General features: G+C 44.3%; 4 protein-coding genes across 9 annotated transcripts; 3 read left to right on the top strand and 1 right to left on the bottom strand.

Moving 5' to 3' along the window:
* Positions 1–41,544: 41,544 nt before the first annotated feature.
* Positions 41,545–160,668, bottom strand: DYNC2I1 (dynein 2 intermediate chain 1). Of its 2 annotated transcripts, none has more exons than XM_068235842.1 (22): positions 160,470–160,668; positions 136,819–136,872; positions 131,995–133,054; positions 127,593–127,669; positions 122,548–122,598; positions 116,734–116,805; positions 115,089–115,284; positions 108,020–108,119; positions 93,738–93,867; positions 87,431–87,542; positions 84,007–84,092; positions 78,341–78,470; positions 76,529–76,701; positions 75,322–75,484; positions 75,029–75,136; positions 71,411–71,472; positions 68,628–68,679; positions 58,464–58,524; positions 55,987–56,086; positions 55,177–55,308; positions 49,652–49,875; positions 41,545–43,666 (listed from the first exon to the last, which is right to left on the bottom strand). In XM_068235842.1, the coding sequence occupies exons 1-22, from the start codon at positions 160,482–160,484 to the stop codon at positions 43,495–43,497; spliced, it is 3,330 nt and encodes a 1,109-aa protein (XP_068091943.1). In that variant the 5' UTR covers positions 160,485–160,668; the 3' UTR covers positions 41,545–43,494. The 2 variants fall into 2 exon arrangements, with proteins under 2 accessions (XP_068091943.1, XP_068091942.1); XM_068235841.1 differs by having other exon boundaries at positions 122,284–122,598; positions 160,470–160,667.
* Positions 160,669–171,429: 10,761 nt separating this feature from the next.
* On the top strand, positions 171,430–373,597 carry ESYT2 (extended synaptotagmin 2). 3 transcript variants are annotated; one of them, XM_068235843.1, is made up of 23 exons: positions 171,430–172,049; positions 271,206–271,247; positions 277,147–277,281; positions 284,982–285,058; positions 288,200–288,272; positions 298,322–298,411; positions 310,447–310,502; positions 317,771–317,891; positions 322,173–322,349; positions 324,106–324,188; positions 327,389–327,437; positions 327,550–327,639; positions 328,648–328,743; positions 333,440–333,541; positions 348,217–348,291; positions 351,786–351,872; positions 354,412–354,561; positions 356,110–356,486; positions 358,927–359,025; positions 362,132–362,263; positions 365,454–365,559; positions 367,429–367,478; positions 370,397–373,597. In XM_068235843.1, exons 1-23 carry the CDS (start codon positions 171,687–171,689, stop codon positions 370,440–370,442), a joined length of 2,676 nt encoding a protein of 891 aa, XP_068091944.1. In that variant the 5' UTR covers positions 171,430–171,686; the 3' UTR covers positions 370,443–373,597. The 3 variants fall into 3 exon arrangements, with proteins under 3 accessions (XP_068091944.1, XP_068091945.1, XP_068091946.1); XM_068235844.1 differs by lacking the exon at positions 333,440–333,541 and adding an exon at positions 337,094–337,156; XM_068235845.1 differs by lacking the exon at positions 333,440–333,541.
* A 47,564-nt stretch (positions 373,598–421,161) lies between these two features.
* Positions 421,162–521,277, top strand: NCAPG2 (non-SMC condensin II complex subunit G2). Of its 2 annotated transcripts, none has more exons than XM_068235849.1 (28): positions 421,162–421,240; positions 431,112–431,197; positions 435,527–435,715; positions 437,732–437,846; positions 438,052–438,209; positions 440,916–441,050; positions 443,009–443,103; positions 443,685–443,754; positions 445,149–445,235; positions 449,479–449,571; positions 450,685–450,810; positions 462,485–462,664; positions 465,878–466,030; positions 471,937–472,159; positions 472,235–472,359; positions 479,855–480,028; positions 484,211–484,281; positions 487,375–487,528; positions 491,799–491,972; positions 494,119–494,232; positions 494,360–494,494; positions 496,832–496,931; positions 500,066–500,256; positions 501,663–501,806; positions 503,923–504,026; positions 504,641–504,741; positions 508,310–508,412; positions 521,097–521,277. In XM_068235849.1, the coding sequence occupies exons 2-28, from the start codon at positions 431,120–431,122 to the stop codon at positions 521,146–521,148; spliced, it is 3,444 nt and encodes a 1,147-aa protein (XP_068091950.1). In that variant the 5' UTR covers positions 421,162–421,240; positions 431,112–431,119; the 3' UTR covers positions 521,149–521,277. The 2 variants fall into 2 exon arrangements, with proteins under 2 accessions (XP_068091950.1, XP_068091951.1); XM_068235850.1 differs by lacking the exon at positions 421,162–421,240 and adding an exon at positions 425,144–425,215.
* LOC137518250 (uncharacterized) lies at positions 455,750–461,696 on the top strand. 2 transcript variants are annotated; one of them, XM_068235848.1, is made up of 2 exons: positions 455,750–456,236; positions 457,121–459,647. In XM_068235848.1, the coding sequence occupies exons 1-2, from the start codon at positions 456,210–456,212 to the stop codon at positions 458,474–458,476; spliced, it is 1,383 nt and encodes a 460-aa protein (XP_068091949.1). In that variant the 5' UTR covers positions 455,750–456,209; the 3' UTR covers positions 458,477–459,647. The 2 variants fall into 2 exon arrangements, with proteins under 2 accessions (XP_068091949.1, XP_068091948.1); XM_068235847.1 differs by having other exon boundaries at positions 455,751–456,236; positions 457,121–461,696.
* Positions 521,278–576,716: the final 55,439 nt, after the last annotated feature.

Genomic DNA, 576,716 nt, shown 5'->3' on the forward strand with positions numbered 1-576,716 from the left:
ATTACATTGCTAAATCGTACCACCATAGTGTCCCTTGGAATTGCTTGCAATCTAATGTCCCTACCCAAGTCATCCTCTTACATTCCTGCTAATGCTAAAGTGTTGCAAATGTACATGGAGAAAAGCCAAAGGGATGTGCGCTCTGCTCTGGTTCACCTGACTATATACTGCCTGCAGCTGCCTAATTGTCTACTGACTAGAGCACACATCTCTTTGTTTTTTCTCCATGTGCAGTTGCTATTCTTTCCCTTTCTGGGGGCAGGGGTGTGGCTGGAGGTGTGGATGGTACCCACAGTGGTGGCAGCACTTGGGAGGTGGGGGGCTGTCTGCATCTTCCCTCCCCCCACCTCCCATTTTGACATGGTCACTCCCAGGACATGCATTATCTTGCAAACAAGGGCAATATGCAAATGGTAAGTAGTCTTCTCTTTGGCAGTGCAAATGGTCACCCCGGGCTCTGACCAGTTCTGGGGATGGGCTTTCTGCATCTCTCTGCTCAGCTGCAGCACTCCTGAGCAGTGGATGTCCCTGGGGTGTCGCCACTGCTCGCATAGGAGGCCTACACGTGGTGCTTCTGTTGAGACCAACTCTTGCAGGGAATGCAGTGAGTTCGTTTTAGACCCTGCATATTCTGGCAAGAAGATGCTTTTTTGCAAATGCTATGCTACTATGCTTTAACCACTTAAGTACCAGCGGTCTCTGCCCCCTTAAGGGCCAGAGACCGCTAGTACAGAAACGGCAGCATCCCGACGATCGCTGCACATACCCGCCGTAACTACCGTCACCGCCACACATCAGGAACCTGGGCCACCCACTCTGACGTCTCTATGACAGCAGAGTTCCTGTGAGCCAGTCAGGAGCCACTTTCATTGACTCCTGACCCTGTCTTTCACTGTAAGCCGATGGGAGTTGCTTACATTGAAAGACAGGGCCAGGAGCCAATGAAATCGGCTCCTGACCGGCTCACAGGGTGCTGCCGGATTCTGAGGTAAGTATCCCTGGGGAGGGGGGGGGGGGAGTTCTTACAGAGTCTCTTTAAGTTCAACTGAACCCCTGCAATATCCCCTCAGTAATGTAGACTCCTTTAAATATCTTGGCGTGTACATCCACAAATAGCCTTAGCAATACTTGCAGGCTAACATACCGTATATCCTCTTCTCCCTTTGACTGTTATAGGATGCAATAACTTGGTTAAAATGGTCCTCCTCCCAAAAGTCATTTATGTGAATATTCACCTATAATATTCCTAATAGCTTTTTCACTAAACGTAGAACCCTTGTTTCCAGGATCATTTGGAAGAAAGCGCAAACACTCCATTTTACAAAACCCCTCTAACCAGGGTGGACTAGCTGATGGTAGCCCTGGACGCATTAAAGAGAACCAGAAGCGAGAGATATATGGAGGCTGCCATCATTATTTCCTTTTAAACAATACCAGTTCCCTGGTAGTCCTGTTGATCTTTACAGCATCAGTAGTGTCTGCAGGGCCAGATTTAGGCCAAGTCCACCTAGGCCATGGCCTAGGGCACCACAGGAGGAAGGGCACCAAAGCAGTAGGGTAAACTGGTGCAGCATTTGCAAGCTTGCTGCTCTCTTGCATGCTACTGCAAGCTGCCCGTGCAGCAGCCACCATGCTTCTCTGTGCATGTTTGCATTGTGGCCGGTGGCTATGGACTTGGGCAGCATTGGAGATGGAAAGAGGAAGGAGGAAGCTTCTGCACTGGGGAGAAGTGGAGAAATGAGTGACACTGATGGCTGCTGCGGTGTGAAGGCGAGTTGGCTACCTATACTGAAAGGTGGGGAGGGTGGTAAAAGGAGGGATTAAGGGAGTCATCTGGCTACCTATACTGGCTATCTTTACTGGGGGGGGGGGGGGGTTATCAGGCTACCTACACTAGAGGGAAGGGATCATCTTGCTACCTATACTGAAGTGGGGCGGCTGGGGACAGTGGCCTAGGGCGGTAAAGAGTACAAATCCGGCTCTGAGTGTCTGGATCCCAAACCTGAAACAAGCATGCAGCTAATCTATTCAGGTTTCAGTCAGAGCACCAATTCTGCATGCTTATTCAGGGTCTATGGCTAAAAGTTTTAGGGGCAGAAAATCAACAGGACAGCCAGGCAATTTGGTTTGTTTAAAAGTATAATATATATTCCATATACCTCCATATTACTCTCACTTCAGATTCCTCTTTACTTGGTAAAGGAAAATGAGTGAAAATAGTTATCTAGTAATAAAGCATAATTCTTGAGAGTATCATCATATTAACCTTCTGGCGGTAAGCCCGAGCTGAGCTCGGGCTACGCCGCGCAGGAGGATTTCTCAGGCCCTACTGGGCTGATTCGCATAATTTTTTTTTTTTGCAACACGCAGCTAGCACTTTCCTAGCTGCGTATGCATTCCGATCACGGCGCTACCTGCCGATTAGCCGCCGATCACCGCGCCAAACTCCCCCCCTCTCCCAGACCCCGTGCGCTGCCTGACCAATCAGTGCCAGGCAGCGCTGAGAGGGTGGATCGGGACTCCATTTGACGGCACAACGTCGGTGACGTCATCCTGCCCCGTCGCCATGGCAACGGGGGAAGCCCTTCAGGAAATCCCGCTCTTTGAACGGGATTTCCTGATCAAAGATCGCCGGAGGCGATCGAAGCTGGGGGATGCCGTTACACAGCGGCTATCATGTAGCAAGCCCTAGGCTCGCTACATGATTTAACGATTTTTTTTAAAAAAAAAAGCTACTGCGCTGCCCCCTGGCGGTTTCTAGTAGACTGCCAGGAGGGTTAATAAACCTGCAATGGGTCAACCCTTATTTATGACATTAGTTTGAACACATCAGTTGACTGGCTAGTGATGATAGTAATCAACTAATTACGATTACTAATTATGATCGCGCAAAATGTTGCCTACATTTTTACAATCAAACCCATACGGAATTATGATTTGTAAATGCAATTGATTTTTTGTAATCATCCATAATTTCATGTTAATTTTGTCTAATGTTTGCATAATTTTGAGTCGACTTTAGCGGTGAATAGCAAAGTCCCCATGCATGCTATTGTCAGCGTAATTGCTACATATGCTAAGGAGGATAGCGGGTAAAAGGCAAAAAAGGATTTGTAAAAAGTCCTTGTATTTTTTGAGAAAATAGTTTTTAAAAATGCAAAGTAAAAATGTTTTTTAAAACTCAGAAACATGATTTTCTTGAAAACTACAAGGTCGCTTTGAAAAACTTTTGACTTGTACCCACTATTGTCCTTAACAGACGTAGCAATTTTGGTGGCAATAGCATGTATGGAGGCTTTGTTATTAACCCCCTTGGCGGTATGATTCTTACCAGAATTTAGGGTTTAAAAGCGGTACAATCCTTTTGCGTGTTTTTAGACCCTAAAACCAGGAAAAAATCATGCTGCTAGGGAGATCTGCACAACTCAGCACGCACTCACCTACATGAGATCCAGCGCTGCCGTTTTCCCTCGTCCTCCAGGTGGCGCTATAACCCTACAATCAGATTGCTGGCTGTGATGACGACAGACGGCGATCTCACCAGGGGGAAGCAGAGCCTTGAAGGAGAGGAAGAAGAATGGCGGCCGACGTCGGGATCCTCTGGGAGATGAGTAAAAAACGCCTGCTCTGCATAGACCTCCGGCAGCTACCACGAGTTGAGCTCGGGGTTACCGCTCCTGGCATGTTTTTTCCACCCCGAGCTGTACTCGTGATTACCGCTAAGTAGGTCAACCGCTAAAGTCGGCACAAAATTATATGCAAATTATGCAAAATTACAAATTATTTCAATTACATTTTCCTGAAATTTTGCATGATTTTGCATCTTAATTGTGAATTTCGATGCGAAATTGAGTCTATGTGAAATTTGTTCTCATCACTACATTAGGGCAAGCTGAGACATGTGGTACATCAGAGGGCACCCTGCTCACGGAGAGTATCTCTTTGCTGAAAACTTAAGAGGACATTAGATACTCCTTTGTTTTTTATTTCCGCTATAAGATTGCTCCAATCCAGCAATTACTTGGCCTGCAAACTCTTCCTGACATATTATTGAATTACTCAAGCGAAGGTCACTCCTAGCATTGCTTAATAGACTTTGTGTGGCGGATCAGCGATATTCCTCCTTACAATAAACTGCATTAAATGAAAGATGATTTCATACATTGGAAAGAATCTATTGTATTATTAACTATGACATTGTCAGGGGATAAATGCTGACACAGCAAGGAAAGCACAAAGCAGGAAAAAGATATTCAAGGCCTTTTCACTTATGATCTATACCTATATGGCAGCTCAGTATTGTACTGTCAGGGGTGTAGCAATAGGGGTTGCAGAGGTTGCGACCGCATCGGGGCCCCGGAGGGCCCTCCCTTAAAGAGACACTGAAGCGAAAAAAAAATTATGATATTATGATTTGTATGTGTAGCACAGCTAAGAAATAAAACATTAAGATCAGATATATCAGTCTAATTGTTTGCAGTACAGGAAGAGTTAAGAAACTCTAGTTGTTATCTCTATGCAAAAAAGCCATAAGCTCTACGACTTTCAAAGTCGTGGAGAGGGCTGTTTTCTGACTTTTATTATCTCAACTGTAAGTGAACTAATAACTTTTTCTCTGCCAGAGGAGAGGTCATTAGTTTACAGACTGCTCTGAAAGAATCATTTTGAATGCATGAAGGTTGTGTAATCTGCACATATTATAGAATGATGCACCGTTAGAAAAAACACTATATACCTGAAAATAAAAATATGAGAATATTTTCTTTGCTGCTAATCTTCTAGTAATTATTCATAGTACACACCCAATTCACTATATCATATTTTTTTTTCGCTTCAGTGTCTCTTTAACTACAGTATTAGCTCTCTATTGGTCCTGTGCTTAAAATAATCACTTCTATAGATGCTTTGAATAGTGGTTATCATTAACAAACTGTTCCCCATTCCCTTCTTGCACCTCTGACACTGTAGCTGCCATTGGCAAGTTTTGGTGCGCCGTATCAATTGTTATTTATAGAGTGCTTGGGGAGGCACATTGTAAAACTTGCATCAGGGCCCACAGCTCCTTAGCTACGCCACTGTGTACTGTATTAGTTATTGACTAATTGTTACTGAGTACTTACAGTAAATGTGCTAAGAATGTCTTAAGCGGGGCATTGGCTAATAGGGCAATATGCTTGCATTAGGGATTTTAGCCACATTTTATGATACTCACATTGTACATCTAGTATTCTTTCTACACCGAGTGCACATTGGTGAGTTCCAGGGCCGGATTTACCATAAGGCACTGTAGGCATGTGCCTACAGGCACCTGATGATGGAAAGGCGGCTCCCTCCCCTTTCCGAGCGCCTCCCTTCCTCCTTCGCTACGCAGAGTCCTGTTGAGAGTGTAAATGAGAAGTTACTCACCCTGCTCTCTGCATTCCACTGATGAGATCTTCCTTCGGTCAGGACCACCTCTAGCTTCTTATTATTGAGTGTACTTCTGGCTACCTAATACTAAAGGTGCCCATACATGGTATAATGTTTTCTTTTTTTTTCGATCAGATAATTTAGTTCAATTATTCTGTTAGATTGAATATAAAGATTTGTCCAGCATGTTCAATCAGATTTTTATTGAAAAAACGGGATAATCGTTTGTTTTTCTTGATAAAAAAAAGGATTATTTTTGACTATCATTCGATTCAATCGTTTTGGTGGAATAAACAGGAAAATTGAACTTTTTTTTGTACTGTAGCTATCTATGACAGGCAAGGGAGGTAAGGAAGAACTGACAGCTGGGACAGCCAGCACACTTACTGTGCAGTTTGGTGGGGTTTGTAGATTCATGGAGGGTTGCCAGGAGGACATCTGTGCCTATAGGCTCCTGTGAGGTAAATCGGGGCCTGGTGAGTTCACAGTGTATCCTGAGTGGATATGCTGTGCCTCGCTAAGCGCCCGTTAACATGTGCCCACTAAGGACCGGTTCTACACCTTTTGCTGCCTGAGGCAAACTTGTGAGGATGCCCCCTCCCTCCGATTTGGAATGATCGCACAGCACCTGACAATTGCCCCATCCTCACTCACTGTCAGACTCCTCACACAGCACAACGAGCTGCTTTTCCACAATGATGACCTTTTCACTTCACTTTACTCTCGCTTCTCCTCCTACTCTGACTGGATGCTGTTAGTGTAAACACACAGTACAAACATGCTGCCCCTGTAATCTCTGCGCCTGATGCAAATGTTTCACCTTGCTTCATGAGAGAACTGGCCCTGTTCCCACTACTCACCCTGCTGTTGTAGCTGCTGTTCAGGTTCTGAGTGCAGCAGCCAAGGTCTGATAGTCCCTGCAATCCATTGGGAACCAATTAAGCATGCCCTACTCTACTTGACCCCAAAAGCAGTGTTGCCATTAACTGTGGCTCTGTTGCTTGCAAACTTTGAATGTTGCGGAATCCTTCAAGTCAGCAGAGATCCTGCAGGATAGTGAATATCTGTCAACCAATGGGACAACCCACCCTCCCACTCCCACCACTTAAGCATGAGGTAAAGCATGAGTGAGAAAATTATTTAAAATTAAAGGACCATTATTGTGAAAATAGTACAATTTCAAATACATGTAAACCCATACAAATAAGAAGTATGTTTCTTCCGAGTAAAATGAGCCATAAATTACTTTTCTCCTATGTTGCTGTAACTTACAGTAGGTAGCAGAAATCTGACATTCCCGACTAACCCATCTTTACATGGGGGATTGTCAGGGTTTTGTTTATTTTCAAAAGCTCTTGGTAAATGGCAGTTGCTCTGTCCAAATCCCAAAAAAGTGTACAGGGAGTAGGAAGGCTGGACTGCATCATTGTATAAATCCTTTTTAGAGAGTGTCTTTATAAATATTAAAAGCCTTGCTGAGAATCCCCCATGAGGAGATGGGCTAGTCCAAAACCTGTCGGTTCTGTCAGATTTCTTCTACCTACTGTAAGTGACAGCAACATAGGACAAAAGTAATTTATGGCTCATTTTACGCAAGAAGAAACATACTTCTTATTTTTATACATTTACATGTATTTTAATTTCACAATTTTTTGGGATAGTGGACCTTTAATAATTTCCTGTTTAGAGGGAAAAAAAATCAATAAAATAACTCTTATTCATATACTGGGGTTTCGTCCATAGGTTGTATTGAACATTTTAGAGTTAAAGAGAGTCTGAAGCGAGAATAAATCTCGTTTCAGACCTCATAGTTAGCAGGGGCATGTGTGCCCCTGCTAAACCGCGGCTATCCCGCGGCTTAACGGGTGTCCCTTCACCCCCAAATCCCCTCCGTACAGCCGGGGAGCGCTTCCTGGTTGGGGCAGGGCTAACCGCCGCAGCCCTGTCCCACGCGCGTCTGTCAGACACGTATCTCTGCCTCTCCCCCGCCCCTCTCAGTCTTCCTTCACTGAGAGGGGTGGGGGAGAGGCGGCGATGCGCGTCTGATAGACGCGACTGGAGGCAGGGCTGCAGCCGTTAGCCCTGCCTCCAGGAAGAAGATAATTTACGACCAACTTGCGACCAAGTCTTGCGGGGGTGGGTTTGGGGGTGAAGGGACCCCCGTTTAGCCGCGGAATAGCGGCGTTTTAGCAGGGGCACACATGCCCCTGCTAACTATGAGCTCTGAAGCGAGATTTATTCTCGTTTCAGAGTCTCTTTAAAGCAGGAGGATTAGCCATACTATGCCAGGGAAAAAAAACACATATATAAGTAAATAAGTAAATGAATAAATACTTGATCTACTTACATAACACACGTATTGTTCTGGTGAGAACCATGTCTTTTGCCCACACCTTGAGGCTAAATACTGAGGTAATTTCTTCCCTTAACTTATTTTTCTCCTCCAATCGCTGAGCCACCACAGCCTTGCTTAAAAACACAAGTGAGCAGAGGATCATGTTTCAGCTAGGCAGCTAGGCAGGGAAATAAAGGGAAGAGGAGGAATATATTACAGATAAAAAGAACCCCCAGCGTGCAACTGAATGGCAATGGCTATTAAAGGGCCAGTGCTTCTATGGTATGTGATAACTCCAAACCATAACAGCAGAAAAAGTTTTGAATGCAGGATTAGCAACTTTATCACTTAATACAGTTACTGCTAAAATTTGATTTTATGGTGACAATCCCACTTTACGTAATAATTAAGTTAATTAAAGATAAAGAAAACATACTGCCTGCAGTGTCACATTTGTGTATAAATGTGTTCTTTATTTAACTACCTGGTGACCGCCAATGGGCGTGCCCACGGCGGCAGCCGCAGGACCAACCTAACGCCAATTGCCGACAGGTCCCGGGGCCAGCTAATGCAGGAGATCGCGCGCAGGCTGTGCGTGCATCTCCTGCTCAGGGGGCGGAGCTCTGCCCCGCCTTTAGTCTCCTAGAGAGAGTGGCAAAAGAAAAGATACTGTGTGACACGGCTTTCCCCCTGGGGGACAAGAGAGCGATCGGCTCTCATAGGCAGAAGCCTATGACAGCCGATCGCCAGGATTGGCCGGCTGGGGGGAGGGAGGGATTTGTATAAAGAAAAAAAAAAAAGAGACACAGTCTAAAATATAAATAAAAAAATTAAAATAAATATTTATTAAAAAAAATAAACAACTGGGGGGCGATCAGACCACACCAACAGAGAGTTCTGTTGGTGGGGAGAAAAAGGGGGGGGGGGGATCACTTGTGTGCTGTGTTGTGCGGCCCTGCAGCTTGGCCTTAAAGCTGCAGTGGCCAAATGAACAGAAAACAGCCTGGTCTTTAGGGGGGTTTAGCATTGTGGTCCTCAAGAGGTTAATATGTTTAGTGCAAAAAACAAAAAAATCACCTTGGCCATATAAAGTACAATTTATTATCTCATAAGGTTTTTTTTTGCTTCAGATTTGCTATAAAGGCAGATAGTAATCTGAACAGTTAGGTAACTAGCATCTCAGAATGAAGCCAGGAATAGCAATTATCATAATCTCTTATTTAAAAAAATGGACCAGGAAAAAGTTCAAAAACATGGAGTCTAAAAAAAAAAAAAATTCCAGACAAAGTCTGACAGTGAAAGTGAAATGAAAGACTTAATATAAAAACAGAATTTATTTCCAAGAATAATTTAGATAAAGTTGTGGTTTTCTTATCACAAGTAAATCCACTAATTGGCGGGAAAGGTCCGGCAGTCGATGTGGACCAGCTGTGAGATATCTGTGTTTCAACTTAGATATAAAAATAGGAGCTGTGCGTAAATAAGCAGCAATAGCGGCTAATTTGGCACACATGCCAGGTATCTTAGCAACATGCACATCCCATAATTCATTTTATATGAGCCACACTGAGCTTGTACAGATGGAGCTATAGGAATAAAGGACTCTCTTCTTTCATACCAGGAGCCATGGGATAAAATGTATATAATTGAGAAACATTACGGTTGCTTTGATATGCTAGGCCTTACCTCCCCACTTCTTTAATTATGATCAGCTCTGATCATTTGCATACTCTCTGCATCAGAACAGTCCACATTAGCATAATGAGCCTGTTTTCAAAATCTCAAAATACGCTGCAGATGACGAACCCAGAATATATTGCTTTTTAGAAGTGGCAATTAATATTCAAAATTCATCAGATCCAATTTGTTTTGCCAGAAAGCTGATAAATGATTAATTTTCCCTAACAAATATATAACAGGCAATGGATTATCCATCCTCTCTTCATAGAGCAATGGCAGCTGGAGTAATTGAGTGGCATTGTGTATTGGTGAAGCTAAATTGATCATAAGACAAGATATGCATCATTTTACTGGATGAAGTGAAAGACCCAATAAAAAGAAGGAAAGATAGGTTTACTAAGATCTCTTGGAAGCTAACTGCAGCCACATGTCTTACCAGCTTAGACAGAGGCCGAAATAGACAGGTAAACTGATAAATTAAAGCCCAGTTCAGAGATTTTGTGTATGTAACTTCCTCCTGCCATCCTTACCTAACCTGGAGATGACTCCACCCCCAATACCCACACCATGTTCACCTGTGGGGAATAAGTAACCTAACTATAATAGTGGTTGGCTTTTTTCCTTCTGGTACCAGCATTAGTTGGAGCTATCCAGACACCAGTCCCATCTCTGTGAGATATATCAAGAAGCTGGCCTCCTTCCACAACCGCCATGGTGCCTCCCAGAAACTGCTGCGTTGATCGCACAATGCCATACTTCCCAAAAACTTTTTTCAGTATGACCTCTTTTCCTTTGTATTTTTTTATTTTCTTTCATTAGCTGATCATTTCCACTCATAATAAATATACAGTAAGCATTTCTCCAACGACAAAAGTTTAGCCCAACTGAAAGATCAGCACCACGGAATATCTTGGCGCTTTATAAATCACTGATAATGATACAAAATAATAATAATACACTGGTGAAACCTTGCATATAGTGGGGTGATGTACATTAGCCGGGCAAGAAATTCAAGTAGAAATTATGAGAACTTCTTCAGCAAGAGATTTAACCAGATAAACACTAAAAAGAATAAGTTACCCTTTGGAAAAAAAGTAAACTAGGAAAGATAAGAAACAGCAGGCACAGGAGCTGGTTAAGGGGTAGTTTTCTTTGAGAAAAGTAGCCAGGAATATACTGTATAAGCCAGCAGTTTAAATGACATTTCCAGTTCTTTGCAACAATGGCAAACTTATAATTGACCCCCTTAAATACTCTTTCTCATAATTGGATTCACCTGTGTATGTAGGTCAGAGGTCACTGACCTTACCAAGCCAATTTGAGTTCCAATAATTGGTTCTAAAGGTTTTGGAATCACTAAAATTAAAGATGCCTAACAGAAAAACTTAATTGAGTAAGGCCATTTATGTCTAAAATACTAATAAAACTACTGTACATCAAACGAGAATGTAATTTTTAATAATAATAAACATTAAATGACCAAAATATTGTGTTAGTAATTAAATAAGAAACTGTAGCTTGATACAAATATCACATTTTCCTTTGCTACAATTTATATTTTCATGGATAAAATGCATATATTACCCAAATATATATAAATGTATAAATCTATTATGTCTGTAATACATAAAAAAAAAAGAAAAAAACCCTAGCAATACACTTACATTTGTAGAGGTACATCAAAAATCTATTTTTGTAGTGGATGAGTTCTCCTCGTATCTTTGTATGTTTGTAAACATTTTTTTTACGCTAAGAGAAACTATTGTACAACAATTGAAAAGGTCATATTTAATAACATTAAATTACAAAATAGCTTGTCTGGCAATTATATAGACTATTGTATGAAATCTATCCATTATAGGATATCTATTTTTTAACAAAAGTGAACCTATACTTAAAATGGACAGTGATGAATATTTTGCTTTTGAAATACATAAAGCACTTCAAATTCATTTTGATCAACAAGTGGGTCGATGTTTCTTTGTGCTTTGACAAACCATTTGGCCTTACCTTGCAGTCAATTATTCTTTCAATCAGGCATAACAGAGGTTTAATTACATGTTCAAAAATGTTAGGAACTGGCATTAAGAATACCTTAGACAACAGAAAATTGGTGTAATCTAAGTAAATAACAAGATTACAGAAATTACTGGTGTTGTTATCCTTCCCTCTCCAGGGGTTATCTGCCTATCGTACATACAAACAGAAACCTACTGTATATTGGTTTGCACAATCGAAAAACAAAAATGTTTTGTTGATATACTTCAATGTTTACCTTAATAGTTTATAGTTGCTTATGAATATGAATGCATATGGACTCGCTAAAGAGTTTATTTTATTCTTTGAATCATTTTGTACAATCAGGATTTAACTGAGGTGAACTCATAAGGTTGTGTGTATATTTTTACTCTTACTTGTTTGTATTTCAAGCCTTTTTTCACATATTTTTTTTTCAAACTCTCTTATACTCTTTTTTTCTACCACAATTAACCTCAAGGGCCCATATGCAATTAACTTTTTCTTCTGAGTTTTCTCCTAGTAGCTTATTTTTCAACTTCTTTTTAAAATAATTTTTCAGCAATTTGCAATTGAAAAAGTACCAAAAAGTAGGTGAAAAAGTAATTTCAAATTATTGTTCTTATTTTCTTGCTTGCTGGTGGCTTAAAAGGCATTTTATTAACAACCATTTGCCTTCCCAGCAGTAAAGATGATTGTATCGCTGGTGAATTTAAGTTAGGAAGTTAGGGTGAGGTCAAATTTTGCAATGGGCAAATATTGACTAAATAATTTATTAATGAATATTGCAAAAATAAGCAATTGTATTAAAGAGATACTGAAGCGAAAAAAAAATTAAAATATTATGATTTGTATGTGTAGTACAGCTAAGAAATAAAACATTAAGATCAGATACATCAGTCTAATTGTTTCCAGTACAGGAAGAGTTAAGAAACTCCAGTTGTTATCTCTATACAAAAAAGCCATTAATCTCTACGACTTTCAAAGTTCTGGAGAGGGCTGTTTTCTGACTTTTATTATCTCAACTGTTAGTTAACTATTTACTTTTCCTCTGGCAGAGGAGAGGTCATTAGTTCACAGACTGTTTTGAAAGAATCATTTTGAATGCTGAGTGTTGTGTAATCTGCACATATTAGAGAATGATGCAATGTTAGAAAAAACACTATATACCTGAATATAAAAATATGAGAATATTTTCTTTGCTGCTAATCTTCTAGTAATTATTCATAGTACAGAACCAATTCATTATATCATATATTTTTTTCCGCTTCGGTGTCTCTTTAAGTTATATACAGTAGAGTTCCTCTTTGAACTGCAACATTGGCCTTGTGTTGGGCGAGAGTTCCATAACTGGATATAGTATACCATCATGTAACATACCAATTTTATGTTTTAAAACAAAAATTTAATTTTTTTCTGGAACAGTTATGATCATTTATTTTCACTTATAGTCAACAAAACAAAAACATTTAAATTTGACAAGAGGATCAAGTCATAACTGTAGACAATCCCATGTCTTCTCCCCACTCTGAGAACTATTCCACAACAACTTCTTTCAAGAACTTTTATGCAACAAAAGATGAATGATTCACAATAGCAATGGACAGCAGGGAACAGATACATCACATATGCATCTTCCCAACATGGGACAAATTAAAACTGACCACATACAATCAATGGTAACGACCAGATCCCCTATGCTAAAATATAGCAAGGCTTATACAAAGCTAACCAAGACTTGTGAAATGTCTTTGGTCTGTAGCATCTTAATACCATTACATTATACAAGCCCAGTACTGTCAACTTTGTATGTACAAGGTGTTTCATTATTGTTATAATTATTAAAAAAAAAGGTCTACTACGATATTTGGGAACAGATACAAAATGCTACATTAATCATAACCAAGATTGTGTAAAGATGTATGTACAAATCAATAGAATAAAAAATCAATAAAAGGGGGGAAAGAAAATCAGGAAAAAAGTGCCATTTTCAGGTTGTCCCAGTTTTGAAATTGTCGACCACATAATAATCCTTATTATCAGTCAATCAAGTAGAATTTATTCTCCATTATTATATATGATCATGTTCCTTTTAGAATAAACGGAAGAAGAAAGTTGCATTAGTATAATATGATAATAATGCACTTTTCATTAAGGAAACCTGTGCTGTGGGGGATATTAAAAGTAACGCTATCTCCTTTTTTTTAAAAAAAAGTGGTGCTTACTCAGCCCTTATGCCGATCCACAGTCTGCAATACCTTCCAGGTCATTGACCAGGAGAGATGTCAATGAGGTGCTACTGTTTTCGAGATTGCATGCAAATCTACTGCACATTGTTTTTAGCTCGAGATTGGGCGTAGTCTTGTGTGTCAAGACAAGACAAGACAAATAACATTTATATTGCGCTTTTCTCCTGGCGGACTCAAAGCGCCAGAGCTGCAGCCACTAGGGCGCGCTCTATAGGCAGTAGCAGTGTTAGGGAGACTTGCCAAAGGTCTCCTACTGAATAGGTGCTGGCTTACTGAACAGGCAGAGATTCGAACCCTGGTCGCCTGTGTCAGAGCCCTTAACCATTACACCATCCAGCCACAACTGTCTAATAAACCGTTATGAAATAAGTTGCTTGTGATCCTTGAAGGAGGAAAGTGACCCCTCCTCCCCTTTTTTTAAAGGGAGTTGTAACATTTAAAAATAAAAAATTGGCAAAAAATATAAATAAACTGTTTTTCATTTCCTAAAGTAGGTCCATATATGTCCCCAAATAGTTTTGTTCACCTGGCCTGGGTATTTTTGCCTAACTAATAACTGAGCAGTTCCAGCAGGATGATGGAAAGATTTTTTTTTCTTTAGCTACAACTTATCTCAGCATACAAATAACGAAACGCTTCCTATTTTGGACAAGGACACTATGACCAGCAGGTGATTGAATAGTTTTGTTCACCTGGCCTGGGTGTTTTTGCCTAACTGTAATAACTGAGCAGTTCCAGCAGGATGATGGGAAGATTTTTTTTCTTTAGCTACAGCTTATCACCTCATACAAGTAACGGAACGCTTCCTATTTTGGATAAGACAAGGACACTATGACCAGCAGGTGATTGAATCCCCCTTCCTTTGAAGATTTTACACACTGATTCAAGCCTGTCTAGGTAATGCTTGCTGTGAGAGGGACAGTAAACTGTGGCAGTAGGGAGAAGAAAATAAACGCTGAGATGGGTTGAACAAATGACAAATGGCAGAAGAGATGTCACAAAGAAATAGTAAAGGTAGAAACCAACAGGAATATTAATTTCAATTTTATTTTCATATCACAGTGAATACTAGAAACAACAGCAAAGGTAAGGTAAATACGTAATTTCTTGTTGGATAATTTTTTTTTTCAGATAATATGGAGTTTCATTCATCCCACTTTAAGCAGTTTTTTAAAGAACAACTATCAAATAAACTGTTCTTCTGTAAACCCCACATACAGTGGGATGCGAATGTTTGGGCAACCTTGTTAATTTTCATGATTTTCCTGTTTAAATCGTTAGTTGTTACGATAAATGTCAGTTAAATATATCATATAGGAGACACACACAGTGATATTTGAGAAGTGAAATTAAGTTTATTGGATTTACAGAAAGTGCACAATAATTGTTTAAATAAAATTGGGCAGGTGCATACATTTGGGCACTGTTGTCATTTTATTGATTCCAAAATCTTTAGAATTAATAATTGGAACTCAAATTGGCTTGGTAAACTCAGTGACCCCTGACCTACATACACATATTAATCCAATTATGGGAAAGAGTATTTAAGGGGTCTATTGTAATTTTCCCTCCTCTTTTAATTTACTCTGAAGAGTAGCAACATGGGAGTCTCAAAACAACCCTCAACTGACCTGAAGACAAAGATTGGTCACCATCATGGTTTAGGGGAAGGATACAGAAAGCTGTCTCAGAGTTTTCAGCTGTCTGTTTCCACAGTTAGGAACATGTTGAGGAAATGGAAGACCACAGGCTCAGTTCAAGTTAAGGCTTGAAGTGGCAGACCAAGAAAAATCTCGGATAAACAGAAGCGACGAATGGTGAGAACAGTCAGTCAACCCACAGACTAGCACCAAAGACCTACAACATCATCTTGCTGCAGATGGAGTCACTGCATCGTTCAACCATTTAACCACTTCCCGACCGCCTAACGCACAGGGGCGGCCGGGAAGTGGAGCCCTGAAGGACCGGCTCACCCACAGAGGCGGCGGTCCTTCTAAGGGCATGGGCGGAGCGATCGCGTCATCCATGACGCGATCCTCCGCCGGCGCCTGTTACCGCTCGCCCGCCGCAACATCCCGCCGGCTATACGGAAGCGCCGGCGGGATGTTAACCCCGCGATCGCCGCATACAAAGTGTATAATACACTTTGTAATGTTTACAAAGTGTATTATACAGGCTGCCTCCTGCCCTGGTGGTCCCAGTGTCCGAGGGACCACCAGGGCAGGCTGCAGCCACCCTAGTCTGCACCCAAGCACACTGATTTCTCCCCCCCCCCTGCCCCAGATCGCCCACAGCACCCCTCAGACCCCCCCTGCCCACCCCCTAGACCCCTGTTTGCACCCAATCACCCCCCTAATCACCCATCAATCACTCCCTGTCACTATCTGTCAACGCTATTTTTTTTTATCTCCCCCCCTGCCCACTGCCCCCTCCTGATCACCCCCCCACCCCTCAGATTCTCCCCAGCCCCCCCCCCCCCCTGTGTACTGTATGCATCTATCCCCCCTAATCAGCTGTCAATCACCTGTCACTGCCACCCATCAATCACCCCCTGTCACTGCCACCCATCAATCAGCCCCTAACCTGCCCCTTGCGGGCAATCTGATCACCCACCCACACCAATAGATTGCCCGCAGATCCGACATCAGATCACCACCCAAACGCAGTGTTTACATCTATTCTCTCCTCTAAACACCCACTAATTACCCATCAATCACCCATCAATCACCCCCTATCACCACCTGTCACTGTTACCCATCAGATCAGACCCTAATCTGCCCCTTGCGGGCACCCAATCACCCGCCTACACGCTCAGATTGCCCTCAGACCCCCCCTTATCAATTCGCCAGTGCAATATTTACATCTGTTCTTCCCTGTAATAACCCACTGATCACCTGTCAATCACCTGTCAATCACCCATCAATCACCCCCTGTCACTGCCACCCATCAATCACCCCCTGTCACTGCCACCCATCAATCAGCCCCTAACCTGCCCCTTGCGGGCAATCTGATCACCCACCCACACCAATAGATCGCCCGCAGATCCGACATCAGATCACCACCCAAGCGCAGTGTTTACATCTATTCTCTCCTCAAAACACCCACTAATTACCCATCAATCACCCATCAATCACCCCCTATCACCACCTGTCACTGTTACCCATCAGATCAGACCCTAATCTGCCCCTTGCGGGCACCCAATCACCCGCCTACACGCTCAGATTGCCCTCAGACCCCCCCTTATCAATTCGCCAGTGCATTAGTTACATCTGTTCTTCCCTGTAATAACCCACTGATCACCTGTCAATCACCTGTCAATCACCCATCAATCACCCCCTGTCACTGCCACCCATCAATCACCCCCTGGCACTGCCACCCATCAATCACCCCCTGTCACTGCCACTCATCAATCAGCCCCTAACCTGCCCCTTGCGGGCAATCTGATCACCCACCCACACCAATAGTTCGCCCGCAGATCCGACGTCAGATCACCTCCCAAGGGCAGTGTTTATATCTGTTCTCTACCCTAAACACTCACTAATTACCCATCAATCACCCCCTGTCACTGCTACCTATCAGATTAGACCCCTATCTGCCCCTAGGGCACTCAATCACCCGCCCACACCCTCAGAATGCCCTCAGGCCCCAGCCCTGATCACCTCGCCAGTGCATTGCTTGCATCTATTCCCCCCTCTAATCACACCTTGAGACACCCATCAATCACCTCCTGTCACCCCCTAGCACACCTACCCATCAGATCAGGCCCTAATTTGCCCCGTGTGGGCTCCTGATCACTCAGCCAAACCCTCAGATCCCCCTCAGACCCCCTTCCGATCACCTCCCCAGTGCAATGATTGCATCTATTTTCCCCTCTAACCACCCCCTGAGACACCCATCAATCACCTCCTGTCACCCCCCCTAGCACTCCTATCCATCAGATCAGGCCCAATACAACCTGTCATCTAAAAGGCCACCCTGCATATGACCGTTTCCACAAAATTCGCCCCCTCATAGACCACCTGTCATCAAAATTTGCAGATGCTTATACCCCTGAACAGTCATTTTGAGACATTTGGTTTCCAGACTACTCACGGTTTTGGGCCCGTAAAATGCCAGGGCGGTATAGGAACCCCAGAAACGGACCCCATTTTAGAAAAAAGACACCCCAATGTATTCTGTTAGGTGTATGACGAGTTCATAGAAGATTTTATTTTTTGTCAAAAGTTAGCGGAAATTGATTTTTGTTTTTTTTTCACAAAGTGTCATTTTTCACTAACTTGTGACAAAAAATAAAATCTTCTATGAACTCGCCATACTACTAACGGAATACCGTGGGGTGTCTTCTTTCTAAAATGGGGTCACTTGTGCGGTTCCTATACTGCCCTGGCATTTTAGGGGCCCTAAACCGTGAGGAGTAGTCTAGAAAACAAATGCCTCAAAATGACCTGTGATTAGGACGTTGGGCCCCTTAGCGCACCTAGGCTGCAAAAAAGTGTCACACCTGTGGTATCGCCGTACTCAGGAGAAGTAGTATAATGTGTTTTGGGGTGTATTTTTACACATACCCATGCTGGGTGGGAGAAATAACTCTGTAAATGGACAATTGTGTGTAAAAAAATCAAAAGATTGTCATTTACAGAGGTATTTCTCCCACCCAGCATGGGTATGTGTAAAAATACACCCCAAAACACATTATACTACATCTCCCGAGTACGGCGATACCACATGATTGGCACTTTTTTGCAGCCTAACTGCGCTAAGGGGCCCAAAGTCCAATGAGTACCTTTAGGATTTCACAGGTCATTTTTGTTTCAAGACTACTCCTCACGGTTTAGGGCCCCTAAAATGCCAGGGCAGTATAGGAACCCCACAAATTACCCCATTCTAGAAAGAAGACACCCAAATGTATTCCGTTAGGGAGTATGGTGAGTTCATAGAAGATTTTATTTTTTGTCACAAGTTAGCGGAAAATGACACTTTGTGAAAAAAAAACAATTAAAATCAATTTCCGCTAACTTGTGACAAAAAAATAAAAACTTCTATGAACTCGCCATACTACTAACGGAATACCTTGGGGTGTCTTCTTTCTAAAATGGGGTCATTAGTGGGGTTCCTATACTGCCCTGGCATTTTAGGGGCCCTAAACCGTGAGGAGTAGTCTTGAAACAAAAATGACCTGTGAAATCCTAAAAGTACTCATTGGACTTTGGGCCCTTTAGCGCAGTTAGGGTGCAAAAAAGTACCACACATGTGGTATCGCCGTACTCGGGAGAAGTAGTACAATGTGTTTTGGGGTGTATTTTTACACATACCCATGCTGGGTGGGAGAAATACCGCTGTAAATGGACAATTGTGTGTAAAAAAATCAAAAGATTGTCATTTACAGAGGTGTTTCTCCCACCCAGCATGGGTATGTGTAAAAATACACCCCAAAACACATTGTACTACTTCTCCCGAGTACGGCGATACCACATGTGTGGCACTTTTTTGCACCCTAACTGCGCTAAAGGGCCCAAAGTCCAATGAGTACCTTTAGGATTTCACAGGTCATTTTGAGAAATTTCGTTTCAAGACTACTCCTCACGGTTTAGGGCCCCTAAAATGCCAGGGCAGTATAGGAACCCCACAAATTACCCCATTTTAGAAAGAAGACACCCCAAGGTATTCCGCTAGTAGTATGGCGAGTTCATAGAAGATTTTATTTTTTGTCACAAGTTAGCGGAAATTGATTTTAATTGTGTTTTTTCACAAAGTGTCATTTTCCGCTAACTTGTGACAAAAAATAAAATCTTCTATGAACTCACCATACTCCTAACGAAATACCTTGGGGTGTCTTCTTTCTAAAATGGGGTAATTTGTGGGGTTCCTATACTGCCCTGGCATTTTAGGGGCCCTAAACCGTGAGGAGTAGTCTTGAAACAAAATTTCTCAAAATGACCTGTGAAATCCTAAAGGTACTCATTGGACTTTGGGCCCTTTAGCGCAGTTAGGGTGCAAAAAAGTGCCACACATGTGGTATCGCCGTACTCAGGAGAAGTAGTATAATGTGTTTTGGGGTGTATTTTTACACATACCCATGCTGAGTGGGAGAAAGATCTCTGTAAATGGACAATTGTGTGTAAAAAAAATTAACAAATTGTCATTTACAGAGATATTTCTCCCACCCAGCATGGGTATGTGTAAAAATACACCCCAAAACACATTATACTACTTCTCCTGAGTACGGCAATACCACATGTGTGGCACTTTTTTGCAGCCTAACTGCGCTAAGGGGTCCAAAGTCCAATGAGCACCTTTAGGCTTTACAGGGGTGCTTACAATTTAGCACCCCCCAAAATGTCAGGACAGTAAACACACCCCACAAATGACCCCATTTTGGAAAGTAGACCCTTCAAGGTATTCAGAGAGGGGCATGGTGAGTCCGTGGCAGATTTAATTTTTTTTTTGTCGCAAGTTAGAAGAAATGGAAACTTTTTTTTTTTCACAAAGTGTCATATTCCGCTTACTTGTGACAAAAAATAATATCTTCTATGAACTCACTATGCCTCTCAGTCAATACTTTGGGATGTCTTCTTTCCAAAATGGGGTCATTTGGGGGGTACTTATACTATCCTGGAATTCTAGCCCCTCATGAAACATGACAGGGGGTCAGAAAAGTCATAGATGCTTGAAAATGGGAAAATTCACTTTTTGCACCATAGTTTGTAAACGCTATAACTTTTACCCAAACCAATAAATATACACTGAATGGTTTTTTTTTTATCCAAAACATGTTTGTCCACATTTTTCGCGCTGCATGTATACAGAAAATTTACTTTATTTGAAATATGTCAGCACAGAAAGTTAAAAAAAATCATTTTTTTGCCAAAATTCATGTCTTTTTTGATGAATATAATAAAAAGTAAAAATCGCAGGAGCAATCAAATAGCACCAAAAGAAAGCATTATTAGTGACAAGAAAAGGAGCCAAAATTCATTTAGGTGGTAGGTTGTATGAGCGAGCAATAAACCGTGAAAGCTGCAGTGGTCTGAATGGAAAAAAAGTGGCCGGTCCTTAAGGGGTAGAAAGCCCTAGGTCCTCAAGTGGTTAACACACTTTACATAAGGAGATGCTGTATGCGAGAGTGATGCAGAGGAAGCCTTTTCTCCACCGACAGCACAAAAAGAGCCGCTTGAGGTGTGCTAAAGCAAATTTGGACAAGACAGCTTCATATTGGAATAAGGTGCTGTGGACTGATGAAACTAAAATTGAGTTATTTGGGCATAACAAGGGGCGTTATGCATGGAGGAAAAAGAACACAGCATTCCAAGAAAAAAACCTGCTACCTACAGTAAAATATGGTGGTGGTTCCATCATGCTGTGGGGCTGTGTGGCCAGTGCAGGGACTGGGAATCTTGTCAAAGTTGAGGGTCGCATGGATTCTACTCAGTATCAGCAGATTCTGGAGACCAATGTTCAGGAATCCGTGACAAAGCTGAAGCTGCGCCGAGGATGGATCTTTCAACAAGACAACGACCCAAGACAACACTACTCAAAATCCACTAAGGCATTCATGTAAAACTGGTTCAGGTCCATAAAGCGTGTGAGCGCCTCACGCTTTATGGACCTGAACCAGTTTTAAATGCTTCTGTACTGCCTGATGAAGCGGGACTGTTGACCGCGAAACGCGTTGCGATTTTATAGAGCTGTGAATAAATTGTATATTTTTTACTCTGCATTTGAGTATATGTCCACTACCAGAGGGAGGTAAGTCCACCTCGACTTTATCATTTTTAGAACATTGTTTTACTCTGCTTGACGCCTCTGTTCGAAAATATTACAGCACGATTAAGTCCACCCCTGGTGGAGGGGTACTTTCCCCATTTTCCTATCTACAGAGAGCGACTTTTATACCTGAGTGGGGTCGGATACTAACACTCTCCACCCGCCTGTCAAGTGGTTGCCTGATGGTAACCCACCTTTGTGAGTATAAGAACCTTTGACATTACATTATATATTGAGCTTACCAGACAATATTGCACTATTGGGCTCTTGGTGTCCTCTGTTTTGTTTTGACATGTGACATGATGAGATAGCCATGTGTATGTACAGTGCCTAGCACACAAATAACTATGCTGTGTTCATTCTTTTTCTTTCTCTGCCTGATAAGAAATATCTCTTTCTTGCTCTCTGAAGCCATTTTATGCTTGGAAAGTGTTTTGGAATTTCTTATCAGTGAGGGTCACACTGTAGTCACTTCCTGTCTGAGTCAGGACTGAGTAAGCCACTTACATACCTGATATTTAACTCTTTCAGACAGAGAAAGACAGAGAAAGAAACAAAGGAACACAGCATAGTTATTGGTGTGCTAGGCACTGTGCATACACATGTCTATCTCATCATGACACTTTTCACTTCGGGTATCCTTTAAAGAGAGCTGTCCATGCTCGGAAGCCATCAAACCTGAAGGAACTAGAGATGTTTTGTAAAGAGTAAAAATAACTTCAACCAAAATCCAGACCCTCATTGGAACCTACAGGAAGCGTGTAGAGGCAGTAATTTCTGAAAAAGGAGGATCTACTAAATATTGATTTCATTTCTTTTTCATGGTGCCCAAATATATGCACCTGTCTAATTTTGTTTAAACAATTATTGCACACTTTCTGTAACTGCAATAAACCTCATTTCACTTCTCAGATATCACTGTGTGTGTCTACTATAACTATATGATATATTTAACTGACATTTTTTATCCTAACAACCAACGATTTACGGTATACAGAAAAATCATGACAAATAACAAGGGTGCCCAAACTTTCGCATCCCACTGTAGCTATAGAGTAGAATTTCTCAACCAGGGTTCCTTGAGTACTCTGCAGGGTTCCTGAGCATTTTCCCCCATCGTTAGGAAAGTATAATAGAGCACACTATAATAGGGGGTTGTGTAAAAAAAGCACTTAATCCAGAATAATAATAATGAGCACATTAATGAAAAGTACTGGAATAAGGAGATAGTATAATGAGGAGCAGTGTAATGGGGGTGGCAAAATAAACAGCCACTCCTACTTTTAAAGCTCCTACCTCCTGCAAAATAAATGCAGGGGTTCCTTGTGATCCAAAAATTATTTGCAGGGGTTCCTCGAGATCCACAAATTATTTGCAGGGTTCCACCGGGGTAAAAAGGTTGAGGAAAGCCACTATAGAGCTTTTAGCCAGCAACAATAGAAAGTTTTTCAGAAGTCACTCATCACAGCCTGTGTGAAAAAAATTGCTTGTTTACCAGCTGTTTGTTACAATTTGTGTCGGCATCGGGCTAGAGGCTAGAGCTATACCATGTAGCTAGGTTCCACTTCTCTGTCACTATTCACAGAGGAATGATTTACTGTTTGTTTCTGTCCTGTCTGCTTTCTCACAGATCATATGAGAACAGCTGAGTGATTTTTAGATCCAGAGAAGGATCTTAAAAGAAGGACCTGTACTTTATTATTTACACACACCTGAAGCCATATTTCTGCTTTTTATCATTCTGAAAAGATTCCAGTCACAGTATTGGAGACAGTGAAGATTGTTTCTGTATGCTGGATGTTCTGGACAAAGTCCTCCATAGTAATGCCCACAGTAAAATCTGTTCTCTGTAAATATCATACTTTCTTCACATAAAACATGAAAAGATGAAAAAAAGTTTTTGTATTGCTATTTGCTAGTAATTACTGGAAATATATGTGGCATTTAAAATTTCAATTAACTTTGATAGTTGTCCTGTAAGTTTATTATATATTGTCGATTCCTCCTATCCTAGAATATTGATCTATGACATTGACATCTTACTCCCATGAAATTATGCAAACTCAGTACTGTCAACTTAGCATGTGCACAATGTTTTATTATTATTATTATTATTATTATTATTATTATTATTATTATTATTATTATTATTATTATTATTATTTTATAATAATAATATAATGTATATATTATAATTTTATATTTTTATGCAACAATTATTATTATTATTATTAATAATAATAAACTCCATCCAATATTTGGGAACTAATACAAACAAAAGCCTACATTAAGGCTGCTTACACACTAAGACGTTACAGGCGCACGTTAGTGCAGCCTGTAACGCTCCCCAACGCACAGCAATGTAACACAAGTGGGCTGTTCACACAGCCCACGTTGCGTTACATGTAACGCTGCACGTTCTGAAGAAAGTGCAGCATGCTACGGCGTTAGAGCGGCTTAAGCCGCGTTAGACTGTCTGCACATGCGCAGTCATGTTGGGGAGGAGCGGAGAGCGGCCAGGCACATGGCTAATTAATATTCACTGCACGTTGTGACGTGCAGTGTTTACTACCTGGAGCAACCGCTCTGTGCGGTGATTGGCCGGCGGGACCACGTGATGCTGCATGCGCACAAGAGTACGCATCACGGCATCACAGACGTCAGAGTGAGCTGCACAACGTGGCTCACTCTGACGTCCACAACGAAGAGCAGCAGGCGTCGCGTTAGGTGCACGTTATGCGACCTTAACGTGGCACCTAACGCAACATCTTAGTGTGCAAGTAGCCTAAAGGCTCATACACACATCAGACCATAGTCTTTGGAAAATGAAAGATCACAGACCAATTTTACCCCTATACATGTAGTATGAGAGCCATACCTACACACACAGTCTATTCTATTGAGCTGAACTCCCCATCAGACAGAAATCTTTGCAAGATGCTGCACACAAAGATGCTGTAGACATTCAAAAGATCAGTATCTGCAAAAGATCTGTTCCTGCAAAAGATCAGTTCCTGCAAAATGCATTCATAGTCTATGATATCTGCAGATCATCATACACACATTGTTTAACAGACATTCATCTGCAGATCAGATCCACCAGGATGGATTTTCAGATCTGCAGATGATTGTCTGATCTGCAGATGAATGTCAGTCAAACAAGGTGTGTATGATGATTTGCAGATCTCATAGACTATGAATGCATTTTGCAGGAACGGATCTTTGGCAGGAACAGATCTTTTGCAGATACTGATTAGTGATGGGCGAACAGTGTTCGCCACTGTTCGGGTTCGCCCAGATTTTGGCCTGTTCGGGTTCGGTTCGGCACCCCCCGAACACCTCATGGTGTTCGGGAGGGTGCTCGGGCACGCTGCCCGAACCCGATCAGGCCTTCTGTGTTCGGCCGAACACAGCCGTGTCCGGCCAAACAAAGCCCCCTATAGAGTCCCAGCATAAAGGGAGAGCATGCCCCGAGCGCGGGGGGAGGGTCGGAAATGCCCCCCACCCCTCCCCGCTAAGCTCTCCCTTCTGCTGGACCCTATAAAATTAAATAGAAGTCCCCCAAAGTACCTGTAGCAGGCTGGCAGGAAGAGGACAGGAAGCGGGCAGCCGGCGATCACAGGCGCTAGTACCATCTGGTACTTCCGCCCTCTCTCTGACACACTTCCTGTTTACATTTGTAAGTCGCGTCAAGAGAGAACAGAAGTACCGCGATGACGCGTTTGAGGGTACGTGTCATCATGTAGATGGCGCGTACCCTCGAACACGTCATCGCGGTACTTCTGCTCTCTCTTGACGCGACTTACAAATGTAAACAGGAAGTGCATCAGAGAGAGGGCGGAAGTACCAGATGGTACTAGCGCCTATGCTCTCCGGCTGCCCGCTTGCTGTCCTCTTCCTGCCAGCCTGCTACAGGTACTTTGGGGGACTTCCATTTAATTTTATAGGGTCCAGCAGAAGGGAGAGCTTAGCGGGGAGGGGTGGGGGCAATTCCAACCCCCCCCCCCCCCGCACTCGGGGCATGCTCACCCTTTATGCTGGGACCATATAGGGGCCCCAAAGGGACATGTTCGGGTTGGGTTCGGGGTTCGGCCCGAACATGCCGAATATCGGGGGCATGTTCGGCCGAACCCCCCCGAACCCGAACATCTGGATGTTCGCCCATCACTAATACTGATCTTTTGTGTCTGTACAGCATCTGTGTGTGCAGCATCTTGCAAAGATTTTTTTCTGATGGGGAGTTCAGCTCCATAGAAAAGACTGTGTAGAGTATGGCTCTCATACTACATAAAGGGTGGTAAGATTGGTCTGTGATCTTTCATTTTCCAAAAACTATAGTTTGATGTGTGTATGAGCCTTAACCATATAGGGGATTTTGCTAAATGCCTAAGGCTAGGAAGTGTCATTCTCACATTGCACCAGTATTGGTATTGTCATTCACAGAATATGCCATATTAGTTAATCAAGTACAATTTATTCTCCTTTATTCTAAATGATCGTGTTCCTTTTAGCATGAATGATCGGACAAAGTTACATTAGTATCTTATGATAAAAATGCACTTTTCTCATTAAGGAAATCTGTAGTGCGGAGGATACCAAAAATAACATTTGTATTTCCTTTAATAAAAAAAGCTGCTTGCTTAGCTCTTATGCCGATCCATTCCCTAAATAGTAGGCAGCCAAAAGGGTGCTATTTTTTCAGACAGTGTAATGCAGATTGTATTGGCCAATCCAAATCAGCAGGAAGTGCAGTTGATTGGGCGAATTCTAAGCTGTATACAATTTTTACATAATGTACTTTATCATCTGGATGATCTCTTTACCTTATTTCCCACCAGAGGTGACTGTTCCATCCTGATACTTCTTGATCTCTCAGCTGCTTTTGATACAGTTGATCATGAAATCTTGCTTAACAAGTTGCAAGAGTACTTTTGCATTGATGGTTTAGTCCTCCAATGGTTATCCCCCTCCCTGGCTGGCAGAATACAGAGGGTAGCCTTGGGGTCTTTCCGGTCCAACCCTGTGCCACTAAAATATGGTGTGACCCAGGGCTCGATACTATCCCCTTTGTTTTTCACCATATACATGCTGCCACTCTGGAAAATCATCCAGAAACATGGTCTGACATACCACTGCTATGTTGATGACACCCAGCTATATTTGTCATTTGAACCTGACATGACAAACCCCATTTCATAAATAAGTACATGCTTAGCTGAGGTGCAGGAGTGCATGAATGACAACTTCCTTAAAGGCTCCGAGCTCAAAAAAGAAAAGAAAATTGCACTCACCTTGGTCTTTCTGTAGCACAGTGTAGGTCCGAGTATCGGGCTAGCGCTTCCGCATACGTGTGACATAATCACGCCGGCCGCCTCGTGTCAACACGGCGGACGGCGTGACAATACGACGCATGCGCGATTAAACCGCGCATGCACCGTACTGTCACACCGGTCGCCATGATGACGCGAGGCGGCTGGCATGATTACGTCACACGTGTCGTATGCAGAAGCACTAGCCCGATACTCGGGCCAGTGTCGCCTGGAGCCGCCCGGAAGCCGGCTGCCAGCCATCTCTGGGAGAAGACCTGGGAGAAGAGCCAGGACACCGTCGTGGGACCTCCCGACCTACACTGGGCTGCAGAAAGCCCAAGGTGAGTGCAATTTTCATTTCTTTTTTTTTAGCTCGGAGTCCCTTTAAACTAAATGCTGAAAACTTGGACACCATGGGTTGACTATGCCGATAATACAGGTCTCATTTATCTGTTATTCTTCAAATGTCTACTAAACACTTGTTATGTAGGGTTCTTCTTACCCCATTATGCTGGTCTAGCCTTCTTCTGATACCCACTGCTAATTAACCTTAAAGTTTATACAGTATCACTGTATTGGTTCTTTTCCCTTTTTCTCTCTTTATTATTGCTTTATGTTGTATTATGTTATATTTGTTCTGTATTATTGCACTAACTGTATTGCCACAACTTACCTACTATGTGCCCTTAGCACCCTGCTTGGGGACAATGACTAACTGTTTTGATATGTCAATAAAAACTTACTGAAACTAAAACTGAGGTTTTTATTATCCGAGGTCAGCACCTAGCAGCAAAGCAGCTCAAGACTCCAGTAAAGCCCGGTTCACATCTGCGTTTTGAGCCAAACGGTTCCGAGGTGAGCTTATCCGGTCTCTGCTTCACCGGATCCGGATGACTCTGTGCACACTGCCAAATGGAAAGTGAAAATGGATCTGATCAACGATCGATCAGATCGGTTTTCACTCAGTTTGCCGGCAAATACATACCTAATGCTCTTTTGCAGTCGGTGGTAGAGGCTTCCTCTTCTTCCGCTGTGACTACAAAGCGTGTCATGTGACTAGTCACGACGTGTCATCTAGTCACATGACGTGGAAGACGGCAGCCTCTACCGCCGGCTTAAAAAAAGCATTAGGTGTGTATTTTTCCCTCTGTCGGCTGCTGCACCCTCCCGTCGCTCAGGTTTGCGTCCACACATCCCCCAACTTTTTAGGTCTGGGGAACAGAACGTATCTGTACCAATGGATGCATGTGAATGGATTCATAGGTTAACATTGGATCCTTTCACATCGGTACCGTTTGTACAGTATACGTTCCGGTTACATTCGGCAAAAAAACGCTAATGTGAGCCGAGCCTAAGTGTAGGAAACTCAGACCGTTACTAGCACAAACACTGTGCGCAGCCTGGGTGTACGAGGTGAATTAAACAAACATTCCATTTTTAACCTAAAGAATATAGCAAAAATGAAGCACCTCATTCCATCAGATAATCTTCCAACCCTAGTTCATGCCTTTATCACATCACAGCTGGACTACTGCAATACCCTGTATGCAGGCCTTTCGAATAAAGACCTTACACCACCTGCAGCTAGTACAGAATGCTGCAGCAAGGCTGCTAGCAAGCTAACCCCGCCAGTGCCACATAACACCAAGCCTTTGCTCACCCCATTGGATACCCATAAAATGGAGAATCCTCTTCAAAATTGGCATGCTAACATTCAAATCTCTACACAACCTAGGTCCTGGATACCTGAAAGATTTGTTGCAACTGCATCACACATCCCACAATCTCAGATCAAAAGATCTAAAAACTTGACCATCCCCAGAATCCAGCTAAAAACCTTTGGAGACAGAACCTTCTGTCACGCTGCCCTTTACCATTGGAATGCCTTGCCACATCCAATCAAGACAACTCCAACCCTGGAGGAACTTAAATCAAAAACTGAAATCAAAACTGAAAAGCCACCTGTTTAGTCTGGCATTTATGATCACATAAGTTTTTCACCTGTAACATATCACTATTTACTGATCTGAGACTAGCTTATGCACTTTTGGTCCTACAGGAGAAAAGTGGTTTATGTTTTGTTGTCATAGCTGTAATACAGTTAGTGATTTTAAATGTTGGGGTTTTTTTTTGTCAAAAATGGGCATTTGGGCTCTAAATGTATCATCTGTGTTACTCAGTTGATAACATATATTGCTTTTCTCAGAAGTGTTCTTGCAGTTGATGGAGATTTGTGGGATGCACATCCAGGGCACGAAGTTCCCGTTCCATCACATCCCAAAGATGCTCTATTGGGTGAAGATCTGGTGACTGTAGGGTACATTTTAGTACAGTGAACTCATTATGTTCAAGAAACCAATTTGAAATGATTCAAGCTTTGTGACATGGTGCATTATCCTTCTGGAAGTAGCCATCAGAGGATGGGTACATGGTGGTCATGAAGGGATGGACATGGTCAGAAACAATACTCAGGTAGCTTGTGGCATTTAAACGATGCTCAATTGGCACTAAGGGGCCTAAAGTGTGCCAAGAAAAAATCCCCCACACCATTACACCACCACCAGCCTGCACAGTGGTATCGAGGCATGATGGATCCATGTTTTCATTCTGTTTACGCCAAATTCTGACACTATCTGACTTATCAGACCAGGCAACATTTTTCCAGTCTTCAACTGTCCAATTTTGGTGAGCTCGTGCAAAATGTAGCCTCTTTTTCCTATTTGTAGTGGAGATGAGTGGTACCCGGTGGGGTCTTCTGCTGTTGTAGCCCATCCGCCTCAAGGTTGTGCGTGTTGTGGCTTCACAAATGCTTTGCTGCCTACCTCGGTTGTAATGAGCGCTTATTTCAGTCAACGCTGCTCTTCTATCTGCTTGAATCAATCGGCCCATTCTCCTCTGACCTCTAGCATCAACGAGGCATTTTCGCCCACAGGACTGCTGCATACTGGATGTTTTTCCCTTTTCACACCACTTTTTGCAAACCTAGAAATGGTTGTGCGTGAAAATCCCAGTAACTGAGCAGATTGTGAAATACTCAGACCAGCCCATCTGGCACCAACAACCATGCCACGCTCAGAATTGCTTAAATCACCTTTCTTTCCCATTTTGACATTCAGTTTGGAGTCCAGGAGATTGTCTTGACCAGGACCACATCCCTAAATGCATTGAAGCAACTGCCATGCGATTGGTTGATTAGATATGAAATTGAACAGGTGTTCTGAATAATCCTTTAGGTGAGTGTATATAGGCTACCTTATACTGGAGGCACCTACCTAGCTAACCTATACTGGTGGCAACTATGCCTGGCTTCATATACTGGGGGGTACCTATAGCCGGCTAACTATGCCGGGGGTAACTAGACCTGGCTAACCTATACTGCAGGCACGAGGCACCTATACCTATACCTGTTCTCCACAGGAGAAGGGGGGTGATTTTTACACACTCGCCCTGGGTGCAATTTACCCTAGAAACTGCCCTGATTAGAGTTTTATATTTTATTATTTTTTAGTTAATTATAAACAAAAAAATGTAAAAATAATGACATTACTTACTATACCAGTTTTTAGAGATCTTGCTTTAACTAAAAATGGACATAAACATTTCTACCATCAGCATAACCAATTGTTTGCTTTACACTGAATGCCTAAATGATACATATCTCAGTAGATTATGCAACAATATTAAATATTTCACTGACTCCTCACTGCAAAACAATATATATGTATTTCCTGAATATGTTTTGCTTTCAAGTAAACGTAGTCACAGTTGGAAAAAGCATATCAAAGCTCTTCAAGCAGAAACTAAGGACTATTAAAATAAACATCTGTCACATGAACAATACTCTTACTACAGGCATTGGCAAGGTCAAGCCGGTGGTAGAACATCAAAGATTTGCTCCCAACAACCTAGGGGGTTAAAACTATTGTTTAGTGAAAGCTTAAACCATGTGGCATCACACAGATTTCCAGGGGAAGACTGCCATCTGCTGGTAGCTTGTGTTTAAACATGCACATAGTAAACATATTTATTTTTTTCAGCTCCATTCAGTACTAAATACTGTATAAAGATTTATAAAAATGCATTGTATTCATTTACATCAGAAAAAGCTAAAAATACCATTAATGAGCACTTCATAATAATCAATTACATGAATGAGGTGTGGAAATCAGCAGTGGGGGCTCCAGTTTCAAATTTTTGGGGGGGGGGGCACAGTGGCTGGCTGGTGGGGCCGATTTGGGTGTTCAAAATCAATGTCTGTATGGCGAGCTTTAGATCATTTTTGCCTAACTAGGGTGATACAATTAAGGCTAACTAGTTCAGCAATGATAGGAACCAAATGATGTCGCTACCATATTACTGAAGAAAAGTTACCTACAAATGTACTTGGCTAGTTGGCTGGCAGGCTTCAATCCTTACTTGCTAGCAAGCTTCTTCTTGTTAAATTAACATTTTTAAACCACATGCAATAAAACAGATTATGTGGGGACAAATTGGGTGTGGTCAAAAGTAGACAGAGCCACATCTGACATAATTAAATGGAACTATATCGAAAAATAGTAAATGGGGCGCGGGGAGGGAGGGAAATAACGTAAGACATTGCAAAGTGATCATTTAAAAAAACAGGCGATCAATCAAGAAATAAATTATTCCAAGAGAAAAGAAATACTTGCTGTGTACTTTGTTATCTTTAATTTTGACCGACGTGAAAAAAACGGACAGCACAAACTGCCCTTACTAACTATGCGATAAGCTAAAGGGTTGCTTCTTAAAAAAATGAATATATATATATATATATATATAAACATACATACACACCCACACACACGGAGATACAGCTTGCTTGGCAGTTGGCAACAAGGTTCACAGAAAGGAAACTGTTGCGGCCATGGCAATGACATCCCATAGTGGGAGGAGTTTTACCTCAATGTCAGCCACACAGATTTCTCATGGTAAAGGGGGTAATGGCTACTGATTGGACTGAGGTTGTATCTTCTGTTAGGCCTTGTTCACATTATAAATTGCCATCGGTAGCGCTGATCGATTTATTGAGCTTTTTTAAAGCGCTTTTCCCAGCACTTTGCACTTAGAAGAGCCCTTTTGTAAGCGCTTTTGCTCAGTGATAATTTTTTTCACTTCCTGAAATCAGTCAGGTAGTGAACTCTTGTAGCCGGAAATGAATAAATACAATGTATTTATTCATAAAAGCACTGGGGAAATCGCTATACAAAGCGCTTTGAGCTATACAAAGTGCTTTGCGATTTCCTTATACCTTCTATTGAGTCAAAGCGCTCAGAAAATGGTACATGTAGCGCACGTTTGCGATTTCCAGAAAACCAAAGCACTTACATGTAAACACTGTCATAAGAAATCATTGCACAAGTGCTTTTAGGGCGATTTGCAAAATCGCCAGCGCTTGAAAAAAAATTAAAAATCCGCAAACGCTCATAGTGTGAACAGGCCTTGTACCTTAAAGAGAACCTGTACTGAGTAAAATTATTTAAAATAAACACACGAGGTAACTTCAAATGAACATTACATAGTTACCTTGCCATCAGTTCCTCTCAGAAGCTCACCATTTTCTTCTGACAATGATCCCTTCCAGTTCTGACAACATTTTGTCAGAATTGAAATATATCAGTTCCTGTCAGTTATATATCAGTTGCTGTCAGTTACAGCTGAGAGGAGAACTGATGTGTCCATGTTTCCCTATGGCTCAAGTAGGCGATGTTACAGTTTAACTGTGTGCTGACCAGAAAGCTGTTATGGTGTAATGGCCATTTTCAAAATGGAGGACGGAGAATTCCATTGATCACAGTGGACAAACAGGACGCAGGAGAGGAAAAATAGATTGAGGAGTAGACTACACAGGAGGTAAGTATGACTTGTGTATGTTTATTTTGACTTTTAATTTTCAGTACAGGTTTTACATAGTTGGGTTGAAAAAAAAACATACCGCCTTCAAGTTCAACCAGAAAATAAGGTCCAGCACTGCCCTGTACCCTCACATACAGTACAGAATGTTCCTCTTTAGCATTAAGTCCCAGTGTTCTCTGTAATAAACAGAAGGTTTCCCGTTTCCAAACTTGTGATTACGCCTCTGAATCCCTGTAGCCATGCCATGAACGACTATAGGGATTCGGATGCATTATCTAAAATTCTGAAGCAATGCTTTAGTTTTGTTTCCCGCACAAACATTTAGAAGTAGCCTATTGAATTCAATAGGCTGCATTTCCAAATCTGGATTTGTGAATGGGAAACCGCACAAAATCTCTCCTAGTGGAAACGGGCCCTAAGTGTCAGTGACATAGGGAAAAAAAAGTAATTGATGGTGCATTGTACCCTGTCAAAATTGTGTATCTTATATGTATGGATACACAGGAATTTTAAAGTTTACAAGTTTTTGTGATCCTTTAAAAATAAACAGTACAGTTCATTGTTTTGTAAATAATTCTCGTAATATCACTTCAGGATGATTAGTTTTCATTACCTTGACAGCGACAAAGCTAATCTTGAGAGTTATCCCTTTGTACCATAATAAAAAGCACCAGGGTAGTGTTTATCCATTAAAAATGTGAAGATAGATTCACTTAACTAATTTCTCTGTAAACTGGGATCTCTTATGAGCTTAGATGACAGGCAATTTGACAACATAAAAGGGAAATGCAGTGCTTGTGATCTGAACACATGCTTCATATCTGTTATAGAAAATAACTATTTTACTCCACACATTTTGGTCCTGCCCCGTTATGGCTCGCTTTTGGTCTAGAATCTACAGATGGTTGAAGCAACTGTTTCATAAGAAATATTAATTCGAGACCCATGGCCATCGTAATTAAATCTTAAAATAGACAACCGTACGAAGGATTAAATGCAACTGACCCACTTTATTTTGGTTGTCGCCAAACAGTTGATAGCCAAGTCCTGGAAAAAAACTATGGATCCATTTTAAGATAGTTAAAACCAGGGTGGATACCTTCATGGTGCAGGAACAAATGACAGGGGTGTTGGAGGATGACCAGGAAAAGATTTGCGGTCCATGGAAGTGGTTGATGGATCAGGGTGCCAGAGTGTGACTAGAAGGGCCAAGGCTTGGGGTCTTAAAGAGAACCCGAGGTGGGAATTTATTATGCTAATGGGGCACAGAGGCTGGTTGTGCACACTAACACCAGCCTCTGTTGCCCCATGGTGTGCCTCAAAGACCCCCCTGCGCGCCGCTATACCCCCGCAGTGCTGGCGACACGCAGCGCGTCGCCAGCACAATGTTTACCTTGGCGCTGTCAGTCAGCGCCGCTCCCCCGCCTCCTCTGTATTGGCGCTACCCGCCCGGGTCCCTTCCCTCGCGCTGATAGGAGAGAAGTGACGCGGGCGGGTAGCGCCGATGCGGAGGAGGCGGGGGAGCGGCGCTGACTGACAGCGCCAAGGTAAACATTGTGCTGGCGACGCGCTGCGTGTCTCCAGCACTGTGGGGGCTATAGCGGCGCGCAGGGGGGACATGGAGGCACACCATGGGGCAACAGAGGCTGGTGTTAGTGTGCACAACCAGCCTCTGTGCCCCATTAGCATAATAAATTCCCACCTCGGGTTCTCTTTAAAGCAGGATTGTCAGCTATAAAATCCATTTATCCATAAAATCCATTTACCCATTGCTCTGTGTATATTATGTAGTCTACATCATGACCCTACATTGCAAGCATTCCAATATAATCATAAATGTTTCGGCTGTAATGAATCTTACCTCAGCCAGTCTGGCCCCTTTTTGGTAATTGCTGGGAAGAGGGAAGCTTGTTATCTCCCCTCCTACATTCCTGCTTCTCACTGATTGGCTGAGGGCAGTTCTGTGTGACAGTAGGCTGAGAAGAGAAATACACCATCCATCTGCAGAAGCTGCTAAAATACGATCTATGCTGTGCTCACATGTTTACAAAGCAAGCTAGATGTGACAGTGCAGTCTCTAGTACACAGCTCAGTAAGGAGGAAGGATGGCCATGCATACACCATTTCAGGAAGAGAAAGAGTAAGGGAGGAAATTACATCAGGATTGGCTTCAGTCAGAGGCAGTAAAGATGGAAAATGCCTGGAACAGTATTATCTTTATTTACTATGTAAAATTCACTTAAATCAAAGCATTGACAGTGCAATGCATACGTTATGTAAGTAGAACAAGTACAGTATTTATCTACTTATATAGGTGTTGTTTTTTTCTGGGATAGTATCGCTGTCCCTGCTGCTTTAAGCAGAAAGCTGCAAAGATTTCTCCCTTCTTATTCTCTCTTTCTCTCTGGCTCTTACCATGGCATGTGGTAGACTGTCCTACCATTTCCTATTTGAAGGTTTGTGTTGACGTATTTAGCTGCATTTGTTGTAAAATTCATCTTACAGGACTTGCTGGCAGCTGGTGGGTGGGGGGGGGGGGGGATTCGGTTTGTTGCTATAAGCACTTAAAGGAACACTATTGATTAACATGTTTTTTTAACCTGGGATTCAGAGAGTTCCTAAAGTGCTGGTAAACAATGATGTATACAATTCACTTGCTTATCTCTTTTGTTTACTGTATCAAATTCCTTTCACTCTTAACTGATGGCAAGTCTGCTCAAATCGGACAGCAGAGTTAACCATGAAGGGAGGGGGGAATTCCCTCACAGTGCATCTGCTAACCCTGTGTGTGAGAGAAAACTCTTGGCAGCTGCCTGTCTCTGACTGAAGTGTCTGAAGAGAGCAGACAAAATGTAACTGGTTATAAACAATTGTACATTGTCATTTTAGAACACTTGATTTGATGGAGTTCCTTTATGGTCAAGGTTAGAAGGCTGAATTGCTGCCTGACAACCATGTAATAGTCATGAGAGTTCTGTTAAGGGGGCCACTAATGATAAAATTCAGCAAATAATTGTTTATGAACGTACAACATACAAATTATTGTTTTGCAGATGAAAATCTCTTAACCAATCTGATCGGATTAATGAAATCAACCTGATTTTCGGATCAATCCCGACAATCTGATCGAATTGGTTAGGATATTTTTGCTACTTAGTGGTCCCAATTGATAATTTCTGATTGCTCATACGAATAATCATTTGACAAATTGTATCATTAGTGGCCACCTTTAGACACTGATTTTATGCCCTCGGTGTAGATGACTGTATCTCTCATGAATAGATGATTTCCTGTTATGTTCAGTTTTCATTGAAAAATATTCAATATATTGAAACAGAAAACAAAAATGTTTCATCAATTCGTGTCAATGTGTTTACACTTTATTTTGTACAGGAAATCACATATTTGACACATCAACGTGTTAAGTGATTAAACATAAAACAGAGATGTGCCACTAGAGAAAAGGGCATCCTGGGAAATAAAACTAGTGCTTGTAGAGTAAGAAAAACCAGCACGGCTGATGTGAAAGAGTCAATGGAATGCAGCATGCTGGCGTTAACTGATCATTCTTCAATTAAAGTGGACCTGAACTCTTGCACAGGACAGAAGGAAAACATAGAGAAATGCACCCTGTATGTATTCAGGAAAATTCAGACTGTCTCATTCCCCCTCATCTGTGACTAATCACAAGTGTAATTTGAAATTTATCAGCCGAATCTCAGCTCAGGAATCTCACCTGCCTCAGCAGAGCAGCTAATTTGTAAACACAAGATGTTAACCCTATGGCTGCTTCCATGAAAGCAGGAAGTGGACACACTGAAGATTTATTGCAGGATTTCTATCAGCTGTAACAAATATATTTTTGTTTTTTTCTTTAAAGGTTACTATGCTGTTGCTTATATTTTAGAGGGGAAGTTCTGAGTTCAGGTCTGCTTTAAGAAACATCAAACCATTTGTATGATCAGGCTACAACCAACCTGTATATAGATGGCTTCAGGATAATGAGCTCAGCTTTTCTCACAATTACACACACAAAAAGGTTATATACTGTAACTACAAAAATATACCGTATATTCCGGCGTATAAGACGACCTCCCAACTTTTCCAGTTAAAATATAGTGTTTGGGATATACTCACTGTATAGACTACCTCTTCCTACACATACTAAATAAAAAAAAAAATCATATACTGGTGCTATTTATGAACAGATACTGTTGCTGTACTGTATGTGATACCCAGTATATAGGCGATTGACCGGTGGATTGGTCAACTCTCCCTTTCCCTTAGTGGATTGGTCAGCTCTCCTTGTCTCCCGGGTTTATCAGAGCGGTATGGAAGATTAGATTGCGATGTGCCCATAAAACATGCCTCTTTCACCCTTCTGGCCCACCCTTGTATCCCATTTACCTCCTTCTCTGCCTCTCAGATCTCGCATATGTATGCCTGTGCCACTTCACTACAGTCCTCAGCAGCGAGATCTGAAAGCGGTAACAGGATTGGGCGTATCACCCGGCATCAATGACACCCGGCGTATAAGACGACCCCTTACTTTTCAGAAGATTTTCAAGGGTTAAAAAGTAGCCTTATACGCAGGAATATAAAGTATTTATATTTTCACACTCAATAGAGGTGCTAGTTTTCCGGGAAATTTAAGTTCCATTTTAAAGCTCAGAATGTTGTGAATAGGTGGAAAAGGGTATAACCGCTTTTGTATTTCATTCTAGCAGTTTTCTCACCTGTGAGCATTTCCATCACTTCCTGCCCAAACAGGAAATGAGGCAATCTCTCCAACAGTGAAAGAGACATCAACAAATAAAACATTTTTGCAGAGTGGGGAACAGTTAAAATTGCCAAGTCATTTTAATACTGTTGCTCATTTCTTGTCCCGAGGATGTCTGTTTAAAAAAACAAACAAACCTGGGGGGTTATTGGATTGGGCCATTAAATAATAAACATTGATGAGTTTCTGCACTTTGTGCCTCCATGTTTGATGCCTAAGAGAGACATAGGAAGCGACAATTCATTTTTTTTTATTTTTTAATATTTTTTATTGAAGGTTTTTGGGAAGAAGTAAACAGAAACTGAAACAGTAACAGAATTTTAGGCATATGGTATATAAAAATAACTTAACAGATAAAAATACAGTATTGAAAGATATATCCAGTAGTCACAGAATTCAGTCTACTTAAGGTCTCTTGTACACTACATGCTATTCTGATTTTTTTTTTTTTTTTTTATACAATCCGATTTTTGATTCAGATTAAAAAAACATGGCAGCACGAAGTACTTTTTAAAATGGTAATAAAAAATTGGATCGTATAAAAAAATAAAATAATTGGAATTGCAAGTAGTGTCCAAGAGGCCTCAAAAGGATGGTGCAGCCATCCTAAACAATGCACCATCCTGCCTAATCAAACTGAGGTCAGGAGAACGATGAATTTATCTGGAGAAAAACACAGAACATTCGACAACCAACCTCACTGAAGCAGCTTCCAGTATACGTTTTGCCTGTCATGGCTGCAGTTAAGAGGATTTAAAGTGTACCAGAAGCAAACTATAAAAGATTTATATATAATTGGGGTTTCCTTCAGCCCCCTCTGCATCGATCACTCCCACAACGTCTTCCTCTGCCTTCTCCTGGTCCTGGTAGAAGCCCCGTATGTTTGGCAAGTCAGGGTCAGTTGGCGCATGTGAAGTGCGCCGCGTGCATCCCCGTCTCACTCCCGTTGCTGGGAGCATCCTGTGCAGTAGTACTGCGCAGGCATGGAGTGATTGTAGCCACGGGAGCGCGGAGGGGTACCCGGCCGGGCATGCACCCCGACTTACAAAACTTACGGGGCTTCTACCAGGACCAGTAGAAGGCGGAGGAAGACATTGTAGGAGCGATCGATGCAGAGGGGGTTGGAGGAAGCCCCAGCTATGTATAAATCTTTTATACTAGTTTGTCTCTGGTTTACTTTAAGGTGGAAGAGAATGGGGATAAAAGCAATGCTGTACAGGGGGACTAAAAGTACACTAAGGTAAACACAAAGGATTGTTCAGGCTGGATCAAAATACCTCTGTGCGTCCTCTGTTCCTTTTCCTCTTCTCCCAGAAGAGCCAAGGAATGAATGGCATGCAGAAAAGGTGTGAATTGGAGGATAATAGGAGGGAACATTCCCACAAGCCGCCTTCTTCCTGTCTGAAAATCCCTTAAGAAGTAGTGATGAGCAACGGGTAAAAACCGCATGAAATCCAAATGAGTTTCATTCGAATTTCATCCGGATAATTAATGCAGGTGTGCATGTGGGTGAGGGGGGGGGGGGGGTGTTAAACTTACCCAGCCAGCAGCCTTCTTCTTTCATCCGTCCCACGGTGCCTCTCACACGGCGTTCCAAGCCGCGTCACGTGACTACAAACACTTCCTCCTTAAACCCGGAAAGAGGAAGTGTTTGTAGTCACGTGACCGCCGCTTGGACCGCAGCGTGGGAGGCGCAGTGGGACGGAAGAAGAAGGCTGCTGGGTACGTTTAACACCCCCCCCCCCCAATCACCACCCATACGCACACCTGCATTAATTATCCAGATGACATCCGAATGAAACTCATTCGGATTTAAGCCGTTTTTTACCCGTTGCTCATCACTAATAATAAGTATTTATGGGGACCGGAGGGCATGAGGAGAGGAAAGGACAGGGCACAGAGGTATCTGAATCCAGCATGAACAAACCTCTGTGCTTACCTTAGGTAGGTGTGAACATTCTTACCCAGGGTCAGGTGTGATTTAAGGTTGGGCAGCTGCTTACTGTTCTCAAATCGTACCACGTCCACTAACACTATCTATGTCTCCAATTGGGCTCCTTTCCCTACATGCATGTTCCAGGCAGGTCTGCAGGACTCAGAAAATACTTCTGGCCAGCATGACAGCCAGGAAACTGACATTTTTTTTAAACGAAATAAAGATGGTAGCCTCCCTTTTTTCACCCTTTAAAGTGTACCTGTAGCACCCCTAGGGGGGTACTTACTTAGAGGGGGAAGCCTCTAAATTCTAAGGATGCTCAGGATCGGATTTGTACTTTTTACCGCCCATGGCTACTATCACCAGCCGCCCCTTGACAAACAGCAAACCCCCCTTCCACAGACACGTTTATTGGTCCCAGTAATCAATGTATTTAAAGATTCTTATTAAACATGCAATTTTACTGAACGATCAACCTTCCAATTGATTGGACATTGTTGATGGTGGCAATCAACTACAAATTACCAATTGTTATATTGTTACAAATGTCAATCATTTTATCATCTGTTCTGTAAATTGACTACATCTGAAATGATCAGAATAGTTCTAGTTTTTATTCCATTTATGGGCCAAATCGATGCTTTCCACTCGGATAGGTTGGAGAAGGGTGGACGGCGGAGTTGGACTAGAAGAGCAGCCGACGGTGAGGATGAGTGACAGCTCAGGTCACATACAATAAGCTGCCCACGTTTGCTGCAGTTCACATGTTTGCCAGCTTGACTGCAGGAGTGTGCCACCCCCTTGCTTCCTGGAGCCCTGGGCCATTGCCTTGCCTGAAATCCGGCCATGAAGATGCTTCTCTCGTCCTCCTCCTCAGCCCCGTTCCAGCACTGGGACTCTACCAAAATGAGTTTGTTAGCAGCTCCTGCAGTGCACTAGTACTGTCCCGTTCAGCTTTCTACAGAAAAAGCCAAACTGGATCGGGTCCGAGCAGGGGCGTTATCGGGGCAATGCAGAGCCTATGGCAAACACTAACATTAGCGCCACTCCTGGTCAGAGACCACTTCCAACCTAAAAAAAAACAAAAACATCCTTTCTCATGCACATGTGTTATGGTTGCCTCTGTTTTTTGCCTCAGAATATTGCTCAAGTTACTTTTTTTTTGAAAATATCTGTTCTTATACTCTCTCTGCCCTCTTTTCTAGCACTAAGCCAAGTGAGCTCTACATGCATAAATTAAGTAGACATGTTCAACAGATAAAATAATTAATCTAATCTGAGGTTTGAGTGACAGGAGGCACAGGGGCAGGCATGGAGCCCATGGAGCTGTAGCGCCCATGGCATAAGCCATGCCTGCACCGCTCTAGAAACGCCTCTGGGTCCGCGCTACTTTGCAGGCGGGAGCTGTCTGCGCAGTAGCACAGACCCGATCAGGCTCGGCTATTTCCACTAGAGCCCCAGCGGGATGGTGCTAGTGCACAGGAAGGGCACTCTTCGGGAAGGCCCAGAGCTGGAACAGGGCTGCAGAGGAGAACAAGGGAACCTTATTGGCATCCGGAGGCTTCCCCCTTCTGAGTTAAGGATCTGATTTCATTCTTTTCACAAGCCACAGGTCTACTTTAAGTTTCCATTAAACTAAAAGACAAGTGCAATTCTGTGGAAGCGACATGAGCTGGTGGCCCAAGCCACAAACTCAGACAAAGATATCTCAGCATTCAGAGAGCGAGAACAAAGAGAAGACAGTGGATGACTGTAGCATCAATAAAAAAGCAAAAAGACACACAGTACAGCATGGAGAAGAAATATTAATATATTCAGCTTCTCAGAAGCTGAAGTCTTTCCAACCAATCAATGGCCGGGTGCTCATAACTATTATAGTGCATAAGTGCCAGTACAAAATGTATCATTCAGTATAAAAATACATATGAAAAATTGTACAATAATTTAACCATTACAACGTTCTACCGTATAGAAATATAGATCATTATGTACAAGTATGACATTTGTAGGTTATGACCTTTATTCAATTAACTTTTCTACCAGGAGATACAGTTTTCATCTTATCTAACAAATAACTTTTCAGCACCTAGCCATTTAAAGGATAACTTAGTGGTAATTATTTTTCAAAAAGAACGCCTAATGTGTGTTTGGGGAGTTGTGCGGATGCTCACCACAACTCCCGTGCCCCGGCGTCTTCCTCCGTTCTCCATTACTGATCCACATAATCTTCCTGGTCGGCGTCCTCCAAACCGGACATGCCGGGAATACGCAGTATGTCCGCTTGGGCGCTTTGTGAACGCACGTACGTAATATGGGGTCACCAGGGAGCCCAGTGTCAAGGCGCCCAAGCGGACATACAGCACATGCGCAGCGTAGTATGTCTGGATCGGAGGGCACCCACCACGCTCACCAGGAAGAAGATGATGTGTATCAGTACAGGAGAACAGAGGGAGACGCCGGGGCATGGAAGGTGCGGTAAGCATCCGCACAACTCCCCATACACACATTAAACATTCTTTGTGAAAAATAATTACCACTAAGTTATCCTTTAAAAAGTACTAAAGCGTAGGTAACAAAAAAAAGTACTATAGCATCAAATTTAGTTTTTAGTATGTTCATATAAACTAAGGGCTTTAATGGAGTTTTAAATGTGTGAAAACACTTCCTGTGAGAAAACTCCGGAGAGAAGTTAATTAAATAAAGGCATATATCTCTTCCATTGCCTCACATGTGCTGATCCTACAAGAGTTCTGGTTTGTTTAATTTAGTGTAACGTTATATCAGTCAATAAGATTACACTGGACCCTGTACTACATATTTGATGGTGTATTTTTTGTTGATTTAACCAATCAGATCTGCCATATATGTAGCCAGCATAATGTTGTTCACTCATGGACGATCTGATTACAGTGTCTGGCAAACTTGCCAACTATGTAACTTCAGCTAAATTTAATTTAAGTACACAATTTAAAGCGCAACCAAGTTAAATCTAGGGGAAAACAGCAAATACGTACCTAAGGAGAGAGAAGCCTCTGGATATTATAGAGGCTCCCCGTGCTGTCCTCCGCTGCTGCCTGGGACCGACGTCCTGCACAAAGTGACTGCGCACCTCTTCTTGCACGATGGTGGCTGCTTGCCCGCGCAGTAGCACATGCTGCTTGTGCAGGAGCGGCTCCAGGTCACTGCGCAGGTGTGGCCGTTCTTGTGCAGGCACATTGTGGCCATGCTCGCGCTTGTAGAGGAGTTTGGCTGGAACCCAAGCATCTCTCGTTGGAATCTTCTGGGGGTCCACAATCGGCAATATATGTATTGTGAGTTGTTACTTAAAGAGAACCTGAGGCGGAACAGTATAGTAAAGTAAACATACTTACCAGAAGCAGCGTTCCTCCCTGAGAAGATTGAGCTGCTTCTCAATGTCCCACGTCACTCCGTTTGTCCACCAGCAACTACTTTCACTTTTGTGAACTTTGGGGTCACAGCGCTGCACAGACAGCTCTCTGCTCTCCACCAAGAACAAAGAGCACAGAGAGGAGAAAAAGGGGCAGGAGAAAGGCAGTGGAGAGCCAGTAGGATGGCCTGAGGGGCGGGGAAGGGGCGTGATACAGGAGTGCCTCTCCTGCTAAGGACGTCCCTTCCCCTTTAGGATTCCCGACAAGCTCCTTGTTGCTGCAATCCAAAGAGGGCTTTGGGGTGCAGGGGAGAGGGAGAGCTGCGTGGAAGGGACACAGAAGCATTTCTTTTAGATGGGAACTTGCCTCTGTGTCCCATTTGTACCAATTGTATCCGCCTTGGGTACACTTTAAACAGATGATAGAAGAGTCCATAGCCATTCCTCATGAGGGATAACAGCGGGACAACAAACTGTACTGTAGAGCTAGTACCCAGGCTTAGGTAGAATACAATAAGGTATTATCACATGGCAAAATAGGATAATGTTTCAGAGACACTTTGACCCCTTTGCCAAGGCAAATTACAGCAGACAACCTTGTTGCTTTTTACCTAGGCCCGGGTGCTGATTCTAGTACTGCTTAATCAGACTCACAGATGTATGGCTAGAAGATTGTACAGACATTAGTTGAATCAGGCTGTCGCATGTGCGTCCAGCATTATATCTCTGGCATCAATGGCAATATTCTAAACTGCTACAGAACCTCCTGCAGTATTAACTGCAATTTCTCTAACTCATTTGGCTGTGTCTTGGACCATTTTTTCTTGATGTACTGGATCTCCACTTTCCCAGAAGCCTTTGCCAAGGCCAGCCCCATCAAATGATTGTTCTTCTCTGGCTCTCCAAAAACTGCCATGCTGAGTACTCTGAAACAGAAGAGAAAAATAGAAAATTGATTAACACGTCTAACTTCACTCACCGAAACAGCACAGAATGGCTCTCAATGTAGACAGCCTGAAATTTAGGTGTCCATTAATACATACAATCATTTTTATTTAAATCCTGAAATTGTTGTCCAAAAATACTGTACACAAGTTCTATGTGATGCTGTCTGACGCCCTTCTAAATTCAGCTGGTCAAAGGAACATTCATCTAGCTATACACTGCTCCTAGCAGAGAGACTTCTCAAAGAGATACTGTAACATACTGTATAGTAGAAGGCTGTAAATCATTCAGGATACACATGGTAATTTTCCTGAGTTTAGCATCAGAAACACTTTCTTTATCTATATATTACGATATATTGGTATTTAGCCCCACCCTCCCACTGAGGTTTGGCCTAGCAGGTCTATTATGTGAAATTCTTTCCCCCAGAGCATTCTGGGAGACTAGACATATTTTTTTACTGGCTTTAGAGCCCTCAGTAAATGACCGTTCTGCAGAGATCATTTGCCAGTACAGTACTAAAGATGCTGCCACTTGTGAATAATTTTAGAACATAAATCGGGTGGAGAAAAGATTTTTACAATGGGCAAACATTGACTGCATGCTTTAAAGAGAACCCGAGGTGGGATTTAATTATGTTACTGGGGCACAGAGGCTGGTTGTGCACACTAAGACCAGCCTCCGTTGCCCCATGGTGTGCCTCCAAGACCCCTCTGCGCGCCGCTATACCCCCGCAGTGCTGGCGACACGCAGCGTGTCGCCAGCACAATGTTTACCTAAGCGCTGTCTGTCAGCGCCGCTCCCCTGCCTCCTCTGTATCTGCGCTACTCGCCCGCATCCCTTCCCTCCCGCTGATTGGAGGGAAGTGACGCGGGCGGGTAGCGCCGATGCGGAGGAGGCGGGGGAGCGGCGCTGACTGACAGCTCATAGGTAAACATTGTGCTGGCGGCGCGCTGCGTGTCACCAGCGCTGCGGGGGGTATAGCGGCGCGCAGGGGGGACATGGAGGCACACCATGGGGCAACGGAGGCTGGTCTTACTGTGCACAACCAGCCTCTGTGCCCCAGTAACATAATTAAATCCCACTTTGGGTTCTCTTTAATTCAATTTCTTATTTTTTTTACAATATTAATTTATAATTATGTTAGTTTGATTACAGCTCCTCAAGTAGGGCAATGCCAAATGAAAATTCCACCTTTTTTTATAAAGTTGCCATAAATATAGATAGGTGTTGTAGAAGCATTTTAGTTATTTCACATTAAAATTATGTTTCTATTTCCGTCTGCAACTGGTGAACAAATTCCAAAACTCACAAAAAGCTCAAATGGAACCCACGGCAACAGTAGACAGTGTATTCTATTTGAAGCACTGTTGCCATGACACTGTCCAAACACCCATGTTGCTCTAAGAGTAATTAGCTGAGCAGGGCAGGAGTCCTGCACAAATACAGCAGAATTTACCATATCAATTCCCATATTTCTTTTTAAAGAGAACCTGTGATCATACAGCGGGTATAGGATAGAATCACACCCTTCAAAATATTCCCATTTTTTTCCTTTGGAATGTGAATAACACAATCACAAAAATAATTCTTCCCTTAGTTCAACTTCTAACAGCTAAGTTCAAGAAAAAATAAAAATAAAGAAAAAACATGAAGACTGAGATGGTTATAGGTTATCAACCCGTAGCAGTACTTTGTGGAATCTCACATTGCTTTACATACAGCCTTGAGTCTGTTGGAATATTTTTCTACCATCTTCGTGCATCTATATAGTGCAGTATTTGTCCAGTATTCTTTTCAGAACTGTACAAGTTCAAGCTCGGTGGACAACTGGCAAGTCATTCCATGGAATTTCAATTAGGTTTAAGTCTGGGCTCTGACTAGGCCACACAAGGACACTCACCCTTTTCTCCTGCAGCCACTGTGTAGTCAGTTTTGCTGTGCTTTGGATCACTGTCATGTTGCAAGATGAACATTCATCCCATTAACAATTTTCTGGCAGAGGGCAGCAGATTTTCCTCAATAAGTTTAAGGTAAGTTGCTCCATACATTTTTGCTTCTATCTTGAAATATGCCCAGTTCCTGCTACAGAGACACATCCCTACAACAGAATGCTACCGCCTCCATTCTTTACTGTATGTATGGCGTTTTTTGCATAGCGAACTATATTGGCTTTCCGACAGATATGCTGTTTGGTATTGAGGCCAAATTGCATGATCGTGGTATCATCTGACCATAGCACTTTTTCCCTTTGGCCTCAGAATCTTCAAGGTGTCTTCAAGTGTAAGCTTAATTGAAGAGAACCAGAGGTGGGTTTGTGAAATCATATTAGGACACAGAGGCATGTTCTGTATACAATGACCAGCCTCTGTGTCCTTTCATTGTGCGTCCAGCCCTCCCTCCCCCCCGGCACTGCAGTCCCCCTTTAAAAAAGCGCCAGGCTACTGATGCGCAGATTGTCGCTAGCCTGCTATTTACCTCTGCTTGTCAGTCACCGCCGCTCCCCCGCCTCTGTGTCCATTCCCTCCCCACGTCTGTAAGCTGCCTCCAATCGGCTTACAAAGGCGGGGAGGGAAGCCAGGGGGGCTGGACGAACAATGAAAGGACTGAGGCTGGTCATTGTATACAGAACATGCCTCTGTGTCCTAATATGATTTCACAAACCCACCTCGGGTTCTCTAGAATTGAGACTTAATGCTTTTTTCCTGCAGCCGTCCCATACAAGCTTCATTTGTGGGGCACGTTAGATATTGTTGTCATATTCACAGCTTGAATGTTGCCATAGGCCTCTTGGTAGCCTCTCCAACCAATTTCCTCTTCTCTTTTCCATCTAGTTTGGAGTTAGCCTCCAACACTTTCCCCTTTTAATTATAAACTTTATTGTGCTTTTAAGGATTGCTAAAGCTATTTACAATTCATTTGCCATCCTGACTTATTTATGCCAGTATTCTACGTTATCCCTGAGATACTTTGACTGTGCCTATCCACCATAGTTGATTATTTGCTTTCAGTTGCACTACCAAAAACTGAATGCTCCAGGAACAGCATCAAATAAATCCTAGTATATCTTTCACTTGACTGTAATAAAATGTGGTGATAAAACATAGCTGGAAAACAGGCTGAAAAACAACAAAATATCAATATTTTGAAGATGGTCATTCTTTTTTCTGTCTGCTGTAGGTAGCATTGTAACAGATATTTTGCAAAAAGTTTAAACTTTATTTATCCTGAGAACGTAAGTGATCTAGCAAACCTGGACATTATTTCTTAAAAAATATCATCTATTTGGTGGCAAATGTTTCCAACCCTTACCTGAGTCCCATCAGACCATAATGAAGTTTCTCTGAAAGGTTAGTGAATTTCTATTGGAATGATGTTGGAATGATTAAAATCAAGGGCACACAACTGCAGTATTTTTTTTAACCACTTGCCGACCAGTGGATTTCGGTCTGATCTGTGCTGCGTAGGCTCTTGAGCCCGCAGCACAGATCAGGTTTTAGCCAGGGCGATCAGACTTACCCCCTTTTTTCCCCACTAGGGGGATGTCCTGCTGGGGGGGTCTGATCGCCGCTGGCTCTCTGCGCTTTGCGGGGGGGCTCTTCAAAGCCCCCCTCCGCAGCGTTTTCGGCGCTCCGTCCCCCTCCCTCCCTCTCTGAGCTGCGCAGGACGGATATCCGTCCTGCGCATTGTAGGATAGGCTTCAGCCTATCAAATGACGGCGATCCCCGGCCAATCAGAGGCCAGGGATCGCCGATCTGCCTTACGGCGCTGCTGCGCAGCAGCGCCGTATGATGTTAACAGCGGGGATTTCTTCCCTGCGTGTTTACATTTTGCCGGCGAGCCGCGATCGGCGGCTCTCCGGCTGTTCACGGAGACAGCCTCCGTGAACGGACATGGAAAGGCCGTTTCCATGGAAACCCGCAGACGACCAGTTTACGCCAATCGGCGTTAGCTGGTCGTCAAGAGGTTAAATGTGACTGTATTATTTAAAAAAAAAAAAAAAGTTTTGCCGCGAGTGCTTGACAGAACTGCAAAAGCACAAACACCAGTTCCCCAAACTTTCAGCAAACCCCGCTACATTCTGAAATGACCTACTTCAGTGTTGAAAAGTTCTATCATCTAACAGCTGACACTCAATACCCAGGCAAGATTTGCAGAATCACTTATGTAGTCCATTTTTACTCAGCTCAGAAGAGCCTTTCTGTTCTACAGCTTGCTGCATGAAAATCTGAAAGCCATCAAGCAAAGTAGACTTCTGTCCCATTTACTTCAGTGTTACAGCTGGCATAACATGAAAGACTTTCTTGTTAAAAATCAAAACATGCTCTGAAATTTCAATATGTAACATGGCTTTAAGTGAAATAATTGTGTGCAAAATAAAGTTTTAAAGAGGCTCCGTAATAAAAAAAAGTCCCCTGGGGGGTACTCACCTTGGGAGGGGGAAGCCTCATGGTCCCAATGAGGCTTCCCCCTCCCCTGTAGCTGCAGGCAATCCAGCGCTGGCTCCCTCAAAGTCTCCGGCAATCCTCCCTCGACAAGCCTGACAAGGCTTGATATATTTACCTTCCCTGGCTCCAGTGGGGGCGCTGTTGCGGCTCTCAGCACGGAGATAGGCGGAAATAGCCGACCTCTGTCGGGTCCGCTCTACTACACAGGCGCAGGAGACTTGCACCTGCGCAGTTGAGCGAACCGACAGCGATCAGCTATTTCCGCCTATCTCCGAGCGAAGAGCCGATACTGCGCCTGTGCTGGAGCCTGGATAGTAAATATTTACATCCCTGCTATTCGGAGGGGCACAGCGAGACCACCGTGGGACACAGGAGGATGGGGGAAGCCTTGATAGGATCCAGAGCATTCCCCCAATCGAGGTGAGTACCCCCCTGGGGAACTTTTTTTAGTTACAGGTTTTCTTTAACTTAAAAAGAGTCTAAAGCCTTTCAAAATACCTCTTTTTATGCTGCAGGCTTCTTCCCTATTATAACTCAAGCTGATTCACTGCAGAGACGTAGCAGAACAAGGTCTTAATCCCTCTGAAATAGCCAGAGGGAGATTTGGGGCTCCTTCCGGGTACAGGAAGAGCTTTGGGCAGTAGCTCTACCTCTATTCGTGTCAATCTGCGCTGATTGCCGCCTCTCCCTGTCCCTCCCAGTCTTCTTTCACAGAGAGTGGCGGGGAGAGGCGGAGATCAGCGCAGATTGACTGTACTGGAGGCAGAGCTACAGCGCAAAGCTCTGCTTTCCCCGGGCAGCAAAATCCACCACCTGGAAAGTCGTGGAATTTTGCCCCCGGGATTTGGGGGGTATAAAGCCCTCGTTCTGCTGCGTCCCCGCAGCGAATCAGCTTGGGTTATTTTGATGAAGAAGCCTGCAGCATAAAAAGAGATATTTTGAAAGGCTTCAGTCTCTCTTATAGAAAACCTGAAGCGAAAATATTTTTATTTTCAGTTGCATAGCTTTTTTTATACAACATTGCATCATTCTGTCATATTTGCAGTTTTCAAACCACACTCTGTATTTTAAACTATTGAACAGAGCAGGGCTAATAATCCATTGAACTTTCCTGCAGTAAAACTGTATCTCAACCTGTCTCTCACTGTTCCTTGGATGTATAAGTGCTTCAGAAAATAGGACTGTCCTCGACCCAAAATCACATGACAGGGATCCTAGAGCTCTAGCTGACAGTTTAGAAGTTGCGAGGGAGATGCAAGCCGGAGCAGGGAGAGGTAGCTATGCTTTCACCGGCATGCTCCAATGTGTGGAGCTAGGGTGACACAACTGACCAAACCATCAGTAGACTAGTCTAAACTGCTTAGTGAATTGAGGCCATTTGCGGGTTGGCTTATCAGCATGTCACAGCATTCTGCCTATTTTTTAGGTCAAGGGCGCTTATCCACATGGCGGCTTATCTTTAGGTATATACAGTAAATATAGTTAAGCAGTTACAGTTTATTTTTCGTATGTACTTACAGGTCAGATGTTATGGATTCTTGGGCTACTGGCTGTAGGTCATTCTGTAATAAATCCCATACATAGATGGATGATGCAGCATCCAGGACAAAGAACATGGTGGGTCTGGTCAGTGACCATTGCAGCGCAGTAATAGCTTGTCCACTGGTGGTGTCATTCCACTGCATCACCGGATACTCAGCACTTATGCTGTGCAATCGTATAGAGCCGTCTGAGCATCCTGCCTGAATGCACAACAAAAAGTAACATTTACTATACAATACAGCGGATGGATGGACTGTCACTGTGCTAATACAGTCATATCTAAACAATATAAAAAGATAAGATGAAATAAAAACAATAACTTAGAAAGCAAACATCACTTCCCCCCAAATATTATGTGTACTTTCCCTTCTCTAAGTTGGGACATACATGGATAGAACATATACTGATCACCGCGCAAGACAATACAGTGGAATCCCTTTATAGCAGGGGTGCCAAACTCAATTACAAAGTGGGCCGAAATTGAGCTCTGGGACCAAGTCGCGGGCCTACCTCAATGTCAATGTCTAGTGGCCACCTCCCTCCCTTATAAAGTTCCCTGGTGTCTAATAACCCCCCCCCCCCATACAGTTTTCTGAAGTTTAGTGGTACTTCCTCCCCTATACAGTTTCCTGGTGTCTAGTGGCAACCTCCTTCCCCTATACAGTTTCCTGGTGTCTAATGGCCCCCTCCTTCCCCTATACAGTTTCCTGGTGGCTAGTGGTCCTTTCTCCCCTTTACAGTTTCCTGGTGTCTAGTGGTCCTTTCTCCCCTTTACAGTTTCCTGGTGTCTAGTGGCCCCCTCCATCCCCTATAGAGTTTCCTAGTGTCTAGTACCCCCCCTCCTTCCCCTATACAATTTCCTGGTGTCTAGTGCCCCCCCCCCTTCCCCTATACAGTTTCCTAGTGTCTAGTACCCCCCCTCCTTCCCCAATACAGTTTCCTGGTGTCTAATGGCCCCCTCCTTCCCCTATACAGTTTCCTGGTGGTCTAGTGGCCCCCTCTTTCCCCTATACAATTTCCTGGTGCTAGTGGCCCCCCTTCCCCTATACAGTTTCCTGGTGTCTAGTGGCCCCCTCCTTCCCCTATACAGTTCCCTGGTGTCTAGTGGCCTCCTCCTTTCCTTATACAGTTTCTTGGTGTTTAGTGGCCCCATTCCTTCTCCTTTACAGTTTCCAGGTAGCTAGTGCTTTCCTCCTCCCCATATGGCTTGCCTAGTGATATAGGGCTTCCATCCAATATAGTTTCCTTGGAGGTCTAGCGTGGGCCAAACATAATCAAAAGTGGAAAAACCACCGGAGAGCCAAATCTGATAGTTATGACTGCCATATATGGCCCATGGGCCGGAGTTTGACATGTATGGTTTATAGTAAACTTCAAGGGATCTAGCCAAGTAGTACTATATCAGAAGTTTACTATAATAGAATTCATCATACATTATATATTTACTGTATGTAGACCTGGGAACAGTTTACTATAGCCAGAGGTTTACTATATCGGATTTTACTATAAATAGATTCTACTGTAGATGTAGAAAAAAAGTCCTTTTATTACCACTTTGTTAACGAGCAGACTACAGTTTGTGCAGGCTTAGAGCTTGATGTTTTGCATTGCAGATGTAGGTGGCTGTGCGTTATACAAACAGCTCTGTGTTGCACTTAAAATGTGTACAGCAGTGCCATGTGACAGCTACGCAGAGCATTAGTGTGCCCATCACACAGTGCAGTCTCTCCACTGTCTGATGTACTTGCGTATCGCACACCTACAGTATACAATCAGCAACGCAATGCATCAGTGTGTCCAGGCCCTTAAAGCTGAACTAACGCCATGGAGCAAAGAAGAAAACAAAAGCAGGGCTGTTTCTTGGGCAGTGAGGACAGGGTGACCGCCCTGCGTGCAGAATGGCAAGTAGAAGAAGGGGGGCGCAGGAAAAAGGACATAACGGCTAGGGAGCTGGTGATGCGTGGTGCAGCCAAATGAAAGAAGAAAGATTACCAGCGCGATCACCTTCCTTGACACCTCCTGGGCTGCCTGCCTCCGACATCGTCATTATCACGTCACCACCGCGTGATGACACCTGATGTCCTGTAGCGGTACTGCAGGCTGTCAGTGCACGGCACCCATGGAGGAGTCGGCTTTCCGGGCTCTCTTTGCCTGTGTATCTTCCTGGTCCCTGCTTCCTCCTGGATGAGCATTTGGTCACTAGTAAGTAGGCAGATCTACTTGTGACCTGTGGCTGTGTGACTGTCCCTAAAGAGTAAGGGTTCGCAAGTCCACGGGGGTGGGGGGCGCAATTCTTCCACCCTTGCCCTGGGTGAAATTTATCCTAGAAACTGCCCTGAACAAAAGTAGTTTAATAAATATGAATTTTCTTGGAATTATGTACCGTATAACCTGAACTATAAATCAACAAATTTAGGTCTAACTTGCTAAAGGAAACTATAGGGGTTGTCTTATGGACGAGTCAATCCTATATTTCTGGCTTAAGGCCTCTCTTTCCCCATGTGAGGATGCAGGGAGCATATATACTTTATTAAGTATCAGGTCCTCCCCTCCTATTCCCTGCCAGCAATCAGTGTGCATTAGTGTCGCTCCATAGGCTCCCAAAGTCATGTGACATGCATCAGGAGCTGGAGGGATGCTGTTGCAAGCTGGCCAGCCACATTGATGAGACAACTGGTGGATTACATATATGTGTAACACTACAGCTGCTCTGCATAATTGAAAGGGGGGAGAGAGGTGGACCCCCTTAGCTAAAATATGTAATGACAACACTTATTCGAAGGAGGTTGCAGATACTGGACGCACTAATTTCTAAGGAGGGGGGACAGATACCGGCCACACTGCTTACTAAGGTGTGTGAGGGGGGAAAGATACTGACCATACTGCTTACTAAGGTGTGTGTGTGTCTGTGTGGGGGGGGGGACATATACTGGTCCCACTGCTTACTAAAGTGTGTGTGGGGGACAGATAGTGGCCACACTGCTTACTAAGGTGTGTGAGGGGGAACAGATACTGGCCACACTGCTTACTAAGGTGTGTGTGAGGGGGGGGGGGGGCAGAAACTGGCCACACTGCTTACTAAGGTGTGTGGGGTGGGACAGATACCGTCCACACTGCTTACTAAGGTGTGTGAGGGGGGAAAGATACTGACCATACTGCTTACTAAGGTGTGTGTGTGTCTGTGTGGGGGGGGGGACATATACTGGTCCCACTGCTTACTAAAGTGTGTGTGGGGGACAGATAGTGGCCACACTGCTTACTAAGGTGTGTGGGGTGGGACAGATACCGTCCACACTGCTTACTAAGGTGTGTGAGGGGGGAAAGATACTGACCATACTGCTTACTAAGGTGTGTGTGTGTGTGGGGGGGGGGGGGGGGGGACAGATAGTGGCCACACTGCTTACTAAGGTGTGTGTGGGGAGGACAGATACTGGCCACACTGCTTACTAAGGTGTGTGTGGGGGGGACAGATACTGGCCACACTGCTTACTAAGGTGTGTGTGAGGGGGACAGATACTGGCCACACTGCTTACTAAGGTGTGTGTGGGGGGGACAGATACTGGCCACACTGCTTACTAAGGTGTGTGTGGGGGGGACAGATACTGGCCACACTGCTTACTAAGGTGTGTGGGGGGGACAGATACCGTCCACACTGCTTACTAGGGTGTGTGTGGTGGGACAGATACCGTCCACACTGCTTACTAAGGTGTGTATGGGGGGGGGGACAGATACCGGCCATACTGCTTACTAAGGTGTGGGGGGGGGGGACAGATACCGGCCACACTGCTTACTAAGGTGTGTGTGGGGGGGACAGATACTGGCCACACTGCTTACTAAGGTGTGTGTGGGGGGACAGATACCGGCCACACTGCTTACTAAGGTGTGTGTGGGGGGGACCGATACCGGCCACACTGCTTACTAAGGTGTGTGTGGGGGGGACCGATACCGGCCACACTGCTTACTAAGGTGTGTGTGGGGGGAACAGATACTGGCCACACTGCTTACTAAGGTGTGTGTGGGGGGGGACAGATACCGGCCACACTGCTTACTAAGGTGTGTGGGGGGGGGACAGATACTGGCCACACTGCTTACTAAGGTGTGTGTGGGGGGGGACAGATACCGGCCACACTGCTTACTAAGGTGTGTGTGGGGGGGACAGATACTGGCCACACTGCTTACTAAGGTGTGTATGGGGGGGGGGGACAGATACCGGCCACACTGCTTACTAAGGTGTGTGGGGGGGGACAGATACCGGCCACACTGCTTACTAAGGTGTGTATGGGGGGGGAGACAGATACCGGCCACACTGCTTACTAAGGTGTGTGGGGGGACAGATACTGGCCACACTGCTTACTAAGGTGTGTGGGGGGACAGATACTGGCCACACTGCTTACTAAGGTGTGTGTGTGGGGGACAGATACTGGCCACACTGCTTACTAAGGTGTGTGTGAGGGGGACAGATACTGGCCACACTGCTTACTGAGGTGTATGTGGGGGGACAGATACTGGCCACGCTGCTTACTAAGGTGTGTGTGAGGGGGACAGATACTGGCCACACTGCTTACTGAGGTGTATGTGGGGGGACAGATACTGGCCACGCTGCTTACTAAGGTGTGTGTGGGGGGGACAGATACTGGCCACACTGCTTACTAAGGTGTGTGGGGGGGGGACAGATACTGGCCACACTGCTTACTAAGGTGTGTGTGAGGGGGACAGATACTGGCCACACTGCTTACTAAGGTGTGTGTGGGGGGGACAGATACTGGCCACACTGCTTACTAAGGTGTGTGTGAGAGGGACAGATACCGGCCACACTCCTTACTAAGGTGTGTGGGGGGCACAGATACTGGCCACACTGCTTACTAAGGTGGTGGAGGTGGAGTGGGTGGATAATTGTTGCACTTGGGGACCAGGAGTTGTTGGGGACCAGGAGTGTTTATTCCAGCTTAAGAGGGGCAAGTATTGGAGCTGACTAAAGCTGGCCACTAACGGTCCAATTTTTTTAGCGAAAAATCGTTTGAGCGATCAGAAATTCTGATCGGATTGGTTGTAAATAATCTCCATTGGTGGACACAATCGATTATGAACGAGTGAAAACAATGTCGCCCGAATTAATTTTCGTCGAACGAAAATTTGGATTTTCTTGGTGGTCGTGATAGACAGGAAGCAATGATTGGTTAGTTGATGGTGTAGTGAACGATTTTTCATCCGATCAGAAGTTCTGATCGCTCGAACGATTTTTCGCTAGAAATTGGACAGTTAGTGGCCACCTTTGTACATGAAATCAACTGATAGCTGAGGACATACAGTACCTCACAGCTTGTCCTACCATTTGTCCTTTAGCACATAACCCCGATTCATACAGTCAGTTTGCCATTTGTCATTGCAATAGGAATGCACCCTTATATTTTGTAGTAAAATGTCCTTGAGTTCACTTACACTTTAAAAGAGACTCATTTTTACTTTTATTCCTGCAATATTATTTAAAATTAAAATATTACCAAAAATGCTGGGACGCCAAACGGTGAGAAGTCAGTTGCTGTGACTTTTGATGGTCTCAACTTGCTGTTCAGTGATGTATATTGAATAGGTGGCTCTACTACTCCATACCTTGTTCCATGACTTACAATGCCCTGTTGAGGAAAGTAATCATGGAATAATTAATTTCAGATAAAAAAAAAAAATAATGCACTACTCCGATCTATTGCATACCCTACTCCAGAAATAAAACTGGTGGTGATGACGGCAGTTTAACCTCATTAGCGGTAACCCCGAGTCAGGCTCGGGGTGGAAAAAATAAGCCAGGAGAGGTAATGCAGAGCTGGACTCGGCGTAGCCGCCGGGAGGTAAAGGGACACAGTGCAGAGTGCGCAGCGTTTCAACTCACCTCCCCCCGGATCAAGACGCTGGCAGCCATTCTCCTTCCTGTTCTCAGAGGCTCTGAATTCTTTTGGGTGTGATCACTATTTGTCGTCATGACGGCAGACGGAAATCTCACTATAGGGGTACAGCGCCACCCGGAGGTCAGAGGGAGAATTATAGCGCTGGATCCCAGGGAGGTAAGTGCAAGGGCTGCCGCAGATCTCACTGTGGTATAATTCTTTTCTGCGTTTAGGGTTTAAAAGCGTGCAAAAACAAAAAAAAGGAATCGCTTTTAGATGCTAAAATCCAGAAATAATCATACCACCAGGGAGGATAACACCTGCCTTCTAAACCATACCTGCAAACTCAAATCATAAACACTAGAATGTAATGTCACATGCCAGTCATCAGTGGTTCATTATGATTGGTGAAATAAAACATGTGCTTACAAGATCTGTTCCAATGATGAAGTGATTGGAGTCCTGTGGAAGGAACTTAATATTCAATGTTTCAGGGGTTCCCAGAGTGAGGATATCTTTGTGGAAAAATCTACAAATGACAATAGAAGAAAGAAAATCTTAGATTGTGTGACACGCAAAAGAAACAAAGCGTATTAAACAATACAATGCAAAAAATAAAGTAGAGACTATATTTGCATATCTACTATACTTCAAATTACTCACTATGGACTTGTTGGGCAGCACGGTGACATAGTAGATTGCACACTTGCCTTGCAGTGCTGGGTCCCCGATTCGAATCCCAGCCAAGGGGCCACTATCCGCAGGAAGTTTGTATGCTCTCCCCATGTCACTGGGTTTTCTCCCACATCCCAAAAACATACAGATAAGTTATTTGGCTTCCCCCTAATTTAGCCACGATACATACACCACACCATATAAACATGTGACTATGGTAGGGATTAGATTGTGAGACCCTGTGAGGGACAGTTAAGTGACAAGACAACATATTCTGCACAGCACAGCAGAAGATATCAGCAAAATATAAATACTAAAAAATAATGATAAAACGCAGATATTACTTTGACTGTAGCGTAGGAGTAATAGAAAATGTAATTATCTATTGTTCCTCCTACTTTCACATGGCCACTCCTGACTGACCCTCAGAAGTGCTGAATCCAGGAGATAGGAAACAGGCTGCACTGTACTGACAAGCTTGATTCATCCCTGAAAAATGTGTGCTGTCCATCACTTTGCTGTATGCAGTTTATATGTTCAGTTTCATCCTGATCATCATTAGAATATGGCTTGCTCAACTTTGAGTTTAGGTGGGCTGTAGAGTAACTGAAGTGTATATACTCAAGTATAAGCCGAATTTTTGAGATCAAAAAAGTGTCTCATAAGTGGGGGTCTCTGCTTATACTCGAGCCAGCTGCTAGATGGGTCCCTGTCAGTCCATCAGCCACTGTCCGCCCAACCTCCCCCCACCCGCTCTGAAGCAGAATGTATGCAGAATGTTGTACATTTCTGTGCCCGTCCATCGCCCCAGCATATGCATAGCTTTGTGTCCGTCTGCCCCCCGGCATACCTGTATACAGAGCTCTGTGTCCATCTGTCCCTCCCCCCGCAGGTTTCTGTGACATCTGTCCCCTGGCGTTTGCAGGCTTCTACGAACAACCGTCCCGCCGGGATATGCAAAGATTTGTCCCACCGCAAGTCTGTCCCCCCGGCAAATGCAGAGCTTTACGTGGTTCTTAAATCACGTTCCGCGCCGCTGTCTCCTCCGTAGCCAGTCAGTGGCAGTCTCTTCGTTATGATGCCCTCTAGTGGTGCCTTTCATGTACACAACCACAGGGATCATAACGAAGAGACTACAGGTATGCCTGGGGGCAGACGGACACAGAGCTATGCATATGCTGGGGCGATGGACGGGCACAGAAATGTACAAAGGAATGCACATTCTGCTACAGAAAGGGGGGGAGGATAGTGTGACACATGGCCATGTAATCTAACAAGACAGGGCCAACAGGGCTCTGCACGTGGGGGGCGGGTTGGGCAGTCTATGGACACAGTCATCGCAGATCAGCTGAATTATCTATATTGGAGTGGCTGGTGCACTGATAGGGAGCGGGTCAGCAAGTTGTTCTCCCCCTTCTTTGAAGATTTCCTCATTGTTCTGCGTTTAATGCCATTTTTCTGCATTTAATGACACTGTTTTGCGTTTAATAACTTTGTTCTGCGTTTAGTGACTTTGTTGTGCATTTACCATACTAATACTGCTTCCGCTCTGGCTGAGGGCACACACTACGTTTCCTACCCCTGGCTTATACTCAAGTCAGTAATATTTTCCAGATTTTTAAGGTAAAAGTTGGGTGGTCGGCTTAAACTCGGGTCAGCTTATACTCAAGTATATACGGTATATATAAAAAAAAGTCAGATACTTACCTATGGTCCTCTCCTGTTGTTCTCTTTCCAGCACTGTCACCCCCATTGAAGTTATTTGACCAACTGGTTGAATAAGTCTTCCGAGGAACCCCGGAAGGCTTGGAAAGCACTCGTGCCTTGGATACGAGTGCTTCAGAAACCTTCCAAAGGCTCCTGGAGGTAGCAAATTTAAATGGGGTGACGACGCTGGAATGAAGACACCGAGAGAGGACCGGGAAGGCTCCATGAGATTCAGAGCCTTCCCTTCCATAAGTATGTGTTTTTTTCAGGATGCTTTAGTATTGCTATAAGATTTGTATTAGATTAGAGGGGAGGAGCAGAGGGGAGTGTAGTCAATATCTTACTCCATGATCATACAGCACTGAAAAACACCATACTTCTCCTAGCAGCGATTTCTGTGACTACTGCTACGTACATAGAAAAGTATGAGAAGTGTTGGCAAGGCACGGAAACGTGGGCCCTCCTTTATTCTGAAAAGAAAAACACTGAACTCATAGTGGGTAAGAAGACACACACACACTTACTTTTCATGGAGGTCTACAGAAGAACTGTGTATTAGTTTCACTTTTCCACATGGAATTAAACCTGGAAAATATTTACACTTTAGGAACCAAAGCAAAATGGCAATAATGCTTTAGCAAAATAATTACAAAAAATAGGTTTCCTTATTGATATTGCTTTACCCTGAAGAAAACCAGCATTAAAATTAAAGTAAACCTGAAAAATATATAAATAAAAAAAGAGTTTCACTTACCTGGGGCTTCTGCCAGTCCCCTGCAGCCGTCCTGTGCCCTGCCGTTACCAAACGATCCTCCGCACCCCCGCCGCGGTTGACTTTCACTTTTCTCAGTTGCTGTTTATTGCGCCTGCTTGGCCCTGGCCGTGCACATGCTCCTGGGGGGGGGCGCAGAGATTTATTAATACTGCACCTGCGCAGGATGCTCACAGCGATGGGGGCGTGTACGAGGACATGCATGGCCAGGGCCGCACAGGTGCAGTGGACGTTGACTTGCAAGTTGTCGAGAATGAAAGTGAGCCACGGCAGGAGACCAAAGGATCGTTTGGCAACATCGCGGGCACAGGGCGGCTGCAGGGGGCTGGCAGGAGCCCCAGGTAAACGAAAGTTGTTGTTTTTTAAATATTCTTCAGGTCCGCTTTAAGATGGGCTGAGAGTGGGTGGGTTTTAGTCTTTAAAGTGAACCAGAGACGAAGCACACTAATGTATTTTACCATATATATCAGTGGAAACATTAGAGAAAACACCTACTCTGCTCTCTGTTTCATTATTTACTGTTCAGCTTGCTGCTAATCAGCCCTGATAAAATCCCCGACTGAGCATTCAGTCTGGCTTTGCTCAGGAATTTGTATAGCTGAGTATGTCTTCTGTGCTGTCTTTTCAAGCCCAAGCCTGCCCCCTTGTGGCTCTGCTCAGGAATCATTATAGCTGAGTCATTATAGCAAAGCCAGACTGAATACTCAGTCGGGGATTTTATCTGGGCTGATTAGAAGCAATCTGAACAGTAAATAATGAAACAGAGAGCAGGGTAGGTGTTTTCTCTAATGTTCCCACTGATATATATGGTAAACTACATGAGGGTGCTTTGTCTCTGGTTCACTTTAATAATTGTAATAATAGTCTATAATAACTCAGTGTTATCAAGTATCACCAATGAGGCCTACTCCACAACTTGAGAATATTGTGAATAGCCAATATATTGACATGAATAAAGCTTTGTTATTTGTAAATACTGACTTTTTTTTTTTCAAATATTGTACAATAGTACAGAGGCGCCAGTAGTGTAAAATTTGATAAAAGGTTTAAAAAATAGGGAGGTTAGCGGTGGACTTACCTCCCCAATGTACACACAAGATACTGTTGATCTTTTCAACATACAATTTATTTATATACTCCAAAAAGGTGCAACGCGTTTCCTGGGCAGATCCCACTTCATCAGGCTATAATGAGGAGTATAATAACTCAAGTGTTCTGGTAATCAGCTTAGCACCTCTGTGATTACCGGAACACTTGAGTTATTGTACTCCTCATTATAACCTGATGAAGAGAGATCTGCCCACGAAACACGGTGCGCCTATTTGGAGTATATAAATAAATTGTATGTTGAAAAGATCAACAGAACAGTATCTTGTGTCTACATTGGGGAGGTAAGTCCACCGCTAACCTCCCTATTTTTTTAAACCTTTTATCAAATTTCACACTACTGGTGCCTCTGTACTATTGTACAATTATTGAGTCCACCCCTGGTGGAGGGGAATTGGCCCCTTTTTTCTGAACTACAGAGAGCGACTTCTTAATCCTGAGTGGGGACAGGTCTAATACTCCCCACCTGCCTATATAGTGGTTACCTGGACGGTAACCCAGATTTGTGAGTATAACCATATACTTACTGTTTCATTCCTCATAAATCCAGTGCATACTACACTATTTTGGGCTCTCAGTGTCTCCCTACCTTATTTGTTTGCAAATACATTTATTTAAAGGATTCCATGCCAAAGAATGACAATTGAAGGATTCTGGTTTACAGCAAGTAAATAGGACTGTATGGAGTTCCATTTTTATAGCAGTTCACTTGATATTTACCTAGCTATGTGTCCACTTGTTCTAGCCTTTCTAATGTCCAAGGCTCAGCCTTCATCACTCCCATCTCTGAGAAAACCCTCTCAAAGTACCCCACTGATGCAAGGGCAGCTGGTACAGGCAAGTGGGGATAGCCACACTGCTGAAATCAAAGTTGATGGCCTGGACATTCTATTGGCTGAGGCAATACCAAGCAAAATGGTATGACATATGTCTCAACAAAATAAGTATACTTTACATGTACTTTATGATCCCTTTTCACTTGGTTTCATCCAGAATATGTCATTTTTGGCACAGAATGATTCAAATACATTTATTTGTAAGCAGGGCAGAGGCAGTATTTAGTAAACATCACACAGTTAGGCACATCAGCATGTCATACCTATTTTAAAGTGAACCTCCAGACTAAAAATCTACTCAGCAGCACTGAAAAGGCTTGGTGTTTCTTTAACAGTTTCACGGCATCAGAACTTTGTTTTTCTTACCCAAGCCTTATTTTTAGCTGCAAAAAAGAAAACTGCCCGGGCATTTTTCCCCTAATGCTATGCAAAGCATGATGGGATTTCTGATATTTTTGTTCTCCTTCTGCTGTTTTGGCGCAAATTTGTTTTTTTAGATTTTTAATTTGAGATTTGAAGCCTAGTGCTCCCAGCGGACAGGGGTGATCAGCACACAGGACAGTTGGAACTGTGTCTCATGCTCCCTGTCACCTCCTTTCAACCAAAAAGATGGCTGCCCCCCCATGAAATCACAAACATTTGCCTGTTCTTTTAAAAGAGGGTGGGTGTAATGATTTGCTCAGCTGCCTGTGCAGGCAGGCAGCTTTTTGACCATTGTTTGGGTTTGCATGCTGCAGGACTCTGGAAAGGAGAGCTTCTGTCAGTTTTGCAGCTTGTGCTTGCTGAGGAATTTGCATACGTTGTCATGCAAATTGCCTGGCCACATTCATTGGAGGCGTGTACTATAAGTACTATGTGTTTCCCACAATGCTTGGCTGGTCATAAGGAGTCTTCCTGTGAAACACTCCTGGAGGAGTGTCAGCCTTGCTCTCTGTTTGAAGATCAGCTTAGAGTAATTCCTGGAAACTGCACTAGGCAGGTTTCCTTAGTGCAATTAGGATTGCTTATCTGTTTTGTTTGTTCTGTTGCGATTGTCCTGTCCCAGCGGCGGTCGACAGGAAATCGTTCTGATCTCTGTTCTTGGAGTATAGCTGGTGCAGCGGTTGCTACCAGCTATCTCTTCTGTTCTGTCTCCTTGGATCGCACTAGCATCCTGCGCTAGTGCTGTGGATCCTTCTGTTCTGTCTCCCTGGATCGCACTAGCATCCTGCGCTAGTGCTGTGGATCCTTCTGTTCTGCTACTCTGTACCCGGATCGCACTAGCATCCTGCGCTAGTACTGTGGATCCTTCTGTTCTGTCTTCCTGGATCGCGCTAGCCACTTTCGCTAGTGCTGTGGATCCTATCTCTCGCTTGTCCCTGTTTTCGTGTGTCTGTCTTGTCTGCTACGAACGCTTGCTGGAGGCTCGCTGAGGTAACCGTTAAATAAGCGCTCGCGTCCTCTGTTACATGTTTGTCTGTCGATGGTTAGTTAGGCGTGCTTGTCTCTATTGTGCTTATCACGTGGAGACCGCGCATGAACGCGTGCACTGTTGCGAATGAGTGCGGTGTTCGCGTTCAGTTAGCGTTTGTTATTTTCTGTATCTCCTCATTGTATGATTTGCTGTGCCTTTGCTATCCTCATATTCTGTTCTGATCTGCCTTGTGTCACTTTTGGCAATCGCCTTTCTTGCGGTTGCGTTTCTGTTTCGTATCTGCTGCGCTGTGTGCGCGCTGTCGTGGGGTGGCGACTAGATTGGCGCACACACATACAACCTGTCCCTTTGCTCGTTCTCATTCGCAATCGCTTCTCTTGTGATTACGTTCTGCGCGTCGTACAATTCCTGTCTGGCATTTGTGGAGGTACAGAGGATTGGTTCCTCTGCACTCCTCAGCGCCATCTGCCGACAGGAATTTCCCTCTACGGGTGCGTAGCACCTTTTGCTGGGTTCCTGCAATTATACGCTTGTGGAGGATTTTTCGCCGTATCAGCGCACGCGTTGTGCGCTGATCACGGAGAAAGTTCCACAATCGTTACAGTATGACCAGCCCAACCAAAATTTCCAGTGTAGAGGGAATTTCCGATTTGTACGATTTTGTCGAATATGGCTCGACGAGTTTTTGTCTGAGTGCACTAAACTTTTAGTGAACCCTGAATTCCAATGCACCCCAGTGTCTACCCGGGGCCCCCAAATGGTCTACATTCTGTTGGGGGGCGAAATGTCAATGTGGGCTTATGATGTGTTAGATCATACCACCCTGAGTCAAAGACCCCTGGAATTCTTGGCCTTTTTAATTCACAATTGGCTGAGATTAACTCAATTACCATACCCCCTTAATGAGTTGTTGTCAGCAGCTCAATCAGCTGTTCCATCTACTCTTTCATCCAAAAAGCAGCCATCCGGAGCTGCTAAGTCTAAACGTAAAAGATCTAGGAAGACTTCCCAGCGGAAAAATCCATTGCCCATAGCAACTACAAATAAAGAAATTAGTTCTGTAAACTCTGAAGTAGGGAAAGCACTTGAATGTGATGATTTCAGAGAGACTTCTCAGTCTCAGGTTTCGTTGCCCCAATCCAAAGCTTATGTGGATCCTATTATAGGTAGGATCGCACACTATATTACAGCAGTTAAAAAATCTGTTCTTGTTCCTGATCTCCACCCATATGGAGATTTTCTGGATACTGGCCTGTTTGAACCCCCATTTGCTTCCTGGGATGTTGGGGCATTGCTGGAGGAATTTGATTTTGATTGGAAAGCCTTTTGCGATTTTTACATCGCAAAAAGCGAAGATGTCTTGAATGCTTGTCTCGATTCTATGTACCTTCTGATTGATTCCGATGAATGTGACAAGGATGATGTGGATTTGGTGATCTATGTATGGCAAACCATTTTGGATGAGTTGCACACACACCAACCGATTGATTCCAATAAAAAGACAGCGTTCTCGGATGATTGTTCCTGCCTTTCTGGGGTAAAGCATGTGAGTCTTGACTTTGTGCAATCTGAAATGAATGAGTGTGCCGCTGTGGTTGATTCCTGTGCGAATACTGAAGGATTCGCTCCTGACAGTGTGCAGTTTGAATCTGTGCGATCTGATGCCTGTTTCTCGGATGTTCCTGCAGATTGTGATCGGCATGAGTCTGCCGGTTTCCTCAAGGATGTGTGGGATCCTTTTTCATTTGGAAACAGATCTTTGAGATCTTCCGTCTGTGACCCTGCTATGGGGAAAATTTCTCGACTATGCAGCATCAAAAGTAAAATTAATATACCTAATAAAGTTTATCCTGTTGATGTCGCTATTTCTTCTGCAGATGAGTCTCTGTCTCACCCTGTTCACACCTGTAAGGGCCCGTTGCCTGGTGACAGTTGCTCCAGTGTTTCTGTCCTGAACACTTTGCAGTCTGTTCCGCAGATCGCGGAGGTTTGCGTTATGGAAGCGTCAGTTTCACAACCTAAAGTTATTTTTGATTCGCAGGTTTTGCGCTCTGATTCCTCGGATTCGACATTGTTAGCCGAATCTAAGAGTGAGACAGCGCTTCGGTTTTGCGAATCTGATGCTGAACCTTCTTTGCCTTGTTCAGAGACGCTTTCTCTGAACCTGCCCTGTACCATGAATGAAAACATGTTTTCCTTTCACACTGACGTTTGTGAGTCCCTTTCTTGCTTTGAGGGAAGTGGTGATTCTGCACCCTGTACTCTGGATGAGTCAATGTGGCCTTGCTTAGAATCCCCTGCAGTGTCCCTAGAGGCTTGTCTAGGTATTGCCACTATACTCACCTGTTTTTCTGCAGTTTTGGAGCTACAAGCTAGTTTGACTGCCACACAGAATTCTGGGTACAGTGAAAATGAAGTTAGGGAGTGAGTGTGTGTTCCAGTAAATATTCCTGTACATCCCGCTAATTATGATGAAGTTCAGTCTCGGGTTATGGTGGAACCATTCCTGGGACATCTGCCCTGCATGCAGGAGGTATTTAATGTTCAGCCCTGTAACATGGATAGTTCAGAATCCTTCTTAGAAAACCTGGAAAATGATGTTCCTGAGGTCTTGCTTGATGTTCTGGAGGTCTCCGAGTCCCTCCCAAAGGGTGCAGAACTTGTAGGAGATGTCTCCTGCCCCCCAAGTCCTTCTGAGGTGTTGCCCTCTTCCGTAGGCATTGCTGCCTTGCTGAGTACCTTTTCAGCTCTGGTGGAGCTTCAGTCATGGGTAGTCAATGATGAATTTCTGTCAGATACCATTACAGTCATTGAGATCTCTAAGCCTGAGACCGAGTCTTCTTTTGAAATACCAGTACCTGTGACCTCTACTCGTGATGATTTTCTGCCCGGTCCTGGTTTTGGTCTGGTCGTGCCGGACTCTGAGGTTGGCAGTTCCCCGACATGTCCTGAGGTTTCTCCTGTGCTGGTGTACCTCAGTGTGCTCTGTGACCCAGAAAGCCCAAGTGTGCCTCGGTTACCAGCGTACTCAGATGCTTCCTCGGTGGAGACATGTTCTGATTTAGCCTGCCTGCTTGCATGCCCAGAAGTGGTCCCTGAAGGTCCTGATCTTGATGGGTGTCCTGCTAATTCTGAATCTGGAACTGTCATAGGTTCCATGGGGGTGCTTGGTAGCTCTCCATGTAAGCCTGGTGAGCGTTCTGGCTTCTTGGAATCTCTGCGGAGCTTTAAGGCGTTCTGGGAGATTCCGAGAGAAGTTTTACTTGGTACCTTGAATACGATCAACAGCGGCTTTTGTTTTGAAAGAGACACTTCAAACAGGTTTTGTGGCAGATTTGGTATTTTCTGGCGCTCCTTGGAAGGTGGTGGGTATTGTCTGGAGGGTGTCGGTGGCTTCTTCTCTGGTATCCACAGTCCTGATGGGTGTAACGCTGAGACTTGTAGTGCTGATGGGCATGTTTCGGTGGCTTCTGTTTCCGATGAGGTCGGTTTCGGGTGGACTGACTCTGGAATTGGACCTTGTCGGGCTGTCCCGACCTTCATGAGTCTTCGGTTGGAGTCTTTTGCTAATAGCAGTTTTGAGGGTCGTCTGGAATTCGACCCTGGAGGGGGGGTACTGTAATGATTTGCTCAGCTGCCTGTGCAGGAAGGCAGCTTTTTGACCATTGTTTGGGTTTGCATGCTGCAGGACTCTGGAAAGGAGAGCTTCTGTCAGTTTTGCAGCTTGTGCTTGCTGAGGAATTTGCATACGTTGTCATGCAAATTGCCTGGCCACATTCATTGGAGGCATGTACTATAAGTACTATGTGTTTCCCACAATGCTTGGCTGGTCATAAGGAGTCTTCCTGTGAAACACTCCTGGAGGAGTGTCAGCCTTGCTCTCTGTTTGAAGATCAGCTTAGAGTAATTCCTGGAAACTGCACTAGGCAGGTTTCCTTAGTGCAGTTAGGATTGCTTATCTGTTTTGTTTGTTCTGTTGCGATTGTCCTGTCCCAGCGGTGGTCGACAGGAAATCGTTCTGATCTCTGTTCTTGGAGTATAGCTGGTGCAGCGGTTGCTACCAGCTATCTCTTCTGTTCTGTCTCCTTGGATCGCACTAGCATCCTGCGCTAGTGCTGTGGATCCTTCTGTTCTGTCTCCTTGGATCGCACTAGCATCCTGCGCTAGTGCTGTGGATCCTTCTGTTCTGCTACTCTGTACCTGGATTGCACTAGCATCCTGCGCTAGTGCTGTGGATCCTTCTGTTCTGTCTCCCTGGATCGCACTAGCATCCTGCGCTAGTGCTGTGGATCCTTCTGTTCTGCTACTCTGTACCCGGATCGCACTAGCATCCTGCGCTAGTACTGTGGATCCTTCTGTTCTGTCTTCCTGGATCGCGCTAGCCACTTTCGCTAGTGCTGTGGATCCTATCTCTCGCTTGTACCTGTTTTCGTGTGTCTGTCTTGTCTGCTACGAACGCTAGCTGGAGGCTCGGTGAGGTAACCGTTAAGCAAGCGCTCGCGTCCTCTGTTACATGTTTGTCTGTCGATGGTTAGTTAGGCGTGCTTGTCTCTATTGTGCTTATCATGTGGAGACCGAGCATGAACGCGTGCACTGTTGCGAATGAGTGCGGTGTTCGCGTTCAGTTAGCGTTTGTTATTTTCCGTATCTCCTCATTGTATGATTTGCTGTGCCTTTGCTATCCTCGTATTCTGTTCTGATCTGCCTTGTGTCACTTTTGGCAATCGCCTTTCTTGCGGTTGCATTTCTGTTTCGTATCTGCTGTTGTGTGTGCGCTGTCGCGGGGTGGCGACTAGATTGGCGCACACACATACAACCTGTCCCTTTGCTCGTTCTCATTCGCAATCGCTTCTCTTGCGATTGCGTTCTGCGCTTCGTACAATTCCTGTCTGGCATTTGTGGAGGTACAGAGGATTGGTTCCTCTGCACTCCTCAGCGCCATCTGCCGACAGGAATTTCCCTCTACGGGTGCGTAGCACCTTTTGCTGGGTTCCTGCAATTATACGCTTGTGGAGGATTTCCGCCGTATCAGCGCACGCGTTGTGCGTTGATCATGGAGAAAGTTCCACAATCGTTACAGTGGGTAAGAGATTATATTACCTATCTATTTTAATTTACATAACTAATGTAACTTAATGACATGTTTGTTTAGGTTGAAGTTCCCCTTTAAAGGGTATAGTTTTATTTTCAAGCTCATTTTACATCTGATGTCCTTTAAAGTGGGATAAAAATAAAGACAAGTTTTTCTACTTTTTATTACCCATACAGTTATCATATTTTCTTTTGTGCACAAGTAGTATTGTCTGTTTACAAAGAACAAGTTCCCAAAGTAAAGTTTATCTGCACTGTCTACTTTTGTCTGGTATTCAGCTGAGACACTGCTAGCAGTGGTTATATTATCTTGTTTGTTTTCTTATCAGCTACTATTGTAATCACTTCTTTAAGTTTGGCAACAGTGCTAAGCTTCCCACTAAAGAAGAAAGTCCTGTGTTTAACTGTTTGAATTATGTTTGCCTATCAGTTTTCTCTGGTAGTACTTTTATTTTTTTTTTGCTGGAAAGAATCTTTTAGACCAGGGGTAGGGAATTTATGGGTCGGGAGACAGATGTGGCTCTTTTGATGGCTACATCTGGCTCACAGACAAATCAGTAGGGGTTGATTCACTAAGCTACACTGCTCAAGCAGCACAGCTTAGTGTGGCAGCACAAGTAAAATTTTCAAAGTAGGCACGCTACTGCTGTAACATGCACTACTAACTTACTCGCGCTACCCCAAAATTAACGGCTGCTCCAATTGTCCCACTCTGGACCCTGTCAGATCCAGTGGCTTTGTAGGACAGGCAGGCACTTGACAGGCAGCCTATTGGGCCAAAGTGTGGGGATCTCGTCCTACAAAGTGAATCAACCCCCAAGTTAGCTAGCTAGTTGTTCAAGCTGTTAGTCGGTATTTCTCCTGTCTTGCTTTCAGGGAAATTGCTGATGTAGCTGAAGCCCAAGAGAAGCTGAAGATGAGTCTGACACTTCCGCTGCCCGGCGGATCAACTGTATACACATCACTATGGCAACATGGACGTGAGCCCTACTCTCCCAGTTTGAAACTCATTGTATGGCTCTCACAAAATTACATTTTAAAATATGTGGCGTTCATGGCTCTCTCAGCCAAAAGGGTTCCTGCTTTAGAGCAAGGAAGACATGCTGAGTTTCATACTACTGTAAAGGACAAGTGTATTGAGAGGGATAAGGAGGCTGCCACATTTATTTCCTTTTAAACAATGCAAGTTACCCGGCTAGCCTGCTGATCCTCTGCCTCCAATACTTTTAGCCACAGCCCCTGAACAAGCATGCAGTATATCAGGTGTTTCTGACATTATTGTCTGATCTGACAAAATTAGCTGCATGCTTGTTTCTGGTGTTATTCAGACACTACTGCAGCCAAATAGATCAGCAGGACTGCCAGGCAACTTGTATTGTTTAAATGGAAATGAATATGGAAGCCTCCATATGCTTCTCACTTCAATTGTACTTTGAGTTGACTGTTTCAGATAAACAGTAACATTTACCCAGGTCACTTTGGGAACCGGCAAGGTCTGCTTTCCTCAGCTCCACCACTACCTGCAAGCAAAGAATCTCAGTTAGTTTTAGCTATAACATCAAGGCTAATTATATTAATACATTATCACTACTGAGACTGAAGTTATCCATCCTACAGTCTTACTAAGTGAAGTGGTCATGAAGAAAATAGTGTTTCAAAGCTTTTTTTTTTTTTTAACACAAGATCTATGGAGAAAAGTATACCGCTCCTCTACACGTCGGATAATAGGCGATATTAGAACAGCTTAATTTTTTGCCATAGTGCCCCCTTAAATCATGTGACCAGACTGATCAGTGAGTGAGCAAGAGATTGTTCCAACTGTTTGTCTGATTTTGTTGGCAGCAGGTTGACTGAAGTGCAGTTCCTTTATGTGGAAAGACGTAAGCTCAGTGCTAAGGGCTCCTGCGAGTGCCTCATTCACTTGGTTTGCTAAAGCGGTGCCATTTGATGATAGAGATGGCATATAGTCAGTTAAACTGTTCAGGCTGTAGTTGTCAATTCAGTTATGATTCTAATGCTGAAAATGCACTTTTTGGCTCATCTAACAGATGTTCTGCATACTTGGTCTGATTTATCATCTCCTTCTACTCTATTTCTCAATACAGGAGATCCTGTGGGGCAATATTTAAACATTTATGTACTTTTCAACAGGAGAAAACCATACCAGCAAGGTGACCATCAGACACCTGCAATCAGCAACCAAAACAAAATGACACGGGCTCCACTGTATTTTCAAGAATCTTCTTAAATTATTGTATTTGCCTAATATATAAAACTTAAAGGGTCACTAAAGCCACCTGAAAAAAATGAGTTTTACTCACCTGTGGCTTCTACCAGCCCCCTGCAGCTGTCCGGTGCCCACGTAGACTCGCTCCGATGCTCCTGGCCCCGCCGGCAGCCACTTTCGGTTTCGGCGACAGGAGGCTACAGGCCGGGAACGCAAGTGATTCTTTGCGTTCCTGGCAATAATAGCGCCCTCTATGCTGCTATAGCATATAGCAGCATAGAGGGCGCTATTATGGCCAGGAACGCGAAGAATCACTCGCGTTCCCGGCCTGTCAGCTCCTGTCGCCGAAACCGGAAGTGGCTGCCGGCGACTCATTTTTTTCAGGTGACTTAAGTGTCCCTTTAACCACTTTACCCACGGCGGTACAAATTTCTCCGTCCCTTTTTTCCCTCCTAAAAAACCAGGGACGGAGAAATCCGTACCTTCCGCGCTACCGCCGCTCGTGCGCGCGCACCCGCCGCTCGTGCACGCCGCCGCCCGCTCGCCCGGAGATCAATGAACGGGAAAATCCATTCCCGTTCGTTGATCTAAGCTCCCACAATGATCTGCTGCTTCTTTCAGAAACAGCGCGATCATTGTGAGTCTCCCAGCCTCCTACTGCTTCCTGTAAGCGTCCTTCCGGTCGCTTACAGGTCGCATGTAAACATACTCACTGTGGCCATCTTGTGTCCAAATAGTAAACTACACCCTAATGCATTTTACACATACAAATAAATTGTTTTACATAATAAATTAACTCATTACCTCCCACACTCCCCATTTTTTTTTTTTTGTAATTTAAAAAAAAAAAAAAAATACAATTAAAAAAAAAAACATAAATAGTTACCTTAGGGACTGAACTTTTTAAATATTTATGTCAAGAGGGTATAACACTGTTACTTTATAAACTACGGGCTTGTAATTAGGGATGGACGCAAAACTGAAAAAAATGCACCTTTATTTCCAAATAAAATATTGGGGCCAAACATTGTGATAGGGACATAGTTTAAACGGTTTTATAACCGGGAATAATGGGCAAATACATTTCATGGGTTTTAATTACAGTAGCATGCATTATTTAAAAACTATAAAGGCCGAAAACTGAAAAATAATATTTTTTTCCCACATTTTTTCCTATTTTCCCATTAAAACACATTTAGAATAAAATAATTCTTGGCATAATGTCCCACCTAAATAAAGCCTAATTGGTGGCAGAAAAAACAAGATATAGTTCATTTCATTGCGATAAGTAATAATAAAGTTATAGACGAATGAATGGACGGAGCGCTGAAAGGTGAAAATTGCTCTGGTGTTCAAGGGGTAAAACCCCTCAGTGGTGAAGTGGTTAAGACTTTATTAAGTAGTATATAAAAGCCTGCCCATCCCAAAAGATCAGATAGGTACCATGCATCATAACTCAACCTCAGATAGATAGATAAACACAATAAAAAAGTACTGTTTATACTTTCATATAAGCCGACCCACGTATAAGCCACGGTACCAACTTTTTCCTCAGAAACCAGGAAAAGGTGATTGATTCGCGTATAAGCCCCCTCCCTAGTAGCCATATGTACAAGTCAGCTCCCCTCCTCATAGCCAGATGTGCCACAAGGATGATACTGTAGTTGTGTCTCAAGACGCAACTAGATGGGGGTCATAGATATGAGACAGCAATTGCCACACAGGAAGAATCCCTGATCATTGCACTGCTGACACATTGATTGCATGCTCTGATCCACAAGCCAGGGGACACAGGTAGTCTTGATCAGCGCACTCTGCACACTGCGAGTAACAAAACCTGCTCCCCTATCCATTCTGCTCAACTGACTCGCATATAAGCTGAGGGGGTAACTTTTCAGCACATCATTTCTGCTGAAAAATTAGGCTTATATGCGAGTATATACAGAATTACTGTACTGTTTAATTGAAAGCATTGAATAACAGGACATTTACATCTTGGAGTTTCTTCAGCACAGTAAACTTACCCAAAAAATAAGATGTCCACTTTCATCCAGTGATGCTAGTTGAAATGACAAACCAGAAATCTCTGGAAGAAAAAAACATTTTTTTGATTAAAAGCAGCTTAAATGTGTGTGTATGCAAAGGCATCAGGATATGCTGCATGGACAAAATTATGTCTGGGTGGGTAAAAAAAAAAAAAGTCAAAAGGAGCGTACACATACTATGCGGAACTGCCTATGCAGCGGTTCACTGACAACTCAGACGAGAATTAAGTGCATGCACAGGTGTCATCTGCATTCGTTTAAAGCATATGCACAGGTGTCACCAAAGTGTGTTTAAAGTTTGCCTGAAGATCTGGAACACCAGAAGCTGTTCCATCAACTCTGCTCTTTCCCCACAGAAACCGATGCTTCGCTCTGCTATAGCGGAGCAAGGCCTCTGTACAGCACTCAGCACTTGAACTGTCGCCCAAGGGATTGAGTACTGGGCCCTTCGGGTGACAACCATTGTGTGTGCGTTTTAACAGCTATTGTGGCCATAGCTGGGATTAAATATTTGATTGCTCTGGTTAAATCTGCAAATTATTTATTGACCCCTTTACGCTAAATTGATAAACTTTCAGTTAATTTTTGACAGCTTACTAATCACAAGTGTGACTGGGTGCAGTATAAGATTTTAGTTGAGTGCAGAAAAAGGAACAGCTATCTAACACTGCATTAAGCATCACAAGGCCAGTGGGTACATTTTTTGCCAAAATATGAGCAAAAGCAGGTGGTGTAAAATGGTAAATCAATTTCTACCCTTCAATGAATGACATGCTTGCCAGATTAAAAGGAACTTGAAGTGTGAGAACTATGGAAGCTGTCGTATTTATTTCCTTTTAAACAATACCAGTTGCCTGGCAGTCCTGCTGTTTTCTGGTCAGTAGGGTCTAAATCACACACCTGAAACAAGCATGCAGCTAATCTTGTCAGACTTTTCATAGACACCTGATCTGCTGCATGCTTGTTCAGAGTCTAGGGGCTTGATTCACAAAGCCGTAATAACTCTCATCATGGTCACGCTAGCGTTTTGCGCGCGCTTTAACGCGCATAACGTTTTTCACGCGCAAAATCGGGGTCATTTTCACGTGAAACCGGCTGCAATTTCGCGTGCAAATTTGTGTTTGCCCTAGCGCGACCGTGATAAGAGTTATCACGGCATTGTGAATCAAGCCCTATGGCTTAAAATATTAGAGGCCGAGGATCAGCAGGGCTGCCATTCAACTGGTATTGCTTAAAAGGAAATAAACTTGGCCAAATACCTATCACCTTTAAGTTTCTATTGACCTACTTATGACTAGATTAAAGTAGAGGATTTTACAATAAAGGCCTAAGGTTTTCATGCTACAATCTAAGCTACAAATGCAAACTAACTGATTTACAAGGTTTATAAGTAAAAACACGGTACTTATCCGTTAGCATCCGGCAGGTGGCGCTGTTGTTGCTAATTTCAATCATACTTGCTTCACGTAACAAAACTGTGATTGTAACCGCCACAGGTGGTGCTAATTGTATTACTAGTTGACGTAACAATATGTATATTAAAAAAGTGAGTTAATTAAATGACAAATAAGCCGGCTGCAATGTAACAGATCAAGCCGCCGGCTTCGTGTCTCGCTCTCCTCCCCCCTTGCCCTCTCTCCTATAGAACACTGGGGGGGATATGCGTGTCCCCTCAGAGTCGTTCGTCGCGGCAGGGAATCCTGCTTGTTTTATTGGGACGAACGACTCTGGGGGGACACGAGTATCCTCAGGGCTGCCAGTATTCTATAGGAGAGAGGGCAAGGGGGGAGGACAGCATATGAACTAATGAATAGTCTGGCTTCCTTTAGCTAAACCAGTTTTGGTTTGAAGTTATTGCAAATGTAAACTGGAGGCCATGCTGTAGTAGAGGGAGTCACTATCTCAAAGCTTCATCTCAGTTTTCCTGCAGTCCACAAATCACTTTTTAGACCATCATCTGCTCTAATTGGTTTGTGGTTACACAGAATATACAGGGTAGAAGTCAGAGAAATAAACATCTATGTTCAGCATGAACCCCAGAATTTAAACCTCAATCCACTACCTTATCCCTTTCTGTTCTGCTTCATAACCCTAAGGCCCCGTTCATATCACAAACGCGGATGGCCATGCGTGCGGAACGCACCGTATGCGAACGCACGCTATCCGCGTTTGTGTGCGTTGCGTGGCTGATCCCATCACTTAAAAGTGAATGGGACAGCCTCTCGTTTTTGCAAAAAATGCGTGCAGCATGCGTTCCCGGACCGCACAGGTCCGGAATGCATGCAGTGTGAACATAAGACAGTGCACTCTATGCACTGTCTGATGCCGTGCGTGTCGGCCACCTGCACGCGTTTCCAAGACGCGGCTGGAAACGTGTGCAGTGTGAACGGGGCCTAAATTTGTCTATTTCTGTACTTGCTTGCTATCCTGCTTTTGAGCACACCAACACCTGTGGTCAAAAAGATAATCAGAGATGTATTTAGCTTCTTGGTGTGTCTGGCACTCACACACAAGCAGAGGATATAATAAACAATGGACTTTATGAACATATGGTAACGATTTCAATATATGCAAAAAGTTAGGTATATTAAACTAATATGAATGTATACATTTTGGGAAAACATGAATATTAAAATAGCACTGTGTGTCAAAATGTTGAAATTATACAAATGTACAATTAATGGATGTGGGTCTCTGAGGAAGAGGCAAAGAGGTTGCACAATATGCATCAGGCTAGCAAAGTTACATTACTGACTAGTTTATTGATTGGATGCAAATATCTGTCATAATGGAAGTTCGGTATTTTAACAAGAATTAACCATTTAGCAGCCAATTTATTTAGAGGTTTGCAAGTGCTCCAGGCCAATTTATTTTAGCACATTTTTGTATATCTTACTGGTTACATTTACTTGCTGCTAATTAGTACTGCTGTAATATGTATTTATGGCCACTTGTCACTAGAGGGCAGTGTGAGACAATAACAGAGGCCTTCTGCTTTCAGTTTCTTTATTTTCTGCTGGCAGACAGAGATCAAAGAATTCCAAGAATTTGCAGCACAGCGAGTTCTGCCTACTGAGGTCAAAAGCAGAGCACTTATCGAGATAACTCTGTTGAAGCTGCTAATGGTTTAAGGGGATGTTGCATAAATATGACGTTGTACATTTGTTACTAGGAAGTTTATTAAAATGTAATAGTATTATCATATTAGCATAAGTCTCTATGGCCTCAATTCACTAAGCTTTATCAAACGTTTGATAATTTGCCTCATGAGTAAAATCTAATTCTGAATTCACTAAGGTGTTATATATTTATCGAATGTTTTATCGATGAAACGGTCAATAAATCTATAACACCTTAGTGAATTCAAAATTAGATTTTACTCATGAGGTAAATTATCAAACGTTTGATAAAGTGTTTGATAAAGCTTAGTGAATTGAGGCCTATATAAGACCAACTGGTCACCTTTTTCTCAGTTGTTCTCTGGGGGTTTTCTTGTGTTTTTAGAGATTACTAATATTAACTATAATAGAATATAAGAATCAATACTACTTTCTAAAATGTATAAGGCGACGGTTTCAAACAATAATCTGTACGTACCTTCGTGAGAAGACAATTGAGATATCCCATGATCCTTTGCTTCTCCGCTTGGAACAGGTTCTATAGCCTTTATGGGATGCTTGTGATTTACAGGAATGTAAACCCCATCTAAAAGTGGTTGCAAACAACCAGTCACTTAAATTGCAGTACTAAACACCAATAAAGCAACTGTTGGATTAATAGTACAAAAAATATATACATATTAAACAAATCAGTCCTCTCACAATGTAATACAGATATAACATTACAAAACATCCTAACTTTAATGCCAATCAAGAACGTAAACAACTCACCGGTAGAAAATGTCACAGATCTGAACGTCCATTTGTCATCTTCTATGTGTATAGTGTGATGCGTGCTGACGTCCTCTCGCAGGTCCCACACTAACACGGAGCCATTCACTGTGCCAGCAAACACCAGACATGCATTACCTGGGCTGAAGCAACAGCATTCCACCTACACGATGAAATAATGGATGCTAATGTTGAAAAATTAATTCCCAGAAAAAAATAAACAAACAAACACCCCTCTCCCCCCCCCCCCCCCCCCACACACACACAAATGCAAAACGCTTGCGTTAGTGTTTTCGATTTTAGGTGTGAATGAGGCCTAAGTGGTTGCTATTCTAGGAACCCCATTTTGTGAGCATTATAAACACCTCTTACTTCCTCTACCACCTGCTATAACATACTACACTAGATTGGGCTCCCGGTCTCTTTGTGTTTTTGGTTTCCTTTTCCTCAAGATTATCTCCCCCAAGTAGACTCGACAGTCTGAATTCACTGAAAATTATTTCTTTATTCAAGGGTACTCCGGAGTCTTTAACCTGCTGGGCGTTTCAATTCCCACGGCCGCATGGCCGCGGGAGGGTTTTCTGCGCCCGATTTTTTTTTCCCTTTCATGTAGCGGGAGGGTTTTCTTCGCCCGATTTTTTTTCCTTTAGGGCTTCCCCCGTCGCCATGGCGATGAATGGAGTGACGTCATCGACGTCGTGACGTCACTGGGACTCCGCGGCGATTGGCCAGGCTGTGCACGGGGGTGTGCGGGGGGCCCTCTTTCGCGTCGGGTAGCGGCGGATCGGCGGCGAGCGGGGCAAACACGCAGCTAGCAAAGTGCTAGCTGCGTTTTTGAAAAAAAAATTATCACAATCGGCCCAGCGGGGCCTGAGCGGTGCCCTCTAGCATCTCTGGACGAGCACAGCTTGTCCAGAGCGCTAGGGAGGTTAAGAACCCTGATGACTCCGTGCAAAGTACCGTGATTGTTTGACTTGCAGTTTGCGCCCATTGTGTGCCGTCGCGTGTACATGCCAGCAGGAAGATGGATCGTGGAAAGCTCGTTGTTTGGAGACGTCACTGTAACCCATCTTCCTGGGTCGTCTGGTGAGTAGTTAGCTTTACACACATGAGGAAAATTACATTACAGTATATGGAAACTAGCCCATTCACTTGCAGAGATGTGCATGATGTGGAAATGCAGCCTGAATGAGAGCTTTTCTCCTACCTCAGAGTCACACGTGAGAATGTGCTGTGGAGTGAAGGGCTGCCATACATTCCACACACAGATGAGACATTTCTCCCTCAGAACGGCAGAACCAGACGTGTCATTCAGGATGTGCACAGTAAGTAACAAATGCCGCTGTGTGTCCGAGAAGTGCAGCTGGTAAACCTGCCGTCCTGCAAAGATGTGAAGAAAACATTTGTTAAAGAGACTCCGTAACAAAAATTACATCCTGTTTTTTATCATCCTACAAGTTCCAAAAGCTATTCTAATGTGTTTTGGCTTACTGCAGCACTTTGTACTATCACAGTCTCTGTAATAAATCAACTTATCTCTCTCTTGTCAGACTTGTCAGCCTGTGTCTGGAAGGCTGCCAAGTTCTTCAGTGTTGTGGTTCTGCTATGAACTCCCCTTTCCAGGCCCCTCTATGCACACTGCCTGTGTATTATTTAGGATTAGAGCAGCTTCTCTCTTCTCTCTTATCTTTTACAAGCTGGATAAATCGTCCTCTGAGCTGGCTGGGCTTTCACATAGTGAGGAATTACAGACAAGGGCAAAGCTGTTTGCAGGAAGAAAAGAGCAGCCTGAAACTTCAGTGCATGAGAGATGCAGGGGGAAAGAAACACACAAATGATCTCTTGAGATTCAAAAGGAAGGCTGTATACAGCCTGCTTGTGTATGGATGTATTTTCTATGTGTGGACATACTGTACATAAACCTACTTCCTGTTTTGGTGGCCATTTTGTTTGTTTATAAACAAACTTTTTAAAACTGTTTTTAACCACTTTTAATGCAGCGGGAAGCGGCGAAATTGTGACAGAGGGTAATAGGAGATGTCCCCTAACGCACTGGTATGTTTACTTTTGTGTGATTTTAACAATACAGATTCTCTTTAAGCATTATATATTATAAACATGGAGTCCCAGGAAAACCGTCAATTATACGGCAATTCATGGATGTGTTACATAAACGTTTTCACCAGTTACTGACACAATAAATTTGTTGTGCTGCTGTGTTACCCCTCTGAACCCACCATTTACTCAATTCACTTGCTTTTGCATGTATGCACTCTATGACACTGCAATAGTGCAAGAAAACAGTTGCAAATCCTGGAAAGTGCCTGGACTTAGTCACATTTGTTCTACGCAAACGATTGCAGAGACAATCTAACTGTCTGCCTTGGCCAAAAACCATGTTAAGTGTGTACGAGGCATCATACTGCATTGATAAAGCACTGGCTTATGAGCACTTGGAATGAAATAAAAAGTGAACACAGACAAGGTCTAAGTAGGACTGGTACTACATGTACCTATGTCTATCTCATCATTTCAAGTTAGTGCGTGTGTATCAGTGTGTGTGTGTGTGTGTGTGTGTGTGTATACAGGTCCTTCTCAAAAAATTAGCATATTCTGATAAAGTTCATTATTTTCTGATGAAAAGGAAAAGATTTCTCATGGGAAAGGGGGTATTCCGCTACTGATTGGGATGAAGTTCAATTCTTGGTTACGGTTTCTCTTTAATATGATCGTTTTATTTAAAATAACAAAACAACAAACTAAAACTCCATTTTTATTTGCCAGCACAAAACCTTTCTGCTGGATATACTCCTTTTCAAGGCAGAGGCCCTTTAAATGGCTAATTTTGCAATAAGAATACACAGCCGTACCTTTCCAGGAAACTACTTTGCTTACAGCTTCTAAAAACGCCCCTGTTGAACTGACACAAGCTGCAGATTTGGCGTTCCATTAGCTGCGGTCCAGCGTCTCTGTACTACTTACACAAAGACAAAGACAAATAAATAGCAACGTGTTTTACCTTGGAGAAATGGCAGCTTGGTATTTAAATGGAAGCAGCCCTCACTGATGGACATACAAGGCTCTTTAGACTGAACTTTGCTTTGAGACTGGTACTCTGCACGATTCTCTTCAAGGAGGACAGCCATGACCTTTCAACACACAAAAGACACACTTCACAAGCGTGAAAACATTTCTATACAAAAGGTCGCTGCCGCGTGATTTATATCTCCCTGCAACAGAGTAATGTAAGAAATATTTTACATTTCAAAGGCCGAATGTGAGATAAAGAACAGTTAATTAATCTAGTATTGATTAATTCAGCACTGCCTTATCCTGGACACATGATGCAGGTGTTGGAATCATAGCACTTTCTAGGCATACCTCACCTATATGGTATCTTTTTTTGAAGTACCCCTGATACAGTTTTTCTCCACCCTAAACTTGTAATAGTGTTTTATTATTGGTGAGGTTATTATTGGTGAGGTGACTATGTCACAGCACCATCCTCCCCCCTCCAACGCCCGCTGTGGCCCCCGTTCTGCTCAGTCATAATCTTCAAATTAGCAGAACATCAGATGTGGGCGGGGAGAAAGTGGCAGTTCTTCCTCCCCTCTGCCCGTCTATAATTCCACCCGACGCTTTAGTTTCGCTCTATGATTCACTGCACACAGCAAACAGAGGAGCTGCGCTCTGTGCGGGCCTGTGGTAAATGAACTCGGATATCCTTCCTACCTCAATTAACACAAGCTTGACACAGCACAGCTAAACTGTGCAGTGTGTGCACTGAAGCATATGCAGACATAAAGCTGCAAGTGGAGGGGCGGAGTTAAGGATACGCAGAGGGAAGAAGGAACTGCCACTTCCTCCCCGCCCATAATTTATGCCAGAACGGGGGGCACTGGAGGGGAAGGATGGTGCTCTGTGCTGAGCACCAGTAATAAATCAATATTAAAAGTATTGGGGACCAGGTCAGGCGTACTATAAGCGCAACATGTTAAAATTACCAAGAGATGTACCCGATAGCAGGACATATTCCACTATCCTTTTATCGTTAGCAAAATATCTTTAACTTTACTGATATTCTACTATTGATTACTGCAACCTAACTCTCACATTACTCCTCCCCTACCTAAGCCTAACACTAACTCCGCCCCACCAATGCCTTAAATCAGCAGGGTCAGCCATACTAAACCTACAAATATAAGCAGATAAATACTTGTTCTACTTACATAACATATGTATTGTACTGTCAATGTTTTGATTTCAGTGAATTTTATATAATAAATAAAGAGAAAACAGTTTCAGGCATTTTCCATCTTTACTGCCTAAAGCCAATCCTGATGTCATGTCCTCCCTTACGCTTTTTCTCCTAAAAACTGCACTGTCACATCTAGCTTGCTTTGTAAATACATATGAGCACAGCATAAATCGTATTTGAGCAGCTTCAATCTGAACTGCCCTCAGCTAATCACTGAGGAGCAGGAATGTTGTAGGGGAGATAACAAGCTTCCTTCTCCTCAGCAATCTATATAAAGTATTAGAGGCACCCTAAATATCTGATCATCAAGTAATATCTAGAGTGGCTAAAGTGAAAGGTATACCTGCATGCAATGCCCCCTGCTGGTGACATATTCTATGATTATGTCCGACCAAAGCCTCTCACCTGAATGTTGCTGAACTTATGCAATTCCTGCTAGATTTGGTACTGCAGACACGAGTGTATATTACTGCACTTTATTAGCTGACAAGCTGTTTGTGGACCATTTATAATGGCGGATTGCTGGTTGGGAGTGAACATTTCTTGTGTGTTTTACATTCAGCAAATATAGAGGCAGGGAGAGTGAATTCCTTGGTGGTGGGAGCACTGGGGCTCACCCGTACTCTCCCTCTTGGTGTTGCATGGGGACTTTGGGGGTCCTGGGCGGTGGCAGAGCTTGGGGCCCCGCCTGCCATGTGCACCAGCATGTGTGTTTTTAAATATCTAGGAGTATGTAAATCTTACCTCCTTAAGGACAAACCAAAAAGGTAAGTATATGTTTTATTCATGCACAATAGACAACGCATTTTACCCTTCGGGGTCTTATACTGTGAACACTGTGTTCCCAATTAACCCAATGAGAGCGACAGACCAGAGCTGGCCAAGTGGACCCATTCTTGTGAGTATTATATTACACATTAACATATCCAAACTTAACAAACGATACTGCACCATTGGGCTTCCTGGTCTCTCCCATCTAGAAACTTGGAGACGATTACGACCACCAAGAATCAACACCAGTCTCAGCAATGTACTGGCCATGTTGATTCATTCACAGGGGCTATGGTTGGCTCAGGGGAACACTTGTTCTCCTTCACCAATGGATCCCCTGTAAGGGTTGGTGCACGCCTGATCGGTTCTGGAGCGTTTTTTAAACCGATTGGGGATAGAAAAACGCTTGGGTAATGTATTTCAATGGGCTGGTGCACACCAGAACGGTTCGTTTTTTCCACAAACGCAAACTCGGGGGCTGCAGCATTTTTTAGATTTCTGAGGCGTTTCTGCCTCAATGTTAAAGTATAGGAAAGTGGAAAACCGCTCTGAAAAACGCTAGATCAGAGCGGTTTTCCAGGCGTTTTTGTTACAGAAGCTGTTCAGTAACCGCTTTACTGCAACAACTTATAAAATCTGCTACACAAAAACGCTCCAAAAACGCTATGCATGTTTAGAAAACCTCTCTAAACATGCCTAGAATCACTCTAAAAATATGCTTCAAAAACCTCCAGCGTTTTGTGGATCTGCTAGAGGCTTTTGGTGTGCACTGGCCCAAAGTGTTGCCAGGAAAGAGCATGGGAGTGTGTGAATGCAGGCAAACCCGCCGCAACAACCCAGGACGCGTATACGCATGCCGATACATTACAGCGGCTCCTATCTGGACGACTATAGTCGTAGGATTTACTGGTTCAGTACAGCTCAGTTTCGGCAGTTTGCTAATGTTTACTAAATGTATCTGACAAAGGAAAGTAAACAAAAGATAATGTTATCACCTCTTCGGATGTGGCCAGAAGCTTTCCACTGAAGAACAAAGTGCTGAGTTGAGCTGTTTTAATGCTGTTCTGCTACAATTTTTTTGTGGTAGTATATTTTAGGTTGTAAATAATATTTTAGAACAAAGAGGAATTGCTGAAATTCACACCCCTTTAAGTGATATTGATTTCTAAATATTGTTGTGTTTGGTTTTTTTTCACTTTCGAGGGGAGGGCAGTTAAATTTGTACTTTTAAGGCTTTGATACTTTATAATAAAACAGCCATTTGAAAATTTGCTGAGATTTATTGACTAACTATGATCAACTACAAATAAGCCTAACGCTACAGAACACTGCATCATGAAGTAACACACAGCATTGCCATACATTATTTCAACAGAATCTGTCACACCGCACTGCTAGTGCACCAATGTGGAAGCAGCACTGCAACATAATTGCATTGCGATACGATGATATTCTCTGTTGCACAGCAATGAATTCAAAGTGAAATGATGTTTAAGGACTTAGGATGTTTCATGGTCAGGGCCCCATGTGACCAGCAGGGCTTAAAGGGATACTGTAGGGGGGTCGGGGGAAAATGAGTTGAACTTCCCCGGGGCTTCGAATGGTCCCCCGCAGACATCCTGTGCCCAAGCAGCCACTCACCGATGCTCCGGCCCCGCCTCCGGTTCACCTCTAGAATTTCAGACTTTAAAGTCTGAAAACCATTGCACCTGCGTTGCCGTGTTCTCGCTCCCACTGATGTCACCAGGAGCATACTGCGCAGGCACAGACCATACTGGGCCTGAGCCGTACGCACTTGGTGACAACAGCGGGAGCAAGGACACGGCAACGCAGGCACAGTGGTTTTCAGACTTTTAAAGTCTGAAATTCTAGAGGTGAACTGGAGGCGGGGCCGGAGCATCGGTGAGTGGCTGCGTGGGCACAGGATGTCTGCGAGGGACCATTAGAAGCCCCGGGTAAGTTCAACTCATTTTCCCCCGACCCCCTTACAGTATCCCTTTAAAGTGAATCTGAGATAAAACTTTTACTCATTGCATAATTGTGCTCCTTAAATTTAGTTTATAGGGCATTCCTCAAGCCAAATACTTTTTTTTTAATACCCTAATTCCCTATAAACTAAACAAGCCTTGCCCACAGCCCCTCCAGCCCCTAGGCATTCTGAGTCCCATGTAGCAAGTGCTCATAGGAGCTCAGTCTGGGGAGGTGGAGGGTTTTCCCAAAGGAGGAGGTGTTACCAGCCAGAGATTTCAGAGGCAAGGGGTGGAGAGGAGAGGAGAGAGGAGGAAAGGGGAGTGGAGTTTTCACAGGCTGAGGGGTGGAGATGCAGAGCAGTTTGCCTCTGAGATGACAAGCAGAATATGGCTGCTCACATTGTATCACAGGAAGAAATACTTATATACTGTTGAAGCTGTATGCAGCTAGATTTGCTTTGTAAACTATCTAAACTTTAAATAAGATACATAGACAAGTTACTTGTTATAGTTATTTTATAGTTACTTGTTATAGTTTTTCATTTCGGATCCACTTTAAATGGATTTAGTGCCCCAACATATTTTGCTGCACTATAGCTTCTTCAGGATGTGTGGCAAACTAAAGAAGATGAGTGCAACCAAACGTGCTGGGGACTAAATGCCATTTAGGCACTGCTGGTCACATGTGGCCCTGACCATGGAACTCCTAAAACTATTCACATAGCGTGGCCAGACCTGGTGTTATCAACACCAGTGACACCTAAGTGCGCTTATTTTTTGGTCCTGAAGTGGATGTGTTTAATTGAGCATTGTAACACATCCACAGCTGTCTCTGTTACAATTCACCATAGCTATAGCACAGAAAAATTCTGCATCACTGTGCAGCTTTCCTAGTTTCCACTGCAGCATGAAGCAGCCAATAAACTATTCTGTCCCTAGAGGGAGCCACAGGACACACAAAATCTCATTTGGCTTCATTATTTTTCCATCTTCCTTCAATCTCCTTAAAATGTTAGTTAACAGGTCACCATAGTGAAAATTCTGACATTTTCATTCGTGCTATAGCAATAGAATAAAATCCTCAGTATACTCTGTGTTGAAAAATACTTTACTTTTCATTATCTGACAGCTGGAACAGGGTCAATGAAAGCAACATGGATTTCCCTCTTCTCTTGGTTTCTTCCATCTGACAAGCCATTATTTCACTGCCGTATCTGACAGATCAGAGCTTGTACAAAAGAGAAATGGCAGTTAGAAGGCTTGTTAGATGGAAGAGACCAATTGAAGGGGGGTGACCCTGAAGCTCAAAGGACCAAGAAAGACACAAAAGGGACAGAACCAGGAGCCAGTAGTGCAGTATGTAATTATATGTAGGCGGAAAGCAGAGTAAGGACAACTATTCACACTTTTCTGGTTGCATCACCAATGCAACCATCGCTCAGGCTTGTGAGGGTCCTCACTGGTCATACTCTTGTGCATTAGGTAGGACCACTAAGCAGAGGAACGGAGTTATAAAAATAAAAAAAAAGTAGTGTAAAAATAATACTGATGGTTGGAAGCCTCGTGTCATAGCCATAAGGATAGCTGCAGCATGCCTAAATCACTGATTTCACATCTTGCCTTGAGTTATGAATTAAGGTTTCTACATTCAAGCTAGAAATCTTTAAGAAAATCAGTCATTTTTACCTGGGAGGCAGAATGCAGGAAGTCTGTCAGCCTCTGTGCATCTACCCTGGTTGATAGTCCCACATTCTCTGAATCATTTTTCTGACCTGTGAGAAAGAGAATAACCTTACGTTTCGGTAAACAGTGAGGTGGATACTCATTGGTAATGACATATCTGCAAAACTAAAGTTAAAGTCAACCTCCAGACTAAAAATCTATTAAGCAGCACTGGCTCGGTGTTTTTTTTTTAACCGTTTCATAGCATCAGACCTTTGTTTTTCTTACCCAAGCCTCATTTTTAGCTGCACAGAAGAAAACTACCCGGGCATTTTTCCCCTGATGCTGTGCAAAGCATGATGGGATTTCTGATGTTGTTGTTGTCGTTGCCTAGTGCGTTCAGCTGGGAGGGGTGATCAGGACACAGGACAGTTGGAACTGTGTCTTATGCTCCCTGTCACAGCCAAAAAGATGGCTGCTTCCATGAGATCACAAATATTTGCCTGTTCTTTTAAAACAGGGTGTATAAGAGATTATATTACCTATCTATTTTAATTAACATAACTAATGTAACGTAAAGCGGACCCAAACCAAACATTTTTTTAATTCAAAATATCTAGTTGCACCACTCTGACACATACAAAGATAAATTAACACTCCTTCAGAGTACATTTGAAATCGGCGCCGGTAGACTTGGGCGCAGGATACAGCGGTATATAGCTGATCCTGCTTCTGCACAAGTCCGGGCCGATTTAATTACTATTCCCCCTCCAGGCCGCCATGGATAGTGGGGGAATGAAATAATTCGGCTTCCAGCGATTGCTGGAGGCCGAATTATTATGTTTTTAAGCAACCTCGACTCCGTCTTCTGACAGAGCCGACGTTACTCACTGAGCGCTGCAATAGGAGTGATTCCTACTGTAGTCTATGGAGGCGCCGGCTGCGCCCAAATCTAGCAGCGCTGAAAAGCACTGCTCCGCTCCTTCAAACCTATGAGCATTTCAGTGCATGCTTTTCACCCTCCTCTTTGCATAACTAGGGTTATACAGGTGGCAGCCATTAGCAATTCCTCCTTTGCTGGACACCATCTACTCCACCAGTTTGCCGGATTATTTGCCGGCGATATGAAAGGAAGGGAGGGGTTTCTCCAATAAATGTAAAATATTTTATATTTGTCACCATGCAGCTGAAAAAAGGCTGCTATTTATTATTATAATTTAGAAAATAGATTTTATTTCTGAAATCTTGTATTTTTAGTTTGGGTCCACTTTAATGACAGTGTGTTTGTTTAGGCTGTTGTTCCCCTTTAACCTTATAGTGGAGATTCAAACTACATACATGCATACAGTGAAAATTGAAATAATATTTCTTCAGCAGCCTAAACAGTCTAATTTTAGTAATTTTACCAGAGAATGCAAATAATGATTGGCAGCATATTCAGATGAAGCCAACAACTTAATGTGTCATGATCCACATCTGCTGGTGACACTGTAATGAACTTGTTGCATGAACTTTCCTCTATTCACCAGCAGAGTTCCTCGCACTCTCTTCAAGAACTCTGGTTATTTGTTATGTTTCCTCCTGTTCATCAGCAGGGGGCAAACCTCCCCAGGAACTGCATTTCCTACAGACTGCTAATGAAAAGAAAACGGAACCACCTGAGTCCTCTGCACAGGATATAAGCCAGCTTCTGCAAACCTAACATTGCTAGTTCATCGTTGCTACTTAGCCTTTACTTCCAGGACTAAAAGAAAATATTTTTTGACTGTGGCCATCTTGTGGCCAAATAGTAAAACTACATCCACATACATTTTTTTATTAAATAAACACATATTATTACATTTAAAATTAACTGTTTACCTCCCACACCAAAAATTACCCAAGTAAAATTTGCAATGAAAAAAAAAATTACAATAAAAAAAAAACATAAATAGTTACCTAAAGGGTCTGAACTTATTTCATATGCATGTGAAGAGGGTGTATTACTATTATTTTTTAAATTATAATCTTGTAAATAGTGACAGCCGTAAAACTGGAAAAATGCACCTTTATTTCCAAATAAAATATTGGCGCCATACATTGTGATAGGGACATAACTTAAATGGTGTAATAACCGGGACAAATGGGCAAATAAAATACATAGGTTTTAAAAGCTATAATGGCTGAAAATGAGAAATAATGAATTTTTTCAATTTTTTTCTTAATATTCCTGTTAAAATGCATTTAGAAAAAAATAATTCTTAGCAACATGTACCACCCAAAGAAAGCCCAATTAGTGGCGAAAAAAACAAGTTATAGTTCAATTCATTGTGATAATTAGTGATAAAGTTATTGGCGAATGAATGGGAGGTGAAAATTGCTCGGATGCATAAGGTGAAAAACGACTGAGGGCTGAAATGATTAAACAAATATTTTAAAAAGGTAAAAAATTAAGCAATGTACCTATAGGCTGCAACTTCCATTCGAACACTCCCCATTAGATGCAGTAGTCATGCCTACAGTGGTCCTATCAGCAAGGTTGCCATTGGAGGTGAATAAAGACTAATTTTCCAGTCACGTCACTTACCCAAATGTTGTAAAGGCAGAATTATTTATGAGGTATTATATTTAAAAGAATTAAATCAAAGATCAGATACCAAAGAAGAAGAAGCCTCTAGATCCTCCAGAGGATTCCTGTGTCCTGCTGGAGACAACCAACACTGCCCGGAACCCCAATTTAAATCACAACCATGCTCTCCTTCGTGCACAAATGCAGACATACATTGCCTAGGCAAGTATGGCTGTGCCTGTGCTGTAGCACAGAGCCGCTCATGTATGATGGTAGGTATGGCCCCTGTCGGATACGGCAGGGCTATGGAGTCCGTACCAAAATGATGCGACTCCAACATCTTATGAAACCATCGACTCCGTCAGGTACCCACCGACAGGTATCCAAAAATTGCCCCTCGACTCCTGAATCCACAGCCTATGTTACAGGGGTCCCCGAGTGGCAACGGTGGTCTCCAGGAGGATGTGGAAAGCCTCTGTAGGATCTTCTAGGGTAAGTAGCAAACAAAGTTAGGTTTGCACACCATCATCACAATGCATTTTTTTGCTTGACAATTGTTTTGGGGCCTTGGAGGTTCCCCTTCTTCAGAAACGCATGTATGCAAGTTTGCACAAAAAACTGCATTGTGACGACGGTGTGCGGATCTAACTTTGTTTACTACTACCTGTAATGATGTTTGGTGACGTGGCTTGGCACCGAGGTGTAGTACCCAAAACTTGGGCAAGGTGCGCCACTCCAGATACTTTTGTGCATCTTCTTAGGTAAGTATCGGTTTTCTATTTTATTCTGCCTCATGTACACTTTGTGACAGGTTTCCTTTGGTTTTAAGGAAATGCATGCATAAAAAAATATGCTACCATAAAGTCAGATACAAAGTTATTCAGTTTCCAGATTAGTCACCTCCACACACAACAGCGCTCTCTGCTGGATGCTGAGTCCATTTTTCTTCAATATCTATTTCTTCTGTTTGAATCTCTCTATCTATGGCATCATCGTTACACTGAACATAGGCCTAAAATAAAAATAAAAAAATAGAGGAAAATTAACAAACGGATGTTAAATGAGATTTTTTTTTTTAGTCCAGAGTTATTTTAAAAGCTGAAATCTCATGTGAATTTCTGACATATCTAATCATACACACTAAATAAAATGCAGAGAAAAAGATAAAAAAAAACCAAAACAATACAACTCTAGAAAGTAAAACATGGCGCAAGAAAAAGCAATACAGAATATTAGGAGAAAGTGCAAAATGTATTGGATGTCCTAATTCAATAGATGTTTCTCCTGAGTTTGCTCACAGTTTCAAAAATGTTTAGGATAAGAAAGTGAGGTGAGTTGAGTCAACCCAAAAAATGAAAAAAGTTTATAAATTGTTATTTATATAATCAAACATTTTTTTATTCATTAAGCAAATACAAAAAACACATATACAAACATATAATATAATATTCAAACATATACCTGTATATACTCGAGTATAGGCCGACCTCTAACTTTTACCTAAATATACTGGGGAAAATGACTGACTCAAGTATAAGCCGAGAGTAGGAAATGCAGTGGTCCAACGGTGCAGAAGAAAGCATTGTTTAGAGAATATAGTTGGATTAGAGGAGGTAGAAAGTACATATACAGTGGAAAATGCCAGACTGGAATGGTGTGTGTAGCTGACATCTGTACCCCTGCTGTTCCAAAGTGCATACAGGTGTCTCCTGACATTGATGGACTCACCTGCAGCAACCCTCCTGGTCAGTTCATTGATCCAGTTACTTATGTTTCTTGCAAGATCTTCAAATGAAATTCCTGCAGAGTATAGCTTCATGCTTTCCCTCCCCTCTTTCCGTACAGCAGCACATGGTGCTCCACCATAGCAGAGCAGTTTGAGACACATTTGTTGGTTCCCAAAGAGGGACAGTTTGGAGCTTTGTATATGGTGCGTCTCTCTCTCTCCCCTGTGCCCACCTCACATGTGCTGCATATGGCCCCCCAAGTGCCAATATGAGATCTGGAAGTGCGCAGTAACGGGTGTCCATGTAGTCCTCAGCGTGTGCAGTGTGCCCGAGCAGAATTTGGGAGAGACTTCTGTGTCCCCCGGTGTATGCGGTGCTGGTGCGTTCGTTACTAACCCTCTGGTGCCGATTGTCTCCCCCGCATGTTCAGCATATGCAGCAGTGGTGTGTCAGTCACTCAACGGTCTGCGCCGCTCGGAATCCCTCTGCCTCTCGTAGCCGCGGTCTCATTGCTATAGCGCCACCTATAATCACGTCATAGCAATGAGACCGCGGCTATGAGAGGCAGAGGGATTCCGAGCGACGCGGACCGGTGAGTGACTGACACACCACCGCTGCATATGCCGCACATGCCGAGGAGACAATCGGGTACCAGGGGGTGAGTAACGGATGCACCAGCACCGCATATGCCGGGGGACACACAGGAACTCAGTACGGGGGTGGGCAGCACAGAAGTCTCTCCTAAATTCTGCACGGGCACTCTGCACACGCTGAGGACTATGCGGACAGCCGTTACCGGGCACTTCAAGATCTCATATTGCGGCGGGGGCACCTGGGGGGGCCTCTCTGTGCTGATATGACTCGAGAATAAGCCGAGACCCCCACTTTTGGGCCACTTTTTTGAGCTCAAAAACTTGGCTTATACTCGAGTATATACGGTAATTATATAATTATGCTCACAGGGTTTTTTTTAATACTTTTTTGCTTGCTGGAGAGGGTGAAAAGGTTTTTTTTTTTATAAAATGGGAAAATGTAGAAGGAACTTTGACTGAATCAAGGCTGCAGTGTTTGATAAGCAAAAACATTATAAATTGCACACAAAAAAAGCAAAGTCTGGCAATCCCACTGATCCTTTATGCATCAATAGGATCTGAATTGCACACTTGAAACATGTATGTAGCAAATCCAGTCAAACTTCAGTCAAACATGTGATCTGCATGCTTGTTCAGAGTCTATGGCTAAAAGAATTAGAGGTAGATAATCTGCAGAAAAGCCAGGCAATATGCATTAATTAAAAGGAAAAAAATATGGCAGCCTTCATATTCACCTCACTTCAGGTGTCCTATAAGGACACCTTTACTGCTTCCTAGGAATATAGAAGGAAACAGCATCCAGGTGCTGCCTGCCAGTTAAAGAGGATTTGTACTGTCCGATTTGTACAATAAAAAACATACCAATCGAGTCACTGTGATCTCCTGGATCCCTCTTTGCCATTTCTGCAGCTCCCCACTGCGATCCCGACTTTTAATTGCAAGTTTTAGGCAGTGTTTACAAACAAAAAACACCAGGAAGTGAAGTTTGTGTGTATATATATATATATATATATATATATATATATATATATATATATATATATATATATATATATATATATATGCACACAGTGGTGTGAAAAACTATTTGCCCCCTTCCTGAATTCTTATTCTTTTGCGGGTTTGTCACACTTAAATGTTTCTGCTCATCAAAAAACGTTAGCTATTAGTCAAAGATAACATAATTGAACACAAAATGCAGTTTTAAATGATGGTTTTTATTGTTTGGTGAGAAAAAAAAACTCCAAATCGACATGGCCCTGTGTGAAAAAGTGATTGCCCCCCTTGTTAAAAAATAACTTAACTGTGGTTTATCACACCTGAGTTCAATTTCTGTAGTCACCCCCAGGCCTGATTACTGCCACACCTGTTTCAATCAATAAATCACTTAAAGAGAATCTGTATTGTTAAAATCGCACAAAAGTAAACATACCAGTGCGTTAGGGGATATCTCCTATTACCCTCTGTCACAATTTCGCCGCTCCTCGCCGCATTAACCTTTTCGGGACCATGTTAATGAGATCCTACGCCGCACTTGTGGCTGTTCTAGCCTGATGCGGCGTAGGATCTACGCCGGCCCGCAATTTCCGCTCCCGACGCGATCGTGCGCACCCGGAGGGGGAGATTAAGCTGTCATATGACAGCCGACATCTCCCCCGAGTGATCAGCAGCCATCGCGTATGGCTGCTGATCACATGATCACTACGATCGCCGTCGGATCGTAGTGATCAGTTTGACAGCTGCGGCGGCAGGGGGGAAAAGAAGAGGATCCACTCACCTCCCTGCCGTTCCAGCGACGATCGGCACCCCCCTCCGCTCTGGCTGGCATCTCCGCTCCGTCTGACGTCAGCGCCGGGTCCCGGCTTGATGACGTCATCAAGCCGCGACCCGGAACTGATCTTCAGACAGAACGGAGATGCCGGCCGGAGAAGAGGGTCCCGTGCGGCTCATCGCTGGAGCCTGGAAGGTAAGTGAAGGCTGCGGGCAGAAGGGGGAGGCACAGGCCACCATGGGGGACACCACTCTAGCCAGCCACACACGGGATCCGGCCGCCTGACCCCCCCCAAACGCGCGCACCCCCTTCCCGCGCAAAACGCCTGGTCCTTAAGGGGGGGTAGGTGGCCGGTCCCGAAAAGGTTAAAAGTGTTTAAAAACAGTTTTAAAAAGTTTGTTTATAAACAAACAAAATGGCCACCAAAACAGGAAGTAAGTTGATGTACAGTATGTCCACACATAGAAAATACATCCATACACAAACAGGCTGTCCACAGCCTTCCTTTTGAATCTCAAGAGATCATTTGTGTGTTTCTTTCTCCCTGCAGTTCTCATGCACTGAAGTTTCAGGCTGCTCTTTTTTCTCCTGCAAACAGCTTTGCCCTTGTCTGTAATTCTTCAGTATGTGAAAGCCCAGCCAGCTCAAAGGACGATTTATCCAGCTTGTAAAAGATAAGAGAGAAAAGAGAAGCTGCTCTAATCTAAATAATACACAGGCAGTGTGCATAGAGGGGCCTGGAAGGGGGAATTCATAGCAGAACCACAACACTGAAGAACTTGGCAGCCTTCCAGACACAGGCTGACAAGTCTGACAAGGGAAAGATACATTGATTTATTACAGAGACGGTGATAGCAGAAAGTGCTGCAGTAAGCCAGGACACATTAGAATAGCTTTTGGAACTTGTAGGATGATAAAAAACAGGATGCAATTTTTGTTACGGAGTCTCTTTAAATAGGAGCTATCTGACACAGAGAAGTAGACCAAAAGCACCTCAAAAGCTAGACATCATGCCAAGATCCAAAGAAATTCAGGAACAAATGAGAACAAAGTACTGTAATTGAGATCTATCAGTCTGGTAGAGGTTATAAAGCCATTTCTAAAGCTTTGGGACTCCAGCGTACCACAGTGAGAGCCTTTATCCACAAATGGCAAAAGCATGGAACCGTGATGAACCTTCCCAGGAGTGGCTGGCCGACCAAAATTACCCCAAGAGCGCAGAGAAAATTCATCCGAGAGGCCACAAAAAACCCCAGGACAACATCTAAAGAACTGCAGGCCTCACTTGCCTCAATTAAGGTCATTGTTCATGACTCCACCATAAGAAAGAGACTGGGCAAAAACGGTCTGCATGGCAGATATCCAAGGCGCAAACCACTTTTAAGCAAAAAGAACATTAAGGCTCGTCTCAATTTTGCTAAAAAAACATCTCAATGATTGGCAAGACATTTGGGAAAATACCTTGTGGACCGACGAGACAAAAGTTGAACTTTTTGGAAGGTGCGTTTCCCGTTACATCTGGCGTAGAAGTAACACAGCATTTCAGCAAAAGAACATCATACCAACAGTAAAATATGGTGGTGGTAGTGTGATGGTCTGCGGTTGTTTTGCTGCTTCAGCACCTGGAAGGCTTGCTGTAAGAGATGACGTAACCATGAATTCTACTGTCTACCAAAAAATCCTGAAGGAGACTGTCCGGCCATCTGTTTGTCAACTGAAGCTGAAGCGATCTTGGGTGCTGCAGCAGGACAATGACCCAAAACACACCAGCAAATCCACCTCTGAATGGCTGAAGAAAAACAAATTGAAGACTTTGGAGTGGCCTAGTCAAAGTCCTGACCTGAATCCTATTGAGATGTTGTGGCATGACCTTAAAAAGGCGGTTCATGCTAGAAAACCCTCAAATAAAGCTGAATGACATCAATTCTGCAAAGATGAGTGGGCCAAAATTCCTCTAGAGCGCTGTAAAAGACTCGTTGCAAGTTATCGCAAACGCTTGATTGCAGTTATTGCTGCTAAGGGTGGCCTAACCAGTTATTAGGTTCAGGGGGCAATTTCTTTTTCACACAGGGCCATGTAGGTTTTGAGTTTTTTTTCTCACTAAATAATAAAAACCATCATTTAAAACTGCATTTTGTGTTCAATTATTTTATCTTTGACTAATAGTTAATGGTTTTTGATGAGCAGAAACATTTAAGTGTGACAAACATGCAAAAGAATAAGAAATCAGGAAGGGGGCAAATAGTTTTTCACACCACTGTATATATATATATATATATATATATATATATATATCTCATGTTACAGTATACTACAAGTTTTTATTACATAGTGAATTATCTGCACTCCAGTCTGGGATTCTCACAGTTTCTCAGCATGTGACAGGCAGTTCCCTCCCCCCTCAGCCTCACAAACTGCATCACAGACAAGCTGAAACTGAGAGCAGGGAGCTGTCTGTGAGGAATAAACAAAGCACACAGAGCCTGGAGGGGGCGTGTATAACTTGTCTCATTACAACAGAAGCAGCCCATTCCTCTCTGGGTCGACAAAGCTTGACAAAGAAAAGAAGATTACATATATTACAGAGACAGTGCAACTAGAAAATGCTGCAGTAATCCAGACCACATTAGAACAGGTATAGAAACTTATAGGATAGAAAAATAAGGCTGAAAATGTTGTTACAGAGTCTCTTTAAGGCCTCTTGCACACTGCAAGTGATTCCGATTCAGATTCCACTTTTTAATCAGTTTTTACATCCGATTCAGATTCCGATTTGCAGTGTGCAGGGAGCAAACTGCAAATCGGAATCTGAATCGGATGTAAAAACTGATTAAAAAGCGGAATCTGAATCGGAATCACTTGCAGTGTGCAAGAGGCCTAAATGCACTTTATTAACTGATCAGCAGACGTTTTGGCACTTTGCTGGTCTGATGCATTCAAGTATGTGTCAACACAGTGCTAAAGAGAAAAGACATGAGCAATGGTCTTCGAGAAGCAACCGTTGCCTACAAATCTTTCTCTTGTGACTATACACTCTGCAAAAACTCCAGATTTGGCTAGGATGTACCGCTTCTAGATGCCAGTTTTAGTGTAAGGAGAAGAAAAGAACTAAAAACCTGCTTTGTGTTGGTCCTTCCAAAATTACGGATGTACATCTCATATTCTTTCACAGGAGCCAAGTCCAACAAAGAGAAAGTGGAAGAAAAATCCAAGTCGATGAGCTTGAGAATTTCCAAACTGCGCTTTCTTAAAGAAAAGAAAAAGAAAATTAATTATAATTTCAGTATTTGAATATATAACTAAGTGTAAAGATGCTCATTTACTGTATTATTTTTAGGAATCCTCTATAATAATCTGTAAGTCACCCTGCGTCATCATCAGAGTGGCTGTGTGTCCCTGTTTTTTTTGTACTGCGCATGTGCGCAGTACAGTCAACCGTTGAGACAGGATGACGGGCTAGGGAGCAGGGTGGCCGCGCGGTGGCACTACCTAGAGCTCGTTTTTAAACGGGCTTAGGTAGACTAGTGATTCTATATTTTGATTGATTTAGTAAATTGGAAGTACAGGTAGTCCCCGGTTAACGAACGAGATAGGGACTGTAGGTTCATTCTTAACCTGAATCTGTTCTTAAGTCAGAACACTGTGCCATCTCCGTCCCCTGTACCTCCTCTGTGCCCCCTGTGCCTCCCTCTGTGTCACCTCTGCCCTTTGTAACTGCTTATACAAGTTTAAAAGCCATTTTTCCTTTGAATTTTTTAAAATCGATTTTCTCGAAAACTATAAGTCCGATTTGTTCCCACAGAATCAAAAAATCCATGCCGTTCATATCAGCGGGTCGTTCGTAAGTTAGGGACTACCTGTAATCGATTGGAAATTATTGTATTTGTTCAACAAACGTAGCATTTTATTTTACTGTTCATGGATTTAACACAGTGTGATTCAATCAACTAAGTTACAGACAGTGCCCAGTCTTCGTCCTTTGTGTGCAGATCCATAAGTTGCTTCCTTCCTTTTACCGAGAGCACACCCCATTTATTATTATTGAATTATAAAGCACCAACATATTCCGTGGCACTGAGCCAGAACATCGACAGACAGGTGAGACTAGTATCACAGCTTTATTGCTAAGGAGCGTGGTGCCCTGCTCCCCTTCCCAGGTGCCACGTGACACTGTACCTAAGTATGAACAATTTTATTTAGGTAAGATCAGATATGATCATTGAAATTGGCTATTTTTGATTGACTATATGATCATTTTTATATCTATCGTGACCAACTGCTGACTCTTTATTAACAATTCAAGCTGGTTTATCTGATCGAAATAAAGGATCTAAAATTGTATCCTTAATGCACACCTTACTTGGTGCTAGAATGTGATTTTAGAGCTGGTGCACACCAAGAGCGGTTCAGAGCGGCTTGCAGGCTGAAAACCGCTTGGCTAATGTATTGCAATGGGATGGATCACACCAGAGCGGTTCTTTTTTTCCCCAAATGCAAACTCGGGTCCTGCAACATTTTTGCTGATTTCTGAGGCGATGCAGCCTCAATGTTAAGTATAGGAAAGTGGAAAGCGGTTTTGTTACAGTAGCTGTTCAGTTACAGCTCTACTGTAACAAAAAATAATAAACACTACACAAAAACACTCCAAAAACGCTAGGCATATTTAGAAAATCTCTCTAAACATGCCTAGAATCGCTCAGAAAAAACGCTTCAAAAATCGCTAGCGTTTGCGGTTCCGCTAGCAGTTTTTGTTGTGCACTGGTCCTTAAGGAGCGTTTGGGACATATGCATATATTATTTTAATCCTTAGCAGGTACGTGAACATATCTTAAAAAAAAAATTACTATAACAAAATTGCACCAAAAATTTCCAAGTACGAACCCTGTCGAATAAACCACAACCATTGTATCCCTAATACGGCAGGAATAATCTAACTCTTATGGTTTAGACAGGTCACATAATGGCGAGCACTGTAATAACAGCGCAGGAGATTTGGGAGCAGCCGGTGCCACCATAGACTGTAATAGGAATTATGGCTATAGCCACGCACAGTGAGTAACTTTGGCGCCGTCAGAAGACAGAGCTGAAGTTACATTTAAAACACTGTAATTCAGACTCCAGCAATAGCTGTAAGCCGAATTACATCATTCCCTACTATCCACATGTACTTGGAGGGGGAATAGTAATTAACGTCGCCGGGACTTGTGCAGCAGCAGGGTCAGCCATACATCGGCTGCATCCTGAGCCCAAGTCTTCTGGTGGCAATTACATATGTATGCCATTATGGACCTGCCGGAAACATTCAAAGCCCAGCAGGAAGTAGAAAAGCCCTGTTGAACATCACAACTATATTTTAACACAATAAATACGCTGGTCTCTTGCAAACAAGCGAGGGCTTATTATTATAATTTAGCATTTATAAAGCGTTGACATCTTCAGTAGCTCTTTACAGAGTACAGTATATATAGTCTTGTCACCAGCTGTCCCTCAGATCTAACCCCTACCATAGTCATATATCTTACGTAGTCTACAGCCAGTTTAGGGTAGACATAAATTAAGATGTAATTGGGTCCTTGGCAAGGTAGTAGATTTGGCGACCCCTTGTGGTCTTTTTGGTAAGCAGAGGTGGAGAGAGGTCAGAGAAGGTGGCAGGTGGGCCCCTTGACACCCACTACGCCCCAGGCACCTACCTAAGTTGCCTGGTGGATGGTCCTGCAGGACAAAGACCCAACACTGCAAGGCGAGAGTGCTGTCCACTGCGCCCCTGTGCTGCACATATAATAATACCACCAACATGTGTTTTCTTCCTGTCGGACTCAAAGCACCTGAGCCACTAAGGGCGCATACTGTAAGCCACCCTGCAGTGTTAGAGAATTTTTCCCAAGGACTCCTTACTGTATAGGTACTGGTTTACTGAACAGATTGGAACTCTGGTCTATGTCAGAGGTGGTGCCCTTAACCAGTCCACTATCCAGCCACTAGGCTTATATTGCAAACAGTCATGTACAGCAAGTGTAATGTAGCTTCTAAAGTGGTGGTTTTATGCTTATTTATAAATATATTGTTATGTATTTTGTGAGTAGGGTATTCACTGTCGGTCCATATAAAAGTGGTTTATAAGGCTAAAATTTGCATTGCAGACTTCAGCAGCACTTTCCTGGCCACTTCTTAACTAAAGCCATATGCAGGTAGCAGCTCTGCATCTGCATTTCCTTTGTGTCATAAGAAGTATCCTTTCACTATTCACTAATAGGGCTGCATCAGTTTTATGATCCAGGAAATGTTACATTTAGTGTAGCTGCGCTTCTCTTTCCAAAGCAGTGTGTCATTCCTACAATAGGGCCGCCACAATTTGGAAAATGTGACTAAAAAATAGATTTCTCCCTTGTCTATTGTTTCATTCCACACTTGTTTTACCATAAGAGGTGTGAAAAGAGGAAGGAGGAAAAATGTGTTACACAATAAAGAACCCGGTAGCCCTTTTAGCACAATCTTTAACCCTTGCATTGCATGGAGTGCATGAGTATGTATGTGTTTGTGTGGATCTCCTATCAGTGCTCAGGTTTTCTTCCACATTTTGAAAAAAAGTTAGTATGTTAACTATCTCAAAATTCACTGTGTGCGGGTAAATATTACCTAGTGCACACTACGCACAGCCCTGTCAACGTAGCGTGTGGTGTTAACTTACGCATGATGATTCGTACTGCCGCACAATGTATTTGTAGGGCAACCACGATACTCCACTAAAGCAGCCGCTACTAAGCTAATGTATGTAGTAGCGGCCGTGCTACAAACACATTGCACGGTAGTAAGAAGCATCGTGCTCAAGTTAAGAGCACAGGATACGCCGACAGGTCCACACGTAGTGTGCGCAAGGCTACGCTGACAAGACCGTGCGTAGCGTACGCGCACTAATCTCAACCTGTGCGGTAGCTTAGAGATCATTTGCTGTGCTCAGTGGCGTAGTTAAGGGGCTGTGGGCCCTGATGCAAGTTTTACAATGCCCCCCCCCCCAAGCACTCTATACATAACAATTGATGTGGTGCACCAAAACCTGCCAAGTACAACCATAGTGTCAGAGGTGCAAGAAGGAGTTGGGGAACAGATAGTTAATGATTACCACTATTCAAAGTATCTATAGAAGTGACTATTATGAGCACAGGACCAATAGAGAGCCAATACTGTAGTTGAGGGAGGGCCCTTCGGGGGCCCCTCTGGCCCAAGGGCCCCGATGCGGTCGGAAACCTCTGCAACCCCTATTGCCACGCTCCTGGCTCTGCTGTTGTATATGTGTCATCATGAACAGTAATGGCCCTGTAGCTTCCAAGTGCAGATATGTATACCTGATTTTCAATAACAATTAGGCTGCATTTCCACTTGTGCGGTTCGAATCGCCGCGGTAAAAATTTGCATGCGGATGCAAATTTCGCATGCGCGTCTATGCAAATTTTCATGCGAATTCGCATGGATGACGATGTATGGCAGTGCTGGTGTGCTTTTCCATTGTTTCTATGCGAATTCGCATGAAAATGCGCATGAAAATTCGCACACCCAAACCTCATGCGAATTTCCTATTAAATACATTGTATGCGATTCGCATAGCGGTATGCGGTATGCGAATTCTGATGGCTCTGCCATGCGAATTTTTTCTGCACAGAAAAACGAAGGAATCCTGACAAATGGAAACAGTCCCATTCACTTGTATTGCTATGCGAATTTGCATGCGAAAAACGCATGCGAATTAGCGGTAGTGGAAATGGGCCCTTAGAGCTAGGTAGCTCTGGTCTGTAGGTAAACACTTAAAGCGGAACTCCAGTGAAAATAGTGTAATAAAAAAAAGTGCCTTATTTTTACAATAATTATGTATAAATGATTTAGTCAGTGTTACTGATTTACATTCTGACATTTATTACATGGTGACATTTTTACTGCTGGCAGATGATGTAGCTGCTGCATGCTTTTTTGGCAGTTGGAAACAGCTGTAAACAGCTATTTCCCACAATGCAGCAAGGTTCACAGAGAGGGAACTGCCAGGAGTACATACTCAGTGTTTCTTTTGGGAGGGGTTTTGTCATGCTTGGAGGTGTATTCTCCACAGTCAGCTCGTGATGCATAAGCTGACGTGAAGGAGGTACACACACCAGCACAAGGAATCAGGATATCCCCAGTTTAGTGGAGGGGAGGACTGACTCCAACAGGAGATTGTGGCGCACAGAGCCGGTGCAGATCTGACAGCCACAAACAATGCTTTCGCTATAACGTCTCAGCGCAAAGTAGCGCTGAGCGCATAAACCAGGACTGAGGAGATCAGGACAAATAGACAGAATGAACGCTTGCTAGCTAGCGGCTACTTAGCGACAGCAAGCGTCCAAAACCAGACAGACTGGAATGAGGCAGCCAATGCGTTGCGGCGATGGCGTGCCTCACAAAGACAGGACAGGATAGACAGGAAATAGCAGGATCAAGATAGATGAACATAACACAGATAAATATACAATAAGTATGTTTTCCTAGCGTATTACAATTACAGCTATCAATGAAACTATTTGTAACGTCTGACTAACATATGTATATATCGGCAATGAACCGATATATGACATAAGCAGGAACGCTGACTAGGACTGGAGTAATACAGGGAACAGGACTCAGAAGGATTCGCTATCTCTTCGCAGAGATGAACGCAATCCACAAACAGGACCAGGAACAGGATAACTAGCTCAGCGTGCTGGAACGCTGACTAACGGAATACAGGATATAAACAGTTCGTGTACGTATATATCAGCGACACTGATGTATCAACGTAACACGAATACAAGGAAAATAATAAACATGCAAGTATGCGTATATATTGGCGATGAACCAATATATGACACAAGAAGAGCAAAGTAACAACTTCTAGAACAAGAGCAGAACTAGGAGGACTCGCTGACCCCTTCGCAGGAGTCAGCGCAGTCCACACGGACTAGGAACGAGGTGGGGCACGGGCAGAGTAACAGACTGAATCTGAGACTATGGTAGCCCATGAGACATTGCAGGAAGCAGTTCTTTATACTGAGGTCATCCAATGGGAGCAGACCTGCAAATTCCCACACAAGTGAATGGTAATTAATCACAGGCTGATAGCAGGAAAAGGCAGACAATGATATGCAGCCTGCAGGAAAGGGACTGCCCCTCCACTGCAGCAGACAACGTTTGTTTACACAAGAGCATGTTAAACTGTCATTAATTTCAGAGTGACTGCAGATGGAATCAGCAACTAGTTTAAGTGCAAACCAAACTATGCAAGAAAATGCATGTAATGACATCAGAACTGCTTGGGTTACAATACCACTGCAGCCAGCAGTAAACGCTGCAGACATGATCATAACATAACCCCCCCCCCCTTAAAAGCGGATACCAGACGCTTTTCAAAACTGAAATTCCCGACAAAACAATCTGACTGATAATTCATGATGACCGGGACAGCCCGGCAAGACCAAATTCCAGAATCAGGCCCCACAAGACTGGACCCATCAGAACCAGAACCTACAGAACCATGCCCGTCAGCACTACAAGCCTCAGTGTGATACCCATCAGAACCACGACTTCCAGAAAAAAGCCCCCAGAAACTCTCTGAGCGATACCCACCGCCTTCCCGGGACTGTCCAAAAACGCCAAAGCCTTTGCAATGCCCACCGGAACTGTCCCTACCATCACAAAACCCACCGTTGAACCAGTCCAAGGTACCAGGACAAGTTTCCTCAGAGATCTCTCAGAACACTTGGAAGCTCCAAAGAGATCCCCACAGGTCAGAACGCCCCTTAGGCTCACATGGAGAACCATCAAGAACCCCTATGGAACCCAGGGCAACTCTAGAGTCAGGGTCACAAGGACAAACATCAAGATCAGGGTTTTTAGGGACCAGAACCATCTCCGGGCATGCAGGCCAACCGGCAACATCAGAACATGTCTCCACTAGGGAAGCGTGTGAGCACGCCAACACAGACACACTTGGGCACTCTGGCATACGAAGCACATCTGGGCACACCGGCACAAGAGAGACTTCTGGGCATGTCAAGGAACTGCGAACCTCAAAGTCAGTCAAGGCAGGACCGAAACCAGGACTGGGCAAAAAAAAATCATCATGACTAGACTTCACAGTTACTGGATTCTCACTAAAAAATGCAGGATCAGACTTAGATGTCTCTGATTCCAGCAAGGTTATTAACAAATCATGTTCAGGGGCATTTACAAGACAGGACAAATCTTCTGATGTATGCACCGAACTAGACAGGGTTCCCATAACTTCTTCTGGACTAGACAGAGACTCATCAAATACACTGGATTGGAGCTCATGAAGGGCTGCAAAACAAGTCAGTAGTGCAGCAATCCCCACTGAACTAGGCAAAACTGAGTAACTCACTGGACAGAAAGGGGACACTGGAACTTCTGCCACACCGGCCAGAGAACCAGAATTTTCCAGGATACAGGGCTGGGTTTCAGAAACACTCATTAACCCGGACTGAAATTCTGAGATTTCTATTATTTTTTCCAGCGAGTCAGAATTATCCATGTTACAGGGCAAGACTTTTAAAACATTCAGAGGACAGGGCTGGAGTTCCTCGGCTGTTACAACACTGGAGAGGGACTCAACAACATTGGTTAAATCAGACTGTGTACAGGGCAAGGTATCTAACACACTTGCTGACGAGGACAATATTTCAATGGCTTCTGCTTCGCTGGGCAGAAATTCATCAAGTTTTATTAGAGCAGACTGTAATTCCAAAACAGCTGCTAGACAAGTGAATATTACTGCAACACCAACTGAGGTAAGCAGTGCCTCAGACTCCTCTGCTAGAGGGTTTGAAGTATCCAAAGTACTGGGTGAAGCATAAGACTCTGTGACCACAGCTTCACTGGACAGGATCACTGAACAGTCCATATTGCAGGGCAAAACCATGGAAGCACCTGCTGGACAGCATAATGATTCTGTGACCTGAGTTTCATTGGAGAGATCTACTGCACAATTCATGGTACAGGGCAAGTTCACTGGAACATTTTCTGAACACGGTAATAATTCTGCGATTTCGGATTCACATAGCATACGCTCTGAGTTATTCATGAAACTAGAGTGAGATGTAGAAACAGGAAGATCAAAACACAATGTTTGCGCATCTGAATCACCATTCAATTGTGAAATTGGAAAATTCAGATGCTGGGGTTCTGAGGTCTCTGGACAGGATTGCTGGGACTCGGAAACTGATGTAGTGCATCTATTGGCATCTGCTGGATCAGACAGGAGTTGAACTTTATTAACACAGGTAATTTCTGCAGAAGTGTTTGCAGAGACAGGCAAGATTTTTCTGGTGTCTGTTTCACTGAACAAAGACTCATGAGTACTGGCTAGGCTGGACTCAGAAGTCAGCAGGACCTCTGGATTCTTTGCTGAGAAATTTGTGCAGGGCAAAGTTAAGAAAGTATCAGTGGCTTTTGTTTTACTGGGAAGTAACCCTGAGTTATCCATGGTACAGGGTGGAGTTACAGGAACATTCACAAGACATGACAGGGACTCAGTAACTGGAGAAGTGGGACAGTCTCCAATTGACAGTGTGTCTTCCCTGGTATCAACTGATTGAATCGCATAAAAATCGTCCAAAATCATTTTCCACACATCGATCAATGGAGCCACAAGGTCATACCCACACACACCAGTTTTTATTAGGTTATAGGCAGACTTAATGCATGCATTCAATACTAATTCACTTTTTGCACTGTAAAATTGACAAAATGAACTTGAATCATTCTTCCATTCATCGACCAGAGCTTCCATCTCTCCTTTCTCAAATGGAGGATTCCAAGCATACTTAACAGGCAGATCACAGTTTGCAAATGTGGTTTTGGCAGAAACATACATTGGATTATTTAACAGGCGATTGGCAGATTTCTTATTCCTAAGGATTTCCAATACCTGTAGCAAGTGTTGGACTGTAGTGTATGCAAATTTTCCTTGCTGCACGAATAGATTGATTTGTTCAATACTCTGTAATATATCCTCATAATCATACTCAGATAATTCTTTTAAACAAAAATCTTTATTTTCCCTAGCCAGTGATGAAAGTTCATTAGTAGTTTCATAAGTCCATTTAACTCCCCTGAAAGACAATTGCATTTCATTATCTGTTAATGGCAGAATCTCATTGCAGGTCTGATGCGCAGTCGCTAAACATAACGATTCTGCAGATTGGACACGTTTCTTAGAACGTTTGCGTTTTGCCTTTGACCTTGCTGTTTTTGGTGATTTATTCAAAGCTGCAGGAAAATTTTCAGTAACACTTTCTGCTTGCTGCTCATTCTTGCAAGCAATTGAAGGAGCAGCTGATTGGCCTGCTGCCAGGAGTTCATTAAGAGGAAAAGGCAATGGATCTATGCGCAACCAATTGTGAATTACAAAAGCTATAAATTGCAAAGGACTTTGTCTAAACTGAGTGTGATCTAAGACATCGATTGCCCAATCGAAAAGTTTGCCCTTAAAAAGAGCACAAACGATCCAATCAGACCAGGTAGAAATTGCAGAAGCCCGAAAGTCGGGATTGGCCAGAACTTTAACCAATTCTGATATAAATTTGTCTGTAACTTCAGGACCAAGCTTTTCAAATTTTTTAAAGGAGCAGGACCCCTGACAAACAGTGTCATAATTTCTGGAAATTCCCCCCACAATAGGGATTGGTAATGGGGCTACCATAATGTCACGCTTGGAGGTGTATTCTCCACGGTCAGCTCGTGATGCATAAGCTGACGTGAAGGAGGTACACACACCAGCACAAGGAATCAGGATATCCCCAGTTTAGTGGAGGGGAGGACTGACTCCAACAGGAGATTGTGGCGCACAGAGCCGGTGCAGATCTGACAGCCACAAACAATGCTTTCGCTATAACGTCTCAGCGCAAAGTAGCGCTGAGCGCATAAACCAGGACTGAGGAGATCAGGACAAATAGACAGAATGAACGCTTGCTAGCTAGCGGCTACTTAGCGACAGCAAGCGTCCAAAACCAGACAGACTGGAATGAGGCAGCCAATGCGTTGCGGCGATGGCGTGCCTCACAAAGACAGGACAGGATAGACAGGAAATAGCAGGATCAAGATAGATGAACATAACACAGATAAATATACAATAAGTATGTTTTCCTAGCGTATTACAATTACAGCTATCAATGAAACTATTTGTAACGTCTGACTAACATATGTATATATCGGCAATGAACCGATATATGACATAAGCAGGAACGCTGACTAGGACTGGAGTAATACAGGGAACAGGACTCAGAAGGATTCGCTATCTCTTCGCAGAGATGAACGCAATCCACAAACAGGACCAGGAACAGGATAACTAGCTCAGCGTGCTGGAACGCTGACTAACGGAATACAGGATATAAACAGTTCGTGTACGTATATATCAGCGACACTGATGTATCAACGTAACACGAATACAAGGAAAATAATAAACATGCAAGTATGCGTATATATTGGCGATGAACCAATATATGACACAAGACGAGCAAAGTAACAACTTCTAGAACAAGAGCAGAACTAGGAGGACTCGCTGACCCCTTCGCAGGAGTCAGCGCAGTCCACACGGACTAGGAACGAGGTGGGGCACGGGCAGAGTAACAGACTGAATCTGAGACTATGGTAGCCCATGAGACATTGCAGGAAGCAGTTCTTTATACTGAGGTCATCCAATGGGAGCAGACCTGCAGATTCCCACACAAGTGAATGGTAATTAATCACAGGCTGATAGCAGGAAAAGGCAGACAATGATATGCAGCCTGCAGGAAAGGGACTGCCCCTCCACTGCAGCAGACAATGTTTGTTTACACAAGAGCATGTTAAACTGTCATTAATTTCAGAGTGACTGCAGATGGAATCAGCAACTAGTTTAAGTGCAAACCAAACTATGCAAGAAAATGCATGTAATGACATCAGAACTGCTTGGGTTACAATACCACTGCAGCCAGCAGTAAACGCTGCAGACATGATCATAACAGGTTTCACCACAATATCAGCCATACAGCACCCCCTGATGGTCTGTTTGTGAAAAGGAATAGATTTCTCATGGTAAAAGGGGGTACCAGCTACTGATTGGGATAAAGTTCAATTCTTGGTCGGAGTTTCTCTTTAAGCTTGTCTCTCACACCCTCACCCTAATCTTGCAGTTCACCTTTGAATAGTGCTGCCTGGATTAATTGTTGATGTAACCACTTCTGCTTTGAGACTCGCCCAACAAGAATTAAAGCCTATCTACATGCCAGAATCACAAGTGCTTCCTCTAATATGCAGCGCAGAAGACCTGTCTGACAACATATTTATTTTGGGAACAGCTGAATGCATTATTTAAAACAATGACCAGAATCTACAGTCACTGCAGCTACCATAATCTGCAGGCACTAAAGGAACCGATCCTTTTTTTATTACATTAATGACTGTCTAGGGGAAGCCCTATGCATTCCTAAAGAACACCTGTCATGAATAAACCCTGAAGTGATGAGAATATGGAAGGAGGCATTGCTGGCTCCCTTGTAAACACACTTGTTATCATACGATGGAGTGATTCCTGTATAAAGAATTCTTTCTGAATCACTAACAGAAAAATATATTTTAAACCCATTTAAGAACCACAGGCTGCTTTGCCTGTTCAAAGGTTAGTGATTCAGAATCAAATCAAGATCAGTATTACAGTCAGGTGACTGGCACTTTTAGGCCCCTTTTAAACGTACCCACTGCGTCGTCCTGCGTTACACTTGCCTGACGCATCCCCATTGCAAGGGCCATTCAAGTCTATGGAGACAATGCATCCAAGTCTATGGAGTCAATGCCAGGGCCGAATTTGTACTCTTTACCGCCCAAGGCCACTGTCGCCAGCCGCCCTCCTTCAGTATAGGTAGCGAGTTGACCCCTACCTCCTTCCCTCCAGTATAGGTAGCCAGATGACCCCTTGCCTCTAGCATAAGTAGCCTGATGACCACCCCAGTATAAGTAGCCATATAACCTCTCCCCCCCCCCTTTCCCTCCAGTATAGATAGCCAGATGACTCCATTAATCCCTCCCCCCTTCAGTATAGGTAGCCAGCTCTTCTTCACACCGCAGCAGCCATCAGCGTAACTCATTTCTTAGCTCGTCTCCAGTGCAGAAGCTTCCTCTTCATTTCCGTCCATAGCCATCAGCCCCAATGCAAACGTGCACAGAGAGCAAGGTGGCCGCTGCATAGGCAGCTAGCAGCAGAGTACCGCAGTCAAGCGCTTGCCTGATCTCCCTGCATTGCAGCATTTGCAAGCTTGCAAATGCTGCACCAGTTTATCCTGCTGCTTTGGTGCCCTTGGGCCTGTGGTGGCCTAGGCCATGGCCTAGGTGACCTGGCCCAAATCCAGCCCTGGTCAATGCGATGCAGTGCACCAGAAGAATCCAAACAAGCGCATTGCCAATGTAAAGTCTGCAGTGCAGTGCCGCATGATCGCTGCCTACCGCACGGATTATGTGCGATGCAGCACGTGTAAACGTCAGGAACACGGTGTGACATAGCGCGGATCGACGAGAATCCCAGTGAGGTACTTCCTGCATATGCAAAGAATGTCACTGAGCGGTCGCAAGGTCATATGAAGGGCAGTTTCTGCGCTGTGATGCAGTCCTTACACCGCATTGCACCACTAGTAATAAGTGTGAAAGAGGCCTCAAAGTAAACCTGTCATTTTTTTTAAAAAAAGAGTGATAGGTAACTTGGTTGAGGGATCCTTCAGAGGCTTCCTGTGTCCTCTGCAAGCTTTAAAGTGAGCCTAACCTCTGGGGAAAAAAAATTAGTTTAACTCACCTAGGGCCAAAGTTGGGAATTAATTTGTCTTTGTTATGTTAAGACAAGATGTGTATAATGTTTGTTACTTTGTGCAATTGTAATCATTTTACTATGCAAATTTTTCCCAATAAAAATCATTTTGGGAAAAAAAAAATTCACCTGGGGCTTCCACCAGCCCCCTGCAGCCGCCCTGTTCCCGTGCCATCACAAATTGTTCTTCCCCTCCCTCGCAGGGACCCTCTGTCACTTAGATGCACAGTCCTGGTCCACGCGCCTCCCAATCACGTTCCCAAGAACGGGAATGCTATGCGCGTGCACAGTATGAAAGCTCTCTACTGCGCAGAATGCTCCCAGCGACGGAGCTTCTATGAGCATTACCTTAGAGCAGGGGTCTCAAACTCGCGGCCCGCGGGCCATTTGCGGCCCTCGATACAATATTTTGTGGCCCTCGCCGGCAAACGCTTCCTTAAAGTTCGCTTCAGTGCTCCCAAGTAATCCGCCGCCTCCCCGCCGCTAAACGAGGGCTGCAGAGCCCCCAAATTATCCGCCGGAATTTCCTGGAAGGGACAGAGCTTTCAGCTTCAGCACTGCCTCTCCTGACGTCAATAGCCGCACGGATCGCCGCCTCTCCCCGCCCCTCTCTGTGAAGGAAGAGTGAGAGGGGTGGGCAGAGGCAGCGATGCGCCGCGATTGTGAAATTCCTTATGCGGCCCAGCCTCATCCTGACTTTGCCTCATGCGGCCCCCCAGGTAAATTGAGTTTGAGACCCCTGCCTTAGAGTGAACCTCCGGACTAAAAATCTACTCAGCAGAACTGAAAAGGCTTGGTGTTTCTTTACCAGTTTCACAGCATCAGAACTTTGTTTTTCTTACCAAAGCATCATTTTTAGCTGCATTTTTAGCTAAGCTCCACCCATCAATGAAAACTGCCCGGGCTTTTTTCCCCTGATGCTGTGCAAAGCATGATGGGATTTCCGATGTTGTTATTCACGTTGCCTAGCAACTGAGAGGGGTGATCAGGACACAGGACAGTTGGAACTGTGTCTCATGCTCCCTGTCACCTCCTTTCAACCAACATGATGGCTGCCCTCATGAAATCACAAACATTTGCCTGTTCTTTTAAAACAGGGTGGGTAAGAGATTATATTACCTATCTATTTTAATTAACATAACTAATGTAACTTAATGACAGTATGTTTGTTTAGCCTGAAGTTCCTCTTTAAGTCTGTGTGTGATGGACACTTTCCCTGTCACACAAGCTTCCTACTAGTTGCAGGGCTATAAATCACTTGCTCAATCTGCATCCTAGAAAAAGAAAAATAACTCCTAGAGAAATCATAGAGAAGCATGTGATCGTTCTGGTAATTGGCTGGTCGCAAGCAGCCTACACAAGAAGCAAAGTACGATATGATCACTTCACTGACTAGTGAATCAGAGAAGTGCAAACTGATTACCTAACAAATCAATCATGTGTTTCTCTATGAATTCTTCTTACAAGAGAAATTCTCACATTTGTGTGGTTTTAAATGCTTTACATACAGTATATATTGTGAGTAGCCTCCCCCAACCCACTTACTTCTGTTTGCTGGCAATCTGGCTGCTAACCTGACGCTGTTTTGCTGATCCAAAATCTATGAATACTCCTCGGTGAGACTTCCTGGAGGAACGATCTGCCTCTGCAAAAGAGACATAAAGGTCTGCTGAAAAGTGCATGCAGAAGAGATAGACAATGGCAAACCAAACAGAAACATGCATAGAAATGTTGTGCCCATTTCTGTAAAGCGCAGAACATTTAATTTAGTTGAAGACCAAGTAGCAGAAGGTTAGAATCCCTTTGGGGTTCTGTAGTCTCTGCACAGGGTAACACAACACGCCAGTGTGAAAGGGGCTTTGGGGTTCTGTAGTCTCTGCACAGGGTAACACAACACGCCAGTGTGAAAGGGGCTTTGGGGTTCTGTAGTCTCTGCACAGGGTAACACAACACAGCAGTGTGAAAGGGGCTTTGGGATTCTGTAGTCTCTGCACAGGGTAAACCAACACGCCAGTGTGAAAGGGGCTTTGGGGTTCTGTAGTCTCTGCACAGGGTAAACCAACACGCCAGTGTGAAAGGGGCTTTGGGGTTCTGTAGTCTCTGCACAGGGTAACACAACGCTCCAGTGTGAAAGGGGCTTTGGGGTTCTGTAGTCTCTGCACAGGGTAAGACAACGCACCAGTGTGAAAGGGGCTTTGGGGTTCTGTAGTCTCTGCACAGGGTAACACAACGCGCCAGTGTGAAAGGGGCTTTGGGGTTCTGTAGTCTCTGCACAGGGTAACACAACATGCTAGTGTGAAAGGGGCTTTGGGGTTCTGTAGTCTCTGCACAGGGTAACACAACGCGCCAGTGTGAAAGGGGCTTTGGGGTTCTGTAGTCTCTGCACAGGGTAACACAACACGCCAGTGTGAAAGGGGCTTTGGGGTTCTGTAGTCTCTGCACAGGGTAACACAACACGCCAGTGTGAAAGGGGCTTTGGGGTTCTGTAGTCTCTGCACAGGGTAACACAACACGCCAGTGTGAAAGGGGCTTTGGGGTTCTGTAGTCTCTGCACAGGGTAACACAACACGCCAGTGTGAAAGGGGCTTTGAAAGGGGCTTTGGGGTTCTGTAGTCTCTGCACAGGGTAACACAACACAGCAGTGTGAAAGAGGCTTTGGGATTCTGTAGTCTCTGCACAGGGTAAACCAACACGCCAGTGTGAAAGGGGCTTTGGGGTTCTGTAGTCTCTGCACAGGGTAACACAACACGCCAGTGTGAAAAGGCTTTGAAAGGGGCTTTGGGGTTCTGTAGTCTCTGCACAGGGTAACACAACACAGCAGTGTGAAAGGGGCTTTGGGATTCTGTAGTCTCTGCACAGGGTAAACCAACACGCCAGTGTGAAAGGGGCTTTGGGATTCTGTAGTCTCTGCACAGGGTAAACCAACACGCCAGTGTGAAAGGGGCTTTGGGGTTCTGTAGTCTCTGCACAGGGTAAACCAACGCGCCAGTGTGAAAGGGGCTTTGGGGTTCTGTAGTCTCTGCACAGGGTAACACAACGCTCCAGTGTGAAAGGGGCTTTGGGGTTCTGTAGTCTCTGCATAGGGTAACACAACGCACCAGTGTGAAAGGGGCTTTGGGGTTCTGTAGTCTCTGCACAGGGTAACACAACGCGCCAGTGTGAAAGGGGCTTTGGGGTTCTGTAGTCTCTGCACAGGGTAACACAACACGCTAGTGTGAAAGGGGCTTTGGGGTTCTGTAGTCTCTGCACAGGGTAACACAACGCGCCAGTGTGAAAGGGGCTTTGGGGTTCTGTAGTCTCTGCACAGGGTAACACAACACGCCAGTGTGAAAGGGGCTTTGGGGTTCTGTAGTCTCTGCACAGGGTAACACAACACGCCAGTGTGAAAGGGGCTTTGGGGTTCTGTAGTCTCTGCACAGGGTAACACAACACGCCAGTGTGAAAGGGGCTTTGGGGTTCTGTAGTCTCTGCACAGGGTAACACAACACGCCAGTGTGAAAGGGGCTTTGGGGTTCTGTAGTCTCTGCACAGGGTAACACAACGCGCCAGTGTGAAAGGGGCTTTGGGGTTCTGTAGTCTCTGCACAGGGTAACACAACGCGCCAGTGTGAAAGGGGCTTTGGGGTTCGGTAGTCTCTGCACAGGGTAACACAACACGCCAGTGTGAAAGGGGCTTTGGGGTTCGGTAGTCTCTGCACAGGGTAACACAACATGTCAGTGTGAAAGGGGCTTTGGGGTTCTGTAGTCTGGACAGGGACTGAGAAGAATTCTTCTTTGTGTAGCGACACAAAGCTGGATAGATGTCGACAACGCGCCAGTGTGAAAGGGGCTTTGGGGTTCTGTAGTCTCTGCACAGGGTAACACAACACGCTAGTGTGAAAGGGGCTTTGGGGTTCTGTAGTCTCTGCACAGGGTAACACAACGCGCCAGTGTGAAAGGGGCTTTGGGGTTCTGTAGTCTCTGCACAGGGTAACACAACACGCCAGTGTGAAAGGGGCTTTGAAAGGGGCTTTGGGGTTCTGTAGTCTCTGCACAGGGTAACACAACACAGCAGTGTGAAAGGGGCTTTGGGATTCTGTAGTCTCTGCACAGGGTAAACCAACACGCCAGTGTGAAAGGGGCTTTGGGGTTCTGTAGTCTCTGCACAGGGTAAACCAACACGCCAGTGTGAAAGGGGCTTTGGGGTTCTGTAGTCTCTGCACAGGGTAACACAACGCTCCAGTGTGAAAGGGGCTTTGGGGTTCTGTAGTCTCTGCACAGGGTAACACAACGCACCAGTGTGAAAGGGGCTTTGGGGTTCTGTAGTCTCTGCACAGGGTAACACAACGCGCCAGTGTGAAAGGGGCTTTGGGGTTCTGTAGTCTCTGCACAGGGTAACACAACATGCTAGTGTGAAAGGGGCTTTGGGGTTCTGTAGTCTCTGCACAGGGTAACACAACGCGCCAGTGTGAAAGGGGCTTTGGGGTTCTGTAGTCTCTGCACAGGGTAACACAACACGCCAGTGTGAAAGGGGCTTTGGGGTTCTGTAGTCTCTGCACAGGGTAACACAACACGCCAGTGTGAAAGGGGCTTTGGGGTTCTGTAGTCTCTGCACAGGGTAACACAACACGCCAGTGTGAAAGGGGCTTTGGGGTTCTGTAGTCTCTGCACAGGGTAACACAACACGCCAGTGTGAAAGGGGCTTTGGGGTTCTGTAGTCTCTGCACAGGGTAACACAACACGCCAGTGTGAAAGGGGCTTTGAAAGGGGCTTTGGGGTTCTGTAGTCTCTGCACAGGGTAACACAACACAGCAGTGTGAAAGGGGCTTTGGGATTCTGTAGTCTCTGCACAGGGTAAACCAACACGCCAGTGTGAAAGGGGCTTTGGGGTTCTGTAGTCTCTGCACAGGGTAACACAACACGCCAGTGTGAAAGGGGCTTTGAAAGGGGCTTTGGGGTTCTGTAGTCTCTGCACAGGGTAACACAACACAGCAGTGTGAAAGGGGCTTTGGGATTCTGTAGTCTCTGCACAGGGTAAACCAACACGCCAGTGTGAAAGGGGCTTTGGGATTCTGTAGTCTCTGCACAGGGTAAACCAACACGCCAGTGTGAAAGGGGCTTTGGGGTTCTGTAGTCTCTGCACAGGGTAAACCAACGCGCCAGTGTGAAAGGGGCTTTGGGGTTCTGTAGTCTCTGCACAGGGTAACACAACGCTCCAGTGTGAAAGGGGCTTTGGGGTTCTGTAGTCTCTGCACAGGGTAACACAACGCACCAGTGTGAAAGGGGCTTTAGGGTTCTGTAGTCTCTGCACAGGGTAACACAACGCGCTAGTGTGAAAGGGGCTTTGGGGTTCTGTAGTCTCTGCACAGGGTAACACAACACGCTAGTGTGAAAGGGGCTTTGGGGTTCTGTAGTCTCTGCACAGGGTAACACAACGCGCCAGTGTGAAAGGGGCTTTGGGGTTCTGTAGTCTCTGCACAGGGTAACACAACACGCCAGTGTGAAAGGGGCTTTGGGGTTCTGTAGTCTCTGCACAGGGTAACACAACACGCCAGTGTGAAAGGGGCTTTGGGGTTCTGTAGTCTCTGCACAGGGTAACACAACACGCCAGTGTGAAAGGGGCTTTGGGGTTCTGTAGTCTCTGCACATGGTAACACAACGCGCCAGTGTGAAAGGGGCTTTGGGGTTCTGTAGTCTCTGCACAGGGTAACACAACACGCCAGTGTGAAAGGGGCTTTGGGGTTCGGTAGTCTCTGCACAGGGTAACACAACACGCCAGTGTGAAAGGGGCTTTGGGGTTCGGTAGTCTCTGCACAGGGTAAAACAACATGTCAGTGTGAAAGGGGCTTTGGGGTTCTGTAGTCTGGACAGGGACTGAGAAGAATTCTTCTTTGTGTAGCGACACAAAGCTGGATAGATGTCGACAATAAACACAGAAAAGGCAGAACCTTGGTTAGGCTTCTTGTTGCTGTCCCAGGTTACCTTTGCTTGCCACACTCTGGATTTGCAACAGATCCCTTGACAGGGGCGTTGCTAGGATCCTAAGAGATCCGGGGCACTTTTGGGCACTCCAGAAGGAAAATGGGTGCGGCCAAGCACCAGAACGTGGGTGTGGTCATGGGTGGAGCCAAATTTACATGAACTTAACAGCGGTCTAAGAAGCTCTGCCCAGAAAAATATTGGATGAAGCCCCCTCTCCACATTGATTAAAAAAAAAAAAAAATGCAGCATATCACATAACTAGGTGGAGTGACCTGTCTTCTCTGCTGGCTGGTCTGGCTTTCCGCTGGGTGGGCTGACCTGCTGCCAGGTTGTCTGGCAGTCCCCCCATAGTGGATCCCCTCCCATGCTCCCACGGGCCTCCCATTGAGGCATCACAACTCCCAGCATGCCCCCATAAAGGCATCACTGTGCTCAGCAAGGCACCGCAGCACCCAGTATGCCCACATAGAGGCACCATAGCACCCAGCATACCCCTGATTGCTGCACCACAACACCCAGTATGCCCACATAGAGGCACCACAGCACCTAGCATACCCCCGATTGATGCACCGCAGCTCCCAGCATAACCGCCATTGAGGCACCACAGCTGACTCTGCCTGGGGGACATCTGGGGAACCCCATAGTAGATATGGGGCACGTGCCGCTGATCTTTGGGGCTAGCAACGCCCCTGTCCCTTGATATATCACTAGAACCGTGTATGGAAATCTCACTCGTGGGGACACAGACAGCAGTAAAAACCTGGAAGAGAGATCTTGCAGCAAAGATGAAGCTTTCTCCACCGAAGTGGGAAGACTCACATAGAGACTGCAAAATTCTGTGTAATGCATAGACATGGCATGAGGAAAGAGGTGTGTGTGTGTGTATATGTGTGTGTATATGTGTGTGTGTGTATATGTGTGCGTGTGTGCGTGTGTGCGTGTGTGTGTGTTTCACTTTTTGTCAACTGGTCACATGCAGGGCATAACATAATCATCAGGATTCAAGCTTTATAAACGTATGTTAGACTTTAGCTGACCATAATAATAAATCTGAAATGTTGGTGCCCTCTGATCGTGTAGTATTTCATATGTTCAGCATCTATTGCACAGCTTTGCTGCAGTGTTGCATTAATGTCTTGCCTTTTAAAATGACACCTTGCAGATATTAACCTTAACTGTGTATTGAAACATACCTACTTTATTGTATACTAGGCGACCTAAGCCCATTTAATAACGAGCTCTAGGTCTGTCACCACTGCCACATTACAGCGCGCAAGTGTGTGCCCGCCAACCCCAATGGCTGTCAGTGCATACCAACAAAGGTAATTAAAAGTAAAAATACATCTCATTAATACACATCATGCAAAATATGATTTTTTTGCATTCCTATTGACTTGCATTGACACACAAATTGCACATCGCACGCAAAAAAAAAAAGAAAAGCCATCCAAACTTTAAACGTAGTAGAAGAATCACATCACATATGAACCCACAAAAATGATGATGCCATTGAAATACATTTCATGTGTGGCAATCGTGGCTTTTTCACAGAATGGCATATCGCCTTTTAATTTCTAACACGTTTGACACTTGCCTAAGGGAAACTTATTGGTAAGGCCAGAACTAAAAAGAACCATTGAAGTCCAATGTTTGGAAACTTACTTTACATATTTTTGCTTCATGTGCACACTTAGTATTTTTATTGTTTAATATACAGTACATCTATATGGATATTGGGAAATCTGATTCTATGTAAGGTTTATTTTTATTCGTTTCTTCACAGGTGTTTCTAGCTATCCATAACACCGTCACTTTTTGAAGTAGTGTAGAAAAAGGAGTCCACACACAGACTTGCTGAAATGTTGCTTGAATTTTATTGTTCCACCACCCACATATGCAATCTGTGGTCTGACCGTGATGGCCGACGATCGTTTCGGGGCTTGCAAGAGGTCCCCTTTGGCAAGGCATAGGCAGAAGAAAACATGTACATGTTTTCTTCTGCCTACGCCTTGACAAAGGGGACCTCTTGCAGGCACCAGCACATCCTGGAGTGCGGTTTTCTTGTTTATGGACTTTTAGAAGTAGCACACGAGACTGACCATTACTGTACCACTATGACCATCCACACAAAAGTGTAATTTCAGTGGCCCGGGCCCCTCAGCAGTATCAGGATGCACACCCCGCCCCCCCCCCCCCCCATGTGATCGCCGGTGAGAGACCTCCACAGTGGTGAGCTGTTCTGCAATTCCTCCCCCCTCTTGTAGAGAGTAAAAGTGCAGGGATAGCTAAAATATTTACCTATTCCACTTTGCTTCTGCTCTCCTCTACCTCCTCGGAGCTGCACACCGTATGCTGCCCCCCTGAGGCTCCTAATGACATCACATGCATCAGGAGCTGGAATGTCTGAACATGCAGCCCACAGATGGCAAGAGGAAGAGGAGACCTGATGCATATGTAAATATATGCTTTTCCTCTGCATAGAAGTGGGGGAGGAGGAGTGTGTCAATATAGCCTCCCCCCCCCCCTTTAAATCAAGAGGATCACAGGGGCTACTGTTACACCACTGCGCCTATAGGCTGACTGCAATGACTGTGAAACATCAGTGCGGATGAGGAAAGCAGCCAGCAAGTGTAGAAGATGAAGAAAGAAGATACCGTTTGGTTCTGGCTCCTGGCTGTAGTGTCCCTGTGATTTATGTCGCTGTGTAACCGGAGATACATTTTCATTCTCCAGGAGCATGGCTGTCTGTATCTCCTCTATCTCTTTGTTCCTCTGAGCTGGTGGCGGATCCTGTGCAGGCTCTGGGGTCTTCTCCTCCTCGCTGGCATCTTCAAAATCATCATCATAATCCTGAAAGAAAAGGTATAGAAAGGCTCGGTCCATCTGAAACCTACATCGTACAATAGAAACAGACAGTAGTAAAACTAAGCCCCCTAGTCTGATTATAAACGCATACCTCCCAACTTTCTGATATAAGAAAGAGGGACAGTTAAGCCACGCCCCTGTCACACCCCGAATCAAGTCCCCACCATAACTAGTCACGCATACCATAAAGATTTCATAAGAACAATATGTTGTTTTATAATTCAAACCGTGGATGGTGGGGAATGATGTAATTCGGCTTCCAGCTATTGCTGGAGGCCGAATTAGTGTTTTAAATGTAACTTCAGCTCCGTCTTCTGACGGCGCCAAAAAAAACCCCCTTATGATATAATGAATTGTATGCGTAGTACGGATAATGAATAGAACATTGGTAGCAAAGAAATTAAGTCTCATATTCTTTATTTTCAGTTATATAGCATTTTTTATAGCATTGCATCATACTGTCATAGTTGCAGTTTGCTCTGTCTTACAGTTAAAAATACAGAGTGTGGTTTGCAGAGCTAATGACCCTTTGAACTTCTCTTCTCACTGAACCTTATCTGAAGCTGTCTGTCACTGTTTCTTTGATGTATAGTGCTCCAGAAATCAGCCAACAATTTGGTCGTGGAGCTCAGAGAAGCTCTTTCACATAGATAACAACTGAAGATTCTTAACTCTTCTTGTACTGGAAACAATATATGACTTGTTTCTTTGCTATTAATGTTCCATTTCTTTGCTGTACTACACAAACAATTCATTATTTCATAAGTTTATTTTCACTTCAGATTCCCTTTAAATCATGTTATCTTTTAGGGATACCATTAAGGCCCCTTTTACACTTGCCTGATACTGGCCAACTTCCACGGCGGCGGAAGTAATGTAAGTCAATGGGCGACACATACCTTTTAAAAAGGTTGGCAGCATTGTGGGGCGCATATGCAGAACGATGGGAATACGATGGAGATCCTTGGTCATGTTAAGTGACGTACTTCCTGTCCAACAGGAAGTATGTCACTGGGCGAGGGGCGTGCGGGGGACGGCGCTATGCATATGATCCTGTCGGCGCACTTTGCCACAGGGTCAAACGTTGGTAATTTTTTTATTTGTGTTGGAATGCGGCAGGGGCATCTCATCCCCACCGCAATCCAAAAATTAGATGGAAAACCGGCTTAAAGGTTACGTTTTTATATACTTTGACTCCTATAAACACCATCGTTGTGCCCTTTTTGTGTTCAAGTGACTGGATTCTTCCTGTTGTGAACTAAAATGTATATAATATGGAGAATGCAGCAGTAGAAACAGCAATGCCTAGCAGGCCAGAAGAAAGTGATCTCAAACATGAGCTGGACCAGAGATAAGGATGATGGCATCTTACTACTAGAAGTACCAGCGAAATAAAGACAGTCAGTGTCTAAATCATCCTGCAAGATTTCCTACCTCAAAATCCTCTTCATAGTTAATGGAATCCTCATACGCATTATCTGTGCTTTGTACGGTCTCTTCAATTTCCTGAACAAAAAAAAAAGTCTTACACATCCATAAAATCAAACAGATTCCTGGTCATGCCATGCCTAGTCTAATTCAGGATCAGATTATCACATTACAGAGCCTTCCTTCTTCTTAGTTATATACGTCTTTTTTTTAGGTCACTTCAGGGTTGCTATAAGCCCCCGTTTTTGGACAGGAACAAAATACATATATCCAGGCACATCGCATCTAGTTAGGACATTAAATAAATTAAAGGGGAACTTCAGCCTAAACAAACATACTGTCATTAAGTTACATTAGTTATGTTAATTAGAATAGATAGGTAATATAATCTCTTACCCATCCTGTTTTAAAAGAACAGGCAAATGTTTGTGATTCATGGGGGCTGCCATCTTTGTCATGGGGGCAGCCATCTTTTTGGTTGAAAGGAGGTGACAGGGAGCAGGAGACACAGTTCCAACTGTCCTGTGTCCTGATCACCCCTCCCAGCTGCACACGCTAGGCTTCAAATGTCAAATTCAAAATGTAAAAAAAAAAAATTTGCACCAAAACAGCAGAACGAGAACAACTGCAGCTAAAAATGAGGCTTGTATAAGAGAACAATAGTTCTGATGCTGTGAAACAGTTAAAGAAACACCAGGCCTTTTCAGTGCTGCTGATTCAATTTTTAGTCTGGTGGTTCACTTTAAGGAAAGGGAGGTGCTGAAGGGGGTGTGGCTAGAAAACAGCAAAAATCCATTAACCCTTCGCACTCTCACATGCAAATGTTCAAACAAATGCATTCACAGATTCACTCATCCAGGCACAACTGTTATCCCTACAGCTAAGTTAAAAGCCGGGGTTTTAGTTCACAGAAGAATGCATTCTTATGCTTAGTCACCTATGCTGCGCAGAAGTACCAAGGTAAACATAGGTGTCCTAACTCTGGCCCTGTAACATGCATAGTGCAGACATGCAAACACAACCGTTTTTGGACAGTGTATCTCTACGCTGGAGTCATTAATCCTCTATATGTATGCTCCAGAGCTGACATACAATAACAATCTGTGGCTGTATAAAAATGATGCCTAACCCTAACTGATACACATGACTACCTCCAACTGTGTTCCTCCTAAAATATTGCAGATGCTCATGTTCCATCATCTCTGTTCCCATGTGTTTGATTTAGGCACTGATGCTCAGCTACAGTACATCAATTGGGCTCCAGCATTTGGCACAGCAATACAATAATACATTACAATGACATAAGTAAAGCTCTTTTCTTCCATTTCCATAGGACTCAAAGCACATATAGAGTACATGTCTCAGATCAAAACATGGTTGCAGGCTGGACTGTGTTACAGGAAATAGTCAGGTGTTGTTATAAATTCCGAACTAAACAGGTAGCTTTTCAGTTTGGACTAAAATGCTTCCAGGGATGGAGATGTCCTGATAGGGTGTGGCAGGGAGTTCCAAATTATAGGGGCAGCATGACAGAAGACTCTGTCTCCAAAGGTTTTGATGTTCACTCTGGGGGTGACCAAGTTATTAGATCATTTTGATCTAAGATGGGGGGGGGGATGCAGTTTCAGCCGGTCCTTCAGGTATCCAGGGCCCAGATTGTGCAAGGATTTGCACCCAGTTAACATATTGTAGCCAAGCAACATATCCCAGCTAGTCAGGAAAAGATAAAAAACAGTTCCCAAATTACCAGGCACACTATTCGCCTGCTTCTGGAGGGTGGGGGCACAGGTATCAGCAATCTATTTTTTTATATACTGTACATGCCCAGAACTCAGTTGAAAACACTTGCAGGACAACCCCACAACCTTCCTTTTCTCTACAGTTTAGCGCTGAGTGGGTGATTTAAGTGGTTTCCAGGCCCTGAGAAAAGCTTTCATCTCTTTGGATAAATGTTTATGCTGCTGTGCGGTATGACGGGATGTAAAATACAGAAGAGTGAGCTGAAGCCATGCAAAGTAGGGAATAAATTGCCACGGCTTGTTTTAGCATTCATTCTGAGTGTCAATCAAAGAAAACCGCTCCGACCGCATAGTGCTTATCTGGCAAGGCTACCTCTGGACTTCACAGGACCGATTCCTCCACTGCAATTACTTCCAAAGGCAGAGGCTCCGACTCTCAGGAGGGAACATAGGTGAGCAATTACTTGGCAGCCAGCCTCTTCTCCAGGCCTCAGTCAGCCTGACATTTGCCAGACAAGATGCTTTTAGGGCATCATTAGGCTGCTAGAGTTCATTGTAAAAATGTGCGAGTTGCATGAGGTTGAAAACTAATAACTGCAGCAAACAGAGCTGTTTCCAGAAAGCCAAGACACCATTACATTCTCACCACTACTGTCCGACTTTGTAGTGGGTTCTCTGGAGTGTCTCTGATGGACTCTGTTCTACTAGAGCAGCCTTTCTCAACTTTTTTACCCTAGAGGAACCCTGAAAATAATCTTTGGATCTCAAGGAACCCCTGCATTTATTTTGCAAGAGGCATGGACCTTAAAGAGACTCTGAAGTCAGATTAAAAATGGCTTTTTACCTTATATTCATCTGAGGCATGTTTGCCCCTGCTAAAACGCCGCTATCCCGCGGCAGAACGAGGGGTCTTTACCCCCCAAATCCCCCCTGCAAAATCCACGACTTTCTTGGTCGTGGATTTTGCTTCTCAAGGAGGCAGAGCTTTCGGCTGTAGCTCTGCCTCCATGCGCGTCTATCAGCCAGCGGATCTCCGCCTCCCCCCCTGCTCCTCTCAGTGAAGGAAGACTGAGAGGGGCGGAGGAGAGGCGGAGATATGCGCTGATAGACGCGTGTAGAGGCTAAGCTGCTGCTGAAAGCTCTGCCTCTACAGGAAGCGCTCCCCGGGCACCACGGAGGGGATTTGGGGGGTAAAGACCCCTCGTTCTGCCGTGGGATAGCGGCGTTTTAGCAGGGGCAAACATGCCTCACATGAATATAAGGGAAAAAAACTATTTTTAATCTAGCTTCAGAGAGTCTCTTTAAAGGGACTCCGAGCAGTGCAGAAACTATGGAAAGATGCATATCATTTTAAAGCTCCACAATTTCAATCGCAAAAATAAAGAAAACTAAAAGGCGTAGAGTGACGATTTAGGTGTCGCCAGAAAGAGGAGAAAGGGAGCTTTAAAATGATATCCATCTTTCCATAGTTACTTGTATTACACAGGACGACACTTTCCCCAGTGTCAGCAGCTCCATTCAGCAGAAAAAGTCGGCCTGTGTAATACAATGTAACTATGGAAAGATGGATATCATTTTGAAGCTCTCTTTCTCCTCTTTCTGGCGACACCTAAATCGTTGCCCTACGCCTTTTAGTTTTCTTTATTTTCGCGATTGAAATCGCGGCCGCGGCAATTTCAATCGCAAAAATATCGAAAACTAAAAGGCGTAGGGCAGCGGTTTATATATCATCGGAAAGAGGAGAAAGAGAGCTTTAAAATGATATGCATCTTTCCATAGTTTCAGCACTGCTCGGAGTCCCTTTAAAAGTAGGCGTGGCTGTTTATTTCACTACCCCCTAATACAGTGCCCCTTATTATACCGTCTCCTTATCCTAGTGCTTTTATTAATGTGCTCGTTATTATTTTGACCCCTGATTTAGTGCTTGTTTTTACAGTACCCCCTATTTAAATGTGCTCTATCATATTTTCCCCCACGATGGGGGAAAATGCCAAGGAACCCCTGCTGAGTACTCAAGGAACAGGCTTCAGAAAGCCTGTACTAGAGAGAGAATAATGGCTCTAAAGCCCTGTACACATGCTAGATAAAAGTCAGTCGAGATAGCCGATAATGATCACCTCAACCAATAATCCAGTGTGTACAATGGCACCCAACCACCGCTCAGCCAGCGATCCGCCAGGTGGATTAACTCAGCCAAGCGACAGCCAATTGCTTTGTCCTCCTCCACTGTATGATGTTACGCTTGCTCCGCTCCATTAGCCCTCCTTACATTGAACCACAGCATGTAGTCAGCCTGCAGGCTAACTATGGGTCGGTACAACCCGGTCCAGAGAGGTCACTCGAGGGATCGGTTCCTGATCCCCGTTGGGCGGCATCATTCACAAGGGCAGAGGAAGACAGGGGAAGCCTAATTAGCATTCATAGGCTTCCCTCTCCTGATGCAAGTATCTGATTTTTTTTATTTTATTTTATTAAAGTCACAGCTGTCCGTTAAAGGAATACTGTAGGGGGGTCGGGGGAAAATGAGTTGAACTTACCCGGGGCTTCTAATGGTCCTCCGCAGACATCCTGTGCCCGCGCAGCCACTCACCGATGCTCCGGCCCCGCCTCCGGTTCACTTCTGGAATTTCCGACTTTAAAGTCAGAAAACCACTGCGCATGCGTTGCCGTGTCCTTGATCCCGCTGATGTCACCAGGAATGTATAGCACAATCCCAGTATGGTCTGTGTCTGCGCAGTACGCTCCTGGTGACATCAGCGGGATTGAGGACATGGCAACGCAGGCGCAGTGGTTTTCTGACTTTAAAGTCGGAAATTCCAGAAGTGAACCGGAGGCGCGGGCGCAGGATGTCTGCGGGGGACCGTTAGAAGCCCCGGGTAAGTTCAACTCATTTTCCCCCGACCCCCTACAGTATTCCTTTAAGTTAAAAATTCACAAATAAACAGCATGATGGGTCTTCTTCCTATTGTCTACAAATAAGCAGTATCATGAACCTATACCTTTTTGCAGTAAAGTTCTTGCTCAGCATCAACCAGTAGCTTCTTATTGCCAGCAGAGCACAAAGTAAATCACCTGACCCAGCCCACCTCCTCCCACTGCAGCACCACAAGTCATCAGTTCCTCTCTGTTCACCATGTTATGAAGCTTTTAGCGCTTCTTACACTCTCCCAGCATCTTCCTAAAAGCCAGGAACTGCTTTGTGTTCACAGTGAAAGACTGACTGGTCTCCCCCTCTCCAGCTTCTCCCTTACTATCTCATGTGGGTGATGATGGGATAAGGGGAGGAGTTTGGACAGCTTACAGACTGCTATGCAGTCTAAACAAGCTGCATCTGACATCCCACAGGAAAACAGTTTTGCAAACCCGGATGGCTGCAAAAGTGGTGTATGGAGGCCCGGATTTACATCACAGTAGGCTATAGGCACAGATGTTCCGGCACCCTAGACTTAACCAACCATGAACCTTCAAACACCCGCTGAACGGCACAGCAAGTGTGCTGGTTGTCTCAGCTGTCACTTCTCCTTTACTACCCTTGCCCAGTGTACGTAGCTAGAAGTTCCCCCAAGTATTAGGTAGCTAGAGGTGCCCCTGGCTGAAGGGAGATCTCGTCAGTGGAGTGCCAAGAGCTCTCATTTTCACTTTGCCTGGGACTCTGCATAGGAGGAGGCATTTGGGGAGGATAGTGAGCCACCTTTCCATCATCAGGCGCCTGTAGGCATGTGTCTACAGTGCCTTATGGTAAATCCAGCCCTGGGTGTATGTGTAATGCATAAAACTGAGTGCATTGCAAATCATGATATATGTAACCAGACTGTACCTCAATATCCACATTCCTTCTTTCGGGTGCCTCCTGCCCTGTCTTGTCTCTGGGTCTCCCCTCCTTGTTTTCACTCTGTGAATGCTCCTGTGAGTATTTTTCTTTCCGCCTGTCTGTGTTTTGTACAGAGACTTCTGCAGGCCTCACTTCTGTGTCCTCGTTCAACCCTTTCTCACGTCTGCTATGCCTCTTCTCCCTATCAGACTCCCTACTGTGCTTCTGGTCACTCCTCCTCCTCTCCTTGTCACTGTCTTGGCTACTTACATCCTCCCTGCGTTTCAGATGCCGGATGTTTCCATCTTCGAATTCATCAGTCTTTAAAAAAAACAAAAAAAAAAACATGAGGTTATCCCAGTACGTCCTGATTTAGAAAGGCAGATTTCAAATAAAAGAGCAAAAGTACACAGAAATCCAGATGAATATTAGCCAACGCTGGGCACAGCACTAAATGCCTAATTAGCGATTACAGCTACTTATTGAGAGTGATTCGCTAAAGCACAAAGCCAAAAAAGCATTTGTGCGCTGCGGAGATGGCTGTACAGGAATTCACTAGAAGTCCCAGCCAGCTGCAATTCTGCAGTGCTCAAGGCAAGCAGCAGCGCAGTTAAACTGACAGTGTGCTGGGATGTTTTCTCAATGTAGTAGAAAAAGGTCCTTATTATATACAGTATATGAGATAAATAGAGAAAGGAACTTTTTGAAATAAGGAAGAGGTACACTTTAAATTACGCCCCTGCCCCTCCTCTAGTCACATGATGTAGTTTTATCATTCAGACCAACATTGCAAAAATCAGGCACCTCATCCCCCAGAATTGCCAACATTAGTTCATGCCTTCATTACATCCCGACTGGACTATTGTAATGCTCTGTACAGTGGCCTTCCAAACAAGGACTAGTACTACCTACAGCTTTTAACTGACTTCATAGTAGAAAATAATCTTATTTCTCAGCATCAACATGGGTTTACTAAAGACAGGTCCTGTTTGACTAACATGCTCAGCCTTTATGAGGTAGTGAATGCTAATATGGATATTGGGAATGCTGTAGATGTGATATACTTGGACTTTGCAAAGGCCTTCGACACTGTTCCACACAAAAGTCTGGTGCAAAAGTTGAGGATGCAAGGACTGGGGAAGAGTCTGTGTTCATGGATAGGGAACTGGCTAATGGACAGAAAACAAAGAGTTGTGGTCAATGGATCGTACTCAAAATGGGAGACTGTTAGCAGTGGGGTCCCACAGGGGTCTGTACTGGGTCCAGTGCTCTTCAATTTATTTATTAATGACCTAGTAGATGCAGTAGTGAGCAATGTTGCTATTTTTGCAGATGATACAAAATTGTGCAGAATCATCAACTCTCAGGAAGATAGTGTCATATTGCAACAGGATCTGGATAGGATGGCTATATGGACACATACATGGCAGATGAAATTCAATGTTGACAAATGTAAAGTCATGCATTTTGGTCGTACCAATGGTCTAGCACCATACAAAATAAATGGGATACAGTTGGGGACATCAAACTTGGAGAAAGACTTAGGAGTACTCATCGACAACAAGTTAAATAATCGTACTCAATGCCAAGCCTCTGCAGCTAAAGCTAACAAAATTTTGGGATGCATTAAAAGGGAAATAAAAACTCGAAATGCTAGCATAATATTGCCCCTTTTTAACTCTCTAGTAAGGCCACATCTGGAATATGGAATTCAGTTTTGGGCACCACATTACAAAAAAGATATTGCAGTTTTAGAGCAGGTGCAGAGACGAGCTACAAAATTGATACGTGGGATGGAAGGTCTCGCTTACCAAGAAAGGTTAGATAAACTGGGTTTATTTAGTCTAGAGAAAAGACGCCTTAGAGGAGATCTAATTAACATGTATAAATACATCAGAGGGCAATATAATAGCTTGGCGTATGAGCTTTTTGTCCCTAGGCCTTCTCAAAGGACTAGAGGACATGATCTGCGCATGGAGGAAAAACATTTTAGCCATTTATTTAGGAAAGGGTTCTTTACAGTAAGAGTGATTAAGATGTGGAATGCATTGCCACAGGAAGTCGTTATGGCAAACTCTATACCTGCATTTAAAGGGGGTTTAGATGCTTTCCTTGCTTTGAAAGACATCCATGGCTACAATTACTAGGTTATGCCTAATGATGTTGATCCAGGGATTTTATCTGATTGCCATCTGGAGTCGGGAAGGAATTTTTCCCTTTTGGGGCTAATTGGACCATGCCTTGTGGGGGTTTTTTCGCCCTCCTCTGGATCAACAGGGGTATGTGGGGGATGGGCTGGAGTTGTACTTGATGGACGTATGTCTTTTTTCAACCAAAATAACTATGTAACTACAGTGGTGTGAAAAACTATTTGCCCCCTTCCTGATTTCTTATTCTTTTGCATGTTTGTCACACTTAAATGTTTCTGCTCATCAAAAACCGTTAACTATTAGTTAAAGATAACATATTGGACACAAAATGCAGTTTTAAATGATGGTTTTTATTATTTAGTGAGAAAAAAAAACTCCAAATCTACATGGCCCTGTGTGAAAAAGTGATTGCCCCCCTTGTTAAAAAATAACTTAACTGTGGTTTATCACACCTGAGTTCAATTTCTGTAGTCACCCCCAGGCCTAATTACTGCCACACCTGTTTCAATCAAGAAATCACTTAAATAGGAGCTATCTGACACAGAGAAGTAGACCAAAAGCACCTCAAAAGCTAGACATCATGCCAAGATCCAAAGAAATTCAGGAATAAATGAGAACAAAGTACTGTAATTGAGATCTATCAGTCTGGTAAAGGTTATAAAGCCATTTCTAAAGCTTTGGGACTCCAGCGAACCACAGTGAGAGCCATTATCCACAAATGGCAAAAACATGGAACAGTGATGAACCTTCCCAGGAGTGGCTGGCCGACCAAAATTACCCCAAGAGCGCAGAGAAAACTCATCCGAGAGGCCACAAAAGACCCCAGGACAACATCTAAAGAACTGCAGGCCTCACTTGCCTCAATTAAGGTCATTGTTCATGACTCCACCATAAGAAAGAGACTGGGCAAAAACGGTCTGCATGGCAGATATCCAAGGCGCAAACCACTTTTAAGCAAAAAGAACATTAAGGCTCGTCTCAATTTTGCTAAAAAAACATCTCAATGATTGGCAAGACTTTTGGGAAAATACCTTGTGGACCGACGAGACAAAAGTTGAACTTTTTGTAAGGTGCGTGTCCCGTTACATCTGGCGTAGAAGTAACACAGCATTTCAGCAAAAGAACATCATACCAACAGTAAAATATGGTGGTGGTAGTGTGATGGTCTGGGGTTGTTTTGCTGCTTCAGGACCTGGAAGCCTTGCTGTGATAGATGGAACCATGAATTCTACTGTCTACCAAAAAATCCTGAAGGAGAATGTCCGGCCATCTGTTTGTCAACTCAAGCTGAAGCGATCTTGGGTGCTGCAGCAGGACAATGACCCAAAACACACCAGCAAATCCACCTCTGAATGGCTGAAGAAAAACAAAATGAAGACTTTGGAGTGACCTAGTCAAAGTCCTGACCTGAATCCTATTGAGATGTTGTGGCATGACCTTACAAAGGCGGTTCATGCTAGAAAACCCTCAAATAAAGCTGAATTACAACAATTCTGCAAAGATGAGTGGGCCAAAATTCCTTCAGAGCGCTGTAAAAACTCGTTGCAAGTTATCGCAAACGCTTGATTGCAGTTATTGCTGCTAAGGGTGGCCCAACCAGTTATTAGGTTCAGGGGGCAATTTCTTTTTCACACAGGGCCATGTAGGTTTTGAGTTATTTTTCTCACTAAATAATAAAAACCATCATTTAAAACTGCATTTTGTGTTCAGTTATGTTATCTTTGACTAATAGTTAACGGTTTTTGATGAGCAGAAACATTTAAGTGTGACAAACATGCAAAAGAATAAGAAAACAGGAAGGGGGCAAATAGTTTTTCACACCACTGTATGTAACTATGTAACCCACCAACCCCGTCACTGCCACACAAAACTGGTCCTGGCTACCTATAAAATGGAGGATCCTACTGACATTTAAATCACTACATAATCTGGGCACTAGAAACATGAAAGAAATGTTGCAGCTGCGTAGCAATTCCTGCAATCTCAGATCCACAAATTCTAATAATCTGGTCATGCCCAGAGTCCACCTGGAAACATTTGGTCACAGAGCCTTCTGTCATGCCGCTCCTACATTATGGAACTCCCTACCTCATCAGATCAGGACAGCTCCATCTCTAGATGTGTTTAAATCCAGACTGAAACCCCACCTGTTCGGTTTGGCATATGCAGAAATATAATTTTATCCTCTGTTAACCAGCCGGGCGGTATGGACGAGCTCAGCTCGTCCATCACCGCCGGAGGCTGCCGCTCAGGCCCTGCTGGGCCGATTTTCTTCAAATAAAGAGCAGCACACGCAGCCGGCACTTTGCCAGCCGCGTGTGCTGCCTGATCGCCGCCACTCTGCGGCGATCCGCCGCGAGAAGCGGCGAAAGAGGGTCCCCCCAGCCGCCTGAGCCCAGCGTAGCCGGAACAAAAAGTTACGGCCAGCGCTAAGGGCTGGATCGGAGGCGGCTGACGTCAGGACGTCGGCTGACGTCCATGACATCACTCCGCTCGTCGCTATGGCGACGATGTAAGCAAAACAAGGAAGGCCGCTCATTGCGGCCTTCCTTGTTTATTCTGGGCGCCGGAGGCGATCGGAAGAACGCCTCCGGAGCGCCCTCTAGTGGGCTTTCATGCAGCCAACTTTCAGTTGGCTGCATGAAATAGTTTTTTTTTTTATTTAAAAAAAACCCTCCCGCAGCCGCCCTGGCGATCTTAATAGAACGCCAGGGTGGTTAATACTTCTTCCTACTACCAATTACTGAATCTGAGAGGGCCTAAGCACTTTGAGTCCTATGGGAGAAAAGTGCTATAGAAATGTTATTGTTATCTAGTTTAGAAAAATACATATATTAACACAGATCTGTACATCAGTCTTGAAAGAGAGAAAAATGAGGAAGAAAGTGGGACAGGCGGATTTGCTTTCCAAAGAGGGACTGTCCCTCTGAAACAGGGACAGTTGGGAGCTACACTATGCATTATGATGGTGATACATCTCAAGGCTCCATAAAACCTTGTAAGGATGACCAATCCATCCCAAACACAATCATTTTATAAAATAAACTATTTCTGTAATGTTTTTTTTTTTTGGGGGGGGGGGGGGGGTACTAAGAACTTGCTTCCCAAACACATTTAGGACTGCAGATGTGGAGCAAAAAAGCGACATAAGAAGATGAGATGTACCTTTTGTTTCCTCCTTTCTTTTTCACGCTTTTCCTGATGTCGTCTTTCTCGGTCATCGCTTCTGTGTGTGGTTTTTTCTAAGAAAACAATTATTGTAAAATAAAACCCTTGAAATAAATTAACAGTACTGCCTGCTATGCAGCCAGACTCAAAACTGACAACTTATTTTTAGAAAAACTTTTCAATAGTACATTCATGGCCTACAAGCATCTGTTCCCACAGGGGCATACCAATAGACCTTGCAAGGGATGCAGCCGCAGGGGGGCCCAGAAGCCACAGGTGGGCCCGTCCTGAGAAACTGACAACTAAGGTCAAGGATAGAGAAAACCTTCTGCTCTCTGCACAATTGACTGCATCTGCTCAGCTTCTGATAAGTAATCATACGAAGTTTTGCAGACAAAAATTTGTAGACAGTCCCTATTCAGCAGGGCCTTGTGTACACACCCATCCAAAGTTTCGCAGGGGGGCCTCAGTGATTTCTAGTTACGCCCCTCTGTACTCATATCCGATCCTGTGCTTCCTGATCACAAAACCTGCATGAATACACTGAATGAAACAAGACAGCGAAACATCCTCGGGCGGGAACCTTTGTGCGTGTTGGCCACTATGTCTGCGCATGTGCTCTATGCTCTGGAGGGAACCTACACGTGCATTACCATAATGCAAAGAAACACTTATGTTTTTCATGCAAGACTTCACCTCTTCAGAGCAGAAATATTTGCCCATATGTATGTACTCTGGCATCAATTTCCCATTGACAATTTACACCTTATCAGCACTGTGCGTCACTCTCCTAGTCACATGTAAACAATGGTACTGATTGTTGCAGGCCTCTGAAAGCATTGCACATTATGTTCTTGCAGGCTGGCTAGGTAATTATTATTATTTAGTATTTATATAGCACCAACATACTCCGCATCACTGTGCAGAGTATATTGTCTTGTCACTTTACTGTCCCTCAGAGGGGCTCACAATCTAATCCCTACCAAGGTCATATGTCTATGTATTTATGGTGTAGTGTATGTATCATGGCATAGAGCGAATTTAGGGGAAAGCCAATTAACTTATCTGTATGTTTTTGGGATGAGGGAGGAAACTAGAGTGCCCGGAGGAAACCCACACAGGGAGAACATACAAACTCTATGCAGGTAGTGCCCTGGCTGGGATACAAACCCGGGGACTCAGTGATGTAAGGCAAGAGAGCTATCCACTACGCCACCGTGCTGCCCCGGGTGAAGTGTATTTATTCCCTGGGCACACAGAGGCAAAATTTGTTATTTATCTGTCTACTACAGATATCAGGGAAAAAAAACTTTCATTGAAACCTACATATCAAAATTTGAGTAAATTCAGGCATACTGACACATGTAATCAGTTAAAGGGACACCGAGCGGTGCAGAAACTATGGAAAGATGCATATCATTTTAAAGCTCTCTTTCTCCTCTTTCCAATGATATATCAACCACCACCCTACGCCTTTTAATTTTCGCTATTTTCGTGATTGAAATGGGCGCGGCCGAGATTTCAATCGCGAAAATAGAGAAAACTAAAAGGTGTAGGGCGACGATTTAGGTGTCGCCAGAAAGAGAGCTTTAAAATGATATTCATCTTTCCATAGTTACTTGTATTACACAGGACGACACTTTCCCTAGTATCAGCAGCTCCATTCAGCAGAATAGAGCTGCTGACTTTAGGAAAAAGTCGCCCTGTGTAATACAATGTAACTTGGAAAGATGGATATCATTTTAAAGCTCTCTTTCTCCTCTTTCTGGCGACACATAAATCGTCGCCCTACGCCTTTTAGTTTTCTCTATGTTCGCGATTGAAATTGCGGCAGCGGCAATTTCAATCGCGAAAATAGAGAAAACTAAAAGGCGTAGGGCGGCGGTTTATCATTGGAAAGAGGAGAAAGAGAGCTTTAAAATGATATGCATCTTTCCATAGTTTCTGCACTGCTCGGGGTCCCTTTAAGTAAAATGGAAGTAATACGAATTGAGCTCCTGTGCAAGGCAAGCGACCGATGATGCCATGCATCTAATTTAAGAGCCAACAAAGAAGCTTAGAAGGTAGAGGAGGCCAGACTATTGACCAACCCCTACAGAAAATGTTGTGACTTCAGTGTAAACGCAGCTATTTATATTCCTGAAACTACTCATTGATTTGGCATACATTTTTCACAGAATGTTACCCCTATGTATGTGCTTAGTTTCTATTGTAGGGGTTTCTGACTGATTCATTTTAAATAAGAACTTATTTCCAGATACCATCCTACATGCAATCTCCGTTCTACTAACAATGTTATCCTGTCTACTTCTCTGGTCACCTCTTCTCATTCCTGCCTACAAGACTCTGGAATACCCTCCCCTAGAGCATGGAGTAGATAGAACACCTCCTAATGGAAGCAGTTCACCTACAGAGATCCTGGGACACACCTGCATGGCCAACAGTTGGGGTAAGCAGCCAACATGCATACAGGGTGGACTGAATAAACCCCTAGCATGCTGTATGGTTCAGGTGTTCTGGTGATGAGAACTCTGCTCCTGATTCCCGAGGGTCACATGCCTAAACCATTACTGGAGATCTCATTTGCCTCTGCTGAATTATGGAGACTGCGGCAGGTGAGTTAAACATTTTATTAAATAGGATTTTGCAAAGCTAGGTATTTGGGTGCCAGAACAATGTCGCCATAATGCCTCAGGTATGGGTTATGCTGGTGGCCAAGCCGGATTACCATAAGGAGAAATCTGGGTATTAGTGTGGCTGGGGGACACTGGGGGTTATTGTAGCTGCGGGGGCAGTGGAGATTAGTGTAGGTGGGGGTTACTGTATCTGGAGTGGCAGTAGGGCTTACTTTAGCTAAGTGCAGCTTAAATAGAGACAGCTTGGGGGGAAACGTTCCACAAGACATCCCCGCACCATGAAGGCACCCGGGTTTAGTATATTTTTTCCCCTGGTTTTTTGTCCTCTAAACCTAACTGGATCTTATGGTCAGGTGGTCCCAAAATACAGTATATGCCAGGAGGACAATCATTAGATTTTAAGTTACAGTAATCATCCAAATTAATTACTACAAAAATACAAATTAATCAGATCGCCACTTATTTATACAACATCTCACAAAAGTGAGTACACCTTTCACATTTTTATTAACAAAAAAATGTATCTTTTCATGGGACAACACTGAAGATATGACACTTTGATACAATGTAACGTAGTCCACGTACAGCTTATTTAACAGTGTGTATATGCTATTCCATCAAAATAACTCAACACACAGCCATTGATGTCTAAACCGCTGTCAATAGAAGTGAAAAATTGTGTCCAAAGAGAATATTTTGTGTGCCCACCATTATTTTCTAGCACTGCCTGGAGTTCACTAGAGCTTCACAGGTTGCCTATGGAATCCTCTTCCTCTCCAAAATGACAACATCCCAAAGATGGTAGATATTAGAAACCTTGTGCTCTTCCACCTTCATTTTACGGATGCCCAATATATGCTCAATGGGTTTAAGTCTGGAGACATGCTTGGCCAGACGCATACCTTTACCCTCAGTTTCTTTCGCAAGGCAGTGGTCATCTTGTAGGTGTGTTTAGGGTCATTAGCATGCTCATCATGCGGCCCAGTTTCTGTAGGGAGGGGATCATGCTCCATTTCAGTATGTCACAGTACGTTGGCATTCATGGTTCCCTCAATGAACTGTAGCTCACCAGTGCTAGCAGCACTCTAGCTGCACAAAATCATAATACTCCCACCACCATGCTTGACGGTAGACAAGACCTACTTGTCTTTGTACTTTTCACTCAACCTCTTTGGTCGACCATGGCGAGGCCTGTTCTGAGTGGAACCTGTCTTGTTAAACTGCTGTGTGGCCTTGGCCACTGTGGTGCAGCTAGCTTGGATTTCAGGTGATAGCAATCTTCTTATAGTCTAGGCCATCTTTATATAGAGCAACAATATATATTTGTTTTAATCCCCAGAGAGTTCTCAGCCATAAGATGTCATGTTGAACTTCCAGCGACCAGTATGAGAGTGTGAGAACAATAACACCAAATTTAACATACCTGCTCCCCATTCACACCTGAGACTGTGTAAATCTAACAAGTAACATGACCCCAGCGAGGGAAAATGTCTAATTGAGCAGAAATTTTAATGTACACACTTTTGTTGTCAGCGGTTTAGAAATTGTGTGTTGAGTTATTTTTATGGGACAGCAAATTAACGATGTTATACAAGCTGTACACTGACTGCTTTTCATCAAATCAAAGAGTCATATCTTTAGTGTTGTCCCATAAAATGGTCTGAAAAAAAATTACAAAAATGTGATAGGTGTACTCACTTTTTTGAGATACTGTAAATAGGCCCCTTAGAAACCAGTAAGAAGTCTACGATATTTTTTCTTACCCACACTCTCTCTAATCTTCCTTTCCTCCCTGCTTAGGTCAGTTGTGCCGTAGTCCTTAGTAGTATTGTCCTTCTCTTTCTCCCCAGTTCTGTGCATGTCTCTTGGTTTTTCCTTCTCCCGATGATGGTCTCGGACACGGTCCCTCTCTCTGTCTGCATGCCTGTCACTCTCATGGTGACTGCGTTTCTGTCCTCCCTCTTTGTCTGGATGTCGATCACTTTCAGGATACCTCTGTTTCTCTCTCCTCTCCTTCTCGGCATGCCTGTCACCATCAGGATAGCCACGTCTCTCTCGCCTTTCCTTCTCAGCATGCCTGTCAACCTCAGGATAGCCACGTCTCTCTCTTCCCTCTTTCTCAGCATGCCTGTCATCCTCAGGATAGCCACGTCTCTCTCTCCTCTCCTTCTCAGCATGCCTGTCACTCTCCGTGTGGCCACGTCTCTCTCCCCTCTCCTTTTCGGCATGTCTTCCACTCTCTGTGAAGCCACGTTTCTCCTCTCTCTCCTTCTTGGCATACCTGTCACTCTCTGCGTGGTCACGTTTCTCTCCCCTTTCCTTTTCGGCATGCCTGTCACTCTCCGTGTGGCCATGTTTCTCTCTACTCTCCTTCTCGGCATGCCTGTCACTCTCAGCGTGGCCACGTCTCTCTCTCCTCTCCCTCTCAGCATGTCTGTCACTCTTAGGATATCCATCTCTCTTTTCCTTCTCTGCATGCCTGTCACTCTCTGTTTGGCCACGTTTCTCTCTCCTTTCCTTCTCTGCATGCCTGTCACTCTCTGTTTGGTCACGTTTCTCTCTCCTCTCCTTCCCTGCATGCCTGTCACTCTCAGAGTTATTGCGTCTCTCTCCTCTTTCTTTGTCTGCACGCCTGTCAGTCTCAGCATAGCCTTCTCTCTCTCTCTTTTCCCTCTCTGCATGCCTGGTGCTCTCATAATCACGCCCGTCTCTTTCTTTCCGGTCAGATTTGTGTCTTCGTTCTACATTCTCATCTTGATCTTCCTCTCTGTGATGTCTCCTTTCTTTATGTCTCTGTTCATTAGAAGATTCAGACTGCATAGGCTAAAAAAAAAGCCAACAAAGGCAGGTTAAATATTGGAGTTCAGTGTGCACAGTAATAAAAACTGACATATACAAGCACAGCAATAACAGAGTGGGCCAAGGAAAAATCCATAACCTGACACCATCATTTGGCTTTTTGATGCATGGGGTTGCCACTAATGAAGTCTCATGCATAATATAGAAAATACAATGAAAATAGATAAAATAAGTCAATGTGTAATCTAATGTAAGTGAAATAATCTTCTACAGTACAGTGTGATATAGGAAAGATCTTTTTTGCTCGATGGTCAGAATGAACCACGGTTTTGGTATTTGTGTACTGCTATTTATCTGTAGGTACCAGACAATTCTAGCATGATCCTATATGGTCTATCCTTTCTTTTCTCTAGGGAGCTAATTGTCTCAGACCTCAGACAAAGTAAAGGCAAAGACTTGTGGGACTTGAAGTCTGCTCTCTACAAACCAGTGACAGCACAGTCATTTGCAGAAGAGATGCTTCACATGCCAATGGACAACAAGATGCCACTGAAGAGAACTTTAGGTCTAATAAGCCAAGCGTTATCAAGGTAACTGCATTTAAAGCAGACCTGAACTCAGAACGTCTTCTCTGCTCTAAAAGATAAACAGTAGCATAATAACCTTCAAACAAAAAACATTTCTTTGATACAGCTGATAAAAATCCTAAATTAAATCTGCACAGCTTCTACTTCCTGATTCATGGAAGCAGACCTATTGTTAACACCCTGTGCTCTCAAATGAGCTTATCTGCCATGGCTGTCATGTGACACAGGGAGGGATCAATTTACAATTTGTAATTGGACGCAGATGAGGAGGAAATAGACAGGCTAGACTCTCTAAATATATACAGGGTGCATTTCTCTCTGTTTTCCTTCTGTCCTGTGCAAGAGTTCAGGTCCACTTAAAAGTAAAGCAGAGATCTTTTTTTATCAGAAGATTTGATACTCACCTGCGGCTTCCTCCAGCAGCACAAACACGTCTAAATCCCATGCCGTCCTCCCGCGGTCTGCCGCTCAGCCTTGATCATCCCTGGTAACAGGCTCAGTTGGGTCCAGTCTGGGTCTTCTGCGCATGCGCGGGAGGTCCGCAGACCCAGACTGGACCCAACTGAGCCTGTTACCAGGGCTGATCGCGGCTGAGCGGCAGACTGCGGGAGGACGGCGTGGGATTTAGACGTGTTTGTGCTGCTGGAGGAAGCCGCGGGTGAGTATCAAATCTTCTTTGTATCAGATCTCTGGTACACTTTAAAGGAAACCTGAAGCAAAAAAAAAAAAAAACCTTATGATATAATGAATTGTATGTGTAGTATAGATAATGAATAGAACATTAGTAGCAAAGAAAAGAGTCTCATTTTTATTTTCAGTGATATGGCTTCGCTTTATAACATTGCTTAATTCTGTCAGTTTCAGTTTAGAAACCACACTCTGTATTTTAAGCTACAAAACAAAGCAGAAATAATGACCATTCAAACTTTCTGGCAGTAAAACCTTATCTCAAGCTGTCTGTCACTTTCTTGGCTGGCTAAGTGCTTCAGAAAACAGGACTGTATTTGACTCAGTGGGTCAAATATCTCAGAGAATCGGCGCGGAGCAGCGGTGATCGTAAAGTACAAGTGCTAGCAAAGTGCTAGTTGAGTGTAACAAAAAAATTTGTACAAATCGGCCCACCAGGGCCTGAGAAATCCTCCGCAGTGGCTTAGCCCGAGCTTAGCTCGGGCTTACCGCCAGGGAGGTTAAACCCCCCAAATACCGGGGCAAAATTTCATGACTTTCCAGGTTGTGGATTTTGCTGTATGGGGAGGCGGAGCTTAGCGCTGTAGCTCTGCTTCTTTTAGCGTCAATCTCCCCGCGGATCTCTGCTTCTCCCTGCCCTTCTCAGTGAAAGAACACTGAGAGGAGTAAGGAGAGGCGGCGATCAACGGAGATTGACTCCAGTAGACGCAGAGCTACTGCACAAAGCTCTGCCTCTACCAGGAAGCGATCCCCGCATTTTGCCCCGGGGATTTGGGGGGTTTAATTACATCGTTTTGCCGTGGTAATGCAGCGTTTTAGCTTTGCTGATATTGCTCAAGATAACTGTCAAAAAAAAAGAGCATTTTTAGAAGGTTTCAGACTCGCACTGACTTTCAATAAGTTGAGGACCAAAGAATGCATGTAACCACAGCAGGTGTGTGACAAGCAAAGCAGGTGGTTTGGGTGTTATAGCACGTGGGGTGCGTAAGGGTAATTTGGGGTTCCAGCAATCGTCGGCAGGGACGGATCTAGACCAAGTTGCGCCTGGGGCAAGGTCAGGTTTTGGCGCCTAAAGGTCAGGTTTTGGCACCTAAACTGCCATTCCCCATTCAGTTTTGGCGCCTAATGGTCAGGTTTTGGTGCCTAAAGATCAGGTTTTGGCGCCTAAACTGCCATTCCCCATCCAAATTTTGCCGCCTTTTTAAGAATTCAACAAACTGCGCCTAGGGCAAGAGACCCGTCTGCGCCCCCCCCCCCCCCCCCAGATCCGTCCCTGATCGTCGGACCCCGAAAACGGAGGAGGAATAGTATTTAATGCCGCCGGGAATTTGAGCGGCAGCAGGATGAGCCATCATTCGGCTCAACCTGCGCCCAACTCACCGGTGGTGTACCAATACGTACGCGTCATCAAGGCGATACTACAGCTAAGGGGATCAGCAGGACTTCTAGGCAATTAATATGCTTTAAAATAAATGAAATATGGCAGCCTCCATTTCCCTCTCAGTTCAGGTCAGGAGTTCTGGTTCTCCTTATCAGAACCAGGTTGCTACGCCAGTTTATGTAGGATTGAACTTACAGGGGATCTAAAGTGAAAATAAACTTATGATATAAAGACTTGTATGTGTGGTACTGCTAAGAAATAAAACACTATTAACACAGATATGAATCTCATATTGTTTCCAGTATAGTAAGAGTTAAGAAACTTCAGTTGTTATCTATGCAAAGGAGCTTCTGTGAGCTCTGCAACTTTATAAAGTTGTGGACAACACTGTCTTTTGAAGCACTTGTCTCAACTGTCTCGTTGTTTCTTCTTTGTTAATGGTTTTTTCTGCAGAGAAAAGTTCAAAGCGTCAGTAGCCTGCTCTGTGAAAGCATTTAAAATGCTGAGCGTATTGTGGAAACTGCAATTATTAGAGAATGATGCAATGTTATAAAAAAAAAAAAAGGCTATGTACCTGAAAATAAAAATACGACACTATTTTCTTTGCTACTAATGTTCTATTAATCATCTGTACTACACAACTAATTCATTGTATCATGAGTTTTTTTTTCGCTTCAGTCTTCTCCTTTAACAAATAAGTGGTCATCCTCTTCCAGTGTCAGCTGTGACTTTTATACAGCACATCTATCAGAGCCCATTGATTCAGCAGTGACAGAAGAAGCCCCTGGCAAGCAGCTGTCTGTATTGGACTTGTCTTGGAGCAACAACCTGACAGGGAGCAGACCAATAAATTTGACGTCTGGCAATTTCAGGCATGAAATCACTGCAGCGTCACAGACATATGACAGATATATAAGTAATAGCCGGTCCTCTCTGCAGTCTCCTAGGCTACAGCTTTCCACACAGTCAGGCTCTGGTGACAGCGTCATGCTTCAGTGCTGTCATTTGCTTTTCTGTTCTGTACACAGCAAATTTCCGTGGCCATGAGGAGTAAATTTAAACCTGTGACAGCCTGCAGAGAGCCGGTGAGAAGCCAAATATAACACACAGTGCAGAAAATAGAGATACGTAACCTTTAAGTGCTTCTTCAGCTCCTCCGATTTCCAGGTGTCCTCCTTTGTTTTATGCTAAAAGGATGAAAGACAAGACAGTAATTTAAAAATTGAAAACAAATGTAGGACATGATTGCTAAAAGTATAGAAAAGGATTAATAAAAAAAAATAAAAATAAGCATAAATCAGTGACTGATGTGGAACAAGTACGCACCGCTGCTGTCCAGGACCCGCCTCTTCTCGAAGACCGGGTAAAATGGGAGCGGTCATTAATAGGAGGTTGCAAATTGTGGCTGTGAGTAGAGGGCATAAGCGGGCAGCTCTTGCAACCAGATACCTTACTGGACCCCTGTGATGCCCAAATTACCTGTAATTGCGGCTATTAACATAGGGGCCTATGGCGGCACCCATATTATTAGCAGAGAGGGTTAGGCATTAATGGGGTCTTAGGGTTTGGCTACGGTGGTGTATGGGTTTAGGTTAGGAACTGCTGGGGGTCCTTAGGGTTAGGTTTCGGTTGGGGGGGTGGGGGGGGATCAGTCAGGGTTCAGCATTTAGAGGGAGGGCTTGTGTAAGAGTAAGGTTAGGTTAGGCCATGGAAAAATATTGGTCAAGATGACCAATATTTTACTACAATAATTAAGTAGTGGAATATCTGTAATTTTACCAATAGCGGCTTTCTCCGGAACCCAAATTATCGTGCGCCCTTTATAGATGTACGCTCTTCTTCTTGTGGCCACGCTCTTGTCTGAGTACAAGCTTCTCTGTACTGGGCTTGTGTGATAAAAGGTGGCTTCGTTTGTGGCACGGACCTTACTTACACATGTCCAGTACGGAGAGGCTGGTAACCGGATGGAATGGCGGCCATAAGAGCAAATTCAACAAGCCCTTGCCAAATATGTTCAGAGGAACCCAGCACTGGCTGAGCAGAGGCTTACCACTGCTGAGGTGAACTACAGTATCTATTTGGTAACATTTTGTTCGCTTCAGGTACGCTATAAGACAAGAAGAGAGAGGAGTTTGGGAGACTAACACCAATTCATATAGCGATGCCGCATTTTCCAGCAAGTTCCCAAAAAGTTACAAAAGCTGCCGACTGAAGCTGAAAAATAACTTTAACATCATTCAGATACAGGGACGTAACAATAGACCGTGCAAGGGATGCAGCCGTAGTGGGGCCCAGAAGCCACAGGGGGCCCCATCCTGAGAGACAGACATTTAAGGGCACGAAGGAAAAACGTTCTGCTCTATGCACAATTGTTCTAATTACTGCATCTGCTCAGCCACTGATAAAGAATCATACAAAGTTTAGCAGACAAAGATTTGTAGACAGTCCCTATTCAGTTGCAGTAGGGTCTTGTCTACAGCACCCAGCCCCTAACGCCTCTTCCCCTCTCCAAGTGCTCTGTACTGTAGTGATGCTGGTGAAGTCTGCAGAGCCAGTTCTGCTCTAGAGTGAGTGTAAAAAGCTGAGGCTGGGAGCACACTCGTCTGTCAGTTTTCTGCATTCATTTTCTGGACACTAGGGGCTTGATTCACAAAGCGGTGCTAACTGTTAGCACGCCTGTGAAAAGCCCCTTAGCACACCTAAAAGAGCTTTTCGCGCGCTAATTCGCACGCAAAACGCATCGCACGCAGTTATGCATGCAAAACTTTACGCATGTAAACCTTTATGCGCACAGTAAACCTTTATGCGCACATAAAGATTTATGCGCGTAAAGTTTTGCGTGTATAACTTTGCGCACGATTTCTTAAAGCTTTGTGCGTGCTAACTACTTAGCACCCAAGTTAGCACACCCAAAGCCTTTAGGCGTGCTAACTAGGTTAGCACCGCTTTGTGAATCTAGCCCTATGTGTATCTGTATTAGGGCTGCACGATTTTAGGGAAAAATCGAAATTGCGATTTTTCTCTCAGAAATTGCAATTTCGATTATTCCCAGATTTTTTTCTAAACAAGCTTTTGCACTTTAGGGCAGCGGGGGGGGGGGGGGGGGGGGTGTAAATCTGGTGATCGTCTACTATCTGCAGCAGCTTTCATTGTGCCCGCACTGCCTGGCCCGTTGTCGGATTGGCCAGAAGCAGTGAATATGTGTGAGTGTCAATGAGCGGGCGGGCGGTTCCACTCGAGCGACCGGCCGGGCACATGCAGCTTTACCAATCACTGGATAGCGATGGAATGACGGCAGCGGTAGGCTGTACATACTGACGATCAGCAGATCATCTTGCCACGAACCGTGGTTTCGGTTTTAAACCGAAAAACCGTGCAGTCCTAGTCTGTATGTGTCAAAACATGCACATTTTATCACGAAATTTATGTAATTGATAGGGAAAACGCTTGTAGTGCTTCACTGCTGTCTGTTTTTATCTGCATGGAGGGGGCGTGTTAGCGGGAGGGGACCCCATCCAAAGTTTCGCACGGGGCCCAGTGATTTCTAGTTACGCCCCTGTTCAGTTACAAAGAACCTTATATAGTGAATGCATAGATTTTGTACTAATGATGTACAATATAGGCTTTTGTGGAGGAACAGGTTAAAGGATAACTGTACAATAAATCAGTCCTACCACGTTCCTCCTTCAGTCATGGAATTGGAATACATTGATGGTTTTGACTCCTTGAAAAGACATAAGGAGCCCCTGGCAGCCTATTGTTGTAAACATTTCTTGTCCCCAGCAGTTTTTAGTTTCAAAATCTTTTTATTAATATTGTATAAAAATATGAAACATTTCACACAGATAAAAAAATTGTATAATGGTTGTATAATGACACGCAGCATTGAAGGTTCAATAAGCAGCAATATTCATAGCAGAGGAACCAATATAATGCATGAAATACTTAGAGTACCTAAATTATAATTACAGTTTGCTTTAAAACTAATAAGTTGCCAAGATATATAAAATCACACATAATAAAGTATGATTTTCTCACACCCCTCCCCCCAGGTCCATATTACACATATGGTCCTGAAAACCCAGCCCCTGGTGTGAAATTGTGCCCAGGTGATTTTTGTTCTTTCCAAACCATAGGTGCAAAGGATGCTGGGGGATTGATGTCATAACTCCACCCCCATGCCCTGCTCCCTGCCCACACCACTATGAAAAAAGATGTGATCTAATCCAGGCAGGCAGGCAGACATCTGAAATAAGAATTCTAGCAAACAGACATGATAAGAAAGGCTGCAGCAGTTCTCCTGACTCTCTTCTCTGTGAAAAGAGATGTAATTTGATCCAGGCAGGCAGAGAGCAGGGAGGGAGACTTTGTGAAAATGGTCAGTCCTATCAGTGATCTTAGCCTTATTTTTTATTTTTTTTAAATCATGGTTTCGGATTATAGACACATCCATGCAGCGGCACACCATCAATCCAAAGGAGAGGGTGCGTGACCAAAGAGTAGAGGATTCCCACTTAATATCAATAGCAAATCCAGCACAAATAAGTGCTTAAATAAAGGGGGACACTGAGAGGTCCCCTAAAACAATTGTTTGTGAATGTGATTGATGATAACTGATTAAAACACTATTGGAACACTACTGGTGCGCTGGCCATTTATGGATTCCCTTTAGTAACTAAATCTGCACTGAGCACAAAATAGATCCTTTCAAGGAAACTCTATAGTTGCTAAAACAAATTGAACACCATCAAGTCATTTCCCAGAGGTCGGCATATAGATGGAGATCAAATAATAAGTATTCTCAGCACTAGACCAATAATTCCTTTATAAAGTGACCTTGAAATAAACCTTGGCATATGTCACCTTCAGAGCAGGGCCGTTTCTAGGCTAGAAATTCATTCCAGGCCAGTCATAGCAGGGCCACACGCCTCCTCTTCCATCAGCGCAGCCACGCCCACACTGTAAGGCAGAGCCACTCATTTATGAGCGCCTCTGTGCTACTGCGCATGCGCGGCCACGCTCGTAACAGGAGAGTAGCATGGCCCTGATGTGGAGGGTTCCCTTTAGGGAGAAGCTTCGGTTGAATTGGTTGTGTCCAAGTTGAAGTAAAGCATGGCCTGTAAGAATGAAGTATGGCAATAGGTCAGCCTATACATATCCACCATATAACAATTAGGAAGCTCCCCCCCCCCCCCCAAAAAAAAAAAATATATGAGCAGGCAGCAGAATAACCGCCAGATAAAAACTGGAATCTACATGGAAAACACCAGGGATACTATGGAGCAGCAGTATGAGGCACCCATGGCACATGACATACCTGCACCCCTGTAGATACGCCTCTGACGGTGAGAACATAATGGCCTCAATTCACTAAGCTTTATCAAACACTTCATCAATAGTTTGATAATTTACCTCATGGGTAAAATCTAATTTTGAATTCACTAAGGTGTTATAGATTTATTGAATATTTTGTCGATAAAACATTCGATAAATATATAACACCTTAGTGAATTCAAAATTAGATTTTACCCATGAGGTAAATTATCAAACGTTTGATAAAGTGTTTGATAAAGCTTAGTGAATTGAGGCCATAAACTCCATGCAGACAGGGACGGTTCTAGACTTTTTGCTGCCTGAGGCACACTTGTAAGGATTGTTATCCCCCTCCCCCCACACACACACGATTTGGAATGATCACACAGCACACGACAATTTACTCTGCTTCATTAATGTTCTTACATGACATGCTGCCGCTCAACACAATAGCACACTGGCTGGCTGTGAGTCTGTGAGCCTCATTCTCTTCCTACTTTGACTGCATGCTGTTAGTGTAAACACACAGTACAAAAATGCTGCCCCTGTAATCTCTGCCGCCTGATGCAAATGTTTCACCTTGCCTCATGAGAGAACCGGCCCTGCATGCAGAAAGTGCCCTGGCTGGGTTGCGAACCAGGGCCCTAACACTGCAAGGCGAGAGTGCAATCCAAAACACAGTGCTGCCAACTGTTATACATCTTGTATAACAATGTAATTTGCTGTCCCAGCAAAATGACTCAACACAGCCATTAATATCTATTATAAACACTTTTAAATACTGTATTTAGGAGGAATAGTATAATACAGTGAGGGGGTGGGGGCACAAACACCAATAATAAATGACAAACAATTACTGCTGGAGCTGGAGCTACCAATAACAACTTATATGCATGCAAACTGTGTGGCAATGTAATAAGCACTTCTATTTAACACGTTCAGGAAGTTCACTGGCACTGTTACAACCTCCATATCTATAAGAATTAAACAGATAAGGATTTGCAATAAAGTTGTGTAAATCCTTGCAATGTATATCATTAACTTGTGGAGGACTGTGCTGCTTATAAGCAAAACTGGAGAATGCCTTTATGCCTTGCTGAAGAGTTCATTATTTTTTTTATTATTTGCCACTCAGCAGATGATCCCTGGGATAATGAGGAAATAGTGCTGCCTCAGTGACACAGCTCTGTGAGGAGGATGCACACAGCAGTCTGCTATCTAGGAGATTATTATTTCTGCAGCAAGACAAGAACAGCTTATCCTGACAATGACAGATGGCAACCAGTCTAGGCCACAACCCACATATCACCATCCAGGCACAAAAGTATCTATCTTCCGGTTTTATAAAACTATAATATATTCTGCGGCATTACCCACATTAAACAACAACGTTTACACAGATGACAATGTCCATCTAAGGGCTGGTTCACACAGGCTTCTGCTCAGTGTCTCCTTCAAACGCCGTAGTTGTTTTCTTCAAGAATGCCAGCGTTTAACAACTAAGCTTTTAATGACTTTTGAAGGCTTTTAATGGCTTTCAGTGCATTGCGTTTGAGAGCGTTACGTTTTCTGGGCTTTTGGTAGATTTTGCAGGAAAGGGCTGGGATTTGTATCTGAAATATGGGCTTTTGTTGGCTATCTACAGCAAACGACTTCTAGAACTGCATGTTATATTTGAGACAAGACGACGGGATCTACTGACAGGCTTTCATGCAAGCCAGCAAAACGTCATATTAAAGAGACTCTGAAGTCTCCAAAAAAATTGGTTTTTACTTTGAAAACCTCATTAACATTATTGCCTCTCTTAGATCGCCGCATCCCCGCGGCTGAAAACACCCTAAATCATCCCTAACTCGCCCGGGGTGGTTTGGGGTGATTAAGGGTGTTTTCAGCCGCGGGGATGCGGCAATTTAAGAGGGGCAATAATGTTAATGAGGCTTTTCAAGTAAAAGCCTATTTTTTTGGAGATTTCAGAGTTCTTTAAATGCTCCCATTTGCTTGCATGGGATGGCAGTCAATCCCTAAAAATGTAGCTTTTACCCTTCACCTAAAACGCCACATTTAATGCTCGCCAGTGGCGTAGATAAGGAGCTGTGGGCCCCGATGTCAGTTTTACATTGGGGCCCCCCAAGCATTCTATACATAACAATTGATACGGCGCACCAAAACCTGCCGATGGCCACCTCTGCAACCCCTATTGCCACACCCCTGGTGTCAGCCTTCATGGGCTTTTTTGTGGGCCACTCAGGTTCTGTAATGTACTTATTCCAAGCCTGGACCACTGTACTCATCAAAAACTACAGACTAGCAGTCACGTAAATGTACTGTAGCAATGTAAGTAAGTGGTTAATTTTTTTAGACCATAGACGACATTTGAGTTTTTTCCCACTGTAATCTTACAAGAGGCAGACCAGAGAATGTGTCTCCTGAGGTCTTTAACCTGTTCCGTACCAGCTGTCTCTGACCCCTTAAGGACCAGAGACTGTTGATACAGCAAAGTGGTGCAAACCGGCGCTTACCGACGAATCTTTGCGCAGTCCCGCCGCTCACCCATTGCCAGAGGTCCCTCTCTCTGCCGTCTCTATGAACGCTGTGCGCCGGTCAGGAGCCACTTTCATTGGCTCCTGACCCTGTCAATCAATGTAAGCCAATGGGATTGGCTTACAGTGATGACAGGGTCAGGAGCCAATGAAATCGGCTCCTGACCGGCTCAAACAGCTCTGCCGTCGGCAGATGGCAGAGCGAGTGTATTGCAGCGGGGAGAGAACGGCATGATCGGTGGGATTAGCATGATTGTGCAACGACAATTGCTCAAATCTACGTCCTGTCAGAGCTGCGCAGCCACATGCAGGATGTAGATTTCAACCAACTCAGTTCAGAAGCGGTTAATAACTCAAAGAGCCCTTACAGGCAGCACACTTTTTATAAAGAATTCCACAAAGAAGCCGTAATTGGTAGATTGAGCTCTCAATTGGTTAATAAGGACCAACCTCCTCCGTGCTATAGAAAAACTGAACAAAGCTATTGAAAATGATTTGTTGCTGCCATGTTACTAGAAAAAAAAAAAAAAAAAAAAAGGATTATCTTAATCTGGCACAGACATTCTAACAAGATTGCAGTTATACCCTGCTGGCAAATAATGTTACAAGTAATCGGCTCATTGTAGCAGCATCAGCTCCTAATGACATACGGAAGAAATGATGATTGTGCAATACAATATAATGCTGGGCATACACGGTACGTTTTGTACCGTGTAATCGAGCCGCTGATGGCTCGATTGATAATTTCCGACGTGTCCGATACCCCGCTGGAACGATTCCGGGCAGGAGTAAAGAAGAAACGAGCGGAAGATAAGGAAGCGCCCGCGGGGACGAGCGGGAATCGAGCCAGTGGCTCCATTTCGTGGTACAAAACGTACCGTGTATGCCCAGCATAAGGAACATTTACCTCATGAGCAATGATCTATTCGCTATAATGACTAGCCCTGCCTGGACTGAATCAGGAAAAAGGGAGCACGGAGTAAAGCGGAAAGAAGGGCGGAGCCATATGCGGCAATGATAAAAGCCGCAATTAGCAGCAATGGATGGAAATTCCAGAGGCGCTCAATAAAATACCGCAATGATATTCAGTAAAACAGTCAGGTCCATAAATATTGGGACATTGACACAATTCTAACATATTTGGCTCTATACGCAACCACAATGGATTTTAAATAAAACGACACGATGTGCTTTAACTGCAGACTGTCAGCTTTAATTTGAGGGTATTTACATCCAAATCAGGTGAACGTTGTAGGAATTACAACAGTTTGCATATGTGCATCCCACTTGTTAAAGAGAACCCGAGGTGGGGTTCTTCCATCACAATCCATATACAGAGGCTGGGTCTGTCTATAGAGCCCAGCCTCTGTTGCTAGTTAGTTCCCTCCAAAGTCCCCCCCTACGCGCTGTCAGACCCCATAAAACACAGCCGCGCTACGCGGCTGTGTTTACCTCACTACTGTCAGTCTCGGCTGCTCCCCCGCCTGCTGAATCGCTCCGGTCCCCGCCTGCGTCCCTTCCCTCCAATCACTGGCGAGGGAAGGGATGTGGGCGGGGACCGGAGCGATTCAGGAGGCGGGGGAGCGGCGAGACTGACAGTAGTGAGCTAAACACAGCCGGCTGCGACACGCTGCGTGTCGCCAGCGCGGCTGTGTTTTATGGGGTCTGACAGCGCGCAGGGGGGGCTTTGAAGGAAACGAACTAGAAACAGAGGCTGGGCTCAATAGACAGACCCAGCCTCTGTATAAGGATTGCGATGGAAGAACCCCACCTCGGGTTCTCTTTAAGGGACCAAAAGTAATGGGACAGAATAAAAATCATAAATAAAACTTTCACTTAATACAAGCAGGAACTGAAGACAGTTGCAGTAGAGTCCTGGCAGAGCAACACCAGTCTGTGTTCCAGACTTAAGGCTGTAATTGACTGCAAAGGATTTGCAACCAAGTATTAAAAAGTGAAAGTTTATATATGATTTTTGTTCTGTCCTATTACTTTTGGTCCCTCAACAAGTGGGAGTCACATATGCAAACTGCTGTAATTCCTACACTGTTCACCTGATTTGGATGTAAATACCCTCAAATTAAAGCCAACAGTCTGCAGTTAAAGCACATCCATTGTAGTCAGTGGCGGACACAGGCAGCAGTGGGCCCCTGTGCAAAATATCAATTGTGGGCCCCCCGCGCCGCGCCCAAAAATGGGTGCAGCTATAACCTGCGGCGCAAAAAATGGTCGTGGACAGAACCTGCGGCGCGTAGCGCCGCGGCAAAAAATGGGCGTGGCAATGACCGGATAAGGGCGGAGCTAACTGTAATTTAAAGTGATCCCGGGGTGAGAGTGATATGGAGGCTGCCATATTTATTTCCTTTTAAACAATACTAGTTGCCTGGCGGCCCTGCTGATCTATTTGGCTGCAGTAATAAACTGAATTACACCAGCAACAAGCATGCAGCTTAATCTTCTCAGTTCTGACAATATTGTCAGAAACCCCTGACCTGCTGCATGCTTGTTCAGGGTCTATGGTTGAAAGAATAAGAGGCAGAGGACCAGAACGGCAACCAGGCAACTGGTATTGCTTAAAAGGAGAGAAATATGGCAGCCTCAATATTATTCTCACCTCAGGTTCCCATGAAAAGTGCAACGCAAAGACAGTGGGCCCAAGTTTTGGTGACCCTTTCCCCAGAAAATTCACATAATTGTGCAGGTTTTCTCAAGAAAATACACATAATGTGAGCAGATTTGCCCAGAAAATACATTCAATCATGTCGGCAGATTTGCCCAGAAAATACGTGCAATGATGTCGGCAGATATGCCCAGAAAATACGTGCAATGATGTCGGCAGATATGCCCAGAAAATACGTGCAATGATGTCGGCAGATATGCCCAGAAAATACGTGCAATCATGTCGGCAGATATGCCCAGAAAATACGTGCAATGATGTCGGCAGATATGCCCAGAAAATACGTGCAATCATGTCGGCAGATATGCCCAGAAAATACGTGCAATCATGTCGGCAGATATGCCCAGAAAATACGTGCAATCATGTCGGCAGATATGCCCAGAAAATACGTGCAATCATGTCGGCAGATATGCCCAGAAAATACGTGCAATCATGTCGGCAGATATGCCCAGAAAATACGTGCAATCATGTCGGCAGATATGCCCAGAAAATACGTGCAATCATGTCGGCAGATATGCCCAGAAAATACCTGCAATCATGTCGGCAGATATGCCCAGAAAATACCTGCAATCATGTCGGCAGATATGCCCAGAAAATACCTGCAATCATGTCGGCAGATATGCCCAGAAAATACGTGCAATCATGTCGGCAGATTTGCCCAGAAAACACATGCAATCATGTAGCAAATTTGCCCAGAACATACATGCAATCATGTGGCAGACCTGCCCAGAACATACACGCAATCATGTGGCAGACCTGCCCAGAACATACACGCAATCATGTGGCAGACCTGCCCAGAACATACACCTGCTAAAATAAATAATAAAAAAAAAACATTTACTCACCTGCAGCAGCAGACCTCCTGTCCCAGCCTCCATCCGGCGCGCAGCTCCCATGGGTGGTTGGGTGGATAGGTAGCCTGGTGGGTAGGTAGGCAGCCGGGTGGGTAGGTAGGTAGCCCTTAGCCGGGTGGGTAAGTAGCCTGGTGGGTGGCTGGGTAGCCGGGTGGGTAGCCTGGTGGGTGGCTGGGTAGGCGGGTGGGTAGGTAGCCTGGTGGGTGGGTAGGTGGGTGGTTAGGTAGCTGGGTGGGTGGGTAGGTAGCCTGGTGGGTTGGTAGGTAGCCGGGTGGGTAGGTAGGTAGGTAGCCTGGTGGGTAGGTAGGTAGCCGGGTGGGTGTGTAGGTAGCCGGGTGGGTGGTTAGGTAGCCGGGTGGGTAGGTAGCCGGGTGGGTGGGTAGGTAGCCGGGTGGGTAGGTAGGTATCCGGGTGGGTAGGTAGCCGGGTGGGTGGGTAGGTAGCCGGGTGGGTAGGTAGCCAGGTAGATAGCCGGCAGGGTGGTTAGGTAGCCGGGTGGGTAGGTAGCCAGGTAGATAGCCGGCAGGGTGGTTAGGTAGCCGGGTGGGTAGCTAGGTAGCCGGGTGGGTAGGTAGCCGGGTGGGTAGGTAGCCAGGTAGATAGCCGGCAGGGTGGTTAGGTAGCCGGGTGGGTAGGTAGCCGGGTGGGTGGGTAGGTAGCCGGGTGGGTAGGTAGGTATCCGGGTGGGTAGGTAGCCGGGTGGGTGGGTAGGTAGCCGGGTGGGTAGGTAGCCAGCAGGGTGGGTAGGTAGCCGGGTGGGTAGGTAGCCAGGTAGATAGCCGGCAGGGTGGTTAGGTAGCCGGGTGGGTAGCTAGGTAGCCGGGTGGGTAGGTAGCCGGCAGGGTGGTTAGGTAGCCGGGTGGGTAGCTAGGTAGCCGGGTGGGTAGGTAGCCAGGTAGATAGCCGGCAGGGTGGTTAGGTAGCCGGGTGGGTAGCTAGGTAGCCGGGTGGGTAGGTAGCCAGGTAGATAGCCGGCAGGGTGGTCAGGTAGCCGGGTGGGTAGCTAGGTAGCCGGGTGGGTAGGTAGCCAGGTAGGTAGCCGGCAGGGTGGTTAGGTAGCCGGGTGGGTAGCTAGGTAGCCGGGTGGGTGGGTAGGTAGCCTGGTTAGGTAGCCGGGTAGGTAGCCGGGTGGATGGTTAGGTAGCGGGGTAGGTAGCCGGGTGGGTGGGTAAGGTAGCCGGGTGGGTAGCTATCCGGGTGGGGGGCCCGACTCCTATCCTCCCTCACTCACCTCGGGGCCCCCCTCCCAGTATGCGCTGCAGCCGGCGGGAGAGCAGAAAATACAGGAAGTCTCCGGCCGGGGCTGCAGCAGACGCTAGAGGCAGCTGCTGCTTAGTTTCCGATATGTCTCCAAAGCTGGAGACCAAGCGGCAGCTGCCGCCCCGGCCGGAGACTTCTTGTATTTTCCGCTCTCCCGCCGCATGAGGGGGGGGGGGGCGAGGTGAGGGGGGAGGACAGGAGTTGGGCCCCCCAGGTTAAAAAAAAATAAAATAAAAAAAAAAAAATAAAAAAAAAAAAAAAAACCTGCAATACTTAATGGGCCCCTGAAGCAGCAGAACTTCAGGGGCCCTCGTGCGGCGGCACGGCCTGCACGGCCGTATGTCCGCCACTGATTGTAGTTGTGTGTAGAGCCAAACATTTAAGAATTGTGTTGATGTCCCAATATTTATGGACCTGACTGTAGATGGAATTTTGGGTGCCCAGGAACAGAAGCTATAACTACTGGGCCTGAAGCATTAACTATTTATAGCCGATATTTCTGGGAGCCCAACATTCCATCTATTACTGCTAATTGTGGTTTTTGCATCAAAGTTTTTTTAGTGTGAGGAGTGAAGTGGTGATTAGCGGCGATAGATGGAATTTTGGGCGCTGCAATTTATAGCCATAATTTCAAGCTGCCCAAAATTCCATCTTTTGCCGCTAATACCGGTTTCGCGTCAGGGGGAGTTAGGGGTAAGGTGCCACGGCAAGGGGTTAAAGGTTAGGCACCGCCAGGGGGGTTAAGGGATAGGTATGGGGGGGGGGGTCTGTGTGAGAGTAGGCTTAGCTTAGGTCATAGTAAAATATAAGTAAAAATTACCAATACTTTACTATCAGAAGTAAGTAGTAGAATATCAGTAAATTCACCGATAGTATGCTAGCGGTAATCCCCTGCGCCCTTCCAGACGCCTTAATTACATGTACGCACCTGGACATATCAAGTATTTCAACACTGTTTAAACCTAACCTCTGCTTTTAAAGTGGATCCGAGGTGAACTTTTACTCATTGCATAATAGTGTTCCTTTCCTATTGTTTATAGGGCATTCCTCAAGCCAAATACTTTTTGTTTTTTGTTTTAATACTCTAATTCCCTATAAACTAAATAAACCAGGCCTACAGGTTTTCAGAGAGCCTTGGCAGTAGCAAGGGTTCATGGGAGCTCAGTTTGGGCAGGAGGAGGAGGTGTTACTAGCCAGAGATTTCAGAGGCAGAGGGGAGGAGGGAGGAGGAGGGGGATTAGGTTTTTTTGCTCAAGATACAGATAAGCCTGCCTCTGTGTAATGTTTACAAACAACATGGCTGCTGTCATTGTATCACAGGAAGAAAAAGGAGATTAACAAGTTTTGGAAGCAAAAGTCTAGCGAGAACCCCACGTCTAACATTATCAGCTGGAAATGTATCATGAAATGGAAAAGCCCAGCTGGAGGAACCAGAGGACACAGTTTGAAGCCCCAAAAATGTAACATTTAAAAATTAAACAAAAAAAAAAAGTGTTGCTATTGCTGGCTGGTTCATCACTGCCTTGCATCTCTTAACACACACCCCCTAGTGTTTTCCATACTATGCATCCCCCACTTCTTCCCAGGTGCATTACCTTTGGACTAGGATTGTTGCACCGCTATCTAAGTCCAGTGATTCCAGGCTCACGCAGGTCACTAGCACACACACCGCCTAGCTTTGGCTAACAAATGAAAGAGAGCTAGACCCACCAGATTTGCATAGCAGCACCATCACCATCTGAGAGGCAGAAGCACTCCCCACTTCTGGAGAGCTATGGCTATGCTACCTTCTTGCTTACATTGTCATGTCAAGTTATCAAGTCATGTCAAGTTGTCAAGTTAAAGGAGAAAGTGCTCTGTAACCAAATTTAGCATGTCAGCCACTGAATCAGATGGAATATGAGTGTTGATTAAAGTAAAACTAAAACTATCTAAAAAAATTAAAGTTAGAGTCTCACCTAAGAAGAGGGAGGGCTTTGGATCCTATAGAGCAGGGGTCCCCAACCTTTTTTTGGCCCGTAGACCGATTTCCAGTGTGGATTTTTCCTGGGGACCGGGAGGGGATGGATGTAGAGTAGGGGAGGTATGTTAATGTGAGAGTAGGGTTATGGAAGGTGATAGTAGAATATGGTTTAAATTGAAACCGATATTATAGTATCCATTATCTACATTAGTGGTGGCAACAGCCTCTGATTTTGCTGCTGCACATGTGCTCATAAAGGCAGCATTATCAGAGCACATAAAACGAAAAGGAGCACTGCAACAGTTAAATTAACATTTATTAAACTACTGTAATAAGGAAAAAAACATATGCACTAACACTAACTCACATAAAGATTCTCAGACACACTTTCTCCCAGAAAAAAGGAGCCCATATGCGATTTTTAAATCTACAAATTGTAAGCACTGTTCTGCTTTTTTTTAGTAGTTCAATAAAAGTTAAACTGTGAGTTGTCAGGGCTCTAGGACAGAAAGGAACAGGAGCGCCCCAATGGTGCATGAAGGAGCAGTACCTGGGCATTGCATTTAATCCGAATAAGATTGCAGTTTTGCTTACATTGCTGCAGTCTGCGGGTCTGGCTTCTCATCTCACACTCTCTTTCATCTAGATCAGCGAGCACCAAGCATCACTAGATTGTGCTGTCCTCCTTCCACAGTCGTCCACTGCACTGCACGTTCCTTTTATGTCTCCTGGTTCAGTGTAGGTACGGAATCTAAAGCAGTACAGTAGATCAGAGTTCCCCAAACCTGTCCTCAAAGCCCACCAACAGTACTTGTTTTGCAGAACACCACAAACATGCACAGGTGAGGTAATTAGTGTCTCAGCAGAGCTGATTAAATACCTCTGAAACATGCACTGTTGGTGGGCCTTGAGGACAGGGTTGGGGAACACTGCAGTAGATGACTGCGTAAGGATGCCGCTGCACGCTAATCTGGATGAAAGAAATTGAATGAGTTGAGAGGACAGGCTCATGGACCGCTGGGGACCCCTGCTATAGAACCTTCCTGGTCTTCTTTCCATGCCCTCGGTCCACCACAGTCCCCTCAGTAGAAGTTATTCGACCTACTGGTCGAATAAGTCTTTGTGAGTCCTTGTCAAGCTTCGGAAGTACTTGCATCCCCAAGCACTTCCAAAGACAAGCAGATCTGCACATCCACAAGTCAGGCTCACCCATGAGCAGGACGGATGTGTCCATCTTTGGAAGCACTCTGGGACGTGAGTGCTTCAAAAGCCTTCTGAGGATTCCCAAATGGGGGACAAAGGGTGGATCAAGAGCATGGAGAGGTCAGGAAAGGCTCTATACGATCCAAAGCGCACTCCATAGGTAAGTAACTTTTTTTTCTAGCTGGCTTTACATTTGCTTTAAATAGGAACTTTAATCTAGAATTGAACTTCATTCCAATCAGTAGCGGATTCCCCCTTTCCCATGAGAAATCTTTACCTCTTCTCAAATAGTTAATCAGGGTGGTCTGTATGGCTGATACTTTGGTGAAACCCCTCCCACCTTGTGATGTCATGACCAAGGTCTTGACAGTTTGCTGTCTGTGAACCTCATTGCACTGTGGGAAATAACAGCTTTTTCCAACTGCCAAGCATGCAATATCTCCCTCTGTGCATAGAACTTTCAGTAACAAATATTCCGTGCAGATCACCTGGCAGAACTAAAAGATGCCACCACCAGTGATAAATGTCAGAATGTAAATCAGGGAGAGGAAAAAAATTTACATTGGGCAAACACTGACTTAAATGAATATTGTAAAAAATAGCAATTTTATTCATTGTTATTTTCAGTACAGTTCCTAGTAAGTTGTTTCAGTCCTGATAACAAGAGGTTTCATGTAATGGGGAGGTCAATTTTCCGTTTATAGACAGGGAATCAGGTATGTTAGGAAGCAGAAACGCATCAGGCAGGGAGGTTGTGGTTCAGCATTAGGAAAGGGATAATGATGAAGTGGGAAGGTTAGAGTTAAGCATCTGGAAAGTAAATAGGAACAGTTGAGATAATAAAAGTCAGATAACAGCCCTCTCCAGGACTAACTTAGTCGGAGAGCTTAATGGCTTGTTTGCATAGAGATAACAACTGGAGTTTCTCAACTCTTCCTGTACTGGAAACAATTACACTGATGTATCTGATCTTAATGTTTTATTTCTTAAGGTAGCCATACACTGGTCGATTTGCCATTAGATCGACCAGCTGACAGATCCCTATCTGATCGAATCTGATCAGAGAGGGATCGTATGGCTGCCTTTACTGCAAACAGATTGTGAATCGATTTCAGCCTGAAACCGATCACAATCTGTTGAGCTGCTCCTGCCGCCTGTGCCCCCTCCCCTATACAATACCTGACGCTGGCTCCCGGGCGTCTTCTTAGCGCTGCACCGCTCTGTTCTTGCTCCATCCCGGCGCTTCCTGTGTCACTCCGTGACCAGGAAGTTCAAATAGAGCGCCCTCTATTTGAACTTCCTGGTCACTGCAGTGACATAGGAAGCGCCGGGATGGAGCCGGAACAGAGCGGTGCAGCGCTGAGAAGAGGCCCGGGAGCCAGCGTCAGGTAATGTATACCTGATCGGATCGGCCGCCGCTAGCGACGCGCTCCCTACCCGCGGGCGATCGAGGGTAATTTCCCGCACGGCGCGATCGACGGACCGATCCGATTTCGGGAGGAAATCGGATCGGCGGGTGCGTTTAGCGCGAACGATTGGCAGCAGATTCGATCCCAGGATCGAATCTGCTGTCGAAACGGCCGCGAATCGGGCCAGTGTATGGCCACCTTTAGCTGTGCTACACATACAAATCATAATATCATCATTTTTTTTTTCGCTTCAGTGTCTCTTTAATAGGCTGCCACTCATTAGAGACTGTAAAACATTCAACTTAGTTTGTAGATGTTTAAAAAAAAAAAAAAAAACATGGGATACTTAGTCATTTTTAGGAGTAGGAGGATAAATATAATTGTTTATCTCATTAGTTTATTTGCACCTCATGTTCACTTTAACCCGAATGGCTTCCCTTAATGTGAATTTTCCTCTGCCAGAGGAGATGTCATTACTTCACAGACTGCTCTGAAAGACTCATTTTGAATGCTGAGTGTTGTGTAATCTGCACATATTATAGAATGATGTAATGTTAGAAAAAACACTATATACCTGAAAATAAAAGTATGAGAATATTTTCTTTGCTGCTAATCTTCTAGTAATTATTCATAGTACACAACCAATTCACTATATCATATTTTTTTTTTCGCTTCAGTGTCTCTTTAAGTGTTCCAGTGTTAGAAAAAAGACCAATAGTTCATGTATTTTATCTCTCCCTGCCCTCAAAAGTTGTATTCTGCCAGGAAAACTTTTATGGCTGTACTTTGCTTATCAGTGAAGAAAGAAGCTGTCACTTACATGCCTATAAATTAATTATTTCAGGCAGAGAAATAAAACAGTAAAACAGCCTGGTTATTAATATGTTTTGCACTGTACATACACACGTTTATCTCATCATGTCACACATTGCCTCGGATACACTATAAGCAAACAAGAGGATAAGCAATGAATCACTCGCCAGAAACAGTGTCACAAGCCTGCTATGTTATCAGTAAGAGCATTTTACTGATAGTCTTAGAATCATCTCTCCCGTGCCAAATTTATGTCAAGACGCTTCTGACGTACCTTCCCCTGCAACCCATCCTTAGTAATAGGGAGTGGTTGTCCACTTTTCTGCCACTAGGTGGTAATGTGCATACAGATGAACACAGAACCAAAAAGAGAAAACCTTGTCAAAGCAGGGATGCAGGGGATTTGGTTTTTACATCATACTGAGAGTCATGCCAATGATAAGAAACTATTGTGGTTGCCTTACCTGGCTTATGTAGGACCTGCTGTTCTCAGCTAAGGAACTAAGCAAAACATTTGCCGCTATGTACAATATAAGCATGTACATTTGGTTATTACGGTGGCGCAGTGTTTAGTGCTCTTGCCTTGCAGTGCTGGGTCCCCGGTTCGAATCCCAGCCAGGTCAACATCTACAAGGCGTTTGTATGTTCTCCCTGTGTCTGCATGGGTTTCCTCCGGGTACTCCGGTTTCTTCCCACAACCCAAAAACATACAGATAAGTTACTTGGCTTCCCCCTAAAAAAATTGGCACTAGACTACAGTATGATACATGCACATCACGATACATACATAGACAAATGACTATGGTAGGGATTAGATTGTGAGCCCCTGTAACAGTTAGTGACAAGACAATACAAACTCTGTACAGTGCTGCGTAATATGTCGGCGCTATATAAATACTTAAAATAAATTAAATAAATGTAGAGGTTTTTTCCTGCAATTACATTAGGACCAGGGAAAATTCTACCTCCCATTGGTGAATATGATTAAATATCAAAAAAATCATTTTTATTTTCATTTGACTTTGATAATAAAATTAAAGTGTACCTGAAGTGACATGATGGGATGACTTATACACATACAGTACTAGCCCTACTAAGACATTTTATGAAATCCCTTTTGTTAAAGCACAGCAAGAGTTTAAAAAAAAAATTAGTTTTTAACTACTGTATACAAAAAAAGCTTTTCAAGCAGCTTTTCTAATTCAGTCCTGTTTCCTGAAAAGTAAATAAGTTCAAAGAGTCAAAGCGTTATTACTTCTGTATCTTTTTCAGCTTTGAGGGTCCTTCCACAGTGCATGGGCTTCAATGCGTTTTTGACAGTCGCAAGGGCACAGAGAACATAGTAATCGTGGTGACTTTGTACAGAGTGGTGTGATCTGTTTTTAACCAATCGCAAACAAAGTGCATGCCGCAGTCACCAGTATTTGCAGTAAGGTTAAATTAATGGGAGCGCATGCAAATTGCATAGCAAACACTTATTTTTTTTTAATGTCCAGAATAATATTCATGCCGGCCGATCGCACTGGTAATGATGCTGAAATCCACACTTAGGCCTTGTTCAAATTTTTTTTCCGTTCACATGTCCGTCCGCGTTGGGCTGTTTTTGAGGAGTCTTTTTTTCTGATTCCCGACACTTGGGTGGGCGATTTGTTTTTGTGCTTAGCGGTTTTCTAAGCGTATTTTCCGGAAGTGAACTCTTTGACCCAAAAAAGAATAAATACAATGTATTTATTCTTAAAAACGCAAGCGCAATCGCCTTATTGCACGTTTTTGTACGCGTTCTCCGATTTTCCTATAATTTCCATTGAGGCGGAATCACCCCAAAATGGAACATGCACATATATAACTTCATAACTTATCACAATGAAACAATCTATATCTTGTTTTTTTCGCCACCACTTAGGCTTTCTTTGGGGGATACTTTTTGCAAATAATTATTTTATTCTAAATGTGTTTTTGCAGGAAAAATTCGAAAAAAAATGAGGAAAAAAAATCATTATTTCTTCAGCCATTATAGTTTTAAGTAGTTTTAAAATAATACATGCTACCGTAATTAAAACCCACACATTAGCTTTGTCCATTTGTCCCGGTTACTGAAGCATTTAAAATCTTTCCCTAGTACAATGTATGGCGCCAATATTTTATTCGGAAATAAAGGTGCATTTTTTCAGTTTTCCGTCCGTCCCTGATTACAAGCCCATAATGTTTAATGTAACAGTAATATACCCTCTTGAAATACATATTTTAAAAAAAAATCAGTCCCTAAGGTAACTATTTATGTTTTGTTTCTTGTTTTTTTTTTACCCAAATTTTTTTGGGGTAGCTATTGGGGAGTGTGAGAGGTAAGGGGTTAATTTTAAATGTAAAAAAAAAAAAAAGTCATTTGAAAAAAAAAAAAGTGTGTACCGGTAGATGTAATTTTACTATTTGGCCACAAGATGTTCTTGCGCATAACTTCCCTATGCGTAGTATTACCCTTTCCTCCTCAGCAGAGGTGATCCAGCACCCCTTGTCACCGCTGTGCGCAAACAGGCAACTTTTATTGTCTTGTTTTCTTCATGGCTTTTAGCGCTGGATCGGGCTGTCTGAGGAGGACGGGGGAAGCCTCATTAAGTTCCAGAGGCTTCCCTTTCCTGAGGTAAGCATCTGTTTTCTTATTTATTTACAGTGGAACTTTAATCAAGGATTGAACTTCATCCCAGTCAGTAGCTGAACCCCCCTTTCCCATGAGAAAGCTTTACCTTTTTTCAAATAGATCATCAGGGGGGTCTGTATGGCAGATATTGTGGTAAAACCACTCCCACAGTGTAATGTCATGACCAGGGTCCTGACAGCTTGCTGTTTGTGAACCTTGCCTCTGTGAATAGAACTTTCAGTAAATTAATATTCTGTACAGATAACCTGACAGGACTAAAGATTTCACCACCAGTGATAATTTTAAGAAAGAGTGTTACATGGCTGTCCCCCTTGGGGCCTGGGGGGGGGGGGGGGGGGGAGAGTACATTTATATAAAATTAACAAGAAAAATATCTATAAAAAAAAAAAAAAAAAAACATTGGGGAAGCGATCAGACCGCACCAACAGAGAGCTCTGTTGGTGGGGAGAAAAGGGGGGGGGGGGAAATAACTTGCGTGCCGAGTTGTGCAGCCCTGCAGCGAGGCCTTAATTCAATTCAATCCGATTCACTTTATTGTCATTGTGTAACACAACGAAATTACTTTTCATGACAACCCCACGGTGCATATAGGGAACATAGTGATAGTAACAAGGAAGAGAAGAAATTATACAAGTATGCCAGGTATTACAGAAGTTTAAACAATTTGTACAAAGTGTTAATTATTTCAGAGAGGATTCAGAGTTTATCAAGTTTATGGCGGATGGGAAAAAGCTGTCTTTCAGTCTGTTTGTGTGTGTGCGGATTGATCTAAAACGTTTACCTGATGGAAGGAGCTCAAACAAGGCATTTCCAGGGTGAGTGTTGTCCTTGATAATGTTTTTGGCCCTTCTCACGCTGCGAGTATTATACAAAAGTTCCAGTGATGGTAGTTCAGTGCCAATAATGGCTTCTGCTGTTTTAACAACTCGCTGCGCTGCAGGGCTTCTCTAGTAGCCTTCGTGCAGCTGTTGTACCAGGCCGTCATGCAATTGGTCAGAACGCTTTCTATAGTGCATCTGTAGAAATTAACCAGCAGCTTCTGTTGGAGGTTAGCGCTCCTTAGTTTTCTCCGAAAGTAGAGGGGTTGTTGTGCTTTGCCAGTTAGAGCTAAAGCATTGTCAGCCCAGGACAGGTTCTCTGCGATGGTGACTCCCAAAAATTTGAAGCTGGAAACTCTCTCCACAGCCTCTGCATTGATCATTAGCGGTAGGTGAGTAGTCTTTTTGGTGGTCCTAAAGTCCAGAATAATTTCTTTGGTCTTCTTTGTATTTAATAACAGGTTGTTAATGTCGCACCATGCAGTCAGGTTCCTAACTTCTTCTCTGTATGCAGCTTCCTCATTGTCTGATATAAGCCCAATGACAGTCGTATCATCTGCAAACTTAACAATTACGTTTGAGGTATGGATAGGCTGGCAGTCATGGGTGAAAAGTGCATAGAGCAGAGGGCTTAATACACAGCCCTGTGGCACGCCAGTGCTCAGGGTAAGTGTGGATGATGTCTGTTTTCCTAGTCTGACAGTTTGAGGGCGATTAGTAAGGAAGTCCAATAACCAAGTACATATGGAGGGAGCAAGACCTAGTGCATGGAGTTTGTTGGTCAGCTGGCTAGGTACAATGGTGTTAAATGCTGAGCTGTAGTCAACAAAGAGCATCCTAACTTAGGAGTTGGGCTTTTCCAGGTGTGAGAGGGCAGCATGGAGAGCTACACAGATGGCATCCTCAGTCGATCTATTTGTTCAGTAAGCAAACTGGTGTTGATCTAGATTTGCTGGGATGGAGGCCTTGATGTGTGTGGCTACCAGTCGTTCAAAGCACTTGGCGATGACAAGGGTTAGAGCAACTGGTCGATAATCATTAAGACAGGTTATCCTAGGATTTTTTGGGACTGGCACAATGGTTGTAGATTTAAGGCATGATGGAACTACACCCAAGGACAGAGAGAGGTTGAATATTTGTGTAAAAACTTTCGCTAGTTGGCCAGCACAGGCCTGGAGCACACGTCCTTGCACACCATCAGGACCTGCAGCTTTCCTGGTGTTGATATTTGTGAGTGCTTGCTGCACTTCATGTATGTGAAGGATTAATGGCTGTGAGTCTGTAGTGGGCCCAAAGTTGACTGGAGGCCGATTGTTGTCTTTTTCAAATCTAGCAAAGTTGTTAAGTTCCTCTGCTAGGCTAGGGATGTTATTGTCCAGTGTATATTGAGTGCTATTCTTCTTTTTGTAATCTGTGAATAGTTGAATGCTTTGCCACATCCTCCTTGGGTTTGAGTCATTTTCAAAGTTTTCCTCAATCCTTTGTTTGTATTTAAGTTTTGCATTTCGTATGCCTTTTTTCAGACTTGCTCTGGCTGAAGAATATGCGTCTTTGTCCTGTATTTTAAAAGCTTTGTTTCTATTCTTTACAAGTCCCTTGAGTTCTTTTGTTATCCATGGTTTATGATTTGGGTAAACCGTAATTCTTTTGTTGACAGTGATGGTGTCCACACAGAAATTAAAGCTGTGGTGGCCCAATTGAAGAAAAATGGCCTAGTCTTTAGGAGGGGGGGGTGGGGCGGGGGGGTTAACACTGCAGTCCTCAAGTGGTTAAAGTGTACCAGAGATGCTGAAAAGGAAAGATTTGAAACTTACTCAGGGCTTCCTCCAGCCCCATAAGCACCAATGAGTCCCTCGCCGTCCTCCCGTGTGCCTCCGTTCAGCCGCAATCAGCCCTGGGACTGGCTCAGTCAGGGTCTTCTGAGCATGCACCGGACCTCCGCACATGCGCAGAAGACCCAGACTGACGTGACTGAGCCAGTATCCGGGGGTGATTGCAGCTGAACGGAGGCGCATGGAAGGACATTGAGGGACTAAGCGGTGCTTATAGAGTTAGGAGGAAGCCCGTGGGTATGTATCAAATCTTTCCTTGTCAGCATCTCTGGTTTACTTTAAGTCTGCATCAATTAACACTGTTTGTTAACGCTAGGTTCAGCATCCCATTCCCATGCCACTAAGCACAGCAGTAAACAGCTATCCTTAAAAGAAACATCAGGCTTTTAAGAAAAGCAGATCTACTTACCTGGGGCTTTCTCCAAACCCTGGCAGCATATATGTCCCTCGCCGCAGCTCCTCTCCCAGCCGGTCTCCCGTCCATTGCAGCCATGACCCGGCGAGGTCGGGGTCTTCTGCATTGCTCACATAGTCCCGTAGTCGGGAGCATTCTGCGCAGAACACTCCTGGCTGCAAGAGCACGGCCACGCAAAGATCGGGGTTGGCGGCTTCAATAGAGGGGAGACCAGCTGGGAACAAAGCTGCAGCAGGGACACATAAGCTGCTAGGGGCTGGAGGAAGCCCCAGGTAAGTAGATCTGTGTTTTTTTAAAGGGGCTCTCCGGGGCGGGGGGGGGGAGTTTTTAAAATAGAATCTGACACTTACGTGTGGCTTCTATCAGCCCCCTGTAGCTGTAATGTCCCACGCCGTCCTCCAACGTTCCGCCACTCCCCGCCGCCAGCACCGGTCTAGCGCGGCATCCCATCCAACTGCAGCAGCGTGGCCATGCGCGCACTCGCTTACGCATGCATCATTGGAAGCTTACTGCGCAGTACAAGAAAGACTTTGTACTGCGCCTGCGCAGTAAGCTTCCGATGACGCAAGCAGGAGCGCACATTATTTTGGTTTCTGGTACCAGTGGTCTCTGGTCCTTAAGGAAGCAGAGACCGCTGGTATTTAAGTGGTTAAATTATGTTTGCTTTAAGTCTGGTACACACTTTCAATTTTGATTGGCCAATCACTGACCAATTTTACCACCTCCAGTAGTATGAGGGTTTACCTAAGCAATCTGCCTGCAGTATTCAATATTTGTTGGCCCTCATAATACATGGAGGAGATAAAATTGGTCAGTGTCACAGTGATTGGTCAATAACACTGGAAAGAGTGTACCAAGCTTTAGATAGGATGAATGAAACTTAAAAAAAAAAAAGTAATGAAGTAGAGCAGGGAGCAACCATATAGAGTAAACGCTTTTAATAATTATATCAGTGTATTGAATCACACATTCCAGAACACCCAACCAATGACAAGATGCCTGAAGAACGTAGTGAGGGGATTATACGTCACCCGCTCTGGCTGCATGGCTCTCCTCCGTCACCGCTGTGGCGTCACACGCAGCTCCAGCGCCTGATCTCCGCGTACCGAGCCCCGTTACTATGGCAGATCCCGGGTACACATCCTTTTTTTGGCAGCTGCCATGACACTAGGCCACCGAGGCACTGCGCATGCCTGCAGAGCGCATCACCTAGGCAACGGCGGCATTGCCTGCCTAGCAACCGTAATGGAGCAGGCGTGGCGATATGGGACGTCAAAGTACGCGCTTGTGCTCGTAAGCGCAGCCCCAAAAAATAGCTCTATACGCGTGCGCAGTGAACTGCAGTTAGAATAATCCGTAAGGATGGAGTGCGCAGTAGTGTAATTTATCAGCTAGTATAGTGATATTACGGCTCTTTAAATGTATGAAAAATAACTTTATTTCTATGCAGTCTAACTGCACAACCTGTATACAATCATGCTGACATCTATATACTACTAGAACATAGCTCCCAGTCCCAACTGTCCCTCTTTTGGATGGGAACCATTGTCCCTCTTTCTATATAAATATATATATTTCTCTACTAAAAAATGTGTTTGACTCTAAATGTTATTCCCAATCCCATCCTTTAAATTAATATATTACTAATTTTAAAATGTTAATATGAAAGAAAATGAACCAGGATAGAAAAGACCAGTGTGGTTTGAATTATAAACAACATATTTTTCTTATGAAATCTTTATGGTATTCGTGACTAGGGTTGTGACGAGGGCGTGATCAGGGGTGTGGTTAAATGTCCCTATTTCTCATCTCAAACAGTTGGGAGGTATGCTAGAAGACTAATAAAGTAAATGTAACTTAAATGTATTACTTGGGGTCTTTGCAACATAGGTTTAGTACTAAGGATGATAAAATGATTGTATATGCAGATCGCATAGTGTCAGCATAATGAGTACTGTACACACGGACAGTCAGTTGTGGGCAGCAGAGTGAGCCGAATACAGGACTTCTCACGAGCAGCCCCTTTGCTTTGAAACTCTTTCCAACAGCCTGTCCGTCATGCTCTGAGCCTGGAAACCTTCAAACATACTCTAGAATCACATCTTTTCAGACAGCCTATAGGTTCCTATAGGTAGTATATATAGGCAGAGCCGAGACAAGGTCATCCAGCACCCAAGGCTGAGACACCTAAGTGTGCTTCTCCATCCCTTCCACCCCAGCTGTCACACACTGATTAGTATTAGAGTAAGAGGTGCACCAGGGCCCCTAACCCGCGTCCATGCAAAAAGGGCGTCGGGAAAAAAGGGCGTGTGGTGTAAACGATAAGCAGGAATTGCGTTTATAAAAATATTGTGTTGTATTTCATTTACAATAATGTTTTACAAATTAAAAAAGATTTAATGTCTATGAAATCGCAAATTGTGAAAACGATAATTTTCCCTGTTTTGAAAGTGAAACTTATAATTACATTTGTTAAAAAACGATAATATATGTATAATCGTTATAATTGTATAATATTGTGTATAACCTTCATTTATTGTTTCTTCATGTACCGTAATTAAATCTGAAAATATTGTTTATACCAATACAAAAAAATATAAGTACAATCGTAATAACTGTAGTAAAACATTAAAATATTACTAGCATCTTACTACAACTAAACCTAACCCTACTCAGTCTCACACATAACCCTCCCTCTACCTATCCCTGACCCTTAGACCCCCCTGATGGTGCCTAACCCTAAGAACCCCTAGTGGTGCCTGAGCCTAAATCCCCCCTGGTGGTGCCTAACCCTAAATCCCCCTGGTGGTGCCTAACCCTAAGAACCCCTAGTGGTGCCTAACCCTAAGACCCCCCTGGTGGTGCCTAACCCTAAATCCCCCTTGGTGGTGCCTAACCCTAAGATCCTCCCTCTCCCCCCCCCCCCCCCCCCGGTGATGCCTAACCTAAAACTCTCCTGGTGGTGCCTAACCCTAAGACACCCCCCCCCCCCGGTGGTGCCTAACCCCCAAAACCTCCCCTGGTGGTGCCTAACCCTAAGACCCCCCCTTAGTGATCACTTTATTGTGTGGATATGAATGTTTTACAAATAGTGACTGTAAAAAATATATTACAATTTACTTACTGATCACTTTATTATGTGGATAATAAAGATAACACTGCACTCTGAGGCAGGAGCCTCTCTTGCCTCGCCCTCAGGGCCGGCGCTACCATATAGGCAAAGGAGGCAGCTGCCCTGGGGCCCCAGAGCTTGTAGGGGCCCCCAGTGGTTACAAGAGGGAAAAAAATTCAAATCGACCTTATAGTTTTTGAGAAAATCGGTTTTAAAGTTTCAAAGGAAAAAAAATACACATTTAAAACCAGCCGACTTTAATGGTTAATAGTAAATCCACCTTCAATTCTAGAAACCCTAAATTTGCAGGATATGTTAAGGAAATCATTGGGAATAAGAGGAAAAAACAATTTTTCAAAAAGACCTTATAGTTTTTGAGCAAATCGATTTTAAAGTTTCGAAGGAAAAAAGTATACTTTTAAATGCGGTAAATGTCACTTTAAGTAGCAAACCTAACGGTAGTGTAATTTTACATGCATCAATATGGTTTTTTTTTAAATTATGTGGGGTCCCCCCACCCCTTGCCCCCCATGCAGGCTGGGGTAGCCCGAATGTGGAGCTCTGACCGATTGGGGCTTCAAACCCTGACTATACCAGCTGCAAAAAAGGTCCCTTAATGCCAATTTTTGCTCCGGGGTATCTGTTGGGGCGGCCCCCCCAGGTTTATTTTGCCCTGGGGCCCCATTGTTGCTTAAACCCGGCCCTGCTCGGCCTGGCCCTGATTGGAGGTTCACTGCCTTATCCACTAACCCTTGTGTCTCCTTTCCTTTTGATTCCAACTCACAACCCTCTAGACTATAAGATCGGAAGGGCAGGGACCACCTCCTATTGTTTCTTATGTTACTGTAATTTACCATGAACGTATACCAATTTTAGTGATGTCTCAAACCACACATTAACTATGTATGTATTTGTACTTGTATTACTGGATGTCATGATTGTACAGTGTCTTGTACTTACTTACTTGTACTTAAAGAGAATCTGTATTGTTAAAATCGCACAAAAGTAAACATACCAGTGTGTTAGGGGACATCTCCTATTACCCTCTGTCACAATTTCGCCGCTCCTCGCCGCATTAAAAGTGGTTAAAAACCTTTTTAAAAAATGTGTTTATAAACAAACAAAATGGCCACCAAAACAGGAAGTAGGTTGATGTACAGTATGTCCACACATAGAAAATACATCCATACACAAGCAGGCTGTATACAGCCTTCCTTTTTAATCTCAAGAGATCATTTGTGTGTTTCTTTCCCTCCGCAGCTATCTTCCACTGAAGTGTCAGGCTTTTTCTTCCTGCAGAGTGCAGACAGCTCTTCCTGTATGTAATTCCTCAGTATGTGAAAGCCCAGCCAGCTCAGAGGAGGATTTATCCAGCTTGTAAAAGATAATAGAGCAGAGAGAACCTGCCATAATCTAAATAACACACAGGCAGTGTGCAGAGAGGGGCCTGGAGGGGGGAGATGCATCACAGAACCACAACACTGAAGAACTTGGCAGCCTTCCAGACACAGGCTGACAAGTCTGACAAGAGAGAGATAAGTTGATTTATTACAGAGATGGTGATAGTAGAACGTGCTGCAGTAAGCCAGAACACATTAGAATAGCTTTTGGAACTTGTAGGATGATAAAAAACAGGGTGCAATTTTTGTTACGGAGTCTCTTTAATATTTATCTTGAAATGAATACATTACTAAAACATTAGCAAAGGTCATGCCTTTGGGACACGTGTCAGGTTACAGAATTGCTTCTGTATGGTGTATGTTTTTGTGGTTTTTGTGCTTTTGCAATGTCTGTCAGCACAGGCAGCATGCACACTTTCTTGAATGGAGGTTACTGTAGATCATTATCCATCTTTCACTTATCCAGGATCTGTTGCAGTATGTGTTAGTAGGGCAGATTGTAGGAGACCCAGCACTCAGGGCAAGACATAAAAATGCCCCTGACTCCTCCCATACTCATCATAAATGTTAAAGGGAACCTTAACTGAGAGGGATATGGATGTTTCATTTTAAACAATACCAGTTGCCTGGCAGCCCTGCTGATATCTTTGGTTCAGTAGTGGCTGAATCACACACCTGAAACAAGCAACCTTAGGGACTGAACTTTTTTTTTTAATATGTATGTAGTAAAGTATATTACTGTTATTTTTTAAAATTATGGGCTTGTAATTAGGGATGGACGCAAAACTGAAAAAATTCACCTTTATTTCCAAATAAAATATCGGCGTCATACATTGTGATAGGAACATAACGGCCGGGACAAATGGGAAAATAAAATACATGGGTTTTAATTACGGTAGCATGTATTAGTTTAAAACTATAATGGACGAAAACTAAGAAATAATGCATTTTTTCCATTTTTTTTTCTTAAAGGACTTACGAGGCCAATCATTGAGAAAAAAAATAAAAAAAGTTAGCTACCTGTTTCAGCTTGTAAGGCACGGAGGACGCCGTCCGCCGGGTCCCCGCCGCTCTGTAGCCCCCCGAACGGTCCCCGACCGCGCGGCCAAGGTCGGGCTCTCCAGACTGTACAAAGATGGTGGCCGGAGCTGGCTGCGGCTGCGCAGTCCGCATAGCCGTGAGTGCGGCTGCGCAGCTCTAAGGTCAACCCCCCGATCCACGTAACAGGCTGTGTCCTGTAGCGTGGATCGGTGGGTTGGCCTTAGAGCTTCGCAGCCGCACTCGCGGCTATGCGGACTGCGCAGCCGCAGCCAGCTTCGGCCGCCATCTTTGTACAGTCTGGAGAGCCCGACCCTGGCCGCGCGGTCGGGGACCGTTCGGGGGGCTACTGAGCGGCGGGGACCCGGCGGAACGGCACGGAGGGCGCGGACGGCGTCCTCCGTGCCTTACAAGCTGACGCAAGTAGCTAACTTTTTTTATTTTTTTTCCTCGCTGCTCCATTCAGCTGCTGTCTCTCTCCGTAAGCTTGCCGAGTCATGGTCCACTGTGCATGCACCCCCCCACGCCTCCTTAATCGCGCTTCTTTGGCCGAGTGCATTCTGCTTATGCACAGTAGCAATTGTTACTTAATGTGCAAACGCAGAATGCTCCTGGGTATGGAAGTGCAATGGAGGAGGTGAGTGACATGGGCCATGCCTGCAGCGTTCAGAGAGGGCAGCGGATGAATGAAGCAGTATGGAATGACGGTGAGGGACCAGGAGGACTTCATGGGGCTAGAACAGTGGTTCCCAACCCATGTGCCGCGACACATACATGTGTCGCGGCAGCTTTGGGTATGTGTCGCGGCTCTCGGAGGGGAGCAGCGCAGTGGAGGTAGAAGAACTGTGGGCAGCGGCGGAGAAGGGGGCCATCTCCCCCCTTCTCTCACCTTAGGGTGCTCTGCCTCCCTCACTCTCCCCTCCGATACTAACTGTGGCGGGCTGGCGGCACTTGGCAGTGGGGGGGACTTACCTTCCGTGTCGCTCCATGCGCCGGCCGGAAGTTCTGGCTCTGCAGCCGCTGCTCTGGTCTGGATCAGGCCAGAGTAGCGGCAAATCATCCCGCGCCGGCGACGAGACCAGACGGGACAGAGACACGGAAGGTAAGTTCCGCCCCTCTGCCAGCCACCGCACTTCGTTCCGGAGGAGAGAGCGAGAGCACCCTGAGGTGCCGCTCTCCTTTCCTCGCTCTCTCCTCCTGGGGGGGCACCTGGCTACATATTCTGGGCACATATATCCCTGGCTACATATACCCCTGACTACATATACCGGGGACATATACACCTGCCTACATATACTGGGGACATATACCCCTGCCTACATATACTGGGGACATATACCCCTGCCTACATATACTGGGGACATATACCCCTGCCTACATATACTGGGGACATATACCCCTGCCTACATATACTGGGGACATATACCCCTGCCTACATATACTGGGGACATATGCCCCTGCCTACATATACTGGGGACATATGCCCCTGCCTACATATACTGGGGACATATGCCCCTGCCTACATATACTGGGGACATATACCCCAGCCTACATATCCTGGGCACATATACCCCTGCCTACATATCCTGGGCACATATACCCCTGGCTACATATCCTGGGCACATATTCCCCTGCCTACATATACTGGGGACATATACCCCTGCCTACATATCCTGGGCACATATACCCCTGCCTACATATCCTGGGCACATATACCCCTGGCTACATATACTGGGCACATTTATCCCTGGCTACATATACTGGGCACATATACCCCTGCCTACATATACTGGGGACATATACCCCTGCCTACATATCCTGGGCACATATACCCCTGCCTACATATCCTGGGCACATATACCCCTGGCTACATATCCTGGGCACATATACCCCTGCCTACATATCCTGGGCACATATACCCCTGGCTACATATACTGGGCACATATATCCCTGGCTACATATACTGGGCACATATATCCCTGGCTACATATACTGGGGACAACTGGCTGTTTGTCATTATGTGCATTTACTGGTGAAAAGCTGTCTCTTATTATGTGCATTTACTGGTGAAAAGCTGTCTCTTATTATGTTAATTTTACTGGTGAAAAACTGTCTCTTATTATGTGCATTTACTGGTGAAAAGCTGTCTCTTATTATGTGAATTTACTGGTGAAAAGCTGTCTCTTATTATGTGCATTTACTGGTGAAAAGCTGTCTCTTATTATGTGCATTTACTGGTGAAAAGCTGTCTCTTATTATGTGCATTTACTGGTGAAAAGCTGTCTCTTATTATGTGCATTTACTGGTGAAAAGCTGTCTCTTATTATGTGAATTTACTGGTGAAAAGCTGTCTCTTATTATGTGCATTTACTGGTGAAAAGCTGTCTCTTATTATGTGAATTTACTGGAGAAAAGCTGTCTCTTATTATGTGCATTTACTGGTGAAAAGCTGTCTCTTATTATGTGAATTTACTGGTGAAAAGCTGTCTCTTATTATGTGCATTTACTGGTGAAAAGAGGTCTTTTATTATGTGCATTTACTGGGGAAACGCTGTCTCTCATTACGTGCATTTACTGGTGAAAGGCTGTCTGTCATTACCTGCATTTACTGGTGAAACGCTGTCTCTTATGTGCATTTAGTGGGGAAACGCTGTCTCTCATTACATTTTGGTTTGATGTGTCACGACTCCAAAAAGGTTGGGAACCACTGGGCTAGAACATACATGTCAAACTCCGGCCCACGGGCTAAATCTGACACTTGGAGCCATCAGATTTGACCCCAGGTGGTGTCCCCAGTTTGTATTGTGTTTGGCCCACTCTAGACCACCAGAGAAGCTCTATTGGAGTGTAAGCCCTCGATCACAGGGAAGTGATATGGCGAGGGGTACAGCACTAGATCCAGGTAACTGTATAGGAGAAGGAAGGGAGCCACTAGACACCAGGAAACTGTATAGGGTAGGAAGGACCACTAGACATCAGGGAACTATATAAGGGTGGAGGGGGCTATTAGACACCAGGGAACTTTATAAGTGAGGAAGGTGGCAACTAGACATTGGGGTCGGACCGCAACTTGGTCCTAGAGAGCTCAATTTCGGCCCACTTTGTATTTGAGTTTGACACCCCTGGGCTAGAAGAAGCCCCAGGTGAGTTAACTGCCCACTTTTATTACACTGAGCAGGATGCATGCTGGCACTTGTAGTGATGCATAGGGATTCAGGTGCGTGCTGCGGGAACCTACAGCATTGCGTCCAGAGTCGCACTACAGTGTGATTCCGATGACACCCTGTAGGAGTAATAACTTTTAGCACAAATATAGCGCTCAGTGCTGCAAATACAAGAGGGATGAGAAAAGTCCACTAGGAAACAAGTCTCTCAAATTAAGTTTTCACCGTATCTTGAGAACACTGTGACACCCGTGAGATCTCTTTGAGTGAAACCACCACCTCACCCCCAGAAGGAGACACTCACCCTTTTGCAATGGATGAGTAATATAGGAGCAATAAGAAGTGCCGACCTGGCGAGGTCAGCATCTGCAACAGAGGGGACACCAGAGCTGCGGCAAGGGACATATCGGCTGGCAGGGGCTGGAGGAAGCCCCGGGTAAGTAGATCTTGTTTTTCCTTGGATCTGTCCTTTAATGATACATGAGTTGAATTGCTAAATTAAAGTTTTACTTACCTGGGGCTTCTCCCAGCCCGTTGTAGTCTGTGTGTCCCTCGCCACAGTTCCGCTGTGGTTCAGTCGTCTGCTATGCCCTCTATAATGATCACGGACCTGGCCGGATCGCCAGCTTCTGCGCATGTGCGGGAGTTGTACACGTGCCACTTTTGATTGCGCTCCTGGGTTCTTCTGTGCATGCACAGTAGCATGTGCAGATCGTGAGTGGCATGCGCAGAAGATCTAACCAGGTCAGGTCGATGATCATTATTACCTGTGGAGATCGCAGACAACTGAGTGAGGTGAGGGACACACAGACTTCTAGGGGCTGGGAGAAGCCTCAGATAAGTATAGCAATTCAACTAGTGTACATACCTCCCAACTTTTTGAGATGAAAAAGAGGGACACTTAAGCCATGCCCTGTCACACCCTTGATCACGTCCTAGACACGCATACCATAAAGATTTCATTAAAAAAAAATTATAATTCAAACCACACTGGTCCTTTCTATTCTGGTTCATTTTCCTTCATATTAACACTTTAAAATTAGTAATATATCAATTTAAGCCGCCTGGACGTGATTGTCACGTCCAGGCGGCTGCTGTTCCACTGCTGCGCGGTAGCCCGGAGATCAATGAATGGGAACATAGTTCCCATTCATTGATCTAAGTCCCCAGTAGAAAAACCAACGGCTTCTTTTCAGAAGACGCTGTCTTTCTGATAAAAAAAGTTTCCCGTCCTCCTTATGCTTCTTGGAAGCGAGCTCGTTCGCTTCCAGGACTAAAAAAAAAAATTGACTGTGGCCATCTTGTGGCCAAATAGTAAAACTACATCTAAATACATTTTTTAATTGAATAAATTAACATTATTACTTTTAAAATTAACTGTTTACCTCCCACACCAAAAAATTACCCAAATAACATTTTTAATGAAAAAAAAACAAAACATAAATAGTTACCTAAGGGGCTGAACTTTTTTTTTAATATGCATTTAAAGAGGGTATATTTAAGGGAAAAAAAATTATAAGCTTGTAAATAGTAATGGACGCAAAATGAAAAAATGCACCTTTATTTCCAAATAAAATATTGGCGCCATACACTGTGATAGGGACATAATTTGAATGGTGTAATAACCGGGACAGATAAAATACATAGGTTCTAAAGTGAATGTGTACCGCTTTAAAAATAAAAAAGTCAGATACTCACCTTCCCTCTCCTCTCCCGGTGCCCGGTCCCACGCAGGATCCCCCGTAGCAGTACTCGACCAGTTTGGTCAAATACTGCCACTTCCGCTGCCGAAGGGATGTTTCGGAAGCCTTCGGGAGCACTCGGGCTCCCGAAGACGGCCGCTCCATACTACGCATGCGCGAGCGCCCTCTATTTCCGCAATCGCGCATGCGTAGTATGGAGCGGCCCGTCTTCGGAAGCCCGAGTGCTCCCGAAGACCTCCGAAGTCCCTGCGGCGGCGGACGCGAACGGGGGAGCCAGCGCAGCATCGAGGGCACCGGGAGAGGAGAGGGAAGGCTCATTAGGACCGAGCCTTCACTCTCCTTAGGTGAGTATCTGACTTTTTTATTTTTACAGCGGTACCCATTGGCTTTAATTATGGTAGCATGTATTATTTTAAAGGGGAACTGAAGAGAGAGGTATATGGAGGCTGTCATGTTTATTTCCTTTTAATCAATACCAGTTGCCTGGCAGCCCTGCTGGTCTATTTCTCTGCAGTAGTATCTGATCAAAACCAGAAACAAGCATGCAGCTAGTCTTGTCAGATCAGACTTATAAGTCTGAACCACTGAAACACCTGATCTGCTGCATGCTTGTTCAGGGGCTATGGCTAATAGTATTAGAGGCAGAGGATCAGCAGGGCTGCCAGGCAACTGGTATTGCTTAAAAGGAAATAAACATGACAGCCTCCATATACCTCTCTCTTCAGTTCCCCTTTAAAGCTATAATAGCCGAAAACTGAGAAATAATGAATTTTTTCAACTTTTTTCGTAATATCCCTGTGAAAATGCATTTAGAAAAAATAATTCTTAGCAAAATGTACCACCCAAAGAAAGCCTAATTGGTGGCGAAAAAAAACAAGATATAGATCAATTCATTGTGATAAGTAGTGATAAAGTTATTGGCGAATGAATGGGAGGTGAACATTACTCAGATGCATAAGGTGAAAAATAGCAGCGGGCTGAAATGGATGGGAATAAAGTTTAGAGTCAAACACATTTTTTTTAGTAGAGATATATATATATATATATATATATATTTACAGAGAAAGTGGGACAAGTCCTGAAAGAGGGACAAATGAGGAGGAAAGCGGGACAGAGGGACATAGCTCCCAAAGAGGGACTGTCCCTCCAAAAGAGGGACAGTAGGGAGCTATGCATGTATCCTTTCAAGGTAATGCTGGGTACACACGATGAGATTTCCCGTTCGATTCCCGGATCGATTCGATTAAATCAAACATGTTCGATTGGATTTCGATCGTTTTTTCCGTCGATTTTGCATACCTATCATGAAAAAATCGATCGAAATCCAATCGAACATGTTTGATTTAATCGAATCGATCCGGGAATGGAACGGGAAATCTCATCGTGTGTACCCAGCATAAAGTAGCCCATTGATTATACAACTGGTTTCGTTTTTCAATACAGAAAACGCGCATAAAAGAACTTTCTTCTTCAGTGTCCTCTCCTGCGTGTGAATAAAGTTGGTTGATGAAGAAAAAAAAGGTGCAGAGTAGAGTAGGCTGGCGCATCCTTCCTGTAGCAGACTGTGGCTGGCTGGCCAGTGGGAGGAGTGAGAGGAGCTGCTGGAGCTGGGAGAGCCAGCACTGCCATCGCCTTCCCGTGTGCATGGCACTACTGCCAGGGGACAGCTCAGCACTGCGCGGACGGGAGGGGGGCTGACAGGGGCTCTTCCTGATGGTGGCTGCTGGGTGACTGGTGCTGATTGCGGGCAGAGGGGGAGATCTCAGCTATACACTTACATACACACACTACCCGCATTCCTTCTCCCTGCCTGAACCAACCGGGCGGATCAATGTACAGGATGTCCCAGGAAGCCAGCGGCTCGCAGGCTCCCAAACCCCCCGTGGAGAAGGGAGCAGAGCCCCCAGGGGTGCCGCCTGCCGTGGTGCCCCCCGAGGAGCCTGGTATGATCAGTGTGGACTTTGCTGGACTCTTCTACCAGTTTGCCAAGACTTTCGTCCTGATTTTCCCCGTCTATGTGCTCGGATACTTCGGACTCAGTTTCAGCTGGCTGCTCATCGCCCTGGTCTTCCTGAGCTGGTGGAAGAAGAATAAAGGGGGGAAAAGTTCCAGGTGGCACAGGGCGCTGGCATTCCTGGAGAATGAGGAGAAGGCTGTGAAACACACCATCAAGACCACAGACCTGCCTGATTGGGTGAGTTGGGGAGGTGCTGCTGGGTGTAGAAGAGGTAATCGGCACAGATCAGCAAATCATCTGCTTTGCCAAAAGATATTTCTTCTACAAGAACTGGAATTGGTGGTGGTGCTCCAAAGAAATAGCCTACATCCTCAAAGTAACCTACGTTCATGTATTCATTCGGTCTGTCAATTGTCCTACATTGTTGAACCAACACTACATTACACTGACTCACCTGTCTCCTACTCTCACACTAACCTTTCCTTGTCTAACACCACCACCCTCCTAGTGCCTAACTGCCTAACACTAACCCCCTCTTAGGGCCCGTTCACACTTAAAATCGCAAAACGTTTTGCGGGAGTGATTTTCCCGCGATTAGCACGGAAAAATCATTGGACATTGCGGCAGTTTTGGAGCGATCGTGATTAGCGTGCTATGCACGCTAATCACGATCGCAAACCGTGGAACGCTCGTCGCCGGCAAACCGCTGCATGCAGCGCGGTTGCGGTTATCTCTAACCGCAACCGCGGCAGTGAGAACACTGCCACTCGCTACATTGTGTAGTAGTTCTTGCAGAACCGCTAGCGGTTTCGCTCAGGTGAGAACGGGCCCTTAGGCCTTGTTCACATTATGGGCGGTTTTGTAAAATTTTAAGCGGAGGAGATTTTCAAAATCGCCCTGAAAGAGCTTGTGCAATGATTCTCTATGAGAGCGTTCATATCAGAGTGGTTCGTTTGCGACCCGCTTTGAAATGCGGTGCTTGGGCCATTTTTGAGGCGATTTGTCTCAATGGAAGGTATAGGAAAAACTCAAAACGCTCACAAAATCACTTTGGCAAGCGATTGCGTGAGCGTTTAAAAAAATACATTGTATTTATTTTTCCGGATCAAAAGACGGAAGTGCTATGCAAAAGCGCTTAGAAAAATGAACGACTGCACAGAAAATCCACAGAAAAACGCTTTAAAAAAGCCCGGAACAAAAGCCCACCGCGGATGGACACGCGAGCCAAACGCATTGTGAACAAGGCCATGCTGGGAATACATTATACATTTTTCCAGCAGATAGATGGTTCGATCTTGTTTTCGATTGTTTTTTTGATCGATTTCTCATGGAAGTGAATGGAAATTGATAAGAAAAGATAAGAAAATCTATTGGAAAATCGATCAAAAATAATGCCGGACAGTAAATCGACTGAAACCTGTCGTGTATTCCCAGCAAAAAAGGGAACTTGAGATGGCCTGAAGAGAAATAAATGTACATACCTTGGGCTTCCTCCAGCCCCCTCCAGGCTGATCGCTGCCTTCTGCGCTGTTTGGATCCTCCACAATTCGCCCCAGAAAGTCCTCCAGTCTGTGGTGTACTGCGCTTGTGCAGTCCGGTCGCCGGGAGTGCCTCTGACCATGGTAGCGCTATGGGGGAGCCAGACGGACAGAGCCTGAGCCCTTGTGCCTAACGCTATTCTCCCTCTCCTTATGCCTAACGCTATCCTCCCTCTCCTTATGCCTAACGCTATCCTCCCTCTCCTTATGCCTAAAGGTGCATACACACATCAGACTATAGTCTTTGGAAAATGAAAGCTCACAGACCAATCTTACCACCCTTCATGTAGTATGAGAGCCATACTCTACACAGTCTTTTCTATGGAGCTGAACTCCACATCAGAAAAAAATCTTTGCAAGATGCTGCACACACAGATGCTGTACAGACACAAAAGATCAGTATCTGCAAAAGATCTGTTCCTGCCAAAAATCCATTTCTGCAAATTGCAATGATAGTCTTTGAGATCTGCAGATCGTCATACACACATGAATTAACTGACATTCATCTGCAGATCAAGCAATCATCCGCAGATCTGAAAATCCATCCTGGTGGATCTGATCTGCAGATGAATGTCAGTTAAATCATGTGTGTATGATGATCTGCAGATCTCATAGACTATCATTGCAATTTGCAGGAATGGATTTTTTGCAGGAACAGATCTTTTGCAGCTACAGATCTTTTGAGTGTGTGCGGCATGTTTGTGCGCAGCATCTTGCAAAGATTTTTTTTCTGATGTGGAGTTCAGCTCCATAGAAAAGACTGTGTAGGTATGGCTCTCATACTACATGGAAGGGGGTAAAATTGGTCTGTGATCTTTCATTTTCCAAAGACTATAGTCTGATGTGTGTATGCACCTCAACGCTATCCTCCCTCTCCTTATGCCTAACGCTATCCTCCCTCTCCTTATGCCTAACGCTATCCTCCCTCTCCTTATGCCTAACGCTATCCTACTGTACCTCTTTTTACCTATGTTCGACTCATAGGCTGGTTTGACACATAGGCTAGTACATTGGGGCATCTGCCAAACCAGAACTTTGAACAAGGTAGTCAGATATCTGATTAGCCCTGAGCAATAATCTGGTTCAGCCACCGTTCATTTTAGTTGACAAAAAAATAAAACTCTAAAGGTGAAGTCTGGAGCACGTCTATTCTGAAGAGCTAATGTGGAACTACAAGTTCATGCATGCCAGGGTAGACCTGGGTGGTGATCTATTTATGGAACTTCTGATGCCACAGGTTGTTGGAGTCCGGCTCTTTGTTTATGGGCAGTACAAGTAAGGGAGGTGGCACGTATTTCCAGCTGGGCATGGTAGATACTTGGCAGCCTGGTTATCAATGCTTTATGCTGGCTATGCACTGGCACGTATTTATCAGATCCGCTAAATGTACCAGCAGGGCATATGCTTTCCTGGAGGTTAATGTGTTGATTTCATTACAAACATTGAATTCAAGGGTGAGAACAAAGAATAAATACTTTGCTGCACATTTACTTCTCTTCATTGCATAATAATTACTTTACTGGGTGCTAGTCTACTTTACGGGACTCAGCAGGAATCCTCTTATTAGAAATTCTGCTAACATGATTGGTTGGACAGCCCCCTCACAAACCACTAGGTTTCCAATAGGTTGTAGTAAACTGCGCCCACAGTGTTTGGACAATCCCAACGCTTTGTGCTGTGATTGGAGAACTAGTCCCTATGAGGTTTCCTGCTGGGTCCCCTAAACTAAACTAGTGCCCTTTATTGACCCCCATGTTAGACAAGATTAAAAAAAAAAAATAAAAAAAAAAAGCTTGCCTTTAGATTGCGTTTTGACCATCTGCTGTAAGAACTGATAATTCTTGGCTGAAAAATCGATCTGTTAAGATGTGTTGTCATCCTAGCATTGGATAAAAGGCATTGCAAATGTGTAGCTGTTTCGTCTTCTCTTATTTACTGCTGAACCTTTACCCGAGGTTAGCTAAAACTTGGCTATTAGATGCTGTTCCACTACAGTCGTTTGTGATCTTTTTTGGGTGAAAGTTTAGGAATGTTCCTTGTACAGGCGCACTGCTCTTCACTCAACTGTACTGCCTGTTCTGTTCTCTGGAGGGGAGTGGTGAGCAGAAGGCTCCCTACTGTGGGATATTCTATTGTGGCTGGCTGAATATGAGGACAAATGTGTCAATATGTGCTTACACTACGCAATTATGAGCAATCACCCCGAGTGATTCAAATCTAGTGTGTGTTGCGTTTGCAGTGTCTTTGGGAACATCTGCTAGCACAACTGCCAGCCTACCATCTGCAGGTGGAACTTGAATGTCTGTGTCTTTGGTTATCAAGTCAACACAACTCGTATTTAGAAGTAGCAGAAGATTCAGACATAGGAAGTCTATAGTAAAAGTCGTTTGTGTGGGGAACGACCCTGTTCCACTTAACTCCCTTCTCATACTACAGATTATTAGATTGCACAGTTAGGGCTGAGACCCACTATTGGTGCTTTGTGTCAATCATAAAGTGCCCACGATTTGCTAAATCATGGAAGTATCGCAAGTTAGCGTTTGCGATTTGGCTACGGATAGTTGGACCACCACCCTAGGAATCTACTGGTGTAGCACATTGCCAATCAGCAAGCACAGCAAAAGCACTCTCAGTTGGTCCCAGCCCTCAAATTTATACTTACTTGGAGCTTACTCCAACCCCATGAGGTGTGTGGGCTCACCCCCCGTCTTGTCTGGCCACTCTGTTTACTGGATATCCCTCCCAATAATCTGTCTAGCCGTGCTCTTCTGCACATGCGTTGCCTGGCTGTGTGTGTACCCCTGCCACGCTCCCGCACCTGGGAGCATTGTGCGCTGGTGCTGTAGTACTGCGCATGCCAAGAATGCTCCCGGGCAGAGATGTGCAGAAGCACGCGATTGCCCAGATTACCGGGAGGGAAATACAGTGAATGGAGCAGCTGGAGAGGACAACAAGGGAGCCCACGCACCTCATGGGCCCGGAGGAAGCCCCAGGTAAGTATAAATGCACCCAATTATCCCGTCTCAGGTACACTTTAAGGCCCACATGAATTTTTTTTCTCTTGAGTTATCTTCTAGGAGATAATTTTCATATTCTCTTTAAAATAACTTTTAAGCGTTTTACAATGGAAAACGTACCTAAGAGTTAGTGAAAAAGCACTATCAAAATAGTTTGGAGTATTTTCTCACTTGCTGGTGGTTTAAAAGGCATTTTATAAAGAGTTGTGAAAACATCACCTAGGAGAAACCTCACGATAAAATGTGAATAGCATATGGGCCTATGTGTGCATAATAACAACAGAAGAAATGGTGCTACAGCTTATTACTTTATTATTGTATACCCTTCTATGACTACGTCCCAGTAATTGACCGCTTTCTAAACTAGGTTCTGCAACATCAGTAGCAGCATTATCGTTGCTTACGTGAGCGTCCATGGTAGCCTAAAATAACCCTCGCAGGACAGCCTAACCAGTGGCCTGTCATTTCTGCAGGATCAGGAATTGCCTGCGGCTGATCTCTCTGGCTGAGTAATGCAGGGTTCCAAGAGTTAAGGAAAACACTCCCAAAGTGCTGTTTTTCCTGCAGAATGGCTGTGTAGGAGGACAAGGGGAATAACTCTTCTCTTGGGCATTTAGCAAGGTGATGGACCTCTAGGAGAGGCTGTAATAGATTGGACTGCGTTTGTGATTATACAACCCATAGCCAAGCTGTGGCATTCACTGTACTTGGCTGATCAATACTGGAATGCAGATGCTTATATTACAGTACTAATCTGTGTATTCAGTCCCTTGGCTCTCTGTACAAGCTTCTGAGCCCTTCTCCCTATTTGTACACATTGCAGTCTCTCCAGATCATGTGGAGCAAAGGGAGTCTTGCTTTTGGGATAGCTCAGGCATTAGTCATTGACTTTAAATTGTCTGGTTTCTGCCCAAATTCTTTGCTCTCACACACTCAGCTGTGTAACTTCCCATCATTGTCAGGTGTGTAAACAGGGATGTTTTAAGTTAGTTATCTCAAATGGGGATGTTTAAGTTAGTTATCTCACTGGCTGTAAAATTGTTCAAAAACATTAGGTAATATTTATTCTACGCATCAGAGTCAGATTCTTGCTCTGTGTAGAGCGGAGGTGTGAGGGTAAGTATTGCCGAGCTGCTGTCACCTGCTGCAGGACATAACAATAGCTATAACATGTTTTTCCAGCATGCCCAGTCACTAACGAGCAGCTGGTGAGTGTCAGAGGACACCTGTACTGACTAGAAAAGGCTATTGTTTCAGGTGATATACTGTAAGTATGTATGGGTCTGGTGACATAGCCCTTAGGCTAGCCATACATTACTCAATGTATTGCCAATTCAACCATTAGATACATCCCTCCGGCATGTAGTATGTGGGCCACGTGTGTGATGTCACAAATGTGACCCACATGCTATATCTCCGTGGGAGTGCAAATGCGAAAGTAGGAGCATGGAGGCAGTGCGGACGGCGGCAGATAAAGTGGGACTGCTTGGGGCACCGTAGGGAGGAAGGGGGCATAAAACGTGAGGGGGAAAGCAGGTGAGGCAGTGTCACAAGGCTGATTCACACAAGATTTCATGCTGAAATTGATCTGAAATCAGCCTTAGGATTATGATGACCAACAGATCTCTATTCCATCAGAGGGAGATCTGTCTCTCGATCGATCGGCCATTACAATTGCTAGATGTATGTATGGGTGCCCTAATACTTATAGCAGTGGGCCCTGAACAAGCATGCAGATGAGATTTTCTGACACAAATCTGACTGGATTAGCTGCATGTTTGTGATTACTACTACAGCCAAATAGATCAGCAAGACTGCCAGGTATTGTTTAAGAGGGAATAAATATGGCAGCCTCCATATGCCTCTCATGTCAAATTCCCTGTATGTATTTAGAGAGTTTAGCCTGTTTAATTCCACCTCATTTATGTCTAATCACAAGTTGGGATTTGATCTCTCCCCTGTGTCACATGACTGTTTATGACAGATAAGCCCATTTGAAAGCACAGGCTGTTAACAATATGTCTGCTTCCATGAACCAGGAAGTAGAAACAGTGCAGGTTTATTGCAGGATTTGTGTCAGCCGTAACAAATGTTTTTTGTTTAAAGAGACTCTGTAACATGAAAAAGATCCCCTGGGGGGTACTCGCCTCGGGTGGGGGAAGCCTCCGGATCCTAATGAGGCTTCCCACGCCGTCCTCTGTCCCACGGGGGTCTCGCTGCAGCCCTCTGAACACCCGGCGACAGGCCCGACTGTAATTTCAATATTTACCTTTGCTGGCTCCAGCGGGGGCGCTGTGGCTGCTTTCCTCTCCGAACTACACGGAAATACCCGATCTCAGTCGGGTCCGCTCTACTGCGCAGGCGCCGGAAACTTTCGCCTGCGCATTAGAGCAGACCCGACGGCGATCGGGTATTTCTGTGTAGTTCGGAGCCGACAGCCGTCAGAGCGCCTGCGCAGGAGCCAGGAAGGTAAATATTACGTCACGGCTGCACGGAGGGCTGCAGCGAGACCCCCGTGGGACAGAGGATGGCGTGGGAAGCCTCATTAGGATCCGGAGGCTTCCCCCACCCGAGGTGAGTACCCCCCAGGGGATTTTTTTGAGGTTACAGATCCTCTTTAAGGCTAGGCACACATATGCGTTTTGTATGAGTTTTCAAATATGCATTTTTAAAAACGCTGGTTTTGTTGCATAATATTTAAAAATGCATAAAAAACGCATATAATGAAAGTCAATGGGAACGCAATGTATTGCGTTTGTATGCTTTTTTTTTTGTGTGATGTATTTCCGCTTCCTGTTGGCTTCCTAGTGATTGGTATAAAACGCAATTGGAAAACGACTACAAAACACACTCACCCAAAACCCTAAAAAAAGCATACTAGGGAAAAAAACTGCTAACGCAAACGCACTAAAAACGCACAAAAAAACCCTCAACCTTTCACGCACAGCCATGTGTGCTCCCAGCCTAAAGGTTATTATGCTGTTGTGTATCTTTTAGAGCAGAGAGGACGTTCTGAGTTCAGGTCTGCTTGAAAGAATCTGCTGCTATCATCTTGGTGCCAGAGAGCACAGCACACCTTCAGCAGTCTAGTGCAGTCCATGCCTTAACTGCCTGGAGCTGTTTTAGTGGCACAAGAGGACATTACATAATACTAGGCTGGTGGTTTGAATGTTTTGGCTGTGCAGTGTATACTCTTCTCACAGAAGGCTGAGTAGGGGTTTGTTAGCCACATACCTGATCTGGTAAATAGGTGTGACGCTGCCACATGAGCTCAGCCCAGTGGAAACTGAGTTCCTGCCTGGCACCTGACCAAGACCACATCTGATACAATGGAGAGACTTGTGTCCGCATCTTTCAACGCTTTTATACTGCAGGTTTGTGACTGGTGGTGACATTGTGCGGAAGCTCATTAATTCAGTGATCTGGCTTTTTCATGGTCTGTAGGCTAATACAGAGTAAATTACATTCACTTAGGGCCCGTTTCCACTATCGCGCTTTCCGCAGAGTTTCCCCGCACATGAATCGCACGGGGAAACTCTGCCATAGGGGATGACTGCACCGCGGCGGAATCGCTTGCGGGAGCAATTCTGCCGGAACCCCCCGCAGAATTCGCGGCGGAGGCTGCGAATCCTATAGCCGTGCATGGCACGGCTCATGGGATTCGCTTGCGATCCCGCCCACCCGCTCAGTGCGTCTACCAGAAGCACGCCGCACTAGTGGAAACGAGCCTTTAAAGAGGAACTCCAGTGAAAATAATGTAATAAAGTGCTTTATTTTTACAATAATTATGTATAAATGATTTAGTCAGTGTTTGCCCATTGAAAAATCTTTCCTTTCCCTGATTTACATTCTGACATTTATCACATGGTAAAATTTTTACTGTTGGCAGGTGATGTCTGTGGAAGGATATGCTGCTTGTTTTTTTTTTTTTTCCGGCAGTTGGAAACAGCTGTTATTTCCCACAATGCAACAAGGCTCCCACAGTGTGATGTCAGAATGATCCTGACATCTCACTGTGGGAGGGGTTTCACCACAATATCAGCCATACAGAGCCCCCTGACGATCCATTTGTAAAAAGTAAAAGATTTTCCATGGGAAAGGGGGTATCTGCTACTGATTGGGATGAAGTTCAGTTCTTGGTTACGGTTTCCAGGACCATGGTACTGACATCACACTGTGGGAGCCTTGTTGCATTGTGGGAAATAACAGCTGTTTACAAGTGCCAAAAAAGCAAGCTGCATCTCCATCCGCTGACATCACCTGCCAGCAGTAAAAATGTCACCATGTGGTAAATGTCAGAATGTAAATCAGGGAGAGGAAAGAATTGTAAAAATGAAACACATCAGTGTTTGCCCATTGAAAAATAATTATGTATAAATGATTATTTTTTTTTATTACATTATTTTCACTGGAGTTCCTCTTTAATGCGGAAATCCCCAAAGGCTACTTTAGCATTGCAGTGCGATGCGATCATCTGATCGCACCACTGCTGCCGGTTTACAGTGTGAAACCCGCATTATCCTGTTATTATTCCTGTCAGATAGATGGGTGAAATTGATTAATTACGACAGATCTGATTGCTTTTCCAAACACTTTTCTATACAAAATTGATCAGAAAAATGATCGGAACTCAGATCAGACCTGTCGGAAATTATCGAATCTGATGGAAAATTGCATTGTGTGTACCAGGCATAATACACAGAGTAGAGAAATCCACCCCCACCTCAGACATTGGTACAGAGAGACTGCTCAGTGGTGAACGGGTCAGCAAAACACGTACAGTTATGAGGAAGTCCACAGCAACACTGAATATAATCACATCAGCTGTATTGATTAGGCAGACATCCAGACAGTAGCCAACACCCTTCAAACTGCTCTGGGGTTCTTATTCACATCTAAACTGTAACACAAGAGCATAAACTCCCTCTCAACTGAGAGGATTACAAGAACAAATTACCATCTTCTGTGAAATGGAGAGCAGCCAGCTCCTGTGTGTGCCCATACTAAATATCCAATCGTGATCCCGCGCCAAATGCTTCCTTCATAGATCAACAACCTCCTGTCACCTGACACCGTCACTACGCAATGGAACTCCTTCATGTCAACGCGGGATGTGTTTGGATGCGTTGGGTACATTTCCACCCCCTGGATTACCAGACTGACAATAATGTTCCGCTGTACTAATGCAGAATGATCTGTACGTGTGCATTTTATTAATTTATTTTGGCATACAGTACCTTTAATTATGCACACCACGTTTATTGAGCTGGAGTTGATGCACTGACAACACTGGAAAACCTTAGAGTAGGTCTCAGCTGTTATGATAGTAAGCCTTCGGCAGGGTTCTCCTCCTTATGTCTCCTACCTGTTCACACACCTCCATTACCATATGCCCATCCTATGGATCTGAGTGAACTCCATGCTCCTGTCCAGAGACTGGCTTAGCATTACCTTGTACTCATACTGTGCTGTGTGATCTGGTTTGCATGTATTCCTGTATTGTCATATTGCTGTATGTCACCCCTAAATATTGTCTGTAACCTAAGCTAATGTCCAGCGCTGCATAATATGTTGGCGCTTTTATAAATACAATAAATAATAATAAAATAATTATGATGTCATTAGACTTGCCACCCTCACCTGGTTCAAATTCTGTCATGGTGGGGCTTGCTGAGATGTATGGGAATTTGGGAGGGTTCACACTTGCTGCTTGCAGGCAACACAACCATCATCTTCCCACACACCATGCGGGTTCTTCTTTATTACAACACATGCAGTTAGACAAAGTAGATAATGATTGTAAAGAAGATAATCCGTGCAGTGTGCAAAGAAATGCTGCACTTCCATATGTTCCCGGCTTACATGCGGAAATTGCATTAGATGCAAACAAGCCTATTGACTATCATGGGCTGTCACATCAAATTTGCATTTGGAGAAGTTGTGTGCAATCAATCTAATGGTGGCCATTAAGGATAGAATCTCCGGATCAATCGATTGACTGCATGGTGCCAATCAATGACAAATGATTGTTCTTTGGGCCCTTTTCCACTAGCAATCACTAGCGTTCACGCTGAACGCTAGCGATTGCTGAATCGCAATTAGGGCCCTTTTCCACCAGCGCTGGCTGAATCGCAAAAACGCAAACCGCTAGCGATTTTACAATCGCAACGGTTTGCTTTTTAACATAGGAATCGCGGTAGGTCATTTCCACTACCGCGATTTGTTTTTGCCGGGAAGGCGAACGCGCGGCGGAGCGATATTTGCCGCGATTTTGCTATGCAGTGCATAGCATAGCAAAATCGCGGCCGTGAACGTCGGGGAATCGCCGGTAATTGCGATTCAGCAATCGCTAGCGTTCAGCGTGAACGCTAGCGATTGCTAGTGGAAAAGGGCCCTTAATCTGAATTTCTGAATGATTATTTTAGTCTGATTGATTTGGTTATCATTTTTCCCCTCCCTTGGTGGGCTGAAAGTAAATGGGGACCCGTTAAAAAAAATATAGAAAGCCAGATACTTAAAGAGGAACTCCAGTGAACATTTTACTGTTGGCAGGTGATGTAGCTGCTGCATGGTTTTTGGCAGTTGGAAACAGATGTAAACAGCTATTTCCCACAAAAGTTCGAACTTTTCTTGTGGGAGGGCTTTCCCCACAATATCAGTCATACAGCGCCCCCTGATGGTCTGTTTGTGAAAAGGAATAGATTTCTCATGTAAAAGGGGGTATCAGCTACTAATTGGGATAAAGTTCAATTTTTGGTCGGAGTTTCTCTTTAAGGAGAGGAAGGGCTCTCGGTCCTAATGAGCCTTCCCTCTCCTGTCCCGGTGCCCGTTCCAGCGTTGGCTCTCCCGTAGCGGTGTTTGACATTAGGATCCAGAGCGTTCCCTCTCCTTAGGTAAGTATCTGGCTTTCTTTTTTTTTCGTAACGGGTCCCATTTGTTTCTGACTGATTGGAACAATGAGACGGTGGATCATTCGGGAAATTTGATAATTAAATAATGGGCACCTTAAGGCCTCTTTCAGACAAACTGCTAAATGGCATACTTAAAGGGACACTTAAGTCAAACAAAAAAAATGAGTTTTACTCACCTGGGGCTTCCAATAGCCCCCTGCAGCTGTCCGGTGCCCTCGCCGTCTCCCTCCGATCCTCCTGGCCGCGCCGGCAGCCACTTCCTGGTTTGATGACAGGCTGGGGACGCGAGTGATTCTTCGCGTTCCTGGCCACGATAGCGCCATCTATGCTGCTATAGCATATATCATATACCATATAGCAACATAGAGGGTGCTAATGTGTCTGGGAACGCAAAGAATCACTCGCGTCCCCAGCCTGTCAGCTCCTGTCACCGAAACAGGAAGGGGCTGCCGGCAGGGCCAGGAGAATCGGAGGGAGACGGCGAGGGTACCGGACAGCTGCAGGGGGCTATTGGAAACCCTAGATGAGTAAAACTAATGTTTTTTGTTTGACTTAAGTGTCCCTTTAATGCACCGTTTTGCTGCCGATTGCTGAATAAGAGCGTTAGTAACCAGCAAGCAAGTGGCATGTGGTGCAAGCAACAAGCAAGTGGCATGTGGTGCGGTTACTGCCAGTAAAACAATACTGCACGTCGCATCCAGGGCTTGCCTCCTGCCGCATGGATGCACACGCAATGATTGCCACAAGTGCTGGATGCTTGCACAGTGTTCTCCCCAGGCTCTTTTAGCCGGGTGCTCCACCCGGCTGGATTTGGTGACCACCCGGCTGTCATCGGCTCACCTCCTATGCTGTAAGCAGAGTTGCCCTGCATTTTCATCTCAACCCACCCGGCTACTATTTCATGCCACCCGGCTACTATTTCATGCCACCCGGTTGGAAAAAAATTCTGGGGAGAACGCTGTTGCAGCTACATGCACATCCAGAGAAGCGACTTACAAGCAGATAAAGGACACCCGAGGTGAAAATAAACTAATGAAATAAACAATTCTATCGATCCCCATTTTCCTAAAAATGACTTTTTAAGATATTCCACAGTTTTATTTTATATTTAAATCTACTTTTTAAGTTTTTACTGTTTTCTTGTTTCTGCTCAATGGCACATTCATTGAAGTTGCCAGAACTACAATTTATGAACTATTGACCTTTGTCAATTGTATTGTCTTTCCTGCAGTAATGTTTTTAATAAATCCAGACCCTCCTTCTTGTGTTACAAATAAGCAGAAAAACTTGCAGCGTTACTTGGCTTTCAGCCTCCAAAGCACCCATATCTGTTTAGACCTACTTATGACCTACGGGATTTGGAGAAAACCGGCGGACACACACAAGAATCCCTCACAAACAAAAACAAGGAAACGCCAGGCAACCAGTGTCCCTGGTGGGAGTTGAATCAATGAACCCATTGCTACTAAGTCACAGCTTTGAATACATCTTCAGCACGTTCGCAGCAGCGCTGACTTCACCCAATAGACAAGCTACAGCCGACTTCTAAAATAGCTGAAGTTCTTTCGGAGAATGGAAACATTCACATGTGACTTCATGACACAGAATTCCTTTCATGTATGAATCCAGGCTAAAATGGTCCCATAATATGTTCCAGAAACATTTCTCGCACAACCATGGAACAAAATTAAGAGGTTTTATAGACCACATTATATAGGAATGTAACTGGTACATTGCCATATTTCATGCATGCCAAACTACACTGTGCATTCTAAAGACAGTTGAGACGCTTGTAGCCTGTCACAGACAGCTGTCCATCTGCCCAAATTCAAGACTATTATGTTGTTTTACTAAAGGTGCCCATTAACAATCCAATTTCCTGAGCAATCGACTGTCCAATCATTGTGATCAATCGGAAATGATTGTTCGGGCCAATGCTAACCAATCCAACCAGACTAAAAGAATCGTTTGAAATTCAGATTAGTAGAACGTTCTGGAGATTGTACCATTAATGGGCACCTTAAAGGACAACTGAAGTGAAACGAATATAGAGCCTGCCGTATTTATTTCCTTTTAAACAATACCAGTTGCCTGGCAGTCCTGCTGATCTATTTGGCCGCAGTAGTGTCAGAATAAAACCGGAAACAAGCATGCAGCTAATCTTGTCAGATCTGACAATATTGTCAGACAGGGCTGTGGAGTTGGTACAGAAATCATCCAACTCCACAGTTTAGGAAACCTCCGTAACAAACTCCGGGTAACCAAAATGGTACCGACTCCTTAGTCTAATTCTTACCAGGGTTGTGGATTTGGTACAAAAATCATCCGACTTTTGACTCCGACCCCTCAGTTTATGAAACCCCCGACTTCAACTCCGACTCCAGGTACCCAAAATAGCTCTGAGTCCTTGACTCCGACTCCACAGCCCTGATGTCACATACACCTCAGTGTTCTCCCCAGAAATTTTTGTCCAGCGGGGTGGGGTGCGACTAGAGAATGCAGGGCCAGCGCTTCTCTACACAAGTCTACTTATAACATAGGAGGAGGTAAGCCGATGGCAGCCGGGTGCTGACGAAAACTAACCGGGTGGAGCACCCTGCTAAAAGAGCCTAGGGAACACTGCACCTGATCTGCTGCATGCTTGTTCAGGGTCTGTGGGTAAAAGTGTTAGCGGCAGAGGATCAGCAGGATAGCCAGCCAACTGGTATAGCTTGAAAGGAAATAAAAATGGAAGCCTCCATATTACTCTTGTTACAGTTGTCCTTTAAGGCTGGAGACCACAAGTGATCAAACAAACCTGGACTTGAATTTGAATTTTTCTATTAGCAGAGGGAAACCTCTGGATGCTCCAGAGGCCTCCTGTGTCCTTCTCAACCCCACCGCAGCTGGACGGGACCCTCTTCTTGTTTACGGCCATGCTCCTCCGTGAACGTGCACATCCATACTACGAGCAAGCCTGCACAGTGGCGCGGAGCCGCTTGTGGACCAGTGGTTTCAGCTTACTGTGCATGCTCAGTACAGCCGCACTCACTCATGCTGGGAAGCATGGCTACGAGACTCTGCAGCTTTATATCTGCTGGAATGGCACTTACTTGCCTTGTTGGATGATTTGCCATTGCTTCATGCTCACCCTGATATGTCTGGGTTTTGGCTTAAAAGGGTCTTTCCTTACGAAGATCATTTACATGGACTGTAAATGTAAATTAGTGGCTTGTGCGCTCCTCTAAGACTCCAAAACAAATTAAAATGCTGGTATGGATTACCTAGCCTATGTGTGCGTTAATTATTCAGTGTCCGTTGTGATGGGTCGCTCCACCATGGGAGGTACCACCACCCTACTCAAACTATAAAAATTCTGCAAACTATGCAAAAAGGTGAAGCACTCAACATCACATATACATTACTTATACAAATGCACAGCATTAATAGTCCTCTTGTGGAAGGAAACCTACACAGTGTCCCAATACTTTCTGGCTATACAGACACCGGGGGCTTCACAATCTTCACGTATGTTGAAAAATAGCTGAAATACTCTTACCAACAGGAGCACTAGAGGTGTTTGGGTTTTCAATCAAAGCTGGATTACGCTGTTATTTCTATGCTTCTGAGTGACACTTAGGAAGAAGGTGATCTGACTGCGAGGAGCATCATATTATATGAGCCTATTTGCTGATCTGTGATTTAATCAGCCATACATGTTGGTAAGAGTATTTCAGCTATTTTTCAACACACGTGAAGATTGTGAAGTTGGTTTCAAGGTCTAAGTGGACTGATTTGGACTTTATGCTGTTATGCAGACTTGGTGTCTGTATAGCCAGAAAGTATTGGGACACTGTTTAGATTTCCTTCCACAGGAGGACTATTAATGTTTAATGCTTTGCCTTTGTATAAGTAATATATATGTGATGTTGAGCGCTTCACCTTTTTGCATAGTTTGCAGAATTTTAATAATTTACATGGACTGGATAGATTTTTGTCATGACATCCACATTGGAGAGGCAATATAATATTTGTGGCCTTAGTGTTGGGTGGGCACTGATAGGTTGTAATCTGCCTCTTTCTCGGTTGCTGGCTTCCTTTCCTCGTCCTCCTTCCTTGGCTATACAGCGGGGAATAAGGAACGCGAAGTCATGCTGCACAGGGAAATAATAACCATGCTTGCAGAAATGACAGTGATTTGAGATATAAGTGCGGAGTGCTGTGCTGAGGCGTCTGTCTTTTCTGCTTACAAAGCTCCACTCCATCATTTTCTGTTGACCTGCTTATCTCTGCCGTGTGCGCTGTCTTGTGCTAAATAAAGTCAATCCATTTTTAATGACACAAGCAGTCCAGTCTGTTTGCATTTTTGTGGGGGGGGGGATGTTTATGTTTATTTTGTACATAAAATAAGAGGCTCGGCCGCTGATGCGGTGAGGTTACTACACTCCTCTTTACCTTGTATGTTACAAGATAGAACTATTGCATAGGGGTCTGAGTACTGCCTGGCTGTGTAATAATAATCTCTAGGCAGCCATTCCATTTGGTCATTTTGCAGAGATTTTGAAGATACTCGGCGCAGACATATGATCTGCAAAGTAATTTTTTGTTGTTATTGCCGTTTTATTTTTAAGAACTTTTGAAAGTAGGATTGCCTTTAAAACAGGGGGGCTCCTAATAGGTTTGCATTGGCATCCTGTCTAGTTTTGGCACACTATCATGTCTAGTTACACCTTTGTGTACAAAACAATCCCTAACTCTCTACACTCACAAGCTGGATCTCTTGTAATGATAGAAAATAATTTGGATGCAGGTTGTATTCAGTTGGAATAAATGCAGGATATTCACTTCCAAAAAGGTTTGCACGCAAAATCATTCCGTACTAGACCCTTTCACCAACGTTGAAGTTTGTCCAAGTTTAAAGGGTCCCTAATCTACCCACACAAGTCAGCAAGCAAGCAAACATTTCTTGCTGAGGCCTGTCAGGTTGTACCATTCTAGGGAACACATGCATGCACATAAATCCGTCTACGATCTCCAGGGAGGGACAAACTGCACTACTCAAACACCATTAGCATGCAAAACATTTTAGACTTCACCCCACCAGCTATTTTACCGCCAAGAGCCATTTTCACCTGTCAGCGCTCCTCCCATTCATTTTACCATAACTTTGACTACTTATCGCACCTAAATAATCTATATCCTGTTGTGTTTTTTTTCCGCAACAAATTGGGCTTTTTGTGAGTGATACTTGTTTCAGTTGGACTGGAGTCATGTTTGTTCATTCGTTCCCAGCCACTTCAGTTGGCTTGGGGAACACATGTTCCTCTTCACCAATCCCCAATGTGTAAATCCTGCCGTGAAAGCGTGGTGGGGAGAGCGCACACTTACACCCGCCGCTAATTGACAGGACCTACTGGTACGTCCTGTTTATGTCAGTGAGGATCAATCCAGATGTACTGATTGACGTACAGATTGAGTTACGTTCCCTCATACTTAGTCTTAAGATTCTTGAACACGTGTAATGGCTGCCACCCATAGCAGTTGGATGTGGTCACTAGGTCAACGGCTCGGGGGACCCAACACTGTACAGATGCATCGCTATTTTGTTGCCTTGCAATGCATCTATCCAACACTGGGGTCCCCAAACTGTGCACCTTGGTGATCTCATGCACCAGCTACAGACGCGCAGGATGATAATGGTATGGGGCGTGCCCAACTAGTGGTGAAATATGGTATGTATAGTATAGTTTTAAACAGGACAAGGCAAATAATGTATTTTGAGGTTTTAAAACTATGAATTAAAAATTAGGAAGGGTGAAATATGATAAAAAATATGTAATTTTTGCGATTACACCTTATTTTCCTCCCAAAAATGCCTGTAAAATGAATCCATTCTTGGAAAAAAAAATATAACCCAAAGAAAGCCTACATTTTCCTGAAAAAAGCCATGTATGTATTACTTTGGTGGCATAAGTAATATAAAGTTATTGCTGTTTAAATAGTGACACAGCCGAAATGCCACAATTATCAGGAAGCCAAGGATAGCAATGTTAAAAATAGCAGCCATCTTCCCCCAAACAAAAAACGGATCCGTCTGTATTTGCGGGGATCCGTTTTTAAAATCTGAACTGAAGGTCCGGATCTGCTGCGTTTTCTTTCATGCAACGGATCTGGATCCTGATACACGCAGGGGTAGTGGCAGGCAATAGAAAAACGGATTCCCCTCTACACAGGCAGATTTGGACACAGAAACAGATCCGTTTTTGTGTCGCAGCCTGTGGGGGGAGAGGCACCCGCCATGCTGGAGGGGTATAGTAGGCAGGACAGGGATGGCAGTGGTCAGCGTGGAGGGGGGATGCCCTCTCCCTCACCTGGGTCCCTGTCCCCGCTACCCCCTCCAGCTATATGCTGCAAAAATTGATAAAATGTATAGCAGCCGGGAGCTTACCTTCCCCTTGGCGCTTTGAGTACTCCAGGAGAAAAGCGCAATATAAATGTTATTTGTCTTGTCTCCTACTTCTTCCGCTCGAAGTGGACAGAAGGTAAGCTCGCCGCTGCTATACATTGTAACAAGTTTTGGGGCATGTAGCTGGAGGGGTAGCGGGGACGGGGACCTAGGTGAGGGGGACGACGTCCCCCCCCCCCCTGACCACTGCCACCCGAGTCCTGCCTGCTATACCCCTCCAGCATGGTGGCTGCCTCTTGTGACTTGCACTGCGGGTGGTAGACTGCTTCTTGGAGCTTGCTAACCTACTATCTGTAAATTGAAGGGTCCTGTCTATGGGTACCATAACTCCAGGTTTATCAAGAAAAAAAAGGAATCTCTATCACATGATCTGTACGTTGGTTGGTGACACGACCATTATCCATCCTCACTAGTAGATGCTCTACAGAAATACATTTGTTGATTTTCAAGGAGAGGAGAAGGTCATTTCAGCTTAAAGTAGAACCCTGGGTGTAGCAATTCTGGGAAGTGATGAGAAATGTCCATACAATAGCATACTAACCAACTTTTTGAGTGAACAAAGAGGGACACTTTAGGACACGCTCCTTCCACACCTCTAACCAGGGCTGTGGAGTCGGTGTCGAGGTTTCGGAGCAATTTTGGGTACCTGGAGTCAGAGTTGGAGTCGGTGGTTTCAGAAACTGGGGAGTCGGGAGTCTGATGATTTTTGTTCCAAATCAACAGCCCTGGTAAGTATTTGACTAAGACGTCGGAGTCGAGAAGTCCGATCCGTTTTGGGTACCTGGAGTTGGAGTCAGTGTTTTCATAGACTGAGGAGTCTGATTTGAAGTTGGAGTTGGATGATTTTTGTACCGACTCCACAGCCCTGCCTCTAACCATGCCCCCCACCACAACCTTAGTCACACCAACTACAAAGAATTCAGAAGCGAAAGATGTAGTTTTATCATTCAGACCACACTGATCCTTCCTATTGTCATTAGTGTTCCTTCAGTTTAACATTTTAAAATAGGAAATACAGTAGAATCTTCTCTGATATAGTAAACTCAGTCCTCAGGTCCCAGCAAACATGTCTATAACTATACAATGTATTGCCAATTCTGATATAGTAAACTTCTGATACAGTAAACTAATTTTCCTGGTCCCTTGGAGTTTACTGTAAAGGGATTCTACTGTATTTCAATGTAAATGATGAGAATAAGGTTTAGAGTCAATTAAAGGATATCCAAGGCGATGGATAAAAACTAGCTTTACTTACCTAGGGTTTCTTGCAGCCTCTAGAAGTCACGTGTGTCCCTCGCTGCAGCTCCGGTCTTCCTCCGGGTCCCGCTGGCGGCCTCTGAAGTATCGCTGACTCTCTATGGGATGGTGTCTCCTGCATATGTGTGAGGATGCCGGCACGCCCATGTCCAGAGCTGCGGCGAGGGACATGCATGACTTCTAGAGGCTGGAAGAGGCCCTAGGTAAGTAAAGCTAGTTTTTATCCATCGCCTCGGATATCCAGTAGGAAAGTACACACATTACACAGATTTGTATGTCAGTCTTGAAAGAAGGACAAAATGAGGAAGAAAGTGGAACAGGAGGATTTGGTTCCCAAAGAGGGACTGTCCCTCCGAAAAAGGAACAATTGGCAGTAGGGAAACTGTTATGCGACCTTGACAGAGGTTCAGGCCACACCTGCCTGCTCTATCCATATTTTATAAAACAAATATATTTGCCCAGACTTCTAATACAATACTAGAGGATGTGTGTAGATTCATGGCATAAGAGGGGCTAAATCCATTTCCCTGATGGGTTAAGTGGTATTTGTGTGTGACTCCATGACTGAAGGCTGAGCTATTTATACGGGCTCTATATTGTGACCTTATGTCTACTGTTACAGCATTGAAGAGGACTCTGCATAGAGGGATGTATGATTGCTAGTTCTGACCTTGGGCCTATTGTTTTGGGCCTGCTGTACAAATGGAAGTAATTAAGGTTTTGCATTTTGTGCACAATACGCTGCTTTCATTATTGAGCTTTGTCTCTTTGTGGAGAAGTGAATGAAATGCACTGCTGCTTGCAGCTATTCACGCTTCTACGTATTTGGAAATTAAGACTTTATATAAAAATAATGAAGGAGAATATCATTTTTTTTCTGTATCTGTATTAATGTGAACCAAACACCATTTTTAGCACCCAGGACATCTCAATAGCACATTAAATATGCATGCCAACGATTCAAATTTACCTCTTTTTACATGTAAAAGTTTAGCAGAGGGTTTTATTACCCTACTTCCATGGCCTGCCGGACCGCATAAGTTTCAGGCACATAAGGACTGATGTAATGATTGTATTGCACACATTGGCAGAGAGGAAACAAAAGCTTTCATCAGCAGGGGGTTGAGTAGAAAAAATACTGTGCTTTTTAAATGGGTTTACAGAAGTCACAGATGCTGTCTTCACACCTTCCCCTGAATAAATAATGGGCAGCTAGAAGGGGAGGGGGGAACATGGCAGCTCCCATAGCTATTAGAAACCAGGAAAAAAAAGACTCCTTGGGTATTTTTTTTTTTAAAGAAGAAATGTCCTTTTGTATGCAAGTGCAGTTATACTTCTTCCATCACCGCCATCCTAAGCTCATTATTGAAGTAAATGACTTTACTGGTGGAATTTGGAAGTTCTGGTCACAGCTGCTGACTCCTTAACTCTGCACTGCCACATGTAAATGAAGCACTTTGTTATATTCCCATTCTGAGCAGATGATGAGAGCAGGAGACGGGCTTCTAATGCAGTAGCTGTGATGGTATACGGTCTTGAGCTTTGAATGTATGGGCCTGTAGGCTTGGTTTGTTTACAAGTCGCAGTGCAGACTGGTGGCTACACACACATAATTACCCCTCAATTTATGTCGCCAGCCAGGATGTAACTTGATCCTGCGGCACCCCAATGCTGTACAGCCAAGCAATGATGGTGGAGGCAGGACAACTGCTCCCGAAATGATGAAGCGGCTTCCACAGGCAGGGTGAGGTGGGGAACAATGAACCTAGCTGCCAATTATAGCTTAAAGGACGACCGAGGTGACCTGTGATATGGTGAGATAGACATGTGTATGTACAGTGCCACTGCCAAGCACACTAATAACTCTGCTGTGTTCCTTTTTTTCTTTCTCTGCCTAAAAGAGTTATGGCTAAAATACACGGGTCGATCCGGTGGGCGATTAGCCGCCGGATCGACCCCAGCTGTGTCCCCGCTCGTTCGCGCGGATCGATTGCCGCTCGTCCCCGAGCGGGTGGGAGTAGAGCGGCTTGATCGGGCCAGCTGAATATTATCAGCTGGCCGGGTCAGCTGGTCGATACACGGTACAGAAACGTACCGTGTATCCCCAGCATTAAACATCAGGTATGTAAGTGACAGTTTCTGTCCTGGTCAGGACTGGGTCTGACTATAGCATAACCCTCACTGATAAGTAATTTCAGCCATAAAATACTTTCCTGTCAGTAAATGGCTTCTGAGAGCAGGAAAGAGATAACATTGAGCTCTGGAATACTTTAGGCTGCTTACACACCAAGACGTTACAGGCGCACGTTAGTGTTAAATAGGGATGCTGGAAATGGTACATTATTCAAGCATATTATTATTATATAAGCATATATAATGCACTAAAATTAAACCTACATGAATGTAAACCGCAACGGTCATATTTTGCATGCAAGACAAGAATGTTCACACGTGTGGATTATTAGATATTTTACAGGGCATTAACTGAATTGTGCATTAACTGCATGAAGTATGTTAAGGCCCACATCAAACTGCGGTTTATGTTAAATTTAAAGAGAAACTGTAACCAATCAGTAGCTGATACCCCCTTTCCCATGAGAAATCTTTTCCTTTTCAAAAAACGGATCATCAGGGGGCTCTGTGTGGCTCATATTGTGGTGAAACCTCTCCCACGGTATGAAGTCAGGACCACCAGTGTGGGAGCCTTATTGCGTTGTGGGAAATAACAGGCGCTATTCGCGCTACTGACGAGCTACTGTTTGTCCCCTATCTTATTTCCTGATGAAGCGGGCTGTGCCTGCGAAACGCGTTGCATCTTTTGGGGTACCAATAATACATTTATTTGTTTAATTCAGACAGTATTTTGAGTCTGCTTTCCGGAGGTAAGTCCACCACTGCCTCCCAGCAAATTTTAAAATTTTTATTACCTTTTATCCTGCTGGCATCTCTGTTCCCTTACGATAATACTGTGTCCACCCCTGGTGGAGGGGTGACCTACCCCTACTTTCCTGATCTACAGAGAGCGACATCTTAATCCTGAGTGAGGACAGGTCTAATCTCCTCACCTGCATCTACAGTGGTTGCCTAAGAGGTAACTCATGTTTGTAAGTAAATTCATCTGACACTTACATTTATCCACGGTTTCCAATACATACTACACTATATTGGGCTCTCTCTGTTTCTTATTTAGCTGTTTACAGCTGTTTCCAACTGCCAAAAAAAAGCAAGCAGCATCTCCTTCCGCTGACATCACCTGCCAGTAGCAAAAATGTCACCATGTGATCAATGTCAGAATGCAAATCGGGGAGAGGAAAGATTTTACAATGGGCAAATACTGACTAAGTCATTTATACATACCGTAATTATAGTAAAAATAAAGCACTTTTTTTTTTTTATTACATTTTCATTGGAGTTCCTCTTTAAGGTGACAACTAATAAGTAACAGACATGCAAAACTTGCTTGCTTGTTCTCTCTTTTTTTTTTTTTTTTTTTTTTTTTTTATGGGCATTTTCACACATTACTTTCTGCTGCGTTGCAGAGTTTTGCCATTTATCAAATTCGCAGTGGACCTGCAACAGACCCACAACAGAAACATGAATGTGTTGCTTTAAATACATGCATTAATGCTAGGGTAATGCTCACTATGCAAGTGTGCTATGTAGTCTGCATAAGTAATGGTAAGATTACTGATCTTGGCCCATAGTTTCCATAAGTGATGTGAAAAGGCATCAATGTAGGGGCAGTGTGGGGTTGACTTGGGTGCAGCAAGGAAATTGTAGGAGGAGGAATCTGAACAGCACAGATTGGAGTCAAAGTGGCTAAAGCTCTTGTACAGGAGAGAATAACGCCCAGGCTGATTGCTGGTTGGGGCGCTGTACACAGGCTAGAGTCTCAGTAGAGACTGTTGTCAACGGCCACCTCAGCCGACTTTAATCTAGCATGTGTACAAGGCTCAGGAAACCAGAGATGACTAGAAATAAAAAAAAAATATACATACCTTGGCCTTCCTCCAGTTCCTTTCAGGCTAATCTGTACCTCGCCATCCTCCTCCACTGCTTAGATCCTCCGCACTGCGGCCCAGTAACTCTGATAGCTGGCACGCACTGTGCATGCCCGCCCATGCGTACAGACGCAGAACGAACGCGGGGCCGCGACGGGAGCACGTGTGGCTGGACTGCACCTGCGTCAACTGACAGAATTACTGGGCCGAATTGCGCAGGTTCTAGGCGGCGCAGGTGGACGGCAAGGTACCGATTAGCTTGAAGGGGGCTGGAGGTGTGTATAATTTTAAGGCCTTGTTCACATAATAAATAGCCAGTGCTATCGCAAGCGCTGAGCGTTTTATGGAACGATTGTGAAAGCGATTTTCTAAGTGCTTTGGGAGCGATTTGCATTTAGGAAAGCGATTTTCTAAGTGCTTTTTGTGTAGCGTTTTTTTTTTTCACTTCCTGACATTAGCCAGGAAGTGAACTCTTTGCCCTAGAAATGAATAAATACAATGGCTACCATTCATAAAGCATTCCCGCATTCGGAAATGCTAAAAACAGCCGACTTGACTGACCACTGAGCAAAATGTGTATTCATAAAGGCTGTTACCGCATGCGAAGCTGACTTTTCCGAGCAGAGCGATAAATCACCGCATTCGGCGGTGATTCTATGTGGAAATGTAACAAATGTTAATTCATAAAAACGAACGCAAGCGGTATGTAGACGGGGATTACCGCTCCCCTGGATGTAGCGATAGGCATGCGGAGTACATGTACGTGAATGGGACAGGCCTCCCAAGCAGCAGCAGAGAGAACACCGCATGGAGGGACTCGGCCAGCTTCTCCTGTTTCCGCATGCCTACCGACAGCCTACAGCGGGATATCTCCGCACTCCTATCGCAACAGGCAACATTTTTAGGAATGACCACCCAGAAGGCTGAAATACCGACAGCGGTATTTTCCCGCACGGATTTTGGTTACCGACAACACTTTTATGAATGATAGCCAATGTATTTATTCATTCAAAGCGCTCGGGAAATCGCTTTTCAAAGAACTTTTTCAAGCGCTTACCGATTTCCCTATCCTTTCTATTGAATCGTAAATGCTCAGAAAATCGTGCAGGACCCGCATTTGCAATTGGATAGAAAGCTCATCGATCATGTGAGAACACATACAGTAAGCTTAAAGAAAAAAAAGGAAACCGCTCAGTGTGAACAAGCTCCAAGAGTCCTTCAGCTCCTTGGCTGGGGTGAGGATTTTAAATGACCCTGTCAGCATATCTCTCCCAGACTCTGTTCAGGAAGCACTGTAATGCCATTATGCCATGCTGCCTGTGTGCACAAAAAGCTGTATGCAAAGATCCAGCCCGGGAAGAGGCATATTGAGGTACTTTCTGCCACTGGGAAAGAGATGCATTTGGGTGGGTGGCCAACCCCGAGTGCACATTATATTTTCCATGCAGTATGGCTACACTCTTGGTGAGTTGCCAGTAGACAGTGAGCTTTCCATTTTGAGATATTTTTAAAAGTACCATTAATCACAAATGGTAAATAGAGTGATGCTGCTATATGCTGGGCAGCTTTATATAATGCTACTTTTGCCTCTGTTTCTATTATTTGTAATCCCATAAAGCTTTGATGTCCATATCACCAAATAAGAACCCTTTGTACAGACATGCCAGAAGCAGGGCCATATTTGTACTGAATGTATTTCAGCTCTCACGTCAGTAGAGGAATGTAGTAGAAGTAATATGTATTGCACCGCTAATCTCAGCAAAATGAACTTTCACCGGTCTGCTGGTGTGACCAATGTATTGTAGGCTATAGGTGCATCTGATAAACTTCCTTCAAGCTCTTACTATCACAGGCACAATCATGTTTCATTTAGGGAATCCCATAAACATACCTGGAAAGGTCTTAAACAGGAACTGTAGTAAAAATGACATAAAATGAATAAAATTGCTTAAAGGAATACTGTAGGGGGGTCCGGGGAAAATGAGTTGAAGTTACCCGGGGCTTCTAATGGTCCCCCGCAGACATCCTGTACCCGCACAGCCACTCCCCAATGCTCCAGCCCCGCCTCTGGTTCACCTCTGGAATTTCAGACTTTAAAGTCAGAAAACCACTGCACCTGCGTTGCCGTGTCCTTGATCCCGCTGACATTACCAGAAGCGTACTGCGCAGACACAGACCATACTGGGCCTGCGCTGTGCGCTCCTGGTGCCATCAGCGGGATCGAGGACACGGCAACGCAGGTGCAGTGGTTTTCTGACTTTAAAGTCTGAAATTCCAGAGGTGAACCAGAGGCGGGGCCGGAGCATTGGGGAGTGGCTGCGCGGGCACAGGATGTCTGCGGGGGACCATTAGAAGCCCCGGATAAGTTCAACTCATTTTCCCCCGACCCCCCCCCTACAGTATCCCTTTAACGTTTACAATATTCATTTATAGATTATTTAATCAGTGTTTGCCAATTGTAAAATCTTTCCTTTCCTTGATTTACATTCTGAAATGTATCACTGGTGGTGACATCTTTAGTTCTGCCAGGTGATCTGTACAGAATGTTCACTACTGAGAGTTCTATGCACAGAGGTAAATACTGGTTGCATGGCAGTTGGAAAAAGCTGTTATTGCCCACAATGCAATGAGGTTCCCAGGCGGCAAACTGTCAGGACCTTGGTCATGACATCACAGTGTGGGAGGGGTTTCACCACAGTGTCGGCCATACAGACCCCCTAATGATCTATTGGAGAAGAGGTAAAGATTTCTCGTGGGAAAGTGGGTATCGGCTACTGATTGAAGTTCAATCCTTGATTAGAGTTCCAGCAGTACCAACTTGAAGGCTGGGACCACAGTTGTCAGTGCGGGAAACTTGCGTTTTTCTGCACGCGATTTTAAACACATTATGCGCTTGTCTATGTTTAAATGTGCACATGATTCCACTGTAGCTAATGACTGTCAGTGGGAAAATGCACACAATGGGCCAGATTTATCAAAATATAAGTAGGTTTTTAGAAATCCGTGCAGAACTGTCTCAGGCATCTTAAATCATTAGTGCAGATTCCTTCTAAGACTGTTGTAAAATAGGAGGAGCTAGGAAGGTCTCTCAGACAGTGCAGTGTGTGAGGGGAAATGCTGTTGCTTAGGTAACCAACACACCTGCTGTATTGATAGCAGCAGGCTCTGAGGAGGAATTCAACAGGTGGGAGGGGCACCTCACAAATCATGTATAGCCTGCACTCTGCAATCATGTCTAGCCTGCAGTTCTACACCTGTAGAACTGCTATCAAGCACTTCTTAATCTGCGCCAGTTTAGGGATGGATTTGCACTTCTCTTAACTGTAGTGCAGCTCTAGAAATCCACGCTAAATTGCCACTATTACCTAGGACTTAAGAAGGTTCTTATTATCATGCAGAACTGTTCTTCCTGCTGGTTAGAACGATTAAGAAGAAAAAACTGTCGGTAATGCGTTGATAAATCTCCACTAGAGTGTGATATTATGTTCCAAGAAGTAATGTTTTTCCCTGCACCACCATCGTGTGAGCCATCCCATGGATTAACATTAGTTTTTAGCTCTAATGTGATTTTGCATTCAGAAAATAGTGTGCAATTTTGACGGGCTGTGGAGTTGGAGTCAAGGAGTCTGACTCCAGGTACCCAAAATTGCTCTGACTGCTCCTAGAGTTGGAGTTGGGGTTTTATAAACTGAGGAGTCGGGAGTCAGAGTTGGATGATTTTTGTACCAAATCCTTAGTTCTGGTAAGTATCAGACTAAGGAGTCTGAGTCTGACCCATTTTGGGTACCTGAAGTAGGAGTTGGAGTCGGGTGATTTTTGTACTGACTCCACAGCCCTGCAATTTTGATAGCTAAATATGAGCTGGAATAATTTCACAACAAAATTGGCGTGCAGGGGGTGGGCGCTGTATAGTGAGGGTTAGCTCGCCAAAGCTGCTTTTCCCGTTCCACGCCCCTCTGTCTTCCCCACATTACCATACTCACTGCGGAAAGTTCAGAGGTTTATAAGGTGGAAGTGTGGGGAAGATGGAAGGTGTCGTGGAGCGCATCGGCGAGAGGCAGCAGCTTAGGTGAGTTAACCCTCTCTGCGTGAAATGAATCTTGTTCATCACTAGGTCCAGCCTAATAAACCTTGGGGCCTGCATGCCCAGGGCTAACTACTACAGAGCATAGCTTTAATTTCAGCATAGTTTATAAGACAAGGTGATTCTGTATACTGTAGTGTAGCAAAGTGACAACTGAAGGGGAAAAAAAAAGTCACCTGTTTTGTTTAGAATTTGTACTACAATCTGACAGCCAGCCAACTACCTCACCCTTTATCTGCCTCATTGTTCCAGAAATGAAAAATGAAAACTGTGTGTTAAGATGATCACCACATCCAGAGATACTGGTTGCAGAAGTGAAAGGAACTGCTGATTGTATACTTACATTTTTCATTGAAGGTGACCTGTGAAGTCACATTGCAGCCATTGCACAGTCACTCTGGCTACATTGCATCTACATGTGTCCACAATGACCTCATCCTGTGAGGGAAGAGGACAGGAAACAAAGATTGTGCTACTGCTGCCACCAAAAGAGGACATCAGATGAGTGGCTGCTGCCTCTAACCTCATCTGTTCCTCTACCAACCTCATTATCCTATTTGTGATTTCACCATGACTCATGTCAGTTTGCATGCATACAGGGCTGCTTTAAAGGGGATTTCTCATCTAACTGCATCATTATAAGACACAAGCTCCAATACAGAAAGTGTGCCGTGCTGTGCCCCATCTGACAAGCGTTAACTGCTCTATTGGCTTCTGTCAGTCGGAGCAACATGTGTTGTGGTGGCTGACTTGTTTCCGCATATGCTGGGCTCTGATCATTCAACACGCAATCAAAACTGACTCTCTGTCTTATCAGCTGCTGAGAGCCTGAGACTGATCTGCAGGGAAACCTCATCATGTACCTCACAGCAAAAAACACGTATCCTAGCAGCCCCGCCCATCTGAGCACTACATATTCATAGTTCCTGGATATATAGAATACTTAGAGAACTTCCTCTCTGCTCTAAAAGATAAGCATCAGCATTATAACTTTTACAGAAAAAATACATTTATTTGCTATAGCTGATACTAATCCTGCAATAAACCTGCAGAGTGTCTACTTCTTGCTTTCATGGAAGCAGACATCGAGATAACATCCTGTGCTAACAAGCTAGCTACTTTGCTGAGGAATGCTGAGATTCCTCAGCTGAGACCGCTGAGAGATCAAATTACAGTTGTGATTAGTCACAGATAAGTGGAATTTAGACAGGCTAAGCTCACTAAATACATAAAGGTGCATGTCTCTGTTTTCCTTCTGTCCTTTGCAAGGGTTCAGGTCCACTTTAAAGCCCTAGATATGGCCCCCCAGGATTTAAATGCATACAATAGTAAATTAGCAATTAACAATGTTTTGCATGTTTTATTTTTTTGCAGAAATATATTCACAGTACGTGACTGGCTGTAGTCCTGTAGCTTAATTTCCTGTTGAGATAAAAGTGCACATCTCTCCCTATTCTATTATCACCCGTACATCCATTAGTGAGAGAGGAGCTGCAAGGAGTCAGCAGCTAGTATCTCCCAGTGAAGAGATCCTCTGATATCATCCACACCCTCCTTCTGCTGAGAAATTATCTCTTTGTGCCCAGCACTGCAGCGAAAATACTGTAATGATTTGAATCTGCACAACCGCAATCCTGGGAGCAAATTTGAGATAATCTCAGCACAAGAAGGAGCAGAGAGTGAAGGTGGTCCACTAACGATAAAACCTTGATTGTACAATTATCATCTCTCTAATATGAGGGGCTACCTAAAGTATTAGCGCAAAGTATACTCACCGAGTTTACTAGATAGATTTATTAAGGTTGTACCATCAAGAAAATGCTCACTCAGCCTTTGCGATGTTGTAGGGGGATGAGTGAACTTTTGACCTTTATAAAAATGTGAATATCTCAAAAACTATAAAAGATACAAAGATGATTTTTGCAGCACACATGAGCACATGCACAGCACTACCCAACTCGTGCTAGTTTCATGTCTGTAGGTTGTTGTATGGGGGCTGGGTGATGGTATTGTTTTGGAAATAATAAGTACTAATATCTTCAAAATGAAAGCAGCACAAATGGGCACAAACGTAGCACTAATAACCAAGCACGATGGAATTTGTATTTGTTCTGATTGTAGGGAGGCCAGCTTCACGGAACTAAATATTTATCCTATCTAATAAAACTGCGTCCGTGTTTGCCAATAGCCTTACTGCGCAGGCGCGGAGGTCCGCGGGAATGGGCATGCACAGCTGGGAGCAGGCGAACATGCGCACGTGTGGCACTGAGCAACCTAGCGCCCGTTATTAAAGTGGATGCGAGATTAACGTTTACTCATTGCATAATTGTGTTCCTTTCATATAGTTTATAGGGCATTCCTCAAGCCAAATACTTTTTTTGTTTTGCTTTAGTAAGCTAATTCCTTATAAACTAAACAAGCCTCACCCACAGCTTCTCAAGAGAGCCTTGGCACTCTGTCTTAGTAGCAAGGGCTTATGGGAGCTCAGTCTGGACAGGAGGAGGTTACTAGCCAGAGATTTCAGAGGCAGAGGGGAGGAGGAGAGGGGAGAGAAGTTTTCACAGGCTGAGGGCTGGAGATGCAGATCAGCTTGCCTGTGTGTAATGTGACAAACAGAACATGGCTGCCCTTATTGTATCACAGGCATAAATAAGCATAAACTGTTGAAGCTGTTTGCAGCTAGAATTGCTGAGTAAACTAACCAAACTTTAGATAAGATATATAGACAAGTTACTTGTTATAGTTAGTTTTTCATCTCGGATTTACTTTAAATGGGCCTTATGCTTAGTTGAGTAATAATAAAGGACATATCTGCAGTCTGATTTTTTTATTTCTGGCTGTAGATTTCCTAATTCACGTTTTGTCTCCCTAATGGGGTAATAGGAAGTCTGTGAGTGTTCCTCAGTGTATGTGAAAATATCTGTTTGTTCACCTGGATAATTCATCCTGCTTCTCTCTGTCATGTTCAAAACTGTAATAAGAAGTATGACTGGTTGCCATGGTCAGCAAGCTAAACACTTTCCACACATGAGACTCTGCAGTTTTATGACTCACAGGAAGAAAACTACTAGGATGACTGAAGACCAGTGAACACTCATATTGTCACCAGTTTCACATGTCTAGCGGTGTTGACAGTTGGACATTAGAACAGCTTAATAGGAAGTAAGCGGGTGGGGCAATTTACAACTTGGGCCCGGATAAAAGTCCACATACTGTACATAAGACAAAAGGCTGTTGCAAAGCAAAGGAAAGTGACATTGAAATCAGACATGGAGCAATCACATGTCAACATAAATACTGTATGTTTCCACAGCTTTTCTTTATTTCACAGGAAAATCACAGATCAGTATACCTTCTCAAATAAACTGGGCAGAAATATGAAAATACAATTTTTTATATATTCTTTCTAATATTCTAGAGGCCAGTCATTCATAATTGTCTCTGAGGAAAGCAATGGTATTTTTACCACAAGGTTGTGTGTCTATGGCAGTAAGGGCACAGCCGGTATGCGTGACATGTCTGACAAGGAATTATGCATTGCAGCTTTTGTTTGCCTCAGCATTGCCCGTCCTGCCCTCCTCAAGGCTGTAACTCAATGCACATTTTCCTTAAAGGAACAGGAAACTCAACATTCAGGTTTAGCTTTCTGTTACTAAATGTTCTCTTCGAGAGCACCTATGACTTGAAGATTGAATAGGCGAATTTTAGACCTATCAATTTGTTTGGAAGTAGTTTTAGCATGGAGACCGGCAGTACATGGTTTCCAGACCCAAATTTCTGTCTGAGGGGTGGAAATGAGGATTTCTGCATGAAATTGGTAGTGAACACAAAATGCATGTAGCCATGTACAGTTAAGCCTTCTTAAACAGATAATTGCATATAATCGTCTCATCTTGTTTGCAAGTTGATACCCATAATGCATCACTTAAGCACAGTGGAATGAGCCATACAAATCATTCATGAATCCAGAGCCTTTGGTTTATTGATCATCAGCGTACTTTATTACATGAATACATATCTGAATACGTGAAGGACTTGCTGAAACTATACCACGCCTTTTACAACCTCAGATCAGCAGGATCCGTAAACTTTGTCACTCTCAAGGAGCACCTCAAAACCTTTAAAGCCAGAACTTTGTCATGCTGCCCTTAGGCCTCGTTCACATCATTTAGCGCAGATGGCTGTGCGATCGGAACGCAACGCGTACAATCGCATGCCATCTGCGCTACTATGCTCTGCGCTGCAGATCCCATTCACTACAATGAATGGGATCTGCGCTGCGATTCCCAAAAAATGCATGCAGCACGCGATAGGCATATGATAACGGTAGAAGGGCTGTCTATGCCCTTCTACCGTTCTTGCGTGTCGCACACTATACGCGCTGCCAAAATCTAAATGGTATTGGGTACCCCAAAGCAAGATGCAACAAACTATAAGCATGTAGTTGGTGAGTAAAACAAAGAATGGCTGTTCTCAGGCTTTGAGGGCTGCATGTGGTCTTGGCCTAATCTGCTGCATTTATAGCCCACTTTATATAGCATGTGTTTGTGTGTTTGTGTGTGCAGGTGTACCGCAGTGCCGTGCAGGGGTATCGGAGGGGAGGAGTCTGATGTCACACATTGGCTATCATTCATAAAGCATTTCCGCATGCGGAAATGCTTAAAACAGCTGACTTTTCCAACCTTTTGGCAAATTCGGCATTCATAAAGCCTCTTTCCGCATGAAAAGCGGACACTACCGAGCAGAGCGATAAATCACCGCCTTGTGCGGTGATTTTCTTAACAAATGTAACAAAATGTTAATTCATAAAGATCACCGCAAGCGGTATGAGGTCGGGAAATACCGCTCCCTCTGATGTGGCGATAACAATGTATATGAATGGAGACACAGACCTCCCAGGCAGCTGCAGTAGTGCGGAACACGGAGAAATGTGTCCACTCCGCAGCTTCCAGTGCTTCCGCAAGCCTACCGCCTGCCTACCGCCAGCCTAGTTCGGGGAATCTCCACACTGTTATCGCAACTGGATACATTTTTATGAATGAGCAGCCAGAAGTCTAAAATTCCGCCAGCGGTGTTTTCCCGCATAGATTTACTTTACCGACAACAGTTTTATGAATGATAGCCATTTTGTTACAAGCACAGGGCTCTGTGACAACTGTATATGATGCATTTAACTGTATTTTAATACACAACTCACCCATCCTATAACTCCATGGACTCAAAATTCTTGCAAATACCTTATTTTTACTTTACTGCTTTGTGCTGCTGCCTGCCATATTAATATATTCATGTAGTGATATAAAAGGGTGTGTGTCCTGAACGACCACTCACCTTTCCTACAGCAAGGCCTTATAGAATGGGACATGGCTTGGACCACATATTGATTAATATATTGATTAAGGAGAAATGGGGCCCTAGGCAAGTAATTACTTTGGGCCCACCTTTGATGGTCACTTGCCTTTTTTTTGGGTAAAATGTGGTGGGGGTTAGTGTCAACCAGGCCCCTAGTCACCTGCCTTGTGGACCTTGTGGATGATCCTGCTCTGGCATGGACTGCCAGGAACCTGGTACAAAAAGGTGACTACACAGATCCAAGTGCCCTAACAGATCCCCCTTCCACAGTTCCAGGGTGCCTGCCCCCCCCCCCCCCCCCCCACTACCACCAACTGCCCCCACAATCGAGGGTAGCTGAACAGCATCTCAGGGACACTCCTTATGGCATTCTGATTGCAAGGGGTGATTTTGACCGCTTGGCCCCACCTACCAGAATTGGTAATTGGTGAGGGCTTGATTCCTTTTTCAAAGTTTCAAGATTTAGGAGTTTGTTTGTTTTTTTATTTATTTGTATGCATTCGTATCTTATTCAGAGCAGAAGGGACAGAAGATGTAAAATTTCTTTCAACTGCTAAGGAGCATTCACAGGAGCCTGAAGTTCCAGGTTTGTGGCTGCTAGTTTTACACTGATCAGGTGTTCTGACTCCACTAGCTACAAGCTTGTCAAAGGCTGTGACTGGAACTTTACTGATGACAAAAGGTCAGCATGACAGCCAGGCAAGTAGATTTTTTTTGTTGACTATAAGGCTGCATTTCCACTTGTGCGGTGCGAATCGCCGCGGTAAAAATTCGCATGCGGATGCGAATTTCGCATGCGAGTCTATACGAATTTTCATGCGAATTCGCATGGATGACGATGTATGCGAATTTAACCATGGCAGTGCTGGTGTGCTTTTCCATTGTTTCTATGCGAATTCGCATGAAAATTCGCATGAAAATTTGCATGCCCAAACCTCATGCGAATTTCCTATTAAATACATTGTATGCGATTCGCATAGCGATATGCGGTATGCGAATTCTGATGGCTCTGCCATGCGAATTTTTTCTGCACAGAAAAAGGCAAAGGTATCCTGACAAGTGGAAACAGTCCCATTCACTTGTATTGCTATGCGAATTTTCATGCGAAAAACTCATGCGAATTCGCTATAGTGGAAATGAGCCCTCAAGCCCCCGTGTTCTCTCACCACAAGTGTCCTTTTTATGTGAGTGATCTACCCTATTGCACTTAGCAGCAGTAGCATTGGCAGAGCCTAGCAAAAAAATAAAAATAAAATATTTTTGCTGATAAGTATAATTATCGTATAGATTTTGCCCTTTCCCCAGCACAATGTCTTGACCCAGAATTGGCCATACATTTTGTAAAAAATGAGCAAGAGAAACGCTATAAAATGTGCAAAAAAAAGGAAAAAAAAGCTAGAATAACTGGCTACTTTTCAGATGAATCATTACGATTCATAAGATGCACATATAGCCTGTCAATTTTCCCCATTACATTGCCGACAATGGCTGAGACACCGTGTTCCAGTCTCCAGTGATTCTGGCTCAAATACATGTGTATACATTTTCTTTATTGGATTGTACATTTTGTTCCGCAGAGCCGTTACTGGCTCTTGGAGAATAAATTACACCTTCATATTCTAGACCTGGAAACTCTGGCTTTTGTGTAGTGGATTCCTGTAGCTTTTATTCCACTCTCTGCTGCTTTTAAAAGCACGCTTAAAATGATATCCTTTGATCAATTTGCTTCCCCCACTTATTCGATCTGTATGGACTACTGTCTTGGCCTCCTGATTAATGGAGTAAACCAGGTCTTCAAGCACACCCAAAGTGTGAGTTATAAAATAATACTGGGCACCGCTATAACTTTTATTTCTTACTCAGCACGCTGCTTCCTCTGATGTTCCTCCTAATCTTATTTTTGCCTTCCTCCTCCACTCCATTGTATCAGCAGTGCTCGCTGTGGTGAACACAAGCATTTGTACCGTGCAGGCAGGAGTTCACAAACTGCTCATGCCCAGTAAAAGGAATTGCTTGTGAATGAGTTTTTCCTTGAACTGGGCATACATGGTTCATGAACTGGCATTTGTTGATTCTCAAGTTCACATTTGCTGGGCATGCATGGTTCAGAATTTGTGCAGGCCGAATACGTATTTTGCTGCAGACTTTGCACTGCTCTGTGTGTCACAGATCTACCACTCCTGCCCCCCAATTAGCCCACAATTACTATTGATCGAAGATGTGCAATGGATTCCCAACATATTCAATAGCTGAAATCTGCTAGGGATCGAACAGGAAAATTGTTGTGCATGGCCTGCATACTTCCAGTGTAAAAGACAGAGCCTGCCATGTAAGGCTCTGTCTTAATGTTACCAGGATCGAGCGGTCTTGGGATTAATTACTTACTTGGTTGACTGTAATTTTATTATACAGGTGATGCTCCGCCTCCCTCCATAAAGCTGCCGTGGCACTTTTTTTTGCCAAAAATCTTCCGGAGCTGTGGCCACCCCCACCTGCAGCTGAAGGTGGGATGTGACAATGCAGGTGTAGGTGGCCACAAAGCTTAGGAAGACTTCTGAAAAATGTGGAGGTGGTGGAGCTTCAACTGTCTAAAAATTTACCGTAGAGCAGGTAAGTTATTAATCCTGAGACCCGCCTCTCACCTTCTTCTGGATACTGCAGTATTAAGACAGAGCCTTATATGACAGGTTCTCTCTGTTACCCTGGAAGTATTTTAAGGCATCTTTCACATAGGAGACTGAACTGCGTGCTTGTCGGGCAACCATGCTCAGATGTGACTCCGGGGTACCTCTTCACCACCGCTACTGAGCACTAGCAAGTTCCCGGGCCGGGGCAAGGGAGCAGTTGACAGGCTGTTAATTCACCACTTGTAGCCTCCCGTGAAAAAGAGGCCTATTAGTGTTGCATGTAGGTAGCTGTTATTAAAGTGGACCTGTACTCTTGCACAGGTCAGAAGGAAAACCTAGATAAATGCGCCCTGTATGTATTTAGAGAGCTAGCCTGTCTAATTCCCCCTCATCTGTGTCTAATCACAAGTGTAATTTGATCTCTCCCCTGTGTCACATGACTGCCACGACAGATAAGGCAGATTTGAAAGCACAGTATGTTAACAATATGTCTGCTTCCATGAAAGCAGGAAGTAGAAACAGCGCAGATATATTGCAGGATTTGTATCAGCTGTAACAAATAAATGTTTTTCTTTAAAAGATCAGCAACAGCATAATAACTTCGAGAGCAGAGGAGTTCTGAGTTCTGGTCTGCTTAACTCTTGCATGTTATCATTGGTTCAAATATCATGGCCTCGTACAATCAGTGTGCTGCCCTCTGGGATGCTTGTCAATGGCTTGTGTGGTCTGCTTGAACACCAATGCAATCCCCATGTTTTCCAGTCATGTAGGCCTTTGAGTCAAGTCTTGTTGCTTTTTCTTTTTCCTTCACCCTACGTCATTCATAGATGATTATCTATAATTATCCACGCTGATGAGTCCTTTGATGCTCCAAGTGGTTATGATTCTCCATATAAACTAGCCAAAGGTCATCCACTGCAGGGTAACTCACGGGCATGTTATCTCTGTCAGTACAGTTTGGCTCTGTGCCGATTTGCTGGTGGTGAATGAACCTCAGAAGTTTACAAGCCAGAATCTGATCTACTTCCTGTCAGAGTAAATTTATGTAGCAATCCAAATCCAAAAGGTTTTCGACAGCTTTGAAGAGAAACCACAAGATTTGCCTGTTGACAGTTCTCTGACAGACTCCAGCGAGCAGACCTGACTGAACAGTATATATTATATTTTTATTTTATTTTTTTTAGCAACAAAACAAATAAAAGTTCTAATTCATCAAACTGTGTGATGGAAATGGAAGAGTCACTACAAACAGGCTGTACTCCAACTATCAAGCGATCTGATTGCCCATATTGCAATAGGAAAGTGAACGATGGAATGGGATTGGCAAAAAAAATGCTAATATTCTATCAACCACAATATCTTGCGCTCATTTTTCATCACATAGTTTTTATAGGTCGGATCACTTTCCAGGTAAGGCCAGTGGTCTGTAGAGCCGAGGGATGATCAATGAGACGTAAATTTCTCCTTGCGTTCAAACTGCATGTAAATATTAGGCAGCTTGAATCAATAAAAATAAAAAAATAGTCCAGTTTCAAGCTTCATATAATTTGCATGAAATTTGAATACAAGGAGAAATGATTTGCCTCTTATTTATTATCCCTAATGGGGCTCTAGACTCAGCTGTCAGCTATAACTACTTGGATACATTCAGCGCCCATTCGTTATTATTTTATTATTTTTTATTTATATAGCGCCAATATCTTCTGTAGCGCTGTACATAGTACAAACAGATAATGGGGAACAAATATACATGAGAAGTAAAAGACACTGTACAGTCATGGCATTGAATAGAATAAATACAAATACATACATAGTTGATGTGTAGTTGATACATGTGCATATATTAAAATTACAGCAGTATGAGAAACACTAGGAGGAGGTCCCTGCTCTTGCGAGCTTACAATCTAGAGGGTAGTGGGGAGGAAAAAACAGGGAAGGAAACACAAGGATTAGTGGGTGAGTCAGTGTGCCTTCAGTGCTGCCTAGCAAATTATAGGCTTGTCTGAACAGTTGTGTTTTCAGAGTAGGTTTGAAGGTTTCCAGACTCGTGGCATGGTGAACCGGCTGAGGGAGAGCATTCCAAATCAGATCTGTGTAGTTTAGTGATCTTCCAGTCAAGGACAACATGATCTCTCCCAGCCCTGCTAACACTGCATGCATACAGTGGGCCAGAGTCCATAGATCACAAGCCTCTTTTACCTTTATGTATGGGTAGTTTTATTAAAGCAGACCTGAACTCAGAACTTCCTCTCTGCTCTAAAAGATAAACCGCTTAATAACCTTAAGGCCTCTTTCACAGTGGGACGTTAAAGAGAACCCGAGGTGGGATTTACTTATGTTAGTGGGGCACAGAGGCTGGTTGTGCACACTAACATCAGCCTCTGTTGCCCCATGGTGTGCCTCCAGGACCCCCCTGCGCCCCGCTATACCCCCCGCAGTGCTGGCGACACGCAGCGTGTTGCCAGCTCAATGTTTACCTATGCGCTGTCAGTCAGCGCCGCTCCCCCGCCTCCTGTGTATCGGCGCTACCCGCCCGCGTCCCTTCCCTCCCGCTGATTGGAGGGAAGGGACGCGGGCGGGTAGCGCCGATACAGAGGAGGCGGGGGAGCGGCGCTGACAGACACGCATAGGTAAACATTGTGCTGGTGACACGCTGTGTGTCGCTAGCACTGCGGAGGGTATAGCGGCGCGCGGGGGGGTCCTGGAGGCACACCATGGGGCAACAGAGGCTGGTGTTAGTGTGCACAACCAGCCTATGTGCCCCACTAACATAATTAAATCCCACCTTGGCTTCTCTTTAAAGAGGAGCTGTTAGGTATAAGGTCTCAGAGAAAATAAACACATATATCAGTAGCTAAAGATTGGCTGTACTTACATTCAGGGCTGTGGAGTCGGAGTCGGAGTTGTGGAGTCGGGCAATTTTGGGTGCCTGGAGTCGGAGTCGGGAAAAAATGCACCGACTCCGACTCCGACTCCTAATGAATTTGTAACTAATTAAAATAGAAAATATGATAAAATGTTCTATTTCTCAGATAATAGTCATTAAAAATAATGTATATATACAGTATATATACAGTAATAGCTGTGCTTAGTATACAAAAATGAAATAAACCAATCAAAATTAGTTACTTGTGCTGCTTCAATAAAGCAGTCCACGTATTTTTAAGGTCAGATATACATATCTGATTGTGACTGTATATATGATGTGTACACAGGAATCTCTTATATATACTAAATAACATCTATGCTGTAAGAATAAAGCCTGATGTGTAGCTATGTCACTAATAGAGATGGTCAACAAGATGGAAATAATTCTGCATTGATGCTGATTTATGCAAATGTATGCACTCCCTTTGCTGATGAAATAAAATAATTTGATATGTTATTAAAATTTGGTTTGGTGACTACAAATTAAAGGGTAACTGAGACGGATGAAAAGTAAAGTTTTATACATACCTGGGGCTTCCTCCAGCCCCCTTCAGGCTAATCAGTCCCTCACTGTCCTCCACCACCCGGATCTTCTGCTATGAGTCCCGGTAATTCAGTCAGTCAGCGGCTCCCACAGCCAGGAACATTCTGCACCTGCGCAATAGTGCTGCACAGGTGTAATATGCTCCTGGCGGCGGAGTGTGTGCATGCGCACTACGCCTGACTGGCTCAAGTCCCTGGACTCATAGCAGAAGATCCAGGTGGTGGAGGAGGACAACGAGGGACTGATTAGCCTGAAGGGGGCTGGAGGTTACCCCAGGTATGTATAAAACTTTAATTTCATCTGTCTCAGGTTTACTTTGTTACACAGTAGTACTATACTCTACATATGCACTCCCCACAGAGCTGCAGGGAATCCACTGAAAATGCTGTGCACATTGAACACAGAGGTGTTGTCTGTTTACAATCTCCTCATTCCCCTGCAGAGTACCTGCACATCATTCTTACATGTACCCACACTTACATTGCCTAGGGCCTGATAGATGTTCTTTGTTCCGGTTTGTACCTTTTACAAGTACTCTTACCAAGGACTAGTTTTAGTCTAAAGGGAATAAATATAGTAGTCTACATATCCTTCTCACTTCAGTTGTCTTGTAAAATTCCTAAGCGTTGGCAGTTATGAGACGAATTTCATGTTACATACTTTTAATCAACAAAATTGTAATATGCAAATTAGAGGAGTCGGAGTCGTGGAGTCGGAGTCGGTGGAATCCTAAACTGAGGAGTCGGAGTCGGTGGATTTTTGGACCGACTCCACAGCCCTGCTTACATTACATATGCATTTTACTGTCCACGTTTGGATTTCACAGAATTTGTATATAGTATATGCAGAGATAGATGCTCCTGACAGCTCATGGCAGGCTCCATGTTTTTCTGTCAAATGTGTCATCATGTCCTGCCTGCTTCCTGATCACAGAAAAGCTGGTACTTGAACAACACAGTGTGCAGTGAATATTAATAAGCCATGTGGCTAGGAACAATAGCTGACTCCTGCAGTGTACTCTGCCCGGAGATTTATCAGTGCTACGCGCTGGACTGATTAGAAGCTGCTGTAACGTCTCATTAGCAGCCGAGGGGAGGGCCCCAGAATGCTTTGCAGTTTAGTATGCGGCTTGCGTCCTTATGGGTCTATAACAGCCTTTAAGATAAGCACACATCAAAGGTAACTGAGATTTTTATCTTCACTAATGGCTTTTGGGCTTCCTTCTAAACTGTTTAACACAGGAGAATAGAGGTTTAAATTAGCTTCTGCAGCTTGACAGTTACTCTTTAAAGTCGCACGTTAGAAAATATTCTAACTCAGACTAACGCACAGCAATACAAAGTCTGTGCAACATTCACAGTGCACACGTTGCATTGTGTGTAACGTGTAGCGATATTTAGAAGTTGCTGCATGCTGTGCGTTTAGCAATAAATGTGCTGCGTTGTGTTGCACATGCTCAGTAAGGTGTTTTTTTGTTTTTTTTTAAATGTAACGCATGCGCCGTTTTTGTTCCATCAGTATGCATGGAAAACGGCGCACCAAATGCAGGGCTAAAGAATGTACTATAACGTCCGAGTTAAAGTCTTTCAATGCGTTGCATTAGGGGCACGTTATGCGACCTTAACGTTGCATCAAACGCAACGTCCCACTGTGAAAGAGGCTTTAAAGAGAAACCTTTCTTACAAGTTATGAAATAAATCTGCACTTTCTACTTCCTGCTTTCATGGAAACAGACATCTTGTCAACAGCCTGTGCTTTCAAATGAGCTTATCTGCCGCGGCAGACAGCTGGCACAGGGGAGAGATCAAATTACAACTTGTGATTAGACACAGGTCAGGGGAATTTAGACAGGCTAAACTCTCTAAATACATACATGCATTTCTCTATGCATTCCTTCTGTCCTAAGTAACCTTTGTAAAGTATATCTTTTAAAAATGTTTGCCCAGTTCTGAAAAGTTTTTTATTTTATTCAGAGGTTAATGAGTTTTAATAGTCTTTTGATTTTCAGTGAGTCAGCCTGGTATCAGCCCAGTACTTTTTCCTATTAACACTAAGGGACGTTCCGCAGTGCAATCAAGCCACTAGTTGGGTAGCATTTCCAGGCATATGAGTGGCCCGGATTTGCGTAGTGGAAATGGGCCCTTAGTTTGTGGCTCATCTAATACATTTTGAAGATGGACAGGGGCATTAAAGCGAACCCGAGGTGTGTTTTTCAAATTTTAATAGGGCACAGAGGCATGTTCTGTGCACCATGACATGCCTCTGTGTCCTTCTATTGTTGTCTCCAACCTCCCCCCCCCCCCAGTGCCGTGCTTTGCCCTTAAATGTGAAAAAAAAAGTAGCGCCAGGCTAGCAACAATCTGCTTGTCGCTGGCCTGCTGTTTACCTGCATAGCCCCGCCTCTTGTATTGCAGAGCTCCCCCGCCTGAACACAGTGAATCAAGCGCAGGAGACTTGGGCGCACAGGAGTAACTTCAGCGACGTCAGAAGACGGAGCTGAAGTTACTTTTAAAGCCAAATTATTTCATTCCGCACCATCCATGGTGGACCTGGAGGGGGCATAGTATTTAACACGGCCGGGACGTGTGCAGAAGCAGGATCAGCCATATACCGACTGTATCCTGCGCCCAAGTCTCCCGCGCAGATTCCTCTCGTACGCCCCCCACCTGTGTCTCCTTGCTACTCGCCTCCGTGAGCTTCCTCCAATCGGAAGCTAAGCCCCGACCCAGGAAGGAACATGCCTCTGTGTCCTATTAAGATTGAAAAACACACCTCTGGTTCTCTTTAATGCTTTAACATTAAAATTGATTTCATTCTACTTTAAACACATCATAACACTGATAATTAAATATATAAATAGTTTTGAAGCTACTGGAAGGGTAAATACTCCTATCTCTACTTCACTCATAAGCTAATTGATATGATTGCCATACCAAAATGATCAGATTGACTTTAGCTATACTAAGCTGCATAAACCATGCAGAAAATCTTTCCCTGTGTCCAGGGGGAAACGGAGAACTTTCTCTACTTTGTTTGCACAGCAATTACTTAATTACAAGACTATCCTGCTGATCCTCTGCCTCTAATGCTGGATACACACGGTGCGTTCGCGCACTCGATTTTCCCGTCGATTCCCGTCGATTCGTTTATTTCCAACATGTCTGATTTGGATTTCGATGGATCGTTAGGTCGATTCGGCATACTTTGCATGCGAATCGACCTAACGATCCATCGAAATCCAAATCGGACATGTTGGAAATAAACGAATCGACTGGAATCGACGGGAAAATCGAGTGCGCGAACGCACCGTGTGTATCCAGTATAATACTTTCAGCCATAGACCCTGAACAAGATTAGCTGCATGCTTGTTTTTGGTGTACTTAAGACACTACTGCAACCAAATTGATCAGCAGGACAGCCAGGCAACTGGTATTGTTTAAAAGGAAACCAATATGGCAGCCTCCATATCATTCTCACCTTTTCACCTCGGGTTCTCTTTAAGGGAAACAATATGGCTGCCACCACATGCCCCTCTTTTCAGGTTTCCTTTCAGTTGTTGGTTGCCAGGAATATGAGCTGTAGCTGGAGCTCTATATCAATTGAAATGCTGAAAGGGAGTTTTTGCCAAATTTCTTCCATTAAATGTAACAAGTCTGCTTATTTTCCTGCCAGGATTCATAAATACAGGTGCTATTGGCACCTAAGCTCCTCATACACTGAAAAGTTCCACATTCAGCAAACTTATGTTCTATACAGTTTGGCTATTAGTCACCAAGCATAACCTTTTCTTCACGCAGCTTTCATTAATTTTAGTTAACAAAAAGCTTTGTTTTTATGTCTGTAAAATAAGTCTAGTCTCCAATGTTCTTCTGCTTTCAATTAGCCCAGTTTAATTGGCCATGTTTATAAGCATGTATAATAGAGGCCATATTCTTTGTACTATAACTCTGTATTATATATAGCTTGGTGACGTTACTCATTTCCGTCAAAATCTCAGCAGACAGGATTAAAGGCAAAACTGCAAACATAAGAGTTCCATGGCTCCTTCTTTGCAGGCGAGCAAGAGGGCCTGTCACTGTAGTGATGTCAGTCCCACATGTCTGCAAGTACTGGCCAGGTGGTGAAGTGGATAGCACTCTCGCCATGCAGTGTAATGATGGGAATACACAATGAGATCTTTCAGCAGATTCACTGTCTGATCAATTTCCATTCACTTCTATGAGAAATCGATCAGAAAAATGATCAAAAATCAGAACGGACCTGTGGGAAATTATTTATTGAACCATCTATCTGCCATAAAATCTCATAGTGTATTCCCAGCATTAGGTCCCTGGTTTGAATCCCAGCCAGGGCGCTATCTGCACAGAGTTTGTTTGTTCTCCTCCATTTCCTCCCACTTCCACAAAATATAAAGTTAAAGAGAACCCGAGGTGGGTTTGAAGAATATTATCTGCATACAGAGGCTGGATCTGCCTATACAGCCCAGCCTCTGTTGCTATCCCAAACCCCCCTAAGGTCCCCCTGCACTCTGAAATCCCTTTATAAATCACAGCCACGCTGCTGACAAACAGCTTGTCAGAGCTGGCTGTGTTTATCTCTATAGTGTCAGTCTGCTGCTCTCCCCACCTCCTGCAGAACTCCAGTCCCCGCCTGCATTCCTTCCCTCCCTGCTGATTGGAGGGAAGGGACGGGGGCAGGGACCGGAGCTATGCAGGAGGCGGGGGAGCAGCTGAGATTGACACTACAGATGTAAACACAGCCTCACAGCATGGCTGTGATTTATGAGGGATTGCAGAGTGCAGGGGGACCTTAGTGGGGTTTAGGATAGCAACAGAGGCTGGGCTGTATAGGCAGATCCAGCCTCTGTATGCAGATAACATTCTTTAAACACACCTCGGGTTCTCTTTAAGTTCATTGGCTTCCCCCTAAAACAGACCCTAGACTCTGATGGACTATGGTAGGGATTAGAGTTCTTAACAAGACTATACACTCTGTAAAAGCGCTGTGGAAGATGTTAGCAGTATATAAATGCTGAAAATGAAAGTGGGATAAAACGCTGAGATAACATTTAATGAAAATGTGTTTTCCTACGTTTATTACCCATACCTTTTTGTGCACAAGTAATATTGTCAACAAATTACAAGTTCCCAAAGTACAGTGTATCTGCTCAGAAAGCTGGCATTGCATTTTCTTGCATAGCTGCTGTGTTTATATATATATATATATATATATATATATATATATATATATATATATATATATATATATATATATATATATATATATATATATTAAAATCTATCTAGTGATCACTTCTCAGCTCTTTGCTTCTACAGCAGATCTAGCTCATTTTCAGCATAGGTAGGAATGTATCTGACAAAGGAATGTAAACAAAAGTTAATGTTGTCACCTCTTGGGATGGGGCCAGAAACTGCTCACTGAATCAAATAGCTTTCCACTGAAGAACAAAGTGCTGTGTTTAACTGCTTGAATGCTGTTCTGCTAAAAGATTTTATGCTGTAAATAATATTTTTGAGCAAAGAAGAAATGCGGAGTTTCATACCACTTTAATAGAAACCAGTAAAGCCTCATCATGGAACTCTGTCAATGACCGTGCCCACCTCCCCTTCAAGTCCCTTTTTGTGTCGTTAGTGAAACTTTAAAGTGGACCTGAACTCTTTCATAGGTCAGAAGGAAAACCATAGAGAAGTACAGCCTGTATGTATTTAGAGAGTTTACCCTGTCTTACTCCCCCTCACCTGGGACTAATCACAAGTTGTAATTTGATCTCGGCTGCCTGCTATGGCAGAGAGCTAATTGGTAAACACAGAATGTTAACCCTATGTCTGCTTCTATGAATGCAGGAAGTAGACACACTGCAGATTTATTGCCGGATTTGTATCAGCTGTAACAAAGAAATGTATTTCATGAAAGGTTATTATGCTGTTGTGTATCTTATAGACAAGAGAGGAAGTTCTGAGTTCATGTCCACTTTAATTAGTGTTGTCTGTTGGGATACTTTTTTTTTTTTTTGTAACCAGTGATCACATCTAGATTTGTCCATTTCCTATGAAAGCGGCGTATCTCATGGTACTTTATACGCCGTATACTCCTAGCCATAACTGATTAGTATGGCTTTATGCCACGGGGTTCTCTATCTGACTGCCAGACACAAGGCCAGGCCTGCAGTCCTGCGTTTCCAGAGGAATTTCTCCAGCAATAAATATTGATTTAGCTCTGAATACCTAAGAAAGTAGCTATGCATGAAGTCACATGTGGGGTGGGGACCAAGACGTCCATGACTCCATTTATTTTCACAAGGCCTTAATATCGCTTGAATCATCCGAGGCTGCTGCAGCACTGAGTGTAATCACAGCGAGAGGCAGGGTTTGGTTAGCCAGGCTGAGTGTGTGATGATGAATGGAGGATTCTGTTTCCAGATGAGGTTTCAGTAATTCGCATGGCGGTGGCACGTGGTGCATTTTGGACGGAGTTCTCAGAATGCGTTCATGATCTTGTATTGTAGGCTGGAGGACGAGTATTTATGGCACTCATACATCCTGTGACGGCAGCTGCTGCCAGTTAAGCAATTGTGATGGTTCGCTTGAAGCCGCGCTCTGAAACGTTAGATTAGATCATACTGTCGGCGATAATGAAAAGCATTCTGTTGACTAGTTTGTTTTAGCATGCGATAAGCTTGCCAGAGGTTGCTATGGTAGTTTTATTTTTTGTTATTCATTTGCAAACGAAATGTCCCCCTGCCAAACAGGTTCTAAAGAGTTAATGTAAAAATGTTGTTTTAATCTGACTAAAGAGAATCTGAGGTGACCCTAAATTGTGAAGGCCAGGAAGATCCACATGCTTCCTGTTCTAAGGTAAGTATGTTTTTGTTTTTAGAGTCATCTAAGGTACAATTTAAAGCACATGTGAAGTGAGAGGTATATGGAGGCTGCCATATTTGTTTAATTTTAAACAATACTGGTATCCTGGTAGTCCCGCTGATCTTTCTGGTCAGTAGTGTCTTGGCTCTTCCTGTGCACCTATTCACTAAGGCATCTTTGGGCAAGACTCCCTAACTCTGTTACTGCTTACTGAGCATGCCCTAGTTGCCACAGCTTAAAGGGGTTCTCCGGTACCTAAAAATAAGCTGACAACTGACACTTCCGTGGGGCTTCTATCTGCCCCCTGCAGCTGTAATGTCCCGCCCCGTCCTCCTCCGATGCCCCGTTCCCCTTCGCCGGCACCAGGCTAATTATTTGTCTTAAGTAGATGAATAGAACTGCGACTGCGTGGCTGCGCGCGTGCCCGCTCCCGCACACGTCAGCGGGAGCTTACGAAATTTGCTTGTACTGATCCTGCGCAGTATGCTCCCACTGATAGAAGCCCCAGGTAAGTGTCAGTTTTTTAGCTTTTTGTTTTACGTACCAGAGAACACTTTTAAGCCCTTTGAGTCCACCAGAAGAAAAGCACAGTATAAATGTTACTTGACTTGTCTTTGTCTAGTGTCTGAATCACACCACTGAAACAAGCATGCAGCTAATCTTGTCAGATATCCTTTTAAAGAGAATCTGTATTGTTAAAATCGCACAAAAGTAAACATACCAGTGCGTTAGGGGACATCTCCTATTACCCTCTGTCACAATTTCGCCGCTCCTCGCCGCATTAAAAGTGGTTAAAAACAGTTTTAAAAAGTTTGTTTATAAACAAACAAAATGGCCACCAAACCAGGAAGTAGATTGATGTACAGTATGTCCACACATAGAAAATACATCCATACACAAGCAGGCTGTATATAGCCATCCTTTTGAATCTCAAGAGATCATTTGTGTGTTTCTTTCCCCCTGCAGCTATCTTCCACTGAAGTGCCAGGCTATTTCTTCCTGCAGAGTGCAGACAGCTCTGCCTGTATGTAATTCCTCAGTATGTGAAAGCCCAGCCAGCTCAGAGGAGGATTTATCCAGCTTGTAAAAGAGAATAGAACAGAGAGAAGCTGCACTAATCTAAATATCACACAGGCAGTGTGCAGAGAGGGGCCTGGATGGGGGAGTTCATAGCAGAACCACAACACTGAAGAACTTGGCAGCTTCCCAGACACAGGCCTGACAAGTCTGACAAGAGAGAGATAAGTTGATTTATTACAGAGATGGTGATAGTAGAATGTGCTGCAGTAAGCCAGAACACATTAGAATAGCTTTTTGAACTTGTAGGATGATAAAAAACAGGATGCAATTTTTGTTACGGAGTCTCTTTAAGGCCTGGAACCCACTAGGAATCGCTGCAGCGCTTTAAAATCACCGCAGCGCTGTGTGCAGATTTCCTGACGATTGGAAACGCTGTACAGTAAACTGTACAGCGCTTCCGATTTGTGATTGGTTTTCTTTTTTTAAAAAAAAGAGATTTATACTTACAAGGCCATTCTCCTTTTGTCTGTAGCCCCGCCCCCTAAAGGAAGAGGTCATGCATGCTTCTCTAGGACCAATCAGAGAAGCGCCTGTGATATTTCTTTAGGGGGCGGGGCTACAGATGGAAGAAAGAAATCTGGACACCGGGTGAGTATTTTAAGTTTTATTTTAAGTTGCCATCGGTTGGCCCCCCAAACCGCTGCATGATCGCTTTGATAAGCGACTTATGCAGCGCGTATATACTTTGCATGGAGGGCAAACGCGCTCAAAATGCTGCATGTCCTGTGATTGTGATTACCATTAGTCACAATCACACTAATGGGTTCCCCCCACTCACTTACATTGGCAAAGCACTTTTTTGGGGAATCACCGGCGATTGTTGGTTGTCCCAAAACGCTGCCAAAAATGCCCTAGTGCAGTGGTCCTCAAACTAAGGCCCGTAGGCCAAATGTGGCCCCCTGAGGCTTTTTTACCGGCCCCCACACACAAAATGTATTACTTATAAATGCAGTCAGCTACATCTTGAAATATTGGTGGTCCGCATATAGAATAGCAGTGCTGGCACCACCCATCCACATGGAAGGCAGAAAGCGGTAATTCGCTGGTTTCCAATCACATTCCACATCAGGTGACACTGCTGTCCACTGCAGGTTGTTACCTGGGTATGCTGTCTGGCCTGCAAAGACTTCTACATTATTTTATGTATACTCCAACCCACCAGCAGTCTGAAGTATGTTGACCGGCCCTCGACCCAAAACGTTTGGGGACCCCTGCCCTAGTGTGTTCCTAGCCTTAAGGGGCCCATACACTCAGCCGATTTTCTGGCCGACCGATCGATCCAGATCGATCGATTGAAAATCGGTTGGCCAATCGACCGATCGATGGCCGATTTCGGTGGATTTCCATCGAACTGGCAGGGTGGAAAATTTAGGTCGATCTGATGAGATTGCTTATCATTTTGCATTGGCCTTAATGGAAATCTGATGGCAAAAAAATGCCTTAACCACTTGAGGACCCACCCTTTACCCCCCCTTAAGGACCAGCGCTGTTTGTTTGGATCTGTGCTGGGTGGGCTCTGCAGCCCCCAGCACAGATCCGCGGCCACACAGAGCGATCAGATCGCCCCCCTTTTTTTCCCCCTATGGGGATGATGTGCAGGGGGGGTCTGATCGCTCCTACCTGCAGGCATGTTGCGGGGGGGGCACCTCAAAGCCCCCCTCCGCGGCGACATTCTCCCCCCTCCCTCTCCTACCTGCTCCCCCGGGAGATCTGGGCTGCACAGGACGCTATCCGTCCTGTGCAGCCAGTGACAGGACGTCCCCTGTCACATGGCGGCGATCCCCGGCCGCTGATTGGCCGGGGATCGCCGATCTGCCTTACGGCGCTGCTGCGCAGCAGCGCCGTACAAATGTAAACAAAGCGGATTATTTCCGCTTGTGTTTACATTTAGCCTGCGAGCCGCCATCGGCGGCCCGCAGGCTATTCACGGAGCCCCCCGCCGTGAATTGGCAGGAAGCAGCCGCTCGCACGAGCGGCTGCTATCTGATTAATCAGCCTGCAGCTGGCGACGCAGTACTGCGTCGCTGGTCCTGCAGCTGCCACTTTGCCGACGCACGGTATAAGCGTGCGGTCGGCAAGTGGTTAAGATTGAATTTCAATAGATTTCAAACTGAAATCTATTGGAATTCTATCCTGGTAAAAAATGTTCTAAAAACGCATCAGATAGATCATCAGATGCATTTCTTATCTATCTGCTGCCAATCTGACGAGTGTATGGGCACCTTTAGTGTTTGAAGACAAAACAAGCTAAAAAGTCGCCATCAAAGATTCAACCAAATTATTCGATTTTTTTTTTCTTTCTCCGTTTTATTGAAAAAAAAAAAAAAATCAGTAATCTAGAAGAATTGAATGTAATTATTTTTTCATTCAAACAATTGGTCGAATTTCTCAAATTTTTCAATCTTTTTTGATTTATTTAGTGGAAAACGCCATCAAATACTTTTTTGCTACTGAGCAGAAAAGCATTTGGCATTGTTTCTTTCCCGTCAGTTCTTTGTCGCATTGCGTTTTGAGCGCAGCCGATGCTAGAAGCTGCATTCAGCATCTCGGAAAATACAATTGACCGCGGAGTGAGCGCAGTGGATGGTTGATATGAACGCAGCCATTCAAATCAGTCCCGGGGTGGATCCCAGGTGTAAACGACATGAATGGACGCCAAAAGTTGCTTGTGTTAACCGGCCCTAACGTTAATATTCTTGTTACCAGCATCCTAGCCCGTATATTAAAATGATGTTTGTATGTTCTCCCTGTGTCTGCGTGGGTTTCCTCCGGGTTCTCCGGTTTTCTCCCACATCCCAAAAACATACAGATAAGTCTATTGGCTTCCCCTAAAAATTGGCCCTAGACTGATACATAAACTACACAATACATACATAGACAAACCTAAGACTATGGTAGGGCTTAGAATGTGAGCCCCTCTGAGGGACTGTTAAGTGGCAAGACAATATACTCTGCACAGCGCTGTGTAATATGTCGGCGCTATATAAATACTAAATAATAACGATCAGGGTTCCTAGCGCCACACCAAATGACACATATGCTGAGCATGGGAGAAGCGGGCCAGAATGATGGGAGCATTTTTAGCTAAATGACGAGTGGTAGCTGCAGCTCCTGCATTCCCACATGAAGCATTGAAGCATGCAGACAGTGCAACATTTTATGTAACATGCACGTATGTGAGAACCAGAAGGCTGGAACAGGCGGGGGAAGACATGAAAATCATTTTTTGAAGTCTCCCCTTTTTCAAATTATAAAGTGTGCAGCTTTATGCTATAAAACATTTACTAAAACATATGTACTTGTAAAGAGCTGCTGTTTCTAGCGTACATTTTATAAATGATTCATGCATTGTGTAAAGTGATTCCTAGAGGCTCAAGGCACTCAAGGAGGAAAAAGGGTGAAAAAAAAACAACTCTGTCTGTGGAGATGCTCAGAGTTTGGTATTTTAGTGCCTGCATATCAGAATCCTACTGTACATTAATGTTTCTGAGATCTCTATACTCACATATTTCAGGTTGCTGTACATTGTAGTTAACCAGTACACCACTGAGGGAGATATACAGTGGTGTGAAAAACTATTTGCCCCCTTCCTGATGTCTTATTCTTTTGCATGTTTGTCACACGTAAATGTTTCTGCTCATCAAAAACCATTAACTATTAGTCAAAGATAACATAGTATAACACAAAATGCAGTTTTAAATGATGGTTTTTATTATTTAGTGAGAAAAAAAAACTCCAAATCTACATGGCCCTGTGTGAAAAAGTGATTGCCCCCCTTGTTAAAAAATAACTTAACTGTGGTTTATCACACCTGAGTTCAATTTCTGTAGTCACCCCCAGGCCTGATTACTGCCACACCTGTTTCAATCAAGAAATCACTTAAATAGGAGCTATCTGACCCAGAGAAGTAGACAAAAAGCACCTCAAAAGCTAGACATCATGCCAAGATCCAAAGAAATTCAGGAACAAATGAGAACAAAAGTACTGTAATTGAGATCTATCAGTCTGGTAAAGGTTATAAAGCCATTTCTAAAGCTTTGGGACTACAGCGAACCACAGTGAGAGCCATTATCCACAAATGGCAAAAACATGGAACAGTGATGAACCTTCCCAGGAGTGGCTGGCCGACCAAAATTACCCCAAGAGCGCAGAGAAAACTCATCCGAGAGGCCACAAAAGACCCCAGGACAACATCTAAAGAGCTGCAGGCCTCACTTGCCTCAATTAAGGTCATTGTTCATGACTCCACCATAAGAAAGAGACTGGACAAAAACGGTCTGCATGGCAGATATCCAAGGCGCAAACCACTTTCAAGCAAAAAGAACATTAAGGCTCGTCTCAATTTTGCTATAAAAAATCTCAATGATTGGCAAGACTTTGGGGAAAATACCTTGTGGACCGACGAGACAAAAGTTGAACTTTTTTGGAAGGTGCGTGTCCCGTTACATCTGGCGTAGAAGTAACACAGCATTTCAGCAAAAGAACATCATACCAACAGTAAAATGTGGTGGTAGTGTGATGGTCTGGGGTTCATTTGCTGCTTCAGGACCTGGAAGGCTTGCTGTGATAGATGGAACCATGAATTCTACTGTCTACCAAAAAATCCTGAAGGAGAATGTCCGGCCATCTGTTCGTCAACTCAAGCTGAAGCGATCTTGGGTGCTGCAGCAGGACAGTGACCCAAAACACACCAGCAAATCCACCTCTGAATGGCTGAAGAAAAACAAAATGAAGACTTTGGAGTGGCCTAGTCAAAGTCCTGACCTGAATCCTATTGAGATGTTGTGGCATGACCTTAAAAAGGCGGTTCATGCTAGAAAACCCTCAAATAAAGCTGAATTACAACAATTCTGCAAAGATGAGTGGGCCAAAATTCCTCCAGAGCGCTGTAAAAGACTCGTTGCAAGTTATCGCAAACGCTTGATTGCAGTTATTGCTGCTAAGGGTGGCCCAACCAGTTATTAGGTTCAGGGGGAAATTTCTTTTTCACACAGGGCCATGTAGGTTTTGAGTTATTTTTCTCACTAAATAATAAAAACCATTATGTAAAACTGCATTTTGTGTTCAATTATGTTATCTTTGACTAATAGTTAACGGTTTTTGATGAGCAGAAACATTTAAGTGTGACAAACATGCAAAAGAATAAGAAATCAGGAAGGGGGCAAATAGTTTTTCACACCACTGTATGGCGACAACCATGAGGCGTAATAGTATTTAACATGGCCCTGAGTTGACTTGAACTCTTGCACAGGACAGAAGGAAAACGTAGAGAAATGCACCCTGTATGTATTTAGAGAGTTAGCCTGTGTAATTCCCCCTCATTTGTGTCTAATCACTAGTTGTAATTTGATCCTCACCTGTGTCACATGACTGCCTATGGCAGATAAGCCCATTTGAAAGCACAGGCTGTAAGCAATATGTCTGCTTCTATGAATCAGGAAGTAGGCACACTGCAAATTTATTTTAGGATTTGTATCAGCTCTAACAGATGTTTTTTGTTTAAAGGTTATTATGCTGTTGTGTATCTTTTAGAGCAGAGAGGAGTTGTGAGTTCAGATCCACTTTAAAGCTGGAGCAAGGTGAGCCCTCTGCACATCTCCAGCTGTCACAGCACAATTCAGGAAGTACTCATGGAACAGGTTTTTTTGTACAGCTATTCTAGTTTTCTTTCGTAGCAGTCCGCCACTTTTGCTTTCCTCACATACGTTAGACACTTGTTCTCTGTTATACAATCTGTTGACATGCTGAAGATAACTAAAATGAAGCAGAGAACATTTATAGAGATAGAACACTTACCCCACTTTGCATTTACTTTACTGGGATTAAGATCAACACCACGAGCGGCGGCTGCAATTGGATCAAGCTAGGCTGGCCATACGCTGGTCAAGGTGGCCAAGGGATCTATCGGATGAATTCCTACCACACGCTGTACACAGATTTTCAATAGTTAATAGGCGTGAAATCTGTTCTGATTAAATGGGATCAACCTCTACTGCCTGTTCAGTATCTAATGGATGAGTAATTGATCACTAGTGTTCTCAACTAGAGATGGTAACTGAGTCGGTACTTGTAATCAAAATTTAAATTAGATGGTGCTCCCTGCGGCAGAGCGGGGGTTAACTTACCTTCTATAGCCGATGCGGTCCATGCAACTCTACTACTTCCTCCTTCAAACCTGGAAGTAGTGGCATTACGTGGACTGAGAGTGGAAAGCATTGGCTACAGATGGCAGCATAGGTTAGTTAACCCCTGCTCTGCTGCAGGCAAGGCTATCTAATTTAAATTTGGATTACGATTAGCTATGTACCCGTAGCTACTCATAGTTAACATTACATTACTATTCACAACCTTTATGTGGCTAAGATTATGCGCATACACAGGCTTATGTGCCGCTTATCAGACGTCAACTCAATCCAAAAAGTAATTGGTGGGATGGTGATCAAAGGGCTAATTTGAAGCCTCTTATTAGGATCACATTTATCTAAAAGCTGATTGAACCCATAAGCCCCATACACACGCTCAACAACCAAAAAAAAGTTGCTTGCTATTGTTCACACAACTGATAAGACTGATAAGATGTCAATTCAACTACTGATCTGCAATTTTACTTGAATCAAATCAGTAGTATGACGATCTGATGTTTGTAGGCACTTTTACACAATACTACCATTTTGAACTAATATTGTTTATAGTCATACATTTTTATTTTTTTCCCCAATTGACATGAAAGCTGTAGACCAGTGAATGTGACTGATGGAAAAGGAGAGAAAAGGTCACTCGCACAAATAGCAATACATTTTATTACATCAAATCTTACCAAAACATTAATCACAAGAGTTAAAAACAAACGGCATAGCCCCTATCCATGATTTATTATAATGCACAAACACATATTTGCGTCAAAATCTCAATAACTGGTGCTACTAAATGTTTATGACAGAACGCTCAGATAAGAGTGAGTACCAGTGTTTGAAACCAGGTTCAGGACATGTGCAAATTTAACCGTGCATATGCAAATATAATGACACATACAATACAAAGTGCATTGTGCTGAAAGGATAATTTTCAAAGGTGCTAAACAACAAGAAACTGTAAACAATGTTTCAATCTATACAATTATTATAGTAGAAAAGTGCTGGTGCTATATTATGATGCTGGTTGGTAACCACATTGTAGGTAATAAAAAGGGAATACTTAGCCCACGGTTGTTAGAAGGATGGGATCAAAGAGAGGGGGGTATCACTGTTTAGATCTGGTCTGAGTATGTGACTGACACACGATTAAATACAAGAAATTTTGAATCAGGATAACACCATTTATTGGCTATTTCTAAGTAAGAAAGCTTTCGGCTCTATAGTCTTTGTGGGGCTTCAATCCTGACGAAAGCTATACAGCCGAAAGCTTGCTTACTCTTATTCTTTTAAGTTAGCCAATAAATGGTATCATCCTGATTCAAAACTTCTTGCTTTTACTGATGGCTATCATGGTACAATACTCTACTGCTACTACAATAATGAAATACAAGTGGTAAACTAACAGATGAAAACAAATGTCAAGAGATGATTCAAAAACCAATAGAAATCTTAAACCTCATTTGGCGCTCTGAAACAGAGATTCACAACTAAGACACTGTCTTTTATTGATCTGAGGAAGCAGGCATGTCCTGTGAAACGCATTGTCTTTTTTTTGTGTGTGTCTAACAATAAAAATCTTTCCCTAACAGCTGAAACGATCATGAAAGATCCTTGTTGGAGTCAAAAGTTGAATGTTTGCTTGGAGCTTTTATATGTGTGAACACTTTATATGCTTTTGTGATTTTAATTTCTAAGAAGCAGAATTTCCTGTTTTGTTGGTTGGTAGCCTTTGCTTCTCCTGATATCAGCAGCTAACATTATCCTGTCATTTTCATCTTCTAGTAGTGATGTTCACAGCTCAGTTTTCTTTAAAATAAGACCTCAGGGTATTTTCTCTTGAGCTTATGGGGGCTGACACCGCTGTCCCTGTACTATACCTGTGTACCGCTCATACAGGGAAATCGACCTCCTTTCGAGCCTTCCTCTGTGGGTGTAACCAAGGATTCGCTTATTGTTTTGGTTGTTCTGTTGTGTTTAGTTATGGCAACTGCATTTGAAATGCATTTCTGGTCATATCATGGGATGTCCTTCCATTTACAGTTACTGGAAATGCTCCAGTAACTAAAGAAAAAAGTATACTTTATTCATAACTAACTGCTCGATTTATTTGAGCATATATAGGATGGAGATCACAAAAGGCACATGACTTTGCAGAATGTGCCCATGCCACCTGCCTGTGTATCTGACTGAGAAATCTTTTGATTAATGTAGAGAGTCTATTAAGGCGGGTGGCCAGGGGATGTAACTGGTTGCAAATTGCTTTTCCTTTAGGCCCCTTTCACACACATGGCATCACATCGTGGTACTCAGCCCCGCTGTAGCTTGTCGCAGTGGCCATTAGTCTCTGTGAGACAGACCCACGGTCGCGGTGCTACGCGATACGTCATAAAAGCTCCGGGCGCGCAGGCTGCAATGCATTACCCTGCAGTTCCTGAGAGTAAATCGGAAGACCCATGTTTTGTTTCTTGTTTAATTTTGATGGTTGCACCACAGCTATAACGTACGGTACTACTTTCCAAGGACATTGCGGTGCGGTTGTCCAGCTGCACTGCCATAGTGTGCCGTAGGCCTCAGCCAAGACGCAAACTGCAGATGGACCTCAGAGATTGCTGCATATTGAATCTTCAGAACACACACTGCAGAAAGGGTGGTAAGAATGCAAAGAATGCAGCCTTACCCCTTAGTGGGCACTCTGCCAGCCGTGACACAGATCCTCTCTAGAGTCACTGAATTAGTGCTTATGTAATTCCAGGCACCTGCACATACCTTACATGAGAACATGAACGTTGCACAACCACTCATTCACCGTATGACCCAGGCAGGAATGCTAAAGGCCCAACGCCTAATAGACCTAAAGAAAGGCCCAACTCAATCTAAAATTTGGTTTACTCATGGAAGGAAAGTGGAGGATGGAACACTGTTTTGTGGGCCAAATAGGCTCCACAAACTATGGGGTGTATGCAGTAAATTGTGTTAAGCAGAATTAGGTGCTTTTAAAGAGGAACTTCAGACTAAACAACATACGGTACTGTCATTAAGTTACATTAAGATAATCTATTACCCACTCTGTTTTAAAAGAACAGGCAAATGTTTGTGATTTCATGGGCCAGCCATCATGTTGGTTGAAAGGAGGTGACAGGGAGCGTAAGACTCAGTTCCAACTGTTCTGTGTCCTGATCACCCCTCCCAGCTGTGTGCGCTAGGCAACTAGAACAACATCATTGGAAATCCCATCATGCTTTGCACAGCATCAGGGGAAAAATGCCTGGGCAGATTTCTTTGATGGGACGGAGCTTAGGTTCTGTGCAGCTAAAAAGGAGGCTTGGGTAAGAAAAACAAAGTTCTGATGCTGTGAAACTGTTAAAGAAACACCAAGCCTTTTCAGTGCTGCTGAGTCGATTTTTAGTCTTGAGGTCCACTTTAAGTCTTTCTGCAGGATGAGTAGAGCGTAATGCAATACATTACATGCCATGATTCACGCTTTACTCATTGTGCGTAAGACTTAATGCACGTAATTGTGTTTTACTGCGTACATCCAAGGCCGGATTTATACATTTTGTGCCCCTAGACCAAGTATGTTGTGGCCCCCCCTTCCATGGGCAGCAGCACCCCTCCCATTCCATATGCAGCCCCCTCTTCCATGTGTATCATCCATGCACAGCAGCCCATTTCTTTCTTGAACAGCTCCCTTGGGCATCAGTTTCCCTTTTTTTATGTGTCCCCCCCCCTCCCCCAATGTCTACCTCCTCTTTCATATGTCGTAACCCCTCTTTCATGTTCAGATGTCCTCTTGGACAACAGCCTCCCAAGGCCTGGACCTTTGTGAACCTTTCCAGAAATCCAGCCCTGCATACATCCTTCCATATCAGCACTCATAAGTTGTAAGTAGGTATGGTCAATGAGAGTTTATGTAGGATTATGCAGATATATGCAGCTTGAAATTGGACCAATCAAATTCCAACTTGGCAGGTCTTACTTAGTTTTTTAAGCTTTAAAATGGACTAAGCATAATCCTGCATTTGAATTATGTGCATCTCATTGACTGTCCATAGTTGTGAGCAAGAACAACCAATGCCAGTCTGCATTTTTTAGCATCTGTCTATTGCATTGTAGAACACATGCTCTCTATGTGAGGATGCAGGCTTATATAGTGCACAGGAAGTAGGTGTTGGGCCTTTGCAAGAGCATGATGTGCTCCTAGAAAACTGCCACATATCATCTGCACAATGGACCATGGGTAATGAGGCAGGCAGGTCAGTGCTGTACTCCTAGCTCTAGACATGCAGTCTTACAGGTCCTGCTTTCAGTGTCCATTCACACTAGGCTGTTTCCCCCCTCCATTCTGGATCTACTCACCTGTCTTCTATGTCTTAGGTCACCATTCGGGTCCTTCACTCACACTGATTGCTGCTGGGCTAGGGAACAAGTCCCGGCAGCACCATAGGGCTATCATTACAGCGCAAAAGACCAATAGGAATCCTCTCTAGCACTAGGGAGGAATTTCATTGGTTCACGGAGTAGTGGACCAATGAGAATCCTCCCTGTTGCAAGGTAGGGTTCCCATTGATTCACCCAATAGTAGCCCTGTGTTTCTGCCCAGGCCCTGAGCTTACTATGCTGGTCACCAAGTCCAGCAGCAGTGTCAGCAGTGCAGGGGACTCAAATGGCGGTGGCAGTGGAGTGAACATCTCCCCCCGACACTGCAACGGGTCAAGGTGTAAGTATACGCTCAGGATATACTGGGGACTCATCATTGTGAATCTATTGCAGTGTGAACTTAAGCCTGGAAAATCTAAGCGAAGTTTGCAGGATCGCTTACTTAAACTCCAGGCAGAAGAGCCGCAGTAAATCTGGCCCTGGGTCACATTTCTGTGGGTTGTACTGTTTTCAGTTCTCTGTGGGAATTACTGACAGTGCTTTCACATAACGAGCAGCATTGTAGAGAGAACATAGTGGAAATCGATCTACACAATTATAGATACAGCATTTGTCTTGGGTATAGATGCTGATTCTGCTGGGAAAGCATGGACTCTGTTACCAGAAAGAAGCATGTCTGGGGAACCGGAGCGCACAGGGCTGCCATTAATCTCTCCCTTTCCTACTCTATTTCCGTTTGTAATTATTTAATGATTGATGGAAGCAGGCTGTGTTGGACTTTATTGAAATAACCGTAAACAAAGATGGAATGGATACTGTGCCTACTTAGAAAAAAGCGCACTGTCCTATATTGGACAGTACGGTGGCGTAGTGGTTAACGCTCTCGCCTTGCAGCGCTGGGTCCCCGGATTGGATCCTAGCCAGGTCAACATCTGCAAGGAGTTTGTATGTTCTCCCAGTGCCTGTGTGGGTTTCCTCTGGGCACTCAGGTTTCCTCCCACATCCCAAAAACATACAGAGATAAGTTAAATTAGCTTCCCCCTATATTGACTCTAGACTATGATACATGCACTTCACAATACATACATAGACTTATGACTATGGTAGGGACTAGATTGTGAGCCCCTCTGAGTGACAGTTATTGACAAGACAATATACTCTGTACAGTGCTGCCTAATATGTCGGCGCTATATAAATAAATAAATAAATAAAAAATAATTAGCAGTCAATTAAATGCCAGTTTTCGGTCCTCCTATCTAGTACTGGATTATCCCCTAGGCAATCCTAGGCAGTTGCCTTAGGCCTGGATAAAGCCTAGGGACCTAATGGATGCTACTCCCCCACCAAATCTTACCAAAAAAGCTAGGTGACCATTAGCGGTGGGTAAAAAGTGCTATCTTGCCTTGGCCCCCATTTCATCTTAAAGGGAGCCCAGGGTGAGAGGGACATGGCGGGTGCCATATTTATTTCCTTGCAAACAATACCAGTGGCAGCCCCTGTGGTTGGGCATAAGTAGTGTCAAAACCCTGGAACAAGAATATGGCTAATCCAGTAAAACCTCAGCCAGTCAGCCGAGTCAAAGTCCCTGATCTGCTGCATGCTTGTTCAGGGTCTATGGCTAAAACTATTAGATACACATGAACAGGATGACTGCCAGGCAACTGGTATTTTTTTTTTTTTTAAAGGAAATAAATATGGCAGCCTCCATATCCCTCTCACCTTAGGTTCACTTTAATCTTTTCCTGCCTAGATCTAATGAACAGTCAGAGGCTGTAATCAAAAGAAGCTCCCCCTTTACATATGAAGCTGCTCTGTACTGCAGCCCCCCACCCATATGCAGCCTTTCCTGCTGCACTTGGAGTCCCCTGTACTACATGTGCAGTACCACCCCTTTCCTATGAGACGCCCCATCCTCTGGCAAACTACTTCTCCCCCCCCCCCCCTTAATGGCCTCAGAGGCATTGCAGAATCCAGCCATGTCCCAGATTGCTGAGCATGATACTGCAATGATTACCTATATGAGAGAGCACAGGAGGAAATCTATTTTGGGCAGTGTACAATCTATATACGTATAAATATACAACGTACTGGTGTGAATCAATAATCCTCCAAGGTGCTCAATGTACTGTATAATAATGAAATGGCACATGCAATATAATGAACAAAACACAGCAGTCTAATCTATTGCGCCACAAAACAACCAGTATATAAATGACTATAATATTGGCAACCAGGGCTGTGGAGTCAGAGTTGAGGAGTCAGAGCCATTTTGGGTACCTGGAGTCTGTGGTTTCATAAATTGAAGAGTCGGAGTAGAATGATTTTTGTACCGACTCCACAGCCCTGTTGGCAACTCCAGTGAAGTGCAAAATTGGGTGCATGTGATGTGTGTCAATATAATCAAAATGAACGTGACTCAAGATCAGTACCTGGACTTACAAATCTCTGAAAACCTGTGGGCGTGGCTTGTTTACTTTATAGGGAATTAGAGTATTAAAACACAAACAAAAAAGTATTTGGCTTGAGGAATGCCCTATAAACAATAGGAATGGAACACAATTATGCAATGAGTAAAAGTTCATCTCGGCTCCACTTGTTGCTAATTAGTCTGATTTTCCTGGGGGCTTGGTCTGTGCTCTATTCCTGCTATATAAGCCTTGGGCATTCAGTTACTCGCTGTCCGTTATAGCTATCAGGTCACTGAGCACTGGACCTTGGTTTGCTACTCAGACTAGTTAAAGTTCTGCTGAGATAGATATACAGTATATGCAGTGTTTGCGATATATATCTATCCTTAGTTAGTATTGTATTATTTTGATTGCTCTCTGTGTATGACCCGGCAAGCCCTCCACTTTGATTAAGGTCTCATCCCTCTGTACTACTGTCATCTGATACTCTATATTGACCTTGGCTAGCCTAACGACCCTGTCTCCGCCTTATGCTTAACTGTACCTCAGCCATCTGACCTATGTGTATGACTTCGGCCTGTATAACGTTTTCGCACCTGTCTTAGCCTACTGTACTTTAGCCATCTGATTAACAGTGTATGATCCTAGCCTGTTATTGACCTTGCTCTGCCTCAGTCCCTGTGTACCGCATATCTCTGACTTCACGTGTATGACCTCAGTTGGCGATCTGACCTTGATTATCGTATATTCAGTGTACACTTCATAGCCTGCATCACAGCCAGCGTTACACATAACTTACTTTTCTCCTATGATGCTGTCACTTACAGTAGGTAGTAGAAATCTGAAAGAACCGACAGATTTGGGCGAGCCCATCTCCTCATGGGGGGGGGGGGCGCTCTCGGGGTTTTCTTATCTAATAAATATGTATACGTGTGTGTGTGTGTGTGTGTGTGTGTGTGTGTATGTGTATATATATATATATATATATATATATACTATATGGTTTTCTTTATTTTCAAAAACACTTAGTGAATGGTTGGTTGCTCCGTCCAACTGCCAGAGAAGTTTTTGTATAAATCTTTTTCATGGAGTGTCTTTATAAAGAGTATAAGTCATGCTGAGAATCCCCCATAAGGAGATGGACTAGTCCAAAATCTAGTCAGTAATGTCCGATTTCTACTACCTACTGTAAGTGAAAGCAACACAGGAGAGGAGTAATGTATGGCTCATTTTACTCAGGAAGGAACATGCTCCTTATTTGTATGTATTTAGATATATTTTAAATTTTAAGATTTTCGCAACAGTAGTCCTTTAACACGAAAGGTGTGTGTGTGTCGGGGGGGGGTGCTATATTGCCAGTGTTTGTGAGTCCAGGTACTGTACTTGAGTCACGTTAATTTTGATTGTATTGCCACTCATTTTCCTTTCTTGCTGTACTGATTATCACATTATTTTTTCACTAGTTCTTGCCTTGCTTGATGCAGTATTAAATTGCCCTTTGCTTTCAGATGACGATGAAAGCCTCGCGCTGACATTTGTTTTATGGTGACAATGATTTAAATTGCTTCAGCAGGGCTGTAATGATGTCTGATGCCCGCATTGATAGTCTTAATTTAAGGCTTTTTGTTCCTATTGATGAGTTCATACGGAAACATTAAGCACTTGTCTTGTGTAAATCTACAGTATTGCTTTGAACTAATGGTCCATGAGATTGCGTTCTAACAATTGATTTTTTTTCCCCCAATCTTCTGATTTAACTCCTCTAAACCTGGAAACCTGGAGGAAGGCAGGTTGTCTGTTTGTGTTGTTTTCCCACCGCAGTGCTGTATTGATTGGAAGCTGCATTGTACACAGGCAAGCAGAGGTGCCCGATTCCTCTTCCTGTCCGGTGCCTCTGGTGCCTTCTTTACTTCACCACTTGTAGATGTGATTGGAAAATTCCCCCAACGTGTCTGTCTACTGACAAAGGAAGTACAGGCTGCGCTAGCAAATGAAAGCGACAAACTGCCAAGCTAGCAGCTGTGTAATCAGTGGACAGACTGCATTGATCAGTACACGGCTAGCAGTGTTGGCTGCTTGACCAATGTATTTGTTCAGCCTGACGTAGGCAACGAGGTAATCCCATAGTGCATCACTTCAGCTGTGTGAATGCATATGTAAATCATTCCTGTATGTCCCAGGAAAGAAGCTAAAAATGTATTTCGCTTGGGAGTTTTTTTTGTTTGTTTTCCTTTCAGCACTTGACAAAATGCTAGTGGTTCTTGTTTTTATTAACTTGTTCTGTAACTGAGCTGGGGGTGTAATATCGGGTAGCCAATTGCAACATGGCATTCTTTGCTCTTTATTTGTAAATGTGTGCTGGGGATGGTGGATGTGGGTGGTGTTGTTTTTTTGGCATTGATGATGTGTTTGTAGTTAAGAAGCTTGTTTGACACCTGAACTGAGAGAGATATGGAGGCTGCCATTTTTATTTCCTTTTAAACAATAACAGTTGCCTGGCTGTGGTGCTGATCCTCTGCTTCTAATACTTGTAGCCATAGACCCTGAACAAGCACACAGATCACATTTTTTGGACTGAAGACTCCAACTCGTGTATCTCCAAACTGTATCTTCAGATTAGTATCGTCACGTAAAGCAGTGTAGCACTACAATAGAAACGTGTACATCCTGGACAGGCTCTGACTGTTCTGCAGGTTTGTTTGCAGATCCCTATCCATCAAGAGAACATATTTGTGACAGGAATGGGTGTGCTCATTGTATGAAATGCCACCTTCCTCAGTGTGAAGCAAGAAAATTCCATTCTGCCTCCTCTTCCATTGTGTACACTGTGTCTTATATTTTTAAACTTTGTACGAAGAATTTCCGTAAGAAAATAAAGGGTGCCCTTTAGCTTGAGGCATAAGTCAGAGGAGTTCTCAGGTGACTATTGTATTAACATTATTATTGATTTATAAAGCGCCAACAAATCCAGTGGAATATTATGTTCCGTATTTTTGTTGTAGTTTGAATCGGGGAAGTGGCCTCCGAAGCCATTGAGGGTGCGCCCCTGACCCTTGAGGGTGTACACCACATCCATGGCGGTGACAGTCTTCCTCTTGGTGTGCTCAGTGTAGGTGACTACGTTCCCGGATGACATTCTCCAGGAAAACCTTCAGCACTCCGCTGGTCTCCTCATAGATAAGGTTAGAGATGCGCTTGACACCCCCTCTGTGGGCCAGGCCGCGGATGGCAGGCTGAGGATTAGTTCACACTGGTTGCTTTTCTAGCGATTTTGGCAGCGTTTCGGATCGCTGGCGATCAGGCAAAACGCTGGAAAAGCGCTACAGTAATGTATTTTAATGGAGCTGTTCTCATTTAAGCGATTTTAGAAACGCAACCGTGGTGCATGCAGCGTTTTTGAAGCGATAGCGCTTCCATTATAAGTATATAATCGCTTCAAAATAGCTTTTTATTTTTTTAGTGCAGTGATTTTTTTTTAGCGCTTTTCCCATCATTTTTCAAATAAAAACGACTACCCACCAATCACTGGCTGATCGTTACACACTGAAATTGCTCAGAAATCGCTTTTTTTTACTGGACACAAAATCGCCCCAAAAGCGTTAGAAAAGCGCTAGAAAAAATTCACAAAATCGCTAGGCGTTTGCCAGTGTGAACCAGCCCTTAGTGATGCCCTGGATATTATTCTGGAGCACCTTCCTGTGCCGCTTGGCTGCTCCTTTCCCGAGTCCTTTCCTGCCCTTCCCACCATTTTCTCAGCCAGACATGACAGTGATGCTGTTTCTCTTCTGCTGTAGAGATGAACGTTGTGTGCATAGCTGGGGAAGTGCTCTGCATTTTGTCCACCATAATCCCATAGGATGGACATCTCTGAGTTTAAGTAAAGGGCAAGATAATAATAATAATATGGCATTAGAAGCTTTTGTGTATTGGAGCAGTCCCTTATTTTAGCATCTGAGCTGTTCTAACAGTTAGAGCTGGTTTCCAATAGCCAGCGTGGATCTTGCAGGAGGACGCACACCGGCACTTGAAGGGATGCAAGCATGCATTCATATTAGCACGGCTAACGATTTGGTAACATGCTGCAGAAATCTGCAGCAAGCCACCCAGACTTGCACCACAGCGCGATTCGGATGGCAAACAATGGAAAGTATAGGCTGTGTTTCCCAATCTGACTCGCCTGCGGGAAGCGCTGCCGATTTGTTGCAGATTAGGGCTGCATTCGGCCCTAGCGGAAACGGGGCCTTAAGTGTATTTCAAATAAAAATATGATCAATACTGTAATACTAATTACTCGTTTTCCTCTTGAAGACATTTGAGAACCCGCTGGCTGCCTGTTGTTTACATGAGCTCGCCTGTGATAGCAGTCTAGCATTGCTGTGGTACTGCCTGTTAAGCTAAGTACACACAGCCGACCTGCAGGTTGTATGGTTTGTCATGTTGGTCATGTGGTTGTGTGCATATTGGACATGTGTATGAGCCTTTAGTCTGACAGGTTTCCCATACCGCTCCCTACAATCCTCACCACCACTACCTATCTGTTTTGCTGTTTCTTCTAATACAATCCATTATGACCGGCAAATGCATTGCATTTGTTTTTGTGTCCCTTTGCAGTAAGAGATGGTAACGCAACGCAGGTTTTCAGTGCTTGTGTGCAAGGGGCCTTAGCGCACTAGAATTACACACAGTAAGGCCTGAGACCTTCTAGCAGTGCTTTTCTACGCTTGTGATTTGAAAAGCTCTTGCTATGGGCGTGATCCCACTGGAGGGGTGTTTTTTTTCTTTTAAATCCCCTATATTGTTACTTTAGCAAGAGCTGTACACACTACAAGCACAGAGGGCTGGTGCGCACCAAGAGCGGTTCTGAGCGTTTTTGAAAACCGCTTGGCTAATGTATTTGAATGGGATCGATCACACCAGAGTGATTTCCCCCCCCCCCCCCCCCCCAAACGCAAACTTGGGTCCTGCAGAATTCTTGCTGATTTCTGAGGCGATTTTGCCTCAATGTAAATTATAGGAAAGTGAAAAACTGCTCTGAAAAGCGCTAGATCACAGTGATTTTCCAAGTGTTTTTGTTACAGTAGTTGTTCAGCAGTTACAGCTCTACTGTAACAAAATATAAAAAACGCTACACAGAACGCTCCAAAAAACGCTAGGCATGTTTAGAAAATCGCCTTGCACATGCCTAGAATCGCTCTGAAAACTGCTTCAAAAACCGCCAAGCATTTGCGGTTCTGCTAGCGGGATTTTGGTGTGCACTGGCCCTTAGTAAAGTGCTGCTAGTGGGTACCTGGCCTAATGCGCACAAATTACCTGCTTGTGCTTTTCCTGCATGCTCTGCCTTTTGCGCTGTGGAAGCAGAATCTCTAAAGGTGCGTACACACGCACTACTAAAGAGAACGACGGGTCCGTCAGACCCTCCCGCTGGGCGGGCGTTCTCCCGACAGTAATGCGCGTGTACAGTCTGTCTGCAGTCGTTCTCTTTAGTAGTGCGTGTGTATGCACCTTAAGTCTTGCCGTTCCAGCATAAAAGGCTCCGGATATTTATGTAAGAAATGGGATTAGACTTTGCGGTATGCATTGTACAGCATAATAAGCATGCTCCTAGAACAAACATTACTATTCTCAGTACACAAGTATTGAGCTCTGCGGGCTTTGCAGACAGGAACAAATTGGATGGTCATAAGCAAGCCGAACGAGTCATTATTCAGCTAGAATTCCTCTTCAATCCTCCACTGTGTGGTGTATCGGGATTCACTTATCCGCTAGTGTTACACCTGTTTAAAAGCAGAATCTTTTTTTAGGGAAGGATCAGAACCTCTCTCAGGGATGTTTTGCTGTCCGCATCCCTGCAGAAGAGAGATTGACTTCACTTCCTGTCTTTACTAAATGAATCCCTCAAATGGGAACATATACAGTGCAATGAAAAACATTTTTTTTTTCTTTGTTAAAAATATGTTGTGTTGAGCAAGAAGAAATTGTTCAAAGCCCCACACACCAGTAGCAATATCTGGTAGATTTCATTTAAAGGATACCAGAGGTGACATGTAACATGATGAGATAGACGTGTTATGTACAGTGCCTAGCACACAAATAGCTTTGCTGTGGTCATTTTTTTTCTTTCTCCGCCTGAAAGAGTTAAATATCAGGTATGTAAGTGGCAGTTCCTGTCTGAGTCAGGACTGGAACAGACAACAGTGTGACCCTCACTGATAAGAAATTACAACTATTAAACACTTTCCTAGCAGAAAATGGCTTTTGAGAGCAGGAAAGAGATAAAAATGGTCAATAGTTCATAGATTTTAGCTCTGGTATACTTTAATGAATGTGTCATTGAGCAAAAACAATAAAACAGTAAAAATGTAAAATGTAGATTTAAATATAAAATAAAACTTTTGAATATCTTAAAGGGAAACTTAAGTCAAGTATAAAAAATGAGATTAACTCACCTGGGGCTTCCCTCAGCCCCCAGCAGCCGATCGGTTCCCTCGCAGCCCCGCTCTGACGCTCCAGGACCCGCCGGCGAACACTTCCGGTTTGGCCATCACCGGCCGACAGGCATGGGATAGCGAGTGATTCTTCGCGTCCCCAGCCTGTATATCGCCCCCTATGCTGCTATTGCGACCAGCTGGCCGCAATAGCAGCATAGGGGGTGATATACAGGCTGGGAACGTGAAGAATCACTCGTGTTCCAATGCCTGTCGGCCGGTGACGGCGAAACCGGAAGTGTTCGCCGGCGGTTACTGGAGCGTCAGAGTGGGGCTGCGAGGGCACCGATCGGCTGCTGGGGGCTGAGGGAAGCCCCAGGTGAGTAAATCTCATTTTTTATAGTTGACTTAAGTTTCCCTTTAAGTCATTTTTAGGAGAAGGAGGATAAATACAATTGTTTATTTTCACCTCGGGTGTTCTTTAAGCTTTCAATCGAATATGTGTTTCGTTCACTCAAAGTTGCAATGAGATTGATGTCAACGCGCATGGTGACATTCAGTAAATCAATCTACATTCGCTCAAAAGCTGCCAAAGTGACAGCTGATTCCTGTGCAATGGACTCAAATTTCCAATCTTGGTTGATCGACAGAATTTCGATCTTCAGCCTGATATCATTCATGTTTAATGAATTTAACAGCTAAAATTGGATTCAATGCTCCATCGATTCAATTTCATAATCCAATCTCGGGCTGCTTTCACAGTAAGACGTTACAGGCGCACGTTAGTGCAGCCTGTAACGCAGCCCCACCGCACAGTAATGAAAAATCAATGGGCTGTTCACAGTGGCCACGTTCCGTTACATTGTAACGCAGCACATCCTTTGAGAGTGCTGCATGCTGTGCGTTATGCGCGGCTAAGCCGCGTTAGACTGTGCGCACATGCTCAGTAGTGTTGGGGAGGAGTGGAGAGCGGCCAGGCACATGGCTAATTAATATTCACTGCATGGTGTGACGTGCAGTGTTTACTTCCTGGAGCGGCCGCTCTGTGCGGCGATTGGCTGGGCGGGACCACGTGATGCCGCATGCGTCCAAGAGTACGCATCACGGACGCCAGAGTGAGCTGCGGCTCATTCTGACGTCCACATCAGAGAGCACCAGGCGTTGCAGTAGGGGCACGTTATGTGCCCTATAACGTCCCCTAAACGCAACGTCCTGCTGTGTAAGTAGCCTAAATGTTGATCTAACATATACATCGATCTATATGGCTACCTTTAAAGAGAATCTGTATTGTTAAAATCGCACAAAAGTAAACATACCAGTGCGTTAGGGGACATCTCCTATTACCCTCTGACACAATTTCGCCGCTCCTCGCCACATTAAAAGTGGTTAAAAACAGTTTTAAAAAGTTTGTTTATAAACAAACAAAATGGCCACCAAAACAGGAAGTAGGTTGATGTACAGTATGTCCACACATAGAAAATACATCCATACACAAGCAGGCTGTATACACCTTTCCTTTTGAATCTCAAGAGATCATTGTGTGTTTCTTCCCCCCTGCAGTTCTCATGCACTGAAGTTCTAGGCTGCTTGTTTTTCTCCTGCAAATAGCTTTGCCCTTGTCTGTAATTCTTCAGTATGTGAAAGCCCAGCCAGCTCAGAGGACGATTTATCCAGCTTGTAAAAGATAAGAGAGAAGAGAGAAGCTGCTCTAATCTAAATAATACACAGGCAGTGTGCATAAAGGGGCCTGGAAAGGTGAGTTCATAGCAGAACCACAACACTGAAGAACTTGGCAGCCTTCCAGACACAGGCCGACAAGTCTGACAGGGGAAAGATACATTGATTTATTACAGAGATAGTGATAGCAGAAAGTGCTGCAGTAAAGCAGAACACATTAGAATAGCTTTTGGAACTAGTAGGATGATAAAAAACAGGATGCAATTTTTGTTACGGAGTCTCTTTAAAGGACATCTGAAGAGAGAGGTATATGGAGGCTGACATGTTTATTTCCTTTTAAGCAATGCCAGTTGCCTGGCAGCCCTGCTGACCCTCTGCCTCTAATACTTTCAGCTATAGACCCTGAACAAGTATGCAGCAGATCAGGTGTTTCTGACATTATTATCAGATCTGACATATTACCTGCACGCTTGTTTCTGGTGTTATTCAGACACTTCTGCAGCCAAACAGACCGGCAGGGCTGCCAGGCAACTGGTATTGTTTAAAGGAGAACTGTAGTGAGAGGTATATGGAGGCAGCCATATTTCTTTCTTTTTAAGCAATGCCAGTTGCCTGGCAGCCCTGCTGGTCTGTTTGGCTGAAGTAGTGGCTGACTCACACCAGAAACAAGCATGCAGCTAATCTTGTCATATCTGTCAAAATTGTCAAACACCTGATCTGCTGTATGCTTGTTCAGGGTCTATGGCTGAAAATATTACAGGCAGAGGATCAGCAGGATAGCCAGGCTACTGGTATTGCTCAAATGGAAACAAATATGGCAGCCTCCATATACCTCACTACAGTTCTCCTTTAAAAGTAAATAAACATGGCAGCCTCCATAGTCTTCTCACTTCAGTTGTCCTTTAACCCATCTGCACTATATAACCCCATGAAAACAGATAGTCCTGTGCCATAGTGCCGTCTTTTCATTGATCATAATTCAGATATGTGCAACCTAGAATTACTAGTATATCTCATTGAGCTTTTCTAATGGACCTATGCTGATATGTGGACTAAAATGATTAAGCTTTTCCCTTAAAACTTTTGTTTAATCTCAGGCTAGAGTATGGGAGAGTTAAAGCTAATCTTGACGTGTTCGAATTCAGAACATCATTCCAAATGATTTGGATCAGAACCTGAATCTTTACTATGCAGACCAAGGCAGGGGGTGCTATCTCATCCTTGTGACCACCTCTAGCTGCTGCGCTCCACTTGCATTCCAGCTCCCCGATACTTCCTCCTCCTGGCTGTGAAGGAGGAAGTATCGGGGAGCTGGAATGCGACATGGAGTGCAGCAGCCAAAGGGGAGACAAGGGTGACTCAGCACCACCTGCCACAGCACATGTACGAGGCGTTAGGCTAGGTTCACAGTGGTCAATTGCATAATGAGCATGCGTTATGAGTGTAAACTCCAATGGAGACTGGCCATGGTCTTTAATAATAATAGCCTGCATGTAGCAAGTTAGAATAGCACGATCAGTTACAACACAGTACTGTGAACAGGCCCATAGAATTATATGGGCAGTGAGTTGACATGCTGAATTATTCTGCAACGGAGCACTGTGAACTAGCCCTGATGCTGGGTACACGTGATGCTATTTCCTGTCCGATCCATGGGAATTGGATTATAATTTGTCATGTCCGATCTGCTCCTGTTCGATTAACGGGATCGATTTACCAAAGTTATCACCGGAAAATGGATCCTGTTATCGATCAGGAACACTTTGGACTTGCAATTACATGTCTGAGCCTCTTTAAGGTGGCCATGCACAGAGAAATAGCAGTCTGTGCTGCAAATGATTAACTACTAGTTATCAGAAATCGATTAGGGTAATTAACACCTTGCATTAGTTAAAGCGATTTCCATAGAGACCTGATTGAACGGCTTCCTCTGCTGGATTTAGATGTGGCATTATGTGTGGAGATCATAATGCCACATTATTAACCAAATATACATTTATTCAAGAATGGAAAGCTGTGTGTGATTTATACTGTGAAAATCAATGAAAAACAAGAGTTGGATTGATGCGTTGTCATCATTCTCAGCAGTTAAATTGAATCAAGTGTAACATATAATTAGCACTTATTTACATACTGTTCTTAGATGCACACAGCAGGGTTATGTAATTGCTCCATGTCATGCTGCTATTATGTTAATGCAGAGTGAGAAAACAACTCACTGTTATGATAGGCTTTTGAAAGAATAAATATCAGAGCCTTTCCTCTATTCTGCTGTGTACAGAAGGTCCCTCTGCTGGAGGGGTGACACTTCCCATGCGGCTCGCTCACAAGCTAATTGTGTGGTGTGAGGGTCTGTCTGTGTTGTGTGAGGGCCTGCCTATGCAATCTATTCAAGGGATGTTTACTCTGTAGATCAAGAGCATAACAATAATGCTCACAACCTCAAGGCAAAGGCCGGATTTATACCTTTTCTGCATCTAGGCCAACCTTCTTGCAGCTCCCCTTCCATGCACAGCACCCCCTCCTTTCCTTCTGCAGCCCCTTCCTCCATGTCTAACATTCATGTACGGCAGCCTCCTACAGTTATATACAGATCCCTTGGGCAGCAGCTACCTATTTCCATGTGTTGCTCCTCATCTGCAACTTCTCTATTCCATTGGTAGCCTCTCTTTCCATATGCAGCAGTCCCTTTTCTATGTCCAGACGACCATTGGCCAGCTGCCACCCAAGGCCCATTCCTTTGTGGCCTTTCCAGAAATCCAGCCCTGCGCAACTTCTGTCATCGCAGGGGGCTAAGGGGGCCTTGTTCTGTGGCAAGGTGGATAGCAGATCAACGTCGGTGTCATACTTAACCTGCATCCAGTGGTGTGACATGTGCGCCCAATCTTCTCTTCACTGTAGTTGTTTTACAGTCTATCTCCATGCGGCTGTCCCCCTTCTATTACGCCACTGCTGTAGACCCTCACACCACATAGTGGTTGGTAAAGGCCATACAGACCCTCAAGAAATCGATGGTTAATGATCGTTTCGGGCAATGGCTTAAAGAAAACCTGAACTGAAAAGAAAATAAAAAGTCCAAATAACCATGCACAGGTCATACTTACCTCCTGTGTAGTCTACTCCTCAATCTCTTTCTCCTCTCCTGCATCCCATTTGTCCACTGTGATCAATGGAATTCTCCATCCTCCATTTTAAACACTACTCCATAACAGCTGCCTGATATGGCTCAAGTGGGTGTAATATCACCCACTTGAGCCATAGGGAAACATGGACATTACCTTGCACAGTCAGTTGTAACTGACAGCTGCTGATATATAACTGACAGCAACTGGTATATTTCAGTTCTGACAAAATATTGTCAGAACTGGAAGGGATCACTGTAAGAAGAAAATGGTGAGCTTCTAAGAGGAACTGGCGGTGAGGTAAGGATGTAATATTCATTTGCAGCTACATCATGTGTATATTTTAACTAATTTTACTCGCTTCAGATTCCCTTTAAGGAATAACTGCTGTAGAGCTATGGTGCTTGGCTACTGCTAACCACCCTGTTCTTGTCTATGGAGAGGTCAGGAGGTCAGTAATAGTCTCACCCAATTGGCAGATTCTGAACCTGACCTGAAGGTGTCCCTTCAGTTTAACCACTTCCACACCATGAAATTGTGTGCTGATCTGTGCTGCGTGGGCTCTCCAGCCCACAGCACAGATCAGCTAGCAGCCAGGGCGATCAGACTTCCCCCCCCTTTTTTCCCCACTAGGGGGATGTCCTGCTGGGGGGGTCTGATCGCCGCCGGCTGCTTGCGCTTGTGGGGGGGGGCTCTTCAAAGCCCCCCTCCGCAGCGCTTCCTGGCCTTCTTCCCCTTCCCTCCCTCTCCCTCCCCCTGTGAGCGGCGCAGGACGGATTTCAGTCCTGCGCCTGATGGGATAGGCTTTAGCCTATCAGATGCCGGCGATCCCCGGCCAATCAGAGGCCGGGGATCGCCGATCTCCTCTACGGCGCTGCTGCGCAGCAGCGCCGTATGCATGTAAACACCGGGGAAGATCTTCCCCGTGTGTTTACATTTACCCTGCGAGCCGCCGATCGGCTCGCAGGGTGTTCACGGAGACACCCTCCATGAACTGACATGGAACGGCCGCTCGTACGAGCGGCCGTTTCCATGGTATACACTTCAGGATTCAGGGGCGTATATATACGCACCGAGAATCCGGAAGTGGTTAATCAGCCTCCCCTCAGTCTTCTTGCTTTGCCTCATGCTTTCCATCCTTGCATAAAGGTTGCATGCTCAATGTGTTGAGCATCCTAGACATGTGTGGTTACAAAGGTATCCAAACCGCACATGCACAAAACGCTCCTGGTCCTGGTTTTTGTGCACAGCCATTTGGGAGTGTGATTGAAAAAAGCGCAGGACGAGGGCATGGCCTTGAGCGCCAAGATGGAGGGGAGACTGGCAAAGCTGAGGGACAGCTGAGGCTACGGTATGGCCAGCTCTGATATTTATTCATTGGTCAGGTACCCTTTAAAGAGGAGCTGTCAGCCATACTATCTCAGAAAAAAAAACACGAGTAGATAAATACTTGCTCTACTTGCATCACATATGTATTGCACTGTCCACGTTTTGATTTTAGTGATCTTTCTACAGTAAAAACGGTGAAAATCCTTCTTAGGGCCCTTTCACACCAGAGGGATTTTTCGGCGTTTTAACGCCACGGCCGAAGTTGGCGTTTTGCTAGGTAAAAGAAAGTCCATAGCCTTTCATTTTACCTTTCACATCTAACTCGGCGTTTTGGAGCGTTGCGTTTCAACGCTCCCAGGAACTTTTTCAGGGCTGTTAACAGCCGAAGTTGGCTGTTGGCGTTTCAATGATAGTCAATGGAAAACGCCAACTTCAGCGTTTTCAAAGCCTTTTCAAAGCGTTTTACAATTATCTTGTTCACTTATTTTTATAGAAGAAAAAAAAAGGACGTTTTCATATGGGCTGTAAAACTCTTTCAAAAGGCTTTGAAAACGCTATGTATTGGCGTTAAGCAAAAGGCTGACTTTCAGCCTTTTCTACCGCAGCCTCTAGTGTGAAAGAGCCCTTAACATTTCCCATTTTAACTGTGGCTATTTTTAAGCCAATCCTGATGTCCTTTCCTCCCTCACTCTCCACTGCCTGATTGTGTATGCATTGCCCACCCTTCACTATAGAAAGTGCATTGTCTCAGCATGAGAAATATTGGCCAATCAGAGCGGAACAAAGGTGTGGGAGGGGAAAACAGGAGGGAAAGAGGCTTCAGCCAATCGGGCTGCATAAGTTAAAGTGAACCTCCGGACTAAAAATCGACTCAGCAGCACTGAAAAGGCTTGGTGTTTCTTTAACAGTTTCACAGCATCAGAACTTTGTTTCTCTTATACAACCCTCATTTTTAGCTGCACAGAAAACTGCCCGGGCTTTTTTCCCCTGATGCTGTGCAAAGCATGATGGGATTTCTGATGATGTTCTCGTTCTGCTGTTTTGGTGCATTTTTTTTTTTTTTTTTTTTACATTTTGAATTTGACATTTGAAGCCTAGCGTGTGCAGCTGGGAGGGGTAATCAGGACACAGGACAGTTGGAACTTTGTCTCCTGCTCCTTGTCACCTCTTTTCAACCAAAAAGATGGCTGCCCCCATGAATCACAAACATTTGCCTGTTCTTTTAAAACAGGGTGGGTAAGAGATTATATAACCTATCTATTCTAATTAACATAACTAATGTAACTTGATGACAGTATGTTTGTTTAGGCTGAAGTTCCCCATTAAGTCTGAGGGGAAGTAGAGAAGCAAAAAAAGGACAACCCAGCATGCCCTGCAACTTCCTATTTGTGCATTTAATTTTGTGTGTATCAAATAAGAGTCAGGTAAACTGGGGAATGATAATTTATCAACAAGAAAAGTAATAGTGATTTTAACTTTTGGATTGCCTGGTTAGCATTCTTATTACTTGTTTACCAGATAAAAATAAAGATTTTATGCCCGACAGTTAGGTTTGGAAAGAAGCTTTTTACTATGCAGGCAGGTGCTCATTCACACTGCTGAACTACTGAGAATTGCTACAACTTTCCCACAGCAGATTACTGGCCTTGAGACGAGCAGAAGTTGGACCTATCTTGCTATATGGGTTACAGTGACCCTCAGTAGTCAGACAGTCATGCTGTTCTGCAGCTGTGTTCTCATCAATGTTCAACAAAAAGCACTCTCACTTTGTTACAAAGTTTATCATTTCAATACTTTGGCAAGAAAGTGGAAATTCACTGCATGTCGGTGGCTGTCAGTCATGATGTGGCTGTCAGTCATGATGCATTGCACATTGTGCCATGTAACATGAAAGTCCATTGACTTGCATGCCACTGTTCACAGAACAGCAGTGTGTTCCCGTGTATTGCGATGTAAGGCTTCTGGAGACATTTTATCGCACAACACAGGCAATTTCATACCAAAATTGGTCTCATTGTTGATCGGGCGTGCCTTTGGCACAGATTTTAAATAAATATTAAAATGTTTAAATAAGCAAAAAGGTTTAATGCTGGGAAATGCGTTTTTCTGTCGTTTCCCTGTTCGAGCGATGTTCGATTCGGTTTTCCACTCGATTTCCTGCTCAATTCTCTTATCAAGTCCCATTCACTTCTAAGAGAAATCAAGCTGTAAAACGATCAAAAGTAATACCTGACATGATGGAAATTATCAATTGAAAGGCATCTATTGAACGAAAAAACGTAACGTGTGTACCTAGCATAATGATTAGGAAGCAAACCACTAATCAGAGAGCATTTTATCTCCCAGTGTTGGTGATCCATTTAGGGTCAAGACAGACAAAGGCTTATGTTTGTTCTGGGCCCAAAAATTGTAAAGACTCCTTGGGACCAGATGAAAGAATCCGAAAATAAGGGTTGGTCCACACTTGTCAGGTTGCAGATCAGAATGCGTTTTAAACGAATCAGTTTTTCTAAAAACTGCTCTGTTTTTCAAAATGTTGTGCTTTTGCAGCATACGTTTCCAGTCCATTAACACATATGTCAAAAATGTGTCCTTCCTTCCTGTGTGTTTCTATTGAATAAAGAGGTCCGCAAAGATGATGCTGAGGAGAGGAGCAGGCAGTAGGCAATCTGCTTTTGCAGCTTCATGTGCAAAAGTTCTCTGTGTAGAGGGAGATCAGTTTTTGTATTGCCTTTCATTGCCTACGTGGGTCCGTGAAAATGTGGCACTTTCCATTCAGTTTTCTAAAGCTGAGCCCACGGATCCGTTTTTTTTTTTAAGTGTGTGAAGATGGCCGCTATTTTTCACATTGGTATCCGTGGCTCCGTTTTTGTCCAGGGCAAAAAAAAACAGAGTCACGATAAGGTTTTGAAACAAGTGACTATAACAAAGCCATGTGCAGGCTTTCTAAACGATGTCCAAACATAGATGTCACAAGTGTTTATGAATGCTGAGATTCTTGACAGGTGACAATAAGCATGCATGGTCTTATTCATTTTGACTTGGCATATAAAATGGTCACAGTGAGGTTTGGTTGGGGATGGCGGTGAACCGCTCATAGCCTGAAAGTGAGCAGCGTTTAGGCCTGTTTCAGATGGATGAGGGAACTGCGCACTTCTCGAGCAGTTCAGTGTCACGTCTGGCAGGCGCCAGTCCAGGCTGTGAAGTAAGTACAAATATCATCCAACGCCAACTCCTCAGTTTATGAAAACTTCGACTTCAGGTACTCAAAAATGATTTCGACTCCTCCACTTCTAACTCCACAGTCGTGCCGCCAGTGCAATATGGATGCAATTTAAATGCAGCAGAGTTGCAGTAGTTGTAACACCACGCATGGCAAGTGCTGACACGCGGTGGTGTTACCGGGCAGCAGAGGATAGTCACGTTACATCTGAGCACAGCTGCGGCCGTGCTCAGATGTGACTCTATGGAGGTGACCGTCTGTCTAGCACCAGTTCCACCTTGGAACCAAGCGCCTGGTCGGTGCAGGTGAGCAGCTGACTGGCGATGAAGTCACCTCCTGTCAGTTGCCCATCTGAAAGAGCCCTTTATCTAACTCTCAGCTTGCCATTGTTCATCTATGTAGCGAATGGTCCTGTTCTGAGTTTGCACATGACTATGGAGAATATTTTCCTGTATTTTTTTGCTGACCCATCCAGAGATTCTGACCACAACGGCTAAGTAACATAAAGCTGAAAGACGTGTGGCGAGCCAATCTCTCAGGATTAGCACCTTGTCATAAATAGAGCTTTGTCAGGGATTCACAGCTCTGTTTATAAGTACTGATGAAGCTCCTTCATGTACTGGCTGTGGCTGCTGACTGGCTGGACTGAATGCAGAGAGAGGTGAATGGCTTCCAGGCACTCTCCATATGACAAATCTGGCATTCTACAGTGCAGATGCTTTATTAGAGTCATAGACAAGACATCTACCACCACACGCTCTAGGATGTAGTCTGCTTGCCGCTTCACACTTCAAGATGAAGAGAATCTGTCAGCTGAACCTTAGTGATTCTTTACACAGAGCCTAGAGCCTTGCTGTGCAGAAGATGAAGTACAAGTGAGGAAAGTTTGGTCTTTCAGTTAGGTTAAAGCAGATCTAAACCCAGGACTTCCTCTATGCTCTAAAACAGGGGTCCCCAAACTTTTTCAGTCAAGGGCCAGGTCAACATACTTCAGACTGCTGGGGGGCCAAAGTATACATTAACTGATGTAGAAAACATTACATTGTGCCTAGGTAGTATAAACTAATACCTGTTAACAGTGTTGCTTGCAAATTTTCCTCATTTTCACATCGAAAATGCTATTTTTAGCATTTCTCACGAAAAACAGGCTTGCATTTTTTCAGTTTCCGCAAAAAAATTGATATTTCTACTTAGTTCAATGTAGAAAAATTATATTTTTACCATAACAATTTTTACTGCAAAAAACCAATATTTTTGCTGCTAGAATTTACAAAAAGCGTGAAAAATAACAATACACATATTTGCTGGAATTTTGACTCAAAAATCCAATTTAACATTATTTTCGCAAAAATTAATGCGAAAAGCATATTGGCATTTTCACTCATCCATAGGGCATACGATCTACACTTGCTGTGTGGATGGGTGGTGCCAGCACTGCTATTCTATATGCAGGCTGCCAATGTTTAGTACTAAGTAATAAGTAATACATTTTGAGAGTGGGGGGCCGGAGAAAAAGCCTCAGGGGGCCGCATTCGGCCTGCGGGCCTTAGTTTGAGGACCAGTGCTCTAAAAGATAAGCAACTTCATAATATCGTTTACAGAAAAACATTTATGTAAACAGCAGCATCTCTGTGGAGAAATGTAAGCAGTAACCTTTACTTCCTGGTTTCATGGAAGCACATACAGGGTCAACCTCCAATGTTTACATATAGCATGTCACCACAGCACAGATCAGACAGAGGTATCAGCTCATATTACAGTTATTTATTACTAGCAGATAAGAGAGAATTAAAGAAAAGCTGTCAGCCATACTATCTCAGAAAAAAAACACATATATACCGTAAGTAAATACTTGCTCTACTTAGCATATGTATTGCATGCATATGTCCATATTTTGATTTTAGTGATTCTTCTACATTAAAAAAAAAGAGAAAATCCTTCTTAGCATTTCCCATTTTAAGTGTGGCTATTTTGAAGCTAATCCTGATGTCATTTCCTGCCCTACTCTCCTCTGCCTGCTTTGTCCGCTGTACACTACAGAAAGTGCATTGAGAAATATTGGCCAATCAGAGAGGAACAGAGGCGTGGGAGGGGAAAACGGGAGGAAAAGAGGCTTCAGCCAATCAGACTGCATTAGTTAAGTCTGAGGGGAAATGGAGGCAAAAAAGGACAACCCAGCATGCCCTGCAACTTCCTTTTTGTGTACCAAATAAGAGTCAGGTAAACTGGGGAATGATCATTTATCGACAAGAAAAGTAATAGTGATTTTAACTTTTGGATTGCCTGGTTAGCATCCTTATTACTTGTTTACCAGATAAAAATAAAGAATTGATTTTTGATTTTATGGCCGACAGTTACACTTTAAGGCCCGTACACACGCTCAACAATACTGCCTGATTGTCGTGTGACTTTAGTTCGTTTTAGACTGTTGGATAACAATCAGGCATGTGTACGCATACAAACCACTTAATGAGCGACTGATAACAGGCGTTGCACCTTGCACGGATTTATGTTCCCCTACGGTTGTCTGATATTTTGCACATGGTCCATGTGTGCAAGTCGTTTGAACGACTGTTAAACAACTTGTACTTGTTTTCAATGTGTAGTCAGTTTTTTCGCTATCGTGCGCAGTATGTAAATGAGTTGGTCGTTTATCTGTCCGGACGTGTGGACATACAGATTGTTGTGGTAGGTCAGGTTCGTCGTGTCGTGTGGGTTGTCGTTTGCACATTGTGCGCTTGTTGAGCGTGTGTATGTAGCTTTAGACAGCCTGTTATCTCTAAATACAAACGGTTGGTTTTTCTGAGTTTTACTTATTTCCTGTGGAAAAGTTTATGTCCCCTTTAAAGGGAACCTGTACTGAGTAAAATTATTTAAACACATGAGGTAACTTCAAATGAACATTACATAGTTACCTTGCCATCAGTTCCTCTCAGAAGCTCCCCATTTTCTTCTGACAATGATCCCTTCCAGTTCTGACAACATTGTGTCAGAACTGAAATATATCAGTTGCTGTCAGTTATATATCAGTTGCTGTCAGTTATATATCAGTTGCTGTCAGTTACAGCTGAGAGGAGAACTGATGGGTCCATGTTTCCCTATGGCTCAAGTGGGCGATATTACAGTTTAACTGTGTGCTGACCAGGAAGCGGTTATGGGGTAATTGCCATTTTCAAAATGGAGGACGAGAATTCCATTGATCACAGTGGACAAACAGGACACAGGAGAGAGGTAAGAGATTGATGAGTAGACTACGCAGCAGGTAAGTATGACTCGTGTATGGTTATTTTGACTTTTAATTTTCAGTTCAGGTTTTCTTTAAGTACATGCTGACTGCTTCAGAGGTGGTAAACACTTGCATTGTTCCGTCCTTCAGTCAGCAGTGTGCTAGTCATTTGGCCAGTACATATGTCTGTGAGTAGGGGCAGCGGGGTTGAAGGCTATTAAAAATGTATATTTTTTTTATTTAGGGTATTTGGAAAAATGTGTTGGCGCTCACCAGTTAATCCCTATAGTACATGCATCAGTCTCTTGGTAAAAATAAGAATAGTCAATGCTTATCCTCCAAACAGTCCAATCTGACTTCTGCACCCACTGTATGTTATCTTCACCATTTCCGCATGTCCAGCTTTCCGCTGAATAAAAGGAGGTAAATCATAACATAGTGCAGTATTTCATGTAGCATAACCGTCACCGCCGCCACAGCACAGTCCTGCCATGTGGCGCCACAAGCTCTGCACAAGATCGTTAGAACCCTCACCTCTGTTCTCTCCTAAAAGCCAGGAGAATCTGCTTCCGAGTCGGCAGCAGTATGCAAGCGCTAGGCCCAGCGGCGCGTCATTGATCGTGCTTCTGTGGCCGGGAGTGCTCTGCGCATATGCACCACGAGTCGACAAGTAGCCTTTTAGTGCTGTCTCAGTGTTCTCCCCAGGCTCTTTTAGCCGGGTGCTCCACCCGGCTTGTTTTGGTAAACACCCGGCTGTCATCAGATCACCCCCTCATATGCTGTAAGCAGAATTGTGCAGAGAAGCGCCAGTCCAGCATTCTCTCATCCCGCCCCACCTGGCTACTTTTTCATGCCAGTCTGCTGGAAAAAATAATGGGGAGAACACTGCTGTGTGGTCATCTCATAAGTAAGAGTGCAACTAAACCGATACGCACCCGGGTAAGCGGATGAAAGGTGTCACAGTATTATTGTGAAGTGCAGTATCAACCAATTATTAGTATTCACGCCTTACATGTACCTAGGAGAACTTTATAAATCTGGCTTGATTATTTATTTGCAGTTTTTGCTGAAACAGAAATTGTCCACTTGGACTTGGAGCTGCTCTTGTTAGCATTGCCTAATCGCTTCGTGTTGATGCAAGAGCTGTTGAAATATTTGTACTCTGAATGATATTCTCCTTGTATTGACTTAGTGACATTATAACACAGCTGAGTGATCTGTAGAGCACCGTGAGGCCTTTTCAAGCTCTTCATAAAATTCAAAAAGTGTTCATAGATTTTAGTTGTATAATGGGGCCTCAGGGTTACCTCTGTAATTAACGTTAATACCTCATTAATTATGCTTATGTACGGATATTGTTTCCTGCAGAGTCCCAGCTACCCAAATACATTTATCCCTATGTTTTTCCTTAAAGTGCTTAATGTGGGAGCCTAAAATAGAAATATACTCCATTTTATAATGTCACCCTCCACATATACAGAATAACCCTTTTCTTATACTGACAGTAAATCGGCTTCAGTGTGTGCTGATTCATGTCTGAAATATATTGGAATCACATCTTCCTGCTGCTTCTAGTTTTCCTTTCCTGTTCATTCAGGCGTTTTCATTCATGTTTGCCTTGCCTGCTTATCATTCCTGTGCAACTGATATCTGTACTTCAGCACATACTGAGAATAAAGTAAAAGTAATGCTACATCTTTGTGTAGTATGGGGTACTGCACTTTGTCTCCTTTGCTTTTTTTGTGTGGTGAAAACATTAACTAGAATAGACTTTGGGATCTCAGCCTAGCCACATAGAAAGCTGAACTGTCCATTTATGGCACTATAATTACTGTATTTTTACATATCTCCCTTCTACCAGTTTGGTAACTGGTTTAGAAGGTTGTTTGTTTGTTTTTTACGTGCAAAAATAGCTAAACCTTGCTTTAAACAGTCGCCTTCACATGACCACAACTGCCACATTCTTTTATTCGAATTATGGACACTTTTTCCTTATTTTAAAAAAAATCAGAACAACAATAAAATCTTATACTTAAAAGGACACTGAACAGACCTAGAAAAAAAAAAGCAATACTGAACTTACCTGGGGCCTCCACCAGCCCACCGGTAACCCGTGAGGTCCCTTCAGTCCCCTCCTATCTTCCACTGGTGGTTCCGTTAACTGCGTGACCCGACCACAAGTTGTGTGCATGCACTGCCTGTCCACATGCCTGTCTCGATCACATGTCCGTCGCTGTGAGCATTCTGCGCATGCACGGTTTATTATTTTCGAGAAATGTGCTTACGGCGACAGGCATTTGATCGAGACGGGCACGTGGAAGGGCCGCACATACACGCCTCAAACTTCCCTCCCACATAGTCCTCTCATCAAACTCTCTTTCCTCTTCCTATTTGTCCACTGTGATCTAAGGAATTCTTCCCAGTCAGCACTCTAACCTGTAATACTGCCCGCTTTAGCCGTAGGGAAACATTGACAGTACCTTGCACATCAGTTGTCCTTTCAGTTATAACTGACAGCAACTGATATAGTGGAAAAGGGCCCTAAGACTTCCAGTTCTTACTAGATCTTTCTTTCTTTTTTTTTTTTTTTTTTTAACAATTTTACTCAGTTCAGGTTCCCTTTAAATTGCAAGATTAGTGGGAGGGGTAGGGAGAGAGAGATTTATGGCAGGAAAAACAAACCTAGAGTGGGCATTAGGAAACCAGCAGACTTGGGAGAGTCAGGGATCACTTCATTATTCCCAGGCTATCTGCCAGTTGTCCCATAAACGTGTGCCTGACTCCACCAAGCCCATGAGGTTACGTCTGTGAAGAAGAAACAGAGGAGCAGCCAAATGCTTCTAGCACTGCTTATATGCAAAAGGAAGGGGGGGGGGGGGAGAGGGTATAGCAATTGGAGGAAGCTTTCAAATCTATGTGCTTTTCTCTTGGTTACAGATGGAGTGATCACCTTCTCTGACTACTTGTAGTCGTTCAAATAATCTTTTTCCACTGACCGTTAACAATAGCAGTGGTTGTTTTCCCTCACGCTGCTCTGCAAACCCTTCACTTTTCCAGCCCTCTCCTTGGCTACCACTACAACATGGATGTTACATGTGTGAGGCACACTGAGGGCCCTGCTGCAGGCTGCTGTGTTGACAATAATTGTGTGCTAGGAGACCTGGCTGCTGGGCCAGGCTGAGGTGTAGCAATGGTATGACTCACAGAAAGGAAACAGACTGGCTCTGCGAGCTGTCTGGGTGTGGCAGCGGGTTTTTAGATTACTTCTCACCATGCATAGAGTGTGAGTAGGAAACCTCAGTGTGATGTGCATCGGCCTAACCCCGCATGTGAGGTCACAAAGGCTGTACAGGCTGAACGCAGGCCAGAGATGAGGAAGTTATGACCGTTATTGCAGGACTTTTGCATTCTTTATTACTATTCATCTGTATATCACTGTCGTCTTACATGATGTTGCAAAATGAAACCATACACTGTACTGTATAGTAATACAAACTGTTTCTGTGAGCAAGCAAGAGTAGTACAAATGACCCACAGGTATACATTTTATTAATGTTTTAAAGCAGGATTATCCACTGCTCTGTGTATATTATACAGCCTGTGACCTAACCCTGTATTGCAAGCACTCCAATCCTAATCAGAAATGTTTCTGCTGTAATAAATCTTATCTAAGTCAGACTGGCTCTATTTGGTACATTGCCAATGAGAAGGAAGCTTGTCATCTTCCCTCCCACACTCACTGCTCCTCACTGATTAGCTGAGGGCAGTTCAGTGTGAAGCTGCTGAATTACGATTTATGCTGTGCTCACATGTTTACAAAGCAAGCTAGATATGACCGTGAAGTTTCTAAGCGAATAAAAAAAGCGTAAGGGAGGAAATGACATCAGGATTGGCTCCAGTCAGAAGAAGTCAAAATAGAAAATGCCAGGAACAGTTTTCTCTTTATTTACTATAAAAAATACACATAAATCAAAATGTGGACAGTACAATACGTAAGCAGAGCTAGTATTAACTTGTGTTTTTTTTCCCCCTGGGGTAGTATGGCTGTCCCTCCTGCTTTCACCATTTATGCCGCGCGGACGTGATCCTCATGTCCACAGGGACGCGCTAGTCCAATCCCTGCAGTTTGGGGTGCTTTACAGGCGATGGAGCGGGCAATTGCCCCCAATCGCGTTGTTGCTGGTAGCAGGGGGGATTGGCTGCAGTGGACAAAAGTCCCCTGTGCCAATCCCTACATGCCCGCTGAGAATAAACACTGTTTTTGTTCAAAAACAGTGTTTATTCTTAAATAGAGCCGCCGCGCTTCCTTCCGCCATCGATTTCCGCTGCCGATCGTTAGATTTATGAATGGGAACAAAGTTACCATTCATTAATTTCCCTGCAGGCCACGGTGATCACAGGCTTCCATTGAAGCCTGCATCACTTCCCTAGTTATAATGTAGCAACACATTGTTTCCTATGTAGCGTACTTATACGCTAATAGGATTTGGTCAACGGGGATTTCTTGTGGCCAAATAGTAGAATTACACCTACTGACTTTAGGGAATTAAAAAAAAATGTATGTCAAGAGGGCACAATATTATTATAAATTTATGGGGTAAAAATTAGCCTAATTGGTGGTGGGAAAAACAAGGTATAGATCATTTCTTTGTGATAAGTAGTGATAAAGTTATTGGGGAATTAAAGGGAGGAGCGCTGAAATGTGAAAATTCCTCTCGTCCATAAGGTGAAAAATACCCACGGGCTGAAATGGTTAATAGACAAAGCAGCAAAGTCTACATAGCACTACAAAGCTATAATAAGAGAGAGATTTATATACAATAATCATCACACTGAATTATTTATTTGAAAGGATGCTATGCATTGTACTATATTATACACTAGTCAGTCACAACATTCAGGCCCCTACAGTGTTCTCCCCAGAATTTTTTTCCAGCCGGGTGGCATGAAAAAGTAGCCGGGTGGCATGAAAAAGTAAATATAGACAGATCTGTCAAGATCATCAAGAAGGACGTATATATCCGTGGATTGTGGGAGTAGGTCAAAAACGGGGACCACCAAGGCGTTGGCCCAAACCAAGAGGTGGTAAACCTAAACCGACACCAAGACCACAACCAGGTAATGACCCTGACTCTGATGTCCATACGGAAAATCCTACATCAGATAGTGACGCGCAGGGAGCATCGGGTTTTCAAGGGGGCCGAGGAGGAGACGACTCAGGAGGGGTCGCTCCAAAAGGAAAAACACCCCGCCAACCACAACAACAACCACAACGACCATACACACGGAGTCTGAACCAACATCCCCAATTATAAATCTGAGTAACTATGCTTTAAATAAACACGAAATGGCGGTATTATCGAAAGGACTATCCTTCTGTCCATCATCCAGGTTTGATGCTTTTAGCTTTGAAGTTGATTTATTTAAATATGAAAGATCATTGAAATTGAAACAATTCTTTTTCACTAAACCAAGTACCGAGATGACCTCACGAATCCCCGCTTTTAAACTGAAAAGCACCTTTGTTCCACCAGGACCCTTCCCCAGCATCGAGAGCTTTATCAAAACAGTCCGCTATGATGTCTTGAAGGAGAAAGAGAGGAAACCAATGAAATACAATCTTACACGTAACGAAAGGACTGCTATATCAACATTACAAAAGAATAAAAACATAATTATAAAGCCAGCTGATAAGGGGGGAGCAATTGTGGTGCTGGAGTACTCTGAGTACAGTAAGGGGATGAAAGACATGTTGAGTGACCGGACCAGCTACAGTGAGATCCAAGGTGACCCTACATTGTCCATTTGTGGAAAACTCAAGGAGCTCCTCAGACTGGCATTAGCGAATAAATGGATTACAGAGAAGGAAATGGACTTTATGCTCTTGGATTACCCTCAGAGACCGGTACTGTATGGCCTTCCCAAAGTACATAAAGGTACTTCCCCGTTGAAATATCGCCCTATTGTCTCTGGAACTAACTCGGTGACCCAACCCATTGCCCAGTTCATTGATTTCCATCTTCAACCAATAGTGCAATCACTACCGGCCTACTTGAAGGACACACAACATTTCCTTACCAAGTTGAATGGACTTACTATCGATTTGCAGGGAACATTACTATGCACTATGGACATAGGATCTCTATATACATCCATTCCTAACAACGAAGGCCTAAAAGCGGTAAGACACTTTTTGTTAAAACAATCAAATGAACTGTTGCCATCTGAATTTATCTTAGCAGGCATGGAACTCATATTGACAAGCAATTGCTTTAAATTTGAACATATATGGTACAGACAGTGCAAGGGGACGGCTATGGGCAGTTCGGCCGCTCCTGCCTATGCTAATTTGTTTGTTGGGTACTTGGAGGAGGAATTCATCTTCCGATCGTCAATGTATCTTGAACACGTTTTTGTGTGGACTAGATTCATTGACGACGTGTTTCTGATATGGAGGGGCAGCAGGGACACTTTAACAACGTTTATTGGATTCCTAAACTCATTGTTTCAGGGTATCGTCTTCAATGCAGAGATCTCGGACAACTCAGTACCGTTCTTGGATGTACTGGTGAGTAAGACAACCATGGGGCTTAGTACCACACTATACAGAAAACCCACTGACAGAAATACACTGTTATTGTATAACAGTGCCCATCCAAGTCATCTGATGAACGGACTACCAGTATCTCAATTCTTGAGAGTACTGAGGATTTGCACTGACACTAAGGAAGTTGAAACTGAGATTAATATAATGAATATGAGATTCATGGAACGAGGATACCCTGAGAGGATATTGAAAGAGGCCATTGTGAAGGCACGCAGTATCTTTGAGGGTAGAGAACCCAAGAAAAATAAACCGTCCATTCCGTTTGTGCAAGAACATAATGCCATGTCTATGGTTGTTAAGAAATCCGTTGAAAAGAATATTTCGATTTTACAATCAGATAAAAACTTGAATCCCATACTTAAAGAGAAACCGCTCTTCTCGTACAGATCCAGTAGGAGCCTTAGAGATACTTTAGTACAAGCTGACCCATATGATAAATACATCAAGCAGCCTTTCGTTTTTTCTGAAAAAAGAGGGTGTTATAGATGCTATAACTGTAATGTTTGTAATTCTTTGATTGCAGGTACCCACTTTGTGCACCCCACTACGGGTAAGAAATTCTTGATTAGAGAGTATTATAATTGCAACACTGAATATTGCGTCTATTTATTGAAATGTCCATGTGGATCTGGATATGTTGGAAAAACGACTGGTGCCTTTAAAGTTAGGTTCCAGAAACATAGGAGTGACGTACGGTTAGCGATTGAAGCCTCACGTGAAGGCAAACCGCTGGATCTTTCTAAACCAGTGGCAGCACATTTTGTTCAAATGGGTCACCGGGTTAGTGAGCTGAGGGGTCTGGTCATCGATCAAGTCAAAAAACCGAGGAGAGGTGGAAATCGGGATAAACTATTATTACAAAAGGAAGCATATTGGATACATATATTGGACACGGTGGCCCCTAGAGGTCTTAACCAATATAACTCTTTTTCCTGCTACCTTGATGATAGATAAACATGTGTACTTCTGTATTATCTAACAGTATAAATGTTTTTTAATTTATGCGGTAATGCTTTTCACTGTTATCTCAATATATCTTAATATGTGGTAACAACTGCACGTTTTTATTAATGTACCCCTGAATTTTCTTCTCCCCTTATTTTCTGTTGTCCTTACCCTCACCCCCTTTACACTTATTTTGTCCCTTTTTTCTCTTCCTTTTTTTCTTCTTTTTTCTTCCTTTTTCTTTCTTTTCCTTTCCTTTCGATATGGGTATCAGGACATTGGTTGTCAATGCCATCTTTCCCACTGATTTTTATTGTATCCATTGTACAGGAGAGTAACGGGATGGGTGGTGTGTAACTTACTTTGTTGCACATCACCATCTCAGGGTGAGCCCTTTATGGGCCTTGGCAGCTGTGGATTTGCATCCCAGTTGCCCATAGAGCGCGGAGCCCTAGATGCAGGGAGATTGGAGGTTTCTTCCAATCTCCCTTGCAGGGTCGCTTAGCATTCCGCGTTACCATGGAGTGATGGGCGGAGCTTTCGGGCGCCGCACGTTGCTGTGGTCACGGTTACATTCGCTGGTGACCATATTGTTGGGTTACCATGGAGCGAGGGGCGGTGTCTTTAGGCGTCATGCGTTGCCATGGCCACGGCGGCACACGCTGGTGACCATGCAGGTGCGCATGACGCTGATTGACGTCGGAGTTGCGCGCGCATCGCACCGAGCTCTGATTGGTGTGCTGTGATTGGCTAGGTACGCGGATTGGCTTCTGGGTAATAGGTTACCATGGTAACCATTGCCTGTACGGAGTCTAACGGATATAGCGGCGGAATGGGGTGTCGCAGCGCGGTTCTCCTGCACCAATGGATTTAAACTTGTGGGTGAGTGACAGTGAAATACCAACTAATGTTGGTGCTATATATGGGTATAGAATTGAGGCATTACAGTATACATGATTACTTTCACCAACAGATGCTGTATTTACTCCGTATATAGTTGATTTGTGCCTTGATTCATTTTAGATGGCATAATCAGGAAATGTTTATATCCAATTGAAAGGGGTGTTTCCTATTACCAGGGGTGTTACTGATTAGCACTTGGTGTGTATTTATGTTTGGTGCATTACTTGTGACACTGTTTGTCTGCACTGTTCTGAGGAAGGGGACCCTGAGTGGCCCCGAAACAATTGTTAACTTTGTGTTGACATGTGATCTGGAAATAAACTATGCTCGTTGAGAAGCTGGTGTGCTGACCTATCATCTCTACTACTTTGAATACGTTGGGGTGTTGCTTAGCGCCCAAGGTCATGCACCCGGAGGACTACAAGGACAAGTGTGCCGCTCTGTACCTTTCTACTTAATTGGCATGAAAAAGTAGCCGGGTGGGGAGAGTTGAAAATGCAGGGCAACTGTGCTTACAGCATAGGAGGGAGTGAGGAGGTGAGCCGATGACAGCCGGGTGGTCACAAAATCTAGCCGGGTGGAGCACCCGGCTAAAAGAGCCTGGGGAGAACACTGCCCTTTTACATGGCAATGCAAGTCAATGGGGCCTTTTACACTCACCGCATCGCTTTGCACCGGAAGTGTTCATCCCGCTGCAGTCAGACGCACAGCCTGCAGCACGTTACCACAAGCACAGCATTTAAAGAGGAACTTTATCTCAGGATTGAACTTCAACCCAATTAGTAGTCAATACCCCCTTTACCATGAGAAGTCTTTACCTTTTCTCAAATAGATCATCTGTATGACTGATATTGTGGGGAAACGCCTCTCACAGTGTGATGTCAAGAGCATGGTCCTGACAGTTTGCCATCTGTGAATCTTGTTGTATTGTGGGAAATAACAACTTTTTCCAACTGCCAAGCAAATCAAGTAAATCAAGGAGAGGAAACCTTTTACAGTGGACAAACAATGAGCAAACCTAAGAATGAGCAAACACATTTTATTCCTTGTTATTTTCTCTTCAGTTACTCTTTAACGCATGATGCTTGGGGCAGTGGAAGTTAATGGGCAACGCAGTAAATGTGAACGATGGAGCGGGATGCGGCGCACATGCCCAGACATACAGGAATCCCAGTGACATACTTCCTGTTTAGCAGGAAGTACATCACTGAGTGGGTGGGGCGGTGCTATGCATATGACCCTGTCGGGCGCACTCTGCCGCAAGGTCATATGTTTGTCATTATTTGTGTTGCAGTGGGATGCAGCAAAAATCAGGAGCTGGCCTAAAGCATTCCAGTAACCACCCAGAGCAGGCAAGCCTTCTCGATCTTTGTTCCCTCTTCAGGCCTTCATGCAAGTCTCCTTCTGGCTGCACCTTCGGGGCTCCGAGTACCGTACTTACGAAGACTAGCTGTGCACTCGCGGCTTGCAGTAAAGAGCCATTTGTCTTCTTCTTTATAAGCAAATAAATATGGCAGCCTACCTAAGTTTCCCAAGAAAGGGCAGTTAGTAATCTTAGTGTCATTTGTGCTGAGGGTTTAATGATGTCTGTGACAAGAGCAAGCCATCCTGCCTGGTGTGATTCCACAGAGGAGTTACTGTAGCATACTGAAACCCTTAGGGCCTGTTTCCTCTACTTGTGACTTTCTGCATTTTCACATACCAAAACTGCATGCAAATAAGTATATGGGCTCGTTTCCAATCCATTGAATGCAAATTTTTGTTTGCATTCTACTGTGGTAAAAAAAAGCTGACATCTTGCAGCATTTTTTCGCACGCCGCACTAGTCTATGTACGAATTGCGTAGATTTAGTCTCAATGGCTCTGCAGGTGAAATGGGAAAACTCCTATAAGTTTTACTGAGGAAGTAGAGGAGGAAGTTGTCATGTATGCAAGCTGCATGCTGCTTCTTGTGTCAGTACACACAGGGCATGTGCTGTGTAGCTGCAGAGCAGTCAGTGTCCATGCTGACTTCCATTTACCACAGGAATTCTCTACTATAGGCTCATGAGCGTTGAGACCAGAGCAATGGAAGGAGGGCTGCTCCTATAAATCACTTTTTCTTTGGCCCTGAGCTTCCGATTGAGCATTTGTGGGAGGAGCTGAAAAGAAAAGTCTGAGCCGTTTAAAAAAAAAAATCATACTTGCGTCCTTGCCAAAGCTCCGCTGGAGACACCTTAACCTGGACCCTCTTGCACAGCACACAAGGAGAAGTCTTTATTCCACATATAGTTGTTAAAATAATTCACTTCTTTGTTCTGTATTTGTTTAGGCAGCTTAACATGTCTAATTAGTTGTTATCAGCAACTGTGATTAGACTGCAGGAGAGTTCTGCCAAGGCAGCTCTCCATATTATAAACACTGAGGCTTAACCCTTTCAATACCTTATGCAAAAGTGAAACCAAGTAAAAGAGATGTCTTTCTTTCCATAAAGGTTATTATGCTGTGGCTGATCTTTTTAGAGCAGAGAGGAAGTTCTGAGTTCGGTTGTGTAGCTATGTACACTTGGAGCTGGGCAAAGTTTACGCAGCCTGAGCTACATGCTGTGGACCACGTGCCGCATTCCTAAAATACTTTCCCTCCTCCCTCCCTGCCGAGTCGTACTCACCTGATCGCCGCTTCCAGCGGCGCATCTCCATGGCAACAGGGCTTCATTTGATATGCCGTCAGGACGTGCCAATGTATTACACGCTGGCTGACAATGGTGGGCCACTTTTACAGCACCTGCGGGCCAGATACGGCCCGTGGGCCGTAGTTTGCCCAGCGCTGACTTAGGGAGACTTTCAAGATGGCTTCAGGTGACCGTTTACCTGTAATCCGTGTCTAGTTGTACTGTTCTTTTCTCTGGGAAGCAGCCTTTTCTGTTCTGTGGCGAGGGTAGAGGGGTAGACAAGCAATGGGGGAATTGACATGCAGGAACTACAGTAGCAGCCAACCATGTAGAAATTGTGGATTGCTGAAGGGCTGGCTACTAGAGTTGGGGGATACCTGTACATACACTACTAGACTGTCACCCAAAATAGTCATGAACAGTTGTTATAGCTTTACTGGAGCATTCCTATTTAACATTAAAGTTAGCCAATGAGAAACAATTTCTGTCTTGTATGCAAATGTCATGCACAATGTATGCAGCTTGGAAATGGGCCAGTCCTATTCAGCAGGAAGTGTATTTGATTGGCCTGGTTCCAAGCTGCAGAGTTTCCATGGAATTTGCATGCAAGACAGAACTACTTGCATCTCATTGACCATTTGCATCTCTATTTAACAGTTGCAAATACCTGTATATAGAACCCGCATGTACTGTATTTTTAATGACTATAGTAAGGATTAGATTGTGAGCTCCTCGAGGACAGCCAGGGACATGACTATGTACTTTGTAAAGTGCTGCAGAAGATGTCCGTGCTAGGTAAATACATAATAATATGGTAGGACATTAGCCTGTGACTATGGTAGGATTAGACTGTGAGCTCCTCTGAGGACAGTCAGTGGCATGACTATGTACTTTGTAAAGTGCTGCAGAAGATGTCCGTGCTATGTAAATACATAATAATATGGTAGGACATTAGCCTGTGACTATGGCAGGATTAGACTGTGAGCTCCTCTGAGGACAGTCAGTGGCATGACTATGTACTCTGTAAAGCACTGTGGGAGAGGTCTGCACTATATAAATACTAAATAATAATATCAGAGATGGGAATGCGGTTCCTTTTCCTGCTATGGGTTGAGGCAAGGTACTGCTTCATGTTTTGCGTATTTCTGACCATGAAGCTCCTCTTCCTATAAGTGAATCAGAGCAGCAGGCCATTTCCTCTTTATTGACACTGAACTATAACTTTTCCTGGAGTTGGATTTAACATGGAGAGAATCCCCCCAGCAGCCAGAGAAGTGCCGTTCTGAAGCTATCTGTACATTCCATACTCCTTGTTTCTATGCGATCATGGGACGTGTTCAGAATCAGTAGGAACAAAGGAGTGAGTGCAGCAGGTCAAGTCACAGTGCGCAAGAAAAATGTTCCACTGGATCTATTACATAATTTAGTATGTAATAACAATGAACAATGCTAAGGGCTCTTACATACGGGCAGCTGAAGGCAGTGAATGCACTGTCTGTCAGGGCTGGTTCACACTCGGATCGCAAAATGCAAATTAGGATTGCGGTTTTGTGGCATGAAATTTTGGCGATATGTGTTTATATGTATTTTAAATTTTAAGATTTTTCATGATTGTGTTCAATGTTCTCCCCAGAAATGTATTCCAGCCTGGTCGCATGAAAAAGACGCTGGGTGGGGCGCGACGGGGGGAATGCTCGGGGGGGCAACTCTGCTTACAGTGTAGGAGGAGGATGAGGCGCCAAGCAGATGACAACCGGGTGCTTACCAAAATTAGTCGGGTGGAGCACTCTGCTAAAACAGCCTGGGGAGAACACTGGTGTTCATGCACACCTCTGATTCTTTTTGCCTTAAACACCTGCTTGTGGTTATTCTTAGTGGAAATCTGCTGAGTGTTGAAGTGTCCCCTGGCACTGGCAACGTCTTCCTTAGCAATGAAATACAGCGATAAACCACGGCACCAATTCTTTACACCAAATGCGCCAATAGCGAGAGTTCAGCTAGGTATAAGCCAATCTCTGGCAGCCAGGTTAATCACGATGCGCACCATAGGCACACATTTACATTGCAGTCTATGGAGGTGCCTAAATCAATGATTGGGCCGCAACCCCAAATTATTTGACTCGCCCCGTTATTGGTGAGGTAAGGCACAGGGTCAGCGTTTATCGAAGCCTCTCCCCTAGACATTCACCAGGTCCTGTGAATCTGCCTAGAAAGGTGATCCTGGTCTGCGCCTTTTGCAGTCCCCCACGAGGCTGGAGATTTTGTTTTCACATCTGGCAGCTCTAAATGGCAAAGCTTTGATACAGTCATATGAAACATGGAAGAGTTCATCCAGCAGCCATTTGTGCCTCATAGATCATGTATTTTTACAGACTATAAGACACTCCTGACCACAAGACGCACCTAGGTTTAGAGGACAAAAACCAGGGCAAGAAATATATACTAAACCTGGTGGGAAAAAAAATCCATGGTGAAGGGGCATCTCGTGGATTTGTTTCTCATGCCCCTTTGAACCTCTTGAGTCTCCCTGTGTCCTTCTCTGTCCCCTTGTGTCCTCCTGTATTCCCCTTTGTGTCACCCTTGTGTCCTCTATGCCCCTTTGTATCCCCTGTGTCCTCCTTTGCATGGGCACAATGTAGGGACATTGCAGCGGGTTGAAGGTTCGTATTGGTAGGCATTCACAAGTCAGGAATTCTCACTGCATTTGCACTATAAAACGCATTGACTGCCCCTCCCCCCCCCCCCCCACACACACACACCCACACACCCACACAAAAAGTGAGTGTAATGCTGTAAATACACGGTGCGTTTATGCGCTGGTATCGAGCCAGCTGCTTGATGCCGGCGCATCACCGCTCGTGAGCGCGGATCGATTCCCGGTCGTCCCTGCGGGCACTTCTTATCAGTGCTTCGTTTTTTCTATTGTCCGCCCGCGTGGATCGGGCGCGGTATCGATCCGCCGCGGTGATCGGACAGGTTGGATCTTATCAATCGAGCCATCAGCGGCTCGATTGATAAGAACTATCTAACCGTGTATGCCCAGCATTATAGTCCAAAAAAATACAGTAGATTGTTAGATAGCTGGTCATTTGTCCTTACCAGAGCCACTCTGCTTTGATGCAAGGACATAATGCATCCACTGAAGCTGTTGAAACGACTGAATATTGATTCTGGCTGGTTTCCTGGTGGGGAAATGCCCAAAGTGGAAATCCTTTGAAGTCCTCATTTATATAGACATGTTTATGATTAGTACTGTTGAGTTGGCTTTTGCAGTGTAGGAGATTGCCATAAATCCTTCACATGCATCACCCAAAAGGTGAAATCTTTAAAGGGAAAGCTCTGCCTAGTCCTGTTTTTTGTAATCTACCTGACAGATTTCCAAAATGTAAACATTCTATAAAAAATACCCTAACGCCAAAATGTGGGTTCTAGCCCCCACAAGCATTTAACATGAAACAATAAGGATATCTGTGTTTTCGGTTTTTTATTATGGCTGTTTATAACTAGGCCGCAGAGAACATGTGATGAGCAGAGGTAGGAACCCCTGCATGTGCATGATAGAATCCCAAGGGTTGGATTAGGGGTTGCTGTCTGATGCTTCTGGTAACCATGGCAATGTGCACAGCAGAGCTGTCTAGTGCATTCAGGTATTGCAATTCAACACAATACGTGACTGCTGCTATGACTAAACCTCTGTACACATGTCAGATGGAAGTCATTCAAAACGAATGACTGACTGACCGATTATTGTTAAAGGACCACTGTCGCAAAAATCTTAAACTTTTCAATATATGTAATCCTAATACAAACAAGTGTGAAAAGACAAAAGAGAAGAAGAGCGCACACTGTGATATGTTTATAAAGGTTGGGCTAAGGCCCTATTTTTGGAAAGATCTAGCCTATTGGGTGGTGCTGGAGTACCAATACGGGCTGCCAGCAATCACCTTTGTGTCCCACTTGTGCCGGGGAACAGGCTTGCGGCAGCCTGCCGAAGGGATGAACAAAGGAGAGAGTAACTTCAGTAGCAGGTCTGACGTCAGAAGCTAGGCTTGCGGCAGCATCCTAGATAAAGAGCCAGCAGCTGGAGAGCTGCGCTCGGCCGGTACAAGGGATTCTGCCAGCAATGAGTGCAGTTAGTGAGATGATACTGTAAGCGCTTTAAACCCGCACTGAGAGGCCAAATAAGAAGTCTTCCAGAGTAAAATGAGCCATAAATTGCTTTTCTCCTATGTTGCTGTCACTTACAGTAGGTTGTAGAAATATGACAGAACCAACACGTTTTGGGCCAGCCCATCTCTCCATAGGGGATTCTCAGCATGGCTTTTATTCTTTATAAAAACACTCCCTGAAAAAGATTTATACAAAGATGCTGGCCAGCCTCCCTGCACATTTTTTTGGCAGTTGAACGGAGCAACTACCATTCACAAAGTGTTTTTGAAAATAAAGAAAACCCTGAGAACCCCCCATGAGGAGATGGCCGAGTCCAAAACCTGTCGGTTCTGCCACATTTCCACTACCTACTGTGACGGCAACATAGGAGAAAAGTAATTTATGGCTCATTTTACTCTGTAAAAAGTGTACTTCTTATCTGGATATGTTTACATATAAATTTTAAGATTTTCACAAGTGGTCCTTTAAAACGTGAACGTGAGCAGCTAAAATAGACTATAAATAATAGTTGTTGGTCACTTTAAGCTGGCCACAAACGGTCCAATTTCTAGCGAAAAATCGTTCGAGCGATCAGAAATTCTGATCGGACGAAAAATCGTTCACTACACCATCAACTAACCAATCATTGCTTCCTATCTATCACGACCACCAAGAAAATCCAAATTTTCGTTCGACGAAAATTCATTCGGGCGACATTTTTTTCACTCGTTCATAATTGATTGTGTCCACCAATGGAGATTTACAACCATTCCGATCAGAATTTCTGATCGCTCGAACAATTTTTCGCTAGAAATTGGATCGTTAGTGGCCAGCTTTAGCCGCTTTACCCGGCGGATTGTTTCAACCGGCAGTTGCTCAGAATCAAGAGTGTATTAAGGAATCAGTAGAACTAAGCATTTGCAAAGTGTGGCTGCGTGAACAGAAATGCCATTTCCAGGTTGCGCGTAAAAATCGGGTGATTCATTGCTAGTTTACAGTCTCTCCCCTCTCATTCCCCCTACTCAGTCTGTCTCTCCTCTCTCCCTCACTCTCATTCCCCCTACTCAATCTGTCTCTCCCTCGCTCTCATTCCCCCTACTCAATCTGTCTCTCCCTCTCATTCCCCTACTCAATCTGTCTCTCCCTCTCATTCCCCCTACTCCATCTGTCTCTCCCTCTCATTCCCCTACTCAATCTGTCTCTCCCTCTCATTCCCCCTACTCAATCTGTCTCCCCTCTCTCCCTCCCATTCCCCCTACTCAATCTGTCTCTCCCTCTCATTCCCCCTACTCAATCTGTCTCCCCTCTCTCCCTCTCATTCCCCCTACTCAATCTGTCTCTCCCTCTCATTCCCCCTACTCAATCTGTCTCTCCCTCTCATTCCCCCTGCTCAATCTGTCTCTCCCTCTCATTCCCCCTACTCAATCTGTCTCTCCCTCTCATTCCCCCTACTCAATCTGTCTCCCCTCTCTCCCTCTCATTCCCCCTACTCAATCTGTCTCTCTCTCTCATTCCCCCTACTCAGTCTGTCTCTCCCTCTCATTCCCCCTACTCAATCTGTCTCCCCTCTCTCCCTCTCATTCCCCCTACTCAATCTGTCTCCCCTCTCTCCCTCTCATTCCCCCTACTCAATCTGTCTCTCCCTCTCATTCCCCCTACTCAATCTGTCTCTCCCTCTCATTCCCCCTACTCAATCTGTCTCTCCCTCTCATTCCCCCTACTCAATCTGTCTCCCCTCTCTCCCTCTCATTCCCCCTACGCAATCTGTCTCTCCCTCTCATTCCCCCTACTCAATCTGTCTCTCCCTCTCATTCCCCCTACTCAATCTGTCTCCCCTCTCTCCCTCTCATTCCCCCTACGCAATCTGTCTCTCCCTCTCATTCCCCCTACTCAATCTGTCTCTCCCTCTCATTCCCCCTACTCAATCTGTCTCCCCTCTCTCCCACTCATTCCCCCTACGCAATCTGTCTCTCCTCTCATTCCCCCTACTCAATCTGTCTCTCCCTCTCATTCCCCCTACTCAATCTGTCTCCCCTCTCTCCCTCTCATTCCCCCTACTCAGTCTGTCTCTCCCTCTCATTCCCCCTACTCAATCTGTCTCTCCCTCTCATTCCCCCTACTCAATCTGTCTCTCCCTCTCATTCCTCTACTCAATCTGTCTCCCCTCTCTCCCTCTCATTCCCCCTACTCAATCTGTCTCTCCCTCTCATTCCCCCTACTCAATCTGTCTCCCTTCTCTCCCTCTCATTCCCCCTACGCAATCTGTCTCTCCTCTCATTCCCCCTACTCAATCTGTCTCTCCCTCTCATTCCCCCTACTCAATCTGTCTCCCCTCTCTCCCTCTCATTCCCCCTACTCAGTCTGTCTCTCCCTCTCATTCCCCCTACTCAATCTGTCTCTCCCTCTCATTCCCCCTACTCAATCTGTCTCTCCCTCTCATTCCTCTACTCAATCTGTCTCCCCTCTCTCCCTCTCATTCCCCCTACTCAATCTGTCTCTCCCTCTCATTCCCCCTACTCAATCTGTCTCCCCTCTCTCCCTCTCATTCCCCCTACTCAATCTGTCTCTCCCTCTCATTCCCCTACTCAATCTGTCTCTCCCTCTCATTCCCCCTACTGAATCTGTCTCCCCTCTCTCCCTCTCATTCCCCCTACTCAATCTGTCTCTCCCTCTCATTCCCCCTACTCAATCTGTCTCTCCCTCTCATTCCCCCTACTCAATCTGTCTCTCCCTCTCATTCCCCCTACTCAATCTGTCTCTCCCTCTCATTCCTCTACTCAATCTGTCTCTCCCTCTCATTCCCCCTACTCAATCTGTCTCCCCTCTCTCCCTCTCATTCCCCCTACTCAATCTGTCTCTCCCTCTCATTCCCCCTACTCCAACTGTCTCTCCTCTCATTCCCCTACTCAATCTGTCTCTCCCTCTCATTCCCCCTACGCAATCTGTCTCTCCCTCTCATTCCCCCTACGCAATCTGTCTCTCCCTCTCATTCCCCTACTGTTCCTGTCTCCCCTCTCTCCCTCGCTCTCATTCCCCCTACTCAATCTGTCTCTCCCTCTCATTCCCCCTACTGTTCCTATCACCCCTCTCTCCCTCGCTCTCATTCCCCCTACTCAATCTGTCTCTCCCTCCCATTCCCCCTACTCTTTCTATCTCCCCTCTCTCCCTCGCTCTCATTCCCCCTACTCAATCTGTCTCTCTCTCCAAATCCAAATCCAAAAAAGCTTTATTGGCAGGACCAAATACATTTAGCATTGCCAAAGCAAAACAAGACAAAACATTAACATGGGGGGGGGGGGGTTGTGGGAATAGGGAAGGATATAGGGAGTTGGGGTATATAGTCCATAGGTGTGTGGATGATGTAAGGGGCAGCATGGGGGACTGGGATATACAGTCCATAGGGGGGTATTGGGGGGGAATACAGTCCATGTGGTATCATGTTCCTCTCAGTTGGTGGCAGGCTGTGACATATCGGGCAGCTATTTGCACGGTTGTTTCCTCCTCCCCCAGTAGGATGTAGAGTTTCCGCTCCTCATCTGTGGAGGTAAAATCCTGGATGTGGGCGGAGAGTCTCTGGAAGTGGGCGGTCCTCACAGGTGCGTATTTGCTGCAGTGTAGCAGGAAGTGGGCCTCATCCTCCAAGACCTCCTGGTCGCATTGTCTGCACAGTCTCTCCTCCCGGGGCTTCCATGTCTGTCTGTGCCGCCCTGTCTCTATCTCCAGGCTGTGGGCACTCAGACGGTACAAACTCAAGACCTGTCTGTCTTTGTGGTGATGTAGCCTCCCCAGATATGGAGCCATTGTGTGCCATATGGAGCCTCTCTCTCTCTCTCTCCCTCTCTCATGTTTTTACATTCAGTCTATTCAGCTCATTTTATTAACCTGATCTCCCCTTTATTGATGGATTAAAGATACTTTTAATATGAAAGGCTTAAGCTGCTGAGAAGACGTAACAGGTTTATGACTTGTTGTAAAGTAGACCTCTGTGCTTCTTGTAAATTCATTTTAAGAGGATTACAGAACAACCTACAAATTACAAACGGTTGGTTCTTAAGATCTTTAGAACAATTTGTCATGAGCACTCATTAAACCTGATCACATCGATAAAGCTATACATTGAAGTGTTTGTGTGTCATTATTAGCATACAAAATTGTATTACTTAGAGTGTGGTTATCCATTAAATGTACAGCAGGAGAAATTGGCAGCGCTTTCAGGCAGAGGCTGTACCCAAATTAGCTATTTGCAAAGATGTGCAGAGCTTCACAATATGGACAATATTACAAAACATGCATTCAAAACAGGCACAGCAAAGGAGGGCGTTAGCCTCAGTATAAATAATATGTGCACAAATTATTCCATACTAGACTTCCCTAGGGGGAAGACCTACCGCTAGTCTAACAATAAAAACATAATTTCCTTAGTGCTGCTAATCATAAACGGTACACACATTTCTTCAAACAGACATCAAACAAGTGACAGCACTCCATGCTGCAAACTGAAATGTTAGCCAACAAAGGCATGCAGAGCCCCACAGGTGCTAAATACATACCTTGAATGCAAATCGGATGCAAATGATGTACTAATTCCTAACGCCCTCCTTTGCTGTACCTGTTTTTAATGCATGTTTTGTAATATTGTCCATATTGTGGAGCTCTGCACATCTTTGCAAATAGCTAATTCGGGTACAGCCTCTGCCTGAAAGCGATGCCAATTTCTCGTGTACAAAATTATCGTAAGTATTCTTTTTAGCTAGCTGCATTTATGTGCTTCAACCTGCATTCAAATTTTTAGATTAGGAATTAGTACATCATTTGCATCTGATTTGTATTCAAGGCATGTATTTAGCACCCGTGGGGCTCTGCATGCCTCTGTTGGCTTACATTTCAGTTTGCAGCCTGGAGCACTGTCACTTGTTTGATATCCATTAAATGTTTCCAAATAATAGAAATAACGCGGTCTTCCCAACAAAAAAGCAGGAACAGACACAGAGAAAGAGGTGTAGCTACAGACAGGGGTGTGACTAGAAATCATGTGCCGCCCCCAGCAGAAATTTGATGGGCCCCCCAATGTTCACACCCTTTCCCTTGCCTACATGGTGGCCCTCACAGCCTGGTAACCCATCTTGCAAGAGTCCTGAAACAAGTGTGGCCACCATGATCTTCACACCCATAACAAGTGTAGCCACAACAACACCTGATCTGTAGGATGGATCCCTTTATTGGGGGGAGTGAAGTAGTAGTTGGTGTCCCCTTACAGCTCTGGGCCTCCTGCAGGGGCGGTTCCCCTGTAGTTCCGCCCCTGGCTACAGAGATACATGGGACCCAGCAAAAAAATGGATGTGTATGGGCAAGTCTGCCTGAAGTTGCTGCTGTGCCTGGGGTACCATTTTATGTTTTCCCTACCAATAACATCTAAAAAGGGATTTGAGTGTATTAGACCCGACTGTGGAAATATTATTATTTTATTTTACGGCGACGGGAAGAGCAAGACTTTCTCTTTTGTTACACTGCTTGTTTTAACACACTCATAACTCCTATTTTTATCTTTTACAGGTCCACTTCCCTGACATAGAGAGGGCAGAATGGCTGAACAAGGTATGCCGGTTTCCATGTTTATAACTTTATATCATACTTATGAAATACCAGTTATCTGAATGTCAGGCTTTTAACATAAGAAATAAAGATTAGTACAGCAGAGTCTCACATTAAAAAAAAAAAAAATTCTAAAGAAACAGCTTCTAAAGAACGCTGTTGACTTTTCTCTAGCCAGTGTTGCGTTTTCTCTTGTTTGAGATCAGTTCCTATTCTGTAGTTTGTTGTAACATTGTATTTGCTTCTCTTGTTTATATTGCACTAACATGTTACACAGCATTTTATGTTGTACATACACCCATTTACATCTCTCTGAGCCTCTGAAGGTGTTCACAGTGTAATGCCTCACTAGCATATTCTAGGCTGATTGAGTTGATGTGGTTTAGCCAGGATGGAAAGAAACAAACTCCACATGAATGCAGGGGATGATATACTGTATTTTTTGGACTACAGCACTCACCTTTTCTCCCCCAAAAGTGGGGAAAAAGTCAGTCTTATAGTCCAAATGCAGGGAGTTCCTGACTTGTGAACGCCTGCCAATATGAACCTCCAATTCACAGCAATGTTAGGGACTTCCTGCACTGTGCCCATGCAGAGAAGGACCAAGGGGAAAAACAGAGGACACAAAGGGGTATAGAGGAGGACACAGGGGGACACAAAGGGGTATAGAGGAGGACACAGGGGACACAAAGGGGTATAGAGGAGGATACAGGGGGACACAAAGGGGTATAGAGGAGGACACAGGGTAACCCAAAGGGGTATAGAGGAGGACACGGGGACACAAAGGGGTATAGAGGAGGACACAGGAGGACACAAAGGGGTATAGAGGAGGACATGGGGACACAAAGGGGTATAGAGGAGGACACAAGTGGGGCAGAGGAAGACACAAGGGGCCATGAGGTACAAAGGGGCATAATCCACAAGATGCCCCTTCACCATGAATGCACCAGGTTTAGTGTGTATTTTTTCCCCTGGTTTTGTCCTCTAAACTTAGGTGCGTCTTATGGTCAGGAGCATCTTATGGTCTGAAAAATACAGTACGTATTTGGTATACTTTACTGGATTCACACCCAAGACCATAGAAATGTAAGGGAACGCCCAATCATAAAAAATGTGGAATTAATATTTATACAGCATCAAGGACAGCAGAATTGTTAATTACAAAAAAAAACAAAAAACCTAGAGTAGCTTTAACCCAAGATGGAACTCCATCCCAATCAGTAGCTGACACCACCTTTCCAATGTGAAACTTTACCTGTTCTTGAATAGATTATCAGGGGTATACTGTATGGCTGATATTAGGCTCTATTCACAAAACCTCTCATAAATGACTTATCACCTATCTGATAAAAATAACCTTTTAGCAGATTTACAAGCAAAATAATCACTCCAAGTAAGTTGTTCCTGATTAACTTCATTTCAGTATTACTTTTCTTACCTTAAAGGAGTCATCAGGCAAAAAAAAAAATGAGTTTCACTTACCTGGGGCTTCTACCAGCCCCATGCAGCCATCCTGTGCTCTCGTAGTCACTCACTGCTGCTCTGGTCTCCCTCCGTCAGCTCGTTTAGTTTTTTGCCGACTTTGGGGTCGGGGGGCCGCATTGCGTACATTTTTACGCATTCCCGCTGGTGCAGGAACATTAATGCATACATTTTTACGTGTTAGAGGTTTAACGCGTAAAAATGTATGCGATAATGTTCCTGCACCAGCGGGAATGCCTAAAAATGTACGCAATGCGGCCCCCCGACCCTGAGGTCGGCAAAAACTAAACGAGCTGACGGAGGGAGACCAGAGCAGCAGTGAGTGACTAGGAGGGCACAGGATGGCTGCATGGGGCTGGTAGAAGCCCCAGGTAAGTGAGACTCATTTTTTTTTTTTTGCCTGATGACTCCTTTAATGATATTATATTTTTGCTCTTTGGTAGCTTAACCACTTTCCCCACTGCTACAGTATATCTACGTCAGCTGTGGCACCCTCCAAGCCACAGCCACGTAGATATACTGACCTGGTTGCAGCCCTGCTGTGCACGGTCGGGTGCACCCTCCGTCACTGTCAGCTGCATTACTAATTGGTGGAAGGGAACATGTTCCCTTTTGGGCAATTAGTCCACCCCCCTCCCATGAACGATCGCTGCAGTAGTGAACTGCAGCGATCCTTCATCTGTCCCCCTCGGCGCACAAATAGTTAAAAAAATGCACAACCAAGCAGCCTCACTCACGTTACCTTGGTCCTGCGACTACCCTGAAGCCCGATCCTCTGTTCCCCACTCTGCAGTCATCCGCATATTGCCGGAAACCCGGGTCCCGGCTTGATGACCTGGCTGCAGAGCGGTGATTGGAGGATCAGGCTTCAGGATAGTCGCAGGACCCCGAGGTAAGGTGAGTGAGGCTGCTTGGTTGTGCATTTTTTTTTTAACTATTTCTGCACGGAGGGGGCTGCCTGGTGGGGCGGGGGGGGGGGGGGGTCATCTGGCTATGGATTCTTGGGGGGGAGGGGGGATATGCAAAGGGGGTATACAAAGTTACTGGGGGACATCTTAGTAACAAAGGGGAGGGGGGGGGGTTACAAATTTTGCACTTCTGGGCACCTGGGGGGGGGGGCCTATAACGTAATACTTGGGGGCACATTTGGCTATAATGGGGGGCAGCACTAATCCTGGGGGTACATCTGGCTATAATGGGGTAATCCTGATCCCGGGGACACATCTGGCTATAAAGAGGGGCACTATTTCTGGGGGTGCATCAGTCAATCTATTCCGGGGGTGGCAAACACAGGGGACACATCTGGCTATGCTGGGGGGGGGGGCTGATATTGGGGACACATCTGGCTATACTGGGGGGGGGGGGGGGGTGATACTGGGGACACATCTGGATATCTATACTGGGGCGACTTTATCTGGTGGCACAGTTTTTCTGTCAATCGCAATTTTTATTTTTAAACAGAAATTGATCAAAATTGAGAAATAATGCATTTTTTTTATTTTTTCCCCCTTTTTTCCCATTAAAATGCATAGAGAGGAACCAAATACCCCCCAATGAAAGCTTAGTTTGTCTTGAAAAAACGATATATAGATCATTTAAGTGGCACGAGTACAGGTGAAGTTATTGGTGATTAAACAGGGACACCGCTAAAGCGTAAGAACTGCTCTGGTCAATAAGGGGAAAACAAGGTCTGAATGCGAAGTGGTTAAAAAAGTAACATAGGCCTCGATTCATAAAAGTGCCTGCGAGCGGGGAAAGTCGAGCGGGGAAACACCGCTGTCGGTATTTCCGCCTTCAGGGTGGTAATTCATAAAAATGTTGCCTGTTGTGACAGGCGTGCGGAGATATTCCGCTGTAGGCAGGCGTTAGGCTGTCGGGAGACATGCGGAAGCCGGAGAAGCAGGCGGAATCCCTCCGTGCGGTGTTCTCTCTGCAGCTGCTTGGGAGGTCTGTCCCATTCACTGCAACGGATTCCGCACGCTTCTCGCCACATCAGAGGTAGCGGTAATACCCGTCCGCATACCGCTACCTCTAATCTTTATGAATTGACCACTTGTTACTTTTGCTGTGATAATCACCGCGCAAGGCGGTGATTTATCACTTTGCTCGCGAATGTCGGCTTTTCATGCGGAAAAGCCTTTATGAATACAGATCTTGCTGTGTGGTCGGTAAAGTGTGCCGTTTTCTGCATTCCCGCATGCGGGAATGCTTTATGAATCGAGGCCATAGATAGGTGAACACAGAGCAAAACAGGTGAAAAAGCTTTGTGAATCATGCCCATAGTGGTGAAATCCCTCCCATAGTGTGATGTCATGACCAAAGTCCTGACAGTTTGCGGTCTGTGAACTTTGTTGCATTGTGGGAAATAACAGCTTTTTCTAACTGACAAGCAAGCAATATCTCCCTCTGTGCATTGAACTAACATTCCGCACAGATCAGATCACCTGGCAGAACTAAAGTTGTCACCACCAGTGACAGATTTCAGAATGTAAATTAGTGAGAGGAAAGATTTGACAATGGACAAACACTGACTAAACAATCTATACATGAATATTGTAAACAATAAGCAATTTTAACCACTTCAGTACCAGCACCCTCTGCCACCTTAAGGACCAGAGGGTGCTGGTACAGTAAACCGCTGCTTCCTCGATGAATCGACGCAATAATCCGTCGCTCCTGCCAGTCACGCTGATCTGTTCCTGCCGCAGGCTGCTCTGCGTCGCTATGACGGCAGAGCACTGTGCGCCGGTCAGGAGCCGTTTTCATTGGCTCCTGACCCTGTCACTCAATGTAAGCCAATGGGAACGGCTTACAGGAATGACAGGGCCAGGAGCCAATGAAAACGGCTCCTGCCCAGCTCACAGTGCTCTGCTGTCATAGAGGCGGCAGGGCATCACATTGCGGCGGGGAGAGAGCGACGGGGACAGAGCGACGGGGACGGGCGGGGGCGTGCGGTCAATGGGACGTAGAGTTTACGTCGGGTCAGAACCGCAGTACCACCCGCCCGCCGTAGATTTAAACTGTGTCGGTCCGCAGGTAGTTAATCATTGTGTCCTTTTCATTACAGTTCCGAACTGTAGGGAAAATAAAATAATAAATAAAATTGCTTATTTATTTTACAATATTTATAAAGTAGGACAGTGGCTGGACAGTGTGATGGTTAGGGGCTCTGCCTTTGTCATTGGAGACCAGGGTTTGAATCCTGGCTAGGGTCAGTACCAATTCAGTGAGGAGTAAATAAGGCAAGATAACCTAACACTGCAGGGTGGCCTCTTGAGCGCACCCTTAGTGGCTGCAGCTCTTGAGCGCATTAAGTCCAACAGGAGAAAAGCGTCATACAAATGTTCGGACTAATATTTACTCAATGTTTGCTATCTAAAATTGTTCCTCCTCATCAAATTGAAAATAAGAAAATAAAGGGAAGAGGTGGTAAATCGCCTCAAAGACCGGAGAGGACCACACCTCGGTTCAGGCGCGGGAGGGGCATCAGGCCGGATGGGATCGGGAGGAGGGAATTCTAGAGGATTCCTTTGTGTGCATTGTCTGGATCTTCTGAGTGTAAAGTCTATCCGCCTGGAGCCGGTGTTTTCCATCAGGTTCAATTAATAGCTACCGCCGCTGATTGCATCGCACCCCAGATTACCGACGACACGCCGCAGGGCATATAACGCATGCAGGTAAAGGGCTCCTGCACGCATTGATAGATGTGAAAGAGGCCTAAAGCATCTCGGGAGTTTGTACGTTCTTCTAGTGTTTACAAGGTTTTCCTCTTGGCACTCAAGTTTTCTCCTACATTTCAAAAACATACAGATAAATTGATGCTTGACCAGCCTTTCTCAACCTTTCTACCCTGGAGGAACCCTGCAAATAGCTTTTGGATCTCAAGGAACCCCTGCAAACAAATTTTTGGTCGCGAGGAACCCCTGCATTTATTTTGCAGGAGGCATGGTCTTTAAAAGTATGTGTGGCTGTTTATTACACTACCCCCAGTACACTGTCACTCATTATACTGTCTTCTGAGCCCTCAATTTAGTGCTTCTTGTTACAGTACCACCTATTATAGTGTGCTCTATTATACTTCCTCCACGATGGGGTAAAATGCCAAGGAACCCCTGCAGAGTACTCAAGGAACCCTGGGGTTCCAGGGAACCCTGGTTGAGAAAGCCTGTGCTAGACTATGATGAACATCTGACTATGGTAGGGATTATATTGTGAGCTCCTCTGAGGGACATCTAGTGACATGACTATATATACTCTATAAAGCGCTGTGGAATATGTCGTCGCTGTATCAAAAGTAATAACAACATGCACACTTAGGTTCTGTCCAACACCATATACTCTCGATATGGTAATGTTTATAGTTCACTGTTCATTTTAGTCAATGTTTCTAAGAGCCTTAAAATGTTGTTTTTTTTCACAGACTGTCAAACACATGTGGCCGTACATCTGCCAGTTCATAGACAAGCTGTTCAGGGAAACCATCGAGCCGGCAGTTAGGGGCGCAAATGCCCACCTAAGCACCTTCAGCTTCACCAAGATCGACATGGGCAGCCAGGTAAGCGAATGCAGGAATGTCTTTTGCCTAAATCGCCACAAACAATTGGGATTTCAAGTACAGTATAGAAAAATCTCTAACTACATAAGCATCATATTTCTTCAGCTAGAAGACTGAACAGGGAATCTTAAAGGATACCTGAGGTGACGTGTGACATGATGAGATAGACATATGTATGTACAGTGCCTAGCTAGCGCACAAATAACTATGCTGTGTTCTTATTTTTCTTTCTCTGCCTGAAAGAGTTAAACATCAGGTATGTAAGTGGCAGTTCCTGTCTGAGTCAGGACAGAGTCAGACTAAAGTGTGACCCTCACTGATAAGAAATTCCAACTATAAAACCCTTTCCATACTTTCCTAGCAGAAAATGGCTTCTGAAAGCAGGAAAGCAATAAAAAGGGTCAAAAGATTTTAGCTCTGACATACTTCAATGAATGTGTCATTGAGCAAAAACAATAAAACGGTAAAAACTTGAAAATTAGATTTAAATATAAAATAAAACTGTGGAATATCTTAAGTAGTTTTTAGGAGGAGGAGGATAGATACAATTGTTTATTTCATTAGTTTATTTTCACCTTGGGTGTCCTGTAAAATGGGGCTCTTCTTTAATAATTAGTTTTCAGACATTCTGCTAGATTTAGGATTGTGTGTGACATGAATAGGCTGACAAGGGTGCTGAATGTGCTCCATAACTTAAGTGTCTGAAAGGGTTAATACGTTTACTTTTACTTTCTCCTGGGAGCCTTTGCCGTTTGTGCACTCAGCCACACAGATCTCTCCCAGGAAATTGTGCTTGCATCTCCCACTGCAAACGATAAGAATCAGTTTACAGCATTTAGTTTCTGTGTGCAACTTACAGTGATTATATAATTTTCTTGAAAAGGATTGTTGATATAATTTGATAATACATTATTATGCAGGATAGAGAATGGCTGCTTCTAGTACTAAGTAATATGACCAGGGTTTGTAGGATAAATCCATATTCAATTGAAAGTCGTGAAACAGGTTTTAAGTTTTATGTTACACTAGACTAGTTCCACTTTAAGTTCAGTTCTCTTTATGTTCAGTTTGTGTCCTAGTTATACCAGATAATACTTAAAACAACCATACCAGATAATACTTAAAAAAATGAGGTTGACCTGAGGTCACTCTGAAGTCAAAAAGCTACAGTGGCTTGCAAAAGTATTTGGCCCCCTTGAAGTTTTCCACATTTTGTCACATTACTGCCCCAAACGAATCAATTTTATTGGAATTCCACGTGAAAGACCAATACGAAGTGGTGTACACGTGAGAAGTGGAACGAAAATCATACATGATTCCAAACATTTTTTACAAATCAATAACTGCAAAATGCGGTGTGCCCCCTTTGGTCTGAGCGCAGTCAGTTGCCCATAGACATTGCCTGATGAGTGCTAATGACTAAATAGAGTGCGCCTGTGTGTAATCTAATGTCAGTACAAATACAGCTGCTCTGTGACGGCCTCAGAGGTTCTCTAAGAGAATATTGGGAGCAACAACACCATGAAGCCCAAAGAACACACCAGACAGGTCAGGGATAAAGTTATTGAGAAATTTAAAGCAGGCTTAGGCTACAAAAAGATTTCCAAAGCCTTGAACATCCCACGGAGCACTGTTAAAGCTATCATTCAGAAATGGAAGGGGTATGGCACAACTGTAAACCTACCAAGACAAGGCCGTCCACCTAAACTCACAGGCCGAACAAGGGTAGCGCTGATCATAAATGCAGTCAAAAGACCCATAGTGACTCTGGATGAGCTGCAGAGGTCTACAGCTCAGGTGGGGGAATCTGTCCATAGGACAACTATTAGTCGTGCACTGCACAAAGTTTGCTCTTATGGAAGTGACAAGAAGAAAGCCATTGTTAACAGAAAGCATAAGAAGTCCCATTTGCTGTTTGCCACAAGCCATGTGGGGGACACAGCAAACATGTGGAAGAAGGTGCTCTGGTCGGATGAGACCAAAATTGAACTTTTTGGCCAAAATGCAAAACACTATGTGTGGCAGAAAACTAACACTGCACATCACTCAGAACACACCATCCCCACTATCAAATATGGTGGTAGCAGTATCATGCTCTGGGGGTGCTTCTCTTCAGCAGGGACAGGGAAGCTGGTCAGAGTTGATGGGAAGATGGATGGAGCCAAATACAGGGCAATTTTGGAAGAAAACCTCTTGGAGTTTGCAAAAGACCTGAGACTGGGGCAGAGGTTCACCTTCCAGCAGGACAATGACCCTAAACATAAAGCCAGGGCAACAATGGAATGGTTTAAAACAAAGCATATCCATGTGTTAGAATGGCCCAGTCAAAGTCCAGATCTAAATCCAATTGAGAATCTGTGGCAAAATCTGAAAACTGCTGTCCATCTAATCTGACTGAGTTGGAGCTGTTTTGCAAAGAAGAATGGGCAAGGATTTCAGTCTCTAGATGTGCAAAGCTGGTAGAGACATACCCTAAAAGACTGGCAGCTGTAATTGCAGCAAAAGGTGGTTCTACAAAGTATTGACTCAGGGGGCTGAATAATTACGCACACCCCACTTTACAGTTATTTTTTTTTTAAATAAATGTTTTGAATCATGTATGATTTTCGTTCCACTTCTCACGTGTACACCACTTTGTATTGGTCTTTCACATGGAATTCCAATAAAATTGATTCATGTTTGTGGCAGTAATATGACAATGTGGAAAACTTCAAGGGGGCCGAATACTTTTGCAAGCCACTGTATGTACATAAAGGTCTTGTACAAATGGTTAGAGCCGTGCCTAACTGATCATTCCTGTCAATTTTCTATTTGGCATTCATTAGAACAGGAAATCCATATCTGCATACACACGTGCATGACCCTGTTCCTTTTCTCCTGAGAACCTGGTAGAAAAACAGTGGCAGGAATGCACCTACTGCTAGATGACTCAGTTGTGTTCCTCATAATCTACTACCAGAGGGAGCTTTTCTGTTGATGGTGGGTCTTTTTTTTCTACGGTATCTGTGGTACATCATGGTAAAGTAGGTGTGGTCACAAGTGATTGTGGATGTGGCGGAAAAATGAGCATAACAATAGTGTGTGAACTATTTAACAGTATGGCCTGAGTTTGCCTGAGGCAAACTTGAGAGGATGCCCTCCTCCACACTTTCTGCTGTGCAAGTCAAATGAAACACTGCTCTCCTGCCCCTCCTCACTCACTATCAGACTCCTCACACAGCACAACAAGCTGCTTTTCCCCAATGATGACCTCTTCACCACGGTCCCCTCTCACTTATTCTCCTCGTTTGACTGCATCATATGCTGTAAGTACCAACATGCCGCCCCTGTAATCTCTGCACCTGATGCAAATGTTTCACCTTGCTTCATAAGAGAACCGGCTCTGGGCCACATGACTCCACATAATGGTTATGCACAACATAGCCAAACGGGCAGCCTGGGAAAATGCATTTGCTTCAGTGGTCAAGCTGTCCCATCTGGTCCTTTATGCATTTGTGGTGTGGTATTAAGGAAGAAGAGGGGAGAATGAAATATATTATCAGGCTCTATTGCCCAACACATCCTCCCCTTGCCCCCCACTTGTTTTCCTCCAATCTCCTGGTATTTGCCGCTACCTTTGTTTCCTTGTGTCCTCTGCAAGAGCTCAGGTCCACTTTAAGCTCGTAACCCCACTGGTGGAGATATATGCATATTGGCGTGTCTGTCGGTTTCCCGGACGGTAGGCAGTGGAGGTAAGCACATTATGTTAACTGTATAACAAAATTTGTTGTATATTTGCTGATGTGCCCCTGTGGGGCTTTTTATATCGGCAAGACAACGCGGGAATTGCGTGAACGTATGTCTGAGCACATAAAGAGCATTAAAAGTCTAACCTCCACTGCACCCGTCGGCCAGCATTTCAGGCAATACCATAATGGTGATTACAGGGGTCTGAGATTTGTTGGGCTAGACCGCATACATAGGTCAATTAGAAGGGGCCATCAGGACAGATCGCTTAACCACTTTAGCCTTCAGGACGTAGCCCCTACGTCCAAATATGTATGCTGGACATAGGAGCTACATCTATAAGAAAACAGAGCTGCCAGGGTACGCAGGGCCGGAACCACCGGGGTTAGCCCGGAGATCAATGAATGGGAAAGCAGTTCCCATTCATTGATCTAAGTCCCTTAGAACGATCGCTGGCTTCTATGGAGAAGCCACGATTGTTCTGTTACACATCCCCTCTTCACTTCCTGTAAGTACGCTTACAGGTAGCCCAAGAAAAAAAAATGACTATGGCCAAATAGTAAAACTACATATACATACATTTTTATTAAAATGAATAGACATTTTGACATTTAAAATTAGCCGTTTACCTCACACACACCCAAAAATATTTCAATTAAATTTTTTATTTGAAAAAAAATTACAATAAAAAAAAAAAAACATAAATAGTTACAAGAGTCTGAACTTTTTTAATATGCATGTCAAAAGGTTAAAATACTAATATTTTTTTAAATTATAAGCTTGTAAATAGTGAAGGACGCAAAACTGAAAGAATGCACCTTTATTTCAAAATAGAATATTGGCGCTATAGAATGTGATAGGGACATAATTTAAATTGTGTAATAACCAGGACAAATGGGCAAATAAAATATGTGGGTTTTAATTATGGTAGCATGTATTATTTTAAAGCTATAACGGCCAAAAACTGACAAATCATGATTTTTTTCCATTTTTCTCTTAATATTCCCATAAAAGTGCATTTAGAATAAAAATTTTCTTAGCAAAATATACCACCCAAAAAAAGCCTGATTGGTGGCGGAAAAAACAAGCTACAGATTATTTCATTGTGATAATTAGTGATAAAGTTATTGGCGAATTAATGGGAGGTGAAAATTGCTCGGATCCATAAGGTGAAAAAACACTAAAGGCTGAAGCGGTTAAACAACGGGAATGTCGGTGGATTTTTGACCTCAAGGCGACATCTCCCCTGGTCTCAATGAGATGGAAGGTTTCGCTTCCTTCCTTGCTGCATAGTCCTTTTTACTTCAATCTGTCCGCCTGGTGGGCATCCCTGTTTTCCCTCCTATTCCCCTATTTTTCCTTCCATCCCTCCTCCCCCCCCCCCCCTTCCCTTATCCCTCCCTCTCGTTCTTTCCCCAACCTTTTCCTTTCTCTGTCTTCTTCCTCCCCCCCCCCTACCCTTTCCCCTGGGACTCTGCCTGATTTTCCTTCTGGGCTATCCTTTGGGTCCCGATTAACCTCTGCTTCCCTGGGCGCCATTGAAGGATATATACGTATTTTCCAGAGATTGATTCAAATACATGTGGTTCAGCTTCATGCTGTTTTTCTGGCTGCAAGGCATATGTTTACTTAGCAGCCCATACAGAACGTTTTGATGTTTAGGAGGTTTAGGAATATATACATTTTTCTATTACGTATTGCAATTTTACATTTGAGTGAATTAACTAATGTTGTCATTTACTTTTTGTTATGTGAGTGGGTGAGCTGAGATGCGGGTCGGCCCGGCCCCGCCCCCTCTCCTCTATGATCGCAGGTCTCTGACTTGTCCTGGCATGGTTGTCTGGACAGCGGGGACTCTGCGTGATGATGCGGCGATGCGCGCCTCCCTCTTCCTCCCCTCTGTGCGCCGGTTTGCTGCGACAGGGGATGGATGTGTTAGGGGGATGACGCGCTTTGCCGCTATTGGGAGAGGGGGCGTGGCTGGATCGTCCCGCCTCTCGGCCGTGTGATTGGCCCAGGAAGCCCATTTAATGTCAATGCTAGTATACAGCGGTGAGCCACGCCCCCTGAGGAAACGAGCAAGGAGCCCGTGAAACATGTCGGGGCTATAGGTGGCGTCACTGCGTGTTTGCCCGGCATCCCCATTGCCCTGATCCACTGGGACTCCTCCTGTGCATGGCCACACCTGGCAGATCGGCTAAGGATTGAACTCTACAATGCTGCACAGCCAACTGTGATCCTTCAAGGACATTACCACAAACATGGTGAGCCGTTACAATGCTATCCTTTACTAAGAGACTGTGGGCTGAAGGCATGTATGCCTGTACCTAACGTACTCAGCTACCTCTCGATGTATGCACTGGAAGTGTATTCATACTTCAACTAACAGGATCAATATGCTCAGTTCTTGTGGACAATGAGGACTTGCTTTAATCTAATAAGCTACAACTGCCTGCTGTGCATTTACTGTGTGTATGGAACAGACATGCTTTGCTTATGTTTTGCTCATGCTTCATCTAACAAGATCTAAGCTTGCTTTGTACACTGCTTTGGACATCTGCTGCTTTGCTAAGAGACTTGATATTGGTCTACCCTAAGTGGGGAGTGTTCGCGCCAAAAGCACTTGGCCATTTGAACTACATTGATCTTTATGTCCCATGGACTTTCATTAGCCAAATATATAGCTCCAAGAGCACCTGGCCATTTGGACCACATTGATTCTCATGTCCCATGGACTTTCATTAGTCAAACATACAGTATATATAAACAAACTTTTGCTTATACATAGCATATATGCATTTCTTTTTGACAGCAAGGTTCACTCATACCATCTATTTTTGGGCTTTACTGAATGGTGTGTGATGTGTATGCATGGTTGAAAGGAGTGGACAGTTTAGGTACAGGGCAATTTTAGGGATTGAGTCTAGGGCAATTTTAAACATTTTTGTACCTTTTGATAAATAAAAGTTGACATATTTCTTGATAAAAATACTCTTTGCTTGTTTTATTGGTGTGTACCATCCACCCTTTGGTTCCTTCCTAGAAAGTTTTGTATTTCTATTGCCCAACACATCCTACCTTTTCCCCCCCACTTGTTTTCCTCCAATCTCCTGGTATTTGCCGCTACCTCTAAGTTTCCTTGTGTCCTCTGCAAGAGCTCAGGCCCACTTTAACCTGCTGAGCGGTCTGGACGAGCTCAGCTCGTCCAACACCGCCAGAGGCTGCCGCTCAGGCCCTGCTGGGCCGATTTGCACCAAATAAAAAGCAGCACACGCAGCCGGCACTTTGCCAGCCGCATGTGCTGCCTGATCGCCGCTGCAGCGCGGCGATCCGCCGCGTGCAGCGGCGAAAGAGGGTCCCCCCAGCCGCCCGAGCCCAGCGTAGCCGGAACAAACAGTTCCGGCCAGCGCTAAGGGCTGGATCGGAGGCGGCTGACGTCAAGACGTCGGCTGACGTCGATGACGTCACTCCGCTCGTCGCCATGGCGACGAGGGAAGCGAAACACGGAGGGCCGCTCATTGCGGCCTTCCGTGTTATCTCTTGCCGCCGGAGGCGATCGGAAGATCGCCTCCGGAGCGCCCTCTAGTGGGCTTTCATGCAGCCAACTTTCAGTTGGCTGCATGAAATATTTTTTTTTTTATTTAAAAAAAACCCTCCCGCAGCCACCCTGGCGATTTAATCAGAACGCCAGATTAAGCTCATAACCCCACTGGTGGAGATGTTGCTGTCCAGAAACCAAAAACAGCCAACACCAAACAGCTTACACTAGGAGTCCCTCACAGCAGACTCTGGTCATGTCTCAGAACTTTAGAATAGAATTTTTAGCAGCCAAAGGTTTTTTTGTTTAGTTTTTTTTTCCCATGCAAAAAGGTAGCATTAGCTTGCATTGATCACTAAGCTATTAGATGATGTGTTTTGATTTGTGCCCAGAGATAGGCTGTAAGAATTAATTTCCCAATCTTTCTTTCCTGCAGCCACTGAGAGTAAATGGAGTGAAAGTATACACAGAAAACGTGGACAAGAGGCAGATCATTCTAGATCTTCAGATAAGGTAAATGTTGCTAAGCTGTAGGTGTTGCTACTAGTATGTATTAGAAAGGGGGGAGGATAGTGTCATCTCTCTTTCCAGGTACCACATGCTGATGCAGTTACTATGAATTATAATTCCACAAGTCACCATAATCATCCTAGTATGCTGTACCTAGGCTCCACTAATCTTATAATTGCCTCATTTTCACTCACAACAGGCATTATAGACATGTTCAGACTTAACTGCTTAACCGGTTAATGGAAGGACATAGCAAACAGGAAGAATGTAAATAGTTTAATGGATTCTGAATTGGTTAAAATTGTATCACTTGACAGTCTTCTAATTGGATGACGCACCACATCTCGTTGTATATATTCTGGAAAAGGAAAGCTGGACTTCAGACAAGCCGATAAGTGCACTGAAATAAAATAACATGCATGGCAAACTATTTAAAGGATTACTATCACGAAATCTTAAAATTTAAAATATATGTAAGCACCTACAAATAAAAGTACGTTTTCTCCAGAGTAAAATGATCCATAAATGACTTTTCTCCTATGTTGGTGTCAATTTCAGCAACTAGTAGAAATCTGACATTACTGACAGGTTTTGGGCTAGTCCATCTCTCCATAGGGGATTCTCAGCATGGCCTTTATTCTTTATAAAGATACTCCCTGAAAATGATTAATGCCCCGTTTCCACTATCGCGGTTTCCGCCGCGATTCCACAGAGTTTCCCCGCACATGAATCGCACGGGGAAACTCTGCCATAGGGGATAACGGCGCCGCGGCCGAATCGTTTGCGCGAGCGGTTCGGCCGAAACCCCCCGCAGAATTTGCGGCGGAGGCTGCGAATCCCATAGCCGTGCATGGCACGGCTCATGGGATTCGCCTGCGATCCCGCCCACAAGCTCAGTGCCGGCGTGCGTCTGCGAGACGCACGCCGCACTAGTGGAAACGAGCCCTTATGCAAAGATGCTGGCCAGCCTCCCTGCTCGCTGCACACTTTTTTTGGCAGTTGGGCAGAGCAACTGCCATTCATTAACTGCGTATGAAAATAAAGAAAACCTGAGAACTCCTCCATGAGGAGCTGGGCTAGTCTAAGGCCCCATTCACACCTAAAACCACAAAATGCCGGTGATTACCGCTAGCGTTTTGCAGGAGTGATTTTTCCGTGATTAATACGGAAAAATTGCTGGACACTGCAGCGTTTTGGGAGCGATCGCGATTAGCGGTGCTATGCATACTAATCGCGAATCGTCTGCAAAACGCTGCATGTTACGCGTTTGTGGTTAACGCTAACCGCAAACGCGGCAGTGAGAACACTGCCATAGGCTTACATGGGCTAGTGGTTTTTACAAACTGCTAGCGTTTTGCGCTGAGCGGAAATTGCGTTATTCCCGCTCAAGTGTGAATAGGCCCTTAAACCGTTCTGTCAGATTTCTACTACCTACTGTAAGTGACAGCAACATAGGAGTAGTAATTTATGGCTCATTTTACTCTGGAAGAAATGTACTTCTTAAATGCATATGTTTACATGTATTTTAAATCTTAACATTTTCACGACAGTGGTCCTTTAAACAAGAAATGTAGTTTAGTACAGAAGAATCTCATTTTAGAACTTTTTATTTTCTAAGCAACAGCTAGGTGGTTGAAAGAGTATAGGTGGCCACACACCATACAATTAAAAGATCCAATTTTACACCAATTTGATAATTCTGATCGGTTGTACAGAAAAATCGATTTTTTTTTCCATTCATTCGAGAAATCTGATCTTCTTTTATCAAATAAAAACTTGAAATTCGTTCGGGAGTGTTGGATTTTCTGATTAATGTATATGAAAATTGTATGGTGTGTGTCAATTACTTGATGTACAGACCCAAGCAATTTTTTTCTGATCTTTCAATCATTTATATCATAATTGAGTAAAAATGTAACGTGTGTGTAATACATTGGTCAGGTTTTTGAAATGTTACAATGTGTGGCCTCCTTAAGAATTTAATCTGATCAGAGGGGGAATGAATCCCCTCATACACTGCACACAGATTCCAATAGATTTCACCATAAAAACTACTGAAAATCTATCAAACTTCACTGTTCTACTTTATTATACAGTACAATCCTATGGGAGTTTAATCTCCAGCGCTCTGCCTTTGCATCTAATCTCTTGAAATTGACCGTCTGATCGTAATTTTATTGATTTTTTTCTGCAAATCGGTGGATGTAGCCTGTTGTGTCATACATAATCGGTGGATTAGATCAGAGTGATTGAATCTGCTAGTAAAAATCAATGTGTATGGCCATCAGTCAATAGACCATGTATGGGAAGCTGTCTTGATGCCCACCACTCACCCAGTTCTTCTTCATCCTCCTCCCCCTCCGTGATCCATCCTACATCGCGTGCCCGCGGCCACGACGATGCGCAACTGCGCCTGCACACTAATGCCTCACCCAGTCGACCCAGCCAGGGGGGATTTAGGTAGTAAAGGAGGGGGATGAAGGAGAACGGGGGTAGCAGTGGGCATCAGGACAGCTTCCCATACATGCCTGCTCCCCCCATTTCTCCAACGGTGTTCAGCTCTGGTATCCTTCAAGCCTTCCACTCCCTTCCTGCCATACTGCGCATGCGCAGGGCCGTGACCTTGTGCAGTGCGCAGTACGGGGGCACAAATGGATGTGGATACCTGGGATTTTATTATAAAAGATGGTCAATGAGATGCAAATATTTGTAGTTTGCATGCAAATTGTACGCAGCTTTAAATTCAGCGTTAAGCACTTCCTGATGTATTTTGATTGGTGGAATTCCAAGCTGGAAATATTTGCATCTCATGGGCCCTCTGTACACTTTAATACTAGGAAGTGTCTGGAAAGATGAACGTACCGTGCTGTACAGAAGGATCACTATGAAAGCGCAGCTTAGTGAAATGTGCAGATACCCTCTCAGTTATGACTACACATGGTTTTAGAGATGAGTACTAGCAGAATAATAAGGATACAATAGAAATAGCGGAATACATATCTGAGGATATTCTGGCCTGTGTATCCAGCAGAGGCAGTGATTGCTGTCATTTGTACCAGCAGCTACTATTGATGCTGTCTGTGTGATATTTCCCTGAAGCCATCACAGCTGCTATAAACTGCTTCTGTTATTCCCCTTTCTCAGCTTTGTCGGGAACACAGAGATTGACTTGGAAGTGAAGCGATATTTCTGCAGAGCTGGAGTGAAGAGCATTCAGGTAAATAGAATGGAACAATGGGAAGGTCACTCACTGCATTGTCTGGATCAGAAGAATAAAGAGATGTGTCATGCCAGGTATACACCATGCAATCTCCTGTCCAATTTGATTTCTGATCGATTTTCTGATCACTTCTGTGCAAAATTGATCAGAAAATCAATTGGAAATCAGATCGGGCCTGTCAGAAACAGGGCTGCGGAGTCAGTATAAAAATCAGACTCAGTTTATGAAACCTCCAACTCCAGGTACCCAAAAATTGCTCCAACTCTGACCCCTCAACTCCAACTCCACAGCCCTGGTCGGGAATTATCGATTCAACCCACCAATCTGATGGGAAATTGCATGGGGTGTACTAGTCATAAAGCCGCATCTACACGCGTAGATGTGGCCGCTATGTTCCGCATCAGCGGCTCGATTGATAAGATCCGACAGGACGGATCTTGCTTCCGCCGATTCCCTGCTCGCTCCCCGCGAGGGGACAATGTCAGGGAATCGAGCGGAAGATGAGCGGCGCCGGCGGGGTCGAGCGGGGAATCGAATGCAGCGCACGCGCGGCGAGTGGTGACGCGGCGGGCACATGCGGGGACGCGGAAGAGGCGATCTGGCGGCTAATCGAGCCGCCGGATCGCAGCCTCATCTACCAGTGTAGATGAGGCTTAACACAGAGATCCAATCTTGTTCACTGAAGGGCAGTGACGCGGAGCAGTGCTTTTCAGCGCTGCTAGAATTGGGCGCAGCCGGCGCCTCCATAGACTTTAATAGGAATCATTCCTATTGAAGCGCTCAGTGAGTAACGTCGGCTCCGTCAGACGACGGAGCCGAGGTTGCTTAAAAACATAATAATTCGGCCTCCAGCAATCGCTGGAAGCCGAATTATTTCATTCCCCCACTATCCATTTCGGCCTGGAGGGGGAATAGTAATTAAATCTACCCGGACTTGTGCAGCAGCAGGATCAGCTATACACCGCTGTATCCTGCGCCCAAGTCTACCGGCGCCGATTTCAAATGTACTCCAGTGGCGGGCAGTTTGACTGTTTCTTTGTAAAGCAGTATGCCCAGGCATCACATTCAAAACAGCATCAGGTGCTGCTACATTAATGAATTAAAGGGAATCTGAAGTGAAAATAAACTTATGATATAATGAATTGTATGTGACATACAGCTAAGAAATAAAACATTAGCAGCACAGATATTGTTTCTAGTACAGGAAGAGTTAATAAACTTCACTTGTTATCTACACTAAAGAGCTTCTCTGCGCTCCAGGACCAAAAAAGTTCTGGACAGCACTGTTTTTTGAAGCTTGTATCTCAAATGTCTCTCATTGTTTCTTGTTTGTTTATGGTTTTTCTGCAGAGGAAAGTTGAAAAGGTCATTAGCTCTGCTCTGTGAAATCATTTGTTGCTGAGTGTAATGTGTAAACTGCATATATTAAAAAATGATGCAATGTTATAAAAAAAAAGCTATATAACTGAAAATAAAAATATGAGACTCTTTTCTTTGCTGCTAATAATCTATTAATTATCCGTACTGCACATAGAATTAATTATATCATACTTTTTTTTTCTCTTCACTGTCACTTCAGTGCTGAAGTGGTTCAGCTAAAACATAAGTCCATGTATGATTTTATTACAGAAGAGTCAGCATTTCCTGTGCTGGTTGGGATGGGTGTCGTCTACATCCTGTTTCTCTGCCTTGACTGAAATCTTGGGCAAAGCTATGGGTGATGAAACGTCACCTCACTACCGCCCACCTAAAGCTTTTGAAGTAACGGCTAGATAGCATAAAATATGTGAGGGATGTGGAGACTGACATTTTTTTTTGTATACCAAAGCTCTCCTGCTCATCCTTTACCACTATTACTTTTAGGCACAGATCCTCAAAAAGCAGGTAGATCAGATGATTCTGACTGGATTAGCTGCATGCTTGTTTCAGGTACATCAATCATTACTGCAGCCAAAGAGATGACCTGAATGTCAGACAACCGGTATTGTTTGAAAGGAATTGCATTTGGCAGCCTCCATATCACTCTCACTTGTGGTGTGCAGGGCAGCTTATTTGTGTCTGGAAGCTTAGCTTCTGTGTTGTCTGTCAGCTCTTTCAGAGCCACATTATGCAGAGAGAGCTGGTTTTCCGCATTTGCATTGCTACACCCCCTTTGTTGTCTGATACCTGCCTGATCAGTCGAGACAGGCAAAAAGGGTGCCGGACATTTGGGCCACCACCATAGGCTGTAATGTGAATTAATGCTATAGCGGTCTGCAGAGGGTAATTTGGGTGCCGGCAAAAGGCGGAGCCCAAATTACGAAAAAAATCAGTGCAATTCAGCCACCAGCAATAGCTGGCATTGGAATTGCATCTCACCCCTGAGTCCATGGCGGCCTGGAGGCGGAATAGTAATTAACGCCGCTGGGAAATTTGCAATAGCAGAGTGAGACGGTTTTCTGATTCACCCTGCGTCCAAATTTCCCGGCTCCCTTTTTGCATGTTTGCTGATCAGTGACCAGAAGTCTCTGCCCCGGTAGCACTGAGCTACAAGTCACTTTGCAAGCACTTGTGGACTTGCACTGATGCTGGGAATACACGGTTCGTTTCTGCAGCTCTATTCTGTGCTCGATAGTTTTTGCCACAGGATTCTGCAGTCTATTCTCTTATCTTCCATTTGGTTTTCTTATCTTTTTCTATTCACCTCTATGAGAAATCGAGCAGCGAAACGGGAAATCGGACATGTCGGAAATTATCTATCGAGCCATCTAAATGGCTCAAAAACAAACCGTGTATTCCCAGCATAAATTGTATAAACCTGGTTCTGAATGAAGGTATGTTATGGTGCAGGTGACTTTGTTCAAGGTGAAATGCAGCACTAGTGAGAAATGTCTGAAGTTACCTGATTAATCCGTAGGTTTACTTAAATCCATATAAAGGGAGAAAAGGGAGTTTGGGCAGTAGTTTATGTGAAATGGCTGTTAGGCCAGTTTACTGTTCTCTCAGATTATCCTAAAGGTGGCCACACACCATACAATTCAAAGCTCCAATTTTTCACCAATTCAATAATTACGATCGGTTGTCCCAAAAATCGAGAGCTTTTCTTTGTTTTTGAGCGAGAAATCCAATTGGATTTCCCGTTTTTTGTTTTGTTTTTAGATTGGACACATTGGAAATTTCAGACCAACGTTATCAATAATTGTATGGTGTGTAATGGATTGTCAATTATTTGATGTACAGTTTCAATCATTTTTTTCTGAGCTTTTAATTATTTTATTCATGATTGGGGAAAAATTGAACATAGGTGTGTGTGATTGGTCAGATTTTTAAATTGTTACAATCCGTCACAAAAATTGATTGTTATTCTTGAATTGAACAGATATTTTTAAAAAAATGGTATGGTGTGTGGCCACCTTCAGGGCATTTTTGTATGGATTGAATATTGAATCGAGCTGACGTTTTATCAGGTAACTTCATACCTGAACATCTTCACACAGATCTCTTGCAGATTAAATAGGCAGGAACCATAGAGATGAGCTTGACGGTAACTGCCTTTTTCCACTAGCCTGCGATTTGCGATTTGCTTCTGATCGCAAATCGCAGGGTAGATTAAACTAATGGAAACTGCAGCAGCAATTTCCATTAGTGCGATCCGATTGCGATGCGATTTTGGTCAAAGCGCAATCGTTGTCCTGCCGCGTTTTGTATGCGATTGAGCTGGACTATGAGTATAGTAGCTCAATCGCAATCGCAATCGCATGGTGGAAATTGAAACGCGATTGCGATCGCGATCGGAATCGCGATCGCAATCGTGATCGCATTTCATAGTGGAAAAGAGCCCTAACTGCTTCTGTTGTTGGAAGCCTCAACATCCTTCTCACTTCGGGTATCCTGTAAGCTCATACATACACTGGAGTGCTTTGGGCTTAGATGGTCGATTGAGAAAATCTCTGTCTTGAGACCGAGATCTTTCCCCCACTTCTTTGTATCTGTACAGTGTTCAGCCCCAAACTCTGTGTGTGTTTGCACCTTTTAGTCTGATTAGTATTGGCCCAGACCCCCCTGCACATTTGAAGCCAGCAGTAACAGTATGATTGACCTGTAACGTTGATGGACATTGATTATATATATGGCCTGTGTGCACTGGAGCCTATCAATACTCCTTTCAAAGAGCTGAGTAGGAGGAACAAATAAACCCATTGCTTTGAAGCCGGCGTGTGATCTAATGAGTTCCATACGCCAGCCAGTACCCCACGTGCATACAGAGCAGCATACAGAGCGGCACACGTGTCCTTCACTCAGCACAGTGCTTGACACGCCTTCTGTTCAGTTTGACAAGCTATAAATAAATGTCCTGAGCTGCTTTCCCCCCATATATTTGTATATTTACAGATGTAACCCCTCCATGACTGGAGCAAAATTTGCAACTGATTATTCAGTGATAACGTTTTTATCATTATTCTTTAGAATATGAATCTGAATGATTTTTTTCCTATACAAATGGCGTTTTGTACCAAGGCTAAATTTCTACATTTGCTGTGGCAAATTTTCAATTGTTAAAAGGAAGTGTATGCCACAGACTTACCTCTGAGGATGACAAGTGGGGAAGAATAATATGCAATAAGTGCGAACTAGCCCATTGATTAAAGTAAACCTATACTGAAAAAAAAAAGACTTTAACTTACCTGGGTCTTCTACCAGCCCCCTATAGCCGCCCTGTGCCTGCGCCATCACAAAGCGATCCTCCGTTCCCCCGCTGTTATGCGCGGCCATTGACTCGCCAGTCGGCAGGCCAGTAGAGAGTCACTGCGGGGTACAGGAGGATCACTAATCGACAGTGCAGGCACAGGGCAGCTGCACAGGGCTGGTAGAAGCCCTAGGGTAAATTCAACTTTTTTAACTTACCTTTTAACTCACCTTGCCTAACTAAACAGTTTAGGTTCCCTTTAACATGAGTTCTCAGTTTTTCTGTGCAAAAAACGTGCACGTGCACGAAAACAGTCAAGTTTCCCCCCTGCCTTAACAGTGGCTGTGACAGGTCACAGCCACTCCCAGAAGTGCAGCTGGGCGTGGCCTCTTACCTTCTTTATGTTTTGGGAAAAGGCACCACTGAGCAAGGGCGGATTTATACTTTTTCCTCTCCTAGGCCAACTTTCTAGCAGCTTCCCTTCCATATGCACCACTCCCTCCTTTTCATTGTGCAGCCTCTTCTTTCATGTCTAACATTCATGTACAGCAGCCTCCTTCAGTCCTATGCAAGTCCCCTGAGCAGCTGTTCCCTACGGTATTTCTATGGGTTGCTCCTTACTTGTAATCTTTGTATTCAATTTTGAGCCTCTTCTTCAATATGCAGCAATCCCTTTTCCATGTCCATCTGCCCCTTGGCCAGCTGCCGCCCAAGACCTTTCCAGAAATCCAGCCTTGCCTCTGAGAGTTGTGTGCAGGGCAGGGCTGGATTTACCATAAGGCACTGTAGGCACGTGCCTACAGGCGCCTGATGATAGAAAGGCGGCTCACTCTGCTGCTTAAGCGCCTCTTGCTCACCTTCCCTATGCAGAGTCCTGATGAGTGTAATTGAGAGGTTACGCAACCTGCTCTCGGCATTACTCTGACGAGAGCTCCCTTCAGTCACGGGTAAGTTGGTATTAGGAAGCCAGAGGAATCCTCAGTATTACGGGGCACCTGTAGCTACCTATGAAGGGCAAGGGAACTAAGAGAGAAGTGACAACTAGGACAGCCAGCACAGTTCGGCAGGTGTTTGTAGGTTCATGGAAGGCGAAGTCTAGGGTGCCAGGACATCTGTGCCTATAGGCTCCTGTGATGTAAATCCGGGCCTAGTGCAGGGGGTGGGGAGAGATCGGGCAGATAAACTTGTGACCGAACCATCACTCGCATTATATGCCTTACCACCTATCTACCATTCCTCATTGCCTGCATGCCCTTTCTATTCCCACCCTTGGAACAATTCTCTATTTTCTTTGCCCAACAAGCACACATTGCTAGTATCACTGCACACTGTTACCAAAGCATAAGCATGACCTGCTATAACCTGGAGTTATATTTTCTTAGAGAAGAGGAACAGCTTGGTGGCTGTTTGTGAAGCAGCCTTTTGAACAGAGAGGTTCATCTGCTTTCATCTAATGCTTTTTGTTTCATTTATGCTGTCTCTATACTCACATGCACTTATGTCTGTGGAACGAAATTGCTTTGAGTTTTCTATTCTTTTCTAGTATAAATCGATGGGACTTTATAATAAGTATACAACAATGATAAGCACTTTTCCTTATGTTAAAAATGTCCTGTAGTTTGGATAAGTAGCAATAAGGGTCCTACTGGGGGTATCGCAGGGCTGGTAAGGACTTTGGGTAGGAGTGTTGCCAAGATGTAACATCAGAGGTCTGAGTTTGTGGTTTTAATATAGCCGTCTAAAAAGAAAAATAAGGACTGAGACAATATATGCAACAGAAGATAGATTCTGCAGAGCTGTTATATAATTCCTCTGTAGCACCTGCTCTACAAAGCCAGCTGTTCTGGATCCCATCATCTGTTTTCAGCACCAAATGAAGTGATTTTCCCCTGCCTGTGTCTTCAATTCTTCTGAAGAAGGCTGGTTTTGGGACTGATCTGTTACAAAACCAGCATGTAATCCTGACAACATTTAGTCTGTGAGAAGTTTAAAGGTCAACTGAAGCGAGAGGGATATGGAGGCTGCCATATTTAATTCCTTTTAAGCAATACCAGTTGCCGGGCAGCCCTGCTGACCTATATGGCTGCATTAGTATCTGAATCACACCAAAAACAAGCATGCAGCTTATCTTGCCAGATCTGATAATAATGTCAGAGACATCTGATCTGCTGCATGCTTGTTCAGGGGCTATGGCTAAAAGTATTAGAGGCATTAGAGGATCAGCAGGACAGCCAGGCAACTGGTATTGCTTTAAAAATAAATATGGCAGCCTCCACGTCCCTTTGCTTCAGTTGTCCTTTAAACAATACCAGTTGCCTGGCTATCCTGCTGATCTTCTGCCTCTAATACTTTTAGCCATAGACCCTGAACAAGCATGCAGCAGATCAGGTGTCTCTGACATTATTATCAGATCTGGCAAGATAAGCTGCATGCTTGTTTCTGGTGTGATTCAGACACTACTGCAGCCAAATAATACCAGTTGCCTGGCAGCCCTGCTGGTCTGATTGAAAGGAAATAAATATGGCAGCCTTCATATCACTCTCACTTCAGTTGTCCTTTAAGAACTTGGGAGTACAGTAGTGCTGTACGATATAACACAAAACATACTTTGACCCTTTTGTCTGCCAGTTTCTGTTAGGGGCAACAAGGAGAAGTTATTACTGGTATTCACTGCAATACAAGAAAGTACACTCCTGGGCATGTGTAATTAGCTACACCTCAATTGGAGGGGATCACAGGTCAAAATGACAGCGTATGCATACAAAATTAGACCACATGGTCTTTTTTTTATGTGATGTTATTAATCAACCTAGAAGAAGGAAATGCTAATTAAAGGAAACCTAAAGTTAATTAAAAGATGCCAGTTTAATTTACCTGGGGCTTCTTCCAACCCTCTGAAGTCCTCCTGGCCGCTTGCCATTACTCTGCGCTGCTCCGATGAGCAGCAGTGCCCTTCTAACAGCTGTCTCGGGCCGCACGCCTCCTGATTGTGTTCCCATTGCCGGGAGTGTTCTGCACTTGTGCAGTTCATAAAAACTTGGAACTGCGCAGAACGCTACTGGCCACATGAGCGCAATCGAGGTGGTGCATGGATGGGGCTGCTTATGCTCTGTAGCTCGCACATATACTGCATAGAGCTACCACAAAGTTACCTACCCAAGAGAATGTATTTCTTTGTAACAAAGCCCCCTGGCTTTGAAAGGGAATCTGAAGTGAAAATAAACGGTACTTATCCGTTAGCCGGGCGCATCCGGCAGGTGGCGCTAATTACTATTCCCCCTCCAGGCCGCCATGGATAGTAGGGAAAGATGTAACTCTGATGGAGTTTTGTCGCCACCTAGAGGATACGCCCGGCTAACGGATAAGTACCAAATAAACTTATGATATAATGATTTGAATGTGTAGTACAGCTTAAGGTGGCCATACACTGGTCGATTTGCCATCAGATTCGACCAACAGATAGATCCCTCTCTGATCGAATCTGATCAGAGAGGGATTGTGTGGCCACCTTTACTGCAAACAGATTGTTAATCGATTTCAGCCTGAAACCGATCACAATCTGTGGAGCTGCCGCTGCTGCCCCCCCCCCCCCCCTCCTGCATACATTACCTGTTCCGGCCGGCGCAAGTCCCCTGGTCCCCGCTGTCTTCTTCTCCGCTCCGGGCTCCAGACCGTCCCTGCAGCTACTGAACTTCCTGTCCAGGGGAAGTTTAAACAGTAGAGGGCGCTCTACTGTTTAAACTTCCTGCCGGGACAGGAAGTTCTGTGTAGCTGCAGCCGGTCCGGAACCCAGCGCGGAAAGAAGACAGCGGGGCCAAGGGGACTCGCGCCGGCCGGAACAGGTAATGTATACCCGCTGTATTGCGTCGGTCGTCGGGCATTCGAACACCGCTATCGACGCACTCCCGACCCGCCGGCGATCGAGAAAAATCTTCAGCACGGACGAATCGACGGGAACGATCGATTTCGGGCGGAAATCGATCGTTCTGTCAGCGGTGTGCGCGGCGATTTCACAGCCGATTTGATCACTGTGATCGAATCGACCGTATATCGGTGGGAAAATCTTTAGGTGTATGGGCCCCTTAAGAAATAAAACATTATTAACATTATTAGCATTATTAGCACAGATAAGTGTCATATTGTTTCCAGTACAGGAAGAAACGTCAGTTGTTATCTATGCAAAGGAGCTTCTGTGAGCTCTGTGACTTTATAAAGTCTTGGACAGCACTTTTTTTTGAAGCTCTTATCTGAACTGTCTCCCATTGTTGGTTCTTTGTCTATGGTTTTTCTGCAGAGAAAAGTTCAAAAGGGTCAATAGCCTGCTCTGTGAAATCACTTAAAATGCTGAGTGTATTGTGGAAACTGCAATTCTTAGAGAATGATGCAATGTTATAAAATACACTATATATTTAAAAATAACACATGACACTATTTTCTTTGTTACTAATATTCTATTAAATTTCCGTATTACACAACCAATTCATTATATCATGAGTTGTTTTTTGCTTCCGTGTCACTTTAACTTAGCTGTAGGGATAGCAGTGGTTCCTGTGTGATTGATTTGCATGAAAGCATTTGGATGTGAGTGTGCAAAGGGTTAACTGATTTTGCTGTTTTGTTGGGCACATCCCCTTTATAAACGTCCTAACTTATGGTGATGAGCGTTTTTTGTTCTGAGGACACAGAAGGCCACATACCTGCAACAGCATGAAATGGTGTAAACTTTCTTACTATGCAGTATGACATGTGCGTCACAAGATTGGTTGAAGAGTTTTCTTTTTATGTTATTTAAAGCAGAGTTCCCCAACTCTATCCTCAAGGCCCACCAACAGTACGGCCTGGTGCACACCAGAGGAGTTTTTCTGAGCGTTTTGAGTTTTTAAATCTGCTGCTAATGTTATCCTATGTGTCTGTGCACACTGGAGCAATGAGGTTTTGTAAAAAAAAACCTTAGCATTACATTGGGAAGAGCTTTTAGAGGTTTCAAAAGCTCTTCCCAATGTAATGCTATGGTTTTTTTTTACAAAACCTCATTGCTCCAGTGTGCACAGACACATAGGATAACATTAGCAGCAGATTTAAAAACTCAAAACGCTCAGAAAAACTCCTCTGGTGTGCACCAGGCCTACATGTTTTGCAGGAAACCACAAACATGCATGGGTGAGGCAATTCGTGTCTCAGCAGAGCTGATTAACTACCTCTGTGGATTTCCACAAAACATGCACTGTTGGTGGGCCTTGAGGATAGGGTTGGGGAACACAAAGTATAACTGTTTAGATCTATTTATCCCATGATTTGTATATTCAGCTGTTTGTTTAAAGTTCAGCTGTAAACTATACCCACAAGCCATTGTCAGTAATGTTCTCTTTACCCCTTTCAGCTGCACGGTACAATAAGAGTCATTTTGGAGCCGTTAATTGGAGACGTCCCAATAATTGGAGCTCTGTCCATATTTTTCCTGAAGAAACCGGTGAGTGGAAAATGAAAATATTATTTCACAGCTATTCTCTGCTGTTCCATACATGCTGCTGTGAGGCACAGGAAAGGTCACCTATCCCTGCACCACCTCCTAGTGGTAATCTAGGTGCACTGCAATGCTCAGCAGTCATAGAATGAGAATACTTGAAGAGTACATATGCTGTGCTCACATGAAGGTTAGAATTTCACGATTGCAGTGCAGGAAATATGCTGAGGTTACTACAGATCATTTATAATTCGGAAAATGGAACTGCTTCATAGTTAAAGGGTAATAGAGTTTGGATGTTGTGTTTACATGTTTATAGAGTTAGGAGGGGATACTTGAAACACAGATAAAATTATGTGTTCTTATCAGTTTACTAGAGCAAAACGTTTAGAATCAGGATGATTATTTGTTGATAAACTCAGAGGAATAGGAATATGCTTTTAATCCTGTAACTGATGCTGAAGGCGCAGCATGGATGCATTCGGGCATGAGAAGGGAGTGCAGAGGTTATTTGTGACCTGGCCTGACAAAGACTGATGCATTGGCTTCCTCAGGAGTGGGGATGGTCAATGAGATGCAAATAATTTAGAGTTGATGCAGGATTATGCAAATTTATGCAGCTTGAAAATGGACCAATTGAATTCTACCTTAGCATTATTTGATTGATTTATGTTCTAGCCAGGGCTGTGGAGTCGGAGTCGGGGCAATTTTGGGCACCTGGAGTTGGAGTCTGAGTCGTTGATTTCATAAACTGAGGAGTCTGAGTCGGATGATTTTTGTACAAAATGCACAGCCCTGTTAAGTATTAGACTAAGGAGGCGGAGAGTCTGAGTCGGAGCCATTTTGGGTGTCCGGAGTAGGAGTTGGAGTCGTGGTTTCATAAACCGAGGAGTCGGAGTCAGAAGATTTTTGTACCGACTCCACAGCCCTGCATACATTTGCATACAAAATTAGCATAATGCTGCATCAACTTGGAATAATTTGCTTCTCATTGACTATACCTCAAGAGTACACAACCCACCACATCTGACTCTGCACATAGCAGCTAGGGATATGGGCGTGTGTACATTTAATATGGTCGAAAGGAAAAATGGACGCAAGATATTGCCGATAGAAGAATATTGGTAATTTCACCAATATAGACTGTTACCTGATATCGATTAGTAGAATATTCAAACTGGGTCCAAGGGGTGTCAGGGAAACAACAGGGATTGTGCTCTATTGACACTAATAAAACTTGTTGAGTACAAATAAAACATTTGTTGAATAGGTTAAAATTGTGGACATGGAACACACACACACATAAGGATATTATCTCTAATAGTACAAGAGATTCCGGTCAGATACCTACATATGAGCAGAGATATTAGTGCCTTTGTATAGCACTTGCACTTTGTTACCCCCAGTACCTAGCCATTTTTGATCTGGTTTTAGTGACCCTTTTGGCCATTTAGTAGGGGGGAGGGTACTACCTCTTTGGAAACTCACAGATTGCTCTGGAATCCCTGTTTGACTGTATACGGTAGTTTTATACACAGTATAAACACTAGGATAGAGAGGATGAGGAGAGTGGAACCGACAATCAACACATATTTTACAAAGTTATCAAAAAATACTTTATTAATCCAAAAACACACTTACGCAAAAACACTACAATAAAAAATATAGCTAGGTGGCCACCCTGCAATCAGACCGGCGCCTTCACATTCATACCAGACCAGCTACCAATGCAGAAATCCTACTATCCACAGGGATTATCATGAAAACGGAGTTCAATATCCATTGCCTGCTGAACTATATATCTCCAAGGTTACAGAACCAAGTAACGGTGTGCGGTAAGCATTAGTTTATGGAAAAGTTTTATGAAAGATTAATAAGAGATTCCAACTTATTATGCCACCAAAGAGTATTCCTCAGGAGATTGTCTATATGGCATCATAGCAGCAGCTAAGCCAGGGAGGGGTACATGCAGCAATGTAAGCCAGAAAAGCAGCGTGCCGTGCATGCACAATATCAATATTATCTTACCGACCAGATGTTTAACATTCATTCACGTGGGTCTGGACGACCGAAGCGTCTCATGTAGGTGTCACTCAGTATTCTGAGGCTAGCCACACAATGAACAAAGTTACCCCAATGGGTTGAGGATTCAAGATGGTATAAATTGCAGTATCTGTAGGTCCAGATGGATACAGCCTAAATGGCTACCGTAGAAGAGATGAGCTGCGTTGGTGACTCATGTGCTCAATCCTCAGTGAGAGACTGACTCCAGTAACGGTGGATCCCGTAGGCCTGATGGAGCCTTACAGCAGTGGCCTGGTCGCAATGTGTAGCGTTGCCCGGCAAGACGGCAGGGAGCTCAACATCTAGCTGGATGCGTGGCCACGCCAAACATACCCAACATGTTTCGCTGGCAAGCGGCCCGCTTTCTCAAAGGAGGCGTGGTGTAATTTTTATACACAGTAGTTTACCCCATGTGATATCACTATGGCTAAACCTAACCCTACTCTCACACAGAACCCTCCCCTGGCGGTGCCTAAGACCTGCCCTGGTGGTGCCTAAGCCTACACCCCCCTAACACCCACCCTGTGTGGCGCTTAACCCTAAATCTCCCCAAACCATAACTTTCTGCCCCCCCCCCCCCCCCCAATTCCCCGCCGCTGAACCGTGATATTTGGCACAGCAGGTACATTTCAGCATCCAGTTAGTGAAGACACAGTAAAATATTGACGCACAGGGGCACCCGATAGAATCACGGGCGCAGGAGCTTGTGGTAAAGCAAATTGCGACACTTTTCTTATGGAGGTATTTTCAATTAGTTTTACTGAGTGGTCAACTTCTGGGAAGGGCTGGAGAGAGTCGTAATGTAAATTTATATGTGGCTAGAGATCAGCTTTACATTTGTAGGTATATTTGGAAGCAGCGTCTGTGCTAAGCAAGTTACTTTATATAGCAATAAATATACTGAGAGCAGCAGGCTTACCTGGAGAGTCTCAAATTCCCTCCTCCAATATTGGTAGCAACTGTTGCCTCTCATATGTCTGCACTGCAACCTGTTAATACAGAAAAACAGCACGGGCTGATCAATGGCTCAGTAGCTATTTATTCACATATCACTCTTCCAGTTATGATAGTTTAACAACTGTGATAATGTCAACACAACAGAGCAAATATTACTCTCTTTAGAGAACTGACATGACAGGTCTGCCTTGCCTGAAGCTGAGGTGACAAAACCTGTTTGTGTGATTTCTTATCAGCTGTCTCATCTAATTGTAGCTGGTAATGCTAGGGCTACAGTGTGTCTATGTTGTGTCTGGGGGTAACACTGTACAGCTGGTCACACTGGTGCCTCAAGTCTAATTAAAATTCAGCAGAAATCTGATTGGAAAAGATCTAGTTTGTCTCCATGCAAGGTATTGTACTGACTGTTGCAGTACAAAATTATTGCTCTGCTACTGAGCCCGCTGAGGATCACTCCAGCTAAAAAAGTAAGCTGTTAAATCTGACAGAACCGACAGTCTTTGGACTAGTCCATCTCCTCCTGATGGGGGATTCTCAGGGTTTTCTTTGAGCTCAAAAGCATTTCCTGAATGGCAATTGCTAAGTTTAACTGCCAAAATAGTGTGCAATTGAGTAGGGAAGCTGGCTGTATCTTACTGTTTTGGCAGTTAAACTGCCGTTTTGAAAAAGCTTTTGAAAACAGAGAAAACCCTGAGAATCCCCCATGGGGAGATGGGACTAGTCCAAACCCTGTCAGTTCGGTCAGGTTTTGACTGCTTACTTTTTTATGCGGGAGTGGTCCATTAAGGCAGTAGACATACTTGTCTTTCAGTTTTCTGTGCATGTTTTTCTGCATGCGTTTTCACAGCAGCTAATGTAAATGATAGCGGAAACAGGACAAAATGTGCAGAATTCTATAGCAGGATGTCATTTTTTTCTGCATGTGAAAAATGCCTTGTGTGCCCTAGCTCATTGATTAACATGAGTTCTCAGTTTACATCAGGTTTTCTGTGCAGAAAACAGTCAAGTATGTCCCCTGCCTTATGGAATCAGAATTTCCACAGCTCTTTATCATTGCACTGATCTAATGTTACCGCTAAAATGGAACAAAAGGCCACATTATGCCAATATTTACCAATGCCTGGCCTATTTTCAATAAAATGTAAGTTCCATTAAGAATAGCAATGTCTGCAGTGTCCTGACTCACTAAGTGTCATATTGTGCATGATTGGCTATCCTCTCAGTTCTCTCTTTTAGCATCCAAAATGAATTAGATAAAACTATATCAAAAGCAATTAGAAGTTTACCCTTAATGCAATAAAGCTTGCTTCCATGTCCTCGTGGAGCCTTGCCATGTGATAATGCCGACTCCTGATTGGCTGATACTTTGTTGGCTGATGGTATCTACAGTCTAGCTTTCTCAGCAAACGCAAGCCTGACGCACATGCAGATGAGACTGACCACTGTTGTTTCGTTAGCACAAGTCTTTGTGTCATGTGTGCTTTAAACTGGGACAAGATGATTTTTGTGTGAGCAGAAGCAGCAAACTTCAAGTGTGCAGAGAAAGCTAGGCTGCAGATAACTTTCCATCAGACGAGGGAGTAGGCTACCGTGCATCACCAATATTATAGAGAAAGCTAGGCTACAGATAACTTCCCATCAGACGAGGGAGTAGGCTACCGTGCATCACCAATATCACACAGAAAGCTAGGCTACAGATAACTTCCCATCAGACGAGGGAGTAGGCTACCGTGCATCACCAATATCACATGATGTTGGTAATGTAAACTGCTTGTGTACAATGTCTGTTCCCCACTATTGTCTGGTTTGTAGTATATGCAGCTCTACAGAAGATGTTGGTGCTGTTTTTTGAAAGCTTTAAAAGGGGATGAAACTGGTTAGGACAACTGTGAATTTTCTATTATTGTTTGTGAGATTTTCCCTTACCCCGTGTTCTTGGTGATCCTGACACGGATAGAAAGTGAACAGAATATTCACAACAGGGACATAGACGGCCGTCATTTTTTTTTTTTTTTTTTTTTTTTTAGATTTTCTACAGCTACCAAATGTAAATGTTTTCATTTACATGCAGAAATCTTGAGGCTCACGGAGCCACATCAATTCCTGCCATGCACTGATGAGGACCAGAAAGCCCGAAATTGGCTGCCTGTATGTTTGGTTGATGTGGCTCAGTAACATTTACAAGCTATAGGCTTGCTATACTCCAGCGGTTCTGGATGTGAGCTTGGCTTCAGGGGCATTTTGTAATCCCTAAAACTCTTTAGGCTCTTTTAGTCCCCTTATGCTTTTTCCAGTTGTTCTGGGCAGTGATGGCACGAGGGTCTGGGCAGTGATGGCACGAGGGTCTGGGCAATGATGGCACGAGGGTCTGGGCAGTGATGGCACGAGGGTCTGGGCAATGATGGCACGAGGGTCTGGGCAATGATGGCACGAGGGTCTGGGCAGTGATGGCACGAGGGTCTGGGCAGTGATGGCACGAGGGTCTGGGCAGTGATGGCACGAGGGTCTGGGCAATGATGGCACGAGGGTCTGGGCAGTGATGGCACGAGGGTCTGGGCAGTGATGGCACGAGCTGTTCATTGGTGAATCGCTTACAGCGAACGTTACATGAAGTTCGCATTCGCCCCATGCTTAAACATGAGGGTGAACACAAACTTTGCGAACATTCGGTGTTGTTCGCTGTGAACGGTTCGTCTTCAAACACTTGATTCCATCTCTAGTTCTGGGGCACCATGAGCTATCTGGGATATTCTGTAGTTCCTGCACTTATGCTGGATACACACGGTGCGTTCCCGCACTTAATGCGCCCGTCGATTCGCGTCGACTCGATTATTTCCGAGCGCATTTCGATGCTTGTTAGGTCGATTTACATGTAAAGTATGCCAAATCGACCTAACGATCCATCGAAACGCAAATCAGACATGTCGGAAATAATCAAATCGACTGGCGCATCGAGTGCGGGAACGCACCGTGTGTATCCAGCATAATGTCTGAAAGGGGCCTGAACTCAGAACTTCCTCTCTGCTCTAAAAGATCCGCAACAGCATTATTATTATTATTTATTGTATTTATAAAGCGCCAACATATTACGCAGCGCTGGACATTAATTTAGGTTACAGACAATATTTAGGGGTGACATACAGCAAAATGACAATACAGGAATACCAGAAAACCAGATCACACAGCACAGTATGAGTACAAGGTAATGCTTAGTCAGTCACTGGATGGAGCATGGAGATTAGGCAAGTTAGGGTTCACTCAAATGCATAGCATGGGTTTACAGTAATGGAGGTGCATGATCAGGTAGGACACAAAAGGAGAAGGACCCTGCCCAAAGGCTTACAATCTAAAGGGGGAGGTAGGGGACCAGAGTTCAGCTGTGGGTTTAGAGCAATTGTGAGGGGTGGTAGGCCAGAGTGAAAAGGTGAGTTTTGAGGGCCTTCTTGAAGGTGTTGGAGGGGGCTGCCCTAATGGGTGGAGGTAGGACGTTCCATAGTGTTGGAGCGCCTCTTGAGAAGTCCTGGAGGTGTGCATGGGACTGGGTGATGCGGGGTACGGTCAGGCCAAGTTCATTGGAGGAGCGGAGTGAGCTGCTTGGTGTGTATTTCTGAGTAGGATCAGAAATGTAGGTTGGACAGGTTTTGTGGACAGATTTGTAGGTCAGACACAGTATCTTGAATCTGATTTTGGACTGGACAGGAGGCCAGTGGAGGGATTCACAGAGGGGAACCGCCCTGGTGAAGCGGTGGGAGGAGTGGATAATTCTGGCTGCTGCATTCATGATGGACTGCAGTGGGGCTATTCGGGTCATAGGGAGAGCAGACAGAAGGGCATTGCAGTAGTCGAGGCGGGAAATAATGAGGGCATGGATGAAGAGTTTGGTGGTGGCAGAGGTCAGGAAAGGGCAAATCTTACAGATGTTACGAAGGTGGAAGTTGCAGGACTTTGTGAGGTTTTGGATGTGGGGAGTGAAGGAGAGTAAGGAGTCCAGGGTGACAACCAGACAGCGGGCTTGAGAGGTAAGGCGAATGGTAGTGTGGTTAACAGTGACCTGCACATCTGGGAGGTCCAGGGATGACCGGGGTATAATAACCATTTAAAGGAAAACCTTTTTTGTTACAGCTGATACAAACTGATATAAACCTGTAGCGTGTTTACTTCCTGCTTTCATGGAAGCAGACATGTTTTTAACATACTGTATTTACAAAATAGCAGTTCTGACTTTGCAGCCATCTGACACAGCATCAGTAGTGATTAGTCACAGATGAGGGGGAATTAGACAGGCTAAACTCTCTAAATACATACAAGGTATATTTCTCTCTGTTTTCCTTCTGTCCTGTGCAAGAGTTCAGGTCCCATGTTAATTACCCAGTTCATAGGAGAAGAAATTGGGAGAGGGCCCGCGAAGTTAGAACAAAACAGCAGTGCAAACCTGGCGGAGATCTTAACACTTCCACCAGTTTATGCAGATGGAAATTGAAGCAGTTTGGCTGGAGTCCCACTTTACTTGCAAGCAGCAATTTCAAGTATATTCAGTAATTGAAACTGCTCACAACAGATGATTTTGATTGGACTATGCATGGTATGGATGCATTTCCTTGTTTTCCGCTTCTTTAATCAGAAAAAACAGTGTTAAACTTTCAGGTCGTAGTTATGTGTCCCCTTCTGTCCCTCCGTGTCCCCTTCTGTCCCTCCGTGTCCCCTTCTGTCCCTCCGTGTCCCCTTCTGTCCCTTCATGTCCCTGAAGTTAGAACAAAACAGCAGTGCAAACCTGGCGGAGATCTTAACACTTCCACCAGTTTATGCAGATGGAAAACGAAGCAGTTTGGCTGGAGTCCCACTTTACTTGCTAGCAGCAATTTCAAGCATATTCAGTAATTGACGCTGCACACAACAGATGACTTTGATTGGACCATGCATGGTATTTGTTAATTTCCTTGTTTTCCGTTTCTTTTTTTAATCAGCCAAAAAAGTGTTAAACTTTCAGGCCGTAGCTATGTGCTTGGAAAACGTCAGAGGACGTGAGTTGTAGAAGGCATGAGGAGATAAATCTCGTCATTGCTTCTGCAGGGCAGTGGATTCCTCTGGCTGTGGGGATAGGATTGGATTTTTGTCCTTCTCATATTTTCCAGAGCAGAATTATTGGCAGAGGTCCTCCTCGCTGTCCTCAAAGTGTTTACAGGACCTCTCTGGCCATATATGGCAATGTTGACTAATTTAACAATAAAAAGCATTCTTATCAAATGCGTCTGAGCAAAGCCGATGACTTTGTGTTTGGAAATCTTGTATTGAGTGTTAAGTGTCCCTTGGCTTCCGATCGCATTGTGGAGCGCAGTGCTGAGTGCAGAGATATGAGTCACTTGCCGTAGATTAAAGGCTTCATTTCTGGAGAAAGCAGCGTGGCTTTGTATGGAGATGGGTTGAGCTGTGAAGCAGAGGAGGGTCACGGGCAGCTAATTCACTGGATTTCAGTCAAAGTTACAATAACTTACAAAACCGAAAGGAATCAAAAATGGACTGTCTGGTAACAACATAAAAAAGAATGCAGCAGATTATTCAGGATACCCACTTTTACATTAAATATCCTGGTGTCAGTATCAGAAGCACTTCCTGTATTTATATATTGATAAACCAGCCCTATCCCATACAGCCATATCAATCCCTGCCATGTACTGATGATGGCCAAAAGCCCGAAACAGGCTGTCTACATGTGGGGTTGGTGTGGCTGTGTAATATTTAAAGCTATAGACTTGCTATACACCAGCGGTTCTGGATGCTAGCCTGGCTACAGGGGCGGAAAGAGATAATTTGCATATTCAGTAGTGGTGCATTGTGGGTAACCACAAATGTTCACTTATAGCTGAATTATTGCAAATTTCCTTCTGTTTTAAGAAGGCAAATTTCACCTATATATTAATGTACCATATTTATCGGACCATAATACGCACCGGGCTATGACGCACTGAGATTTAGAGGACAAAAATCAGGGGGGGAAAAATACTAAACCTGGTGTGTCCATGGTTCGAGAGCGTCTTGTGGAGCTTCCCCCCCCCCTCAACTATTATGTCCCTCATGTCCCCATAGTACCTCTTGTGCCCCCATGTCCCCTCCTCTGTCCCCCTCTTGTGTCATCTTCTGCCCCCCTGTTTCCTTATCTGTCCCCCTGTGTTCTTCTCTGTCCCTCGGTGTCCCCTTCTGTCCCTCGGTGTCCCCTTCTGTCCCTCGGTGTCCCCTTCTGTCCCTCGGTGTCCCCTTCTGTCCCTCGGTGTCCCCCTTCTGTCCCTCGGTGTCCCCCTTCTGTCCCTCGGTGTCCCCTTCTGTCCCTCGGTGTCCCCTTCTGTCCCTCGGTGTCCCCTTCTGTCCCTCGGTGTCCCCTTCTGTCCCTCGGTGTCCCCTTCTGTCCCTCGGTGTCCCCTTCTGTCCCTCTGCATGGCCTTCTGTCCCTTCGTGTCCCCTTCTGTCCCTCCGTGTCCCCTTCTGTCCCTTCATGTCCTCGGCTGGCACAAGCTGCATACCTGCAGTGGTCTTCTGCCAGGGCGACATTAGGCAGGCTACCGCTTGAACTAGAGAGCCAGAATAGAGAGGCTCCTGACAGGATTTCTGCTGACTGGTGAGCAACCATGTCAGTCACTGCTGCCGCTAACTGATTGGCTCCGATGGTGTCTCGGGCTGGACCACTGTGCAGTCATTGGGCCAATCACTGAACTTGCTAGCTAATTCATATCACTGAGTGAGTTCTATTTATGTGCAGCAATTCTAATGTCACTGAAGGGCTCGGCTACACAAATGCACAGTGCTATAAGGCGCTTGTAAACCAATGTTCCTTCCTTTATTGGCTCTTCACTGATGGCTTACAGGTCCGTACTAAGCTCCGTAAGGATTGGTTCTTGCAGTCAGAATCAGAATTCGTTTATTTCGCCAAGCACTGTTGCACCGTGCCCGGAATTAGGTTTGGCACGTTGATTGGCAAAGAAAGAGTTATACAAACAGACAAGAATAATACAACATAACAAGAGAAGTACAGCAGAACAAGAGCAATACACCAGAAACAGGAGTAATACAACATTTGCGGTAGGTCAGTTGCGGGTCTAGCAGGGACAGCAGCATGTAGCAGAAGATAATTCTAGTACGACCTAGGCAAGGCAGTAAACAGAGCGTCCGCAGCCGAAGCCCGATATTAGTCCGGTAGATGGCTGCAGAGGCGGTCAGTGGAATGAGCAGAGTTCAAGACTCTAACGGCCGTGGGAAAAAAAGTGTTCATACGCCTAGTAGTCTTAGCAGGGATGGACCGGAACCTCCGGCCCAGTTTGAGTCGAGTGAGAAAACTGTGGCCAGGGTGAGAGGGTTCGCCCACAATTTTCATTGCTCTATTTCGCAGTCTAGTGTTATAGATGAGATCTAGAGGGGGAAGAGGTTTCCCAATAATCCTCTCCGCTGAGCTGATGACCCTCTGGAGTTTATATCTGTCGCTGGCGGTGCAGCTAGCAAACCAGACCATCATGGATGAGCAGAGGACTGACTCGATCGTAGCAGAGTAGAAGGACCTCAAAAGTTCTTGGGCCATGCCAAACCTCTTTAGTTGGCGAAGGAAGAAGAGTCTTTGTTGTGCCTTCCTCTGGGTTGCAGTAGTGTTTGCCCTCCAGGTCAGGTCATCAGAGATGGTTGTACCCAGGAGGCGGACGTTGGGAACTCTAGCGACCTCGATGCCCCGATATACATCGGGGGGGGGGGGGGGGGGTGTTACATGGCCTGAAATCAATGACCATCTCTACGGTTTTGGCTGTGTTAAGAACTAGCCTATTCTCACTACACCAATTGCAATGTAGGCTGTTGGGCTGTCATACCACTCGAGGGATATTTTTCCATTCAGCGTTTTCCTTACCAAACCAGTTAGCATGCTATGGCTACGAGCATCACGTCGTGTATTATGTATAGCGGTTCAAAGCCTGTGCCCCGCCTCCGCCCACCTCCATGCTTTGCAGCCCATTGTCTGCCATACATTGCAGGCATCTTAGCAGCCAGTATAGATGCACCAGTATTGCAGTGTAGGAAGCTGATTGCCTTTAGGTGCCCATTAACGGTAGAATTTTTTTCATCACGTGATCTTTTGACGCACTTTTTACGATCAAATAGTACAGGAAGTTGCAGTGTGTGGCAAAAAAAAACTATGTTAAAAGATTCTATGGTGGATTGGATCCGAAAGTTGGATTTTATGATCTTGTATGAAAAGACAAAATGCCCTAATTTACACCTTTATGGGAATGATTGATAACAGAGGTGCTTCACAAAAAAAATAAAACTGCACACAGATATTTTTCATGGACTGCTATTTTTTTTTTCAATCAAATTTTATTTAAAAAATAAATTCTTAACTGAACCTCTAATGCGACTATGGAAACATTGCAGCTGGCCTAAAGTAAAGCCATAAATTTGATTCTATTTACCGTTAATAGAGATATTATACTTCTTGCAAGCTGTGTGCAGTGCTTGTGGGAGGAGCTCAGGGAGAGGGCGGTACCGGAACTAGAGAGCACAGGACCCGGGCTGTCATTCTTGCAGGCAAAGATTTGTTTCTGTTAGAAACTGGCAGCTCTCTACAGCTGGAGATAATCCAACAGGTCCCAACTGTAAATCTCACATTCTCTGGATAAATGGAGGTAAGTGAGACATGCAGTAAAGTGCTGCTAGTCTCCAGAGGAAGGGAGGGCCCATTTAAAAGCCAAAACCTCATATTTTACATAATGCATCTTTGTAGTGTAGGGGGGCAGATGTGCTGTAAAGCTTTTCAGAATAGGCCATCCTATTGACTGCCAAATGGCTAATGTTGCCAAAATCTTTACGCCTAGCTCAAGACATACCGTACAAGGTAGAAGGAGGGGATTGTAAGAAACTTGAACGGAGATTATGATGTTTCTTTTTTTTTTTTTTCTTTTTTTTTTTTTCTTTTTTTTTTTTTTTTAAGTTTAATTGGTATTTCAATTTAATTTACAATGTGGTTTCATTATTATTATTTTTTTCAGCTCCTGGACATCAACTGGACAGGACTAACAAATCTTTTGGATGTTCCTGGGTTGAAGTGAGTGAAAAGTTATAAACGATGTTTATCCTTCTCTACAGACTGCTGTGCTTTTCTCCTATCTGAGGTTGGAGGTTCTTTGGTCCTCTACATGGAAATAGTCCTGACCCATTTGGAACTATGCATGGCGATACTTTCAAGTTGAACAGATGCCACAACAGCAGCCTCCATCAGCCTTCATCCTATGGGAACTTGCTGCATTACAAACCTTATGTAAAGGTGGGGAGGGGTCAAAGGATACAAATAATTCAGAGGTGATGCACATTTTATAGTAATGTTGGTAATTTTATTCCGTATTAAAAAGGAACAATCAAATGCAGCCACCGTGAATTGCATCTACTCAGAATTATTTGCGGGTAAGACAGCACAGCACCATGAGTTGCTCAACTCCGAATTCGAGTGAAACCCGGATAGTTGCTATCAAGATTTCACCCTGTTAATTACAATCACTTGTCAGGGCTGGGCGAGGGGGTCAGTCTTACCAATCTGACGTCTTCTTCGGTCCATCCCTCGGCGCCTCCCACGATGCACTCAACGCGCGTCACGCGAGTACAAACACTTCCTCCTTCAACCCGGAAGGAGGAAGTGTTTGTACTCACGTGACCGCCTCGTGGGAGGCGCCGAGGGACGGACCAAAGAAGACGTCAGATAGGTAAGATTGATCCCCCCGCCCAGCCCGCACAAGTGATTGTAGTTAACAGGGTGAATCCGGATAGCAGCTATCCGGATTTCACCCGGATTTGGAGTTGAGCAACTCTGCACAGCACACAAGAGTAATGAGGTTTATTCAAACAGACTGGTAGAGGTTACTCCAGTGGTGTCATGTGTTCATCTTAACCCTTTAGCACCCACTTTACTTAGACTTTCGCAAGTACTCCAGGCCAATTTATTTTAGCATTTTTTTTATTTCTTCTTTGTTAGATTTCCTAGCTTCTAATTAGTACTGCTGTAATATGTCACTTTGGGGTAATGTAAGACAATAGCAGAGGACTTCTGCTTTCAGTTTCTGTATTGTATGTTAGCAGGGAGAGATCAAAGCATTCCAAGAATTTACAGCACAACAAGTTATGTCTACTGAGGTCAAAGACAGTGCACTTATCTCAAACGAGATGACTCTATTGCACCTGCTAATGGGTTAGTGCCTTTAGTCTGCAGAGTTCACCAATCACTTTTTGTCTGAGGGCTGGGACCCACTAGGAGCGATTTTGTAGCGATTGCCAGAGATTGGCAAAGCGCTACACCAATTCTTGCAGCAATCCAGGAGTGATTGCATCAGTGGCTACAGTTGCCAAATCGCGGTCGCTCCAGCAATTGCGGTGAAATCTCAGCGATTCGGCAAATTGTAGTGGTCCCAGCCCTAACACTGTTTATTTTTGTTAACATTTTTTATTTTTGGGAAGGTGCTGGATTAAGTGGCATCTCATTATTACCATTATTACTGTGTATAATTTATATGGTGCTGACATCTTGCACATTGCTTTATAGCATCAATAGCCATATCATTAGCTGTCCCCAGAGAAGCTGTGTTTCTTTCTGCCAACACACTACTGCATGCATTACTGTTCGCAATGCAGTGCTGTTCCATTCAGTGTGGTTGAGTGGGGTGCAATGGAGAGCAATGCAGGCTGTGTGTCTGTGTAAAACGCTGGGCCACATGCTTTACAAACCAAAACAAGAGTGTGCCTGGTCCCTAAGTGTGATCTGCTATGTTTGCTGAGTTTCCTCATTGATTTCATATGAGGCTGAGGGATCACTTTCATGTGTCAAGATTCTGCATGTCCCTGCTCAGCATCTAAGTGCAGGAAACTAGGCTTGCTTGCACCCAGATTGTTACATCTGAGAACAACACCACCATCCTGAACACTGTAATATACAAATGGTGACTTTGGGACAGTTCCCACTTAAAAAACCGCACCTGTTAGAAAAGTTTGTATCCACTTGCCACTTTGCGGTATTTGGAACGCAGAGTCCGAACGTGGCACATTTTCCTAGAACAGACGGGAAAACGTATTCAATGAAAGCCTATGAGAACTCTCACTAGGCTAGTTGCTGCTTCTGCTTCGCCCATTCCAACTGCCGCTGTGACGTAGTACTCACGTGTCTCGCTGCCGTTCAGTCCCTCGTACACAGCCCAGTGGCCGGCAGAAGCATGGGGATCCCTATTGGGCTGCAAAAGACTAATGGGATCCTCAGCAATGTGGAGAATTCTTATTGGTTCATGCTGGACCAATGAAAATCCTCCCTGTTGCTAGGGTGAATTGTCCTATTGCAGCCTATGGAGAGCCCCATGCCCCTGCGGACCTCCAGGGAGAATACAGACGGACTGAGCGGCAGCAAGACAGGTTAGAGCAGCGATGCGTATGGGTGGACGTGATCGAAGCAGATGGACGAGCGGATAGTAAAATTGCTGCTAGCCGGTGCAGAACGGACAGAATGCATCCGCCTAGCGCATGCACTTACCGTGTCCATTCTCCATCTGCTCTATTGTGAACCGCCCCTTTTTTTATTAAACCGATAAAATCGTGATTAGCCTAATTTGAATATCAGTGTGTCTCCACTTTCAAAGCTGTCTGAGCTCTATAAGGGCTCAGTCACACTTGCGATTGCAAAACCCGATCACAGTTGCTTAGTGATTGTGATTTGGCATTCCACACTTGTGATTGTCCAGGGATTGCGATTCTCATTCAGTGAATAAGATTTGCAGTCATGGTTGCTCCAGAAATGCTACATGTTTACGTTTTCTGAAAATCACGTGCATTGCAGTGTAAATGATTCCATAGGGATACATTGCTCACAATGCTTTGCAGATCACCGGTAATCAGCGAAGTGTGGGAAAACGCCAAAAAATAAAAAACACCGTCCCCAGCAGGGCTGTGGAGTCGGTCCAAAAATCCACCGACTCCGACTCCTCAGTTTAGGATTCCACCGACTCCGACTCCTCGACTCCGACTCCTCTAATTTGCATATTACAATTTTGTTGATTAAAAGTATGTAACATGAAATTTGTCTCTTAACTGCCAACGCTTAGGAATTTTACAAGACAACTGAAGTGAGAAGGATATGTAGACTACTATATTTATTCCCTTTAGACTAAAACTAGTCCTTGGTAAGAGTACTTGTAAAAGGTACAAACCGGAACAAAGAACATCTATCAGGCCCTAGGCAATGTAAGTGTGGGTACATGTAAGAGTGATGTGCAGGTACTCTGCAGGGGAATGAGGAGATTCTTCCTCTTAATACACATTCTTCATGCACAATCTGAACAAGGTTTATGGGTGACAGACAACACCTCTGTGTTCAATGCGCACAGCATTCTCAGTGGATTCCCTGCAGCTCTGTGGGGAGTGCATATGTAGAGTATAGTACTACTGTGTAACAAAGTAAACCTGAGACAGATGAAATTAAAGTTTTATACATACCTGGGGCTTCCTCCCGCTGCCTTCAGGATAATCAGTCCCTCGTTGTCCTCCTCCACCACCTGGATCTTCTGCTATGAGTCCAGGTACTTGAGCCAGTCGGGCGTAGTGCGCATGCACACACTCCGCTGCCAGGAGCATACTACACCTGTGCAGCACTATTGCGCAGGGCAGAATGTTCCTGGCTGTGGGAGCGGCATGCGGCCAGACTGCGCTGACTGGCTGAATTACCAGGACTCATAGCAGAAGATCCGGGTGGTGGAGGACAGCGAGGGACTGATTAGCCTGAAGGGGGCTGGAGGAAGCCCCAGGTATGTATAAAACTTTACTTTTCATCCGTCTCAGTTACCCTTTAATTTGTAGTCACCAAACCAAATTTTAACAACATATCAAATTATTTGATTTCATCAGCAAAGGGAGTGCATACATTTGCATAAACCAGCATCAATGCAGAATTATTTCCATCTCGTTGACCATCTCTATTAGTGACACAGCTACACATCAGGCTTCATTCTTACAGCATAGATGTTATTTAGTATATATAAGAGATTCCTGTGTACACATCATATATACAGTCACAATCAGATATGTATATCTGACCTTAAAAATACGGGGACTGCTTTATTGAAGCAGCACAAGTAACTAATTTTGATTGCTTTATTTCATTTTTGTGGACTAAGCACAGCTATTACTGTATAGATACTGTATATATACATTATTTTTAATGACTATTATCTGAGAAATAGAACATTTTATCATATTTTCTATTTTAATTACAGTTACAAATTCATTAGGAGTCGGAGTCGGAGCATTTTTTCCCCACTCCGACTCCGACTCCAGGCACCCAAAATTGCCCGACTCTCCGACTCCGACTCCACAGCCCTGCTCCGACTCCGGGTACCCAAAATGGCTCAGACTCTCCGACTCCTCAGTTTATGTAATCAACGACTCCGACTCCGGGTGCCCAAAATTGCCCCGACTCCTAGACTCAGACTCCTTGACTCAGACTCCACCTCCGACTCCACAGCCCTGGTCCCCAGTGTGAATGGGCTCAAAATAATCACTCAAACTTGGTTTACCCCCTCTCCAGATGCCCTGTGCTCATTGTGTTATCAGTATGTAAACTTTCATTTAGAGATCGGTGTAGCTTATCCGGTACTCAGGCAACTGAAAAGTAACCGGCATGTCTGAGGCGATACCCGGGACTGTTTTTTTTTTTTTGGGGGGGGGGGGGAGTTGTAGGCATTAAAATAATTACTGAGCCTTCAGCGATGTCTTGTACTCTCCCTGCAACTCCTAGTGGCTTTCCGGTGTCCATCCACGGAAGCTGGTGTGTCTCCTGACCCGATGCATGGAGCATGCTGAAAAGCCACTAGGAGCTGCAGGGAGGCTCAATGAGTATTTATGGGAAGGGGGGGGGGGGTATCTGTGCCTTTTCAGACTGTTGCTCAAGCAACAAGCAAGCCCATGTATCCGGCATCCCCACTGGTGCCATATCACGGGGACTCTGCTGTATTTTTATTCCTTCATGCACATGGTATATTCTGTGTGTGTGAAATAATGTTTACAGAGTGTATTCATTGGTTTTATTCTAAGAATACTGGATTCTTAGAAAACAGTTTGCATACAGCAGCACTTCAGTAGCAGTGAGTCATTCACACTATACGCAGAACACAGTGCTTTTATCACTGTTGAAGGTTAATAATGTATCTGGAGCTCAGGAAAAAGGTGAAAAGAAAACCTTAGTGACATCTGCTGTATTAATAAATAATGACACATTACAATAAACAGCTGCTCTGTAGTCACGTTTTGTGAAGCTCACAAGGTACACCTGAGTTTGTTTCATTTACCAGCTGTTTTATTTACAAACTCTATCGCCACCTGGTGGTGGTGTTTAGGTACTGCACTCATCTTTAATGTGCATACCATTTAATAGTGTCTTCCTTTCAAATTTTGTAGTTGCGATTTTAGTTAAAGTCCCATGCCTGCTGTATCAGCTAGCAATATAACCTAACTAAAACAATGCTGACAGTTGCTGAAAAATGGTGTCTCTAGCAACACGGTGGCGTAGTGGTTAGCGCTCTCACCTTGCAACCCTGGGTCCTGGTTTTATTCCCAGCCGGGTCAACATCTGCAAGGAGTTTGTATGTTCTCCCCGTGTCTGCGTGGGTTTCCTCCGGGCACTCCGGTTTCCTCCCACATCCCCAAAACATACAGATAAAGTAATTGTCTCCCCCCTAAATTGGCCCTAGACTACATGCACTACACGATACATACATAGACATATGACTATAGTAGGGATTAGATTGTGAGCCCCTCTGAGGGACAGTTAGTGACCAAACAATATACTCTGTACAGCGCTGAGTAATATGTCGGCGCTATATAAATAAAGGAATACTATTGATTAAAACAACTTTTTTTTTTTAATACTCTATATTAGGGTATACATAGCCAGGTCGGGTCTGAGACCTGACTAGAGGCAGATAAAGGTCTTTTAAAAGTAGCAGTCTCCAGACTGACGAAGGCCCTTTGCTTATCTTTACAATAATGCAATAATTCTGGTGGGTAAGGTTGTTTAAATAATCTAGATGACAGCATTATTTAAGAGGTGAAAGTGTGCATTCCACTCTCATTATAATGTTCTGTGGATGTGGAAAGTATACCTTACATGTAGATGTTACTTGTGAGGGAATGACATAACCTTAAAGAGAAACTCCAACCAAGAATTGAACTTTTTCCCAATCAGTAGCTGATACCCCATTTTACATGAGAAAGACAATGATTTTCACAAACAGACCATCAGGGGGCGCTGTGTGACTGATTTTGTGCTGAAACCCCTCCCACAAGAGGCTCTGAATACCGCGGTACTGCTGGCAAACTGCCACAATGTAACAATGTTCAGAGACAGGAAATAGCTGTTATTAGCTGTCTAACAGACAGAGCAGCTAGAAACAGCTAAATAACCTGCCCACAGTAACAATGTCACCATGTAATAAATGTCAGAATGTGAATCTGGGAGAGGAAAGATTTTACAATGAGCAAACACTGACTAAATCATTTATACATAATTATGGTAAAAAATGAAGCACTTTTTTTACTACATTATTTTCACTGGAGTTTCTCTTTAAAGATGCTTAAACACTCATCAATTTTCCCATTCGATTCATCTGTTGGGAATTGATTCCCTAAAACGTCAGATTGATTGAATTTTTATTGAAAGTATCAAATGGACAGGATGGAAAGTTTAGGTCGAAGACATGGATGGACCATAGCTTTGCCAAAGACAAATAGGGAGGAGTACTTGCTGCCAAGTGTCATATTGTTAACCCAATGATAGGGGAGCTCACTGGTGGTAATTCACTTAGCATAAACATCAAACCACAAGCATCTTTGTCTTGGACGTTGGTGGACAGCAGTACGCACTCTAGATTTTCATCCAAAACCATCATAAATGATTGTTTGGGCCAAGGAAAATCTAACGTGTTTGCAGCTTAGACTTTAACTACTGTGTTCAGATTATGGTACAAAATGGGTATCTGTGTTTGGGATGTTTAAAACTGGAGTTTTTGAGAAAGATACAAGAAGGCTATTGGTCATTTAACAAAAAGGTAGAATATACCTGGGAAACGATGCCACTGAATTTCCATATGGAAATGTATATGCTGCAATAGGTGCTTATGTTTGCTACAAACCCCTGATTAGTGGTGGTTCCATACAACAAGACCTCGGTCACCTCCAAGCACCAAGCAAAAATAATGCACGGATTCTAAACTTTCTTTCACATGCTGATTTTTTTGTATTGTTCATTTATTTTTCGTTGCACCCGAGAACTAAATTCTTCCTTCTTTGCAGCGGTGTATCTGATACCATCATACTCGACATCATATCCAATTACCTGGTTCTTCCAAATCGTATCACTGTTCCTCTCGTGAGTGATCTACAGATTGCACAGCTACGTTTCCCCATACCGAAGGTGAGTTATCCCACTCACAGGCAATGTGGAATTATGTCACATTTATGATTTAATTGGCCAGATAAATTGTAGTTGTTTGTTTATTTTTCATCTTTTTACTAAGAAAAAGACAAGGATTAGCAAGTGTTAAAACTAACACGAACAAAGCTGGCCTGATAAGTTGTAAAGTTAAAGAGAAATCGAGAGCCCAATATGGTGTAGTATGTCAAAATTGATTGGATAAATGAAACAGTGAGATGGTAATAGTCACAAACACGGGTTACCACCTAGGTAACCACTCATTAGGCAGGTGAGGAGATTAGACCTGTCCTCACTCAGGATTAAGAAGTCGCTCTCTGTAGATAGGAAGAAAGGGGGTAGAACACCCCTCCACCTGGGGTGGACTCAAATATATTGGTAGGTGAACAGAGGCGCCAGAAGGAGAAAAGTACATAAAAATTTTAAAAAATTGCTGGGAGGAAGTGGTGGACTCGCCTCCGTTAAAGCAGACACCAAGGACTGTAAATATATAGATATACACATTTATTGAAAATACCCCAAAGATGCAACGCGTTTCGCGGGCACAGCCCACTTCTTCAGGCAATAAGCAGGGGATAAACGACAGCAATTCAGTTATAGCAAGCAGAGCACCTCTGTGAAACGCGTTGTATCTTTGGGGTATTTTCAATAAATGTGTATATCTATATTTACAGTCCTTGGTGTCTGCTTTAACGGAGGCGAGTCCACCACTTCCTCCCAGCAATTTTTTAAAAATGTTATGTACTTTTATCCTTCTGGCGCCTCTGTTCACCTACCAATATGATAAGTTGTAAAGGCAGAGATGTTGGCTTGTGAGAAAAAATAGTTTGAAAAAGCTACCCACAATTATTATTAAATGGTTATGATATGGTCCAAGCCTTAAGGTGGCCATACACTGGTTGATGTGGCTATCAGATGGATCCCTCTCATATCATTATCTGATCAGAGACTGAATCCCTCCACACACTGTACACTGATTTTCAATAGACTTCAACAAGAAGACTCTCCTATAGTCTTCTCTCATATCTCCCTCCTCTAGTCTTCCCTTTCTCTCCTCTAGTCTTCATTCATATCTCTCTCCTGTAGTATTCTCTCTGTCTCTATCTCTCCCTCCCTCCCTCCCTCCCCTAGTCTTCTCTCATATCTCCCTCCTCTAGTCGTCTCTCTCCCTCTCTCCTCTTGTCTTCTCTCATCTCTCTCTCCTCTAGTCTTCTCTCATATCTCCCTCCTTTAGTCTTCCCTTTATCTCCTCTAGTCTTCACTCCTATCTCTCTCCTGTAGTCTTCTCTCTATCTCTCCCTCCCACCCTCCCTCCCCTAGTCTTCTCTCATATCTCCCTTCTCTATTCTTCCCTTTCTCTCCTCTAGTCTTCATTCATATCTCTCTCCTGTAGTCTTCTCTCATATCTCTCTCCCTCCCTCCCTCTCTCCGCTAGTAGTCTCTCATATCTCCATCCTCTAGTCGTCTCTCTCTCTCTCTCCTCTAGTCTTCTCTCATATCTCCCTCCTTTAGTCTTCCCTTTATCTCCTCTAGTCTTCACTCCTATCTCTCTCCTGTAGTCTTCTCTCTATCTCTCCCTCCCACCCTCCCTCCCCTAGTCTTCTCTCATATCTCCCTTCTCTATTCTTCCCTTTCTCTCCTCTAGTCTTCATTCATATCTCTCTCCTGTAGTCTTCTCTCATATCTCTCTCCCTCCCTCCCTCTCTCCGCTAGTATTCTCTCATATCTCCATCCTCTAGTCGTCTCTCTCTCTCTCTCCTCTAGTCTTCTCTCATATCTCTCTCCTTGGCCCATATGCAATTCACTTTTTCTCCTGAGTTTTCTCCTAGGATAAACTTTTTAGCACTTTAAAATAGAAAAAGTACCATAAAGTAGGTAAACAAGTACTTTTTTTTTAAGTATTTGTTTGCTTGCTGGTAGTTAAAAAAGCGTTGTATTGACAAGTTGTGAAAATATTACCTAGGTGAAAAGTCAGGAGAAAAGTGAATTGCATTTGCATATGGGCCCTTGAGTCTTTTCATCTCTCTCTCTCCTCTAGTCTTCTCTCATATCTCTCTCCTTTAGTCTTCTCTCTCTCTCTCTCTCTCTCTCTCTCTCTCTCTCCTCTACCCTTCTCGCATATCGCCTTCCTCTAGTCTTCTCTCTCTCCTATAGTATTCTCTCATATCTCCCTCCTCTAGTCGTCTCTGTCTTCCCTCTCTCTCTCTCTCTCTCTCTCTCTCTCTCTCTCTCTCTCTCTCTCTCTCTCTCTCCTCTAGTCTTCTCTCATATCTCCCTCCTCTAGTCGTCTCTCCCTCCTCTAGTCTTCTCTCATATCTCTCTCCTCTAGTCTTCTCTCATATCTCTCTCCTGTAGTCGTCTCTCCCTCCTCTAGTCTTCTCTCATATCTTTCTCCTCTAGTCATCTCTCTCTCCTCTAGTCATCTCTCTCTCCTCTAGTCTTCTCTCATATCTCCCTCCTCTAGTCATCTCTCTCTCCTCTAGTCTTCTCTCATATCTCTCTCCTCTAGTCGTCTCTCCCTCCTCTAGTCCCTCCTCTAGTCTTCTCTCATATCTCCTTCCTCTATATCTCCCTCCTCTAGTCTTCTCTCTCTCCTCTAGTCTTCTCTCATATCTCTCTCCTCTAGTCGTCTCTCCCTCCTCTAGTCCCTCCTCTAGTCTTCTCTCATATCTCCCTCCTCTATATCTCCCTCCTCTAGTCTTCTCTCTCTCCTCTAGTCTTCTCTCTCCTACAGTATTCTCTCATATCTCCCTCCTCTAGTCATCTCTCTCTCCTCTAGTCTTCTCTCATATCTCTCTCCTCTAGTCATCTCTCTCTCCTCTAGTCTTCTCTCATATCTCCCTCCTCTAGTCATCTCTCTCTCCTCTAGTCTTCTCTCATATCTCTCTCCTCTAGTCGTCTCTCCCTCCTCTAGTCTTCTCTCATATCTCCCTCCTCTAGTCATCTCTCTCTCTCCTCTAGTCTTCTCTCATATCTCTCTCCTCTAGTCATCTCTCTCTCCTACAGTATTCTCTCATATCTCCCTCCTCTAGTCATCTCTCTCTCCTCTAGTCTTCTCTTATATCTCCCTCTTCTAGTCTTCTCTTTTATCTCTCTCCTCTAGTCTTCTCGCATATCTCCCTCCTTTAGTCTTCTCTCATCTCTCTCTCTCTCTCTTAGTCTTCTTGTTGCTCTCCTAGTCTTCTCTCATATCTCTCTCCTCTAGTCTCCTCTCATCTTTGTCTCCTATAGTCTTCTGTCATATCTCTCTCATTTAGGGTCTGTTTCCACTACAAGCAGATTGGATGCAGAATGGATGCAAAAAACTGACTCCAATTAATTCCTATGGGCCTGTTTCCACTAAACGTGATTTTTCTGATGCAGATTTTCCCATAGGCATTCATTGGAGTCAGTTTTTCTGCAATAATTTTGCATCCAATCTGCGTGTAGTGGAAACAGGTCTTTAGTCTTCTCATCGCTCTCTCCTGCCGTTTCTCTAATATCTCTCTCCTTTGGTCTTCACATCTCTCTCTCCTCTAGCCTTCTCTCATATCTTCCTCCTCTAGTTTTCTCTCATATCTCTCTCCTTTAGTCTTCTAATATCTCTCTCTTCTAGTCTTCTCTCATCTCTCTATCCTCTACTCTCCTCTCATATCTTTCTCCTCTAGTATTTTGTTATCCCTCTCTCCTCTAGTCTTCTCATCTTTCTCTCCTCTAGTCTTCTGTTCTCTCTCTCTCTCTCTCTCTCTCCCTCCTCTAGTCTTCTCTCATCTCTGTCTCCTCCAGTCTTCTCTCTCTCTCCTCTCTAGTCTTTTTTCATCTCTATCTGTCTCGCTCTATTACCCAACTAACCCTTTATCTTTCACTTTTCATTCTCTCCCCAACCTCTCCTCTCTCTTCCTCCCCTTGTTTTGCTAAGTGATAAGGTTTAACCAGAGTACAGCGGAAAGCTGAGTAGGCAAGAAAAATAAGTTTACACCATGCTGGAAAGGTTGGGGTTAATGTACTCAGAAAGATCTAGTTCAGGAACAGAGTTGTTTCTATTGGGATTATGAATCGGTGCCCTTGGGAATGGTCAACCATATGACCCCCTGATGAAATAATATCTGCCTAATCATGTTTTTAATGAAATAATATCTGCCTAATCATGTTTTTTGTTTTCTTACTTGAGTAAGTATTCATACTTAGCCCATGGAGAAAATGTTTACCTTAATCCTTTTGCTCACGTATAAAATATTGGATAGATGAGATCAATGTAGGACTTTCTTCTTCTCATTTTAACAGGCAGTCCTGAGGATCCATTTTATAGAAGCTCAGGATCTGATGTGGAAAGATACGTACATGAAGGGGCTTGTGAAAGGGAAATCCGACCCGTATGGAGTTATAAGGATTGGCAACCAAGTTTTCCAAAGCAAAGTCATTAAGGAGAACCTGAGTCCTAAATGGAATGAAGTATACGAGGTAATTAAATGATTGCATTATGCCTGAGGGTTAATAAATAAGATGCCTTGGATCTACACCCACAACGTCTGATTTTTACAATCATAAAAGTTGTGGTCTCTAATTTGTGATTGTGGGTCTCCCTGATTTCATCAGGTAAAGCAATGAGCGTACAATATAAGCACCTACAAGCACCATGTGACTCCTGTACTTAAAACACAACTAAACCTAAAGTTGCTGGTCCCAGCTGTAGAAGCAGCTGTCCAGCCAAGATCTGCTTCCCCAGCACTCAAGAAGGATCTGTGTTTCTTGCGGTTTCCTCCTCTCCAGCAATGCAAAACCCACCCACTTTTTAAAAGCAATGCTTTTTCCCATCTACCAGTAGAAAATGGGGAGGAAGTACTGAAAGATCGTGGCATGCTAAGCTGTACCCTTATGTGCTTTTGGGCGATTTAAGGCACCATTCTTGTGCACGGAGGCGTTGTGGTTAGCACACTCACCTTGCAGCACTGGGTCCCCGGTTCGAATCCCTGCCAGGGCACTATCTGCACAGAGTTTGTATGTTCTGCCCGTGTCTGTGTGGGTTTGCTCCGGGTTTTCCTCCTACTTCCCCAAAACATACAGATGTCAGCGCTATATAAATACTGATAATAATTACCTGGGGGAAATGCTATAGAGCACCTCACTCTAAAATAAGAGCCCCTGCCTTGGTGACGGTGGTTGGCATTGATGGAGAGACTCCTTGTATGCTGCCTTAGAGTAGGTTCACACTAAGTCCTGGAACGTATCCGTGGCTCCATTTTTAAAACCTGATCAAAACCGGAGCCACGGATAGTAATGTTAAAAATAGCAGCCGTCTTTACCTAAACAAAAAACAGATCCATCTGCAATAGCGGGGACCTGGTTTCAAAACCTGAATGGAAGGTCCTGATCTGCTGAATTTTCCTGCACCGCACATGGATCCGGATACACGCAGGGGTAGTGGCAGGCAATAGGAAATCGGATCCCGCTCTACACAGGCAGTTTTGAACACAGAAACTGATCCGTTTTCTGTGTCCCAGCCTGTGGGTGGGGAGGGGGCCGCCATGCTGGAGGTGATAGCAGCCAGGGCAGGGGGGACGCCCCCCTCCCTCACCTGGGCCACCTGTCCTCGCTACCCATCCAGCTACATGCGCAAAAGTAATTAAAATGTAAGTATGCGGCAAGCGGGGATCTTACCTTCTTTACTTCCCCTGCTCGCCGCATCACTACCTGCAATGCCGCCCTTCGAAATATAGTGGGCAGAAACGTATGCTCCAAACCTATTTAAACATAAAAACGGGGTGGAGGGGCACTAAACCGGATCCGTTTCAAACGGATCTGATCTGTCACGGACCTAGTGTGGACCTAGCCTTACTGTTCTTGCAATGCTTTTGGGATTACAAACACACTGTAAGATTTCTGGGAAGAAATAAGCAGCCAAAACTTTATTTATTTAGTACCCAAACAGCTCATGGTGATCCAAAAACACTCGGAGAGTAGAAGGGACGAAGAGACCAAAAAGCCCTCTTACAAAGCAACACCAAATATAATTTTGCCTTCTTAAAACAGAAGGTATTTGCAATAATTGAGCTTTAAGTGAGCAAATGTGCTTTCTCATGATGATTTTTTTTATATTTAAACCATATGCTGTGAAACCAAATGCAAGATGCTGTAAAGGTATTTTGTAGATGAGATGAAGACTTCAATAAGTGTAATAACTGTTTTACTTATTTATTTTCACCTCTGTTTTGTGTAGGCACTAATTTACGAGCACCCTGGTCTGGAGTTGGAAATTGAGCTATATGACGAGGACACAGACAAGGATGATTTCCTGGGCAGGTAAATCCAGTCTGATAGACACCAGATGGAGTCAGACACACAGGCGTCATCCCTGTACATCTGACTACTCTAAGCACCTGATGTGCCCCTAGCTACCTCCCTAGCTTAGTAGCAAGATGTGCCCCCCTCGATCCCGCCCAGTATAGTAACCAGATATGACCTCCCCAAGTATTATTGTTGCCAAATGTGCCCCGCAGTGTTACGGAAGCAGTGGGTGACAGGCAAGCAAGCACACTCACCTCCTCTGAGTTCCATGTGATGCAGTCCCATCTGTCTGCCTTCTTTGTAGTGCTGCTTCTCTGCACTTCCTGCTTCTCACATCAGGCACTAGAGTGCAGAGCAGCATCACTACAGAGGAGACAGACAGATCTGCATCGCCTGGAACTCGGAGGAGGTGAGTATGCTTGCCTCTCACCCACTGCCTTTGTAATGGGGGGGAGGGGGGTTTCTGACCGGCAGCCACATATTTAATTGGGGCGATGGTGGAAGCTTGGGTGGCCCTAGGGATGCTGAGGGGCACTTGCCCCCTTTGCCCACATGGTAGTGGTTGCTTTTAGTAACTGCTCTTGTAAACCTAGCTTGGTGTATCACTGGGAGATTTTTTTAAATTACCATGCCACAGTTCTGAGCCTTTGTTTTTACAGTATTGGTCCAGGAAAATAAAAAACAATCCCCTTTTGTTAAAAAAACATTCCCCTCCCTCCTAGAAAGAAGTGCACACCAAGCACAAAGGTTGAAGTCCTTATGTCAGGCCAACCACTACCTTCTTCCATAAAGTCTGTGTTGCAGTTACAGCATTTGGAAGGGTACTTTCAGTGTGGAGCCCTAAATAAGCGGAAACTTTCTGTTAATATTCTTGTCTAATGAGAATAGTGGCTATGGTGGAGTGTAGGGAAAGAGGGGCAGGGTTTAAGTGTGGCTTGGCAACCACTATGAAGAAGCAGGCAAGTCTTTGTGAGAAGGTGGAGGGGAGGCCTGACCCGACATGTTTCTGAACTTCTTGGTAGGCCACTACTTCAGAGGACTCTAAAGGCAATTTGGTCAATTGACTGGTGTGTGTTTATACACATTTGTGTAAACATATATATAATCTCCTAGCAGGGTGCACCAAGTCTCACTCCCCTGGCTGCAGAGAAAGGCAGATGGACTGTGCTGGGTAATACATGTAACCTGTAACAAGCAAGACGAAGCCGGTATTGTGGCACTAGCTGAGACTGAATGGCAATCACAGTGGCAATGTAGCAGGACCATCACTTACAATCAGACCAAACTGGATCTAAATAATAACACACTAGTGATAACAACCTGTACTCGCAATTATTTTTATTATAAAGCCTCGCACTTTGCAGATTGTGAATGGTTTGCAAAACGCAGCAAAGCTCGTACAGTGGGACAGCGCCTGGGGTGTGCTTTTCTGATGTTCTTTTCATTTACAGTTGTACAAGTCCGCATCTTTCTTCTTAGTTGATGTGTGACATTGTAGCATGAGTGATACTTGCTTGTTGCCTTGTAATATAAGGCGTATTGAATGCGTTAGACAAGACACAGAACATTTATATTGCGCTTTTCTCCTGGCGGACTCAAAGTGCCAGAGCTGCAGCCACTAGGGCGCGCTCAGTAGCAGTGTTGGGGAGTCTTGCCCAAGGTCCCCTTACCAAATAGGTACTGGCTTACTAAACAGGAAGAGCCGAGATTCAAGCCCTGGTTTCCTGTGTCAGAAGCAGGGCCCTTATCCAGTACACTATCCAGCCAAGTTAGTGTAGTAAATTAAAACAGTGGTTACAGCATGTAAGTTTGGGTCAAATATTGGTTATTTGGCCACACCTATTCTTTTTTATGTAATCACCCCTGCTTTTCACGCCTCACATTTTCTTCTTTCAGTGATGCTACAATGTTCCTCAGGGGTCCTGGGATCCTAACAACATTGCTGGCTGCACTAATCTACATTTATGGCAATTTTATAACAAAAATAGAATTTTACTTGAAGTTTTACCTCAGAGCCGGATCTGTGTGGCTGGATAATGTACTGGTTAAGGGCTCCTCCTCTGACACAGGAGACCAGGGCTCTTTCAGTTCAGTAAGCCAGCACCTGATCTGTAAGGATTAAATGGGCGAGACTCTCTAACTCTGCTACTGCCTTCTGAGCGCGCCCTAGTGGCTGCATCTCAAGCACTTTGAGTCCGCCAGGAGAAAAGCGCAATATAAATGTTATTTGTCTATCTCTGCTGATCTGATTGATGTGCTGCATTGAAGTCCTATATCTCTGGGTCTGTAGAAGGTATTTAGCAAGATGACCAGAATCCTATATTCTGTTAAGTTAGGCCTGGTCCACATTGGCCGTAAAAACGGTCCGTTTAATGGAGCTAAACAGAGCAGATCCTAGTGGAGGTGAACTGATCCTATGTTAATCAACAGGATCCATTCACATTGCTCCAATAGAACCGATCCCTTCTGCAAGTTTGGGTTTGCAGCAATTTGTTTCCAAATCAACGCGTCCGTCGCATTGAACGGAGACGGAACGGAGGGTCATGGATCTAAAACTGATGCCTGTTAAAAAAAATGATTTGTTTCATGGATCATTTTTTTATTTGTCCAGTGGGAATCAGGCCTAAGGGTCTCTGGTTTGCTGTTTAGAGGAGCAGCCCTCCATAACAGTAGTTATTCTTGAATGAAAGTTAAAGTAAAAGCTATGTGACTGTCCTGTATCATGTTTCTCTGTTCAGTTAGCAAATGGGAAACATTGCAGTTATACCTTATGCAGTGTTACATAATCTAGGATTGTAATTTGAGTCTTCCCATTTTTTTAATGTAGTAGGATCAATAAAGGGGCCCATACACTGGTTGATTTCAGCCATCGATCAATTGTATAGAATCAATCGATCAGAAATCGATTCTATCCAATTCCCCATTCGATTGATTTGTGGCCGATTTCGATTGATTTGATCTATCTGACAGGATGGAAAATCTAGATCGATCTGCTGCTGGCAGCAGATCGATGGCCCATAGAGTTGCATTGGATCTCTTGGTCCAATAATACATTTAGATGGATTTCCAATTCTGAAATCTATTGGAAATCTGTTCCTAGTGTGTGGCACACATCAGATAGATTCCGGTCAGATTTTACTTGACACGAATCTGCTGCAAATCTATAAGTGTATGGCCACCTTAAGATGTTCCTAATCTCTGCGGTTTCCTTGCAGTCTGCTGATTGATCTGGAGGAAGTGGAGAAGGAGAGAGTAGTAGATGAGGTAGGTCATTTGGATATGTATTTTTATTTTTGGTTATTGTTTTGTGTTTTTTGTTCTTCTTTGTTGTATATTATTATTTGTTACATCTCCGATTATTTGTTGTATTTTGCAGTGGTTTACCCTGGATGAAGCTACAACTGGGAAACTCCACTTAAAGCTGGAGTGGCTTTCTCCAAAGACCACTGCAGAGAACTTAGACCAGGTATGAACACACTGACGTAAGATGCAACAATATTTGTAAATAGGGATATTGCAAAGTATCAAGAAAACTGTGGTTACAAAAAACAACTATATAAGTTCTTAAAGCCCAAAACGAGAAATTTGGATATGAGCTGCGTTATGGAATAAAAAGATGCCACCTACGGAAATAATGGAGAAAGCTACGATTAGTGGCAGTATAGGGAAATCTGGGCACCCAAGGCCACGATTAGCAGTAATGATAGGTGCCCAAGGCTGCGGCAACACAGGAGTAATAAAGTTATATTTGGGCATCCAAGGCTACTAATAAGAAAGTGGGTGACGAGGCTACCTGCTATGCAAAGTGTGCAGCACAGATACAAGTGTACAGCACATTTGTAGCAATGTGAACTTTACCTTTAAATCCTTATGTTGAAAACATTTTTCTTTAGAATGTTCCCCTTAGACCAGCTTTGGGCAAACTACGGCAGATTAGGCGCACTCGTGCTGTTACTGACAGGCAGTCAAATCTGCAACCCCCCCCCTGCAGAGTCACGAGCGGGCGGTAACAGGGAAGACTGAAAACTAACCTGATCTCCGTCCAACGTCACGTCTCCATGGCAATAAGGCATCACATGACATGACGTCAGGATGAGAATTTTAAGAATATGGTCCACAGATAAATGATTTTCTTCCTGTCTTCTTTAAATTCAGTTTTCCTCAAAAACAAACAAAAACGACATCCTAGTGCAAACGATCAAAAATGGGCTCAGAAGAACATTCTAAAAAGGACCGATTTCCTTTTAGGGTGATAAATATTGGGCAGAACCTTCTTATGTATGTATGTTTTGGGTGTAATGTAACATTATTGGTGGTGCAGCAAGCCATTATTACTGTTTGAAGGATAGATAGGAGCGAGGAGAACGCACCTATAAACAAACAATAAATCCTGGATTTTGGTTTGCTTATGGGAATACAAATCTAGCTTTGCAGCTGTGTAACCCAGGCTTCCTGTCTGCTGTGTCTTCTGCAGGTGCTGACGAGTATCCGAGCTGATAAGGATCAGGCAGATGATGGTCTCTCCGCTGCTCTGCTTATCCTCTACCTGGATTCTGCCAGAAACCTGCCCGTAAGTGACGTGTGTCTCCCGGGAGCGGCCTGACCATAGTGACCTCCTCCTCTCCGCTAAATGCTTCTCACACTCTTACAGGCACATCGGATGAGCTCACGCGATAAGAGACCTCTGTATTCCGTGAATTCCTGGAAGAATTTGTGAATTGGGATGGGATAGAGCTATATACAGTGAAATAACATTGCACAGATCTTAAACTTTATCAGCCATAAGTGACCTCACACAGTCAGATATTACATTTTATTAGAAATCATGAATCTTAAGGGGATGTATAGTGATATTTTCTACATATTTATTAACATTAAACCAAACCTAAAGCTCCATCTACACCATACAATTTTTTTTGTCCGATTCGATTCAATCCGACATGTCCGAACAGGATTCGATTCAATTCAATTTGCCATTGTTTTGCAATGGCAGATTTGAATCGAATCCTGATCGGACAAAATGAATCGAATCGGACAAAAAATTGTATGGTGTAGATGGGGCTTTACAGTTAAATAAACTCATAAGATAAACAATTGTATCTCTAATCCTCATCCTAAATAGGGCTTTCCTAGCCTCCCATAGCCTTTCTTTTGTGTTTAAAGTGTTAAAAATCCAAGTTTAAAGTTTTGATGAATGATGATGTATTTTCAGCTCCCATACAGACAAATCTTGAGCTTGGTATATATTCCCTCTGCTCACAAGTGTTTTTCACAATTACTTATTAGTATGGCTAAGGCACTTCCTTAAGAAACGGCCCTGATTTCTTAGCCCCTATAGCGAGAAAAAAAGCAGCCTCAATTTGAGAAGGCTCGATGTAAGTAGAATTGGAATGATATCCTCACACATTGGACCGAACATAGCTATGGGTCACCAATAGTGTTGTGCACTACAAGCACGTAGCTACAAGTAATCAAAATGTAAGTTAGACAAGCTGCCCATGGCGGGGGGGGGGGGGTTAACTTTCCCATGCTGCTGCCTTAGCTGATGCGCTCCACTCATGTTCCACCACATCACTCTTATGCTTCCTTCTTCTGGATTGAAAGAGAAAACATAGGAGAGACATGGAGCACATCGGCTGAAGCAGCGGCATGGATAAGTTAAACCCGCCTACGCTGTGGGCAGTGATGTCTAATTTAGATTTTGAATTACGAGTAGCAAAATACTCATAGCTACTTGTAGTGCACAACACTAGTCTGGGGACTTGGCTCTTCCAGCGTTACACATGTTTAGTGGAGAGATAAGGAACAGTCTTTTCTGATCACTAAACATTACCAATCGGAGCTCCATCCACCCTGAAATGTTTTTCATGTACAACCAACAAAAATATTTTAACTGGTTTATGTTTTAGACAAATCTGCTAAAATAACACTATACATTCCCTTAATTTCACTATTATGAATCACAAAGCCATGGCGACCAGCCAGCAATTATCTTTTTAAATGTCCTAAACACCGTACTTTAAACTGATGAAAGTTGACGTACCGGTGCCCCTAGTGCCAACCCCCCTCAGCTTGTCGCAGGTGGGAGGGGCACAATAGCCTTCAATGGATGATCTCACAGCATGGGGATACAGAAAAAGTCTATTCTGGGTGTCAGAGTGAAGAGATTAGACTTATCAAACTATCAGTAGGCTTTATTTGGAGAACAGAACAGTTATGGCATCAGAAATCATTACATTAACCACTTTCGTGCCGGCAGGCTCTGGCCCCTTAAGGATCAGAGACTCATAGTTTAAAAAAAATAGACTTACTGATGTCATGGCGCACCCACCCACTGCTACTGCCGCTCACGCCACTCTCCTGTCGCTTTAGTCCCTTCGCTCTGCCATCACTATGACAGCAGAGCTCCCTGAGCTGGTCGGGAACAGATTTCATTGGCTTTTTACCCTGTGATCAATGTGAGCCAATATGATGGGGCTGCAATGGCTAGAGAGTGGCTCGATCGGTGGGAGCGTGTGGTGGGGTTGTTTGAAATACATATGCCCTGGCAGATATAACAGCTGCGAAATGCCGTAGATTTCAATCAGCTTGGTCTGGAAATGGTTAATATGGTTAGTTCAGATTGCTCCTTTAAATAAGACAGACTATAAACTTATTTCATATTTATAAAAGGGCCGTGACACAAATAGCACAATAATAGGCCATGGTATTAAATAACAAAAGTGCTGAACATTACTCAAACAAGTTTCCACTTTCAGAAAGCAAGCACCAATAGCGACTTCACTGCAGTGTTTATGAGCCTTATAAACAGGCGGCTAATGGTTCTGGTCAGCTTGAGACGCTCCGCAGAAGTAGCTTTACTACACAGAGACTTCCGGGTAACCCTTCCGGAGAAAGTTATGCAATAAGTTTGATCGAATAAGAAGAGGCTCCTCCGTACAAGACAAACCTGTAACAGGATTCTTCACTCATTTAATATTTAAAGCCTAATAGGGCCCTCACTGAGGCAACTTATCGAGCTGTGGACAGTACTGCTCAGGCCTGCCAGGCATCATCAGCAGTACTAAATATCAGTGAGCTGCTAATAACTCAAATTGAATACTAATTTGATGCAAATGTATGCAGATTTGGGATTGGACCAATCAAATGCAGCATAAAATTTGCATCAGCTTAAAATTATTAGCATCTTACTGACCATCCCTAATCAGCACATGGCATGTGCCTCTGGCCCTCTGGCCATTTTATGAAGCACCGTAGTATTGAGAAATTGAGAGCCTTGTATAGTGCAAGTCTGGTAATGGGAAATAAAACAAAAAGAAGAGAACTCACAAGCCTGGCTTGCAATAATGGCAGCCAGGGATTTAAAGGACAACTGAAGTGAGAGGAATATGGAGGCTGCTATATTTATCTCCTTTTAAACAATACCAGTTGCCTGGCTGCCCTGCTGATCTATTTAGCTGCAGTAGTGTCTGAATAACACAAGAAACAAGCATGCAGCTAATCTTGTCAGATCTGACAATAATGTCAGAAACACCTGATTTGCTGCATGCTTGTTCAGGGTTTATGGCTAAAAGTATTATGCTGGGAATACACAGCTTGTTTTTGAGCCATTTAGATGGCTCGATAGATAATTTCCGACATGTCCGATCTCCCGCTTGATCGTTTCGCCGCTCGATTTGTGATAGCAGTGAATGGAGAAAGATAAGAAAAGCGAGAGTAAGATAAGAGAATAGATGGCAGAGTCAAGCTGGGAAACGTTTGAACGGGATAATCGAGCCGCAAAAACGAGCCGTGCATGGCCAGCATTAGAGGCAGAGGATCAGCAGGATGCCAGGTATCTAGTATTGCTTAAAGGGAACCAGAGACGAAGCACCCTTGTGTATTTTACCATATATATCAGTAAGAACATTAGAGAAAACACTTACCATGCTCTCTGTTTCATCCTCACTGCTAAAAGTATCTGTTATCAGCTGTGATAAGAATCCCGGACTGAGCATTCAGTCTGGCTTTGCAGGGAATAATTATAGCTGAGTCATTATAGCAGAGCCACAAGGGGGCAGGCTTATGCTTGAAAAGACACCAGAGAAGACAGCTATAATCTTTCCGTAGCAAAGCTAGACTGAGTGCTCAGTCGGGGATTCTTATCAGAGGTGATAAAAGTCAGATTAAACAGAGAACAATGAAACAAAGAGCAGATTAGGTGTTTGCTGTCATGTTCCCACTGATTTATAAGGTAAAATACAAGAGTGTGCTTCATCTCTGGTTCTCTTTAAAAGTAAATAAATATGGCAGCCTCCATATACCTCTCACTTCAGTTGTCCTTTAAGTGAGGAGATCACTCTGGTATGGCTTTGGTCACTCTCCAATAAAAAGACTTTATAGGTAATTTAAAAAAATGACAATAACAGCCTTACTCATGACTTGAAAGAGTAAATACTGGGAAGGAGGCCCCTATGGGTAATAAAATAATTAGGAACTATTTAAAAGGTAAGAAACCACTCACCTCAATGATTAAAAACGCCAATAAGTAGGAAAATTCAGTTTATTAAAACGAAACTGTATACTATGTGTTCCAGTAAGTTTGCTACTGAATGTGTATATGACAGCATCTAGGTACAGAACGCTTTGTGTAGTGATGACACATTAGTTACGTTTTTGCACTTGTGTCAAACATTTACCTTGGAGGAGTCTTGAGACATTGATCACATTGGCACGTCGGATATTCATGTCCCGATCTGACACCTAAGAATGGGATTAGACCAGAAGTCTCTCCTCTTTCTGGAGGGAGTCGTTTGCTTCCTGTAAGTGGAAAACTTTGGTGAGATAAATATCCAGGCCTTCAGTTAGTTGCTTTGCATGACTGCCTGCAGACAGCTGCTAGAGCTATTGCAGTGGCGTCTGGAGCACCATCTAGGAAGACAGATTACTGTGTATTCTTGTTTGATTTTCAGCGGAGCCTCCATTTCCTCTGCATTATTCATCCCAGGCTCTCCATCATCATGTTTAATTCATCATTTTTTACTTCTTTTTCAATCATTTAATACCGCTCACACCAAACAATTGATTTTCCCAGAGATTTACATCCTATACACTGGTCCTGCTCTGCTGAAATTCATTGCTGTGTTTAGAATCTCCATGTTACATGTATTGTTTGTTTGCTGATATGCTTATTTTACTCGTTATCATTTTCCTTTTTTGTTGTTTATGTCGTTGATGCCTCGCTTTGGTCATTCTTTGCTTCTTTGCTTCATTCTCACCTTCCAAAGAGTATCTACGAGGGGAACTTGGGTTGTGGCTACTTAAAAGAGCGGAAAGCTTCTGGACTGATCTTTTGTGAAAACACTTCTTCCCTGTATAGATCGTTATTTGTGAGTCTCTCCAGGTGGCGGCTTCTGAGTGCTGCAATAGACATGCATGTGTGGTTACATTGCATGTTTTTCAGCATGTCCACAACACTGTTTCCAGTAACGAGTGTGACCCAGATGAACTAATAATCCTAATCAGCATCATACTATGCCCTGGTACTACTTTACCCTGGAGAGGGCAGTCCAAGAAAACATGGAACAAGTCGTCACATTCACAATGCTGATATTTTTCTCTTTTAAAGCCTCAGTACACACAATTTTTATAGGAATTTAATAGGTTATTTTACATTATATTATGCATCAAAAAGTTTTGGAAAATACCTGCTGAAGCCTCACCTCCTCAACGACCTACGGCTGTCCCCGCATCCTCCGGTCAGTCTGAAACACTCCCTACATGGTCAAAGTGATTGCTCTGTCAGCTAAAGTTACGGCTCCCTGTTTACCGTTACCCAATGGCTGTTAAGTCTTTCATCAAGAGGTGTGGCTACATACTGTTGGTATCTGACAGTTCTTTACCTGTTGGCAGGACTACGAATGGGAAGTCCTCCCCCCTTCGCTGGGTCTCTTCCAACTGGCAAGGCTATTAACCTCCCTGGCGGTAGTATTTTAGGGTGTGAAAGCAATGCACATTTTTCACAAGCTTTAACTAATTTAGGACCACAGTGATTGAAATCTGTAGCATGTTTTGGTGGTTACCTGGCTGGCAGGGCGTAGATTTCAATCAGCCGCCGCTGCGCGCATCTGCCGTTTTCGTCGCACTTGCTGATCTCGCCGCTGAATCCCTGCCGTGTCCTGTAGCAGCTCACTTGCTCTGCCTGTCTCTATAACGGCAGAGCCCTGTGAGCGAGTCAGAAGCCGATTTCATTGGCTCCTGGCCGTGTCTGTCAATGTAAGCAGCTCCCATTGGCTTACATTGAAAGACAGGGTCAGGAGCCATCGAAAGCGGCTCCTGAACGTCTCACAGGAACTCTGCCACCATAGAGACGGCAGAGTGGGTGGCTCAGGTTCCTGATGTGCAGTGTTGACGGCGATTGTGGCGGTTATGTGCGGTGATTCGTCGTTATCTGTCTGGATTCCACCGTTTCTGTACCAGCGGTCTCTGGTCCTTAAGGTGGCAGAGACCGCTGGTACTTAAGTGGTTAAGACCCTAAAAATCATACCACTAGATAGATCTGCAGCAGCCCTGTACATTACACACCTTCCATGGATCCAGCTCGGGATTACCACTCTGAGCTGCGGATTTCCGACCCGAGCCTGACTCTGGGTAACCGCTAAGGAGGTTACCCTCCCCTCACTTTATTAACTCAAAGGTCAGACGTATGCTACCACCATTGACTGTTAAAGAGACTATAAAGTCTTAATTCAATGTGTGGTGATCTCATTAAAGCATATAATGACTTTACCACTGTGTTTGCTGCGCCGGCTTCTGGCGTATAGCCCCTCCCCCTAGCAGACGATTGCTGTGACCTTTTCGTGGCGCTCTGCCTCTAATATAGAGAATGCCATGGCACTTGTGAAATCTACGCCCTGGCAGAAATAACAGCATCCAAGCAGGGCATAGATTTCAATCACTGCCACCCGAAAGCGGGTAAAAAAAATGAGACGTTGATTGTTCAGCTATTTTATTGATCGGACATCTCCTTTTTATACCTCGCCATGCAAAGGAGGAGTGCAGGGGCGGAGTCACATATTTTTTTGAGATTCGGAGAGTTTTGCACTGAGCACAAAAGTAGCGAAGGGAGCTGCTGTGATCGATAGTCTGTCAGATTTCTAACAAAATTGTGATTGATATCAAGTAGTGCAAGGTGGGAAAATGAATAATATTTCCACAGCTAAAAGTATCTCCACAATTAAAACATGACTGGTAATCTCATGATTGATATTTAACCCTTTAACAGCCAATTTATTTAAAGGCTTGCAAGTGCTCCAGGCCCATTTATTTTAGCACATTTTTATTTCTTGTTACATTTATTTGCTAATAATTATTATTGCGGTAATGTGTATTTATAGGCACTTGTCACTAGGGGGCAGTGTGAGAAAATAACACAGGACTTCTGATTTAAGTTTCTATATCCTCTGCTAGCATATAGACATCAAAGCATTCCAAGAATTTACAGCACGAGTACTGAGGTCAAAAGCAGTGCACTTATCTCAAGCAAGATCGTTCCTTTGACGCTGCTAATGGGTTAAGAAATCGGAGCAGGTGGATGAGGCAAAGTAAAGAGGGGAATCTGTGTTCCTTTTAAAGAACTGTCAGATATTGATACATTTCTAAACTTTTTTTTTTACTTAATGGCCTCAATTCACTAAGGGCCCCTTCACACCAGTTGGATTTTTCGGCGTTTTAACGCCACGGCCGAAGTTGGCGTTTTGCTAGGTAAAAGAAAGTCCATAGACTTTCATTTTATCTTTCACATCTAACTCGGCGTTTTGGAGCATTGCGTTTCAACGCTCCCAGGAGCTTGGCTGTTGGCGTTTCAATGATAGTCAATGGAAAACGCCAACTTCAGCGTTTTCAAAGCGTTTTACAGCTGACTTGTTCACTTATTTTTATAGAAGAAAAAAGGACGTTTTCATATGAGCTGTAAAACTCTTTCAAACGCTTTGAAAACGCTATGTATTGGCGTTAAGAAAAAGGCTGACTTTCAGCCTTTTCTACCGCAGCCTTTAGTGTGAAAGAGCCCTAAGCAGTTTAGACAGGTCTACAGATGGTTTTTAGTCTACTGATTGTTTGGTGTAATGTTTTAGATCTGTTTTTAGACCTGGTCTAAATTCAGTAATTACACAGTTCACAAAGGCAAGCAAGGAGTAACCACGCCCACTTTTTCTGACAGATTAAACCAGCTGATTTCTGTCGGTAAAGTAATTCTGTGAGGTATTTTCGATGTGAGGATGGAACCTTTTGAATTAATTATGCAGGTGTTTAATTGTATGCAGAGGAGAGATCATCATAGGAGAAGGATGTCAGTCATAGCTACTCGTTTGGGAATTGCATCTTTTGATCATTTCCCCTGCTTTACCTAATTACCAAATGGTTTAGACAAGGTCTAAAAACAGGTCTAAAACATTTGGTAACAGTGAATTCCCCTTTGATGCAACTGACCAAACCATCAGTAGACTACAAACCATCAGTAGACTAGTCTAAACTGCTTAGTGAATTGAGGCCAATGTAGAGGATGCTGCTACAGTATAAATGGGGTAGCAGTTTTAAACACTTGCATTCACTATGAGCAAATAAATGACAGGCTGTACACATATGCAGCCTAAGACGTATATAGCGTTGCAGAATGCGGATGTGGCTCCACTTTCTATCCAATGATTACAGTCGTTGTAGGAATGAATTCTCTCTTTGTCCCACCTTCCGGTGACCTGCACATGTGTCCTGTTGTGATTTTGTTTTGCGGTTGCATTTCTCAGGAAACCATCTCTCCTGTTGTCTTTGTGTCTCATGTAGTTGTGTCTGTCCTTATCGTGTCCTCCTGTGGTTAACCTGCAACAGCACCCTCATAGCATGGTTTATTAACCCTACGTGTGTTCATTTTTCCCCATTATAAGAATAATCCATTAGAAATTAACCAGGATGGCATGAAGAAGTCTGCCGTTGACAAAGCTAAAAAGGTAACCATCACCGTTCTAACCTTTCCGAGCATAACAATGGAATCAAACCAGCTCATGTATGATAAGCAATAGCAGGATGTGTGAGGAAATGTAAGGAAGTCCTATTTCTGTCCTGATAGAGATAGGCCATGCTGGATAGACTGACCTAACGTAGCCATGTACTTTGTGATGTGTGGTCAACCACATTATGACGGGGGGATGGGCTACATTCTGCTTATCTGGGCATGTGAGATCAAGGGCATCCTCATACCTAATACACTTTAATGAACATTTAATTGTATTTTTGCTTAAGTGTACTTAAAATAATTTAAAATGAAACTCTGATCAATTATGCAGTTTAGTTGCATTAGTGGTTTTAGATCTATTAAAAAAAAAATCTTATTCCTTCCATAGTTTGCATTGCATAAACTGAGCCATTAGTAGGGATGGCAGTGCTTAGGAGGACTCATGGAAAAGCATGTGATCAGTTTGATCAGCTGAAAAATTTGTAAGGTTCTGATTTGCTGGTCCTGATCATGTGTTAAACCAGGAAGTCATCATAGCAAATCAGAACCTTACAAATCTATCAGCTGATAAAAATGATCACATGCTTCTCCATGACTTCTCCTAATCAGGGCCATCCTTAGCTATTAGAAATTAAACCTCTTTTATACTCGGCATGTGCAGGAGTGCTGCTAACAGCTGCGAAGGGACGATAAGGAGTTTACAAAGACAAAATACAACTTCAACACATACCCGATCACTATTCTCCACCTATAGTGATAGTAAACAAGCAACAGCGATTGTAAACAAACTGATACTAACACTACAGGCAAAGAATAGCAGCTTTTACTATAGGTGCTGTTTTGAAGGGCTAATATCTTAAAAAGGAGGTAAAATAATTATAGACCAGGGTTTCATTTTAAGACACTTCAAGCACACTTAATAATAAGTACTTTTACATTGTGAGTCTTATTTACACCAATACGTTTGCAAGAGGAAATACTCAATTTTTTATTGTGGGATGATGACAGGGATTATCTGATTGGCTACCATCAGCAGCTACCATCAGTTTGTGGATAATTTGATATAATAGATGTCATGTGGTGCAGTTTGGCCATATGAGGCCTCATGTATGAAGGATGTGACTGTGAAACATTAGTTCTGCCGTAGTAACTAATCAGCATGTCTCTTTCCTGGTACTAAGGCAAGTTACGATATGTTAGGTGGACGTCTATTAGTTGCATGGTGGGGAGTTGTAGAGATGTTTGTCTGTCATACACTTCATACATGCGTTAGACTGCATTGATGGGTTTATTTACTAAGGTCTGAGAACGTTGGAGTGAGAAGTTTGGCAAAATTTTGTTGCCATGAGTTTTTGCTCGAGAATCCGATTTTGAAAAAAATACGCTCACTAATACTCTGCTGTTAAAGCAAGGTGACACTGATTCTACCAGTGATTATGACAAATCTCCCTCATCGATCACCTATTCCACTTGACAGTCACCATGCCACCCCTAATCTCCCCCTTTTAACACCTTCCTGACGCCTAACCCTAACATCTTCCCTGATGACCCTATTTCCCCCTTAACATTATCCCCTTACTAACACCTAACCAAACATCACCCCCTGACTGTTACCCCCTTCCTAACACCCTACCTTAACATCCCCTTTAATGTTAACCCCTCTGTCATGTCTAACCCTAACCCCCTCACTCTCACAACTAAAGCTAACCTCTCTTTACCCTGTTGCCTCACCCAACTGATCCTGATCTATATATAACCTTAATCTACAATCCTAACAAAGATTCAGCTTCCGACATCCTCCGACTCAGGTGTTTGGCTCTGGATTAGCCAAATGTCTGACGCCAAAATGAAGCACCCAAAACCGAAAAGTGGGCCAGGGGTTTCGGCTATTGTTCATCTATTAGCCAGGCACTGGTGCCCAAATTAATTGACCTGTGTTTCAGAACATAAGTGAATTGGCAAACTTGGACTCTGAAGTGTCTGATATTAAGTGTAAAAGTGTGTATTCCTGGCCTGCATGATATCAGGAAATAGAGGAGTTGCAGGAAGGTTGGTGAATTAGAATTTGTACTGTTGCAGTCACAAGTAGATACCCACGGCAAGAACCTATTTCAATGGAACTGGAACAGTTTGGATATATTAGGGGAAAAAAAGTTCTCGCTGTGATTGTGTTCACATGAACGCAGCTACACAAATGCCAGTTTACTAACTTCTTAGCAACCCTACTATGTTCTGATATGACGCAGTTGAAGGTTGCCACCTATTAGAGTACCATTTGCTGGATCACCTATACACTCCACTGTTCTCCAGTCTCAGTAAATGTGGGACAGCATGTCAGTTCTACAAAATAGTCATCTCTACTCCACTGATCAGCCACAACGTTGGTACCACTAATGGGTATATAACGCCGATTATCTTGCTGTGCCTCTTAAGTGGTGGTATAAAAGCACCAACTGAACTGTTAGTACTTGAAAGTGATGTCTTGGACACCAGAAAAAGGGGCAAGCATGGATGTGAGTGAATTGGTGAGGGTCACATTTAGATGGCTAGGCCAGAACATCTCCAAAACAGCAAATCTTGTAGCTATTGTTGGTGTGCAGTTGTTGGCATCTACCAAAAACGATGGGAAGAAGAACGAAGAATAGACTGAGGACAGTGTCATTAGCGCCTAGGGATCATCAGGCCTCTTTCATATGAGCAGCTGAAGGCAGTGAATTCACCACCTGTCAGCTGCTCTCCTGCACTGGCTGGGTGCTTGTTAGTGCTCGATAATGGCACTGGACAGGTGGCCCCACCATGGAGTCATATCTAAGTGTGGCCACAGCCATGGTCAGATGCAACATATCAGGGTTCTCTGATGCAAAGTATCACCACTGTGTGTCAGGCGCTGATACATGTGGTGTTTCAACACCATTCGGCTACAATTCAATTGCACCAGAGGGGCGCTCGTGGGTGGCAGATGGGACACTGAGCTGCCAGACAAGTGAGTAGTTCAGCCTCCCATCTGAAATAGACCTAAGTGTGTGTGTGTGAGAAGCAAAGGCTAGTTTACATTAAAGTTCCTCTTAAAGGAGTTATCAGGCAAAAAAGTGTTTCACTTACCTGGGGCTTCCACCAGCCCCATGCAGCCATTCTGTGCCCTCGTAGTTACTCACTGCTGCTCCAGTCCCCCGCCGCCAGCTAGTTTCGTTTTTGCTGACCTCGGGGTCGGCGGGCCGCATTGCGTACATTTTTACGCATTCCCACTGATGCAGGAACAGCAACACATACATTTTTACGCGTTGGTGGTTCAATGCGTAAAAATGTACGCATTGCGGCCCGCCGACCCCGAGGTCGGCAAAAACGAAACTAGCTGGCGGCGGGAGACTGGAGCAGCAGTGAGTGACTACGAGGGCACAGAATGGCTGCATGGGGCTGGTGGAAGCCCCAGGTAAGTGAAACTTATTTTTTTTTATATATTTTCATATATGGGTGCTTAGTTACCTCCAAGTCATATAATGCTTAAGTTGGAGCCAGATACCACAGGACACTTTCTGAGGGCTTGTAAGGTCCATACCTTGATCGGCCAGAGTTGTTTCGACCAGAGGTACCTACAGAATATAAAATAAGTGGCATCAATGTTTTGGCTGAACAGTGTGTATTTATAATGGAGACGTGTGTGTGTATGTATATATATATATATATATATATATATATATATATATGTGTGTATATATATATATATATATATATATATATATATATATATATATATATATATATATATATTCTGTCATTGAGCAGTAGATATACAGGAGAAAAGTGTGTGTGTGTGTGTGGGGGGGGGGGGGGTTTGCTCTGTCCTTGTTTCATTTATTTGTGAACATTTTGTGAGTTTCGAGGCCTGTTTCAGTCTTGTTTGAGCTCCACCTCCATCATGTCTACATGTTACCATGGTAGCACTAGGAGTTTATGTTGTGGCAGAATTTCCTTTCTGTGGCTTTCACATAATTCCTTACTGGCTGTTTATCAAAGGAAAATGTCAGACTACACTCCATTTTAGACAGTTTGCAGTCGTTTTAATTTAATTTTGATAATTTGACACTTAAAATTAAACTAGAGGCCTTCTCATAAAATTGGGGATCTGTGTAAGGCTCAACACACACCATACAATCTTGGTTGTTCAATCTTACCACTTTCATGTAGTATAAGAGCTTATCCAATCAATTATACAAGGTATTTTCAATCTGTTGGCCCTTATACTACATAGATTTGTTAAATCTGTACAACTAAGATTGTATGGTGTGTGTTGAGCTTAAAAGTTATGATGATTTAAGCCAACTGGCGCGTTTATAAATCCGGCGGTCTGAAAAAAGTGCAATTATTTCTGTAGAATCAAGAGCCCATTTATAGCGTCGATTGGTCTGATTATTGGATTTGCCAAATAGCACACGGTACCAAGAAATGTACAACAATGCGCACACACACACACGCAATGTGTTCTGCCTTTGTGTTTGCATTCTATACGCAGAGTTTTTCGACGCGTTGATTATCTACCTCAGTGGATTACCACAAAACATGCACTGTTGGGGGTACAAGAAGCCTAAGTTAAGAAACATTCTGTAGTATAAAATTCAGAGCTAAATGTTGTCTCCATGCACTCATGGGCATTTTGAAGTACATTTTTCTCCACTGTGCCTGTTCATATGCCCTCATTACACCTCTTTACACCAAAGCATCAATGTTACTGTCCCTGAACATTGCAACCACCTTACCTAGCACTACTATGCTAACATGCATGTGAGTGGGTGGAGCTCATACTAAGAGGTGGAGCATTTTAGTATCGATTGAACCTAAAATTATTAACGACTGAGGCCCAGCCTGACATCACACTTCTATGTACAATAAAAGTTTCAGTACTGGAATAAAAGTGAATGAATGCTACAAACTGCAGAATGACAGGTGCACACTAAAAGAAGAATGTACCATAGATAATATGGTGGTTGGAGTGGGGGTAATGGTATTGCAGGAGCTACATGGCCACCTCCAAAAAGATCAGTTCAGTATCCTGTTTTGCCAACTCTGTATCGCCCACAAGACACTTTCAGGCTGGTTGTCATTGAAATCCTTATAGATTTCTATTGAGGCTGAGGCAGGCAGCAACGTAATAGTCTTTGGCCTCAATTCACTAAGATCATGCTGGAGATAATAAAGCAAGAGAAAACTTACCTCCACATAAGAGAGAGTTATCTTATCTCTTCATTCCTTAAGTTACCTCCTCTGTAGTTATTTTACCTCCTCTGTAGTTAATTTACCTCCTCTGTAGTTATTTTCACATGCAGTTAATAACATATAACAATAACATGCAGCCTGTCTTTAACTCTGGAGTTATTTTAAGGATTAAAGAGTTAACTTAAAGACAGAAGAGTTAACTTTAGGTTTGCCTGAGGTAAAATGTTTCCTGAATACTACATGCCTTATCACCATGGTAACAACTCTAGAAGAGTTATTAAAGACAGGAGATAAGCTTAGTGAATTGAGGCCTTAGTCTCAGAAGTGTACTCGGATGACCAGAGAGCTATCAAGGCTGTGATTTTCATTGGAGGAGCTCTGAAGGCTCCAGGGTAAAATTTCAGCTACGCCACTGATGTTATCTCCACACTGGCCCCAATATTAGCTATGGTGGTTTCCTCTTCAATGTACATTAACATTCAAAATATGTATCACACTGGCACGCGCTGAAAATTCAAATAGCAGTTTAATTGTAAAAAATTCAAATTGTGTCACTGTCCATACACCATCAACATTCACACATACTTCAGAGAGGCCTCTCTGTCCCACCTACCTGACTACTAACACTAGTAATATAAAGGCATTAAACTGACACTAGCAATCTAAAAGATCTAAAAATCTATTCAGGGGATTTGTATTTAGTCTCTTATCATACTACTCATTTCTTTTTGGGTAAATATGTTTCTCTTCAAGTGTTGAGAGTCTCTCCAGTTCAAGATACAGTTTCCTGAGTATATATCTTTCTTTCAGACAGGCAGTGTTTATTACACTCACGTGTTCCCTGATATTGGTATGGCACTCTTTGGATTTTCTTGGGATCCTTGCTGGTTACCGTTCCTATGTAGGTCTCACCTGGCTCAGCGTCCCCGGATAATGCTCCTATGCCCGCCGCTCGCCGGACTGATACCTTTGTGCTGCAAAAAACGCATATAAACTGCCCACAGAAAATCTGCATAGGTTTTTGGAAGAAGCGGACTGTTAGCGCGCATCAGCCGCCAGCGAAGTTCCACTAACCTAAAGAGGTGACGTCACCGAGAAGCAGTGCACGCGAAGAGCCAACAGACTGAAAGCACAGCGGGCGCACTTCCGAAGTGGACACGGAAGTGACGTATGCAGCACAAAGGTATCAGTCCGGCGAGCGGCGGGCATAGGAGCATTATCCGGGGACGCTGAGCCAGGTGAGACCTACATAGGAACGGTAACCAGCAAGGATCCCAAGAAAATCCAAAGAGAGTGCCATACCAATATCAGGGAACACGTGAGTGTAATAAACACTGCCTGTCTGAAAGAAAGATATATACTCAGGAAACTGTATCTTGAACTGGAGAGACTCTCAACACTTGAAGAGAAACATATTTACCCAAAAAGAAATGATTAGTATGATAAGAGACTAAATACAAATCCCCTGAATAGATTTTTAGATCTTTTAGATTGCTAGTGTCAGTTTAATGCCTTTATATTACTAGTGTTAGTAGTCAGGTAGGTGGGACAGAGAGGCCTCTCTGAAGTATGTGTGAATGTTGATGGTGTATGGACAGTGACACAATTTGAATTTTTTACAATTAAACTGCTATTTGAATTTTCAGCGCGTGCCAGTGTGATACATATTTTGAGTTCTATAAACTGAGGGTTTAGGGATTCCCTCCACGGGTTACGCAGCTTAACACTTAGGAGCTGAAATCCAGCGCCAGATAGTGCTATATTTATAATTTACATTAACATTCAGTCAAGATGTTTTGCTTTTTAAGACTGCTCTTCAAAGGGATTCAAGGAGCAGCTGGCTCTTGATTAAAATGTGCTGATTGATTTTGGGAAATTTATCAGTTGATAGCATGACTGCAAGCACTGGTAAGCATGCATTAACCAGTAGTAGGTTGATTGAATCATTGGTTCATAATATTTGATCAGATTTATGCTGTAGTAAGCTAATGCACAGTGCATCGACCCCTACGCCCTGGCTGATTTTGATCATACTCAGTTCAAGTTCGTATCAGACTATGGGCCCGATCCAATTCACTTTTTCTCCATGTTTTCTCCTAGACCTAGATGATATTTTCACAAAATTATCCCTTAAGGAAAAAAAAGATTTAAAGTGAATTGGTTCGGGCCCAATGCCCTTATTAAAGAATTCGGATAGGATCAGCACCCACGGTGACAAAAATGAAAGAATGGAGTGCTAGGACTATCCGTCCCTCAGTACCTCTTAGACGGTAGTCAACATGCCAAAAAAAGGTGGGCAGCACCTCCAATTACAATGCTCTTTTACATTAAAATTTAGCTCTATTCAAAAATTATTAAAAATCCAGCGACAGCCCGCTGTTTCAGACTGTCCAGCCTCTCTTCAGGCTGGACTGACTCTGAAGAAAGGCTGCAAAGTCTGAAACAGCGGGCTGTCGCTGGTTAGCAGCCCCATGCTTGGTCCATCTATTTTTATGGATTTTTAATAATTTTTGAATAAAGAGCTACATTTTAATGTAAAAGAGCATTGTTATTGGAGGTGCTGACCACCTTTTTTTGGCCCTTATTCAATTCACTTTTTCTCCGTTTTTTCTCCTAGGAGATAATTTTTCATCTTCAGTTTTAAATAACTTTTCAGCTCTCTGCAATACAAAAAGTACCACAAAGTAGGCGAAGAAGTACTGCCAAAACTATTCTTACTTCTTGCTTGCTGGTGGCTTAACAGGCATTTCATTGAAAAGATGTGAAAATATCACCTAGAAGAAAACTTATGAGAAAAAGGAAATTGGATATGGGCCTGTGTGTGGATATCCTGAATATGGTGATCAAATCAATTAAAGGACCACTATCGTGAAATTTCTACAAAATAAAACTAAAGGTGGCCATACATGGTACAATCTTTCTTTTTTTATTTCGATTAGATAATTTAGTTTGATTATTTCGTTAGATCGCATAAAAAGATTTTTCCAGCATGTCCGATCAGATTTTTCTTGATAAAAACGGGATAATCGTTTGAATTTCTTGATCGAAAAAAAACAACAATTTTCAACTTTCATTCGATCATTTAGATCGAATAAATGGGAAGATTGAGCGTTTTTCTTGTATCGTGTATGGGCACCATAAAAAAGATTTATTGCGGAAAGAGTGCTAGTAGAAGGGATGGTGAAGGGTTAAGAATTAGTTAAAAAAAAAAAAAATCACCCTACTGTTAACACATTCAGGACAGCGTGAATGTGACAACTCTTCTGACGGACAGCTCCTATCTGCTGGCTAAGATTATTAGACTGTACTGTGGGCTGCTAACAGTTATTCAAGCAGTAAAACTGTCTCCTCCTGTGATGTTAGCCAGGCAGATAGGAGCTGTCCTCTGTCAGAAAAGCTGTCGAATTCACGCTGCTGTGAATGTGTAAACAGCAAGGTTATTTATTTTTTAACTACCGTATATACTCGCAAGCAAGCTGACCCGCATATAAGCCGACCCCCCAACTTTTACCCCCCAAAAAACAGGGAAAAATGATTGACCCCTCATATAAGCCGGGGGTAGGAAATGCTGGCTGCGTGATCCCCCCAGTGTGTCCTGGTATAGCTAGCATAGTGCCCAGTATAGGTAGGTAGTGCCTCAGTATAGCTAGTAAAGTGCCCAGTATAGCTAGTAAAGTGCCCAGTATAGCTAGTAAAGTGCCCAGTATAGCTAGTAAAGTGCCCAGTATAGCTAGTAAAGTGCCCAGTATAGCTAGTAAAGTGCCCAGTATAGCTAGTAAAGTGCCCAGTATAGCTAGTATAGTGCCCAGTATAGCTAGTATAGTGCCCATTATAGCTAGTAAAGTGCCCAGTATAGCTAGTATAGTGCCATGTACAGCTATTAAAGTGCCCAGTATAGCTAGTATAGTGCCCCAGTATTGCTAGTATAGTGCCCCAGTATTGCTAGTATAGTGCCCCAGTATAGCTAGTATAGTGCCCCAGTATAGCTAGTATAATGCCCCAGTATAGATAGGTAGTGCCCCAGTATAGCTAGTAAAGTGCCCCAGTATAGCTAGTAAAGTGCCCCAGTATAGCTAGTAAAGTGCCCCAGTATAGCTAGTAAAGTGCCCCAGTATAGCTAGTAAAGTGCCCCAGTATAGCTAGTAAAGTGCCCCAGTATAGCTAGTAGTATAGTGCCCAGCATAGCTAGTATCGTGCCCAGTATGCTAGTATAGTGCCCCATTAGAGCTAGTATAGTGCCCCATTATAGCCATTAGAGCTAGTATAGTGCCCCACTAGAGCTAGTATAGTGCCCCATTAGAGCCATTAGAGCTAGTATAGTGCCCCATTAGAGCTAGTATAGTGCCCCATTAGAGCCATTAGAGCTAGTATAGTGCCCCATTATAGCTAGTATAGTGCCCCATTATAGCTAGTATAGTGCCCCGTATAGCTAGTATAGTGCTCAGTATAGATAGTGCCCAGTATGTGTAGGTGGACCCCCCCGCCGCGGCCGCCGCTGCAATTAGCTTACCCGGCGGCTTCCTCTATTCCCGTCTCCGTGCAGGCATGTAAATAATTCACAGCAGCTCGCCCCACGGCGGCTGCTGTGTGATGAGGGAGGAAGCAGGAGAGCGGCTTCCTGTAGCGGCGATGTGTATCGCCGTTACTATGGGAACCGCTCTCCCTACAGCTTCCTCCCTCATCACACAGCAGCCGTCGTGGGGCGAGCCGCTGTGAATTATTCACACTGGGAGCAGGAGACGGAGAGCGGAATAGAGGAGGAAGCCGCCGGGTAAGCTAATAGCAGCGGCAGCCGCGGGGGGGGGGGAACCACGTCACTCGCAAGCAAGCCGACCCCCCAACTTTTGGCCCACTTTTGGGGGGTCAAAAATTCGGCTTGCTTGCGAGTATATACTGTAATTCTTAACCCTTTACAATCCCTTCCTCTAGCATTCTTTCCAGTATAAAGCTTTTTTTGTTTTATTGTGTAGAAATTTCGCGATCGTAGTCCTTTAACCCATTACTGGATAAAAGCTATGGCTAGTTTTTCAAGAAAAGTTGCATAGAGATATGGAACAATACTAGACCAGTTGCCCAAACCATCCAATCCCTTGTTGCATCTAACATCTGAAGTTTGATTGGTTGTTTTTTTGTAACCGCTGTAGTTTGCATCTGTCCAAATAAATCAGCCCCATTGAATTTTGTAGGATTACCTAGTCTGAATTGAATAAGTCTGTATTTGTGCTGATTAAATGTATCCATATTGTATCCGGCACTGGATGCAATTAGGAGCATAGTGCCTCATGCCTCAAAGAAGTCAGATTCTAGTGGATTTATTGGGTATATGTGAATGAATGCTGGTATAGCACCTCATTATGGTTATTGTAGATGAACACATTCAAATCCAATATCTTTCACATAGAAGATGACGGCCTAAATCCCTTCATAACGGAACAGTGTAAGTTTAAGGAGGAACTTCCTGCCACTCCCCTTTTATTTTTCTTCCCCATTTGCTGCCATTTAATGCTTTCTTTGAAATGTACAATTACGTTCATTTTATGCTTTGTACATTTTCAGTTCTGCATCAGACAAGGGTCTTTCCTAATGTTAACCGCATGAGCTTGCTAATATTCATTTTTTGCTCTTCCTCTGTGTTTCCGTAGCTAAGTTCATTTGAAAGAAAATGATGCATTTTATTTGATTCTATCTATGTGAAGCAGTATACTGCCTTGTGGTGTACCTCACATACATTTATGTAAAAAAAGTCTGTCCTGGATTTATATTTGTGTTGTTATTGCAGTAAAGTGCGGTTACTTTGTGTGCGCTATATGTCATTTACTATGTGTCTCTTGCTTGCTTCACCAGTCAGGGAAGAAGATTGGCAGCACACCTAATCCCTTTGTGCTGTTTTCTCTGGGCCATACTGTACAGGAGAGTAAGGTAAGTGAGCGATGTATGGCTGTATACTGTTTATGAGTGGACAGTTTTTGAGTAAAAACACTCAAACAACCAAACAAATCAAGCAACCACCAGCATGTCAGCCCCTGACAGGGGCTGACATGCTGGTGGTTGCTTGATTTGTTTTGGGGGGGGGGGGGTGTTGTTTATTTTTTCACTAATTATCACTGTATATGTATTACTCCTGATGAAGCCCGTTGTGGGTGTCACAGGAGCCCTAGTGGTCAGACCGCAAATTGCCTTCCAATCGGTTTCAGCACACAGACCATGCAAGCTTTGGTCGCGATCTTTGTGCAGAAACAGACAGAGAGTTAGGCAGCAGCCCGACCAGAAGGGAGCCTGTGAGGTACGGTAACTACAACTTTACACACTATTTCAGGTTATCTGCCACCACCACTGGTATGGGCCAGTGGACCCGACTGACTGACTGGTCCTGCGAATAAAACGGTTAAACACACTCTATTATGTCTAGATAACAACAATACTAGCGTCTCTTCAGAGACCTGAGTTCAGTTCCTGTGTATGCTGAATAATAGGGTAGTGGAACAGTGAATGACTTTGATAAAGTCTTTTATTCACGGGCAATATAAATAATTAATATATACAGACAATTATTAAAATCAACAATTATTAAAACAGTAATAGCCAGTATGAAAAATGAAAGCAAGGGAGAAAAATACTTAGTTTCTGGAAAGATGTCCTTTTTGTGGGAAGAATCCTAAAGTCCTTGGTAAAATCCTTTGTTTCAGATCAAAGTTCAGAGTTCAGCAAGATGGCCGCCAACCATGTGTCCTCTGGCTGGCAGCAGACCGTTCTCATATAGATGGAATGTGGAGGACTGAGTTGCTCGGGCAGCTCATTTCTTTTAATTGAGCTGGGTTCAGAGGCGGACTTCCAGAATCGGCCCCTGGGCCGGATTATGGTAATCACATCTGGGCAGGGGCTTTCACCAGCCCCATAACCCTGACATTTTCTGTAGGCCGACCTACGCGTCTGACATACAAATAATAATTACATATTATCGATCCCCAGAACCTACCGATTAATATGATACCTTGGATGCGCGTGCTAGGGTGTATGGTTACAGAGGGGCCCATAACTCCTTAACTGAAGGAGGTATGATTATGATTTGTATACCGAGACGTTGGTCCAATTCCAACGGATCCGAATACACTCCTCCCACCTGTGGGTGATACTCGGTTTTCCTTTAATAAGCAGAAATCACAATTCCCATGCTTCATCATTTTAACTCCTGGAGACAGTTTGTCTGGTGAGCAGGAGGAAGCCCCATTTGCTAGTCAATTCACATTGAGGTGTGAGCTGTTAGCTCATCCTGTCTTCCCCAAAGGCAGGACACTGGCCTTGTTGTTCTTAATTAGCATCTGAGTGAGATCAGCTTGGTCAAACTGAGTTTTACACCTCTGGCTAAATTAGCAAGTCACAGGGCCAGTTTCCATGAAAAGACTCTGCTAACTATCTCCTATGAAGACAGCAGAGACCCCCCAGGCTGGACTGCCTGGCATCCACAGACATGAGATTCTGATTTGGCAGCGTAACGACAATCGAGGCAGGAAACCGATTGCGGTTGCGTTTTCGTTTCTCACGGCTGTTCCGTGACAGTGGGTGAAACATGTTGAGAAATGTGTGTATGAAGGAGTGTTCACCACCTCACTGTAACTAGTGAGCATAGTGTCAGGGTTATTTCACACCATCTAGGTAGGTCTGGCCTACTGATTTGGTGAAGCCTGGGAATCGATACCTCTTTATTTGAGTATTGAGTCTTACCTTAGCACTCTATTGGCGATACAACACTCACATTTGTTCAAGTGTCGTTATAACGCCACTTTTTGTACAGCACTGTCCTAATCTGTATAGATATTTTGCTGCTCGTTTATTTTAATTGACTGAAAAGCTATATTTTAAATGCATTTAGGGGCCTTTTCCTGGTAGGGAATACGTACCTTTTAACTATTTTTGGCAGAAAAAGTAAAAAGGGAACACAGCCTAGTTATTTGTGTGCTTTCCACTGTACATACACATGTCCATCTCATCATGTCACCTCGTGTATCCTTTAAAGTGTACCAGAAATGACACATACTTACCGTTTTATACATACCTGGGGCTTCCTCCAGCCCTATGTGTACAGATCACTCCCATGACACCATCCTCTGCTGCCTGCCTCTCTGGTATCGAGTCCTGTTACTTCAGCCAGTCTGCACAAGTGAAGTACTCTCTCTACGGCCGCTGGAGAGATACTTGGAGAGCGCACTTCCTCTTGCGCAGACTGGCCGCGACTGGCCGAAATAACGAGACCAGATACCAGAGCTGCAGGCAGCAGAGGACGGCGGCATGGGAGTGATCAGTACACATGGGGCTGGAGGAAGCCCCAGGTATGTATAAAACGGTAAGTATTTGTCATCTCCGGTTTCCTTTCATGGGGACTATGATAAAAACTGTAAAATTTTAAATACATGTGTACACATAATATAACATATAAGATACTGGGGGGGGGGAAAACACAAAGACAACGGGAGTCCAAATGATGCAGTACGTCACAGGTACAAAGAAATGTGAAAAGGTGTTTTACAAATGAATACTCACAAAGGTGGGTTGCACAAAGGGGCAACCGACCACTTCAGGCAGGTGGAGTGTCTTAAACCTGACTCCACTCAGATATACCAGCAGTCCTGGAGGCGGTCGCTCTCTAGAAAAATCTCAAGCACTCTAACCTATGTGAGGTGGTAGAAATCCACCTCAGGTTTGGTTTTTGAGACTCCCCTCACTGAAAAGCGGGGGGAGTATAGGCAAACAAGGAAGGTAAAGAAGGCGCCCAATGGATATAAAACACTTTAAAAACACAAAAATTGAAAAAGATGAGGTGGCTTACCTCATAGACGACAAGCCACTTACGAGGAGGAGGCGCCCCATATGCGGCTTGTTACATACAGCAGCATTTTATTTGGCCTGAGGAAGTGGGCTAGATCCCACAAAACGCGTTGCCTGTGCTTATCTCTAATAAAATGTTTCTATCGTAAGTGAGTTGTCGTCTGTGAGGTAAGCCACCTCATCTATTTCAATTTTTGTGTTTTTAAAGTGTTTTATATCCATTGGGCGCCTCTTTACCTTCCTTGTTTACATAATATAACATGTACATTTCTGTGCTGTTTGTCTATTCTATTCCTATACAAAAAAAAAAGTGGATTTTGGTGTAATTTACTATTTGGCCACAAGATGTCCTCAGTAATTTTTTCCGATTCACCTACGTAAGGTGTGTCAGTAGATTTTATTTTTGATATGCATGATTTTATAGTGTGTTTTTTACAGAGGGGATTACAAGCTCACAGGGCATTGTTACCAAGAAAATCTGATCAGCAATAATAGATAGCAGAGCAGATTATGAGGAAATTGATATTTGTTTCCGTTAAGAAGCTGTACCAGGAAAAACATTCATGTGTCTTGTCTCATTTGCTGAACAGGTTAAACACAAGACTGTGGAGCCAGTCTGGGAACAAAACTTCACATTCTTTGTCCACAATCCTAAAAGGCAGGACCTGGAAATTGAGGTAAAGCTGGTTCTCAAGATCAGTAGCAATCTAACATTTTGATTTAAATAAATGCTTTTAAAATCAAATGGGTTTGTGTCTGTAATGCAAACTCACAAAGCCTGACTTATATGAAATGTATTGACTTCTCCTCTAGCTTCAGTGGGTTTCCTGGAGGTGTTTAAGCGCATGCTGGGATATTTTAGTTCTCCAGAGATTAGTGAGCATGCTTCTGTCAGTACATACGGGAATAAGAATGTTGGGGAGGCGCCCAATGTTTGTGGTAGGGTGGGTAGGACATATATCTTTACAAATATATATAAGGGGGTATCTTACCTCTAATGAAGACTCACATAGAAGGGAAAAGAGTCTTTATTGTACAAAAAACGGTTATGCTGTAGACAACGCATTTCATAGGTCTCAGCCTGCTTCTTCGGGTCAACACAAACCGATAACCTTATCTATGAGCTGTGGGGCGCGGGCGCCTTTGTAAACAGGTTTAGCCTGTCTACTTTCCCCTCACCTGTGACTAATCACCAGTGTAATTTGAGCTGTCAGCTGGCTGCCTTGGGAGAACAGCTAATTTATAAACACAGGATGTTAACCCTATGTCTGCTTCCATAGAAGCAGGAAGTGGACACGCTGCAGATTTCTTGCAGGTTTTGTAACAGCTGTAACAAAGAAATGTTTTTCTTTAAATGTTATTATGCTGTTGCCTATCTTTTAGAGCAGAGAGGAAGTTCTGAGTTCAGGCCCAAGTTGCAGTCTCTTCATTTACTTTTTTTTTACATCTGGGGTTCTCTTTAAAAACAATCTCTCATTAAGTAAGAGAAGGTGATGCATTTGTCCAGCTTGTGTTGGTGACATGTGACAGCCTTACGCTGTGTCACTGCTATGCACGTTCCCCAGCCATGTTATGTTTTGAAGCAGCAGAAAGCATGTAAACAGGAGTGGGTTGTCACACCTCTTCCATATGGCATCGTTTCTGTTTTCCTCTGGCCCACTTTCCAGTGCTATTGCGCATTTGTGTGCCTGGGCTGTCAATGTGAGAAGAATACAGCCAGAAGTAAGGCTAGCTGTATACAAATCAGTTTTCAGTGGCTGTGGGACAAATCTGATCATCACTGGCAACAGAGGAGCATCGTGATGGGTTATAATAAGCAGAAGCAAGTGTCTCTAATGATGGAATATCACTAATGGAGAGACTCACTGTTGCCCGGAGTGGTCACTCAGCTGCCGTATATGCAGAATAATACATTGCATTGCCTCTCTCTACAGCTGATTTATCAAGATGGGTGCAAAGGAGACTGGAGTAAAGGGAACCCGATGTGAGAGGGACACGGAGGCTGCCTTATTTATTTCCTTTTAAACAATGCAAGTTGCCTGGCTGTCCTGCTGATCCTCTGCCTCTAATGATTGTAGCCATAAACCTTGAACAAGCATGCAGATCAGGTGCTCAGACTCCAGTCTGACCAGATTCGCCACATGCTTGTTTCAGGGTAGTGATGCCAGTAGATCAACAGAACTACCTGGCAATTAGTATGGTTTAAAAGGAAGCAAATATGGCAGCCTCCAGATCACTCTTACCTCGGGTTCACTTTAAAGTGGAGCCGTATCCCGTATCATGTAGGCAGATTCTCCGTCAGTGCTGTTCTCCACTATCACTTTTTCACCCCTGTTCCCCCCCCCTCTCCCCCAATCCCCCTACAATAAACCAATATATTATGTCTTCAGCTTTAAAAATGCCTTAAAGTGGTGGCTGGATGGTGTAATGGTTAAGGGCTCTGCCTCTGACACAGTCGACCTGGGTTCGAATCTCGGCTCTGCCTGTTCAGTAAGCCAGCACCTATTCAGTAGGAGACCTTGGGCAAGACTCCCTAACACTGCTACTGCCTATAGAGCGTGTCCTAGTGGCTGCAGCTCTGGCGCTTTGAGTTTGCCAGGAGAAAAGCGCAATACAAATGTTCGGTGTTAGTTGTTTGCTTTTTTGTTTAAAGAGACCTTTAACTCAGGATTGAACTTCATCCTAATCAGTAACTGATACCCCCTTTCCCATGAGGAGTCTTTACCTTTTCTTGGATAGATCATTGGGGGGGGGGGGGGTCTGTGTGGCTGATATTGTGGTAAAACCCCTCCCACAGTGAGATGTCATGACCATGGCCCTGACAGTTTGCTGTGCATGAATCTCATTGCATTGTGGGAAATAATGGCTTTTTCCAATTGATAAGCAAGCAATATCTCCCTCTGTGCATAGAACTCTGTAGCCAATATTCCCTCCAGATCACCTGTCGGAACTAAAGCTGTTACCACCAGTGATAAAATTTCAGAATGTAAATCAGGCAGAGGAAAGATTTTACAATGGCCAAACACTGACTAAATAATCTATAAATGAATATTGTAAAGAAAATAAACAATTTTATTCATTGTATTTTCACTACAGTTCCTTTTTAATACCCTCATTTGCTGCACATACTCTGTGATGTACTGTATGTATGGGAATGAGGTCATCTGTGTCCCCGGATGGTGGTTTGATATTTATGTCACTGTGTTACTGTTGCAGGTTAAAGATGAATATCATCAAAGCTCAATGGGAAACCTAAAGATTCCACTGAGCCAGCTTCTCACCAGCCAGGATATGACCCTGAACCAGAGGTTCCAGCTAAATAACTCCGGGCCCAACAGCACCATAAAAATGAAGATTGCTCTCAGGGTATGTATGAACATCGTTTCATTATTATGCATGTTTTCTCCTGCAAGCGTGGTGGCGGTCCTGTTGTCAAATTTACCAGAATAGTGGAAACGTATGACAGTATTTAAAATCGCTTAATTTTATAAGAAACTGAAAGCATCTATTTGATTGTAGCAAGTTGGAGGGTCCGCTTCTCCCAAAGTCCTTTTTTTAACAAAAAAAGAGGATACTGGGTTCACTTTTTCATTACAGCTTCAGCACTTGGCTGAGGTTTTTAGAGACCCAATGGAATTACCATATAAGGCAGCGCTGCAATACCACAGTCCACCTCATCACTTAGATTGAACTTGCTTGCCTATACCATTATTAAGACCCTACTAAGTCTAAACTATTGGATAGGTGCCTGTGCATTATACTTGCTATCCACGTTTTTGTTATGATTTTTTTTTTTTTCCTTTGTTTTCACTTAGTCAATGTTTCACAAAAGACGTTTAGTCAAGAGTTGTTTTTGAATTTGAGAATACTTCCTATCATTCAGAACCACTTGCTTGGTGTACATTTTACACTTGTAATTTACTCAGTTAATGTTGAGGATGGAAAAAAAACCCTCTGATAGTTGTCAGCTGTACACAGCTTTATTGAATCTACTGTGACACTTCTGAAATAAAGAGCATGTTCTGTGCTGTTTGAATGCTATATTAACATAAACTAGATGCCCCCAACAGGGCCGGGATTGCCATAGGGCACTGTAGGCACATGCCTACAGGCACCTGATGATGGGAAGGCTGCTTACTCCTCTCCCCAAGTGCCTTTCATCCCCTTTCCCTATTCAGAGTCTCAAGTCAAGTGTAAATGAGAAGTTACTCACCCGGCTGTCGGCATTCCAGTGACAAGATCTCCCTTCGGTCGGGGGAACCTCTAGCTACTTAATACTAAGGTACCTCTGGCTACCTAATACTAAGGGGCACCTGGAACTACCTATGACGGGCAAGGGAAGTAAGGGAGAAGTGACAGCTGGGCCAGTCATGGGTTTGTAGATTCATGGAGGGGGGGAGTCTAAGGTGCCAGGACATCTGTGCCTATAGGCTCTTCTGAGGTAAATCCAGGCCTGCCCCCAACTTGTGAAACTTGCTCCTACAGCAAGTGTAATTATGTTTCTCCCCCCTCCCCCATAACAAGTATGGCCATACCCCCTGTTGTTTTAGTAGCTATAGCAGTGTACTCCCGCCTTATCAAGTTTAGCCATATGTCATCTTCGATAACCACACCGTGGTCCCCAATAAACGGGCGTTGCAATCCAGTCCCTCATATTGTACCTCTTAAAAAAAAAGCATTGACATTCGCCGCCACCCCTTTAGATTAACTAAACCTTTTTGAGTATGTATTGCACTACTTGTACACATAGATTTGCCAAATGATCCTAGTGGTACTGGTCCTACATGAATTAACTGAGTACCCTGTAATGTATATTTCTCATAAATGTTCTCTCGTGTTAATACTCAAGAATACTAGAATACTTTATCACATTGGCTCCGCTTGATAAAGTTGATCGGTGTTTTGCTTTTGTAGATTCTCTATGCAGACAAACCAGTCCGGTCACCTGATGAGCAGCACACGTCCCATGTCAAGAGGCCGTCCATTTTCAAAGGAAAGAATCAGACTCCGCCAGCTCCTTCCCCTTCAGCAACAGATGCAAAGAAGCCTCCTCCAACGCCCAAGATGGACACCAATAAAAAGGCTGAGAATGGGGAAAAGGGCAACCCCCAGAATGCAAGCCCCCAGAGGCCAACAGAACTGAATAAGAGCTCCTCCAGCCTCTCAGCTTCTAGCTTTCAATATTCTCCCTCTCACATTTCCTTGAAAGAGCCCACACCCAGCATTGCCTCTGATATCTCCTTACCCATAGCCACACAGGAGCTCCGCCAGAGACTGAGGCAACTTCAGAAGTAAGTGTCCATCTCCCTGTACTTCTATAATCTGTCCAATAGGTGGCACTCAGCTGCTGTGCAAATATTGTAGTGCTATGCACATCCATGTCCTATGCATGATTTTAGATACTTATCTTGGGAGATGAATTATCTGGATCCTAAAGAGGCTTGCCCCGTCCTCTTCTGAACCAGCAACGAGACACCCGAAGCACGCTCGCACTGCACCTACTCAGTAGCATGGATCCGCTCGGTGGGAAAAATGAAGCCCGATTGGGTCTGTGCTACTGAGCAGATGCAGATGGCTCCTGCATGTGCAGTAGCATGGACCCGATCAGGCTCCCCTTTTTCCACCAGAATCTGAGTGGGTCAATGCAAGTCCACATACGCAAGATGTCGACAAGCTCTTTTTCGGGAGTCCCAGGGCTAGAACAGGCCTGTAGAGGAGGACGGGAAAAGCCTCTTTAAGATCTAGAGATTCCCCCTTTCTAAGGCGAGTACCTCGCAGGGGCATTTTTTTCCTTTCAGGTACACTTGTATTTTTTTCCCACACGGTAATGTCACAAGAAAAGGACATTACTGTATTTTACATACCCTGAAATCCCATGGCCCGATAGTTATTTATTTTTTTTTTTTTATTCTATCCTGAAATTTTGACGCAAGGTTTCTGTATCAAGTTAGCAAAGAAAATGATAGAAGGATCAATTATGTGGGAAAACTGAAAATATGCATGACTGTGGGGACTAGGCCACTGACAGCTGTACAATGCAAATGTTGTTTTTCCTACCTACATAACTGTGCTCCCTCTGTACAACAGCAGCCCCTATCTGCCCTTCCCCTTTTCATATGCAACAGACAGGTGGAGTCAGCAGGATGCGCATCCCCCTAGCCTCCCCCCCTCTCAGACAGAAACACACACACAAGCATGTACATGTGGAGAAGTCTCATATACAGCAGCCACTTCCTCTTCCATATTCCAAAATTGCCAATATTCTACTACTTAATTCCAATAGTAAAATATCAATAATCTTTGCCAATACTTTACTATGTCTTAACCTAACCCTACTCTCACACAGAACCCTCCCTCTACCGATATCTAACCTTAAGACCTCCCAGTACCAATGCCTAACCCCAAGACCTCCCTCTACCGATGGCTAACCCTAAGACTTCCCTCTATCAATGCCTAACCCTTAGGCCTTCGTCTGCAGATGCCTAATCCTAAAACATCCCTCTACCGATGCCTAACCCTAAGACTTTCCTCTACTGATGGCTAACCCGAAGACCTCTCTCTATTGATGGCTAACCCTAAGACCTCCCTCTATGATGGCTAACCCTAAGACTTCCCTCTATTGATGGCTAACCCTGAGACCTCCCTCTACCAATGCCTAACCCTGAGACCTCCCTCTACTGATGCCTAACCCTAAGACTTCCCTCTACCAATGGCTAACCCTAAGGCCTCCCTCTACTCATGGCTAACCCTTAGACCTCCCTCTACCGATGGCTAACCATAAGACCTCCCTCTACCTATTCCTAACCCCCCCCCCCTTTCCCCCAACCAGATGGTGCCTTACAGTTACACCCCCCCCCTTCCACATTCGGTACTTAACACTTAATTCCCCTCCTAACCTTAACCCCCACCTCCAACACATACACACACACCTAAAGCCATGATTTGCGGGAAAGAGAGTTAAGTTAGGTGCCAGAGCCACAATGTAATACAGCAATTTGCATATCGACATGTCTTGGTGCCCGCGATTTTATTGGGCACCTAAATTTACCTGCTCTGCTGCAAATCACGACTTCTATAATGGATGGCTATGGCAGCGCCCTTTTCTCTGCAAAGGCTCCTGCACCCTTTTTTCCTGTTTCGCCTTGAAAGGGTGTGTCTAAATAACATAACTGGCTAAAGACCCGTTCACACTGAAAGTTGCATGCATCGTCTCCTAAAAAGTTCCCGCACATGATGCATCGCAATGCACAGAGATGCACACTGTACTGCGAATTGACTTAAATATCACCATGCAGATCTCACATAGAAGTCAAAGCATCACACATAAGCTAAACAAGAACGTAATATTGTAGCAGATCATCTAGGCAACTTGAAGTAAAATTAGTCTCTGGAGACTCAATAACAGGATCACAAGGATTACCTGATCTATGAGATATGTATATAATTTAAGTATCATTTAACTAAATTAAAGGATAGATAGTGAATCCATAGCACTGCCAACAGATATACAGTTCATCCACTGAAGTTTCATTTTTTTTACTTTTGATGGACTTTAAACTCTGGTTTAATTTTCTGCAAAGTCGTGTAGGTGCTAAAACTCCGGTTCTCCTGTGACATGAAAAGGCTTTTAGCACCTTGGTAAGCCTGAAAGAGGAGTATTAAGCAGCTCTGTAAGCTCAGTCTAGCACTTCGTCCATCTGTTAATATCCTATGTGTGTGCTTTGTTTCCAGCGGGACATCCCTGGGCCAGTCTCCTCTAGGACAGATCCAGCTAACCCTGCGGCACAGCTCCCACAGGAATAAACTCATGGTTGTGGTACATTCCTGCCGGTAAGAGAAAAAGTGTCGGGAAAAGTTCAGTCAGTTATTTTTGCTGTTAAAGGGTACTTGAAGAGTCATGCTGAGGTAACTGTGTGTACAGTCCCATTCCTACATAGAACTAGCATGTGTTCCTTTTTTCTCACATTTAAAGGTTTAAGAAGCCAGGGCTGTAAATGACACTTTCTCTGTAGTTGGACTGATAAATAATTACAAGCCATAAAACTCTTGCCTGGCAGAGAAAAACTTCAGAGTACAGGGAATAGATTAAAATACAGTAAACTGTTTAAGATTTGTGTGTGTGTGCTGTAGACAATTAAACGGTCATAATTCACATGGCACAAAAGCTCTACTTAATTTTTTTTTTTAACACAAAATCAAATGTTGTAATTCCTGGAAAATTCTATAGGGTTAGGACTATACTGTAGATACTGTTTATTTTATCAGTTTTTCATTTCAGTTTTGCAAACTGATGCTTTCCTTGCGTTGAAAGACATCCATGGCTACAATTACTAGGTTATGCCTAATGATATTGATCCAGGGATTTTATCTGATTGCCATCTGGAGTCAGGAAGGAATTTTTCCCTTTTGGGGCTAATTGGACCATGCCTTGTGGGGTTTTTTTCGCCTTCCTCTGGATCAACAGGGGTATGTGGGGGACGGGCTGGAGTTGTACTTTGTACTGGTTGAACTCGATGGACGTATGTCTTTTTTTAACCAAAATAACTATGTAACTATAAACTAGCAAAGCCTGATTATCAGAACATATCCAAGAGGCTGTTAATGGCATGGCCTGTTTTGAAACAAATCTACAAAAAGTTATGTCAGTTTTTTGTTATGCACCCACTGAACTGACTGAACACCAGGAAATCAGTAACTGTAAAAGGAAAACCTGAGCAGCAAACTGACTCCCCTACATCCCTTTTAATATCTACAACAAAAGCGGAATCGGGCCTACAACAAATCAATGGAGGTGCTTTAGGGGATGCATATAGTGTCACTTAGAAAATATCTAAAATCAATAAACTTTATTAAACATCATATTAAAACAGACAGTCTGGAAAGCAATCTAATAAAAGTTAGCAAATATGGGCAGATAGCTTCCAGTACTGGAAATTATATGAATAACATTGAAGTAAACATCGTCTCCTTGTTAGCTGGACACAGAAGAAGCATTCTAGGCTCAGAATAACAGCAAATATGAACAATCACAACATGAACCTGGGATAGAAGGCGGATATTAAAGTGAATGACACTCCATATTAACTGAAATGAAGAAAAAATCATCCAATAAGAAATTACCTATTGTGCTTACCTATCCTGTTGTATTTAACATTCACTGTCAGACTTGGCAGAAATGTGATCTGAAGAAAGAAAATAATGGCAAAAATATCACGTCTGCCTTATGCCTGCCTCTTCTTCTTCTTTTTTTTATTTTTTTTTATTTCAACCCAGATCCGTATTAATTTGTCCTCCTTACTGCCACAGTTTACTGTTTCTCCCCCAGCAAACATCACCAGGCTTACATCGCTGTGTAATCTCTAGAGGGGGAGTGGATTCAATAACCTTCTAGTCTGTGTCCTTATCTTATCCAAAATAGGAAGCTTTCTGTTATTTATATGCTGAGATAAGCTTGTTACCATAGCTAAAAAAAAGAAAACCCGCTGCTACTACGCCTGCAGTTATGCAAAGGCATCCAGACCAGGTAAAAAGGCAAAAAAAATAAAAAAAATTGGGGGTCATATTTTGTTTTAGAAATTAAAAGGGGGTTTACATATATTTTAGAGGCACTATTTTTTTGCCAATTTCTTATTTTTAGATGTTAAAACCCCCTCTAAAGGTCCGTACACACGCCGGACTTGAGGCAACGACTGGTCCGTCGTCACCTCCCGCTGGGTGGGCTTTCCAGCGACAGTCCGGCGTGTGTACAGTGTGTCTGCAGACTGATACGGCTGTCTCTGAGCGATCCGCCCGGCGGATCGCTCAAACAGCCGTATCAGTCCGCCGACAGACTGTACACATGCCGGACTGTCGCTGGAACGCCCACCCAGCGGAAGGTGACGACGGACCCGTCGTTGCCTCCAGTCCGGCGTGTGTGCGGACCTTTAGAGTTATATTAAACATCAGAAGACAATGAGGAGATAAAAGAACAATCCAGTGGACTTAGTCACCCAATTGGATACCCAATAGCTAATGATTGTATTAGTGGAATCCTTTCACTGACTTTCCAGCATTACTGCAGTACACAAGAAAATGGCCACAATTCACTAAGATCATGCTGGAGATAATAAGGCAAGAGAAAACGTACCACCACACAGTAAGAGAGTTATTTTATCTCTTCATTCCTTACGTTACCTCTTCTGTAGTTGTTATGTCTTTAGTTAAGTTACCTCCTCTGTAGTTATTTTCACAAGCAGTTAATTAACAGCCTGTCTTTAACTTTAGAATTCTAAAGTTATTTTAAGGATTGAAGAGTTAACTTAAAGACAGAAGAGTTAAATTTAGGTTTGCCTGAGGTAAAATGTTTCCTGAATACTACATGCCTCGTCACCATGGTGATAACTATAGAAACGTTATTAAAGACAGGAGATAAGCTTAGTGAATTGAGGCCTATGTATGATCTATGTGAGGATGCAGACTTCTACTTATGAGGAATTAAAAAGGAACTGTAGGGAAAGTAACACAACACAATTCTTATTGCTTACTGTTTATAATATTCATTTTAGTAATTATTTAATCAGTGTTTGCCCATTTTATAGTCTTTTCTCTCTCTGAATTGCATTCTGAAATTTATCACTGGTGGTGACATCTTTAGTCCTGTTAGGTGATTTGTGCAGAATGTTTGTTTCTGAGATACTGCTAGCTTGACAGTTGGAAAAAGCCGTTATTTACCACAATGCAACGAGGTTCACAGACAGCAAACTGTCAGGACCATGGTCATGACATCACACTGGGAGGGGTTTAGTCCACATGGATAGATGCACAGCAGAAGGCAAGCATGGACAATACTTGTCATTTATGATACGTATGCTGTAGATTGTATCTAATTGGACACAAAAGTAATTATAGCCAGGATTTGAGTTTGAAAGCATCTAACTTTCCCTCGTTTTCCATACAGAAACCTAATAGCTTTCTCAGAAGACGGCTCCGATCCCTATGTAAGAATGTATTTATTGCCAGACAAACGGAGGTCGGGGAGGAGAAAAACCCACACACATAAGAAGACATTAAATCCAGTCTTTGATCAAACGTACGTCATTTTCTCCATTCTACCCAGTGCATTATTCATGTATTTCTCTGCAACTCAGTAGAGGAAAAGGAACATTATTTAAAATGATTTAAGGTGTTCAAAGTGCTATTCAGTGACTTCTTGAATTTATGAATTTAATGCAGTTTCAGAAAAGCTCAGCCAGAAGGAGAATTAGAAATGGTTCCATGTATTACGGATGATGAAAGTACTGTTATCATCTCACTGCATTGTAAATATACTGCACCAAACTTTTTTTAGGGGGCGTCCAAGTGGACCGGTATACACAGTAAAATGTCATCTAGGGATGTTCAGCTCACTATGGCTACCTACATCCCTGGCCAACATCATCACAGCAAGAAACCCTAAAAAACTTGAGAGACTCTGCAGCCAGTATAAATTCTTCTTTTTAACTTGTATTGCTGTCAAGGACCCTCAGCCCTGCTAAACCGCCGCTATCCCGCGGCAAAACGAGGGGTCTGTACCCCCCAAATCCCCCTGAAAAATCCACTACTTTCTAGGTCGTGGATTTTGCTGCTCTTGGAGGCAGAGCTATGAGCTGCAGCTCTGCCTCCATGCGCGTCAATATGCAGGCGGATCTCCGCCTCTCCCCCGCCCCTCTCTGTGAAGGCAAATTGAGGGGGCGGGGAGAGGCAGCGATCAGCCGGGATTGACGCACTGAGAGGCAAAGCTACAGCCATTAGCTCTGCCTCATTCAGGAAGCGCTCCCCGGACAAAGGAGAGGGGATTTGGGGGGTATAGACCCCTCGTTTTGCCGCGGGATAGCAGCGGTTTAGCAGGGCTGAGGGTCCTTGACACCAATACAAGTTAAAAAAAAGAATTTATACTGGCTTAAGAGTCTCTTTAAAATCCGCCCTGTAAAGCTCAGAATGAACCTTCTACTCTGCATTATGCCTAAAGCTAAGTATATATGCTGGATTAAATATGGCCTAAGTAGTCGTTAAGGACGGCTTTGGCCTGGAATACAGCATGTGGGCAGGGACCTCCCAGACGTTATCCGGAATGCCAGATCCTTAGCGATGTCCACCCGACTCTTGAGCTCATTGTTTCCCTACTTGCTTAGCCTGCCAGAAGCTGCCCCATTGTGTGTGCATGGACATAGAAACTGACACATCGCTAACCTGCAGACTAGTGGGGTGTCTTTACAGCCCTCGGCCCTGAACTGTCGCCCAAGGGATCAATCAGGTCCCGATCCCCATTGGTGACAGTACTCATACATGTGTACAAAGCTTTAAGCTGACTTATTCGACTTTTAGTCTGTTTGTTATTTACTTGGCTGGCTGCGTATGCAAAGCTGTCTTTCTATACTTCTTGCCCATTGCCATTTCCCCAAGAGAACAGCAATTCTGAGCCATGTTAACTCCTCCCCATCTAATAATCACCTGTATGGGTTAAGTATTATAAACCTGGTGAACCTGGCCAAGATAGCCCCGATCTGGTATAGGTGTCCCACTGGGTCACTGAAAAATCCAGCACACCACATACAGTATTTTACTGTTTGTCTGCTGCACATGAGTGCAACAGATGACTGTGACAGGCCACTATGCGCCAAAGGGGGGCATTAAAGCGTTGCAAAAGTAAGGAAAACAGATTGTGTGCTATTCTGAGGGACAGCTAAAGGATCCTTGTAACCACATTTAACATTATTAACTGACCACAGCGGTATGTGCCTTGAAGGCTGACATGCCTTTTTGCTGGGTCAATCTCCAACAATATAGAAAGTCGAAAGCAGTGAGACAGGAAGAGGTGGAGCTCTTCACTCTGTCCCGCCCTGTTGCCACCCATCTCTGCTCTCTCTATTTGTAACGCCGGACCCTGTGTGTGGCTGAAGCTTGATGAATGTGCAGGAAGTGTGTGCACCCCACAATGCCCCCACAATGGGGACCTGGCCATATTTAATGATGATCAATGATTTTCTTATTGAAAGAAAAAAAAAATAAGATGACGGAGAGCGAAGACATTTGCAGCAATGAGCTCAGGAAGGCATACTGATACCATAAATATGTTTAGTTGTATGTGTGACAAATGTTACAGGTGTACTTAATTTCTTGAATTTTTCAATGTACTCTGTAAAGCATTGCAGAAATTGTCAGGGCTATAAACTATAAGAGAAAAAAGGTTCAAAGTCTAGCCGAAGTATACAAATGTATAGCTTACATACATACAGGGAATCCAATACAAAATTTCTCTTACAAATCAAGTCCAACACAAAAAAGTCCCAACCCATAAAACCGAACATAAAGACTTATAAGTCGATCGTGACTAGGCGACTGGCACAAAGCAGGATGACTGAATGCAGGAGCAATAATAAACTTAGGTTGTGTGGCCACACAATAGTCCTCTGCTTACTGAACACTCACACATTCACACTCTCACGCTCCAGTGGAGCAAGATAGGACATTATGAGTGTGGGGCCCCCCTTTAAATCCCTGCAGGATGGTTGGTGGCTGGAGTCCTCCTGGGAAATATATTGATTCTTCATACAACCCGGGGACAAAGTAATATCCAGCAATCTCTGATGACATGAAGGTAAATAGGGTAGTCCACACCCAATCCTCCGTTACATCCTGAGGGTGGTGGTGACAAGTTCTGTTCCACCTTGCTATGCTGAGTCATTGGCCTCAATTCACTAAGCTTAACTCCTGTCCTTAATAACTCTTCTGAGCTGTTTTACAGTTATCACAATGATATCACCATGGTGATAACTGTAAAACAGCTCAGAATAGTTATTATAGACAGGAGTTAAGCTTAGTGAATTGAGGCCATTGGGGGACTTGCAAAAATCCTCACTCCAGTAGCAGGAGCGTAACTATAAACATGATGTCCTACCAGCAAAACTTTGATGGGGGGCCCCCCTAATGTTTACACCCAATGTAGCCACCCCTTGTGATCCTCACAGCCTAAGGGCCCATCTTGCAAGGGTCATAAAACAAGTGTAACCATCATAATCTTCACACACATAACAAGTGCAGCCACAAAACACCTGATCTGAATTATGGACCCCTTTATCAGAGGGAGTAAATTCATAGTTGGGGCCTTGCAACTTCTGTGACAGCTGCCAAAAATCTAATCAAGAGACTCAAAGCAGCCATCCTTGGTTCCACCCACCCTATTTAAGTGCATATTGATAATGGTAATAATACCCACAGATTATTATTTGCTTCATTTCCAGGTTTGAGTTCAATGTGGCATTGCCAGATCTCCAGAGAAGAACACTAGACGTTGCTGTAAAGAATAGTGGAGGGTTCTTATCTAGGGATAAAGGATTGCTTGGAAAGGTAAGCCATGTCTGGCATGCTGGTTGTGAGGAAAATACTGAAAATTTAGTATAACTGGTAGAAATAAAGTGAAGCCTTTGTAACTAAAAGAGAAAGCAGTTTTTTTTTAAAGGGAAACTATCAATCACCAAGTGTTCTAATATAACAATGTACAAATTATGTATAAATAGCTGTGTAAGCATTTGCCTACTTTTCATAATAAATATCAAAGGCAAAAGCTGTAATTCATTGTTTCTAAGTTTTAGGCGCATTGGAAAATCCTGCCTTGGTATCGGTTTTCACACACAAAAGATGTTGCAGATGGATACATTTAAAGGGACTCCGAGCTCACGAAAAAAAGAAAAGTTGTACTCACCAGGGGCTTTCTCCAGCCCAGTGCTGGTCGGGAGGTCCCACGCCGGCGTCCTGGCTCCTCTCCTTCTCCCCGCTCCGGTATAGCTGACAGGCCGCAGCCCGGGCGACACTCGGTGGAGTGTCGGGCTGCAGCTTCCGCGTATGACGCGGATTACGTCACACGCCGGCCGCCTCGCGTCATCACGGCGGCCGGCGTGAAAGTACTGCGCATGCGCGCTTTAATCGCGCATGCGCAGTACTTTCACGCCGGCCGCCGTGATGACGCGAGGCGGCCGGCGTGTGACGTAATCCGCGTCATACGCGGAAGCTGCAGCCCGACACTCCACCGAGTGTCGCCCGGGCTGCGGCCTGTCAGCTATACCGGAGCGGGGAGAAGGAGAGGAGCCAGGACGCCGGCGTGGGACCTCCCGACCAGCACTGGGATGGAGAAAGCCCCTGGTGAGTACAACTTTTCTTTTTTTCGTGAGCTCGGAGTCCCTTTAAAGCTGCTAGCTCTGAACACATCAGTGCATTATTCTCCTCAGACAGCTATTCAGTGACAAAACTACAGCTGCAGTTTAAGCTAGTGAGACCTGTCATCTGCTAAAGATATAAAGTACACACAGGGTTAACAGATGTAGGGAGAGTGATTCTCCCCCTCCCCTCAGGAGTCACTGGTCTGACATCCTTTCATGAAAGGAATTTGATAACATTTACAGAAGAGATTAGCAGGGGGAGGGGGGGATATACAGCAGTACTTAAAAACACCTAGACACGCTATTCCCATCCCAGTTTAAAAAAAACAAAAAAACACCTTGTTAATCAATAGTTGTCACAGATAAGTGCCTGAGCTCCTCACCAGGTACCTTTAAAAGTGATTATATAACATAATATATATGAAATCAGCTAAGCAAGGAGCTAATAAACAGATGGAAACAGGTTCTGCCAAAGATTGCCTATACAGATCTAGGAATATATTTGGGCTTGGAGATAGGTCTTTAAATATCTTCCGTACAATCTAACACCATCTCCATATTTAGTATTGTTGCACCCACACATCCCAGTTCTAGAGGGTTCATCGGTTGTTAAAAATGTTCTACGTCTTCCCAGTAAAGTTGTTTTTGAATCTAAGTATTTTTCCCCATGTTATCCTCTGCTGAGATGTCCTGCGTTTCTCCAGCCTACGTGGCAATCACTCTATGCTGGAGGAGATACACTAATGATGTTTTTGCCCTGGGCTTATGATGTTGCCTAATAATGGCCATTCACCATGATATACTATAATCACCATAGCCGTGTGTGTGGCATTGCCAATACATGATGGATTTCCGCTTTGTAGATTGACCCTGCAGCAAGCATACGCTGGCAATCTGTGCATTCCTTATGCAGATAATGCCCCCATTTCTCAGAACGCCTCATTCTGACTTCCATGAATCTTGGACTCGGCGAGTGCACAGATTGTGTTGGAACTGAATTTGCCTTGGAGCAGTAGTATCCAGAAGAGTCTTGAATGATTTATTTCCATTCATTTTACAGTTATTGCTGGAGCTGAATGCGGAGGAAATTGCCAAAGGATGGACGCAGTGGTAAGAAGAAAATGTTTATCTTCTAATAAAACACACAAACAAATACAAATGGGTCAGACACAGGAAAAGCAGTCTGGTGTAGAGCGCAGGGATAGCTCAGAATTCCTACTTCTAATGTTAGTACTGCTGGGTGGTAGATTAGGATTATACTTTATAGTAATTACATATAAAAATAGAAGCTCCACCTCTTCTTATATTATTTTACGTGTGTTGTTCATTTTCAATCAAGAAAACATTTTATTGATGACACACTGGGCCTGATCCAATTCACTTTTTCTCCAGTTTTCTCCTTGGTGATATTTTCACACCTTATCAATAAAATGCCTTTCAAGCCACCAGCAAGCAAGAAAATACTCAGAATAGTGTTGACAGTATTTTTTCACTTACTTTTTGGTATTTTTTTCAACCACTTCACCCCAAAGGTGTTTTTACCCTAATGGACAAGAGCGATTTTCACCTTTCAGTGCTCATCCCTGTCATTTGCCAATAGCTTAATCACTACTAATCGCAATTAAATGATCTATATCTTGTTTTTTTCACCACCAATTGGGCTTTTTGGGGTTGATATTTGTTTTCAGTAATTACTTTATTTTCTATGCATTTTAAAGGCAAAAACAAGGAAAAAATACCCAATTTCTCCAATTTCATCCCCTATAGTTTTAATATATGGTAAACACTCCTACTGTGCATAAAGCCCACACATTTATCTGCCTGGTTATCTATTACAAGATTTTAATTATGTCCCTAGTACAAAGTATGGTCACAATATAGTATTTGGAAATAAAGGTGTATATTTCGTTTGGTATTTTTTTCTCACTATTTTCACGTGCACAGCAGCAGCAGCACCACTGTCTGGAGCCATTAAGAGGCTCTAGCAGGACGTTTTTATAAGTCAGCTTGTCATTAAGTGGTTGAATTGCAGAGTGCTGAAAAGTTATTTTAAACAGAAGATTAGATATCTCCTAGGAGAAAACTGTGAATTGGACCAGGCCCCTCTGTGTCCACTTAATTAATTATCCACATAATCAGCCCCTTTAAAGAGAATAAAAAAAAACAACAGCCCCTGGGGGATACTTACCTCAGGACGGGGAAACCTCTGGATCCTAATGAGGCTTCCCTCATCCTCTTTACTCTCTGGGATCCTGTGATGGCAGCCCCCGGACAGCAGCCATGTAAATATTTACCTTCCGCGCTCCTGCACAGGCGCGGCTTTCAGGTCGGCACCAGTGGAAATGGCCAAGCGTGATTGGGTCTGCTGTATGCACAGTAGAGCGGACCCGATTGTGCTGGGCTATATCCACCGGAGCCTTCAGAAAGCCAAACTTGCGTAGGAGTGCGGTAGGTAAATAGCAACAGATGCATCGCTATAGAACTTGGCTACGATCTGTAGCCTGAGGCATTGTGTCCTGATCCTCGCTAGTCAACAAACTGAAAATGTGTACAGGTAGTCCCCGGTTAACAAACGAGATAGGGACTGTAGGCTCGTTCTTAACCTGAATCCGTCCTTAAGTCGGGACGCTGTGCCTTCTCTGTCCCCTGTGCTTCCAGTGCCCCCCCCCCCCCTCTGTGTCATCTCTGCCCAGTTGTGCCTTTCGTGCCCGCCTGTGTCATCTCTTCCCCCTCTTGTGCCTTTCGTGCCCCCCTCTGTGTCATCTCTGCCCCCCTTGTGCCTTTCGTGCCCCCCTCTGTGTCATCTCTGCCCCCCTTGTGCCTTTCATGCCCCCCCTCTGTGTCATCTCTGCCCCCCTTGTGCCTTTCGTGCCCCCCGCTGTGTCATCTCTGCCCCCCTTGTGCCTTTTGTGCCCCCCGCTGTGTCTTCTCTGCCCCCCTTGTGCCTTTTATGCCCCCTAATGCAGAGTATGCGCAGCAATCAGAAGGAGCCGCAGGGTCTCCTTCTGATTGCGTCATTACGCGATGCTAGGGAAGCCGATGGGAGGAACATTGAGGGGTGAGAGGACGCCGCTGATTGGCCCGGAGCTGCCATGGAAGAAGGTGAGACTTGTTGCGCCTTCTCCTGCGCATACTCTGCATTAGGAAAGGGGGCACAAGAGGTAGTCCCCAGGCTGCGTGACGTCATCGCGTCGTATCGATGGGTCGTTCGTAAGTCGGGCGTTCGTAACCTGGGGACTACCTGTACTTAGCTTAAAGGAAACCAGAGCTCATATAACTAAAAAGATTTATACATACCTGGGGCTTCCTCCAGCCCCATCCGCTCGGATAACTCCCACGCCGACATCCTCCGATGTCTGCAGCTCCAGAACTGGGTCCTGTCACTGCCGTCAGTCGGAGCCAGTCTACTCAGAGTGTATCTCTCCAGCAGCCACTGGAGAGATAAGTAGAGGGCGCACTTCTCTTACGTCAGACTGGCTCCGACTGACGGGACCCAGTACCGAAGCTGCGGGCAGCAGAGGGCAGCGGCGTGGGAGTGATCCGAGTGGATGGGGCTGGAGGAAGCCCCAGGTATGTATAAAACCTTTTAGTTACGTGAGCTCTGGTACACTTTAAAGAATACATGAGGAAACTAAAAGAAAATCAGATTTACTTACCATAGCCGGGAGTGTTCTGTGCAGATGCATTACTTCTGTGCCCTGTGCAGAACACTCCTGGCAACGGGAGAGGGCGAGCGCTCATGCATGCGCACCTGGCCAGGTTGGCGGCTGCTGGGGAGGGGACTCCCGGACACTGGCTGAGAGCCGAGCTGTGGCGAGGGACACATAGGCTTCTAGGGGCTGGAGGAAGCCCCAGGTACTGTACGTAAATTAGATTTTCTTTTCGTTGCCTCTTGCATCTTTTAAGAAATGGGTGCTGATTTGGTGAAAATGAACTGAGGTGTATTTATGCTGCAATAGAAGTTTCTTCTACTTTACTGTTTATTTTAAATTCTAGAAAAAAATGTATGAAAATCTCTTCCCTCACAGGTATGATTTAACAGAAGACGGGACAGGGAGTTCGGTAACAAACTAGCCTCCCGGACATGTCACAAAGCACCTTCTATCTTCAGCGCCAGAGAATGCATCACTCGCAGGATTTCCTGATATATTTTTTTATAGATCCATTTATTTCATGAATTCTGCTCATCCTTACTTTCACTTGTGTTTTTTTTTATGTTGTTTCTTGTTATACGCCGCCATCCATCTTACTTAGCTGTGCCGCTTTATTCTCACTCTAAAAATGTGCAATAGGCTCTGCATTACAGTTCTAGATATCCTTTTATAAATCCTGGGAATATGTTTTATGCTTCAGGCAAATCGAGCTTCTTTTGTATTTTACCACCGTGTAAATATGTACTATTATATTTTGTATTTTTTGTTTTGTTTTCTTTGTTGGTTTTCAGTATTGATCTGGATTTTCGGTTATAATAATGTTTCGTTATAGAAGAAGTGAAGGATGCCAATGTCTTGAAAAGAAGGATTAGAATAAACTCTGTATTGTTGATCCTTTTAGCTGCCTGGATTAAGCAGAGGTTTGTTGCTTGGTGTTACTGTAATTGATGCTGTCCTTTCCAAGGATCTCACGTTAATCGGGTGTTTGTAAGCAGATTCAGAAGCAAATGATTTTAATATGGTTATGCTCAGTTAATAGCATGCTGAGCCTTTTGGGAATTATTTCTGCTACGGCCAAACTGGTTATTTTGTAGCAGAGTTCACCTGAAAGTGTATAGTTTAAAAAGGAACTTTACGAAAAAAAATCATATTAAGGGGGGGGGGGGGGGGAGAATACATTGCTAAGTGAGAAGTTAAAAAATAGAAGATAAATCAAGAAATGATTGATGTTCGCCATGTAATTTATGTTGTTCGATCTAACCTGAGCCTGCTGGTCAGCATCTTTACTGCTGGCAGACAAGAAAAAAATTAGACAGCACTAGCTGCCATTATCTGTAAACACACCCACCTACAATGTGATAGGCTGAACTGGCAAGACCATAGTCATGACATCACACTTTGATACACAATGAGCCTGCAGGTCAGCATCTTTACTGGCAAACAAGAAGAAGAAAACTAGACGGCACCAACTGCCATTATCTATAAACCACTTCACTAACAATTTGATAGGCTAAAAGGTGGCTTTCTTTTATATATGCACAGAGGGAGATACAGCTTGCTTGGCAGTTGGAAACAGCCATTCCCTCCCACAGTGCAACAAGGTTCACAGACAGGAAACTGTCAGGACCATGGTTCTGACATCATACTGTGGGAGGGGCTTCACACAATATCAGACACACAGAACCCTTTGATGATCTGTTTGAGAAAAGGTTACGATTTCTCGTGGGAAAAAAGGGCATCAGGTACTGATTGGGATGAAGTTCAATCCCTGGTTAAAGTTCCTCTTTAAGGGGGCCAAACTCAGATTAATCCCACATCCTCCTATCACCGTTCCATCGTATAATGAGAGGGCAAGGGAGTGTGCTGCCCTATCAGTGGTGCTGTACGAGCATCTCCTAATGCAGTGGGACCTTTATAGGAAGAAGCAGCCACAGGTCATGGTACAATATAAACATCATAAAATGCATATTATAAAAACACTATATATTTATGTGTAACATTGCAGATACAGATTGGAAGAGGAAAGTGAACATGACTATTTGGTATTGGTACCCATTCACTGCATCTCTTCTAAAACTGTCTGAAGGAGTCCGATTTTTCCTCATGTTATCCCCTACTGTACAGTGAAAATATTTCCTCCTTAAAGTGACACTGAAGCGAAACAAAAAGTAACCTATAATGAATTGGTTGCGTAGTACGGATAATTATTAAAACATTAGTAGCAAAGAAAAGAGTCTCATATTTTTTTTTTCAATTATATAGCTTTTTTTAAAATATTGTATTTTGTCATATTTGCAGATGACAAATTACACTCTGTATTTTAACCTATGAAACATAGCAGAGCTAATGACCCTTTGAACCTCCCTGCAGTAAAACCTTATCTAAATCTGTGTCTCACGGTTTCTTTGATGTATAAGTGCTTCAGAAAACAGCACGGTCTCTGACCCAAATTGGATCGGAGAGCTCAAAGAAGCTCATTTGCATAGATAACTGACGTTTCTTAAAGAGGAACTCCAGTGAAAATAATGTAATAAAAAAAGTGCTTCATTTTTACAATAATTATGTATAAATGATTTAGTCAGTGTTTGCTCATTGTAAAATCTTTCCTCTCCCAGATTCACATTCTGACATGTATTACATGGTGACATTGTTACTGTGGGCAGGTTATGTAGCTGTTTCTAGCTGTTCTGGCTGTTACAGACAGCTGTAAACAGCCATTTCCTGTCTGTGAACATTGTTACATTGTGGCAGTTTGCCCAGAGTACCGCGGTACTCAGAGCTTCTTGTGGGAGGGGTTTCACCACAATATCAGTCATACAGCGCCCCCTGATGGTCTGTTTGTGAAATGCAATAGATTTCTCATGTAAAAGGGGGTATCAGCTACTGATTGGGATAAAGTTAAATTCTTGGTCGGAGTTTCTCTTTAACTCTTCTTGTACTCAAAACAATATGAGACTTTTCTTTGCTAATGTTCTATTTCTTAGCTGTACTACACATACAATTCATTATCTCATAAGTTTATTTTCACTTCAGATTCCTTTTAAAACAGTTCAGCAAATATCGCCCTGCTTTGTTTTTGCTCTTTTTCCAAAATAGGCCAGCGTTCTCCCAGCCTGCATCACTGAACAGTGGTGTAATATGGAGAACAAGAAGGGCCTGCACTATGCTCTTGTAGACGCTCTATTGTACAAATTGTTTTCTTGCGCTAAATCTAACAAGACTTCTTCCGTGTTGCTGCTTTTATTATCTTGTTTTGTACGCTACAAAAGCCTAATGCCACAGTGGCAGAAGAATTTGATTTCTAAATATGCCATGCCTGGCTTGAAGCATCATGATATGTCATTCTATATTTATCTTGTGCCTTAATGACTACATGTAAATGTATCTTCAGTATGGGAAAATGTTTACTGTATGGAAACACTTATATTTTTGTTTCTGGATAAAGAATAAAAAAAAAAATGTATATAAATTCTGCATATAGTTCATGAGCATATTCGCCATATAAAGAGAAAGTATGAAATCCAGATATGATTCAGTGTATCACTTTGGATTTGGATTAAAGATTTACAGTTTGTACATGTTGATTTGTGTTGTGTCTGAAACCACTCCAGTTTTACGAATATGCAAAGAAAAAAATTTAGGTTAAAGAGGAACTTTACAGATAAAAGAAAAAAAATTGCAAAAAAACACACACACACACACCACACACGCTCACAGACACAAATCTGTCAGGGCCATGGCCCTGACATCACACCGTGGGAGGTATTTCACCATAATATGAGCCACACAAACGTCCCTGATGATCTATTCGAGAAAAGGTAAAGATTTTTTGTGGGAGAGGGGCATCAGCACGTATGTATTACCCCGTCGACGTTCAGTTGGGCTCAGTGTGAGTCAAAAAAGGCTCACCCAGCTACCTCTGAAACTCGGGGTAGTGTTAAAAACTATTTCCCCTCGGAGTTGTAGAAACTCGAGGAAGGTATGTAATTTGTGGTGTTGCTATTTCCAACACCCAAATTAGAGATTTCTTGTGAAATCCACCTGCGCCGGCACAGCCATAATAACATTACGGTCTTTGGTCAGAACCCAACTGAAGCGCAGCATGGATCAGGCACCGGGATGACCTGATCTGGGCATCGACTACTGATTAGAATGAAGTTCAAAGTTCAATCCTGGGTTAAAGTTCTTCTTTAAAGAGACTCCGTAACAAAAATTGCATTCTGTTTTTTATCATCCTACAAGTTCCAAAAGCTATTCTAATGTGTTCTGGCTTACTGCAGCACGTTCTACTACCACCATCTCTGTAATAAATCAATGTATCTTTCCCCTGTCAGACTTGTCAGCCTGTGTCTGGAAGGCTGCCAAGTTCTTCAGTGTTGTGGTTCTGCTATGAACTCCCCCTTCCAGGCCCCTCTATGCACACTGCCTGTGTATTATTTAGATTAGGGCAGCTTCTCTCTTCTCTTTTACAAGCTGGATAAATCGTCCTCTGAGCTGGCTGGGCTTTCACATACTGAGGAAATTCAGACAAGGGCAAAGCTGTTTGCAGGAAGAAAAGAGCAGCCTGAAACTTCAGTGCATGGGGGAAAGAAACACACAAATGATCTCTTGAGATTCAAAAGGAAGGGTGTATACAGCCTGCTTGTGTATGGATGTATTTTCTATGTGTGGACATACTGTACATCAACCTACTTCCTGTTTTGGTGGCCATTTTGTTTGTTTATAAAAAAAATTTAAAACAGTTTTTAACCACTTTTAATGCGGCGGGGAGCGGCGAAATTGTGACAGAGGGTAATAGGAGATGTCCCCTAACGCACTGGTAAGTTTACTTTTGTGCGATTTTAACAATACAGATTATCTTTAAGTATCAAAAATGCAGAAGCAGTAAGCAAGAAGGCAGCAATGGGTGATTTTCTCCTACTGACTTACATGGACCTCACCATTATCAGGGAGACAACAAGAAGTTACTTATTGCTGCTTAAACGCCTTAGCGGAAACCACGAGCTACACTCGGGTTGAAAAACTGCACCTCAGAATAGTAACCCTGAGCTTCACTAGTAGCTGTCGGGAAGTCCATGCTGAGCATTGCGCGCAGCGGGCGTTCTCACTCACCTCCCGAGCGATCCAGAGGCTGGCGACCATACCTCTTCCTGTCCATAGAGGCCCTGCATCACCCTAGTGAGATTGCTGACTGTCATCATGATGACAGCCGGCAATCTCACTATAGGGTTACTGCGCTACCCGGAGGATGGAGAGAGAACTGCAGTGCTGGATCCCAGGGAGGTGAGTAAAGTGGCTGCTCCAGAGGCTCTCTTCTGGTATGATTTTTTTTTCTTGCTTTTAGAGTCTAAAAGCACATAAAAAATTTGTACTGCTTTTAGACCCTAAAATCAGGAAGGAATCATACCGCCAGGGAGGTTAATAAATGGCTGTGCCTGTTAACCACTTGAGGACCTAGGGCTTTCTACCCCTTAAGGACCGGCCACTTTTTTTCCATTCAGACCACTGCAGCTTTCACGGTTTATTGCTCGCTCATACAACCTACCACCTAAATGAATTTTGGCTCCTTTTCTTGTCACTAATAAAGCTTTCTTTTGGTGCTATTTGATTGCTCCTGCGATTTTTACTTTTTATTATATTCAGCAAAAAAGACATGAATTTTGGCAAAAAAATGATTTTTTTAACTTTCTGTGCTGACAGTTTTCAAATAAAGTAAAATTTCTGTATACATGCAGCGCGAAAAATGTGGACAAACATGTTTTGGATAAAAAAAACCCCATTCAGTGTATATTTATTGGTTTGGGTAAAAGTTATAGCGTTTACAAACTATGGTGCAAAAAGTAAATTTTCCCATTTTCAAGCATCTATGACTTTTCTGTCCCCCTGTCATGTTTCATGAGGGGCTAGAATTCCAGGATAGTATAAATACCCCCCAAATGACCCCATTTTGGAAAGAAGACATCCCAAAGTATTCACTGAGAGGCATGGTGAGTTCATAGAAGATATTATTTTTTGTCACAAGTAAGCGGAAAATGACACTTTGTGACAAAAAAAAAGAAAAAAAAAAGTTTCCATTTCTTCTAACTTGCGACAAAAAAAAAACGAAATCTGCCACGGACTCACCATGCCCCTCTCTGAATACCTTGAAGGGTCTACTTTCCAAAATGGGGTCATTTGTGGCAGGGGCGTAGCAATAGGGGTTGCAGAGGTTGCGGCCGCATCAGGGCCCTTGGGCCAGAGGGGCCCCGAAGGGCCCTCCCTCAACTACAGTATCAGCTCTCTATTGGTCCTGTGCTCATAATAATCACTTCTATAGATACTTTGAATAGCAGGGATCATTAACACAATGTTCCCCATCCCCTTCTTGCACCTCTGACACTGTAGTTGTCATTGGCAGGTTTTGCGGAGCCGTATCAAATGTTATGTATAGAGTGCTTGGAGGGCCCCATTGTAAAACTGGCACCGGGGACCACAGCTCCTTAGCTACGCCACTGATTTGTGGGGTGTGTTTACTGTCCTGACATTTTGGGGGGTGCTAAATTGTAAGCACCCCTGTAAAGCCTAAAGGTGCTCATTGGACTTTAGGCCCCTTAGCGCAGTTAGGCTGCAAAAAAGTGCCGCACATGTGGTATTGCCATACTCAGGAGAAGTAGTATAATGTGTTTTGGGGTGTATTTTTACACATACCCATGCTGGGTGGGAGAAATATCTCTGTAAATGACAATTTTTTAATTTTTTTTACACACAATTGTCCATTTACAGAGATCTTTCTCCCACTCAGCATGGGTATGTGTAAAAATACACCCCAAAACACATTATACTACTTCTCCTGAGTACGGCGATACCACATGTGTGGCACTTTTTTGCACCTTAACTGCACTAAGGGGCCCAAAGTCCAATGAGTACCTTTAGGATTTCACAGGTCATTTTTGTTTCAAGACTACTCCTCACGGTTTAGGGCCCCTAAAATGCCAGGGCAGTATAGGAACCCCACAAATGACCGCATTTTAGAAAGAAGACACCCCAAGGTATTCCGTTAGTAGTACGGTGAGTTCATAGATTTTATTTTTTGTCACAAGTTAGTGAAAAATGACACTTTGTGAAAAAAAACCAATAAAAATCAATTTCCGCTAACTTTTGACAAAAAATAAAATCTTCTATGAACTCGTCATACACCTAACAGAATACCTTGGGGTGTCTTTTTTCTAAAATGGGGTCACTTGTGGGGTTCCTATACCGCCCTGGCATTTTTCGGGCCCAAAACCGTGAGTAGTCTGGAAACCAAATGTCTCAAAATGACTGTTCAGGGGTATAAGCATCTGCAAATTTTGATGACAGGTGGTCTATGAGGGGGCGAATTTTGTGGAACCGGTCATAAGCAGGGTGGCCTTTTAGATGACAGGTTGTATTGGGCCTGATCTGATGGATAGGAGTGCTAGGGGGGTGACAGGAGGTGATTGATGGGTGTCTCAGGGGGTGGTTAGAGGGGAAAATAGATGCAATCAATGCACTGGGGAGGTGATCGGAAGGGGGTCTGAGGGGGATCTGAGGGTTTGGCCGAGTGATCAGGAGCCCACACGGGGCAAATTAGGGCCTGATCTGATGGGTAGGTGTGCTAGGGGGTGACAGGAGGTGATTGATGGGTGTCTCAAGGTGTGATTAGAGGGGGGAATAGATGCAAGCAATGCACTGGCGAGGTGATCAGGGCTGGGGTCTGAGGGTATTCTGAGGGTGTGGGCGGGTGATTGAGTGCCCTAGGGGCAGATAGGGGTCTAATCTGATAGGTAGCAGTGACAGGGGGTGATTGATGGGTAATTAGTGGGTGTTTAGGGTAGAGAACAGATGTAAACACTGCACTTGGGAGGTGATCGGACGTCGTATCTGCGGGCGATCTATTGGTGTGGGTGGGTGATCAGATTGCCCGCAAGGGGCAGGTTAGGGGCTGATTGATGGGTGGCAGTGACAGCGGGTGATTGATGGGTGGCAGTGACAGGGGGTGATTGATGGGTGGCAGTGACAGGGGGTTAATGATGGGTGATTGATAGGTGATTGACAGGTAATCAGTGGGTTATTACAGGGGAGAACAGATGTAAATATTGCACTGGCGAATTGATAAGGGGGGGGGGGGGGTCTGAGGGCAATCTGAGCGTGTAGGCGGGTGATTGAGTGCCCGCAAGGGGCAGATTAGGGTCTGATCTGATGGGTAACAGTGACAGGTGGTGATAGGGGGTGATCGATGGGTGATTGATGGGTAATTAGTGGGTGTTTAGAGGAGAGAATAGATGGAAACACTGCGCTTGGGTGGTGATCTGATGTCGGATCTGCGGGCGATCTATTGGTGTGGGTGGGTGATCAGATTGCCCGCAAGGGGCAGGTTAGGGGCTGATTGATGGGTGGCAGTGACAGGGGGTGATTGATGGGTGATAGGTGATTGACAGGTGATCAGTGGGTTATTACAGGGAAGGACAGATGTAATTAATGCACTGGCGAATTGATAAGGGGGGAGGGGGGTCTGAGGGCAATCTGAGCGTGTGGGCGGGTGATTGGGTGCCCGCAAGGGGCAGATTAGGGTCTGATCTGATAGGTAACAGTGACAGGTGGAGATAGGGGGTGATTGATGGGTGATTGATGGGTAATTAGTGGGTGTTTAGAGAAGATAACCGATGTAAACAATACATTTGGGAGGTAATCTGACGGCGGGTTTGCGGGCGATCTAATGGTGTGGGTGGGTGATCAGATTGCCCGCAAGGGGCAGGTTAGGGGCTGATTGATGGGTGGCAGTGACAGGGGGTGATTGATGGGTGATAGGTGATTGGCAGGTGATTGACAGGTGATCAGTGGGTTATTACAGGGAAGAACAGATGTAATTAATGCACTGGTGAATTGATAAGGGGGGGTCAGAGGGCAATCTGAGCGTGTGGGCGGGTGATTGGGTGCCCGCAAGGGGCAGATTAGGGTCTGATCTGATAGGTAAAAGTGACAGGTGGTGATAGGGGGTGATTGATGGGTAATTAGTGGGTGTTTAGAGGAGAGAATAGATGTAAACAATGGATTTGGGAGGTGATCTGATGTCGGATCTGCGGGCGATCTATTGGTGTGGGTGGGTGATCAGATTGCCCGCAAGGGGCAGGTTAGGGGCTGATTGATGGGTGGCAGTGACAGGGGGTGATTGATGGGTGATTGACAGGTGATCAGGGGGGATAGATGCATACAGTACATTGGGGGGGGGGGTCTGGGGAGAATCTGAGGGTGGGGGGGGGGGGTGATCAGGAGAGAGCAGGGGGCAGGGGGGGGGATAAAAAAAAAATAGCGTTGACAGATAGTGACAGGGAGTGATTGATGAGTGATTAGGGGGGTGATTGGGTGCAAACAGGGGTCTGGGGGGTGGGCAGGGGGGGGGTCTGATGGGTGCTGTGGGCGATCTGGGGCAGGGGGGGGGGGGGGGGGGAAATCAGTGTGCTTGGTGCAGACTAGGGTGGCTGCAGCCTGTCCTGGTGGTCCCTCGGACATTGGGACCACCAGGGCAGGAGGCAGCCTGTATAATACACTTTGTAAACATTACAAAGTGTATTATACACTTTGTATGCGGCGATCGTCGGTTTTACATCCCGCCGGCGCTTCCGTATGGCCGGCGGGATGTTGCGGCGGGTGAGCGGCGCCAGGCGGAGGCGGAGGATCGCGTCACTGATGACGCGATCGCTCCGCCCATGCCCCTACAAGGACCGCCGCCAATTGTCAATACGGCGGTCCTTGCGGGGTGCACTTCCCGGCCGCCAATTGTACATACGGCGGTCGGGAAGTGGTTAAACATTGATGGCTATGTCTGTGGTGTAACATCAGATGCCATGGTAATGCAGTGACATTAGGGCTGGAACCCACTAGGGTGACTATGGCAGCGTTTTGGGATCGCCGACAAGCGCAAGTGATTTCCAAAAATGGTTTGCCAATGAAAGTGGGCAGTGGGGAACCCATTAGTGCGATTAGGGGTAAACAAAGCTCAATGCTAAGTATATAAGCGCTGCAAAATCGCTTTGAAAAGTGATTTTGCAGCGCTTTGGGGAGGCTGAGCAATTACGATTTAAACAAATTCTACTAAACTCACTAGGTGTCCGGATTTCCTGCTTCTGTCCGTAGCCACGCCCCTAAAAGAAGAGGTCTCAGGTGCTTCTCTGATTGGTCCTAGAGAAAATCCTATGATCTCTTCCTTCAGGGGGGCTGGGCTACCGACGGAAAGCCAGATATCCGACACCCGGTAAGTATAATAAAGTTTATTTAAAGTAAAAAAAAAAGTAATAGGAATCCTTGTACAGTTTGCTGTACATCGCTTCCAAGCGTCGGGAAAAGTGATCGTAATTGCAGTTAGGAATTACTGCACATAGCGCTGTGGCGATTTTAAAGTGCTGCAGCGATTCCTAGTTGGGCCCAGGAATAAAGTGCTATGTCCCCATGTCGGTATGCTTTATTACAGTGGAATGAAACTCAGATTTCATCTATGGTCTAAAGCAGGGTTTCTCAACTCGGACCTCAAGTACTTTCAACAGTGCATGTTTTGTGGAAATCCACAATTCGGATCATAAGACACACATTTTCTCCCTCAACAGTAGGGGAGGAAAGTCAGTGCGTCTTATAGTCCAAATGTGCGGGATATGCTCTTCCCGGCAAAATCCCAGAGTGCAGAGCCCAGCTTCATCACTTCTCCAGAGTCCTCCATCTGCTCTTCTGTGTCAGGCTGGTGCCATTGCAGCTCAGGAGCTAAGCATTGGAGTCTAGAGCTTGTATTTTACAGACATGAAGTTTTGAATCAGGATTAATATCCATACCATGGGATACCAAATGATGGGAGACGATGAGAGTAGGAATCACTAAATGTGCACAGGAGGAATGGCTCATTGGCTTCCTGAGGCTATGATGACATGGATGATGACTTGTACACGACAGTTGTGAGAGCCGGCCAGGGAACGCCATACATGGAGGTGCACCTGATAGAATTGGTTTCTAGGTCACGAGCCTCTATTCCTCACCAGCAAGATCATTTTTTTTATTTTTTTTTGGTAAATCCATACCAGGAATAGTGCACATATATAAACATCCATATTTTTAATATTCTATGACTTCCTTACATTACCCACTAGGTGGCAAACATGTCATATTTGCAAGAGGCGGAATGGATGTCAAGTTGAACTGATAAACAGAAGCTTTATGTCTGTGCGATTCTCCTGATGCTGTTTTATTTCATCTATTTAAAGTGTGTGATTTTTATACGACAACCTAATTTTTTTTTATCGACCTTCATTATAACAGGTAACTAGCTGTGTTGTGCTACACACTAAAAAGGTCATCTGCAGCCGAGCTTCTGTTGTGTTAGATATAAAAAAAAAAACATTTTAAACACCATGCTTCAAGGACAACTGAAGCGAGAAGAATAAGAAGGCTGCTATATTTATTTCCTTATAAACAATACCAGTCCCCTGGAAGCCCTACTGGTCTCTTTGGTTGCGGTAGTGCCTGATTCACACCAGAAACAAGCATGCAGCAATCTTGTCAGATCTGAAAAACCTGATCTGCTGCATGCTTGTTCAAGGTCTATGACTAAAAGTATTAGAGGCAGAAGATCAGCAGGACAGCCAAGCAACTGGTATAGTTAAAAAGGAAATAAATATGGCAGCCTCCATATACTTCTTATTACAGTTGTCCTTTAAAAACATCTTTCCCAATGCCTCCATGTCAGCACAACGGATATTGGCCCTGCCCTCATACCCCAAAGGACATGTGTATAAAAGCCTTGCTGACCCTCCCATATACGTCTTTTTTTCCTGTCCCTCACTCGATTCCTGCAGGTATTTGTAACGATCGGTGTCAACACCCAGAGAGAATCTGATTATTGGTGATCTGCAGTATCACCAGCAATACAGATATATACCCGATTATGGATGATCTGCAGAATCACCAATAATCCGAGTATGACTAACCTCTGGACACCTATATAGTGTGAGTGTTTGGTGCAACAGTAATGACTTTGAGTAGGACCACCCGAGGAGCAGGTGGTCCTTAGCCGCATGAGAAATACCTCCCTCTGGGAAGTGTGAAGACCTTCCAGCAGCCTGAAACTTCCAAGGGGGTGGAGCCCCAGACTGAATAGCAGGAAGGCCCTGTGGCTAAGTGACACCTAGAAGGTGGGTGTCACAAGCCGCACTGAGAACTAATCCCTCAATAGAGAGTGATAGCTCGCAAGGTCGGGCAGGCTAAGTCGGCAACACATGAGCAGATAAGGTACAGAGACAGAAGGCTGATTCGGTAACCAGGGACAGGCAGGGTTAGCAACAGGTAATCAGATATGCGTAGGTACCAAATCAGAAAGCAGAAGGAGAGTCAGGAAAGCAATAGGTCATAACAGATATCAAACAAGGCCTAGTCTTGGGTGTGAGGTCCGTGGTCTCAACACCCTGGAACTAGTCTGAAGTATAACACAATAGTATCACAGTATCCCTAGTCTTGGGTATGAGGTCCGTGGTCTCAACACCCTGGAACCAGTCTGAAGTATAACACAATAGTAACCTGGCTCAGTGTGAATCCCCAGGGAACCTGGTTCTAACACACTGTGAGATCTGACTATGGTCTGAGTGCTTTCACGTAAGTGTTCGCAACGGCAGACAACTTGAGACTGACCAGCAATAACTATATATAGAGCGGCGCTCCCCGGCGCCACCCATCGCTGATCAACCAATAGCCGCCCGCTCTGAGATCAGCTGACCCACCTGGTCAGCTGATCCCTCTTCGTTTGTCATAAAGGTTCCGCCTCTCAGCGCGCGCGTATTCCTCAAACTGTGCACTAGAAGGCCCAGCCACATCAGACGCACACGCCGCCGCGTGTAAACCGCTGAGGTGAATACGGAACCAGCCGCCTCGCTGCCAGTCCGCGCGGCGGCTTTTCCGCAATCTATTACAGTATTATTTTTTTTTGTCCCCCTTACCGGCTGCATCAGGTAGCCCCTCCGCGCACGTGCCTCCCCTGCTTGTGATGCCACTAGTGAGCCTAAAACAGGCTTGTATGTATGCGGAGACCCCGTTCTGTTGGTCTTGGGGGTCTAGAGGTACTGAGCGTGTATCAGCATAAAAATTGCTTTTATCATGTCTCCACGAGATCACCTCTTTTGGTGTATTACACTGTAAACCAGTGTTTGGCCGGGCATCCTTTCCTCTCCTTCTTACGTTGTCCTTTGCCCCCTGGCGTGCGCTCTATTGCGGCGTCCTTCTGCGTTCCACGGGGAAGCGGATGTGACGTCTGGTATCACTTCGGCTACGTCTTCGGTGATTGGCCATGCGGCATTGCGTTGGCGGTGGGCGTGCCCAGGGCCACGGCGGTGTTTTAAAAGCCGACTGATGCGGCGTGCATCGGATCTTCACTCCATACGGTGGAGTTCCCGTGGGTCGCAGATTGTTCACACTAGGCACATATTAATTATTTACCGGTAAGGTTTATTCCTTTCATGCGCATCGGTAAACTGGGGGAGGAGGATTTACATAGAATCTCTTCTTGTCTTTCCAGCTTGCAGTGTCATTTTCCTACTGCTCCTATGGATGCCCCAGGGCCCCTCACAGACCAGCGTTCTTTCTCATGGTAAGGGGGTGAGCTGGTAAATAAAGCAGGTCTGGAACTTTGATAGAGTGCTAATGGGGCTGTTCCTCTCTATCTTTTACAGCCCTGGAGGTAATCGATACTGGAGATACTCTCGTTCTCCTTCACGAGATTACTACAGAAGACGGTCTCGGAGAAGATCTCGCTCTGGCAGGAGATCAAGATCTAAATCTCCTCCTCACCATCGCAGGGAAAAACCTTGTTGGGCTTGTGGCAAACAAGTAGTGCCAGGGAAGCTGGTTTGTGCCACCTGTTCTCAAGAGCTTGGAAAAGAAACTACATCAGAACCAATTGATATATTACAGAGGCCATTCAGAAGGCTGTACAACGGGGATCCCCAACCAGTGGTCCGCGGGACGCTCCCAGTTGGGCCGCAGGACTGTCCTCTTCAACCCCCCTCCCTCCCGTCCCCCGTCCCCGCGGGCGCCGCTGTTATTACCTTAGCAGCGGTTGCTCTCCCCTCTCCAACGCATGTATTTATTCAAGCAGCGTATCTCCCGCCTGCTCTGTGTGATGCGCAGGAAGAAGGGCTCGGTTACCATAGTAACGGCGATACATATCGCCGCTACAGGAAGCCGCTGCCCTGCTTCCTGTCGCATCATACAGAGCAGCCGGGAGATACGCTGCTTGAATAAATACACGCGCCAAAGAGGGGAGAGCGGCGGGGACCACCACCTGGCTATACCGGGGCGCTATCCTGGGGCACTATACTGGCTATCCTGGGGCACTATACTTGCTATCCGGGGGCACTATACTGGGGCACTATTCTGGCTATACTTGGGCACTATTCTGGCTAAACTGGGGCGCTATACTGGGGCACTATTCTGGCTATACTGGGGCGCTATACTGGGGCACTATACTGGCTATACTGGGGCACTATTCTGGCTATACTGGGGCACTATTCTGGCTATACTGGGGCACTATTCTGGCTATACTGGGGCACTATTCTGGCTATACTGGCGCACTATACTGGCTATACTGGGGCACTATACTGGGGTACTGGGGCACTATACTGGCTATACTGGGGCACTATACTGGCTATACTGGGGCACTATACAGGCTATACTGGGGCACTATACAGTCTATACTGGGGCAACTAAACTCCCTATACTGGGGCAACTATGCTAGCTATGCCACTGCACCCTCGCCAGCCCGCCCCCCCACTCCACTGTCCACTAGGACGCGCACCCAATGTCCACTCCCCCCGCGGCGGTCCCCGGAAAAAAATTGTCAGAAAGTGGTCCCCGGGCCGGGAAAGGTTGGGGACCCCTGCTGTACAAGACCCGATGAAGAGTTATATAGCCAGCCTCCCGGCGCAACCCTCAGCACTACAGGATCAACCATCTACCTCTGCTCTTAGACGTACTGACAGCGACTTCGATCTTGGATTTGACTTTGCCTTAGTAGAGCCTTTTATTAAGGCAGTTCGTGAAGCCATAGACTGGGAAGACTCAGAAGAAGAGACAGAGGAAAAGAAAAAAAACGAAGAAGAGTTACTATAAGCACCTTGGTAAGTCTAGATTATCTTTTCTGGTAATGGACGAAATCAAAGCCATCATAGATGAGGAATGGCAAAAGATGGAAAAGAAGGCTCCCTTGGCCAATAGGCTCTCAAAATTGTACCCTCTGCCGCAGGAACAATCGAATATACTAGACACTGCACCAATAGTTGACGCATCAGTTGCAAGATTAGCGAAACACTTGACTTTACCAACTGAGGACTCAATCTCCTTCATAGATTCACTGGACCGGAAACAGGATCTGGATCTCAGAAAGAATTGTGGCGGGGCTTGCAAGCCAGCCATAGCCCTTACTGCTGTTGGTAAGGCTATTCAAGCCTGGACAGCGAAAATAGAACAGGGAGTCCTGATTCAGAAGTTAGAAGACCTCAAAGTGTCCGGAGAATTTGTTGGAGAGGGAGCTATTGATAATGTGAGATCTACGGCAAGATCAATGCTGTACTCGTTCACCGCAAAGAGGGCTTTGTGGCTCAAATCGACCCAACTTCCCGTCAGTCATGGTGCAAGATTCCGTTTGACGGGAAGTCTCTCTTCGGTGAAAAGTTAGATTCTGCTATCTCTAGAGTAACTGGTGGGAAGTCGGGTCTCCTTCCTCAGGATAAGCGCCTGAAGAAAATATATAATTCTTCATTATCACAACCACAGGGATCGAGATACAGAAACGCAAGGTCCTATAGACCGGGAAGAAGTAACAGAAATAATTGTCAGACAACACAGGCTGCACTTGGCAAGCTGACCAAGCAGAAATCCACAAAACCTGGTCAGTCGTCCAAGAAGTCCTTTTGACAAATCGCTCATCCAGATTGGCCCAGTTGGTGCCAGGTTAAGACTGTTCAGTCACATATGGAGGAAACAAACATATTCACCATGGATTTGGTGAACAGTGACAACAGGTCATTTCTAGACGTTTAAGGGAACTACCCAAGAGGATCGCTTCAGAACAACAGATACCCTCCTCTCCGGAGAAAATGGACATTCTGGGAAAATATTTACAAGATCTAGTACGAAAACAGGCTATCATACCTGTTCCTACACTGGAGTGACATCAAGGACTCTATTCAAAGCTCTTCTTTGTACAGAAGAAATCAGGCGAACTACGACCAGTATTAGACCTAAGCTCTTATATTCTTCTGGAGCGTTTCAAGATGAACACGATCATAATGGTAGTGGAAGCCCTAGACTATGTTCTCAATTGATCTAGAGGACACTTACCTCCATGTCCCCATCCAGAAAAATCTTCAGAGATATTTACGGTTTGCAGTCAGGAATCTACACTTCCAGTTTGTATGTCTGCCATTCGGCATGTGCATGGCGCCCAGGACTTTTAGAAACTTTTGCTAGAGGTAATAGCGATTGTAAGACTTCAAAACATTCGGGTCTTCCACTATTTGGACGACGTCCTACTTCTAGCAGGCTCGGCTCAAGAATGTACAGCTCACAGGGAAGTTTTAATAAACGCTCTCCTGCAGTTCGGGTGGCTAATAAATTATACCAAGAGCCACTTAGTCCCAACTCAAGACTTGGTTAAGTGGGGGCCAGATTCCAAACTTTAAAAAATATAGTAGGATTACCTGGGGAGAAAATTCCGGTAATAAAACAGAGAATTCTGCAACTACTACTCTCTTTTCATGCGAGAACTAGAGAAATCAGCCCCGAAGCAATCTGTGCACATTGGCAACAGCCGGAAATAGATCTAATGGCATCCAGGACTAGCAGGAAATGTCGCAGATACTTCAGCCGTTACCCAGAGAAGGAAGCGGAGGCATACGATGCTTTAGTTTGCACCATGGACATTCCAGGTTGCGTATGTATTCCTACCGGTCCCTCTCATCATGGGGTTACTGCGGAGGTTAGCGTCAGAGCCAGTTATTCTAATAGCGGTTCTGCCTTGGTGGCCAAAAAGACCTTGGTTCCCTATGATTTCTCGGATGGCGATGACTCAACCATTTCAGATCCCACTCAGCAGGACTCTTTTGTCCCAGGGTCCAGTGTTGCACCCAGGGGCGTAACAATAGGCCCTGCAGCGCCTGCGCCCGCGGGGGGGCCCGCTCGGGGCCGTTTTTTGGGGGCTGGAGGGGTGGCAGCATGAGGGGAAAGCCTTGTCCACAGTCGGCGGGGAGAGGGAAAGTTCCCCCCTCTCCCTCACCTCGGGGCTCTCCCCTCTGCGCCCCCCTCCAGCTAGTGAATGTGTGCGGGCAGCGGCGGCGGGATACATACCTTCTTCCTTGCGTTCCATCGCCGCCTTCTCGCTCTAGCGGCTGACGTCACTTCCGGAAGCGGAAGTGACGTCAGCCGCTAGAGCGAGAAGGCGGCGATGGAACGCAAGGAAGAAGGTATGTATCCCGCTGCTGCCCGCTGCCCGCTGCCCACACACATTGAAATTCTGCAGGGGGATTTTCAGGTGTCTGCTGCCCACATTACGATTTTCTGGTGCCTGCTGCCCACATTACGATTTTCTGGTGTCTGCTACCCACATTACGATTTTCTGGTGCCTGCTGCCCACATTACGATTTTCTGGTGTCTGCTGCCCACATTACGATTTTCTGGTGTCTGCTGCCCACATTACGATTTTCTGGTGACTGCTGCCCACATTACGATTTTCTGGTGTCCGCTGCCCACATTACGATTTTCTGGTGACTGCTGCCCACATTACGATTTTCTGGTCACTGCTGCCCACATTGCGATTTTCAGGTGTCTGCTGCCCACATTACGATTTTCTGGTCACTGCTGCCCACATTGCAATTTTCAGGTGTCTGCTGCCCACATTACGATTTTCAGGTGTCTGCTGCCCACATTACGATTTTCAGGTGTCTGCTGCCCACATTGCGATTTTCAGGTGTCTGCTGCCCACATTACGATTTTCAGGTGCCTGCTGCCCACATTACGATTTTCAGGTGTCTGCTGCCCACATTACGATTTTCAGGTGTCTGCTGCCCACATTACGATTTTCAGGTGTCTGCTGCCCATATTATGATTTTCTGGTGTCTGCTGCCCACATTACGATTTTCAGGTGTCTGCTGCCCACATTGCGATTTTCTGGTGTATGCTGCCCACATTAGGATTTTCTGGTGACTGCTGCCCACATTGCGATTTTCTGGTGACTGTTGCCCACATTGCGATTTTCTGGTGACTGCTGCCCACATTGCGATTTTCTGGTGACTGCTGCCCACATAAGGATTTTCTGGTGACTGCTGCCCACATTAGGATTTTCTGGTGTGTGCTGCCCACATTATGATATTCTGGTGACTGACTGCTGCCCACATTAGGATTTTCTGGTGACTGCTGCCCACATTACGATATTCTGGTGACTGATGCCCACATTAGGATTTTCTGGTGACTGATGCCCACATTGCGATTTTCTGGTGACTGCTGCCCACATGGCGATTTTCTGGTGACTGCTGCCCACATTGCGATTTTCTGGTGAACTCTGCCCACATTACGATTTTCTGTCCCACATTACGATATTCTGGTGAACGCTGCCCACATTACGATTGTCTGGTGAATGCTGTCCACGTTACAATTTTCTGGTGACTGCTGCTCACGTTACGATTTTCTGGTGAACTCTGCCCACATTATGATTTTCTGGTGAACTCTGCCCACATTATGATTTTCTGGTGAACGCTGCCCACATTACGATTGTCTGGTGAATGCTGTCCACGTTACAATTTTCTGGTGACTGGTGCCCACATTACAATTTTCTGGTGAACTCTGCCCACATTATGATTTTCTAAAGGCCCACATTACGATTTTCTGGTGAACTCTGCCCACATTACGATTTTCTGGCCCACATTACGATTGTCTGGTAAAATGCTGCCCACTTTACAATTAATTTACAGTGAAACACTGCCCCATTACGATTATTTGGCACCTATGGGGGGGGGGGGGGGCCCATCCAAATATTCGCAGGGGGGCCCAGTGATTTCTAGTTACGCCCCTGGTTGCACCCAAATCCATCTCGCCTGAACTTGAGGGTGTGGAAATTGAAAGGCGGAGATTAGAGAAACTAAGATGTTCGGAAGCAGTAATTTCTACTCTTCTTAGGTCCAGAAAGGCCACGACTAACTCGACTTACTACAGGATATGGAGGGTCTATAGAGATTTTGCCTCTAAGCAACACTTCGATCTTATACATCCGCCTGTTCATCAAGTCTTAGCTTTCCTTCAGACCGGATTAGATAAGGGATTAGCCTATCATACAATTAAGGTACAGATATCAGCGATCTCGACACTAACAGATCATCGGTGGGCCCTAGAACCTTTGGTAAAACGATTTGTAGCCGGAGTAATGAGAGTGCGACCACCATCTAGATCTATCTTTCCAAAATGGGATCTTCCGTTAGTACTAGATTACTTAACAAAAACTCAATTTGAACCACTAGAAGACTTCCTTTTGGTTCTAAACTCTGAAATCTGTCTTTTTAGTGGCAATTACCTCGACGAGGAGATCCTCAGAGCTTCAGGCCCTCAGTCATCTTAAGCCTTATTTAACCTTCTATCAGGACAGGGTTCAGATCCATCCTGTACAGGGATTTCTACCAAAGGTTCCATCTACTCTACATATTAACCAAGAGTGGTCCTTACCCACCTTCAACCAAGAACACTGTCCGGTATCAAACTCTCTTGATGTGGCAAGAGCTTTAAAATCCTACTTAGAAGCAACCAAAGACTTTAGAGAGTCTGACAGACCGTTTTATGTTTCCTGCCGGTTATCGCAAGGGTAAGCCGGCCTCAGCCAGGATTATAGCATCCTGGTTGGTTCGAACTATACAGGGCGCCTATAGGGCAGCAGGCAAGGAACCACCAACGGACATAAGGGCACATTCAACCAGAGGCTTGGCCGCATCTTGGGCAGCCAGTGCAAATATCAGTTACTAAAATATGCCAAGCAGCAAACTGGAGTAATACTAACACCTTTGTAAGACATTACCAAGTAGACACTTCTAGTGCTACTACAGTGGATTTTGGAAGAGCTGTTCTATCTTCCTGTCCCTGTTCTGTTTCTACTATTTAGTTGCAAGTTTTGCAGTTGTTATGTTAATAAATTTGACCTATTTTACCTGCTCCAGTTGCCCTCCCGTATTGTTTTTTTTTTTTGTTACATCTCTTTGTGCTGACATGGAGGCATTGGGAAAACGGAAAATTGAATACTCACCTACCGGTAATTTTACTTTCCCGATGCATCCATGTCAGCACAAGGGACCCACCCACTGTTCGGTGAGGTACTAGTTACAAGACCTATTTGGGAGGGTCAGAAAGGCTTTTATACACACATGTCCTGTGGGGTATTAGGGCGGGGCTAATACCCATTGTGGTGACATGGATGCATCGGGAAAGGAAAATTACCGGTTGGTGAGTATTAAATTTTCTGTTACGGTATATTGTTCAATATTTCACAGCTGCCCTGTAACTAATTTCAGTGGTAAGGGACTTCATATTTACCTGCATGCCTGCAATTTTGTCAAATTACAATACAATAGAGTCTCGGTTGTCCGGGGATCGCCTGATGCCAGAGAAGTGTGCTTTCTGGTTGTTTGAGACACAATGTTAAAAATAGGCCTAGCTAATACAGTACTATACCCCACCCTATATACATACCATGGTGTAACGATCGGTGGGCGCAGAGAGTATCTGATTACCGGTGATCTGCAGTATCACCGGAAATACAGATATATACCAGATTATAAGTGAACTGCAGTCTCACCGATAATCCGATATACAAACTAACCTCTGATCACCTGAATAGAGTGTAGTGTTTGGTGTAACTGTAACACTAAGAGGACAAGGCCTCAATGCAGTAAGGAGTACTGCACAGATTCCTTCCGCAGACCTGAGCTCTCCAAGACGGGAGGAGTCAGACTGACAGTAGGAAGGGATATCTGAAAGTGACCCTCAGGAGGAAGGATCGCTAACAGAGCGAGGAACCGCCTCTAACGGTAAGGTCGGTTCTCGAGGTCGGACAAGCCAGGTCGTACACACACGGACAGATAAAGTACAGGATCAGGAGGCAAAGGCAGAGTCAGAGTACAGGCAGGGTTCAGCAACGGGGTATCAGAAATATCGGGGTACAAAATCAGGAGGCAGAAGCAGAGTCAAAGTACGAGCCGGGGTTCGGCAACAGAGTATCAGAAATATCGAGGTGCAAGATCAGAGTTCAGGAGGATAGTCAAGGCAGGCAAAAGTCATAACAGATAATCACAATCAAACTAGTACTTTAGCTATCAACAGAATCTAGCTTAGTGTAGGATTACAGCTCCAGCTGGTCCCGGCACACTAACGGATCTAACTACGGATCTGGGTGCTCCCACATATGTGAACGCAACGCCAGACAAGGAGCAAGTGAACAACCAGCAGTATATATACTCTAGGACCTTTCCAGGACCTCCCTAATTGCTGGTCCAATGGGAGCAGTGGAATTTGTCAGCTGACCCAGCTGGTCAGCCGACACCCTTCTAACTGCTATTTAAATTCTGCCTCAGTGCTCGCGCGCGTGTAAGTCTGAATCTTGGTGGACTATCAGTCCCAGCCACACCAGTACTGTTTTGCAATGTATCTAATGCGGGGGTCGCCTCTGATGTGGATTTCGCCGTTACCAATGCGGATTCCGCCGCACTGCCCATGCGGCATGCGGCGTTTTTTCCGCGTTGTGACGCCATGCTGGACGCGGAAACCGCCGCCTCACCTCGAGAGACGGCGGCTTTTCCGCGTTTCCTCACAGTACCCCCCTCCCGAGGAGTGGACTCCGGACAACTCCCACCAGGTTTCTCGGGATGTACAGCATGAAATTCCTTCACTAACTCGTCCGCATGCATGCGGTTCCTAGGTACCCATTGCCTCTCCTCAATCCCGTACCCCTTCCAATGTACGAGGTACTGTACCGAGTTCTGTACAGTACGTGAATCTATGATCTTCTCCACTTCGTACTCGGGTTGGGCATCCACCAACACGGGAGGAGGAGGAGTGGGACCCACCTGGACTGCTGGTTTAAGAAGGGATACGTGGAAAGACCTCACCCCCCGCATGCTGGTGGGAAGGTCAATGGAATAAGTAACATTATTAATCTTCTTGGTCACGGAAAATGGGCCCACAAACCTGGGACCCAGTTTGGCAGATGGCTGCTTCAGCGTCAAGTGACGCGTGGACACCCAGACTAGATCCCCTGGCCGAAACTTCCATTCCACGGACCGTCTCTTATCTGCTTGACCCTTCTGACTCTGGAACGCCTTCTGTAAATTCCCCTTAACAATTCCCCAATTGTCCCTGAGTGATCTCTGCCAATCTTCCAGTGCTGGAAATGGAGACGAGACAACTGGAAAAGGGGAAAATTTGGGTGACCTCCCTGTTACAATCTGAAATGGGGAAAACCCAGACGAGGAATTCTTTAAATTATTTTGAGCGAATTCCGCGAAGGGCAAAAATTTCACCCAGTCACTCTGGGCCTCAGCAACGTAGCATCTCAGGAATTGCTCCAGGGATTGGTTAATGCGTTCTGTCTGCCCATTGGTCTGTGGGTGGTAGCCTGACGAGAAAGACAATTTCATGCCCATTTGGTGGCAAAATGCCCTCCAGAATCCAGACACAAACTGGACTCCCCTATCAGACACGATGTCTTCCGGAATGCCATGCAGCCGGAAGATGTGAATGATAAACAATTCAGCCAGTTCTTGAGCCGAGGGGAGTCCTTTCAGGGGCACAAAATGGGCCATTTTGCTAAACCGATCGACTACCACCCAAATGACCGACATGCCTTCAGACCTGGGCAATTCCCCCACAAAATCCATGGACAAGTGGGTCCATGGCTCACTCGGGGTGGGCAAAGGCTGCAACCTTCCTACAGGTGCCAGCCGGGAGGGCTTACTCTGGGCGCACACCGCACACTCCCTAACATACTCCTTGCAATCTGTTGCCAAGGAAGGCCACCAAGCACACCTGGCAATCAGATCCTGCGTTCTGGCAGCTCCAGGATGACCAGCATTCTTATGGGCGTGAAAGAGTTGCAGAACCTGTAACCGGAATGGTAGTGGTATGAACAAGACCCCTTCGGGTTTCCCTTCAGGAACCTCCTGCTGAAAGGGACCCAAGATCTCTGTCCACTCTTCCCAAGACTCCGTGGCGGCTAACACCAGTTTCTGCGGAATGATGGATTCAGGAGTGGGGGGCTGTGCTGTCTCAGGTTCGAAACACCTGGAGAGGGCATCTGCCTTGATGTTTTTGCTACCTGGAGTGTATGTGATTATAAACCTGAATCTCGTAAAAAACAAGGACCACCGGGCCTGACGGGGACTAAGCCTCTTAGCCCCCTCGATGTACTCCAAGTTCTTGTGGTCGGTGTAAACAGTGATCATGTGCTCTGCCCCCTCCAACCAGTGGCGCCACTCCTCAAATGCCAATTTAATGGCCAGGAGCTCTCTGTTGCCTATATCGTAGTTTCTCTCCGCCGGAGAGAACCTACGGGAAAAGTACGCACAGGGATGTAGTCTTCCCTGTAACCCTGATCGCTGAGACAGCACAGCCCCTACCCCGACCTCCGAGGCATCGACCTCAACAATGAACGGATAAGCGGTGTCGACATGTCTCAGGATTGGTGCGGAACAAAACAATTTTTTCAGACTAGAAAATGCATTCTGAGCCTCCGGAGACCAGTGGGTAGTATCTGCCCCCTTTTTTGTAAGACTGGTAAGGGGTGCAATGATTGTGGAGTACCCTTTTATAAACCTCCTATAATAATTTGCAAAACCCAGGAATCTCTGGAGGGCTTTCAGACCCACAGGTTGCGGCCATTCTAGGACAGCTGTGACTTTAGCAGGGTCCATTGACAGACCTGAGGTAGAAATCACATACCCCAGAAACGTGACGGATGTCACCTCAAAAATACACTTTTCTAACTTGGCATAGAGTCTATTCTGTCTTAATTTGTTTAGGACAAATTTCACATGGACCCTGTGTTCGGGGAGGTTATTGGAATAAATTAATATATCATCGAGATATACCAGTACGAATTTACCCAATACCTCCCGGAATACCTCATTGATTAGTTCCTGGAAGACGGCGGGCGCATTGCACAACCCGAAGGGCATCACCAAGTATTCGTAATGCCCGTCGGGTGTGTTAAAGGCCGTCTTCCATTCATCGCCCCTTCTAATGCGGATTAGGTTGTATGCCCCCCTCAGATCTAACTTAGAAAAGATCTTTGCAGTAGTGACCTGCGTGAATAAGTCGTCTATCAATGGTAACGGATAGCGATTTTTCACCGTGATTTTATTGAGACCTCGGTAGTCGATACAAGGTCGAAGACCCCCGTCTTTTTTCTTAACAAAAAAGAAACCGGCCCCAGCAGGTGACCGAGAGGGCCGAATAAACCCCTTGGCCAGGTTGTCACGAATGTAATCCTGCATGGCCAACTTCTCGGGACCGGACAAGTTATACAGGTGACCCCTAGGGGGCATACAACCAGCACGGAGATCAATGGGGCAATCGAACGGGCGATGTGGAGGTAATTGATCAGCAGACTTGGGACAAAAGACATCAGAAAAATCGGAATACACCTCGGGAACACCCTCCACGTACACCTTGGTCTGACCCAATGTCACCTTTCCTAGACACTGTTGGTGACAACGATCAGACCATCTGGTTACCTGACCCGTGGCCCAGTCGATTTGTGGAGAGTGGGCCTGTAACCAAGGCATGCCTAAGATAATAGTGGAGGTTGACATGTTCAAAACGAAAAACTGTAGCTGTTCCCCATGCAATACCCCTATCGTAACCCTCACCTGCGGAGTCTGAGACAGGGGACGATCCCGTTGCAGCGGGGAATCGTCTACTGCCGTGACCTGAATGGGGGGACTTACTGGAGTGAGAGGAATACCCAACTCCCGAGCAAATTCAAGGTTCATAAAATTGGCCGCTGAGCCAGAGTCAATAAAAGCTTCAGTGTCCACAGACTTATCATCCCACGTAATAGTACAGGGGAGAAGTAACTTCTTCTCTTTTTGGGGTGAGAATGAAGTGCCTAGGGTGTCACCCCCCACTACTCCTAGGCAGACCCGTTTCCCGACTTGTTAGGGCAGTTTCGCACCCTGTGCCCTGCTTCTGCACAATACAGGCACAGTTGTTCTGTTATTCTCCGCCTACGTTCCACCTGGGTCAATCTTGATCGACCAATTTGCATGGGTTCGGGTGGTGGTGAGGCTGGAGAGGGTGACACCGGTGGAGATGCCGTTACTGCGGGTGTACCAGAAGGTGCCACATACGAAGTCACCCTGACCCGGTGACTGCCCCTAGTCTGCCTCTGATGGCGTAGTCGACGATCGACTCTGATGGCCGATGATATGGCCTCATCGACTGTTGCGGGCTCGGGTAAGGTTAGCATCAAATCAGAGACCTCCTCCGACAACCCAGATAGAAAATAATCCATCAGAGCAAAATTGTCGAATCTGGCGGTAACAGACCACCTACGAAATTCTGCTGCGTAATCCTCGACCGACCCTCTGCCTTGCCGCAAAAGTTTGAGCTTCCGCTCTGAAGTTGCCGCAAGGTCAGGGTCGTCGTATATTACGGCCATAGCCTTAAAAAATTCCTCGACTGAGGTCAGAGCTAAATTAGTGGGGGACAGGTTGTATGCCCAGGACTGGGAATCACCAGTTAACAGTGTTTTAATGAAAATGACCCGTTGGGTCTCAGTCCCCGAGGATCGGGGTCTTAACTCGAAGTATGACAACACTCTACTCTTGAAATTCCGGAAGTCAGACTTGTGGCCGGAAAATTTATCAGGTACAGGCATACGTATGTCATCACTAGGAGGGGATCGCACTGAATCAACTGACGTCTGGAGGGTTTGCACAGAGCCCGAAAGGGCATCAATCAAAGCTTTGTGCTGGCCCAGTGCTTGATGGAGGTTATCCACCGAAGTGGCAAGCATACCCAGACGACCAGTGTTTGCGTCCATTTTGTTTTTTGGTCTGGCGTTCTGTAACGATCGGTGGGCGCAGAGAGTATCTGATTACCGGTGATCTGCAGTATCACCGGAAATACAGATATATACCAGATTATAAGTGAACTGCAGTCTCACCGATAATCCGATATACAAACTAACCTCTGATCACCTGAATAGAGTGTAGTGTTTGGTGTAACTGTAACACTAAGAGGACAAGGCCTCAATGCAGTAAGGAGTACTGCACAGATTCCTTCCGCAGACCTGAGCTCTCCAAGACGGGAGGAGTCAGACTGACAGTAGGAAGGGATATCTGAAAGTGACCCTCAGGAGGAAGGATCGCTAACAGAGCGAGGAACCGCCTCTAACGGTAAGGTCGGTTCTCGAGGTCGGACAAGCCAGGTCGTACACACACGGACAGATAAAGTACAGGATCAGGAGGCAAAGGCAGAGTCAGAGTACAGGCAGGGTTCAGCAACGGGGTATCAGAAATATCGGGGTACAAAATCAGGAGGCAGAAGCAGAGTCAAAGTACGAGCCGGGGTTCGGCAACAGAGTATCAGAAATATCGAGGTGCAAGATCAGAGTTCAGGAGGATAGTCAAGGCAGGCAAAAGTCATAACAGATAATCACAATCAAACTAGTACTTTAGCTATCAACAGAATCTAGCTTAGTGTAGGATTACAGCTCCAGCTGGTCCCGGCACACTAACGGATCTAACTACGGATCTGGGTGCTCCCACATATGTGAACGCAACGCCAGACAAGGAGCAAGTGAACAACCAGCAGTATATATACTCTAGGACCTTTCCAGGACCTCCCTAATTGCTGGTCCAATGGGAGCAGTGGAATTTGTCAGCTGACCCAGCTGGTCAGCCGACACCCTTCTAACTGCTATTTAAATTCTGCCTCAGTGCTCGCGCGCGTGTAAGTCTGAATCTTGGTGGACTATCAGTCCCAGCCACACCAGTACTGTTTTGCAATGTATCTAATGCGGGGGTCGCCTCTGATGTGGATTCCGCCGTTACCAATGCGGATTCCGCCGCACTGCCCATGCGGCATGCGGCGTTTTTTCCGCGTTGTGACGCCATGCTGGACGCGGAAACCGCCGCCTCACCTCGAGAGACGGCGGCTTTTCCGCGTTTCCTCACACACGGACTCTATATGTTAAAATGTAGAAATTGAAATTATATTAACCCTAGAAGAGCCATGGAACCCAGTCTTTGAGCACAGCAGAGCCCACAAACAGCCTAGGAAGTTGGCCTTCACCACTGTGAGTACTGCTGGCAATTTGTGCTGGTTGCTTGAGACTGCTAGTTAGTTGAGTTCCAGATAACTGAGACTCAACTGTATACTACAGTGCAATAAGATGCATCATGCTTCTGCTTGATTTGTGTGCATACAGACAAGTGTGAACAACTAGTGTTAATGTTCAAATTTGCTGTATTGAATTCGGAGGAACACCTGAATACTGCCAAACACCTCACTTCAGAACCGAAAAAGCGGGCAGGGTCAGATGGAGTTCACTACTTGCGCATCACATGACTCAGCTGCTTCCTCCTTCCAAAGCTCGAAGGAGGGAGTACGGAACATGTAAAGCTGCACCGTGAAGGTCGAAAAAGTGAACTCCCCTGAATCTTTAGTAAGGTTAGAGTGCAGGCAAGCTGGTAAATATGCACAGCATGATGCAGAGCTTGCCTGGACTCAGGGTCTGTGGGCAAACATCTGTCTGGTCTCTCCCCATTGTTATAATGACTGCATGTGTGGGTAAGGTGTTTAACAAGCTAAAAAGTTTTTGACAGTCCCTAGACTCCAGGAGGGCTTCTTTCTGACTTGTGTGAGAGACTGACAGGGACAGGAGTCCGATTACAGGCAAGTAGCCTGTCTGATGTGGGACTGCAATACAGATAAGTTCTCTGCTCCATCTCAGGCTATTCTCAATTTCTCCACTCCTCTCTCTGGGCTAGTGCACGCCAAAATGACAATAGCAATCGCTAGCAATTTGTGAGTGTGATTTTGTGAAGTGATTTTCAGAGCGATTTTTGAATGAATTGCTCAAAAACATGCTACATGCAGTATACCTGCGATTTTGAAAAAATCACAACGCTGCTGTGGGAACACCCACATAGGGTAACATTAGTCAAGCGCTTTTCAAATCACTGTTGATTTGAAAAACGCTCAGAAGCACTCTTGGTGTGCACCAGCCTCCTTCATTTACCTTTGCTTCCCTCTTCCCCTAGAGCTGGCTGTGTCTTCTTGTCATACAGGAAAGCTAAATAAAAGTGCAATCCTGGTGAGGCAAAATATTATTATTTAGTATTTATATAGCGCCGCCATCTTCCGCAGATGCATATATCCCTGCATCATATGGGTATCGCTTGCGCTATGTGACACTATGTAGCATATTCCACTGAATTGTCCAAACTAAGTCTATCTCCCGTTCCTCTCTCGGGGAGTTGTTCCAGCGCTGTACCCCGTTCACATTTGCTGCTACCAGAAGCCCTCAGAAACACTCGTGTCCTTGAGTACTTCCAAAGATAGGCAGCTCCGTAATACACCAGCGCACTTTTGTGCATGGGCAGTATGGAGCCTGTATTCGGAAGCACTCGGGGACATACGTGCTTCTGGACCTTTCAGGAACCCCCCCCCTTAAAAATCCTGCGTTTGCCCCTGGAAGTGTGCCGTTCGGTGGTACAGTAGAATCTCAGTTATGTGACACTAACGGGGACAGGCTGATGCTGGATAAGTGTGCTTTCTGGATGGTTGAGATTTAATGTTAAAAATAGACCTAGCTAATACAGTGCTATACCCGAGTGTACCCGATGCATTTTTTTATACATACACAAATAGGACATAAAAGGCATGTTCTTTGCTTACAGTGAACTTTAACCGGAAAAGGGGGGGAAGGAGAATGGCGCACAAAGGCATCTCATTAAAGTGAACCTTAACTGAAATTAAAAAAGTTTCACTTACCTGGGGCTTCCCCAAGCCCCCTGGAGCTGTCCTGTGCCCTCGCCGGTCCTCGACTATTCTCCTATGCCCTGCCGTGGATTAGTTTAGCTGTTGGACGTCTGAGAGTCAGTCCCTGGCCATGCGCATCCTTGTTCGCCGTTCCATCGTCAAACGCGTCTTGTGCAGGCACAGTATGAGTTTTCTCTGCACAGGACGGCTGCAGGGGGCTTGGGGAAACCCCAGGTAAGTGAAACTTTTTTAATTTCAGTTAAGGTTCACTTTAATGAGATGCCTTTGTGCGCCATTCTCCTTCCCCCCCTTCACTCCACTGCGGGACCCCAATAATTTCAACAACAGATTGTCGCTAAATTATTAGGGGATGGGGCGTCCCTTGCAGGTGAGGCAAAACACCCCTCCCCCTTCTCCTCAAGCCTCTTCCCCGCCTCTATGCACCTCTCCCTGCCTTTATCCCTCCCCACTGAGTCTCTCTCCCTCCTCCACCGTGCCCCTCCGTGGCTCTCCTTACCTCTGTGAGGAGATCCAGAGAGGCGAGCAGCAGCGCCATGACCCCCCGGGGTTGTCCCCATTTTTTTTCCCTCACTAAAACAAAACTTACTAATAAATAGAAAGACATGGATTAAAACCAAGCTAGACAGTGATACATGGTTTAGGATTAGGGAGGAAGCACACAGACCCTACATAAATCTGCAATATTACAAACACGGAGACAAAGTTGGCAAACTTTTGGCCTCTTTAGCGAAAAAAACGTCCTCCACGCGTAAACCAATTGCAGTTAAAGACAGAAGGGGAGTGCTTGTTCATCAGCCGGAATCAGTCTGTGAAATCTTTGCAGAATTCTACCAGCAGCTATATTCCTCTAACCACCAATCACAGAATGAACTGCAGAATCTTCTAGAAAACATCAATGTAAAAAAGTTAACTGATGAGGAAAAAGCTGATCTAAATGCAGAAATAACTCTCTCAGAAGTAAAGGTGGCGATTACCTCTATGTCATTGGGTAAAGCCCCGGGACCGGACGGCATGTCGTCAGAATTTTTTAAGATCCTTAAAGACGAGATATCCCCGGTCTTAGTTCAGGTATTTAATAAAATTCTTCATTCAGGGGAATACCTCTCAACAGGGCACCTAGCGCATATTAAAGTGATCCCAAAGGAGGGAAGAGACACAGAGCAAGTAGGATCCTTTAGACCTATCTCATTAATAGATTTAGATGTGAAACTGTTGTCCAAAATATTAGCCAACAGATTAGCGGAAATTATACCTCGTCTAATCCACCCTAATCAGGTGGGATTTACGAAGCAGAGAGCAGCAGTATCTAACGTCTGTAAGTTGGTGACTGTTTTGGAAGAGGTAAGGTCATATCCTTTAACACATAGGTCGGCTGCAGTGCTGAGTATCGATGCAGAAAAGGCGTTTGATCAGGTGGAGTGGGGCTGGCTGTTTGGGGTCCTAGCCAAGCAGGGATTTGAGGGCCCCTTCATAAATGCTTTGAGAGCTATGTATTCTGCACCAAAAGCTCAGGTAGCTATGCCAGGCTTTCTTTCTAACAACATAGAGTTGAGGAGGGGCACCAGGCAGGGCTGCCCTCTCTCCCCTCTTCTGTTTAACTTGGCCTTGGAGCCCTTAGCAGCTTTACTTAGAGAACGTCTGGGAGGTATCTTGGTGGGTAATAGAATAGTTCAGCAGGCACTCTTTGCGGACGACATTCTCCTCTTCCTATCAGACCCGATCGTTCAAGTTCCCATAGCTTTAAAAACAATTGAGGAAGTAGGGAAATTATCAGGCTTTGTTATCAATTCTCAAAAAAGCGAGCATGCCTTTATCAAATAGAGCAGACATCACTGGCTGGACCTCACTGGGGGTCAAAGTAACTACCACAACTATAAAATATTTAGGTGTGACATTTTCAAGAGACCCCACGCAACTCTATAATCTTAACTACACCCCGCTACTAAAAAAATATTAAAACACAACTGGATAAATGGCACAACCTCCCAATAGGCTATGCAGGAAGAATAGCTTTAATTAAAATGATATCAATGGGTAGACTATTGTACCCCTTGCAGACGGTCCCACTCCTCCTCAAACATAAGGATATAGCCTCACTTCAATCGGCCTGGTCTAAATTTATTTGGCAGTCTAGGAAACCTAGGATCTCAAGAATTAAACTTACCCTTCCTAAGCACCTAGGAGGACTTAATCTCCCTTCAATTAGAGATTACAATCTTGCAGCCTTACTCAGACATTCTCATGACTGGATTATTAATACTAGCCACTATTCTAACACAGATTTAGAACAAGAACAAGCACTCCCCTGGTCATTGGCAGGTATACTACATGCCCAGCTAAGAAACCTGCCAGTACGTCTGAAACATAATTTGATCTTTAGAGATACCATAGCAGCATGGAAAGCAGTAAGGAAAAAATGCGGACTTTCGTACAGCTTTTCTAAATCTCTCCCGATATGGGGAAATCCCAATTATCCGGCGAGTATTCAACAAAAAACTTTTGCCAAATGGGAAGATAGAGAAAATAAGTGTTTGGGAAATATGTTTAATCTCTCCGAAGGAAGGTGGTTGACCTTCAGAGAGCTTAGAGAGAAATTTAATCTCCAGTCAGGGGATTTCCTAGCCTATGCGCAGATCCGCTCTATGGTAAATCAAGGTTTACGTGCACACTCCTCTATAATCGCACCCACGAAATTTGACGCTATCCTAAAACCTGGTTTGACTTTTAGACCTCTGGCAGATTTTTATCTAGCCATTCGGGAACTTGACAGCAAAAAATTAGCAGAAGGGGCAATGAAAAAATGGGAAGAGATCCTGCAGGAAGAAGGGACGGGAGTTCAAATATTGGAAGGTAATCTGATGGTTAGGCAGGTAATCAAGAATGAGAAATGGAGAACATCACACCTCTTGTTTATCCACAGGGGCAAATATGCATTTAACATCATATATAAATCGCCTCCCCCAGGCTACAACCCCTATTGCCCTAAATGTAGTCAGGCTAATGCGGACCTGTTCCATTGCATATGGTCCTGCAGTAAGATTCAAATTTTTTGGGATAAAGTGCTCAAATACGCAAATAGACTATGTAATAAGAAAGTGAATAAGTCATGTTTGCTCTGTCTCTTCAATTATGTTAAGCCGCCTACAGAAACTCCTCAAGGTTCTCCCTCTACACTATTCCATATAATACTAATAGCAGCAAGGAGAGCCATATTCTGCAAATGGCTGGACTCTTTTCCTCCAAGTATCTCTTTGCTGGAACAAGAATTGCTATATGTGTTTCATATGGAAAGACTGAATACGTTACAAGCTAAAGAACTGAGAACTAAAGCCTTTTTTAAGGTCTGGAGAACATTTGTCTCACGGCAATTTTCCTCTCAACAAATCCAGGCGTTGATGAGAGACTTTACGTTAACTTCTTGGTACTGTCTTGAGGATATCGGTGACACACTGGGGAACCTGAAGGTCACTAGCGGAACAAATAGACTTGGCTCTTCTTAGTTGTGATCTTGAGGCACAGTGGGGCTCGTGGGGAGGTGGGGGCTTTGGGGGAGGGTGGGCTAGGGAGGGTTAATGGGAGATAGGGAAGACTAGTGTCTATGTAAATACAACCATTTTTCTTCTGCTTTGAAAATTGATCCGCATGATAGATACTATGTCTTTGTTGAAAACCAATAAAAATTGTTTAAAAAAAAAAAAAAAAAACTTACTGATTTCTGGCCACAGGAGCACCTCCCGCCGCTCCACTGTGCACTATGTTTTTGTACAAATCGCTTTTGCAGCGCAATTCCGTTTCACTTCCTGACATCACTCCGAAAATTAATAAATACAATGTATTTACAATGGGATGCGAAAGTTTGGACAACCTTGTTAATTGTCATGATTTTTCTGTATAAATCGTTGGTTGTTACGATAAAGAATGTCAGTTAAATATATCATATAGGAGACACACACAGTAATATTTGAGAAGTGAAATGAAGTTTATTGGATTTACAGAAAGTGTGCAATAATTGTTAAAGGGAACCAGAGAGGAACGGGGGTTTGAAAAAAGAAAATGATTTTATACATACCTGGGGCTTCTTCCAGCTCCATAAGCCTGAATCGCTCCCACGCCGCCGTCCTCAGCTTCCAGCTTCCAGCCTCCTATCTGTATGGAGAGAGAGGACCCTGTAATGCGGAGAATTGGCCGCGTCCGCCGGCCGACTTGCCGACTCGCGGCAATGACGGGACCCGGTGGCGGCGGATCCAGGCAGCGGAGGACGGCGGTGTGGGAGCGATCCGTGCGTATGGGGCTGGAGGAAGCCCCAGGTATGTATATTGAATCCTCTCTGGTTCCCTTTAAAGCAAAATTAAGCAGGTGCCTGAATTTGGACACCACAAAAAAAAAATGAAATCAATATTTAGTAGATCCTCCTTTTGCAGAATTTACAGCCTTTAAACACTTTCTGTAGGCTCCAATGAGAGTTGGGATTCTGGTTAAAGGTATTTTGGACCATTCCTCTTTATAAAACATCTCTAGTTCATTCAGGTTTGATGGCTTTCGAGCATGGACAGCTCTCTTTAACTCACACCACAGATGTTCAATCATATTCAGGTCTGGGGACTGAGATGCCCATTCCAGAACGTTGTACTTGTTCCTCTGCATGAATGCCTTAGTGGATTTTGAGCAGTGTTTAGGGTCGTTGTCTTGTTGAAAGATCCAGCCCCGGCGCATCTTCAGCTTTGTCACTGATTCCTGACCATTGGTCTCCAGAATCTGCTGATACTGAGTGGAATCCATACGTTCCTTCAACTTTGACAAGATTCCCAGTCCCTGCACTGGCCACTAGAGATGGCCCGAACCTCCGATTTTCGCTTCGCGAACCAAGAACTTCCGCAAAAGTTTGCGAACATGCGAACTTCCGTGAACCGCAATAGACTTCAATGGGGAGGCGAACTTTGAAAACTAGAAACATTTATGCTGGCCACAAAAATGATGGAAAAGATGTTTCAAGGGGTCTAACACCTGGAGGGGGGCATGGCGGAGTGGGATACATGCCAAAACTCCCCAGGAAAAATCTGGATTTGACGCACAGCAGCGGTTTAAGGGCAGAAATCACATTTTATTGCTAAATTGAAGGCCTAAAGTTCTTTAAAACATCTTGCATGTGTATACATCAATTGGGGAGTGTAATTAGTGTACTGCTTCACACTGACAGACCAAACTCACTGTGTAACGCACCGCAAACAGCTGTTTGTGTAGTGATGGCCGTGCTGGATTGGTGCGCACCATGGCCAGAGTGCAGGCGATGGCGGTTTTCAAGCCCATATGGTTGGGCTGAGGTAGCTGAATGTCAGAACAGTGACTGAGTGTCCAGCTGATCGAATTTGGTCTGTCCACAATGAAACAATGACCCTATTATCTATTTTCTTGGGTCAGGCGTGCCCCCCAACCCCAACACACTCATATAGCCGGCGGTCATTGCTTCATTGTGATACGCAAGCCCCTTCACCGCGGCAAGGTAACTATCACGAAGGGGAATTGACACATGTACATGCCTTTTGTTTTGTTGTTGCAGCTGCAGTGCTGCCAGAAAAATTAGGCAGGCATGTACACCCACCAGAAAAATTAATATAGTGGCCGCTGCTAGCTTAAAAATTCAGGAATCTGCCTGGAGTCCTGGTGGACCCTGTTGGTGGTGGCAGTCAAGCGGCCTGCAGGCAGAGATGCTGTATGGGGACCAACTTAGTCTTGTGGCAGGCAGCCAGTCACAGTCACACGGCGTGCAGGCAGAGATGCTGTGTGTGGGGACTGTCTTAGCCTTCGGGCAGGCAGTAACCCTCCAGGATCCATGCCTAATTCATTTTGATAAAGGTGAGGTACTAAACACTTTTGTGACCTAGGCGACTTCTCTTCTCAGTGACAATGCCTCCAGCTGCGCTGAAGGTCCTTTCTGACAGGACGCTTGAGGCAGGGCAAGACAGAAGTTGGATGGCAAATTGTGACAACTCTGGCCACAGCTCAAGCCTGCACACTCAGTAGTCCAGGGGTTCATCGCTGCTCACAGTGTCTACATCCACACTTAACCTGCCTGGTGTTTTGATTCCCGCGGCTGTGCGGCCACGGGAGGGTTTTTTTTACCCTTTTTTTTAATCATGTAGCTAGCCTAGTGCTAGCTACATGATTGCCCCCTACCTGCGGTGTCCCCCCAGCGTCTCTGATTGCCGCCGGCGATCATGCCCAACAGGAAATCCCGTTCTGAACGGGATTTCCTGTATGTGCTTCCCCCGTCGCCATAGCGACTATCGTAATGACATCGTGACGGCAGGGGGAGTCCCGATCCGCCCCAAAGCGCAGCCTAGCGGCAATTGGTCAGGCTCCGCAAGGGGTCTGCGGGGGGGGGCACTTTTGTGGCGGGTAGCGGCACATCGGCGGCGATTGGGTAGGACACACAGCTAGCAAAGTGCTAGCTGCGTGCTTAAAAAAAATTGTAAAAATCGCCCCACTAGGGCCTGAGCAATCCAGCGCGGCGTTACTGGACGAGCTCAGCTCGTCCGTAACGCCCAGCTGGTTAAGGCCAGCTAGTCGGCTACCTGCCGGTCGAGGCGTTGGGAGGGTGGATCCGGAAGCGCTAAGGCGAGGCGTTGGACTAAAGAATGTCCGCATGTCCGACATCACCATGAGATCGCTAGAGCATCCTGTCCTTGCCTGCGTGGACATGGGAGAAGGTTTACTGGCAGTGGTACTTTTATTCCATTGTGCTGTGACATCACCCTTAAACGCACTGTAAAGCATAGTTGCCAGCTTGTTCTGCATGTGCAGCATCCTTTCTGCCTTCAGGTGAGTTGGTAACATGTCCGCCACTTTGTACCTATATCGAGGGTCTAGTAGCGTGGCAACCCAGTACAGCTCATTCCCCTTGAGTTGTTTTATACGGAGGTCCTTCAACAGGCTGGACAGCATGAAAGATGCCATCTGCACAAAATTGGATCCAGACATGCTATCCAACTCCTCTTGCTCTACCTCAGTGATATCAGGTAAGTGCTCCTCCTCCCCCCAGCCACAAACAATACAACGGGAGCGTTGAGCAGCACAAGCCCCCTGCGACGCCTGCTGTGGTTGTTGTTCTGCTGCCTCTTCCTCCTATAAAAAAAAAAAAAAAACACACCTTCCTCATCATCTGACTCCTCTTCCCCACACAACTCTTTTCCTCCTCCTCCTCCCCCCCTTTGTGCTGCTGCAGATGTTGAGGAAACATCTGGTTCTGATAAGAATTAATCCCACAACTCTTCCTCCTGTAACTGTTCCTGTTCACGCTCATCCACAACTTGATCCACCACTTCTACGCACGGCACGCCCCAGGAAGAAGGCATACGGGATCAAGTCGCTGATGGCGCCTTCACTGCGACTTACCATGTTTGTCACCTCCTTAAATGGCTGCATGAGCCTGTAGGCATTTCGCATGAGTGTCCAGTTCTTCGGCCAGAACATCCCCATCTCCCCAGAGCATGTCCTTCTGCTGTAGTTGTAGAGATACTGGGTGACGGCTTTCTCCTGTTGTAGCAGGCGGTCGAACATCAGGAGGGTCGAATTCCAGCGAGTCGGGCTATCGCAAATCAAGTGCCTCACCGGCAAGTTGTTTCTCCGCGTGCCATGGCCATGTAAGGTCGCCTGAAATGCCCACACAACTTCCTGGCCTGCTTCAGGACATCCTGTAAGCCTGGGTACTTACACACAAATCTCTGGATTACGAGATTGAGCACATGTGCCATGCAGGGTACATGTGTCAACTCAGGGCTGTGGAGTCAGTACAAAAATCCACCGACTCCTCAACTCCAACTGCATATTACAATCTTGTTGATTGAAAGTATGTAACATGAAATTCGTCTCTTAACTGCCATCGCTTAGGAATTTTAAAAGACAACTGAAGTGAGAAGGATATGCAGACTGTCATATTTATTCCCTTTAGTCATAGACTAAAACTAGTCCTTGGTAAGAGTACTTTTAAAAGGTACAGACCGGAACAAAGAACATCTATCAAGCCCTAGGCAATGTAACTGTGGGTACATGTAAGAGTGATGTGCAGGGGAATAAGGAGATTCTTCCTCTATTACACATTCTTCATGCACAATCTGAACCAGGTTTATGGGTGATAGACAACACCTCTATGTTCAATGTGTACAACATTCTCAGTGGATTCCATGCAGCTCTGTGGAGAGTGCATATGTAGAGTATAGTACTACCGTGTAACAAAGTAAACCTGAGACAGATGAAATTAAAGTTTTATACATACCTGGGGCTTCTTCCAGCCCCATTCAGGCTAATCAGTCCCTCGCTGTCCTCCTCCGCCACCTGGATCTTCTATGAGTCCAGGTACTTAAGCCAGTTTGGCGTAGTGCGCATGCACACACTCCGCCGCCGGTAGCGTACTACACCTGCACAGCACTATTGCCCAGGTGCAGGACTCTCCTGGCTGTGGAAGCGGCATGCGGCCGGACTGCGCTGACTCGCTGAATTACCAGGACTCATAGCAGAATATCCAGGTGGTGGAGGTGGACAGCGAGGGACTGATTAGCCTGAAGGGGTCTGGAAGAAGCCCCAATTATGTATAAAACTTTTCTTTTCATCCTTCTCAGGTACCATTTAATTCGTAGTCACCAAACCAAATTTTAACAACATATCAAATTATTTGATTTCATGAGCAAGATTTGCATAAATCAGAATCAACGCAGAATTATTTCCATCTCATTGACCATCTCTATTAGTGACACGGCTACACATCAGGCTTTATACTTACAGCATAGATGTTATTTATTATATATAAGAGATACCTGTGTACACATCATATATACAGTCACAATCAGATGTGTATATCTGACTTTAAAAATACGGGGACTGCTTTATAGAAGCAGCACAAGTAACTAATTTTGATTGGTTTATTTCATTTTTGTGGACCAAGCACAGCTATTACTGTATATATAAATTATTTATGATGACTATTATCTAAGAAATAGAACATTTTATCATATTTTCTATTTTAAATACAGTTTAAATTCATTAGGAGTTGGTGCATTTTTTCCCGACTCCGACTCTGACTCCAGGCACCCAAAATTGCCCCGACTCCGACTCCACAGCAGTGTTGCCAACTCATCCCTTTAATTACTGACACATATGAATTATACAGGTTTTGTGGCTAGGTAGATGCAGTTAAGGCACTGATTATGTGCAAATATTCCCAGAACCTGTATAACTTCGATGTGTCAGTAATTAAAGGGATGAGTTGGCAACACTGCTCCACAGCCCTGTGTCAACTTTCCCAAATTCAAAGCCGAAATGAGATTGCTGCTGTTGTCACATACCACGTTGCCGATCTCCAGTTGGTGCGGGGTCAGCCACTGATCCACCTGTTTGTTCAGAGCAGCCAGGAGAGCTAAGAAGTAAGTAGGAGGCACCCGGTCAATTTTAATCGGTGTAAGTCTAGTGCACCGATTAAAATTGACTTTTATAACTTGAGCTTCTATTTGCATTTATCCCTAATGGGACACCTACAAGGTAGGACAACCTAATATTTTTATTATTGTTGGATACTACCTTATAGAGTTATAAATTATACATGCACATTCCTTACCGGACGCTTCCTACTTACTTCTTAGTTTAGCAGATACCCCTTTGTACAAGGGGAAATTTCGTTTAGTTCTTTGGACTCCCCGATCGCCTTTTTGGAGCAGCAACCTTCTAGGAACCAGAGGCCAAGTGGGGACGGTCTATTCCCCACCTGCGAATACGAGTGGTTGCATCCTTTTGCAACCCAATTTTGTGAGTATAATCACTACTTTTTTTCATTTACCCGGATCTACTAACAATACTGCACCAGATTGGGCCCCCGGATCTCTCTGTGTTTATTCTTTTACCACTACACAGCCAGGAGAGCTGCTCCAGTGTGACTCCCCGCTTTGAGGCAAGACATGTCTAAGATGGCATGACGCCGTCGTACCTGGCATGCAGCATAGGCCCTGGGGAGCTGGGGCTGTGTAGCTGGAGAGGAGATTGCAGCACCAGGAGAGTTGCGCTGCCACTCAGCCAAGGAGGAGGGCGACGACAGTGAAGAGAATGTAGCAGGAGGAGAAGGAGAGGAGGTGGCAGCAGGCCTGCTTGCAGACCGTGGAGGTGTCACAACTAGGTCCGCTGCACAGCCACATACTCCCTGCTTGCCAGTGGTCACCAGGTTAACCCAATGGGCTGTGTAAGTAATGTACCTGCCCTGACCGTGCTTGGCAGACCAGGCATCCGTGGTCAGATATACCCTTGACCCAACGCTGTGTGCAAGAGATGACAACACTTGCCTTTCTACTTCACGATACAGTTTGGGTATCACCTTTTTTCATAAATAATTGCGGCCTGGTATCTTCCACTGCAGTGTCACAATGGCCACAAATTTTCGGAAAGCCTCAAAGTCCACCAGCTGGTATGGTAACAATAAGGCCCGGTTCACATTAGCGGTGGCTATCCGGAATCGCCGTGCCGGTGCCGCACCGCATGCGGAACGGACGAAACGGACGCACGGCATAGCAATGTAAGTCTATGCCACCGTTCACATGCGTCCGTTTCGTCCGGACCGGAGCCGGACCGGATCCGGACTCCGGCGTCCGTTCCAACATGCGCTATTTTTTGGTCCGGCTCCTCCGGCAGCCGTATCCGGGGCGGAGCCGGGCTGCACCATCCGGCCAATGCAAATCAATGAGAACCGGATAGCGCACAACACACTGGCTAAAAATCCGGATGTTCTACCCCACTTCCTATGAGGATTGTTGCGGCGATATTGGATCGGGGACACATGGGCAAGCATTTTGGAGTGGAGCAGCACGAGCTGGAGATGTTGGCAGCATGTTGGAGGTGGAGGTGAGTGCTAAACAGCGGAGGGCCTGATTCCACAGGTCCCCCTTCTGCTGACCTCCCAGACCCCAACATTTTTTTTGTTTTTTACGTAACTTTTGCCAAACGGATCCGGATCGCATCCTGATGAACACCTGATGCAACCTGACCGGATCCGGATCGGATCTGGATCAGAACCGTACGGATCCGATCTGGATCCGGTCAGGTCATCCGGTCCGTTTGGCAGACAACCGCAAGTGTGAACGGGGCCTTACCGTTCCGCCAAGCCAGCTGTCAGACGCTGGGCAAGGGGGTGACTGGCAGACATTGGCTTCTTCCGCTCAAAGATTTCCCTCACAGACACCTGACTGCTGCTGTGGGCAGAGGAGCAGGAGTCACGCAAGGTGAGAGGCGGAGTGGAGGAGGTTGACTGTGATTGTGAAGGTGCAAGGAAGAAAGCGGCTGAAGATGATGCACCTGAAGGAGGAAGAGGAGAAGGGGGGTGGCTATGCTTTTGTGTGCTGCTTTTGCTCAGGTGGTCTTCCCATTGCAATTTGTGCCTTTTCTGCATGTGCCTTCGTGCTTTTTTAGCAACAAGAATCAGCAAGGAGCAAGCTAACAAGCCTACAAGAGCCTAAGCTTTCCCTATAGCTCTATCTGAAGCAGCTCTCCCTTCTCTAATTACTTGCAGGCACACGAGTGATTGAAATGCCTGATGCTGCCTGTCTTTTATAAGGGGGGGGGGGGGGAGTGGCTCCAGGAGGGAGTGTAGCCTGATTGGCTACAATGCGCCTGCTGACTGTGAAGTAGGGGGTCAAAGTTAACCCTAATGATGTAGTATAGGGGCGGACCGAACTTCCGAAAAAGTTAGCGGTTCTCCGCGATCGCAGACCTCGGAAGTTCGGGTCATCTCTACTGGCCACACAGCCCCACAGCATAATGGAATCATCACCATATTTTAGTGTAGATAGCAGGTATTTTTCTTGGAATGCGGTGTTGCTTTTTTCTCCATGCATAACGCCTCTTGTTATGCCCAAATAACTAAATTTTAGTTTCATCAGTCCACAGCACCTTATTTCAAAATTAAGCTGGCTTGTCAAAATGCGCTTTAGCATACCTCAAGGGGCTCTGTTTGTGCTGTGGGCGGAGAAAAGGCTTCCTCTGTATCACTGTTGCATACAGCATCTCCTTGTGTAAAGTGTGCCGAATGGTTGAACGATGCACAATGACTCCATCTGCAGCAAGATGATGTTGTAGGTCTCTTGTGCTGGTCTGTGGGTTGGAAGGAAAATCTTGATGATTAACAAGGTTGCCCAAACTTTCACATCCCACTGTGTTCATAAAAGCGTGAACGCAATCGCCGGATAAAGCGATTTGTGAGCCTTTTTTGCTTTTCCTATACCTTCCATTGTAGCAAAATCTCCTCGAACATAGTACATTCAGCACTTTGCTGAGTGGAAAGCGGACGAAACACGGTGATATGAACTGTCCCATAAGGAATCATTGCACTAGCGATTTTAGGACGTTTTTAAAAATCGCCGGTGCTCAAAAAAAACGCAAATGCCTTTACGAAGTGTTTTTGAAAATAAAGTAAATCTTGAGAACCCCCCATGAGGAGATAAGCTGGTCCAATACCGGTTCTGTCAGATTTCTACAACCTACTGTAAGTAACAGCAACATAGTAGAAAAGTAATTTATGTCTCATTTCATTCTGGGAAAAATGTACTTCTTATTTGTATATGTTTACATATACTTTAAATGTTACACTTTTTCGCCATAGTGCCCCTTTAAACTAATTTTTTTTTTCTTTTAGCTTTAGTAACCCTTTAAAGAGAAACTCCAACCAAGAATTTAACTTTATCCCAATCAGTAGCTGATACCCCCTTTTACATGAGAAATCTATTGCTTTTCACAAACAGACCATCAGGGGGCGCTGTATGACTGATATTGTGGTGAAACCCCTCCCACAAGAAGCTCTAAAGACCGTGGTACTTTTGACAGTTTGCCACAATGTAACAAGGTTCACAGGCAGGAAATAGCTGTTTACAGCTGTCTCTAACAGCCAAAACAGCTAGCAGTAGCTACATAACCTGCCCACAGTAAAAATGTCACCATGTAATAAATGTCAGAATATAAATCAGGGATTTAAAATATTTTACAATGGGCAAACACTAACTAAATCATTTATACATAATTATTGTAAAAATGAATCACTTTTTTTATTACATTATTTTCACTGGAGTTCCTCTTTAAGTGTCATGTCAGGGGCAAACCCAGGATTTTTAAGGTGGGGGGGCTGTTCCTAAAAGGTCTCCCTCAGCCACGCATAATAAAGTATAATAATATGGTAGGACATCATGCTGGGTACATACAATCAGGGGTGTAACTAGAAATCCCTGGGCCCCCTGCAAAAAAAAAACCCGGGACCCTCCCTAGGGCCTGCTCAGGGACTTTTGGGGGGCAGGAGGGGTCGCAACATAAGAGGAGAGCGTGGCCGCAGATCGGTGGGGAGGGGGGACATTCCCCCCCCCCCTCCCTCACCTTGGACTCTCCTCTCAGTGCCCCCCTCCTGCAATCTTTAGTGACAGCGGGCGGGCAGCAGCAGTGGCGGCAGGCAGGTCACATACCTCCTTCGCCCCGGAGGTCTCCGATGTCTAACAGCTTCATGTCACTTCCTGTTTACACAGGAAGTGACATGAAGCACTTACTGATGGGAGACCTCCGGGGCGAAGGAGGTATGTGACCTGCCTGCCGCCGCTACCTGCCCGCTGTCACTAAAGATTGCAGGAGGGGAGCGCTGAGAGGAGAGCCCAAGGTGAGGGGGGGGGGCATGTCCCCCCTCCCCACCGATCTGCGGCCACGCTCTTTTCTTATGCTGCGACCCCTCCTGCCCCATAAAAAGTCCCTGAGCGGGCCCCCCCACGGGGGCAGGGGTCGCTTCCCCTATTGTTACGCCGGTGCATACAATGCAATTTCCCATCCAACTGACAGGATCTGACAATTATTTCCTAAATGTCCAAACTGCTCCCGATCGATCAGGAGCAGTTTGGATACAGATAATAATGAGGACAGCCAACATTGGTAATGAAGGGGAAAGTGAAGCATTCACATAGCAGGGCACAGGGCTGTGCTCATACCTGGCTCTGATAAGTTCCCCAGAGCTGCTTCATGCTCTGTACACATGCTGCTGCTCCATGCTCTGTACACTCGCTGCTGCTCCATGCTCTGTACACATGCTGCTGCTTTATGTTCTGTACAAACGCTGCTGCGCTATGCTCTGTGCACACGCTGCGGCTCCATGCTCTGTACACACACTGCTGCTCCATGCTCTGTACACACACTGCTGCTCCATGCTCTGTACACACACTGCTGCTCCATGCTCTGTACACACACTGCTGCTACATCCAAAGTCAACTGTAGCAGGGAAAGAAAGGGGATGGTGCTGTGAGCTGCAGGACACCTGCAGATATTCTGGTGTCTCAACTTGTGCCTGGCCCCAGACACTGCACCGGCCATGGTCTGAGGGTGGATTCTGGGCTGTATTACCCCCCCCCCCCACCCCCCGCTCCGATTTCCTTTCACAACCCAACATACTGGTGAGTGCATTGGATTAAAAGTAAATTAGCCTCATTGTGTGTATCTGTGTTGAATATGCTGGTATAGGGTGTAGCAAAAAGTAAATAAATCACTTAAGCCACCACTGTATGATATTCACATTTGCTTCAAAAGTAAAGAATAAATGCTGGATTCTTATGTACAAAATGATGTATCTTTATTTATAAAGTTTCTACCGTGACATTTAAGTCCAGCTTTCTCCTTGTGGTGATCTCTCTTGTTGGTTCTGAGTTCTGTCACTGCATTTCTTCCACAGATCCATCTCATGCCAAATATTTCTGTTCCATCTGTGCCATCATCTGGTCTCCCTACAATAAAACGCCTGTAAAATATTAACTGCCATAGTTACCCAGATTTACAGTTCTCTGCCACATAAACGATAAGCAGCGTAATCCCAGTAGGCCAGTAACAGGCCAACTATCTGTTTTCTAGGATCACATATTCCCGGTTACAGCTGAAGGCAAAAGAAGCATGTATAGAACAGTAGATAAGCTTATAGGGAACCTGTCGGGATGGCTCTGACTTGTCAGATAGAGGGTTCTGTACTGTGTAGGGATGCAGGCTGCCTTTGTCTGCACCCTAGAAAAGGTGCTAGTTCTGGTCAGATCTTGCCAATGATGTGCACTCAAAGTGGATTGGCTATTTCAGGATGCCCCCCCCCCCCCCCGCCCCCCCAAAAAAGAAAAAAAATACACCCACCAAACCCACCCATGCTCATAAAATCCCCAGGGAGGCTTCAGACACATCAAGTTGCCATCTCTTTACAGCAGTCGTCCTCAAACGAAGGCCCGCGGGCCGATTGTGGCCCCCTGAGGCTTTTTTACCGGCCCCCACACACAAAATGTATTACTTATAGATGCAGTCAGCTACATATTTAAATATTGGTGGTCCGCATATAGAATGGCCGTGCTGGCACCACCCATCCACATGGAAGCCAGAAAGCAGTAATTAGCTGGTTTCTAATCAAATTTCACAGCAGGTGACACCACTGTCCAATTGGACTGCAGGTTGTCACCTGGGTATGCTTCACTGTCTGGCCTGCAAAAGACTTTTTATGTATACTCCGGCCCCCCAGCAGTCTGAAGTATGTCGACCCGACCCTCGACCCAAAATGTTTGGGGACCCCTGCTTTACAGCATATTATATACTACCACCTTTTTTTTTTTTTTTTTTTTTTACTAGAACAGCATTTAACTAGTTAAACACAGGAATTACAAGCTCCCTGCAGGGAAAGCTGGACACATCTGGACACATCTGAACTGGAGATAACATTATCTTGTGTTTACTTAAAGAGACACTGAAGCGAAAAAAAAATGATGATATTATGATTTGTATGTGTAGTACAGCTAAGAAATAAAACATTAAGATCAGATGTATCAGTCTAATTGTTACTAGTACAGGAAGAGTTAAGAAACTCTAGTTGTTATCTCTATGCAAAAAAGCCATAAGCTCTGCGACTTTCAAAGTCGTGGAGAGGGCTGTTTTCTGACTTTTATTATCTCAACTGTAAGTGAACTAATTACTTTTTATCTGCCAGAGGAGAGGTCATTAGTTCACAGACTGCTCTGAAAGAATCATTTTGAATGCTGAATGTTGTGTAATCTGCACATAGTATAGAATGATGCAATGTTAGAAAAAACACTGTATACCTGAAAATAAAAATATGAGAATATTTTCTTTGCTGCTAATCTTCTAGTAATTATTCATAGTACACAACCAATTCACTATATCATATATTTTTTTTCGCTTCTGTGTCTCTTTAATTGTATCAAGTGAGGAATGTAAACTTCTCTAGCAATTCAGACACTCCAGAATACAGACAGATACTCAGAAAGCATTTCTGGGACATTACAATATGAATACACCAGTTATGAATACAATGCAATGTCAGCTCTCAGAGCAAAAACATTGTACTTTGGGAACTTGTAATTTCTAAATGAATAATATTACTTCTGCACAAAGGCAAATATGATAACTGTATGGGATATAAAAAGTAGGAAAACATGTTTTATTTAATATTATGTCAGAGTTTAATACCGCTTTAATGCAGAACCACGCTAGAGCTGCTAGGACTGGAAAGCATTACACAGCATAGAACTGAAAATAAACATTTCTCACCTTGTTTACTACCACTTTAACCACTTCACCTCCAAGGGTTTTTCCCATTAAAAACCAGAACAATTTTCACCTGTCAGCGCTCGTTCTATTCATTCGCCTATAACTTTATTACTGCTTATCACAAAGAAACTATCTATATCTATGTTTTTTTCGCCACCAATTAGGCTTTCTTTGTGGGGGGGGGGGGGGGGGGGGTACATTTACTAAGAATTATTTTATTCTAACTGCATGTTAACAGGAAAAATAAGAAAAAAAATGAATGTAATTAAGTCCCACACATTTTATTTGCACATTTGTCCCGGTTATTGCGACATTAAAAATATTTCCCTAGTACAATGTATGGCGCCAATATTTTATTTGGAAATAAAGGTGAATTTCTTTCAGTTTTGCGTCTGTCACTATTTTACAAGCACATAGTTTAAAAACTAACAGTAACATAATCTCTTGACATACATATTAATGAAGTTCAATCCCTAAAGAAACTATTTATGTATTTTTTTTTCTTCATTTGTAATTTTTTTTTTATGCAAAAAAAAAAAAAATTAAGAAAAAAATCGGGTGACCATGGGACAGTGTGGGAGGTAAAGTGTTAATTTTAAATATATTTGTGGGTCCTTTTTTTAAAAAAATATTTGTGTGTAGGTGTAATTTTACTATTTGGCCACAAGATGTCCTTGTGCATTACTCACTATAGTACACTACATAGGAAGTAATGCGTGCATGGGTTACGTCGGAAGTAAACAAATGATCGCGGCATCTCTTTAACGCCTGCGATCATTCACACAAGGAAAGAGATTAATGAATGGGAACTGCGCTTCCATTCATTCATCCCCGTCTAACCATCGGCGGCGATAACTAGCGAGCAGGAGTGTGCAGCAGCAAGGGACGTAGTAGCTACGTCCCTGCAAGGGGAAGAGGGAATTTGCAAGGATGTAGTTACTCATCCCAGGGGAGGGGAAGTGGTGAACTTATGTACTGTCCTTGACTTGTAATATACTGTGTATTACGGCCTGTCCTTGTATTGTATTGTTTGGGTCTGTAAAGCAACTATCAAGTCAAATTATTTGTCCAAATTGATTCTGGTTCTGGTATCGGGACCAGGGGCGCCTGGTCCACCAGGCCGACAAGGCAGAGGCCTGGAGCGGTGTGGGGGGAGGGGGGGCGCTCCCCCACCGACAGATTATGTGTCCCAGAGAGCGTGGGTATCGGGAAGCTGTCTGTGCATTTTTTTTCTCCCCTATACAAAGTACTTGGCCGCAGGGATCCCTGGGATGAGGAAACTGCTCTAGTAAGAGCGGAGGGGGAGCGGAGCTACACAAGGCAATTAACATCAATTATCAACTAAAACCGCTCCGGGACAACCATATACACACTAGACTCTCTCCCGAAGTAGGGTTTAGCGGTCACCTTGGCCTGTTTTAATCTAAAGTGTATATAAACTTTAGACTCGTCAGCATCTTCTGGATGGGGTCGTACATGGTACCACACATCCGGCTGTAGGGTTCATAGATTTCATCTGTGTGCTCTTATTTTTACATCACAGGTCTGCTTTTTTTAGACCCTTTTTCACACTGAGTGTGTTGCAATAAGATCGCAATCCAACATAGCCAAAAAGTTGCATTGTGTGTTAAGGTTGTTGTGCAATTATATAGCGTGGCATACAGTACAATGAAAGTAAAATTTGCGTTACCGCAAAACACATGTTAACAGTAACAGTGAAGCATACTTTTTATTGACTTTATACTTCACTGTATGTGACACAACGGGCGGATAAGGATGCGGTACCACTTACCTGTTGCCTTCCTACTGTTACAGGGTAAAAAACGCCCATTGTGGACCTAGCCAAACGCTATTTTTTTATTTTAGGGAAGCAAGGTGACATAGTGGCTAGCCCTCTTGCCTTGCAGCAGTAGAGTCTCAAGTTGCAATCTCAACAAGGACACAGACTGCATGGAAGTTGTTTTTTTGCTACTGTGCTTGGGTGGATATCCATCAGACATACTGAAGAGTTAACTGGTACTGGCCCAAAATTGGTCTTAGACTGCATTAGGGACATAAGACTGACTATGGTAGAAATCCGTTTTGAGCTTCTCTTAGAAAAAACATGACACTCAGTAAAGTTTTGCAGAGGATGTCAGTGCTACATAAACACATAATATGAGAGGACATAACACTACTGTAGTATTGGATTGTGAGCTCCTCTGAGGACAGTCAGTGACATGACTATGTACTCTGTAAAGTGCTGCTTGTATAAATACATAATAATATGGTAGGACATTAGATTAGACTATGGAAGGGATTGGATTGTGAGCTCCTCTGAGGACAGTCAGTGACATGACTATGTACTCTGTAAAGTGCTGCTTGTATAAATACATAATAATATGGTAGGGCATTAGATTAGACTATGGAAGGGATTGGATTGTGAGCTACTCTGAGGACAGTCAGTGACATGACGATGTACTTTATAAAGTGCTGCTTGCATAAATACATAAAAATATGGTAGATTAGATAAGTGTCAGGCTTGTCTGGTTACCTGCTATGAGTCAGACTGTGTGTCCATATGACTGACCTATAGCCCAGCCCTAACACCTTCAGAAACTCCTGCCTAATACAAACTACAATACCCTGCAGGCAGATGTAGCATACAAACTGACAGACAGAAATCACCAAACACAGCATGAGCAATGCAAACACAGTTTACTTAATAGTCACCTGAGGCCTATAGGCTGAGGTAATCCAGATGATGGCAAGATAGCAGGATGTGGCTGAAGTATAATCACTAGACAGATGCGTGGTCAAACAGGCCAGAGTCAGTCCAGGCAGAGTTCATGGAAGTCCTTTTACAAGCAGGGGTCAGTCCAGGTGGCAGTCAGGGGAATCCGGGTACTAGCTGAGTCGGCAACGGGTAATCCAATAGAGAAGTGTGGTCAGGTACAGGCAGAGGTCGGCAACGATAAGGCAATCTGAAAGAAGCTTAGTCAAGAGACAGACAGTCGGCAACGAGACAGGCAACTTGGTGTGAGCGCAGTCTCAGCAACAAGCCCAGCATAGGCTATCACTGGTGATGACAGAGTGCGTTCACCTTTAATTTATACTTGGACTAACTAATCAGAAAGTAAAGGAATCCAAAGTAACCAATCAACAGAGAGCGTTTCAGCAGAGATGCTGACATGCAATGCACACACGTGGTTAATGTTTACAGCGCCGAAGCCCGTACTGAGAAAGCACCCACCGCTTATCCAATGGGAGCTGAGCGCCATGGGCTCCAGTGACATCAGAGACAGGCCGAGACCCAGATGCTTGCGCCTCAGCGTGGGTCTCGGTGTTCCGCGCAACATAAGCGGCCACCGGATCATACAATAAGACTATGGAAGGGATTGGATTGTGAGCTCCGCTGAGGACAGTCAGTGACATGACTATGTACTCTGTAAAGTGCTGCATAGGATGTCAGTGCTATATAAACAGAAACATTGACATATATTATCTGTCGCCAACTGTCTTCCCCGGGACATCTACTGCCTTCTTACCCTACCTGTCCCAATACATCCACTCTGTACCCTCCCTCTGCCTGCTTACCTCACCCACCATCCCCACTATGAGCCTTACTGTCATTCAATATCTCCCCTTCCACCCTCACTTATTGATACTTATAACTCCCATCTTACCACTAAGTAAAGTTCTCCCTCCATCCACAGTGCGGGTTCAGCCCCTCTTTGCTTACCTGTTCTACCCACTCCCTTTGTCCTTCCTCTATCACCTGGATCCCTTAGAGTCTTCCTGGTTCCCACTGCATGTCCTCGTTCCACCACCGGGTTCCCCATTCCAGCGTCAGACTTTATTGCCAAAGAGGCCTTCGGGTCACCTCGGAAGGTTATGGGAGTATGGACGAGTGACTCTGTACTCAGGGCTAGATTTCTGGAAAGGCCATCAAGGCCTGGGTTTTGGACGAGTGCAGCCCAAAGGGACACCTGAACATGAAAGCGGGGTTGCTACAAATGAAAGAAGAGGCTGAAAATGGGGAGCAACACATGAAAAAAGGAAACTGATGCCCTAGGGAGCTGTTCATGAAACATGGGGATATGGTACAATGCATGGAAGAGGGCTGCACATGGAACGGGCGGGGCGCTGCTGCATATAGCCACAACATATTTGGCCTAGGGGCACAAAAAAGTTTAAATCTGGCCTTGTCCGAACTGCGCACACATGCAAAGACGCTGCCAGCGGGCCATTTGACCGTGGGCACGGTGGTGGAACAAGGGGATGAAGAGAGGACTGGAAAGACTCTAAGGCAGGGGTCAGGAACCTTTTTGGCTGAAAAAAACATAAACGCCACATATTTTAAAATGTAATTCCCTGAGAGCCATACAATATGTTTCAAACTGGAACAGTGCACATGCACAGCAGAGGGCTCACGTCCCTGTTGCCATGGTGATGTGTATACAGTTGATCCTCAGGGCAGCGGAAGTGTCAGACACGTCTTCAGCTTCTCTTGGGTTTCGGCAACATCAACAATTTCCCCGAGAGCCAGACAGGAGAAATACCGAGTAACAGCTTGTACAATTAGCTAGCTGACTTGGGGGTTGTAGGACGAGATCCCCGCACTTTGGACCAATAGGCTGTCTGTCAAGTGACAGTCAGACAGCCTATTGGGCCAATGAAAGTGCAGGGATCTCATCCTACAAAGTTACTGGACCTGACAGGGTCCAGAGTGGGACAATTGGAGCAGCGGTTTTAATTCTGATTGGTCCTTTCAGTTCATTTTAACTTTTTTTACAGTGTACAGTACTGTAAAAATGCTAGCAAAATCGCTCTGTGTAGGTTTTGATGAGCGATTATGCTAGCGTTTATATGCTTTAAATTGCAGAAACGGTAATCGCTACAAATGCTGCATGTCCTGCGGTTGCGATTTTGGTAATTGCAATCGCTCCAGTGGAATTTGGCCCATCCATTAACATTAGCAGAGCGTTTAGACAAATCGCTAGCGGTTTGAATCACTCCCTAAACGCTCCCAAAAAATGCTAGTGGGTTCCAGCCCTCAGTGTGATACTGCTGTTGCACCGTAAGCGCGATTACTACTAAATAAATACCAATTAATTATTAATTCATTGTTAGTGGGAAACAGCCTTATTGGACGTGTCACACCACAGGAAAAGCATATACATGTCTATGCATTTGTCCCTGCATTTTCAAATTGCCCAGCAAGCTCATGGTGAACCAGAATAAAGAAAGCCTCCTTACTAAAATGTTATGAAGCAGAATTTTGCCTAACAGAAAGTATTTGCGATTATTGAGGTTGGAGTGATTTGAGGTGTTTTCCAAACCATTTATATTACTTTATATTTAATGTTACGTCACGGAGTAGGGATTTCATACTGTGTACAGCTCGGTGGCGCACACATTCGCAACGAGTTGATCGACACAGGAATGCAACCAGCTGCGTGGAACGCAGGAAGCAAAGTTGTTTCTTCCCTGAGAATGACGTATGTCCGGTGTGCCGCGGTCGGGCGGGGGTTGGGAGTTTGAATCGCAGAGCAGGCGGGAAGTGACAGTGGATGTAGCTCTGGTTTATCGGTATGTGAATCGGTGTGTAGATGGACGATTGCCGGGTGATGTGTGTGCAGGGATGAGGGGAGGGAGGCAGATTGGAATATGCGGCACCTATAGGTATTACTCGCCGAGCACAGTCTCCCCAGCTGCTGCTCTAGTCCGCCCTGCATCATAAGCTGGAACTTTTCTGGGAGTATAAATCCCGGAATCATGTGAACCATCAAATACAGATACCAGCAGTTTAACTAAACGCACAGAAAGACGTCTAACATACAAAGTTTATATATATATATATATATATATATATATATATTTGGTCCATTTTATATATATTTATATATAGTCCACATATCTTAAAACTGACCTATGATTGTACAGCCCTGTGAAGAATGATCTCTCTTTTTTTTAGGATGTTTGGAGATGTTTATATTTGCTGTTGGTCAGTCTTGTTTTCCTTTGTTTACACAATGATTACAGTATTGTGAATGTATAAAGTGCTGACATTTTCTGCAGCGTTTTATAGAGTATATAGTCAGGCCACTAAAAAAAAAAGGTGGCCGTGCACCTATCGACTTGGTGGCCAATGGACCATCCAATTTGATAATTTTTATCGCCAGGAGCTTGCCACGAATGATGTTTCAACTAATTTCAGTGCATAATTGGAGAAATGTATTGATTGGACATGCTGGGAAATCTCCTGCTGACATAGTCGGTCATGGGCACAGCGGTAACAGAGTGTGATAATCGCAAACGAAAAACGCAATGGAAATCCCATCCACTGTACTTTCTGGTGTTCGTTCATTTCTACTTTACCTGTCACACCGTCTGTTGAGTGTTTGCCGTACTTCCATATTTGGATCCCGTGTGCCTACCAGCATATAGCACGTGGGACACGTTTGATGTTACACACGCGCCCAACATGCTATAATGCTGGCAGCCATGTGGGGCGCCACTGCGTACGTGGACGCTCAAGGACAGCAAGACAGGTAAAGTATAAATGCATGGGCACCAGGGGGTACATTAAACATTTGGGGGGGACTTGACGGGGGCGGCGAGGCAGTGTTACAAGGCAGAAATGTTACCGGTATGTGGAAATCTATCAGGAATTGGCCTGTGGAGTATGGGCAGCCAAAAGATCTCTCTCTGATCAGATTTGATCAGAAAAAGATCTATCTCTTAGTTGAATCTGCCCATCGCTAGATGGATGGCTACCTTTACTGTCCCTAGAGAAAATCACAATCTATTCCTGTCACAGCATAAAGATAGAGACAAAATCCAGGCGCCAGATGAGTTGCAAACCACATGTCAATTTATTTCATCCCACCGCAAACAGATACAGGCAGAGAAAATGGCGGTCTGACAGCTGTTTCACAAGTCAAACGCTTGCTTCCTCAAAGACCCGTTTGACTTGTGAAACAGCTGTCATTTTTCTCTGCCTGTATCTGTTTGCGGTGGGATTAAATAAATTGACGTGGGGTTTGCAACTCATCTGGTGCCCGGATTTTGTCTCTACCTTTATGCCTGGATTGTTTGTTCGGTCTGGAGGCACAGTGAGTCCCCCCTCAATAACCCCCCAGGGGTTGTCATTTTAAAAGCATCTAGTGCTGATCTGCTTTTGAGCTCTTTATATTTAATAATTCCGGTCAAAGTAGTATGTGTCTACTGTAGACTAAAGCCCTGTACACATGCTATATTAAAGCCAGCTGAGGCAGCCAGTGATGACCGTCTCAGCTGATAATCCGGCATGTGTACAGTGGCACCCAGAGCGACAGCTGATTCTTTGTTGGCATTGCTCGCCCTGCGTGATATTATATCAGTGCCACCCCGTCAGCCTTCCACTCCCCGCATGGCAATAGAAATAGCTCACTCCGTGTCTGTACGACGTTGGGCCAGCGATGTCGCCCGAGAGATTGGGTCCCGATGCAGTGTTCTCCCCAGAAATTTTTTCCAGCCGGGTGGCATGAAAAAGTAGCCGAGTGGCGCGAGATGAGAGATTGCAGGGCCGGCGCTTCTCTGCTCAACTCTGCTTACAGCAGAGAAGGTGAGCTGATGACAGCCGGGTGCTTACCAAAACGGGTGACATTAATCCACTGTCTGTACGGTCCTTAAAGAGGAACTCCAGTGAAAATAATGTAATGAACAAAATGCTTAATTTTTACAATAATTATGTATAAATGATTTAGTCAGTGTTTGCCCATTGTAAAATCTTTCCTCTCCCTGATTTACATTCTGACATTTATCATATGGTGACATTGGTGACATTTTTTACTGCTAGCAGGTGACGTCAGTGCAAGGAGATGCTGCTTGCTTTTTTGGCCGTTGGAACAGCTGTTATTTCCCACAATGCAACAAGGCTCTCACAGTGTGATGTCAGGACCGTGGTCCTGACATCACACTGTGGGAGGGGTTTCACCACAATATCAGCCATACAGAGCCCCCTGATGATCTATTTGAGAAAAGGCAAAGATGGGAAAGGAGATATCAGCTACTGATTGGGATGAAGTTCAATCCTTGGTCAAGGTTTCTCTTTAAGCCATGGTTCACACTTCAGGGGACTGTACACAGTTTGTTAATACACAGTTTAGCACTCATCTGCAATTCTAATTAGATTATTTCAAGTCCAATATATGAGGATAAAAAGTTTTTCACATCCAGTGCAGTTTGTTGTATAGATGCATGAAGGTGTCTATTCCACTGAATCTTAAAGCGGATCCAAGATGAAAAACCTAACTATAACAAGTAACTTGTCTATACGCCTTATCTAAAATGTAGATAGTTTATGGAGCGAATCTAGCTGCAAACAGCTTCAACAGTTAGAAGATTATTTATTCCTGTGATACAATGAGGGCAGCCATGTTCTGTTTGTGACATTGCACAGGCAAACTGATAGCATCTTTAGTTTAGTATCTTTAGTTTATAGGGAATTAGAGTATTAAAACAAAACAAAAAAAGTATTTGACTTGAGGAATGCCCTATAAACTATATGAAAGGAACACAATTCTGCAATGAGCAAAAGTTCATCTCATATCCACTTTAAACCGTTATGTTGTAGATGTTGTTTACTTCACATAAGGTTTTCCACCACTAAATAGCACCCTTCAGGAAACTCACCAAAATGCTATGACAAATGCTAGACTGGTCAGATTTCGCATGTATCCAGGAAACCTTGGTGCCTCAGGATCCTGGTCCCAATGTCAAAAAACCTCTCATAGCGTGATTCAGTTTAAAAACGTAATACCTTTATTAAAAAGTTACACTCACATGCTCCTCTAAGCATTACACATAGTTTTGTTTATGGGCTCTCCCCCATTGCCAAAGCTGGGCTGTGCTGTGTCTCCATCGATTGGTATATCGTATAGGCTCTTCTCTTCTTCACTACCACCGCCCGCGAACTCCCAGTAGTTTGGTAACTGTCTCGTTACTCATCAGGGGCACGGTCTGGGGCCCGATACTCAGGGCTGTGGAGTCGGAGTCGGGGCAATTTTGGGCACCCGGAGTCGGAGTCGTTGATTTGATAAACTGAGGAGTCGGATGATTTTTGTACAAAATCTGCAGCCCTGTTAAGTATTAGACTAAGGAGTCGAGGAGTCGGAGTCTAAGCCATTTTGGGTACCCAGAGTTGGAGTCGGAGTCGTGGTGTCAGAAACTGAGGAGTTGGAAGATTTTTGTACCGACTCCACAGCCCTGCCGCTACTATTGTGGTTCCTGCATGTGGGGAAAAAAAAAAATATATATATATATATATATATATATATATATATATATATATATATATATATATATATATATATATAATTTTTTTTTTTTTTTTTTTTTTTTATCCTATGTAATAAAACCCCTGTGTCTCTGCGTCCTGTCCCTGTGTGTGTCCCTGCTTCCAGACTTGACAGTTTGCTGTCTGTGAACCTCATTGCATTGTGGGAAATAACAGCTTTTTCCAACTGCCATGCAAGCAACATCTCCCTGTGTGCATATACTGCAGACAGCGGTGGAGGACGGGTGAGCGGGGCGCATCTGTGCTCGCATAGCTAGGGGAGTGCCCGTAGCCTAGTGCCCCCATTTTTTAATGGCCTGGCTTTTGTGTGTGTGTGTGTGTGTGTGTGTAGATAGATAGATACAGTGTTCTCCCCAGAATTATTTTCCAGCCGGGTGGCATGAAATAGTAGCTGGGTGGCATGAAAAAGCAGCCGGGTGGGGAGAGATGAAAATGCAGGGCAACTCTGCTTACAGCATAGGAGGTGGTGAGGAGGTGAGCCAATGACAGCCGGGTGGTCACCAAATCTAGCCGGGTGGAGCACCCGGCTAAAAGAGCCTGGGGAGAACACTGAGATAGATAGATAGATAGATAGATAGATAGACATACAAGAATATGAGTGAGGTACTGCAGTACATTTCTAATGCAATGCTGTGTACCATTTCTAACCGATTAACATGTTTAATCTTTCCATGCACCTGATTTGTTGCACAGAGATTCACAGAGTGTTTTTTTCCTTATGTTTACAAAAAACATTTAAGCATGCTAAACTTCTTTAATATGTCAGTCATATAAGATAGAAGTTGTTGTTCACTAATTTTCACCCAATTTAAATTCTTTTTTAAGAGTAATTGGCTGAATATTGTAGTTAAATTGTTATTATACAACCTATACAAAACCTAGAGGGTGTTGTCCTTCCAATCACATAACTGGACTTTCCCTATGAGGTTTCCCACTGGGTCACCTAAGCCGGACTTGCGCCAAATCTGGTCAAGGACTCTATTTGCATGCAGATTGTATGCTCTCTACATATTTGTGTTTCTCCACAATCCCAAAAGCAAACTGATAAGCTAATTGACTCTACCAAATACTGGCCTTAGGGTAAGCTCACACTTACATTTTCTGCTGACAATTTTCCGTTTGCAGTATATGTTTTTTACGTGTATATAACTCACAGTCAGCTAATAATTAGCAATAGGAATATCAGACAGTGTGTAATACTATGCTGCAAGCTGCAAGTTTTTTGGAGCTAGTACAGTTGAGGTGATGCAGCACGAAATGCCATAGGGAACAGCTCTCCAATCAGCAATGTTTACAACTTGAAGCATTCCAATTTGCTGAATAGTGGGGGCGTATTATTACTACAACCTAGCTGTTCGAGAAGGTGCTGTTCACTCAATCACGTTAGTGGAATTTCCCTATGGATTTTAATGCTGGCTCAACTCAATCATACTAGTGGAAGTTAACCCATTCGCGTTCCGTCGTTTTCACTTGAGAAATGTTCACCTCCCATTCATTAGCCTATAACTTTATCACTACTTATCACAATGAACTGATCTATATCTTGTTTTTTCCGCCACCAATTAGGCTTTCTTTGGGGGGTACATTTTGCTAAGAGCCACTTTACTGTAAATGCATTTTAACAGGAAGAATAAGAAAAAAACGGAAAAAATCATTATTTCTCAGTTTTCAGCCATTATAGTTTTAAAATAATACATGCCTCCATAATTAAAACTCACGTATTGTATTTGCCCATATGTCCCGGTTATTACACCGTTAAAATTATGTCCCTATCACAATGTATGGCGACAATATTTTATTTGGAAATAAAGGTGCATTTTTTCCGTTTTGCATCTATCACTATAAGTTTAAAATAAAAAAAATATAGAGATATATCATCTTTACATTGATATTTAAAAAGTTTAGACCCTTAGGTAAATATTTACATTTTTTTTTTATTGTAATGTTTTTTTTTTTTTTATATTAAACATTTTATTTGGGTAGTTTTGGGAGGGTGGGATGTAAACAGTAGGTTTATAATGTAAATGTGTGTTGATTTTTTTTTTATTTTTTTTTTACTGGTAGTATTACTTTTTGGCCACAAGATGGCGGCCATGAGTTTGTTTACATGACGTCACTCTAAGCGTAACATACGCTTAGAGCGACGCACAGGGAAAAACAGCCAGAAAAGGCGCAGCTTCCGAGAGAAGCTGTCGCTTTTTCAGCGGGGGAGAGGAATCGGTGATCGGGCACCATAGCCCGATTCACTGATTGCCTGGCTAAGGAACCGCGGGCCGGGAGCGCGCATGGTTCCTGGACATAGTTCTGAGCCTGCGCAGTAAAGCCCGGAGGACGTCCGATGACGTCAGCGCGCCGCCGTGAGGCGCATTTTGGAACGCAGAAGAAGCCCGGCCTGGCCAGGTCGGGGCGTCCACCGGAGACCACCGGGAGCCTGCGGAGCGGCGCCGAGGGCACCTCCTGCCTGCCACGGGCTGGAGGAAGCCCCAGGTAAGTGGATGCGGATTTTTATTTTTTTTCAACAGTCCCTGAACCTTCCCTTTTAAAGGACAACTGAAGCGAGAGCGATATTGAGGTTGCCATATTTATTTCCCTATAAACAATACCAGTTGCCTGGCTGTCCTGCTGATCCTCTGCCCCTAATGCTGCATACACACTTGAGATAAAAGTCTCTGGAAAAGGCAAGTTCACAGACCAATTATACCCCATTCCATGTAGTATGAGAGCCATACCTTCACAGTCTATTCTATGGAGCTGAACTCCCCATCAGATAAAATCTTTGCAAGATGCTGCACACACAGATGCTGTACAGACACAAAAGATCAGTATCTGCAATAGATCCATTCCTTCAAAATGCATTCATAGTCTATGAGATCTGCAGATCATCATACACACCTTGTTTAGCAGGCAATCATCTGCAGATCAGATCCACCAGGATGGATTTTCAGATCTGCAGATTATTGCCAGATATGCAGATGAAGTCTGTTAAACCAAGTGTGTATGAGTATCTGCAGATCTCATAGACTATGAATGCATTTTGCAGGAATGGATCTATTGCAGGAAGAGATCTTTTGCAGATAATGATCTTTTGAATGTGTACGGGCATCTTTGTGTGCAGCATCTTGCAAAGATTTTATCTGATGGGGAGTGCAGCTCCATAGAATAGACTGTGTAGAGTATGGCTCTCATACTGCATGGAATGGGGTAAAATTGGTCTGTGATCTTGCCTTTTCCAGAGACTTTTATCTCAAGTGTGTATGCAGCATAAAGGTGGCCATACATCAGGCAACTTGGTGGGCGATCGACTATCTGAAAAAAACAGGCCTTCAGGGAACACCAAGTTAGTACATGGTGTTCCCTGTCTGACCACCAGCTAAGTAGGAAGTGACGCACGCTTGCGGTCACTTCCTACTTTGGGTAAGCGGAAGTGTATTGTAAAAATGCACATGTGCGCCCCAATGTCAACTTTTTTAAAAACCCTGTGTCGCCATAGACTAACATGACTTCCGGGCCGAAACAAGTCGCTGCGGGTCCCGCACGGTAATGTAGTTCTCTACTAGTGTTAGATTGGGCACTTCCGGAGCAGCGTACCACAACGTGGGAAGTATGAACTTCCCCATAGGGTTTCTTTAGGCTGCGGTAACAGTGCGGCAATTTGCCACTCCGCGCCACTATGAAAGGGGGCCCTAATACTTTTAGCCATAGCAGTTTTCTTATACTGTGCCTGCGCAGTAAGCTCCCGATGACGCACGTGGGAGCAAGCACGCGCGCGGCCGCAGTTGGATTAGAGGGCTGGTAGAAGCCCCAGGTAAGTGTCCGGTTTTATTCCCAAACCCCCCCCCCCCCCACTTTCCCTACAGAACCCCTTTAAGAGGAAATGCATATAGCAGCCTCCATAGTCTCCTCACTACAGTTGTCCTTTAACGCACAAACCCATTGGAAAGAAAAAAACAAACAAGAGATGCTTACTTCTGTAGAGGGAAGCCTCCGGATGATCCAAACCTTCTTGAGCCCACCGCTGCTTTCCGGGACCCTCATTTTCGCCACTGCTTTTTGATTTTTTTCCAATACGTCTGATCAGATTTTTATCGAAAAAATTAAAAAAAATTCCTTTTTTTCCCCCCTTAAAGAAAACCTGAACTGAAAATTAAGTCAAAATAAACATGCACAAGTCATACTTGCCTCCCGTGTAGTCTACTTATCAATCTCTTACTCCTCTCCTGCGTCCCGTTTGTCCACTGTGATCAAGGGAATTCTCCGTCCTCCATTTTGAAAATGGCCATTACCCCATGGTCAGCACACAGTTAAACTGTAACATCGCCCACTTGAGCCATAGGGAAACATGGACACATCAGTTCTCCTATAGCTGATATAGGTTATAGCTCAGCTATAACTGACAGCAACTGATATATTTCAGATCTGCCAAAGGGCTTGATTCACAAAAGAGTGCTAACTGTTACCACGGCCGTTTTCGCGCGAATTTTCGCATTGCGCATGATCGCGATTTTTTGCGCTAAACGATAACGTTTTCGCGCAAAAATGTTATCGATTTTGCGGTAAAATTCGCGTTTGCGCGCAAATACGTTATCGCTTTGCGCGAAAGTTCGCGGTTGCGTGCAATGCGAAAATTCCCGCGAAAACGGCCGTGCTAACAGTTAGCACTCTTTTGTGAATCAAGCCCAAAATGTTGTCAGAACTGGAAGGGATTATTGTCAGAAGAAAATGGTGAGCTTCTGAGAGGAACTGATGGCAAGGTAACTATGTAATGTTCATTTGAAGTTACCTCGTGTTTATTTTAAATAATTTTACTCAGTACAGGTTCCCTTTAATTGAAAAACAATGCATTTTGATTTTTTTATACGATTACTTTATCAAAAAAAGGGAAAATCGATTGACTTGATTGTATTGTGTATGGCCACCTTGACTGCGTAACTCGTACTTACTGCAGCATGTCAACCATGTAAAGTGTGCCACTTTGGTCATATTCTACTTTATATGAAATGTGTGCAGATCATGTAAGTGCTCTGGCTTAACAGTTCCTTTTTGCAACTACAATAAAAGACTTCACAATTAAAACTGTTTTTGTGTATGTGTGTGTATATATATATATATATATATATATATATATATATATATATATATATATATATATATATATATATATATATATATATATATATATATATATATATATATATATATATATATGTATATGTATATGTGTGTATATATATATATGTGTATATATATATATGTGTATATATATATATATGTGTATATATATATATGTGTATATATATGTGTATATATATATATATGTGTATATATATATATATATATATATGTGTATATATATATATGTATATATGTATATATATATATATATATATATATATATATATATATATATATATATATATATATATATATATATGTATATATATTACATACTACAGTCCTTCCAAGAAGATAAATCTTTGTACGCAGGCTAGTTGGCTCTCAGCCTAGGAAGCCAGTTGGGGCCGTCTTTGCCAAGAATGTGTAAACGGGCCTCAGTCACCGATAGATTCGGACTGGCAGAACGTTTTCGGCTGAGCACAAGGCTACCCTGTTGTCCTACTCCACCCCCTCCATTGTGCGCTGTGCCATTGGCCACCTTCTCCCTTCCATAGCAACAGTATGCGTTGCTACCCTATAGACTAGCAACGTATCTGTACAGAACTTATCCTCAATCTAAGCAAGCACCCGTTCTGCCCTATGTAAAGAGGATAAGGTGACCCTGCTGCAATTCACAGCAGGAACTACAGTAACAGCCGGCAGGATTGGCTGATTGCGTTAGGAAAGGCAGCTAGATTTTCACCTGAAATGATCAATGATCTTTATAAAAAAACTACTGTAGATTCACATATAAGGAACACAGGCATAAGTAATAACCTTGCAGCTGTTTTAATACCCTTTGCAGCTAAAAGGTAAAACAAATTATTTTGGCTGGAGTTTCACTTTGACAGAATGTTGGGTAAACAGAAAGGGGGATTTGCTTCATTGATGTGTATAGTTATTCCATTTACAGACACGCATGAGAGATGTGCTTACTGTTAGTGTGTTTTTCCTCCTTTTAATTAGGACTCACAATGTCTAAGCGTGAGGCTTTCCTACAAGCCACAGGGAAGGCGACGGTGCAGGATTTCCTCCACTTCATTCAGCTTCACGTAAGTTCAGTGATATTTGTACACTCAGCATTACAGGAACGCAGAAGATCAGGCACAGTGTTATGAGCTACAGCGACACGCTCAATCGCCTTCCTTGCCTGAAGTCAGGACTGTCCTCATCTGCTTCTCTGTTTCCACACATGGCTCCATCCTATTCCTCTGCTGCTTTCTATACTCAGCTTCAGGCTTGGAGAAATGTCCTGCTTTCTCTGCTTAATAGGTTAGCACGCTAATAGGCCAGTGTAGTTAAAATGTGCGGCATTGATGAATAACCTAATATAGATGCATTATTCATTGTAGCCTTATTTTAAAGTTGGCTTCTAACCCCTCCCCACCTCCTTGACGGAATTTAAAGGGAAGACGAGGTAGAGACCTATTTTATACAATGCAGAATGCCTGGCTTTTCTTCTGATCCACCGACTCTAATACTTATAGCCATAGGCCTTGAGCAGCATGTAGATCAGATGCTTCTGACTGAAGTCTGACTTGCTTAGCTGCATCCCTGTTTCAGGTGTGTGATTCAGACACTACTGCAGCCAAAGTGATCAGCAGGGCAGCTAGGCTACAACTACTATTTTTTTAACCACTTAAGTACCTGCGGTCTCTGCCCCCTTAAGGACCAGAGACCGCTGGTACAATACCGACAGAATCCCGACGAATTGCATCGCATAACCGCCGTCACTGCCGCACGTCACTTTAATTGGCTCCTGACCGTGTCTATCAATCTAAGCCAATGGGAGAGGCTTACATTGATAGACACGGCCAGGGGCCAACGAAATCGGCTCCTGACCTGCTCACTTTGCTCTGCCATCATGGAGACAAGCAGAGCCAGTGAGCTGCGGTGAGAGACGTCAGGTTTGAGCGGCGCGATCGGTGGGGAGCGATGGAAACAGCGGATGCGCGCTGCGGCGGTGATTGAAATCTACGCCCTGCCAGCCAGGAGCCCACCAAAACAGGGTGTAGATTTCAATCACCGCGGTCCTTAAAGAGGAACTTCAGCCTAAACAAACATACTGTCATTAAGTTACATTAGTTATGTTAATTAAAATAGATAGGTAATATAATCTCTTACCCACCCTGTTTTAAAAGAACAGGCAAATGTTTGATTTCATGATGGCAGCCATCTTTTTGGTTAAAAAGAGGTGACAGGGAGCATGATACAGTTTCAACTGTCTTGTGTCCTGAGCACCTCTCCCAGTTGCTAGGCAACGTGAATAACATAGGAAATCCCATCATGCTCTGCACAGCACCAACGAAAAAAGCCTGGACTTTTTTTCTTTGATTGGGTGGCGCTTAGCTAAAAATGATGCTTTGGTAAGAAAAACAAAGTTTTGATGCTGTGAAAGTGTTAAAGAAACACCAAGCCTTTTCAGTTCTGCTGAGTAGCCTTTTAGTCCAGAGGTTCACTTTAAGTAGTTAAAAAAGCAATAATTGTGCCAGCCTCCATATGCCTCCTACCTTGGGTTAATTTACCTTGGGAAAGCTAAGGCAGTCCTTCTGTTTCTAAATGTCTGTTCTTAGTTGTGAGTGTCGCATTCGTTTAGGCACTGCCACAGCAGTGACAATGTGAAGAAGAGGCGGCAGAGCTGAGTACATTTCTAGCAATTAAATCAGGGCTGTGGAGTCAGTCTGAGCAATTTTTGGGTACCTGGAGTCAGAGTTGGCAAAAAAAAAAAAAAAAAGCTCCGACGTCGAATAAATTTAATTTGTTCTATTTCTCAGATTTTAGTTATCATAAAGAATTTGTATATACAGTCCAACAGTATATGTCCATCGCTCCACTTGGGCAGGGTCCTCCTCCTTCTGTGTCCTACCTGATCATGCACCTCCATTACTGTGAACCCATGCTATGCATTTGAGTGAACCTAACTTGCCTAATCTCCATGCTCCCCTCCAGTGACTGGCTAAGTATTTCCTTGTACTCATACTGTGCTGTGTGATCTGGTTTTCTTGTATTCCTGTATTGTCATATTGCTGTTTGTCACCCCTAAATATTGTCTGTAACCTAAATTAATGTCCAGCGCTGCGTAATATGTTGGCGCTTTATAAATACAATAAATAAATAAATAAATAAAACTGTACAGTATAAAAAGTAATAGCAGTGCTTAGTTCACACAAAAAAAATCAAAAAGCAAGTTTCTGGTTCTGCTGCAATAAAGCAGTTGTCATATTTTAAAAATCAGATTTACCGTATTTTTCAGGATATAAGAGACTTTTTCTGCCCCAAAACTAGGGGGGGGGGGGGGGAGTGGGTGCATTTTATATTCAGAAGATACGGGAAAAAGAAGTTCAGAGTGCGCAGGGAAGGACTTACTGCATCCTGTCGCTGCGCTTCTGTTCTGTGGATGCCGACACTCCCCTCCTCCCATCCTGGAGCTGGCGATATAGCGGGACACAGCGGCCGCCTGCCGATATACCACTCCTTGTCCTCTGAACTTGTGCCGTACTTCTGCACTGCAACCCCAGCGGCGCACAAGCGCCGTTGTCATGCAGCGTGACCACAGCTGCTAAGGTAACAGTATGGAAGTACGGCACACGCAGGGCTGTTGGGTCGGTACAAAAATTATCCAACTCCTGAAACCCAAAAATTGTTCTGACTCCACAGCCCTGGGCACACATAAGAAAGACCTGGGGCTTGATTTACTAAACCGTGATAACGCAAATATCACACCTTTTCAAAGATATCACACCTTATGAAAATATCTTTGGTAAGGTGTGATATCTTTTCATAAGGTGTGATATTTGAGTTATCACGGTTTAGTAAATCAAGCCCTTGGAGCGGTATAGCAGCAGGAGACTTAAAGGGATACTTAAGTCTGGCCCAAAAAAATGATGCTCCTGGACCCGCCGGCGACGACTTCCGGTGTCGCCGTCACCAGCCGACAGGCATGGGAATGCGAGTGATTGTTCGCGTTCCCAGCCACAATAGCACCCCCTATACTACTATTGCGGCCTTCTTGCCGCAATAGCAGCATAGGGGGTGCTATCTTGGCTGGCAACGCGAACAATCACTTGCGTTCCCATGCCTGTCGGACGGTGACGGGAAAACCGGAAGTCGTCGCCGGCGGGTCCAGGAGCATCGGAGCGGAGCTGCGAGGGCACCGATCAGCAGCAGGGGGCGGAGGGAAGCCCCAGGTGAGTTAAACTCATTTTTTTTGGCCAGACTTAAGTATCTCTTTAAGAGTGTGGATTCTGAACTGGAACTCACTGTTGCAATGTTATAAAGTAAGCTATATAACTGAATATATAAATATAAGACACTTTTCTTTGCTATTAATGTTCAATTTATTATCCGTACTACACATACAATTTATCTCATACGTATTTTTGCTTCAGATTTGCGAACAATAAACTGTAAACAATACATACTTCATTAACCGGACAACTTAAGTGAGAGGGATATGAGGGCTGCCATATTTATTTCCTTTTAAGCAATACCAGTTGCCTGGCTATCCTGCTGATCTTCTACATCTAATACTTTTAGCCATAGACCCTGAATAAGCATTATTCAGATTAGCTGCATGCTTGTTTCTAATGTGATTCAGACACTACTGCAGCCAGATAGATAATCGGGGTTGCCAGGCAACTGGTATTGTTTAAGGCTTCTTGCACACAGGGACGTTACAGGCGCACGTTAGTGCAGCCTGTAACGCTCTCCCAACGCACAGCAATGTAACACAAGTGGGCTGTTCACACTACCCACGTTGCGTTACATTGTAACGCAGCAAAGTGCTGCATGCTGTGCGTTCTCCGCGGCTGAGCCGCGTTAGACTGTTTGCACATGCTCAGTCATGTTGGGGAGGATGGGAGAGCGGCCGGGCACATGGCTAATTAATATTCACTGCACTCAGTGATTTGCAGTGTTTACTTCCTGGAGCGGGCGCTCTGTGCAGCGATTGGCCGGGCGGGACCACGTGATGCCGCATGCGTCCAAGAGTACGCATCACGGCATCACGGACGCCAGAGTGAGCTGCACAACGCTGCTCACTCCGACGTCCACACCAGAGAGCACCAGGCGTTGCGTTAGGGGCACGTTATGTGCCCTATAACGTCCCCTAAACGCAACGTCCTGGTGTGTTACTAGCCTAAAAGGAAATAAATATGGCAGCCTCCACATACAGTACATCTCATTTCAGGTTCCCTATATTCTCCTTCATATCCCTCTCACTTCAAGTGAGCTTTAATGAAACTGGATCCACAATTTTCTTTTATTTCTGGCTCTTTGATTGGACAGACTGGCTCCTGTATTCCAGTCCTAAGCAGTTAGAAGGTATTTTCAGATGTGTCCATGGAGATGGGCTTCAGGTCACATTGTCACGTGTATTACAGAAAAATGTCACCGACCCTTTTGACCTGGAAGAAATATTGGAAGAGTTTCCAAGGAAGCAGAAAGAGGAACTGTGGCAGAAGCTAAAGACTTTACTGATGGAGACTTTGGTGGCAAACCCAATAGAATCGTGGCACAAAATAGATGAGGAGAGTGACGATGACATGGAGGTGGAAGGAGCTTCAGAGATCGTAAGCAATTCTGTTCATCATGTTTTTTTTTTTTTTAATCTGTCTGTTGGGGCCCAATAAAGCATCTGTCAACAGCTGTCCCTTGTAAAGATGCCATTTCACCCTTTAATCTTCAAAAATAGATTTCTCAGACTGGCTTCACACTGTATATTGGTGTCAGCGGTGCACCAGCAATAACAGGCCATCGGGGGAATACCACATTACTATGCGGTATTCCTTGTCTGGCATCCAGGCAGGAAGTGACGTGCGCTTGTGGTCACTTCCTGTTTTGGAAATACGGAAGCGTATTGTAAAAACAAACTTCCGTGCATGCACTTCGCTGCACCGCCACCAACATTTTTAAAAACCCTGCGTCGCCATAGACTTACATGACGTCCGGTTCAATACAGGAACGCGCGGTAACGTCGTTTTGGAAGCGTGTCAGATTGAGGACTTCCAGCGCACCACAGGTAATATGAAAGCACCATTACTTACATTACACCATTGGCTGCGGTAGCAGTGCCATAAATTGCAGCGAAGCACCGTGCCAGTGTGAAATGGCCCTCAATATACATATATCACTGAGTACGCCATATTAAAAAAAATGCATGCATTGCAACAACAAACCTCCAACATCACATATGGGCGGGGCTTAAAATACTGTATATTCTGCTAGGCTATATATAAAGTGTATATTGCCAAATAACCATAATCAATCAATCAATGCTCTATAAAAGTATTCAATACACAAAAAAGTCCCATCTCTCTTTAGTGAAAGAGGTCCACTCAGATCAAAAACAATGTATTATCACACCGTGATAGGCTCTCTCAGCTCAAGTAACTGTGTCTCTGTGTGTATGGGCAGCACGGGGGAGTAGTGGGTGGTACCTTGCAGTGCTGGTTCCATTATATCCACAAAGATAGAGCCGACAATTGTTTTGGGGGCCACTCAGGGTCCCCCTTCAACCACACGCCTTGAAGGGGGACCCTGTGTGGCCCCCGAAACAATGGCCAGCTATATGTATGTGGATATAATGACTCAATAAAGAGCATGATTTCTTGAATACACTGTCCTTTGCAATTATTGCAAAGGACCGCAAGGCAGCAGCGGTCAACCGTAGCATGGAAGATGAAGTTTGCAGGTGAAGATGGCATGTAAGCAAAGCAGCTGGCTTCGATACAAGATAAAAAGTTCCAAACAGCTACTTGCCTTTATCCAAAGTGAGTTGCTTCCATAGCAGTGCTCGCGTTTTGATGGCTTTGGAAAGTCCAAATGCTGTGACAATATAAAATGTGGTCTGTCCGGCTTCCATCAGATTAGCTTGAGAAAGGACGATGGCGGCAACAATGAGGCAAACAGGGCACAGCGGTAATAATACACAGTAATATCCCTGTCTGGGACTAAAAATTAACTTTTAATTAATTTCATATAAAAGCGATTGGTCGCTAACACCAACTTTAAAAAGACATGATGTCTGAACAAAGAAATGCTGGATAACACTATAATAAGTGAAAATAGCTGAGAGATATCCCATTAGAGAATCCTCAGTGTCTTCCTAGCAGATCAAGAGTACATAAAAACACTACCCCCACCAAAAACCCAGGGCACAGCGGTACACAGACACCAAAGCGCCTCCATTGAACCCATCCGCCGGACCTGCAAAGTATGATTGTGACGTCAGGGGTCTCCTGACACTTCCCACTGACCGATTTAGCGCATGCGCACTTCCTCGGGGTGTGGGCTTTTTAAAGGTAGAGTTTGATTTTTAAATACAACAGGCTTATTAGATTCCAAGGAAGAACTATTTAGCATTGGGGCTATAGATAAGTGTTTATCCTATCGGTTTATTTTCACTTAAGATTTTCTTTAAATGTTAAATATGTAGCTTTGAAGACTGAACTGTCCCGTTGAAAGATGCTGCTACGCTTTTTTTTCTTTCTGAGCACCCATACAGAGTCATGATGAACTATTGAACTTCTTATTCTATCAGCTTTATCTTTACTGCGGATTTTAGCTGCTGTCTTTGTGTTTCTCAGAAATGCACTATGGAGGTTATACACGGAGTGACCATTGTTGCCACAGTCTCTATATCTGCGATAGATGAAGATGTGAGCTATAAGGCTCTCCTGGATTGTGCTGCTCTTCTCAATAGTAAGATTACATTTTCTTTTGTAAGATCCTTTCCATGTTAGTCTTTTGCACGTTTCTCCTGAGTGGGATCAGCATAATAAAGCAGGCTGGCCACATATAGTCCCCTACTTACATTATCATTAGAAGTCTTGTGACTGACTTTATCATTATAATGAAAGTGGGAGGTCTTGTGGCTGACTTTATAATGTATAATATCATATTTCAGGTATTTTGGAGGCTTTACCCAGGTCGGAGTCTCAGGTGCGTCTGGCCATCCTGCGTTTGTGTGAGGCCTGGTGGAAGAAGAACTTGGAAAAGAAGGAACAATTTGGGAAAACAGCTTTTTCGTTACTTCTCGCTAAATCCCTTGATGCAAAACCTCTGGTATTATTATCACTATCAGTTTTTTGTTTTTTAAAGAGCCAGTGTACCATTGCAGGGATTTAGTTGATATACCGTATGTTATCAGTTTCTCTACCCTATTAAAGCCCCATGTACATAAATAATTCCCCACTCCCAAAAAACCAACACTTAAAATATGGGTCTTCTGAATTCTTAGGGCCCATTAACATAACTGCATACATTTGCGCAAATAGTTGGAGGGGGGGCCAACCCCCTCCCCGCCGCTGTGCCCGTTGCCCCCCATCCTAGCTGCTTCCCCCTCTAGCCAATACCTGGGGACACCTATGCTGAGGGGGGAGTAGCAGGCAGTAGGCAATTCGGATTTCCCTCCGTTTCTGTGTCTGTATAGAGGGAGATCAGTTTTTTCATTGCCTGCCACTACCCCTCCGTGTATCCGGGCTCTGTGCGGGGTCCGGACCGTCCGTCCGTCCAGTTTTTCAGCACGGATTCCCCGGGACTCTGTTTTTGATCCGGGCCAAGATACGGAGCCACGGATACGTTTTTAAAACAAATGTGAACCTACTCTAAATATAATTCTTTATCTCATGAGTTTATTTTTACCTTGAGTTTACTTTAACTTGCTAATGATCTTTTGTATCTAATAAAGATGCTGTTTTAATGGTTTAAAGTGAATCCGAGATAAACTTTTACTCATTGCATAATTGTGTTCCTTACATATAGTTTATAGGGCATTCCTCAAGCCAAATACTTTTTTGTTTTTGTTTCAATACTCTAATTCCCTATAAACTAAACAAGCCACGCCCACAGGTTTTCAGAGTGCCTTGGAATTTTCAGGCATAAGCAAGGGCTTATGGGAGCTCAGTCTGGGTAGGAGGAGGGGGAGGTGTTACTAGCCAGAGATTTCAGAGGGAAGAGGGGGAATTAGGTTTTTTTTTTCACAGGCTGAGGCTTGGAGATGCAGATCAGCTTGCCTGTATGAAATGTTTAAAAACAGAACATGGCCGCTGTCGTATCACAGGAAGAAATAATCATATTCTGTTGAAGCTGTTTGCAGCTAGATTTGCTGTGTAAACTAAATCTAAACTTTAGATAAGATATATAGACACGTTACTTGTTATAGTTTTTCATCTCAGATCCGCTTTAAAGTGAACCAGAGACGAAGCACCCTTGTGTATTTTACCATAGAAATCAGTGGGAACATTAGAGAAAACATTTACCCTGCTCTCTGTTCCATCCTCACTGCTAAAAGTGTCTGTTATCTAGCTGAGATAAGAATCCCGGACTGAGCATTGAGTTTGGCTTTGCTATAATGACTCAGCTATAATGATTCCTGAGCAAAGCCAGCAGGGGGCAGGCTTGGACTTGAAGACAGCAAAGAACACAGTCTCAGCTATAATTATTCTGTAGCAAAGCCAGACCGACTGCTTAGTCGGGATTCTTATCTTAGAGGTGATAACAGGCAAATTAAACAGAGAACAATGTAACAAAGAGCAGATTAGGTGTTTACTGTCATGTTCCCACTGATTTATAAGGTAAAATACATGAGGTTGCTTCATCTCTGGTTCTCTTTAAGCAGATGTCAAGTGAACTTTCCTTATTGTGCAGTGTAAGGACCTGGTCCACCTGGGCTTCAGGGGGCAGCCGCAGCTTGTTTAGCCGATGACAAATTATTTTCTGCAACCGAGCAGGAAAATCGTTTGGTTGTCACGGCGTGCCTTAACCCCTGTGTGACACATTCCTGTATGGTGCAGGTAGCATCGGGGGGGGGATGACTGGATCTACCGTGGCATTAACACAAACGGCAGGAAATGCCGATACCCTTGTTAGAATCAGCTGCTTCCATACATATGGATGGAAATGGTGGTTGGTCCCTTTAATTGTCGCTTTCGTCAGCTGCCAGAAACAACGTACTTACTGCCCCCAAGCATCCGGCTGAATCAGGTTAGTGGAAGCCGTAGAGGCAATCCTTTTTTCTTTTTTTTTTCTTCGTACAAAAAAACCCACAACCCACTGGAATTGGGTATTAACCGCTTCCGGCCGTTAGTAATTGGAATCTACGCTGTTTGGGACCCATCATCCCTGCCAGGACGAAGATTTCAATTACCCAGCTGCCTCTGCAGACCCCCACTCTGCTGTCGCAATGACAGCAGAGCTCTGTGAGCTGGTCAGGAGCTGATTTCATTGGCTACTAACCTTGTAATCGCTGTAAGCCGTTCACATCAACTCACAGTGATTGCAGGGTCAGAAGCCAGTGAAATTTGCTCCAGACTGCCTCACGGAGCTCTGCGAGTAGGCTTCAGTGGCCAGAGAGCGACGGGTCGGTGCGGCATGATGTCGGAGAGCCCCGGTTTTTGTACCAGTAGTCTTTGGTCCTTAAGGGGCCAGAACCTGCTGGTGCTCAAGTGGTTAAAGAGTACCTCCAGTGTAAACTAATGTGCAGCTAATCTTCCCCATATACTACCCTAATGTATGTCCGACGGATGAACGGTAATATAAATCAAAATGCCCCAATCCTAGGAGTAAAAATCCAATATGACTTCTCCCATTATAGAGGAGTCACAAAAGTCGGCTGTTTATTCTAGCTGTTTACAGGCCTCATCCATTGTTATGTTATAGACAGCTATTCCTTTAGCTGAGTCTTTATTTTGATGTTTACTTTTGCCTGTCACAGCATTAGTCCATGTTCATAAAGCAGTTCTGACAGCTTCCTATGCTTCCTTGCCACAGGTTAGTGATATCGGTCGCTTGTGGCACCTTCACCCGTGTCTGCTCAGCTTTGACTACGAGTCGGAAGACAGCAGCGAACTGAAAGAATTATTGCTTCAATGCTTCATGAGTCATCCTCACATTAAGAAAGAAGAGGTGAGATGAAAGGTCACTGTAACTTGTCTGATAGAGCACTGTAATATATCAGTTACTGGAAAGCTATACTTTACCCTACTAAGTCCTTAAACATCGCTTCATGTATTAGAAAACAGCAATCTTTCCCTTTAGCTTCAGATACCAGAAAGCAAGAATTAATAATGTGACACTCCAGCCAAAATATGTGTTTTTACCTCTTGAGCCCCAGAGGTTTACACCAGGCCATTTTTTTTTTTACAATTCGGCACATCGCAACTTTAACAGTTTATTGCTTGGTCGTACAACTTGGCACCCAAATTAATTTTACCTCCTTTTCTTCTTACAGATAGAGCATTTTTTTTTGGTGGTATTTGATTGCTGCTGCAATTTATTTTCTTTTATTAATAAAAAATACCAACATGTAAAAAAAAACAAAAAAAAACTCTTTTTTAATAACACCCCCCCCCCCCCCCCCCAAAAAAAACTCCTAAATTGGCCCTAGATTACGATAAATATACTACACTATACATACATAGACAAGATATGCCTTTGGCAGGGATTAGCTTATGAGCCCCTCCGAGGGACAGTTAAATGACAAGACTATAGTCAGTACAGCATTGCTTAAGATGTCAGGGCTATATAAATACTTATTTTGTTAATTGCTAAAACAAACAGCCTGCCAGCGCTAATCAAGGCTGGCAGGCTGAACGGCAGGACCCGCTGCATAGACTAATGGGAGCTCATGCGAGAGCTAGCTCCCGTCAAATCTCGTTCTTCGCGAGATGACGCATATATGCGTTGCAGAGGACCAAGAGACTCTCTCCTGCCACCATTCTGCTTTAGGCAGTCGGGAAGCGGTTAAAGCAAACCTGAGCTGAAAAATTAAAGTCAAAATAAGCATACTTACCTCATATTTCTCGCGTAGTCTGCTTATCGATCTCTTTCCCCTCTCCTGTGTCCTGTTTGTCCACTGTGATCCATTTAATTCTCCGACCTCCATTGTAAAAATGGTGATGACCTTGTAACAGCTTCCGGGTTAGAACTCTGTTAACCTGTAGTATTAGCCTTTTGAGCTATAGGGAAATAAGGCTAAGGCTTCTACTTCTAACTAGATCTAGTCGGAACTGGGAGGAATCATTGCTGGAAGGAAATAGTGATGCTGAGGTTAGTATCTAAAATTCATTTGCATCCTCGTTATGTATGTAAAATGTATTTGAAATCAAAATGTGTTTGTTTTAATAATTTTACTTTGGTTTAGGTTCCGTTCAATTATACATAGAATAAGTTAGGATTAAAAAATATAATCAGGTTTTTTTTTTTGTTTTTTTTTATACTGTGTTGCCCTGTTAGCCAGATTACCGACACCCCTATTTCTCATACTACAACAGACTGACAGGGGTGACTTGTAAGAGCATCATTGGCTGGTTGTGATCACATGATTCTCACTTCTGCTTCCTGCTGTATTCACCATGATTTTGTCCATAGAAGACAACAATACTAGTCTACGGTCACCAGTGCAATTGAAATGAGGGTCTCTCCAGCTGTGCACATTGAGAAGCACAATGTCTATAGTGGGGAGTGCTGGAATCTCAGGTTATTACCCTATTGCAGGGATTTCCTCACCTGTGCTTTTTTTTGTTTGTTTGTTTGTTTCTGTTTACCCACTGGAGAGATTTCCTCACTCCACGTGGAGATGTTGAGGACAGGAAGTGAAGAAAAAATCTGTCTTGTGGAGACGGACATCAATAAAAACATGAGAGGTTCTTCCTCAGTCTTTCCAACTGTAAGGAAAAAACATGTTCCTTTGCTTCATATCAACCCACCCCCTTTTTTGTTGTTGCTTTGTAACAGCCTTCTTATTTCTCTTAGCAGTGCTAAGGCTTGTGTAGTTGAGCTTTGCAATTTGTCATGACAAATGCATGAATATATACATTCCCAAGCTTGTATTTAACTAGTGATCTCCCTTCTTTTGTTAACAGGGTCGGCGCTTTCTAAGCTTTGCCTTCAGTTGGGATGTCAACTTCGTAAAGCTAATTCACAGAACAATCAAAAACCAGCTACTTAGTTTACCAAAGTAAGTCATATTAACATGGTATACTAATTATCCAAGCTAGACAGGCTCAATCTTTGTTTCTATAACTAGGGATAATTTAAGGAAAGGCAGCTAAAGTGTACCTCTTGTCTACAAAAAAAAAAGAGGTACACTAAGGCTTGGTTAAAACATAAATATGTACATTTCCAGTCCTGTCAGTTTTGCATCAGTTTTTTGTTCCTGACAGTATTGGAACAGTACACCTTTTTATTTGTGACCACACCCATAGAAAGCTAACTGGACTGGACCGGAAATGTACAGATTTATGTGTGAATCAAGCCATAGAAATCTCATACAATCCTGATGCCTACTGTCATAAACTGACAGGACTGGACACCACGTACTGCATGTGTGAACCCAGCCCAAAAATGCTAAGTTGTAACTACCTGGCACGTTGTCTGCATGAAGAATCTACTCTGGAGCCAGTATTAGCCGGGTTTTGGCATGTAAAAGAATGTTTCCTTTCTCCATTCGGTCTGCTCATTACCCAGTAGATGCCTATGTACCGATTTTCCTGTGTGTTTTGCTGACAGTATTTAAGCTATGATTGTCTTTAATTCCAGGTCAATGATGCGCCAAATTGCTGATATTTATTTCAGAGCATGGAAGAATGCATCTGGAGACATTCTCACGGTATTGTAACAGCAGCCTCATGTATCAATATACAGGGTCACAAAACCTGGAGTTTTATTGCCACACTTTTAGGCAGACACAGGTACCCGAGGGGCGTACGTAGCCTGGCCGGCCGCACTGGGTGGTGCCGCTAGTAGTAAAATATCAGAAATGCAGTTAACCAATATTTTACTATGCAGTACCTGGCACCCAATGTCACATGAAACCACCACTGAGGGACAGACACAGACACACACACACACCTCCACAGAGGATGCCTAAACCTCCCCCACCGCCTTACGCATACAAAATAAGTGGTTCTCTCTTACTGCGCCTTCGCAAGACTCCTTAGATGGCGTGTATGCATACCAGGACATGCATTCCAAAGGCCGCGCAAGCGCAGTGGACCGCCCGAAACTTAGCTGCGGCAGACAAACGGAGGATCAGTTCTTCATGCCGCAGGCACAGGACGGGGGGCTGGTCGAAGCCCCAGGTAAGTGAAACCCTTTTATTTTTTTTTACAGTTAAGGTTCCCTTTAACACTCAGGCCCCCCCGTTCCCCCACCTAATGCCAAACTGTAACCTTCAGCCCTCTCCCTACCCACCTAATGCCGAACTGCAATCCCCCTGTAAGTGCCTATAACTAACCTTAGCACCCAAATGACCAATAGCTGTAGCCGATTGACTACAACCATTAATTACTATGTAGTAGCCACATTGGGCACCCAAATCCACCGTTTGGACACCTGATTACAGATAATCAACAGTCATCTATTAGATGCCTGCCTATCCCGGTGGCCAGTTGACCTGATTTGATTTCAGAGTGACCTATCCTACGAAGCTTCATTTATGTTAGTGACATGGGTACAATGTTGATCAAGGGCACATGCCCCCAAAAGTTACCAGAGTGCCTTGAGTCCTCCTCCTGCCATGCTCACCTACCAGGTTTAACCCAGTCCCACTCAGTCTCCTCCCAGTCTAATCACATGGATACCACATATAGGTGCTTGCATAGTAGGGTTTGGTTCCTCCACACAACTGCTCTGCCCACCTGCTTTGAGTTGTCAAACTTCTACTGCCTGTTATATCGTAGTAGCAGAATTTACATCTTATTGCTGACATCTACAGTACTTTCAGTGAATAACTAAGGACTAATTTACACTGTGGTTGTTGCAGTACTGTGCATTACATTTTAATGCAACCAAAAGCAGATGGTGCAGAACAAACCCACAGAAGACCCATTGTTTGCATAGGACTGCATTGTAGCACACATCACCCTAGTGTATGCATTTTTTAGCATACAGCAGATGCATTACTATTCACTTTAAAAGACAACAGTAAAATAATAAATGCATTTCTATCTGTTAATACAAATCTGTAAATAACCTTGGATGATCTTTGTTTTACACTCAAAGGCCATTGAGTACACGTGTATGCAAGACTTCATGCATCATGGCGTTCACTTGCCAAGAAATTCTCCAGTGCAACCCAGAGTGAGAGAGGTATGCTGTGCTTCTTTGAAATTTGAGGCTCTTTAATAAAGTTTGTTGAATTCAGTTCACAGAATTAGCCATGTTATTATTTTTTTTAATTTTAACATTTAGGGCCCTTTTCTACTAGCTGCAAACCCACAGCGTTTTTGTTGCGTTTGCAGTTTGAAAAACCCATCCTCTTTCGAAGCACAATGATTTTGTGGCTATTCTCATTCAAGTGGATTCGCCGCTAGTGGAAAATAGCGGAAAAGTGCCCTTAATGTATTCAATGGAAAAGTTTTTTTCTTTCTTTTCTCCTTTTCTGTGTTTTTTTTTTTTTTTTTTTTTTTTATACAATAAACCCTATATCTTTCTCTCTTGTATTTATGAACTATTGGTTTTGTGTTTTCTGTATGTACCACATGTGGTCAGTAGGTGGTAGCCAAGAGAAGAATTTTAGCACAATGAAAATGCCTTCTTGTGTCAGTGGTGTCTTTCAATGCCCTCTCTGTCAATCGTATTCACTTGCTGCGGAGAGTGCCTACTGGAATGCAGATGAGGGTGGTCTTTCAGACTATAAAACTTAGCATGTTTTTCAAACTAAATAAAGTGACTGCATTCTGAATTAAATATATCTGAAAAACAGTATTTTAACTCCAATCTTTGGGTGGTAAAAAAAACGTGCCCTACATAACTGCTCCATACACCGCATTGGTCTCGATTCATAAAGGGCTGTGCAATAACAATATCAGTTTGCTAAAATACCGCTTTCGGCAATGAGGACCAATGAGGAGATGGGCTAGTCCAAAACCTGTCGGTTCTGTCAGATTTCTTCTACTTACTGTAAGTGACAGTGACATAGTCATTTAAGGCTCTTATCTGTATACGTTTACATATATTTAAAATTTTAAGATTTTCGTGACAGTGGTCCTTTAAACTGAAAAATAACTTGTTTACCATTAACATAGGTTATACTTAAAGTGTACCTGAGTCTATTTAAAATAAAAGTTTTATATATACCTGGGGCTTCCTCCAGCCCAATCCGCACGGATTGCTGCCATGCCGCTGTCCTCAGCCCTCTCTACTGCTGGTACCGGGTCCCGTAACTTTGGCCAGTCGCAGCCAGTCTGTGCAAGAGAAGTGCGCTTTCTGCGGCTGCTGGAGAAATACATAGAGGGCGCACTTCTCTTGCGCAGACTGGCCTCAACTCGCCAAAGTTATGGGACCCGGTACCATCAATACAGGAGGCTGAGGACGGCGACGTGGGAGCGAACTGTGCGCATGAGGCTGGAGGAGACCCCAGTTATGTTTAAAACTTTTATTTTATATAGTCTCTGGTTTCCTTTAATTTGCTGTTTAAATAGTAAAAAAACAGATTGTATATATTTTAAATCGCTGAATAAAAACTAGCATAGTTGCCTGTTACCTGTATTACCGGGAATACAAAGTAGCTGTTTATGGTTTAAGTAATATAATTGTGCTTCTTTTTGTGGCACTTAGAGCATTTCGCTGCTACGGTGCTCATTCTATTTCTGTCAGCTTGAGTAATGTTGTGTAATTGAATTTGTCACTCAGGTCTGAGATTTATGAAAGATTATTAGCTCAGTCCTTGATGATAAATGGAAATGACATTTTCTAGCGAATCGCGTGTTGTTTTGGATAATTACTTTGGCTAAGTAAATAATACGAGATAGCAGTAATTTGTTTTTACTTTGGAGAGCAAAAAAAAACCTGTGAATTTTGTGTATGAAACTTGCTCCATTCCCACCATCTTTGCATTGTATTGGGAGAGGGTTGAAGTTGGGTCTGGTTGGATGAACTACCATAGCAGGAGAACACCCCACTAGGTGATATGAATAGATTTGACTTCATGAAATTAACACTGGTGTGCATGCTGTAAAGGTAGCCATGCATCTAGCCATTTTGGCCAAAGACTGATCTCTCTCTGATTGGAGCAATCTGTTCGCCGCCATAAAATGCAGGCCGAATACCAATCGATTTCAGCAGGAATCGGCCTTGTGACGCCAGCCGCTACCCTCCTTAAAGTAATATGAAACTCAGCATTTCCTCTTTGCTCTAAAAGATTATTTACAGCATAAAATCTACTACCACAAAAAATTGTAGCAGAACAGCATTCAAACAGTTAAACACAGCACTTTGATCTTCACTGGGAAGCTTCTGGTCACATCCAAAGAGGTGATAACATCTTTTGTTTACACTTAGTAAACATTAGCAAACTGCTGAAACTAAGCTCTCTCTGCTTCTAGTATATGTGCAGCTGAGAAGTGATCACTATATAGATTTTAATATATAAATACAGCAGTTTTGCAATGGCAGCTTCCAGAGCAGATAAAGTGTAGTTTGGGAATTTGTAATTTTTAGACCGACAATATTACTTGTGCACAAAAGCAAATATATATATATATATGGGTAATAAAACAAAGGAAAACACAAATTTATTGAATGTTATGTCCGTTTGATCCCACTTTAATTGTTTGTTTGCTCAAAGTATTTGCTTGTCATTGTTTAGGCACATTTGCAAAGCGTGCACAGGTGTCCCTTAGTGTCTGCAGACACAGCATTAGCAATAACCATGCCCGATTCGTATCGCTATGTGTTGCAATACATGGTGGCAGCATCCTCCCCCTCCTCTCTCCATAGAGCAGATCATGTTACTCAGCAGATAGATCACAGGTGTCAAACTCAAGACCCTCCTCACCATTTTATGCAGCCCCAGAATGCTTCAAATGTGCATCATTGTAAGCAGTAAAGTAATGACCGCACACTGCCTTACCATCCAAAGAAGCCACCAGTGACAGTATTTCTGGTTGGAATATTGTCAGTTTGAGTCTGAGTGCAGCAACAATCCACAACAGCCCCCAGAAAAAATGTGAGTAGGTCCCCCTATTTGATCAAACCCCTGTGTGGCTGGTAAAAACAACCATACCCTCTCCCCATATTGCAGAGTAGTGCTGTGGTACCATGTAAAATGTCCTCATCCAATCCTCTTCTGCTCTTTCTGGCAGCAGCATGCTCTAGTCTATCCTGATCACGTGACATGGTTTCGGAGCCAGAGGTACACTGTGCAGAAAATGTAAAGCAGCAGTGGAGCAGATAATTGTGAAACTTCTCCACTGCGCTACTCTGCAGAAGGGGGAGTGACCCCCCCCCCCCCCCGCCTTTATAGTAAATCCATGTAGTCTAATAAATTTTGAATCTTAATTAACCGTTTGGTCCCCAGAGTACAATAGGATAAATGTGCACATGGTAACCTCAAGAAAATGTTCTTCAGGATGAGAACTGACAGGAAGACAATAACCCTCTCCTTAATGTCTGGTACACACCATGCAACTTCCCGTCAGACAGGTCGAAGCGATTATTTCCGACAAGTCTGATCTGATTTTTTTTGTTTTTTATCGTATTTCTGATCGATCAGAAAAACGATCGGAAATAATCAATTCGACCCATCTGACGGGAAATTGCATGGTGTGTCCCAGACAGAGAAGGGAGGAGGATTGTAGGGCAGAGTTAAGTTTTTTGGGGGCATTTGTTTTGTAGAGTATCCAAAGGTCCATACCAGTCACAAATATTAATCAGTAAAAGAACCACTATTGTGAAAAAATTGTAAAAACATGTAAACACATACAAATAAGAAGTACGGTTTGTTTCTTCCAGAGTAAAATGAGCCATAAATTACTTTTCTCCTAAGTTGCTTTCACTTACAGTAGGTAGCAGAAATCTAACAGAACAGACAGGTTTGGAACTAGTCAATCGATTCATGGGGTATTCTCAGTAAGGCTTTTTATTCTTTATAAAGACATTCCCTGAAAATGATTTATATGAATATGCTGGGCAGAAGCAAACCTATTCAATTAGTCTTTCTGAATTCTGTTATTTTAATCAGAAAGCTTGTTTAAAGTTGTATGAAAATCAGCATTTCCTCTTTGCTCTAAATTAAATATTATTTACAGCATTTTTTTTTTTTTTTTTTTTTTTGAAGCAGTACAGCATTCAGACAGTTAAACACAGCATTTTGTTCTTCAATAGTAAGCTTGCTGTCACATTCAAAGTCACATTTATTTACATTACTTTGTCAAATACATTTAGTATACATAAGCAAACTGCTGAAACTGAGCTGAGAAGCAGAAAGAGCTGGGAAGTGATCACTAGATAGAGTTTAATATATAAATACAGCAGTTAAGCAAGAAAATGAATAAATTGAATGTTATGTCAGAGTTTTATCTTTCTTTAATATTATTCTGCATTTTTTCAGATCTTGAGCTATTTTCACCAGCAGCAGCTGCGGCAGGGGGTGGAGGAGATGATGTTCAGGCTCTACAAACCCGTCATTTGGAGAGGCTTAAAGGTGATCACATTGACTTTTGTTTGTACAATAGAAATAGTAACCAGCGAATTTATGTCCCGTCCTCACTTGCATGTATCGGAAAACACAAGTGCCGTCGCAATGTATAGTGATCGCATTGCATTTCTGTTCGATTCTTCCCGATGTGGTTGTGACTTCCATTTATTATAATCAATGGAAATCGCAATGCATTTGTGGCTTTTTATTGGTAACCATGACGCATGGATGGGGACATCAGACAGTGCAGTCTATGCACCTGTAATGTCCCAACAGATCACATCGCTTTACCAAAATCGCATCTGGGAAAGTGAATGTGGGGGAGGGGCACAGAGGAAAAAAAACCTGTTGCATTTGTCGTTTCCTAATCAATAGCCATATTTAACCACTTGAGGACCGTAGGCTTACATCCCCCTAGTGAACGGGCTATTTTTTTTTTTTTTTTTTGCAATTTAGGCCACTGCAGCTTTAAGGCCTCACTGCAGGGCCGTACAACTCAGCACACACGTGATTCTCCCCCCGATGGAGCTCATCGGCACGTGCGATCTCCTGCAAAACCCCGTCCCAGGACTTGACGCCAATTTGTTAGGCAGTCCTGGGGCTGCCGCCATGTTCACGCCCATTGGCGTTACATGGTCGTATAGTAAATAATGTATGATGTAGAGAGAAAAAAAAAAAACCTTGATCCCTGCACCCACCATCAGCCTCATCTACTGCACCGGTATGTGTGACATCCCTTCATATGAGAATTTTTATTGCTTTTGTTGATGACACACAAATAAATTAGCTTGTATAGCACTGCCGACCGAAACATTTTTCTCTCTACATCATACTACAATCCTGTCACGGTCAGAGCACACCACGCCAGCCAACCGGGAGCACCTGCCAGTGTCCAGACGGATGTTCCCGAGCTTCAACCACCGCAGTGCCAATGCAACCCAATTTTCCTTCTTATTTGTCATTCCTTATTTGTCACTTTACTGTACTTCATTTATTTCTTTTTAATTTTTCTCAACTTCAGTGGGTATTAGAAGTGAAAATGTCTTCATTTAGTAAATGAGGGGCTCTGTTTTAGACGTTGCGTAATCTATTTCTGCTGATTTGTGCTCCCCTGAACAGGCTGTTAATTGGGAGGTTCGGTCCAATGCCGCACTGCTGTTTGTAGAAGTCTTTCCGCTGAGGGATCCAGATATGAACCATGAAGACATGGACAGTGAAATCCAAAAGCAGTTTGGAGAACTTTTTGTAAGTGAAGTATATCCCACTTGTGTCCATTTTTGAAAATGCAAGTGTGATGCACAATTGGTTCCACATACAAAACCTTAAAGCGAACCAAGCACCAATTTTAGCACCAGGCCATCTAAATAGCACATTAAATATGCATACCAACAATGTGGCTCATTATTACAATAAAAATAAAACTTCACTTTTACCTCTTCTTTTTACATTTCGATGTTTAGCAGAGGGTTTTATTACCAGGAGTCACAGATGCTATCTTCACAACTTTCTCTAGATAAATAATGGGCAGCTAGAAGATGAGGAATGAACTTGGGAGCTCCTATAACTATTAGAAACCAGGAAAAAAGTGGTGCTGGGTTCCCTTTAAGCATTCCTAGCAATACAGTGCGTTTTTATAAATGCACTGCTGCATGCATTTGTATGCGCTAAACTCTAAACTAAATTTTAACTTGCATTCACATATTTCATTTTTACACAAAGAAAATCTTGCATGCACATATTCTAAGGCCAAAAGTCCTAGCTGAGAAAAACACAGGCTTTCCAAAATATATGTAGGGATGGTTTAGGTAACTTGATTATCTAATGTAAAATGCCTAGTCAGAAACCCAGGCACTGGCCACTTCCTGTACCACTGACTGCCTTTGCTGTAGGCTGCAATCTTTAGAGGCTGATTCAGTCTGTGCTGGCCTCCTTGTATTCTGAACATATGGGATGATGCAGTCTGGGCATAAGAAGTAGCCACACCCACAGGGCTGGACATCTGACTGGATATGTGATTAACCTCCCTGGCATTTGATTCCGTGCGGCGCACGGCCGGCGGGAGTTTTTTTTTTACCTAATTTTTTTTTCCATGTAGCTAGCCTATCGCTAGCTACATGATTCCCCCTACCTACTCTCTCCCTCCCACCCTTCCAATCCCCGCCGGCGTGAATACCTATCAGGAAATCCCATTCTGAACGGGACTTCCTGCAGGGCTTCCCCGTCGCCATGGCGACGAACAAAATGACGTCAACAACGTCATGATGTCACAGGGAGTCCCGATCCACCCCATAGCGCAGCCTGGCCAGGTTGCGCAAGGGGTCTGTGGGGGGGGCCTCTTTAGCGGCGGATCAGCGGCGAGTGGCGGCGGTCGGGTAAGACACGCAGCTAGCAAAGTGCTAGCTGCGTGTATAAAAAAAAAAAAAAAAAAAAAACTATGCAAATCGGCCCACCAGGGCCTGAGCAATCCACCATGGCGTTACTGGACTAGCTGAGCTCGTCTGTAACGCCCAGGTGGTTAAAACTTCGCCATAATTTTTTTTCTGAAGAAAGCTTTTTACATAAAAAAAGGTAACACTTAAAAACTTTTTTTTGAGGATCCTGTTTTATTAAAGAGCAGCTAAACTAAGAGGAATATGAGGGCTGACATACAGTATTTATTTCCTTTTAAACAATCTAGATTTCCTGACTGTCCTGATGAGCCTCTGTCTCTAATTCTCTTAGCCACAGACCCTAAACAAGCATGCAGTTCATGTGTTTCTGACTAAAATCTGACTGGACTATCGGTGTGCGATTCAGACACTTCTGCAGCCAAAGAAATCAGCAGGACTGCCAGGCAACTAGTATTTTTTAAAAGGAAATCAATATGGTCCCCATATCCCTTTCAGTTCAGATGTACTGCACTCTGATTTATTATACTATTAGATGGTCATCTTAAAGTGGAATGAAACCCAGCATTTCTCCTCTGCTCTAATAGATTTACAGCATATTATATACAACTAGCATATTTTTTTTTTTTACTAGAACAGCATTCAAAGGGTTACACACAGCAATTAGAAGTTCCCTGCCAGCAAAGCTGGATGCATCCTAACTTAAGATAATATTATCTTGTATTTAATTGTTTCAAGTGAGTAAACAAGCATTTCTCTGACACTGCAGGCTCTCCTGAAAACAGACAGTCAGAAAGCATTTCTGCTTGTTAGAAGATGAATAAAGCAGTTATAATTAAAATGCAAAGTCAGCTCTCAGAGCAAAAGAAGTGTACTTTGGGAACATATAATTTCTAAATGAATAATACTTATGCACAAAAGCAAATATGATAACCATATGGCATATAAAAAGTAGGAAAACATGTTTTTATTGAATATTATGTCAGGGTTTTATACCGCTTTAAATCTTAAAAAGACTCCGATCAGCTAAAGCCCCGATACTTACCTGGGGCTTCCTCCCGCCCCATAAACACATCTAAGTCCCACGCCGTCCTCCCGCGGTCAGCCGTTCAGCCGCGGTGAGCCCCGGTAACAGGCTCAGTGACGTCAGTCCGGGCCTACTGCGCATCCGTGGGAGGTCTGCGTGTGCACATAGAGATGAGCGTAATGACGTAATTACGATTTCGCGAAATTTCTCGTAATTACGATTATGGCCGTAAGTACATAATCGTAATGAACAAGGATTTCACGAAATTTCGCGTAAGCGTAATTTTCGCATTACAGTGGGTATTACGAAATTAATGCGTATGGCCATGCTCCCAAGCGGAAAAGTTGACGCATGGATCAATGTTAGGTAGCCACCGACTTTAAGGGTTAATAGCAAAGCCCCCTTAAATGCTAAGAGCCTCAAATTTGGAGAGTATATTAAGGAGATCAGAAGGAATAAGAGGGAAATTTTTTTTTTCAAAAAGGCCTTATAGTTTTTCAGAAAATCGATGTAAAAGTTTCAAAGGAAAAATGTATTCATTTAAAAACCCGCCGACTTTAACGGTTAATAGCAAAGCCTGCTTAAAGTTTAGGAACACCAAATTCACAGGGTATATTAAGGGGATCAGTGGGAATAAGAGGAATTTTTTTTTTTCAAAAAAACCTTATAGTTTTTGAGAAAATCGATTTTTAGGTTTCAAGGGGGAAAATGTCTTTCAAATGCGGAAAATGTCAGTTTTTTTTTTGCACAGGTAACAATAGTGTATTATTTTCATAGATTTCCCCAAGTGGGAAGAGTTTTACTTACTTCGTTCTGAGTGTGGGAAATATAAAAAAAAAAAACGACGTGGGGTCCCCCCTCCCAGACCTCTTTAACCCCTTGTCCCATATGCAGGCTGGGATAGCCAGAATGCGGAGCACCGGCCGCATGGGGCTCCGCACCCTGACTATACCAGCCCGCATGGTCCATGGATTGGGGGGTCTCGGAAGGGGAGGGGCAGCCAAGCTTTCCCCTCCCCCTCCGAGCCCTTGTCCAATCTAAGGACAAGGGGCTCTTCTCCACCTCCGGTGGAGGTGGAGGCCGCGATTTCCTGGGGGGGGGGGGGGGGGTTCATGGTGGCATCTGGGAGTCCCCTTTAAAAAGGGGTCTCCCAGATGCCCACCCCCCCTCCCAGGAGAAATGAGTATAGAGGTACTTGTACCCCTTACCCATTTCCTTTAAGAGTTAAAAGTAAATAAACACACAAACACTTAGAAAACGTATTTTAATTGAACAAAAAACATAACCAAGAAAAAAGTCCTTTAATATTCTTAATTAACCATTAATACTTACCTGTCCCTTTAAATAAATGATCCCTCGCAATATCCTCGGAAATTGGCTAATCAGTTACAATGTAACAAAGTTATTACAATGTAACAACTTTGTTACATTGTAACTACGCCGCACCCGACGTCACTCGCCGCTCAGCCGCCGCATACACTTACCCGTCCGTGCAGGACGCTAAGTCCCCGCCGGCTCCCGCCGTCCACCCCGCCCAAATCTGTCACCTGTGGGAGAGGCGGGGAGGGCAGCGGGAGCCGGCGGAACTTAGCGTCCTGCACGGACCCGACAGAGCTCTGAGCTATATAGCTCAGAGCTCTCTAAGCATCTTTGTATTTGGGCTCCAAGGAGCCCCATTGGTCCTTAGCAGACCAATGGGGTTCCTTCAAATCAGAAGGAACCCCATTGGTCTGCTAAGGACCAATGGGGCTCCTTGGAGCCCAAATACAAAGATGCTTAGAGAGCTCTGAGCTATATAGCTCAGAGCTCTGTCGGGTCCGTGCAGGACGCTAAGTTCCGCCGGCTCCCGCTGCCCTCCCCGCCTCTCCCACATGTGAGTGACATGTGGGTGACAGACGTGGGCGGGGTGGACGGCGGGAGGCGGCGGGGACTTAGCGTCCTGCAAGTGTATGCGGCGAGTGACGTCGGGTGCGACATTGTAACTGATTAGCCAATTTCCGAGGATATTGCGAGGGATCATTTATTTAAAGGGACAGGTAAGTATTAATGGTTAATTAAGAATATTAAAGGACTTTTTTCGTGGTTATGTTTTTTGTTCAATTGTTCAACTTTTTCTAAGTGTTTGTGTGTTTATTTACTTTTAACACTTAAAGGAAATGGGTAAGGGGTACAAGTACCTCTATACTCATTTCTCCTGGGAGGGGGGGGTGGGCATCTGGGGAACCCCTTTTTAAAGGGGACTCCCAGATGCCACCATGACCCCCCGCCCCCCCAGGAAATCGCGGCCTCCACCTCCACCGCCCATCGGAGGTGGAGAAGAGCACCTTGTCCTTGGATTGGACAAGGGCTCGGAGGGGGAGGGGAAAGCTTGGCTGCCCCTCCCCTTCCGAGACCCCCCAATCCATGGACCATGCGGGCTGGTATGGTCAGGGTGCGGAGCCCCACGCGGCCGGTGCTCCGCATTCTGGCTATCCCAGCCTGCATGGGGGACAAGGGGTTAAAGAGGTCTGGGAGGGGGGACCCCACGTCGTTTTTTTTTTATATTTCCCACACTCAGAACGAAGTAAGTAAAACTCTTCCCACTTGGGGGAATCTATGAAAATAATACACTATTGTTACCTGTGCAAAAAAAACGGACATTTTCCGCATTTGAAAGACATTTTTCCCCTTGAAACTTAAAAATCGATTTTCTCAAAAACTATACGGTCTTTTTCGTCCAACCCTCCAGGACAGTGACATTGAGATTTGGGCTCCGCCCCCCAGAAACAGGAAACACCCAGCGTGAGCTCTATAAATCTGTTCCCAGGTATCCACACCTCAGTTGTGTGTTTCCTTCCCTGGGAACATGAGCTCTGTAAAGGGAGCTAGCTGGTCAGCAGCCTGGGAGTGCTGAGGCTGGTAATAGTTCCCTGAGGGAGCCTGCTTCACTACCCTGGAGGGTTGGAATATTGTTGCAGCAGAAAGCTCCTTACCTGCTTAAACAGGTTTTTCCCCTCTAGCAGCCACCTGAGCGGCTGTGCGTGCTAGAGGGAGGACAACGCGGAGCAGCCCTGACGGAGGTCCTGGACGCAGCGGTGGGGGAATATCGGCTCTGCACGGAGGAAGGATGGCTTTGCCCCCAGTCTAGCGGTACTTCCGCCGACGAGTGACTTCACTTCCGCATTTTGCGCGGCTGCAAAACAGCGTTGTGTGCGTTCCTTGTGGCACTTAGCGTTTGGCCTTTGCCGAGGATGGACGCACGAAAACTTCAGGATCAGGTAAGCCGGCGGAGATCTTGTGGGGAGCCGCGTTTGATCACGGTCTGACTGGTCGCCGCACTGGTCTGAGGTTTGATTATGCTGCTCAGATGTATTTAGTCAGCATATGAATGACAGTGGCTAGATCAAGGATATTTGCTGAAGCTGTCTTTTTGTGGTGGCACATTGTTGTTTAAAACCAGTTAAACATGGATAACTGCACTGATCTTAAGTTTAATTAATAGATCAGAAAAAGCATGTTAGACTACTTGGTGATTTGATTACTTAAATGGAGCAAGATGTTTGTTACCAGTTTAAGTATTGTAAAAGTCCTGATAGTTCAGAAAAGCATTTGTTCACATGTGACTGATTGGTTTTTGTGCAGCTCAATGTGTTTTGCATAAGTAATTGTTGCATAGCTACCTGAATGAATGTTAACTACATGGTGCATTCATTGTGGGGAGTGAGCTGTTACTGGGTCAGCTGCATATAATGTTGGATGTTTTCCTTCTAAGTTTGCAGGAGGGATTTATTGGTGCAGTATCACCAAATATATTAAGTTTAAAAAAAAAAAAAAAAAAAAAAAAAAAAAAAAAAAATTTTTTTTTTTTTTTTCTTCCTCTCTCTCTCCTGCAATACATTTTAGCAGCTGTATGCATCTACATTCTGTCTAGATAGCTACACTTGAATTGATATGCATCCTAAATTATCTGTCGGATTGCTGTACTTAAGCTTATTTTACAGATAATGATATTCATTTTTTTGGTAAACAGCTCACTATATACACAGAGTATATATGAATAAACATCACATCTGTTCAGGAGAGGATTTATGTGATTAATTACAGGCTTTAATGAATTATAGTAATTAATCTCATGGTATTATTCTCTTCATATGTTTTTCAGGAGACTTCGGACTTATCCGATAGCTCTAACAGGTCCAGGAGTTGCCTTGTCTGTAAGGTTGTTTTGCCAACTAGCTGGACAAAAGCATCTTGCCAAGGATGTATTACAAAGTTAATTAATGAAGAGAATACTGCCTCCTGCAAAGAGTTTATGACTACCATGAGGCATGAAATGGTAGAAACATTTAGAGCATTCAGGGAAAATCTGCCTACAGGGTCAGCTCCTGTGGTACCTCCTGTGGCAGTTATTCCCAAGGAGAATCCTAAGCCAAGAAAAGCCCTTGTAAAAACTACAAGACGTTTAATTTCTTCAGATGAAGAAGAAGAAGAGGAAATACAGGATGTTCTTCCTGGAGGACAGGTTAACAGGGATTTATCACAGGATGATATGTCAGATCAAAGTGATACGGATGAGAAACTTATGTTTTCAAGATTCAGATTTCCGGTGGAAGAGACTGATGAATTAGTGCGGGCTATTCACACTACCTTGAATATTAATCAGACCACTCCCGCTCCTGTGTCCATACATGATAAATTATATTCTGGTATGGATCCCACACCACATTTAAATTTTCCTGTACATCCCTCAACAAAAAACCTAATTAATACGCAATGGAAATACCCAGAGAAAAAACTTTTTATTTCCAGAGGGTTTAGAAAGCGATTCCCCTTTTCAGAAGAAGATGCAAAACTATGGGAAGGTTGTCCCAAGTTAGACGCAGCGTTCAGTCTAATGAATAGGGAGAATGAACTTGCTTTTGAGGATTTGGGTTTCCTTAAAGACCCAGCAGACAAGAAAATTGATTTGTCACTTAAAAAAGCTTATACAGCAGCAGTAACTAACTTTAAGCCTGCTGCAGCCACCACCTGTGTCTCTAGGACCACTTTATTATGGATAGAGAGGGTGGAAGAATTAGTTAAAACTGATGCTCCTAAAAAGGACATTTTAGAAGCTCTGAGTGTTGTTAAGAAATCTAATAATTATGTTACTGATGCTTCAACAGAGTCACTAAGAGTTACAGCAAAGACAACAGCACTAGTTAATAATGCCCGCAGAAATCTGTGGCTCAAGACATGGGACGGTAGCCAATCGTCCAAGTCTAAGGCATGTAATCTACCCTTTACGGGGGATCTGTTATTTGGCCCTCAGCTCCAAGAAGTCTTGGAGAAGACGGCAAGCAGGAAATTATCATTTCCGAAGAAAAAGAAATTCAAGCCGAATAGGCCCTTTTTTCGCCGCAATAACCAGGCGAGAGATAAAGGGGTCCAAAAAAGAAGGACTTGGCCAATTAATAAGGAAGGGCCTAGGAGGACTCCGCTGCATAAGCCAGCAGAGCCCCAAAGCAAGCACCAGTGACGCCAGGCTGAAAGTAGGGGGCAGGTTATCTCGCTTTTATCCAGAGTGGAGAAAGATAACCTCGAATCAATTCATTTTAGACCTAATAAAAGACGGGTACAAGATAAGATTCATAAAAAAGCCCCCGGTGAGATTTGTAAAGACTTTAATGCCGAAAGACAGAGCAGCCAGGATGGCATTACAGGAATTACTAAGAGACATGATGGACAGAAATGTCATAAAAGAGGTACCACCTCAGGAAAGAAACCGAGGGTTCTATTCTCGAATTTTTCTGATCAAAAAGCCAACCGGAAAATTCAGAATGATTCTGAACTTAAAACCACTAAACCCCTTTATTGTATACGAAAAGTTCAGAATGGAAACTGTGTATACGATGAGGAACTTACTGAATGCAGACGTGTTTATGGTGAACATAGATCTGACAGACGCTTATTGGCACATCCCAATCAGAAGGGAGTCTCAAAAGTACCTAAGATTCAGTGTACAAGGAGACGGTGGAGTGCTGCATTATCAATTCTCGTGCCTTCCTTTCGGAATATCTTCAGCACCAAGAGTGTTTACGAAAGTAATGGCAGAGGTGGTAGGAAATCTTCATCTCCAGAACATTATAATAATCCCTTATCTGGACGACCTATTAGTTCTAGCAGACAATGCGGTACTGCTTCAAAGAGATCTGAAGAGGGTGTTAGGTCAGTTAGAAACCCTGGGTTGGTTAGTAAATTACCAAAAGTCACATCTGGATCCATCCCAGGTGATCAAATTTTTGGGGTTCATAATAAATTCACCCCTTCAAAGACTGTTCTTGCCAGAGGACAAGGTGACAAAAGTGCAGTCGACAATAGTCAGCCTTCTAGAGGCAGACACCATCTCAGTACGGCAGTGCATGAGTATAGTGGGTCTTCTAACCTCAACAGCACCAGCAGTAGATTGGGCAATGGCTCACGTAAGAGTTCTCCAGAACTGGCTACTGGAAAACTGGAACAGAAATCAGGGCGATTTAGAAAGCGTGTTATCAATACCAACCTGGGTAAAGGAATCACTGCCTTGGTGGATGGATATAAAAAATCTTCAGTTAGGAAGACTATGGCGGTCTCCTCCAACAAAGATTATAACAACAGACGCAAGTTTGATGGGTTGGGGAGCCCATGTGGACGGACTATACCTGCAAGGGTCATGGACAGACCCAGTAAGGGGAGAGTCATCCAACTTCAGAGAAATGAAGGCAGTTCATATGGCCCTATTACAAGCATCAGAGTGTCTAAAGGGGCATCATCTTCAGGTTCGTTCAGACAACATAACAGTAGTAGCCTATCTGAACAAACAAGGAGGGACAAGGTCCAGAAAACTCCTAGAAGTGTCACTGAAGATCTTAGATTGGGCAGAGCTGAATCTGCTATCATTAACAGCAGTCCATCTGAAAGGGACATTAAATCGAATGGCCGACCTTCTAAGCAGACAAAGACTGTCAAATTCCGAGCTGAGGCTCAACCCGGAAGTATTCAGAATGATAACGGCCAGATGGGGGTGGCCCGAAATAGACCTTTTTGCCAATCAGACGAACTCTCAGTGCAGAAGGTTTTTCTCTCTAGATCCGAAGGGAGCATGTGCAATAGATGCGTTGGCCCAAGATTGGATCTTCAGCAAAGCATATGCCTTTCCACCAATCCCCTTGATTCCTCTTGTATTACAGAAGTTGAAACTGTCCAGAATGACTCTGATATTAATAGCACCAGATTGGCCAAAACGATCATGGTACCCGTTGTTACTAAAAATGCTGAAAAAAGATCCTTTACTCCTCCCTCAGGAGGAATTACTTTTAGATCAAGAGGAACACAGATGGGTACATGTTCCAAATCTGCATCTAAAAGCGTGGTTTCTGAAAGGGATGTTCTGAAGTCCAAGGGCCTGTCAGACAGAGTGATCAAGACGGTTCTGAATAGCAGAAAGAAAGTAACCAGATCGATCTATTCTAAGTATTGGAAGACTTTTTTAGACTGGAAAAAGAGAAATAAAGTTAAAGACAATAAATTACCGACAATTCTTGAGTTCCTGCAAGATGGAATTGAGAGGGGTTTGGCCTTAAGTACAATTAAGGTACAAGTAGCAGCAATTTCTGTTTTCGTTGATAAGAAATTAGCCTTAGATCCCCTGGTGATCAGATTTATGAAATCGGTAGAAAGATCAAGGCCAATAGTTAAGAAATCATGTCCTAGGTGGGACCTATCTTTAGTTCTCAATGTACTTATGGAAGAGCCATTCGAACCTCTAGAAGAAATTTCGTTAAGGAATCTTACAATTAAAACCATATTCTTAGTAGCGATTACCTCTGCAAAAAGAGTAAGCGAATTAGAGGCACTAAGCAGTGATGAACAATTCTGTTCTATATTTGAAGACCGAGTGATATTGAAGACGGTAACTGATTTTTTACCAAAAGTATCATCAGTGTCTAATAGGGGGCAAGAGATAATATTGCCTACCTTCTGCAATAAAGCAGTTCATCCAAAAGAGAAGCAGTGGCACAAGCTGGATGTAAGGAGGTGCTTACTAATATACTTAAAAAGAGTGAAGCAACTCAGGAAAACAGACAGGTTATTTGTTAATTTCACTGGAAATAAAGTGGGAGAAAAAATGACCAAAGCTTCGATAGCAAGATGGCTCAAGGTTTGTATTGAGGAAGCTTACAAATTGAGGCAGTTGGAGTCACCTAAAGAGATCACAGCACACTCTACTAGAGCTATGGCAACCTCCTGGGCCTATAGAGCTGGGGCATCGGCATCAGAGATCTGCCGGGCAGCAACATGGAGGAGTGTCAACACGTTCGTCAGACATTACCGTCTAGATCTGATGACAGCAGGAGAACAGTCCTTCGGGAGGAAAGTTCTACAGGCTGTGGTCCCGCCCTAAGGTGGGTGATTCCTTGTTTATCATCTCAATGTCACTGTCCTGGAGGGTTGGACGAAAAAACCAGGATTACGACCTGGTAATTCTATTTTTGACAACCCTCCAGGACAGTCCTTAGTTCCCACCCGTTAAGCATCATGTATTTTGATGTGGGTAAGAAGTATTAGGGTATCCAGTATGACTAGGTTCAGGTCTTGTGCACAACTGAGGTGTGGATACCTGGGAACAGATTTATAGAGCTCACGCTGGGTGTTTCCTGTTTCTGGGGGGCGGAGCCCAAATCTCAATGTCACTGTCCTGGAGGGTTGTCAAAAATAGAATTACCAGGTCGTAATCCTGGTTTTTTGAAAAAAAAATTTTCCTCTTATTCCCACTGATCCCCTTAATATACCCTGTGAATTTGGTGTTCCTAAACTTTAAGCAGGCTTTGCTATTAACCGTTAAAGTCGGTGGGTTTTTAAATGTATACATTTTTCCTTTGAAACTTTAACATCGATTTTCTGAAAAACTATAAGCTCTTTTTGAAAAAAAAAATGTTCCTCTTATTCCTTCTGATCTCCTTAATATACTCTCCAAATTTGAGGCTCTTAGCATTTAAGGGGGCTTTGCTATTAACCCTTAAAGTCGGCGGCTTTTTTATACAGGAGCGTTATGGTTTAATGCGAAATTACAGTATGAACGAAACGCGAAATTACGCGTTGAAAATTACGCTTACGGTATTTTCAATTACGATTTCAATGGCAATTACACTACCGTAATTTCGCATGGTAATCGCAAATTTCGCATGCGTAATTATAGTAGTGCGAAATTACGAAAACTTCGGCTCAACTCTATGTGCACAGTAGACCCTGACTGGCATCGACTGAGCTTGTTATCGGGGCTCACCGCGGCTGAATGGCAAACCGCGGGAGGACAGCGTGGGACTTAGACGTGTTTATGTGGCGGGAAGAAGCCCTGGGTAAGGCCCCTGGGTAAGTAAAGCTTTACTTTAGTTGATCTCTGAGTCTCTTTAACCTTGAGATGAGTTATAAGCCAAGTACATTGTACGTCATTTTGTCCTTTGTCTACTGAAGATGTAACATACTTTTTCTGTACTGTAAAATCTAGGATCTGTTGGAAGATTCCCACCCTGTTGTGCGTTCTACCGCAATTCTCGGTGTCTCTAAAATCGCTGCAAAGTACTGGGAGATGATCCCACCAACTATACTGACCGATCTCCTGAAGAAGATCCTTGGGGAACTTGTTGCTGATATCAGTTCTGCTGATGTGCGCGGTTCAGTTTTTAAGGTACAATTTCTTTCTTTGTTACAAAAATCTCGAAAGCGTGAAATAAAAGGAGTTGAGACGGTACCATTGCTGATTTTTTTTTTCCCCTAAAATGTCTGTCGATGAAGCGAATGAAATAATTTTAGCGACTTTCGGCTCCCCCAATTCCCGCTTTGTAAACCTATTTACTATCAAATCCCTAATTTGATGGTGGAGCATAGTTATTTAGTTAAAATGCCACTTAAAGTGTACTCGAGGCGACATATGACATGATGATTAACAGTGCAAATCATATTAATTAGGAGAGCTAACCTTTAGGCATGCAAGTGACAGCTTCTCTCTTGTCAGACCCTTGGCGGACTATAGCAGAACCCTCACTGATTTTGGAATTGCAGCCTTAAAACGTTTTTCTGCAGAGAACAACTTCTGAGAGCAGAGGATAGATTAAAAAAAAAAAAGTCAACAGTTCATGTACCTCAACTCCAGGACACTTAAAGGGAATGTCCAAGGATTACCAAAAAAAAAAAATTCGACTTACCCGGGGCTTCCAGCAGCGCATGGCAGCCGTCCTGTGCCCTCGCCGCAGCTCCGGTGTCCCAGGATCCCGTTGGAGATGCTGATCTCGCCAGGTTAGCATCTACTGCGCCTGTGTGAGTCCCTCTGGTGACTGCGCTCACGTGGTCTGGAGCATCCTGCTCAGGCGCAGAAGTACTATGTCAGCAAGAAGGAAGGGAAAGAGTCGGCACTACAGTGGACATCTGCGTGGGAGAGAGTGGCAGGACCCACTGCCTCCAGACCCTCTGGCACAGCCAGCGTGCTCTGACGTCAGGTAAACAGTAGATTGGTGATGGGAGGAAGGATGAGGGGAGTAGGCACTGCTGTCTTTAATCCAAAGTGTATCAATACATAATCATACAATCATACAAGTGAAAATGCAGTAGAACATACCATTCATGTGGAGGCAGTGTGCTGGTGGTGGGTGCTGGGCACAGATGAGCCTTACGGCCGTTTCACGCTAGAAATGCGCTTCTACAGAGGCTGTACTAAGGCAGAAGTACTATGCCTGCACAGAATGCTCTAGACCACGTTAGCGTGGTTACCAGCCGGGCTCACGCAGGCGCAGTAAATGCCGACCTAGCGAGGTCAGAATCTCCAACAGAGGGGATCCTGGGACACCGGAGCTGCGGTGAGGGCACAGGACGGCTGCCAGAAGCCGGAGGAAGCCCCGGGGAAGAAGATTTTTTTTAACTCCTCGGACATTTCCTTTAAGACTGCCATTGAGCAGACAATAAAACATTAAATCAACTTTTTAAATGTTTGCATATAAAATAAAACTATGGGATATCTTAAAGGGACACTTAAAGAGACACTAAAGCGAAAAAAAAAATTATGATATTATGATTTGTATGTGTAGCACAGCTAAGAAATAAAACATTAAGATCAGATACATCAGTGTAATTGTTTCCAGTACAGGAAGAGTTGAGAAACTCCAGTTGTTATCTCTATGCAAACAAGCCATTAAGCTCTCTGACTAAGTTAGTCATGGAGAGGGCTGTTATCTGACTTTTATTATCTCAACTGTTCCTGGACTATTTACTTTTCCTCTGCTAGAGGAGAGGTCATTACTTCACAGACTGCTCTGAAAGACTCATTTTGAATGCTGAGTGTTGTGTAATCTGCACATATTATAGAATGATGCAATGTTAGAAAAAACACTATATACCTGAAAATAAAAGTATGAGAATATTTTCTTTGCTGCTAATCTTCTAGTAATTATTCATAGTACACAACCAATTCACTATATCACATTTTTTTTTTCGCTTCAGTGTCTCTTTAAGTCAATCAAAAAAAATGAGTTTTACTCACCTAGGGCTTCCAATAGCCCCCTGCAGCTGTCCGGTGCCCTCGCCGTCTCTCTCTCCGATCCTCCTGGCCCCGCTGGCAGCCACTTCCTGTTTCGGTGACAGGAGCTGACAGGCTGGGGATGCGAGTGATTCTTCGCGTTCCCAGACACATTAGCACCCTCTATGCTGCTATATGGTATATGTTATATGCTATAGCAGCATAGATGGCGCTATTGTGGCCAGTAACGCGAAGAATCACTCGCGTCCTCAGCCTGTCAGCTCCTGTCACCGAAACAGGAAGTGGCTGCCGGCGGGGCCAGGAGGATCGGAGGGAGACGGCGAGGGCACCGGACAGCTGCAGGGGGCTATTGGAAGCCCCAGGTGAGTAAAACTCATTATTTTTTTTTTTTTTACTTAAGTGTCCCTTTAAAAAATATTCAGGAGTAGGTGGATGAATACAATTGTTTATCTCATCCATTTATTTTCACTTCTTTTACTGGTTGGGGGGAGGGGGGTCCAGGTGCTTCCTGAGCCATTTCCGCATGTTGATGTCACTTGCTAGTCTGAAATACATACTTCTGGGACAGAATTATTTTTCTCTTAGATGTCCATGTTAACATTTAAAAATTCAGAACGTCTGAAGGACAGTTTTTGAGTTTCATTTAGGCCAGATCTAAGGAGGCCTGTTTATCTCTTTAAAAGTTTTCCCTTTACTAGTCCCTGGGGAAAGTCATGCAGTAGTTCAGTGAAACGCTATGCATTTGTTTTGGGCAAGTTTTTGGTCTTTTAAAATGTCTGTTTTCTTTGTAAAGTGCTATTGTATCGCCCTGCTGACAAAAGTGAGCATCTCACATAACTTCTGACGTTCAGGATCTTGTTCTTTGGGATTACAAAATTGTGACTAACACATTGTATGTGGCTGTTAGAGAATTATTTGAAGAGAATATGTACTCTAAAATTCTTACAATAAAAAGCATACCATTCTATTCATTATGTTCTCCTGGGCCCCTCTGTGCTGTTTCTGCCACTCCCTCCTGCAATCCTGACTTGTAATTGCCAGTTTTAGGCAGTGTTAACAAACAAGACATGGCTGCTAACCAGCTTGTGATAGGCTCAGAGAAGCTCAGTCTGTGACTCATACAGAGCCTTCAGGGGACGTGGAGAGGGTGTGTATAGCTTCTCCCTATCACAAGCAGAGCAGCGCATTCTTGCTTGAGCCTACAAAGCTGACAAAGGAAAGAAGATTAGATTAGATAACGGAGATATTACAGGGACTGTGCAACTAGGCGTAAGACAGACCACATTAGGACAGGTATAGGAACTTACAGGATAGAAGAAATAAGGCTGAAAATTTTGTTACAGAGTCTCTTTAACGCGCTTTCTTATTTAGAGTCTGAAAATACTTCTGGACAACAAATTCAGCCACCCGTTGTTGGAACAAATGCTGCCATCGCTGAGGAACAGCCTCCATGACAATTCCGAGAAGGTGCGAGTGGCCTTTGTGGACATGCTTCTGAAGATCAAAGCGGTCCGCGTTATAAAGGTATGGCATCGTCCTAAGCAGACAGGTCCATTTCTGTCTGTGATTATTGTCACACCATGCTACATAGTGATACTTTTGGAGAAAAGCATAACTGCCTTTCTGTTACAGGAAAGACTGCAGAGGAACTCCAGTGAAAATAATGTAATAAAAAAGTGCTTAATTTTTACCATAATTATGTATAAATAATTTAGTCAGTGTTTGCCCATTGTAACATTTTTCCTCTCCCTGATTTACATTCTGACATTTATCACATGGCGACATTTTTTCTGCTGGCAGGTGATGCCAGTGGAAGGAGATGCTGCTTGCTTTTTTGGCCGTTTCGAAACAGCTGTTATTTCACACAATGCAACAAGGATCCCACAGTGTGATGTCAGCACCATGGTCCTGACATCACACTGTGGGAGGGGTTTCACCATAATATCAGCCATACTGATGATCTGTTTGAGAAAAGGAAAAGATTTCTCATGGGAAAGGAGGTATCAGCTACTGATTGGGAAGAAGTTCAATTCTTGGTTACCATTTTGTGTCATCAGTCCTGGCTTTTGAGTCTTGAGCTGGAGTATTTAAAGCAAACCTGTGAGGCTATAAAATGAAAACGGTAAATACTTCTCTTGGGAGAGAGAGAAGCCCCTGCCCCCTCGTGAGTTTTACCGAGTCTCCCTCCATGTAGTTGTTCCAGCTGTGAGATCCCTGAAGGGCGGCCGCGCTGCACCTGCGCAGTTGTATGGACCCACTCGGGCTTTAGCAGAAAAAGTATAAAGTTTAGGCTGTAGCGCTGTGTTAGTCACAAAGGTAGATCTCTTCACTGTCTCCCATAGAGGTCCACACTCCCCTTCAGCATAGTGCAATTCCACCTGCATTAGCACTCATGTGCACAGGACAAAAGAAAGGGGAGGGATCCTCTGTGTGCTATCCACAATTCTTCAATGAAAGCAATAGGCAAAACAAGGTAAAAAGTACAGGGTCACACACATAAAGAGGGTCCTAATCCAGCTAGGAGACCCCCTTTGGCTGTGCTGCCTTCCCACTTTAGTGGTACTCTGAACCCACCAAGTACTGTGATCACAATGCCTGCTCTCGTCCTGACTAGTTTCAGCTATTGCCGTCCTCAGGGGATACCTTCAGCATATTGCAACTCCACCTGCATTAGCACTCACGTGCACAAGACAAAAGAAAGGGGAGGGATTTAGCAGAAACTGCCAAGCCCAATCAGGTCTGTGCTACTGTGCATGAGCAAGCAATGAACAAGAGCTTGTTGACAGTTTTGTGAAGGGGACAGTGCTGGAACAGACCAGTACAGCTACACTACAAAGAGAGAGGATTGTAGAGGCTGCAATCTGCATTCTTTAATAAATAATACCAGTTGCCTGACTTCTGTTCTAATGCTCTGCCTCTCATACTTCAAGTCACTGGTCCAGGCGGAGCATGCAGGTCAGATGCTTTGACTCTGATCTGACTCCTGGAAGGATGGGTTACATACTACAAGTGTGTGACTCAAAGACAACTTAAGGAGGAACTTTAACCGAGGATTGAACTTCATCCAAATCAAAGATAGCTTTATTGGCATGACCAAAATTCATACAGGTATTGCCAAAGAAAGGGGAACATGGAAGAGGGTGGGGTAGGGGAACAATGGCCAAGCTAAGCAGTCTGTGGACACTTTTAGGTATCCAGTTCCGTTATGCTCCTCTGTCTGTGGCATGCTGTGACATAGTGTGCAGCGATTGTCACTGTAGATTCCTCTTCTCTCAGTAAGATGTTTTTCTCTCATCTTCTAATGTGAGAAAGTCTGGGAATTGTTTCCATCAATTTCTTAAAGTGTCCCTGGTTGCAGTATATTTGGGGCAGTGCAGCAGGAAGTGGTTTTCATCCTAAGGGGTTTTCTGCTCACAGCGTTGGCACAGTCTCTCCTCCCTGGGTTTGTACATCTGTCTGTGTCCCCCAGACTCTATTTCGAGGTTGTGAGCACTCAGTCTGTAGACACTCAGGATTTTCCTCTCTTGAGAGTTTTGGAGCTTTTCCAGGTATGGGGCCATTCAGTGTTCTCCCCAGGACTTATTAAGTGGGCGGGCCGCCCGGCTGTTTTGAGCCACCGCCCGCCTGTTTTGAAACCCCACCACCGCCTTTTTTCTGAGTATTTACACTTTCTCTGAGCGGCGATCCTCAAGAAAATGGCCGCCGCAAAGCCATGAGCAGGGGACACTTTTCAAGCTCACAGTGTACTGGGCGGGAGGAGTCAGCGTCTTCCACAAATTAATGCGCGTCTGCACCACCCACCGGCCAATAGGAGACCTCGCCGACCCGACCCGCACTTCAGTCACGTGGTGTGGTGTCACCAAGGAGGGTCCTAGCGCTGCTATATGGCGAACCTGAGCGATGGAGGAGCGTGTTCACAATGTGGTTGACTCCAGCCTTGCTCTCCTTGTCGTAGTTCTGGCGGTAAGTCATGATGCTGGTGGGATTCGGTGTTGTCTCGGTTAATAACCAGTGAGGATCGGTCCGGCGCACAGAAGCCTCTATTCCGTTCAAACAAGAACCGAGGTATCTGCCAGACGTGTATTTACAGGAGTGCAGTATATCTCACCCAGCCACGCTCTCTGTTTAGATAGCATGAGGTTCTGTTCAGCCAAGCACGCAGCCTGTTTGCAGCATAGCTGTATTCTGCAGTCTGCCTAACGGGTCACTCATCCTCTGTAGTGGCTGCGACGTCATCTGTCTCTTCCCCGTCCCGCGCCCATGGCTCTGCTCATGTTGCACGTGGAGGTCTGGTGTCATTAATCTTTTGGTAAGACACTCTTCTCTGTACTCCCCCCCCCACACCCCCCCCCCCCCACACACACACCCCCCTCCTCTTTAAAGCACACATTCCATTGCGTTTCTGCTTCTCATTTCACTGTGCCTGATGCAGGTAACGGCACACCGTTCTCACTTTGTTTATACAATGCTTTCTGCATTCCTCACTCTGGCTGGTATTGCTTTATTTGTACATAGCACTTTCTCCACTGTTCAGCCGTTTGGCTGCTCAGTGATTTATATTTGTTTTTTTTATCTTGTATGACTGTATTTTACTGTTGCACTGTTTTATCATTTACTATATTATTTTCATTAACTGCTGCACTGCCACTTTATGCTGTATGGGCAGATTGACCAAGATACAGATCCCTCTCTGATCAGAGAGAGATCTATTGGCTGCCCATACACTGCAGACTGATTACTGAACAACTTTATGACACTGCTTCATCCTCTCCATTGCTGTCCCATCCAAATGTTAATCTGCTCCCCTGCAGCTGCTCCTGGTTCCGAATTCATGTTGCACATGGCTGGTGTATGTGTGATGTTACACGCCTTTTCCTTCACGCACCTGATCGACAACATTGGTCTGAAATTTTACAGCTTGCTCGATTGTGATATTGGTTTTGGCTCAGAATCTGTTGATTCATTGATTGGGCAGGCTTGTTGTGACACCAGTTTTAATTTAATTACATAAAATTATCCAAATCACTAGATGGATGGACACCTTAAGAACGCCTCTATTATTTGCTAAATGACTTCCTGCTTGAAGCTTTACTATTCTTAGAAAAGCATGGCGTATTATATCAATAAACTAGCCATCTGGTCTTCAACCAGTGCAGGTGGGGGAACAACATGCAGAATCTGAGACTAATCATAGTGCTGCATTTATACTTACCTGAGGATTCTTCCAGCCACCTGTGGTCCGTGGGCTCCAACGCCATCCTTCCGGGCCGCTCTGGTCCTCCGCTGGCTGGCCTAGTCTCTTCCTTCCGTGGCCCAGTTGTGCTGTAATGCCTATATAAGGACAGTGAGCGCACGGTCCACAGGGGGCTAGAGGAAACCCCAGGTAAGTATAAATACAGCACTTTGATTAGTCTCAGGTATACTTTAAAGAATGCATTAACCACACACACCTCCAACTAGTAAATTAGCGTTACTGGCTGCCAATTGATCCCCAGCACCAGCCAGATCTCTGTGACATAAATCGCACTAGCCAGTGGCTTACAGAATATGGCTGTTTAATTTTTGTATATAGAGACACTTGGCTACTAATTTTATCTTGAGGCACCTAGCTATTTAATAAAAAATTGGCTATTTTATCTTGATGCAAAGGAATACTTGATTCTTTTACCTGGATTCATGTGACTACTTGATTCTTGAATCTGGAGGCATGTGATTAATCAGCTATTGGGCAATGAATTTTGTTTTTTAATATATAATCGATGATTCAAAATTTTTATTCTGCATGAAGGCTAGTTTCCATTAGGGGTTATTTGCAGCATTACCCTGCATGTAAATGAATTTGCCTCGCCGTGGACCCACCCCACAGTGGTTGGCATGCACACCACTGGCTGGCAGAGGAGGATGGAGAAATCCGGGCAATCAGCAGGGATGAGTACCGAGGTGGATGGATCACGCCCATTATCCGCCCCATGTCATAACCACGCCCATTTTACTCCACCCGGCTACTTTTTCATGCCACCCGGCTGGAGAAAAATTCTGGGGAGAACACTGGGGCCATTTTATATTCTCTCCAATCTTTCCCACAAGAAATCTTTAACTTTTCTGGACTAGATCATCAGGAGGTCAGTGTGGTTGATGTTGTGGTGAAACCACTCTCACAGTGTGATGTCATGACCAAGGTCTTGAGAGTTTGCTGCCTGTGAACCTCATTGCATCGTGGGAAATAACATATTTTTTCCAGTTGCCAAAAAAGAAATATCTACCTCTCTGCATAGAACTTTCAGTAACGAACATTCCGCACAGATCACCTGGCAGAACTAAAGATGTCACCACCAGTGATCAAATTCAGAATGTAAATCTGGCCGAGGAAAACACTGACTGAATAATCTATAAATTATTGTAAACAAAAGGCAATTTTAAGCATGTTATTTTCGCTACAGTTCCTCTTTGAGCATGACAGCCAGGCAACTGGCATTGTTTATAAGGGAGTGAAGGTGTTGTTTCCATTAGAAAAACATAATTTGATAAGAAAAGCAGTATGAAACGGCTAAAGACAGCCCTTTTCATGAAGATGTGGTTGCCCCCAATCTGAGGGTGTTCGGATAATTTATGTTATGTCTTTGTATGGTAATGTAGGATTTAAAGTGTACCAGAGCTGAAAAATAATAAAAGATCTATACATACCTTGGGCTTCCTCCTGCCCCATCTGCACAGATCACTCTCACGCCCCCGTCCTCCGCTGCACAAGAGGAAGTGCGCCATCTACGTATCTGGCGGCGCTGGAGAGTTACGTAGAGGGCGCACTTCTCGGACAGACTGGCTGCGACTGTAGGAAGATACGGGACCCGGTACCGGAGCTGCAGGCAGCGGAGGATGGTGGCATTGGGAGCGATCCATGCGGATGGGGCTGGAGGAAGCCCCAGGTATGTATAAATCTTTTATTATTTTTAAGCTCTGGTTTTCTTTAAAGCAGAATGAAACCCAGCATTTCTTCTTTGCTCTAAAAAATTATTTGCAGCATATTATATACTGCCAACATTTTTATTTTTTTTACTAGAACAGCATTCAACTAGTTAAACACAGGGCTTACAAGCTGGACACATCCGAACGGGAGATAACATTATCTTGTGTTCACTTAATTGTATCAAGTGAGGAATGTAAACACTTCTCTGACTGTGCAGACACTCCTGAACACAGACAGACACTCAGAAAGCAATCGTACATTACAAGGTGAATAAACCAGTTATGAATAAAATGCAAAGGCAGCTCTCAGAGCAAAAAAATTGTAATTTCTAAATGAATAATAATACTTATGCACAATTATGATAAGCATATGGAATATAAAAAGTAGGGAAACATGTCTTTATTGAATATTATGTCAGAGTTTTATACCGCTTTAAGTATTTTCCCCCACATCTCTTGCTCTGCAGTTCTGGAAGCTGTGCCCCATGGAACACCTGCTGGCCCGCCTGGAATGCGATTCTCGCCCAGTGTGTCGCCGTATCGTCAATCTCATATTCAATTCATTCTTCCCTGTAAATCAGCCAGAAGACGACTGGTGCGAGAGATGCGTAGCGCTCATACAGATGAACCCGGGAGCAGCTCGCAGGTTTTATCAGTATGCCTATGAACATACCGCACCCACTAACATTGGTGAGTAGACAAACTGCAGTGGTGATTTCCTATGTATAAAGTATTATGTAATGACTGATTCTATCCCACCCACAGCTAAACTGATGCTGACCATAAGGCGCTGCCTGAATTCCTGTTTACAGAAGTCTCTTCGCAGTGAAAATGAGGAGAATGAGGATGATAATGGAGAGGAGGACCGTGGAAATAAGACCAATAAAAGTGTAAGGATTGTTGTGTGCAGGTGGTACTATTAAAGTGAACCAAGCTCCATTTTTAGCACCCAGGGCATCTCAATAGCGCATTAAACAGGCATGTAAATAATGTGTCTCATTATTAAAAAATGTTTAATCTTACACTTTTTACCTTAAGGCCTCTTTCACACCAAGACGTTGCGTTTTAGGGGACGTTATGGTCACATAACGTGCCCCTAACGCAACGCATGGTGGTGTTGAAGTTGGACGTCAGATTGAGCCGCATTATGCTGCTATTGGTGCGCTTTCATTCTATCTATACTGATAGAACAGCCGCGCCAGGATAGTGATGGGAAGTCCGGAACTTTTCAAGGATTCGGATGATTCGAATCGGATCATTGAAAAGATCCGGATCTTTGAAGCGAATCATTTGAATCATTTTACTAGGGAAGCAGACTGGGGGTGAAATGACTGGCAGGACAGGACTTTCCCTGCACTGTACATTCTGTATGTTCCGGTTTCTTCCAGACAGACATCCACTGTGAACCGAATCATTCATTGTGATGATCCGAATGATTCGACTCACAAAAAAGATCCGGATCAAATGAACGATTCATTCATGATCCGGACAAAACTGAGTCCAGGTTACACCACAGTGCAGTGAATATTAATTAGCCATGTGGCTAGTCACTAAGCATGTGCAAGCAGTCTAACGCAGCTAAAGCCCAGTATAACGCACAGCATGCTGCACTTTCCCAGAACGTGCAGCATTACAATGTAACGCAACGTGGGCACTGTGAACAGCACATTGATTTTTCATTACTGTGCGGTGGGCTGCGTTACAGGCTGCTCTAACGTGCGCCTATAAAGTCCCACTGTGAAAGCAGCCTTAAAGAGACTCCGTAACAAAAATTGCATCCTGTTTTTTATCATCCTACAAGTTCAAAAAGCTATTCTAATGTGTTCTGGCTTACTGCAGCGCGTTCTACTATCACCATCTCTGTAATAAATCAATGTATCTTTCCCCTGTCAGACTTGTCGGCCTGTGTCTGGAAGGCTGCCAAGTTCTTCAGTGTTGTGGTTCTGCTATGAACTCCCCCTTCCAGGCCCCTGTATGCACACTGCCTGTGTGTTATTTAGGATTAGAGCAGCTTCTCTCTTCTCTCTTATCTTTTACAAGCTGGATAAATCGTCCTCTGAGCTGGCTGGGCTTTCACATACTGAAGAATTACAGACAAGGGCAAAGCTGTTTGCAGGAAGAAACAAGCAGCCTGAAACTTCAGTGCATGAGAACAGGGGGAAAGAAACACACAAATGATCTCTTGAGATTCAAAAGGAAGGCTGTATACAGCCTGCTTGTGTATGGATGTATTTTCTATGTGTGGACATACTGTACATCAACCTACTTCCTGTTTTGGTGGCCATTTTGTTTGTTTATAAACAAACTTTTTAAAACTGTTTTTAGCCACTTTTAATGCGGCGAGGAGCGGCGAAATTGTGACAGAGGGTAATAGGAGATGTCCCCTATTGCACTGGTATGTTTACTTTTGTGCGATTTTAACAATACAGATTCTCTTTAAAGAGGAACTCCAGTGAAAATAATGTAAAAAAAAAAGTCCTTGTTTTTACAATAATTATGAATAAATGATTTAGGGCCTGTTCAGACTATGTGCGTTCCTAGACGTTTTCAGGGAACGTGTCTGGGTACAAAAAACGCATAGAAACGGCTCCTAATGCTTTTGAATGGGCTAGTTCACATGTATGCGTATGAGACGCATACGTTTCTCATCCGCATTGCTGCACGCAGTTCTGTGCGTCACGCATAGAAACGGACGCAATGAAAGTCTATGGACGCGTATCAAAAACGCGTACTATTGCGTTTTTAGCGTCCGTTTCCCTCTGCGCTTCCCATAATTCTTTTTTTTCCCCCTGGGTCACGTGTGTGTGCAAAACGCAATAGAATACGCATTAGAACGCCACAAAAATGCATGCGTTTTTCAACTTGCGTTTCTTTGATTTCAAACGCATTCTTCATACGCAGATAGTCTGAACAGGCCCTAGTGTTTGCCCATTGTAAAATATTTTAAATCCCTGATTTATATTCTGACATTTATCACATGGTGACATTTTTACTGCTGGCAGGTGATGTAGCTGCTGCTTGCTGTTTTAGCAGTTGGAAACAGCTGTAAACAGCTATTTCCCACAATTCAACAGGGTTCACAGACAGGAAACTGCCAAGAGTACGTACTCAGAATTTCTTTGTGGGAGGGGTTTCACCACAATATCAGCCATACAGAGCCCCCTGATGGTCTGTTTGTGAAATGGAATGATTTCTCATGTAGAAGTGGGTATCAGCTACTGATTGGGATAAAGTTCAATTCTTGGTCGGCGTTTCTCTTTAAAAGTATAGCAGAGGCCTTTATTAGCCTACTTTACAGGCCTGTCTGACCACAGAATTTTGAGGCAGATAAGATCTTCAATTCACTAAGCTTTATCACTTTATCAAACGTTTGATAATTTACTTCATGAGTGAAATCTAATTTTGAATTCACAAAGGTGTTATAGATTTATCGAATGCTTTATCGATAACATGTTCAATAAATCTATAACACCTTAGTGAATTCAAAATTAGATTTTACTCATAAGGTAAATTATCAAATGTTCGATAAAGTGTTTGGTAAAGCTTAATGAAATGAGGCCAAGGTCTGTAATTTTTTTTTATTGCACACATTAACAACAAGCTTTCATCAGCAAGGGGGTGGAGATATTGGTCACTATGCTTCAAAGAGTTTAGAAAAGCCACAGATGCTATCTTCACACCTTCCCCCTGGATAAATAATGGGCAGCTAGAAGGGGAGGGGGGAACTTGGCAGCTCCTATAGCTATTAAAAACCATTAAAAAAAAGTGGTGCTTGGTTCCCTTTAACCTTCCTGGCGGTAAGCCCGAGCTGAGCTCGGGCTATGCCGCGCAGGAAGATATCTCAGCCCCTGATGGAGCGATTTGCTCCATTTAAAATGCTGTACGCGCAGCTAGCACTTTGCTAGCCGCGCGTACAGCTTGATCGCCGCCGCTCTGCGGCGATCGCCCGTACGCAGCGGCGCAAGAGGGCCCCCCCCCCCCGCCAGAGCCCTGCGCTGCCCGGACCAATGAGTTCCGGGCAGCGCTATGGGCTGGATCGGAGGTGTCTGACGTCAGGACGTCGGCTGACGTCCATGACGTCATTCCGATCGTCGCCATGGCGACAGGAGAAGCCAAACAGGGGAGCGCGTTATATACGCGTTCCCCTGTTTGCTATTGATGCCGGCGACGATCGCACTAGAGGGACACATGCGCCCTCTAGTGGTGTTTCATGTAGCTACCACTCTGGTAGCTTTACATGAAACACAAAAAAAAAAATTTAAAAAAAAAGGATTTTTGCCATTTTGGCAAAAAAAATTAACCGCCAGGAGGGTTAAGCAGATAACGATACATATGATACTTACCTATACTACTTTGATCTTGTCTGTGTACTCCTGTAAGGCTTATTTTTATTACTACTTAGTATTTATATAGCGCCAAATTCTTCCACAGTGCTTTACAGAGTGCAGTGGAAACTTATTTTGCGAGCATAATTTGTTCTGGAAACATGCTTGAAGTCCAAAGCACTCTTATATCAGAGCAGATTTTCCCCTAGAATTAATGGAAACTTGGATGATTCATTCCACAATCCAAAAACGGTTATAAAAAATATTTAATACAAAGTACTGTATAAAGTAAAACGATTCTCCACTATAACTATCAGAATCCTTGCTATCTGTTGGCTCAGCCCAACTTATTTTTTTTTTTCGTCTGGCTCAAACAAGGAACTTATCCAATGACAGTTGTTTTGCCTCCTTTTGAGGATTTCACGGAAATGTGACATTGTACAGTCCCTACACTCAAATCAAATTGAAGCTTAAGTGAGAGTAAAAGCTTGTACCGGCCCCCTGCAGTCGCCCTGTGCCCGCGCCTGTACTCGTGCCTGTACTCTAGGATCCACTGGCCCCCTGCAGTCGCCCTGTGCCCACGCCTGTACTCTAGGATCCACCAGCCCCCAGCAGTCACCCTGTGCCCGCGCCTGTACTCTAGGATCCACTGGCCCCCTGCAGTCGCCCTGTGCCCGCGCCTGTACTCTAGGATCCACTGGCCCCCTGCAGTCGCCCTGTGCCCGCGCCTGTACTCTAGGATCCACCAACCCCCTGCAGTCGCCCTGTGCCCGTGCCTGTACTCTAGGATCCACTGGCCCCCTGCAGTCGCCCTGTGCCCGCGCCTGTACTCTAGGATCCACCAACCCCCTGCAGTCGCCCTGTGCCCGTGCCTGTACTCTAGGATCCACTGGCCCCCTGCAGTCGCCCTGTGCCCGCGCCTGTACTCTAGGATCCACCAACCCCCTTTAGTCGCCCTGTGCCCGCGCCTGTACTCTAGGATCCACTGGCCCCCTGCAGTCGCGCCTGTACTCTAGGATCCTCCCCTGTCGCACCCCAGTTTCGATTTTGCCTGCCTCCAACCAGTGCGCCTGCGCAGCCCTGGCCATGCGCGTCTCTGTTCGGGATTCCATTGCCGGGAGCGCCTTGCGCAGGCGCACTAGAGATATTCTTGTGCTGTGCTTATGCAGGACTCAAACTAGGACGCGCGCGGAGACAGACTCGGTCAAGCAAAATCGAAACTGAGCTGCGCCGGGGCCCGGAGAATTCTAGAGTACAAGCACAGGACGACTGCAGGGGGCCGGTAGAAGCCCCAGGTAAGTAAAATTGGCTTTTTTATTTTTTTCACTCTGACTTAAGTTTCCTTTTTAGTAAAATTTAAGAATAATCCTGTAGCGTCAAAGGGAGTAGAACCGTCGGCTCAGTTGTGTTGATGTGACGCGTGTAAATGTTCTGTGCTTGTATATCCAGGCGTTGCTTGCTCATCAAGTCAAAATTTCATAAAAAATGTTTGCTTGTCTTACAAAGAGCTCTTAAACCAAATTACTTGCAATTTAAGGTTTTACTGTATACTGTCTTGTCACTAACTGTCCCTCAGAAGAGCTCACAATCTAATACCTACCACAATCATATGTTTATCGCAGTCTAGGGCCAATTTAGGGGGAAGTCCATTAACTTATCTGTATGTTTTTGGGATGTGAGAGGAAACCGGAGTGCCTAGTGGAAACCCACACAGACGCAGGGAGAACATACAAACTACATGCAGATAGTGCCCTGGCTCGGGTGTAACAATCCATTGCAGTAAATTGTGGCTCCGTGCTACTGCGCGGTCATGCCAGTATTTGCGTGGGTGCAGCACATGAAAAGAAGCATGGTCACAATTTACATGATGGTCCCAGGCAGTGGTGATGGTCTCCTGTAGGACATGGGAAGCCTCTGAGAATCCAGAAACTTCCCTCTTCTTAGGCAAGTATCTGTTTGTTTGTTTTTTGACTTCAGGTTTACAAATAAGTCTAAAGTGTACCTGAGACGTAAAGATATAAACATTTTATACATACCTGGGGCTTCCTCCAGCCCTCTCTGCACCGATCGCCCCCATGCCGTCTTCCTCCGCCTCCTCGTTCGTCCGGTAGAAGCCCCGTTAGCTTGGCCAGTCACCGCAGATGCAGTTCGCTCGCGTGCGCACCTGTCTCACTCCCACAGCTGGGAGCATTCTGCGCAGTAGAGCTGCACAAACCTCTCCCGGCCACAGGAGTGCTGTGGGGCGCCCACACAAGGCTGCGTAGTGTGCCCTGGCTGGCCAAGCTAATGGGGCTTCTACTGGGCAAATGAGGAGGACAGTGGGGGAGCGACCGGTGCGGAGGGGGATGGAGGAAGCCCCAGGTATGTATAAAACTTTTATATCTTTACGTCTCGAGTTTCCTTTAACTACTTAAGGACCGCGGTGATTGAAATCTACGCCCTGTTTTGGTGGGCTCCTGGCTGGCAGGATGTAGATTTCAATCACCCTGCGCATCCACCTTTTCCGTCGCTCCCCGCCAATCACGCCGTTAAACCCGACGTCTCTCGCCGCAGCTCACTGGCTCTGCCTGTCTCTATGACGACAGAGCCATGTGAGCCGGTCAGTAGCCGATTTCATTGGCTCCTGGCCGTGTCTATCAATGCAAGCTGCTCCCATTGGCTTACATTGATAGACACAGTCAGAAGCCAATGAAAGCGGCTCTTGACCGGCTCACATGACTGATGGCAGAGTCTATGTCAGCAGGATCCCGGAAGGTATGCGTGACGATTCGTCGGGATTCAGTCGGTATTGTACCAGCGGTCTCTGGTCCTTAAAGGACACATCCAAGCTATAAGAAAAATGGAAATCCACTTACCTGGGGCTTCCTCCAGCCCGTGGCAGCCATCATGTGCCCTTGCCGCAGCTCCGGTGGCTCCCGTTGTACTTCACTGCAGAGTTTTATATCATTTATATACTGCGCAGGCACAGTACATTAATGATGACGTCGGCTAGACCACGTGACCCGCACCGTGGAGCGCACAAGAAGCCGACCCGGAAGTCGACCTGGCAAGGTCGGCTTCTGCAGCGAAGGACACCGGGAGCTGGAGGAAGCCCCAGGTAAGTGGATTCTCTTTTTTTTTTTTTTTTTTTTTTTTTTTTTTTTTAAGCTTGGATCACTCCTTTAAGGGGGCAGAGACCGCTGGTACTTAAGTGGTTAAATAGGACCCAACAAAGCTAAAACACACTTAGAGACACTGAAGCGAAAAAAAAATATATGATGTAGTGTATTGGTTGTGTACTATGAATAATTACTAGAAGATTAGCAGCAAAGAAAATATTCTCATACTTTTATTTTCAGGTATATAGTGTTTTTTCTAACATTGCATCATTCTATAATATGTGCAGATTATACAACACTCAGCATTCAAAATGAGTCTTTCAGAGCAGTCTGTGAAGTAATGACCTCTCCTCTAGCAGAGAAAAAGTAAACAGTTCACTTACAGTTGAGATAATAAGTCAGATAACAGCCCTCTCCACCTTAGTCGGAGAGTTAATGGCTTGTTTGCATAGAGATAACAACTGGAGTTTCTTAACTCTTTCTGTACTGGAAACAATTATGCTGGATACACACCATGCGTTTCCGTGTTCAATGCGGCCGTCGATACGCGTCGATTCGATTATTTCCGACATGACCGATTCAAGCTTCGATGGATTGTTAGGTCGATTTGCCATACTTTACATGGCATTCGACCTAAAAATCATCGAAATTAGTTCGGAAATAATCGAATCGACGCGTATCGACGGCCGCGTGCGACGCGGAAACTCATGGTGTGTATCCAGCATTAGACTGATGTATCTGATCTTAATGTTTTATTTCTTAGCTGTACTACACATACAAATCATAATATCATATATTTTTTTTTTCGCTTCAGTGCTCTTTAAGCACTTAGGTTTTCGATTAATCCATGCAAAGTATACAGCTGATCTTAAAGGACTGCCTTTTTTTCTCATCGATAGTGGTTTGTTGCGTTGTGCTTGTGGCTGACCCTGCCATGATGAGATTGTGTTCACTGGTTTCAGGTACTGGAGAATGTGTTGTCCAAGGAAGATGCATCATCTGTAGCCAGCTTACTGGAGATTGTTGCCATTTTGTGGGTCAGTATCAGAAAAGCTCTGGAACAGAACGAAGAAGCAAAACTATACACCACCAGTAAATTTGCCTCTGTGCTGCCCGAATATTTCAGAGTGTTTAAGGTAAGCTGTAAGAGTCTCTCCATCCAACGCTATGCTGTGAATAAATCCCAACTGTGGACAGTAATATGAAAGGCTGATGTAACCTCCTTGGCTGTGTTGCGCTGTTATTACAGTACTGTCTAAGTAGTGTTTGAGAGTCACAATAATGTAAGTACATTTTACAGTAGAGACTAAGGGGTCGCCCAGGAAGACCCACCACCGTACATCCACTGAAAATATCTCCTTCTCCTTAGCTCTCCTTTTCTCAAAAGAATATGATTTATTTTAGTATTTATATAGCGCCGACATATTATGCAGCGCTGTACATTGTCTTGTCACTATCCCTCAAAGGGGCTCAAAATCTAGCCCCTACTATAGTCATATGTCTATATTGTGTAGTGCATGTATCCATAGTCTGGGGCCAATTTTTAGGGGAAAGCCAATTAACTTATCTGTGGGAGGAAACCGGAGTGCCCGGAGGAAACTCACACAGACACGGGGAAAACGTATGCGCTAACCGCTACACCACCACGCCCATATGCCCAATATGTTGCTTAAAGAGACTCTGAAGCGAGAATAAATCTCGCTTCAGAGCTCATAGTTAGCAGGGGCATGTGTGCCCCTGCTAAACCACCGCTATCCCGCGGCTAAACGGGGGTCCCTTACCCCCCGAAATCCCCTCCGTGCAACCGGGGATCACTTCCTGATTGAGGCAGGGCTAACCGCCTGCCCCACGCGCGTCTGTCAGCGCGTATCTCCGCCTCTCCCCCGCTCCTCTCAGTCTTCCTTCACTGAGAGGGGCGGGGGAGAGGCGGCAATGCGCCGCTGATAGACGCGCTCAGAGGCAGGGCTGCAGCCGTTAACCAATTTGGTCGTTGATTTTGCGGGGGGGGGGGGTTTGGGGGTGAAGGGACCCCGTTTAGCCGCGGAATAGCGGCGTTATGAGCTCTTTATTCTCGCTTCAGTGTCTCTTTAACCTCCTTGCCGGTTATCCCGAGCTCAGCTCGGGGTAACCTGCGCAGGAGGATTTCTCAGGCCCCGCTGGGCCGATTTGCATAATTTTTTTTTTGTTACAAGCAGCTAACACTTTGCTAGCTGCTTGTAACACCCGATCACCGCCGCTATCCGCAACGTTGCGCCCCCCCCCCCTTGCGCAGCCTGGCCAATCAGGGCCAGGCAGCGCTGAGGGGTGGCCCGGGATTCCCTGTGACGCCATCCCGCCCCGTCGCCATGGCGACCGGGGAAGCCCTGCAGGAAATCCCGTTCTCAACGGGATTTGCTGCATACTCTGATCACCGAAGGCGATCGGAGGGGCTCGGGGGATGCCGCCGCTCAGCGGCTATCATGTAGCGAGCCCTGGGCTCGCTACATGATTTAAAAAAAAGTTCCACGCTGCCTCCTTGCCGGATTTTTTAGACCGGCAAGGAGGTTAATGTTGCATGAAAGATATTGAAGCATAATGCTGGAGTTTTCCAATCCCTAACAGCTTCACTGCTAGGAAGCAAAATTGTGCCTCTGAGCAGCCATCCAGCTTGCCACACAAATCATTACTATCTTTTTAATGGAATGTGTCCAAAAAATGTTCCATTATGGGTCCAGGATGGCCTTTTTTCCCCTCTGCTCTAATAGGTTAAGTACACTATTAAATTGTAAGAACATTGCCTGAAATGATTAATTTGTTTACATTCATCTTCTCTGAGGTGACTTAAAGTGGATCCGAGGTGAACTTTTACTCATTGCATAATTGTGTTCCTTTCCTATTGTTTATATGGCATTCCTCAAGCCAAATACTTTTTTGTTTTTGTTTTAATACTCTTAATTTCCTATAAACTAAATAAACCACGCCCACAGGTTTTCAGAGCGCTTTGGCAGTAGCAAGGGCTCATGGGAGCTCAGTCTGGGCAGGAGGAGGTGTTACTAGTCATTGATTTCAGAGGGAGGAGGGGGGATTAGGTTTTTTTCACAGGCTTAGTAATCAAGATACAGATAAGCCTGCCTCTGTGTAATGTTTACAAACAACATGGCTGCTGTCGTATCACAGGAAGAAATAATCATTTTCTATTAAAGCTGTTTGCAGCTATATTTGCTGCAAAACATTTTAATAACCATGACTGTGAAGTAGGAGCAATTTTTGGGTTTCATAAACTGAGTTGTCAAATGATTTTTGCATTGGTACCTTGTTGGGAATATAGTCAACCTCAATGATAGGCAAACTACAGCCATAACAGATTTCCTGGCAGAATACAACTGTTGTGGGCAGGGGAGAGATAGAAAAGGGTCAATAATTCATGTATTTTCACTCTGGGACTCTTAATAGATTGCCGTTGGTAAGAGACAATTGAACATTCTTTGTACATTGTTAAAGTTTAACTATAAAATAACACCATGGAATATCTAAAAAAAAGTTCATTTTTTTAGGAGTAGGAGGATGGATGCAATTGTTTATTTCATCAGTGTATTTTCACCTGGGGTTCACTTTAAGCCAGGTACACACCATGCGATGTTCACTTCTGATCCTATTCGAACGATTGATCAGATCAGTATTCAGATGTGACATCAATCGGATATGGAAGAAAGCTAGCCTACACATGTATACAATTGTTTCAAATTCCGATTCCTTTTTTCTGATTGGATATCGATCAAAATTGAATCGAAAGGACATACAGACGAATGATAGCCAGTATTTTTCTTGACATGTTCCAGCATGTCAAATCTGCTTCCGATCAGGAAACAGATCAATTTTGAGCTTGGAATCGGTCGCTGGAAATCAGTAGACTGTATGTTTTTTTACCCAGACCCAACCATTTTCTTGATCGAAGGATCTGAAATGAAAATTTCACCAGGCCTTATGCCTGGTACACACGATGCAATTTTCCATCAGATTGACTGTCGAATCAATTATTTCTGACAGATCCCATCTGATTGTCAATTGATTTTCTGATCCCTTCTATACAAAATTGATCGGAAATTTGATTGGACCAGTCGGAAATAATAGATTCGAACCGTCAATTTGATGGAAATTGAATTGTGTGTACACTGAGCTGAGCTGCTTTTAGTACTGTTTTAACTACCTAACGGCCGCCTAATGCCATTTGGTGTCAAGTCCTGGGGTGGGGTTTTGCAGGAGATCGCGCAATCTCCACCTGAATGCTCTGCTCCGTCATCAGTCTCCGAGCGGTGATCGCCACTAGGAGACTGTTAGACGGCAAGACCGCCATCTATTTACAATGTACAGCGCTGCGATCTAAGGCAGCGCTGTACTGGGGAGGCACAGAGAGCGATCGGCTCTCATAGGCTGATGTCTATGAGAGCCAATCGCTGGGATTGGCTGCCGGGGGAGGGAGAGAAGGTGGGAAATAAAATAAGAAAATGTCCAAATTTATTTAAAAATAACTAAATAAATAATAAAAAAATAAACAAACACCCCAGCAGCGATCAGAGCCCACCAACAGAAAGCTCTGTTGGTGGGCAGAAAAGGGAGTGGGAATCACTTGTGTGCGGAGTTGTACGGCCCTGCAGCGAGGCATTAAAGAGAACCAGAGCTGTTGAAGAAAATCATTTTATACATACCTGGGGCTTCCTCCAGCTCCATAAGCCTGGATCGCTCCCACGCCGCCGTCCTCCGCTTCCTTTATCCACCGGTACCGGGTCCCGTACTTTCGGCCAGTCGGGCCAGTTGACTTAAGCATAGTGCGTCACTGCCGGCGGACGCGGCCAATTTTTCGCATCACAGGGGGTCCCTCCATATACTTACGCATGCGCCTCCATACTACGCATGCGTAAGGATATGGAGGGAGCCCCTGTTCATGCGGAAAATTGGCTGCGTCCGCCGGAAGTGACGAGTACCGACGATAGAGGCAGCGGAGGACGGCGGCATGGGAGCGATCCAGGCTTATGGGGCTGGAAGAAGCCCCAGGTATGTATAAAAGCTTTTCCTTTTTTTCAATATAGGTTGTCTCTGGTTCCCTTTAAAGCTGCAGTGCCCTAAATTGTAAAAAATAGCCTGGTCACTAGGGGATGTCAAGTGGTTAAATGGCCTGAGAAAAGAAAGTTTCATTTACATGGAGAAAAGGGTGAAATTAGAGTGTCTCATTGCATAAAGTAGTTTTTAGTGTTTTTTTTTTTTTTCATCTGGTTTATGTGCTTGGTGTGGCTTATACTTCATGTGCTTTATGTAACCTATACATCTTATCTCACCTGCAGGATGATCGCTGCACTGCGCCATTAATAATTCTAGCTTCTTTCATGCCACCATCTGCAGTTCCTACATTCAGGTATACATCTGCCATTCCACTTGCCTGTTTTTTAAATTAATTTCTTTAAAGCGGAATATAACCCTGCATTTTAACTTTGCTCTAAAACATCATTTACAGCATATTATATGCAACCAGCATTTTTTTTTACTAGACCAGCATTGGAAGGGTTACACACAGAGCTTTAAAGTTCGTGGAGAGAACTGCTGAAGTTTAGATAGATACATTTACTGTAAGTAAACAAAATGTAGCAAGTGAGGAATGTTACACACTCTTTGACTGTCTTCCAGCTCCTGCACAGTCAGAGAGAGTGAGTCACATTCCACAGTTGTTACATTTTGTTTTGCTTAAATGTATCTATCTGAACTTCAGATGCGGCAGCAGTTCTCTCCACGGAACTTTAAAGCTCTGTGTGTAACCCTTCCAATGCTGGTCTAGTAAAAAAAAAATGCTGGTTGCATATAATATGCTGTAAATAAAGTTTTAGAGCAAAGTTGAAATGCAGGGTTATATTCCGCTTTAATACAACTTTAACATTTGAAGTTAAAGAGCTCCCTAAATATTTATGTTTTAAGCCAATATGTGAAGAAAAAAATCTCATGCGTTTTCCTGTCATAAAAATGTAGGTGATGCCTTAAAATTCATTTCCTAGACCAAGCGGTTGAGAATAATAGTTTCTAGATTGCGGTTCCTTTACTTTCCTATGCAGCTGATTGAAAAGCAGTAAAGCAGGGCAGGAGGGATTATGCAGGAAGGGGAGGAGTTGTACCGTGTACACAGAGTGAATCTGGTTGTAAAGTTCATAACTTTATTCTCAACATGGAGTGAAAAAGCAAGGATTAGGCCTCTTGCACACTACATGCGATTCCGTTTTTTTTTTTTAATACGATTTTGGATTCTCATTAAAAATCTTAGCAGCATGAATCCAAAATCGGATCAGATAAAAAATCGGAATCGCATGTAGTGTGTAAGAGGCCTCAGTCTTTTAGCAGCCGAGAAGCATTGCGTTTGGCAAACTTGCCAGCTATTCTTTAGGACAAAATTAACATGACGGTGTTAATTTTAAAAGATAAGAGTATTAGGTTATTTGTGCAAACTTAAGTACTTACTGGTGAAAGGGTTAAAGGACCCCTAAAGCAAAAAAAAAAAGTAAGTTAAAACAGAATGGACAGGTTTTGGACTAGTCCATCTATTCATGGGGCATTCTCAGGATAATTTTTGACCCATACCTGCAGAGAGCAACATTTTATCATGAGTAGGGTCGCATTTGTTCTTCCCTCTCGTCTGTTGTGTGGCACACTTTTGTGAGTATCATTTACTGTATTTACTCAGCACCGTCTTCAAATGTATTTCAAGCTCTTTATTGTTAAAGCATCAAAGACCTAAGAAGGGCGCGTCTATGCGACATTTCGAGAAGAGCCTCCTCTCTTTCTCAAGCCAACAAGGCCTCTGAATACATACAGGTTCAAACGGCTTTAAATAGTGCTTGCTTCACTAAGGAGCCAATCAGAATGGTCTGGACGCCCCGAAATTATTTTCATTGCAGATTTACGCATGCGTCCTTCATATGATGTTTTTCATTCAGGACATGCTCTGCCTCATTGGTCGGGGCTCCAGCGGCCTTTTTAAAGTGATTGGAGCATAAAAATAGATGCAGTTCTCCATCAGGTCCTCCACTGGATGGGAGGGTTTATACGTAGGAACTTAGCCTGATTGGTTGACGACAGGGCGTCCAGACCATTCTATTTGGCACCTTAGTGGAGCAAGCACTATTTAAAGCCGTTTGAACCTGCATGTATTCAGTAGAGATGGCCCAGCCTTGGAGAACTCATGGAGAAGCACATGATTAGTTTGATCAGCTGATAGATTTGTAAGCCTCTGATTTGCTGGTCATGATCATGTGTTAAAACAGGAAGTCATCTCAGCAAATCAGAGGCTTACAAATCTGTCAGCTGATCAAACTGATCATGTGCTTCTCCATGAGTTCTCCAAAGCTGGGCCATCTCTAGTATTCAGAGGGCTTGTCAGCTTGAGAAAGAGACGAGGCTCTTCTCAAAACGTCGCACAGACTTGCCCTTTTTATGTGTTTGATGCTTTAAAAATAAAGAGCTTGAAATACATTTGAAGACGGTGCTGGGTCTCTTTTCTTAGAGTGTCTACTTGCTGTTCCTGCAGGCAGAGGGACAACGACCAAAAGCACGTCGCATCTGGATGGTTGGGTGCTGCCTTTTACCACTTGTCTACTACTGTACTGTACCTCCTATCAAAACCAATTACTATACTATATGGCTCTTAGTTTTCTCTCCACCTCTTAACTTTTGTTTGTTTATTCTGAGCCATTCATAGTTGTCTTATCCGTTTCTACATGTGCTTTAGCACAAGGCTTCCCAACCCTGTCCTCAAGTACCACCAGCAGTGCATATTTTGCAGAAAACTACAAACATTTACAGTTGAGGCAACTAGTGTCCCAGCAGAGCTGATTACCTACCTCTCTGGATTTCCACAAAACATTCACTGTGGGGTGTACTTTAGAAAAAAATAACTTGAAATTTCCCATGTAAGTATTTGACATCTGTTGATAGGGTTTGGTGCTGGCCATACATGAGAATTATGCTGACTTGGCCAGATTATCACTACGACATATTTATTTAAGAATCCCTGGTATAGGCATGTATATTTTAGTAAATAGCCGTGTTCAGATGTTTAGTGCACGTGTTTTTACTGTCCTTAATTTCCTGTGCGTAGGACCACCAGGTTTATATTAAAGCCATCCAGTGTTTTCCCCAGAATTTTTTTCCAGCCAGGTGGAATGAAAAACTAGCCGGGTGGGGCATGACAGGGAAGGCAGGGCCAGCGCAACGCTGCTTACAGCATAGTAGGCTGAGGAGGCAAGCCGATGTCAACCGGGTGCTCACCAAAATCAGCCGGGCGGAGCACCCGGCTAAATGAGCCTGGGGAGAACACTGGTGGTCAAGAAATTAAGAAAAGAAAAAAAAGAGGGTGTCATCCCTTTCGACACTATCAAAATAATTTTTAATTTTTTTTCCTTGCTGGGCTTGGAGGTATAGGCTATTTACAAATACTGCATATGTGTTTCTTCATCCACTTCTGTAGCTGCTCTGTGCTATCCAAGCTGAGAAATTTAGACAGCGGGGCAGATGAAAGCAAATATTCCTCACTCATCGACTGCATGTGTCGCTGGGGACAGGTGGGCCACCTACTGGACCTGATTATAGACTGGCTTTCCGAGTCTCTGCCAGAGAAAAAGGTAACCATTTATCTGCGTTATGTTCTGTTCCCCATGTGACAAACTGCTTCAGCATTGCAATGTATTACGAGTGTTTAGAGTACAATCTGCATGTGTAAGATGGTTTATCTGTAACGGTAGATTTCTATACTATCGTTTTTTCAGTGTGAGCACATAAAAGCTGAGCGATGTAACTTACAAAAAATGTTCAAGAGTAAAACATGATACAGAATAACACGTTCTTCAAGCATATGAATCATACGAGTTCAAGGTATGCCCGACTTCCACACAAGGCGGGGGAACTTTCACAGACAATTCTAATAGATACCGGTAGCACAGTGGCATCCTATTTGTTACATAGTTATTTGGGTTGAAAGACATAAGTCCATCCAGTTCAACCAAGAAGCCCATAATAATTTACTGATAGTTATATCAAACTATACACAAACAAGCTGGGCGATTTAGAAGGTAGAGGAACAGTTATGTTGCCAATCTTGCTGACCCAGGAGGGCTGTCTATAGGAACTGGGGAAAGAGAATATGACTATGGTGAGGGGAATGAACTTTGGTGGATTACATCTCCTGGCATGAATTACGTTGGCCAGGGCTGTGCACTCACTGTAGGCACTTAGCCGGGAAATAGAACGTGGAGGACTACATGCGTGTGTGGGGGAGCCTAAGGAAGCAGTCCCCCAATAATAATCTGAACATTTGTGTAGTGCTTTTCTCCTCTCGGACTCTGCAGCCACTGGGACGCGCTCAAGAGGCCACCCTGCAGTGTTAGGGAGTCTTGCCTTGAACTCCTTACTGAATAGGTACTTGACCTAGCCAGGATTCGAACCCTGGTCTCCCATGTCAAAGGCAGAGCCCTTAACCAGTACACTATCCAGCCACCACAATGGGAATGTCTTCCTCACCTCCCAGGATTTAGCTATGTAACCAGCAATGGAGCTGCAGGGATTTAAAAAGAAAATGTTTCAGATGTCTGTAGCCACAGAACTGATCAGCTTTTACTTTGGCCAGGCTGAAATTAAATGGCCTGGCTGTCATTACATGTAATTATGTCATTATTTTCATTAGCTCCTGTAATTGATGCCTGAAGAGTTTCACAGTGAATGCTCTCTGTTGCTAAACTCTTGCTCCTGAAATAATCCGTTCAAAAATGTCTCTTCTCTCCAGGCTCTAGATCTACCTGGAGAGCCCATACTTTTGTTTACATGCACCTTTCTTTCAGGGCTGAGCTTGAACTGGGTTTCAAGGGAAGCTGAAGTGAGAGAGGATATGGAGACTGAGGAAATGCACTATGAATAGCTTTTTATGTGTTTCTGTCATTACAGGAGAGTCCTTCTCCTCTTTAAGATCCAGCTGCCTCTACCACAATCAGCCTTCTTCAAATTTATGAGACTGTGACATGCATTACATGCCCAATTTGACAACTTCCCTTGGGAATTCACCGCTTGTAGACATCATCAAGGGTGCCTCCTCTAAACCACTAATTACTCTCCTTTATAATGCACTAATCACAGCTGATGCACTCACCATGTATATCAGAAAATGCTTTTATGGGATAGAAAAATACGGGATGTATCTGAAGATAACTGGGGTGATGTTCTTTCCAGTGTACCTAAGGTCTCCCCGCACTTACCTGATCGTTTACTATACCTATACATACTCCACAGGGCCTTTCTTACTCCTGTTAGATTATCCAAAGTCCGTGCAAATTGGGATGACCTTTGCCCTAAGTCTAGACAAATGTACTTTTATGCACATGGTATGGTCCTGTCCTCAGGTAAACACTTCTGGGGTACAGATAATAAAATTCCTAAATGACCATTTGGGATGCCCATTTACCTGTGAAGCTAAAACATGTCTTCTTAATCTCCTCCCCACTACTTTACCGAGCAAATGCCATAGACAATTTACATTGGTTCTCCATCTGGATCGTAAACAGCTTACTAAGAACTGGATAACTTCAGTGGTCCCTACTTGTACGGATTGGATCAAATCTGTTAATGCTGTACTACCATAACGTAAAGCTATCTATCAGCATAGAAATGCCTCTGTTAAATTTGAAAATATGTGGTCTGCCTGGACTAGTTCCAGCACACCAAAATATGAGCACAACATATATCTACAATTCCCTATTGGGTCTCTTAGATTATCTGGGTGTCTGTTTCTGCCAAGCTTGTCTCTTCCAGCTGCTTACCTAACTGGAGGGTGACTTGCTCGATCCAGTGTCAATAGTCCATACTGCACTGAATGTTAAGTGTTCTCGTTAAATTTATAAGTGGAATCTGATTGTTATTATCCTGTTGATAATGTGCCGAGTTTTGTGTCTTTACAAAACACATTGGCCTCAATTCACTAAGCTTTATCGAACACTTTATCAAACGTTTACCTCATGAGTAAAATCTGATTTTGAATTCACTAAGATGTTATAGGTTTATCGAATGTTTTATTGATAAAATGTTCAATAAATCTATAACACCTTAGTGAATTCAAAATTAGATTTTACTCATGAGGTAAATTATCAAACGTTCGATAAAGTGTTTGATAAAGCTTAGTGAATTGAGGCCATTATGTTGACTGTTCTTCCTGTATTGAGTGCCATCATTCTATCCTTGAGTGTAAAATGCCATTGGCTAAATAATGTACGATGTTACTATGCACTCTATTCAGAGTGTTGTCTGTATTTCAATATCCTTGTCCAATCTTGTATCTCTCTTCTGTTTATTGAACTTCAAATAAACGTTTTTTTTTTTTTTTTTTTAAATCCAGCTGCCAAAATAGTGCTCAGAGAGTAGGGAAGCCGGCTGGCATCTTTGTATTGATCCTTTCCAGTGAGGGCTTTTCCAAAGACAACATGACACACAGTGGAGCTGGGGGGATAAGGAGGAGTATAGCCTTTGCCTGCGCTCGGAGGACATGATCCTGCAGGCCAGATCTTTCGCTAACGCGACGGGGCTGCCGTTCACACATTGGCCTCAATTCACGAAGCTTTATCAAACACTTTATCAAACGTTTGATAATTTACCTCATGGGTAAAATCTAATTTTGAATTCACTAAAGTGTTTATAGATTTATTGAAAGCTCTAGCGATAAAACATTAACCGTTTGATAAAGTGTTTGATAAAGCTTCGTGAATTGAGGCCATTGTATTCTCTGCAGAGGCAGCCTCAGCCGAGAACCATCTAGCTAGCATATGTACAAAGTTTTAATGGTGCAACTAGAGATCAGTTATAGTAACTTGAAATGTTAAGCAGGGGCTCAATTATGTCTGACAGGCTCCCCTTCAAAACTTGAGAGGGGGGGGGCTCTTCCAGACCTCAACCCCTTCCCTATGTGCCCAGCAGGGAGGAGGAGCCCGGACCTCTTACTTCCTCCACAAGGGCCCCACTCCTTCGCGCCCCTGACTCTGCCACCCAGACCTACAGATCAAAGCAGTAGGAGTGACAGGGTGCTTACCTCTTCCCCATCGCGTCTCTCCGGAGCTCCTGCTGCAGCCACTAGGTGTCACTGTCATTCCTTTCAGTCTGAATGTCTCTGCACATCGTGTGAAGTCATGTGGCATGTGTCAGACCAGGAGGGAGGCAGAGACCAAAGCGAACAGTGACACCTAGTGGCTCCAGTGGAAGCATCGGAGAGACTTTGGGGGAAGAGGTAAGCCCAATCACTTCCGCCGTGCAGGTCTGTATGAAAGGACACAACCAGGGGGAGTACAGGGGGGGGGGGGGGCTGTGGAGGAGGTGGAGTTAAGAAGTCCGGGCCCTTCCTCACGGCCAGGCCTCCCCCCCACAGCCATGGGGCCTGCTACCTCATACTTACGCCAGTGATGCTAAGTCTAGAATACAGTTCTGAAATGCAAGTAAATGTTTTTTGCACTGCAACTGTTAAAAATAACCATTTATTGTAGTTGTTAAAGCGGACCTGAACTCAGAACTTCCTCTCTGCTCTAAAAGATAAGCAACAGCATGATAATGAGCAAAACATTTCTTTATTGCAGGACCTGTATCAGCTGTGTGTCTACATCCTGATCTCATGAAAGCAGACATAGGGTTAACATCCTGTGTTTATGTAATTACCTTCTCTGCCGAGGCAGCCAGCTTCTGTCCAGTGCAAGAGTTCAGCTCCACTTTAACAAGAAAATGTACAAATACTGTTATACCAAATTGCCTATTTCTTTTTCATAATACATATATTGAAATGAGAAATATTAAACAATGATGTCCTTGGCCAACAACACCTGCAAGCATAGCCTTATTTCTGAATTCATTTTCCTGTTATTTGTCTAGAAACACAGCGGATCTGGGCGCCAAGTGCGTATACAGGATACCAGAGAGTGTAAACCAGACCTGGCTCTTGAATATATAGAATATATTATGTCCCAGAATATGAACCGAGATTGTCTTCTGGCTGCGCAGACAAACAAACTGAACGATCTGTTGAAACAGCTGGGGCTCTTCAAAGTAAGTATTTGTGTTCTTCACGCCTGGTCTGTCTTTATTATAAGTTATGGATAAATGTGGACATGGGATGATGTGTGTGCCTATACTGTGACTATGCTAGAGAGCTGTATTTCTGTAACATTCTGCATGCGGGTAAAGGGCTCCTTCCAGATTGTTGATTTTCTGGCAGATCTGATCACTGTCATGGGATTTGTCAGGGATGTCGTGACTCCCTCAAGCCTCACTGACAAACTTCCAGTTGATTTAGGACAGTCTACCAATTGAGCATTTGATTAGACAGGGTGAGTGGAAGCAGGAGAGGCAGATAATCAATGACTACGTATCTTTGTTCTACTTCAATAAATGCAATGCTACCCTGTGACATTCTGCATGTTACAGTCTTATTGTATGCGATTTACACACATTGGTTAAAATAGCAATACTAAGGCGCGGGTTTATTGAGAGAATATGATGGCTCATGAAATGGTTCTGAAGCTATTGTCTGCCATACATCTCTAGTGCTGAGAGCTATTTAAGAACTTTCTGAAAATGAGTATCTCTTACTGATTAAATTTAATTATTTTATTCTAAATAAGCTAGTTTGACAGCCATTAGAGAGTCCCGAAGGTTTGGCACCCTTTAGACAGTCACTGAGGTTTGGTACTGTACAGGCAGTCACTTATATTAAGCACCCTACAGGCAGTCACTAAGGACTGGAACCTTACAGGCAGTCACTAAGGACTGGAACCTTACAGGCAGTCACTAAGGACTGGAACCTTACAGGCAGTCACTAAGGACTGGAACCTTACAGGCAGTCACTAAGGACTGGAACCTTACAGGCAGTCACTAAGGACTGGAACCTTACAGGCAGTCACTAAGGACTGGAACCTTACAGGCAGTCACTAAGGACTGGAACCTTACAGGCAGTCACTAAGAACTGGAACCTTACAGGCAGTCACTAAGGACTGGAACCTTACAGGCAGTCACTAAGGACTGGAACCTTGCAGGCAGTCACTAAGCCTGGAACCTTGCAGGCAGTCACTAAGGACTGGAACCTTGCAGGCAGTCACTAAGGACTGGAACCTTGCAGGCAGTCACTAAGGACTGGAACCTTGCAGGCAGTCACTAAGGACTGGAACCTTGCAGGCAGTCACTAAGGACTGGAACCTTGCAGGCAGTCACTAAGGACTGGAACCTTGCAGGCAGTCACTAAGGACTGGAACCTTGCAGGCAGTCACTAAGGACTGGAACCTTGCAGGCAGTCACTAAGGACTGGAACCTTGCAGGCAGTCACTAAGGACTGGAACCTTACAGGCAGTCACTAAGGACTGGAACCTTACAGGCAGTCACTAAGGACTGGAACCTTACAGGCAGTCACTAAGGACTGGAACCTTACAGGCAGTCACTAAGGACTGGAACCTTACAGGCAGTCACTAAGGACTGGAACCTTACAGGCAGTCACTAAGGACTGGAACCTTACAGGCAGTCACTAAGGACTGGAACCTTACAGGCAGTCACTAAGGACTGGAACCTTACAGGCAGTCACTAAGGACTGGAACCTTACAGGCAGTCACTAAGGACTGGAACCTTACAGGCAGTCACTAAGGACTGGAACCTTACAAGCAGTCACTAAGGACTGGAACCTTACAGGCAGTCACTAAGATTTGGCCCTCTACAGGCAGTCGCTAAGATTTGGCACCCTATAGACAGTCACTAAGATTTGTTAACCTAGAAAGATTTGCCCCACAGTTCAGATCAGAAAAAGAGGTAAGTGCAACACTGCACACCATAGGATATGAGCCTGAATGTAGATTAGGTGTTCAGACAATGCAATGTACAACTATTAACAGTTTGAGTTGAGGTGCTGCTGCATTTTTAAAGTACAGTCATTATATCTAACTTTTTGTTCCTCGGCCAGTTCAGGTTCACTTTAGGGCATCAAAGTATTGTTTTTGAAGAGTATTCATTTTATTCTGATGAAATGCAGTTCAGGACTGTGTGAGGAGATTTCATAACTTAGAATAGTCTTGCTGCGATTCTTCTGTTGTGATTCTAAATTTGCTGAATTGTTTCTTTTTAAAAATATATTTACACCTTATAAATCATTAATATTGTATTATGAATGTTACCTCTTTGTAAATGTGATGACCACCTGTGTTTGTTTTAGGAGGTGCTTTGCTCTTTTTTGAAGGCACCTGGGGTGTCTCATAGTCTCAGCCAGGAAACTTGCCTGAGGGCCTTTAGCCTATATTGCCGGCTGAATATACACCTCCAGTACAAGGTAATGTGCCTGAAGATGTCCTCAACTGTTACATTTCCTTTGTGTATTGAAGATGTGTAGCACAGATGCTCTGCACAGAACACTTATGACTTATGCTAAAGAAGTTGTTTGATTTCTGGTTGTACAGTTTAGCTCAGAAGGCCGATTGTACTTGTCTGTGCTGGAGGATACAGGTGGATGGATCGAAGGTCAAATTCTTAAAGATTTAAGTCCAGAGGCTTTGACAGAAGAACAAATTAAACTGGCCCAAGAAATACTTCAGGTGAGATCCGAAATGTAGACTTGATTACCCTAAAATTGCATTATTAATTATTTATTTCCTCATTAGACACAGAATCGGAATAATTTATTTTGCCAAGTTCAGAGGGGGGAGTTGTACGCGGAATTGGTTTTTGCTCATACGGGGGGGAGAGGTTTGGTTAGAGTAAGAGGAGAAAATATCCAAGAGCCAAGGCTATGTTTACAAAACGTTGCAGCTGCCTTCCCAACCGTCATATACCGTCCTATTATTTCTATGCTATTTCTCTAAATGAACCATTGGTGACCCTATTCCTCCACCTAAACTATGAGTAGCCCCTTGTAAGTACAACAGTTGTTTGACTTTGACTAATGGTACAATATTTTCCTCAGATGTGAATGTGATTTTTTTTTTTGTGTCAATCAGAATGCTGGATCTTACAAATGTATCTGAAGATGAAAGTTGCCTATTCGACCCATTTATGGGAACAATTGATAATTAGTGATGTAGGCGAACAGCTTGCCTGCTAACAGCTATGACCCTGTACTACTTCCAGGTCGCTGTCTCTCAGTAATGCGCATACCCTGCGCCCGGGCGTGTTCAGTACTGCGCCATGCCCTGGTCCGGCGACGAGCGTCCCTGATTGCGCATCTGTGGCTGGGCACACTTTGTGTGCGTCACACACGTGCAAAGCGTGCTGGCCACAGGTGCGCAATCAAGGACACGCACCGCCGGGCTAGGGCATGCGCACTACTGAACACGTCCGGTAGTACAGGGCCATAGCTGTCGAACTGTTCTCCTATGCAGGCGAGCTGTTCACCTACATCACTCTTGATAACTACCTTCTGATTAATTACGAACCTGGAAATCGAATCGAAAGATCATATCTTATGAAACTATTGTACCATTAATAGGCAACTTTAGAGTTGCTGTACTGCTCACCTTTCCATAGCAACACACATCCTAACTGTCCTCCGCAGTGAGAAAGGTCTTCTACAACTGCCCTGCAAAGGAAAGAAGACACAAGCAGATAGCTCAACTCTGAACTGGGGTGAACTTGTGCTGTAATTTGGTCTTAGGGATGGTTCAGACGGACGTTCAGAGGCGTCACGTTCGTGATGCGTTCGGGCTTTCAGCAGTGTTCGCATTGCGTTTGCGTTTTTCTTCCCCTAGGGGGACATTACCCGTCGCGGTTAACTGCCCCTGGAAGCTACATGTAGCTTCCAGGGGCTCCTTGAACGCTAGGGAAAATCGGGACCCGAACGCCACGTTCGTGTAAACGCGCGTGAAAGCTTGGTACAAACGCTCCCATTCACTTGAATGGGAGCATTTAACGTCAAGCCCCGAACGCTGGCTGTAAACGCTGCACAAGCGTCCGTCTGAACCAGCCCTTAGAAAGAAAGTTGAGGATGAGATGAGGTTCAGGTCACTGATGATTCTATTGTAACATAAAAAAAAATGGCAGTACAGAGATGGGCTGGCCTGATGATCAGCTTATCATACAAAAAAAATGCAGCTGACCAGTATCTAATGAAGGGACTACTTTGTTATGTACATATATTGCACTGTTGATTTGGGCATTTGTTTGCAAAGTGTTTTTAATTTTCCTTTATTTGGTTTTGCCCTCCATAAACTTCAAAAACATTATTTGATGTTAGCCCATTGTAATTTCTTTTCTCTCTCTGGTTTACTTTCTGAAATGTATCATAGGCAGCAACATCTTTAGTACTGGCAGGAGAACTCTGCGGAGTGTTCAGTTACTGAGAGTTCTAAAGCCAGTGGAAAATATAACTGATCTCCCAGATGGCTGGGGGGGGGGGGGGGAGAGATAGAATTCTGTATAATATACAGCCTAGGCTAGGCCGTAGTGCTAGGGCAGAGCATTCATATGCAAATTTTTACACTTTTTTAACCGCTGATAATGAAAGTCAATGGGAATTTATGCTGCAAGATCTTTTTTGCACATGTAAAAAGTGCAAGCGCAATTTTGGACATTTTATCATTAAATCGCGACAAATGTGTTTCGGCACATTTTCCATTCACATGCAAATGTTAATAAGCATGAACCCCGTCTTACATAATTTTGCTTTTATAGTTAGTTGTTTGCCTATAGAATAACTTTAATGGTGGTATATAAGCACAGCTCACATGCAGTTCAATATATTTACATCTTAAAAGGAGGCAAGTGTAGGGGCTGCGTCTTTATTTGTGTACAAGTGCTTTCTCATTCCATTCAATGACTGGTCATTTAGAACTGCTTGTGATTCATCTTTCTGCAGCATAATGAGTTGTATTGTGCTTCTCCATCTCCCGAAACGCGTAAATCACATTTTCTATTATTCCTCTCTTGTCACTGAATAGACCTATCTGACAGTGTGTAAAGACGTGATAATGGTCGGCCTTGGTGACTCCGATTTTCAAGCACAGCTTCTGCAAGTTCTCCTGGCGGTAATGCAGCCTGGTAAGTGGTTTTTGCGTTCGGGACGTTTATTTATTTTTTTTATCCGGCTGAATAGATCCGCATTGACTGAGTGAGTAGCGGAAGAAGTTGTGACACAGATGTGTGCTTTGAATGTATGAAGGACTCACAGTATTATATGGGTCATGCTAGGCTTTACTTTTTTTATGCATTTGTTAGACAAATCAGCAAAAGTGAGCCATTAGGACATGAAAACAGTGATTCAACAAACCTTTTTAAAATGCTTTTTTCCTGAAGTCCCCAAAGCCCATAAGGTTGTCTCAGATCATTATATACTGATGTGTGTAGGGGGAAAGTTCTGTGATCATAATTGCCAGACTATTCATCTGGCTTTTCAGTTTTGATTTAAAGGACAACTGTAACAAAAAAGCAATGGAGGCCGTATTTATTTCCTTTAAATTAATACTAGTTGCCTGGCAACCCCGCTGATCTATTTGACTGCAGTAGTGTATGAATAACACCAGAAACAAGCATACCGCTAATCTTGTCAGATCTGACAAAGTCTGAAACGCCTGATATGCTGCATGCTTGTTCAGGGTCTATGGCTAAAAGTATTAGAGGCAGAGAATCAGCAGCGCTGCCAGGCAACTGATATTGATTAATATAAAATAAATATGGTAGCCTCCATATACCTCTTGTTACAGTTGTCTTTTAAATGCCTCCAGGATTGGAGCTGTCTTGATTGGTTATGGCTAGTGATGGGCTCATGTGTAGAAAACTAGCCGAATCTGTGACTTTAATGAGACTTAATTGCCTCAGGTGTGTGCATGGGGGACAGGAGGTTAATTACCCAGATGTCTGGGCGCTTCTATGCATATCACACGCTCATACACGTCCAATGGGACGCGTTCCACGACTCAATACTGCACACTTCCTCCTTCAGCCGGAAAAACTAACTATAACAAGTAACTTGTCTATATATCTTATCTAAAGTTTACAAACAACACAACAACAAACACAGAACATTTATATTGCGCTTTTCTCCTGGCGGACTCAAAGCGCCAGAGCTGCCGTCACTAGGATGCGCTCTATAGTCAGTAGCAGTGTTTGGGAGACTTGCCCAAGGTCTCCTGAATAGGTGCTGGCTTACTGAACAGGCAGAGCCGAGATTCGAACACAGGTCTCCTGTGTCAGAGGCAGAGCCCTTAACCATTACACTATCCAGCCACCGCAAGTTTAGATAGTTTACACAGCAAATCTAGCTGCAAACGGCTTCAACAGTTATGATTATTTATTCCTGTGATACTATGAAAGCGGCCATGTCCTGTTTGTCACATTACACACAGGCAAGCTGATATGTATCTCCAGGCCTCAGCCTGTGAAAACTTCACTCCCCTCTGCCTCTGAATACTCTGGCTAGTAACCTCCACCTGCCCGGGCTAAGCTCCCATAAGCCCTTGCTACATGGGTCTGAAAGTGCCAAGGCACTGGAGAAGCTGTGGGCGAGGCTTGTTTAGTTTATAGGGAATTAAAGTATTAAAACAAAGTATTTGGCTTGAGCAATGCCCTATAAACTATATGAAAGGTACACAATTATGCAATGAGTAAAAGTTTATCTCGGATCCACTTTAAGCCTCATTAGAATCATGGATTCTGCAAATTTTCTACCTGCCTTGCCCATCACTAGTTATGGCAAGGTATTTCAAAGGGTAGGAGCAGCATGACCGCTTTGAATTGGATTCTAGAGTGGTCAAATTATTAGATCCTGTTGATATGAGGTTTTGGGAGGTGTGACTAAGTGATTTGTTGAAGTGTGTGTCTGTGTGTGGTGAGTTACAAATCGAGAGGTTTATCACAGAGGTAGCAGAGGGCAGAGAACTAAAGGGGATGCACAAGACAGAAAAAGATGCAAAGGTGGCGAATAGGGGTGATCAATGAAATGTAAATCAAGTGGATGCAGGATTATGCAAATATGTGCAGCTTGAAAATGATTCAGTCAAATCACACATTGGCTTCATTGGGTCCAGTTTCAAGCTACATATATTTGCATACAAAACTTGCATAATCCTGCATCAATTCAGAACAAAATAAATAAAAATGTGTAACATTAAAGGAGAAAAGGTGGCTTGCCTCAAGGAGGACAGGGATATAAGTTAAACGAAATGTATTTTCCCTAATGGCAACGTACTGTATTTTGTGAGCATACACAACTAACTTCATAAGGCCAAATATCAGTGCCTAGAATATTAACAAGAGGTACGCAATATCAGACACATAAACCCATAACACTGATAATTAAAAGCTGTGAGTGAAAAAACGATCACATGTATAAAAAGACAACAGCATACACTCAATGTTTACTTACATGCGGTAGTGGTTTTACTCAGTGTTTAAGTAGCAGTCTTCTGTGTCCGCTGTTGAGTACCTCTTTAGTTAATATTCTAGGCACTGACATTTGGCCTGATAAAGTTAGTTGTTTGCTCACGAAACACGTTGCCACTTAGTGCAATTACATTTTGTTTACCTTAAATCCATTTAAACCCAAACCACCTCTGATCTCTAATTTTAAGGGTTGTATGTATTTTATTTTACCCTAAACCCCCCCCCCCCCCCCATCCCATTGTGTTCATTTCCCTCCTGAGGGGGGTGGCCTCCTGTCAGCTGACCAGTCCCAGTCTGTGTTTGAGAGTAACTAAAATACTAGTGGTGAACCCTGTTACCCGCGGGGAGATGGTTATTCTACCAAAGGCTATATTGGTTGGTTGCCCTGTATAGCAACTTCATTTTGTGAGTACCCCCTTTACTATATCAATTCTCCAGTGGACAGTAGATACTACACTATTAGGGTTGTGGAGTCGGTACAACAATAATCAGACTCAGACTCCTCAGTTTTTGAAACCACCGACTCTGGGTACCCAAAATGGCTCCAACTCCTCAAATCCGACTCCTTAGTCTGACGCTTACCAGGGCTGTGGATTTGGTACAAAAATCAACCCACTCCGACTCCTCAGTTTATGAAACCGACGACACTGACTCCAGGTACCCAAAATGACTTCACAGCCCTGTACACTATCTGGTCTCCTGTTGTCTCTGTGATTGATTTTCAAGTTTTATTCCTATCTCTCAAGTTGTGTTTGGTATGGATGTGTGATCTGTGTCATGTTTGTGCCTTCCAGAGAAGTGCTGTGACTGCCTGCCAGTGCTGCTTTCTCTGCTGAAAGAGATAACAGAAAGCTGCTTGCCTCAGAAGATGAATGATTCCAGCATAGATTTGAATAGACACCTCGATGCTGTACAGACGGTCTTCCATAAAGCCATAGAGATTTCAGCTCGCAGACTGAAGAAGGAGCATGACAAAACTCTACAGGTATCCATAATGCAAAAAGCAGCAGCCCTGAAAATGGGGACATTTTACTGTAGCTCCGTTGCTTTTGGCTATACAGCGATTGTCACTTTACTTGGCCCGAGGAAGTGGGCTTGCACCCACGAAACGCGTTGCCTGTGCTAAATAAATAATTATTTTACATTACACCTCAGTGTTTTGTCATGTGAGAGGTAAGCCACCTCTTTGTTTTCTTTTTATTTGTTTTTAACAAAATGTTATCCTTTCTGTGTGCCTCTTTGCCCTTCTTGTGTCCAGCACTACAAGTCTGATATATGGTGCAGGGGCTCCTAACATTGTGCTTTGAATGTAAAGCCTGTAACGCAGACTAGATGGTTCTCGGCTAAAGCGGCTGGATGCTGCATTTGCACAGCATTTCCTAATCTCCTCCAATGTATTGGTGAGAGATCTAGATTGGCGGATTGTCCAAGCCAACCCTATTGCTCCTCTAGTCATGTGTTTGTGTGTACAAGCGTCTCCAGACCTTGAGCTTCTTTCTTCCTCAATCTGCCTAGTTGGAATATTCAACCTACTAGATAATGTGTGTCCCTTGCTAGACACCTCCTGCTCATCCTCCCATCTCTACAGGACAGAGCTTTCTACTTAGCAGAAGTCTAAACGTAACTATACAGTTCCATGAGGTTGAACTGTAACCAGAAACAATCAGAAAAGCTTCTTATGGGTGTTAGATATCCATAATATGCACACAAACCCGAGACCGCAGCAGAAAACAAAAATGTTTTATGCTTACCTTTAGAAGAGATGAGCCTCTGGATTGTCCAGAGGCTTCGTACGTCTTCCTCAACCCCACCGCTTCTGGCTTGGACCCTTTTTTAGTTTGAGTCGGTGCTCTCCTTTGTGCATGAGGGCGGGTGTACTGTGCCTGTGCAGTAGCACGGAGTCACTCCTGGACTAGTGGCTTTGGGCTACTGCACAGTATTCTTGCGTACGTATGATATCTTTGGACTTTAAAGGAAACATCAAGCAACATTTCCTGCTTCATGTATACTTACCAGGGACTTTCTCCAGCCCCTTAAAGTCGCCGGCTCGGGTTCCCCACCAGTGCGGAGGTCGTCCTTACTGCGCCTATGTGAAGCGCCGCTGTCAGTCATGTGCACGTTGTCCACGTGGACTTGATTGACAGCTGCGCTCGCGCAGTAGAGGAGGTCGGCCTCTGCACACGGCGCGGATCCCAGGTTGGCAGCTGCGATCTGCAATGTGACCGTCGGGCATGTCGGCTTCAAGGGGTTGAAGGAAGCCCCAGGTAGGTGTATCATGAGGCAAAAATTTTTGTTTGATGCTTTATTTATTTTTAATTGTTGGGGAATTGCATCCAGATGAAATAGCCATGCCAGTGGTTGACTTGTTGCGATGTCCTTTTGTCTTTGCAGCTCCTGCAAGATCTCCAGGTACCAGTGGCAGAGTTTGTTTGCACAGTCCAGTGCTGGCACATGGCCTCTTCAGAGGTGCACCGCGGAGTTCTCTCCACAATTCTGGCAGCTGTGGTGGTGGAAATAAGCCATGCTTTGCGGAAAGTAAGTACTGACAGCACTGTTCCTAGAAGCTTTCAGACAGTGGCCCATATGCTATTCACTTGTTCTCCTGAGTTTCATAAAATGCCTTTTCAAGGGATACTGTAGGGGGGTTGGGGGAAAATGAGTTGAAGTTACCCGGGACTTCTAATGGTCCCCCGCAGACATCCTGTGCCCGCGCAGCCACTCACCAATGCTCCGGCCCCGCCTCCGGTTCACTTCTGGAATTTCAAACTTTAAAGTCTGAAAACCACTGTGCCTGCGTTGCCGTGTCCTCGCTTCCCCTGATGTCACCTGGAGCGCATGGCGCAGGCTCAGACCATAACTGGGCCTGTGCAGTACGCTCCTGGTGCCATCAGCGGGAGCGAGGACACAGCAATGCAGGCGCAGTGGTTTTCAGACTTTAAAGTCTGAAATTTCAGAAGTGAACAATAGACGGGGCCGGAGCATTGGGGAGTGGCTGCACGGGCACAGGATGTCTGTGGGGGACCATTAGAAGCCCTGGGTAACTTCAACTCATTTCCCCTGACGCCCCTACAGTGTCCCTTTAAGCCACCAGCAAGCAAGAAAATATTCAGAATAAATTTGGCAGTACTTTTCACCTACTTTTTGGTACTTTTTCAATGGCATCTCCTAGGAGAAAAGAAACTAAGGAGAAATAGGGAATTACATGTGGACCAGGGACTCGTTACAATACTAGTTTCACTCTCTGAGTAGGCTTGTCTCTTACTGTATGAGGTTTATAATTTGATATTTATTTTGAAGCATGTGCTTAAGGCCGGTTTGCTTTAACATGCATGAAGCAACCATTCTGTGGTTTTCCATAGGTTCTCAGTCACATGGTTTCAGTGGTAAAGCTATTGCAGCATTTTATTAACATGATCTCCTATGTAAAACGCATTTGGCTTTCCTAAACCTAGTTTTCCATGAAGAAGTGCCGGGTCACAGATACTTTCAGCATGCAGATCTTGTGGGATACAGTTCTGCCTAAAGACTGTGACCATCTGCAATAATCAGCCAAGGCTTTAAAACCTCCTGTCCAGTAATGTGTAGATCCCTGTATGGATCTGACTTACATCGGGACAATGGACTCCACAAGCCATCTGAAGGTGTCCAGTAGTGTTTGGTCACCGGCTATGCAGCCCTGCTCCCAAAAAGATGCAATGTGTGTTCCGACAACTCTATCTCCTGGTCCGCATTGAGCGATTTGTCCTACAGTAGCTCTCAGGGGCGTATCTAGGTAATGCAGAGCCTATGGCAAATACTGAAATTGCGTCCCCCGGTCCCCTCTAAAAACAGCATCCTTTCTCACGTACTTGTGTTATGGTTGCCTTTGTTTTCTAGCTCAGGATATTGCTGAAGTTACTTTTTTGGCAATATGTTTTCTTGCTTCCTCTCTGTCCTCTTTTCTAACACTAAGCCAATTGCAGCCTACATACATGAGTTAAGTAGCAGCTATGTTCACCAGATAACAGGATTAATTTGATCTGAGATCTGAGTGACGGGAAGGCATGGAGGCAGGAATGTGGCGCAGCACAGGAGCAGGCATGGGGTGCAGCAAAAGGGCAGGCATAGCAGCACAGGGGCAGGTATGGTGCCCATGGGGTTGTGGCGCCCATGGCATGAGCCATGCCTGCACCCCTCTAGATACGCCTCTGGTAGCTCTTCTGTGAGATCAGAATAGAGACGTTAGCCTTTACTCCCCACATGCAATAGTCTGACTTGGGTACCCATGACTGCTAGTTTACTGGTTATCCTTCCTTGTAACACATATTTGAAAGGATCCAACTACAGTGTAAAGTGCTTGCAATTTTGGGGATGGTCTGACCCAGTCTGGCCACCATAGTTTGGTTCTTGGTAGAGTCTCTCCAATCCTTGTCTTTGCCCACCAGCCCTGTTTCCAACCTTTCAATTTCAAAAACCTGAGTGTTTTCTCGATGTCTAATAGATTCCACCCCTGCAGAGGTGCCAATGTAATAAGATTATGAATGATCTTCTTGTTGCAGTAATAAGTAGTATTTACCTGTTGTAATAGTAAAAAAAAAAAATATAAAAAACCGAAACTATTGCTTTTCTGTAATGTAAATCCTGATGTGTGTCTTTTTTTAAATATGAATAGATTTCCAATCCTGATGAAATTTATGTGCCAACATCCGTATCAGAGCTGCCTCCCTTGTCCAAGTGTTTAATGTCTGTAATTGTAAAGACTACCACCGTGTTGCGGTAAGTTGGCTTCAGTGTAGCTCGTCACTCAATCGATTTCTGTATTTAAAGGGAAAAACAAAATCACCATGCGCAGCTTAGCACTACATCATATACTGTATGTTCAGTCTTCTTTTTCTTTTTTTTTCTTTTTTTTTTCAAGGGCAGCCCAGATGTCTGTAGCCTTAAAAAGAACCCAAGCTGAGAGGGATATGGAGGCTGCCAAATTTATTTCACCTGAAACAAGCATGGGGCTAATCCAGTCCGAATTCAGTCAGAGCACCTGATCTTCATGCTTGTTGAGGGTCTGTGGCTAAAAGTATTAGAGGCAGTGGGACAGCCTGGCAATGAGCATTGTATAGAAGGAAATCATTATGGCAGCCTCCATATCACTCTCTCCTCAGGTTCCTTTTAACAAAAAGTAAAATGGTACTTTTGCATTTTTTTTAATCCATAAGCATGGCAAGCATGATTGCTGACTTTTGCACCCCTAATGTGTTTTCATGAGCTGAATGAGGCTAGTTGGACAAATGTTGAGATAGATTTGATGGCTAGATTTGAGAAGACATATTCAGTTAGGGCAAGTATGTATGGTTTTTGTTGTTTTTTTTACAACATTTGTTCTTGTAATCCAGTTCCTTTTTAGGTGTACTGGCCGAGTGTGTTTCAATGGAAGAGATTGAAGGGATACTGAGTTTGACGGCAACTTTATATATTATTATGGTCAGCTGTAAAGGTATGACACATTCTATATGTATTTGTTTTTTAATCCTTCACTGCTCGCTTCTGGTAAAATTTGGCTGAACCGATAAACTATCTTTTTCTGTCCTGGAAAGATGCATCCGTTACACATAGTAATGCAATTGCCTAATCAGCAGGGACAACGTATGCAGGTTGTCTCATGCCCCATCCTAACCACTGCTATGTTGCCAACATTGCCTGTACGATGCTCTAAGCTTCCAAATGTGGGTAAGCAATACAGGCGGGCTCCCAAGTACTCGCACGCACCGCCTGGGACCACCACCCGCAAGCTAAACTCGGGTGGGAGCAGCGCAGGCAACCCGCCACATGCCCTAACCACTGGGAAAACCGCCCACAGATTCTCGCTAAATATTATTTATTGGATTTATATAGCGTCAACATATTAAGCAGCGCTGCACCGTAAATAAGGTTACAGACAATATTAGGGGTGGCAGGCAACACAATACAGGTAATATGCAGTAAGAGAAAAGGATACTGCTTCTCGCAAGGTGCTCAAGGGCAAGACTCGACCAGGATAGCAAATTCCATACAATAGCAGAAAAAGTAGGATGATCAGCACGTTGCCTGCAAGAGCCTTGTTTATTACTGGACATATCCAAGATCCACATGCAATTACAAAGCTGACATGTTTCAGACAAACTAGTCCTTAATCATAACTGATGCAGTCAGAACAAATAAGTAGGTCTGGGGCACATCCTACAACCACACCCACATGGGAGTGGCCACCACGTAATTTAACTCACAGATAATTAAATATTTAAAGAGGCAAGGATCTGCCTCAGTCCCCAGACCCATTCCATGTGCATCAGTAAAAAGTAAATAAAAACATCCAGAAAGCTATTATTCTAGGCACGATTTAATAAGAGAACAAAATATGTGGAGGGAATGATGGTAATAAGCAATAAGACACACAATGCCAGAGCATGCAATGGAGTAGTAGTCCCAATTTGGCTATAGCTTGCAGTGTTGGTCCCCAAGTGCTTGTTATATAATTATGATTCCAAAGGTGCCAAGGTCAGGAGGTTGTAAAGGGGAGGTTGGAGGGAGGAGTCTGCTGCTTCTAATTATTACGTAGTTCTCTGTGAGGTAGTAAGCTGCCACTTACTACATGCGGGAGAGGGCTGCCATATGTGCAGTGAGTATCTGATGCTTTAGGGCCCGTTTCCACTTGTGCGAATCTGCATGCGTTTTCTGCATGCAGATTCGCTTAACCAATACATGTGGATGGGCCTGTTTCCACTTGTCAGAAATCCTGTGCGGTTTTGTGTGCAGGAAAAATCTGCACAGCAGAGCCATCAGCCTTGCGGTGTGCTATTCGCATACAATGTATTTAATAGGAAATTTGCATGCGTTTCGTGGGCAAATTTGCAGGCGTTTTCGCATAAATTCAGTGTAAAGCACACAGGCACTGACATGGTTAAATTAACATGTGAAACCGCCAGTGAATTTGCGGTAACATTCACATCCGCATACAAATTGGTTTTCCGGTTTTCCGCTACTAATTCGCACCGCACAAGTGGAAACGGCCCTTAGCAATGCTGTCCAACTTCATGGTCAGGGGGGTGTCTAGCACAGGATTTTTCAGCTAGACTGGGCAGAGCATCAATGTCCTGGCTTTGGGGGCAGAGCCAAGAGAAAACAAAAGGTGGGCCTGCCAGAGGAAGGGGCCCTGACACAGAAAAAAATAGTCCGGGCCGCCAGTTGGACAGCCCTGCTTTTGAAGCAGAGATTTATGAGAGTATTCTAGATGACTGGAGTCAGGTTTCTGATAAAACAAAATGCATTGCAAGAATCTTTATCAATAACGTGGACCTGGGAAGCCAAAGCAGTGTTGTCTCATCCCTGAGCAGCAGTTGGGTGTCTGTTTGACAATGTGCAGAGAATCTTCAGCTATACAAAAAAAAGTTCTGTTCTGTATTTCCTAAGACTTGAGCTGTGCACACATGCACAATTACTGTCATCTGTAGAGATTGATACTCAATCTCTTAGGTCTTAGTTTGGGGCAGAGTACTGGGGAGGCGGGGGGCGGCACATGACTGAGCAGCTTCGTCAGAGCCTCTGTACACATGCTATATTCTTGGCAAAGACCAGGCCAAGAACCATCTGGTGTGTGCACAAGGCTTTATTGGAAGAAGCAGCGTGAAGCCTCTTTTCTTAATATCAGTGGAGTCTGCATGATGACTGCTGTTCATACACTGCACTACAGAAATTGTATGACACAACCACCCCTATATGGTAATCCCTAGATCAACCAATCAGATTTCATTTGGTACTTAAGGCAATGCTTCTGGTTGGTTGCTCTGGACAGCAGCTCTGATTTTTTTCCAGTTTTCTCTGTATCTGTCAGTACAACTTAAAGTGACTCTGTAACAAAAATTACAACGTTTTTTTCTACCATCCTACAAGTTCCTAAACCTATTCTTATCTGTTCTGGCTCAATGCAGCACTTTGTACTATCACGGTCTCTGTAATAAATCAATGTATCTTTCCCCTGTCAGACTTGTCGGCCTGTGTCTGGAAGGCTGCCAACTCTTCCGTGCTGGTCTGTTCCTCTATGCACACTCCAGTGTGTGTTTTATTTACATAAGCCAGCAGCGTCTCTGCTATCTTATCAGTGATAGAAGAGAGCTGGATAAAAATCCTCCTCTGTTAGGCTGTGAAAGTAGCTGGCTGACACATACTGAGGAATTACAAACACAGGCACAGGCAGAGCTGTCTGCAGGAAGCCTGTAATGTTCAGTGCATGAGAGAAGAAGGGGACAGAAGGTAAACACACAAATGATCTCTTGAGATTTAAAAGGAAAGCTGTATACAGCCTGCTTGTGTATGGATGTATTTTCTATGTGTGGACATACTGTACATCAATCTACTTCCTGTTTTGGTGGCCATTTTGTTTGTTTATAAACAAACTTTTTAAAACTGTTTTTGACTACTTTTAATGCGGCGGGGAGCGGCGAAATTGTGACAGAAGGTAATAGGAGATGTCCCCTAACACACTGGAATGTTTACTTTTGTGCGATTTTAACAATACAGATTCTCTTTAAAGTGTACCAGAGATTACTTGTGTCATGAGGAAATAGACGTGCATATACAGTGGCAAGCATACACTTATGCTGTGCTCTTTTTTTCCCTGCCTGAAAAGTTTATAATGGTCTATGGAAGTGACAGTTTTTCTCCAGTCAAGACTCAGTCGGCTCACAGATAACAAATTACAGCTATAAAACACTTTCCTAAGCAGATACCTTGGCTTTTTACTGTGAGGGGAAAATATAAAAAGGTCAATAGTTCAAGTATTCTCACTCGAGGACTCTTGAGACACTGCAATTGAGCAGAGACTATGAAACATTAAATCTGCTTTGTAAATGTTTATACATAAAATAAAACCTTGAGATATCTAAAAGAGTCATTTTTAGGAGTAGAAGGTCAGATCCAATTGTTTATCTCATTAATTTATTTTCATCTCTGGTTCAACTATAACCATGTATTATTCCATCCCTAATGATCATTCTGGCTAATAGAGGTTTATCATATTTTCCATAAAGGTAAACAGATTTCTGCAGCTGCTAAGGACATCCTCTCAACAGTGTACAGGAAGCTGAAAAATCATAGAGAAGTGACAATGGAAGATGATGACAACATAGAAAGGTAATATCAAGTATTCTGCCTCAGCAAACTGATCACTTGTCTCTCCCAAGCCTTCCCATGTCAGACATCGAAGGTGACTGGATTTAGTGACCTCGTGACTTAAAGCGGAATGAAACCCAGCATTTCTACTTTGCTCTAATAGATTATTTACAGCATATTATATACAACCAGCATTTTTTTTTACTAGAACTGCATTCAAAGGGGTTAACACAGGCTTTAAAAGGCTTCCCTTCCAGCAGAGCTGGCACTTCTGAAACTTTACATAATGTTATCTAGTGTTTAATTGTATCAAGTCAGGAATTTAACCACTTCGGGACCACAGTCTTTTCGCCCCTTAAGGACCGGCCACTTTTTTTCCATTCAGACCACTGCAGCTTTCACGGTTTATTGCTCGCTCATACAACCTACCACCTAAATGAATTTTGGCTCCTTTTCTTGTCACTAATAAAGCTTTCTTTTGGTGCGATTTGATTGCTCCTGCGATTTTTACTTTTTATTATATTCAGCAAAAAAGACATGAATTTTGGCAAAAAAATGATTTTTTTAACTTTCTGTGCTGACATTTTTCAAATAAAGTAAAATTTCTGTATACATGCAGCGCGAAAAATGTGGACAAACATGTTTTTGATAAAAAAAAAAACATTCAGTGTATATTTATTGGTTTGGGTAAAAGTTATAGCGTTTACAAACTATGGTGCAAAAAGTGAATTTTCCCATTTTCAAGCATCTATGACTTTTCTGACCCCCTGTCATGTTTCATGAGGGGCTAGAATTCCAGGATAGTATAAATACCCCTCAAATGACCCCATTTTGGAAAGAAGACATCCCAAAGTATTCACTGAGAGGCATAGTGAGTTCATAGAAGATATTATTTTTTGTCACAAGTAAGCGGAAAATGACACTTTGTGACAAAAAAAAAAAAAAAAAAAAGTTTCCATTTCTGCTAACTTGCGACAAAAAAAAATGAAATCTGCCACGGACTCACTATGCTCCTCTCTGAATACCTTGAAGTGTCTACTTTCCAAAATGGGGTCATTTGTGGGGTGTGTTTACTGTCCTGACATTTTGGGGGGTGCTAAATTGTAAGCACCCCTGTAAAGCCTAAAGGTGCTCATTGGACTTTGGACCCCTTAGCGCAGTTAGGCTGCAAAAAAGTGCCACACATGTGGTATCGCCGTACTCGGGAGAAGTAGTACAATGTGTTTTGGGGTGTATTTTTACACATACCCATGCTGGGTGGGAGAAATAGCTCTGTAAATGACAATGTTTTCACTTTTTTTACACACAATTGTCCATTTACAGAGTTATTTCTCCCACCCAGCATGGGTATGTGTAAAAATACACCCCAAAACACATTATACTACTTCTCCCGAGTACGGCGATACCACATGTGTGGCACTTTTTTGCACCCTAACTGCGCTAAAGGGCCCAAAGTCCAATGAGTACCTTTAGGATTTCACAGGTCATTTTGCGGAATTTGATTTCCAGACTACTCCTCACGGTTTAGGGCCCCTAAAATGCCAGGGCAGTATAGGAACCCCACAAATGACCCCATTTTAGAAAGAAGACACCCCAAGGTATTCCGTTAGGAGTATGGTGAGTTCATAGAAGATTTTATTTTTTGTCAAAAGTTAGCGGAAAATTGATTTTTATTGTTTTTTTCACAAAGTGTCATTTTCCACTAACTTGTGCCAAAAAATAAAATCTTCTATGAACTTACCATACTCCTAACGGAATACCTTGGGGTGTCTTCTTTCTAAAATGGGGTCATTTGTGGGGTTCCTATACTGCCCTGGCATTTTAGGGGCCCTAAACCGTGAGGAGTAGTCTGGAAATCAAATTCCGCAAAATGACCTGTGAAATCCTAAAGATACTCATTGGACTTTGGGCCCTTTAGCGCAGTTAGGGTGCAAAAAAGTGCCACACATGTGGTATCGCCGTACTCGGGAGAAGTAGTACAATGTGTTTTGGGGTGTATTTTTACACATACCCATGCTGGGTGGGAGAAATAACTCTGTAAATGGACAATTGTGTGTAAAAAAATCTAAAGATTGTCATTTACAGAGGTATTTCTCCCACCCAGCATGGGTATGTGTAAAAATACAACCCAAAACACATTATACTACTTCTCCCGAGTACGGCAATACCACATGTGTGGCACTTTTTTGCACCCTAACTGCGCTAAAGGGCCCAAAGTCCAATGAGTACCTTTAGGATTTCACAGGTCATTTTGCGGAATTTGATTTCCAGACTACTCCTCACGGTTTAGGGCCCCTAAAATGCCAGGGCAGTATAGGAACCCCACAAATGACCCCATTTTAGAAAGAAGACACCCCAAGGTATTCCGTTAGGAGTATGGTGAGTTCATAGAAGATTTTATTTTTTGTCAAAAGTTAGCGGAAAATTGATTTTTATTGTTTTTTTCACAAAGTGTCATTTTCCACTAACTTGTGCCAAAAAATAAAATCTTCTATGAACTTACCATACTCCTAACGGAATACCTTGGGGTGTCTTCTTTCTAAAATGGGGTCATTTGTGGGGTTCCTATACTGCCCTGGCATTTTAGGGGCCCTAAACCGTGAGGAGTAGTCTGGAAATCAAATTCCGCAAAATGACCTGTGAAATCCTAAAGATACTCATTGGACTTTGGGCCCTTTAGCGCAGTTAGGGTGCAAAAAAGTGCCACACATGTGGTATCGCCGTACTCGGGAGAAGTAGTACAATGTGTTTTGGGGTGTATTTTTACACATACCCATGCTGGGTGGGAGAAATAACTCTGTAAATGGACAATTGTGTGTAAAAAAATCAAAAGATTGTCATTTACAGAGGTATTTCTCCCACCCAGCATGGGTATGTGTAAAAATACACCCCAAAACACATTATACTACTTCTCCCGAGTTCGGCAATACCACATGTGTGGCACTTTTTTGCACCCTAACTGCGCTAAAGGGCCCAAAGTCCAATGAGTACCTTTAGGATTTCACAGGTCATTTTGCGGAATTTGATTTCCAGACTACTCCTCACGGTTTAGGGCCCCTAAAATGCCAGGGCAGTATAGGAACCCCACAAATGACCCCATTTTAGAAAGAAGACACCCCAAGGTATTCCGTTAGGAGTATGGTGAGTTCATAGAAGATTTTATTTTTTGTCACAAGTTAGTGGAAAATGACACTTTGTGAAAAAAACAATAAAAATCAATTTTCCGCTAACTTTTGACAAAAAATAAAATCTTCTGTGAACTTACCATACTCCTAACGGAATACCTTGGGGTGTCTTCTTTCTAAAATGGGGTCATTTGTGGGGTTCCTATACTGCCCTGGCATTTTAGGGGCCCTAAACCGTAAGGAGTAGTCTGGAAATCAAATTCCGCAAAATGACCTGTGAAATCCTAAAGATACTCATTGGACTTTGGGCCCTTTAGCGCAGTTAGGGTGCAAAAAAGTGCCACACATGTGGTATCGCCGTACTCGGGAGAAGTAGTACAATGTGTTTTGGGGTGTATTTTTACACATACCCATGCTGGGTGGGAGAAATAACTCTGTAAATGGACAATTGTGTGTAAAAAAATCAAAAGATTGTCATTTACAGAGGTATTTCTCCCACCCAGCATGGGTATGTGTAAAAATACACCCCAAACCACATTATACTACTTCTCCCGAGTTCGGCAATACCACATGTGTGGCACTTTTTTGCACCCTAACTGCGCTAAGGGGCCCAGAGTCCAATGAGTACCTTTAGGCTTTACAGGGGTGCTCAAAATTTAGCACCCCGCCCACTTGCCAGGACAGTTAACAAACCCCACAAATGACCCCATTTTGGAAAGAATACACGCTAAGGTATTCCATGAGGGCCATGGTGAGTTCATAGAAAATTTTATTTTTTGTCACAAGTTAGCGGAAAATGACATTTTGTGAAAAAAAACAAAAAACCACAATTTCTGCTAACTTGTGACAAAAAATAAAACATTCTATGAACTCACCATGCACCTCACGGAATACTTTGGGGTGTCCTCTTTCCAAAATGGCATCATTCGTGGGGTCTGTCCTGGCATTTTAGGGTCTCTGCAATCATTACATGTATGGCCAGTATTAGGAGTTTCTGCTATACTCCTTATATTGGGCATAAGGGTAATGCACTGTGGGCTGAAAGGAAAAATGAACGTCAAACAATCAATCAATGTGGATGAAAAAATATCTGCCAAAAAATTTGAAAAAAAAAAAAAAAAGAGAGGAGGAAGGCGTCTGCCAGGACATAGGAGCTGCCGCCCCAAAAATCCAAACCCACCAGCTCGTATGCCCTGGCAAACCTGATTTATCCATTCACACCGATCGATGTGGATGAACAAATCATTGCCAGAGTTCTTTTTTGATACAAAGTGTTTGCCAAAGCATATGAATCCCCAACACCACTCCTCGGCCCATATGCCTCGGCAAACGTATCTTTTTGACTGCGGAGGAGAAATCTCGTCCTGCAGCGCTGCATGCACCGACTTGTGTGTAAGCTGACAGACGCGCAATGTTCTGTCAGGATGCACCATCAGTGCTGCAGCTGATTGGTCAGTCTGGATAGAAAAAAAGAGAGAAGAAAAAAAGACAAAACAATACAAAAAGGAGGGGAAGGCGTCTGCCAGGACATAGGAGCTGCCGCCCCAAAAATCCAAACCCACCAGCTCGTATGCCCTGGCAAACCTGATTTATCCATTCACACCGACCGATGTGGATGAACAAATCATTGCCAGAGTTCTTTTTTGATACAAAGTGTTTGCCAAAGCATATGAATCCCCAACACCACTCCTCGGCCCATATGCCTCGGCAAACGTATCTTTTTGACTGCGGAGGAGAAATCTCGTCCTGCAGCGCTGCATGCACCGACTTGTGTGTAAGCTGACAGACGCGCAATGTTCTGTCAGGATGCACCATCAGTACTGCAGCTGGTTAGTCGTTCGCTCGGTCCACCTGGAAGGTTATTGGATGGAAAAAGAGAAAAAAAAATACAAAAAAACCCAAAAAACAAGCAAGCAGCAAAGCAATTACTTCATTAACATTAATAACCTTTGAACTTTTTTACTTAAAAACTTAACATTGCAAACCAAACATTAACTTCTTTGCTTACCTGTTTTTTGTTTTTTTTTGTTTTTTTTAACTTACCTCCCGAGGACAAACCTCTCCTCCCCCATGGAACAATGTGCGAAGTGCAAATCGCACAGAGTTGTGGCGAAATACATTACGCAATTTGTCCCAAGTGAAAGGAGAGGTTTCTGGCAGCCCTGTGTATTAGGGTCCCTGGAAACCCGATGTTTGGTTTCACACTGCATATTGACATATCCGGTGGGTCGAGCCCGCCGCACCGTATCGTCCAAAACAGACCTTCAGACAATACCACAAGAGTAGCATTCGGCCTAGTAATGGACTGCGTCGCCATAGACTAACATGACTTCCGGGCCGATCGATATTGCCACAGAAGCCACGCAGTAACGTAGGCATGCACTAGCGTTAAGTCAAGCACTTCCGGCGTAGGGGGGGACCGCAAAGTGTGACTTTTGCTAGGCATTTTGCCCCAACGCATCGCAGCAGTGTGAAATAGCACTGAGAGACCCTTGTGTGCCTACCGCTGTGTGTGGAGTTCCCTACTCTCTAATAGTGTACCTGCTCGTGGTACCTCTCAAAACACTCCCCTAGGCATAGGCCAGGCTGGTCAGGACAGGTGGGACAATAAACGGTGGTGTCACGCCTTATTCCAGCCCTGCTGCAGACACGACAGCGTTTTCTTCGGATTCGTTGACCTGGGGTAGTCGGAATTGGATAGGCGTAATGCCTTCCATGCAGCCGGCTAGTTGCATCTTGGGGTTGGGCCACGGCACCTCCTGGATACAGGAGTTCCATCATGATCTGTTTATTAAATTGAATAAACGATCCAGTTCTCCCAGCCTTACTGTAGAGAACAAAGCTGTTGTAAATTGCCAATTGAATGAGGTAAAAAGACACTTTTTTATACCAGCGTCTTGTTTTTCGGGAAACTAAATAGGGCGCTAACCTCTGGTCATTGAAGTCCACCCCTCCCATGTTAGTATTATACTCGTGGGCGACAAGGGGTTTTTCAATGACCTCAGTTCGCCGTTGAATTTCAACTGTCGTGTCTGCGTGAATGGTGGACAGGAAGTAAACCTCCCTCTTGTCCTTCCATTTCACCGCGAGCAGGTCGTCAGCACACAAGGCGGCCCTCTGCCCCCGCTTAAGTCTGGTGGTAATGAGCCGTTGGGGGAAGCCCCGGCGACTAGGCCGCACGGTGCCACAGCATCGGATTTTTTCTATTTTTAAGTGCTGAAAGAGGGCCACACTTGTGTAATAATTGTCCACAAAAAGATGGTACCCCTTCTGGAACAAGGGTGACACCAAGTCCCACACAACCTTTCCACTGCTCCCCAGGTAGTCAGGGCATCCGACCGGCTCCAATTTGGAGTCTTTTCCCTCATAGACCCTAAAATAAGATGTATAGCCTGTGGCCCTTTCACAGAGCTTATACAGTTTCACCCCATACCGGGCGCGCTTGTTTGGGATGTACTGTTTGATGCGAAGGCGCCCGGTAAAGCGTATGAGGGACTCGTCTACGCAGATGTCCTGGTCAGGGGTATAAGCATCTGCAAATCTGGATGACAGGTGGTCTATGAGGGGTCGAATTTTGTGGAGCCGGTCAAAATCAGGGTGGTCACTTCGATGACAGGTTTCGTTGTCATTGAAGTGCAGGAAGCGCAGGATGTTCTCAAATCGTGTCCTGGACATGGCAGCAGAGTACAGGGGAACATGATGTGCTGGGTCCGTAGACCAATAAGACCGCAACACATTCTGCTTTACTAGTCCCGTGTGAAGGAGAAGGCCCAAAAAAATTTTCATTTCGGAAACTTGGACTGGTTTCCACCGAAAAGGCTGGGCAAGGAACTTTTCCGGATTGGCGGTTATATATTGTGTGGCCTTACGGTTGGTCTCTGCCACAATTAAGTCCAAGAGATCCTGGGTGAAGAACAGATAGAAAAAGTCTAGGGCCGATCCTAGATTATCTGTCTCCACCTGGACTCCAGACTGGGCGGTGAAAGGGGGAAGTACGGGTGCGGCGGAATCAGGGGATTGCCAATTTGGGTTTGCCAGCACCTCTGGTAAATTAGGGGTAGTACGGGCCCGTCTTCTTGGTGGCTGCGACTGGGATCTTACTGCACGTGCCACCGAACCAGTTTCAACTTCCATGCTGGTGCTCGCCACTTCACCAGGGTCTACGGAAGTACTGGTTCTAGGTCCAGGAGATGTTGTGCTGCTGGTGCCTGCCCCACCATGAAATCTCAGACCAGCACGAACACCACTCTGCTGCCCTTGAGGCTGATCCTGCGCCACCTGCGGTCCAACAACATGGGGTGTGGTACGCCTGGCTTTAGCCGGGACTTCAACCTCATCATCACTATCGGTCAGTGAGCCACTGCTCAATTCAGGTTCAAACTCTGACCCGGAAGATTCATCAAATGAGGCGTCCCAATCGTCCTCATCCGACTGGGCCATGTACCTGAGAACCTCATCATCGGAATACCCCTTTCTTGCCATGGTGGGCTGCTAAATTTAGGGGGTATTCCTCTGAGACTACCCAGAAAAAAAGAGCACCTACCTAGCAAAAGGGAGTATTTGAGAGGTAGAAAGCTGTGGTCACTGAGTTTTGATAAAAAAATAAATCAAAACTGAGGTTTACAGTGCCACAGCTATTGTACAGTGTTTTTTGCAGTGATCAGAAAAAAAATTCTGTCACTGCGGTGGGGCGGGCTGAACGCAAGTGCAGGCGAACGATCAGGCCTGATCGGGCAAACACTGCGTTTTTTTTGTGGATCCTAGTGACCCTAATAGATCTGACTGCGATCAGTAATGATCACTTACAGATACTATATAGTACCAATGTTGATTAGCGACAGTGATGACGCTAATTAGTGACTGTGGTGCAGTGGGCTGAGCACTAACTGACACTTACAAAGGGGCCTAGCTAACTGGCCTAACTGCTAACACTAGTGATACTAAAAAAGTGACAGTTTTCACTGATCACTGTTTTTAGATCACTAGGATAGTGACAGGGGGGTGGTGGTGAGTGGGGAATCAGAGGCAATCAGAAACAATCACAGGACAATCAAAGGCAATCGCAGGCCAATCACAGGGCACTCAATTCACGGGACAATCAAAGGCAATCACGGGACAATCAAAGCCAATCACAGGCCAATCAAACCAATCACGGCACAATCAAAGCCAATCACGGGACAATCAAAGCCAATCACAGGCCAATCACAGGCCGATCACGGGACAAAGCCGATCACGGGACAATCAAAGCCAATCACAGGCCAATCAAAGCCAATCACAGGCCAATCAAAGCCAATCACAGGCCAATCACGGGACAATCACGGGACAATCACGGGACAATCAAATACAATTACAGCACAATCAAATTGAATGTCAGCACAATGAAATTGAATGTCAGCACAATCAAATGCAATTACAGCACAATCAAATACAATGCACTGGGAAGGTGATTGGGGGGGGGGGGAGGGGGGGGGTCTGAGGGCGATCAGAGGGTGTGGGGGGTTGACTAGGTGTCCGCACGGGGCAGACTGGGTCCTGATCTGGTGGGTGGCAGACACAGGGGGTGACGATAGGAGATCAGTGAGGGATTACAGGGGAGAATAGATGTAAACAATGCACTGGGGAGGTTATCAGCAGGGGGGGGGGGCTGAGGGCAATCTGAGGGTCTGGGTGGGTGATCAGGTGCCCCCAAGGGACAGTTTAGGGTCTGCGCTGATGGGTGGTGGTGACAAGGGGTGATAGACAGGTGATAGATGGGTGATAGACAGGTGATCAGTGGGTAAGGCAGCTATATAGCTGTATACAGCATACAGGGGGGTGGTCTGGGAGGGGGGTCTGGGGGGGATCTGAGGGTAGGGGGGGTGATCAGGGGACCCTAGGGGGCAGTTAGGGACCTAACCTAGAGGATAGCGTCCCTAGATAGTGACAGGGAGTGATTGATGGGTTTTTAGGTGGGTGGTGGGGTGCAGATACTGGTGTGCTGGGGTGGTCAGGGGGGGTTCTGAGGGCTGGGGTGGGCGATCGGGGGGTCTGTGTGGGGCAACGTGCGCTGGTATACTTGTCTGATAGGGCTGCCTGTCCTCTCTGATGGTCGCACGACGAGTGACCATCAGCGGAGGAGGCAGCCAGTATAATACACTTTGTTACCATAACAAAGTGTATTATACACTCTGATTGGCCGGATCGCGGAGGTTTGAAACCCGCCGGCGCTGCTGATTGGCCGGCGGGTTTCCGAGTAGGGTGGGCGGAGCCTATTGCCGGCGGCGATCGCGTCATTGATGACGCGATCGCCGCACAGCCGCCGCTGATGCCGCCCCCGCCGATGGGCGTATTGCGGTCGTTTGGGACCGGTCTTTGCCGCCGCCCATCGGCTGGGGGCGGTCGTTAAGTGGTTAAACAAAGCCTTCTCTCACACCAAGGGGTCTCACAAAGACAGAGACAAGCATAAATGCTTTCTGATTAAGTTAGAGGATGAATAAAGCAGCTATAAATAAAATGCACAGTCAGCTCTCAGAGTAAAATTAGTGCATTTTAGGAATGTGTACAGTAATTTCTAAATGAATAATAATACTTATGCACAAAAGCAAATATGCTAACTGTATGGCATATAAAAAGTAGGGAAACATGTTTTTATTGAATATTATGTCAGGGTTTTATACCGCTTTAAACCACATATAGTGCTCAGACAACGCTGACAAACCTACCATGATTTATTCTACAATCCCCAATCCTTCCCTAAGGCTATGTTCACACTCAGGCCAGATGCACAGTGTTGCATTACAGCATATACTGAGTGGATACACTGCCCCATCACAGTGTTCAGTGAATGTATTCACACTACTCACCATTATGCATCCAGCCCACTGGTGTTGTCACCATTTGAGTCCTGATGCCGCTGATGGGCTCAGGAGTAAGCGCCGGTGAGCTCAAAGTCCCGGCAGACACACAGGGCTGCCATTGGCTAGATCAAAGGGAAACTAACTTAGCTACAGGGATGATTCTCATTGGTCCACCTCCCAGTGAACCAATGAAAATCCTCCCTTGTGCTAGAGAGCATTCCCATTGGTCTTTTGCAAAGAAGTGATAGCCGGTTCTGCTGGGACTCTGATACCAGCGGTTTCCCCCGAGCCTAGTAGCGGTCAGTGCACGTGGAGGACCCAAATGGCGACTGAAGACAGGTGAGTAGATCCGGAAGAGAGGGGGAAAACTGCCTAATCGGAGCGCCCATTCCCCTAGGCTTGCACTGATTCTGTGAGCATCCGCAATATATGCGGGCTCTGGAAAAACCGCACTGGTTGGGTATGTGTGTTCCACTCCATTGTGCTTTGTTGAGCAAGTGTAAATGGATCCTATGCTTAACATAAGATCTGTAAACACAGTTATGCACCAGCGCACCAACACAATTAAGCCACCAAGGGAAGAAAGCCCATTCCTAGGCTTTAAAATTGGGTCAATGTATACAATAGTTCCTGGCTCTTAGGGCTGCCTGTCACTCTTACCAATTGGCAGGTCTGACACTAAATAGTCCTTTTTGCTGGCCACTTGAAGATGGAAATTCTGGACAGTCAGATAGCACGAGCCTCTGGCCTCTGTTAGTCACAATCCTCCGCTGAGATCCTGCTCAGCATCACAACAGTCTCCACAGATGCACAAGGGCTGAGACGCCGCCCAGCTCCGGCTGGTGTCTCCCCACTCTGCTTCCTTTCCCACACTTCCGCATATGTCACTCGGTAAGCGGGCCGGCTAACATGTGTGCAGTGGGGAGATAGACACACAACCTAGTGCAGACTACACTCCACGTTGGATCCACACAAGCAAAAGGAGACTTGCTGAAAAGATTCTTTGTTTATTTGCGCATCACAATACAACGTCCCCACCACGGGTTTCGGCTCTCTGCCTTCGTCAGGGTGTATTGTAACATTAAAATTCCATCCTTATAAATACTCTCATTACAACTCTTCCATCTGCACCAACTGGGTCGGCTCACCCCTTAAAGATGCAGGGGGAGTGAAATGCTTAAAATTTGTAATAAATTCGTAGAACATCTTACATACATTCAGGAAATACAGATTACCAATAAAAAAAAAAAAAATCCCACTCAATCATAATCAAAATCCTAAATCTACAATATAACCTAATAATATACAATTATAACAACCTATAAAATCACTCACCTGTAAGGAAACAATTTAATCGATGGATACATTCATTCCCACTGATTGTAGGGTATCTAGATGGGGGGGGGGGGGGGTATCCATCTAGTCTTACACTGTGACAACCTCTCTATTATATTAGAATTGTATAAATACTGCTGCCCTCTCCAGACCTTATTATATAAAATGTTGCAACAAAATGGATTATATCAAACTACATAAGGCCTGCAAACAGTCCTCAAAGTTCCTTAGGAGTGGTTGGTCCGTACTTGAAGTCTCTACAGATGACTCTCTATTCAATAATATTCAGAATGATAGCACTTTGATCACCTCTACTGAAAGACATACACAAATCTCCACATAGGGTGATAACGTTCAAACTGTCAATCTCCAGCAACACACCACCACAGTGCGTCCGTGACTTGTGAGGTTGGTGCCAATCAGTTCCACACCCCCTCTCCTCATATGCTCACCAGAACTAAACCACCTGAGATCTGACCAACCACTCCTAAGGAACTTTGAGGACTGTTTGCAGGCCTTATGTAGTTTGATATAATCCATTTTGTTGCAACATTTTATATAATAAGGTCTGGAGAGCGCAGCAGTATTTATACAATTCTATTAACCTAACTGGACTTCCTGCAGCGATCCCAGTAACGAGAATTTATTGGTTTGTTTAGGATTTCGTGGACTGTGGTGCAGTGTTTGAATATTATAACTCTCTATTATATTGCCACCACTCCAATGTTGTGTCATTTTTTGCACAGCAAAAACATTGATTCCTTCTGGCTTTGGACTTTCACAAAGTGAGCAGATAAACTATTCATTAACAGATAACACACTATCGCAGTATGAGGCCTGGAACCCACTACAAAGCTCAAATCGCAATCGCTAGCGTTTTTAACGAGTGTTTTGTAAGCAATTTCATGAGTGTTTTCTGGCGATTTTGGTAGCCGTTTTAAAAAGTGTAAGCTTTTTGCCAGCGTTTGTGTTGCGATTAGCGTTTTTAATTCGGATTGGTCCTTAATTAAAAAAATGTTTACAGTCTGCAGTAATTTAAAAACACTCTGTATAGCAATTCATGAGTGATTACGCCAGCGTTTATATACTTTACATTGCAGAAATGCAAACGCTAACGCCACCAAAATGCTGCATGTCCTGCAATATCTATTTTGCCAATCGCAATCACTCCAGTGGAATTTGGCCCATCCATTAACATTAGCTGAGCGTTTAGGGAAATCGCTAGTGCTTTGAATCGCTCCCTAATCGTTGTAGTGGGATCCAGCCCTGAATAGGTCTGTGATTATATCGTAATGTTGCTTCGCATTTATCACATGCGTAGTGGCTGTGCTGCATTAGCCTTGACAATATATACCTGAAGCCGCAGGTTTTCATGTTCTAATCTTTTCTCTCTCTTTTTTTTTTTTCAGAGCAATATATGAATCATCCATGAGGACTCTAGCTGAACTTCTGCAGCCCTAAATCCCCAGCGGCCATATTTTTATATGAATTGGATACAAATGTACAGAATTTTGAATATTGTCAACCAGCAGTTTTTATACATGTTTATAACAAGACTTCTTTTGTAAATATAAATTAATGAAACCCGTATCTCCGTGTGTGGATGTGTCTGTTGTATAATTAAAACTTACCGTATCTCGATTTTCTCATGAATGTCCACTAAATATGGAGCGCATGAATCTAGTCATAATGTTTTTAACCACTTCAGGACCACAGGCTTACACCCCCCTAGTGACCAGGTCATTTTTCACAACACAGGGCTGTGCAGCTTTGTCAGTGTGCTGCACAGCCCTACAACTAAGCACACAAATGAATCTAACCTCCTTTTATTGTCCTTAATAAAGTGGACCTGAACTCTTGCACAGGACACAAGGAAAACAGCACGGAAATGCACCCTTATTATTAGCGTATTTAAAGAGTTTGCCTGTGTAATTCCCCCTCATTTGTGTCTAATCACTAGCGGTAATTTGATCTCCCCCTGTGTCACATGACTGCCTATGGCAGATAAGCCCATTTGAAAGCACAGGCTGTAAACAATATGTCTGCTTCCATGAATCAGGAAGTAGTGCAGATTTATTGCAGGATTTGTATCAGCTGTAACAAAGAAATGTTTTGTGTTTAAAGATTATTATTCTGTTGTGTATATTTTAGAGCAGAAAGCACTTTAACAGGACATTCTTTTAGAGGTGTCTGATTGCTTTTGTGATGCAAGTTTTTTTTTAAATCGGGTTTACAGTGCCTGAGTTTGGACAGCGATCAGTCCTCTTCTCCGCCTCTCATAGGCATCAGCCTATGAGAGGGCTTTGATCCCCTGCCACTCTGAGGGACAGCCGAGGAAGGGTTAATTGGGGGGGGGGGGGTATCCAAGGATGGGTCCTCTGGGTTGTTGCTGCACCTGGGCTCAAACTGTTAATGTTTTAACCAGAAAAACTGTCATCCTCGGAATGGGACGCCCGTGTAATGTTCTTTTTGCTGCTTACAATAATACACATTTGAAGCACTTACGGGCCACATAAAATGGCAAGGAGGGAAGCATTTGGCCTCCACGTCTTCAGTTTGACACCTGTGCTCTGTCTGGATAAACCAGAGGCTTTCTCTTTTTATCTCCACCGCACCGATCCAGCGCTGGGACTGTCTGAACATATTCGGCGAGAACTTGTTGAATATGTTGTTGTGGCTATGTTCGTACACGGATGAGAGCGCAGCAGTAAGAATATATTCCTTTTTCCTCCGTGTACGAGGGTTTCATGCAGCCAACTGAAAGTTGGCTGCATGAAAGCCCACTAGAGGGCGCTCCGAATGCGTTCTTCTGATTGCTTCCGGCAATCAGAAGTAACAAGGAAGGCTGCAATGAGCAGCCTTCCTTGTTTGGCTTTAGCGGAGTGACGTCAGCCGACGTCCTGACGTCAGCCGCCTCCGATTCAGCCCTTAGCGCTGGCCGGAACTGATTGGTCCGGCTGCGCAGGGCTCGGGCGGCTGGGGGGACCCTCTTTCGCCGCTGCTCGCGGCGAATCGCCGCAAAGCGGCGACGATCAGGCAGCACACGCGGCTGGCAAAGTGCCGGCTGGGTGTGCTGCTTTTTATTTGATAAAAATCGGCCCAACGGCCTGAGTGGCACCCTCCGGCTACCGCTCAGGAGGTTAAGTACTCCTTTCACTAGATCACACTTTCAAATCAGACAGAATGAACACCGAGATGTAATGCTTACCTTTGGTAAATACAAAAAAAACCTTAGAAATGGCCAGAAGGATACAGCCACTTTCTACATAGTAAGGGTGGAGTTTAAGCTTGCTTCTTCAAGCACTGAACTGATCACAAAGCACTTCTCTAAGATGTGGGAAAGTTTTATTTTACTTACCTGAGGCTTCTTCCAGCACCATGTAGTTTTACAGGTCCCTTGGTTTCCTCCCAGTCCCTGTGCCCCTATGAAAAATGAGCTATTTCTAAAAGTAGTAGAGGCAGAGGATCAGTAGGCCAGGCAATTTGCATTGTTTTAAGGATACATTAATATGCCAGCCTTCATCTTACTTTGTGTGTCCTTTAAATGGCTTGATATTGAGTGGGTGGTTAAAGCAAACCTGATCTGAAAATTAAAATAAACATACACAGGTAATACTTACCTCCCACGTAGTCTACTCATAAATCTCTTGTATCTCCCCTGCGTCCTGTTTCTCCACTGTGATCAATGGAATTCTCCGTCCTCCATTTTGAAAATGGCTATTACCCCATAACCGCTTCCTGGTCAGCACACTGTTAAACTGTAATATTGTCCATGTGAGCCAATAGGAAACATGATTATTACCTTGCTCATCAGTTGTCCTTTCAGTTATAACTGACAGCAACTGATATATTTCTGTGAAACTGGAAGGAATCATTGTAAGAAGAAAATGGTGAGCTTCCGAGAGGAACTGATATTTTAAATAATTTTACTCGGTTCAGATTCACTTTCAAGGATCCCATCTTTGACGTAGTTTACCAGGGTGGAAATCCTGGCCGTAGCCAGTACCTAACCAGTATGGAATCCTTGGGTCAAACATCTTGATGCTCCAGTTTGGCCTACTGTTCACACCCTGAATGACTGCAGCTCTCAAGTGCTTTGAGTGTGACGGGAGAAGAGCTCTATGTAAGTGTTGCTTTTGCATTTTATTTGAAACCAGGCTAAACAAGCACCTTATCTCTGCCATTCTGAGCTTTGTGCTTGGCGTAAGCCCTTAACCTCCTGAGCGGTATGGACGAGCTCAGCTCGTCCATCACCGCCGGAGGCTGCCGCTCAGGCCCTGCTGGGCCGATTTTCTTCAAATAAAAAGCAGCACACGCAGCCGGCACTTTGCCAGCCGCGTGTGCTGCCTGATCGCCGCCGCTCTGCGGCGATCCGCCGCGAGCAGCGGCGAAAGAGGGTCCCCCCAGCCGCCTGAGCCCAGCGTAGCCGGAACAAAAAGTTCCGGCCAGCGCTAAGGGCTGGATCGGAGGCGGCTGACGTCAGGACGTCGGCTGACGTCGATGACGTCACTCCGCTCGTCGCTATGGCGACAATGTAAGCAAAACAAGGAAGGCCGCTCATTGCGGCCTTCCTTGTTTATTCTGGGCGCCGGAGGCGATCGGAAGAACGCCTCCGGAGCGCCCTCTAGTGGGCTTTCATGCAGCCAACTTTCAGTTGGCTGCATGAAATAGTTTTTTTTTAATTAAAAAAAACCCTCCCGCAGCCTCCCTGGCGATCTCAATAGAACGCCGGGGAGGTTAAAGAGGAACTCCAGCCTAAACAAACATACTGTCATTAAGTTACATTAGTTATGTTAATTAAAATAGATAGGTAATATATTCTCTTACCATAGGTAATATATTCTCTTACCCACCCTGTTTTAAAAGAACAGGCAAATGTTTGATTTCATGAGGGCAGCCATCTTTTTGGTTGAAAGGAGGTGACGGAGCATGAGACACAGTTCCAACTGTCCTGTGTGCTGATCACCCTTCCCAGTTGCTAGGCAATGTGAATAACAACAGGAAATCCCATCATGCTTTGCTCAGCATCAGGGAAAAAAAGCCCGGGCAGTTTTCTTTGATGGGTGGAGCTTAGCTAAAAATACAGCTAAAAATGATGCTTTGGTAAGAGAAACCAAGTTTTGATGCTGTGAAAACCGTTAAACACCAAGCCTTTTCAGTTCTGCTGAGTAGATTTTTAGTCCGGAGGTTCACTTTAACCGTTGTCAGTAGACTGTGCTGGTCTGTTGCAGCTCTCTGTCAATTCGGAGGGATACTGAGTGGAAGTATTTGATTTGTAATTGTTGCACACATCAGAGAATCCATATGGCGTTCTGTCGAAATGCAAATAGACGCATGTCGTTACCAGCCATCTCCTGTATATAAAGCTTAAAGGAGGAAAATAGACTCATGATATTCACATATTGATCTAGTATTTCTGGTTCCCATCTTCTCTGCTTCCCCCTGAACACATGCTCGTTTGGAAAAACACGGGGGGAACGTTAAGGATTTGTTAACTTTATTCAGCTCTAGCATAAGAGATTGTTCTGGTGGAGAGCAAGGAACAGATGCATCCGTCCTCCCTATAAATATACATGCTGGCACAGATACACAGCAGCAGCCTGGTACAATTACTCCAAGCCTCACTCTATCTGCATATCTGACGGAAGCAGAGAATGAAGGAGATCAAAACCATCAGAAAACTGTTCTCTTAATAGGAAACCGAGGTGAGAAACATATGGAGGCTGCCATATTTATTTCCTTTTCAACAATACCAGTTGCCTGTCAGGCCTGCTCTTCTGTCTGGTCAGTAGTGTCTGAATCACACACCTGAACCAAAAAATGCAGACTTGGGTCTGAAGGCAGATTAAAAGTAAAAACAAACAAAAGGCTCTGGGTCCTACAGAGTCTTCCCGTTCCTCTCCTGGTCTTCTCGTTTCAGCACTGGCTCCCCCGTTAGCAGTTTCTGAGGGGTTGGAGACTGCTCGCTTTGCTGTTGGAGGCAGATGGACCGCTCCATACTGCTCATGCACGAGCAGAGGCTTCCCACATTCTTTTGCCACGGGCAGACCCCCTGGATCATATCTTATAAAAGCTTGTCGGATATGTTACATGGCAATGCTCCTCTTCATGCATGAGCAGGGCTGTACTGCAGTCCACAAACAGCACTATACTTGAGCGAGTGCAGCACGGCCGATATTTACCTGATCATCCAGATCAACCTCTGGATGATCCAATGGCTTCCCTGTTTGTTTTTTGTATTTTTTCTTTGAATTTACATTAGGTTATGGGGAAGACCTATTTGCCATGTGTTTTGCATAGAATTTTAAGTAAGTCAAGGTTGAGTAGGGAGATGGGTCTACAGTGTATAGTGCAGCATCCTTACCCTCTCTTGAGGTTTATAGTAAACAACTGTGAATTCATTCAGGCTTAGTCCACATGGGTTTAAAAAATGGCTCAGCTCTGTGATCTCAGCTTGCGCCAATTTTGTCCTTTGGTTTCCTTTTGTTTGGCCTACTCTGTAATATGGGCAAGTTGCTGTATTTTGCCTACAGCCATTAAAGCTGAATGAAACCCAGCATTTCTTCTTTGCTTTAATAGATTATTTACAGCATATTCTATACAACCAGCTATTTTTTTTTTTTTACTAGAACAGCATTCAAAGGGTTACACACAGGACTTTAGCCCCATACACACACTCAACAGCGGTCTTTTAGGCTCTCACAACTTTTCTTGTGAAACACCTAAAAAAAATATCTTGCCATTGTTCAACCAGCTGCTTGAACAATAGCAAGAGATTTTTTTTAGGTGTTTCACAAGAAAAGTTGTGAGAGCCTAAAGGTGCGTACACACACACTACAGAAGCCAACGACGGGTCTGTCGGAGCGGATCGTTCAGGAACAGCCTTATCAGTCCGCCGACAGTGCGTACATACGCACTACTGTCTGCTGAAAGTTCGCCCAGCAGGAGGGTCTGATGGACCCGTCGTTGGCTTTTGTAGTGCGTGTGTACGCACCTTTCAAGAACGCTGTTGAGTGTGTGTATGGGGCTTTAGAAGCTTCCCTGCCAGCAAAGCTGGACATATGCGAAGTTGTACATAATGTTATCTTGTGTTTAATTGTATCAAGTGAGGAATGTAAATAAACACTTCTCTGACACTGCCTGGTCTCCTGAACAAAGTCAGACAATTTAGAAAGCATTTCTGCTTGTTGGAACATGAATAAAGCAGTTATAAATAAAATGCAAAGTCCGCTTTCAGAGCAAAAAAATTTACTTTGGGAACGTATAATTTCTAAATGAATACGAATACTTATGCACAAAAGCAAATATGATAACCGTATAGCATATAAAAATAGGAAAACATGTTTTTATTGAATATTATGTCAGGGTTTTATACCACTTTAAAAATAACCAAGCTTAAAGAAACACTGAAGCGGAGAAAAAATTATGATATTATGATTTGTATGTGTAGTACAGCTAAGAAATAAAACATTAAGCTCAGACACATCAGTCTAATTGTTTTTAGTACAGGAAGAGTTAAGAAACTCCAGATGTTATCTCTATGCCAAAAAGCCATTAAGCTCTACGACTTTCAGTGGAGAGGGCTGTTATCTGACTTTTATTATCTCAACTGTTTTCTTTTTCTCTGCCAGAGGAGAGGTCATTAGTTCACAGACTGCTTTGAAAGAATCATTTTGAATGATGAGTGTTGTGTAATCTGCACATATTAGAGAATGATGCAATGTTAGAAAAAACATTATATACCTGAAAATAAAAATATTTTCTTTGCTGCTAATTTTCTAGTAATTATTCATAGTACACAACCAATTCATTATATCATTTTTTTTTTTTTCGCTTCAGTGTCTCTTTAAAGTGGCACTGAAGCAAAAAAAATAAAAAAAAAATTATAGTATAATGAATTTGTATGTGTGGTAAGCATAATTAATAGAACACTAGTAGCAAAGAAAATACTCTCACATTTTTCTTTTCAGTTATATAGTTTATCTCATATTTGCAGTTTTTACACTACACTCGGCACTCTAAATTATTTCACAGAGCAGGCTAGTGGCCTTCTGAAATTTCCTCTGCAGAAAAAAAACAAAATACGGTGACGGACAGTTGAGATGATAAGCTTCAGAAGACAGAGCTCTCTGCCACTTTGAAAGTGGGAAAGATCAGTGAAGCATAGATAACTGGAGTTTAACTCTTCCTGTACTTGAAGCAATATTAGACTCCTATCTCTGCTGCTAATGTTTTATTTCTTAGCTGGTATTCAGCTAATCTCTTAGCTGATGTTGCTGCCAAGCAGTCCTGCACCAGCATCCACACAACAAGGTGTGCGGTTCTTTTTCTACATTTATTTCTTAGCTGTACTACACATACAAATCAGTATATCATAAGTTTATTTTCACTTCAGATTCCCTTTAATACAGACGTTTTGTACTGAGTACTTTAAAGGGTCACTTAAGTCAAACAAACAAAAATGAGTTTTACTCACCTAGGGGTTCCAATAGCCCCCTGCAGCTGTCCGGTGCCCTCGCTGTCTCCCTCCGATCCTCCTGGCCCCGCCAGCAGCCACTTCCTGTTTCGGTGACAGGAGCTGACAGGCTGGGGACGCGAGTGATTCTTCGCATTCCCAGACACATTAGCACCCTCTATGCTGCTATATGATATATGATATATGCTATAGCAGCATAGATGGCGCTATTGTGGCCAGGAACGCGAAGAATCACTCGCGTCCCCAGCCTGTCAGCTCCTGTCACCGAAACAGGAAGTGGCTGCCGGCGGGGCCAAGAGGATCGGAGGGAGATGGCGAGGGCACCGGACAGCTGCAGGGGGCTATTGGAAGCCCCAGGTGAGTAAAACTCATTTTTTTTTGTTTGACTTAAGTGTCCCTTTAAGTCTTCAGTACAATCTTCTCTTTGACATTGATCTTACATTATCCCAGCTGCTCCTGTACCTTTCTTGGCAAGTCTGCAAGGCATCGATGGTTGTGAACTTTATTGCTTTATTTATTTATCCCGGCCTGAACTCTGTAACTTTATTCGGAAGGGATGTGGCTCCAGGCGCAGAGAACATATGTGCTCTAATTTAATATTTGACATACACAAAAGTTCACTGCCTTCTGCCAGGTCGCTCCATTATCTTATAACTTACAACACTGTAAAACTTAAAGGGAACCTTAACTGTAAAAAAATGAGTTTTACTTACCTTGGGCATCTACCAGCCCCCTGCAGCCATCCTGTGCCCTCGCAGTCACTCATGGCTCCTCTGGTTCCCCGCTGCCAGCTAGTTTCATCTTTGCTGACTGGGAGTCGGCCGGCCACCATGCGTATGTTTTTACGCATTCCTGCTGGTGCAGGAAGCTATTGCAGACATCAACAAGTACATTTTTACACATCACGGGTGTAATGCGTAAAATTTTAGGCGGCCGGCCGACTTCCAGTCGGCAAAAACGAAACTAGCTGGCAGCAGGGGACCAGAGGAGCCATGAGTGACTGCGAGGGCACAGGATGGCTGCAGGGGGCTGGTAGATGCCCCAGGTAAGTAAAACTTTTTTTTTTTATACAGTTAAGGTTCCCTTTGAAACCACTGACCGGTAAAGTGAGTGTGTGACATTGGGGTTGATGCACTACCTGCTGGCAGTATTAACATTACTACCGCCAACTGTGTACAGTGAATATGCAATAAGCCCCACCCATAGTACATGGGTATTGTGAGTGTTGATACTGTAATGTATGGTACGGTGTTTGTGTAACATGCATGTCCATAGCAACGCTCATATTAATCATGTACTGTGAATTGCAGCACACAGCCACGATCAGCCCTGGTACCTGGCTCCGGCGGGTCCAGTCTGGGTCTTCTGCGCGTGCGCAGACCTCCCGTGCATGCGCAGTAGACACGGACTGATGCAACTGAGCCTATTACCGCGGCTGAACAGCAGACCGCAGGAGGATGGCAAGAGACTCACACATGTTATGGGGCTGCAGGAAGCCACGGGTAAGTATCACTTTTTGAATTCGGTTCAGCTCTGGTTTACTTGAAGTTATCTTCTGGGTATTTGCTTCTCCCTGATTAAACTGTCACTTATACTTACAAGGGAACGTCTAGAAGAGTTGTTCAACCTTTTCAGCGCATGTTCCCCCTTTGTGGGTCATCCCCAAGCCTACGTACCCCTCTATGGTTTTTTTAAGCCGAAACATAATTAGTGGTTAACCTAGAAATATAGATAATTGGTAGCATTTCCCTCACACAAAAAAACAAAACACATAATTAGGCAGTCACAGTGATTGCCCCCTGAAATATACATAATTAGCCATTTCTCCCCTTAAAAACACATAAGCCAACGTATCCTCCATAAAATATATTAGACAGAGCTCCCCTTTAATTTTTTTTTCTTCCCCCTCCCCAGGTAGTGCCTCCTAATATGCCTGGCGTCAGTGGTGGCACCTAAACATAGTATTCCCCTGGCAGGTGACTCCTCCAGTTCTCCAACGCTGCTCTTCGAACTGCTGCTCAGAAGCGTAGCAATAGGGGGTGCAGAGGTAGCGACCGCATCGGGGCCCTTGGGCTAGAGGGGCCCCGAGGGGCCCAACCCTCAAACACAGTATTAGCTCTTTATTGGTCCTGTGCTGATAATATTCACTTCTATAGTTGATTTGAATAGTAGTGATCATTAACATACAGATTCCCATCCCCTTCTTGCACCTGTGACACGGTGTTTGTCCTTGATTGGTTTTGGTGTGTTGCATCAATTGTTATCTATAGCATGGTTGAGGGGCCCGATGCTAAACTTGCACTGGGGCCCATGGCTTCCTAGCTACGTGACTGCTGCTGCCGCTCTCGCTGTAAATCTCCTGCGCTATGCTTACAAGCAGAGCAGAGCTACAGGAACATGGCAGCTGTAGCTCAGCACTACAGACATAAATAGACTCCAGTGCTGGGCTTCAGAAGCCATTTGCCCATAGCCCCTTTGCCAGACGTCAGCTGAGAGTCCCACAGCCATGTCGGATGCTGCACCTACAAACCTGGGTGCAAGATCTGCCATTTTGTCTGTGGCCCCTGGGAAATTCCTGACAGGTTCCAGTGCACCCCCAAATTTCTTCTCTGGATGTACCATGTCCTGGATAACTGAGAATCTTTACATACATTATTGTGCAGGAAATCCAAGAAAAAATCCTGCTGCACCAGATGGAGGGATATAATCAAAGAAGACCTTTCACTAGCTCTATACATTATTGTGGGCATTTGCTTCATTTGTCATACTATAGACTTGCCCGTCCCCTTATTCTCCCAGTAACCCCACCTCCTAATACCTAACCTTCCTCCTAATGCCTGTCAATCCCCTGAAGACGCTAATTTGCGAAACCAGTCGGGAAGGAGACAGGTGGCACCTTTATACTGTCCTATACTGCTGACCCATACACACGTGCAACCTTCTCGGGGTTCCCATTGCATGGACCCCGTATGTAAGTTGTTTTTATGCTATTTTTCCGCTCTTTTTACTATGAAAATTCTATATTAAACGGTTTACACTGAGTTTTTTTTTTTTATAATGATATTTACTGACATCCATTTGTGAGATGAATCATTGCTGAATTGGTGGATCCTGGACAGACTGTTGTTTCCGATGTCCTACCAAACCGTTGATACAACCTTATAATGTAGGTTGTTACCAGCTGGTAAGCCTCTTTCCTTTTTCTGGGTATCCATGATTGCAAAGCTGTGCCGTGACCCCAACTTTTACTGTGGTGGAGATTTGCCTGCTCTTATTCTTTGTTGAAGACTTTGTCTTCTGTTTTTGGATTCTGCGCTGATTATATATAATAATGCCTTTCATGAGCCTCCCCTCCTAATGCCTATCACTATCTCCGTGGCACCCAAACTGCCGAACTAGCAACTGAAGTAATAGCCGATCAACTATCAAGTTCTTGCTGACCGTCTAGTCCAGTGTTTCTCAAACCTCTACTTGTGACTCCACAGCAGTGCATGTTTTGCAGGCAACCTCCCCTATGCACAGGTGGGGTAATTAGTGTCTCAGCTAGGTGGATCCATGTTGCTGAGACACTAATTACCTCACCTCTGCATAGGTGACGTTGCCTGCAAAACATGCACCGTTGGGGAGTCATGAGGACGGGCTTAAGAAACGCTGGACTAGTCTCACTATAGCCTATGTTTGCCGATGAGCTAGTAAGTCTGCTAGTTGAACTACAGGTGGGCACATTGTGCACTCAACTAACTGCCTCAACTTTCCAGTCGCTACCCAAATGAACTTATCAACGTAAAGTGGACATAAAAGTGCAGCATTGTTGACGACCATCTTAAGCCTCACACACGCAAGAGGGAAATGAGATAAAGCAGCTGTATGGGGCCATCTTGGCCAAGAATCGGACTCACTTGGCATTGTTTAGTAGCACATGTAGCATGCAGGATATAGCAACAAATGAGCACATTGTTCCCCTCCATTGTACCCACTAGAAACTTTGGGCCATATGCAATTCATTTTTTCTCCTGAGTTTTCTCCAAGGAGAATTTTTTTCAGCTTTGATTTTAATAACGTTTTAGCAATTTGCAATGGAAAAAGTACCAAAAAGTTGGTGAAAAAGTACTATCAAAATTATTTTGAGCATTTGTTTGCTTGCAGGTGGTTAAAAAAGCATTTTATTTACAAGTTGTGAAAATTTTACCTAGGAGAAAACTCAGGTGAAAAAGTGAATTGCATATGGCCCTTTGTGTGACATACTGTTGTTCCTCTTTCCCTCTCCATAGAAACAATACATATTGACCGTAGCCAAGGGATTACTCTCTAAGGGCTGGAACCCACAAGAGCGTTTTTTTGAGCATTTTGGCAGCGCTGCGATACGCTAGCGTTTTGCCAAAACGCTCAGCTGATGTTAATGGATGGGGCAACTTCCACAGGAGCGTTTGCGTTTCCCAGAAACGCAAACGCAGGACCTGCAGCATTTTGGGAGCGTTAGCGCTTCAATGTAAAGTATTGAAACGCTAGCAGAAACGCTCAGCAAGAGCTAATGTCCGGAACACCGGAACCATCGCCCAGTGGCCAAGAATGCTACAGACTATAGGTGCTATGTGTATGTGCAAATCTATACAGCATGGTGGCGTAGTGGATATACTCTCGCCTTGCAGTGCTGGGTCCCTAGCTCAAATCCCAGCCAGGGCGATATTTGCACAGAGTTTGTGTGTTCTCCCCATGTTTCCGTGGGTTTCCTCCAGAAATGCCTTTTTCCTCCTGCATCCCAAAAACACAGATAATTTAATAGGTTTCCCCCTAAAATTGGCCCTAGACTATAATGGACTAATGACTATGCTAGGGTAGATTGTGAACTCCTCTGAGGTACAGCTAAGATACAAGACTATATACTATAGTGAGGTGGAAGATGTCAGCACCAGATAAATACTAAATAATAATAAAGAAATAGCAGGAAACATAAAAATCCTTTTACATTCCAAATGCAATGCATTTTACTTCACATTTCAGATAAACTTCAGCAGTTTCTCTTATCATAACATCAGTCACAGAAATGTCTCGTCTGTTTATGATGCTGCTAAAAATACTACACTAACAGATGAATATTTTATGTCTTTCTACATGGTGGATTCAATTTAATGTGATCTGAACATCAGGTCCAATCTCCATTCCTCATAGTTGAATGTAAAGGCTACAAACAGGCAAGACATGCAGGATATTTCATTACATTTTATTGTGTTAACTCTAATGCCTTGCTCAGATTCGCCCAGCCATGTGTGGAATGCAAAGAAGGCTCTCCTGAATCTTCCACTTAATCTGTAGCTATATTTTTTGTTTGATACACAACGTTTTTTTTAATTAAAATTACAGCCCACTCTGCAACCCGGTTTCATTACCGTATTATAGCCATGCTGAATTATGGTTCCTTTGCAACCATGGCAACAGCACTGTGTTTGGTGAATGGAATACATCCAAATTTTCATTTCCCCCATCAACTTTCGCAATTAGCCTTTCACTCATACAGGTAGGACTGTTAACATCTAGATATACAGTACTATTGGAATGCTTAAAGAGAAACTCCGACCAAGAATTTAACTTTATCCCAATCAGTAGCTGTTACCCCCTTTTTACATGAGAAATCTATTCCTTTTCTCAAACAGACCATCAGGGGGCGCTGTATGGCTGATATTGTGGTGAAACCCCTCCCACAAGAAGCTCTGAGTACCGAGGTACTTCTGGCAGTTTCCTGTCTGTGAACCTTGTTGCATTGTGGGAAATAGCTGTTTACAGCTGTTTCCAACTGTCAAAACAGCCAGCAGCAGCTACATTACCTGCCCACAGTAAAAATGTCACCATGTAATAAATGTCAAAATATAAATCAGGGATTTAAAATATTTTACAATGGGCATACACTGACTAAATCATTTATACATAATTATTGTAAAAATGAAGCACTTTTTTTATTACATTATTTTCACTGGAGTTCCTCTTTAAATGCCTTTTTACAGCTGGTGAATCTTTGCTAACAATTAAAGGGGCACTGTGATGCAATCAATAAAACAATCAGATTTAATATTAAAATTAGTAACTGATCTAAATTCTGTTTTTAAATACCCGTCAAAATAATTGTAAAAATGAATTTCTCTTACTTTTAACTTAGCCCCATGTATTTCTTACTGACGGGTAATATAAGTGTTTGAATTTGACATCCCGTGGTTCAGTACTTGAACACACACATTCAGCACAGAACAGCAGTGTTTCATTTAACTCCTGTGTTTTATACTTAGTCCTCCTGAAATGCGATGAACATGGGCAGCTATGGGACGCCCATACTTCCTGTCACCAGCAAGCTTGGCTTTGACAGCTGAGAGGACAACACGCCAATCAACAGCTGATTGGCAGAGTAGCACTCAACTGGAGGCTGCTCCTGAGAACATTGGGATATCCAGATCTGAACGTTGTCCATAGTCTTTAACAAAGGTATCCCCTGAGGACAATCTTGGTAATTTAAAGATAATATGGACGTTGGAAAACACACTTTTTATAAGCATTAAAAGTGTTCCTCTCCTATTGCACTGAATTATGTTATGCTGCAGCCAGAGGTATCCTATTCCACAAATAGGCAATGCAAACTTCCTAATAGAGTTGGGCCGAACGGTTCGCCGGCGAACGGTTCCTGGCGAACTTCGGTGGTTCGCGTTCGCCTCCCGCAGGCGAACGTTTGCGGAAGTTCACTTCGCCCAGTTTGCATCAAAAAACAAAATTTTTACCCTCCATTTCACTGTCAGCAGACATGTTATGGTCAAACACACTGCTTGAGGACCCGCCTACCCTTCCTCCAAGCTAGGTCCTTTATACCATTTGACTCAGTTGTCTGCCTACACTAATTAGTTATGGGACAGCTGCTACACTCTCTGCTAGTGAGATTTTAATTGGCCTCCCTCCTCCCACCTCCCTCCTCCCTCCTCCCACCTCCCACCTCCCACCTCCCTCCTCCCACCTCCCACCTCCCACCTCCCTCCTCCCTCCTCCCTCCTCCCTCCTCCCTCCTCCACCTCCCTCCTCCCTCCTCCCTCCTCCCACCTCCCACCTCCCTCCTCCCTCCTCCCACCTCCCACCTCCCTCCTCCCACCTCCCACCTCCCACCTCCCACCTCCCTCCTCCCACCTCCCACCTCCCTCCTCCCTCCTCCCTCCTCCCTCCTCCCACCTCCCACCTCCCACCTCCCTCCTCCCTCCTCCCACCTCCCTCCTCCCTCCTCCCTCCTCCCACCTCCCACCTCCCACCTCCCACCTCCCTCCTCCCTCCTCCCACCTCCCACCTCCCTCCTCCCACCTCCCTCCTCCCTCCTCCCTCCTCCCTCCTCCCACCTCCCACCTCCCTCCTCCCACCTCCCTCCTCCCACCTCCCACCTCCCTCCTCCCACCTCCCACCTCCCTCCTCCCACCTCCCACCTCCCTCCTCCCTCCTCCCACCTCCCACCTCCCTCCTCCCTCCTCCCACCTCCCACCTCCCTCCTCCCTCCCTCCTCCCACCTCCCTCCTCCCTCCTCCCTCCTCCCACCTCCCTCCTCCCACCTCCCACCTCCCACCTCCCTCCTCCCTCCTCCCACCTCCACCTCCCTCCTCCCACCTCCCACCTCCCTCCTCCCACCTCCCACCTCCCACCTCCCACCTCCCTCCTCCCACCTCCCTCCTCCCTCCTCCCTCCTCCCACCTCCCTCCTCCCACCTCCCACCTCCCTCCTCCCACCTCCCACCTCCCTCCTCCCTCCTCCCACCTCCCTCCTCCCACCTCCCTCCTCCCACCTCCCTCCTCCCTCCTCCCTCCTCCCACCTCCCTCCTCCCTCCTCCCACCTCCCACCTCCCTCCTCCCTCCTCCCTCCTCCCTCCTCCCTCCTCCCTCCTCCCACCTCCCTCCTCCCTCCTCCCACCTCCCTCCTCCCTCCTCCCTCCTCCCTCCTCCCTCCTCCCACCTCCCTCCTCCCTCCTCCCACCTCCCTCCTCCCACCTCCCTCCTCCCTCCTCCCTCCTCCCTCCTCCCTCCTCCCTCCTCCCACCTCCCTCCTCCCTCCTCCCACCTCCCTCCTCCCTCCTCCCACCTCCCACCTCCCTCCATTTTCAGGCCAGCATTTTCAGGCCAGCTTCAGTTGGTATAGTGGATAGTGTGCTTGTCCACCATACAGAGAGACCCAGGTTCGAATCCCAGCCAATGTGAGTTGGCTTTTATGCTACAAATCCTTAAAGGGAACCTAAACGGAGAAGGATATGGATTTTTCCTTTTAAAATAATACCAGTTGCCTGAATTGCCTGCTGATCCTGTGTCTCTAATACTTTTAGCCACAGCCCCTGAACAAGCATGCAGATCAGGTGCTCTGACTGAAGTCAGACTGGATTAGCTGCATGCTTGTTTCAGGGTGTGATTCAGCCACTATTGCAGTCACAAAGATCAGCTGGACTGCCAGGCAACTGGTATTGTTTACAGGAAACAGCCATATCACTCTCAGTTAAGGTTCCCTTTAAAGGAGAACTGTAGTGAAAGGTATATGGAGGCTACCATATTGATTTCCTTTTAAGCAATACCAGTTACCTGGCTATCCTGCAGATCCTCTGCCTCCAATACTTTTAGCCCTAGACCCTGAACAAGCATGCAGCAGATCTGGTGTTTGACATTTTTGTAAGATCTGACAAGATTAGCTGCATGCTTGTTTCTGGTGGGATTCACACGACAGTGGCTGGATAGTGTACTGGTTAAGGGTTCTGCCTTTGACATGGGAGACCAGGGTTCAAATCCTGGCTAGGTCAAGTACCTATTCAGTAAGGAGTTCAAAGCAAGACTCCCTAACACTGCAGGGTGGCCTCTTGAGTGCGTCCCTGTGGCTGCAGCTCTTGAGCGCTTTGAGTCTGACAGGAGAAAAGCGCTATACAAATGTTTGGATTATAATTATTATTATTACTGCAGCCAAATAGATCAGCAGGGCTGCCAGGCAACTGGTATAGCTTAAAAGGAAATCAATATGGCAGCCTCCATATACCTCTCACTACAGTTCTCCTTTAAGCAACCTAATGGTTCTATTGCATTGAGCATTAATGGTACATTTTACGGTAGCTTCACTTACTACTGTAGTGGTACAGTGCTTAGGGTGATGCACTGACGTGTCCACCATGCAGTGTGATCTGGGTTCGATTCCCAGCTATGGTATGATATATACTGGCTTTTAAAAAAGTATAATTCCCTGCCAGAAGACACCCTCCTCCCGGAGGGAGGAGGGAATAGGTTGAAGGGTTGAAGGGTTGAAGGGTTGGAGGGTTGGAGGGTTGGAGGGTTGAAGGGTTGGAGGGTTGGAGGGTTGGAGGGTTGGAGGGTTGGAGGGTTGGAGGGTTGGAGGGTTGGAGGGTTGAAGGGTTGGAGGGTTGAAGGGTTGGAGGGTTGAAGGGTTGGAGGGTTGAAGGGTTGGAGGGTTGGAGGGTTGAAGGGTTGGAGGGTTGGAAGGTTGAAGGGTTGGAGGGTTGAAGGGTTGGAGGGTTGAAGGGTTGGAGGGTTGGAGGGTTGGAGGGTTGAAGGGTTGGAGGGTTGAAGGGTTGGAGGGTTGGAGGGTTGGAGGGTTGGAGGGTTGGAGGGTTGGAGGGTTGGAGGGTTGGAGGGTTGGAGGGTTGGAGGGTTGGAGGGTTGGAGGGTTGGAGGGAGAGTAAAAACTCCCTAGCAGAGTGTGTAGCAGCTGTTTCATAACTAATTAGTGTAGGTAGGCAAATGGTATAAAGGACCTTGCTTGGAGGAGGGAGGGAGGGTGGGTCCTCGAGCAGTGAAGTGTATTTCACTCAATTAGGTGTGACTCCAGGCATTAGAGCTTTTGAAACATGTTTTCTATCATTTTTGCAGTGTATAGAATTTTTTAAAACTTTGAAAGTTCGCCTCCCCATTGAAGTCTATTGCGGTTCGCGAACTTTTTCGCGAACCGAACCTTTCGCGGAGGTTCGCGAACAGGGTTCGCGAACCGAAAATCGGAGGTTCGGCCCAACTCTACTTCCTAAAACAACCTCGGTACTCACAGCAACAATAATGCCATCTCATTATGCTGAGCTTCTATGCCTCACCGTGGCAGAGCATCACATAAACACCTGCAACCACCCAGTGCTCAAAAACACATACAAGGTGACCAACACCACAAATGAGGGATAGTTGCCAACTGGTTTCGACATTGCCCCCTACTCAAGGGGTACTGATGAGGATGGCGTAATGCCAAAACCAGTTGGGAATTGGAGAGTAGACTTTACTCTGATTTCACCCAAACCTATTGCACTTGTGTGCAATTGTTTTGTTATTCAGGACAATGTGAGTATCAATATCTCTGTGCTCATATTCAACTGCTTGTAACAATAAATATTGTAATTCTGCATTTCAAACGCTCACCACAATATCCCTCATTTGTGATCTTGGTCAAGTGTTATGTGTTTTTGAGCACTGGGTGACTGCAGGTGTTTATGTGGCATACGTATACCCTTGCCACGGGTGAGTTGGGCGCAGGGCAAGCCGAATGACGGCTCTCCCTTCCGCCGCTAAACTCCCCAGTGGCATTTAATACTATTCCCCCTCAGTAGCAACTCGGAGGGAGGAATAATTTGAGGTCTGGTGATCATTGGATCCAAGAATTACTCTTAAGTGGGGCGCATCATAGCATTGCTGCTATGACGGCACTCAGCGTCGGCTCTTGGCGCTAAGCGCCGGGCGTTAAGACTACCTGCTCCGTTTATTTGATGCTCTGCTGTGATGAGGCATGGGAGCTCAGCGTAAGGAGACGCATTATTGTTGTGAACGACAAGGTTGTTTTCAGCAATTAAAAATACATTGCTCATAAATAAATTCTAAAAAAAAATCCCTGAATTGTGTCTTTAAAAAATGCTGCCAATCATCATATATGACCTACAGCAGCAAAATCAATTCAAAACCTGAAATATGCTTTGTGCAATAAATGGACAGTTACCAATGGCAACCAGGTAGTACAGGTACGTTACTTCACCTGATAGAACTACCGCAATCTAATTGGTTGATGCAGGAAAGCACTTTTGGCCCAGTGCTTGTAAATCAGCCGCCACTATATAATTATCTGTTGCAGATGAAGCAGATAACATGACAGTATCTGTAGTATCTTCTGGATAAACAGAACAGTCCCAGCAGAGAGAATAGTTGACGTTTCAGGAATCGCATAGAGACAGATGTCATTATTTGACAGTATGCCCAGAAGATCCAGGAGAGGAGATGAGCAGATGATGAAACTCCTGCGAGAGCACATCTGCCCTGAGTGACTCACTTATCCAGTGCATACACAAACCAGATGTACCTAGGCTTCACAGACTGTAATGTACTGCCATGTGGCTTGCATGAGTACCAGTATGTGTCATGTTTTGCTTAAAGAGGAACTTCAGCCTAAACAAACATACTGTCATTAAGATACATTAGTTATGTTCATTAAAATAGATAGGTAATATAATCTCTTACCCACCCTGTTTTAAAAGAACAGGCAAATGTTTGTGATTTCATGAGGGCAGCCATCTTTTTGGTTAAAAGGAGGTGACAGGGAGCATGAGACACAGTTCCAACTGTCCTGTGTCCTGATCACCCCTCCCGGTTACTAGGCAGCGAGAACAACAACATCAGAAATCCCATCATGCTTTGCACAGCATCAGGAGAAAAATACCTAGGCAGTTTTCTTTGATTGGGCGGAGCTTAGCTTCTGTGCAGCTAATAATAAGGCTTTGATAAGAAAAACAAACTTCTGATGCCGTGAAACTGTTAAAGAAACACCAACCTTTTTCAGTGCTGCTGAGTAGATTTTTAGTCTGGAGGTTCACTTTAAGGGGGGAAAAACAAGTTTAACTTACCTGGGGCTTCTTGCAGCCCCTGGAGGCATCCTCTGCCCATGACGACAGTCCAAGTCCCTCTGGCCAGCAACAGCGACTCCTGCAAAGCTGGCCAATCATTGCCAGATGGCGACTACTGCACATGCACAGCTTTGAGCTGCAAGTACCCTGATTGCTCTCCCCCGGGCGCGCTCTTCGTATGTGCAGTATGCTCCCAGCATCGGGAGCGTGGTGAGGGGGCTTGTGGAGGTCACCACTGCTGGCTGGAGGGACTTGGACTGATGTCGTGGGCACAGGATGCCTCCAGGGAGCTGCAAGAAGCCCCAGGTAAGTTAAACTCATTTTTCCTCCTTAAAGAGAATGAGAGACGAAGCACCCTCATGTATTTCACCATATATCTCAGTGGGAACATTAGAGAAAACACCTACCCTGCGCTCTGCTTCATTCTTCATTGCTCAGTCTGCTTGTTATCAGCCCTGATAAAATCCCCAACTGAGCATTCAGTCTGGCTTTGCTTAGGAATCATTATTGCTGAGTCTGTCTTCTCTGATGTCTTTACAAGCCCAAGCCTGCCCCCTTCTGGCTCTGCTATAATGACTCAGCATTAATGATTCCAGAGGCGCCGAGTGTTGTTTGTTTTGCTAGATGCTGTAACTCCTTTTTCTATTGCCTGAGGAAGCGGGCGCTGACTCGTGAAAGGCGTTGCTTTGTTTTATCTGGAGTTCGTTAATAAATAGACTGAATGTACAGTCGTGTTGTGTCTGCTTGGAGGAGGTAAGTCCACCACTGCCTCCTCTAATTACCAAATTTTTGGCTTTTAAGCTCCTTTAACACCCCTTTTATCCTTTTGGCGCCTCTGTTCTCTCCTATATAATATTGTATCCACCCTGGGTGGAGGGTTGCAACCCTTTTCTACTATCTACAGAGTGCGACTTCTTATTCCCGAGTGGGGTCAGGATAATCTCCTCACCTGCCTTTACAGTGGTTGCCTATTGGCGACCCATGTTTGTGAGTATAACAACTATTACTCTTTGTCATTATCCCCTTTGTCAATACATACTACACTATTGGGGCTCTTGGTGTTCCTCTGTTTATCTCATAATGATTCCTGACCACAGCCAGACTGAATGCTCAGTCAGGAATTTTATCAGGGCTGTTACAGGCAGGCTGAGCAGTGAAGAATGAAACAGAGAGCAGGGTAAGGGGTTTTCTCTAATGTTCCCAATAATGTTATAATGTGCTTCGTCTCTAGTTCACTTTAAGTCTCTTTTTAACAGGATTTAATATAAACATTAAAAAAAAATCAAAAATATGGAAGTAAAGCTGGAAATGCCAGAAGAATTGAATTTAAGAAAATAAGTTGATAAATTGTGTATTTTTTCACTTTTTTCCTTAGTTTCTTATTTATTACTTTTAACCACTTAACGACCGCCTAACGCCGATAGGCGGGGGCTGGTCGTTTGTGGTTTTACATGGAAACGTTCCATGTCAGTTCACCGAGGGTGTCTCCGTGAACCGCCTGCGAGCCTCCGATCGTGGCTCACAGGCTAAATGTAAACACTCGGGGAAGAAATCCCCGCTGTTTGCATCATATGGCGCTGCTGCGCAGCAGTACCGTAAAGGAGATCGGCGATCCCCGGCCTCTGATTGGCCGAGGATCGCCGGCATCTGATAGGCTGAAGCCCATCCAATCCGTCCTGCGCCGCCCACAATGAAGAGAAGAGGGAGGGAAGGAGAGGGAGGCCCAATATCGCTGCGGAGGGGGGCTTTGAGGATCCCCCCCCCCCCCCCCCGCAACACGCAGATAGCCGGCGGCAATCAGACCCCCCCAGCAGGACATCCCCCTAGTGGGGAAAAAAGGGGGGAAGTCTGGTCGCCCTGCGTGGTTCCTGATCTGTGCTGTGGGCTGGAGAGCCCACGCAGCACAGATCTAGCAATACAAACCTGGTCCTTAAGTGGTTAATAAGCATAAAAAATAAGATAATCACTAAAGACAAATAACAGCCACAAAAAGCCTAATTTGTCCTGAAAAAAAAAACAATATATAGATCATTTAGCTGTGATAATTATTGATAAAGTTATTGCCAAAGTAATTAGATCTGAGTTGAACTGTGAAAACGACCAGGTAGAGAAGTGGTTAAACAATGCAATTGATATTGATTAAAAAGTACCTGAGATGAACCTTGGGTCAAAAGTGAAATACTTACCTAAGGAGAGGGAAGCCTCTGGAGGATCGCTGGCACTCCCTAGGACCCATCTGCGCATTGTGACTGTACTGCTCTTCATGTACAAGCACAGCCGCACTGCAACCGCACAAGCACCTGTGAAGTAGTATGGAACCGCTCATGCACAAACGGTTCTGAATACCTGCGCAGGAGCGGCCATGCTCGCACAGGCACAGTACGGCCGCGCTCGTGCTTGAAGAGGAGCAAGGTTGTGAGCGGGGAAGCCTCTGGATCCTAAAGAGGCTACCGCGATCTAGCTCAGCCATCTGGATCCAGTGCTGGCTCCCTCAGGACACAAAGCGGCAATAACATTTACAGTTGATACTGCGCACATTCCCAGTAGCTGCTCTCTACTCTGGCTCCAGTGGAAATAGCTGAGCCTAATTGGGTCAGCTCTACTGTGCAAGCACATACGCCTGCGCTGCCTACGCAGTAGAGCAGACTCGACAGAGTCTGACTATTTCCGCCAGTGGAGATTCACTACTCCACATGTGTGCAGGCCGACAAGTGGTTGACAAGGAGATCTCAGCACTGCAACCCCTCTACTGAGGAGAAAGAGGGAAGCTTCTTTAGAATCTAGTGGCTGCCTCCACTCGAGGTACGTTTTTTTTTTGTTACAGATTCTCATTAAAAGGAAAAAAATATGGCATCCTCCATATGTCTCTTACCTCGGGTTTCTTTCAACATCAGTAGTTGTTGATCAATCAACATCAATAGTTGGGTGTGGCTAGTGGTACTCCAGCAACAACCCCCCCACCCAGTGCCCTTCTCACATACTACCACAGGATCTCACATTTCTGATCCATGAATACAATCTTGTCCCGTAATATTTGAAAATGATTTAGCCATTTTCACCAGAGTTTGTCAAATAAATGAGGGCCTTTCCTCCTTTCATATATAGGTTTGTAAATACCAATATCTTCATTAACTACTTTAGGACCACGCTGATTGAAATCTATGCCCTGTTTTGATAGCTATTTGGCTGCCAGGGCGTAGATTTCAATAAACCGACGCTGCGCGTTCTCGCCGCTTTCGTTGCTCCTGACAATTTTGCCGCTGTCTCTCTGCTGCAGCTCACTTGCTCTGCCTGTCTCTATAACGGCAGAGCCCTGTGAGCGAGTCAGGAGCCAATTTCATTGGATCCTGACCCTGTCTATCAACGTAAGCAGCTCCCATTGGCTTACATTGATAGGCAGGGTCAGGAGCCAATAAAAGCGGCTCCTGAGAGTCTCACAGGAACTCTGCCGTCATAGAGAGGGCAGAGTGGATGGCCCAGGTTCCCGACATGGTTCGGTGAAGGCGATTGCAGCGGGTATGTGCGGCGATTTGTCGTTATTTGCCGGTGTTCCGCCGTTTCAGTACCAACGGTCTCTGGTCCTTAAGGGGGCAGAGAGCGCTGATACTTAAAGAGGAACTCCAGTGAAAATAATGTAGTAAAAAAAAGTGCTTCATTTTTTACCATAATTATGTATAAATGATTTAGTCAGTGTTTGCTCATGGTAAAATCTTTCCTCTCCCCGATTTACATTCTGACATTTATTACATGGTGACATTTTTACTGTGGGCAGGTTATGTAGCTGCTCCTAGCTGTTTTGGCTGTTAGAGACAGCTGTAAACAGCTAATTCCTGTCTGTGAACATTGTTACATTGTGGCAGTTTGCCCAGAGTACCGCGGTACTCAGAGCTTCTTGTGGGAGGGGTTTCAGCACAAAATCAGTCATACAGCGCCCCCTGATGGTCTGTTTGTGAAAATCATTATATTTCTCATGTAAAAGGGGGTATCAGCTACTGATTGGGATAAAGTTCAATTCTAGGTTGGAGTTTCTCTTTAAGTGGTTAACACAATCTGGCCATTCTCTTCTAGCTAGGTGCTGTGACTGCTTACATCTAATCACAATCCTTTTTTTGTTTTTTGTTTTTATGGCCTCACCTGACAAGAGACAGAATGAGTTTAGACTTCTTAGCAAAAATGTTGATGCAACAAAATATTTTCATCAGGGAAAGTCTAAAGGTGGCCACACACCATAGAATTTTTTAAATATCTGTTCAATTTAAGAATTGCAATCAATTTTTCTGACTGATTGTAACATTTCAAAAATATGACCAATGTACCACACACATATGTTCAATTTTTCCCCAATTATTATAAAAAATGATTGGAAACTCACAAAACTGACAAAATTGCTAGGGTGTGTATATTAATAAATTGACAATCTAACACACACCATACAATCTTCAGGAAGATTGAAGAAAAATATCTGGCATTCCGGATCGATATAAATTGAAGAAAATGGGAAATCCGATCGGATTATTCAGTCGAATGAAAAAAAAGCTTTAGATTTTCTCGGGAGATATGATCGTTTTTATCGAATTGCCGTAAAATCGGATCATTTTATTGTATCGTGTGTGGCCACCTTTAGATGAGACTAACAAATAAAACATAACCTTTAGGCTGGTTTCACACCAGGACGTTGCGTTTTAGGGGACGTTATGGTCGCATAACGTGCCCCTAACGCAACGCCTGGTGCTCCCTGCTTTGGACGTCAGAGTGAGCCGCGTTGTGCAGCTCACTCTGGCGTCCATGATGCCGTGATGCGTACTCTTGTGCGCATGCGGCATCACGTGGTCCCGCCGGGCCAATCGCTGCACAGAGCGGCCGCTCCAGGAAGTAAACACTGCACGTCACTGAGTGCAGTGAATATTAATTAGCCATGTGCCTGGCCGCTCTCCGCTCCTCCCCAACGTTACTGAGCATGTGCAAGCAGTCTAACAAAGTACTGCATGCAGTACGTTGTCTGGTGGCGCAGCGTTACTATGTAACGCAACGTGGGCACTGTGAACAGCCCATTGATTTTTCATTGCTGTGCGGTGGGCTGCGTTACAGGCTGCTCTAACGTGCGCCTGTAACGTCCCACTGTGAAACCAGCCTTATTTAAGTATTTATTTAAAGGGCACTGAGCACCAGGGAAAAAATAATACATGAAGTCAGTTGAAATCAACTGACAGGATCCCTGCATAAATAAGCGAGACCTGCCTAGCTCACATTTAAATGTAGCATTTGGCATTCTTACAGCCGTTTCGCCTGAATCTTTTAATGCTTCAATAAAGGTTAATTTTTATATCTCATCTTAGACTTTCCCTGATAGGCATATGTTGTTGCATTTTTGAAATCAGTTTGTGTATTTTGTTTGTGACAATTTCCTTAACCTCCCTGGCGGTACGCAGTTGCAGAGGCTGTGTTTTATATTGGTTAGCTTGCACTTAGCTAGCTAACTATGTTCCCCAAGCCCCGCCTCACCATTTGGCCATCCCCGATCGCCGCCGGCAATACGTACCCCACCGCGATCCCGCGAGAGCTGCAGCTTCCCATTGAGCTTCACTCATCATCCGCAGTCCCGATCGCCGCCATAGCGAGGCCTGGAGCTGATTGGGAGGCTGCGCCATCACGGGATCCCTGGGGGTAAGTATTACGGGGGGGGATCGGTGGTGAGCGGAGGCACTCGGGGAACATAGTTAGCTAGCTAAGTGCTAGCTAACAGATATAAAACACATTTTGCTACAAAAAATCCTCCATGTGATCCCCTGCGTAGCTCGGGCCTACCGCTGGGGAGGTTAAAGAGAATCTGTACTCTAAAATTCTTGCAATAAAAAGCATACCATACTATTCATTATGTTCTCCTGGGCCCCTCTGTGCTGTTTCTGCCACTCCCTGCTGCAATCCTAGCTTGTAATTGCCAGTTTCAGGCAGTGTTTGCAAACAAAAAACATGGCTGCTAACCAGCATGTGATAGGCTGAGAGAAGCTCAGTCTGTGACTCATACAGAGCCTGCAGGGGGCGTGGAGAGGGTGTGTATAGCTTCTAACTATCACAAGCAGAGCAGCTCATTCCTGCCTGAGTGCCTGAGCCTGACAAAGCCGTCAAAGGAAAGAAGATTAGATCATATAACAGTGATAATACAGCAAATGTGCAACTAGGAAAGGCTGCAGTGGGACAGACCACATTAGAACAGATATAGGAACTTATAGGATAGAAGAAATAAGGATGAAAATTTTGTACAGCAGAAGGAAATGGCAGCGCTTCCAATCAGACGCTGCACCTGAATTGACTACCTGCACAAGTATGCAGAGCTCAAATAACGGGCAGATTACACACCTTGCATTCAAAACAGGTACAGTAAAGGGGGGCGTTAGCTTCAGCATAAGTTGTGCACAAATTATCCCTAATAGACTCTCCTACAGCGGTGACGTGCCCCCACAGGAGAGAAACTAACCACTAATCTAGCAGTGAAACATATCAAAAAGTGAAGCATGTTCAAACAGTGAAAATTGTCCAAAAAAAGGATTAAAACCTCAAACTATTGTAACAGTGAAGCATATTCAACAGTGAAACATATCCAACAGTGAACCCTAGCTAGTCTAAAATTAAAAACATAATCCTTACCTGGTGCAGCTAGCCATAAATGGTATACACATTTGTTCAAAAGACAGCAAGCAATGGGCAGCGCTCACAGGCTGCAAGTGAAGTGAAAGCTCCAGAGATGCCCAGCCCCTTGGGGCTAAATACACACCTTGAATACAAATCCGATGCAAATTCTGTGCTAACACTAATCTAAATTCTAAAATTTGAATGCAAGCTGACACCCCTGGAGGCAGCTAGCCTGAAGTATACTTAAATTTTATACAGCAGAAGGAAATGGCAGCGCTTCCAATCAGACGCTGCACCTGAATTGACTACCTGCACAAGTATGCAGAGCTCGAATAACGGGCAGATTACACACCTTGCATTCAAAACAGGTACAGTAAAGGGGGGCGTTAGCTTCAGCATAAGTTGTGCACAAATTATCCCTAATAGACTCTCCTATGGCGGAGGACGAACATTTTGTTACAGAGTCTCTTTAAAGTGACATTAAAAGCGGAAAAAAAACTTATGATGTAATGAATTGTATGTGTAGTATGGATAAGGAATAGAACATTAGTAGCAAAGAAATTAGTCTGATACTTTTATTTTCAGTTATATAGCGTTTTTTTATAGCATTGTATCATATTGTCATATTTGCAGTTTGCTCTGTCTCATAGTTTAAAATACAGTGTGGTTTGCAGAGCTAATGAACCTTTGAACTTCTCTTCTCATTGACCCTTATCTGAAGCTGTCTGTCACTGTTTCTTTGATCTATAGTGCTCCAGAAATCAGCGACCAATTTGGTCGTGGAGCTCAGAGAAGCCCTTTTGCATAGATAACAACTGAAGTTTCTTAACTCTTCCTGTACTGGAAACAATATATGACTTGTTTCTTTGCTGCTAATGATCCATTTCTTAGCTGTACTACACGTACAATTCATTATTTTATACGTTTATTTTCACTTCAGATTCCCTTTAATTAAAAAGTCTTTGAAACTAAAAAAAAAGAAAAAGGAGGAAAAAAAAACGTAACAACTTATTCAATACATTTTGATGAGTCAGGACTGGAAGGGAAAGTGTACAACCAACATGTGAGTGCATTCACAATTAAGGATAGAAATAGTGCACACATTTGTGGTACAAACCAAAATACATTATTGACAGTAAGTTGGGGAGAATCATGTCCTATCCTTCCACCCATCCCATACTAGATGGAATTGTTAAATATGGCCATATAACTTCAAATGAACATTGCATAGTTACCTTGCCATCAGTTCCTTTCAGAAGCTCACCATTTTCTTCTGACAATAATCCCTTCCAGTTCTGACAATATTTTGTCAGATCTGAAATATATCAGTTGCTGTCAGTAAAATTTCAGTTGCTGTCAGTTATAGCTGAGAGGAAAACTGATGTATCAGGTAAATGTCCATGTTTCCCTATGGCTCAAGTGGGCGATGTTAGAGTTTAACTGTGTGCTGACCAGAAAGCTGTTATGGGTAGTGGCTATTTTCAAAATGGAGGACGGAAAATTCCCTTGATCACAGTGAACAAACAGGATGCAGGAGAGGAGAAAGATATTGAGGAGTAGACTACACAGGAGGTAAGACCTGTGTATGATTATTTGGACTTTTAATTTTCAGTTCAGGTTTTCTTTAAGTATAGTCCCCTGTATCAGAGGAAGGGAAGGTTAGTAGTTGGAGCCTTCCACAGCTCTGGGCCAGGGGGGCCAAGAGCTGTGGTTGCAGGGCCTGTTCCCCTCTAGTTACACCCCTGCTTTGTGCTTAATTGTGTTACTTGTAATATCTTCAGCTGACATTGTGAAATTTCAAACTATTTCACTAAAGCCCTGTGCTTTACATGAACCCCTCCCATGCCCATGTTCCTTGCCCAGTCCTAATTATAGCCTCTCCTCCATGCCTAAAGCAATACTGTATATCAGTGGCGTTCCTACAATAGGGCGGCATGGTGAGCCCCGCACCGGGTGTCGGGCGCCCCAGGGGGTGTCATCAAGGCCTCCCATAGAGGCCTGTGCCGGACAGGAGGGGGGACGCAACACAGAATGGAGGGGTGGCAGGGAAAGCGACGGGGTCCGGATCCCCCACCTCCCTCACCTGGGTCCCCTCCTTCTGGCGCTTCCCCCTCCTAATTAGTAGCAGCGACCGGGCAGGAGCAGGCGGAGAGGACTTACTCACCTCCTTCCTGCGTTCCAGGCGATGGCGCACAGCGTCATCGTCACGTAAGGCTGGTCTCCGCCTTCTCCACTGCCCACTGTGCTTCCTGATTGGCGGAAGCGCAGTGAGTGACAGAGAAGTCGGAGAGCAGCGTCACGTGAGGATGACGCTGTGTGCCATCGCCAGGAGCAGGTAAGTCCTCTCTGCCCGCTCCTGCCCGCTGCTGCTAATTAGAAGGGGAAGCGCCAGAAGGAGGGGACCTAGGTGAGGGAGGTGGGGGGTCCGGCCCCCCTCCCTGCCACCCCTCCTTCCAAGCTTCCCCCATACCGGGGGCAACTTTACTAGCTATTCTGGGGGCAACTTTACTAGCTATTCTGGGGGCAACTATATTACCTACTCTGGGGGCAACTATATTACCTACACTGGGAGCAACCATATTACCTACACTGGGGGCAACTATATTACCTACACTGGGCGCAACTATATTACCTACACTGGGGGCAACCATATTACCTACACTGGGGGCAACTATATTACCTACACTGGGGGCAACCATATTACCTACACTGGGGGCAACTATATTACCTACTCTGGGGGCAACTATATTACCTACACTGGGGGCAACTATATTACCTACTCTGGGGGCAACTATATTACCTACACTGGGGGCAACTATACTAGCTATTCTGGGGGTAACTATACTAGCTATTCTGGGGGCAACTATATTACCTACACTGGGGGCAACTATATTACCTACACTGGGGGCAACTATATTACCTAAACTGGGGGCAACTATACTAGCTATTTTGGGGGTAACTATACTAGCTATTCTGGGGGCAACTATATTACCTACACTGGGGGCAACTATATTACCTAAACTGGGGGCAACTATATTACCTACACTGGGGGCAACTATACTAGCTATTCTGGGGGTAACCATACTAGCTATTCTGGGGGTAACCATACTAGCTATTCTGGGGGCAACCATAATAGCTATTCTGGGGGCAACTATATTACCTACACTGGGGGCAACTATATTACCTAAACTGGGGGCAACTATACTAGCTATCTATTCTGGGGGTAACTATACTAACTATTCTGGGGGTAACTATACTAACTATTCTGGGGGCAACTATTATACCTACACTGGGGGCAACTATATTACCTACACTGGGGGCAACTATTATACCTACACTGGGGGCAACTATATTACCTACACTGGGGGCAACTATATTACCTACACTGGGGACAACTATATTACCTACTCTGGGGGCAACTATACTACCTACACTGGGGGCAACTATACTAGCTACTCTGGGGGCAACTATATTACCTACACTGGGGGCAACTGTATTACCTACACTGGGGGCAACTATATTACCTAAACTGGGGGCAACTATACTAGCTATTCTGTATCAACTGTCCTGGCCAGGTCTGCTACATGATTGAAGTGTTTTCTGGCCAGGTTGGCCACATGATTGCATGTATTTTCTGGTCAAATCTTCCACATGATTGCATGTATTTTCTGGGCAAAGCTGCCGACATGATTGCATGTTTTTTCTGGGCAAAGCTGCCGACATGATTGAACGTATTTTCTGGGCAAAGCTGCCGACACGATTGAACGTATTTTCTGGGCAAAGCTGCCGACACGATTGCTTGTATTTTCTGGGCAAAGCTGCCGACACGATTGCACGTATTTTCTGGACAAAGCTGCCGACACGATTGCACGTATTTTCTGGGCAAAGCTGCCGACATGATTGCACGTATTTTCTGGGCAAAGCTGCCGACATGATTGCACGTGTTTTTTGGTCAAATCTGCCGACACGATTGAACGTGTTTTCTGGTCAAATCTGCTCACATTACGTGTATTTTCTTGAGAAAACCTGCACAATTATGTGAATTTTCTGGGGAAAGGGTCACCAAACTTGGGCCCACTGTCCCGAGGTGAGAATAATATTGAGGTTGCCATATTTATCTCCTTTTAAGCAATACCAGTTGCCTGGCTGTGATGCTGGTCCTTTGCCTCTATATCTTTCAACCATAGACCCTGAACAAGCATGCAGCAGGTCAGTGGTTTCTGACAATATTGTCAGATCTGACAAGATTAGCTGCATGCTTGTTTCTGGTGTAATTCAGTTCTACTGCAGCTAAATAGATCAGCTGGGCTGCCTATTGTTTAAAAGGAAATACATATGGCAGCCTCCATATCACTCTCATCCCGGGTTCACTTTAAATTAGTTAGCTCCACCCTCATCCGGTCATGGCCACGCCCGCTTAGCGCCGCAGGTTATAACCACACCCATTTTTTGTTAGCTACCTATATTGAGGCCAACTTTAGGGGAGGGAGCCTACACCTGGCATTTTTTTTATGGCGGGGGGGGGGGGGGGGGGGTGTGTGTCTTTTAATACCCAGCACCGGGTGTCAAATGCCCTAGGTACGCCACTGCTGTATATACTTTAGATTCACCATTGCTGAAACAATCATTCCGATTGTCTTGGACAAAATTCTCAAGTCTGTACAAGTTCCTCCAGATGTCTCTGGACTCCTCTTCAGCTGTCAAGCAGGACTGATTTCATTGCAAACCATTGGCAATGCAGAAAAAGTGTGCACAATTTTGAAGTAAATGTAATACATTTTCATGTAAAGTAACTTCATTATTATTTACGGAAAAATGGCAAAATTAAATTTTGCATACGAAAATGGCAAAAAAAAACCTCGGGAATGTTCTAACAAAAAAGACCTGAAAAATCACGAACATAAATTTGCGCATGTGGGAAATCGCACACAGAAATCGCTGTGACAACCGTGAGTGGCCCCCATGGTGCCATATAACGTATCACTGGTGTAACTAAAACCCAAGAGGTACACCAATGCCACAAAATTATAATGACATTGCCTGCGTAATAATCCTCACCAAAGCCCGTAGCAGCCGGGTTTCACATGTATCCCAGCCCTTTTGCAGAGAAAGGCCTAGGCCTTGTCTCCATCTCCAGTGCTGAAAAAGAGAAATGGTAAAGGGTATTTTCTTCAAGGGGGCAGTTATGTGCTGAAACTGGACTGATAAATACTGGCTCCGGTAATGGTTCTTTTTTTTTTTAGTTACACCAGATGTACGTTTCAACCCTGATGTACAGAACACCAAAACTTCTGATACACGACTAGGAAGATTCCCAATACAGGTGACTAGAATGATTGATACTTAATTTGTCTGCTTTGTTTACCTCAGTCCCATGTGCCTTTCACAGATTTCTGCTGCCTATCAGTGGGATCTAAAACCTGATACGCACATCCAATTTGATTGACCAATGATTGGCCAGTTTGACCACTTCCATGTAGTAGGAGAGCTTGCCAACACAATCTGTTCATAGCATTCAAAATCTGTTGGCCTCCTACTACATGGAGGTGGTAAAATTGGCCAGTCACTGGCCAATTAAAATTGGATGTATAAAAACAAGGAACACCAAGAGCCCCAATACTGTAATATGTACTGGTAAATGGTTACTAGATAGAGTAAATATTAATACTCACAAACCAGGATTACCATTAGGCAACCACTGTAAAAGCAGGTGGGGAGATTTTCCTGACCCCACTCAGGAATAAGAAGTCGCTCTCTGTAGATGAGATAAAAGGGGGTTCAACCCTCCACCCAGGGTGGACTCAATATTATGCAGGAGAACAGAGGTGCCAAGAGGATAAAAGGAAGCTAAATGAGCTTAAAAACCAAAATTCTTGGTAAATAGAGGAGGTAGTGGTGGACTTACCTCCTCCAAGTAGACACACAACGACTGTAGTAAAGACAGTCAATATCTTATTTATGAACTCCAAATATGCAATGCGTTTCACAGGTTTGATCCCGCTTCATCAGGCAATAACAACGGAGCAATAGCATATGTGGTCAGTAGAAGAGCCAGGCACCTCTCTGCGAAACGCGTTGCATATTTGGAGTTCATAAATAAAATATATAGACTGTCTTTACTACAGTCGTTGTGTGTCTACTTGGAGGAGGTAAGTCCACCACTACCTCCTCTATTTACCAAGAATGTGGCTTTTAAAGAGAACCTGTACTGAGTAAAAATATTTAAAACAAACACATGAGGTAACTTCAAATGAACATTACATAGTTACCTTACCATCAGTTCCTCTCAGAAGCTCACCATTTTCTTCTGACAATAATCCCATCCAGTTCTGACAATATTTTGTCAGATCTGAAATATATCAGTTGCTGTCAGTAAAATATCAGTTGCTGTCAGTTATAGCTGAGAGGAAAACTGATGTACCAGGCAATGTCCATGTTTCCCTATGGCTCAAGTGGGCGATGTTACAGTTTAACTGTGTGCTGACCAGAAAGCTGTTATGGGGTAATGGCTGTTTTTAAAATGGAGGACGGAAAATTCCCTTGATCATAGTGAACAAATAGGACGCGGGACAGGAGAAAGACACGGAGGAGTAGACTACATGGAAGGTAAGTATGACTTCTATATGCCTATTTTGACTTTTATTTTCAGTACAGGTTTTCTTTAAGCTCATTTAGCTTCCTTTTATCCTTTTGGCACCTCTGTTCTCCTGCATAAAATTGGATGTACTGTATGTACCAGACTTAAGATTGTGTCTTAAGCCTCATCTACACGGGTAGATGAGGCTGCGATCCAGCGGCTCGATTAGCTGCCGGATCGCCTCTTCCGCGTCCCCGCACGTGCCCGCCGCGTCCGCCGCATTTGATTCCCCGCTCGTCCCCGCCGGCGCCGCTTATCTTTCGCTCGATTCCCTGCCATTGTCCCCTCGCGAGGAGCGAGCAGGGAATCGGCGGAAGCAAGATCCATCCTGTCGGATCTTATCAATCGAGCCGCATTAGCGGCTTGATTGATAACGAACATCGCGGCCGCATCTACGCGTGTAGATGCGGCTTTAAGGAAGGAGAAAAAGCACAGAGAATCCGGGAGCCCAATCTAGTGTAGTATGGCAGGTCTTAAGCCTCATCTACACGGGTAGATGAGGCTGCGATCCGGCGGCTCGATTAGCCGCCGGATCGCCTCTTCCGCGTGCCTGCCACGTCCCCGCTCGCCGCGCACGCCCCGCATTCGATTCCCCGCTCGTGCCCGCCGGCGCCGCTTATCTTCTGCTCGATTCCCTGCCATTGTCCCCTCGCGGGGAACGAGCAGGGAATCGGCGGTGCGGAGATCTGTCCTGTCGCATCTTATCAATCGAGCCGCATCAGATTGATAAGGAGTATCGCGGCCGCATCTACGCGTGTAGATGCGGCTTTAGATCATGAGTAATGTATGAGATATGGTTACTCACAAGACTAGGTTACTGAACCAAGCAACCACTGATATGGACATGTGGGAAAGTACCGTCCCCACTAGTCTTTTGTCTAGATGATGGTCACTGTTCCAAAGTCACAAACTATATGACAACTACTGTATTTTCCTGCGTATAAGACTACTTTTTAACCCTTGAAAATCTTCTGGAAAGTCAGGGGTCATCTTATACGCCGGGTGTCATTGATGCCGGGTGATGCGCCCTATCCTGTTACCGACTCTCAGATCTCCCTGCTGAGGAAGGGCAATCTACTTCCATACCGCTCTGATAAACAGGTAGACAAGGAGAGCTGACCAGTCTACTTAAGGAGAGTTGACCAATGCAACAAGTCAATTGACTATATACTGTTATATACTGGATAACACATACAGTACAGCACCAGTATCTGTTCATACATAGCACCAGTACATGATTTTTTTATTTTTATTTTAATTTGGTGTTCGTTGGAAGAGGGGTAGTCTTATACGGAGAGTATATCCCAAACTCTATATTTTAACTGGAAAAGTTGGGGGGGTCGTCTTATACGCCGGAATATACGGTAATACATTTAAACCCCCTCACAGGGGGGAACAATAGCGACAATTGCTGGAGCCGCCCAATATAGATTGAGAAAATGAAAAAAACATTTTTGGAAAAAAGCTAAGTGTTGGCCTACCTTCAAAAACGAGGACTAATTGATAATTCAAAATATACATTCAGAGCGTTTTGCTGCTCTAGGCAGCTTCATCGTGACAATATAGAGCCAGATGTGCAGAATGCAGGAGCCTAGGTGCTCCAGGCTCAAGATGCCCCTTTCACAGGAGAAGCAGTGCGGTTCCCAGCTGTGTGCTGCTATTCATGCCTGCTGCTTGGCCATCTCTTTCTTAGCTCTCACTGAACTTCAAAAATAGGATATTTCACAGCGGCACAGACACAGTCACTGAACTCTTCCCCCTGCACAGCAGGTTACAGGGTTTCTTATATCTATTCAATGCCTCTTGTAAAATGATTTGATGCAATCGTTTTTGAAAGCAAAGCAAAACTTCAAATAGAAACTGGATTCTGTTCAGCAGATACACAACAGATATGCGCTGGGCTTGTATTCCTCACAGAAAATCAAATGCTACCTAGGAAATAAAAGGAAGAGGTAATTACAGAGAACTAAACATTTTGCCTGAGAAGCGTGCATCTACAGGGAGAGTTCAGGAAATGGGTCAGGAGGAGTCGGGAACCTGCGTGTGATCAGACGGTGAGAACAAGGCTTTTATCAGCCTACGTGGCATTTAAAAGGGATCCTTAACCAGCATATTTTCTCCAGATAGGAGTCATCAAAAGGTCAATGCACCCAATGCAGGTTCCTTCATATGCTCTTGGTGGTGGGGTGGGGTGTTGCAGTTACCGCCAGGGCCGGATTTGTACTTTCAAGCGCCCAAGGCCCATATTACTGCTGAATATGCAAATCATCTCTTTGTCATCCCTGATTACTTACTGATTGATCCCGTTGTTGATCAGGAGCAGATCGAACATTTAGGAAATAATTGTCAGATCCTGACAGTCGGATGGGAAATTGCGTTGTGTGTATCTAGCATGATGTCCTACCATATTATTATACTATATTGTGTGTGGCTGAGGAAGACCTTTCAGTAATCCCCCTTTTGAAAATCCTGGGTTTGCTTCTGTCCTGTGAAGATGCACGGGGCTCTAGAATTCGGGCTGTTTGTGCTGCAAAGCAGGGCGGCTTCAGACCAGAAGGAATGATTTACTTTCACATGTGGTCTCTTATCTCTCCCAAGTCCTGCCGCCCTTCTGCTTTTTCAGTGCCTGAGGCTATGGTCCTTGTGGCCTTTCCAGAAATCCTGCCCTGGTTACCGCCATTTGCTCAACACCTAGCGATAGGAAGATAGACAAGCATATTAGGAGCTTTAGCCTGCATTTGTATGGCCTAATTGTGCCTACTAATGTGATATGCATCATTTTTCAAACTCTGCAGAACCTTAATGCATAAAGACTATTGATATTTAACGATAGATAAAAAAGAAATTCATACCTAGCAGGCAAAAAGTGATTTCTAGGCACCAAAAAAACACTTATCTTAAGTGACTATGGGATTACCTGGAAATACAGGTCTGATCCATGGAGGTCCCACCGCCCTTAAACCGGACCCAAACCAAACATTTCTTAATTCAAAATACTTAGTTGCACTATTCTGACACATACAAAGATAAACACTCGTTCAAGCGTATGAGCATTTCAGTGCATGCTTTTTCACCTTTCTCTTTTTATAACTAGAGTTATACATTAGCAATTCCCCCTATGCTGGACACCTGCTACTCCTGCATTTTGCCGGATTATTTGCCGGCAATATGAAAGGAAGGGAGGGGTTTCTCCACTAAATGTAAAATATTTTATATTTGTCATCATGCGGCTGAAAAAAGGCTGCTATTTATTACTATAAGTTAGAAAATAGATTTTATTTCTGAAATCTTGTATTTTTAATTTGGGTCCACTTTAAAAGATCCAATTCTAACAACCGGGTGTCAGTCAGATACTACAAGACGCTTTCAGAGATCTGTCTGTCTGATCCGTCCATGTCTGGAGAGGTTGGAGCAGCACATATTACTCAAATTAGTTTTCATGTTTTTTTCTGATCAATGTATACAATGTATAATACTAATACTAATCTTATTTTCTTTAACTTTTTTTTTTTTTACTTAGGATGCAAGGGTTAATAACCCAATGCTATAAATCACAGTCTGCCCTCCATTATTTGGACTTCAGATACTCATTGCTTATTCTGTCCCTGATACTTCTTAAACATTTATAGAACAACTGTGTGACTGTAAAAAACACTATGTACCTCCACTCATATCATGCCTCCATCTGCGACTGATCACACCTCTACTACCCCTAGCTATCGAGTCATCCATGCTCATCCACAAATATCAAAACTTCACCTGCCCTGAACACATCTCTCCCACCCCTGGCCATCAAGTGCATCCCTGTTCCTCCACTCATATCATAGCGTCACCTGCCCTGAACATAGCTCTCCTACCCCTGGCCATCAAGTGCATCCCTGTTCCTCCACTCATATCATAGCGTCACCTGCCCTGAACACATCTCTCCCACCCCTGGCCATCAAGTGCATCCCTGTTCCTCCACTCAAATCATAGCGTCACCTGCCCTGAACACATCTCTCCCACCCCTGACCATCAAGTGCATCCCTGTTCCTCCACTCAAATCATAGCGTCACCTGCCCTGAACACATCTCTCCCACCCCTGGCCATCAAGTGCATCCCTGTTCCTCCACTCATATCATAGCGTCACCTGCCCTGAACACATCTCTCCCACTCCTGGCCATCAAGTGCATCCCTGTTCCTCCACTCATATCATAGCGTCACCTGCCCTGAACACATCTCTCCCACCCCTGGCCATAAAGTGCATCCCTGTTCCTCCACTCAAATCATAGCATCACCTGCCCTGAACATAGCTCTCCTACCCCTGACCATCAAGTGCATCCCTGTTCCTCCACTCATATCATAGCGTCACCTGCCCTGAACATAGCTCTCCCACCCCTGGCCATCAAGTGCATCCCTGTTCCTCCACTCATATCATAGCGTCACCTGCCCTGAACACATCTCTCCCCACCCCTGGCCATCAAGTGCATCCATGTCCATCTACATGATACAACATGCCAACTCCTGCCCTGAACACACCTCTCCCACTCTTGGCCATCAAGTCCAATCCATGTTCCTCCACTGATATCATGACTTACCTGCCAATTGAAACCCCTCTCCTACCCCTACCCATCAAGTCATATCATGCCTCCACCTGCCACTTAACACATCTATCCCACCACTAGCTATCATAGCCTGGCCACAGAACCAAGACAGAAGACAAGCAATAGTCACATGAAGAAAGGGTTTTTTTTTGCTAGTGGAGTGCGTGGTTGGATTACTTGAGTCCTGACAGAAGCCAGTACTTCTGAGGTGAAAAGGTCATACAGTTTGCTTACTAGCTGGTCAAATTACTAGCTACTTATCAAGCAGACTTATCAAGCAGACACACACACCACACACACACACACACACACACACACACACACACACACACACACACACACACACACACACACACACACACACACACACACACACACACACACACACACACACTCAAAAGTAGGTACCCAGGAGTGTATAAAACTGAGTTAATATCAAATAAAAAAGAAAAAGGGTGAGGCGGCTTAGCTCAATAATGTCAAATTCATATATAAATCTAATGATTTTTTTAATAAGCACAGGCAACGCGTTTTGTGGGTTTCTGCCCAATTCCTCAGGCCAAATAAAGTGCTGAAGAGTTTCAAAAGCCACGTGCAGAGCGCTTCTGTGTTGATTGTATTGAAACAATTGTTTTCTTTGTCTTATCTTGTTTTATTTTTTCAGATTCATCTTAAAAATATCATTATAAACAGCTTCTTACAACAATACCTAGCTGAATAAACATGCAGTGACTCAGACTAATCCAGTTTTTTTGACATTTAGCTTTTCATGGGATGAATAAGGCATTATTACTAATGATATGAAATTACAGGCTGATAACCTGATAATGTGAGATTACCTTATGCTTCAGTAATGTAACTTTTATGAACACGTGTGTGCGGTAATGGGTGCTTAATACTCCAATATATGTCATCCACACATTGCTAATGATAAAATTACACATAATGCAAGCATAATCACACCGTTGGCTGTTGTCTTCAATATTAAGCAAAATGAAGGACGAGAAAAAAAAGAGGCGCCAATTAGATTATACATTGATGATATAAAAGGAAGGGAAGATAAGTAGCATTGCACATCAGTGGTCTCTGATTAATGGGAAATGGTTACTGCCTAAGGCTGTTTTTGACAAAAAAACAAAAAGAAGGTAAAAATGGTATTAGCCTTTGACCTGTGGAGCCATGAGGAGAGGGGAAATTCCCCTCACACTTGATCAGTTAACTCTATGTGTAGCTCTGTGTGTGACAGAGAGAAAGCTCCCAACAGCTGCAGATTCTGTGTCCTTGTGTTTCTGACTGACGTGTCTGAAGAGAGCAGAGGAAATGTAACTAATTCTCACAGCTTTTTCATATTGTTTTTGCTTTCAGAGTTTGATGTTTGATATTTGCTTTCTGTAGTCTGATATGCAACTCTGGCTGTGCATTGAAGCAGACACCCCTTCTGCAATTGATTTGTCCCAATATAGCTAAATCCTACCCTCAATAAATTACAGCTTTTGCCTCTGATATTTAACATGAAAAGTAGGAAAATGTTTACACAGCTACTTAGACATTATTTGTACTTTGTTATTTTAGAACACTTGGGTATCGATAGTATTCCTTTAATTTTAAAAAAAAATTGTCCGTGTCATCCCTGAGGTAAGTCACTTTCTTTTTCTCCTTTTGTTTCTTTTAACATCGTTTTTTTTTTTTTTACAACCTGTCCTGGGTGCCTCTTTTCCACTGTTTATATTGTCTTTCACAAGTCATAAAACAAGTGAGCCCATTATGATTTTTACACCCTTAACAAGTGTAGCCACAAAAACACCTGGTCTGAAGTATAGTCCCCTGTATTAGAGGGAGGGAAGGTTGGTAGTTGTGGCCCCCCACAGCTCTGAGTCTCCCTGCGAACGCAGGGGCCGCTCCCCTTTAGTTGCGCCCCTAACGTCTATGGCCGCTGGGCAGTGTAATTCGGGTCCTGGAATTTCAGCAGCAGAGTGGGCCGTCGTTTTTTTCTCACCCTGCGCCAAAGTGACCGGTCAGCGAAACACCATGTTTGCAAATGTACTGATATAAACACGCTGAATGTGGAAATATATGTCTGGTAGTGTGAGACACTGGGGGTTGGAGCAGCACTCATGAAATGTACAGACGGCGCGTGCTGTGATCTACCATGTGTTACAACGAGGTCAAGAGCTTAGTTAGTAGAATATTTTTGACTGCTAGTGTGAGTTGTCTTTTCTCCATAAAACAATCCTTCACTTTCAATATGAAAAGATTATCACATATATAGCGCAAAATAAACATTTCCTGCAATCAGTACACAACCAACCTCTCGCTCTATCTGCAGGCCTTTCTCCAGCACACCCATGTGCAGCATCCCTCTTGGCCATTGTCCCTGTGGCCTTTGCAGAAATCTGGCCCTATGTGTCTTCCTGTACAACCTCTGTTTCCTACTGTTGCTGTTTTTGACAAAAACTTCAGTGAAAACAGAATATCAAAATTTTGCTCATCTCCATGGAGCTAATTAGCTAAGAGGCTGCTTCATTGGACCGCAAAAAAACACTACAGTAACTCCTGGCATAATTACTGACAGCAGTATCTCACAAGAGGCTTTCATGCTGGGACACATCTCTGTGATTAGTCTCTGGTACAATGACAGTCTGCAAACAACATTGTGTTCATTTCCCCAAGGGACATAAAATAGGCTAGAGGAAGAGCCAAAAAGGGGTGTGTCCCAGGCAAACAATATATTTTTATTTCACATGTTCACATGCGCAATGATTTTCACTGGCATGAACAGATGCATGAGGTATTGATAGCCTCCTAAAGACTTTTACACATGTTAGAGGGTTCCTGGCTGAGGCAGGCGGATCAGGGCTGCCTCTGGTGAGAATGTGGCATGTGTAGGACAGCCCCAATGCCAGAGAACCAGATCATCTTGTCCAAGCACAGGTCGAACCCATTGTTCTCCACCATACCCCTCCACCTCTGATGTGCGCTGCGCTGTCATGCCTCCGCTTTCCTCACTCATCACAAAAAAACACATGACTAGCCTCTAGACTAGCGACTTGTCTCTACAGAACTGGGTCCCGAACTGTCGCTCAAGAGATAGAGTTCTGATCCCTGCAGAGACAGTAATTCTCTGTGGGTATGCACCTTTGGACTTGGTTCACACTAGGGGCCTCATGCAGTAAAGAACGGCAAAGTTGCCGTGTGCAGACAGTGGATGGCAATTTTACCATCACTACCACCGGGGGAGCACTGTCTATTAGCCCTTAGCGCCATGCACATTACCGGGTTAACGTGCTCATAGCTAAGGTAACAGGTTAACGTTCAGTGCTCCCCCAGCTGTAGTAATGGTAAAATTGCCATCCGCTGTCTCACACGGCAACCTTACCGTGTTGTAATCAGGCCCATGGTCTTCATTTTGACAGTATTAAGGTTAGGCATAGGTGAGGTATCAATTAGGATTAGGTATTGGTGTGTGTGTGTGTGTGGGGGGGCATTTGGGTTAGGCATTGGTGGCGGGAGGGGGCTTTTTGGTTTAGGCATTAGTGGGAGGTGGTCCATTTGGGATAGGTATTGGTGGAGGGGGGTCAGTTAGGGTTAGGCATTGAGGGGGGCGGTTAGGGTTAGGCATCTGTAAAGGAAAGATGTGTGTGATAGGATTAAGTTTAACTTAACTGCTTCTGGACCACAACAGTATGAATCTACATCCAACAGGTGGTGCTACGACTCTGACTGGACGTAGAATCTACTGTTTCAGCATTCCACGCTGCCGCCATTACTGCCGTTCTCGCTGCTCTATGATGGTAGAGCTCTGTGAGCACGTCAGGAGCCACTTTCATTGGCCTCAGGCGCTTAACTTGAATCCTTGTGCAGATTGTGTGATACTCCTCCCTATATTTCCTGACGAAGCGGGGTAGAACCTGCGAAACGCGTTGCATTACTTTTTGGAGTTCCTAATAAATGTGTTTGACTGTCTGAATCGCAGTCGTTGTCGTGTCTGCTTGAGGGAGGTAAGACCACCACTTCCTCCTTCAATTTTGCCATTTAAGTTGGTTTTTAAGCTTGTTTAATCTAATCTTATACTTTTGGCGCCTCTGTTCATTGTATACACTTTTGAGTCCACCCTTGGTGGAGGGTTGCTACCCTTTCTTCCTGTCTACCCAATCTCCCCACCTGCCTTTACAGTGGTTGCCTGCTGGTGACCCTGACTTGTGAGTATTTAGCAATACAAACTTATTGCCACCTTGTCCAGTACGAATTACACTATTGGGGCTCTTGGTGTTCCCTGTTTTTATGTGATCACTGTGAGCCAATCACATTGGCTCACATTGATAGACAGCGTCAGTAGCCAATGAAAGCAGCTCCAGACCAGCTGACAGCGATAGGGCAGTGTCATGACCGGTGAGAGTGAAGTGTATGTGCGGCAATTCGTCGGGAGGCGGCATTTTCAGTACCAGCAGTCTCTGGTCCTTTAGGGGGCAGAGACTGCAGAGACTGCTGGTACGGAAATGGTTAACCTCTTGAGGGCCACAGGTTTATCCCCCCTCTAGTGACCAGGCGATTTTTTACAATTCAGCACTGCACAGCTCTAACAGGTTATTGCTCGGCCGTATAACTTAGCATACAAATGAATCTTATCTCCTTTTCTTGTCACCAATAGAGCTTTCTGATGGTGGTCTCTGATTGCTGCTGCAATTTTTTATTTTTTTTGTATTAATTAAAAATCATCCTTTTTTATTTTATTAATTTCTCTATTTTTTTCTATTTTTTAAATCCCCCCCCCCCCCCCAATTGGCCTTACACTGCCAACCGTACGTTGTCGTCGGCATCAGCCTATGATAGGTAATAGATTGTCAGCTACTCCAAGGGACAGTTAGGTGACAGGGACATTCTGTGTACAGTGCTGCACTAGATCGCAGCGCTGTACACTTACATATCAACTGAAAACAGCCTGTCAGCTGCGATCGTGGGCTGGCAGGCTGATCACAGAGCCCCGCTGTGTTATGTGCAGGGAACGGGCGCTTGAGCGAGCGCTCATTCTTCCTGATAATCTCACGCATCACAAGATCACTCGCCCGTAAATAGCTGAGGAACAAGAGAGCCACTCTGGGGCCGCTATCCTGTGTTAGGCGGTCGAAGAGTGATTAAGTACTAGAGATGGCCCGAACCTCCGATTTTCGGTTTGCGAACTTCCACAAAAGTTCGGTTCGCGCGAACTTTCACGAAGCGCAATAGACTTCAATGGGGAGGCGAACTTTGAAAACTAGAAACACTTATGCTGGCCAGAAAAGTGATGGAAAAGATGTTTCAAGGTGTCTAACATCTGAGTTTTTGCATGGATGAGTGGGATAGACGCCAAAGGTCCCGGGAAAAAATCTGGATTTGATGCAAAGCAGCGTTTTAAGGGCAGAAATCACATTGATTGCTAAATTGCAGGCCTAAAGTGCTTTAAAACATCTTGCATGTGTATACATCAATCAGGGAGTGTAATTAGAGTACTGCTTCACACTGACACACCAAAATCACTGTGTAACGCACCGCAAACAGCTGTTGTGACAGGTGTGCTGGACTGGTGCGCATCATGGTGAGAGTGCAGGCGATAGCGGTTTTCAAGCCCATATGGTCGTCAGGCTGAGGTAGCTCAATGACAGAACAACAGTTATTGTCCAGCTGATCGAATTTGGTCTGTCCACAATGAAGCAACGACCTTATTATCTTTGGTGTGCCACCCCCCGAGACACTCATATAGCCGTCGGTCATTGCTTCATTGTGATACGCAAGCCCCTTCAACGCGGCAAGGTAACGATCACAAAGGGGAATTGACACACGTACATGCCTTTTGTTTTGTTGTAGCAACCGCAGTGCAGCCAGAAAAATTAGGCAGAAATGTACACGCACCAGAAAAATTATTATAGCGGCAAATTCAGGAATCCGCCTGGAGTCCTGGACCCTGTTGGTGGTGGCGGAGAAGGCAGTCAAGTGGCCTGCAGGCAGAGATGCTGTGTGGGGACTGACTTAGTCTTGGGGCAGGCAATCACACGGCGTGCAGGCAGAGATGCGGTGTGTGGTGACTGACTTAGTCTTCGGGCAGGCCTGAACGTGCTTTGCAGACCAGGAATCTGTGGTCAGATGGACCCTTGACCCAACGCTGTGTGCCAGAGATGTCACCACTTGCCTTTCAACATCACGGTACAGTTTAGGTATTGCCTTTTTTGAGAAAAAAAATTGTGGCCTGGTATCTTCCACTGCAGTGTGTGGCTTTGCTTTTATGTGCTGCTTTTCCTCAGGTGGTCACCCCATTGCAGTTTGTGCTTTGTAATCATGTGCCAAGTAGTTGTCCCTACGTGGGTCCTGGTCTTTCCACGGCTCAATTTTCGGTGGCAGAGAGTACAGATGGCATTGCTGTCATCTGAGGCAGACACACAAAAAAATGTCCACACCGCTGAGCCCTGGGGTGATGGCACTTTGGTGGTGGCGGCCGACTGAGTGTTAAGTGAGGTGCCAGAATCAGAGCAGGAGGAAGAAGATATGTCACGCTTCCGTGCGGAAGCTGAGGAAGATGAGGTGTTCTGTGTTAAATAGTCAACTACATCCTGACAATATTGGGGGGTTGATGGCACTTGCCTTCTTCTGAAAACTGTACTTTGGTTGAGGGCCAAACGAAATCACAACATCGCAACCTCAAACAGACCTGCCAGGTGGCTTGCCTCTGGCTCTGTCTTTTATTTTGTCCATATTGGGGGATGAAGTGAAAGGTATGCACTGACTTGACTAATACAATGTACGGTTACACAGGTGCAGTGAACAGGTATGCACGGAGTGGTATATCACACTACATGCGTTCACGTAGATAGGTGGGTGCACTGAACAAGAGGTAGGTATATGCAGTGATGGGTATTACAAATGTGCACATGTCACACACACGTACCGTGAACAGGTACAGTGACTGGTGGTATTAAATATCACACTGCGTGCGCTCACGTAGGTAGGTGGGTACACTGTGAACAACAGGTAGGTATATGCAGTGATGGGTATTATAATGTGCACCTGTCACACACAGACAGGTACCGGACAGGCACAGTGACACTGCGTGCTGATTCCTATTGCTAAAAAAGCACCCCTCAACAGCTAAGTAGGTGGGTGCACTGTGAACAACAGGTAGTTATATGCAGTGATGAGCATTACCAATCTGCACCTGGCACAGCAGTAATTACCACCAAGGGGCCAAAGGCCAGCTGCGACTGACTGACAGGGCGGTATATAAAGCAAGTGGGCCACACACACACACAAAAAAAAATAGATCACAAAAACAAGATTAGTTCTCAAAAGAACTGTTGATGGGTGCTTTTTTAGCAATAAGAATCAGCAAGAAGCAAGCTAACAAGCCTACAAGAGCCTAACTAAGCTTTCCCTATGAGAGTCTGTAGCAGCTCTCCCTTCTCTAATTACTGCAGGTACATGAGTGAGTGAAAAGCCAGACGCTGCCTGCCTTTTATAAGTGGGGTGGGGCTCCAGGAGGGAGTGTAGCCTGATTGGCTACAATGTGCCTGCTGACTGTGATGTAGAGGGTCAAAGTTGACCCTAATGATGCACTATGGGGGCGAATCGAACTTCCGAGAAAAGTTTGCGGTTCTCAGTGAATGCGAACCACGGAGGTTCGCCGGGAACCGTTCGGGCCATCTCTATTAAGTACTATATCTGTAAATTTTATAGGAATTACCAGTGCTTACAATATCGATAAGTTTGCAGATATTCTACTTTTGGCTATTTCCGGCTCCATTTTTGAATGTATGCATGAGGGCACACTTTGGCGTAGTGGTTAGCTTTCTGGCCTTGCAGGACTGTGTCCCTGGTCCGAATCCCAGCTAGGTCACTATCTGCACAAAGTTTGTATGTTCTCCCTGTGTCTGTGTGGGTTTCCACCGGGCACTGCAGTTTTTTTCCCACATCCCCAAAACATACAGATAAGTTAATTGCGTGCTACTCTGCTGACAAAGTATCCTCTATTCGGTCTCTCATTCAGTCCACAGCACCTAAGACTTATTCAACTCCTGGAAATAGCTGCAAAAACAACCTAACACCCTGAACTGACTTCAAAAGTATTAGTGAGGAAGAGATCTCAGACATCCTCCGTCGCCTCCGCCAGACAACCTGCGACCTGGACCCTGGACAAACCAAACATATGCTGAAATGCCCTGACCTGCTTGGTCCAGCTTTTCACAAAATAATAAATTTCACTGTGCAAGCAGGGAGGTTTCCTACCTCTCTAAAAGAAGGAATCATCAAGCCCCTTCTTAAAAAAACTTTCATGGATCCAGATGCAATGAGCAGCTATAGACCTGTCTCCAACCTCCCCATCTTAGGTTATTGAAAAGGCTGTCTATCTGCAACTTGAAACCAGGCTGTCAGTAAACAACATCCTGGACCCTCTACAATCTGGCTTTAAGAAACACAGCAGCTGTGAAACAGCCCTCATCCAAGTCTGCAACGATCTGCTCATGGCAAGGGACAGAGGGGAATGCTCCATCCTAAAACTGTTGGATTTCTCAACGGCTTTTAATACAGTTGACCATGAAATCCTGCTTAACAGACTGCAGGAGTACTCTGGCATCAGTGGATCAGTCCTCCAGTGGTTCAGATCATTCCTGACTGACTGAACACAGAGAGTATCCCTAGGACCTATCATGTCCAAACCTGCACCTCTACAATTCGGAGTGCCACAAGGATCAATCCTATCCCCTCTGCTGTTTGCAATCTACATGTTGCCACTCGGTACACTTATCCAACGACATGGCCTGACGTACTACTGCTACTCCGATGACACACAGCTAAACCTGTCCTTCAAAACCTGGTGGAACAGATCCTACTCCAAAAATAAATTCTTGCTTAGCTGAGCTACAGGCATGGGTGAATGATAACTGGTTGAAACTGAATGCTGACAAAACTGAGGTCTTTTTTGTCCAAAGCCAGCGCTCGCCATCAAAACAGCTCTATCCTAAAACAACACCAATCAGGATTGGGAATTCAGACATAAACCGCTCCAACCTTGTGCGCAGCCTTGGCGTCCTAATCGATGGGGAATTGAGTTTCAGAAACCAAATCTCATCTGTAGTTAAATCTTCCTACTTTCATCTGAAGAACATTGCAAAGATTAAACATCTGATTCCCCCAGAGGATCTTCCAACCCTAATTCACGCCTTCATCACATCATGGCTGGACTACTGCAATGCCTTTTATGCTGGCCTCCCCAAAAAGGACCTGCGTCGCCTGCAATTAGTGCAGAATGCTGCTGCCAGATTGCTAACAAACCAGCCTCGCCACTGTCACATTACACTGATCCTTCGCTCACTGCACTGGCTACCAGTAGAATGGAGAATACTCTTCAAGATTGGACTGCTGACATTCAAATCCCTGCAAAATCTGGCCCTGGATACATGAAGGACTTGCTAAAGCTGCACCACACCTCTCACAACCTCAGATCAGCAAGTTCTATAAACTTGGTCACTCCCAGAGTGCACCTCAAAAAATCTGGAGACAGAGCCTTCTGTCATGCTGCCCCTACTCTTTAGAACTCCCTGCCACACCCAGTAAAGACAGCACCATCCCTGGAGCTATTCAAATCCAGACTGAAAAGCCACCTGTTTAGCCTGGCATTTCCAGACTTATAAAATTCTTCCTCTGTACCACGATGGTCGGAGCCATGCTTATGCGCTTTGAGTCCTACGGGAGAAAAGCGTTTTACAAATGTTATTTGTTGTTGTTGTTGTAATTGACTTCCCCCTAAATTAATACATTAATTGGCCCTAGACTACCATACATACACTACATGATACATACATAGACATATGACAAGACAATATACTCAGTCGGCACTATATAACTACTAAATAATAATAATATGTGAAAGCTACTGTGCATACTTTGAAGCTCTGATAATTATTATTTTTTTTACAATTTTCTTTGTTTTAGATAAACAATATCTATATCACATGAACAAAGTAGGTTGTTTTTGCTAATCAGATTACACATTTCATCTGCATTGCTTAATAACAGTTTTTGTTTCTCAGCTCTGAAGCAGGCCCCCTGCCAAGGCTGCAATTTGATCCCAAATTTGTAAAAAGCATGAAGTAGGAAAATGGCAAAAGAATTATATTTATACCTCTCACTCTCACACGAGTGAGTTGGGTTAATTACAAATAGTGTGTTTCCAGAATGGGCCTGTTTCCACTAAATGTGGATTCAGGATGCAGAAAAACTGACTCCAATGAGTGCCTGTGGGCCTGTTTCCACTAAACGCGATTTGCAGATTTCTGCATCATGCACTGTTTCTCATACAATAAAAACATTACAGGAAACAGGCCCATGGGCAGAGGCGTAGCTAGAAATAATCGGGCCCCCCCCTGGAAAAATTTGGATGCCCCCCCGGCCGTCTATGGGGCTAGCAAGAGATTGCGCACACGCTGCGTGCGCATCTCCTGCTTGGGGGGGGGGGGGGGGAGATCCGTCCTGCCTTCAGTCTCCGAGCGGCAAGCGCCGCTCGGGAAACTGTTACTTTGTACAGCGCTGCGATCTGCAGCAGCGCCGTACTGGGGACAGCCGTGTGACACGGTGATTCCTGAGCAAAGCCAGACTGAATGCTCAGTCGGGGATTTTATCAGGGCTGTTTAGAAGCAGACTGAGCAGTGCAGAATGAAACAGAAAGCAGGGTAGGTGTTTTCTCTAATGATCCCACTGATATATATGGTAAAATACAGTAGGGTGCTTCGTCTCTGGTTATCTTTAAGGGGCACTACTAACTGCAGAAACAATACTCACTCTCCTGGCAGCTGCCTGTTTACTGAAGGGATCGCTGGGCCACATGACTTGACATTTTCATGAGGAATTTCTTATGAACAACTTCATCAAACATAAAGATTGTGTTAGCAATTACATAATTCCCTGTTTACCCCTTACCAATAATGAAAAATCCTGGAGGGTGAACTGGGGCTTTAAAGAGAACCTGAACTGAAAATAAAAAGTCAAAATAACCATACACATGTCATACTTACCTCCTGTGTAGTCTACTCCTCAATCTCTTTCTCCTCTCCTGCGTCCCAATTGTCCACTGTGATCAACGGAATTCTCCACCCGCCATTGTAAAAATGGTCATTACCCCATAACAGCTTCCTGGTCAGCACACTGTTAAACTGTAATAACTGACAGCAACAGGTATATTTCAGTTCTGACAAAATCTTGCCAGAACTGGAAGGGATCACTGTAAGAACAAAATGGTGAGCTTCTGAGAGGAACTGGCAGTGAGGTTAGTATGTAATATTAATTTGCAGCTACATCATGTGTTTATTTAAAATAATTTTACTCGCTTCAGGTTCCTTTAAGTATAGCAGATATTGGTTCACAACTAACAGCGCAATGTTTCTCAGTATGCGTAATAGGAATTGTGGAGTACATCTGCAAGGACACAGAGACCTGTAAGCATGTGAAGGCAAAGAGGAAGGACATCACAGATAAACTCTAGCAATGGCTTTGCCTCATGCACAACATCTGCGGTGTAAAATTAGATCTGCTCTGTCAGTGCTCGCCTTGTAAGCTGCCCTCCCCTGCTGCCAGACCCTCTTCAGGCAACTTGTACGAGTTACAACAACATTGTGCATATGGCACTACAGCAATATTCCATACAACAGGGCAGACTACACAAATCTCTGTAATGGAGAATGATAATAACATTACCACATCTAATAATGTAACAGCACAGGAGCATCCTCATGTCCCTGCCGGGAAAGCATGGCAATTAGCTCTACTGCTTAATATACTGCAGGCTTCCAGAAGCGCAATGGAAGTCGCACAAGCCACATAAAGCCTTGTAATCCACTGTGTCTCAGCCATGAGGGCAAATGTCATTGTTACAAAACGACATCGTATTGTTTGAGTAACACATTTCTGGAGTTAAAGGATCCCGTGGTGAGAGGCATACAGTGGCTGCTATATTTATTTTCATTTAAAGGGGACCTGGACTCAGAACGTCCTCTCTAAAAGATACGCAACAGCATAATAACTTTTAAAGAAAAACATTTCTTTGTTACAACTGATACAAATCCTGCAATAAACCTGCGGCATGTCTACTTCCTGCGTTCATGGAAGCAGACACTTGGTTAACATCCTGTGTTTACAAATTAGCTGCTCTGCCATGGCAGAGGAGATTCCTGAGCTGACATCGCTGAGAGATCAAATTACAACTTCTGATTAGTCACAGGTGAGGGGGAATTAGACAGGCTAGGCTCGCTATATACATACAGGGTGCATTTATATATGTTTTCCTTCTGTCCTGTGCAAGAGTTCAGGTCTACTTTAAACAATATCAGTTGCCAGGCCGTCCTGCTCATCTGAAACAAGCAGGTTTAAAGAGGAACTGTAGTGAAAATGACGTAATGAATACAATTGTATACTTTATACAATATTGATTTATAAATGATTCAGTCAGTGTTTGGCCATTGTAAAATCTTTCTTCTCCCTGATTTACATCCTGAAATGTATAACTGGTGGTGACGTCTTTAGTTCTACCAGGTGATCTGTACGGAGAGTTCTTTGCACAGAGGAAGATATTGCTTGCTTGGTTGTTGGAATAAGCTGTTATCTCCCACAATGCAACAAAGTTCACGGACAGCAAACTGGATCATGGTCATGACATCACACTGTGGGAGGGTTTTCACCACAATATCAGCCATACAGACCCCCTTGAGATCTATTTGAGAAAAGGTAAAAATTTCTCATGGGAAAGGGGGTATTAGCTTAGCTACTGTTTGGGATGAAGTTCAGTCCTTGGTTCCTCTTTAAACCCTGTACACAGGCTAGATAAACCTCGGCCGAGGCGCCCGCAAAGGACTGCCTCTGCCGAGATTCTAGCATGTGTACAGTGGCCCTCAACACCTCGGTTAGCAATCGGCTGATCACTGACTGAGAGCTTTGTTCTTCTTGCTCATCTGGCCTGCTGTGTGACCTCGCATAGAACCAGAACACGTCACTAACCTAGAGACACCCCTGTACAGGGTTGGCGCTCTGTTGCCTGAGCGATTGAGTACCGAACCTTCGCTGGTGAGATTCCTTATACATGTGTACGAGGTTTAGGTTAAGATGATGCTATTGGTCTGATGCAGTAACTTTAGATGAAGTTGCCGTGCGCAGATAGCACATGGCAATTTTACCCGTACTAGTGCCAGGGGGGTAGCGCAAATTGCTTAATTAGGGCAACTTGCGTTATCTGGGTACCGCTCAAGTTACTATGGTACTGTGCAATATGTTAGTTGCACAAGTAGCAGCACACGCGTTACCATACCAACAGCACATTACCCAGATAACTTGGGTTGCGTTAATTGCATAACGCTCCACTCCCATGGCATCAGCAATGGTAAAATTGTTGTGCACTGCTTGTGCATAGCAATTTTACCAGAAGTTAGTGCATCAGGCCCTGTATGGGTTGCATATCGGTGGCGTAGTGGTTAGCACTCTCGCCTTGTAGTACTGGGTCCCCAGTTTGAATCTCAGATAGGGCACTATCTGCACAGAGTTTGTATTTTGCCCTGTGTCTGTGTGGGTTTCCTCCAGGAACTTCGGCTTTTTCTCACATCCTAAAAACATACAGATAAGTTAACTGGCTTCTCCCGAAAGTGGCCTTAGACTACGATACATACAGTACACAACATGCATAGACATATGACTATGGTAGGGATTAGATTGTGAGCCCCTCTGAGGGACAGTTATATGACCACTATTGTGAACAATTGTAAAATGTAAAATACATGTAAACATATAGAAATAAGAAGAACGTTTTTTCCTCAGTAAAATGAGCCATAAATTACTTTTCTCCTATGTTGCTGTCACGTATGGTAGGAAGTAGAGATCAGAGAGAACCGACAGGTTGTAGACTAGTCCATCTCTTTATAGGGGGTTCTCAGCATGGCATTTCTTCTTTATAAAGACACTCCCTGAAAAGGATTTATACAGTACAAAGATGCTGCCCTGCCTCCCTGTTTGCTGCACACTTCCTTGGCAGTTGGCATGGAGCAACTGCCATTCACTAAGGAAAATAAAAAAAAACATGAGAATTCCCCCATGAGGAGATAGCCTACTCCAAAATCTGTCAGTTCTGTCAGATTTCTACTACCTACTGTAAATGACATCAACATAGGAGAAAAGTAATTCATGACTCATTTTAGGCTGGAAGAAACATATTTTTTATTCTTATGTGTTTACATTTATTTTAAATTTTACAGTATTTGAGACAGTTGTCCTTTAAGTAACATGACAATACACTCTGTACAGCACTGCTGAAGATGCCAGTGCTATATACAGTAAAACTTAATAAAAAAATAACGCCATCAATAAATCATTTTACGGCAGCTAATAGAGAGATAAAAGCAATCTCAGCAGCTCAGGGCCTACCCCAGATCTAGAGAAACGTGTGTCTAAAATGCAGCTTTAATGAGAGTTCCAACTGGTGACTGGATCTATCTACAGCTAAAGTAGAAAATCAATTGAAAGCCTAGAAAACTCAATAGAACTATCAGTAAGATCACAATCCAGTACAATGATATCCAGCATGATACTTTTCCCCGCCGACCTCCATCCTATCTGTGGTTGGAGAGATGTGATCATTTATATAGGCCTCTATTATATTCCCCTGCAGATACCCAGTGGAGAAGGATCTGTAGGTTGGTTTAATATCATTTGACAGGTGTTTTGTTGAAGCATACTGGGGGGAAAAAGAAAAGATGGATGTCTTTGTATCATCAGCATACTGTTCCTCTTTAGTTCATGTGATTGATTTAGAAGGTTTTCGTTGCCGAGGAAAATTTACTACCAAGCAACAATGAAAAAGATGACAGGCTGCTGTCACCAGCTCAAGCACTGGACTGTCATTGTGTGAGCCGCCTGACCAAAGGACTTCATATTTTACTGATAGCTCCGCTTTGTTCTGGCTGTTATCTGGCACACGCAGGATGGAGCAATGGCCATGTGAAATCATCAGGGAGATTATCTGTGGCTGTGAAATAACATTTGTGTTACACAAGGACTATTACTCAGGGGATTCATTGTGGATGCTCTACAGCCAAGTCCAGTAGTTTGGCTACCGTGCCATGAGCCCATTGCAAACTGTACACTAAAGTTAGCCATGCATCTAGCGATGATGGGCAGATTTCACCACAAATCTCTCTCTGATCTTTCGGTTGCCTATATATTGCAGAATGATTCCCGATCGATTTCATGCGAAAATAATTCAGGAATCGGCCTTGCGACACCACATCCGCCGCCTCGCTAGCCCAACGCTGTCCACGCTTATGTCAAATGTTCGTCCCCTGGTGCCCAGTGCTGTATACATAACCTGTCCGTGGCTGCCGCTGCATACACACGCCCAATGTGGTTGCCGGCTTACAAGTGACCACGTGTGTGATGTCACACATGAGCCCACGCTACAGCACCGGGTGGGCACATTTGACTTGGGGGGGGGATAGCGCCAGGGGTTTGTCGTTCCTCGTGATATCGCTCGCCGTTACAGACGTGCACCAACCATGACAGCCGCATGTCCAATCAATACATTTGACCAATTTTGGCCCAAAATTGGTCGCCTCGTCGATCAGGCCTGCTCTTGGCTGCATTGATTTTCATCCGATTCAATGATAATTATTAAATCAGATGGTCAATCGGCCGCCAAGTCAATAGATGTGTGGCCACCTTAACCCAGGACTATATGTGAAATAATTGCATGATAAAGACTATCACCACCCTTCTGAAGACAGCTACTGTGTAGTGAGATGTAAGTAGGGGAAAAGGAATTACCACAATTCAAATCACAAGGTGATCATTACTAACACACCAATGCAGAGCTAATACAGCTATTGGAGAAGAGCCCCTTGTGGGTATCTCAGGTCCAAGGGGCCCTGCTGGGATTCAAATTTATGCACCCCCACCGGCCGGAAAGGGTTAGAAACTGAAAGCAATACTGAAGTGAACCTGAAAGAAATTCCCATAGAGCAGTCCCGATCCTCTTTCCATGTCATCTGTCCACCACTGTCCCCTTGTGATAGTTCTTCAACGATGGTTGAATAAGCCTTCGGGAGTCCTTGTGAATGCTTCAGAAGTATGGTCTGTACTGCACACATCCAAGGCTTCCAAAGAGTCCCGTATGCATGGACCTTCAAAGGGGAACAGCGGTATACCGAGGGCATGGAGAGAGGACCGGGGAGGCTATATATGATCCAGAGCTTTCCCTCTCCATAAGTGAGTATCTAACCAGAGGCAATCGCAGGGGGGCCCAGAGCTTTGGGGGGGGGGGGCCTCCCCTCCCGAGTACTACTTCACTCCCTCCGATACAACGCTATACTTCAGACCTGTTTTTGTGGCTACACTTATCTATGTAATCAGTGTAAAGATCATGATGGCCGCACTTATTTTATAACCCTTGTGAGATTGGCCCAAGGCCGTGAAGGACACCAAGGAGAGGCAAGGGAAGGGGTGTGAACATTGTTAGAGGGGGCATAAAAATGTCAAAGGGTGTCCCTGCGGCACCTGCGCAGTAGCGCAAACGCAGGGACACACACATGGACACGGGACGCAGAGACACAGGGGTTTTATTATAGAGGATTATGCACAATTGTCCCAAGTGTCATCTTTGAGCAGCGGAGTACTGGCACATGGTCTGGCAATGTCCCTTTCTTAGTAAATATCGGGAGGATGTGTTTGCTCATATCTCAGAAGTTAGTAATATTAAATTGCCAGGGCTCCGCAAGAAACACTCCCCCGACCAAAATTCCTGCAGAGCCCCTGAGCCAGCTGCTGCCCCCCCCCCCCCCCGCCCCATCACCTCTTAACTTAACGGTGTTCTCTGGGGGCCTATGCAGAGTCTTTGGTGGAGTAGCTTCTCACCAGTGCTGGCGGGCGCACCCCTCTATCAGTCCGTGGCTCCATGCCTCCCCGTCTTCATCTTCGCAGGGGCTCCTCTGTGACCCAGTGCATGTTATGATGAAATGACATGCCGTGGGTCACTGAGAAGATGCAGTCAGCAGTGGATGAAGACCAGAGTGCAAAAAGCTACACACTGACAGAGGAGCTTGTTCACCAGCACAAGTGAGACACTACTCCACTAAAGACTCTGCAGAGGCCTCAAGGAGCACAGTTACGTTTGAGGGGGGAGGCAGCCTACAGGCTCGGCAGTCCTGGGGCAATGGCTCCCTTTGCCTCTATGGTAGCGCAGACCCTGTAAATTGGATCCATCCCCGCATGCTGCTTAAGGAAGGCTCGGTTCTTTGCCAACAAGGTCATAGTATTTAATTGGATGAGGTCCAGAGTTCCGGGGGTGGATATGTGGAAGAAACGCGTGAATGTTAATTTGACACTGAAAAAAATCACCTATAAGAATAGGGGCTGTCAAAACAAGTTCCACAGAATTCGGAACTGTTGGTTGGAAAGCCCAATCACCGTTCCAGCAAAATCGAATGTTTCCTGAATATGTACTGTATATGTTTATTGATGAGACTCGCTTTAATTTTGAATGAAATGGGGCCCTAGGCAAGATAGCAGTTTTTGCCCACTGCTGATGGTCACTTGAGGTTCTCTAAGATTTGGTGAGGGCTAACATCCACTAGGCCCCTAGACTCTTTCCAGGCCCTGGGCAACTGCCTAGGTTTGCCTTGTGGATGATCCGATTCTGATGTAAAGTATTTACGTAAATGTCAAATATTTTCAATTTTCTTTATAAATAAAATGAGTTTAAAAAAAATGATGCAAACTTTGAGTCTTGAACGTGATCTTACACAAACTGAGGAGCCCTTGCTTATAACCTGTTATTATTCGGTAGATGATTACAACCCACAGTAAATTTAATAAGCAGTTTAAATACAAATGACAGCTTGCAGAGTGCAGTAATCTCCGGTAACAAATTAGATTTCACCTTCCGAGTTTACAGCTGTGAAGTTAGTGGAATATTAGACTCATAATTCAGACTTTGCCGTCTTAAAGGGATACTTAAGCCTGCAATAAAAAACTCAGTTTTACTCACCTGGGGGCTTCTACTGGCCCCCAGCAGCCGCCCCATGCCCTCGCAGTTACTTGCGGATCCTCCTGTCCGCCGCCGCCAGCTAGTTTAGTTTTGCAGACAGGCCCAACAGGCCTGGGCATGCGTAGTCTTCTTCGCATTCCTGTCCGCAATAGCGTCCTGCGTCTGCACAGACGGGAACGCGAAGGAGACGCGTGGCCAGGCCGGTGCAGGCGCAGTGAGCCTGTTTGCTGAAAACAAAACTAGCTGGCAGTGAGGGACAGGAGGATCCGCAAGTGACTGCGAGGGCACGGGCCGGCTGCAGGGGGCTGGTAGAAGCCCCAGGTGAGTAAAACTGATTTTTTTTTATTGTAGGCTTAAAGAGGAACTCCAGTTTTCACTGGAGTATTTATAATGTAATAAAAAAGTGTTTCATTTTTACAATAATTATGTATAAATGATTTAGTCAGTGTTTGCCCATTGTAAAATATTTTAAATCCCTGATTTATATTGTGACATTTATTACATGGTGACATTTTTACCGCTGGCAGGTGATGTAGCTGCTGCTTGCTGTTTTGGCAGTTGGAAACAGCTGTAAACAGCTATTTCCCACAATGCAACAAGGTCCACAGACAGGAAACTGCCAGAAGTACCTCGGTCCTCAGAGTTTCTTGTGGGAGGGGTTTCACCACAATATCAGCCATACAGCGCCCCCTGATGGTCTGTTTGTGAAAAGGAATAGATTTCTCATGTAAAAGGGGGTATCAGCTACTGATTGGGATAAAGTTCAATTCTTGGTGGGAGTTTCTCTTTGAATATC

Source organism: Hyperolius riggenbachi, chromosome 5 (assembly GCF_040937935.1).
Source record: "Hyperolius riggenbachi isolate aHypRig1 chromosome 5, aHypRig1.pri, whole genome shotgun sequence".
Lineage (NCBI taxonomy): Eukaryota > Metazoa > Chordata > Amphibia > Anura > Hyperoliidae > Hyperolius > Hyperolius riggenbachi.

Excerpts from the sequence above, each read along its gene's own strand:
- DYNC2I1 (XM_068235841.1), bottom strand. Across the intron at positions 127,670-131,994 it reads GAAGATTAGAGAGAGTGTGG|AAAAAACCACACACAGAAGC; the intron begins GTAAGAAAAAAT and ends TTGTTTTCTTAG. Across the intron at positions 122,599-127,592 it reads AAGAAAGGAGGAAACAAAAG|ACTGATGAATTCGAAGATGG; the intron begins GTACATCTCATC and ends TTTTTTTTAAAG.
- ESYT2 (XM_068235843.1), top strand. The coding sequence starts at position 171,687 with ATGTACAGGATGTCCCAGGAAGCCAGCGGCTCGCAGGCTCCCAAACCC. Across the intron at positions 354,562-356,109 it reads AAATGAAGATTGCTCTCAGG|ATTCTCTATGCAGACAAACC; the intron begins GTATGTATGAAC and ends TTGCTTTTGTAG. Across the intron at positions 367,479-370,396 it reads GCCAAAGGATGGACGCAGTG|GTATGATTTAACAGAAGACG; the intron begins GTAAGAAGAAAA and ends CTTCCCTCACAG.
- NCAPG2 (XM_068235849.1), top strand. The coding sequence starts at position 431,120 with ATGTCTAAGCGTGAGGCTTTCCTACAAGCCACAGGGAAGGCGACGGTG. Across the intron at positions 437,847-438,051 it reads TTGTGCTGCTCTTCTCAATA|GTATTTTGGAGGCTTTACCC; the intron begins GTAAGATTACAT and ends ATCATATTTCAG. Across the intron at positions 438,210-440,915 it reads CCCTTGATGCAAAACCTCTG|GTTAGTGATATCGGTCGCTT; the intron begins GTATTATTATCA and ends TCCTTGCCACAG.
- LOC137518250 (XM_068235847.1), top strand. The coding sequence starts at position 459,560 with ATGGCGGTCTCCTCCAACAAAGATTATAACAACAGACGCAAGTTTGAT.